The 576,716-nt window shown below is 38.4% G+C and overlaps 20 protein-coding genes, 2 long non-coding RNA genes and 2 other non-coding genes across 34 annotated transcripts in view; 18 read left to right on the top strand and 6 right to left on the bottom strand.

Annotated features, from left to right (window-relative positions):
- The window catches only part of LOC109035133 (uncharacterized), a 291,482-nt gene extending 246,443 nt beyond the window's left edge, over nt 1-45,039 (top strand). For 2 of the 3 annotated variants that reach the window (XM_072303117.1, XM_072303118.1), the window contains exon 6: nt 42,551-45,039. In XM_072303117.1, the coding sequence (XP_072159218.1) occupies nt 42,551-42,743 (193 nt within the window). In that variant the 3' untranslated portion in view covers nt 42,744-45,039. The remainder of the gene's footprint in view (nt 1-42,550) is intronic. The other variant, XM_019048639.2, reaches the window with a different exon arrangement.
- Nucleotides 37,473-37,591, top strand: LOC140225333 (5S ribosomal RNA). The gene has a single exon (XR_011900459.1). It is a non-coding gene; the product is annotated as a 5S ribosomal RNA (ribosomal RNA).
- LOC140225332 (5S ribosomal RNA) lies at nt 39,816-39,934 on the bottom strand. The gene has a single exon (XR_011900458.1). It is a non-coding gene; the product is annotated as a 5S ribosomal RNA (ribosomal RNA).
- A 3,414-nt stretch (nt 45,040-48,453) lies between the features above and the next one.
- Nucleotides 48,454-59,686, top strand: LOC109033786 (uncharacterized). Its single transcript, XM_019046567.2, has 8 exons — nt 48,454-48,726; nt 50,102-50,324; nt 51,500-51,677; nt 52,342-52,496; nt 53,861-53,967; nt 55,400-55,571; nt 56,257-56,429; nt 57,586-59,686. Exons 1-8 carry the CDS (start codon nt 48,668-48,670, stop codon nt 57,725-57,727), a joined length of 1,209 nt encoding a protein of 402 aa, XP_018902112.1. The 5' UTR covers nt 48,454-48,667; the 3' UTR covers nt 57,728-59,686.
- Nucleotides 59,687-59,896: 210 nt separating this feature from the next.
- On the bottom strand, nt 59,897-70,567 carry LOC109033772 (uncharacterized). Of its 2 annotated transcripts, none has more exons than XM_019046547.2 (7): nt 70,382-70,567; nt 69,061-69,381; nt 68,101-68,235; nt 66,867-66,967; nt 65,596-65,749; nt 64,364-64,588; nt 59,897-63,574 (listed from the first exon to the last, which is right to left on the bottom strand). In XM_019046547.2, the coding sequence occupies exons 2-7, from the start codon at nt 69,365-69,367 to the stop codon at nt 62,805-62,807; spliced, it is 1,692 nt and encodes a 563-aa protein (XP_018902092.2). In that variant the 5' UTR covers nt 69,368-69,381; nt 70,382-70,567; the 3' UTR covers nt 59,897-62,804. The 2 variants fall into 2 exon arrangements, with proteins under 2 accessions (XP_018902092.2, XP_018902099.2); XM_019046554.2 differs by lacking the exon at nt 70,382-70,567 and adding an exon at nt 70,244-70,375.
- A 387-nt stretch (nt 70,568-70,954) lies between these two features.
- LOC109033810 (uncharacterized) lies at nt 70,955-100,857 on the top strand. 2 transcript variants are annotated; one of them, XM_019046602.2, is made up of 21 exons: nt 70,955-71,101; nt 72,375-72,579; nt 73,826-73,909; nt 74,650-74,772; nt 75,348-75,577; nt 76,642-76,829; nt 77,614-77,764; nt 78,475-78,610; nt 79,704-79,823; nt 80,845-81,020; nt 81,627-81,855; nt 82,871-83,013; nt 83,420-83,604; nt 84,703-84,800; nt 85,490-85,707; nt 86,950-87,173; nt 87,996-88,099; nt 89,974-90,173; nt 91,650-94,650; nt 95,866-95,923; nt 96,674-100,857. In XM_019046602.2, the coding sequence occupies exons 2-21, from the start codon at nt 72,447-72,449 to the stop codon at nt 98,763-98,765; spliced, it is 7,893 nt and encodes a 2,630-aa protein (XP_018902147.2). In that variant the 5' UTR covers nt 70,955-71,101; nt 72,375-72,446; the 3' UTR covers nt 98,766-100,857. The 2 variants fall into 2 exon arrangements, with proteins under 2 accessions (XP_018902147.2, XP_018902137.2); XM_019046592.2 differs by lacking the exons at nt 70,955-71,101; nt 72,375-72,579; nt 73,826-73,909; ... (1 more) ...; nt 75,348-75,577; nt 77,614-77,764 and having other exon boundaries at nt 76,690-76,829.
- A 437-nt stretch (nt 100,858-101,294) lies between these two features.
- Nucleotides 101,295-149,572, top strand: LOC109033797 (ubiquitinyl hydrolase 1 puf). Its single transcript, XM_072303349.1, is given in 46 exon segments — nt 101,295-101,697; nt 104,245-104,338; nt 104,865-105,088; nt 105,962-106,202; nt 107,503-107,723; nt 108,051-108,352; nt 109,075-109,312; nt 109,858-110,145; nt 110,525-110,621; nt 110,972-111,116; nt 111,119-111,291; nt 112,515-112,730; nt 113,099-113,246; nt 113,920-114,135; nt 115,283-115,410; nt 116,578-116,874; nt 117,784-118,042; nt 119,058-119,157; nt 119,584-119,788; nt 120,908-121,130; nt 121,598-121,705; nt 122,624-122,827; nt 123,218-123,466; nt 124,586-124,685; nt 125,416-125,747; nt 126,670-126,924; nt 127,914-128,034; nt 128,630-128,832; nt 129,411-129,579; nt 130,243-130,472; nt 131,263-131,466; nt 131,792-131,964; nt 132,659-132,825; nt 133,234-133,523; nt 134,097-134,416; nt 135,250-135,373; nt 136,366-136,553; nt 136,721-137,366; nt 137,890-138,045; nt 138,985-139,246; nt 140,092-140,399; nt 141,345-142,718; nt 143,293-143,502; nt 144,482-144,619; nt 144,945-145,287; nt 147,048-149,572. Coding segments are annotated over 46 exon segments (11,163 nt in total). The 5' UTR covers nt 101,295-101,639; the 3' UTR covers nt 147,464-149,572.
- Nucleotides 149,573-151,328: 1,756 nt separating this feature from the next.
- Nucleotides 151,329-179,919, bottom strand: SAK (Sak kinase). The gene is made up of 14 exons (XM_019048178.2): nt 179,666-179,919; nt 178,797-178,892; nt 177,365-177,575; nt 169,463-169,575; nt 168,822-168,914; nt 168,049-168,192; nt 167,196-167,339; nt 165,974-166,260; nt 164,022-164,715; nt 162,129-162,387; nt 160,676-160,809; nt 154,709-154,879; nt 152,944-153,090; nt 151,329-152,153 (listed from the first exon to the last, which is right to left on the bottom strand). Exons 1-14 carry the CDS (start codon nt 179,711-179,713, stop codon nt 151,926-151,928), a joined length of 2,769 nt encoding a protein of 922 aa, XP_018903723.2. The 5' UTR covers nt 179,714-179,919; the 3' UTR covers nt 151,329-151,925.
- On the top strand, nt 153,511-154,898 carry LOC109034826 (uncharacterized). The gene is made up of 2 exons (XR_002009174.2): nt 153,511-153,835; nt 154,571-154,898. It is a non-coding gene; the product is annotated as an uncharacterized lncRNA (long non-coding RNA).
- Nucleotides 179,920-180,185: 266 nt separating the features above from the next.
- Nucleotides 180,186-188,253, top strand: LOC109035086 (RPA-interacting protein). Its single transcript, XM_019048572.2, has 4 exons — nt 180,186-180,444; nt 181,521-181,675; nt 183,371-183,456; nt 184,846-188,253. Exons 1-4 carry the CDS (start codon nt 180,340-180,342, stop codon nt 185,181-185,183), a joined length of 684 nt encoding a protein of 227 aa, XP_018904117.2. The 5' UTR covers nt 180,186-180,339; the 3' UTR covers nt 185,184-188,253.
- Nucleotides 188,254-189,522: 1,269 nt separating this feature from the next.
- Nucleotides 189,523-194,680, top strand: Arfrp1 (ADP-ribosylation factor related protein 1). The gene is made up of 5 exons (XM_019048737.2): nt 189,523-189,939; nt 190,638-190,808; nt 191,218-191,299; nt 192,673-192,844; nt 193,444-194,680. The coding sequence occupies exons 1-5, from the start codon at nt 189,847-189,849 to the stop codon at nt 193,535-193,537; spliced, it is 612 nt and encodes a 203-aa protein (XP_018904282.1). The 5' UTR covers nt 189,523-189,846; the 3' UTR covers nt 193,538-194,680.
- A 796-nt stretch (nt 194,681-195,476) lies between these two features.
- On the top strand, nt 195,477-207,811 carry Hr78 (Hormone-receptor-like in 78). Its single transcript, XM_019048702.2, has 10 exons — nt 195,477-195,742; nt 196,855-196,991; nt 197,783-197,962; nt 199,213-199,401; nt 200,148-200,305; nt 200,784-201,007; nt 201,595-201,763; nt 202,403-202,511; nt 205,586-205,846; nt 207,384-207,811. The coding sequence occupies exons 2-10, from the start codon at nt 196,883-196,885 to the stop codon at nt 207,440-207,442; spliced, it is 1,458 nt and encodes a 485-aa protein (XP_018904247.1). The 5' UTR covers nt 195,477-195,742; nt 196,855-196,882; the 3' UTR covers nt 207,443-207,811.
- A 4,078-nt stretch (nt 207,812-211,889) lies between these two features.
- On the top strand, nt 211,890-265,191 carry Apoltp (Apolipoprotein lipid transfer particle). The gene is made up of 56 exons (XM_019047709.2): nt 211,890-212,390; nt 212,997-213,041; nt 213,951-214,111; nt 214,810-214,955; nt 215,676-215,817; nt 216,914-217,066; nt 217,564-217,777; nt 218,735-218,850; nt 219,390-219,514; nt 220,984-221,118; nt 221,780-221,984; nt 222,862-222,992; nt 223,929-224,095; nt 224,903-225,076; nt 225,645-225,754; nt 226,206-226,394; nt 227,622-227,750; nt 228,608-228,795; nt 229,375-229,557; nt 230,674-230,953; nt 231,468-231,609; nt 232,387-232,560; nt 233,438-233,730; nt 234,750-234,990; nt 235,601-235,749; nt 236,123-236,308; nt 236,757-236,923; nt 237,571-237,794; nt 238,749-238,911; nt 239,648-239,873; nt 240,325-240,541; nt 241,382-241,647; nt 242,220-242,417; nt 243,232-243,489; nt 244,168-244,320; nt 245,202-245,438; nt 246,052-246,201; nt 247,032-247,291; nt 248,201-248,327; nt 249,089-249,268; nt 249,758-249,903; nt 250,342-250,575; nt 251,568-251,766; nt 252,448-252,650; nt 252,903-253,052; nt 253,782-253,950; nt 254,381-254,699; nt 255,031-255,164; nt 255,506-258,516; nt 259,173-259,373; nt 259,710-259,834; nt 260,540-260,661; nt 261,133-261,244; nt 261,573-261,704; nt 262,368-262,570; nt 263,495-265,191. The coding sequence occupies exons 1-56, from the start codon at nt 212,300-212,302 to the stop codon at nt 263,525-263,527; spliced, it is 12,588 nt and encodes a 4,195-aa protein (XP_018903254.2). The 5' UTR covers nt 211,890-212,299; the 3' UTR covers nt 263,528-265,191.
- On the bottom strand, nt 214,094-218,859 carry LOC140225293 (uncharacterized). Its single transcript, XR_011900420.1, has 3 exons — nt 218,720-218,859; nt 217,633-217,779; nt 214,094-214,232 (listed from the first exon to the last, which is right to left on the bottom strand). It is a non-coding gene; the product is annotated as an uncharacterized lncRNA (long non-coding RNA).
- Nucleotides 265,192-275,635: 10,444 nt separating the features above from the next.
- Nucleotides 275,636-282,228, top strand: TTLL1B (Tubulin tyrosine ligase-like 1B). Its single transcript, XM_019046857.2, has 9 exons — nt 275,636-275,848; nt 276,178-276,306; nt 277,026-277,091; nt 277,444-277,619; nt 279,374-279,560; nt 280,037-280,241; nt 280,706-280,936; nt 281,352-281,461; nt 281,676-282,228. The coding sequence occupies exons 1-9, from the start codon at nt 275,784-275,786 to the stop codon at nt 281,803-281,805; spliced, it is 1,299 nt and encodes a 432-aa protein (XP_018902402.1). The 5' UTR covers nt 275,636-275,783; the 3' UTR covers nt 281,806-282,228.
- A 148-nt stretch (nt 282,229-282,376) lies between these two features.
- On the bottom strand, nt 282,377-290,728 carry eIF4H1 (eukaryotic translation initiation factor 4H1). Of its 3 annotated transcripts, none has more exons than XM_019046869.2 (6): nt 290,575-290,728; nt 289,085-289,220; nt 288,131-288,383; nt 286,621-286,677; nt 286,123-286,404; nt 282,377-285,245 (listed from the first exon to the last, which is right to left on the bottom strand). In XM_019046869.2, exons 1-6 carry the CDS (start codon nt 290,664-290,666, stop codon nt 285,076-285,078), a joined length of 990 nt encoding a protein of 329 aa, XP_018902414.1. In that variant the 5' UTR covers nt 290,667-290,728; the 3' UTR covers nt 282,377-285,075. The 3 variants fall into 3 exon arrangements, with proteins under 3 accessions (XP_018902414.1, XP_018902426.1, XP_018902418.1); XM_019046881.2 differs by lacking the exon at nt 290,575-290,728 and adding an exon at nt 289,969-289,991; XM_019046873.2 differs by lacking the exon at nt 286,621-286,677.
- Nucleotides 290,729-292,347: 1,619 nt separating this feature from the next.
- Flo2 (flotillin-2) lies at nt 292,348-517,253 on the bottom strand. Of its 2 annotated transcripts, none has more exons than XM_019046940.2 (9): nt 517,002-517,253; nt 308,487-308,581; nt 306,072-306,273; nt 301,266-301,498; nt 299,455-299,574; nt 296,695-296,909; nt 295,740-295,923; nt 295,086-295,232; nt 292,348-294,496 (listed from the first exon to the last, which is right to left on the bottom strand). In XM_019046940.2, the coding sequence occupies exons 1-9, from the start codon at nt 517,048-517,050 to the stop codon at nt 294,464-294,466; spliced, it is 1,278 nt and encodes a 425-aa protein (XP_018902485.2). In that variant the 5' UTR covers nt 517,051-517,253; the 3' UTR covers nt 292,348-294,463. The 2 variants fall into 2 exon arrangements, with proteins under 2 accessions (XP_018902485.2, XP_072159631.1); XM_072303530.1 differs by lacking the exon at nt 517,002-517,253 and adding an exon at nt 330,987-331,053.
- LOC140225262 (glucose dehydrogenase [FAD, quinone]-like) lies at nt 316,044-340,612 on the top strand. The gene is given in 8 exon segments (XM_072303529.1): nt 316,044-316,575; nt 328,612-328,835; nt 331,125-331,295; nt 331,998-332,373; nt 333,893-334,172; nt 335,658-336,116; nt 337,985-338,002; nt 338,004-340,612. Coding segments are annotated over 7 exon segments (1,887 nt in total). The 5' UTR covers nt 316,044-316,575; nt 328,612-328,627; the 3' UTR covers nt 338,379-340,612.
- LOC109033431 (glucose dehydrogenase [FAD, quinone]) lies at nt 342,010-369,386 on the top strand. Its single transcript, XM_072303528.1, has 9 exons — nt 342,010-342,700; nt 345,359-345,643; nt 346,589-346,844; nt 349,075-349,299; nt 350,484-350,722; nt 355,072-355,352; nt 357,095-357,377; nt 364,088-364,222; nt 365,512-369,386. The coding sequence occupies exons 2-9, from the start codon at nt 345,365-345,367 to the stop codon at nt 365,830-365,832; spliced, it is 2,019 nt and encodes a 672-aa protein (XP_072159629.1). The 5' UTR covers nt 342,010-342,700; nt 345,359-345,364; the 3' UTR covers nt 365,833-369,386.
- Nucleotides 371,362-381,396, top strand: LOC109033999 (glucose dehydrogenase [FAD, quinone]). Of its 3 annotated transcripts, none has more exons than XM_072303526.1 (8): nt 371,362-371,651; nt 373,087-373,342; nt 374,544-374,768; nt 375,216-375,457; nt 376,361-376,641; nt 377,805-378,087; nt 380,110-380,244; nt 380,835-381,396. In XM_072303526.1, exons 1-8 carry the CDS (start codon nt 371,370-371,372, stop codon nt 381,156-381,158), a joined length of 2,028 nt encoding a protein of 675 aa, XP_072159627.1. In that variant the 5' UTR covers nt 371,362-371,369; the 3' UTR covers nt 381,159-381,396. The 3 variants fall into 3 exon arrangements, with proteins under 3 accessions (XP_072159627.1, XP_018902445.2, XP_072159628.1); XM_019046900.2 differs by having other exon boundaries at nt 371,511-371,651; nt 373,100-373,342; XM_072303527.1 differs by having other exon boundaries at nt 371,512-371,651; nt 373,103-373,342.
- On the top strand, nt 395,720-431,433 carry LOC109034014 (glucose dehydrogenase [FAD, quinone]). The gene is made up of 8 exons (XM_019046928.2): nt 395,720-395,903; nt 399,520-399,752; nt 401,118-401,351; nt 402,414-402,668; nt 403,332-403,574; nt 406,763-407,024; nt 419,717-419,986; nt 428,020-431,433. The coding sequence occupies exons 1-8, from the start codon at nt 395,833-395,835 to the stop codon at nt 428,384-428,386; spliced, it is 1,935 nt and encodes a 644-aa protein (XP_018902473.2). The 5' UTR covers nt 395,720-395,832; the 3' UTR covers nt 428,387-431,433.
- Nucleotides 444,405-445,628, top strand: LOC140225263 (uncharacterized). The gene has a single exon (XM_072303531.1). The coding sequence runs from the start codon at nt 444,818-444,820 to the stop codon at nt 445,604-445,606; it is 789 nt and encodes a 262-aa protein (XP_072159632.1). The 5' UTR covers nt 444,405-444,817; the 3' UTR covers nt 445,607-445,628.
- Nucleotides 446,713-460,252, top strand: LOC109039949 (glucose dehydrogenase [FAD, quinone]-like). The gene is made up of 6 exons (XM_072303532.1): nt 446,713-446,956; nt 448,460-448,727; nt 450,744-451,014; nt 455,669-455,847; nt 457,807-458,072; nt 459,579-460,252. Exons 1-6 carry the CDS (start codon nt 446,869-446,871, stop codon nt 459,944-459,946), a joined length of 1,440 nt encoding a protein of 479 aa, XP_072159633.1. The 5' UTR covers nt 446,713-446,868; the 3' UTR covers nt 459,947-460,252.
- Nucleotides 517,254-527,365: 10,112 nt separating the features above from the next.
- On the top strand, nt 527,366-558,531 carry LOC109034008 (glucose dehydrogenase [FAD, quinone]). 2 transcript variants are annotated; one of them, XM_072303522.1, is made up of 4 exons: nt 527,366-528,654; nt 530,890-531,140; nt 544,099-544,431; nt 557,430-558,531. In XM_072303522.1, the coding sequence occupies exons 1-4, from the start codon at nt 528,263-528,265 to the stop codon at nt 558,455-558,457; spliced, it is 2,004 nt and encodes a 667-aa protein (XP_072159623.1). In that variant the 5' UTR covers nt 527,366-528,262; the 3' UTR covers nt 558,458-558,531. The 2 variants fall into 2 exon arrangements, with proteins under 2 accessions (XP_072159623.1, XP_072159622.1); XM_072303521.1 differs by lacking the exon at nt 557,430-558,531 and adding an exon at nt 552,264-556,989.
- The last annotated feature ends 18,185 nt before the right edge of the window (nt 558,532-576,716 follow it).

The raw sequence follows: 576,716 nt of genomic DNA, 5'->3' as shown, positions 1-576,716 counted from the left end.
ACCGGATCGGTCACCGGGACGTATTTAAATCAAGGGAAATTATCTTGAGCCTTGAGACCCATAAGAATACATGCATGGTAGGGCTCATGTCATGGTGGAGATAGTTTCTTCTGATTTAAATGCGTCTAATTAAATCAAGGCGGATGCCGCACGATCCGAGATGCACATGCACCCGTTTGATAACTCCATAAACTCGCCGCGGTTGACTGATTAAAATGTTAGATTCGTTTGTTTTACTTCAAAGTTCAACGGGAGCCGATCAACAGGAATGTGACAACAGTGAGTTACGCATTCCGTGCACCTCAGCTTCAACTTCGTCCAAGCTCTTTTATTTCCTCGTTGGCACACAATAGAGTGTTTTCTCGGATTTTGAATTATGGAACAGTTAGGTTTACAGTAGACGATTAAAAAAGTTCAAGTATGAAAGAATTGTTTTCAATCTTCTGAAATTATCTCATACATTTAGTAGAACTCACCCATTTGATGACGAATCAAAGTTAAAGTTAGGTGCGGGATACTGATATGGAAACTGCACTCGAATGCAGGGCCGGATTTACCTACTTGCCGCTCATGGGCCGCCTGTATTTTGCCGCCCCCTTCTCATTAGTTTTGATACATCAATAAAAACCATCAAATGAACGTGCCGGCGGGGGAGGGGTGCATAAGACGCGTTTACTCATGTTGGACACATTTTTTACGAAAGCCCTGTCAACACTATAGCAAAAGTTCACGGAACTTTGTGCGAAAGTTAAGTTTCGTAAACCTATCTCTGTGTGGACAAGGCCTTCCATTTATAAGAGATGAACGGAAAAATTATGAAAGAACAAACATAAATGTGGATTAATGATTTTAACTTCCGCCGCCGCGCCGCGCTGACCGCACCGTGTTTGGCGCAATGCGTGAAGTATTCCGACAGTCTTGTAGGCGCTGTGAGTTTCACGCCGACCGCTGCTGACCGCACTCTGTTTGATGCAATGCGTGAAGTATTCGTGCAGTCTTGTAGGCGCTAATATATGTTACATGCCGATCGCCGCGCCGAGGGCTTTTTCTTTTCATCTCAAGTCCTCGTCATCATTTCTCTCTAAGTCGCGCAGTTCCGGGCCGAATTGCGTGTTTTAATTATTTGGTTTCTCTCTTAACTTGAATAATTAAAGGCGCTGTCTCTTGTATCTCTGAAAGACGACAGAATTATAAATTATTATACTCTCAGGAAATGAGAGATTTTGTCGCCTTCTCCCGTTTGTAATTTTTTTATAAATCCGATTTTTTTTTTATACCCACATTTAAAAAAATTGCAAAATTTGCCGCCCCCTATAGATTTGCCGCCATGGGCCGCGGCCCATGTGGCCACCCCCTTAATCCGGCCCTGCTCGAATGCGATAATTTTCCTCTAAAAAAAAACCACGCTTTTATTACGTTGAATTTGGTTGTCAAAACTGGTAAGTGAATTCTGTAGTCTCCTGACAACAGAATTGCGCTCTCAAAATTCGAGGGAAATGACGAGTGGCTGAAAAAATGGAACTAATCAACGTGATATATCGCATGTCGTTCTAAGACAAAATATGTATAGCGTCCATCGAATCACCTTAAATCTCATTTCTGGTTCAGATTTAGCAGCGCTGCCCTGGCGCTGAGCCGCGCGGCATGGCGTGGCGGATAGAAACAATTAGAGCCGGCGCATGATTTAATAAGTATCGTCTATCGTTTCTGCATCTAATATTATCGTTTATCGGCGCTGCGCTGCGCGGTGCCGACTAACCTTTGGGCGGGGTGTCAGGTGATAAAAACTGTTTTTTTATGGCCCCTGATTGTCGCTCGGATCAGTTCGCGCAGCATGCGATAGATCGCGCTGCTTGCCGCGTTTTCTGATTGCACGCGGTGCCCGCTCAGAACTGGACCACGAAGCAGGATTGCAATTTATGCGATTCGTGACATGTTGTCGAGTCTCAATCTAAAATTCGTATTTCTTTTTGGGGAAGAAGGTTCAAAAAGAGCACCATGATCCGAGCAAGGAGGTTATAACATATGTTTCTTATATAGTATGTTACATCATTGACATAATATGGATTACATTTTGCAATAAGGAACCACTATTTCTGGCTCATTTTAGATACAGCATAAATGCCATTTGTTTCCCTATGCAGATAAGTGCTTTTATGAGAGAGTCAAAGATAGTGGTTCCTTTTTGCAAAATGTAATCCATATTATGTGTAAACCTACACTTTGATCCAGGCGTTTCAGACGGGTGAAAAAATGCATTTTCCGAGGCGTAACTTGCTGTGACGTAGGAAACACAGTAAAATGTATGTCTTGCATCTCGTCTCTCATTGCAGAGTCACTTCCGTGTCTCCCGTTTATCCACTTTTTACTGAAATAATCTCTTTAAATTTTGTATTTCATTTTTGGAAACGAATTATTTCGATTACTAAATTTAAATGGAGAAGATATGCATAAGTATATTATGTGACGATAAAACAGCAACACTAGATGATACTCACATAATTTTAATCTGCTTTTTTGTCTGTATTTCTCAACGGTACGTGATAAAACCCTTACTGCTTTAGTTGTGACAGAGTATCGCTCAAACAACCTTAACAGGACATACTTACAATGAAATGTTTATGTCTGCATAAATGAATATAATTGAGAGGAACTATCGGCATATGCAAGGAAATCACAAGTCAATTACAATGTTTTAGTTTCTGCTCGCAAAAAATGTATTTTTACAGAGTAAAAATGTGCCTACTTTTCCTTATAGTTCTTTCAATTTATATTTTCCCAGGTAACTTACGCTTAGAAATTATCATTATGAAACGACCGTTTCTTCTCAATGTATTACTCTAGGAGAAACTGGAATTCTGTGTACTTACTCACGTCTCCTGTCTCGTCTCGCTTAAGTGCATTAAAAATAACTCACTGTTACGATAAGCTTAAATGACGATGACTCAGCGCCTGGATACAACTATTCGTACTCTATGGAGGTCCGTGTTGCATATACTAAAAATTGAAGGCGTTTTGCCCCTCTTTGATAATTCACCGTTACCGTAACGAACAGCGCGTAGTTGTAATGTAGACAACTCAGCGCCTTGGTGCAACTATTCGTAGAGCAAGGATGTCCTCATTGCATGTACTAAAAAGTATACTAAAAACTGTACTAAAAACTTACTAAAAGGAACGTAACTCCTCGTTGGAGTGCCAAATTGATACAAAAATCCCAACTTTTTACAAGAATGTATCCGTGCAATTTTTGTCCAGATTTTTCTGATTTTTGCATGAGACCAGAAAAAAAATCAGTAATAAAGGAATGCCTAAGATTCTCCCGGTGAAAATGCGATTTACGGGAGAAAATTTGGCAAGAGTTAAAAGTGTATAGTTACGTTCTTTTGTGAGAGAAACGACACATGGAAGGGTGCGGAACAGCACTGCCGTGGTAAGGAAAAATATCGTATGAGCATTCAAATGTTGCCAAATTGCCTCTTTGAAAATATTTATTTACAAATAACTTTATGAACATTTTTCTTTGACCCTTTAAACACTTTCAATCAAATTACGAACGAAACGTCTGAAAAATCAGAAGATAAATATTCAAACATTTTCCCGATAATTCACGATTCGAAATTTGGCTGTGCCTGAAGGCTCTTATGGTGTTTTTCCTATAAACGGCAGAGAAGCGGGTTCGAAATTATTCGGCGCCAATGATTTTAGCCTCTTTGCACCCAGTAAAAATAATTTTCAAAATCAGCAAAATCAGTTCCTTCTCGGTTCGGCATGGCAGTGAGCTCAAACGACGTGCGATGGTTTAATTGGCGGAGGCCGGACAAATGATTGATCGCTGAAGCCGGGATACGGACGCGTCCGTCAGCGCTGCCGTGCTAAGGAAGAACGCCGCAAGAACATTCAAGAGTTGCCAAATTTCCCTTGTTAAAACATGTATTTATGAAAATATTCATGCATATTTTTCCCTGAAATTTTCAGATATTTTAGATTAATTTGCGAACAAAATTGTCTGAAAATTTTGGAAAATAATATCCGCAATTTTCCTAGTAAATTTGGTATTTTTATCAGAGGAAACTTGGCAACGTCTGAAGGCTCACACGACGTTCTTCCCTAGCACGGCAGAACGGCTTTGGCTCTCGTCCCGTGCCCCTGCCAATCAGTCAGAAAACTGATGTAAACCGTCGGCTCCTGATCGGCTCATTACATCAATTTACGGCCCGGACTCTTGACCCGAGCAACGAAACGAGGGGCTCGATTTGCATTATTACATTGTCGCCCGCGTAAAATCCAGGCACTCGAGAAGTTATTGCGCGGTGATCGAATAAGAGAACAAGACGCAGCGATACACTTACCAGGAGCGTAGAAATGTGGGGGCTCATTAAGGAAGGATAATAATTGTAGTGGTAAAACATGTTAGTTTAAAGCGTTGACGGGATAGCATTCGAGATGGAGTTCCTGTATGCGCCCGTCCGCGGATAGAGGGTCGTTCATCAAACGTTGTGAATGACGTCAGGCACAGTGGCGTGGACAGGGTGTCTACAAGTCCGGAATTTCCGGGAAGTCCGGGGGTAGCACTGATTTTTTAAGGGCGGTCCGGAAGTACTGGAAAAGTGAGGAAATTCCGCAGAAGGTCCGGAAAATTTTTCATTTTTTGTCATTTTTGTCGCAACTTGGTCGAGAAATTTAAATTTTTGGAATTTTTCAATTTTCGTCAATTGGAGGTAGGTGTGTACTGAAAAAGTACTGAATTTTCCTGTGGAGGGGGTACTGAATTTCTTGGGAATGTACCGAAAAAGCACTGTAAAAGTACTGATTTTTGGCCAGCTTGTTTTAGTAGACACCCTGGTGACGTACTTTGCGATATATCGATTAATCTGCCATTTAAACTTATGAAAAAGGATCGATGGACAGGGTGTACGCAACGAACACCTTAAAAATCGATTCTTTACCATAACTTCAAACGGGGAAGTGTATCGATAAATCGATCATTCGAGTCTCGCCACTGCGTCGAACTTCAGCAAATGTGCCCGTTTAACCGCTGATTATTGTAATATTGTAATGAAGCAAGAGAAATTGTCGCAGAAATGTAAAGTCATGCCACCCTATAAGAAAATGTCCAACATTGGTGAAGGGAGGTGTGGACATGTGTTTAGAAGGTCGGGAATTGAGGGTGGTAAAAATCAAAGGTTATTTATTTTATTCAAAAATGAAGACAAGGCCCCTTCCCCTCTCCTGAACAGTGTATTCGATCGGTGGGTGATATTTTAGAGATTCGAGCAAGGCTGCCGAGTTTAAGAATCGAATGTCATTTCAATAGCTTGCTTTCATCCTATTCGACCTAATATAAGCTTTATCAGGAGCGAGGCGTGAAGATCGATTATCGATATTTCCGCATTTGAAGCCATCGTAAAGAATTGATTATTGAGGTTTTCGTTGCGAACACCCTATTTATCGATCCTTTTCCGTAGGTTTAAATGGCAGATAAATCGATTCGTTGCAACGCAGGGTACGCCACTGACCTTTATGCTCAAACATCAGTGAAGTTTGCGCTTTGACACTTCGTAGTATGATGATGAAGACTGAGTGCTCCTTTACTAAAAATATTACCGAAACGTAAGCTACCGGAGTCCGTTATACGAACCGAACAGTTCAGTGGGCGCTTGCGCTTCCTAATTTAGAGGACTGAACCTTCAGTCGAACAAACTGACCACTTCAGTTGACAGAACTGAACATCAGTTTTAGGAACCAAATATTCCGTGATCCTAAAGAAAATCTTTAATGCGTGTAGAATCTGTTGCAAATCGACCGAATTTTTTTCGGTTCGGGGGTCTGAGTTTTGCGATTCTTTGAACTTAACCTCCAGTTCGCTGAAGTTTACTAAACTGAAGTTCGGTTCCATGATCATTCCAAACGGTTAGTCATCTCAACCGAAAACTCGGTTTTTTGTAACTAAGGGCGCCGACTGAACTTTTCGGCTCGTAGCAACAATATTGTTTCCGCCGTGCAGAATGTAATTTTTGGAAGGAAGAAAAAAATAGTGGTTTGAACTTCGAGTCGTTTAGTTTTTCCCTTCAATGGGATTTCTCCCTCTATAAGCAGAAGATATTATCTGTTTTATACTGAATGCTGTCGTATGTTGGCAAAGTCACCAACACTCTTTCTAATAAAAGAAGTAAAAAATGAATGATATAAGTGTTAAAGGACCATGAATCCATGGGGAAAAAACTGGTTGATCTAGACCATATTTTGACCTCATTCGTATCAACATTATGTTTCCAGTGTATCAATCGGCAACATTGCAGGTACTTATTCCGTCAGCTAAACCGCAGGACTCCTATCGCCCAGGTAAAAAACCACCCTCTGGTATCCTGGACAATCGAGAATTCATTGTCCACACTCCAGATAGGATATAACAAATGTAATGTGTCTTCATATACCACGCATTTTTCAAATGTCAAGGTGTGAATGACACCTCTGCTGTGTTTGGATTGAAATCTTATGATTGGGAATGTATTAGCTTTCACATGCCGGAACTCCTCGCACAACCACATACATTCCTCACATACTGTTCAGATGTACCAAATGGTCAAACAGTCAAATCAATTCTTCAACTGCTGATCATTTTCACTAGACCTCTAATAATTAAAATTGAGTCCCCACCTTGACCCCTCTCTATCTATGTTAATTTCGTAACAGAGATGTATTTTGGTCACTTAAAGACGAATGAGTTTTACCATCCGCCCAATCGTCTCCAATTAGATTTTCTTTTATGTATGCATTCATTGTAAATATCTCAAAACATACGATATTTTTATGGATGTGGGCATTTTTTTAAAAAGGGGATTCAACATGAAAAAGAAATTTCCTTGTTTCGTCGGAAACCTCTCTTTATTGTGAAATAAATTATTCTCCATTTTAGTACTATTAGAAATGATGTTAAAAATCAATATGAATTTTTAGAAATCATTATTTTTTATAAATAAAAATTGTTTCGTGGGAAAACTTTTTTTTGGACAAAACTGGCGATGAAACGTCTGTGACGACAAACAACGAAAATAACCCTCAAAATTGTACAAATATTTCACTGAACACCAATTATACTAATCCGACGTTATATCAAGCCCTTGTATGGACCGCATTTAGCAGAAAGGAACCAAGCCATCTCAGCTATTGCCAAATTTAACTGGGCAATTTCATTTTTTACAAGAGGACGTTTGTGCGGATTCCTCTGAAAATTTAAAAAAATTCACTTCGTACCATGGAGAAAATTCACTGAAGTTTGCACAAAAATCCGCACAATCATTGTCATGTAAAAAATTAAATTTGGCAGTAGCCGATGTGGCTTGCTTCCTTTCTGCTTAGCGCGGTCCAAACACGGTAACAGCTGTCCAAAGTGCACTCTTTCCAGTCCACTGTGCCCTGCCCGGTGCGTCATCTCAGCCCACTCACAGATTGAAGAATCTCCTCCAATCAATCTCGGCTAATCGATGAACCGTTTTGCAACACACCTTCCTTCAAATACCTAATCTCGCCGATCTTACCACAGGCCTTCCAGCCTCGTTTGCTCTGCTTTTTTAAATTCTTTTGCAAATATCCCTTTTAGCCCTGCGGCGCGGCCGCGTTTCGCAATGGGCTCTGCGGATCCGCGTTTTCCCGCGTTTTAACCCGTTCGCACCTCCCCATCGCCTCTTCTCATTAGCAGCCACCCTGTCGCGCAGGAACTCCCATGATGAACTGCGGCTCTCAATGGACTCCATCCGTCATTCGACGCTCTAGCAAGTCAAATATTAATTAAAGATTTTTAAATATTAATTATTGATAATTGGCCGCTAGCCTGCCGTGCTAAGGAAAAACGTAGTATGAGCATTCGAGCGTTGCCAAATAGAGATGTTGCATGTGTGAGGTATTTGCGATTTGATTGTTGGTTCTTACGTAAAAGTTCGCGAGAAACACGATGGTGCCACTGGTTTTCTCTGAAATCAACTCCCAAACTCAAAAAAAGCTCTCAAGTTGAGGTCAAAATGGAGGGGATATCCCACGCTATCCTGAGAGTCCACATCTACATCAAGACAAACTCTCCATGCAAAGATAGGGAGCAAATACATTAGCAGGGTTACCGTGTTTTCAGTTTTGGAGTCCCCAAGTAAAGTGGCAGCCCTGTCAATGTATTTGCTCCCTATCTTTGCATGGAGAGTTTGTCTTGAGGTAGACTTGAGGTCTTAGGATAGCGTGAGATATCCTCTCCATTTTAGCCTCAATTTGAGAGCTTTTTTTGAGCTTGGGAGTTGATTTCAGAGAAAACCAGTGGCACCATCGTGTTTCTCACGAACTTTTACATACGGATCAATTGTCAAATCGCAAATCCCTCACACATGGTACATCTCCATTTCGGTCATAAAAAATTCGGGTCTAAGAAAAGTTATGAATATTTTTCTTGAAATTTTCAAATCTTTAAGATTGAATTCGCGAACCAAATTGTCTAAAAAAATGGAATAAAAATATGCAAGTTTCTTCCCCTATGTCCCCTTCTCATTCGTTTTGAAACTCGATAAAACTCATCAAATGAACGTGTCACCTGGGAAGGGGTGCATAAGACGCGTTTACTCGTGTTGAACACATTTTTTGGGGAAGCTCTGTCAACACTACTGGCAAAAGTTCACCGAACTTTGCGCGAAAGTTAAGTTTCGTAAACCTATCTCTGTGTGGACAAGGCCATCCATTCATAAGAAATGAACGAAAAAATTTTGAAAGAACAAACATAAATGTGGATCAATGATTTTAACTTCCGCCGCCTCGCCGCGCAGATCGCACCGTGTTTGGCACAATGCGTGAAGTATTCCGACAGTCTTGTAGGTGCTATGCGTTTCACGATGACCGCACTGTATTTGATGCAATGCGTGAAGTATTCGTGCAGTCTTGTAGGCACTAATATGTGTTACATGCCGATCGCCGCGCCGAGGGCTTCTCCTTTTCATCTCAAGTCCTCGTTATAATTTCTCTCTAAGTCGCGCCTTTCCAGGCCAAATTGCGTGTTTTGTCTCTCTTAACTTGACTTATTGAAGGTGCTGTCTCTTGTAACACTAAGAGACGACAAAATTAGAAATTACTATACTCACAGGAAATGAGAGATTTTGTCGCCTTTTCTCGTTTGTAATTTTTTTTATACTTACACTTTAAAAAATTGCAAATTTTTGCCGCCATGGGCCGTGGCCCATGTGGCCATCCCTTTAATCCAGCCCTGGAATAAACACGTTAATATCTTAGTTAGGAGTTGATTCAGTGATTTCCAATGGAAAAATCGTGTTTTACGTGAAATTCTAGCCATGAAACACGCATCAGAATCCTAAAATTTGCAGTCTGTCAAGTGGTTTATTCAAGTAATCATATAATCAGTCAATATGGAGGTAAAATCTAATTCAGCCCAGTAAGAGATATCAATACAGAAATCCGTGATCCTTAAATTTATGCCTCGAACGTGGCTTAAGTTCCCTTTCTTGGTGTCTTTTTCGCTTTAAAATAAATAGGCAGACACTTTCATCGGCGCGCGGTTAGTAATAATAATGGTGATGATAACGCCATTCCCAGATCTGAAGATGGGCGCGAGGGTCAAAACTCGTGTCGGACAAATTACCACCAAAGGATAGGATAGGTGGGAACAAATCTTTGTCATGTTAATAAAATGCTGAGGATGACCGGGATTTCAGGAACATTCTCCGAGAGTTGCCGTTTCGGTGAAACAATATAATTTTTTTTTATTTTTTGTGGTATGTCTCCTTCTGGAGTAATCATCAGCAACGTATTTCGGGAGAACACTCTGAGTATTTTAAATTTTTTATTTGCAATTGACAATTTCTAGAAATGAAAATCGACTATTGCAAATTTCAAATTTTACGCTTACGCCGCTGTTTTTTAAGGTAATCCGACATTAATAAAGACTCAACTTTGAGGGATCGTTCGATTTGAGAATTAATTTTGATCCATGTTGTGGGAAAACTTTTTCTGTTAAATTCTACGATCAAATTTGTAGCCCAAGTGTCAAATCTTAAACTGCTTTGTCCATGTTCAGGAGATTAGAATATGGGTTTGATAAGTTTATTTGTTATCCAAAAGAAATTATCTTCACTAAATGTGCACAGTAAAAATTATAATGAAAATAATAATTGCATGAAAACTTATAAACTGAATACACGTTTCTGAAATTACCCACGATTAAAAGAACTTTTAAGTTTACCTTTTTGAACTTACAATTAAATAAGTTAAATTTCCATGTAAATATAAATTCCTCGAGAATTATAATCTTGCTAATAGTAGGAAACCTCCAAACTTAATCAAACTAATGAAAAGTTTCAGGAAAAATCGATTCATTCCCTCTGGCCCATGGACCTCTCGAACACATAGAAGAGAAATTTTTGGACACACTGGAAAAAAAACACATTGAATCTAGAGTCCAGACTCTTGAAAACATTGACAAGAAAAAGTACTCTTGATTCAATCGGATTTTTGCTTGAATCAAAACGAAATCCGCTTAAATTAAGAGGCTTGGTTCTTGATTCAAGCTAGATTCTGATTGAATCAAGAGTCCTTTTTCTTGTCGATGTTTTTAAGAGTCGAGGACTCTAGATCCAATGTGTTTTTTTCTTCCAGTGCGATAATATGGTTCCATTTTGAAACGAAAACTTTTATTTGTGAGAATTATAAACTCAACTCTACAATTTGCTTACCCCATTTTTTTAAGACACTTGGGTCTCTTCCCCTAAATTCGATCCACGTGTATATGAAAAAGTATGCATACATAATAGTCACTTTTATAGCGCTTTCTGGCGCTTTGCGACGCCTAACCGCGGCCACAGCACCCGATCCTCCCACAACCTTTCAGGGAGTAGGCACTCCCTCATTTAATTTAAAACCCCCTGTCGCCAGCCTTTCACTGGGTATCCCCTTCGTCTCCTCCCGGGAGGAACCCAATGAAGTAGCTTTCTTCGCAGTCTCTCTTGTGATAAAGCATTACAGATTGTAGAAAAAACATGGCCCTCGTGGCAACGCTGATTTCGGAGTTTGGGTTTTGGGGTGAGGATTCAGCGTCAAAATATTTCACCTGTGGGGCTGTTGCGGCCCAGCATGACGTCACCTCTCCACCCTCGGAGGAGCAGATCATCACACCTTCATCTCATTGTGATCCCAAGCCAACGACCAGCCTCTCGTCGCGGACAATAAAAGAATACTTGACACTATCTTCCCATCTTCACCGCTGTCGCCTAGAAAATAATGGTTCTTCTCCGACCCATCGACCTGACTTAACATCGATTAGTATTGCAATTACGTCGTCGGCACTAAAATTTCGGCTCTCTTGCGTAGGACTCGATTAAACATATTTTCACTCACTGGAGTTCAACGGACTTGTAGACAAGGTGCGATTTCATGCACTCTGCAGGCTGATTATTGAGATTGGTAGATAAAACGATAGACAAAGAAGACAAAAAGGACATGGCGGGATCCTATTGGTGGTAGCGGGTTGTTGCAATGGACAAAGGAGATAAGTTATAGACTAACTGACGGCAACCCATGAGACACACTATAGTTAGTCCATCATTTTCTCCCTTAGTATATATGAACCACCCATATCGGTCAATGGGATCGCTCCATACTTCTTATGTCTTCTTCATCTATAGATTTGTTTATTACTTTCAACAATCAGCCTGCTGATGCATGATTCTGACCCAACATTTTACGTAAAACTCAATTCGCACTGAAAATTACTGAAATCAGCTCTTAACTAAAATATTGAAAGTTTTCGTTTATATTAGCTACGGGATTTCGAATACTTCGCTCACAAGAAAAACAATAGTCAACTTGAATCAAACCGCGCACTACAACATTTTCAGCACGCTTCGTTTGCAAGCGATGTTCCTTTCCCCGCCTTGTGTTGTTCAAAATGTTAACAACTTGCGACAGCTGAGCCAAAGCGCCATTATTAAGTAGTCCTTAAGTTTTCCTATACAAGGAATCTCAATGCTATGTTAAGAGTTAAGTCAGTTAAACTGGATTTAGTTTAATCGACTCAAAATTTATTTTCGTCCAATGAAACTCCCTTATTAGACAAAAAAAAAAAAAAAAAAAAAAAAAAAAAACGAACCGACCAAATGAATGAGCTCGAATTTCGATCAGTCCCTAAGCACGAGAGAATAAAAGCTGGGGTGGATAGACCACAAGGATTTTCTCCAGGATATTCGTGAGTGATCCCAGTTTTGTATGCTCGGTCTTCCATTTTGTTTGCACACAAAAAAGGTGAAAAATAAATAAGATTTAGTCGAAGGGTAATGGTGACTACCTGCACCAGAAGTGGAGAAATTTCTCGTCTTGTGGACAATTATGAGTTAGCTTTCGACTCGCCTCCGCCAAATCTTGAATTATAATTGCAAGAAAACCAAAGCGTTCTCTGAGCTGTCTTCTCATTTTTTCTCAGGCACAGCCTTGTTCTGTTTACTTACTTTTTTCGTATTAATTGATCCCGAGGGAAGCGATTCCTGTAAAAGCGACGCTGCCACACCTCTAGCATTGATTGCTCCTTAACTTTGCCTGAAACGCATCATTTTACTTCTGTAAGTCTGAAGGTGACGGTTCTTTTAGAGGGTCAAATGGATGAGAGACTGGGTAGGGTAGAAAACGAGTTCAACATTATATTGGATTCTAATACGCATAATTGTCTGTTCTACAGTACAATAATTATTTCTTAGATTCATTTCAATTAAACTTGGACTTTGAAAAAGTCATGCTCGGGCCAGTCATGGGCACCGAAAAAAATGGGGGGCATGACAAAAAACCGTTTTTGAAAATATATGCTCGGGTGCTGAGGAAAAACTCATATTGTCAAAGATACGGATTATTTTATCTGGTATTTAGTTGTAAGAACAAAATCCATGTCTTGACGAAATTTGACGAATCACAATTAAAAAAAAAAAAAAAAAAAAAAAAAAAAAAAAAAAAAAAAACCATTTTGACAAGAAAACTTTTGTAACTGTGACTAACGTTTACTGGAGTAATAATATCGACGGTGAAACTACCAAACCACGTATCTCGTTTGCGGTGTTTAAAAATCTACGCTCACATTTTATTTTTTTGAAGTAGACCAAATCAATATCATTCCTTGAAATTTTCACGGAATTTTCTCCGCACAAAGAGGAAAAATCACGGAAATTTTCAAGACTGGATGTTACGTAGTTTTTCATTTAAAAAATAAAGTATGACAGGAAGTCTGCGACGTCGCAAACCGAGATACGTGGTTTAATTGGTAGTTTCACCGTCGATATGCTTTCATGACGCAACAGGATTTTTTTTTTGACACAGCGAAAATCTGTTGAGGAAAGTGAGTTCTTTGTCGTAATAGATTCAATTCTTCTCGGTGCAAAATTACAAGTTCCTAACGTTTGAACTATGTCTTAATGATATCATCGTCAGCAATCCGAATTTGTCTAATAGTTGAATAGCACTCACTGGAAAAAAAAACACATTGGATCTAGAGTCCAGACTCTTGAAAACATTGACAAGAAAAAATACTCTTGATTCAATCGGATTTTTGCTTGAATCAAAACGAAATCCGCTTAAATTAAGAGGCTTGGTTCTTGATTTAAGCAAAAATCTGATCGAATCAAGAGTACTTTTTCTTGTCCATATTTTTAAGAGTCTGGACTCTAGATCCAATGTGTTTTTTTCCAGTGCTTATGATAAATACTTCAGACCAAATGATTCATAAAATCTTATCGCTAGGTGAACAACAAAACTAGCCACATATTCTTTCCTCACGCCTAATTTCGGGAAGAAAAACAATGGTTCCATCTTACAAAACTAAAAAAATAATGGCGCTCAAAGCGCGCAGCAGTATAAAGCACACCAATAATTTAACGGGATTAATTGATCGGATTTATGAATTGATACGGTGAACAGGCTCCCCCCGAGTTATGTTGATTCCCGCTGAGTGAGGTCGCCAAGTTGGATCCGAAAATCTCGTTTAGTGTGAGCAATAATCGAGATATTTCCCACAAGTAGGCAACATCGTCTGAGTAGAAACTGCTTCAGCGACAATAAACCATAATTTCTACAGCTTAGCAAAAACATCAAGGAGTATACAGTGGTGTTGAAAATTGAAAACAGTGAGATGAATATTTTTAAAAAGGCTCACCTAAGCGATATTAATCACTGTAATAAAGGTAAATCCTCTTTTAATTGCGAGTTCTTCAAGATCCACTTCTGGAATCTGGCTTTTTTCTGTACTTGGTGTGTTCTTTGGACAAAAGGGGGATCATTTGGCACGGATGTCTTTTTTCATGAGTTACCTTAAAAAGTCAAACTGTACTTGGATATCCATACTTAAATGACCCTCTTTTAGTTTTGATCACTGGTTTCTTTGCAACAATTCTGCAAATGCCTCGGCACTTGCCTACAATTTTCAATCAATTATAAAAAAAAATTGAAATTATTGGGGAATACTGGCCAATGTTTTGTGCCCAATGAAGATATCCACCGCGTCTTAATTGCGCCCTTGATGAAAAAAAAAAAAAAAATTAAAGGAGAATCCGTTGTTTCTATTTTTTTTTTCTTTTTTTTTTTCTTTTTTTTGAATGCCCTTAGTGCATATTTCCGCGGTTTGACCAGTTTAGCAGCCCCGAAAATGGAGGTCTTCTTCCATTCTCTAGAAAAATTATCATATGTTTCGTCATTGAGTCATACTTAGCATTATGTTTCATGTGGTAAGTTAGCATAAAGTTATTTCTGGATATTTTATTTACAGTGCAAGTCTCGAATAGTCACCGACGCTGTTTAAGATATATCTAGAGCACGTTCTGAAGGAATGGAAAAGAAAGTGTGCCGGCATGGGCGTCCCTCTAAATGACCAAGAAACACTGTTCACGCTATGCTTTGCTGACGACCAGGTTGTCATAAGTCAAGATCACGATGACGCGGAGTATATGACCCGAAAGTTGGTGGAGGAGTACCGGAAATGGGGCCTCGAGGTTAGTGTCCGTAAGACAAAAAAGATGTCAGTCGGAGGTGTTCAGCAAAGCATAGTCCTGGAGGATGGTCAACATATAGAAAGTTGCGAACAATACAAGTACCTGGGGGTGAACCTGACTTCGGATGGGAAGCTGGATCAGGCCATTCGGGACCGTAATCTTCTAGGAAGGAAAGCCATCGCCATGCTTAATGGGATCCTTTGGGACCAAAGGATTTCCAAAGACAACAAGAAGAGGATTTATAACTCGGTTGTCAAGCCTATTATCACCTATGGCAGTGAAGTGTGGCAGTTGAAGAAGCGGACCCAAGAAATGCTCAAGGCGACCGAGATGGATTTCTGGCGAAGATCGGCTGGAATCTCGAGGAGAGAACGTGTCAGGAATGAACGTGTCCGAGAGATAATGGGCGTTGAGGGGGCGATTGTGCACGATATCATGACCAAGCAATTGGTATGGTATGGGCATGTGCAGAGAATGGCTGATACCAGGTTGCCGAAGAAGGTGTTGGAGTGGGTCCCCCCAGGTAGGCGACGGAGAGGGCGTCCAGCCAAACGGTGGGTAGAGGGCATCCATGAAGAGATGGAGAGATGCCACCTTCCGGAGGATCTCTACCATGACAGATTCCTGTGGAGAATAGGCGTCGCAGAGCGCCCTAGCGCGCCGTAAAAGCGGCTCATACATACATAAGTCTCGAATAGAGTAGGTACTGCGTGCTGTTCTAAGATATCATGTCCAAACTTTTTCATTTTGAACAATCATTATGGTTTTGCCCACAGTGCGGATAGAGCAACCTCATCGCAGTCAAGATATAGAGCGATCCGAGAATGTTTTTATCCGTTCAAAAAAGAAATAAATAAAATGGAACATTTTGCACCGGCATGGTCAGACCGGGATCCTGCATATTATGCTGCGGTGCTGGTAAAAGTTCTATCGGGGGTGGTTAGTACTGAACTGCGGCGTTGCCAAATTAGTACCATCCGGAATATCTTTAAGAAATAGACGCAGCAACATTCACTTAATATTTGACGTACGAGTATGATGAATTAACGCTTCACCGAAAAAAAAGTGATGTTAATTTAACATCCTAGATGTAAAAAAAGTGTGCATGAACTTTTAAAATGCTGAATTAACCGCTACAGCAGTTACTTTAGCAATGTCAAGATGTAAAACTAACTGCTGTAGCGGATAATTCAGCATCTTGTGAATTCTCGCACACATTTTTTACATCCAGAATGTTAGATCAACATAACTTTCTTTTTCGGTGTTAGATATAATCCTTGCTTATCCACCAGGCGCTCTAAAAATAAACAAAAAGTCAGAAAAAATCAAACATCATAAAAATTTCATGTATTCTAACAGTTCACGACAGTATTTGAATGATTGAGTAACAAATTAGGGATTTTCTGGGCTTTTCAACTGCTAGTGCATCCAAGTCTTAAAATTTTACACACTGGAAAAAAAACACATTAGATCTAGAGTCCAGACTCTTAAAAACATCGACAAGAAAAAATACTCTTAATTCAATCAGATCCAAGCTTAAATCAAGAACCCAGCCTCTTAATTTGAGCGGATTTTCTTTTGATTTAAGCTTAACTCTGATTGAATCAAGAGTCCTTTTTCTTGTCAATGTTTTCAAGAGTCTGGACTCTGGATCCAATGTTTTTTTTCCAGTGCAGTGAATCAATTCTGAAATTAATTAAGTTCAGCGGAAGGTGTGAGAATTTGAGAGCTCCAGATGAGATATTTTAATATCCATCCCTAATTTAGAGATTTTAGTTCCAAGCAATCAGCTCAAAATCAGATGCAAGGAGGCCTACACTTACACTCACCACGTGGCAACGCACGACTCATATCCGCGCATGTAGTAGGTGGCCTCACGCTGAGCCGCGGTTACAAGTCGCGTGACTGATTGCCGGCGACTGGCGACTGGTAGTCGCCTACTAATTAGTCATCGAGACCATACTCATTGTCAGTTACCCTCCTGTCCATATATTTACTCGCGGAATGAAATTGAATGTGCCAATATAACTGATGGATATGTGCCGCATTTGCCCGTCTTGGTCATTTGTTCTCCGGCGAAACAATCAATCTGTCAGCAGTAACTCTGCCTGATCCTACTTTAGTCATGACGTTAATACAGAAATTATGCGTTTGGTAGATATCAGCAACTTCGATTCCCTTGGCGCAGTCTCGAACAATAACATAAGTTATTTTACTTCTGACGGGTCTGACGTTATAGTGATCAGTCGCTTGGGAACTATTACTGGTGTTGTCTTTCTGTATTAGCTTTACTCCTGGAACCAAAAATGAAGGACGCTTAGTGAATCGAGGAGTTAGGTGCGAAAACGTTCCGAAAAGCAAAATCGCGGTTCCCTAAAATAGCGATTTAAGATTTCGTTATGATGCCAGTTTGTTACATTATCAGGTCATCGGCTGAGGTCAGAAAAAGTTAGTAATATTCTCAAGTTTAAGTTGGCACGATTGAAATATAGAGAAATATTGTTGGAAATGAGAAATGACACGAATAGGAAAGGTGTACTCGGGTCATTTTTGCATAGAACAACTGATTTGAGAAGTACAGTTTGTGTTTAAATTCCTGATACTTGGGCGGTTTTTGCACAGAATCACTTTTAACCCATGTGAGATGCAATTAGGACGTATTTCTGCCGAACCGGAACTATGTGCATTAAGACATGAGCCCTGAGACTCATAAGAATGGTATGCATAAGAAGGCTCACGTCATAATGCACATAGCTCCGTTTGGCAGAAATTCGTCCAGTAGGTGTTTCTAGGGGGAAAAAAGAAAAAATTGAAAGAAAAAGTTGCATTTTTCTTTTTTTTTAAAAAAAAGGAAATTATAATAAATTGAAAAGTTCACATAATAACGTCACTACAGTATAATCCGAAAAGCTGTTTTTGCACCTAACTCCTCAATTTTAATATTTGTAGTATGATGTGTTCATTTTGCGAAGCAATGTTCATTATATTACCAACTTCCCCAAGGTTTTTTGGGTTACTTTATTCTCTCTGAATCTCCATCTCACGGTATTTTTCATTTCAAAAAAGGACAACATCATCCTTTTTCATCTTACTCGAAAGCACCTTAGAAAACACTCTATTTACTCAGTTATCTACATTCACTCCTCGCAACGAAATCGTCGCCGATTTTTCCCGACGAAGACGAAGGGAGCACCTCGAAATAATACCCTGGCCTAATGACTCCCTTTCCCGTCACCCACATCCCCGGACTTCATCCTAATGTCGAAACCGCAATTTCCCCACTTTCATCCCTCTCCTCGCGGGACCTCGACTTCCGGATCATTATTTCCGGGTTTCCACCGGGCGCTAATGCAGGAACCTCCGGGCCTGGACCCCGACCGAAATCTCCGCGAAGATTAATCCTTCGTGACATCCTCAAAACGCACCACTCAAATCTCATCAAACCTCGAGACTCCGCCGTCCTGTATCAAAGAAGCGGCACCTGAATTATCAATTGCTTTGTTAAACGCTCCCGATTACCCCAAGACAGGGGGTGGGTTTGTCAAGACGGAGCTTTTATTCCTCCGCGCGGGGGAGGGGGCGAGGGGCCGTAAAAACTACTAATCTTCACACGTGAGTGCATTCTCTGCTCTAAATGATGAATTGTCCTTTCGTAGAAACGCCTATTTTTATTTCGCGTCCGCTCTCTCGCTGAGGAAAAACGCCGTATGAGCCTTTCAGACGTTGCCGAATTTCCTCATACAAATTACGAATTTTCGGGGAAATTTGCATTTATGTTTCTTCCATGTTTTCAGAGAAATTTGTTTGTAATTTGGACGTATTTCTACCAAACAGACCTATGTGGAGGTGAGAAATATGGGGTGTGCTCTATAAAGCTGCATAAGAAGCAATGTAAAAGTGGGCGTGATTCCTTTTGAAGAATTGGAAAAGCAGAATTTTACATTCTATCAAACAGACCTATGTGCCAACTGAATGCGGGATTCATGAGCCGCGGGCATGGCAAGAGAGCGTTGTGGACAGGGCTCATGAGTTAAAGACGAAGCGGAAGCGGCCGAAACGGGACGACGGCGCCGGCGGTTCCATCTCCGTTGACGTCACTGGCGCTTTATTATTCTCATTCACTCTTACGGCGAGAGAACTAACGAGCACACCCCATATTTCTCACCTGCACATAGGTCTGTTTGGTAGAAATACGTCCATTTGATCCAAAAGGTCTGCAAAATTCAAGGGAAAATATCCATAACTTGCCCTGAAAATAAATATTTTCTTAGGGGGAATTTGGCAACATTTGAATGCTCCTACGACGTTTCTACCTAGCACGGCAGCTCGGCTCCCGGCTCTCAGATCTCGCCCACCCCTAAATTCGACCCTCCCCGATTTTCTGGTCAGCCGCCGAGTTTCCCGGGGATCCCGGTGGAGGGAATCGGGAAATTCGGGGCGTCTCGGTGGAGTTGGTGACACTGTCGCGGCTCCGTCTTCCGCAAACGATGTGGTCGTTTCTCACTTGTGTAGTGCCGTTTTTATCGCGGCGCCGCAATAATTCAGGTGAAAATGTATTCCGGTTTCTTTGTTCTCCGAAAGGGAGGGGGGTGTCGTTCCCGGTGGCGAGGGGGGTGGGGGCTCATTTTGGCTTTCTAAAGGATCTCGACCCATTTCGGGATTAACGGGAAAACCCCAGGAAATTTGACGTTGACTCTGGAATCTTCGTATTTTTGTAATTTCGAGGGAGAACTCGGGAAAACCTCAAGAAATGGGACTTTGATTCTTGAATTTTTGCTTTTTTTGGAATGTTGAGGGAAAACACATGAAAACTCCAGAGAATTTGACGTTGACCCAGGGAACTTTGTTTTCTTCAAATGAGGGAAAGCCCAAGGAAAGCCCGGGAAATTGAACTTAGACTCTTTTCGTGTTTTGGAATTTTAAGGGAAAACACAGGGAAAACTCAGAAACTTTGACGTTTACTCCGATTTTTTGCTTCATTTTGTTTTTTCTCGTTAAAAGATCACAAAAGCGTGACGAGGAGGGGAGGGGGTTGAAAAATCTGAAATTTATCGTTACTTATTTTTATTAGTTTATTTATTTATTATCTTTTATTTCCCAATGCTGTTGTTCCCTGAAGAAATCTCCATTACTGGCAGATATGAATATGCATCTAATCTTAATAAATGTCATGAGACAGTTATCGTAAGATTTCCGCACTAATCTTATATTTTTCAACCTAAAACTCCCAAAATATTAGACGTTTTATACAGGTTCGGTGTAGAAAGTAAAGCGGAGTAAACTTCGGGGAAACGTTTTGACCTGGATTAACATCCACCACCTATCGTAAAAATTACAGCCCTAGACCAGGTTAATGACTCATTAACTTTTTCATCCCTTGCCGTCCGTTTCCTCTGTTCAGAGGAAACAGGTTGAGGAGCAACCACAAACGCTGAGAAACAATACTGACCTCCGCGTTTTAATGGCTTCGTCTATAAAATAGGGATAAGCGTTAATGTTTCACTTTTCCGTTTAAGTTTCACGATCGTACCACTTAGACAAGCGCGTGTTCTTACCCCTCTCTTTGCTCCAAAAGGGATGGAAGAGTGTTTGTGGAGGGAATAAAATTCAGAGATAAAAGGAAGGATTCAATGAACTCTTGTAGTGTGTGTCAGACGAATTATTCTGTGAGGGCTATTGTAATGCCGCCACTTGTAAACATTTCATCGATTTCCCGGACGAAAGAACGTAATTCCATTCAAAAATTGCAAAATTTCCTTGAACAGTTCAATTTTTACAAGATTATGCCCGCGCAATTTTCTTCACAATTTTTCTGATTTTTTTAAAGAATCAGAGGAAGAATTTGTGAAATTTTCAGTTTTCCCCTGCGGTAAGAATGAAATTTTCGAGAAGAACTTTGGCAACATTGAAATGCACTTACGCTTTTTAGAGGATGGAGCGACGATTTATCTGATGAAATTTCTTGAATTACGAACTAAGTATCGAAATCAAAGGCGAGAATGTGTCAGACTGTGCAAGAATACCTTGTGGAATACAAGGTATGATTTTCGCTAAAAAGAAACTAAATTTATAATTGAGGAGTTTTTTTTATTCTTTTTAAAAAAAATCAGTGAGAAATTGATTTTAATGTAAAAGCGACATACAGATAGTTATGTTGATGGTTCAAGTGGATAGTTATCGATTCGGTTCTAACTCCAAACCTAAAACTCCGTTATTTTCCGAAATGCTCGCTGAGACCGAAACTAATCGATAAGTTGGTCTATCCAGGAAAACTCCAAAATTCTTCACCTATTCGGCAATCTTGTATGGATCTTTGCACTGGAAAAAAAACACATTGGATCTAGAGTCCTGACTCTTGAAAACATTGAAGAGAATAAATACTCTTGATTCGATCAGATTTAAGCTTAAATCAAAAGGACATCCGCTCAAATTAAGAGGCTTGGTTCTTGATCTAAGCAACAATCCGATTGAATCAAGAGTATTTTTTCTTGTCGATGTTTTTAAGAGTCTGGACTCTAGATCCAATGTGTTTTTTTCCAGTCTGTGACGTCACAGGACTTCCAGCTCCTATCCTCAACATCAGACTCCTCCAGACTTTTATCGAACGAGCAATAATTGATATGGCGATCAGCGCGTCGATAAATAAGAAAAAAAGACAGTCCCGATCAAGCACAGCCGCCAAATTGCAGCAAAAATGATCGAAATCACACAAAATACTTTGAAAACCAAAGCACAATCAGGCGCCGCAGCGATCGGAAGATCGTTAATGGAAAATGGGCCCACGGCGCGAACCAACATCGTGGTTGAGCCAATTTCCTCGCGGGATTATTTTTATCATTATTTGCGCATTATTCTCTTTTGCGTGTGACGTGCTTTGCGATATATCGATTGATGGGCCATTTAAACCTATGGAAAAGTATCGATAAACAGGGTGTTCGCAACAAACACCTTAATAATCGATTCTTTACCGTGGCTTTAAATGGGGAAATATCGATATGTATCGGAACACGCCGGGCCACTGTTTGCACGAGGATTATTGATCAAGCATTGATGGGTATTGGCAGCTAGGCGCTTCCAGAGTCAGACCTCAAGACTTGGTTTCCTCAAGACGAAAGAACGTAACTATATCTCAACGTTGCCAAATGTACACTCGCGAATCGTATTAAACCAGAATACAATTGAGCATCTCTAGCTGAAAGTTTCACAGATTTTTCCACTGACCACGCGCGAAAATCAGACAAATTTTAAACAGAAATCGCGCAGTCGTATCCTTGTAAAAAACAGTAATCGTTCAGGTAAATTTTGCAACCTTGGAATGGAGTTAAGTTCCTTTGCTGGGATACGGCGAAGAGAGGATCACCCGGCTGCCATCCCACCGCGCGGTTTCCACCTACTACCCACGTGGACCCCACCTTCGCGGAGTGAAGCGCATGGAGGCAAAGTCTAGGGAGAGCATCTTGTTGTTATGTTTTATATCTTACGATCAAAGTGCGGTCCAGATGAAATGGGCGTTCTGTGCCGCTAAATTGTCCCCGACATAGGTGGTCAGTTTTTCAACGAGAGATGGGCAGTTATTATGCCGTCAGTTTTGCGTGTGTCTCGGAATAAAAGTTCGATCGTGTAATCTATCAGCAGGGTGTCTACAAGTCTAAAATGGACCACTAGACAAGGTACGAATTTCAGCATTCTGATACTTGTTTCTTAGCCAAAATTTTACGTAAAACACGATGCGCACAACGAAAATTACCAAAATCAACTCCTTACGAAGAAATTTAATGATTATTGATGCGTCAATTCAAACCACCCGCTCATGAAAACTCGATGCTCTACGTGATTCACACCTCGCGCTAAACGGTATCATGACAGTCTCTGCGATATAAAAATCTGGCAGCCTCAATCTTGACGCTTTGGCTCAGCTATTGCAAATTGCTTATAATGTGAACAACGCGTGGTGGGAAATGAACATTGCTCGGTTGAGAAGCTTGCTGAAACCGTTGTAGTGCGCGATTTGACTCACGGAGAGCTTTGAGTTTCTCGTGAGCGAACAGTTGAAATTCCTTGTAAGCAATGTGAAATAAAAAGTTTAATATCTTCGTTAGGAGTTGGTTTCAGTAATTTTCGTTGCGTAAATCGTGTTCTACGTAAAATTTTGGCCAAGAAACATGTATCAAAATGCTTAAATTCGTACCTTGTCTAGTGGTCTATTTCCGGAAAGTCCGGGAATAGTACTGATTTTTTATGAGCGGCCCGGAAGTGCCGAAAAGAAGCGGAAATTTTGCAAGAAAGTCCGGAATTTTTTCCCTCGTACCGCTCAGGTTTTTTTTTTAATAAAACCTGAAAAGTATGCAATCCCCTACGCGTTTATTCTTAGAGAATTATGTGCCTGCAATATCGCGATCGTGCAGTTAATCTTCAAGCCACCAATGAAATTTTGTGTCTACGTCATTTTTGTAGCAATATGAGCGAGAATTTCAAATTTTCAAAATTTTTCGAATTTCATCGAATGGAGGTACTGAAAAAGTACTGAACTTTTCTATTCAGGAAAAACTGAATTTCTTGAGAATGTACCGAAAAAGAACTGTAAAAGTACTGATTTTTGGCTAGCCATGTCTTAGTACACTGGAGAAAAAACACATTGGATCTAGAGTCCAGACTCTTGAAAACATTGACAAGAAAAAGGACTCTTGATTCAATCAGATAAAAGGGAAATCCTCTCAAATTAAGAGGTTTGGTTCTTGATTTAAGCTTAAATCTGATTGAATCAAGAGTATTGGCGCGTATACGTAGTATACCGCCTTTGCGATCGTTTCGACCCCCCACTCGATACAATAACCGAGTCCCTTAGTTCCTTACCGAAAAGTGACTACCGCGAACTTCTGAGATTTTCCAAAGCGTGTAAAAAGTTTATTTATCCGTCAATAATTATGATTTAAAGTTGTTTCTCATTCTGGGGCTCATTAGTTTATGTGCAGTGAATACCAAGAGTCTACGTTACTTGGTTTTTTTAAAAAAAGCCTAAGAGTAGGGCGCGCTGATTTAAAATATGCATATATAAGCAGAAACAAGCGAACTGATTCGAGGATGGCTGACCAGGCCGGCACTCTAGGAATGAGAATTTTACTCCTCCGTTTCGTTCATAACGTTGCTTTGACAGATCTCCACACCACTGGTAGGCTTTTCAAAAGTTGGTACCTTTCCTCTGATAGCGAAGGCCACCCAGGATAGACGTAAGTGCAATCTGTGATGAGCCTCAAAACTCATTAGACCATGTGCTAACCATAACACATACAGAAATCAGTTTGCTTTTACAGAAAACCACTTACCCTTCTCCTCCCCGCACACCGGACCTCTGTCCCGACGGCGAGGAAGTGTCTTTTGTCCTCCCGAGCGACCCGATCCGGACCCTCACCCTTGATTTTACGCTTGATTACCCATTTCACCGTCACGCTAGGATTCGTCCAATTTTCAAAAAAAATTGTTTCGCGTGTACTTAGCAATTTTTTCCTTACTCTCCGTTAAAAGACGAATTAAAAGAGGTCTCATACATAAAAATCGGCCGAATAGAAGAGAAGTTACAGTATTCGAAATCCGAAGAAATCAACGAAACTTCTCCAGACAAAAAATAAAATGAAGGGAAAAAAAGAAATGTATAAATTACAATTAAATATAATTGACCTCAGAATTTGACAAGCAATTCAATTATATAACGGAGAAAAAATTGGGAGAAATTACAAAAAATTCGCCTCTTGCAAGGGGCTTCCTTGTAAGAATTTTGACCTGAAGATAAGGTTTGAATAGCAGCAGTACTACATACAATACACGGTGTGCCTGAACGAACATTTTTTTTTTGTCAAAATCGAAAATTCTTTATATTTTTTAACTACAGTGTCTTTTAAGTCGTTTAAGCTAAACAAAAATTCCGTCAAGATTCTGGAAAGTAAAGGCGCTTTAAAAGTATTCTGGGGCTATAATAGCTAAATCACCGGGAGTAAATCCCGTTATATTATTAAAAAGAAACTGACTCCATAGTTTAATGCCTTAGTTTCTTGAATACGATTATTTTAAGCACTCAAACATTTATACCACCAATTATAGCCATGGGGTGATTTCCTGAGAGCCGATAATATCACGAATTTCTCATAGAACCTTTCAAAAATGGCTTGCTTTTTGGGCAGCCGATTCGGTCATCAAACCGGGATTTAAATGGAAGCTGATAATAACACAAAGCTCTGAGAAAAATTTTGAGATGAGTATAGGAACGGTTTGTAAATAACGAGGAGAGGCGGGCAAAGCGGCTAAAATCCTATCTAATTTTTACCATTATTCTGTTGAATGGATGTTGCCGCGGACTGCTAACTGTGTCCACACATGGTTTCTGTTCTGGTTCTGGTTTCCTGATATGTATATCGATACGTGAGTATTTTTACACGTAGAATCCAATGTTCACGTCAGTAAGTCGACACATTTCGATTTTTTTGATTTTATACGGAAAATTGATGGTTTTTCGGGATTGAAATTACTATTGTTTCATGAAAAGTAAATGCACCCAAAATGACTAGAGCATATTGATTTTTACATATTTGCACTCACGAAATTGGTTGGTAAATTCAACGAGTGGGTGCATCGACTTGGTATATCAAGTTTCTGCAATTTTTTACGGCAAATCGGTAGATTTTCGGATGTAGATTGCTTACTTTCAATTCATGAATGAATAAAGCATGGACATGGTTGAACTTCTTTGCATGGGAATACGTTTAAAATAACAAAATCAAGACATATCAAATGCAATTGCGTTTATATCGAGTCAATTTCTTTTCAATAATATAACGGGATTTATAATGCCGGTGATTTGGGTATTTTAGCCCCAAAATACCTTTAAATCGACTTTATTTTTCAGGAGTTCGACAAATTTTTTTCTTTCTTCGCTTAAATTATTACGTAGCACTTTTCTTTAAGAATCTGATAAGGTTTTGCTTGGGGCAGATCAAAAAACTTAAATTCGATCGAATGGCTTTTTACATTCACAATACACGGTCTCGTCAAAGTGCGTCGTTGACCTCTCAGTGTTGGATCGTATGAATTCTCTTGTTGTGCTACTTGCCTATTTTGAAATCTCTGTAAATGAAAACTAAAGGGGTTGATATGTGCGAGTTAATGACGCGCCTTATCAACACATTGTGTTGGAGTTCACTGCTTGTTTTTTCTTGTCAATGTTTTTAAGAGTCTGGACTCTAGATCCAATGTGTTTTTTTTTTCCCCAGTGTAGACGTGCACCCTATCACTCCAATTCACTTCGAACCAAGATATTAACGTTTTTATCGAGCATTGGTTGCGAACAATATGCATTTTCCGCTCATAAAAAAGACAAAAGTCCACTGGAACCAAATTACATACTTAAATTCGCAACTTGTCTATAGTGGCCCGTCTCAAATAGCAGTGATCGCGTCAAGTTGCGATTTGATCGGAGAATGTTTTGCGATTTTATCAAAGTCGATGCGTCGATTCATTGCAATATTATCGGATAAAAAATTGCGATAAATTGCGATTTCATCGCATAAATTTGAAATAAAATCACGATTTTATCGACGGCTTTTCATCGCAGTATTATCGATATAAAAATCGTGATAAATTGAGGTAAAACTCCAAGTTTATCGAATGCGATTCTATAGAGTTAAAATTGCGACAATATTGAAAATAATCGTTGAAATGTTGATGATCCTTGAGATTTTATCGCCTAGAAATCTTAAAAAATCGAGCTTAATTTCCAAAATCGCGATTTTGCCGTCGAAAAATGCTACTTGAGATTTTCCCTCTCACTTGCGCATTTTCTAAATCGGTAGTCAAACGTGAGACGAACAGAAATTAATTAGGCAGATGAAGCGGTCGAATGAGGAGCTACCAACGCACAGTGGATCGAATCAATCAAAGTGGTCGGACATGAAATTTTTGACTAAAACTGCAAATTTTGGTGTTTATTTCGTCACATTTTAAATTTCAAGAGGTGCTTTCGGAAGAAAATTTTACGTCGAAAACAATGAAACCACTTTTAGGACCTCAAAATTTTGCGTAAACGGAGTTATACGCTTTTAAAGTTTCCAAATTTTGTCCGACCTCTCCTATTGGCCCGATCCACTGTGCGACGGAGGAATCCGCGCAATTTCCCCGCGTTCGGATTGGTTGCGGGCCCCGAAGAAGTTAATAGCTCTTATAAATAACTCATAGCGTCTGAGACACGAGTAACGTAACACCGCGAGGGATGTGCATCAGGAGCGAGGTGTGAATGATCGATTATCAAAATTTCCCCATTTCAAGCTATGGTAAAAAATCGATTATTAAGGTGTTCCTTGCGAACACCCCTTTATTGATCCTTTTCCATTGTTTTAAATGGCGGATCAATCGGTGTATCGCAAAGCAGCCACGCCACTGATGCACATGCGCGGCGAGAAGAAGGTGCGCTCAGAGTTACTCATTCGGAGGCAGTAGTATTTGCTCCTACGGTAGGTTTGTAGATTTGAAGTTAATTAAAGCCGAAGGCGAGAAGAAAGGAATGGGTCTTCGAGGGAGCTTTGAGCGAACCAGCAGTTCTCAACCTATACTGGTTCTTGCTGTTTATTAGCAACGCAGAGAAAAATGAGTTAAGGTTAAGGTTAGGGCAAGGTAGCATGAAACGTCAGAAAGAAATGAAAGATTGGAAATTTCAGTGGAATATTTCACGAAATTTCACGAGGCTGTGAAATATTTCATATTTTTTAGGGGCTAGAGTATGCAACCCGCACTCAAACACACATAAGTAGAAGAAAGTCACAATTTTCACATTTTGCGAAACATGAATAGGAATCTGTATTTTTGAATATCTTTCATAAATTTCTAAAATTTCATTAAATATTTCACTTGAAATTTGAATATTTTCTTTTTCGTGAAATTTTTGCCACCCTGGGTTAAGGACGTAAAAATAGGTGAAATCGATGCTCTTCTGATGAATATTTAGCGGTGTGCATACCGGGTGATTCAAAAGTCCATGGTGTTCAGTTCCAGAGAGAGGGTGTCCTCTTTCCATTTCGGGTTTTCCCAAATATTTTCTAAAATTTTCTTAATATTTTCAATAAAATTTCCTAATTTTTTGCCAGTTATAGACTAGTCATTTGACCATACTTCGCTCTCATCAGGCATACGGTAACAATTCAACAAGTCCAATACATCTATAAGAGTAGGGTTTTCCGGGACACTGAGAACCCCTGATATGGGAACCAGGACTGGCACTGCTCGGGGGTGGACGAATAACTCCAACCGTGAGAAAAAAAAGCCGCATTCACCGAAAGTACGAACAGAGCAGAAGGAGAGCTCTAGCATGCTCCGTTGCTGGAGATTGGACTGGGGCATATTAGTTATGCAATTCTATCAATTATTCTCTGACGCCGTAGGAGGGAGGGGAAAGGGTTTTTCGCGGGGCGTTGCCGCTCTCTAGTTTTGTACAACGAAGTTTGGAGGCTTCCCAACGCTTGCACCTTCTTTCGATCCTGTCAACCTGGTTGTCCGGAACTACACTGAAAAAAAAATCTCTGTGTATTTACTAAGAAAAGGGTGAAATTACCAAGAATTCTAAGTTCTATTTGATCTTAGTTTTTTCTTGGTAAAATTACCATTTACAGAATTGGTAATTTTACCGAAATTAAGATTTCTCGGTAATTTTACTGGACCTTGGTAAAAACGCCAATATTTTTTATCGACTATGGTATAATTACCGGGATAAAATGGCAGTTACCGGGAATTGGTTACCAATAAAAGTGGTATTCTTACCTGAAAAAAACAGTGAAAATACCGGTGTTTAGGTTAGTTTACCAGTCTGTCTTGGTAAAATTACTAATAATTGGTAAAAAAAAGTGAGATGGTAAAGGTACCAACGGACCTTGGTGAAAACGCCGAGAATTTTTTTCAGTGTAGATCAATTTGAAAGATGGTTACTTAGACTCATTTCAATACTTAGTTCAAACAACTGATCAGTCGGCAGGGTTGCAATTCTTTATGAAAAAGAAAATCTTGGAATTTCATGTAAAGTAATTCATGGAATCTCTGGAAAATATGAAAAATATTGAAAACTATTTTTTTCGAAATCAAATGCAACATTAAATGAAAGGGGACTGGTTAGTGATGTTTTAGTGCGTGTTGCATACCCAGCCCTTGAAAATATATTTTTCGAGACAGACCGCGGAACAGATAATGACGGAGGTATTAATCGCGAGAGAGGGAGGAAATGAACGTGGAAGTGTTTTGTAAAGGGCCCAGGAATGCGGTCACAGATAATCACAGAATTTGTAGATGAGAACGCTCAATTTAGATTTACTCATGAGGAGGTCACAAAGCGGGACCTAAGGGCCTCTAGGGGTTGAGCTATACGTAGTGGCCAGGGGGTAACCCCCTTGTTATATCGGAAATTTTCAGGTCTAATCACACTAGTCTTGAGCTGTAATTTGAGCCTTGGTTCAAAAAATTCATTGTACCAAAAAAAATGTTTTTTTTCTGAGGTTCACTGCAGATTGTGAAAAGTGGCTTCGTGATATTGATCCTAGGTATTTGCTTCATGACCTAACTTTCAGTCGCAAGGTAGAAGCCCAGTAGGCGGAGGGAGGGGTTGAAACAATATCAAAGCATGAATGATCGATCATCGATATTCCCCCAACTTGAAGCTATGGTAAAGAATCGATTATTAGAAAGTTTGTTGCAAAAACCCTGCTTTTCGATTCTTCTCTATAGGTTTAAATGGTAGATCAATCGATACATCGGAAAGCACGCTACCACTGGATTGAAACCAAATTTTTCTCTGGCAATACTGTTTTGACGGTGTCTTAAAAGCGCCGATGTCGCTATAAATCTCCTTACCCCGCAGGCCTCCTCCATCTATGAATCACGCCCTATTTATTCAAATGACCTCCGTACCGATTGCCGCATCCTAGGGTTATTCACCATATTCTATGCATATATAACGAGGCAAACGTCAATTTTCTTTCCGTTTGGCAACGAGGTCTTAATAGTCGTTGTCATTCATCCTTCGTTTTCATTTTTTAATTGATCCCTGCATTTGCTCCCTTCCTGCGCACTTCGATACCGGGATCTCGTATTTCGATAAGCTGCATTTCGATATATTTATCGTATTAGGTGTGCGATAGTGTAATCGATCCGCGCTTGAAGACTTTTGCAAAGTTTTTGCAGGTAGCTGCTTGTGTTTGCGCGTGTGTGGAGGTTTGCATGTGTGTGTGATCGTGAACTTGCAGGGCCCCTGCCGCCTGCACTATTTTATGGCCTATTTGGCCTCATGTCGCGCGTGGCCGACTGGGACTGGTCGCTGCGGTGATGCCGTTTTTAATTGGACTACATTTTGCAATAAGGACTATTTCTAGCTCATTTTAGAAATATATATGCTATTGATTTTCCCATGCAGATACGTGCTTTTATGGAAGAGCCAAGGATAGTGGCTCCTTAATGCAAAATGTAATGCAATTATATACTGTTAAGTGATTCTCGAATTTTGCGCTTTACACTCTGTAAAAGCTCGATTTTTTTATAATTTAAAGCGAATTGAGTGGTTGTCTTTGAAATATTGAAACGCCAGAAACGCCAACTAAAGAGAAAAAAATTAAGCCTCCCCCCACTTTGACCCCTTGCTGTGCGAAAAGTAATTAACGTATCCCAATTTTTTCTTTACAATTTAAAAGTACTCTTAGGGGACTATAAACCCCAGAAGTTTCGTTTCAAGAAACTTAAAAATTAACTGCCGCTCAACGCTCTGAAAACTGAAAAATCCTCGCGCTGGCTGAAATACATACATACATACACACATACAGTTAGTTAGTTATTATAATTTTAAGACATTCAGCGTCTCAGGCTATTAACGTGTTTACAGATAATTTTGAAAATGGGAGTATAAACGAAAATTTAGATTTTTAAATTGAGAGAGGTGAAGAGTTTTAGAATTTTGGTGGTAATATTGGGTTCATCGCATATAAGAGGGTTTGTTACATACATACATACATACATACATACATACATACATACAATGGCTTCAATGTTAAAGCACCAAATAAATGTATTTACCAACCAACCATACATATATATGACAGAAAATGAATGACATATATATTCGTGATCTACGACTCGAGATCGGTGCTCTTTACATGGTTCCAGGTCTAGGTCCCACCATGAGGGAGAACGCAATAGTGTATCTTTCCTTCGGAAAATACACTAAAAAGGAAGCGGCAACTTTCTGAGGGGCTTTGGGTGGATAGTATAGGCAGGGTGTCTACTGGTTAGGAAAATCCGGAAGTACGGAATTTTTGCAAAAATATCCGACATTTTTCGTTTTATTCCTCGCGTATATTCTTCAGAGAAACTTGAAAAGTATACAGTCGCGCGTGCGGGTTTGAGCGTGGTATTTATTGCGATTGTGCGAGCTTTAATTACCCGGCCACGTCATTTTTGTCGCAATTTGAGCGTGAATTTCGATACATTTCAAAATTCACACGAAAAGGTATCGAAAAAATATGGAATTTCTCTGCTGATGAGGTACTGAATTTTGTGGGCAAGTACTGAAAAAGTGCTGTAAAAGTACTGATTTATTGCCAGTCAGCTTAATAGACACTCTGATAAGAGACTTCGACAACCAGATGCCGCTGAGCTTCTGAGGGCGCTGTGAGAGCAGCGGCTGTTATGTATATCGACGGTAAAATTACGAGATCACGTATCTCGGTTAACGACGTCGCAGACATCCTGTCATACTTTATTTTTCGAATGGAAAACTACTCAACGTCAATTCGTGAAGACTTCCATGGTTTTTCTTCTCTATGCGAAGAAAACTCTGTGAAAATTTCAAGAAATGATATTGGTTTGTTCTCTTTCAAAAAATAGAAAGAAAGCGGAGATTTTTTAACACCACAAACAAGATACGTGGTATGACACTTTCTCCGCTGACATATAAAAACTATCTCACAGGATTACATCAATACATCAATTCACCCATTTTTGCCCGGCTCGTGTTGCAAAATCGCTGTTTTGGCATCCGCGGGGCGTCAAAAAATATTCCTATACTAAATACATATAAGAAGTATATTACTATACGGAGTAAACAATTATCCTATACCAAGAAACATTGAAAAAATATTAGAGTATAGAGTAAAAAATTACCTTTTCTTTCAAATATAGCGAAAATTGATCAGGAATTTTTTCACTAAGCATGGTAATGCTCGAAAGTTGAAGATTTAAGTATTTCCTGAACATTTTCATAAAATGTTCAGAGGTGCGCATATCTACGACTTTATCGTATCACCTTACTAAGGTGGGCTGCATATGATCTTGCTGATTATCTATTCAAGCCTCGTATTTTTTACACCTCCACTGTTTTACGTAGGTATGAACGCAATTTGTTTTAATTAGAACCTCTGTTGAAAAATAGACACTCTAGTTCGTATACACCGCCTTCCTCTTTCCAATTTGCCTCATAAGTAAATACTTCTAGAACTTACAACCTGTATACAGAGTTTCAATCTTTCTAGCGTATTTCCTGTGTGCCCAAGTCTGGAATCATTAAATCTGAATCCACCTCATCAATCATTAACCACTTTGCCTCTAAAAAAATGTATAATTTAGTAATTGAAAATATGTTTCCCAAGACGAATAAAAATTCGGAAGCTGTTTCCATCAGATTGAAATGTCTGGAAGGTTTAAAAATTTTATCATGATAAACGTCACTCTCAAACTCATGATGCTGTGACGAGGATGCTAAAATTCTGGGAAAAGTTAGCTTCCTTCTGCCAGATAGTTTTGCTCTGTTATTCATCTCCTGCTAATTTGTAATTTATTTTGGTTGCAAAGTTTTGATGAGTGGGTCGCAAATTTTTTCACCTCAGAGCTTATTTCCATAGTCGATCAGCGGTTTATAATTCTGACCTAGATGCCAATTTTAGATGTTTTTCATGACCAGAATACACGATATACTATTGATGATAGAAAATTACTGTCGGTCGGATGATATTTGCATGTGTATACATAGGTACGCACGCGGTAACATAGTTCCGTGATCATACATGGAAATTACATAACGCTAACGGGCCGATCGTTATATGCAATCTATACGATGATCGTCAAATGTCTTCCACTGACCGACTTCTGACGAATCATTCGCGAAATTTTGAACGAAACTTATAGGTATCGTAACAAAATATTTAAATACATTTTACAACTTTTTTTATTTCTCTCGATAGTTTTTATTACATTTACGAGTTTCTTTAAATTTTGCTTACATCTTCAGTATCTTGGATGTGCGTGTCGCCTATTCATAAATTGGAGGCGCTTAAAAAGAGTAGACCGAGTTGGCTGTAGCGCCTTGATGCAATTATTCGTGTTCCGTGGATGCGCGTGTTGCATGTTCAAAATTGAAGGAGCTTTCGCTTTCCTAACGTCTTCAGAGGTATACGGGACTCGTCAGTTAAAGCACTCCAATATTAGAATACCCATATCGGGAGAGTATCACCAGTTAGTGACACGGGGCCAGAGTGACCAGAGTATCTAAGGCCATTAATTGAATTGGTCATTCTTCAAAAGACTTAAGCGCCAGAAATGAAAGTGCGAGGAAATCATCAGAAACTGTAATAATCGACCCGTTTTAAATCGCTGATTACATCCTAATGTGGTTAATTAATTCATCGCTTAATTTTTCAGAGCTCTGAAATTTAGAACGGGTCGAATAAAACGTTGCCTATACTGTTTCCTCGTATTATATTATTATATCTCTGGTGCTTCCGTCTTTTTTAGAATTGCCGATTTAGATCGGTTATTATTTCAAACAATGAAACTACCCTGAGTCGGTTGTGGCGCCTTAATCGATACAACTATTTGTGTTCCACGGTTGTGCGTGTTGCATGTTCATAATTGAAGGATTTTTGATTTTTCGCTCATCTCACTTCTTCAGAGGTACACGGGACTCGTCAGTTGTAGCACTCATATACCTATAGTACCTGCACAGGAAGAGTATTACCAGTTAGTGACATGAAGCCAGAGTATCTAAAGCCAATAATTGAATCGGTCGTTCTTCAAAAGACTTGAGCGCCAGAAATGAGAACATGAGAAAAACCTCAAAAACTGTAATAATCTACATAGGTCGAATGACCATGAATCTGACAATCCTACTTTATAACCCGAGCTGAATTCTTTCAGTCAAGATCATGAAAAAGGTTCGCCTTAATATAACGGTAAGATTGAATCCGCCCGCACTTTTATTATTTCAACACTACCTCGTCTCTTTTCATCACGTTTTCCAGAAACAACCCTCACTGTTTACCTCACAGAGTCTCCGTGAAATTGAGTGCGGAAAGTAAAAGTGGGCAATCCGAGGTTCAGTTTTCTTTGGCGACTGATTAATGCAAGATCACACTGTTTTAGTTTCCAATCACCTCTCTTATTGTTCCAGAAAGCAGGTGGACAAATTAATGTAAACAGTAGGGAAAGGTGTGAAAACGTGCGAAACAGCTAATGACAAAGATATCAATCGTGAAAGAAAGGAGAAATGAACGTGGAAATGATTTGAAAAGGACCCGGGAATGCGGCCAGAAGGATTGCGACCCTGAAAATAGGAACTGTTCTTCATTTTTCCGACGAACGCCGTGAATGACCGTTCCTTCTTTCATTTCGACCAAGCATGCACAGCCCATCGCAGCTAGGCGCACAGTAATTGTAATCTAACCTCACAAGAATTATTTCGATAGCGCTTAGGTGCTCACCGCCTCTGGTGACTTAAACGCTGAAAAAGAACAAAAGACAAGCCCGGCTCTAGACTTAAGAAGCCGGAGAAAACATTTAAAACGGAGAAGAAACTAGGAAAAATGAAAATTTTCAAGAGACACAAAACACTACGCAGTAGGTAACGAAGTATAGGTCCAAGAAAAAGCTTTTTGTACCAAAAGACACGTACTTTATTACTTCGAGACACTTCAAAGGCTGAAGTAAATGATGTTGCGTCATCTTCGATCGCTTTTATGAAATGTGGGCATCTTCGGTGAAGCAAGCATTTTTAAGCTTACGAGTTAGTGTATTTTCATTCTCACAGATTCAATTGTTAAAGCTGGTACACTGTAAGAAATTTTGGAATGAAACACTATGCCAGAGTCTATATATTGCGCCCAACAACCCCGAGTGATATGAAATGCGGAGTATAATCCAGTCTTTGAACGGAGTGACTTACACACGATTACGGAACGGAATCTACTCTTTTTGTGAAGTGTCATACGCTTTTATGGTGCTATTTGAGGCATTGGGTGCAGAAAGGGCATTTCTTGGTCGCGGTGTGTCAGAATCTCCACTGCTAATATTAATTCAGAGAGGAGCTTTGAGGTGAATTTTTTGAAATTTTTCGTTTTCAGCATCGTAAAATCATAAAGAAAATTCAGCAAAAGTTTCAACGAATTTCATATCGACAGTGAAACTACCAAACCACGAATCTCGTTAGCGGTCTTCAAAAATCCCACTCCTTTCTTATTTTTTTAAAGGAAAACTAAACAACATAATTCCTTAAAATTTTCTCAGACTTTTCTTTGCACAGAGAAGAAAAATCACATAAGTTTTTCAGAATTAACATTGTTTAGTTTTCCATTTAAAAAATAAAGCATGACAGGAAATCTGTAACGTTGCAAACCGAGATACGTGGTTTGGTAGTTTCATCGTCGATATATTTGATTAAAAAATAGATGAAACGTTATAGCTGTGATTCTGAGACATCGCAACCAAAAAATGTCTTTTCTGCCTCCAGCGCTTCATTTACACTCAGCATTCATATCACTGAGGATTTTAGGCGTTCAATTCTGGCACAGAATTTTACACCTCAATTTTTAACAAAGTGGATCGAAGAAAAATAGACGTATTTATGCCAAAAGGAACTATGTGCATAGGTTTAGGTGCACCATAGTTCCTTTTAGCATAAATACGTCCAAATGAGATCTGTTCAGAGTCATTTACGTCCAGGTCCCGACCAACCGTGGCCCACTGCTCTCTCCTTTGACACGATCTCTTTACGCGATTTTCACGGGGATCCATGCATTATGAGGTGGGTTCACACCTCGCACCTCGGCAGCGGCGGCGGCGGCGGCGCGGGGTCCTGCCACGCCCCTGCAACACCTGATACCCCTCTATTCTTCGCGGTCGGCGCACGGCACGGCACGGCACCTGTTGACCGCGGAAACCGCGTCCACTCGCGGCCCCTCTGTCCAAGCATCGAGGATAAATTCGAAATATTATCTCTCGCCCCGGCAGCGGTCTTAATTACGAATTACGATTCTTGTAAAAATAAACGGAGAAGCCTAGCATCGCTGCCATCATATGCCGCTGGCAGGGTTGCCGGCGGTCCGGTAAACCAGGAGAGTCAGGGTATTCGCGACAACCGGGAGCAGGCATAGGGAAAGCTAGGGAAGTCAGAGAATATCAGACGCATATCTACTAATTACTTATACATAACACTGATCTTTCATCAAAAAATAGCTTTTTTTTACACTTCAAATATCCCACGAGGGATAATCTTGCGCTTAATCGTCCCTAAAGTCCCATTTCCTCCGTCCCTAATTGGACTGCATTTTGAAACTAGGAACTATCAAGTCCGGCCCGGTTTAAAAACAACAATTTGCTGCATTTTAAAATGAAAGCATGGCAGGTAAGCCCTGGATAGACGATCAAATTCCCGAACCAATTCCGATCAAAGTAGCATCAAAGTGTCGGCGGGAGTCATCAGTCTTAAACTCATTAATTTGCTTCATTTTAAAATGAAAACTTGGCAGAAATGTTTCCTGTGGCAGGAAATGATGAATGGTGGCACTCCATTCTGATCTTACTTTGAACAAATAAGTGCGGCCCGTCAAAATTTGATGGTAGATGGTGACCATCAGTCATCAGCATGTCTACTTTGATCGGAATTGGTTCGGAATTTGATCGTCTATCCAGGGCCTTAAGTTACCAGGTTTATGAAAACTTCTCATTTTTGACGGAAAATAGCTCTCAAATCAATCGTAACACCTTCTTATCACCTAAACTAAACTATTTATGGGTAAACCAGATGCGCTGAGTCCGTTTATGACCATTAGAGTACTACAGAAAATTTTCAATCCCTCCAAATTACGAGGATTTTCCAAAAGCACTGAAAAAAAAACCACGAAAAATATGGTTTTTTTTAGAGATGTTTTAAGGTCAGTAGGAAATCCTGCAAATCGTTCAAATTTATAGAAAAACTATCATTTCGGAAAAAAGTATTTGATGCCTCCTGTTTATTTTGTATGTAGCACGTTTTGAGCCCTACGCGTCAAGCGATTTTAAAGAAAAGTGTTTTTCACTCCAACCTACCACCTCCTCCCCCCCCCCCCTCCTCGCCAATCATATGGGCAAGACGAGAAACGGGATAGAATGATGGGCTCATCCGCGGTTGCAACAGCGGCGGCTTTCGCCAACGGCCATACCACGTTGAAAGCACCGGTTCTCGTCCGATCACCGAAGTTAAGCAACGTCGGGCGTAGTTAGTACTTAGATGGGAGACCGCTTGGGAACACTGCGTGCTGTTGGCATCTCTTTTGGCTCAAGACGTTTCTGTCACGAGGCTATTGATTTGTTTTCATATTTTTAATTTTTTTTTAAACACATCTTTTGAAAATCGCTTAACTGGTAGGGCTCAAAACGTGCTCAAAACGTTTCTATCACGAAGCGATTGATTTGTTTTAGATATTTTTTCCTCTTCTACTCTTTCTTTCATAGGGTAACCCGATAAGGATTGAATACGCAGTGACACAAACAAGAATAACAAAAATGTCTCCGGAACGAGACAAGCCGACCCTTACGAATTTTGAGGCGCTGATTCCGAATATTACCTCGCGCCGTTTCAGTCCATCACCCTCCAATTTTCGAGAAAATTGGCTTTTTTGGTGTTTTTGCGACTGTTATCCCCTGCTGAATGTAAGAGAATTTTTTCTCAGGTACAAGAAAGGATTAGTTCGATGTATTTTGAGCCGCCGAGTTCGAAAATTACCTTTATTTTTCTTATCGCCTCTCAGTTATCCAGAGAAGCGACTTATCCCAGGAACATGAGCAAATATGACATATTTTCGTCATCCATGCAATTAATTTTTATAAATTTTCCTAGGCCCGTGGTAGAGTGATTCTCATGAATTTTAATTTCCCAGACTGAAAGAGTATTGGAAAATTTTGAGGATTCTAAAGAAAAGGAATATCGTCGCAAAATACAAAAAAAGCTAGGTCTCCGTGAAAATTCAAGATTATACTCGGATTAGACAGTTCAAAGTAAACGATGGTCGATGAAGGCATCACACATAGGGCCGAATTTAGGGGGTGGCCACATGGGCGCGTCCCATGGCGGCTAATTTTGCAATTTCTTTAAATGTAGCTATAAGAAGAATCGGTATCAAAAAAAAAAAAAAAAAAATACAAACGAGAAAAGACGACAAAATCTCCCACTTCCCGAGAATATATCTCTAATTTTGTCGTTTTTCTGTGATATAATAGACAGCACCTTTAATTTGTCGAGTTAAGACTAAGAGAGAGACCGAACACGAAATTTGGCCTGGAACGGCGCGGCGCAGAGAGCAATGATGACGAGAACTTGAGATGAAAAGGAGAAACCCTCGGCGCGGCGGTCGGCATGTAGCACATATAAGCGCCTTCGAGACTGCCTGAAAACTTCTCGCATTGCGCCAAAGACAAGTGCGGTCGCTGCAGTCAGCAGCGGGCGGCGTGAAACGCAAGGCGCCTACAAGACTCCATGAATACTACACGCATTGCGCCCAACACAGTGCGGTCAACGCGGCGCGGCGGCGCAAGTTAAACTTATTAAAACACATGTTCTTTCTTAATTTTTTCGTTCATTTCATATAAATGGAAGGCCTTGTTCCTACAGAGATAGGTTTACGGAACTTAACTTTCGCGCCGCGTTCCGTGAAGTTTTGCTAGTAGTGTTGACAGGGCTTTCGCAAAAAATGTATCCAACACGAGTAAACGCGTCTTATGCAACCCTTCCCCTCCGACACGTTCACTTGATGGTTTTTATTGATGTTTCAAAACGAATGAGAAGGGGGCGGCAAAATACAGGCGGCAAGTAAGTAAATTCGGACGTGATCACACATCGGGTACACTCCTTTTAAACTGTATTTTTAATACACTTTCAGTCTGGGAAATTAAAATTCATGAGAATCACTCTACCACGGGCCTAGGAAAATTTATAAAAATTAATTGCATGGATGACGAAAATATGTCATATTTGCTCATGTTCCTGGGATAAGTCGCTTCTCTGGATAACTGAGAGGCGATAAGAAAAATAAAGGTAATTTTCGAACTCGGCGGCTCAAAATACATCGAACTAATCCTTTCTTGTACCTGAGAAAAAATTCCCTTACATTCAGCAGGGGGTAACAGTCGCAAAAACACCAAAAAAGCCAATTTTCCCGAAAATTGGAGGGTGATGGACTGAAACGGCGCGAGGTTATATTCGGAATCAGCGCCTCAAAATTCGTAAGGGTCGGCTTGTCTCGTTCCGGAGACATTTTTGTTATTCTTGTTTGTGTCACTGCGTATTCAATCCTTATCGGGTTACCCTATGAAAAAAAGAGTAGAAGAGGAAAAAATATGTAAAACATATCAATCGCTTCGTGATAGAAACGTTTTGAGCACGTTTTGAGCCCTACCAGTCTATCGATTTTCAAAAGAAGTGTTTAACTGCAAAATAAAAATATGAATACAAATTAATAGCCTCGCGACAGGAACGTCTTGAGCCAAAAGGGATGCCAACAGCACGCAGTGTTCCCAAGCGGTCTCCCATCTAAGTACTAACTACGCCCGACGTTGCTTAACTTCGGTGATCGGACGAGAACCGGTGCTTTCAACGTGGTATGGCCGTTGGCGAAAGCCACCGCTGCTGGAACCGCAGATGAGCCCATCATTATACCCCCTTTCTCGTCATGCCCATATGATTGTTGAGGAGGAGGGGGGGAGGTGGTCGTAGGTTGGAGTGAAAAACACTTCTTTTAGAAATCGCTTGACGCGTAGGGCTCAAATCGTGCTACATGCAAAATAAACAGGAAGCATCGAATGCGTTTTTCTGAAATGATAGTTTCCGAAAGTGTCATTCTATAAATTTGAACGATTTGCAGGATTTCCTACGGACCTTAAAACATCTCTAAAAAAAAACCATATTTTTCGTGGTTTTTTTTTCAGTGCTTTTGGAAAATCCTCTTAATTTGGAGGGATTGAAAATTTTCTGTAGTGCTCATGGTCATAAACGGACTCAGCGCATCTGGTTTACCCATAAATAGTTTAGTTTAGGTGATGAGAAGGTGTTACGATTGATTTGAGAGCTATTTTCCGTCAAAAATGAGAAGTTTTTATAAACCCGGTAACTTAAGGCCCTGGATAGACGATCAAATTCCGAACCAATTCCGATCAAAGTAGACACGCTGATGACTGATGGTCACCATTTACCATCAAATTTTGACGGGCCGCACTTATTTGTTCAAAGTAAGATCAGAATGGAGTGCCACCATTCATCGTTTCCTGCCACAGGAAACATTTCTGCCAAGTTTTCATTTTAAAATGAAGCAAATTAATGTGTTTAACTCCCGACACTCCCGACACTTTGATGTACTTTGATCGGAATTGGTTGGGGAATTTGATCGTCTATCCAGGGCTTATATGTTGTTTTTCAAAATATGTTCTCCTTGCTTCCTTATCCCCCATCAATCAAAGCCTTAATTCAACGAGAATTTCGCATTCTCTATGCTTCGTCGTGAGGCTTTGATAATAATTTCATACCAGCACCACACAGCACACACTGTGTGAGAGAAGTGCCAGCATTGTTTGAACGGACAAATCTCCTTCGAAAACGGAGGCAGGCAAAAAAGCATACACTGAGTGCGAAGCACGAACATTCTTCAAGCGGACAAATCTCCTTCGAAAAGGGAGGCAGGCAAAAAAGCATACATTGTGTGTGCAAACATTCTTCGAGCGGACAAATCTCCTTCAAAAACGAAGGCAGGCAAGAAAGCATACACTTATCATTGAGGTATCAAAAGCAATGTGGATTTTTGAAGTTTTTATTCTTCGACTCTTCAATTTACTACAAACAACCGACTCCAGACGAAACACAGGTTTCAGTAATGAATGCCAGTTTTTTTGCATACCTACAACATTCATATGGACGAAATTCATTGTTGCCAAATTCCAAGATATCACCAACGCTCGAAAGGGTTGTGAGGGACGGAAAGTTACAAGCCCACTTGAGTGGGGCACGGATAGTAGGGGGCGCCATTGTTGCCAGACTGATAAAGCGCTATAAAATCAGCCTTTTTTACATTGAGTCTTTTGGATATTCTGCGAATCTGGCAACTCTGAGGTAGCCGGAGAAATGAAAAGAAAAGGCAAAAGATAAAAAATTGGCACGTTCCGGACATATAGAGCGGTTAACGACAGATCGATATTTATCGTGCCCTATTACTTCAACTCGGTTTGATTTCTTTTACAACCTAAATAACATTATCATCTCGGTAAATTATGGGACTCACCCCTCGATTTTATCGCACCTTGGCTACGTACAGACCCACTTGCCCCCTCCATCCCCCTCCCTCCTGAAGGGCTGAACAATACTGTCGCGTTAAGGAAGAACAACGTATGAGCCTTCAAACGTTGTCCAATCTCTATGATAATTCACAATTTTTCGTGAATACTTGTAAATATTTTTCATCCGTTTTTTCCAGAGAATTTTGTTCGTAATTTTATCTCGAGTGTAAGAATATTTCAAGGAATCATATTCATAACTTTCTTCAACATGAATATTTTCGGAGAGAAAATTTGACAACTTTGAGTGCTCATGCGGCGTTTTTCCTAAGCACGGCAGAACACCGGACCGCAAATAGAAGCTACGCATAGCACTGCCGTGCTAAGGAAAAACGTCGTATAAACATCCGAGAGTTGCCAAATTTTCCTCGTTGGAATGTTTCTTTTTAAGGAAAGTCATGAATTTTTTTCCAATAAATTTTCAAGAACTTTAGGTAAAATCGCGAACAAAATTATCTGAAAAATTGGAAAAAAATATTACAAATTTTCCCGGAAATTCGTGATTTACCGAAGGAAATTTGGCAACGCCTAAAGGTTCATACGGTGTTCTTAGCACGACAGAGTAGGTAGGGTAATCAAACCTTATGCAGTTGCGAAATTACCCAAAAAATTACTCGAGAAGACTTGAGTGTCCCCCCCCCCCCCCCAAAATTTCCCGGACTCTTTTTGGAGTTGAGGAGGTTCCTCGAAAACCACCTTTGAAGCTGATGGAGTCCTTTAGATTCCCCCGGTGGGGTGTCTCTCTGTGCCCATGAGACCCTCCTTGATGAAATTCCCTCCTACTGCCCCCCCCCCCTTCCCTGTAAAAAGTTGCATGTTTTTGTTACATGTTACCAACCAATGCTGCAAGCTGTTGGTATTCTTCTCTAAACACTAAATAATCATCCTCATTTTTTTTTCTGTTTCAGGTTCAGATCATGCTTGAAGATGGCTGACACGGGTATTTCGAGTCTGGTCGGTCAGCTGTTTTTCAATGTCGTCCAAAAGAGGTGTTTCGTGCTGAAAAAAGAAAAGGTTTGCGTCAAGCGAACCTGGTGGGGAAAATGCAGTCGTGTCGAGTACGTGAACCAAGCCATCGTCCGAAATAACTCCGTATTCTGAAAAGCCAAAAAGACGTTCTTCCTTACGAAATATTAATTTTATTAATTTATTGTATTTATTTTGTTAATAAATTCGCCCAAAGAGAGTGATTGTATATATTTTATTGCTAGATACCTGGTATCTATTGAAATATATGTATATGAAAACGTGTTAGTTTTGTATCATGTTCAGCTAATTGATCAAAATCGGAAAAATGCAAAAATGATTTTTTCCCCTTTTTTCCCTGAAATTAAAGAGAATTTATTGGATAGTTAAAACTGTTAATGGTTTGAGAAAAAATGTAGGCATCCCGCCAATGAGTGTCGTACAGAAAACGTGATGATTCAATTTTTTTAATCCAATCGATTTTTTTGCATTGTGCTTTCTTCTGAGCATCTCTGTGTGTCACCTGCATACCAAACACACTCACTTCCATTCAGCAAAAATTAATTACCTCTGTCAAAAGTATTCACCTGAAAGTGTTATTTTGTCGTGTGTAAGAATAACACACAAATAAAACCCGCGAACATTTTAGAAAAAAGATAAATAAAGAGAATTGGTACCAACACAATTACCTAAAGCAAAAACCACACATCAAGACCCATGGGACTTCTCAGGGTGGTTTCAATCCCTTTGTCAACCAGGCAACAGAAAAGCGAAAATATTAAAATTAAATTAAAATAAGTTTTGGATATTTTGTTATTTTATTTATTTATTTATGTATTTATTTTTTTTTAATTATCTGTTACTTATTGCTGACAGGATTGAAACTTCCTTGAGACATCATTGGCATTTTAGCGTGTATAATCAACTTTCGTCAGCGTTTGTTTTCATATGTATATTTGTCAACATAAGTTCTTAGTTATTAATTTCCAGAATCATAGTGGCATGTGCAATGTTAAATAGTTATGTGATGTGACTTTCTGTACATAATTATTCCTTGTAAATACCAGTACCTAGATGTGGCATGTAGTACTGATTTTTTTTATTTGCGGGGCTAAGTACCTGCAGTTGTATATTTATAAGATGAGTGTTTATACGCGGTCGTTGAAGTGGAATACATTTTGCAATAAGGAACCACTATCTCTGGCTGTCCCATAAAAGCACGTATAAGTATAGGGAAACCAATTGCATGTATGTTGTTTCTAAAATGGGTCAGAAATATAGTGGTTCCTTATTGCAAAATTTAATCCAAGTATGCCTGGCTATTGGTGGAACTATGACCTTTTCGGGGAGGGGGGGGGGGGGTGCAGAGTTTGACTGCTCTAAGCTTAAGAGTCTGAGCATTATTTCAGGCCAGAGCTAGATGGGCTGCTTGATTGCATTGTAACATTGCAAGGTTTTACTTAAAAGTGTATTTTATTTCCGATAGAACTGCTGCGAATTTCATTTTAATTTTTTTTTTTTGTTGTAAATTTTCTCTAGGATTTGGCGAAACTTCCTGGGACCTTTCAACACGGAGTATGCCCCTCCTCAATGGTTAAAGAGATAACGCGGCAGATATTGGAGTGAGATAGCCCCTCTTGCTCTGATCCTTTGAATTTCTCAATCCTTTTGTAGAATCAATTAATTTTCATTCCCAACACTCACCTTCTTGGTGTTTTGCACCGCTAGACTGCCATGCTAAGGAAAAACGTCGTATAAACATTCGGCTGTTGTCAAATTTCCCCTCATTTAACATTAATTTTCAAGGAATTTTATGAATATTTTCCTCTAAAATTTTCAGATATTGTAGATTAAATTGCAAATTTAACTTTCTAAAAAAATTGAGAGAAATAACTCCCCGAGGCTCCTTGAAAATGCGTATTTAATGACTCAAAATGTGGCAATATAGCTGAGTGCTCTCATGGCGTTTTTCCTTAGCACGGCAGTAGGGTTCACAGGTGAATTTTTTATGAAAAGCAATATGAATATATTTGTACCCTTAAACTTAACGGGTTTTTTTAAAATAATTTTTCAGAAATTCATCTTTCAGGCGAAACCTACTTTTTTATGAAGCTTTAATTTTTTCAGGGAATTTGAAATTATGAGTCAATATAGCTTTTCCTCACTCTACATACTTGAATGCTATGAAATTTTATGTAAAATATATTAATTTTCGAGTCAGAAGTTGCCAGTTACATTCATGTAGAGCATGAAATCAATAGTTATTATGTTTTCATCGATGGCTATGTGTCATTTTAAGTTATAATTGTGTCCTCTCAATCATAAATAAATTGATTTGACGTTAAATGATCCTATCTTTTTAATTCATCTTTCCCGTCTTCTCAGTACTAAAAGGTGCAACTCTGAGTCTTTGAATTTGAGAATCAAAAAAAGAAACAGAGAGAAAAAAAAGAAAAGAGAGAGAAAAAAAAGAAAAGAAATCCTTATAAATCGGAAAATATGCCAAAATTATTTTAACTTGTTTAAGAAAGTACCTATTTTAGAATGTTTTATTATAAATATTTTTTTCCACAATTCTTCGAAATCATTTCAAAATAAGACTGTGAATGAGTAACATTATCAAGACCTCCGTATATTCTCGCCAATGCATTTCTTGTCCAGAACAACTGAACATGTTTCGTAAGTTGGCATCGTTAGTTTCCTTATTATCATACCCTATGCCATAAAATCATGAGCAGCGCACAACGTCTGAGGAGCAAAGCGCCTCTAAGTGTTAGACTGCGAAGCGGTAAGGGGGCTGACCCCCTATATTTCAAATTTTTTCCTTTCATTACTCCGCGAGAAAATATTTTGAAAAAAGTTCGCAATATTTTAATATGATTTTTTCAATATTTCTGGTATACTGGAATAATAGTGATAGATTTTGGAATTTTAAATGTGCGAGTTGAAATTCAAGTTCCCCGTTAAAAAACGCCCTCCGGTACCGAGTTTCAGAAAAACCCATCGAACAGGAGCCGCGCATCGTAGGATCTAGTGGTAAACGGTACCTGTCAATTTACATACGTTAGTGCGCCTTCAATTTCGCTTGATACTGTGCAATACTTCCGAGACGGAATAGTTGCTCAGAGCGCCTGCAAGAGTATCGCCTCGACTTGGGGGAGGAAGATCATGAGTCACGATTTCCGCTGAGATTACACGCTTACGAGTGTGCTGGTAAACATTTTCTCATCACCGGCGCGGCGGTGAGGTAAAAAACATTTATTCCTCAATTTGCGACGTTGCAAGATTTTCGCTGCCTACTTTAAACTGATAAAGTGATATGAACACCTAAAAATACGCCGTGATGTGATGAAAAATTTTTATACTGTCTCATTCAAGTCAATTATTTGTATGCTTTCGTTGCACAGGAAAAAGAAATATACGAGTAGGAAAGTTCGGACGAACAATGCGGATCCGGAATATACAGCCCTCGAAATAAGTGGGCCCTTAAAAGTTGATAAAAAGCGCCAATCCAAACAAACTGACGATCAGCGTTATTACTATCTCGATTTTGCGCTTTTGCGGATATAATGTAGAGATTTTTAACTTTGATAATATTCTTCCAAATGATGAAACGAGAAAATAACAAAAAAAGGAATAAAAAAAGTAAATACATGAATAAATAAACAATCAGTTTCAACAACAAAAAACTGAGGAGCGTGGGCATTTCGGTCTTTAAATTAATCGAGAGTTCATTTTTTTTAAAACTGAACAGAAATAGAATAGAGATCTCGATACTCAGTTCGGATGATTTGGAAGGTACCAGTACGGCATTTCAGGCCATCACTCCCGCCATCGTGAATTTTGAAATTTTGAAAATGTCTCCAGAAATTCGAGTTTCTTGTGTAAAATTACCCTCTTATAGGTGCCGAGAAGCCGCATATCGTAGGATGTATAGGGCTCTGTATAGTGGTAAACTACATATACCAGTCCATTTGCGTACATTAGTGCGCCTTCAATTTCGTTTGACACTGTGCAATACTTCCGAGGCGGAATAGTTGCTCAGAGCGCCTTCACCTTTATCACCTCGACTTGATGACAGAAGATCTCGATTTACACACTTTGTCACCACCGTCGGTGCGGTAAAAACACTCATACGTCAATTTGCGACGTTGCAAGTTTTTCAATGCCTATTTCATGGGGGTAAACCATCGGTGAACACTTAAAACTTTGCCGTGATTTTTCCGAGATAAGACGAGAAGTATTCTTTACTGTTTCATTCAAGTCAATATAGTACTTTCATAAGTGGACATTGTAATATTCCTGCAAAAATTCATCTTTAGGTCCCTGTTTTTTTTTAAAATATTGGATTAAGTAAATATGTCATGCTGGACACCGATTCAAAGGTATACTCTGACTGAAGAGATATCGATTACGAGTCTACTGAATACTGAATAGCTGGAAAAATCCCTATACTGAATAACGACGTCTTGCGGATTTAGTAACACATTAGAGCTGGCCAATTTTTTTACGAATTCTCAGGTTCCTATATGGATCAACGGTGGCTCAAATCACGTTTTGAAGTAAAAAAAAATGACCCTCCGAACAGGGCTGGATTTACCTACTTGCCGCCCATGGGCCGCCTGTATTTTGCCGCCCCCTTCTCATTCGTTTTGAAACATCAGTAAAAACCATCAAGTGAACATGACGGAAGCGGAGGGGTGCATAAGATGAGTTTACTCGTGTTGGACAAATTTCTTTTGCGAAAGCCGTGTCAACACTACTAGCAAAAGTTCACGGACCTTTGCGCGAAAGTTACCTAAGTTCCGTAAACCTATTTCTGTGTGGACAAGGCCTTATATTTTTAAGAAATGAACGAAAAATTATGAAAGAACAAATATAAATTCGGTTTAATAATTTGAACCCTCTACGGCATGAATTAATTTTGGATCTCAGATTCTAGGGGACACTGATCTATTTTTTAGCTTGCATAAAAAAAAATAGAGTGTCAATGTTTTTTTTCAAAATTTTAAAGTTAAGGGAATCAATTTTTCAAAAAATGAAAAAACTAATGAAATTTTGCAAAATCATGGCACAGGGGAAAGACTTAATATTTAAAAACCTCGAAAATATGTTGTTGCGAATTCGTAGCGATATGCCATTGATGGTTAACTTCCGCCGCCGCAACGCGCTGACCGCGCCGACCGCTGCTGAGCGCACTGTGTTTGGCGCAATGCGTGAAGTATTTATGCAGTCTTGTAGGCGCTAATATGTGTTACATGCCGACCGCCGCTCCCGCGCCGAGGGCTTCTCCTTTTCATCTCAAGTCCTCGTCATCATTGCTCTCTGCGCTGCGCCGTTCCAGGCGTAATAGCGTGTTTGGTTTCTCCCTTAACTCGACTAATTAAAGGTGCTGTCTCTTGAATCACTGAAATACGACAAAATTAGAATTTACTATACCCTCAGGAAATGAGAGATTTTGTCCCCTTTTCTCTTTTGCTTTTTTTTTCTGAATCCAATTTTTTAAAACCCACATTAAAAAAAAATTGTAAGATTTGCCGCCCCCTATATTTGCCGCCATGGGCCGCGGCCCATGTGGCCACCCCCTAAATCTGGCCCTGCCTCCGAATAATTTTATGAAAAATAGCAGATTATTTATGATTTTCAAAGGAATCCGCACAAACGGTCTCTCGTAAACAATTAAATTGCAGTTAAATATGGCAATAGCTGATGTGGATTGGTTCCTTTCTGCTAAACCCGGTCCACTTGTCCCAAATAACCGCGCCTTACACAGGACAGGCCCGTCAATTTGAAAACCGCGCCATACATAGGTCAACGCTGCTCGGCGCAACCATCCGCGAAACACATCAATCACCGCTTAGGCCAAGTTCTTACGCTAGCTTTTGTAAACAGACGTTTCCTGACTTTTTTTCCGAATATTTTTCGGGACGATATATTTCCTGTGGAATAGTTATCCCCCCGTTGTGCTTCCTTTAGATATGGACTGCAATTATCCACAAATTTTCCTGTAAACCTTGCTGTGCAGTTTCGTCATCAGAAAGTTTTACCCACCTCTCAAAATGGACATGAGTCTGGATGATATTATCAAGAAGAAAAAGCCGTTTATCAAGAAAAAAGGGTTTGTGTTTTTATTTTTCTATTTGTTCAATCAATATTCATTATCAGGAAATCTTAATTATACTAGTGAAACTCTGCGTTATTACCATTTTGTCACTCGATGAGATGGTTGTTTGGCCCTCGCACATGTCCAAGGAGTGGACCCTGTGGTACTCCATGTTGGAGATACAACTTAATTTTCAATTCACTGAATGCTTGGTTAACTCAATCAAGTCATTAATTCAGATACGGATTTAAATGTTTCCTATAGAGATGTCGTTAGCTAAGTTGGCACTTGTTTACACTCCGTTTGCAAGTGACTGCAATTCAGTTGTTCAATTGATGCCACTAGTGGCGATGTCATCGTAGGGATTCTCCATTATATCAAATTGGATTCAAACATCAACACGGGTAACCTCTTTGCATGCTACCAATGCAAATCAATTGATGTATTTATTGCTCTTCCGCAACCCGGCACTTAAAGTGTCTTCAGGGATTGAGGGTTGACTACGCTCACAGGCTGCGGTCAATCCTCGATCGCTGTTGGACGATTGTATTGAGATCGCTTGCAAGGGGAATGTAAACAAGTCTCAACTTACCTGAAACCACCTCTAATTTATTCTAATTGGATCACATAACTTGACATGCTAGATTTTCCTTGTCTATATAAAAAAATTATTTAGCTGATTGCCGATGGTGCATTCTTCTGAATTTCCAAATCTTTTCCAATCTTAACAGTGTGCATCAGATTAGTCACACACTAAAATCTCTATGATCTACATTATACATTGATTTTTGGCCTTTCATTCATAAATTTGCAAGTTACCCGGCAATTTATACATTGCTCAAAAACACCAACCATTCGGCTCGGTGTGATTCCATGTCTAGACAGTTTACTTCAATAACAAACTTGGAGTGAAACACTGTCAGTGTCCATGTGTAGAGATGTCGTCAGATAAGTTGGTCAATGTTTATTTTCAGTTTGCAGGCATTTTCGCGTCACCACTGTCCACATAAAAACATCTAACTCCGGTAGAAGCAAGAACACAATAAGAACCTCCTAAGCTTAGATAGATTTTTTAATACCTTCAAACTTTGTCACACTCATTTTTAGCCACACAGAAAACACAACCACATAAAATTCATGGATCATAATTGATAAGTATTTTTTTTTACGATATGATCATGAGACAGATGTTTTTAAGGTGGATAGTAGCAAACGCCACTTCAGGCAGGGGCGTAAATTCGTCTTCGTCGCTTTCAAACCGAAAGTAAACAAACGCCAACTTATCTAACAACACCTCTTACAGAGACTACGCTTCATATCTCTGGGGAAACTAATTCTCTCACTAATCCATTGCTTAAGCCATTCTAACATTTTCGTGTTCTTTCTTCAGGCAACCTGTCCGGAAAGGAGCTCCAAAAGTTGGAAACAGAAAACCAGCAGGAAAACCTGCATTGGCAAAAAATGGAAAAATTAGCGATGCAAGACTGAAAATAGTGAAAAATCAAAGGCAGAAGTACCAAGATGCTCGCGACAAACTTGTAGAAATTAACAAGATGAAAGGAGACGCCAGGCAGAAAATCGAAAGACTTCGAGAACAGAAAATGGGCCAAAAGGTTAGTCCTTGAAATGTCTACTACTCTTTGAAACAACTTAGTGAACTATAAATTGAGATATGATAGATGCTCCGCAGCCTGTGACAAGATATACAATGATAAAACAAATTACACATCGAGTTACAAGGCTAATTTTCATAAATATTACCAAAACGTTTCGGCTGAAAACTCAGCCATCCTCAGTTGGGTAAAAAGTAAAAAAAAAAATTGTAAAAATCTAAAGCATAGTACTTGGCTGTACTTTTCAAAGCGATAACTTTTTAATTGTTCTCGCTTTGAAAGGTACAGCCAAGTACTACGTTTTAGATTTTTACAAATTTTTTTTTTTTTTTTTTTACTTCTTATCCAACTGAGGATAGCTGAGTTTTCAGCCGAAACGTTTTGGTAATATTTATGAAAATTAGTCTTGTTACCCGCTGTGTAATTTGCTTTATCATTGTAAACTTTAAATTATATATCATCAACTCTTCAATAATTAATGTTAAACCATTCATCATTACTGAGTGTTGATAAACTGGAAATATTTGTGCTCTAAATTCTTTTTTATTTAAATATTGAAATCCTGCCTTTTGTCATTGAAGCCAAAAAAATTGAATATCTACCATTTTTTACCAGGGCTCAAATTTATTATAGTATTATAGTATCTTGCATATAATAGGTTTATTCTATATAGGTATATATTCTGATGGCAAAACTAAGAATACTTTGATTTCAAGTGCGATGTCTCAATATCTCTATCCTAATTTTATCTTTTTGATGGGAAACAAGTCAAATGTCCTGCTTAGCATTGTTATTGAATATTCTTCAAAGATGAGGAAAATTGTAGGATTAATTTAGAAATTTAGTTGATGAGTTCTCCGAGTAAAAAGCGAACGCTGATACATGTCTCTAAATGTGTAGAAATTCCATTTGGCCGAATATTTCCAGCAATCCGAGTTTTCATATTTTTGACATTCCACAAGGCGTTTACCTAGTGGCTATCAAAAATCATGATTTCAACCCCTCAAGTTGCACTTAAGGCCTCAATCTACTCTTCAAAACAAAACTACCTATTTTGTCAAACCTGTGCTGTGTTTTTACCCGAACGCCGTAAACCCGTACAAAATTAAGAGCATTCTTATTACTATGCTAATATTTTGGTTCCCTCAATGATTATTCTTTATTTTTAATCTCAGACCACCACAGGATCAGGAAGAATCAACATTCAACGGAGTGCTGATGGGAGGCTTCGGCTCACAACCAAGAAACCTGTGGCGCAGCTGACCAAAGCAATGCAGCCAACTGCTAGGCCATCACAGATACTCAGAATGAGACAGCCAGTGTACAAGCCAGAACCTAGATTAGTAGAGGAAGGTATGTCATTTTCTGTTAATGGGGAACCCATGATAAGCAACAGGCAGGGCGTCTACAAGTCTGGAAATAGCACTGTTTTTTTTTTTTTAAAGGGCAGTCAGGATGTACTAAAAAAGTGTAGAAAGTTTGCAAGAAGGTCTGGAATTTTTTTTCATTTTTGTCGCAATTTGAGCGAGAAATTCAAATTTTTGAAATTTGTCGAATTTCGTCAATTGGAGGCACTGAATAAGTACTGAATTTTTCTGATGAGGAGGTACTGAAATTCTTGGGAATATACTAAAAAAGTACCGTAAAAGTACTGAATTTTGGCCAGTCTATTTTAGTAGACATTCTGAAGAGGCCTGTATTTTTGGTAGGCTGAGAGAGTTGCAACTTTCGAGTGATAGATTTAGCCGGTCATCATAGCGAAAAAAAAAAGAACAAATTAAAAATCATAATTCTCGACCCCTGTTCCCCTGCATGCTCTCTTCTGACCATAACTTGGACCACCATAACACCTAAATCTCTTAATGAAATCCAAGTTTTGAAGTTTGGACCATAGGTCTACCAGGAAGCCCATTTTTGCGGGATAACTCCTAGCAAGCTCCATCAGCAAAGAATCTATCTCGAAGAATTCAACATTCTCAAATACCCCAGAGTAAACCCTCACCACTCCTTTTTTCAGATTATGGACACATGCCCTCGTATGCTGGACCAGTGCGCAGGACCGTAGATAATCGGAATCTAGATTACGGATACTCCTTGTCTGAACCATCACGACAAAGTAGCTGGGCAGAACCTGCCTCCTCCATCATTTACCGGTCCCCTAATGAAGAGATAGTAAGTTTTTTTTTCTCTTTTTGTCCTTTTCCTTTCCTTCATCGGGTCTTTCAGAGGTGAATCACCCATTATTTAACTTCGGTTTAGTAAGTGAAGTGGCAGCTCAGATCAACTATCACGAAGGCAAATCAGTTGAGAAATGAGTTGTCTCTTCATGTCAAACTTGTTGGATCGATAGGGTTGCCAGTGGTTTGGAAAACAGGGAAAATCAAGGAATTTGTGACAACCGGGAGAAGTCAGGGGATTCACTCTAAAAGTGAGGGAATTTAATGTGTTAACGTTTTGTAGAAGTGAGAGTAATTTAACGGAAAAAAATCAGAGTGCAAGTTTTATTCGATTGTCAGGGAATCCAAAAATTTTGGAGTCAGGAAAATGAAAAAGTAATCAGGGGAAAGTTATGAAATTTGAAGATGAAGAAAGTATGGCAACCCTGGATCGATGATACAAAAAAGTTGAATTTGTTCAAAACTTTCAGATTGGTAACAAAAGTGATTTAAATGAGAGAGCTCCAACTATCTTGTTGGGTTGTAAAACAACCTAATGAAAAGGACCTTTGCTATAACCCACGGTCTCTGCCAGTAAAGGATTTTCGCAGGGATGCAGACAGCACCAAGGCCTCCGCAATTTTCTGCAGTGCACTAGCTCTTTGCGAAAAAGGTCAACACAATGCGCCGGTCAAAATTGTATTGAATGTTTAGAAAGCGCCCCAATAGCAATACAAATGTAAATGTTAAATATCAAGAAAAACAAATTTATAAAAAAACAGCAAAAATAAAACACAAGAAAATTTGAAAACCATCTAACAAATAAAATATCAGCCCTCACAATTTTTTGGGCACTTCCCCTCCTTGATCGCGACTGCGCAGTCGAGAAAATGGTGTACCCCTGGCTTTTTTGTGTTTTCTGAACTATTATTACTGTAGTGATTAATGTTTTCATTTTTTTCATTTAATCTTCTTTACAAAACTATCTGTTTGACTGATCAGGGTCAAGTGAGATGAATGATAAAATAAGAATTGAAATTTAGCAGATAACAACGTGTCACTTCTGAGGTGCTAAGTAAGGCTGGCTTCTCACTAGCTAAGACTATCATATTGGTGCTTTTCTGACATAAGGGTATATCTCTATTTTCACATGAGCCCCGTAAAGTATTGAGTTACGCTGAGAACAGAGCTCATTTGGAAATTGAGATACTCGCCAAGACAGAGGAGTGATGATATGTGCAGTGTAAAGTGGACCACTCAAAGCATATTAATTTGAAGATTTTTCCACTATCTGTGGATTTCAGTCCTAATTTTAGTGGCTCACTTGATATAGAATAGGCTAAAAAGTATTTCTAACCTATCGTTTGATCTTGTTTCCAGAAACAAATTCCAGCCATTATAACTCGGAGAAGTGAAATGTCATCTTGGCCGCGAGGTTATCAGGAGGTATCCCCAGTTACCCAAAGATCTGATCCGTACGGAACTAGGTAAAAAGTGAAACTCTTCTCGTGCTTTTCGGATCTTTATCTTGACCAAAGACATTGAATCACGTAGACCGTGCATCCTGTGTTACGGAAGGCGAGACAACTTTGAAAAATTCGCATGCGATGAGTGGTGGGCACCAACCCGCATCGATGAGTTCGTGTGTCCCAGTTGCGCACATCTGCGCATGCGCAGTAGCGGCTCCAGTGAATTTTCGTCTGATTGTGAGGCTTTTTCCCTCGGTTAATAATTAGTTTGGAAAAATGAAACAATGCTAATCGGGTGTAAAATTATGTGTTCTATAATTCTTCTTCCTAGGAATTTTGTCTAAAAATGGACTCAAAACGAGATATTTGTGCAAAACCAAGCGCGGGGATGAATTCTCCATTGCCTCTTCGAGAGCTTGGGACACACGCTCTCTCCCCTTCCCCGCCCGCCCATCATGGGACTCCGAGAGACTTGCCTCGCTCCGCCAGTACTAAACCGAGCCGAACGCCCGGTCTACGTGATTCAATGTCTTTGATCTTGACGCATCAAATCACTAGTGGCTCACTAACTGCTTCCTCAATTTTGTGTGTGTGTAAATCAAGCGAGAAGTAACCAAGTACCTTCCTATTTGAGATAGAATATAATAATTTTAAAACTCTCTTTACCAGGTGACCGTTTTCAGTGACCAAAATAAGGTCGCAGTGACTGGAATTTTGCCTGGCGCATTTTCATCATCATGCTTTGCTGTACAGGGTGATCCAAAAGTCTCACACCACCCTTATAACCTCTACCTCTAACCTCTTTTTTCCATCCCTTTCTTTCCCCAGTTCTAGTGATTTACAATTAACCAAACAAAATTTGCAGCTCTTAAATTCCTGAAAAGTTATCTATTTTTAAGTGCCTTTCCTCACAACTGAGTTAGGCTAGACAGACTGACGGAGTTGAACTATGAACAGAGGTAAACGATATTGTGCAATCTGCGTTGCCATAGAGTAGCTGCAGCATTTTGAAGGAGCATCTAACATGCCAGGTAAGCAAGCACACCGCGCAGGGGGCATTCCTTTGCCTTCTGCAACGCTCTGCTTCCCCTCTTGCGTCCCGATTATTGAAACTGTGTCAGTCCTATACGACAAGACATAACCCTGTCTAAACCATGAAATATATCGCAATTTAATGTTTTATAGGGCTGCTTTAAACTTTCAATAATTGGCCTGCAGCTGGGTCTTATGTTAAGGGTATAGTGTGATGCACCAACTGCTTACAGTGATGTACTTATTCAGAGATTTTATCCTGGTTAGTTTTACAAATTATAACACTGAATGTGCTGACTTTTTCGTCTTATTTTTTTTTATTTGATGGAAGCTCAACTTTGGTCAATGGGTGTTTGTCCCCATCATTTGATTAAATTTTTCCAAGTTTGCTTCGATTAATTTATTTTAAAATTTGTAGACTAAGGATGGACCAAGAAGCAGAGAATCTTCGAATCTCTAGTATTCATGCGCGGTTAGACAGACCAAGTTCATACCAGCGCCCACAGCTCCTGCCTTCACCCTCTGAAGAAGATGGTTATCGTATTATTGTTTCTAATCTACATCCTAGCGTGACATCCGTTGACATCAAAGTAAGTACCTCTGAAATGTTTCTATCCTAGTCCAGAATATTTTTGTCATTCAGCATCAAGCTGTAGTTTATTATTGGAGTACCTGTGTAGCGCGAGTATGCAAAGGTGTGAAACTCCGCAAATCCATCAGGCCTTCACCGGTGCCTCTGCGAAAAAAGTCAGGGCCCTGATAGACAGCCAATCTATACATTCAAATTATGTAGAATGATTAATCATTACAATTGTTTCGACACGCCGTTTGTAAAGCATGGATTTGCTTTAGTTTTTGCATGAATTCACTCATTTTTGCTGAAAAAAGCTCATTATTGAACAATCATCTTGGTTTGATATTGGAATCTGAAGATTAGTTGTGACATTCTCTGTGTTGGAAGTGTGGCAGTCCAATTGGGCGCTAAGCCCTCCATGAAATGATCTGTCCATACTCTTGCCATACAGGTTCTCCTAGTTACTACCTGAAAAATTACTGAACTATTGTAAGCTTAATTTTCTTGACTTAAATCAAAACATAATAGAGCTAATGGATCACTAGACAAGAAATGAGCTTAAGCATTCTCATATATGTTCTCTCTTCAAAATTTCACGTGCAACACAATTGTGCAATGAAAATTACCACAATTCAACTGTGTTTCGTCTCTATTCTAATTGTGAAAATCAATTCTCACACTTGATAACATTTTGTTTTTAGGAGTTATTTGAAGACGTCGGAGAACTTATAGCCTGGCGAGTTGTCAGAGCAGGAACCGCTGAGGTAGTTTACAAAAGGCACGATCAAGCTGCTAAAGCAGTCGAAGTTTACCACAACCGCCTTCTAGATGGACTTCCAATGAAGTGCATGATCGTCAATCCTTTGAAAACAAGGTATCAATTCTAAAAGCTTTCTCTTAAGATTATTTTAAATTATTTATCTGTGACATTCGCAGGGTTTCTATAACCAGGAAAACAGGGAAAATTGAGGGAATTCAATTTGGAGGGAAAACTCAGGGAATTTGACGTTAATTCTGGAAGTTAAAAGAACAAGAATTTTACTCAAAAGGGGTCTGTGAAAAGAGTCACTCAGAAAAAGAGTTTAAAACCAAAAGCTGCATGTATTTTTGTTTCAATTTTAAATTGCCAGCCACAGCCAATAGCAAATGCTAATTTCTTAGATAAATAACTTGATCAAAAATGTTTCATGACAGTTGTTTTCACGTCAAAGAATTACTATTTATCTGATTACACAAAGCAGTCAAAAATTTTCATGAAGTGACTGTGAAGTATACTTTTGAAAAGTGTATCCAGTTCAGCGAAATTCGGTAATCCCAATTTTTTGTAGAATAGCATTGTGTGGTAGTAAAGTTGGACAACATTTTTACAAGCAAAAGGCAGCTTTTTTAAGTTGTCAGGGACCATAGTCTCAGCAGAATGGTTGAGTTAAACCCATACAACATATGCATTTCAATAGCGAGCTATCCTCTGCAAACACTGCAGGGTAAGACAGGGTAAACACAGGAAATTTGGAAATTAAAAACAAGTATCAACCTGATTGGTTTCTGTATCAAGGTTTTTTCAGGTAAACTAACGCGCAGGGAATTTCCCATTTTGATCTCTACTTGAAGAATGTTACTAAGAATGTGTCTACTTGAAAAAAGTTACTCTTATTTAGGGTTTAGGAGTCACTCTTATAATTATATATTACGAGACCCTGGATTTCCCATGAAGCAGCGATCTTACGTACAGTCCCTGAATGTACAGTTGACAGTGTGCGCATGGGCAGCGAATGCCATTGATTGTACAATCGTACTGTATATGTGATAGCTGCTTAAGAGGTGGAGCTCAGTAAATTATTCAGAAACTCAACAAAGAGGAGTCTCAAGTTTCAATATCAAGCCGTGCTCTGTTTTCTAAGTATGACCTTAGTCATAATACACCTATTTTTATCGAAAAATATGTACCTCAACTTCAAAATTCAACCCAAATTGGATATCCGATCTAAATATGTCTTTCACTCCAATCGCTCTTTTCATTGTTTTTCCAGCAATGGCCGTCAGCAGAAATTGCTGCAAGCCGGTGGAATCAAAGCTTCTGTTCGACCTGATCTTGACGCCGTTCGAGATGCCTTGTTCGGATATCAAGCACTCTGCCCGAAGGAACCAGTTTTCAAAAGGCACAACTTTTGAATAGTGTAAATATCACTTTTGCTTCTGTCTTGAGGTGAAAATTTTACCTTTAACTGACCCTCAAATTTCCTTGACTCATTCTGAACTTAGTATGTGATGACAAAAAATTTCATTTTGACAACCAGATTCCAGCAGTAACTTTTATAAACTTTGTTATTGGAGCGTTTTGGGGGGATTTCTCATTTTTTACTGTGGCGCAAGTCATCTGGGTGGGCTGCTTTGGCTGTAAGAATTTTATCATCTTGCTTATGCCGATTATGTTCCCCCTCCAGTTAATTAATCATAAAAAAGGGCCATAAGGTTTTGAAATTTACTTCAGTTCGTTTTTTTTTTAGATTTTAAGAATATTCATAATTCCTTCAAGCCAATGTGAGTAGTGTTGGAAAAATGTATCATAATTTTGATACTCTTTCTCAAAACCCTTGTCAGGAAGTTCCTTGTTTTTCTATTCCTCCTTTTTTTTCTTTTTCTTTTTTTTTGGTAAATAATTCAATTGCATGAAGTGCACTGACATTGCACTCGAAGCATTACATTGTGCGTTATTTTTATCAATCATTGAATCAGGTATCCCCAATGATGTAAAATTCAGAAGTGAGGACCAAGAAAATTTGTTTGCAATCCATTGCTCCAGCAAATGGCAATGAGGGACTAGACAAGGTTTGAACCAGGAGAGAACGTCACATGTTTCCTCTTCAAAATCTTACGCAGAAAACAATCCACACAACAGGAAGTTCAGGAACCAACTTTTGAACGACGTATTAACAAGTATTTAGAACACAGATTAAATGGAAGTTAAATTTCATACAAATGACCTCATTTGTATTTTTGACATTTAAGTAATGTCAATTGTAAACACCTATATCTTGTTCAGGAGTTGATTTTTAGGCTTTCCGCCGTGTGGTTCGTTGTACTCTAAAAATTTTGAAAATGTAACATGTTACAAGATGCTTCAACTCATACCTTGTCTAGCTGGCCAACCCCTCAAAAAATTGTTTTGCTTTTACTATTATCACAGAATTCTCACCCATGGGAAATCAAGTCATAAAAGCAAATCATTCTGTCAGAATGATTGGCTGGTGAGGAAAATTTACTTGATATCTTGTTTGTTCTGATTAAAAGGTAGGGTAGCACCAATATTGCACTAAAGTATTAATTAGTTCAAAATATTCTAAATTAGTCAACTGCATCTGTAAGAGCAGAGCATAATATCCCTTCACATTTTATATTTTCAATTCAACCAGAACTACAATAAAGTATGAAGTAATACAATAACTTGTTTAATGCGTGTGTTGCACGCCAAGTGAATAGGCTCTATACAAGTAAATTCAGACGAAAATCACTTCTAAAAAGTAAAAAATCCACTCCTCAGCGCATAATCTGAACAGCTTGTAACTCGCTCTCTAAGTTGCCTGGGTCTACAGGCAGATTTTCGCAGTCCAGTTTAGGTCTGCACAGTTTAAGGAGTGAGTAAACTTAATTTGGTCAAACAAACAATTTCAAATACTTTTTCTAGTGGAAGATTTTAATAGTTTTCAAGATTTTGTTTCCTTCTTTTTATGTTTTTCAAACAAAGGTTTTAAATCAATCGAAATTCTATGCAAGGAAAGTTTTCAACAGTTCAAGAGATCATTCGTTTATTTAAGTCAGGTCTGCTTGCGTCTCTCGCTGTGCTAAAGTAATTACCCGCAGACGCGGTAAATTTGGAAAAACCTGTTACAGCCTGTCACAAATTGTACGCTAAGGAGTGGATTGCGCACTTTTATGATGTGTCCAAAACGATTTTCGTGCGATTTTACCTGTAGAGAGTTTATCACTTTCGATTGATTTGCTCGGTTGTATCTCTTGCGTGCAACAGCTCTATTGTAACATCGGTGTACTTGGTTTTAATTACCCGTCTTTGTAGTGGTGTTTTCAATACTGAACTGTAAATTTAAATAAATTATTCTTTCATATGTTTAACTGGAGCATTTTTGCCTTTTAAATCTCACCTTTTAATCTAGCAGTGTCGTTGAACAGCAATTGAATAGTGAACTGTGTGTTCAAAGCCACAGCAGGAAATATTATACCCTTTTCTGAATATTTTACATTTTTCAATGCTAATGTCCCTATTTCTCTGGACATTTATAAGGGATAAGATGATAATGAAAAGTTAAGAGAACAATTCTAGAATGCTGAGAAATAATCACGGCTTTATCTTATTTATTCTTATTACACTTATGTTCATCCAGTTCAAGCTACAACTTAACATCACATGAGCTGTTTACAGTCTTAAACTTAAAAACAAAGGAAAAACTTAATGATTCAGGAACTGGAGTCCTTGCATATTTTACCAGGGGCACCAAAGAATGGAATTTCAACAGAAATATTCACAACTTATCAACAAAACAAGAATACCTGGCCAATGAACACCGTACTGTACATTAAATACATGATATGAACTTTTTCATGGTGGAAAGAAATAATAAGCTTGGCGTGCCCCTGGTGATTTAATTTTAGAAATATCAAAGAGAATATGAAGCCTCGTAAGTAAAAACAATGAATGTGCAATGCCTTGAGCAGGGAACATACATGGTTTTTACATAAAAGGCAATATGTTGATAGCTTAACGAGAAAAATGCATACCTCTTCCTACCGTGCTTCATCTCTCAATCAGTAGACCAATGAGCATTATTTCTTGGAAACTTGTGTCTCTTTTCTTCTTTGCTCAAAGTAAACTCTACAAAATTTTTGGGAAATTTTTTTTTTGCTCATGTCCCTTATAAAACACATAACAGGAGTTGAAACTTTGTAACGTTGAGATCTAGATGTGTTTTTTCTGAGTTAAGCTATCTATTAATTTTACACATTGCCTGTACTACATATTTGACTGTCAACACATGTTGAATGCGCATATTCATAGCAGATGCACCCCCCTCCCCCAAAATAAACACTTCAACGGAAACAAAAAACAATAAAGAAAACTCTTAAAACAAAAGATCTATTAGAATAAAACTGAGGACAATAAATGCATATTCTTCCGTGCCACAGTTTCAAAAGTTCTCTGGTCACATGAGCTGAGAACATGCTGGCGATTATTTTATAACTACTGTTGGCTAGCTTGTAACCCAACAATCAGATAGATGGAACTAGGTATAAAATTTTAAACTGTACAAAAATAAAAATCTAGTGTCTGACACATAATTACAAAAATTTACAAACTGGAGATAAGGTTAAAAGAGAAACTCATTGAGGAGGATTTGGGCCAGTTTTGACATCTCTCCTGGTGATGCAAACAGAGATAGCAAGAAATCATAAGAAAATCAAAGAAACTTGGATTCTATTGCAAGATGTACATGATTTACTAAAATGGTGGAATCATGTAAGGACCATACTGCCATACAACCTAAAGTTTAGCCCGATCTGCTGTATTCGTAGAAGTTAGCTATAACATTGGAGATTTCATTTCTTGAGTGATACATCTCCTCAATGTCACTCTGATTGGCTCAAATTAAAATCTTCAGTTGGTCTATTATCAAAATTGATAGACAAAGCTATAGACAAGGAAGACAAAGGGAAAATGGAGCAATCTTATTGGGAAAAATGGGTGGTTGTTGTGAAGTAAGGGTGGAAAATAATGGACTAACTATAAGGTCTCTCGTAGGTTGAAGTCAGTTAGTCTATTATTTACCTCCTCAGTCCGTCGCAATTATCTGCTTCAACCCATGATATCGCTACATTTTTTCTCCCGTTTTTGTTACATACCTATATATCTTTGTCTATCATCTTCAATTATCAGCCTGCTGCTCTTTTTGATGGAAGCAGCCACACTACCTAGCCCTTGTTTAAAAGAAAGAATTGAAAGGAAGAGCAACAGGAAAACAAGCAAACAAGTTATTCTGCAAGAGGAGCATGATTTTTTTCCATTGCAATTGAGAGAGTTAAGAAAAAAAGAAAATTAGTACGTTCTTATACTAGAGAAACAGAGCAGTGACAGTTCAATTTGAATTAGAAAAAATAAACCAAGTATTATTGACGCGAACGAGACTAAAAAGAACGTTGCCGGGAGAGTTAACAAGCATCGTAACTTACGAGATGGGTAGTCCGTTAAGTTGGTTCGGTTTGTTATCCTTTGGAGTCAAATAAGCTCATTGATAAAGTGACAGAAAGAGAATGAAGCTGCTGAAGAAAAAGCTGCTCTTGGAAACTGAACACTTAAAGATACAAGAGTTTTCCTAAAAAAAACTTTGTGCAGGTGACAAAATTTCCACCCTTTCATGGCAACAACTGACACAAATTGCAATAGCTCAACATTACGTGTATTTTCTTCTGTCTTCAATATAAAGATGGAAAAGTGAAAAAGAATCTTCAGTAATAATTATTGCAGTCTCCTGAGAATGTTCTCTTGCTCTCATCTTGACAAAACGAACAAGGGCAGCATCTATTTAAGAAAATGATTATGTAGGTATCACCAACGTTCAAGAATTACTTTGGTTACCATCTAGGGCTGTCCCATTCTAATTTTTACTGTCCATCCCCAAATCTTATGAATGGAAAAAAATTAACTTCACAGCACCATCGGACAGAGACAACACCATGGTTTAAACTCAAATTGCACAAAATCAACTTTGTTTTATAACACCTGAGGGAGGAAGGCTAGTGCTTTAATTAATACACCTCTCATCATTGGTGTATTCCATGGTTTATTCCACTTCTGTCCCACTTTTGATAAAATATTATTAAATCACTGATTGATAAATAAAAACAGAGGCAACATGGTATGCACCATGGCAATAAGAGACATCATCCACAGTGTTTTTCAAAGAGCCATACCTCTATGATGGATGGATGTAACCGAGTATCATTTAAACAGATCACATTGTTTCCTACTTATTATTGAGATTTAACTTTTGAAACCAGATTTAACAGACCATGACTGTCCTTTCCAAATTAGTAATGGGCGTATTAATCAGTGGAACCATCTTGCATGAAGAAAAAAGTACAGCAGCTGGAGACACACATAAAACTTCATCATAAAGTATTTGTGGTTGAGCACCCACCACCATAAAACAGGATTCATCTGAGAGAACAGTTGGGAAACTTAAAATTCTCGGTAGTAATTCAAATAGCACTTCAAAGCATGAGGCAATGGGAGTGCTTTCACTTTGGCTTTCATGACCGTTGAATATGTTACGGCAGGAGTAGACTTGGAAGCTGCATCTTCCCCCTCCGCTTCAGCACCGCTCTCATTCTTTTCTTGAGTTTTGGTTCTTTTCGTATCATCTTCATCGTCCGGCTCAGAATCAGAAGAGCTAGAAATCGAATCGTTCAATACAATTCTACGGCTAATCAAGATGTGCTCATCCACTTCCATTTCGTTGCTGGTAGCAGAGGAAAAACTAGATTCATGGGAGCTTGTGACGTCACCGGTAGGTTCGTGATTATTAGTTGGTTCGCGTGAGTTTTCAGTTGGTGCCGGGCCTGTCTCTTCGTTAGCGGTCACGGTGAAACTGAAGCTGGACGAGCTAGACTCCTCCGGGGTAGATTGGAAGGTAAGATAGGTGAAGACTCTCGGGTTGTTCGATGCTGAATCACGTTTTGTGCGTTTTTTCAGCCCACCACTTTCGGAATCATTGCTTTCTGCATCGCTTGAGGCAGCAGACTCACGTTTGCTTGTGGATTTCTTAGGACTAGTGTTACCTGGCTCCGCCGCTGATTGGCTCTGGTTCTCTTCTACGTTGCTGTGATTGGAGGATTCATTGTTGTCGCTGGAATCAGGGTTCCACGTAGGATTTCCGTGTAGGGGGAACTCGAGGGATGAGGATGAAGAGGCGTCATCAGAATCGTCGGACCAGTCAAAATCACCTGAGCCTGAAAATAAGAATGAAGATAAAAAATAAATCATGTTTCATAAAAGAGGAGTGGAAATTAAAAAACTGAGTGTGATCAGATGTTGTTAAAGATTATGCATGGTGTTCTTAAACAAAATGAACAGTAATCAAGGTTGCCACAGAATTTGGAAAATGAAATTCCCTGACATTTCCCTGATTTCCCTGAAATTTAGGCGGAATTCTCTGACAATTGAAGATGTGACGGATGGTTAAGAAGGCATAATTGAAAATAGTTTTCAGGCAAAATTTGTTGTTTGAAACCTCAAACCCATTTTAGAAAGCAAATGAAGGTGATTTAACAAATTTTCCCTGACATTTTCGTCATTATTGTCATTTTCCCTGACATTTCCTGGTTTTCCCTGACTTTATAAATTCCCTGACATTTCTCGGTTTTCCCTAACTGTGGCAACCCTGTGTAATGCACTCGCTTTAAAAGCTTTTTGAGTCAGTTGCATCTATGAGCCGCCCGCTTGAAAAATGTCTGCACAACTCTAATGAATTTCGTTGTGCGTGAGTGAATAAAAATTTTAATTATTTGACCTGCAGCTTTCGTAGAAAAGTTCCCTAAATTCAAAAATTTAAAGAAAATAAAAGCTTCTGATTGTAATATTTTTGTCATAATTGTAACTGCCTCCGTTTCCAGGACTGGAGAGCAAAGTGAAAACAGCCCCAGTTTAGATATTAATTCAAGTAATGTTGTCTTAACTTGACTCAAACATAAATGGAACAGTGAGATCAGAGAAAATACACAAAAAAGAAATAAACATACCAAAGGTAGAGTTTAATTCTGCTTCATGACGACCCACAAAATCAGAAACAGAAATAGGCAAGGCAGTGACTCGCGTCAGTGGAGACCACTTTTGATTAGATTTCTTCTTTGGACGAGTACGATTCATGTTATCAATTTCTGGATGTTCTTTCTTGGCATTGCTTCTTAGCGTATTGCGAATGGCAGCTCGACACAAAGCTTGAAGAGAGAGAGGCTCCACAGAGGCTGTTAAAGTAATACAAATAAATGAATAAATAAAAAAGATTGAACTATCAACAGATTACATGAGTATGACAAGCAACTTCAGATACTGTCTGATCCTTTGAAAACATTGAATTTTGACTTAAGCAAACTATTCATCAAGTAGTAACTTTTCAAACTACTTTACTGGGAGGTGAAGTTCTCTTATCAATTTGAACAATGGATCATTTTTCTGCCAAGAGCGCAAAAATAATGGCCCTAAAGCTCTTGGGTTCGAGCACTTGACTGCAACTGGATCAGTGGTAAAATCAACAATAGTTATATTTATCTGGACTAACTATGCAATATTTTTTACATCCCATTGAATTTTTTGATTTAAATTATAGATTAAATGGTACATTTGACACGATAAAAGATCTCAAATCTTGTAGAACCATGATGATGAAATAAAATACTCGAAAAAATACAAGATAATTGTTAAAATTTTAGGACCCTACACAACACCGAGGGTGCAGAAAGTTTGTTGCCTTCACATTTTTTTAGGCAAATTCAAAGGCTGCCTTCAGATTTCTGACAACGTACAACATCCTTCCCTTCACAATTCTTGAGTCAGCTTTCTCATTGCTGTCCACAAGACAGGGGGCTTCACTACTTTCTTCACATAAAACACACAGTTCACAGTTTTCTTCACTAAAAGTTATGTGCTTAGCAGTCACCCTCTAAAAGAATCACATGTTCTATAGTTTCATTCACAAAAAGTAGCCCTACCTTCATATTTTTCTCACTTTTCAGATGCCTTTACATTTCAAAAACCCTTTTAAGGCGGATTTCACATTTTTATCGCGATCGACCATGGCTGGATCGGTCGTTCGGTCAAGGAAGTTTTACACATCTGCACAACACCTTACACAAAACACTTTTGAACCTACCAATGCTGAACAGCAGCTAATTGGCTTGTTTTGGTGAAACTATTCTTGTTTTTACTGAGAGTCTAAAACTTTGATGGTGCAATATTAGAGATTAAAACTTACGTAACGACACAGACTCCATTTTGTCATCTGGCTCAGGAATAATCAAGGGAGCAAAAGACACAGGTAGAACAGAGGAGGCAACCCATCTTGTTTCATCAATTCTCTTGTACTTCATGAGAGTATCTTCAATAGGCATTACGAGTACTCCACCAACCTTAAAAAAAAAATTAAATAATTTTTTTATTCCTTTCTGTTCCTTCTGGACTTTCTGAATAAATTCAATGCATTCTATGCTTTAATATCTGCCACAGTTAATGGTCTACTTGACTAGTATTCAGCTTGTGTTCTTGAGCAAAAAGCTCGGATCGGCTGATACAAGTATAATCTACAAAATCCAGGGTTGCCACAGAATTTAAAAATGAACTTCCCTGACATTTCCATGAAACATTTTGGTAAAATTCCATAACAAATGAGGATACGCCAGATGATTAAAAGGACATAATTTAAAATAGTTTCCAGCAAAATTTGTTGTTTGAAAAGTCAAACCCATTCCAAAAAGTAAATAAAGGTAACTTGGCAATTTTCTCTGACACTTCCGTCATCTTCCCTGACATTTCTAGGCTTTCCCGGACTTTTTAAGATTCCTTAACATTTCCCAGTTTTCCCTGACTGCACTCATTGCTGTAAATTAAAAGATCTCTACCTAGGAATAAGGAGTTTTTTTATGAAGTATCAACTTTCCGGCAAATTTCATAAAAATCAATTTAAGACCATCACACCACCAGTTCCAAATAGTTGATGATAACGGATGATGTTGAGACTATATTCCTATTTAATGGCTTGCATTAGTAGCAGGTAAATGTCAAAGCAGGCATTTTGTCAAACGCCTGGGAAAGTGATCAAATAGTCTCACTCAGAGTTCAATTCTGATTCTTCTACTAATTTCGATCAAAAAAATTATTTGCCTCCATAGTTAGGAATTATTTTTTAAAAATTTGCATTGTTTTGTGGTTGCTATAATGATTTCTTCACTTCACATGAACCTTCATCTCAAAAGATGCAGCATTTTTTTATGAAAGGGTTATCAGCTTTAAGGATAAAAAATGTATGAAGCACATTTTAAAAGAAGAATACAATGATAGTTTGCAGTTGGAAGAATTTTTACTTTCAGAATATTGAAGACTCGAGGGTTCTTTGTGAAGTCATTCAAAACTTCTTAAACTTTCAAAATTTGACCATAATTATTAGGCATTGGATAAAATACCTGATTTGACTACTAGCCTGCTACACATACGCAAGAAAAAAGCATACACACTCAGTGTCATATTTACCTTGATAAAATCATTGATGAATGGTTGATACTTTTTGGGGCATTCAGCTCCACAGTAGACTCTATCATATTGGCGAGTTATTTTTAAGTTTAAGCTGTTTCCTGCAACAATGAAATACGTAATTCAATCACAAACTAGAACATTTAACACTGAAAGTAACACTTGGAGCAATTAAGTGATGTTACCTACAAAAATAAGAAAAGAACATTGCAAGAGTGTTGTGCTTAAAACTGTGCATAAGTACCAAAAGGTAAGTCTCAAGGGTACACAGAAACCTGTTCTTCTGACTTAGCAAGGACTCCTAGAACAACAATTCTGAGTTTAGCTCATTTTCAGGGAACATGTTTGAACTTAATTGCAAACATGTAAAAAGTATCCGCCGACAGAAAAACTGAAATTTTTAGAGGCATGTTCCAATTGCTTACTAAGGTACAAAATAGTCATGGTCTGAAACTTAACCAGACATTTTGAAAATTCCAGGACTTCCTAAGGTTTTACAAAAAATTTGCGGGAAAAAACCTCAGAGCCTTCTTGAATTTTGGGTGACCTTCCTGATTACGCCCAGAATTCTACATTTTCTGCACCTCTCGTTTTCCAGCTATTGTTACTAATGATACGGTGTTGAAAATGTGACAAGAATTTTACATCAATCTTACACCTATTTTTTATTCTTTTGATGCCTTGCCTCCTTACTAGAATTCACAAAACAAATTTCCAAGTATATTCTATAAATATTTTACCTATTTCACATTTGATAATTTTAACAAATAAGCTCTTCTGGCAGAGTTGAGGTAAACTTAATAAATGTTGTACAGTATGTAATTATAGTACCAGTTTTTATGACTAAGAATGTATCTTTTGTACCACTTCAGCAACAAATGTCAGTAGGTATTCCTATAAAATTACTGTCTAGTCTCAGATTCAATTTCAGTCTATACTTTAAGGAAATATTGTTGCCCATTATTAAAAATATCCAGAGAATATATTTAGGATATTTTATTACAAGGTTTTGCTTTAATTAACTGGGGCGTACCTGAAAGGGTTATCTAAGTTTCCAATGACCTCAAGGCATTTGTCAATAAGACTGAGCTGTACAAAACAAAGGAAGTAGATGAATGGAGAGAGACAATCAGCTGGCTTGCTAAATTGATGATGCTCTCATATGAGGGTTTCCCAACAAATTCAGATGTTCATAAATTTTATTTCAAGTGCTATTAAAAACTTTTAGACCTACCTTTTACAAAAACTGGCTCACAAAAATCAAAGGCATCTAGGGCGTTGGATGTTGTTTTGAAGAGCTCCAATTTTTCATGAGCATAATTTATCACATCTTCATGCAGTTCAATTCCATGATTTACACCATTAGACCCTAAAACAATATTATAAAAATTTCAACTTCAAAAACGCAGTGGACACGGAAATTTTCAGGATAAATAAGCACTGAGTATGAATGATGATCTGGTGAGTAATTAATAAATTATGATAATTGACAAATGATGGTATATCATGATGCCTTGAAATGCTTTTGAAGATAAAATTTATTAGATATGCATTTCAAAAATATTGATGTGATAGTTTGGAGAACTAGGAAAACAAAATTTATCATGCACATTCTGATATTAATCAAAAATATAGGGCAAAAATTCATGAACCGAGGTTTTAAAAACAAATACCTACTTAGTCTGAAGTGAAACGAATAATTCTCTTTATTACCGAATACATCCCTCATTCAGTTTTGGTTGTGTTGCAGGGGGGGGGGGGGGGTGTTGATGGGGAGGAGTGTTTAGAAAGTCTGTGACCCAGAATATTTCCCCAAAAATTCCTGCTGATCAGAGGAATCTTTCAAACTTTAGACCTCTAAAAATTTCTGGCAAAACTGCCCAGTTCGAATTAAGGATATCTACTGGCATTTTTTTCACTCTGATGCTTATTATCATGGGTGGTAACATTTATCTCTAGATGTGATCTTCATTGCTTGGAGTAAGATAAGCTTATGCAACACGAAAAAACGCAAGATGATATCATTAATATGATTATGCTTGCATACATGAAAGTCCATAGAGGAGCATTTCTTCTCCTTGGCAAGAATATTAGTCATTGCATTGATAAAATCCACAAATTGCTATTAAAAAACCTTAGTCTTGGAATAATTCTGAATCAAAATTGATGAAAGTTAAAGAAATAAGATTTTTACCTAAAACGAGGCCAATCATGGTGCTTAGGTAACCAGTGCCCGATCCAATATTGAGGAAACTTAGACCTGGTTCCAAGTCCAAATTCTCCATTACCTCGCTGTAAATGCAAGGAGCAGATAAGTGTGTGTTTCCTCTTCTCCAGGCAAAGTCCTTGTAAGCATGTTTAACATCTACCGGGAAGAAATAGAACGCTCGGTCTACACTCCTGCTGATTCTTTCAACGAGTTCTGACTTGATCCTGCCCACCTCTAGCAAATTATCCACCAGTTCATCGTTATTTGCTCCTGTGCTGATCGAGCCCCCCATTGCGACACTGAAAACTGAGGAAACAGAGGAAAACAGTCGTGTTAGAAGGCCACATATCTAACTAGGACATAGCTACGCTACAAATCAGAAGACAATGAAATTAGTCAGGAGATGACTGCAGTGCATCTGAAATTGGATTGAAAGAATCATTGAGCTAGATGGCTCCATGAATGGACAAAAGAAATAGAACGCTACTTGATATGCAAATGCATTCAAAGAGGTACATATTGATGCAAATAGATCACACGTCTGATTAGCATAAGAAAACAAACCCGACCAAATTATTCATTGATCTCTAGACATGTGAAGAGATTTGCTGTGACAGAAGCCGAGGTCAGTTACATAAATTACTGCGAAAAAAGTAACCAATCCGTCAGATCCTGGGGATAGACCAACGCTTAATGTGTTCTGAAGGATCTAAAACCAAAGGCACAATTTATCTCCTCAAACATGGCCTTAAACAATTAGTAACTTTTGAGTACTAAAATGTAACTGTGGAAAAAAAAATCATTCCTTCGAGTACGAATTATCCGTTCCTTTGCCAGTTGTTAAGGGTGTGAATAAATAATACTTTGCACATTATTCAAAAGCAAAAAGATGATGCGCAATGGACATTCAATTTCCTAACTTAAAAGTGTAAAGGTATTAGGAAGGAACAATACTCTTAATTGCCCTATTAATGAGCTGTACAAATTCTCCACTAATTTCAGTCCCTGAGGGCATTCCCTTCACCCAGATACTGAGGTCAAAGATGTGGATTCAGAACACATTAATAAGCTTTTGACAACTATTATTAATCAAGTCGAAGCTCATATTACGAAAAATACATCGAGAAAAGCATCAGAAAGACTGGGCTATTGATAAAATTCGACTTACATTGATGCTGGTGAAAAAGTAGAATGTACTTAAGATGTCTGACAGAAATTTGTTTACATTAAATGCTGGAGAAAGCTAACAATCTAACACAGATAATGCGCAGCAATCGCGCACGTATGATAATGGAATAAGACTTACTTGAAACGTATCAAAATGTGCGAGATGGCAGTTAGAATGGGCTACTGGAAATGTTACAAAAATTACAAACGAGTATTAACATCATGAAAATGAAATCAAAGTTCAAGAAAAGTCTCAGAGAGAGATGGAGATTGGTACGGGACGCTGATAGCTGATACGACGTATGTGCCTGCGGTTGGTTGTCTTGTCGCGTTTGTTGTTGTTTTTGTAGTAAATCAGCTGATCAACACGGTATTCTTGTGAATGTGTGCGTAGGTCATCCATGTGTGTGTAAGTTTTCGATTGTGTCGGTGGCGGAGATGCCAAGTATAACACTCAGGTTCAATTTTCGTAAAATTTTGCTATTAATAATTTATTTCGCTAAAATTCTTAGAGATTTATTTACTGATATCTGAATTTCTTATTAGACACAGAAGAATTCATCGCAACAGAAACAAACAAGAAACAAACAACTACAAGCAATCTGACAACATCATGTGCATGCGCTCGCTGCTCCAGCCAGACAACTTCCCCTCATCCTCGTCATTTCTCCTCTCCCTCCCTCTCATTTTCGCTAGATGACCAATCACGTGTTTGTTTTGTTCAGATTTGATTTTGAAACAACAACATGAATTCGATCAAGTGCTTCTGTAATTCTTGAAATTCTTAATAAAAGTGCTTTCAAGTGTGTTTTCCTTCGTAATAGTGTCTTTTGACTTTTGGTATGTGCTGTTCGTTTGCGTAAGTCACACTTTCATGTTTAACAACAGGTTTTCAGAGGGAAGTTTACTTTCCTTTTGAGGGAAAATTGTGCTTGTGTGTGAGCTTTTTCCCTTTGTAATGAGATATCAGCTTTAAGCTGAACTTTTTACGCACGTCGGCTAAAAAACTCCAACATCCTGTCTAATGGGAGTTAAGATGATTCGTCAAGCTCAAGTGACGTGGTCGAACTGGCATGCGATATATCGCATCGATTAGGTAAAAAATCTCAGCAGAACGTAAATTTTTAGCAAATAAAAGGATGATAGCCCCTGCGCATGAGCTTAAAGAATCATTCTAAACCCAAAAATTGGCAAAATTCAAAGAAATGAAAGTAGAATAGTGTTTGGAAAAAAACCTTGCATTCGATGCAGAAATCGATAACTGAATCGAATGCGAGGTTAATTCCAAACATTATTCTGCTTTCAATTCTCTGAATTTTGCCAATTTTTTGGTTAAAATGATTCTTTACACTCATGTGCAGGAGCTATTGTCCTTTTTCTTCCTAAAAATTCCAAATCTGCCGAGATTTTTGACCTAATCGATGCGATATATTGCATGCCAGTTTCCCCACTTCACTTGAACTTTACGAATCACCTAACGAATAGAAAAGGTAACAGCAGTTGTTCTACCAAAAAATGCCTCGGACAGCTTCAAGTAGAAACAGGGATGGAGAAATGCTTGAGTTTTTAAATGGACGTATCTCTGCCAAATGGAACCAAGCACCATAGAGGGTATAAGGAGAATATGGGATGGATTGATGGGTGCTGCTGATTGCGCAGCTTATTCCGTCCTATGATCGCAATGCTTCTCCATGTTGAATGGCGCCCTTTGACAGAACGCACTGTCTGGCATTCTAAAATCCTCAAAAGAAACTCAAATCGGCGCTTAGTTTTTTTAAGCAGAAATATGTTTAAATGGACATAGTAAAACTACTTGCCGCAATTGGAATGAGTTTCTCAGAAAGAAACCGCTCCACATAAAGTTGAAACTGAGAAAAAGAGGTATGAAGTTTTATTCCTCCTTAAGACTCAATGTGGCAAATAAACTCTAGCCCCTCTTTCTACAAACTATGTTCTTTTTCGACTTCGAGTTTTTTGGCAGGAGAATAGATTCGACTAGACGAACTCAAAAATATTCTCAACTCAATTTTTTTTAAAATTTGGGTTGGTTCCTTTCTGATTAACTCGGTCCAATTATCGCTCACTTTACTATAGGCTTTTAAAATGACGCTTCTGTTTATTTAAAATTTCAGTATTGTGAGTTCCTAACCCCTCATCTTATTCCGGTGTCCACTCTGGCTTAAGCTGAAGTCAAAATCAATAAAATGGACTCATCTTCGCCTGGAAATGTCAATGGCAGCTCTAGTGTAGCCAGCAATTATTTCACTGTTGGCGATCCCGGGAAAGACGCACCTCCAGTAGTCTCCAACGTTGAGCTAGTTCCTGTCAGTGTTATTAGTAAGTATTTGTACTAACATACGCACCCGGTTTTCTCCAGGGGTTGCAGAGTCTTTTAAAGAAACTGCTATTCTAATGGCTAGTACATAAAAGTCGGTTAATTGTTTTCAAAGGTCATAGTACCTATGTTGTCATCACCTATTAAATGCTTCAAGTGAAATTAAAAGGAAGTTTCAGCTCTGATAATCTCTGTTGGGGAATGCCATGATCAGGTTTCAGTCTTTACAATGTTGCTACTTTTTTTCGGTACCTATGTTTGTCTGTAAAATATGTCACCCAGTCTAGGACTTCTCCTGTAAAAGGGCATACAAGGCTTGCAATGCTGGTAAAATTCTGAAATTTTTTATAGCATTTACAGTTGCATTCTAATTAATATGTCAGTTGTGCTGGTCACAGAACCGTGTTTTGATGCTTAATTCTTGTAGATGAACCAAAAATAATAAGATCCGTCCAAACCGCAACTTTCCACATTCAATATCAACCGAGATATCCTTCATTGAAAAGTCAGGTTTTTAATGTCATCCACCGCGGTAGTGACATCCTTGGTTCTTTCCACCTTGTTTTCATCCAAGTTTTATGTTGAGTAACCAGTGCGTCACTGACTGATGAAAACAAGGTGGAAGAAACCACGGTGAATGACGTCAAAAACCCAACTTTAAAAGGGCGATATAAGGTATATTAAGGGGGACAAGGGGTATTACGGGGTTAATATTGAACGCAGAAACTTTGGGCAAATCTAATTATTTTTAACTAATTTTTAAGAATCAAGCATCAAAACACGATTCTTTGACCAGCGCAACTGAACCATTAAGAGCAGATAAAGTAGCAAGACAATAAGTGTAGCCTTTAAATTTAAAATTTTTCCCTGGGTTATTGGCCATTTTTGTCAGTGTAATCAGGGAAATGTCTGAGAATCTTATTTTTGAAAATTGCTAGACACCCTGACATGGCATGCGAGACGCGGGGAAGGCAGAACTTTGCCCAATGACCCAGTGGGTACATGTTTCTAATTAGAGTCCCCGTACGTTTTTTCTTTTGAAAGAAAACAAAGCAACACAGGAAACGCATTTAAAATTCTCTGTTAAAATATACTATGAAGACAAGAAAGGATTATAGAGTCCAGCCAAGCCCCTCCTATTCATAAGTCTAGTTCCCAAACAAGATCTTACTTTCCATCAAATTAGCCTTTTTAAAGAATTACCAGATGGTATTAAGAATTCTCATTTTGTATGGTTTGATTTTTCAGAACAGCGATTCAGAAACTGGTTTTCAGCCTTCCCATACTTTAATGTCATACAGTCACTGGCATTCAACACGGTCACAAAGACTGGTAAGTTCTTTTCTTTGTCTTTTATCGTTTGAAAGATAGTGAGGAGTACAGAAGAAAAAAAGGGCAAGTCCAGTTTTCTCAATTCAAGAGAGCCTTTTTGATAAAACCTCTAGCAATAGATATCGGAATGTTGCAGATTGTCCAGGAGATGGTCTTTTTTTTTTCATAAAACAGGCTTTACAGGTAGGAATTACTTACTGGCTTTTATGAATTTAGGAACATTTCTGTCAGCTCAGCCTTATTTCAATTGCAGCTACGCAGGAATAGAAGTAGAAAAAATACCCTATTCTTCACCAAAAAATAATCTATAATTTGGCTTGCAGAATCTCTAAAGAAATTTTACCAAAACCTAGTATCAAGTCTTAGTTGAAATTAAAATAAGCATACCAATATTTTTAATTTTTCCAGCCATTTTTTTAATATTTTGTTAAAGCGCTGCTTTACTTTTGAGAGTCTTGGTTCAGGAGAGTTTAGTGTGGGCAAAGAAATTAAAGCAGTGTTTTACCAAAATATAAAAAAAAAAATGTTGGAAAAAGTTAAAAAAAATTGGTAAACTTTATACAGCCATTAAGGAATTTTACTCTCAGCTTGCCTAAAATAAGCCTGTTTCCCTAAATTTAATACTCATCTATGACGTAAAAAAAATGTTCTTGGTTCTTATTATTTCTTTCTTTTATTGTATTTCGAGTTTGTCAAATTGAAATTTAGTGCCGAAATTAATATGTTATTTCATTTTTCAGATGATTCGATTGTAGTGGCAGCTCCAACTGGCTCCGGTAAAACTGTGATATTTGAGCTTGCAATAATGCGATTGCTCGAACAACACTGGCCTTTCAGTGAAAACTGTTTCAAAATTGTTTACAGTACGTTGAAATTTTAACTTCTTTTTTTTCCATATCATACAGAGTCCATTGTAGTGTATAATGCTCCCACACTACTTTCTGGGCACTCTATCACGGAAAAACTGAACTTTATAGCATTACGTTTCTGTGTATTATGTCAACCAAGCTAGGAACAAAAATTGAGTCAAAAGTAGTTTTGTGTCCATTTAGCTATGTATTTTATTTTACACACAATGGTAAAAGTGGGGAGGTAATACATAAGTATGTTCATCAACTTAGACAAATTCTAACAATTATTGAAGATTGACATGAGGTGTAAACTTCAATACACAGATGGTTGTATTTTGACTTTTCCCATCACTGGTCATTATTTATTTTAAATTTGCTCCTTGAAGCAGTTGCTGATGAACAAATAGAGCTGTTATTTATGATTGGTGCAGTCGGGTAGGAAACGTCATTGTCTTATGGTCGCATGCTGTTATGTGGGTATCAACATTTTTTAGAGACAAACCTAGGATCAGACCTAAAGCCTAATTTGTTATTAAGTGAAATTTTTTTCAAGAAGTAACCGTCAATTGCCTATTTATGTTCCTTAGTGGCACCCATAAAGGCTTTGTGCAGCGAAAGGTACAATGATTGGAAAAGTAAATTCTTCCAAATCGGGTTAAAATGCCTGGAATTGACCGGTGACACAGAAGAGGAAGTTTTTTCAATTGATGAATACCACCTGATTCTGACAACCCCGGAGAAATGGGACTCGCTAACTCGCAAATGGAAAGAGAATCATTTCCCTGTCCAGAAGGTGAAACTTTTCATGATCGATGAGGTAAGCCTTTTTTCTTAAGTTGTTGCTCCTCTGACGTAAGGGCGTATCTCAATTTTCACTTGAGCCCTGTTCTCCATATGACTACATACTATCTGAGGCTCTCATTTATTAGTAAGTACTATAATTAAAGAATGGCAGATTTTGACTTTTTAGCAAAATAAGGACAGAAGCCTCTGTTTTTAAGCCTGAAAAATCATGCTCCCTAAAAAAGAGTGCAAAATTTGGAGTAATAAAAGAGCTTAATTTGGCCATACAAAGAAGTCAAGTTTGATACAGAGGTCCATTACCATATCAAATACAATGTTTATTTCAATGCCAAATCATGTGTTAATTTCTTAAATTTTTTGCCATGGAAAAATGCCCAAAAAAGTTGACTTGAATGAAAGTTTGAAGTTTCATTTTGCAGATTGAAAGAACAGCCATCTAAAATCCTAATCTACTACATTGAAGGCACATAGAAAGTCGCTAGATTTTTGTGTAACTAAAAAAAATGCTGTAAAAATGAGCCGAACTTCTCACATTTATTAGGACATTAGAGAGTTTCGATTCCAAATTTCCAATCCAATTTAACCCACACACATATTTACTGCTGTGTGAAGGAAAAACGCTGCATGAATATCCAGATGTTACCAAATTTTCCCCCATGAAACATTTATTTTTGAGGAAATGTATGCATATATCTCCTTGAAATTGTTGATACCATAGATTGAATTGCGAATAAAATCCTCTGCAAAATTGGGAGAAAAGTATACACAGGTTTCTCTGAAAATGCGTGTTTTATAAAGGAAAATTGGGCAACATCTCAAGGCTCCTACGACGTTTTTCCTTAGCACGGCAGTTGGATGACAACCTCAGATAAAACCATCCATCCAGGTAAAGACTACTAGTGCTATTAAAAATGAAAATATTGACGTATAAAGTACGGTGTGTGAGCTGCGTCTTGTGTGTTAGTTGGATGAAAGTCTTTCTCATGTTTTATTTAGATTAGTTATAACTTTTCTATTAATTGTAGAGTTGTAAAATTGTTAAAAGTCCTAAGTATTCGTTTGTTTCCTTTCTTTCAGGTTCATCTGTTGAATGAAGAAAAAAGAGGACCCACGCTCGAGGCGGTCGTTTGTCGAATGAAATTAGCTCAAAGTGCAGATCAAAATTCTGTCAACATTCGGTTTATTGCTGTCTCTGCGACAATTCCAAATGTAGACGATATTACAGAGTGGCTTAGTTCAGATGCAGTAAAGGCCAAAAGTTTTCAGTATGTATCTATTTACCAATACATATCATGAAGTTAAAAATTCAGTAAAATGTTTAGTATTATGTTCTACGTTTTTTTCTTCTGGTGCAAAGACTATTAATTTTCAAACTTTTTTTATTTTTATTTTTAAATCACAAATTTTAACTTCAGTCAACAAGTCAATAATTTTAACGGTTATTTTGACCAAGTCATAATTTTATCTTAGTCAAAATGAATTGAAATAACAATGCAGAGGGATCTTATACTTGGCTTCAATTTTAATGGACACAATTTTTTTACCCATGATAATTAGTTCTCTACCTCTAAAATCCTTTCCTTGAAACTCAATATGTTTCGACCAGTGTTCGCAAGCCGAACACATAAATTGAGCTGAAGACTGAAAAGAATGTTTTAATATTCTGGCTCATCCATGTTAAGGTCCTTCAGACTTTAGTGATGCTACCCTTCCCAGTTTTATATTGCCTCATTCCAATTTTATTCTTATCCACGGGACGTTTCAGTGTCTCACGACACCGTTATCAATCACTAAAAAAGTACAAAAATAAAAAAGAAATTGAAATCAAAAGATCGTTACATGGTGATCTAGATAGAGTATTTTAGCCTTGTTTCCACTGTTTTCTTGGTTTGCTTTTACTATTTCCGTTTTGAGTTGCCTGTGTACTTTTGTCTTTGTTCTTTATTCTTATCTTTGCTCCTTCCCTTTTTCCGTTACAATACTTTTATTTACTCCCCGTGTTTTTTTTATTTCTCTTTCCTGTCATTTTTTTTTCATCATGAACATTAGAATTGGTGAAGAATGTCGTCCCGTCAAATTGACCAAAATTGTTATCGGCTACCCAGTTAAAGAGAAACAATCTCCCTACATGTTTGATATAAGTTTGAACTATAAATTGAAAGCACTTATAATGAAGTACGCTAAAGGAAAACCCTCTCTTGTAAGGCATCTGCTTAGCTTCTCTTTTTTCCATTGACACAGAATATTTTTTTGTAATGCATGCTACAGAAAGGCCCAGTCCTAGTATTACTGTTGAAGAGCACTGTTTGCTATCTTATTCAGTCCCTTTTAATTTGATCTTAAACGTCATTTCATCTATTTGTTCGTTTCTTAGGAGGATTGGTATGTTTCAGTCCTCAATTTAAGAAAGAAACAAAAAACACACAACAGAGAAAGAGAGGACATAAAATAAATAGAGTTATTTACAAGAAAAAACTAGTAAAACTGTAAGTCAAGTATGCTTACAGGCTTACAACACTCACCCATTGGGCTTTCAGAACTTGTCACTAATATGCGTTCTGACTGTATTACTGCGCAATTTGCCTGACTGAGAGGGAAAAATGCATTTTTTTAACCTTCTTGTATGCAGCAGACTTCTTGACCCATCAAAAGTGACAAAAAAGTGTGTGTTGTACATGAGAGAATTTATATTCTAAAATATTTAGTTTAGCTTATCAGTTCTATCTGAGACTCCTCTAAAATCGCATGACAACTGGATAGACTATCGACATTGGAAAAAAGTTACTTTGCTCTAATTTTATGTAATTGTCTAGAAAATAGAACAGTTAGTTATAAAATATGGGTGATAATAGTTTATTTCATAACAGAACTAAAATCAGGCATAACTTAACTTGTATCTATGTCTTACAGATATTTTGCAATACCCGAAAGGGTGTTCTTCAAACAGCGAATACGTTGTCAAACGATCTTACCATCTCGATGCCTGCAGCTCACAAGAATTTGGTTACTGAATCAGTCAAGAAAATTGGAGAAGGAAGTCTGAAAGGTTAGTTTCATTTGTGTGTCAAAGCTTCCATTTCCCCCCTGTTGCAGGTCTAGAAGTATGAATGAGGCATTAAATGCATAGAGAACTCTCATGGTAAAACTATGAAAACTTTTGAAGCTTTCGAATTTTCAAAATAATACAATTCAATCAGTACTTGGCATCCAGTTCCGTCTGCAATTGTGACACATATCCTAAATATAAGAAAAATGCTTGAATTGTTAAAATTTTATCAAGGTGCAGTTTCGAGGTAACATGAGTGGAAGGCAAGCTGAGGGGCTTTTTTGCATATTACGCCAATTTAAGCCATTTTTTCCTCTCATAAACAGTAATTGTAAAAGAAATATGAACAAAGAAACAGGGACTGTGCATAAAATTGTGAAATATACCATTCAAGTCGATAAAGTGGTATATTCTGTATGTAATGAATATAATTAGCATTTAATTCGACATTTTGCTGTGAAATCAGATATTCTTCTGTAATAAAGCGAAACGGCTTTTGGCCAAGTTGCGGAAACATTGGATAACAAGAAATGGTCTGTGCTGTGGGACTTTTTGTGCCCTAAATCCATGTCGCAAATGAAAAGAATATTAGTTGATCATCCAAACATGAGTGTACTCAATGATTTAGTCCCCTAAAATAAGAACACTCTTTCATTCGCTTGCGTTTAATGCGGATAAACCTTTGAGTCGTATAGATTCCGTTGTAGAAGACTCCTAACTACCGTGCTAAGGAAAAACGCTGTGTGAATATCCAAGAGTCGCCAAATTTCTTTCGATAAAGTGTTTATTTTTGATTTTTCATCGAAATTTTCAGACACTTTAGATCAAATTACATACAAAATTATCTGAGAAATTGGCAGAAAAATATTCAAAAAATTTCTTGAAAATTAGTGATTTGTCAGAGAAAATTTGGCAATGCCTGAAGGCTCATACAGTATTTTTCCTTAGTACTTATAGCAGTAATGTAGGTATGTGTCATCTACTTGATCATGTCCAACAATCTGTATATTGTGTTGTGAGAACAACCTCTAGAGTATGAAACTTAGTGACCTGACAGTGCGACGCCTCTGATGTATTTAATGCTTGTTTTCAGGTTTACTGAGTAAAGGCATAGGTTGCCACCATGCCGGCTTATCAATCCAAGATCGACGTATAATTGAAGATTTATTCTGTCGTGGATGCTTACCCGTGTTAGTCACCACCAGTACACTTGGTGAGCAAGAAAAATTTGAATCTCTTTTAATAGATTCCAGGCCAAAAATATAAACATCAGACACGCTTAGCCGAAATTAAGTTACCTAATAAAAAAATGCATGGCACAAAGAAGAGAGGAGGAATAATGGATGTAGTCAAGTTGCTCATGTTTGTAAAGTGGGAAGTATTAGTAAAATCAAATCTCAGGTTCCTCCAAAAACTAATACTGAATAGACAATTAATGAGACCTTTGTGATCACAGCACAATGGCCAATGAGTGATTGGCTATCACTTACATCTTCGGCGGGTCCTAAGTGTGTAAAGATTCCTACAGTTATGATGAGTGGATCTTGTTTTGAATGAAAATGGCACTCTTTTGACCAAAACGTTTTACACAAAAATAACTGTCTGTGGAGCATACATTGACCGCAGTCAAGATAAAGATTCTGGAAATAGAATTGAATACCCAGATAGTGTTTTTTATGTCTATTAATTTAAAGAAATTTGTTGAATCAATGTTTATTTAAAAAAATGTTGACGATCTTTACAAAAGGATGTACCTATAGTCACTTTAAACGCGGTAAAAGGAAATATAAATAAAAAATTGGAAAAATCAAAATTGTTCAGGACCTAGCAAGCATTGTTAGCTTCCTATTCATTTTAAAGGAAGAGGATATTTATGGAGAAACTGTAAAAAAATTTCGAAATTTCCAGCTTTTAAGAAAGGACATTTAGTTATGCAGTGTGCTCAAATACCGGACAGCACTGGTATCGAGCTGGATTTAAATCATTTCAAAAAATTTATATGGCCAGATAATTTGCCACATATTTGGCCGGATTCTATCCATTCTAATTTATGTCCTGATATATTTTTTTCTCTTTATCCCTTCACTGTTTCCAGTTTATGATACCAGCGGTATTAATAAAGTCATTTTGTCTGATATTTTCAAGTAACTTCCAAAATTGCCTAAAGACCATTCCAACCCTAATTATTTTGTCTGTTTTTAGTAACTTTTTATTTTTTCTTGTCATTCTTTAAGCCATGGGAATAAACATACCTGCCCACCTAGTAATAATCAAATCAACTGAATATTACGTCAACAGTGAATATCAGGAGTATTCTGAGAGCCAGGTTTTGCAGATGATCGGTCGCGCCGGACGCCCACAATTTGATTCAGAGGCGGTGGCAGTAATCATGACGAAAGTTTCGCAAAAAGTAAGTATCATAGAATATTCTCAAGCATCTAATCATATTAATAGTCAAGTCTGTGCGTAAGGTGCCCCTAGAGTTGTAATAAAACGAAGTGAGCTGGGGTCATGCTCTAGGCAACAAGTTCCGAGCCCTGTGTGCGCTGACATTTGGCCACCTTTTCTATACATCTTTGATCCAAAATGGCGATGCATTATACATAAAAATTCACAAATTTTTTGTTTACATGAATTGGGGGGGGGGGGGTGCCCTTGTATCAAAAACAATCAATTCTACTACTCAATCAGTTTTACTAGCAGTATCATTTTAAAGATGAAATTTACAAAATTTCAGACACCTGCAAATTCTCTATAATGTAATAATGCAAAAGAAATTCCAACTCTTGTACATTTTAAACTGCATTTTAGGCTCAATTAAACTGAATCTTTTGGCATTTAGCTCTACTACGCAGTACTGATCTGATTTATAACTTGTTTTAAAAGCAGAATAATGTTCAGATGTAATCAATTTAGTATCGTCTTGCTCTTCAAGTATGTATTAGACAGATGAAGGCATTTTTTCATTGCAATTTCTATTTCTTAAGTATTCATTTGTTCTTCTCGTTTTTTCCAGGAGCGTTATGAAAATTTGATCAAAGGTGTGCAACCTGTTGAAAGTAACTTACACAGACACTTAACAGAACATCTAAATTCAGAGGTGGTACTGCGAACAATTCCAGATATAGCTTTGGCAATGTCTTGGATTCGCTCAACTTTCTTGTACGTACGGACTCAAAAAAATCCTGTGCACTACAAACTGCCACGTGACCTCTCTCAAGCCCAAACAGAAAAGCGACTCCAAGGTTAGTGCAATCATTAATATCTCTTAACAAAAACGGACAGAAGTATTCTTACAACTGACCCTCAAGGTCAGGTAATGGTATTAAAATGGAACTAGTAAAACAAAAAAATAAAATGAAAAAAAAAAAACGCTTTACAAAAAGTCTGAAATTTAAACAGAATGCTTCTCTTTTTAGGTTTATTTTGGGGTTCTGCTTACCTCAAAACTCCAATCTTGTAAGTGTCCCTAGAGCATTTTAGCAAGAGCAGTCGTTGGCTTTGAAATGCAGGAACATCCAAAAGTCTCGCAGCACTCTGTAACCCCTATGGTTTTTGCCCCCTTTTTGGATGGTCTCTTAAAAATTTTGGGGGGTTTCCAAAAGTCGTTTTCTCAACCAAGAAGCACTTACAAAATTGCAAGTCTCCATCTCAATTTGTTCAAAAGCTACAGAGGCGATGTCTTGTGCGGGACTTTTGGATCCCCCTGTACACGCATAAAAATTTATTGTTAACAGGTGCGGCGGCTGGTCTCTCTATTTCTGCTTCCTTTCTTTTTTAGATTCGAAGATTTCCTAGATTCATCCTAATTTTCAATCCCAATTTTGGTCTTAAGTAATTTTGAACTTAGTTTTTCCTGGGTTTTTTATATATTGATTTTGATCACATTGCTGGTTGAGGCTAGCGGTACAGATTTGACAGAAAATGGAGAAATGGTGCTGAGTCCACACCATTCCGCGGGGAAAACAAAGCCAAGAAGTTCCAAAAATTATGACTAGAGTCAAAAATAATTTTTTTTCAACTCTAATGAGTACCAGCACAAAACTGAGGGGGGAGAGTGTTCAGCAGTTTTATTTTTGACTCTTAATCATAATTTTTGGAACTTCTTGGCTTTGTTTTCCCTGCGAAATGGTGTAGACCCAGCACCATTTCTCCACCTTGTTACATACAGTATTCGGGTCACTTCTTGGTGTTTTTTTCTCATTTGACAGAAGATCTGCATGTAACTTTTGACTCACCATCACTTCCTGATATTTTCAGATTGGTGCCTCAGAGAGCTGAACGGTCTGGTGCGTTACAAACTGGCGCTCATGACAGATGGATATGATGTTCTTCCCACAGCCGAAGGGACAATCATGGCTCAATTTTGCATTAGTTTTGAGACGATGAAATTATTTATGGATGTGAGTACATGAGAATTTGTCTTTCTAGTCGACCAGGTCTTCAGTTTCAAAGGATAGGTGGTCAAGGATACTTCAATCTTGAAACATTTAGCACATGCATTTTGATTTTGGTGTCGTCAAAAGTTTTACCGTCATGTACTTTCTCCGAGTAAAAAAAACTTTCAAGGAAAATTTTTGCACGAAAGACCATGTACACCTGAGCAAGAATGCTGTCATACTGCTGAGGAAAAACGCCGTATTAACATTCAAATGTTGCCAAATTTCTCCCGAATTAATCTTTATTTTTGAGAAAATTTGTGAATATTTTTCCTCAGAATTTCTTGATCCCTTGGATCAAGTTGTGAGAAATATTCTCTAAAAGTAACTCCCAGCAGCTTTTTTCATAATTTTTTATTTTTTTTTCCAGATAAAAAGTTGTGAATCATTGAACAGTTTGCTAGACGTACTTATTGACGCACAAGAATATAAGGATATCAAACTTAGAATGAGTGATCGGAAGACTTTAAATTCTTTGAACCAGAAAACAGGTGTAAACCAACTCAGATTTCCCATCAAGGGTAAAGTGAATTCTCAGCCACTGAAAATCAATTGGTATGTTGAATTTCAGTTCCATCTTTTTTCTAAATTCAAAGTATGTGTAGAATGTCAAACATGTCAAGCATGTTTAAAGTCTAAAATCAACTTTTAAGTGAGAAACTAGCATTCATAGTTTACATGAGAAATAGTGACTTTAAACTTCTTACTTGCAAAAACAAAAAAAACAAAATCAACCTGTGTCATTTAGACCATTAAAATCCAACTCTTACAACTGGCAAAAAACTAGAGGTTGGTATCCTAAAAGTCTCCCTCCTTTGATGCTCTTTTGATCTTCCCTTTTCTTTAAAGACCACTGAGAAAAATTCATCTCACTGTAAAAATTATTTAACTGCAAAAAATAATGAATTTAATTTTTTGACTGATTCAACACAAAAAGACTTGATTGTTGACTGGATGGTTTGAATGTAAGAATACACAAAATGGGAATTCCTCACCGCTAAGTTAAAAATCGAAAATTTAATGTGTTTACTCTGTCCTGTGATAGGAATTAAAATTTAAAAAGGCTCGAACTTTCACAAAATTTGAAATCAGTTAATTTTTCTCAAAAGTATGAAGTAAACCATGGGGAGTCCGGAAAGCGTTTCAGATGGCCTTCCTGTTGATGCAGCAGTATACGCTACCCTAATGAGGTGCTATACACGAAAGGGGGCACAAAGGGGAGTTTAGAGAGGAATTTAGCCCCAACCTAACCTTCAAACAAAACAAAAATATTCGCAACATGTGAATGTTTTAATACATGGCTGGCTTGGGGTGAAAAATGTCAAAATTGAGAATCACTGTTTCTAGGCGTTCCTTCGCCTCCTGAATGCATACCCAAAATTTTCGGAACACGTCATGAAATTTTGCTAAATTTAATGAATTTTCCTGCGTGAAATTCTTCGCAAGTAAATTTCATGAAATTTTATACCTTTGACTGTATCATATATGATACTTTTGTCAGTCTATGTCTACTATGCTATGGTGCTACATAATTTTTGCGTCCTGTCTAATAGTCCATCGGTTCTTATCTTACAAAATTTGACTTTGTAAAACTTCCATCCTCCAATACATTATTTGGATTAAACTTATCACCAATTTTTTTCTATTCTATAGCTTGATTCAAGCCACCCTCGGCTGTCTACAATTATTCGATGCAGCTTTGATACAGGAGCGCGCAAAAATCTTCCGGATCGGGAAGCGACTCACTCAAGGTAAAGTTACTTACCTCATTATCCTTCATTCAAACGAATTTCTTTTGCTGCACATCACAGATTCCTAAACAATTTTAATGGAAGGTTTTTTTCCTCTTTAGGAGTTGTCCCTAAATTATGTAACGCTCTAGAGGGAAGGGGGGTAGGGGAGAGCATTACGCCACTTTGCTTTTATGTTCTAAAGGATGTTGAATGGTGCCATTCTCTGATGTGACATTTGTCTATTTTTTTCTTTCCCCAGTTCTAGAAGTGAATTATTTTGTATAAAATTATGAAAAAGTCAGAATTTCAATTTACATAAGAATATTTGATCATTGGCCCAGGTATTTGACAAAATGCCTGATTTTACTATTTGCCAGCGACATATCCTCAATTAATAAATGGGTCTGTGACACGAATTTTCTCTTTCATTTTCCTGAAGTAATGAGTGAGTTGAGCTCGCAGTAATTTTCTTAGATTTTTTTACGAATAATGACAGAGTAAATTGATTTGGAAGTTACCAAAATCTGGACCCATTTGAAATTATATTTTTGACACATCTGTCATGACTAAGTAGTCAGAGGATTCCGCATTTCCTGATCGTCTAAAGTCCAACTGAAGACATGCCCATCTTAGGTTTCATTTCAAATCAGTTGATTGAGAAGTTGCAATTGAACTCCTCATTCAATTTTTTTCTTTTCTATTTGAAGGATTGGTACAGCTCATTTGGTTGCGAGATAATTGCTACAAAACTCTCTTATCTGCTATCCTCCTGGCAAAGTGTTTCATCAGTCAGTTATGGGAAAACTCAGAGCATGTCAGCCGTCAGCTACCCGGGATCGGACCAGTCTTATCATCTCACTTGGTTGCAGCAAGGAAAGTCACTCTCCAGGACATTCTCGATTCCAATCCCAGAGACCTAGAAGTGGTAAGTAATTCAATTTTTGCTTTTCTTCATGCCAAAAAAGTAGAGGTTGTGTCGGTTAAAAACAGGGTGTCTACAAGTCCGTAATTTCCGGAAAGTCCAGAAGTAGTACTGATTTTTTAAGGGTGGTCCGGAAGTACTGAAAAAGTGCGGAAATTCCACATAAAGGTCCGGAATTTTTTAATTTTTTGGTCATTTTTGTCGCAATTTGAGCAAGAAATGAAAATTTTTGAAATTTTCCGAATATCATCAAATGGAGGTACTGAAAAAGTACTGAATTTTTTTGTTAAGGAGGTACTGAGATTCTTGGGACTGTACTGATGAGTACTGTAAAGGTACTGATTTTTGGCCAGCCTGTTTTAATAGACACCCTGAAAAACCTCTCCTAAAGATTTCAAGATTCCAAGGAAGGAGGGGTATTGATAAAGGCCATTTTTGGGCCCACCCTGTATTTCCTCAACTCTGCGATTTCTTGCTCATTGAAGGTCAATTTTTTTGGAATGCGTCATGATTTGGTCATATTCAGTCTCTTTTTGGTCTAACACCGGTCTAAACATGGGTTTGAAAGCCGATTTGAAGGTCTATTTTTTCGGAGTGTATCATAATTTGGTCATTTTCAGTCTCTTTTTGTGTCTAATACTGGCCTAAACATGGGTTTGAAAGCCGATTTTGGCGGAAACTGCAGAGTTTGTAGTCGAATGCCAATTTTGTCCAAAATCTGTCTTCAGACCCATGCTTAGACCAGTATTAGATCCATCCCAGAAGGGACCAAAAATGACCAAATCATGATGCATTTGGTAAAATGTAGACCTCCAATGAGCAAAAAATCACAGAGTTGAACGGATTCAGCTAGAATGGGCCCAAAAAGAATCCTTAAATTATTGATAGCCCTCTTTTGCTGTCCAACGCATGCTAAATTGTCAAATAGATTGAGATCCTGAACTATTTTTATTTGTTGAAATTCAGGTACATCAAAAGAGACACTGACACTTTTTACTCCAGATTCAGACATTAAATATGTTTTTGAGAACTTTAAAATTTTGTCATCATAATACTATTTGAAACCACAGAGCAAATTATGTGCTGTGATTTTCTATGAAAGTTTGTAAAATGTAAAAGAATAGACGGAAATTTAAGCAAGTTAGTGTGTTAGATATTTAAACAAATCATTCAAAATACATGGTTTCTGAGATTTATTATTATCTTTTTCCCTGTAGCATTTTTGCCATACTTGATCCGTTTCAGGTTTTGAACCGTCTTCCTCCCTTTGGGAACAATCTCATCGACTCTGTCAAAGTTTTGCCCCAGTTTGAGCTTGAGATCCAAATGTCTGACACCACAGGAGAGATTTTAGTGGAAGTCAGAATTAGTAACTACCCCGATGTTTTGAAGTCTAAAAATCTCCAAGAAATGTTCTATCTCCTTGTCGGGAATTCAAATAATAACATCATTCACAAATCAAGATTCTCGTAAGCTCTTACCATTGAAATTTTCATCTTAAAATAGAATCTATTTCCCAGTGCATAGGCTCACCCAAATGTAAGTGTACAATTGTTGCAAAATTTAAATGTGTTGCATACAATCACAAAATGAACTCAAACATATCAAGACAAGAGATATGCACAAAAGTAATAAAAAAATTATCACATTTTACAAAAATGCGGTATTTCGTTAACATCCGAACATCCTCTTGACCCCATCCCTCCCCCCTCCCTCGAGTTTTTTTTATTATAGTCATTCAAAAATCACCCAGCTATTGTAAACCGTGGTCCTGTTGTATAACTCAAATCCATGCCATTATCTCAGCAGAATATCCAAAAGAAAGTGCAGACCGAAAAAAATATTTTGATAAATATGCCCTCAACATAACGAAATTAATCAATTAATCAAATGGCCAGACAAAGCAATTAATTAATATTTACGGCGTATGTTTCAATGCCAAATTTGTAGAATAATAATAAAAAAACTGTTTGTAAAAACAAAATTGATTATTGTTAGCTCTGTATGTGTTGTGTGTTTTTAAAAATTATTAATAATTGTATGAAGCCAAAAGCCCGAATGAGAAAATGTCCCAAAATATTTTGATAGTAAGGAGAGACTATTTTTGATGTGGTAATGAGTTGGGTGGACAGAGTTCTCATGTTGATAAAATGCCAACCACACATTTGAATATTTATTGTATTTTGAGATATATTTTGAAATTACGTAGAGAATAAAGCTCCATGGGATAGGAAATGTTTCTGTAATCTTTTTTCAGGTAAGCTGTTCTAATTTTTACTCTCTAATTACAGTTTGGACAGCCTAATGAAAAGAGGTGGCCTTTACAAGATCAATTTGTGTGTCCCGGACGGTCCATCTCAAACCATTCACGTCAATCTGCTGAGTAAAAATTGGGGTTAGTAGCCTTAATTCATGTTCTCATCGGTGGCTTGTTTTTACGGCTTATGGACTATTGCTGCCTTTTTTTTTGTTGCATCAATCTCTAATCAATAGACCACTCAATAAGTTATAAATTAAAGCAACAAGCAACATATCTTTCCCTCGAAAATACACAAGGAAAACCAATTTATTAACGGGATGGCTAATGAACTCTTAAACATCAATTATGATCCATAACATGTAGCAGCATTAATACTGAGTAATAAGTCAAATTTGTAAGGATATGAAAGTTTAATTGGACCGAGTTTAACAGAAAGGAACCAAGCCACATCAGCTATTACCCAAATTTAAATGGGCAATTTGATTTTTTACGAGAGAATGTTTGTGCGGATTCCTTTGAAAATTTGGGGGAATTTGCCTCCTACTATGCAAAAGATTTACTGAAATTTGCACGAAAATCCGCACACCGTTTTCATGTAAAAAATTAAATTACCCAATTAAATTTGGCAATAGCTGATGTGGCTTGGTTACTTTCTGTTTAACATGGTCCAATTCGATGGTGAAACTGCAAAAATGCGTATATCGGTTGCGGTGTTTGAAAATCTCCGCTCCTATTTTATTTTTTAAAAGGAAACCAAACCAACATCGTGGCTTGAAATTTTCGCAGAATATTCTTCACATAGAGAAGAAAAATATCCGAAGTTCTCAATAAATAATGTTAAGTGGTTTTCCATATGAAAAATAAAGTATGACAGGAAGTCTGCAACGCCGCAAACCGATATACGCATTTCTGCAGTCTCACCATCGAATTGCTCTCTCTTAAGCCGGCTCTAGACTGTGTGGCATTCGCCGAGTGACGAATATTCAGGGTTCTGCAAGTGACGAGTGTACACCTCCACACTACTCATAAAAGTTGTATTTTGCTTGTCACTTGGCAAGTATCGAATTTCTGTCGGGAAACAGCGAATGTTCGCTTAGTGAAGAAAAAACACTGGAAAACGCTGCTCCTCTTCTCCCCCTTCCCACAAAACAGCACCTGGATAGGAGATCCAAACTCCAAAAATTCGGCTCGTTTTGTGGAGGGTGTCCTGGTACGACTCGCAAGTTGCAACGGACGCTTGACTTTGCGCTCGAGATCTCTTTAACCCATGTTGGGAAGACCAACTCTGAGTGGGAAACAACTAAACAAATTTAATATTCTAAATAGGATCTAAGTCCATTACTTGTCTTTATTTCCTCCACTATTAAAAATTAGTTAGTTGTTTAAAACTTAATTACTTCGATTTTTGTTTTCTTTGCGCTGCTAGCCACAATTGGACTGCATTTTGCAGTTTGGAACTACAAAGTCTGGCTTTTCTGGAAAAACACGTATGTGCATAGGGAAACTTATGGCACATACATTGTTTTTAAACCGGGCTAGAATCTGTAGGTCCATATTCCAAAATGTAGTCAAATTGATAGTGCTGATTTTCTCAAGACAATACTGTATTTTGTCTGTTTAACTGCATGAAAAGCAATTAAGATTTGTCGAGGCTGGCTACCTCACTTTGAATCAATCATTTACGTTTATGATGTTGATTTAAATGGTGAAAAATAATGTTGCCATTTTATATAAGTAGCTAGAGATATTGATTTGATCGGTGTCCTAGTATTTCTATTTTTCCTTTTTATCTCTCAATGGAACTCCTCAATCTTAAACGGAATTGGACAATGGAGCTAGAAAAACACATATATTGCTGATTTATATTCACTTGTGTTTCGTAAGCAGCATAGCCATGTCAGTTTCTCACAAATTTAACGTGCACATCTCTCATACTCTCCCTTTGCAGAGAATCCTCTGGTGTTAATCTCAATTTTTACAGTATTTTTTTTATTTTTTTTCCTCTCCAGTTGGTCTTGATGTCAATAAAACTTTGAGTGATGATAGATCAATCTCACCTGAATCGGAGTATGCTGCTATTTTTGAACCCAAGACAAAACCAAAGAGTTCAGCAAAACCGAGTGGTTCGAAAAGGAAAAACCAGTCCCAAAGCAGCTCTTGCAATAAAAAAGTTGCTCAGGCGGCCAAATCTAACTGTCCAACACCAGCGGTATGTTTAATTTTCTTGGATTACTTTATCTTCTCATCATCATTGATGCAGTAGAATTTTGCAATAGGAAATTGCAAAATTGCAAAAAATTGCAGTTTCAATTTTTCGTGCAAGTTATTAGCATGAAACTGCTGAGAATAGAAAAAAGTGTAATGTTTCCCAAAAAAAGTGGACTTTCCTCTTTATAGCCCATGTCTCATGTCTCTCTAATGATTGATGAGATTTAATATTCATCCATTGTCATGTCTTTTGGGCATGCCAACTAACATGTTTCACAGGAGCAATGGAAAATATTTCAACCAAATTAAAAAATTAAAGCAAGAAGCAGAAAATTCGATGTTCCAAATCACAAAAGTCTGTGGATTTAGCTTACAAATGAAAAAGTATTGATTGTATCAAAATATGTTGACCTCTGTGGGACACACAACGGTAGATGTTTTTTTAAAGGAATTTTCCCGAGAAAAGTGAATAATTTTATATGTTTAGAGCAACACAAATAATGGAATACTTGGATTGTATTTTGCAAAAAAGAATCAAAAGCATTCCAATGTCGCTAAGATTGTGCAACTTTTTTTACCTTGCAAATATAGACAGATCATCGAAACAAGTTTTATCTTTACTCGCAATAAACTATAAATTTCATACAAAAATCACCTTTATAAATTTAATCTTTTGCGTGATGCCAGTAATTTCATCGCATATAATGTAAATTGCACAGTCCTAGCAACATTTGCATGCACTTGGTTACTTTTTGAAGCATGCGATCCACTTAATCTGCTTGTTTCAGTAATAGTAGGTGAGAGGGGGAAAAGAGAAAAAACAGAAACAAACGCGCTCATCTGAAGAAAAACTGCCCTTAAATTTACATTAACACTTTAAAAGGTGCTTAAAAGTTCACGAAATTTCTCTAAATTGTTTTATTTTTTCACCTAATACTCCTTCAAACAAACTTAACAAATTTTCTGATGGAAAATTTTAATAGAAAAAGTAGGGCTGGCTCGAATTTCTAGTCAAGCCGAGTATCAAGCACTCGAGTTGGCTCGAAAGTTAGGTTAGATTCGAGCGAGTACACAAACTCAGCTCGAGTGCCGATATAACACGTGTTTTTCGAGTATTTCGAGCTTTTCTGAGCCGGAAACACCAGAAGAGTCCAACTCCTAAATATTTTAATCATTCTATCATTATTTTTAGTTTTGCCATCAGTTTTTATTGTAAAATCACATGTTGAAACTCAAAATTATTTTAACTCGACTCGAGCTCGACTCAGCTTGAGGGTCATTTTCAAAGCTCGAACTCCGCTCAAAATAGTGAAAAAATACTCGAACTTTGCTCAAACCCAAAAATCCAGGCTTGCACAGCCCTAGAAAAAAGAAAAGAAAAGTCAAACAAAAAAATTACTTGAATGTATTAAAAAATTCCCTCGACCATCTTCTAAAACATTATAATTTCAAACCATTTAATTTCTCTATTTTTCAGGTGAAGAAAATCAAGGAAAAATTTCCTTCTACGCCAGGCCAAAAAACTTTAAGTGACTTTTCTTTTACTCCTGTGTCAAAGTTGAGCAAAGCAACATTCCAGGAGAAGATCGAAAGTATCGATAAATCTCATCGAGAAAATGTTACCGCCAACAGTCAAGAAAATTTTACCGCCAACAGTCAAGGAAATTTTGCCGCCAACAATCAAGAAAATTTTGCCATCAACAGTCAAGAAAATTTTGCCGCCAACAGTCAAGAAAAAGAACTATCTCAGAATTTGAGCGCAATGTCTATCAGTGACTCTACAGAGGATAATAATTTACACCCTCGTGAAAGTCAAGCCTTTCAAGACATCAACCGCACCGAAAGTTGCTCCCTTTCCCAAAGCACAGTAGAACCCAGTCAAAATCAAAAAAAAAATTCTTCACGTGATGCCTTTCCTCTTTCTCAAAGCTCCACTGCCATCAGATTCCCATCCAATAGTACACACAATGACAACCTTTTATCAATTTTCAACCGGCGGTTAGAATCCAACTCCAGCACTTGTTCTAAGTCAGATATCGCTAACGATACAGAGAGATTTTCATTCAACATCTTCGAGCCCCTCAGAGGAAAGCAGTCCAGTGAACTGTGGCAGAACTTTGGTGATAGTGGGAGTTCAGAAGTTAAAGATATGGTGGACGCAGCGATTGCAAAGGCTGCTGCTTCATGGCGAAACCACCCACTACTGAACCTAAGAAGTCCTGAAGAATGTAAAAGTGCAAAACCAAGCGTTGAAAATTCTGAGAACCACAGAATTGCCCCTGCTGTGAAAGCAACCCCTCTAACTAATGAAGGAGTCTGTGATGGTATAACCGTAGACAACCCAGAAAATAAAAATCCTGGCTACACCAGTCCTGCAAAACAATGTCAAGGCTCTGTTTTTCCTCACACCTCATCAGTCAACACAGATCAAACCAAACGTCAGGTAACGTCGTCAGTGAAAAAAGTTTTCCACAAAGAAAGCAATCTATTTCCTTCAAAGTCAACAGCAGACTTAAGTAAATATGCTGTAGATGATGAAGAAATGGAAGAATTCATGCAGGCGTTACATGAAGATGCTTCAAAATCAACGCAGTCTCCTCAAGTGTCGCCTTGTGTAGAACGAAGATCGATCAGCCAATCCAAAATCAGCAAATATACAGATCGCCATGTCAGGAAATCTGACTTTTCAACAGGACTAGTTTCTAGATCTACAGCTAACTATTTAAAGGAAGAAAAATGTGTGCCATACTCCAGTGCCAAACAGCATTCAAATCCTGTGTCTGATAGCAAGTCTAAAGCAGGTCAAAGCTACGGTATTAAAAAATATTATCCTGTGGTGAAGGAGGGAAAATTGAGTACTCCGGTCAATCTCAATACAAATCAAAAGAAGCCCAGTTTTGTTGCAGAAGTCGACAATAATCAAACCAAGCAGGATTCTAATTATCCAGCTGTCACAATGTATTCCGATAGTTTTTGTGATAAACAAGTATCTAACCAAGAGATTTTCAGTAACCCAAGTGGCAGACTAGTGCCTAATTTTGGTGCAGAAAACAAGACGATCTCTTCGAGACAAACCTCTTCACTTGGTGAGCCGAATCGTAACAGCTTTTGTACAGAGCGACAGTTGAACCCTCCTGCTATTGTGAGCTTGAATAATGAAGTTAGCGAATACTTTTCTCATCCAGCTGCAGAAAACTGTTCAAATTTGATTCCTGGCACTGAACCTTACCCGGCTAGTTTTTTTGAAGGTCAAAAATTCCATTCTCATCCTGCTCCAGATTTGAGTGCTACATTTTATGAACATGATAATGTCGTTGGTACTAATTGTCAAGCCAGCTGGAATTGGAATGGTGCTAACACTGGTTTAGACGATTTAAGACGATCCCAGCCCATGTCCACAAATGGAAATTTCACGATTGATGGCCATAATTTCAGTGAAGGAAATAATCCATTCAGCATAACTCAGAACTATTCAACCGCTGAAATGTTTCCTCCCAATCATTTTAATAATCCAAGTTTGAGTCATCTTGTTCTCGTAGACTCGAACAATCAGAACTTGTCTCCTCTCGGTATAGAAAGTGGTCGAAACATGTTGCCACCTAGAATTAATGCTTCAAATAGCTGGCAGGACACTTGCCAACGTAGCATGTCCACCCATTTGAACTATCTTGACAATATCAGCAATCAAAATCAGTACTTCGACCTAGAAGATGGTCTAGTTTCTCGAAACTGCAATCCCTCTTTTTTGAGAATGCACTCAAGCAGTTTTACTCAAGATCAAAGATCTAATTTTATTCAGTCTTCAATTCCTAACGACAATCATATGATGAGGAGAAATGCAAATGCTCCAGATAACTCAAAATGTGAGCTATCTAACCATCAAGCGCTGTCCAAAAGCTTTCAGGATAAAGCCCTATTTACTCCACATCGGTTAAATTCAAATGATAGATTGCAGGAACTATCGTCTCCTTCTAATGTTGGGCATAATCAATCCAATCAAACTTGGAAGTCAAAACCAGTATTTCCTACTTCGTGCCAAAACCGACCAACATCTTCCACAACGACCATTCGTTCATGTCCTCCAGAGAACAAGATTGAGTCACAACCCACTCAGCGTTCACAAATTCAGCAAATTTTGCCCTCCATAGAGCATAATCCGCATAGTCAATCTTGTGAGGTGATTGCTAACCCAATGGAAAGAGAATCCTTGAGTTTGTCCCGGAAAAAGCAATGTGAATATCCGTTTGTGGAAAAACAGCAAGCTGCTCTACCTACTGAGAATAATAACCAAATAAATCATCTAGAGATGCAAAACAGCACTGATTTTGGACATGGACACTCTTCGTCGTTTAACACTGAGAAGCAAGTCCGTGATCCTTCCACAGAATCTGTGATAAATGATCTAGAGGAAGCTGCTGAAACATTTGTCGAAACTTGTAGAACTTCTGATTACGCCATGGACCACAATTCTTCTGAAGGTAATCAATACACATCAATTTAGAATTAGTTTCTTTTTTTCTTGTGAAATGTTTATGAACAGACTTCACTAAGAGCATAAAAATATGTATAAAACCACATGAAAAATCAGCTTTGGAGGAACAGGACTCGATATTTTTTAATCAACAGGTGCCACTGAATTTAAAATACATTCTGAATTTGCAGTCGAAAACAATGGGAAGAAAATTCTTTCATAATACCTACTAGTGTACATAAGACTTAGCTACCAGCTATTCCCATTAACTGAAACATAATCAATTTCGACAGGTTATATAAAAAATTTTGCCTTGCAATGGACCACTACACAAGATGCAACTAAAAGCTTTATTATATAAGTTTTCTAATCACATTTTCACGTAGAACATGATTTGCGCAACAAAACTGATTAATAGTATCTCCGTACAAGGATAACTTTTTTCGATGCATAAATTCAAACTTACCGCTTGCAGAAAGAACAATAATCTCCGTGAGTTAAACTGCATGTTTAACGTAACTGTGACAGTCTTTGCAGTATGAAAGTATGACAATCTCAATATCGATGTTTCGGTTCAGCTACTGCAAGTTATTTACACTTAGAATGACATAGGATGGAGGAGGAACACTGGTCATTGAGAAGCCTCATTGAGTTTGCGATTTGATTTGAGTAGACTCTTGTTTTTTCTGTCAGTGGGAAACTCCAATTTTCCGAAATCAATGCTGAATAAAAACAATATTATCTAGATTTGGAGTTAATATCAGTTATTTTCGTAGCAGGAATCCTATTCTACTTGAAATTTTTAAGACTAAACTGAGCAGAATACTCAAGTTTGCACCTTGTCTTGTGGTCCATTTGCACTTACAAAATTTCAATTTCAAAGCAAATTATGTCAAAAAGGCAATGAAAGACATTGTATGAGAAAAACAACAAAATTTAACTGATGTGGAATATCCTCATAATTTTTTACCAAATCTTTTCAAGACCTTGAATGACAGTTTACAAAAAGGCTGTCGAAAAGAAACGTCCCTATTTTTTGAGTTTTCATTTGGAAATGTTATCTACTTTTATATTTTCTTCTTTTTTTTTCCAACTTATGAGAATTTGAATTACTCACTTTTCTCTTTCTATTTCTTCATGCCGTGGTATCTTCTGAATGTATAAACCCAAATTTCTTGATGGTTTCTTGTTTTTAAGATTTTTATTTTCTCCATTCTTTCAGATGTCAATGGGCAATCATCAGAACCTCAGAAATCAGCATCAAGAAACAATGGCAATATGTAAGTAGTGAATAATTCAAAATCCAAATTCTGCCTGTCTTCAATCGTAGATTTTGTAAAAAAGTTGAAATAGGGACGTTCTTCAACACTCAGTGTTTGTCCCTTTTTTATGTGCCTCAATTCCACGGGAAAAATACTTGAATTTGTAGTGGAGGCAAAACGGTTTCACTAAAAACTAAACCCTTTATCAGTTGCATATTTTAATGGTTGAAAATATTCGGAAATTATTAGATACACTTAAGTGGACCACTAGACAAGGTGTGAATTTAAGCAGTATGGTACGCTCTCTCATTAAAATTTCACACAGAGCACGATTTGTACAACAAAAACTATTGAAAGTAGCTTCTAACTAAGATATCAACCTTTTTCCATGCATAGATTCAAACTTCCCTCTCATGAAAGAAACATATTTTTTAAACTCTGCCTCTTTTGGAAGAGGATTTAAAAATAGAAATAGCTAGAGTTCATGCCAAATAAGTTTATGCATTTCTAGACTGTGACAGAACATCGTCTGACGTTACTTTAACATTTAAAGTGAATGGATCAATCAAGATGGCGGATCTTCTGTCGCAGTCTGAAAATGCGTAAACTTATTTAACGTGGACTCTGAGACTCAAATCAGTTTTGATGAGGATTGTATCCTATATTTTGAAACGTCCAATAAATTGCTTTTTTGGGCAAGATTTGTCCAAGACAAATTTTTCTGCTCAACTCACTGTAACGATCAATTTTTATTTATTTATTTTGTAGGTTATTGCCCCATGTGGAAACCACCTTTCGTTCTGAAGTGTCAGTGCCATCAATCGATCCCAGGCCACAAGAGAGCTCCGCTTCAAGAGAAAACAAAAGATCCAACCATACAGTTGAATCAGGCAATGTATTGAAACAGATGGAAGCAAAGATAAATGAATGCAAACAATCATCAAAAAATTCAATTGACACTCCACGTAGCACTATTACTGGAAAATCTACGTTCAAATTAAGAACCCCTTGGACAGCTATGGAAACCTCAATTCATCCCAGCTCAAAAATTGTAAGTGGGCCTGTTCAGTCAAAAAGAATGTTAGGTATTGGTGAAGTCACGAAAAATAATGCTGATACCGTGAATGCCAAATCTGAGGATATAATCCGAAAAGCTATCACACCGCAATCAAAAGTACCTAGTTCCTTGGTTGCACCATACAAGCATAGCTCCCCTTTTGCAAATATTGGTCAAAATGAGAATGGAACCCTTACTGATCAGTTTCCATCTTGCTCTGGTAAAAATAACTGTGTCACTTTAGGGCAAGCTTCAAGGGTTGAAAAAGAAAACCATTCAAATGGCGATACTGATGAAAAGAAGCAATTCATCATCAGACCTCCAAAATTGAAGGCTTTCTCTTTGAAATTTGGTTGCCAAAAGAAGAACACTGTTACACCCAGAACAAGCTCCGATAAAGAAAACAAACTTTTGACCCCGCAAAAAAATGAGGAGAAACCGAAGGCACTGAGGAGCATTCTAACATCGAGTGTCAGTTCTACAACAAATAAAAACAAGACGCGCAAAGTCAACTTTGGATCGAATTTACCCAAGTCACTACAGAGTAGTCCATCGCGATTTGACCGTAAAAATGAGGAACGTCAAAAGAAAGCATTCATGAAAATGGTGAAGCCTGTCTGTCAGCAAGACGAAAACTTCACACCCATTCCTGTGGGAGAAGGTCTTGTCTGCACAGAAATACTGGGTGCTTCAGATACTGCTATTTACCGAACTTCCCCTCGCGGTGAAGCTGACCACAATGTAACTTCAATGGAATCCTTTGAAGTAGACCGGTCAGAAAAGGGTAATCATCATGATTTTGGAGAGTGTCACAGCACAAAATATCCACCAATCTCAGATCCGGCCGAAATCTCTAGTCCGCCAAGACAAGAGTCAGAAAAGTCTTTCTCTGAGGCTTCTTTCTTGCAGTATTCCCCAGAAATGCCAAGTCAGCCAATAGATCATGATTTTGAGACTGGAAGTAGCACTCAAGAAAGTGTTTCAAACCAAGCAAACCACTTCGCTCCAAGCTGTGCGATAGACTTCGCACCGCAGCAAACTTTGTATTTTACCCAAAACCACCAAGAAAATAACAATTCTTGGCAAAGAAGTCGCATCATATCAAAACAACTCCCCCAACAAATAAATCAGTTTCATGAAACCACCCCGAATGAAACGACTCACTTCGTAGAAGATCGCCGTCAGAAATTTATCTCACCATCATCAAGCCTCGCTCAAAATAGAGCCTTGAACTTGAGTAATCATCCAGCTAATATTCAGTCGCAAGACCACATGCCACAACATAGTCTCTTCATGAAAAACGATGAACAAAATCAATTCTCTTACCAAATTAACAATTTCAGTCAGTTAGGATCAAAGTCGTCTCTGTTCCCAAATGCCTTCCAGGCAAATTCTCACTCGTCTAGAATTGTTGGAACTCCATATTGGCAACCGGAATATTTGCAAGAAAGACCGGTATCTCACTATCCTAAGTCTCAAAATCCTCATACCTTCTCTAGGAATCAGATTTGCTATCCTCAGGAAGAAATGCCACATTATCGACCAATTTTTCCCCATGCAACTCCGCAGGTACAAAGACAGCAAGTCTCTGTTTTCAATACGCCAAATCCAAGGACCGTTCCCTCTTCTACTCAGAGTGTGACATCTAATTTTTGGCCCACAGAGACCCTTTACTCTCGCCAGTTTCCTATCCTGCATCAGTATTACCCACTTGAATTTTCTAGCACTGATGGTCTCAAAAAGTCAAGTAAGCCCTCAGGGTGCTCATTCGAAGAAACATCCGCCCATAACTATCAAGCATAATTTACACTGTCTGTAGTTTTCCAGTCCACAGACTGAAAAGCTCATAAAAAATATCAATCACAAATTAATCAATTGTTATTTTTGAAAATTTTAGATATCAATAGAATTTAGAAATTTTACAATTTTAGATTTAGATATTACAGAAAAATTTTAAATCGAATAGATCTGTAAAATCTCTGATATTGGACCACTAGTAGAGTCCAAGTGGATCCTTTCTCCCTGTTTTAACTTAGATTCATACTCTTTCATTCATGTTTTTTAGTAAGCCCTCAGGGTGCTCATTCGAAGAAACATCCGCCCATAACTATCGAGCATAATTTACATTGTCTGTAGTTTTCCAGTCCACAGACTGAAAAGCTCATCAAAAATATCAATCACAAATTAATCAATTGTTATTTTTGAAAATTTTAGATATCAATAGAATTTAGAAATTTTACAATTTTAGATTTAGATATTACAGAAAAATTTTAAATCGAATAGATCTGTAAAACCTCTGATATTGGACCACTAGTAGAGTCCAAGTGGATCCTTTCTCCCTGTTTTAACTTAGATTCATACTCTTTCATTCATGTTTTTTAGTAAGACCTCAGGGTGCTCACTGCTCAGTCATAGAAACATCCGCCCATAACTATCAAGCATAATTTACACTGTCAGTAATTTACATTGTCAAGCATATTTTTGCAGTCTATAGACTGAAAAGCTCATCCAAAATATCAATCACAAATTAATCAATTGTTATTTTTTGAAAATTTTAGATATCAATAGAATTTAGAAATTTTACAATTTTAGATTTAGATATTATACAGACAAATTTGAAATCGAATTGATCTGTAAAACCTCTGATGTTAGACCACTAGTAGAGTCCAAGTGGATCCTTTCTCCCTTTTTTAACCTAGACCTTTTTTTAACTCCCTTTTTTAATTCATATTCTTACATTCATGTTTTTTAAATCTCAAACATTTTTTTACCTTTCAAGTTCGAGTTTGAATGGAACGTCAAGAAAAAATATTCGAACTTGAATGTTCGAGATTTTGGATTAATGTATAAACAGTAAACTTAAGTAATAGGTTAAGCCTAAGTATAAACCTGTGAGTGCACTAAAAACCTATGAAGTGTAGACGTATAGCTGTGAATACTTCCTAATTCCTATCTACTCTGCAAATTACACTTGTTTTAATCAGAGAGTTGTTTCCTTTTCTATCCTCAAACTCTTATCAGGAATCACCTATTTTTAAGACTTCACTAAAATGCAGAAGAATGATGGCTAAATGTGAAAAATGCGCATCTCAACTGCAATTTCTAAGTATCTCTGATTATGTTCACTGTTTTTCAAAGAAAACTAAACGAAATTGTTTCTTGAAATTCCATATGATTTTTTGCTTTCTTTCTTTTTTAAATGAGGGAAGATAAGTTCCATCTAAACTGCTGGTTATTTTTCCTTTACTAAAATAAAACACAAGTGGAGACCTAAAATTACGCATTTTGAGGTACGCATCATTTGACTTTAGCCATCAAAATGCTTCAATTCTTTAGCAAAACTTTAGAATTTCTCGAAGTGTTATCAAGGAAGTTATAACACCCTAAATAGATTATTAGGATGATAGACATAAAATAATCCTCTAGGAGTAAAATTTAATTTTCCTAGCATCAACTTCATCCAATTTGTTAAACATCCGAAAAAGTAAGTCAAATAATTGGAGGAAATTAATGTTAATCTGCCGATAAATTGATAAATCTCCATATGAATTGCTACTCCCCCTCATGACTCATAGGAGGAACCCTCTTGCACAGCTTATGACTTTTCAAAAATCCCGCCATCTTTATCGAGAGTGCACCGAACTTTTTAACGCTGCTGCCAAGTCACTCTTTATTTACAAATTTTTTCATTAATTATTCTTTTATTTCTCTCCTTCAAACCTTGGGAAATTATACTTTTAGGTAATTATTGATAAATTGACATTAATATTTACTCAAAAACAAGTTTTTATTGCCGAAGTAGCGGATAAAATTTCTTTCTCTTCTTAAAGATGAGGGATAACTTTGAATTTTGGCAACTATGTTCATTGTTTACAATGATGATGGTTATTACCCGAAGTTCGATCAATTCGCTTTTACTTTTCTCGTCAAAATAGTATTTTTCAAGTGTGCGTTTTGATGTTTTCACTAATTGCTCTAAAACGCTGGCGTCCGCCATTTACCAGTGTCATTTATTCACAGACATAAGATCTCGAGGCACAAAAATCCAACTTCCAATCCGGTTCTCCTCTCGCGAAATTTGATAATCGTGATGACATTTTTGTTGTAGACATCGAAGGTGTCCATTATATTTGCCAAATGCAAAAGGGGTTTGTGGTTTGTGTGTGAAGTAAAAAGTTCACAATGGGTGAATAAACTGCATATTTTGTTGTTTTAAGCGTATACGTACATTTTATCTCCGAGTTTAATTCAGTTTTTTACAGTCACTATGTCTAGCCACAACAATGTGTGAAGTGTGCTCTGACTTTTCACAACTTCTGAGTTCTCGTAAGTATTTTTGTTGCTCAGTGTCTTACCACCTCCAAGTCCTGCTGTAAGCTGTATGTTCTTTTCCTTTCCCATCTGAAGTCTCCTACTTTTTACTGTTACTCAACGAAACTGTTGACCATGATAGTCATGACAATTCCTCAACTACGCCACAAGGATTCTTTGTCGCACTGAACACGGGGCTCCTCTTCGGTTTGCCCCCTCACTGCCCTACAATTGAAACTCATGAGTGTTTCTTATCGCTCCTGGTTTTAGCCTCTCTTATCACTTTAGATTGAGGTTGATTAAATTTAACTTCGACATCCCAGGACACATAATGATATGACCCAGTAAACTGAAGATGTGGTCATGATGTGGTCTGACTTAATTGTTGAAATGGTTGCCAGTTCTCAGTTCCTTCATACCCTCTGTAAGCTTTGTTTTCCACTGAGTATGTTTAAGCACATACTTTTGCTATGTATTAGGAGTGTGCAACCTCTTAAAATCGTCGATCACCCTGTAATCAGACCAATTCTTCAGTGACAGTGTCATACATTCGAGTCTCTGCAGCTAATAAGTCGGCTTAAGTTTAGAGTCAGCATGATTTGATCGCACCATAAGTTTTCTCCACCAGCATATCTATAAGCAATTTTTGCGTCAATTTTCAGAGAAAGCAGTGTTTTATCGAATCTTGTTATCAGTTTCTATAACCCCCCTGTTTCAGTTCCTATTATACGCATACTTAGGTACCTACAAATGAAAATGATAAGATGAAAGAAAATTTGTTTGAATATAATGAAGACTTGCAACTAGAGTAAAAATAGGTTGTTAAATTTCAGCATAGCGTTTTTTCATCCCACCTTCATGTTAAAGTCAGTCGATTGTCCATTGTCTTGGGTGTCAAAGTTCTTGGTTGGCTTAAGGCACTAAATCTAACAAAATCTGTAGTAAAATTTCAGAACATTTTTACTCGGAACCCTCCCATGAGTTTGCTTCCTAAAACATGCATAATCCAAGATCCTAAGACAACTTCAAAGTTAGGAAAAATGCCCCAACTGTCTTCCCAAGATGTGAATAAATGCTGCAGAAATGTTCACTTCAAGCAGTTCTCTGGAGGCTAGTGCTTGCCATCCATGGAAGCGGAAGATATCCAGACATTTAGTCTCTGCCTGCTTTTGGAGGTACCCTAATGCTTTTGCAATTGATCGGAGCTTTTTGGTATCAGCATTTCATCCACTAGTTCTCTTTGAGATGAATTTTGATAATCAGGATTTTAAATAGTTAATCCAGAATTTGACTAAGTAAATAGAAGCTTGGCAGTCTAAAGTTTAGTGTATTTGCAATTTGAAAGGAGGAAAAGCAGTAGTACTTTTTTCAGCCCGCCTTCTTGAGATCGGCAGTTTTCCACTATTGAGGGCAAGTGGGGAACCAGTGTTCAGATAATATAGGATTGAGGCCAGTGGTGAAAGGTATTTGCAGAACCTGAAAATTAGATGTAAGTAGAGTTGAAATTATGTGGGTGAATGGCAATAATGAGAATTCAACCAGGGTGTCCTGCTATAAGTGACGGCACCCCCTCATCGTCACCTTAATTTTGTTTGGTTGAGTCATGGCTCAAGTGCATGATGCTTTTTTTGAGGCTTGAGCTGTTTTTGGCTAAAAATTCACTATCCACTGGGATTTTTTACCTAAACAACGCAAAGTATTGCATGCCAGTTTGACCATGCCAGATACTGGTACAAATCATCTTAAGGTGATTTGTTAAGCTCAAGTGACGTGGTCAAACCGGTATGCGATGTATCGCATGGATTAGGTAAAAAATCTCGGCAGATTTTGAATTTTTAGCCAGAAAGCCTAAGAATGCCCTAAAGAAGAGCCTAAAAAATCATTCTAAACCCAAAAATTGGCCAAGTTCAGAGAAACGAAAGCAGAATGTTAGGGGAAAAACCTCGCATTCGATTCAGCTATCGATTTCTGTACCAAATGTGAGGTTTTTTAACTGCGAGGTCTAAGCTGAATTGGACTGCATTTTCCAATGAGGTGTACCACCAATTTTGGCTATAAACATTGTATGTATCCTCTCTTTCCCTATGCAAATCTTAATAGGAGATAGTCTTTGTTTTCATCATCCCACCTTGCTTTCTATTTCACTCCTTCCACTTTTCTCCTCTTCCCTTAAATAACTTTTAACTTTCAAAAAGTACAGTAAGTTCAATTTTACTAACTTACAATTTGATTCAGCCTTGAAAATAGTTACTATGTCAAGCTGTCAAGTTTTTTTCTGCTCGCAGGACTTACCATCATTTGTGAATTTGTCCTTGAAAATTTCTCTTTAAGTCCATATCTATTACGAAACTAAAAAACTATTTATTTCTGTTTGTGGCGTTTAACATTTCTTGTTCTTTTTAAAGAATGACTTGCGTATCACCGTACTTTCCCAAAATCTTGTGTGTTTTTCCTTTGCATTTTTATAATTATTGTTCGAATGTGTCGAACCAAAATTTCAAGTGATTCTCTTCTAAACAAAATGAAGGAAGAAGGGAACTTTTTAGAGTCTGTGATTGAAGTATGTGTTTTTGTATTTTCACCATTAATATGCTGAATATGGAAAAAATTCGAGATCTATCTGGAGTTTTTAAATTGACCACTCTCATTCAAAACCATTTTAATATCGTTGGAAATATGTAGGTATTATAACCAAAAAGTTTCACTGCACATTTTTGAGGTAGGAAGAAATGGATTAGCATCGAAAATTTAAAACCAATAATTGTGACCAAAACAGCGTTTCATTGCTCGTCGCATGATGTATGTGGCAACTCACCCTCAGTCACTTTTTTCTCAGGTTCATCAGTGCTCAACATTATTTATCCTCTTTTGTACCTAATGATAAGATGATAGAACTTTGTACCTATGTTCATTTTGTAAAAAAAAAACTGTCCTCAGTCTCACCTTAAATGCTTAAATTCTTTCTTTTCAGTCAAAGAAAAGAATGTTCATCCAAACGAAACCCTAGCTCTAAGTAAGCAGGATGTACAGGTTGTCATCAACTTTATTCAACAATGGATGCAAAGGTAAATATACCTTAAATATCTTTTTATTCCTCACTTTTTTTCATGTGTATTTACATTTGAATTTTAGAAGACGCAACCCATGTATATAGTGAAAAAAGAGTTATTTTACCTTGTGCTGTAATTTGTACCCGATGAAGCATTTTCATTGTGCTCATTTTCTTTCTTGAGCGGAAGGAATGAAGTAAAAACCAGCCTTTCCAAGCTTCACTGTCACATCAATAACAATTTAATTTAAAATAAATAAGAAAGCTTTAGTCGCATCCTTAAAAGGCAAAGCCTTCTCCTTTGGATATGAGTAATTTGCATTGTCCTCTTTATTATAGAAACATATTTCCCTTTATTTTGGGCAGGCCCACCAAACTTATTGCCTTCTCTATCCAATGATGGTTAATGTCAACTTCAAAATGAATGATTTATGGCCCCAATGACCTTACATTCTACACATCTCTGTTCTTTCTCAATTTTTTTACGCTCAACTTGTTTATACGTTATATGCTAACAACAATCCTTCTCACTCATTTTTCAGGCAGTGTATATGCTGTTTTCGCGATCCAAAACATTACGATATTTTTCATTCGCTAACTCAAAGCATAGTACTATTAACCATTAATTTGATGAAATGTTATTCCGGCGATGAGGTGATTAAAATTAGCAAGAATGTCGAGAAAGAAGGCTATGAAAGCAAAGTTTTTGAAGACATTGATATGGAGGATCAAAAGGACACTGAAGAAGATACCACCAGCAAAAAAGGTTTGAATGGATTTTTTCTTTTTCCTTTTTCCTTTATTTTATAGACCTGCAATCTGGAGTTCATCACTATTTGCCCAGATTTAGTCACAATGGACCACCAGACAAGGTGCAAATTTAAGCATTCTAATATATGTCTCTGCCTTAAAATTCCACGTATAACTCGATTTGCTCAACAAAAATTATGGAAACCAACTCCCAACCAAGATTTTAACGTTTTTATTTTGCATCGGTTTTGACAAATTTGAATTTACCGCTCACATGAATGACCAGAGTCTACTTGAATCAAATCGCTCAATACAACGGTTCTAGCAGACTTGTAATGGATCATGGCTAGTTGCAATGGATCGTGCAGTGTTCTTCTCCATTCTGTATTATTCAAAGTGTAAACAACACGCAATAACTGAGCGGAAGCATCGAGATAGAGATTGTCACATTGTAATACCGCAGAGACAGTTACAGTAACGTGTAGTTTCCGATTGAATTAAAATAGATTCTTGTTTTTTCTATAAGCTGGAAGTTTGAATTGATGCATCAAGAAATGTTAATATCTTGTTTAGGAGTTACTTTCAATATTTTTCATTCTACAGATCGTATTCCACATAAAATTTAGATGGTGAAGAATGTATCATAATACATAAATTGGTACCTTGTCTGGTGGATCATCGAGAAGCCACTAAATCACTCTACTATGCTGGAGGAAGTATTGGCTCAAAATATCCAGTGAAAGCACTTATTGATTTTTCTATGGCTTGTTCACTGCCAGCGATGTGAAAATAAGTAACAGGACACAATGAAATTATGTATATTTTTTGTAATAATGTGACAAACTTGTATCTCTCATAATCTTATTGCATGATGTTTTCTTGCCTTTAGATGAGCCAGCAGATAAGAAACTAGATGAGTGGACCATAGCAGATCTCGAGAAGCTTTTGCATTTCCTAACCAAAGTGTTCCTGCTGAATTTTCCTCTCTATATGGCCTGCAAGCAAGAGAATGTCCACTCTAAGGGTGATATCATAACATCTGATGAGGCCAACAACCTCAGCACGTTTTGCGATCTCCATGATCTTGAAGTTCCAGTCTACCTTTTGCGAAATGTGTCTTTATTCTCCAGGTATCTATCAAAAGTTCTGTCATATTTTATGTTTTAATTCTTTTTTTGTTATTTTTCCAAAGGAGAAACTTTCTTCTCACAAAGGAATCGCGAAATTGATTAAAATAATGCTGAAAAAGGAGACCTACAAAAGAGGAAGAACAAAATCTAATAAATAGTAATAAAAAATGAGTAGGTGTAACTCGAAGACAACAATAAATTTGTAAAAAGTAGAAATGAAAACGCGATGACCTGAAATATGATCAGGATAAAAACACACAAATTATTGAAAATTAAAATTAATAAAAATTAAATATTTGAAAAGGCTGAGACTTTTCGGGGTTGTTATGACCCCAAAATATCCAAGCCTTTCAAAGGATTTAATTTTTAGCCTTGACCACCCATATTTTGCATGTTTTTATCCGTTTCATAAATTATTGCCACCATTACTTTGCATATTTTAACAGCACTTGTCTCTAGTTTTTTGTACCAAAATTTTTTTTTTCTAATTTTCCACCATTTTCTAAGTTGATGCTTTGTTAGCCTCTGTGCAAATTTACAATAAAAGGAATTATTACTATTACTATTCTCCTATATGTCTACCATTAAGATTTTAATCAGTTATACAAGGAAACAAGTTATTGAAAAGTTAGTGAAACTCTGAAAAAGTAAGATAATTTTACTGAACCTCAAAGAGCTGAGGTGTAGGGTAATTTTTCAAGTAATTTTTTCATCAAATTTTTATTTCCTTGTTTTTTAAAAACTTCTGAATGGCTTTAATTGTACAACTCCGTTGTATTGGGCTTTTTGATGTGTGTTTGTTTGATACGCTGTTCTGATCTCTGCTACAATGTTGGAAAAACTTGAACTTCGCTTTGAAGTGTGTTTTGTGACAAGCACTTTGATGCTCAACATCCTTTAAAAGCCAGAGAAAATTTATTACATTTTTTATCAAAAACATCAAAATGCAGCAATTTGTATTATTCAATGAAATTTTCTCACCTTATGATTCTATCGTAAGAATAAATGATAAAGAATATCTAATCCGAAAATTGGAATGATTTAATTATTATTTTGCAACCTGTGGACTAAGTACCATGAAGTACGACCTGAGGATGGACATTAGAATGCCATAGATGACTTTAATAGGGGAACTGCAAAGAAGTGATTTGACAAGTTTTCCAGAAGATCAGGACCAAAGAAAACGAAAGTTATGCTGTTATTTGCCCAATGAAGTGCTCAATGTTCTAGTTTCATCCTAAAGTTTTTTTCAGGAGTAATGCAAATAAGCAATAATTCATGAATTTTTGTCGCATTTCAGAGCGGGAGGTGTTCAAGCAATGACGTACTGTTTTGGCTACCAGTCCTTGCCCATTCCTGTCGCTCATGCCATGATATCGGTTGTCTGCAATTTGAAGCTGTGGCTTAATTATCGCACAATCGTTCAGTTGTTTGTTCCACTACGTGCAAGCGTCCTACGGTATATGTGTCTGAGTATGTCAGACAAGCAGTTGCGAACACCCGGAATCAAGTCAATGGCAGGTGAGAAATTATTATTACTTATTTTGTGTTTTTAACTGGATGTCAGTAAACCTTATGGATTTATCTACTTCAGGCCTTAAGTAAATAAATATAGCTGTTTCAAGGATAGATTTGGTTTAAATTCAATTATATGTTGGCTAGGTCAGTGGTTATTCTATGCCCAAATCCTGACTCAGATCGAAGGCAAAGCATTCTACAACCAAGACCAAGGTCTTCTCAGATAGAATGTTTTTATTTTTGTCCAAGCTTAGTACAGAAGTACTTCAGTAGCTTTTTATTATTCCTTTAAATAAATATTACATCGACTTGATTTGCTTGTTGCATTAGATTTTATGTGGACTGCAGTGAAAGATCCTATGGACACGCCGCTCACTTTTGATAGAGAGGGTCTTGATCTGGCATTCAAGTATTTCACATCGTCAACATTGACTATGAGGCTGGCAGGAATCGCTCAGATCAACACCCACATAAACATGTACACGGAGCTTATGAACTCATCCTCGTGTCGCCAGAGCACCTGCGGCAACAATAACAATAGCAGCTACAATGATATTGGTCACAGTTTGGCAGTATGGCTCATCGAAAATGATATTGTCTCGCATATTTTTGGACCAAATTTACATGTAGAGGTAAGTAAGGCAGCTTAATAGACTCATGACTCCCAGTGTGAACTCTACCACTCAATCTCCCTGCTCTAGACTTGGATGTAGAAGTCATTCATTTTTAGTGGTTTATGTTGGTGTTTTAGTTGGGTTGTTATATGTTCAAAATTTATTTTAAAGAGATATTTTTGTTTCTTCAAATCTAGAAGAAAAATGAAGAAACTAAAGGGAATGATATGACCATTCGAGTGTGTCACACTCATTAAGTGTATGAAAATTAAGTGACATCATTCGCACCACTGATCATGTTAGCATGATTCTGAACCTTTTCAGCTCGCAGACCTTCCAGGACCTAGTCAGACCTAATAAATAGAAATTTATAAGATGTTATCCAAATCAATGGATCAGTGAAAATTAGTCCTTCGTGAGAGAATGTGCGAAATTCTTGAAGGAAGTATTAAAACAATATTGAGATGTCCAGCAATATAGCGTCCAAGTGTAAATGGTGCTTGTGATATTTTGGCTGGAAAGTGACGAAATGACCATCTTTCAGTGCCCTTTTCCCTGCGGCCTGATTATTGAAACTATGTCGGCCCAAGACGACTAGACAAAGCCTTATTTCAACCTTGCAACATATCGCAATTCGATGTCTTATCGGGCTGCTGTAAACTTTTAATAATCGGCCCCCTGGAGTGAATAGTTTATCTTGTGTTTTGTGCAGTATCAACAGTAAGATTGTCTTTTTTCAGGTAATCAAGCAAAGTCACATAATCCTAAACTTCCTCGCTATGGAGTGTAAACTAACAAATGATCACATCGATATAATATGGCAAGCTGCGCAATTGAAGCACTGCTCAAAGCAAGTGCTCGACCTTCTTCCTCCACTGATCAACAACATGGAAGTAACGCCAGTTCTCCATCTTTACAACCTCCTCTGTCAACTGTCGCCCAAAAATCATACTGAACAAACACTCTACCTAGCCTCTGGTATGTTTCCTTCAATTTGTTCATGCTTGTCACTCTTTGAATTTAGTTTTGTTGTATTGTCTCATTCCAGTTGCCTCGTTCTTTCTCTCTATTTGTTTTTTGCCTTTGAAGTCAAGTATTTCCTCCTAGACAATGACTGTTACTAATTTTATAGGCCACGTTAAAAATTCATAAATGACCGTTATTTAAAAATAGCGATTTTGACCAATCTTTTGATCATCTTCTAATGACCATATGTTGTTCTCTGGCATGTACTCAGTTTGATATCGAATGTAGCATTGAACACAAAGTTCTTGCTGTTCTTGCCATAAAGTTGGCTTGTTTTTCTTCATAAAAATAAAGTAAGAGCAGAGATTTAGAAACACTGCAATGCAGATCAGTGGTTTTGCACCTTGACCATTGACACATTTTTCATGGCTGGCTTGGCAAAGAATACGTTATTAAAAGGAAACAAAATTACAAAAAGAGTTGAAAAGTTTATAGCTAAGAGTATTTGTAGTAACTTGCGGAGACATGTTTTAAATTAGCCCAATTCTGATTTCTAGGTATCATTAAATTCATCTGGACAAACTGTGGTGTTTATTCGGCAAATATCGGTCCCATCTGGAAGCATCTGTCTGTGATCCAAAAACGTGCGCATGATCTGAGCAGTCCAGATCACAGTCCTTGCCACACTCAGTCAGACGATGAACCAGTTACAATCTCTGATGCGCATTTGGGCCCACCAAACAACTTGAGGCCTAAACCGTGTAAAAGGCGCAAAGCTGTCAAGCCCAAGTCGAACTCTCGGCAGCGGTCAATGATAGAAAATGCTGGAAATGATTCGAGTGATGGTAAGTTCAATTAAAAATTCCATTTTACTACAGTTTTCTAAGTGTGTGGGCGTACCGTAAGTGAGATTTACAACATTCAATTTCTCAAACTTGTCCAACTTCTTACGGGAAAGCCAATCACCAGAATCTTTTGAAAATTTTACCTAATATTCCATTTGTCATCAAGATTGATCCCTGAAATTTTTGTGAAAGTTTTTGCAAAAGTTTTGAACAAAAAATTGAAATAATATTGAGATGACTGGCAACATAGCTTCAAAGCGTGAATGCTGCTTGTAATACTGTAGCAGAAAGGTGGACTATCATTTTCGGCCAAAAAAATCTATTGAAGCATCTCAATATAAGTGGAAAAAAATCTTCATACCAATGTTTTCTTTTGCAGAAAGTGTCAAACTGGAAGAATTTGACAAAAGCGAAGTGGAAAATGTGAAAAAACTACCGCGGCCATTTTTAGAAGCAGCTAAACTCCTCCCGAAAAAGTAAGTCTGAAACTTCTACTTACTCAACATTATCTTTTCAGACTGCATACCAGTAATCTGAACAGATTGTTTCTCCACAATTCCCTAAAGTTTGAGAACAGTTTCTTGTAGTGAATTAATAATTGCCTCATATTCGGTCTCAAATGAAGTTTTATGAATTCTTAGCGTTTCTCAGATAACCCATAGTCCAGTTTCAGGGTTTAAAATTTGAATAAAAAGTGCGGGTTATCGGTGGACAAATGTGGTAGTTGTATCGAAATCCTAGCCTCTTCAAGATTCAATTTTATTAATAATACTATTTACACTCTCTGTTGATAAAACTGTCTCATTTGTTTATTTGTGAATTACAGGAATTTGTTGAAATCCAAGCACCGTGAAAGCGTCGTGGAGGTGGTAGGGATGAGTGATGATGACTGCGATAGAATGAGCACGAAGCTGCAGCCGCGTATGAAGCAAAAGAAACCAGTGAAGCAGAGAGTGACGGAGGGCGAGGCGAGGAGTCAGATGAGTCCGAGGAAGTGGAGCAGGAAGATGAAGAAGATAGCGACTCTGATGAGGATGACGATGATGATGACGATGAGAGTAGCGATGAGATGGAGCACTACAATCCTGTCCCTATGAAGGAGGGTAGCCCATTGTCCGATCACCAAGTTCCGGACATTATGTTGCGGTAAGTTGGACTATATTTTGCCGTTTAGCTGGGGGCAATTGACAGAGAACTGGACTGGTTGATCGACCTAAAAGTTAACTGTTGGATCAACATAAAATTCGATTGGTCAATCGATAGAAGATTTACCTGGTTGAGGGTTGATTGTCAAATGATTTGACTGGTTGATGGACAGACGCGGTGGCTGGCCAATCGACAGATGAATTGACCAGTCGATCAACAGATAATTCTACTTGTTGTTGGGCCAGTTGAATCAAATACAAAGGGGAGATTTATAGAGACGATTTGATCGGTTGATAGAGGAATGATTTTTGATAAATAGAAGGAAGATGCAGTCTTTCGATCGAGAGACTATATGATCGATAGATGATTCGATTGGCCCATCCAGAGTTAATTTGATCCATGGATCAAGAGATGATCGGATCCCTGGATAGGGAGATAACTAATATAGTCAATCCAGAAATGATTTGATCTGTTGAATCCTCTGTTGATAAAACAATAAGATCATCCGTCAATTAACTGGTTGATTCCTGTATTGATTGGTCGATAAATAGACACTTCAACTGGTTTCGACCGGTTGATTGGCAGACAAATTGACATTGTTAATCGTTGATGATTGGATACAGCAATTAACAAATGATTTGATTGGTTGATTGACACTTGATTTAACTGGCCATTTGCATGTTTATAGGTAGATTAGTCAAATCGGCAGCCTGGAAAAATGGTCTCTGGATCAAGGAGTTGAATTGTCTGTTGATGAAATGGTTGAATTGTGTTTTGATAGGCGTGTTACATTTCCTTCTGAGTAGATGGTTGAATTGTGGCCTAAAATTTTTGAAGAGTACTGCCAATGCAAAATGAGGAAAAAAAAAACAAGAATCTTTACATAAACACTCGAGAAATATGTCAAGCTAACCAAGTTCAAAAGTGAAAAAAGAAAAAAATGAAAATTAACAAAATAATCTTAGTACATGTGGCCCAAAATTATGTCTTTAGTTGTAACTACTTGTATGATCGCACAATTGAGTCATAAATATTTTGATTGGTTTCAACTTTCACAAACATTTCCCATACTTATAGCAAAAGTAAAATATAATTGCAGAACGCTCTAGTGTGGGAACAAAAAATAATTATAGGATTTGCAATTTTTCCCTCTTGGTCAGAGTTTAATTTGCGTCTTTTGTTTTCTGAGTGCAAAATGAATTATTCATTGACTGTCCTCACAGGCAAGGAAACTCGGCTGAAATTCTAGAGTTGGTCTCGTCAGGAGTGCGGCTCTCTCAACAGAAAAAGAAGTTTCCTCAACAGAAATCCCTCGCAAATTCACCAGAGAGGAACCTGAATGTGATGTCAGAGCTGGCAAGCTTAGTCCAAGGACCTCCTCTCCTGCCCTTTTCACTATCCGAAGGGCGGAGTTTGGATCCTGCTGATTTCCCACCGAGGTACAGTTCCAACCCTCCATTAAAATGTGTAGCTGTGAGATCTCGTCCTTTAAAACGAAAAATGAAATGATCGTTGTAGTAAAAATATAACAGGCTGATAACAGGTCTTTGTTATAAATACAATATAAAACTCTGTTCATCACAAAAAAATTAGAAATAGTCGAAGAAAACGCTTTTAAAACCTCCCTCAGTTGGAACCTAATTCGTCCAAACTACGCTTGTGTGGACAAAACCTACTTTAAATAGATGAAAATGCAAAGTTTTGACTTACAGAATGGTTTTAATGTTGAATTTTGTTTACTGCATACTTGCTTGCATCTAAGAAAATGAGAATATCATTTATTTGCTGTGTATTTTTTTGTATTCAGGGAACTTGTGGAAGAAACGCTGAGTGGTGACGAAAACGGAAGCTTATCTTCACAAGTCAGCAACAAGTCTGAAAAGAATATGGGTGATTTTGATGGTGATGATGACTCGGTTTGTGATGATGAAATTGACTTCACGACTCGAGCACAGGTGAGACATCCCAGCCTCCTATACATGCTACCAATCATTTTATTTCACCACACTCTGTGCCTGGAGTTGAAAGTTTTGATTTTTTACAGCTAAAATTCCGTAGCAGAGTACGAAGAGTGCCTCTGCCGTTGGCACAAATCAATCCTACTTGAAAATGTGAACTGATAGACTGTGGTTCAATCAACACCAATTCAATTGATACAGATTTAACCTATGGATGTAATACGTATGAATAAATCGGGAAATGAAAACACATACTGAACGACACCCAGTTGATGAACAATTAATGTAAAAACTGGTTGAATTGATCAAAAATGGAGGACATGAACCATTCAACAATGACTTAATTGATATCAGTGCTGTAATAACGCTGTAACGTATAAAACAGCACCGCAAGTCTAACCTCAAAATTACAAAAATGGCGAAGTTTTTTCTTTTTCTCTTATAATCGTCAGTTTGCATTTGAGCGGTTTTGTTCCTTAGCGATCGTTTTGTTTCCCTGTCTAGGTAAGTGTTTTTTTTATCAGGCAGAAATGCTGTCCTTTTACTGCAAAACGCAATCCATTTGTCAAGTAACGCTCTCAATGGATCCGTTCGGAACGAAAGCTTTGAATTGATATCATTTGGGATGGTGGACTTAGGATATTAACTCTTTGAATCCTGTTCTTACTAGATTTGTGAGCAAGCACTGCGGAGGCACAATGTCCTGGACCAGATGGTTTATCCTCATCAGCAGCTACCCAACAGGCCTGACGCAATGTCATTCCTCCATGGCAACCCGAACAACAAAATCATCCTACCGAGGGATGATTCCGTCAAGTTCCATTTAGAGGATGTGTGTAAGCCAGGGAGCACTTTGCTGTGGGATCTACTGCAAGACGATAAAATTGTAAGTCCTCTCGCACACTCACTAATAGCATAACAATGGTGAAACTCCAAAACCTTAAATTCCGGTTCGCAACATTGCAGATCTCCTGCCTATTTCTAGTTTTTAAATGGAGAACCACTCAACGTCAATTCTTAAAAACTTCAGTGATGTTTCTTCTCGATTGGAAGTGTGTTCTAAAATAACTTCAAGAAATGATGTTGATTTAGTCTCCATCAAAAACACTGCTAACAAGATACGTGGTTAGGGAGTTTCACTGTCGATAATTGATTCCAAGTTTTTACACCTTAATGTTTCTTTAAAAACATCATTTTTTTTTGTAATAAGTCTTAATTTTGTGAGGGTCCTCCCAGTTTTGTGTAGGATGACACTAATTATGAAGTCAAATTTCTATCATGAAATCTGGAGAAAAATAACAAAAAAATATGTATCACTGACTGGTAATTTTCACCCAGCTCAAATTATCCTTGTATTTGTCTCCTTTGTTGGTTAGGATTAAGACCTAACCTTTTTTGAGATTTGTTTGCAGTAAGAACCATTTTAAGAGAGGTTAAGAGGGTACCAAAGCGCTAAGTTGTCCATAAGTAACAGTTTTGTTTTACAGAACTTCTAAACAAGTACAGATTTTTAGGTATCCTTCACAAAAAAGATGCAAACTGAATTGTACTGCATAATCTAGAATTTTGATACTTTTATTCAAAAGTTATCCTAACATTAGAATTGTAACACTGGAAATAGTGGCACATTCTTCTGAGGTCCTAATTTTATAAGTCTGGAGGTAGTTACAACTGCTTATAAGACAAGCCAAAACGCAAAAAAAAATAAAAATAAATAATAACTAAGAAACTTATTAGCTAAGCCATTTTTTACGGTAATCAAGAATTTATGGTTTTGATAGGCCTATCATGGAAGTCAATGTATTTAAATCAAATCGATTTATAGCTTTACATGCACTCTCAATCATCTCTTTTTTACAAAAAATATTTTTTTGAAATTATATGAAAGATACATGTTTCTATATTCCAGACCAAAAGACCAAGCAATGCAAAGAAATATGGCAAGGTTAGAACCTCGCCTAATTTCCGCTGTTTTGTATTAGTGTTAATATTATTTTTTCCTTGCTCATCGCCTTCAATCAATTTTGTTACAGGTCCATCTGGGTGAAGGCCTAGCTTTAGAAGCTGAGAAGGCACTTTGCAACCTAGTTTGTTACAATACTGAAAAGTTAATTCGAATGAAATTCATTGAAGGCTGTCTAGAAAATCTAGAAGCCAACAGGTAATTCCGTTGCCTTTTTCTAACTATTTGAACCATAACAAAATATAGTAACACCATTAATTGTTTCAATAACTGTTGCCAAAATTAACAAAAGTTCTTGATCCAAAAACTGATAGTTTTATTCTTGCTGCACTTTGATTCACATTACATATTTTTTATACTGAAGCAAAAGTTTTTAAAAGATTCAATATGAAATCATAAGATCATCCACTTATCCAGTGAGCTATCAAAGTGGTGATTAAAGACAAATATTATCTTTTCTAACTCAACCGTTGTGGAATTCGATCCATATGTAACTAAAAACTCCAATTTCAGTCATCGAAAATAAAACCTTTAAATGCTAAATATTCTCGTTTGACGAAAATATCTACGAACTTTGCATTCTTATTGTTTTAAAAGAGTGAATAACTTCTTATTGTCAGATTTGATTTTCCTAAATATTTTGGAAAAACGAGTTTATGATAATTTAAAATATGACCGCCCACAGGAAAAGAAACCTCAGTCCTTGAAGGCTGACTTCACATGAGAGAGATTTTTCTCAAGTTGTATTGTTGTAAGATTGAGAAATTTTAGTGAACAGTGCTCCTAAATTATAATTTGTTGCACCCTTGTCTTCATCTTGTAGATTCCAAATTCGGCATGCAAGAGCTCCCAGGTGGCTGGCTGGCATCTCATGTCGCCTCCCTAAAACATTTAACTCTAACCTCTGCGGGTAAAAAATCTCTATGCAGTGGTTTTAATCAATCAATTTACCCTTCTCGGCGTTAATGTCCCTTCTCCTGTGGATAGTCATTAGTGAGAAAAATTAGACTAATTTTGTTCACCATAACAACTCGGAACACCTTGTAATAATCGCATTTCCTTCAGATTGAGTTCTGTTAAGAAAGCGAGGCTTATTTCTTCTATTTGTTTCATTTTCTGCAAAATCTGGCAATGTTATCATTAATTTACGGGAAAATTATACTGCTCTTGGAGCATGTTACAGGGAAAGTGTAACACTTGTTAACAGAATTTCTAACCTCGTTTCTAGCTTCTCTGCTCTCATTGGTCAAGAAAAAGTGACGCAAATAATACAAAATCTTTGACTGACTGCAATTTTGCGGCGAATAAAATACGTCTATTTATAATGAGACTGTAGGCGTCTAATTCACGAGTTTCTTTTTTTAGGTCGGTTGTGATATCTCTACGCTTATTACCAAAGTTATTTGCATCTTTCACCCACTCGAGAGGTGCAAACCCCTTATCCTCCAACACAATAGTTTTGTGGGCTCTGCGCAACCATGCTCTATTTGATAAGTTCTTCAATAATCTGATCACATACACACAAGCACGCAAAAAACAAAAAGAACAGCAAGCAACTCAGCCAGACCCTCCTCCTTTCTACTCTCACACTGTCCATGTCCAAGTTCGACTACAGTTCCTCACTCATGCATTTTCCTCATTGTGTCTACCGCGATTCATCAGGTAAGATATTCTGAGTCCCTAATGATTCATCTCATTTTTTTAGTTCTCTGTTTTAGTGTAATATTGATGATTTTTAAAAGCACACATTCTCATTCGTTTTCTTTTGAATTCACTCATGATCAAAATAATGGATTTAGTCATGATTTCAGTCACAATTAATTGAAGTATATCAATCATTAATGAAAGAGTTAGCATAATACACATTGCAACAGGATGTTTACCATCAGTAAAAACTAGTGAAACCAGAAAGCGCTAGGAAAGATGTCATCAGGAAAAACCAAGAAAATATCGGGGAATTCTGAATGCAAAAGCATTTTTCAATCACATGTTGTAGTGTAGAAATTGCAAAATTGAAACTTTTGACTTAACTCATTAAATATGCTGTTTTGTAAAATCAAGCAAGTTTCAATTTATTTGGACAAAAAAGCAGGATATTTCATTTAAATTATCAAGAAAATTCAAAATAAAATTTTAGTTGACACCCTATGCAATGTGCATGTTTTAGCAAGGAATTCATTTATTCAAACTGAATTGGATAAATTTAAAGGTGGGCCCATCATCAGAGTCAAATAATATTATGAATAAAAATATATGTATAAACATGAATTTGAGCAGCATGCATGTTCGTAATCTACGACCGATTGATCCTCATTACACGGTCTATGATCCAGGTTTGACATCGGAGGAGAACGCAATAGCGTATTTCCTTCAGAAAATAAATAAAAATATCATCACAATATATTATAAATGAAATATGTCTGTATGAATGAAAACAAGACACAGAATTACAGCAATGTAAGTGTCATAATTAATTTTGTTGAAAATTTTTGGTGAATGATGCCTTGAATGTGTGAGAGATAAAATTCTTGACTTCATGATGTACATTTTATTTTTTGTCTGCAATTACAGATTAAGTATAGAACAAATAGATATTCTTTGGAATTGGCTAGCAACAGATGAAGAGTGCTCCGATGAACTTTTCAACTGGTTACTGAAGCAGTTCCGAATGAAAGATCCTGCAGATTCCCACGCTTTGTCTTACGAAACACTCCTCCATCTCTACACAAATAAGTTGCCAACTTTAAGTCCGTACACTATATCGATGACTGCATTGAGGCTATACCAGCATTTGTGCGATCTAATGACTTCACCAAACCACCCAGACAGAGTAAGTTTTCTCTTGTTAACACACCTGTCATTTTTGTGTACTTTTTCAATACTTTTTAATTGTTATCGGATCAGTACACTGAACTAAACCGTAAACTCGTAGTGTGCACAACTACAGTAAGACCTCGAATTATCGGATCGCAATTTAACGGATTGATCCTCCGGTCTCTTCAGCGGGACCGACTAGCGCGATTTAACGGATTCGGCCTCCGGTCCTGTGAAATCCAATAAATCGAGGTCTTACTGTACCAGCGTTAAGTTTCAGTGTGAGATTATAACAACTTAGTCAAACGCGGCTGAGGCATGCTGACCTAACACTTTGAACCAAAAAAGGCAGTCTAAAAATTGCATAAATTAACCCATTTTTTTTCATCATTAAGTTGCAGAAAAACAATAATTGTAATAATAATGAAGTGGTGGACAAAGTTCACTAAACCATTTTTTTCAAGGTTCAACAGTCAAAAGTCAAAGGACAAGAGAAGAACTTTTGAAATTTTGTGTAAAGCGGGTAAGAAGAATAAATATGGTTAACGGGCAAGTGCATGAAAATGTGGAAACTTGAAGGATCCTGCACACCTGCTTTAAAGTAGTCGAAAGTAAATCTGTTGAGATTAACAACTAAGTATAGAATGAAAAACAACTTAATCAGCCAAAATACACATAATAAAAGAACAACTTAATTTGGGGAAAAGGCTTCAAAAGAAGAACAAAGGATAAACAAAACCCGGAACGTTTCAAAATAGTTATAATTTCATTTTCAACTTCGACCGTGACCGAGACACCCAGTCTCGCTCTCACAATAACAGCGTAGCAACGGCTCTTTTTTATTTTTAATTTATTTTCCGGTTGAAAATGAAATTGTAACTATTTTAAAACGTTCCGGGTTTTGTTTATCCTTTGTTTCCTTTTTTTGCAGCCTTTATCCCAAATTAAGTTGTTCTTTTACTAAGTATAGAATTTATTAACGTTTAATTTGATAGCAACCAATCACTTAGTTGGAGCTTTATTTTTTACAGGCATTCAGTGATAAGCAAGAAGGCTCAACAAGTACTAAAAGCAGTGATGCTGTTGCCTTAACCCACATTTGGAAAATTGCTCTAAGAGCTTATAATACAGGTAACAATCAAATTTTATTTGCATTTTTTCTCCGCCCATTTCCAATGGCATCAACGAAACAAAACACGAATGATTGCGCAGTGACGGCGACTGATGGCGACCGATGGCATAAAAAAAGACGACTAATAAATTGAGGAGTAACTTGTTGAAGATCTTCCTGAATATTAAAGATTTTTTAATGAAAAAAGAATAATGAATTTTAAAAATATCAATACTCATAGTAATACTCATAATAATAAAATGATTCAGGAACAGTCATAAATAGTTCTGTTCATCTCATCCATCCTAGCGCAAACTTCTTTGGTAATTTTGCAAGTTTTTACTCAAGTGCGTTCTGTAGATTCCACTTGAAATATTGTTTTCCACAAATTTTGCCTTCTTATAGGCTGTTTACTCAATGAAGAATGTTGTTTGTCAAATTTTCAGATGTAAGCATGGCAGCCATTCAGTATTTGAATAATTACTACATGGTGAGCAGACAACTCTCTAGAGAAGAGGAATTTATCAATAACTGCATGTCTCATTTGAGTGAGGCAACTTCAGATTTAAGGAGTAATGAAGAATCTAGTCTGCAATGCATCCAGCGTGCATTGCTTCTATTAATGACTCATCTCGGAACTTTCAGAAAAAGGTTTGGGCACCAATATATTTTTTTTTTCAATGCACCATGTTTTGAGTTCGATTGATAGATAACAGATTATGGTGGCTCTTCAATACTTTAAAGAATAATTCAAAAGTCAATAGGTCAATGGATAATTTCTAAATTTAATCTATGGATTCTATGGCATTTCTTGAGAATCCAAGAACAAAACATTTGACTGTACTGCGTCAGATATTGGTGCACAAAATTTGACCAGGAAACACTTTGAAATAACTGGTCCGAGTGAAAGTTGCTAATCGCTCTTCGATTTGTGATATTCACCTGAACTGTGCTTTTAGAGTGATTTCTAAGTTTCCTCAGTCACATTTTGTGCTGTAATGCCTGAAGTACTACAGTGAGATGTGCTGCTCGAAAATTGTAGAAATTTCCTAATATCCAGAAATTATTAATTGATCGAACGATTACAAAATCTCCAAAGTGCTAAAAAAAAACCACCTTACTCGATGACCTAAATTGCAAAAATGAATTCAAGTTTTAAAATACCATTCGTGTCATCTGTTTTCTCTTGAAAGTCCCTGTTTTTACTCATTAATGGAAGGTTTTGTTTGTGAGATGGTAGCTCCTCTGACGCTATGTCATATCTTCATTTCCACTTGAGCCGCAGAAAGCATAGAGTTATTGAGAGATGAGGGCTCACATAGAATTGTGATACGCCCTTTTGTCAGAGAAGCTACTAGTTATAAGTTTCTTTGCTTAGAGCTTCCATGTTTAATCATTCGATCATTGAGCTTCATCATTTCTATTTTTCCAAAATTGGAGCTGCATCACTGCTTCATTTTCAAGTAGATTGTTAGAAGAATTCAAGGAATAATAATCGAAAGTCTAAATTTTTTACCCATGCTTGGATTTACTTTAACATATTAAAAGAGAATGTCAATTATGAAGAATTTAAATTTTTCCTAATAGTAGGTTGAGTAAAATCCTCCAGGTTTTGAAATCAAAAGAAGAAAGAGGCCGCTCTACAAGAAGCCATGACAAAAATATGCAATTTTTGATCATTACAAAAAACTATCTGCTTTCTTAATCCTCTGCGTTCTTGCAAAATCGTTCGGATTCTAATGTCATATTTTTGTGCATGTGTCTTTGCAGATATGCGTATCATCTAAGAAGATGGTATCTAGAAGGTTGTAATGTGAGTAACCAAATTATCGGCAAGGATTCGATGCCGTTAAAAATTGTTGTTCAATGTGCTGGGAGCACAGAGAAAATCACTCTTCACCTATTCTCAACCGACTACGTTGCAGAACTTAGGGCAGAAATAGGGAAGATTTGGCAGTGTGTGATGTCATCAAATGACAATAGTGATAAAAATGTAAGTATTCTCACATATTTGAGAAATGTTTTTAACTATCTTACTTTTTTTGTGCGAAAAATTCTGAATTATTTCAAATTAATTTTTTCAAGTCTTGTCCAATCTCTATCCCTGTCATACATGATGATTATATTCTATAAGTCAGGGTCGCCACAGTCAGGGAATATCGGGAAGTGTTAGGGAAAATTACGAAAGTAACAGGGAAAAATTTTCAAGTCACCTTTATTTGCTTTTTAGAATAGGTTTGACGTTTGGAACAATAAATTTCGCCCAAAAACTGTTTCAAATTATTTCTTTTTAACCATCTGGCACATCTTCAGTTGTCTTGGAATTTTACCAAAATGTGTTGGGGAAATTTATTTTCTAAATTCTGGGGCAACCCTGACAGGTTTGACTCACTTTTTTCCTGTAAAATCCTTCTCTGCTTTAATTGCTGCTTCTGATAACGACTTTTTATTCATTGACAGAGCTCATCAAATATAGATGGTTTGATTCGAATGATTACCCAAGGTCAAGAACTTACCACTGATTTTGATGAGAAAACCTTGCAAGATGTTGGCTTTAAAGATGGTCAAGTAAGTACTTTCGTTTTTTCCATGTTACCTGTAACTATTGAACTATAGTCCCACCGAAAAAATATTTTTGTACGACTGAAGATAGTCACGTTGCTACCTCCAGAATTCGGACAAATTACATCAAAAAGCTCATCGCTGTTATGGGAACAACTTTAAAATTCATGGACTTGAATGCTGTCTGGTGACTCGTTCGCGCAGAGGGAACTCATACACTAGCATAAATTCAGTTAATTTAGGTCGTTGAAATTGTGGGTCAAGTTACTCTGGTAGCTTATTTTACATGACAGCACTAGGGCCCCTGTAAAATGAGCTAGGTCCAGGGGCTAGGTTTTTTCTCCTTCTTTCTTTTTTAGCATAAGTCACCAAGATTCCAATAGTCATGGCTCATTGATCAAGAATATATTCACAGATTTAAAGAGTATCAGTTCTATTTTTCATAATTAAATTTTGTATCCTTGACCATGTCGTTTTTTTTTTGTTTTTTTTTTCATTTCTCTGATCTTGAAATGCCATGTAAATCAGGTAAAATCAGCCTTTCCATCAAATAATCATGTTATACATGGACAAACCAGCTCGTAAATTCTGCCTCTGCCGTCACCTGAGAGTAGCACCGGTTGTCAAGGAAATGTCGGTTGCCGTATGCATGTAGCGCCATCTGTCAGTAATTGTAGAGTCGAAAAAGGAAGAATGTAAAACTGGTTGGACTAGCCTGCTCGTCTACACTGTGTTGCCTATGCGAATTGCAAAGAATGGCGATGGGTGAAAAATAAACTTATCTTGCTAATCAATATTGATAAAAATCAGCAATTATTACCTTTAATATGTCCTCAACTCATTGCTGTCGAGAGATTTTAAATTTAAGCTGCTGTTTTTTGCATTGATACAATTTTTAAGTCGTATTATTTTTTTCGTCCTCAGATGCTCTTCATCTCTCTTGGAAACAGCCGATGTAAGAAAAGGTCGGATGTTGACGGAAACACTTTTCTTACAGCATCATCGAATTTACCCCCTCCGCCCAAAGATTGTCTTCCTACACTGTTACTTCTTTTGCCGCATAATTTCGAACAACTGTTTCAACTGATGGAGACTCTAAGTCGAATGAAAACAACCGTCAAAGGCGGTGTAAGTATGAATTTTGTCAAACACAGTAAAATTGGAGAATGCAGAAGAGTTCGGGATGGAAAATTTGCAAGAATCCGAAATTTGATGGATTTCATTTTTTAGTAGAAGCCAGTGAGTGAACTTAGCAGGAGGATATCATTGGTTTTGAAAAATCATGGGAGGGGATATGACCAAATGGCCTAAACTGCGGAAATACTCGTGTTTAAATGGGAAATGCTACCGGCACAACGACAATGCGTTTTCGCTTGCCAGTCAACAAATTCTCAAAATATCCTGTCGGTCAAAGTTAAGTGGCAAATTCTGCCCAATCGATTCAAATCCTCAACTATTCACGCAATCATTTCATTAATTCAATGGAAAATAATCTTAAGTTCTCTGTTTTGTCCTCAGCACCATATGCCTCACACGAAAGCTCAAGTATTATCGCGGAGAGTTTGGGATATATTGATGCTTATCCCAACCAACCCAACTCTTTTATCAGGTTTCCAAAACCTTGAATCAAGGTCTGCGGATGATACTACATCAAATGATATCCGTCTGACCCAACTTCTCGACCCAGCTAGTCCCCATAAGCTTATGTATTCACTTCGGATCGTCGAATCTCTTTGTCATCCTCAGCTCATCAACACCAAACATCATGTGAGTGTCATCAATCTCTTTTACCTCGATTTTTCTTGAAATTAATTTCATTTGAAAAGGGATAAGTTTCTGTCATCGTTGGACTGGGCTTCGAAAAACATTTTTATAGGACCATCCTGTATTTTGAATTTTCAATTTGTGCAGCAATGTTTTACAGTTGAATTTCTTACTGGTGAACCGTCTCAATGATACTAATAATGTCACCTACCCGTCCATAAATTGTCAATTTTTGTGAAGTTATTGCATGAACCTCTGTATTCAAAGCTCATGAACATCATCATTGCTGTTCATTGCACCAATTTTATCTGACTTAAATCGTTTTTGTCTGATAATGGTTTGATAGAGAGGAAAAAATGTTTTGTCCACTTAGATCAAGCTCTAGACTTAAGATGAAACTAAGCAAGGTGTAGAAGTGAGGCTAGAAGGTGATGGGAGACCAAAGAACAGTCAATTAACCAGCATGCCTCTTGGGTTTTTTTCAGTTTCACTGAAGTACAGCGTTGGCAAACCTGAGAAATGTCTGTATTTAGAATTTTCACTCACAAATAAATACTAATAAAAAAAAATCATTCAAAAATTCAATTCTCATGAATTTCTAGACCTCCTATCATTGCTATGGAGTTGCTTCAATAGTTTTTCTATGCATTGTAAAGATTTTTTAGTTCTAGTTTTGGTTGCACCTCCTATCATCATTCTTTTGCTGAAAACTCTAGGACAACGCTATGGCCACAGAGACACTTATCCATGTCTGAAATCAGTGCGCCAAATTAAAGAGACCAAACATGGAAATGCAATTACTTTGGAACTAAAAAAATATTGGCTTACGAAGCAGATACTTGTGGCTGGGGTTGAAAATTCTATTTGACTCAAGCGGATTGACAGTTTATTGAAACATCTGAGGAGAAATTTTGACAATGCTTTTATAAGGAAAAAACTATAACAGTTAAAAAAAGTCGGCTGATATAAGTGGCAACAAATTGAACTTTCACTGTATTTGTAGACTTAGCTCATATGAATATGAATAATCTGTTCATCAGTTCTATGATGCAGTTTTTCCTCAATCTTCTGTACCGACGAATTTTTTTTAACATTAAATTTGATTTGTCATGTTTATTTTAGACTCACAATGAAGATGAGAATCAGAATAGCTCAGTCAATTGGAGTGGCATTTTTGTCCGTTCCGGTGGATTGCGACAATTATTTGATATTTTCATGTCAGGTAAGAATTGGAACTTTTAATTGGCCTCTGAATATGAGCAACCTCACCAAATACCTTGGAATTTATTTAAACACCTGCAGACATGCATGGCTGATCTAAATTAATGGAGGATTTTGGGATTAGACTAGATCAACCCAGCAAAAATGAACCGAATGTCCGACTTGATCTATATTATTTCTTTTTCATCTGGGTTGTTGTGGTTTTGTCTAAAGACTTGATAACAAACGTAATTCCTAGTAATAATTACTTTCTTCTCCCTTCAATGAATATCCCCCTCCCCATCATTCTTTGTTAAAAAAAACTTTGGCACAAGGAAAACTTGGTTTATTGGATTTTAAGAGGAGAAAAGGTGTGCCATGAATTAAAACAATCTGTTGTTTTTGACTAAAATAAATTGAGGTTTAATGATTATTTTGATTACATATTTTCGTGAAAACCCTCAAATAAATAATCCTAAATTCTTGATAAACACCATTTCACCTAACCTATTTCAGTTGCTCTCAACATGTTTTGGTTCTGACTCTACTATACAGGGTCATGCGATTGTCTACAAAATCAAGCAAAATCCTTCAAAAAATTACAACTGCAACAACTTGCAGGCACCTGCAACCTCGAAGTTGGGTTCAAGTTGGCCTTTGTAAAGCATATGTTGCAAAGTAAACCTTGTTCCTGTAGTAATTAATGAACACCTACTAAGTCTTACTTCATGTTAATCACATTTTTTTTCTAGGTGTGCTATTGGATGAAAAATGCAACGAGTGGCAACAAGACTGTCTAGCCCAGTTACTCAAGCTGATCTGTCAGTTGAGCATGGCTGACAGTGACGAAGGTCACTACAACATACCATCTTTATCGCAGGAGAACACTCCAAACATTTTGCGGCATCGACGGAAACGGTGCAACAAAAACATGGAGAAAGTAGTCATTCCCAAGTTGAACGATGAAATGTTGTCCATGATGAACGTGGAAACTGTGATGCCGTATCTGATCAAAATTTTGTACCAGGTGTCCTCACCAAGAGACCCCAACTATTACAGGACGGGGTTCTGGGGAAGAGCTCAGGTAATTAAGTTTTTCTTCTTGCTTCAGGATTTGGTCATGGACATTTGATCCACTGACCCATGTATTGGTCTGTTCTATTTTCGTCATCCTTAAATGTTTATTTTTACCCGAGAGGTCCATGAATAAAGGAACCATGGTCCACCACAACTCAGAATTCAGTTTTTGATACCATAGCATAAGAGAGTGCTCTGTAAACATTTTGGGACAAATAATATCCAAAAATATCAAACCAAACTAGAGCTATAGCTGTATCAAAATTGGAAGTTGTGTTTATGCTGAAAGGAACTTCATGCATGGAGTTTGCATGTATTATAGTTCCTTCTAGCAAAAATACGTCCACTTAAAGCTCAAAAATGTAGTTTCAAAAAAAATCCGTTTCAAATTTTAATCTACCCTCTTCACGGTTCAAAATTTCTGGATTATGATGGAATTTTAAAACTATAATTGGTACCTACATGAATGGAAAAAACTGCTCTTGACTAATTTTCTCATGAAATGGAGCATTTTTCACAAAAATTTCAAAATCTGGCTTTTCAACCAAATTCAACAATAGCCCTACTGAAAATTTTGCCTCCATGGACCAAGCTCTGTTCTCTCCAGTGCAGTTATATTTAATAATTTTCCCCTGAAATCCTTCAAAGGGAAATCTTCCTATCACTTAGTCACAAAATCTAGCTCAGCTCTTCCAAATCAGCAAAATTTCCAGCCATTAGATGAAAACGCTCCAAGGCAAATTTTTCTGGAAAATGATTCTTATCAAATACACAGAATTGTTCTGAATGATTTCAAGAGCCCTGTTAAAGCAACTGTGACAAATTTTCAAAGCTTTCTGTTGAAAATATTCCTGTGGGCTGTAATCTGCAGAATTATTTTTCTTTTCCTTCATGATGAACATTTTCTCACTTCAGTGTGTTTTTTTCAGGTTATTCACTATGCTATGGCTCTATTGGTGTCCTGGTCTCATAGCGTGCCATTCGTTAAGACTGCTCTTTTGCAGACGGAAAGTTTTGATGCCTTAATCCAACGTCTAGTCCTTGAAGAACCAGAGCCTGATGTTAGGCGGGAAATTTGTACGACCCTTTACCACTTGAATTTACCATCAGAAATTTTGACTTTGTTGCTGTGTCATTTGGATAACGCCATGACTCTATGTCCACCACGTGGCTATAGACATGAGGTATGTAAGATGCACTTGCCCAAAGTCAAGTAAAATTCTCTCATAAAATATGTAACGCTCGGGGGGGGGGGGGGGGAGTATTATGCGTTTTTACGTGTTGTTGCCCGATCTTCTTGCTCAAACTGGAAAGCTTATTAACTTCAACAGTCCAGCCAACTTCAATAGAAATAAAAATTTGGGTATCCCTAATATTGGAAAATGCAATTGCAACCTTATCAATTTTTGAAAACTTTAAAAGTTACAATTTTCACTTTGGAAAGTTACTATTTTCACTTTGAAACGTAACAATTTTTACTTTTCGAAAGGTTACAATTTTCATCTCCAAAAGTTACAATTCTCACTAGTCAAGGAGAAAAAGCCGCTTAAGTCCAAAAAGTTTTGCAGAAAATCCAAGAAAAATTCGATTTTGCTCTTGAAAAACCAAGAGAATAAAGCAATTTTTAAAGAAAGAAACATTTCAGTAGAAGGTTTACACTGACATATTTTAGTACTTTTGAAGAAAGTACAGGAGTTAGAGTTTCAAAATCTGTGACTTTTTATGTTCTTTGATGATTCGTTGAAAGTGGGCAAAGGAATAAAATTTGAGATTCACTTAAATAATTTAAAATCGATTATTGAAAAACTTGGAGATGTTACTGAAAAAATCACATGCAAGTTACTTGAAATTGCTCAGCTCGAATTTTTGTGCTCATTTCGACCTAAGCCATAAACCAAATCAGAAGAAAAAAATTCTTTAGTTTTCTCGACTTTTCAGCTGAGTGAGATTTCACTGTAATGATTTCCATCTTCACTGTTCACTGGCAAGTTCACTGATTTAATTTAATTTGTAGATGAGCATGCTTAATCACAAAATAAAAACAGACAGTTATAAGTTATGTGTATGCGGTGTCAAAAATGACAGTCATATTAGGTGATCTTTTTTTATAGTCATCCTTTGTTCTTTTACCTTAAGCTCTTCGGTGCACGATCAATGTTTTTTTTTTTTTCAGGGTATCCACTCTCCAATGGTGGAAGAAAGCAACAAAGAACCCTATGGATCATCATGTAGAGATTACTTTTGGTTATTATGCCGTCTTGTTGATAGTCTACCTGCAGACGTTATCAAAGAAGGTAATATTCAATTAAAATAGAAGAGCCTGTTAGGAGGCAGTATTTTTTTATTTATCAAAATTGAATGGCAATAAACTCATGAAGGTTACTAAAACGTTTCTTTAGTCGATCGATCAGTTGATAATCTCTATATTTTAGGACATTATTTATAAATTTCTTAACATCACATTGCACATACGCTGTAGTACATAAATTATTAGCACACAAAATTGGATCAACACTTTGAAATAACTCTGAAAGTATGTCCTGAGCGAAAAATGCAAACCATTGCCTTTTGATTTTCAATATTCACTCAGGACATAAGTTTAAAGCTACCACAAATTGTTTTTTGGTGGTCAAATTTTGTGTACAAATACTAGAGAACTCGCCCATTGTTCCTAGAAATTATATTGTCACTGTGTTTTTGCACCTGTATACAGAAGGAGTCAGCTATTCAGTGCAAAAATGAAGAGGTTGAATTAATTTCTCTGTCTTGTTGCTTTTATTCTTGCATAGTCAATCATGTATCTGTACATTCCCTACAGCAAATAATTATACTAACTCATCATCTCTTTCAAACTAAACTTTCTTCTTATGACTCTGCCTCATCTTTCAGAGAGCACCAAAGATGGACAGCACAGTTTTGCTGATCTAGCAGAAAAGGTGGCTAAATTGTTATACTCAAGAGAATTCTTCGAACAAAGACACGAAAACTTTGAAGATGATTGTCTCATAGGTCTATTGAATCTGATGTCTCACATTCTGAAACATGATCCTCCATTCAAAACTTCTGCTAATGGCTTGGGTCTTATTGACCAGGTAAGTCTAAAATATTTCAACATTGAAAGAATTATGAGCCCTAATAGGTTTTGTTCAAATAACTTTCAACGTTTTTTGGACTTTTTTTTATTCCCACCGTAGACCTGGAACGACAACTTAAATTCAAGGAAAATAAAGTTTTAAATGTTTATCACCATCACTAAACCACCTTATATTCATAATAAATTTAAAGAACTTCGCCATCGAAAGTTGAGTTCCCCTTAGATTTAGCACTTTTTGTATGATCTATGGTAAGGACAAAAACATCTTTTTATCTCATTATAGCTTTCTCGAAGGGGCACTGAAAGTAGTTCGTTGTTTCCAGAAAAGCTCTATACCAAGAAATGGCTGGCAGAGACTTGAAAAAGTGAACGTTGTTTCTAGGAAAACATTATTTCAAGAAACATTGTAATGGGATACTACTAAATTTAAGTCGACTTTTTCTAATATTTAAATATGATGCCAAATTATGACACCCGTCCTGCATGCATAATGGAAGATTAGGATGGCTTAGTATGTGTAACATGTGGAGTTGATGCATTAAAGCTTGATTTTTTCAACTTTGTTTATTGTTTCAGCTCTTTGATTTCTTATTTGCGCTTCCGGATGCCAAAAATCGGCATGTTCCAAAGTGCAAAATGCAGCATACCAGATCATGTGCCTTTGATTGTCTCGTAGAAATGGTTAAATCCTCGCCTAGTAACTACAAACACTTACACTCAAAACTTCTCGTTCATCATCAGCCAGGTAAATTTTCAACTCTTTTCTATCGAACGCCAACAAATTTTATAATCGTGGAAGGACATCCTTAGGAAAAGAGATCCAAGTCTACAAAAACGAAAAATAGAGTCATTGTCATCAGAGGCTGGAGAAGTATTCTCTGAATAGTTTAGGACGTAAACTGCTCTAATGTCCAACCCGAATAATTAAAGAAAAGTCAGAGAATTTTGCCGCAAACCTTTAAATTCCTTTGTATTGTCCGAAAAATTTCAATATGTTCTATCATCTTTTATACGCTCTGTAAGCAAAAATTAGAACATCAGCCTTGATTTTCTAAATTTCAGATTTTTCAATTTCTAAAGTATCCACACATGCCAAACATTTTTTGTGAAAAGCATTTTCATCAATAAGTATGCCAGAAAGAATAAAGAAAGAAGAAAATAATGAAAAATCATGATACAATAAGAGAATATTCCGTTGATAACCCTAGAAAAGTCATGGAAAAGTCAGGAAATTTGAAAGCAAAGATAACTCTTCACCCTATAAAAGGATGATATAATAATTTTTATAATTCTGTTGTTACCTCCATAATTTATCACCTCAACTTATGATATCAAGTGGATATTTTTAGGCTCTAATTGTTTTAAATTCAAGTTCAATCCTAATTACTGTAAGGTGTATATTTTCCAGGTCCTCATTCTCCATATCCTTGGGATTATTGGCCGCACGAGGAATCAAGATCAGAATGCGGGTATGTGGGTCTGACGAATTTAGGTGCAACGTGTTATTTAGCATCCTGTATCCAGCATTTATTCATGATTCCGCAAGCTAGAGAATCAATTTTGAGCGTCAATATAACTGATGAAACCAAACACTCGCAGACATTGTATGAACTCCAGCGTATGTTTGCATATCTATTGGTAAGGAACTAAATCTTAAAGTAATCTATTTTCTCTGCTTGAGTCTGAAAGGATCACCTCATCTTGTGTTCCATCAAGAGTTTCCATGTTGAGTAATGGCACCACAAATTCTTTTGAATTTTGTCAGAATCGGTCCTCCATAGAATAACTGCATTGAAGGCATCATTCGATTTTAAAAGTTTTGTATCACAAAAATAAAGGACGAAAAAATATTAACCAATTCTTTTTTGACATTTTTCGAATTCAAAAATTTTACAGCATCAAGAGCAGTATTGTGCTGTCTGTAACTCCTTTCCTTCGTAAATCCAATACTATGAGCAAATAATGGTTGTTATATGAAAAAACATTTGTTTTTAAATACTTAATGAAAAATAAACAAAAAACTAACCTTATTATCATTTGTAATATTTAAAGAACTCGATTCCTGATCAAATTTTTGGACTCTACTTTAATTTTATCTGCAAGTTAGATAGTAAGTCAGTGGTGTAAGTCGGCAATCACATAACGTCGCAGACTTCCTGTCACACCTTATTTTTTGATACGGAAAACTACTCAACGGAAATTTTTTTAAAACTGCCGTGATTTGTCTTCTCTGTACGAAAAAAATTCTGCAAAAACTTCAAGGAATGATCTCAATTTGCTCTCCTTTAAAAAAATAACATAGAGGCGGAGATTTTCAGACACTGCAAACGAGATATGTGATTGCCGACTTATACCGTCGAAGTTCCCTGCATTGTAAGTTGCATTTTGCACTAATAATCTCTTTAACGTTTTCTTTCTGTGATTACAGGAAAGTGAGAGGAAATCGTACGATCCACGAAGCTTTTGCCGAGTGTACACTATGTACCATCAGCCGTTAAATACAGGAGAACAAAAGGATATGGCCGAGTTTTTCATTGACCTGGTCTCAAAACTGGAGGAGATGGATTCAGACTTAAAATCCATGGTGAAAACTCTGTTTGGTGGCGTCATCAGTAATAATGTTGTTTCCTTGGTAAGTTGTTAACTTTTGTTCAGCAACGTAGATCTTTTCCTCAATATCTTTTTGATATATCTTGGTCATGGTGGCCTGACTTGATTGGGAATGACCCATTCCTACTCGTGTTTGTTTCTAGAACAGTTGGAAAATGAACAGCCCTTTGTAATGGATTCAATGATCAGAGTTTTGGGATCATCTAATTTGTTAGTTTTACATTTGTTCGTTTTGATTGTTTGTTGAGTTTATCATCTAATCGGTGCTTTCCAAGTATCTTCAAGATAATTCAGTCTCAACCATTCAGAATCTACTGTATTAATTACTTATATATTTGCTTCAACAGGATTGCGAGCATGTAAGTTGCACATTAGAAGAATTCTACACGGTGCGTTGTCAAGTGGCCGATATGAGGAACTTGTATGCTAGTCTTGATGAAGTTACGCTCAAAGATACTCTAGAGGGTGACAACATGTACACATGTTCTCAATGTGGAAGAAAAGTTAGAGCTGAAAAACGGTAATTGTTTTTATGAATTATAAGAACGAAATGGAAATTAAAACTCTTTTTTTTTGTTTTTCAAAGATGGAAAGTTTTTTTCATCCCAGTAATCATTTCCTTGGCTTTATTTGACCCAATAGTGTTGTATTTTTTACGGATTCATGAGTGCTTAAACCAAAAGCTACTGCAATTTACCTATTTTCTTTTTCAACTGAGGACCTCTTGTGAATGCACCTACAAAGTCGGGTTTCGTGCCAAATGAAAAGAAGATCTCTAATGAACCCAGCATTTAAACTTTGGTCTAAAACCAATTCTCAAGTGTAAGGTAATACGATTGTAGCTCTCTAAGCGTGAAGAAGCGTGTGAAGCGACAACTTCTAAGAAGATTCATTCTGCGGTATTTCTGCAATGCTGTGTGAAATTTGGTTGGCAAGTAAAGATAACTTGACTCTCAAAAATCAAACTAGCTTCTGGAAAAAAAATTGTGTCTATCCAGGTAAATTTTGTAGAAAAAGTGAACCAATAATGCCGAAAGAAGAAGTATGATGAAGAAGAAAAAGAAAAGTATAGTGACCATGAGCAAACTATTTAACATTTACCAATATTGTATTTTCATCAATAATTTTACTGTAGCAGCAGCAGTGCACAAGACAAAATCTGAATTTAGTTTTTGTAAGGTTTCTAATGCTTCCCTTTTCAATCCATTTTTCAGAGCCTGCTTCAAAAAACTACCCCAAATTTTATGCTTCAACACCATGCGATACACTTTCAACATGGTGACCATGTTGAAAGAAAAAGTAAATACCCATTTTTCATTCCCAATGCGGCTAGACATGTCAGGGTATGTGGAAAAGTATCTCATGCCTCAACAGTATCAAGGTAAGACCAGGAAATATATTCTAACTGTATTTATTCTAGCCGTATAATTCATTCTAACTGTCGGTACTTTGCAATAAAAGAGAAAAGTTCTGCATTGTGCGGAACAGTCATGGTTTGTACACCATACAACTTTGTCTTTGCCCAATGCCTTTGCTCTCAAAACTTGTCAATTTAACGTTATGTCTTATGATGAATGAATATGTGTGGCATGCATTGCAAGATCTCTGATCAAAGTTTTAATAATTTAATGGAAAAAAAACGAAGCTAAATTTTCTTTTTGCATCCTGAATTCTCATCAGTTGTTAAAACTAAATTCTTTTACAGTGTTGTTTTTTTTTAATCGTTTGAAGCATTTCTGAAAAAGTCATACCTTCACTCATTAATTTTCTTCTTCATGGTCTTTTGCAGAAGAGCACAAACAAAAAGATGGAGAAGAAGATAATGAATCAAGCAAGAAGAAAGAAAACTACGAATATGAGCTAATAGGAATAACAGTACATACTGGCTCAGCAGATAGCGGTCATTACTACTGCTTCATTCGTGATCGAGAAAACAAATCCTCGTCGCAATTCTCTTCACCTAGCAAAAGTGATAGGAACTCTGGGAGTAGTGACAAATGGTACCTATTCAATGATGCGGAAGTCAAGCATTTCAACCCTAATCAAATAGCAGCTGAATGTTTTGGTGGTGAAATGATGGTAAAATTCCTTCAATTTCTAATATTATAATATTATTATTATTTTTACTATCCAGACCAATAAATTATTAAATAATAATCTGATGAAACCTAACCTTAATGAATGATTTTATGGTACAAGAGCCATAATCCATTTTTTGAGTTTTACGCTACTGCAGTCTTACAAAGCCATCTTAAAGGTGCATGGAAGATGATAAAATTTTTGATTAGAGCCAAATTTTATGTCATAGTGAACCTAGCTTTTTTGAGTGTTCCAATAATGAAAGTTATTGTATCCTGATTGTTTTAGCAGAGTACGCTGTCATTAATCTAGTTAGTAAAGGCTTAGAATCCGGCCCTGCAGAAACTTTTCATATATTCCCAATGAGCTCATTTATTTACATTGGCTCATTATCAAGTTTAATATGGTGGCAGAAGCTTAAGTAAAAATCGTATTGTTGCGAAAATTTGTTCAAAGTATCATACTGATCAGATTATATTAACGTTGCCTAATTTTCTCTTCTCTCTTGATATTACTATCCCTCAGTCTACCAATAGCTACAAGTTACCATATGTCTATTTTTCTTCATTCCAGAGCAAAACATACGACACAGTCACAGACAAATTCATGGACCTTAGTTTTGAGAAAACCAACTCAGCCTACATGCTGTTCTATGAGCTTACCTCAGAAGAAACGTTAGAGGAGAGAGAAAAGAATGAAAAAGATGGCCTGGAAGGGAATTCAAAAGAGATAGATGTGTCACCGAACTCATCAGCACATGTGTCGGAGTCACCAAAACCAATTGATTCCCATGTATCAAACATAAAGCTAAGCGCAGATCTTGAGAACTGGATCTGGGAAGACAACCGCAAATTCTTGCATGACAAGAATATTTTTGAGCACACCTACTTCCAGTAAGTTTCCCAGAAAAGAACTCTTTTATCGGGTCTTGCTCTAAATTATTTCTATTTGAAGTATCTAAAATCTAGTGGTAGCTAGCAGTGGCGTGGCGTGAATTGCGATGTATTGATTGTTATGCCATTTAAACCTATGAAAAAAGATCGATTATCAGGGTGTTCGCAGTGAACACCTTAATAATTGATTCTTTTCCATAGCTTCAAATGGCGAGATATCGATAATCGATTATTCACGCCAAGCCACTGCTAGCTAGTAAGAAATTCAAAATTAAAATTTGAAACGACTCGAGTTTTGAAAACTCAGGTGTGAATAGTTTAGAGAAGCAAGCATTCAGAAAAACTAAAAAATGTCAATAATTTTGTTTTGTCAGAAAACTAAGGGAGAAAAGAAAGAATCGAATAAAAGTCATCGGTTTTAAAATGCCGCATCAAAATCATGCATCATCAACTTTTTTCCGCCATAATATCAAGAGTTTATCGGGAGATACCTCTTTATATTTTAATAATGAAGTAAAACCTCGATATGAGATCCCTCGGTCCAACAGCTTTCGTCAAAATAATAACGATTTTTTTCAATAATATTGACACTTAAATTATTATTTGAATATAGATTACAGATATTACACAAGATGCAAGTATAGTATAATATTAGTTTTTAGTCATTCAGTTCTACATTTGAATGTTACTCTGGTCATCTTAACTATACTTGCAGTTAAACTAAAGCTTTATAAGAGTGAAAAAGAACAAAAAATCAGTCGACTCATTATCGATTTTTTTTCTCTCTTTAGATATTAAGAATTATATTTTTTGTTTTAACTTTCCTCCGCCAGATTTATGTGGCAAATCTGTGGGTACATACCACAAACCATGGAGAATCCTCAGGAACTGACTGAAATTGCCACGCAACTCTCAACATCTTTCATTCTAGAAACATTCATTCATGCTAAAGAAAAGGTATGTCCTCCTTATTCTCCTTTAAATCTGAAAACTTTTCAAACATAGTTGAAGCTGTGTGATGATGCCAAATGCAAAATTGCGTATCTCACTTGCAATGTTGAGGGAGTCCAGAAACTAGGAGAAAGATAATATTTTTGTTTTCTGGAAGTAATGAATGGAAAATAAATATCAAAGACACCAGACACTCCCCTGACTAGTTTCAATCTGAGCTAGACTTTTTGGTGAAATTTTTAAGAATCATCACGCATTTAGTTTTTATCATTGAGGACCTGTCATAACTTGAAAGAAAAACTTCTTGCAAATTTTAATACCGCTGTGCCGAGAAAAAGCGCTGTATGAACACTCAAGAGTTGCCAAATTTTCTCCAATTGAATTTTTATTTTTGAGGAGATTATGAATATTTCCTGTTGACATTTTCAGATATTTTAGATCCTGTTACAAATAAAATTCTCTGAAAGTTTGAAGGAAAAATATTCATAGTTTTTCCTGAAAATTTGTATTGTATCCAAGAACATTTTGCAACGTCCGAAGGCTTGTACGCAGTTTTTCCTCAGCACAGCACTATAGTCCATAATCGCTCAAATTTAACCAATGAGTGCAAATTGTAATGTGTTCGAGAGGGAAGGAAGAACCAGGGTCGCCACTGTCAGGGAATACTGGGAAAACTGGAAAGATTTAGGGAATTTTGAAAATCAGTGAAAAATCTGGCAATCTCAGAGAAAATGACAAAATTGTCAGGAAAATTTTTTTAAATCATCTATATTTGCTTTCTAGAATGAGTTTGAAGTTTCGACCAACAAATTTTTGAAGGAATTTAGTTCAAATGACGTATTTGAACCGTCCGGCATACCCTCTAAAATCAGGAAGTTTTACCAAACTGTGTCAGGGAAATCAGAGAAATGCCAGGAAATTTTATTTTTTAAATTTTGTAGGAACCCTGAAGAACAAGCAGTTTTATTATTCTCTCTCTCTCTTCTCTATTTTTACAGCCAACCATGGTCCAATGGGTGGAGTTGCTCACAAAACAGTTTGACACTTCTTCGAAAGCATGTCAGTGGTTCTTGACGTACATGTCAGAAACCAAATGGTGGCCGATACAAATACTGATCAAATGTAATAATCAGATGGTGCGACAAATGTTCCAGAGACTGTGCATTCATGTCATCAATAGGCTGAAGTAAGTGTTCCCTTATCATACCTGAACTCAAAGAGAAAGAGGGGAGAGAACAAGAACGTAAGTTGTCAGAATGAAATGTTTTGAAAGTTTCTGTTGTCTAGTTGAAAATTAAAGTATTTTTCTCTGATAATATTCTCTGAACACCTTTCTATCTTCATTTTTTCCAGGCAGTCCACTTCAAATTACAAATCACGACTGTTATTGGCTAGTGATAGAGCAGCAGAACAGGATAAAAAGTCCGAGCAAGGTAGCGAAGAAAACGAAGAGGAAGATTACCTTCTCTGTATCAAAAAATTCATAGCTTCGCTTGTATCGCTGATTGAAAAAGACTCGATGACTAAACTCTCATCGCTTTCCATGGCCAATGATAAAGGCGACTCAAGTAAACAACAACAGCCACCCCCACCAGCCATGCCCCACATCTTGAATCAGCTTCCCACCGCCAACAACGTCACCGAATTCTATTCTTTGTTGTACGATATCAGCAAGCAGGAGCCAGCTTTTTCGTCCTACCTGCTCCAGCTGAATACGATATCTGTCGTAGTGCTCAATTTCCACTTATTACTGTCAAAGTTCAACAATAAAAGTGTCCCGACGCCATCCGGTGTAACGAGGGGTGACCCTGTTGAGGTTGTCAGCGATGAAGATGACGATGATGATGATGATATGTTGGCGACAACGAGCGACAAGTATAGGCCAACATCTTTGGATAAGATGGTTACGCTGGTAGCATCGTTAGTCGAGAAGTCTTACGGTCCTGATCAGAGGCTTCATCTTTCCCCAGAAGATTATGCAGCTTTAGTAGGAGGCAAAGTGAGTACCTTTTTTCTTCCTTTTCTTTCGTAATTCAAGTTCAAGTATTTTTCATAAGGTCTTTTACTTTATGGCAAAATTTAAGATACGTCTTGAAACCCTATTGACTCAAGTAGTTCTGAAAAAGAGTTGAGTGCATGAATTCCAGTACTCAAAGAGATTTTTAGGTGGAATGTTGATGGAGCGTTTTGAAATTCAAGCCCTAGTGATTACAATACCGTTAAATCGCCGAATCCATCATTTCGAATTAGCTTGAAGCAGTTGGAGGGACCGGAACATCGATCCATTGAATCGCAAAATCCATTAATTCGTAATCTGATAAATTGAGATCTTACTGTGCATGATTAATAACAACCTTAGTTGTCTGCCTCTTGAAGATTTTAGTATTATGCCCATTGCCATAGTCTGTAGATTCATGGGTCATTTTAGCATCACTGAATTAATGCATTTCAATTTCACACTATCTCTTGAATTAACCCAATTATAATGCTTATAGTTTTATCAATGCTTCTTAATTTTTCAGGGTTTTCCTTTCTTATGTCAGCAAATCAAGGAGTCAATCAACCCTCATCAGACTCGAAATCTAATATTTTCTTTGACCCGATGGAATGACAACCTAGCCACCCAAATCATTAATGTCATATTTAATTGTATTCAGAAATACTCGTGTAATATGGATGTAAGTACTGATTCAGTTATCTTTGCACTTCGTCTTGTGCAGTCTAACCTTACCTGTTAGTTTTTCTATTTGCAAGCAGCTGATATCCTTAGCCTATGCTTCAGTAAATCTGTTTACAGACTTTTCTGAGTTTTGTATAGTATCAAGTTGATTTACTGGAAAAATTGTATCCTCAGTGTAATTTTTTTTTGTTCAATCTGAAGGCACTCAACAACAACAAAACTCATTACCTAGACACTCAATTAGTCAGTAGTGGCAACGAATTTTTGCAGGGTTGTAGTTTACTTTTTTTTTAATGTAAAATTTCGTGAAAAAACCAAATTGTTAATTAAAAAGTTCTAAAAATCATTTCCAAGGGGGTTTAAAGCTAATCTAAATCCAATCAATGAAAAGTCGACAGTGGAAGTCACACTGCAAGGCGATGCCTGAATATAAGTTCAGTTATGATCAGCAAACGCTGTTTCCCCTGTTTGGCTACTTCATTGGCTCGCCAAAAATATCGTTTCAAACAAGTCCTATCGCCGGCATTTTAAAAACGGGGTTTCTTTACTGTTTAGGGTTTAAAAATTTTTTTAGGAGTTCATTTCACTATTTACTCTCAGAAAATGAAATTAAAAAAATAGGTACCACTGACCCATTAAACCTGTTTTATTTTTGACTTCCAAAGAACCTACTTCAGTGAGTTTTCACTTTCTGTAGGTATTAAAAAAGCTGCTTAGCGTTTCTTAATCAACGCATCTTAAAATTTCAGTTTTTAGTCATGATCAGAGCTTATTTTTGTAAAAACAGAGCTTGTTTTTGGTCGCATTACTATCTAATCATTTCAATTAATGAAAAATGTACATCATCAACTTTGATTTCGCCTTAACCATGCATATTTATCTCTCAATTCATCAGTTTCGACCTAAAATCAAACTTTTCCTTTGTTTTCTCCTACAGATGTGCCAACCATTTTTCAAAATCCTATCAACCTTGGTAGAAACTCCCGTTGGCTCGCCTCATCAGCAAGGCCTACCGTGTTTCACGCAGCTGATCCTACCGCGCATGTGGGAAATTGCTGATGTTTGTCCACAGTCTGTGCTGGATTGGTTCACATTTCATGTTACCTGTAATAAAATAATCCACTGTTGGGTTTTGCAGTCTGTTTACACTTTCACTGAGCGGTATCTTATGGCGCATAATAATCAACGGGTTCGAGCAGGTAAGTTTCTCACATTTGTATGAATAAGTTGAAGAGGAATATATCCTATATTCTTTGAAATGTGTCTTGTTTGATTTTTCTCTTTCTCATGAGATAATCATTACCACAGTCATCAGTTCTAAATCTTCTTTTTTATTAGATCCCATTTGTGACTAGGCATGCTGAATAGGACCTTACTACCAACAAACTCAAAATTCAAATGTATCTATACCACCATTTGGTTGAGAATTTCACAAATTCTCTGCAGCAAAAACCTTTCCAAAAATGTTGAGCTAACTAAAAATTCGGATAGTTTGCAATGCAATTCAGAGTTTTATCTGCTACATTTGGTGGTGAAAAATTGGCAAATTTGAAAAAAAAGAAAGAAATTACCTATTTGCACTAAAATGAACTGACTTGCTGGCAACTTATTCTTAAAGACTCTAATGAATTTTTTCCGTTGCTGAAGCAAGTTCAGATTTCTTTTCCAAACTGGGCAGGAATCGTTCCTCTTATAAATTTTTCTGTATGTGCTAAGTCCTTTATCCTAAGGACAGTCCACTTTTAATTCGTACTGGACAGGCTGTTTTTTAAGATTATTTTTTCACCCTTTGACTGATACTTGGCTGAAGCCCCAAAATGATGGCCTCCCAGGGCAGGAATAGATATTATAAAATATACTCCCAGAAATAGATATCATAAAATTTACTCCAAGAAATAGATATTGTACAGTTTACTCCCTGAAATCGATATCATAAAATTTACTCCAAGAAATAGGTATCATAGAATTTACTTCCAGAAATTACACCTCAAATTATAAAACTGAACCCAGTACGAGGCAACTCATGTGTTTGGTTCCCTTTCAGCCGCTGCATATCTTCTCGTGTGTCTGGTTCCGAACCAGTTGTTCCGGCAGCTGTACCAACGATCAGTAGCTTCAAACGCAGCCCTCCGATCGCCCTCTCTCCTTGGAGTGCACCACAAGCAGCAGATGCAGTTCCAATCTTTGTCGCAAGATGCGCTTCTCATCCTCCATCAAATACTCAACTACTTGCTCCGACTGATGAAACAAGCTCGCATTTACTCGAACATATCCATGCACGGCCCATCAAAACTGGTCGCTTATTTCAGTTTGCTACAGTATTTCACTATCTCTCAAACTGAGAAACTGATGGTAAGTCTCTATTGTTGTATTATGATACGCAGGGAGATCTCATTAATGAAATTAATTAATTATGAATGAAATACAAATTGTCACAGAAAGAAAATAGGAATGTGGAAACCAAAGTAGAGAGAAGAACATGAAAATATTCATTCTGGGCTGTCTGTAAATCACGTCATATTGGAAATTGAGATTTAAACCTCCCTTCCCCCTTTCTTCTTTTCATGCTTGCCACCATATAAAATTTTGTCATACTTTCTTTGAACAGTCTTAGTTTAAAAGTAGAAAAGATTTAAAAAATTTGTCACAGAGATTGGTTGCTCCTGTGGAAAATGCTGCAATGTAAAAAGATAGAGAGACATAGATGTAAAGAAGAGCCTGAAAAATGAAGTATTGCTAATAATATGATCGTGTAATCTAATGAAATAATGTCAGGGAAAAAGAAAAGAAAAACAATGGTGTTGAGAAAATCAATTTAATTGTTTCATTAAGCAGCAATGACAAGCATGAAAAATTGAAAATCAGTAAGAAAGTTTGAAAAAGTGGGGATTTTCTCATGAAGTGTAACATGAGGCAGTACTGGACTTCTGGCCAACATGCAAAACCACATATCTTCATTGTGGTGTTTCAAAATTTCCGCTCTTATTTTTTTTTCCAAATAGCAGCAAGCCAACTTTAAATCTTGAAATCTATATAGAATATTCTGCTAAAAAAGAAGAAAAATCAAGGAACTTTACAAAAATTACGTCTACTAGTTTTCCAAAGAAAAAATATAGTATGATAGGAAGTCTGCAACGTCGCAAGTGGAGATACACTTTGTCTATTGATATCTGCAATTGATTTTTTCATGCAAGAAGGTATTTTTGTGAGTGTTTTTGCATCCAATTTATGATACTTGCTGTTCTGCCCTCAAGATTTTTCACTGGCAGCTTTCATGAACCTTCTTTTTTTTTCCAGTTTGGACCCTATTTTCTGGACCTATGGAATGTTTTCCACCCTAAACTTTCCGAGCCAGCCATCCCAATTCTACACAACAAGCAAATCTTACTGAACTACTGGTATCATGTATTGCAAGACTGCCCTGAGAATGTTCAGCTTATTCTGCAAAACCAAAATGTCGTGAAAAATATCGCTTTCAACTACATCCTAGCCGATCACGAAGATCAGGAAATCCTTCTCTTCAACCGCATAATGTTGCCAGCGTACTATGGCATCTTAAAGTTATGCTGCATGTATTCAAAACAATTCACGAAACAGCTCTTGCATCACCAAAATATAATCTGGGCATTCAAGAATATACTTCCATATCCTCAGCAGTATCCTTTAGCCTGTGAAGAGCTACTGAACATAATGAAGATCTTCGTCAAGAAGTACCCGGATCTAAGCGAAGCAAACAGGAGTAGCGATAGTGAAGAGTCTCCAGCAGAAGGAGAGAAATCCAAAAGTAGTAACAGTGGGGAAAAAAGTAGTGAACCCAACGTAGAGAGTGTAGAAATCGATAAAACAAAAGATGAAGGGAGCTCCTCTACGGAACCTGCGCAAGAAGAGAAAAGCTCTGAAGAAAGTAAGACTGTAGAAGTTAAGTCGCGCACAGAAGATGAGAAGGGTGGTAAAAATGAAGGCCTGAAAATGTTGAAGCGAGTAGCCGCGGCAGAGGAAAGTGCAGAGACAGACAGCTTTAAACTGTCAACATTGAAACTACTCATGACTGTTTTAGACGGACATCATTCTTATTCTACAATAATCAACATTTTTAATATCCTACTCGAAAGCGACTTCGACAAAATCATCTGTATCCAAAACAATGGCTTCATGCTGCTTTTCGATTCATTCCAAACAATCTTCAGTATTTATCATGACTCTGCTGCAAACTTTCAAAGTGTCTACATCGACTTACATCATGTGCTATCATATATCCTGGAATTCATTCAATTGTTGAATGGGTTCACGAAAAATAATGTAAATAAAGTGCGAAGTGTTATTTCTCAATACAAAAATTTTTGTGAAGTCGTAAAAAAACTTTTGCTTCTTCTGAATACCTTTAATAACAATAGCCTGAGAAATTTAGTTTTTAAAATTTTGAAAGAATTTTTAAGGATCTACCCGCAAGATTTATTGCCCGTCATAATATCTCTGCTCACCAATTGTCACCTCCAGTATCAAGAGAACCAATCTGCGACAAATCTCTTGCAAACAATGGGACCGTATTTCCCACGCCGAAGCTGCAAAATGGTGTCACCTCACCATCCGTACCACCATGGACTTCCCAAGAAACCAGTGCGACCCATGATCCAATTATCTCTGCCACATAATTTGATCGACTGTCCAAAAGTAAGTTCCTCTCTTTCATATTTTCGTTAGGATCTTTTTTATGAACTATGCAGTGATGAAAAATTGTGTCATTACCTCATAATGTCTCACAGAGTTGCTGGTGCAAAACCATACCATGCTTGCCATGAGAGAAAAGCATATTAGACAAAAAATTAGAGAATTTTAAAATATCAAACTTACTACGAGGGGTGTTCAATAAGTAAGTATCCCCCCCTTCTAAAATCATTAAGAATGGACCAATTTTAAAAAAAAACTTGGGCTCAAAATCTTCCTCAGGATATACTGAGTTAAACAAAAAAAATCGCAGCAAAATTAAAATGTGTCAATTTCTCACCCATGAGTTACTTTTGGAAGTCTTTTACGTGTGTTCAATGTGTTCTGGTTGAAATTTTACTGAAAAAACAACTCCTTTATTGCTCTAATTTTTACCTTGTTTTGCAATCTATTTATTTGAATATTTTACCATTGTTCTACTCATTTGGTAGAGATGTTACCAGTTACAAATAAATTTCCTTTATTACACGGTTCTAGTATCTAGATAATATCTGGTTCTTGTTTTTTTCCTTGTCACCAGGGCTGTGATCCTGAATACGACGAAGCATTACTGGAATTCTACGCTCCATATCATGAATTTGTGGACTGTTTGACTCGTATCGCCATCAAACACAAGTTCATTAGTCAATCCTTGATAAATTTAAGTTGTATGGTAGGATTTGAGGGTGTACCCCTCCATCTCTGCTACTTCCCGCAGCTATGGTTGGAGGTCTACCAGCGACAATCCCAGGTCAGTCTCAGGATTCTAGTCTTTCTCATGTTCACTTAGCTCTGAAAATGTTATCGTAGTCGTTGTGTCAGTAATGTAGACTTAAAGCAGAGTTATCACAGTCAGAGAACACTGGGAAATGTCAGAGAATCTAAAAAATTCAGGGAAAACCCGGAAATTTCTGAGAATATGATGAAAGTGTCAGGAAAAAATTGCTAGGTCACTGTTATTTGCTTTTGGCGTTTTGAACAAGAAGTTTTGCGTGAAAACTATTTCATATTGCGTCTTTTTAACCATCTGGTATATCTTAAATTTTCAGGGAAATTTACCAGATTGTGTCATGGATGTCAGCAGCCTGATAGTTGAAATTTTGTGTTTGACGGGGGGGAAATGGATGTCATAGGTTAAATAGCGAAGCTTGATTGGTCGGCTACGTCTTATCGCTGCTTTGTCGTGCTTTATCGAACGACAAACTAAAGGCACCTCTTGAGTATCCGACAGTATGTTGTCCATTCCACCCGTCAAAGCAGCGATAAGACATGGCCGACCGATCACGCTTTGCCATTTAACCTATGTCATCCATTTCCACCCGAAAAACAATTAATTTCAACATTCAGGCTGCAGGGAAATTCATTTTGTAAATTCTGTGGCAACCCTGTTGAATGTCTAATTACTGTATTCCTTTAACGACTTTGGTGCATGTAGTCGGTCACACCTGAATTTATTTTAATTTTTTAGTCTCATTCTCTCTCATGTTTGCTGGGCCTCCACAGTTTGATGACGTGGTCGTAATGTCTTCTAGATAGACCTAAACTAATTAGATATTCAAATCTGATTTCGTTTTATTTTCAAAACTCTGCCATGTAGAAATTTTTTTCTAATATTTTAACTTGTAGACCACTTGGTACTTACATTCGCCCTTCTGCAAAAGTGATCGCTTAAAGAGATTCTATTCTAATTCTTTTAACCTCTCTTAATAATGCTTTTCTGTTTGAAATAGGATCTAGATCCGAAGTACCTGAATATGCTGACGAATTGCAATTTCTTCGTAGACTATGTTGAAACCGTCCTCCTTGATGAGCGAACATCTTTAAATCATGATCTCATTTATCAATTTTTGACGAGGTTCTTCCCTAAGGTTAGTATCCTCACTATTTACTCCTGTATTCACATGGATTTGTTTTCTAGGAAACCTATTACTTTTTCATCATAAATTGATCAGTGACACTCATTTTTTAAATTCCATTTGCTGAACGTGCAAAGTGAACTAAACCTCCGGGAATTTAGCAGATCGCTGTGCTCAAGTATTTTTGTTTTGGAAATGCTATGTTTGTAAATCTCAGCAATGACTAAAGTGCAACCTAATCTTTTAACTGTATTACTCTCCAATGTATATGTTATCAATTGCCTTCTTTTCTAACCAATGACTCACCTCCTGTAATTTTTTTTTTTTTTTTTGACAGGTAGCGCAACAAGTTTTAACCGACCAAACAGTCCAAATGGTCGAAAAACTGTGCCTCTCTCTAATGGCCAACCGGGCCAACCTTAATATTTTGGATGTTGGGTACAAACTCAATGGAGACCTCCGAGCCCTGGCTATCATCTATTCGCATAATTTGGCGCTTCAGCTGCAGTCGGTGCTCAACAGTTCGCGTTCCACAGGATACTCGGACGACAGTGAAGAACCGAGCACCAAAACATTTGTTCTCACGCCTCCTCCCAATTTTGCACAGTTTTTACAGCAGATGTTGCTGAAAATAGTAAAGCTCGAGACGGCCATGCCCTCATCGCCGAATGAATCGACTGGTGAGTTTACACTGTTATATTGCAGCATCATATGGGCGGTGTTACGGTGATTCGACAGATGCCATTTTTTGTGTCAGAGCGACATGCGATATATGGCATCGATTTGTTCCATAATTTCAGCTACTTGTCATTTTTTTCGAATTTTGAGATCGCAATCCTGTTGTCATGAGACTAAAGAATTCATGTACCAAATTTGACAAAGAAATTCAATGTAATAAAGGCAGGGTTTTTCTAGAGGAAAAATAATTCTAATGCAGTTTTGTTATCAATATCGAATGCAATATTTTTCCTCTAGAAAAACCCTGCCTTTATTACATTGAATTTCTTTGTCAAATTTGGTACATGAATTCTTTAGTCTCATGACAACAGGATTGCGATCTCAAAATTCGAAAAAAATGACAAGTAGTTGAAATTATGGAATGAATCTATGTGATATATTGCACGTTACTCTGACACAAAAAATGGCGTCCATCGAATCACCTGAAGTGAAAGGAAATCAAATTTTTTGGGGAAAGATGAGATCTGCTCATCGGAAGTGGTTGGCAGAACTCCATAGTTACTCTTAAGAAAAACAATCTTAGTGTTAAAATTTTACTTTCAATGATAATTAAGAAGTTGTTATAGATTCACAAATCTTTTATCCAGAACAAGACTGCTGTAACTTCATGTGGGCTTTGTTCAATTTCTCTCTGACGAATCGTGCCATCACATAGAACTCTGTCAACATTCATAGTCCATGTTGTTTGAATTACTGGAGCATTAGATTGGGAATTCAAACTGAAAATATGATGAAGGATGGTGATTAGGGTTTTGTGTAATGGAGCATTTTGTAAGAGAGAAAGACGCAAATTTTGAAATGAATTCACACAGTTCAACTTTTCATCGGACAGCTTTGGCTAATGTCAATTGGAAAGTTAAGGGTGATGTCACATTCAAGATTCCATTCAACTTTTCATAAGATTGTTGTTTCCTGGTTTCAGTATCTCACAATGAAACTTTTCATTCGACAAAAGCGGAAGAAAAGTTTAATGATAAGTTGAACTGTGGGAATTGAGCTTAAAGTTTCAGAATTTTTGTTCTCAATCAAGAAAAAGTTTTTGCTAGTGAGGATTTTGCACAATAGAGAAACAGAAAATGTGTACTTTTTCCTCTGAATTTTTAAGATGTGCACACTTTCGGAAGACCTACCTTAGCAAGAGCCATCAAGAAAAATTGTAATAGAAATTTCTTCGTTTTCTATTTGGCACCCCTCTCACAGTAAGTCTTCTCAGCAAGAGGCTTATTTTAATATAAAATTTAGAGCTAGTTTTTAAACCCAAAGCTTTTGGCTGCAAATATTATTTGAGTTTTGAGCCACCTCCATGCTGACCGAAAATCAAGATGTTTCAAATCGTTTCCTAATTAACTAATTTTGATCCACCTGACGCAGAAATTCCTTGGTGATCATTAAATTTCATCAATCTAGCGGATAGATCTAGGTTGAAACAGAGGCAAATAGAATCTCAGAAGGTTTTTCAAACCTTAAAAGAAAATTTTCTCTATGATATTCGTGCATCTCTCAGAATTATTTTAACTTCTGACTGAAAGAATCTCGGCTCTTATTAGTGCTATTTGTGATTTGCCTCTGGAATTGGGTTGTACGATCATTATGATTTTATTCTTAACAGAGAAATCCAAAAGTGTCATCAATTTCAACTTCAGAGCTCTTCTTCTTTTTGAATTCTCTCTCTTTAATTAAATCTTTACTCTTCGCTCTGCAGATGAAAGCCCTGTGAAGAAGCGAAAACTCTCCTCCTCCAAAGATGATATTCCGTCTGACTCTAAAGATGCTGTCAAAAGTCACGAAATCTACGACGCAGATGACAGGGATGCGCCAAGCTGCTCAAAGGATACAGGGACCAAGAAATCCTTGAAACACTGCAAAAGTGAGGCAAAGAAGTATGAGGACCTAGAAGCGCTGAAGAAAACTCTTGGCGACCTAATGCGAATCCTCGAGGACAAGAAAAAACTGACGGAGCAGGCAGAGAATCCTCCCTCCCCATCCAATGATGACGATGAGGAAGATGAGGTGAACGTTGACATAGAAGTTGATGTCAGCGTTGACATTGATGAGAACGATGATGCGATCGCTGAAGCTGAAAAAGAAACAACAAATGAAAAGAAAAGCCCTCCATAGAGTTAATTTTCTCACTAATCAGTGGGGTGTGAAGTTTTCTCACTAGTGAGTAACCGTTTTTAGGTATGTATAGGGAGCATCATTGGATCGTCAGTAAAATTTCTGAAGAAAAATCTATATTTAGCTCAATCTGTACCTTGTTTTTGGATCACCCTATATGGCTCATCTGAGTCTTTACGAACAAAGTGGACTTGAAGAATTTGGAAGTGTTTTTCCCTCTCGGAACTTTACATTCGTAGGTGTGTCCGAAAGTCGTTTCATTTTTTTTCTCTCTTGTATTTGGCTGTCAAGTTAATTATTTTATATTTTTAATTATTTTTTTTAACAATCGAGGTTTGGCTTCCTTTTGCAGGGAAGAAAGTTTTTGTTAAGTTGTCAATCGAATCAACTTATAGTTTGGTATTTTTCGAATTTTTTACTTGAATTGCATGGATTAAATCATTTTCGCCCCCCTATTAGAGCTGAATTTCTAATTAAAGGAAACAATGAATTCTCTCCTTAGACTAACTGATTTTTCTATTTATAATGAACAGTTTTATTAAGTAATTAATGTCTGCAGTGGAGTACATATTGAATAGTTAAGTTGCTGAAGCTCCTTAATCGATAATAGGTAGCTTTTAATTTTAAGCTGTTTTGACATTTGTTCATTGTTTTACGTACTATAGCTGTGCCGGAATTTAATTTTTTGTGTTTATAAAATTCACCAGTTTTAAAGACTGTTTCACAATTTTTACTAGTCATGTCTTAGTATTTTGTGGAATGCACTTATATTTTGGAAGAAATTCATTGCTTTTAAAGGAGAGCAGAAATGTCAAATATTGGAAAAATTCAATCGGAGAACCCAAATTTTTGTGCGAATACTTTAATTTGAGATAATTTCCAATTGCTTGAAATTGCTGCTCCAGATAGAGCTCTTAATGATTCAAGTAGCTCTGATAGTAAATGCTGTCACAGATTTTTGATTAAGCATGCTAGGAAAAAGCAGTACATATTTCTTATTTAAATGTTAACCGCGTTTTCAAGAGCATTTGTCATTTTGTCTAATCGTGGTTGCTGTGATGTCCGAAATAATTGTGTCATATATTGAATTCTAGGTGAGAATTGATTATGCTTCCTTGAAAAATGCTGAATAATGGAACCTGCTGTCTATTATGATCAAAGTCTGTCATTGCTTAACTTCTTGTTTGTAATTTTGTTTGTTTAACCAATGGTTGTAAAATTTAATCAAATATCCAAAGTCTTAATCGTTCATACGAATCAGGCCAAACTGTGGCCAAGTGATTTTGTAGTCTAGTGAAACGCTGACTCTATAATTAAGGGTTGAAATAGTTTTAATATTTTTTCTTAATTTGTGAATTCATCGTTATCGGTGAAGAACCTCGTCTTTCCTGTGGAAAAAAAAGAAAATTTCTCTCTTTTTTTTGTAAACTCTTCGTTAATAATATGCTACTTCCTTTTAGATGATATAAGATTTGAAAGAAAGAAAGAAAAATAAATTTTTAAACAACTAATGTCGCAAATTGTTTGCCAATATCTGTAGAGATTATTGTTAATAACTAATTTTTTATTTTTTCTATTTCCCTCTCTTGCAGCCTGCTAGGAAGATACCTTTAAGTTTCTCTTATTGAAATTTGCCATAATTCTGGTCAATAATATGTATCTGTAATCTACTTTCGTCTAACTTAGTTTTCCAATTAACGTTGATCAGAGCTTATCAAATAACTTAAATCTTGATGACCATTTTTCAAAATCAAACGAATTGTCATGAAAGTTGTGTCATGGAATCTGCGCAAAACTCATACCTGTTTCATCTTGAAAGCTTGACTTTTTTAAAGTTTTCCTCTGTTGTAATTTAAATCCTGTTCTTTTTGGTTTTGTTTTTCCTTCTTTTTTTGTAAATAAGATTTTATTTATATCTCTTTCACTAATCTATGGTTGAATGCAAGAGGGCATAGATTCTTTTTTCCTACCTGTCGTAATCATACAGTTGTATAGAAATTCTTTTAATTTTGTTGATTGCTTTGAAATTTTGCAGTTTTTATGTTTTTTAAGTAGCCTCAGTCTTTAGAAGTTTTATATTCCAAATTATATTATTACCTTATTGCGTCACTCATCTTGGTTTTTATTATATTCCCATCAAAGTTTAAAAAGTCTTTAGGGCAATGCAGCTGTAAACAGAGTTGCCACAGAATTTAGGAAATGAAATTTTCTTACAATTAAAGATATACTAGATGCTTTAAACGACACAACTTGAAATAGGTAGTCGTCGGGTAAAATTTGCCATGCAAAACGTCAAATCTATTCTAGAAAGCAAATGAAGGTGACTGAGCAATATTTCCCTGACATTTCCAGTTTTCCGCGACTTTTCAACATTCCCAGACATCTCCTGATTTTCCCAGTATTCCCTGACTGTGGCAACCCTGTCTCATTCTTCTTTTTGGTCAGCGCACCTCCCATTTCTTATTTAGCTAAATGTATCTTCAGTAAAAACTTGAAAAAACATTGTGCAGTACAAAGTGTGCTAGAATTCCAATCTTGGGAATATATACTCTTTCAGGATCCCACCAACAGCGCTGGTAAAAAAAAACTTTAGATCAAAGTAGCCTTGGATAGCAGGTTAAATATTGCTTTCTTCATAAAAAAGCACGTGGAGGTGGGGCCTTAAGTGAATGAGATAATGAGAAGACCTATTCACAGTTCTCCTTTCCTGGTAAATTTATTTAAAATTTTGATGAGAAAACATGTATTATAATGCTTAAAACAGATCTAAATTTGAACCAATACAGAAAATAACGAATAGTATTACCCTTTTTTCCCCTCTTACGTCCTTATTTACTTTTCACCACTCAACCCTCCATACATTCATTTTCTCTCTCCACTCGAGCTTCGAAGCACTCAAATTAAGTCTATCTATCTCCGTTTTATATACCTTTATCAATGTATACATCAGTAAATGACTTAATCGACTATAAATGAGATGCACAGTCTCAATACATCATCAGTGACATCTAGCTTTCTGCCTTTTACCGTGTTTGTTCTTTGTTCTCTCTTCTCTCAGAGCCAAAAAGCTGGAAAAAATCTAATTTATTTTGAGTGGAAGGGATCTTCTTGAAAAAAAAAAAATAATGAACCAACCTCAAGAAAAAGGAGAAAAAAATATTGAAGGAACAATATCAGCTTTTGTAGTTTTGTAGAAAATTCTACAAGAATTCACGTACTGGTCACAAAAACCGAGGGGGGGGGGGGGGATGACAAAAATTTGATAATTTTTAACCTTATTCCCGATTTAAATCGTTCTCAAATTAAAAAATCCCTCATTGCTCAGCATTAGAAAACAGTAAATATCTCTCAAACTGCCAGTTGTAAAACAGAACAGACCAAATCTTCCAGTTTTCCTATAACTTCAGGATAAACTTTTGGAGTTGTAGACCTATGGGATCTGGGACCTCTTTTGGGAAAGTAAGTATTTTATAATATAAAAAGATTTCAGAGAACTTTCAAGAGAATTGAGTTCACCAATTAAAGCGGTGTGAAAAAATCGTGGCAATTACTGCAGTTTGCAGCATGGACTCCCCAACACGTGTTGCAGACCAGATTTGTAGACTGGATGCAACTTTGCCTTTTTCTTAAATCATCTTGATCATAAATAAAAATATACAAATTGGAAATGTTTAGTTTCATTTTCATTTAGTTCTTTGTTGATGCAACCAGTAACTTGCGTGATAAGTTCAGGATGACAATGTTTGAATCTTCTCTAAATATCTGTCGATAGGATTAATTTCCTTACATTTTGCCTGATACTATTGATTAAATTGACTGTCGAGCCTCAAGAGGAACTTTTAGGGAAACATGAAAAACGAAATTCTAAAGAATAGGTGCAAAAATTCTATTTGCAAAAATAGAGCTGGAAGTATTGTTTTACTTGCCTCATTAAGGCAAGTAAAGCACTAGATTGATACATTGATTTTGGATAATTTTTCTACAAGAAGATTTTAAAAAATTAACTTTCCATAAATTTTAAAGATAACAAAACAGACACTTACAGCAATCACAATTTACGATCAGCTACAGACCAAACCAGCAGCTAAAGAGTGGCACAAATATAAAAACTTTATCGATCAATTTTCCATCAGATCTCAGTATAAATACTACTGCATCTTATTTCGACTCACTTTAAATCTTTAAAATGCTAACTTTTTCTGCAAGTTAAAGCTTGATTTTCTTTCTCATACAATATCGACCAAAAACAAAAGATGCTAAAAATTAATTCTCATCCCACTTTCAATTGAAGAAATCGTTTAAAAACAAATTGTACTCCTGCCACAGTCAAGAGTACTCTTTGAAAGGTGATGTCATGATGTGAATTTATGATTTCTACCTCTTCTCCCATACAGAGACTTCTGTTGATTTGAAGGAGAAATCATGGCTGGATAATGTCAATTTAATCTCGAATGAATGAATATCATCTGTAAGGCCTCGTTTTGGGGGGTGCGTTTGTGGATGCTAGGTGCTGGACAATTATCGGGATCTTAAGCAACCGGGATTCAACCCACGAGGGTAGTTTGTCGAAGGAACCCTGCACAAATTCCTGGAGAGAACCATCAAAATCGACGCAACGTACCGATCCATTCTGTTTCACTCGGAGTTCCCGCCCATCATGGTACTCTACTTTTATCTCTCCATTGGGTGTCTGAAACAATAAATAAAAAATTAATTTGATGAGGATCTAAGAAATTCATTTTAACATTCACCACCCGCACAAACGACAGTAGGTTTTCTTCTTACCATTCTAAAAAGATTGAAAAAAAGGAGAAAAGGAAGAGCAAAAACGAAAACTACGCTAAATGTCTTCGTCTTTCATTTATCATAACTATTGCTTAAGGTAGATCTTTAGCTTTATGCAATGCATTCTGGGTATGATCGATAAATTTCAACTTTTAAACTTTGGGTGAAATATTTTGGGGAAATCGAAATTTCAATCTATAGATAAATCATTGAGGAATATTTGTGCTGAAAGTCATCTTCTAAAGCTTCAAACAAAGTCAAAAGTTTTATTATTTTTTTAACATTTTCGTCTCCCGTATGCACGGATGCTACAAATAACGTCTAGAATTTCACATGAATCCAGAGGCAATCAAGCTTCTGGATTGGCTGGAGGAGATCAGGCGGTTAAAGCGCCGACAGCCCTACGAACTTTGCATGCCTGATTTTAGGAAAGTGTAGTTACAAGAGCCACCGCAAAGGTCTTTGATTACTAAAAATAATCATGTATTCATGAGCGAAAAAAAACCATTAATGCATTACACAAACCGAATGCAAACTGATTATAAAGGCAAGAAAGAAAAAAGAAACAAGACTGCAAAAAAAGCTCTTTGGATTAAAGTGGGATGAGATTTTTCTGGAAAGAATTACAATTATCTATTATCTCAAAACTGCCGAATAGAAAATTAAAACAAATATAATTGTGAAAGACTTCTTACTTCAGTGGCGATTCCTATGTTGGGCACTTCAATTTTCTTGAATGGAGTGGTCGAAATGACTCGACATGGCGCACCAGAAAATCCGTGTTTAAACCCAGAATCAACTCCTGATAAGCAACTGAATTTTGACACTTCAAAAGACAGGAGCTAAAACAAAGTTAAAAAATAAAGAGTAAGAGTAGAGTATAAAGAGTAATAAAATAATAAGTTTGAAAATTAGATCTTTAGAACTTCTAACAACATATCCGATAGTCAATCCTTCCATTGATTTGTAGCTTTCAAGATATTTTTTTCAAGTTTTTGTTTCAAAGTGTACGAAAAAGATTGAAGGGGAAAGAATTCGGTATTATGATTAATAAAAAGAAATATTTAAAATTAAAAACGCTGAAAAAGCAAATATTACAGAATCAACATCTAGATCCCTATCTTTTCCCTCACCTGATCCTATTCCTTGGATTTGCCCGGTAAGAGAGACCCTGCAAAAATAAATACGCAAAATAAGGCAGGGGCACATACACGTGCTCAAGCAGGTCAAAGATGTTGAAAAGACCTACAGTTAAGGCTTAAATGTCATTAGACACTTGTGGCAATGTAACACATGTGACAATGTAACTGATGGTGTGATGAGCATGTGCATCTCATTCATTGTTGGAAATTCAGCACATTTAATCTAGTTGATTAAGACATTTACTGATATATGCGTTGATAAAGAGAAATAAAACGGAAATAGACTCAATTTGAGTGCTTTGAAGCTTGAGTGAAGAGAGGAAATTACTGTTCGGAGGTTGAGAAGTGAAAATGTAAAATGTAAAAAAAAATGTGAAGGTAAAATGTTTTAAAAATTGGTTAGAAAAAGAGTGGAAAGCCTTGACACGCAGCGGAAAAAAAAAAGGTAATACTATTCGTCACTTTATGTACTGGTTCAAAAATAAGACGCTGGGCATTTTTGGAGGAAAAAAGGTCCTAAGGTAATTAGGGGGATTTGGGGTATTGCATATGCCATGGCAAATTTACGTAACTTTTCACATAGAATTGAAATCTGTGATCAAAAAGTACCCTTGCTATTTGAAATTTTTTACTTATGGCCCTTCAAAGCCCCAAAATTTTCGATAGGTTGTAGACCCCTAAAATTTGGGTCAACAGGGGCCATGTGGTACATCAACAAAAAGATATTGATCTTTCCTCCCGCGAGATTCTTAGATTTTGAAAATTGGATAATTTAATCGCAAACAGTGTCCGATAGAAATTTGCCCAAAAAATGCCCCAAAATGGCCCGCAACTCCAAAAATGGAGGTTAAGAGAATAAGTACATAAAACAAAAAGTTCTTACTATTGGCCATAAAATTTGAATCTGAAGTCTAAACATACCCTTCCTATTTTAAAAATGCAAGAAACAGGGGGGGGGGGGGGTTGCTTTCCCTAAAACTACTCCATAATTTTGATTGGCCACGAGTGTGCTGGCTGATTTTACGTTCGGCATGATGATCAAAAAATTCTAAGGGTATACCTGACACTACCTGATTATAGACTTATTTTGCAATGCATGATTTGTTATGACTTCAGCTGCAGATAACTAAGGAACCTCAGAAAAACATTAGTCAAATACTTTTTATCTTCTTGGTTACAGAAGTCAGAAGAATCAGTTTGATAAATAAGGCGTGAAGGTGTTGCAAAATGGAAGAAAAAAGCGGAGAGTATTAAAGCTTGAGTTTTGACTGGATGATAAACATGCTTCAAGTTATCTCTTGAAGAACTATAGTACTACCTGTTGGGCTGGTGGAGATAAATACTGTTCATTGGCTTGATTTTCCTTACCGCTGCTTGAAAGAACTGAAGTGGAATTCGGTCTGCGGCCAATGATTGCTGGGAAGCAATCATTGCTTCCACTTTCAACGGATGATAATGCCATCTCCAACGATCGGCAATGATCATAATACTGTAAAAATAAATGTGCACGGATAAGTAGCAGCTCTTGCTACAAATAAGTAATAAGGCCATAGAGAAATTGCATATGTCCAAAGATCGTCGGTCTAATGATCTCTGAGGGTAACCGCTGTATTCCAGACTCAAAAAAGATTTTGAGCAAAGGCTTGGAAATGAAAGAATTAAAGTCGCTTGAGGGCTCCGGTTCGTGCATGGAGAAAAGCCATTGAGGAAGTTTGCATTCAATTAAAACATTAAGTACATAAAGTGGTAATAAATATAATATACGAGAAAAAATGCTTTGCATATGGCAAGTTCTATGCTTATTACTTTTTATACGACATACAGACAAATGTTATCCATTTTGTGAGTTTTTTATATTTATTTTCGGTACTTGTCAATTTGTTCCACCTGAAATCAAACACCTGAAAATGTTGCTTGTTGAATGGTAGCTAAAACTCTCTTCTTCATCCACCTTTTTAGTTAATTAGGTGGGGGTAGATGATTACAGTCTTTCTTTTCTCTCTACTTCCCTGTCTTATTTTACAATTTTTGGTAAGGTTTGTTCTCCCTAAATTTTCCCCGGATGGGTTTGCCAGACCATGAAAAGCGATATTTAAGAATTAGGAAATGAAGAATTTGTTTTCATAACCTTGAGTTTGATAATGAAGTTGACGCAATGCACATAATGATTTCAATGCAATACAATATCTATACTGTAAGCTCCGAGACCTCCTATATTTGCATATCTGGTAACGCTTAGTTCCAGCGTTCTACCAGGCTGATTTAAATTATTTTTGCGGCTATCAACAGGCAATTGTCATACTGGGGCTTGCATTTGAGCCTGCTCTATCCAGATTTTAAAAATATGACCCAGCTTTTTTTATATTACGCGGCAAAGTTGCGAATTCTCCCATTTAAACAATCTAAATTTTTAATTTTTGTCACAGTTCGTTTGAGCATTCTACCAGGCTGATTTCCATGATTTTAGCGGGGAGCTTAGAGAGGGGGGCAAAATTGAACTAAGCAGGAAATTGTGAATTGACGTTACTCGAAACTTCCTCGACTCGAGATTTACTCGACTGGAGGAACCTCCAAAACGGCCTCGACTCGAAACTCACTCGACTCGAGAAAAAACTCCTCGACTCGAAAATCTACTCAACTCGAAAATCTCCTCGACTCGAAACTCCGTCGTCCAAAAAAAAAAAATGGCTTCCAGGTGAGAGAATGACGTTCAACGTCAATTAAAGAACAGATTAGGAATTTATTTGGAATAATAATCATGGAAAAGTGCGTCAAATTAAACTTTAGCGGCTACTTTCATAAATTCCCGGGCCATGAGTTAATTTCTGATTCATCCGCTTGAGTATGCATTCGTGAGATGGTGACTGGTGAGAAGGCGGCCCCGGCCATTCATTGTATTTGTTTGTTTGTTTATCAGTGCCAGACCAGTAATCCTTTTAATTAATTGTTTCAAAGTTAATAATTCGATTTCTTAGTGGTTTTTGTGTTTCTTTATGTGATATAGCCCTTTGTGTCATAGTTCAAGCGTTCAATGGATCCTAATCGTCTTTGAGAACACGGCTAAACCCACACCACAGATGCTTAACATTCATGCGATTGAATGGAAGTGAATTTCTCGGTGATTGAACCTTTCTTTTCTCCTCAGTACTTATTTTCATCATACATGTATTCCATCATGAATTCTCTGTGAAATTTCTCGGAAATGCGTGATTTATTCTCCGGAGAAAAGTTGATAGTGTAGCCCTTATCCAAGCGTCAGCGTCTCAAATACGTACCAATTATGAAACCCTGTGCTTTATTATTTCATTTATATTGTCTACATGTGATTTATAGCAAAGGAATATCCGTTTCTCTCAGGTAACTTATCAAAAATTACAAACCATACCCTCACTCAAAAGCATCTTCTTTCAAAGCCCTTTGGTTAAGATTGTGATTCATCAAGTTGTCAGCTGGTTTTCACAAACACAAGTTCTATCGAGTCAACATTGAACATTAAACACTGTACCTATGAAGCAGATTTGTGACTTTAGAGATCAGGTTTTTCTTCATTTTCCAGTTTCTGAACATGATTTAATAGAAGTTTTCTACTTGGCCTCTGAAAGCACAAGCATAGGCCACATTACGCGATTCGTATCTCTCATGATTATCAATCTTATTCTACCTAATAAGCGTTTTAGAGCTCACTGAGTGTATGTTGAGACAAAAGTCTAGTATTTTCTTGTCACTGCTCACCAATGGTGCTGTCTGAAAGCATGTATCAACCTGTTATATTGCTGCTGACTTGGAGCTGATCAGATAATGACATTCGTCTCAACATGCGATGAGCAAGCTCTAACAGCGATGCGCAACTGATTGCCTAATCTAGAGAACTTTGCTATCATGATGCTTTTCTTTGGGTTGGTATGTCAAGTGCTCATAATTCTTTGAAATTAAAATGTGTACGGTCTCCTGGCCCTCAGGTATTTACCTAAGTTAATCCTGAACCAAAGGAATCTCTACTGAGTCATAATATTCACTTATCCCGACACACTGCAGCACATGGGCAGTTCGAATGCTATTCTCATCAAAGTGTCAGACTCAAGAGTTTCCAAGATGGCCATTGCCCAGCATTTAAGAGAGCAACCTACCTCAGCAGTTTGTGTATCTAGTGGCTGTCTCATTCAAAGATCATGGTTCTCTGCTGATTTGATATTAAACAATTTGCGGAGACCATGGATTGATTGTCCACAGCTGTCAATTTCAACGCAACTCATCAGCCTCTGAATTCACTCTTCCACGTACCCTCTCATCCTTCAAATCTTCTATCATATAGTGCAGAGAGTTTGATTTTCTGTGAGTATTCATGACATCATGTTCTATAACTTTCATTCCTTCAGCACACAGTATTTTTCTTTTAGGTTCGGCTATTAACCTTGACCTGAAATGCCCATTTTGTTTTGACTACATGCTTAGCTAAAATTACTTCGTCACCAAGTGTCCACATTTGTAGTGAAGTGGTGAAGCTGCTCATAAATTAACTGATTTGATTCTCTCTTCTCAGAAACATTGGAATTCCTCACTCAAATATTGCTTCATTTTTGTTGATGGGACAAACTTGATCTTTTCTCAGTGCTTCATTTCTCCTCTAGTTCTTATGATGATTTTTTGGGGGGAAGGAGGGAGAGGCCAAGGTGCAAAAAGTTAGAGTGAGCATGTTCATGTGTTTTCTCATGTCCTTTTGTATGTTTTTAATTATGCTCTCACTATTTTTGCAATACCTGGCACCCATGGCGTCACTAGAAATCGCCCTGATAAATTCTATTTTTTAAGGAATTCATTGCTCGGGAAGCCTAACCAGTGGAAATTGTTTGTATGTTTCTCTGAGACTCGGCGCTCAGTTGTTAGAAATCTGAGGCCCCAAAATCATTATTCTGCCTCACTTTACTGAAGAAGTAAATGAGGCCATTTTTAATCCAATCTGTCAATTTTTATGTTGATTTTCTAGGGAGTTACCTACAGGAGTGTTAGCAAAGAATGGGGGAATAATGAGTTGCTCGAACATTTTTCTCCCTGAAAAACTGAAAATTCAGTGTCAGGTTCTTCAGGTTTTTTTTGGAGGAGTAGGAGGGAGGGCGGGGGACGAAGATGAATTCAGGATGAAAGCTATTTCTTTATTTCGTGGAAAACCCATGTTTAAATTAAAGTAAATTAGGTTAAAAACCAAGATAGACTTTTGCAAGTTATTATTTTTGATTAAAAACAATACCTCAGGGAACCAAATGTTTTTTCACCGAAACAAACGATGTAATGTCTTAGATGACAAAAAACGGGAATAACTTTTAAAACTATCATAAAAATATTTTATTGAACATCAATTACATCAACTCCACGTCAAATGAAACCCATTAATGCCCTTGGAATTGCATTAGGATCACTATTTGATGAGGACTTTGAATTTGAAAGTAGCTTCGTAAAGTGCATGACCAAAATCCCAAGTGCACAGATTGCCATAAGTAGCAATTACATTGTAACAATATTGCAATTCCACTGAGTGTTGTGTATGTTGCCTAGCTCCTATTTGAAGGGGTCCCGTTTATTGAAACTTGTTGCAATTTTTCAATGCATTGCATATTGCCTATCTTTCTGACACATGGAACTCATTTTGTTGATTGTTTAAAATCAGCATAAATCGACTAAATGATGTAAAAATGTTGCAATTTAATGGTAAAAAAATTACAATTGTATTGAAATCAAACTGCAATTTAATTTCAATATTTTCGTTGCACTGTGCTACTTGGGATGCGTAGTACCCGTGGCGCTGTACTCTTCAGTAGCTCTTTCTGAGGTTCACTTTCTTTGATGAAGCTTTGAGGGAAAGGAGGGGATGCTCTTCGCACGGGGGTGGATTTAAGGATTTTTTTACTCTGAAAAATTAACCCTCTATGACAATATAAAATGTTGAAATTCAATGTCCGTGACCCCCAAAAATCGCCCTTCAGCTACCGTTTCAAAACACCGAAGTTGTAAGGTAGTTGCAACTGAGAAGGAGAAGTTCTAGAGGAAAAACAGTATACTTTTTTCTTTGAAGGGAAAAATAGCATACATATCTAAAGTAAACAAGGGAAAGTGGGTAAAATTAAATTTTAGCAATAAAATTCATAAAAAAATTCACTTCATTCAAATTCACTTTCATAACAAAACAAATCACTTTCAACCAAGTTTCCTCAGAACTCCCTTGAGGGACCTCAGTACCTCACTCACGAAAATCTCGAGATTGACTCAACGAAATTCACTTGAGGAAATTTGGAGGTGACTCGAAGCGCGTTTCGAGTCGAGGAAATTTCGAGTCGCGTCTTAAAATACCGTCAATTCTCGAGGACACTCGAAAAGCGTACTCAAGGAAATCTCGAGTCGAGGAAGTTTCCTTGGTCTGTTAATAGGGTAAGGTAAGTGAATTGAAGGTATGCTCCTTTACTACAGAGTAACCAAAAGTGACAAAACGCTCCGTTCCGTTCATTCCGTTTTGTTTCAGTCTTGGCCTGAGGTTTGAAATAAATGCCGGTTTTCTTATTTGATTCTTATTGGTCCGATTGCTATGATCGGTCCCTAGATGAGCCCGCTTTAATCAGATTTTGGAAATATGACCCAGACTTTTTTTTATAATAGAATATACCAGGGAGCTTAGAAAGGGGGGCAAAATTTGAACTAAGCAGAAAATTGTGAATCTTGGTCTGTTAGTAGGGTAAGGTAAGTGAATCGGAGGTGTGCTCCTTTACTACAGACTATCCCAAAGTGACTACAGACTATCCAAAAAAACGCTCCGTTCGTTCGTTCCGTTTTGTTTCAGTCTTGGCCGGAAGTTTGAAATAAATGCCGGTTTTTTTATTTGATTCTTATTGGTCCGATCACTCCTGGCCAGAGGGACAAATGAGAGTCGGCTATGAAAATCTTTTCATTTTTTAGGGTCGTTCTTTTGTCGAAGCGGGCTTAAGAGAGCGCGAAGCGCCGCGGGGTTGGGCCGCGTAGCGGCCAGGGGCATAGCCCCCTTGTACATAATATCATTAATAGATTTAATGACTGAGTAGTTAGAAATAATTTATTTATTTTGACTGGATTTCGTGGTTTACATGTTACAATTGGACTGTTGTTTATCACCACAAGATTTATCCGATTAATTAAAAAAAAAATTAGTTTTATAAATTTGCATGGATTGAAACATGATAAGGACTAGGATGAAAAAAATAAGGCTTGCTACTCGTCATATTTGTCCACTACTGGTGTTTTGACCATCACAGAAATAGCTCACCTGTTTATAGTACTTCCACATGAGTTGTACAGAGGAATCCAGATGATCTGTTTGCGTTGATACATCCAGTAAAACATTAGCTCCAGAAGAGTGAGTTATTTTTACACTCTTGCCGGTTTTCCCTATCTTCCCACCTTTAAACAGAGAAACTAGTGAAGAGCAAATGCAGACATGAAAATTACATATTTAAAGATGAACACTTTTCGATTGCCAGGACTCCAAAAACAAAATTACATTTTGTTAAGATAAAATACAACAGAACTACCGAGTAAGTGCTTAAGTAATTACCGAGAAACACAATTGGCCGACGTTATACATATTAGAGCCTCCAGTGGTCTTCACAAGTGCTACTTGTTTCTGCCAGGGAACAGCATTTTCACATTCTCTTTCAATTATTTATCGAATCTATCAAATAAATGCTACCAGTTCTTAATTATTGCAATCATATCTTTTTATCAAAACTTCCGAAGTAGAAAGATCTGTCTGTTCATACGTTGAAATTTTTAAAACAGCAGCCCGTGACAATGGTGATGTCAAAAACATAGAAGAAAAAACGAGAAACGAGGCTAAAAATTACACACAACAAACCACCCTGAGCCATTTTTAGTCGGAAGAATAAAAATAAAATATGAAAATTCCGAATATACACAATAATATTTTATATTTTATTTTATTCTTCTGACTGAAAATGGCTCAGTTTTGAGCCGAAACATCTCGGGTTTGTTTTGAGTACTTTTTAGTCTCGTTTTTCGTTTTTTCTCCTATGTTTTTTATATCTGTCTGTTCAAAGATATTCATTCCTCTTCAATAGAGGGGATTGCCAAGAAATGAAAAACAGTTGTGTAGCATCTCATTCAGTTTCACGTATGCTATAGTATGTATGGCAGGAGTAAGGATACTGGCACGGTCATAGCTCCTTATCTCTAATGATAGCTGGCATGGGGTGAACGGAGCCTCTGGAGTCTTCAGTCCTGATGGTGCTGGGTCGGGGTCTGAAGCCTCAGGCTCAGTTCAGACAGATGCACTCCTTTGCAAAAAATGATGATCCTGCAATTTTCGCTGACCCAGTTTTTACTAACAATGAACTACAATCTAAATCGTTGGTTATTTGCAAGGTAAGTTTAGCCAATTTTTATCTGCCTGAATGTTGCCTCAATGTCTATTTTAATAAAATGACATGAAGCTTTGGAACTTTTAAAGCCGGTTCTTTTAGTCAAAAAACTAATTGTCTGCAGTGTAATAATACGTACATTAAATTAAGCAACAGTGAGTGGCATATGTATGTTCAACAAGTTGCATAACATCATTAAATTCTTGGGAATCAACTTTGATCTTTATTGACTGCGTTTTCAGTGTGTTATGTTTTAACAACGACCTTGGGACAACGATAATTTCAGGCAATCTGCTAAAAGTTATTGTAAAGAGGGTTTACTGTGCTTCAAATAAGGCTTACCATCATAAAAATAAACTTCAAAGTCAGCATCTGGTCCATTTTCCATGAGGAGACACTTTGCTAGCGGACTATAGTATGTTATTTTAGGCGTTTTGGTTTTCACCAAAGCGACGAATCGTGATGCATAAACATACTTCTTCCAGTGTTTTTCCGGCAGTGATTCATAGCTATAGATAGCGTCAGCTCCCTCTGATGGTAACGGAGGAGGTTTGTTGCTAAGTGGAATACCCTTGCCTTTGTTCGGCTGGTAAAGGATTACCTGCAGAGAAGATTTCAAAATTAAGGTTATTCAGAGGAGTCCCGGATGAACTAATCTTCATGAGTAGGAGGAATTTTTCAGGACACAGATGGTTGCTACTGCTAACTTGGTCTGTACTTCATGCACATTTCTGCCTCAAAATTTCGTGTAAAATCAATACACAAAGAAGGGTAAAAAGCATAAGTTTCTTCATCTAGATATGCTCTTTCATGGAAGAGCCAGAAATATTGGAAAATTTTGTCTGATTGCTATCTAGCTTAGCATATAAATTTTGAATTGTTTGCCATTTTTAAATTGAAATTTTCATGAGGGAACATGTTACAAAGTACTATGATTCTGATCTTGTTTATTAGCCTATTGTAGGAGGAGAAAAATCAGAGCAAACTTTTAAATCAATCAGCTGAGCTAGTGGTAGAATCATGGTTCAATGGTCAAATACTTCAAATTTGCTAATATTAATCAGATTTGTCTGAACACCAAGTTTGTATGTGCGGTATTGACAAAGATATTGCTCTCCGAGGGACATAGTGATTGATATCACTGGCTACGGTAATGTAAATATGATTTTTCCCACCGTAAATTCATTATCAATAAAGCAAACAATAGGTTTGCACTGGTTGCTCAACGTTCATCACAGACAAAACCAAGGGGAGAAAAATCATGGTGGGAACTACTATGAGAGATAACATAAACTGCCATGTTTTTTAGAGGGAAACAAATACAAATACTGAATATGGAAACCTGCTATTTGGACAGATCTTGATAGGATTGTTTTCCTCTCGAAAAAATTAATCCATTGAAATAATTTTGTAATCAACGTGATGGACCAATTATTTGAGGAGGTGGAGTAAAAATTCCAACAAACAAATTATTGATTGATTATTCATGAGAGGAAATGTAGCATGAAAAAATTTATCTTAGGAAGACAATTCCTATCTGGTAAACGATGACCGTCAATGGCAAAGAAAACATCTTTGAAAACATGAAACTTATTCCTCTTACGGTGAATCCAGGCTTGGAGCTCCGCGATTTGGCCACCACGCCGCACTGCTCAGAATAGCCATATACATTTGCCAAAATAATAAAAACCATAATACTTATTCAAGATTGGGAATCCAGGGGATATAGCAACATACTTGAGGAACACTCAGTAAAAAAATCATTAAATCTTCTCAAAATTCCCAAAAATAAAGTCGTAACTACGGCGGAAAGTAATTCCCATTGCAGCAATGGGAGAAAGAGAGACAGAACATGAGGGATTTGGTTGCGCGCTCGGCCGCCGCCGCTGAGCTGAAAATTTCAACCGTACTTTCTCTGCGCTTGTAATCCTAATTGCAAATATTTTTGGCTCAAAAATCAAGCAAAAAATAATACATATCTTGTGGATCTGCTTTTTGTAATTTGAGGAATATTATTTCAACAATCATCGAAGGAAAGTGAAATTCTCAGTGGTGACTGGTGGCAATATCTCTAATCTTGAATTATCCCTAATCAAACCCTAGATTCACCTTAATGTTCCACATTGCTGTCTTTTTCTGACTGACTTTTACAGGGGGAAAAAATGCTAATAGATAATGGAAATTTAATACCATAATTAATTTAAATTATTTAGAGAAACATCATAAAAAGCTTACCCGCAAACCATCACTCGAAATCTGACAGACATCAATGACTTTTTCTTCGGCCCCCTTGTGTTTGATAATTTCCACTATTACTTCTCCATTTTCTACAATACTGAGCGCAGCATTTTTTGTCCTATGTCTGGTGGGCTGCAACCTTGTTGAATTCAGCGGAGGAACCCCAATTCCACCTTTCATTGCATGATTCATCTCTGTAGAATGCGTATTGTGGGCACTCGAAACACACCCAGGCCTAAACTGCAGGTTCTGACACCAGTTGAAACATTTTTCATTGTTCAACATAGTTTCCTGCCCTTCGCTACAGCATTTTCGCACTGACATGAGCGAAGTGTGATTCTGATGGTTAAATGATTCACTCCGTACATTTGGTCCGTGCTGATGGTGGAAACGCTCGTCATTGCTGGGATTTGAAAGATTTTGGACACTTTGAAAGACGAAACTCTTATCAGGTGGTACGAGGCCGGACAGAACGCTGTTTTCACTTCCGCAACCTCTGGATTCGTAACTGGGTGCGTTCTTGTTGGTATGGTTGCGCGAAGTCTCGGAAACGTGCTTGGATGGTAGGGATGGTATATAGTTTTGGGAGGAGTTTTCATCTAAATAGGAGGGAAATTTTGAGCGGAGGTACTCTGGTTCTTTTTCTTTGACTTTGGTCCCCCTGATTGTCTGATAGCAAGCATCATCAGATCTGAAAACAGCAAAAAATGAAAATGTCAAAGCCATTTTTATAGGTTTACTCAAAATTCAGAGTGGAAATATCAATAGTTATAAAATTGACATCAACGTCCTGCTTCCCTTGCTAAAGATATTTTTTTAAAAATTTTCCATCCGCAGGGTTGCGAAAATTCAAAATTGCAAAAGTTGAACACTGCAAAAACAGCCAAATTAAAGTAATTCCCTTTGATTTTTTAAAATGTTTTAGAAAAAGTTTTTCTCCAAACTTGCCTCAAAATCCTGTGCAAATTGTATTATCCTAATCTCAGAGAGGGATAAGAAGCTAAAATCAAAATTTTACACAATAGGGTTTTCATGAGTTTATATTTTCCGATTACAACCTGCCTTTCCCTAACTTTTTTTGCTTTTCCCTGACTCCAAAATTGTTGAATTCTCTGACCTTCAAATAAAACTTCTACTTTGATTTATTTTCCCTTTAATTACACTGACTTTTGCTGAATGCTGCTCTGGAAATTTCCTGAGTTTTTTAGATCACGGTAATTTCCCTGACTTTCAAGGTTTTCAGATTGTCGGAAACCCTGGACTGCACTGGCCAACATTGGCACTAAACGTTACAGTGCGAAAATATGCCACCTTTGATCTCAGTTTTGGCTCACCTGTTGCACATTGTTTACACTTTGAACATAACAGGGTAGGGAAAAAACACCGCTCAATTAGGAAGCCTGCCAAAACTGTTGTAGTCCCTAATTTGAAGACAATGGATTTTCTTGTAAAGCAGAAATTCAACTTCTTCAAAACCAGTGCTACATTAACCACTTATAATTTCATTAAGAGTTAATTTCAGTAATTTTTGTTCGGCTTCTTGTATTCAATACAAAATTTTGAAGAGGAAACATGCATTAGAATTCTAAAAATAATGCATTAAATCTGGTGGTCCATTGCAACTACTACAGGGAAATATACCTTGGTATCTATCTGGCTGAAGTAAAATGGACTGAAGAGAGTACAAAGAGTAGTAAAGAACAAAGTAAGGGCAGATATATTTCTCTCGAGAAAATCAGGTCAACATGTCAGAAAGCAAAAAAGGAAAAACAATTGAGAACTATGGACCCTTGTAGCTACTATTGACTAAAATACATTGATATTAAAAGGGAGCATTAATAATCAGGGTTAGTACTAAAGATTAATAAAATACAGGGAAAGTTACTGTCCACTGATTTAATGAAATTTTCCCCACTGAATCATTAATGTTCAGAAAACAACTTACTTACCTTTTAATATGATGTTGTGAAAACAGTTCTTCAGAATGAAAAGGTTGAGAATCTAAAGCAGAAGCGAATTCAGCACGGTTCATGTCTAAACCCGAAGGCACTTTTGTTGAGGAAGAATAAGAGTTACTAGCACAGTGATGTGGTCCTGATACACTAGAAGCAAAATTTTGATTCTGCAATGGGCCCACTCTGAAATTGGATTGTGAAAAACCAGGCGAATTTGTGTGGTTGGATGAGGTTGTCATTGTGCAGACTCCACTATCAGAACCACTGCCGGAAAGGTACGCCTGAAATCAGATGTTTTGTATAAAAATTGTTCCCATTTTTTTTTTTTTTAATAGGAGGTGTACCAAAAAATCAAAACTATCAAAAACCGGTCAAAAAGGCATATATCTGGAGGGAAAATATTGGCACAATGCAACGTTCCCTCCGAACGCCTTTTTCAGATATTACATGCTTACTGGTAAAAAAACCGACTATCCCTGAGGAATCGATTTGAAAAAGAAAATAAAAACATATCTTCTTCATTTATACATAAAATCAAGTCTTCCACATAAAAAAACCTTGCAAATATCTGACACTTGCATTTTCACATTTTAAAATCGAAAGTGGAATGATATTCCGGAAAAGTTTTGATTTGTCAATACCCAATGAAGACACATACGTTTCCAAACACTTTTCAACCGGTGCTACAAACAAGCACAAACTGTATATATTTTAATCTGCAATTTAGGTGAGTAAAACATGTGATTAGCACAGAATTTATGGGCGGAAAACTTTTCAGTGACTTTGAATACTCAGACCTAATTGGCAAAATTGCCAAGCAATCTGACAACGCTTCTATTTAAATGTAGTATGAACTTCTTACTCCATTCTGATTTAGATACAATATCATGCAAATGCAGTTTATTTTGAGACTCTCAATTTTTTTTGATACAACAAAATATTTTGAAGGGAGTTTTCTAGGGAGAAACTAGGGGAACCAAGGATTCAAACAAAATGTGTGTTAATAAAAATTATGATCTCCCTGGTATTCGGTACAAGAATAAGAGATTGAATGTCTTAAAAGAGTATCAGCATTAAAAACAAACTTGCCTTGTAGGAAATGGAAGAAAATGTAGACATTGAAGTTGGCTTTAAAACAGAAAAGACAGACAACAAAAGCTAACAAAAGATTTAGAAAATCTGATTAGGTATGCAATTTATTACTGAATGGACATACCCTATGATTCAGTGCTGGGAAGTCTGATTCCTTTAGCATTAGAGGATGAGTTAAAACGTCGCGCAACTGCATTCGCTTTTCAGGATTTTTCTGGAGAAGGCTTTGTATCAAATCTTTTGCCTCCATGGATAAGTGAGCCGGAATCTATAAAATTAGCAGGTAAAACACTCTTATTAGATGAATTCTTATATTGCAGCAGTTTTAAAAAAATTACCGAGTTTAGTCAATACACAGGGTGTCTACCAAAACAGGCTGGTCAAAAATAAGTACTTTTACAGTACTTTTTCAGGACATTCTCAAAAAATTCAGTACCTCCATTAGACGAAATTAGAAAAATTTCAAAAATTTGAAATTGAGACAAAAATGACAAAAAATTAAAAAAAAATTCCGGACCTTTTTGCGGAATTTCCGCACTTTTTCAGTGCTTTTGGACCGCCCTTAAAAAATCAGTACTATTTCCGGACTTTCTGGACTTGTAGACACATAGGGAGACCCTGCTTACTCATAGGGAGAAACAAATCACACAGCAAGAAGTCAGGAAATTGACCCCGAAACAAGATTAGAGTTTACAATTAACATTGTTCAAATGGCAAAAATACAAATGACATTATTTGAGTTTTCTAATTTCCATTTGACCTGCGTTAAAAATACTTGTTAATATCTCGTCCAGGAGTTGATTCACAAATTAACCGTTGTATGAATTATTTTCTGCGTAAGATTTTGAAGAGAGAATGTGAATTTCTTTCTTGTTCAGACCTTATCCAGCGGCCTGTAATAGTATCTATTTATCCTGACTTTTCCTTTTTCATCCAAATACATCTTGCAGGATACAAAGGCATAAATGAACACTCACCTCGAGAGGTGCCATCGCTACTCTTGTCAGAGTACTTTTGACTGCGTCTGTGTCAAATGGTGGATGCCCAACAAGTAAAGTGTACAATAAAATTCCAACACTCCAAGCATCAATCTCTAAACCGTGAGCACTTTTCGTGACAACCTGTAAAGGAACCGTAACAAAAGGTCTTAAGACAGTTACCAGGGAGGATAAAATGGTAAATCCTCCAAATTTTTAGTTTCCAGGGCACCTCAGTGCTCTTCTTGGAATTAGGAACATGGACTACCTCTGATTTGAATGTTTTTCAAGACTGGCTATTATACAAGCATTACTATGTAGATACTGATATAACAGACAGTCGTTTACGATTAGTTAAGGCTTTTAACAATGAATGTATTGAGATAATTGATAAACTCACAATTCACTTGATTTTTTTAAAAGACCCGCACGCATTTCAAAGACTTTCCTTCACCCTTTCTTCGGTGGAGGGATACCCTCTGATTTGAATTTATTGTAAATAAATCGAGAACGTTACAAGTTTATCAATTCTTACTACTTTTACTTTTACCCTGTAAGCATTTTGCCTTTTGAGAAAACCTTCTAATTTAGAGATGTTGAAGAATCTGTGTCTGCGACAGTGAGTCTACGTGACATTTTCATTAAAAGTTTCTGTTACTTTAAACTCCCTGTTTATTGTAAACAGAAGCAATGCTCAGCGTATGAAACAATTCTTATGCGATACAAAAATACACCTAAAAGTACAGAAACTTCAAAATCAAAATTGAATTTACCTCAGGAGAGATATAATTTGGAGTACCGCACATTGTCATGTGCTTTTCATCCGGGCGAGAAAGTTGGGTTGCCAAACCAAAATCAGCTATTTTCTGGGAAAAGAAAGAAACATTAGGAGTACTGAAGCCAGGAGATCAAATTTTTTCTTGCATCCAAACAGCACAAAACCTCATTGCAGTTGGGAAATCACATCGAAATTTGACTGCTTGAAACTTTTCCTATCCTCGGTAGGGTCCAGATCTTGTTCTCTGCAATTTCTAGCGATATTTCGAGCGATTACAGTACAGGAATTACTTCAAAACTGATAATGAAATCCAGCAAGCCATAAAGGCTTTGCTGAGGATGCAATTTTCTAGTTCTCGGTGAACAGATTTCAAAAACAAGCGCCATGTTGGAGAATTTATATTGACCTCAAAGGATTATGTTGAAAAAAGGCAATTAATTTTGTGCTGATACATATTAATCTGCATTTTCGTTTAGATTCATAAAATCATTCACAATCATTCATTCATCAATCATTTATGGCCTCATTGAGGCCATATCGGTGACCATACGGTCCTTACTTTTCAAACAGCCCTCGAAATTGCTTGTGACTAAGCCTTAAGAATAACTTAACTAGATGAAATCGAAAGGAACTTACTACACGTAAATCTTTGGTGAGAAGTAGATTGGGCAAAGAAATATCACGGTGCAAGATATTGTGAGAATGTAAATACATGAGACCTTCAACAACTTGTCTGACAATATTTTTTGCTAAATGGAACATAAGAAAAACAAAAATGAATGAGCTGTTAAAAAACACAAATTGTAAGTCATGGAGAATGCAGGAATGCTGAATCATCTGACGATACATGTTTTATTTTTCTCTCCTCTTGAGAGTCTATCCACCTTGTAACTAATCAAGACTATGAAGGTAAAAAAGAGATACATTAACAGCAACTGTGGAAAAAGGTTTCAAATGAGTGCTTCTTATAATGTTAAATTTTTTATTGGATTTTATTTGATTCCACACCTTTAAAATATTCAACCTTCTTTTAAGTAAATGCTATTTTACGTTTCTAGGCTGCAATTTATTGATGATCATGATTTGGCTTATGACCTGATCATGATTTAAACATATTCTACATTTTTTGATGTCTTCATGTACCTTGGAGTCTAGATCAGGGTGTCTACTAAAATAGGCTGGCCAAAAATCAGTACTTTTACAGTACTTTTTGAATGCATTCCCAAGAAATTCAGAACCTCCTCAACAGAAAAATTCAGTACTTTTTCAGTGACACAAAATTTCATTAGTGCTTACTGAAAAAAAAGTTGCAGGATATATAGACATGCCGTCCGTTCTGGGCTCAGAGGCCGAAAGTTCCGGGTTCTGGAGACGTAGCTTCGACTGCTACACCCGGAACTTTCAGCCTCTAAGCCCGGAATGTGTACAGAAAGTCTACATAGACCTTAAGTACGACTTCCACGGCCGGAGTTTTTTTTTTCAATGATGGCTTGAAGATTAACTGACTGCACAATTAAGATCTTGTATTCAAATACTACTCTGAGATTTATCGCGCAAAGGATTGCATACTTTCCAGGCTTTATTAAAAAAATCACGCATGGTATGGAGGAAAAAATTCAAGACCTTCTTGCAGAATTGCCGCACTTTTCCAGTACTTCCGGAGCGCCCTTAAAAAATCCAGACTAGTAGACACCCTGTTTGCTGAGCGAGAGCCCCGAAATGGCGCTATCATTCCTCTGGCCGAATTTACGACCACCATTTTTAACATATATGACCACCGCGATGAGGATGAAATTCGTCGCTTAGTTGAACGAGCCATATGGCTATCGACTTATCCTAATATTAGGAAAAGTCGGACATGAAATTTTCGACTGAAATTGCGAATTTCGATGGTAATTCCATCCATTATTAGACGGTTGTTCCATCTTCTGTTAGATTTGGTCCTCTATCAGATATGATCCATTCTTTTTTTGGTGATACAGTAGCATGTTATACATTCAAAAATGGCGAATTTTTAGTGCAGTCCTCCCGACCCACAGAGAGGAGCGGAGGGTAGACAGGAAAACTGGTCTACGTTCAGCTATAGACATCGCGCAGGGCCTAAACATTGCAGAATGTAAATTTTTGCACCCTAGAAAATAAAAAATCGCTATCACTTCGCACTAGGGAGAACTTTAATTTACGTTTTATAACTTGTGCAGATAGGTCTTTTTAAAATCTTTCATTAACAAAAAAAAAAAAAAAAAAAAAAAAAAATTCAACTTAATTATGATCTGTTCTAAATGATGGCAAGGGTTTTGCCTTTGACCCCCTGCTCCTCCTCTATGAGCGGACCCAACCCAAAAAATCTGCCAAATTTAAAAATCCCGCAAGCTACTGTGTTACCCCTAAAAAGACAGATCAGATCTGATAGGGGGGAGGGGGCAAAATCTAACGGGAGCTAACAAAAATACTTGACTAAAGAGGGGGGGGGACTAAAAACGAGGAAAAAATCATAAATGAACTACGATGTTTTGAGAACAAAAGCTGCTATCCGTTGTTTAATTTTAAGCTCTCCTCATCACATTAATAGGCGCTCTTGTTTCCGGAACACCGCACTTCATTTAGAAATTGTCTCCATTTTTTTCACCCCCTTTTTCCAGTTCAGTATTTATAGTGTATTTTCCAAAAGAAATACACTTTTTGTTTTTTTGTATGTCGTTTTAGGCATTATATCCGAGGAATACTGCGGCCTTGAAAGGATTTTTTTTTTCTTTTGTTTTAAACTTTCACGGACTTTCCCCCAAAACACTTCCTTCCCGTATTCTTTTACCTGTTCACGAAGTTTACCCGCTTTCCTATTGTTTGGCAGTCTCGAGGTTTCTTGACCGCCAAAGAAACGGTACGGGGATTTCCACATTCTGTAAACAATACAGAAGTCCCTTTCATTGTTTTCGACGCGAGAAGTCCCCGGCTCAATAAAACAAAAGACCCTAAAGGACACCTGGCTAATGATGTTCACGAAGGAATGCCTTTTCCTTCTTTTGTTCCGGAAAGTTCGAAAAAACAATAAGATAGTTTCTAAATTGCATCCTAACTGCAAGAGGGATCAGCGGGGGGGGGGGGGGGGGACGTTATGGACCAACAGGTCACGAGCTTATAAAAGGGAAACCCCACCCCTAGAGTTCAGTCAGTGTGGGCTCAGAGAGCGACGTGGTTCATTCAGAGGGTGAACAGGTCACCACTAAGGGTCAGTGGCTCAGTGGTTTAGTGGTGCAGTGGTTTAGTGGTGTAGTGGTTCAGTGGTGCAGTGCGCAGTTAGCACCGAGAATCGCAACATTTGCCGAGACACAACAAGAATTAACAGAGTGTCTAGTTTTTACTTCCTCGCTACCCTAGGGTAGAGGAAGTATTTTTTCATTTTGGGAATTCCTGATGAAATCCTGATTTTTCCTGATTTTTAACCGCTAAATCCTGATTTCATATTTCTTCCAAATCCTGATCAAATCCTGACTTTCTGCAGAGAAAAATTAACGAACGGATAGCGGATAATTAACGGAACATGAGCGGACGGCCGACTTTTTTCGAATCCTGATTTTACGACCGATTTTTCTTCAAATCCTGATGAAATCGGGATTAAATCCTGGAAAAATCGGGAAAATCCTGATGCTTGACACCCTGATTAAGCTTCTACGTGAGTATACCTTACAGCGTATTCATACTTCTATCCTAGTAAAATTAAATTTTTATCTTATTTTGATTTTAAATTTTTGCTTTCTAATTTTAAAATTTTTGAAAAATTAATTCTTTTAAAAGTAATTTTTCTACTTTTTAAAGTTTGGGTATATTATATTTTACTTCATTATTATTACGATCACGCCAGGTTCATAATTACAGTAATTAGTAGGGGTCTCCGTATCAATAAAAAAAGGAAAAAAAGTCAATGAAAATAATGTTTCATAATATTTTTTCCAACTTTTTTCTTCCTCTATAGGTCAAAAGCATATTTATTATTTTCTTTCTATTTGCACAGATAAACATCCAAGGAAACGATAGGGTTTTCATGGCTAATTTTCAGCGCTTAGGCTGGAAAAATTAAACGAGAATCTACCATCAAAATCCTAGCATTTCTAAAAAAAGTTCTCATTAGTTTGTTTAGTTGGTATTAAATAATAATATTTTATAACATTTATTGATGTCCCATTATTTTTATGTTTATAGACTTGAATTAATGATTCTTTTCTTTCAGGTCATAGAATGAGAAATTCCGGGACAGATTGAGAATCGCATCAAAATTACTTATTGAAGATAAATAATGCGTAACTCCACCGCAACATTTGAACATTTCCCAATATCTTACTTCTTTGAATAAGAAGTAATCGACGCATCTTCCTCAAATTTTTCAAGAGTATTTGAATGAATATTTAAATAATGAATGAATGAAGAAAATTCTCAGAAATTTTTAAGAAACACTGCTGATAAGTTCTGGTGTAAAGGAATAAAACATGAGCAGCGATTTGCAACGTCGCAATAAAAGGTATGTAATCTTATACTTCAGCTACTGATATGCTACTTCTTATTAAATTTTAAATAAAACAATTTGTGCACATGCTATACTCCTGATTTTTCATTCTCCTTTATGTATTTTTCCTGAATTGACAAGATACAGGGTCAAAGTGGAAGAGAGGGGGAGAGTGGTGGGTTACACTTATTTTTCTCTTTGTGTTGTTTTTTCTATCTTTATTCATTTTCTTTTCAGATCAGCAAGATAGGAACACAGTGAAAATGCTATCACCTTGTTTTATATTATGTATGCCTCTTACTACTTTTCCTCTTGTTGCATATTTTCAGAAGGTATGGGATGAGCACTGGAAAAACAATTATACTTCATTTCGTTTTGCTTTTTACATTTTGTATACATCGCACTAATTTTCTCTTTTTTTTTCTTTCTTTCAGATTGACAAGAAACGAATGCAGTGAAAGCTGTTTTACTTACTTTCATTTTTTTCTTTTTACTTTTATTTCATGAACTTTTCTCTCACCGACTTTCTCTTCATTATCTATTCTTCCAGATCTTTGATAAGCGTCCCCTCCTGCACTATTTGCAGTTGAACTACATTTTGTAATTGAGAACTCCTCATTCTGACTCTCCTATAAAAGCGTCTATCTGTATCGGGATACTAGTTGCTATAGTTTCTAAAACGAGATAAAATTAGCAGTTCTTTATTGCAAAATGTAGTCCACTGCAAGCACAAAAAAGTTGCATTTTGAAAACTAAATCGGACATTAATTATTATGTTTAATATTAGTTGAGATTTTGGCATAATTTATCACACAATACCAGGACATTCTAATTATTATGCACTTAACAAGCACATTAAAATGACTCATAGTAGTACTCATAGACTAAATAGCGAGAGAAAAAAAACAAAAGTAAAAAAGCAACTGCATCAAGTTCCAAATAAGTAATGGATTTTGCATCAGGGACAAATCAATTTAAGCAGGACATATTAATTTAACATGATAAAAACTGTGTTGGACTAAAATGTTTAATCTTCAAATTGGGTTAAGGACTAATCATTCCTTTTTTTTATTTTTAGTTTGTTTCAGATCTGCAAAAAACGAAGGAAATGCTCCGCATGATGAATCATTGAAGACGGAAGTAGTGCCCTCAAAATGTGTATTTGTTGTGTAAAATTTAAATAGTAGACATCATCAATAGTAACATTTATTTAATCCATTTTTAATTGATTTTATTCATAAAATGTAAAAAAATAATTATATTTCAGAATTATTGTATCCTCAACTTGAATGCCCTCAGTTGTTCAAGAATATTTGAGAAGAACTAATTTGCAATTCCTCCCAGTTCTGCATATACTATAGAGATTTCGTGAAATGCAAAGAAAAAATATTGCATTCAACTGAAAGTAATTACCTGCATTACGCAAAATGAAATTATTTTTTTCGGGTCACAGTAGATAACACATGTGTGCCACAAATTTTTCTACAAAAATAGCTCATTTTTTAGAGGGCAGAAAAAATGAGTTCCTTTATGCGTCATGCAGTTAAGTTACTACAAATGAATGCAAACTTGTGATAGATGCCGCATGTTTTACTCCGAAAGCAGTAAAAAGCTGCATTAAAGTTAAAATTTGAAAAAATAATACCTAAATTTGATTAATTTTGGCATAGTGCCTTCACTAAAATTTTGACAAGAGAACTGGACAAATTTATGCTAAAAGGAACTATGTTGCATGCAAATTCCATGCACATAGTTCCTTCTAACGTAATTTCGTGAGGCTAATTAATGGATGATAATGGAAGAGAACTTTGAATTTCATTGAGGGACTAAATGGAATTCAAGAGGCCTGTTTTGTCACCTATTGCAAACCGTACTAATAACTCTTGATTTTTCTTGTTTGTTTCAGAGCGGGACCGAAGGAAGAAGACGCGGCTGAAGAAGTGGGGGCTTGGGGGGAGGGCTCGCTGAGGGGGGAGGTTCCCGGGAAAGGGGGGGTTCGTGGGGTTGGGAAGGATCGCGAAGTGAGGATTCCCAGGGGGTATTCCCGGGGAAAGGGGGGTTCGTGGGGTTGGGTGCGGCATCGCGGAGTGGGGTTTCCCGAGGGGGTTCCCGGGGAGAGGGGGGATTCGTTGGGTTTAGATAGGATCGCGGAGTAGGGTTTCCACGGGGGGAGGGGACTCGGAATAGGATCACGGGGGGAGGAGTAGGGTTTTTTTTTTTTTTTTTTTTTTTTTCCTGCGACTGGCTTGCTGAGATCCTCCGGGGCGTTACGTCCCGGGGTCCGCCGTCGCCGGCAGGGGCGCCCGTCGGGACCCCGTGGGTCCGTTGGGTGCCCCTGCCCCCGACCCCCCGCGAGGGGGGTCACTTTGCCCCCCCGCAAGGGGGGGCTTTTTGACCCCCCTCGCGGGGGGTCGGGGGTGGGGGTGCCCAACGGACCCTTATGGGGTCCTGGCGGGCGCCCCTGCCGGCGACGGCAGGCTCCGGGGCGTTGCGCCCCGGAGGATCTCAGCAAGCCACGAACGGGAAAAAAAAAAAAAAAAAAAAGGGGGGAGGTGGGAAAGGAACCTGGACGCCGGAAGCCGGGGTTGGGGGAGGCCGCTGCTAGTGGACACCGTCGTACCGGGATCGTCGATTTTTTTTTTTTTTTTTTCTGTTCTTTTTTTTCTTTTTTTATTCTCTGTTTCAGGTGCTGCTGCTGCTGCTGGACGCCATCGTACCGGGATCGTCGATTTTTTTTTTTTTTTTCTATTCTTTTTTTTCTTTTTTTTATTCTCTGTTTCAGGTGCTGCTGCTGCTGCTGGACGCCATCGTACCGGGATCGTCGATTTTTTTTTGTTTCTTTTCTTTTTTTTCTTTTTTTTATTCTCTGTTTCAGGTGCTGCTGCTGCTGCTGGTGGATTTGTTCCCGCAACCAAAAGTAAGATACCGTTTTATTTATCCTGGTTAATCAGTTGGTGAGGGCACTACTTTCGTCTTCTGAGGGACAGCTGCTGTTCAGGAGTATCAAAAACTACAAGGAGAAGTGACAGATGGAGCTGCGTCAGCGTTGGTAAGTGTTATATTTTTTGTTTTCTCTCCCCGTTCTTTCTTCCCTCCCCCGTGGATTAGGGCTCTTGGCGATACCACGTTAAAAAAAACGCGCCGAAAGCTCTACCTCCAGGAGCAGCACCGCATCCTCTGCCTGATCGGGCTCTCCTAAGGTGGTGTGGAAAAGAGCTTCTTGAAAGGTGTTTCTTCATTCCTCTACCGAGTTTTGGATTACAGCTACTGGCGATACGATGAAAAAAATAAATGAGTAACGTCGAATCCTGAGAATCTTTTCATTGTAGCAGTGCAAAGCTGAAATTTTCAGGTAACCGGCTCTAAGCTAAGGGAAGCATGACTTTTTTCTATTTTATATGAAGAGTGGAAATCCAAAACCTGGCAAGTGCCATCGGGCTTTAGCATGATTGAGCAACAGTTTTTATGAAACCAGAATTTACAGATGTTTCCTCATAACTTAATGAGGGGAGGCATTTAGGCTCTTTAATGCTCAGGAACGACATGCACGTATATAGCACACCTGCTGGCACTTGCCAGATTTTGAACTTCCACTCTCCACTTGGCTAGGTTGTCTACTAAAACAAGCTGGCCGAAAATCATTGCTTTTACGGTACTTTATTAAAAAACATGCATGGTATGAGGGAAAAAATTTCAGACCTCCATGCGGAATTTTCGCACTTTTTCAGTACCTCCTGAACGCCCTTTAAAAATCAGTGCTATTTCCGGACTTTCTAGAAATTTCGGACTAGTAGACACCCTGTAGATCAAGAAAAAATTTTCATAAAATTCAGATTAAGCAACATTCTGAGACTGATGAGAATGATTCTTTCATGAAAATTCATGAAATCTCACCGGTTTATTGGCGAAATATGCATAAAATAATTCCATAACAAAAGATCCCCTCACATAAATGCGCGTGAATAAATTAAAACGCTACAAAACCTTAAGGGCACCCGGAAGCGAAATTTACGGCAATAGTATGAAAGCCTGCTTACCTTCATTTTCACTGCATTTATGTCCCAGTCTTTTTAGGTAGCTAGAGAGTTCCCCATTGTGGCACAGTTCGAGAACAAGGTACACATAGTTTGAGTCTTCAAAAAAAGTATAGAGCTCAATAACGGAGGGATGTTTCAGTCGCGAATGAATTGCTACCTCCTCTCTGACTCGTTTTGTCATTTTTCTAGCCTCCATTAATTTTTTGTCAATCTGTGGAAAATAGAGAAGAAGAATAAAACCTGGGAATTTCTTACAGTGTATGACTGTCTCAGGGAAAAGGATCTCAGTCTTGACCAGCCTGAAAAGGGGCAAGAATCTTGAGAGTTACAAAGGTGGTGAGAGCCTTTTTGGATCAACCTGTATTAAAAAACTATGCATAGAGAATCCAAGCAGCACAATGAATTTGAAAAACCAAATTTTGTGGGTTAAAATGACTTTAGGGCTCTAATTACCACCTGAACTCCCACTGGTTTGTAGATGAGCAGAGATTGCTCTTCCAAATATTCAAAGGTGCCTGTGAGAGTACCACAAAATTATTTCAATGGAACCTTGGCTACTGTGACTTGGCTTTTGTGCCACAAAATTATGAAGAAAATTGATTTTAGGCGGCTAAATTTTGACCCACTTGAAACTATATTTAGGCCAGCCTGTTACATCGTAAACAGACGAGGGAGTACGTATTCTCTGATTTGCTTAAGCCTGGCCAAAGAAATGGCCTGGTTACATCACCATGACCATACGCCTCATATTGATCAAATTTAAATAAGTTTTTCTCTCTTTAGCACTGAGAGGAACCTTTTTAATGGACCTTTTTTGCTTTTCCATGAAATTTTACCGTCCAGCCAACCGCCACTGATCATGCCAAAATTCATGCCACTGACCTATTGATAAATTCACAGAAATGGCTGGAAATTTTGATACATATCCACACATGTTGATACAATGTGTAATTATGTTAAATTTTACAGATAAATTTTTCTCAATGAAAATTTAAAATAAAGTTTTTTTTTAGAAAAGGGCTCTGATACGTTTTAATCTACCCTGCCTTTTCAAGTGCTACCTGCAAACACTGTTACCAGAGTGCTGAAAAATCAGCATTTAATCCCATATAAGATATCCACATTTTATCACACAATCTGGCAGTCTTACCCCCAAATGAAGATCCTATGTTTTCTGCATGTTCATCAATTGTAAGTTGTACACTGAAGAATCTTCAGAAAGGTTTTGTGGATCAAGCGCATCAGTTACTACATATGTTGTAAATTTAGCTTCACTGATACAGCTTGCAGCAGATGATAGAACCAAGAAAAATATTTGAGTCTGCATACTTCCTCGTTCTAAAGGAGATGTGGACGACTCACACGCTGCCACAAAATTAAAATAGTATGTGAGGCGTCCCAAAATCCTGTAGGTTAAGATTAAAGGACATACCATTTTAATTGCTACATCTAAAGATGACCTCAGGCATTTTGCCCGATAGACATTTGCAAAGCCGCCTTGTCCCAGTAAATTGTGGATCTCGTATTCCTGAGACAAAATTAGAAACAAGTAAAATAAAAAGGTTCCACATTCAAAGAATCAGCTGATATGTAGAGTACATGAAACATACATGATAATGAAACTGCAGGTATGAGTATGTCGGTTTGATACGTTTGTCACACTTGATTCTTTAGAGATATACGTACATCACTAGCAAGTCATTGTGATTTTATAACAACATAGCCAGCTATAAGCCAAAGGTTTATGTGGTGGCTGACTATTTGTGGAAAAAATTCTCAAAATCATTGAGGAATAAACTGAGGAAATTTCTTCTCCAACTGAGGAATAAACTGAATATATTTTCAGGGATAGGGTTGGCTTATTGTCTTTGGTTGTATAAATGGGAGCAGAGATTTAGAAACACCACAGACAAGACACACATTCCTGAAATTTCACAGTCATTGTGAAGTTGAAATATTGATTCTGGGATCTTGACTTGACCTGTACGCAATTCCTACACCTAGCAGGTTGAGGCTCTTTACAGATGTAGTCAAATACAAACCAGGACTTGCTATGAGCATTCGGCACAGCATGTAAACTAGTAGGATTCAGTTAACCATATTGGCTCACCAATGCCACCTTCATTTTCGCTTAGGTATACTTACCTGCACAGAAGTTCAACGGCAGTTGGATTTTAAACTTTTTTTCAATGGATAGCTCTTGGTCAAGCCGGGGCATTGAGTTTACCTCCAGTTAATGCAACAAAAATTCAAATATTATCGAATACATAAAATAGAAAAATACTTATAAGGCTGACAAACCTCAATAGTTTCCCCGAACCGAGAGTGTAAGACATCTCGTGAAAGCATTTTGGTTTGAAAAAGGCACAAAATCTTAGGAACTAAAAAAATTAACGAACTACATATGGAATTGACACAAGAGTAGGAAACTACATTTTTCTCCTAATTTTTGCCCAAAATCTGTGATATGATAACCGAAAACAGAAAAGGAACAAGGCTTGCACCCGAATTACCATTGCAAAATCGAGAAAGAAAAACTGAAAACAAGCTAATGGAAATTTTTAGGTTAGCTTGTCTTCCAAGAAAACGCGCGCGCTTTGTTGTTCAGTTTCACAAACTTTTGAAAAATCAAGAATGGCTATCCATACATCCGTAACCTTTTAATAACCCTTTTTTTCGAATTTATACTGTAAAAAATTAGAAGTTTCAAAATTTTTTGAGAGGTAATAGTTCAAAAGAGGATCGTAGTCTCTGAAAAAAACTTATTAAATTGTGAAGCATGATTGAAAAAGAGTGGTAGAACTGGTAACAAAACAACAACAAAGAACAGCTGACAGCCTGACAGCTGCTGAGCCGTTCAACTCACTGAAACTGAAAGTTTCACATCACAAAACTTTTTAATTACCCACTGATTTTTCATCATATTTTGTACGTATTATCTATCTCTTTCTTTTTAGTCATAATCAAACGTTGCCATGGATAGCGTGATGAGCCCAGAGTTGAAAATGAAGCTGAGTACTCAGGAGGCAGTCTACAGATTACGGAACGGCTCACCTGATTTCCGGCATGCTTTGCGAGAGGTGAGCAATTCAATAAGAGTTTCCTTTACCAATGACAACCTTTTAAAATCAGCTTTTTGTATCACAAAGGACGGAAAATGTCATCTCAGTAACATCGAAAGGGTAAGGCAGTTGCTGATGAAGTCCAACTTCAATCATCAGAAACTGAAGTACGGATCAAGATGCAGGTGCCAACTTTACACCGCTAAGATTTTTTTTGTCATCATCCAACATCTAGAACTTCCCATCACTTCTTCCTTGGCACTTGAAAATCACACAACCGGGTAAAAATCTTAGATTTCAGGGGCAACTGTAAATCGCTATTCTGCAAGATCTAATGCTCTCTGAAACTGTGTTGGGTATACTTGATTATCATTTTTCATGTCTTATAATGTGTCATACATCCTTGAAGAAAGAAACCTAATCTGGAGCCAATCGGAACATCTTTAAGGGCTTATAAATAAGTCAAATAGGTTTTAATTTTCTCCTCACAACTTTTTCACATACTTTCACTGAAATTTCAGTAATTGAATTTGATAATGAAGAAAATATGGAGTACTTGGGTAATATTTTCAATTTATTATGTTCATTCGTTTTTCCGGAAAAAATTGAAGAAGTTTTAGAAGTTTGGAAACGGTGCTAAAGCAGAAATGGCACTTGTGAAACTTCAGCCGTAAGGTGACGGTATCTTGATTTGTGATGTTGCAGAAAACTCTAAGTACTTTCATAAAGAACAACTGACCAAATTAACAATGTAATTTTCCCCATCCCTTTTAAGAATACCCAGAGGAAAAATTTTGATTGAAAGATCTAGTAGAGCGTATGTAGAGACAAAAGTCAAGTATTGTTTAGGTCACCACTCATCAGTGGTGTCATCTGACTGCGCGTATTAAGCTGTTGAGTGGTGCTGATTCCGAGGTAATCAGAGATTGACGTTTGTCTCAACATGCGATGCGTTCGCTGTAATATTCTCTGAAGAAGGTGAAGTAGGAGTGAAAAGTTTAAAACAATCTAACTGCGGTTTGTGCTACTGTAATTTTACCATTCTTTTTTTCTCACTGTAATTTTTCTAGCTTTGTGGTTTAATAAATTTTCAGAGATGTCGTCATCAAGTTAAAGCAAGAAGAAGCGCCCTGTTTGACAACATTAGAAACACAAGGTCAAGATTAAACATTCAAGAAACTTTGTCCGAAATTTTTTCCACTGAATTAAATTTTCTTCAAAGTGATACAAAAGACTCTGAAATGGAAGTGTAAGTAAACCTAATTTTCCTTAAAGAATAATTAAATCAATTAAAAAAAACTTGATTTATCTAAAACACTCGATTACTAGGTGTGAACTATTTTCAATATTTTTCTAACATCCATTTTTCCTTCTTTCAAAAAGCTCATTTTTCCATTTCCAACCCTCTTTACTCTCTATCATTCAGTACATCTCCATTACTTTTATTACTAGACTTGCAACTGATAGCTACATAGATTATAGCCAGCCAATCATGCGTAGACTTCTTGTCTCGCCACCTGTGACGTCAGCAAGTCTATATAAGCGTGCGCTGCCCCAAAATCTAGGTCCTTTACCATCTTGACCCGTACTAGCACGTTGTGCGCTCTCTCGTCTTTCTGGCACATCTCTGTGTGACTATCTCAACTCCTTGCAACTCTCTTTCTTTCGGATTCAATACAGTGATAAACTTCATCTCAAAATTTCATGTCTTCACTTCTCACTCCACTTCTCGTAGTTTGTTGATCCTACGTTAACAAAGATCAGCTGGTGTAGAACGGTTTTCAACTAACTCTTAATCCGAACATGGTGTGAAATCTGTGTTTGACTCATATATGTTGCACTAGGTTGATTTTATCAGGATCATTTATTCACCCTTTATCTGCAAACAAGTTAATTTAGAAACCAATGCACTCAATGCTGGTTAAAGAAAAAGGTTTGGAAATCCTTGAAAAATTTAGTCATTTACAGAAGCGTAAGAAATTCGCCTAGAAGATTCTATGCAATCCAGGGACAAGATTCGCCATTACGTGCGCTGCGCTGCTCTGCGGTTTGTGTCTTTGAGAAGCAATAATTATCGTTACTTAGCGCAAGAAACTGATCCATAACGTGTAGCAGCATTAATACTGAGTAGAATGACATCAAATTTGTTAAGATTCATCGTAAATTTATACCTGAAACTACGATAACGGACGTCGTCCCTTACTCAATGTGTAAGAGAGAGTTATTATATCGCTATCTCTCTCTAACACATCGAGTCAATAGACAAAGTCTGTCATCGTAGTTTCAGGTATAAATTTACAATGAATCTTAACAAATTTGATGTCATTCTACTCAGTATTAATGCTGCTACACGTTATGGATCAGTTTCTTGCGCTAAGTAACGATAATTATTGCTTCTCAAAGACACAAACCGCATAGCAGTACTGTGTAGTGGTTAATCTTGTCCCTAGATCACATAGAATCACCTTAATTTTGTTCTCTAGTTACCATAATGCAGCAGGCGGTTCCAGGAAGTGAGAGCGTGTTATGTCAGCTTTGGGGAAGATCTCAGTGAGGAGCCATGCAATGCTGCTTTGGCTCAGCTACTTTGCGGTTCATACTATTGTTGGCTGTGCAGACTATAGTGCACTGCTCTCCTTGTGAAGTCTTAAAAAAGTATGTTTTAAGTTGTTTCTCAGCCTAAGTACTGAAAGCAATCTCTCATGGCTCACCATCTAGTCTTAACTGGCTACACTCATGCGGTAGAAGAATACACAAAGAGGCCAATAAACTTCATCGACATGAGTGTTCACTTCATAATGTCATTCATGAACCTGCGAGTTTATCAAGCTGAATTGTGAAATGTGTCAATGAAATATATAATTTTTTCTCTCTAATAAGTTTCATTTGTTTTTTCTTTTTAATTTCTAGTGAGGGGTAATTTATGGATTTTTTCTTTTTTTAGATGTGCGGCTCCCAAAAAAGACGATTCATTTGAGCTAGATTTACAAATTTTTGAACAAATAAAAAGTGAAATCATTCAAGAACAAGGTGAGTTCATCTTATATCTTATACTGTCAGTAATTCCAAAATTTAAGTTTTCCATTGTACACAAGAATCTGTATTTAAAACTCATACTTGAGTGTCAGATCAAAAAATCATCACATTTTTTTAAATTCGTCTCAAACTCTGGAATAGAGTTATTGAATACCTCACAAAAAAGGCATATTCAAAGCTCATGGCTGTAATAAGATTTTCAATTATTTTGATGTCAATGACTTTGATGACAATGATGTTGTTTTTATCAGCTCAATTAAAAAGATTCTTAAATTCCACAAGACTACTTTGAAAAAAATTCTGGGGTTATGATTGCTGCTTCTCCTGTAATCTTAAGAGCTGAGCCTGATAAGGACCACAGTTTTTCCCCTATACCGACCAATTCTCTGGAAAATCGAGGTTTTTCTTGAAAAAACAAAACTCTTTTGAGAAACATACTATTTTCCAGGAAATTTGTGGATGATAAAGAAAAATCAAGGTCATATACGGCAGGTGTACAGCATGCCTAAAATATTTTTCCTGGTGTGTCTGATAACTAGGTTGTCTCCGTCAATGGCAAAACTGCCCATATAAAATTGGCCCACTTAAAACTGGTCTGTTAGTTCTGCATCTATAAATATAGGAAAATTACTTATTTCAGGTGTCTAATGAACAGATTCCCGCTTAATTTTGGCTGCTGAAGCCGAAAGTGGCTCTAGTTTTTTCCCATCACCTGCCAATTTTCGGGAAAATTAATTCTACAAAAACACTTGTTTTTTGGCTCTCAAGAATGGCATTTCTTTTTAAAAATTCGGTTCTTTAGAAAATGGGTGGGTATGAGAAAAGGAGCTGAGATCACCCTCGGGTTTGGCGCTAAAAGTTATCAAAGAACAGCGTTTACCTCCCAGAACTATCCCCAGTGTTTTTAAAAGCTGATCTTTTGTCTCACTTCAAAAGTGGATAAACTGATTTGTGTGAACCGTATCCTAACCTTTGTTGGATGCATTGATTTCAGTATTTCATATCGCCATTTCTTTGATATTTTGCAGATTTTAGCTCTTAGACACATTATTTTAAGAAATCTGAAATTCAAATCGTTTAATCCACATCAATGAGTGCTCTTTTAAAAATTTAAAAGTTTAAGCACTATAATTTCAACTATTTTCAAGATATGAAATATATATTTATCTAGGTATGGCACTTTTGATATTAAAATAGGTCTCAAACATTTGTCCTTAGTGATCATATTTCTCAGAGATTGATTCAGAGTGATGTTCAGTTTTTCGAAAATATCTATTGGAAGGTTTAAATTTGAAGTACATCAATCGAACTGAGAGTGCATCTTGTCAAAGTTGCGGATCCACATTGAGTAAGAATTTTGTTAAAGTATTTCTGATTTTTCAGAGGCTTGGATCTTAGCAGAATACAACAAGTATATGGGCAATGAAATGATGCCTGAGGACCCAAATTCTGGAGAAAGTGTCGCTTGCCCCTTGTGCCTTCGTTGTGCGTTGGTTAGCCAAAGTTTCTCGGTATCATGCCCCAACGGCTGCATTCGTTTTCCACCTCACCTGGCACTGTCCGAAATTTACCAAACCCTCCAGTATTCTCTTCAACTTCACGACGGCAACTGTCAATCCAATGCTCAGTTTTTAAATTTTATAGACGATGAAATCAGTGGACTTCATTTGGTTTGTCACGATTGTTCCTTTTTCCAAAAAGTTTTACCCAGCTGTACATAAACTCACAACCACTAGGCTCTTAAAATTGTAAATATTTGTTCATTTTTATCACTCTGACTTGTTGATTCATCAAACTCAATCAATTGAGAAAAAAATAATGTTGTTTTTATCGTACTGTTTTAAAAATTCAAAACATCTGAATGCAGTTAGTCCAGCAATCAGATTCTTAAAGCATTTCTTGATCTTTTTAATGACTCTTTTAACTGAATCCTTCCTGAGTCAATAATTATGCCACAAAACTGATTTTCCTCTGCCAATTGAGTTTTTTATCTCGCACATAAAGAATATTTTTAAGCAAAAGGAAGTTATCTCTTTCTCAATAAGAACCTAAATGGTGAGATGCTCTCATCGGTATGAATACCCATACTAGAATGTACATTGCCTTATTTTGCTTGAAGGTGTTCGTATAAGACTGAATTTTTTTATCCTGTTCACCATATAATTGGTGGAAACTCAGTGAGCCTTCACAAATGTCGTATGAATAATTGTGTTTATTTATATGTTAGTTTTACAGTTAGATAACAAAAAATATCAGCATTGGTCCAAATGTCAATTTTTTTTTTTTTTTTTTGCAAATTAATGAATCGTATCCTCATCTCTGATTTTCTAAGGTATGCCCTATTTTTCTTTGCAGTATCAAGGTCATCTACTTTCCTCTCTGTTAATTCTGGGATACAGCTACTTTTTGCACTGCTCAGTCGTTTATGCAAATTTGTTGCTCATGTTTTTTCATTATTGCCTTTGTGGATTATTGCCAGTATTTTTCTGCTTAGTGATAGTCATTTGGGGCAATCATTCCAAATTCTTGCACCACTGGCTAACGAGACCATAGTCGAAGAAACCGTAGAATGCATAAATATTATAAATATCATCCCCTGTGTTTTATAATATAAAATAACACTATTTCATATTATGAACATACTTGGCAGTTGGACCAATGGCATTATTTTTAGCCAACACAAGTTTTAATAATCAAATAACAATTGTCATTCCCAGCACACTCTTTAAGCCTTTTTCTCTTTTCAGTGGGTCAATTTCACCAGCCACAGAATAGGGCTTTGATGGTTTTAGCTGATCATTAAAAAATAAGAAGAACTCTCCAAACGCTTAGTTTCTATGTTCAATATGAATAGACATATCGCCTCTCAAAAAACTTAATGAATGACTTCATCTGCTGTGATAACACTATCATGATCTCTTCCACCTTGGGTTTATCAATCAGTAAGTCGTACATTTGTCCCAGTTGGGTGACTTGAAGCATGGAAGAAATCATGGTATGCAACACTGCGGTGGATGATGTCCCACACTGTGTTTTTTGTAAGGGAGATATCTCCATTAATATTGGATGGGTAGATCTTATTCTTTTATGCTTATATATGATCTGCAATAAACTAAACCTGATTCCATTGCGTAACCCATGGAGCATAGCTCCCTTTTTTTTTAGCATTATCAGCAAGCATACTGTGAAAAGTCTTTTTACCCCTTCCTGCTTGGACTCCACAAGCTTTGTATAAATAACAAAATCTTAACGGAACTCTCTTGCACAAATTATCATTTCTTTGAACGGGTTTTGAGGGGCTCTCCTCATCCTTAGCGTCTGCCCGGGTCTCTAGCAAATTTTCAATCATGAGTAAATGCTGAAGGTGAAGGCAGAGCCCCCCGAAAGAGGTTCAAAGAAATAAAAATGTGTGCAAGTGAGCCCCTTTAAAATTTTGTTTTTTAAGCATAATATAAATTTTATGATCATTAACTGGACCAACTCATCAAATCCTTGGTCTTCTGACTCTACCATGGGAGTTCAATCTTTTGATTGGTTGGTGGCATTTCACCATTCGACTACAGAGGTTGATAATCTCCTTCCCTACATTATTTGTTCTTTTGTTCCTTTTTTATTTTTTCTTCCGTGGAATCAGGCAGATTTCTTACTCTATTCAGCCAATGATTTATCTGATTCCAAATTAAATTATCGTGCATAAATAATCTTTATCTTACTCTGCCCTCAATCAAATTTTCTGATTTACTGAACATCCATTGAGTCGACGCCAAGTAAGTTTATGCACTTTTAGACTGCGACAGACGGTCGTGTGATGTCAGTTTTGCATTAAAATGAAGTGCAAGGATCAAGATGGCAGATCCACTGTTGCAGTCTAAAAATGCGTAAATATACTTGGTACAGACTCTAACTTTCTCTTTTCTTGTCCCATATATCCTCAATATATCATACCCTTACCGCAGAAGATCTTGTTTTTAAGTTAGTTTTTAAGTATTAGAGATTCAATAATTTTTTCGGTGTCAGAGAGACGTTCGCAACTACATCCAGACTAACTTAGTCCCTAAAGAATTAGCTGCCCACCTGAAAAGTTTTTAATTTTTAGTCCTAATAATGAGTTGGTTTTTTGTTTTTTCTTTTAATTTCCTTAAAAGCTTTGTTTTTGTTCTAATAAATTTGTCTGTTTTAGAAATCATTCAATGTTCAGTTTTAAGTTAAATCATTACGATCTTGATTGTTTTGATAAAATAGACTTGCAAGAAAAATGGAAACTGGTCTCTTATAAATTTGTATAAAATTTCAGTATCTCATACTCGTTATTATTCCAAGTCAAAAGCTCTAGTTTCAGGAAGTTTATCGTCCAATTTTAATGGAAATTTGTTGAAAATGTGAAAATAATATAAAATTTTGCAAAACTTTGAGATCTTATATGCATTCATGTCGCCAGCTATGATGCATTAAGGTAAAGTTCATTCATTTTAAACCTGTAACTCCACTGTAAAGTGACACTAAAAAAAATACAATGAATCTAAATAAGGAATGGCTCAATCTGCGATTATTATTCTGTATTTGGTTTTACTCTTCTAATTCATGTAAGAAAAAAAAAAATTTTAATGTATCAATTTTGCAAAAGAATCAAATTTTATTGTCAAATGATGCTTCGTGTGAGCTTCTCGTGTTGAGAGAATCTCAGATCCTTTGTTAATTTGTTCTCATACCTCATACCTGTGATTTTATCTCTAATTAAGTGTTTTAATAAAGTAAGAGAAGTGTTATTTTTCAATAGATTTACTATCAGTTTCATTTCTTTTTTTGCTCAGACTATCTGTTCCTCTATTTTGGTAATATTGTCATGGAATGTCTCGTAAAGCCTCATGATAATCATTTGAAAACTCTCTGAAAATTTCAATAGTGTCATGCTCCTTGTCTTGTGTGCTTCTCCAAGAACCTTAAAATCGTTCAGAGTTTTTTATCGAAGACACCGAGGGGTTTGCTTGCTTTTTTTCTTTTTAGCATAAGCCTTGCAAGCCTAAATAAATTAGTTTCATCTCTGAATTAATCTACTAGGTATACTTCTGTGGAAGTTATTTTATTTCCCATCAGAGAGAAAGTTTTTTGCTTCTTCATGAAAACTAATGAACGAGCAAGAGGTTTAGACAGACATGAATGATAGCAATTTATGAATCATGCATGTGCTAATGCTGAATTCATAATTTTTTGACACCTGAGTACCTTCCTTTTTGTGCTGACCTCTCACCGAAAGAAATGGAACTATTGAAGGACGACTCGGAACTGGCTAAATTTTGATATTATTTGATGTGATGTTCCTTATGACCTCTTAAGGGTGATAAACTTTTAAATTCAAACTTTCTAAGTGCTTTTCCCATCCTCTAATTTTTAACCTAAAAAGTCCTTTGTTATAAAATTTAACTACACAAGCATGCAACAGGTCACATACTATCTTGCTAAGTAATTTTTAAGCAATTTTTGAATGAGGCAGAAAATCCGCTATCTCGAATTCTGTATGTTCTGTCAATGCTGAATTAAGAGTGGCTGATCTTCTGATGCACTCTGAAAATGCATTAACTGATTTGGCATGACCTAGCATGAACTGAATAAGTCTCCTGCTAATTTCATAGTTGTGGGTGAATTTTGTCACTTCTTATAGTCACTCGTAAAATTTCCATAACTCTTCCAAATGATTATTGAAAGTTTCAGGATATACAAAGAATTTATTCGATCAAATTTTCCAGTTTTACATGTCCCTTTGACCAAAATTCGATTTTTTCACTTATTCCTCTTTTCAGTAACGGGCAGTGCAATACCTACTGCCTCAGATTCCCTTACAAATCTCATATTGGTGACTCTGACAACCCTCTTCGGTTTTCTGAAAATGCCACAAAATCGACTTAAATTTAATATGTCAACGAGATGGGAGTTCCTCCAAAGAATGAAAAAAAGAAGAGTTGTCGCTAACAAAAATCAGGCCCGCATTTTTGAACTTCGCGGCAAACCGAGAAAAGATCGTAGCTATCTCTAGCGGTCAGATTCTGAAACACGTATGTAAACATTAAATGGCGCAGGTTAGGTGATTTTGGTGATAAGAGATCTTTTATGATTAGCAGCAGAGATGAATTTCAGTGGTCTATACTGTAATGTATTCTGGATTTTGTCAACTGGTGGGAATTTTTAACATGTTGCCTCAGTTTTCTTTATTTTATCTTTTCGAGGACTTCATTCCTTGTGTACTGTCAGATGCCCCTTGCATCAGGTTATTTTATCTTCAAAATTCCTGAACTTCAGAGCATCGCTCTCATTTTATGATTGATCAATGATTTGAATTAATTTTGCGTAAAGAAAGCACCTCTCTAACGCTTTTTGACAGTATTCAAGATGTTCACTTTGTTCTACGGCTTGTATAAATACCTGGTGCAGAAGGATGATTACTGCGTTCTCATCGTGGGGCTTGACAATGCTGGTAAAACGGTGAGTATTTTTCTTCTTTCTTCTTCAAGCCAATCTAGCCAAAACTTTGGAATTTGCCATCTGCAGTTGCATGGTCAATTGTATGAAGTCAGCTGTTTTAGCTGACAAATCTGACTGGTCAATGGCTCTTTCCGTCATACTGACCGTTGGTTCATGACTTGGTCCATCCAGACAGAACAAAAGCTGTACCATGGAGAACAGGCCACATGGTACCCTCTACTCTTAGTGATAGGAAACAAGTTATCTCTGATGACTACTTTTACAGCAAATAGCTACATTTGAGTGGGGCAAAAATTTGTCCTCAGGGAAAATAACATAAGACTGGATATGTGCCTTTCCAGAACTCACAGTTAGCAGATAAAAAGACTGCAAGAATTATTTTTACAGAAATGCAAATGAAGCAAGCGCACTGGTCAGTAAGTACGTAGGATGCGAAGCCAGGAGCGCCAATTGGGTAAATTTTGAAAGTACCAATGACTGAAAAATTTGATACTTCAATTTGTCAGCAGTTACTCTTGAAGTGACCACTTATGTATAGTGCTGCAGTCTCACACTGGCTGAGACCCTCTTGCAACTTTTAGGGCATGATCTAATATCAGAGCGAAACCCTCTGCACATCTGAGGGTGAGCCTAACGTAGCAATTCACAAATATATGCTTTTTTCAGAGAATAATAATTTGTTTTTCATTCTTTTTCAGACGTATTTAGAGTCGGCCAAAACCAAATTCACCAAAAACTACAAAGGCATGAATCCGAAGCAGATCACCACAACTGTCGGACTGAATATCGGGAAAATTACAGTCTCTGGGATTCAGCTGAATTTTTGGGATCTCGGTGGCCAAGAAGAACTGCAATCTCTTTGGGATAAGGTGAATTCATCAAATTCCAAGCTCACTAATTCAAAGCTGAGAGGACTTTAGAATATTCAAAATTTTGAATAGAGTGGTTCTGAAGAAAATTTGAAATAAAGAGATTTCTAAATCACCAAAGGATTCCTTTTGCTAATCCTTTAGTAGATTGCGTTAACTTTTTATTATGACTCACCAAATGTCTGTACCTAATCTGAATTTTATCACTCAGTTATTGTTTGTTAGTGTAACGAAATTTGGATTACTAACATACTTAGGTGAGTTGGGATAAAAAGTTTATGCAATCTACTACAAATATACTGCCCTAGGGACACCAACACTCTCAGAAAATTTTGACCTAATTTGTGTAATCTGAAAGTAATTTGTAATGATGGCATCCTAATTTTTTTATTTTTCGTAATTTTTCCAGTACTATGCGGAATCTCATGCCATCATATATATAGTTGACTCAAATGACAGGGATAGGATACCTGAGTCAAAAGAAACTTTTGGTGAGTATTTTTCTTGCAATTCTTTACTCGGATCCAGATTCATGATCTTCCTACAGACAAATTATTGAACATTAAAATTTAATTTAAAATTGTGCCAAAAGTCATTTGTTCACTAAGATGTAATAGAGAGCGATGGTTTTTGGACTGTACTATCCATCATAAGTGACTTGATCAGTCACATGCACATGAGTCGTGCCACTGATGATGGACTGTACAGTCCAAAGCGCGCCTGGCTTTGTTGTATTTTAGCAAGCAAAGGAGGTCTTACACAATTTTAAGTAAGGTGTTTCGTGCAGTCCAGCTCCCGTTCCACTAATTAATTGAATCTTGATCCATGGCTTGTTACAGAGGACTGATCGATAAAAAAAATTGTGAGGTTGGACTTTTTTATTAGATCTTTTAATGGTGGAGCTATAAACTTATAACAACCGACCTGTTTCAATGACTGATTGGAATATCAATCAGCATGCTCTCTTTTCTCAAACGCTTCATAATGTTATTGTTTTTTGTGAAAAATATTTTCCTCCCTTTGTGAGTTCATATTCAGTTCTAAGTCTTAATATTCTAAACCATGAATATTTAATAAGAATGCAAACAAATTGTAGTGGATGTTGGTATTTTTATTCAAAAATAAATCAGAAATGTTTACTTCGGAAGTTTATGAAAAATAAAAAATTAAGCTTGAAAGCTATACGTAATCACCTGAAAATTCAATGTGTAAAAACTAATCTCAAGAATCATAAGAAATATTTCATTTGCGATGAAAAAAAATATCCAATGTACAGTGCTAAAGTTCCTTTTTGGTTTTAATTATTCAATAACCGTTATGTGGTAGTATCCAGTACCACTCCTTTATAATGCACCATACAAGCCAATTTTTTCCATGGTTTTTCATGATTCTTAAAAACTTAGGTTCATTTTTTATTACGACATCAAGATTGACTCACTCCTGGAGTGAATTTTCTTGGAAAACTTCCACCTCCTCATGAGTTTTTAGGGCACACTGTTCAACTCTTTTGGAAAAATTTTCCTGCTTGCCCAACAATTATATCAAAAGGTCACAAAGTTGGAGGGTTTAACGTGCTGTTTTTGTTTATTTCAGTCAAGTTAGGTATATTTTGCACAAAATACCCAATGAAAATGTAGAATTTTTTCCTAACTTCTCTCGATAAAGTCCTCATATGTCTTTTAAATAAAAAAGTAGGCCTTGTTTTAGACAAGTTTGCCTTTTTCAACTGTCTGAACCAATGGCCGTAATGTTATTTGCGCTATTTGGTGAAAAACTCATCTGGAATGGGGTTCTGACATAGTTCTAAATGGTCCAACTTTTCCTGTAAGCAGCAAGATAATACTCGTCCTCTTTCTCTTTCCAGACAAAATGATCTCAAACGAAAATCTCAGTGGTATTCCGTTACTAGTTCTAGCAAACAAGCAAGACATCCCAGAATCCATGGGTGTCAGAGAAGTAAAACCAATTTTCAACAAAAATGCTCATCTAATTGGGAGAAGAGACTGTATGGTGATGCCAGTTTCAGCGCTCACAGGGTAAGTTATTCATGTTTCTACTATTATTTATCAACTGTTAGGACACGTAAGCTTCAGGGATGACGGTTCATGATCCCTTGAGAAATTTTCGTATTTATTTAAATTTTTTTTCCAAATTCTTATATCCCTAAATAATGTAATCCTTAAATAATCATTCATGTAATCCTATATAATCCTAGGTATCAGTATAATGAGAGCGTTGCATTTGAAGTACATTATCTTGTTTTTTATGAGTCCTTATTTCTCTTTAAAAATTGAGATTCTCCAAATAACAATTTGCATTGTCATTATGTTACATATAGATGGCTAAAGTGTGAAACCACCATCTCCTTTTCTGTGTCTCAAAATCTCTTCTTTTATTATATTTTTTCAAAGTCCTCTACACATACATCTCGAAATTTGTACAAATATTATGGAGTGTTGTGGAGAGAAATTCGGATAAATCTGGATTTTCACACAACGTTTTCCCTTTGCACAGCAGAGTTACAGTCATTCTATTCAGAAGAAATTTCCATTCGGTAGAATACCATTCATGTTTTCCACTTTTAGCTCTGCTTGTATTCTGTTTTATAGCTTTGATGTTTCTTTCTCTCTTCCAGGGAAGGGATTGATGAAGGAATAAACTGGCTCGTCGATTGTATTAAAAGAAACAGTGATGTTCGGCCACCAAGAAATCAACAAGAAACAAGTTGAATGCTGCTCGCTGTCTTTATTGAGCTCTCAAATGTATTTGTGAATGCTAACTGGTCCTCTTGTCTTTAGTTACTTTTTCGAGACAAAAGCAGAAAACTAGGAATAATCTAGGTGTTAAAACTCTCTTCTTTTTGACCTACATGAAAAAACTCGAATTTTTTTCAGAGCTTGTAAATTTTTTCATTTCTTGCTCCTATTGTTCCCGAAGAGCTTCATTTTAAAGCTTATTCTAAACTTTTAAGATGCATAATGAACTTTTTTGTGGCGTTATTCTTAGTGTTCACAATCACAGCAGATACATTTCGGCGTCAATATAAGCTTGTCAGTGTCTTTTTTGAATTTTAGCTAAAACTTACCACACACTGAGTAATGCAGTTGGTAGAGGTTTAAGGGAAAATACAGAGAAGAAAAAAAATTAAACTTTCATTCTTAAATCACTTTCTACTATTTCATCTATCCCACAGTTGCAGGGTTGCCATCAAGAAGGAAAAGGCGTAGACTTAAAAAGCGAAACAAAAATTATGGAGTAAGGTCATTGAGGCTCAGATGCATCCGCTGTGATTGTAAAAAAACTAAATAAAGCCACTGGAGGGCTCAGTCAGTATAAAAAATTTGTTTTCACGAAGAGGTAAGCTTTATGTACAGTCCCTCAAATATTAGCGGAGACTATTTGATTGTTAAGTGCATTTTCCCCCTGTTTCATAGATGAATTTGTTGTATATTTTGTTCCTTAACTGAAGTGGTAATTTTTATGTACATTTAATTTCTGTAAAAATGAAGTTAAGGTTAGAGCGAAAAAGGATTGCTTGTATTGCAACATTCGGCAGTTATACTTGACAAATTGTCTCTATATCCATCAAAGGGTGCATTGAAAATTTCAGAAAATTTTCATCAGTCACAGAAAAAATTGCCAATGTGTAAAAGAAAATTTGAAACTTAAGGAGAAAAACCAACTTTTCAAGCAAAATTGTGCAGCATTTGCAATGCAATCAAGCACCTCTGATTCTAATTTGTCAATCATGTCTTACGGAAAATGTTGTACTTTTTGATTTTAAATTGTTAAAATTTCTATTTTTATATTATAGTTAAGATGAAAATATTATTTCATTTGTGATTTTCAAGTAATAAATCTATTTTTTGATACGCCCTCTCTATTTTTTTTCCTTAAATCCTCAAATTCATGACTGTTTTTTCTCAGAGTGAGATTTTTTAGATTTTTTCAGATTTTTTATCTCTCTCGCACACTTAAGCAAGCCACCTGGCTATTTTCTGTCTCTCTCGCACACACACACGCATATGCGTTTCGTCAGGCGTTTTTCTATCCCTCTCGCATACATTAGCGAGCTGCCTGGCTATTTTCTTTTTCTCTCGCACACCCGCCTGGCTATTTTCTGTCTCTCTCGCACACATAGGCAAATCACCACCACCAAAAGGGGCAACGGAGGCTGTAACCACTCTTGGAGGGTTGCGGGGGAACGCATTGTTTGACCCCTTTGATGTAACGATGCCGCAAGTCCCGCTAGGAAAAGAAAGCTCAAAACGAAATTTTAAGTAAGGAGACACCACTACTGCTCAGAAAGAGACAAGTAATCTATGCTCCCTTGCAGCTGAAGTCAGTACAGCATCTCAACGGAGTTATGTTGCAGCCCCTTTTTTTTATTATATTTTTCTTCGAAAAGAGACAAAAAATTCCTTCCCCCATGCTATTGCACTACTGCAGCCCAGAGGGTCAAGTGCAAGGGTTGACGGAAAGCTCCTAAAATCTGCTGTAATCCTTGCAAACAGTGAACTCAATGAACTTAAACCCCCCCCCCCCTCTTCCTTTGAGCGGCGTGTTAGCGAGGGTCCGACAATTTAAAAATTGACCGTTTTCGCGCCACGAGATTATAACGCACTCTCACGGAAATTACTGTCACTACTTCATGAATTTCTGTGCCTTGAAATTTTTCCGAAAATTGTCGCGTTTGCGTTTTCATTCTGTTTAGGTTTGACCACCTAATTTGTTGTCACTGATAGGAGTGAAGCCCATTTTATTCGCTAATTCAGAAGTTAGCACTCCAATATCCAAACAATACTGTGCCAAACAATTGTCTTCAGATCTCATTTTCCAAGTACATATTCAAAGATTGTGCACCTTGCTCTGTTTTAGGAAGCCACTTGTGCCATGCACAGAATGTGAATTTTTTTCAAATTTCAAAGAAATTTGTAAGTATACGACTCTTTTCCATGCACTTTTTTTCTTTTAAATTATTCCAAGTCTTTAGTCGCGTCTTTCCATCACTTAGATATTCTACCTTGCGACCTTAAATTTCTGTACTGAAAATCAGGACTGTTATTTTTAAATCTTCCCTGTAAGTAGTCAACAAAATAGTATTGGAAGTAAAAGTCAAATCTTTTCTATGGACTCGTTGCAATCAATATTCTCACCTTTAGTAGTTTATTGTCATGTCTCAGTTATTCAACTTTCAATGCGCTTACAATCTTTTTTATTTCCTGGGGCAGCGGCCCCTATAAATATGTCGATGTGCTTACATGAAATAGGTTATGTTTTTCTCAGAGAATGGAGGTCTTGCATTTAGAGTTCTTTATCCTATATTAAATTTTGCAAAAATTACAAAGTTGCTGCTGCTTTTTTCTCTATCAAACTCCTATGGTCAACAAAAGCTCCGTAAATCAAAGCTGTAATCGTCGGGATAGCCAACGTTACCAAGAGAGCCCTCCTTTGTATCCAGTTATCCGATGTCGTGGTGGCTGTTGATAATTTGTGGTAAAAGATTGGATCATACTGCTTAAAAATTCCTGCGTCCAAAAGAAGTCTCCATAGGATAATGTACAAAATTCAGGGATGTTATTCTTATCACCGCTGTAGTAGGGGTAACTCAGTTTAACATGTCCTTCTGGAATAAAAATTTACGTGATTGGTAAGGAATCAAATTTCTACAGATTTTCCACCACACGGAGGCATGAAAAGCAGGGTTTCCAGCGGTCTGGAAAGTCAGGGAATTTATGACAACCTGGAAAAGCTAGGGAGTTCTCAGAAAAAGTCGGGGAATTTTGCAAGTAGCCTCCAGTAGAAGTTAATACACTTATCCAAAAGAAAAAATATCCAAGTGAAATTTGCATTGAATGTTCAGGGAATTCAAAAACTACAGAGTAAGGGAAAAGCAAAAGAAGTTGGGGAATGAGAAAATGAAGAAATTACTGTGGAAACTCTGCAGAAAATTAAAAAGAGGTCAATGCATTGTGAATGGTAGGAAATTTTATTAAATGATTTTTTTATTTTTTTTTCACTGACTTTGAAATCTGTTTGTCTCCAGGATGCAGCAATGTTAATCTGAAGGAAGAATGAAAATGGACGTTGAACGTTCCTTTGATTTAAGTGTGAATTCTGACAAAATGCATTCCCTGTGTCTAGCAGTAGAAATATGTGTTGTTTGCGGTGACAGGGCTTCAGGTATGTTCCAATCAATAATTATTCACCATGAATTACCCAGGACTTTAATCTTTTAAATGATGGCACCAAATATCATCACAGACTATCTCTTTGTGGTATTATCAAATTCTCTTTGTAATTGAATGCTTCAGTAACATAGCACTTTTATCTCATGAAAAAAGGAACTATTTGACAGCAATGATAAAATAGAATATGTCAAGGTTGCACTTTCCTGACAAAGCTATGTTGTAGCCTCATTGTGAAAATGTTATTTCTTTACCCTTTTTATGCAGTAGGCTGTTCAAAAAGAGGTGAAGCTAATACTCTATGTCCAAAACTAAGTTAAGTAGAAGCTCTCTTACTTTTATTTGAAAGTCTGAGGAATCGTATTTCAAATAAGATTTAGATTAGCTCATTTAATCAAAAATTAAAAAAGTTATGAACGCTTGAAAATCAAGGGTTGCATTGACTACGTGTTTTAACGAACATTTCAAAGAAATTGATGTCTAAAACTACTGCCTGATGCATTATTACGTTTGAAACAACTTTTTAACATTGTACCATAGTCAACATCCAACTGGGAGGTACAAGGATCCGTAGGGCAGCCAGTCTGCTTGTCAGATCGCACCCTGAAAATTAGGGAAGTCCGACCATCACAAGACAACTCCTTGGCACACACACACACACATAGTGCAGTTACTGCGTGATTCATGTTCTGTTCCATGCCAATAGCTGTGATTCATGGGTAGAACCTCCTCCGTCCAGTTTTGAGCTCTGCTTTTATCACTAATCAAAATTAAATTTAATTTCAGGCCGGCATTATGGTGCAATAAGTTGTGAAGGGTGCAAAGGATTTTTCAAGCGATCAATCCGGAAGCAGCTAGGATATCAGTGCCGTGGTAGCAAAAATTGTGAAGTGACGAAACATCACCGCAATCGATGTCAGTATTGTCGACTTCAAAAGTGCCTGAACATGGGCATGAGGAGTGACTGTGAGTATTTCTGTATTCTAGGTTGCATGAATTTAGGTTTACACTGGAGTTTTTTCTCTAAAGATGAAGGAAACAAAAAGTAACCTAAGCTGTATTAGCAGCATCCTCTAACGTAGGATTCTTCAGAGAGTGTGGAGCCTATTTCGATCCAGCAAAATGGGAAAAATTGTACAGTGCATGAGAGCAGTGACCCAGCTCCAGCGTTATCAAGTATTCTGTCATTAAATTTTAAAAATACACCGAACGAGCAATAAAGCTGAACTCTTTTATACCTGATCATCATACAAGATTTTTAGTTTTGGTGTCCTGTGATTCCTAATGTTTTTGGTTTGCTAAAATCTTTTGAACTTTTGCAAACCGCTTTGAATGGGTCTATTTACAGACCAGTAAATAAACTCTTAACGGTAAAACTGGCCAAAAATTTTATTGAGCACAGAAAAAAATCTGTAATCTTCTCTATAAGCTCAATTTGTGTTGTCCAAGTCATACATTTTCAAATTTTTTTGCTTTCTCTATGTAACGAAAAGCAACAGAATGTCGACAATCTTAAAGCAACAGAAATCCCATTTCCAAAAGAATTGAGAACAGTTTGCAAGATTGTTTATATATTTAGATTAAGTTTTTCTTATGTCTCCTGTTGCCTGTTTGCCAACAACTAGGAAAAAAGTGCCCTAATTAGTGGCATTCGAAAATGTCAGATTCATATTAACGAACCCAGTTCCTCCTGGATTTTACCTCTAAATCGTGTATCCATTAATCCATTCCTCTTGCTTGGGACAGATGTATCCAAGGCTCGAATTTTTTTCGTAACACCATGCTGTTTTGTAGGAGCGAACCAGATGGTTCAATGCCTCATGTCAACTTATTTAAATGATCAAAAAAGCCAAAAAAAGCCTAAAAATGTCGTTGGCTTTTTTATCAAAGTCAATGACATTTTTAAGAATCCTCACTGTTGCATGTTTTTGTTTGAGAGACGCTTCACTTTCTCTAATCTTTAGAATAAGCTGTAGACAAAAGCTTTGCGTTGTTGTCCTCTAATTTGTACTCAAGTAAAACTTTCACTAAGGCCGTCGAGAGTTTCAAGTGCATGAACATACATTATACATTATGCAATTTCAACGCCTCCTATTTCAGTGTTCGTAAATAAATATCCAAATTTCAATTATATATATATACATATATTAGAAGTATTTATCTGCGGTTAAATAGGATTTTTATGAGTAAGTGTTTGTTTTCTTTCTATTTTTCAGCGGTGCAGCATGAAAGGAAACCAATCTCTGATAAAAAAGAGTTTTCGCAGGATAGCAATGTCTCCAATTATTCCAATAATAAGTTATTTATCCGGAAGGATTTGCAATTCTCGAATTATCAATCTGCCGGTGGCTTTAACTTGTCCAATTTTGGTATGATGAGCCCACTAGGATTTGGTTTAAGCTTTGGTGAGTTGTCTAATGATTTTTTAGAGTGCAATTTTAATTTGTCTTTCAAAATTTATTGTCGTTTCAAAGTAATTGACAAATTGTCTTATTAAATCAATTAATGTGGCTGAGGTCAGTAACATGAAATCACTGTAAGTAAGCCTAAAAATCAGCCAACATTGCTGTTTTACCACTGTTGACCCTTCAAAACCCCTCAAATCAATTTCAAGTTATTAGGTTAGACAGGTATTTTTTTTTTTACAGAAGAAAAAGTTCAAGAAAAAAAAACAGTTTAAGTCATTTTATCAATTCTGCCTTTCTGCAAACTGTCTATTTTACAGGGCGAAGAAAAAACTTCGCAATTTTTATATTTTTGAGGTTTAATTTGCAATTTTTCTATACATTACAGTGTCGTTACAGCGCTTTGATGCGAAATTTGAAATAAACTATAAACATCAGCTTGCGTATTTTATACTGTAAAATGCGGCAAAGTCGCCAAGTCATTTTTGCTAAAATAGTCAGTTAGGCAGTATTGTGCCTTAGCCATTAATATTTACAATATCTAAATGGAAGTATCTTTATTGGAATTGCGGCTTATATCTTGGTTATATCATGTCTAGTATGAACACATTCAAACATGAAGACAAATAAGTCGTAGTGAGAAAGTGAAGGAAAGTAAAAAGATAGCTTTTGTTCCCTATTTGCTGACCAACTGACCATATTTTAACAGAAATTCCTCATTTCTCAGCGTACTCTTGTTTTTTCAGATGATGTTGTTTCGAGGCAGAGTTCACCGGCAGCAGATGAGGAAAGCTCTTTAGATAGCGGTTCCCGAGAAGAAGATTTTGTAGATGCTTTTTGGAATGTTCAAGACAAATCTGTAATCAATAGTGCTCTAGATACAATGGCCAAAGTCATTAAGAAGGTATGGTCTCTCCTGTTAAATGTGATATCCTATGTAAACCTAGGTTAGCTCCTTGATTTTAAGCCATCATTGTCTCGACATCCTGTTCAAAACTCTCGATTTCTCTAATTTATGATCTCAGGTCTCCAAAGTCATGATGAAATTAATGGAATGAAGTCTCAATTCTCCATCTTTGAACAGTGTCAAGGCGTGAATGATCAATCATCGATATTTTCCCATTTGAAGCTATGGTTAAGAGTCAATTATTATTAAGGTGTTTGTTGTGAACACCCTGTTAATCGATCCTTTTCTGTGGATTTAAATGACAGATCAATTGATGTATCACAAAGCACGCCACGCCATTGTCCTTGAACTTTTGCTCTGGATGTCATATTTTTCAAACCATCTTACCATTTCTGGTCTAAATAATACATCATTTAAAAATTGCTGTAAACCATAGCTTCGTATTTTATCTAGAATTTCAATTATGTTTTGATAGAATGTCAATGATGAAGAGGCCAACACTTCGGAAAATGAAGATGAAGGGGTGGTCTCCGAGGACCCTTTGTTGTGGCCTGCCTTGGTTCCATTTGTGCTGTACGCTCCTAATTCTAGTCCATTTTCGAAGTATGTGGTCACGTACTATATGTGCGAGTGTGCATCGAGACTTCTCTTCCTTACAGTGCACTGGGTACAAAATTTTCCTGCTTTTAAGAAGCTAAGGTAATGTCAGTTTTTTCTCACTTATTTAAAAGTCTCATTTTTTCCCAATTGACCAACTCAATTACTTAATTATTTTTTATGAATGGGGTTTCAAAAGACTATTGTACACTTCATATGTTGTTCTTTAAATTATAACATTATGTTGCATTGTTTTCACCCAAACAGCTTTCAGTGAAGTATTGTAAGAGTGTAAAAAGTTCCAGAATTCTGATCTTTTCTCTGTGTATACTTCTCAGTGAAATTTCTGACCTACAGCGCAAAAACTCTCGTTCACCTCTTTTATTTGAAGCAATCAGCACAAAGAAAGAAGTCATTGCTCTCGATAAATGCCTCGTAGCTTCCAGTTTGTTGCGATCCATGGACTGCAAGATCGGACAGTTTTTGCATTCCTTGAACATTGATTTGAAACTTACAACTGTTTCAATTAAAATATCTGTCAAGGCCCTTCCTCTAACAACACCAAACATATGTTTTACAAAAATAAAAAAACTTAAAAGAGTTCACCATCAACTGAAGAAAAAATTAGTTACTATTGTTACTATTATTCCTTCTAATTTTTGCTAAATTTTTCTTTGATTTTGTTACAGTTTTAACACACAAGTGGCTCTCCTAAAGCATGCTTGGCCTGAACTATTTTTTCTGGGACTAGTGCAATGTTCACAAAAAATTTCCTTGTCTACAATCCTTTCCTCTATAGTCAATCACCTACACATATCTGTGACTTTAGAAAAAATATCTGCTTCAAGAGTGAAACAGGTAAGCCCTCAAAAGTATCAAGATTTCTCTCTTCAATTTTTTCCACTCCTTATCGTAACTAGCTTTCACTGCTCTCTCTCTCTCTCTCTCTCTCTCTCTCTCTCTCACATTTCCTTCCAATTGTCAATCGTCTCAAAGTGTTACTGCTGCTTTATTTATCGCCGTCCAAATCACGCAAATTGTGGAATGAGAAAAAGTCAGAAAAATTTGAGGTTATTTCATGTTCAACTGCGCAATATTACCAAAATACCACAAAAAAGTACATGGTGAATTACCATACCTTATAAGTTTTATGTTAGTTACACTACTCACATAAATATTGACAAGAACTCGCAATGCCAAATCGACTAATGACTTAGTGATATTGTTGTATGCCAATGGGTCAACTTTCAGCACCTCTACAGTAACTTGTACTTGGGCGGTAGAAAAACTGCTCATTTGAAAGGTTTCTGAATTAAAAATGTTCATGATGAAAGTAAGGTGTACTTTTTAACAATGGTTGCAGTAGATAAGATGACGTATACCGTTGTATTCTAGTTTAATCTGTCCTGTTTATTGAGAATTAAATGCTTATTCATCAAATCTCAATTTTTTTGTTTTGTTAGTACACCTAAAGTCTATATTTTCAATCGCTTCCAGGTCAGTGATCATATTTGCCTTCTTCAAGACTACATCTCGGGAATGAGTAGTATGTCCGTCAATGATCACGAGTTTGCGTACTTAAAACTGATCTCTCTTTTTAGCTCAGGTATGTAATCCTGCAACTTTTTAAATTTATTCCAGATCAAATGAGTCTCTTGTGTTTTTCTTTCGTATTCAAATAATTTTAGCCATGGGCCTTGGGTATCTCACAATAGAGGTCTGTGCACTCTAAGAAATATTAAAAATCAAGATCAAAAACTCCGAGATCAGTTTGATCATAAAATTAGTCGTTGTAATCTTTGTAAAATGGTGGTACACTGTGTTGCCAGATGTTTCCTAAGTTTGCTCGGAAGAATTCCAGTTGAATCATGGAGTCTGGATTCTCCGTTAATTTAGGAGAGCCTCCCAAAAATTCATTTAGCTACAAGGTTTACTTTCCCCTTTTTTTTGTCTCCCGAAAAAAATGTATTAGATTTTGCCAAATTTTTTCAAAAGTCTCAGAAAATTTTGAAAAAAATGTTTATCTCTAGGTCATTCCACGTCAACTGTGCCAGGCTCGGAACCCGACCCCCTCCGATTTGGCTGAAAATTGGTATACGGGGTCTTTACATCATTATAAGAAACTAATTTGAAGGGTTTTCCCATCCGACGCCCCGTTCGCGAGATATCGACCCCCAAAGATGGGGTGAATTTTAGCGATATTCAAAAAAGCCCGTTTTAGCGATTCTCATTTTCTCGACTTCCCTCTCTTTGACTCTCCATAGCGAGACTCTGTATCAATCCATCATACTTTGAAAGAGTGTTTCTAGACCAGTTTTTCATGTAGATTCTAAATATGCCATCGAAATTAAGCTGAAAATTATTTAAATAGCCGTAATTTAGAGTTTTTTAAAATTTACGATTTTTTTGCCATTCAATGTTCAAACTCAATTATCTAAAAAACAGTCACTCCGATTTTCGATTTTTTTTTTATACTTCGAGCTTAGGATATATACTTTTGGTTGATATACTTTTTTCAATAGTAATCGGACGGTTAAGGGCCTAAAAAAATTCAAATAGGCCAAAAAAGGTCAAAAATTGGTAAAAAAAGACGATTTTTTACATTTGAATCCAAATATTTCGATAATGAACACTTCAATTAACGATGTTTTCCCCCAGTTCACCCTCTAAGATGTATAAAATCAGACTATCGACGCTTTCCATACATTTACCGATCGATTAACGGCCTGATGGAAACCGGAAACCGACCGAAAATCCTCGAAATTGACGCAAAAAGACGATTTTTCACACCGTAACCGATGCTTTCCATAGATTGTAACTGCAATTTCCAATTTTCTCTCTCTATTTCAACCTTAAGGTATATACTTTCGAGTAATAAACACTTACTAACGTGCATCAATGGGCCACGGATCTAAACGGAAATGAAAACCGGCCGGAAATGCTCAAAAATGACGGAAAAAGGCGATTTATTGCATAGTCAGGGAAGCATGTGTTCGAAAATTACGTCCCGTTTGCACGTTTGTGATGCAAGTTTACTCCTTCATTTTGGTCCCTAGAATGAGAAAATCTTTGGTGGACTATCCGATTTTGATGCCAAGGCCCCAAAAACAAGATGGCGGCCAAAATGGAGGCTGAAATTGAAATGTTGGTGAAACGGCACAAAACGTCAAGAGAGGTGTCGATCCTCATGTTTTTTGAATCGTAGATTCCAAAAAAATTGTCATACAGACCCCTCGACCCACGGAAATGACCAAAATCCAAGATGGCGGCCGATTTTGGCTCTTTAGTGGCTAAAACGTCAAATGAGGAGGAAAGAGAGGAGTAAACACTCCAGATATCTGTTTTCGAGGTCACCGATTCCAAAAAATAGGAGAAAAAAACATCTCATGCCAAATGGTACTGATTTGGACCATGCAAAGGCCGAACTCGGCAGTCATTCTGATTAGAGTGTTCAGAAACACTCTATAATCGGGACCTCTCGACCCACGGAAATGCACAAAATCCAAGATGGCGGCGATTTCGGCTCCTGAATGGTTAAAACGTCAAATGCGGAGCAAAGTTCCCGATCCTCGAAAAGCCTTTCAGGGAGTTCACTTACCCTCATTCCTTCTAAAACCCTATGTCGCTACCCTTTCACTGGGCATCCACTTCGACTCCTCCCTGGAAGAATACCCAATCAAGCATCTTCTTTGGCAGTCCTTCGTCCGTCATTCTATTAACATGGCCATACCAGTCAAGCTGTCTGATCATGTCGTCGAATACGATGTCATTTTCGACTCCCATGATCTGCCGCACTCTTTCATTGCGAACCCGATCGTTCCTAAAAATTCCTACAGCCACCTCCTCCAGAAATCTATCTTCGTGGCTCTCAGCATCCCTTGGGTCCATCCCTTCAGCTGCCAAACTTCACTGTCATATGTAAGAATACTTTTGACTTCAACTTTGTAAATTTTTCTCTTGTTCTCTTTGGAAATCCGCGGATCCCAGAGGATTCCATTGAACATCGCTGTGGCCTTCTTTGCTTGGATGTTTCTTTCCTTGATCCCTTGATCCGTTCTTTCATCCTGGGTCAACCGCACCCCCCCCCCCCCCCCAAGTACCTATAGTGCGCGCAGCCTTTGATCTGCTGCCCATCCTCCAACTTAGTGCTTTGCTGATCACCTCCCTTTGTCAGTTTCTCGGATTTGCTGATGACCTAGTGGTGATTGCACAAGATCAAGATGACGCCTAGTACATGAAGCGCAAGTTGGTAGCGGAGTATCGAAAGTCGAGTTTAGAAGTCAGCAAATCCAAATAATTACTATATAATAATCTCCCGGACGAGATAAGGTGATTCCTTCGTATTATGAGGCGCTGAATCCGGAAATTTCCTCCGTGCCTTCTCATGCTAAGATTCCCATTGATGCAAAACACTCGAAAACCTCTTTTTCAGGATTTCTTGCAAACTCTGAAGATAATTTTTTCTGTACCACTCCAACTAATGAAAATTGATTTTTTTTGTATAAAACTTAAAGAAACCATTTTGTCCTCTGAAATAGTTCAAAGGAAAAAATATCATAGAGCTTGCTAAAAATATTAATATGGCCCAGAGAATTAATTTCTGAACCATTTGCTTTTTGACTCAAAACATTCTATGTATTTAATCCCGCTCTAACTGTGCCCAATGTATTTGCCCACCAGATCACCCTGACATAGGTAACCGGCTCAGTATTTGCAAACTTCAAGAAAAAGCATTCCAAGAGTTGCGGGAGTATGTACGAGCAAGTTCTCCCAGCGATGAAGACAGGTTCCCAAAATTGCTGTTGAAGCTACCGCCTCTGCGGACTTTGAATCCGCAAGTTATGGAAGAGCTATTTTTTGCAGGCCTCATTGGTTTTATTCAAATTGACAATATTATCCCGCATATCCTCCAAATGGATTCCACGGATCCCAACAAATTAAGTAAGTATAATTTTCTGCATTTAATCGATCAAGTTGGAACCAGATTTTCTGGATTAATATCTTGCTTTACAATAGCTTATCCATCAGTAATTTTTAATGCTCAGTCCAAAATTTATTTCAGATATTTTCCCACACCCACCAATTTTCCAGAAAATGGAGATGTTTCAAAAGAAAAGGGGCTTTTCCCAAAAAAAGAAAAGAAAAATATTTTCTCGGAATATTAGCACAAGATAGAGATATACCAAGGTTATTTCCGAATTTAACAGCCTAAAATACATACTTGTATTCCCTTTTAAAAAATTATCCTACTGTGTCTTATAACGAGGTTTTTCCTGGTTAAATGGCTTATCAGCTTGTGTACTTATTTTGGAACTGGTTCTTTTATTTTGCATCTATAAAAACAGGAAGATTATTTTATGCAGGTGTTTTTTGAGACTACTCTCTTGTTTTTGCCGCTGAAAGAAAAAATGATAAGTGTTTCCATCATCTACAAATTTTCAGGAAAGCCAATTCAACCGGAACACATTTTTTTTGGCATCTGAAAACTTATTCTTTGGTTGAAAATTCGATTTCCTGAAAAATTGTTAGGTGATACAAAAAAAACTAAGTATGGTCAGTTTCGACCTCAGCAGCTACAATCAAGCAGCAAGCAGCTTCATTAGTCATTAGACACCAGAGTAAAATATTTTTCTGTCCTATTAGATGTAAAATAAAGGGATAAATTGTACATGAGGGTTGAGAGGCGGATTTTGCTATTTGACTGAGAAAACCTCTCAAGCAGAAATAGCAGAGGAAAATTATTAAGCATGCGATACCTCAGTATTTCGGGCTGCTAAATCCGCAAGTGATCTTTGTTTCTCTCCAATATGCACCAATTTCTTAGAAAATTGAATTTTATTTTTTTTTTTTCCGTTGAAAATCTCCAAAAATTAGTGGGTAGATGTAAACAACTGAGGTACTATGGACCAAGTGCTGCAAAGCGCTTTAGAATCAACCATCATGTCCTCAGCATTTTAAATCAAACATGTTTGCAGGTTGTGCACTGTAATATTTGAACTTGAAGAGTGTGGATCTCGAAGTGTCAAAATATGTTATGATTTAAAATGCATGAATTGTCAAACAGTGCAAGTGACTTATTTAAATCTTAACCCTTTCCGGTCCATGGCAGTTTTCCACGGCGGCGAGAAGCAAGGTTAAGGTAGCAGCGATGTTGTCAACAAAGACAGTGGTTTCCAAAGGGTCCACCAGAGGCTGCCGCTTGCTGGAGCAGTCGAATATACCTGACATCGGACCTGCGCAGAAGTTCAAACTTTTGGGCGACTATATCCAACATCGGACCTAAACGCATCATTTTTCATGGCGAATATATCCGACAATGGACCGGAAAGGGTTAAGAAATTTTCTTTGGAAAGGCAAACATATTTTTTTTTTGTGATTAGCATCTTAAATAACTTTCAAAGACTTTTTAGATTTTGACCAGCTGAATTTTTACTTCTGGGCTACAACTTGAGCTAATTTTGTCGTTTTTTGTTTTCAGATCAGTTGAGTGCCGGACTAGGACCCCTAAAATTCGAATTGAATAACGACAAGTATTAACTTATTGGAAAGACTCCACTTCTTAAATTTTAACTTTTGTTAAGTTAAGTGCAATCTGACTGGTTTTTTTTTCTTCCAAAAAAAGGGAAAGTTTGTTCCAGTATCTTATTTTTTTCTGTTGTGATAATCGTTCCAATAAGTTAATTTAGTTGAGTTTGTCAAATTGTTAAGCTGTAAGTTGTCCTCCGCCACGTGAGTTAAATTATCATTATTTACTCTATTTTAGTTTTTATCATCCACTGTGATTCAGTTCGATTATTTTATATACTTCGACTCCAGGTTTCTGGATCAAACCTGACTTATCTACCGTGCTATAGTATTCTGTTTGCATTCATCGAGATGCTTCAAAATAAAAATGTTTGATGGGAACCCGAATAATTTTTCTTAAGCCCTCTTTTGTTTTTATTGTTGTGGTACTATTCCTTCAAAATAAACGTCTCGCTACTAGCGTTTTTGTGCATAGTTTTTCACAACTTGTTCGCGTATCTAAATAGACTGCTAGAGAAGGTGCAAGTTTAAGCAATCTGATGTATGTATATTTTCTCATCAAAATTTGACGTAGAACACAATTTGTAGAACAGAATTTATGGAAAGAAACTCCAAACCAAGATATTAACGTTTTTTTGATGCTTAAATTCAAACTTCCCTATCATGAAAAATCATAATTTACTCAAGTTAAATTGCACGCCATATATTATAACAGTCTTTGTGGTATGAAAACATAGCAATGTCAATTTTGCCACTTCGGCTTAGCTGTTGTTTACTTTTTGGATAAAAAAGGGCAAGGAACGAACACTGCTCGGTGGAGAAACATGCTGTATCAATTTGCTGGATCAAGTGTTTTGATTTGCGTAGTCTCTTGAATTTTTTTTATGAGCAGGAAGATAAAATTTTAACTAGCATTAAATAAAAACGTTAAAATCTTGTTTAGGAGTTAATTTCAGTAATTTTCATTGCACAAATTGTGTCCTCCATGAAATTCTCAAGAGGGAGCATCTGTTAGAATGTTAACATTTGAACCTTGTTCAGTAAGGAATATGCGCTATCAAAATCGAATTTTTGTTCCAAATTTAGCACATAAGAGATCTCAATAATCTTTGAAGCTTGCTTGTGAAATGATTTAACAGTAAGAAATCTCATCAGAGCTCTAAATATCTCTAAAAAATATGGCCTGAATGAATACCATGCAATATCATAGTGTCAGCTTTTGACGTGCGAATCTTACTGACCAGTTGAGCGAGTTGTTTCAACCCATACAGTGATCAAATTTTGTCTCTAGCAACTGTAATTCTATGGAATTTTCAAGGTGCATAGATTTTCATTTGTAAAAATGGCCCAAATTTTTTGAAAACATAATTTTTCGATGTGCGAGTCACATTTAATTGAATCCACCTGCAGTTGAGTTGGACTGCATTTTGCAATTTGGAACTATAAATTTTGGCTCTTCTGGAAAGACACCTATGTGCATAGGGAAACTAATGGCACATATGTTGTTTTTAAACCGGGCTAGAATTTATAGTTCCAAATCACAAAATGTAGTCCAGTTCATGAAAAGTATGAACATAAACCTATTTAGTACTGAAAAAAAAATTTTCTGCAATATTAGTATATATATTTAAAACATAACGGGCCTTCCTCCTATGACTAGGACTTTTGTCCCGTATGTCCAGCCATCGCTGTACCAAGCATGTAAAAAGAGATCTAATAAAATGAAAATTTGACCGTATTCTAATACACAATCTTCCAAAGTTAAGGTGATTCTAAGTGATCTAGGGACGAGATCTGCCACCATGTTGCGTTGCTTCACGATTTATGTCTTCAAGAAGCGATAATTATCGGTACGCACAACAGGGTTGCCACAGTCAGGGCACATCAAGAAATTTCAGGGAAAAATTGTTAAGTCACCTTTATTTGCTTTCTAGAATGGGTTTGATGTTTCGATCAACAAATTTTGCCTAAAACTGTATCAAGTTACGTCTTTTTAACCACCTGGCATATCTTCAATTACACAAACTGATTGTGGTGGACGCACGGGTTGTAAGACAGTATGTTGGAATTTTTTGCCAACTTGCGTTAAAATTCAGCATAAAGCTGAAAATCTCAATACAGAGGGAAAAAGCTCATGTGAGCACAGTTTTCCCTCAAAGAAATATGCTGTTTGATGCAACACTAGTTATGTCCATTCAGGAAGGCAACTGCAGACGTGTTTTGGCCTTGTTGGGCCAATCCTCAGTGTAGCAAAGCCTCCTGAATTTTCTGCTATCAAATTCAGGAGGCTGCACTGCACTGAGGATTGAGTCTGCAGTTGCCTTCCTGAATGGACGTAACTAGTGTTGCACCAAATAGCATATCTCTTTGAGGGAAAACTGTGCTTATATGAGCTTTTTCCCTCTGTATTGAGATTTTCAGCTTCATGCTGAATTTTAACGCACGTTGGCAAAAAACTCCAACATAATATCTTCAATTGTCAGGGAATTTTACCAAAATGTGTCAGGGAAATGTCAGGGAATTTCATTTTCTAAATTCTGTGGCAACCCTGGTACAAGTTAATGCAAGGAACTGATCCACAACGTTTAGCATCAATAATAATGAAGAATGACATCAAATTGGTGAGGATTCATTGAAAATCTGTATTGGAAACTAACATAACTGACGTCTTCCATTGATTGAATGTGTAATACTACAACGCTATCTCTTTCTTACACATTAAGTCAAGAGGCGACGTCTGCTATGGTAGTTTCCGAATATTCAATGAATCTTTATTTTGATGTCATTCCACTCAGTATTAATAATCCTACACGTTATGGATCACTTTCTTGAATCAACTTGTACATGACGATAATCGTTGCTTCTCAAAGACACAAACTATGAAGCAGGGCAACATCATGGCGGATCTCGTCCTTAGATCGTTTAGAATTGTCTTAAAGTATTAAACACATTCCATCATCTTCAGGGGATGAGAGGCAGTTCAGTTCCAGTCTCTAGAGCGAATGTCATGGCGTTCTGTCGCGACTTGTAGAATTTTTCCTACTTTCTGTTTTCATCAGCTCTGACTTGGAGTGGCATCAACTTTTTTCCAAGCTTGGAGGTTCATCATGGTGTCAAAAGCTTCGGAACCAATGATGAAGTTTAAGAAGTCCTCACAAAAAATTGAGAAATCAGGATGAGGAATTATATGCCGCGGGTATGAGTAAGTGTTTCCGAAAGTGCATTCAAAAAAGAAACTTCTACATCAAAAAGTAAAGTGAAGTCACTCAAGTGTGCTTTCGGTTTTGTTTAATTTAAGTGGATGGAGTTAAACAAAACAGTCACCTCTAGATTGCCACGTCTCAAAATCTCATCTCCTGACTTTTTGGAAGAAAACCAACCAACATTTTTGCTTAAAATTCGGCGAAAATAATCTTCATTTGGGCAAGGAACATTGCACTAATTTTCGAGTAAAGATTTCAGTCGGTTCGTTTCCATAAAACTGAAGTTAGAGATGAACTTTTGAAACACCACAGTATACATGTGACTGTTTTGCTTAATTTTATCCACTTTTGTGTCAGGTTTGGTACAACTTTTGGTCAAAACAGTAGCGTCAAATTTTAAACCCATTTGGTACGGAAGTGGGTTCATGAAAGACAAGTCAATTGAATTCCAGTAGACCAAATTGAACAAACTTAAGGGCATTAGAATGCGAAGAGTTTATTCAAAAAGAAATATATAGAGATTTCAATTTTATATAGTAGTTTTGAAGTTACAGCAAGAAGATACTTACTTCGAAAAGACCCTCTTATTTTAGTGCTCAGAACTGCTGTAGACGAAGATAAGCAAAATTTCAGATGAGTTTGCGTTGCATATTGATGTCTCCTTGGTCAATAAATAAATATCAACTTACAAAGAAAATTTATTCTGAAAGTAACTATTTCAGAAAAGGAACTCGGTTCCTACCCACAGTATCTATTATAAAATAATCATTGCTGCAAAATGTTTCATAAAAACTGTTGAGGAAAGACTGTTCAAACTATCCAGTACACCAATCAGCTCATTGTGTTTTGTTTAATGAACCTAATGAAGTGTTTAAAGTTTAAGAAAACATTACCCTGCAAGCTGCAACCTTTTTTATAGCATGCCTTTCTCTCTGCAAGGCAGAGATATCTTCTCTCATGACTCAACGGATGTAACCACAATAGTTTTTTTTCATTGCGTTCTTATTGAATCCTGACAAAAAGATATTTTAATCATCGGGAATTCCAAGAATAATTCAATGTCTGTCAAAGTCCCCCCCATTCCAGTCAGCCATGAAAGAATTTTAATTTTCATTCAGAGCCTGATAATGGGTAATCTTTGAACTTTACCCCCCACCAACTATCTGGCATGTGACCTGTAGTTTTATCATGTTTTTGGGTGCAAGTCTTCTCTCTTTTTTTTTGGTCTAGTCTAGTTGATTTTGTCTAGCAATCAATTTTAAGTGCACCTAGCCCACTTTTGTACCTGTGTTTATTTTCCACTGATTGTGAAATTTGTCATCTCAGTTAGCCGAAAGTTCTTTTCCGGAAATGAAGGAGCCATTTTTTGTGATTCTACAGTAACAAGAAGTGCCTAAGAAATGTGTGGACTCATTTCGCTTGATTTTCAAAATTTTTTCGAATTTTTTTGTGACTGATAAGCTTACTGACGTGACATGAAATTCAACCAAAGTGATATAATTTATAGTCAAGCTTCTTACCCTGAAATGACTAAAATTTAATCTAAAAGGTCTCAAGGGCTTCTCTTGATTCAACCGTCCCTTTTGTGCAGTGATGTAGTTTTAGCTAACTTCAGTGATTTCCCAATTGATATTAAAATCTTTCAGTCTCCTTTTCATCACCAAAAATGAGAGGTTTAAAATATCGATCGACACTTTTTTTGTGTTCCTGTGTTTTCTTGGCTTTCATCAATTACCTCATTGATGGTGCCTCTTCAAGTAAGGTTCTTTAAGTAAATGTTACAGACGGTTTTTACCCCTCATTTTTTTTTCTCTTTTTTTGTATTTTTAAATCTTGAATAGAGTCTTTTCAGCCTTATTTTAATCCCTTCTCAAGCAAACGTCAATGTCCATTTGGAAATTTAAGAGAAAGAAGTTGATCTCAAGGGAATAAGCATTTCTCTCTGCTCCAAATTCATTTTACGAAGACTAAAGGAAGGAGTTTTTCAATCATGGATATAGAGAAAGAAGAAGTACTTTTGTTTTCCAAATTCCTCCTATGTTCAATGCAATTGCGCTGCATAAGTAAAGGTGATAAAAAGATAAAAGAAAAATTTGTAGGAATTAATTTCACCCTAATGCTCTGGAGTCTAGATCGACTTTGGTATTGTTTTAATTGAGAGAGGGTAGTGTGCAAGTCAAATATTTTTAAATTGTTTGGAATTATTCACATGAGGTAAGATAATTTTTGTGACCCATGTGTTTTAGATAATTCTTTTTACAATGCATATTTTTGGCTCATGAGTCAACTGCAATGTAACATCCCTCTGTAAAATCTTCTCTTGAGTTTTTTTGTTCATCAAGCACCATATTTTTTACTTTCAGGCCAGATACGAAAATCTACTTTTTGTGGAAGTTTAACCTGTCCAGGTATGTATTGATTTATCTCCAAATGAGGACTTATCTGTAACAATAGCGGATGTGAAAAATTACCTTTTCGATACATGCTTAAAAAACTGTTTTGTTTACACAAAAATTCAATATGTTTGGCTCTGGCATAATGTACAGTTCTCGAAGATCACATCTCAAGTATTTTCTCAAAATTTTCTCAATGACAAAACAGTTTTTTTAATATGTTTCGAAAAGGTAATTTTTCACATCCGCTATTGTTACAAATAAGTCCTCATATATTGTTTAACAGTTTAACAAATTTCATCCATAAATCTTCCGCTTGGAATTAGAGAACAATCTTTTGCGGTAAGATCTGAAATATCTTCGTCGATACATCTTGAAGCAGTTCTAGGCAGCTATTGGAGTGTTCCTCTCACTGAATTTAACATCTCTACCTAAAAAATTTTATCTTCATACTATCATCTCATTATACATACCTATGAGCAAATTTTGAACTTGGTTTGAGAAAATCAGGGTGATTAAAGCAAATTAAAGAGTTTGCAAAGCAGGAGAGGCTTTCAGTTTCAATACATGATGCCGATAGTTAATTCAGCTGCCGAGAAATCGGGTACATAATGGTTGGATAGTGGTATCGTTTTGTATCTTATGTATTGTTTAAAATTGTTTACTCCTAGTTTTTATTTCTTTTTAAGAGAATTACAAGGACCATATTGCCTACAATTTTCACAGATTATTCTTCAAAAAGAGGTGAAAAAATCACGGTTACCAAGGCATTTTCTTGAGTTGTTTGTAATTGAAAAGAAATCATGACACATCTCTACGGTTGGATACATTTTTGAGAATGTCTCAAGTTACATTCATGTTTTTCCGTTAATATGATGAAACATCTTCCTTGGATTAATTAAGTTTAAAACCTTTTTGTCGCAGCCAACAAAAAATTCAAATTTTCAACAAATTATCGATATCGTTACAAGTACTCCGTTGATGTTGCCACTGAATTTGCTGGCATCGGAAAAAATGCCTCCTCCTTCCAGTTTGAATTAGAATTGGAGTTACTCTGGAAGTCTTCATGCGCCGGTCAGCTACAGGTAAGCTGAATGTCAAGACTAAAAAAACCATGCTTGGTTTCCTCCCAAATGGTTTTGAAACTGATCTCTTCACGTGTTCAGTTGAGTATGACCAGAGCAAATTCTTCAATAAGGCTTTGACCTATATTTTTTAAGGAAATAAATGTGGATAATTTGAACTTTGTTTGACGAAAATTACTAAGTTGTCAAAGATGCAAGCTCACACTCAGACTTCTTTGGCCTTTGGGGCTGTTTGTAAAATACTTAAATGCTAAATTTAGGATTTTTTTACTCCCTTCTTCCTTCAGTAATACTTTGGTGATATAGGTCTCTTTCTTTCTATACGTAAGAACAAAATAGCTTAGTGCTCTCCTCGAACCCCCCTTCCTCCTTCCTCCTCACCTAGAGCGTTACGTATTTTATGAACGACCCCTTTTTGGTACGTACATTTTTCAAACTTCAAAGGGTCTGGTCTCAAATGTGGCCATCATATTATTGGTTTTCTTATTTTTTAATTTTCAAACTTTAAAGCTTTATTTATTTAATTTTGACCCATTAAAATCAATCCTGAGCTGGTGAGTATTATTCTATTCTCATACTAAAATCCAGTCTGAAACAATTCTGGCAACTTAAAAGAAGACAGCATAATATAAACATCACAATTTAAGTTTATGTTACGAGAACTCAAGTTTTTTCTCTATCTTGTGTGCTCACTTCAGATAAACAAAGTCACCATAAATAATTCTCAAAGAGTGTCAAGTGCAGAAAAGGATAGCCCAGAATCCGCATTCGGAGAAAAGTCTGAAGAAGAATCTGATGATCTTTCGTCACAGTTTGAAGAAAGTTTATCGCAACGAAAGTTAAGGTAAGATAAAATTTCTTCACAGGTACCGTTCTGTTGCTCTGCATTTTGCAAAAAGGAACCAGAAGCATCGAAATGTCATAAAGACTGTTCCAACATTTTTTTTCCTTTACAAAATAACTTAAAGCACACCTAAATGAGGAATGTATGCAATAATTTTCTCACGATGTCCTCGGTACCTTTTTGCGAAAAATGATTTTTTTTTTCTGACCAGTTTTATGGAGTGCATGTAGATTCTTCATCATGAACTGCAAATGGCCTTAGTTTTATTCCACTAAATAGTGTAAGTAAATGAAATGAAGTTTTCAAATATCTATCGAAGGAGCAATTTAATCTTACAAGTAGCCAGAAGCTAACCCACATGACACAGCGGTATCCTGATTATGTACATATTGTATTATCCTGCTCCATTTGCGTAAATTTTTTGTTTAAAACGTTTGTGTAATTGCATCATTCGAAAGAAAATGCAACTTGAACCTGATGAAGGATATCAGAGGGAAAAAATTGCAGTTCTTCAGAACATCCATCCCAACTGTTTATCATGTAGAGTCTTATAACTGAAGTTCTACTGCACAATACAATTTTGCTGTTCAAAGCAAAGCTAATGTTTAATCCATTTATGCAAAAGCATACACAAGGGTGAATGGATGATTTGCTTTTCTTTCTCTTTTTGTTTTTTACAAACTATTCACTTTTTATAGCAGATGTATCTTTTGTTTAAAGGTTTCATTTTCATGAGGGGCATGTAACAGAACTATGTGCAGACAAAGATGAACCTGTTTGGGTTTTGAACATCAAAAGAGGTATTCTGACAGCCTTTCAGAACACAATGAAAAGATTGGATCTGGATTCTAGTATTATTGAGGTAGAATTATAAAATATTCTCCTTTCTCGTAGGTACAATTGTCTTTGCCAAAGAAGTCTTAGGTTCGTCAAGTGTAAATTTGGATTAATTGTCAGCATATTTTATCAATAACCTTTGATAGTCACTTGGTAGGACGGAGAGTTTTTTTTACCCTGGAGCAAATTGTTCAAATCAATATAATGGGCCTCTCGCCAACGTCTAAATTAAAGCTTCGTGCATCAAGTTTCCTCTCAAAAATTCCAAGAAGAAAACGATTTACACCATAGGAAGTCTGAGAATCGATTTTTGGTTAAAAAACAAAAATATAAATGACATCAGTTATATAATTTAACATACATTTGATCTGCAATAAATTAAAGTACTTGTTAGTATCTCGTTCTGGATTTGACTATCCAACTTCTCATCGGATTGACCGTTTTCTCTGTAAGATTTTGAAAAGCTACCTAGTGATTTTTTTTCTCGTTCTGACCTTGTCTAATGGCCTATTGTGACTATTCATAGGAAAAGGGATCATAGGAAATACCAAACCATAGATGAAAGTTTGTTACAAAAAACCGCCAAATATGTCAATTCAAGCTGGAGTTATGTCAGTCTGAAGTTCCTAGTTCATAAAATTCTCGAGAAAAATGACTAAACATTATTATCTGCCCTGTTCAACATGAAAAATTGCCATATTAAAAGAAACCTCATATTCTCCTTTGGGAGAAAAATGATCTTAACCTATCATGAATTATCCCTCAAAAAAATTAAGCAAGTTTTCCGTCGAAATCTTGAAAACGATTCTGTATTCCAACTCTACAAAAAATTCAAATACAAATCAAGGTTCCTTTGTCTCTGACTGGTAAAAATCCTCAATCCTACTTCTGTTAAATTTGTATATTTCTATTCTATATTAAAGAAGCACTAAAACAGAGACCTTAGTTTCAAATTATTTCTCATGAAATGAACCAACTTTTATTCTCAAGTTTACTTGTACATATGTGCTGAACATCAACTTGCTTTTGAACATTTTCTTTTGTATGATATATTCTACCAGCTATGCAGGTATTTAAATAGTTTTCTGTCATTGAAAATTATTTTGTTGACTTTTTTTTAGACCGATGTGAATGGGAAGTGTCCAACCAAATACCATCTGGAATATGTTAACGGAACTGTTTTAATCATTAGCAAAAAGAAAGATATCCAGAATTGCAATGCTCGATACCAACTTCACTCAATTCTACCAACTTCACCATATGTATTCCAAAATGTGAGAGCTATTCGTTTTATTAATAATTGTAATCACCACCCTCTTGCCAGCCTCAAAATATGTTTTCCAGATCTTCTGTGCTCAAATGTTAAAGTACACACATGAAATTAAACTTTTTCTCTCGCTATTTTTTTGCTTACATTGGAGCCACGGAAAAAGAAAATGTCAAACATCAAAATAATGACACAGCCAGTGAATCAGTCTGTTTTCAGAAGGACAAGTTTTCTTAGGTTTCAAAATTCCCTGAATTATACATACATAGTTTACTGACTTTTCATTGATTAAACTACTGTCAGTAATTTTTGTAGAAGCCCTTTAATTTAACAGGATTCAACTCTGAAGAATGAAGTTCAAAACTTTAAATTTTGAGCACTAAAAGAGGTTCTTTGTAGGTAATTTTAGAATTTTAAAATAGCTTAAATAAATACCAAATAGAATTTAAAGTGATGTCAACTTTCGACTCTTTAAATTTCGAACATTCTTTTTTTTGTTTTTAGAAATACCATAAGTGGACCCCCATGTCAGCTACTCTTGAATGTAGACAGTACATTGATCACGGAGTGTACCTGACAGTAGCGTGCCAAGAGACACATTCCTTTCAGCCTTTGCTCAACCAGTCACACAACGCAGTTACAACGGTGTCGCAAAAACTTCAACTCTTGGACGAGGAGTATGTTTCTGAGTATGATCTGGACGAGAAATTTGAAACAGGTCTGAAAGCAATTCAAATTAATTACTTTTCCTAATATCAGTTGCATGCAATCAGCCAAAAATTGATTTTTTACCTTTTATTATAAATGTTGGTCCAGAATACATTTGATAATGTCAAGAGAATACAAATGTCGAAGGATTTAAATTAATTGAATCTAAAAAATGAATAAGGAAGAAAGAAAGAACCATACTATTGTTTGCATTACCATAAAGATTGTCCATCTGACACACTTTCGTAGTTATTATGACATGCTATTGTATCGTGTAGCAATGATTTATACCATAACTTCAACTGAAGCTTTCGTCGAAAGAAACATGTGTCGATTATGGTAGTCTATTGTCTTTTGTTGGTGTAATTACATTTACTAAAATCGGGCTCTGTTACTACATATTTGACTCAGAAACTTGGTGTTCGGGCGGATGGACGCATGCCATTAGTTTTTACTGATGTAAAATCTAAAATCATCAAAATACGATTCTGTGACCAGCGCAGTTGAGCCACCTTCATCATCCAATTCGCTAAATTTTCTGTAAAGCTTGTCCAGAGAACCCTTTTTTCTTTTCCAAAAATTGAAATATTAAAAAAACTTTACATTTAACTGGCGCTAGAGGTGTTATGACTTCAATATTAGAGCCTGCGCTTACAATTTGCTTTGATCGCCAGCAGTGGCATACATCCCTTTTCACACTCTATATGTTAGGGTTTATTTCAATTTCTACATGAGCCCTGTTTTACATATAAATCAACGCTGTCTGGGGCTCATGCGGAAATCCAGCTGCATCAATGTATTGTGAAAGAAAAGGAAGCTTTAATACTGCAGCGTTTATACCCAGAGGAAACTTTCATCTGCAGTAAAATTTAAAAATAAAGTCATAAATTTTCAGCTTTTGAATATTCTGACTATCATAGAAAACCCAATCCTTAAATAATTTTCTAATTACCAATAATTTTTACAGGTCCTATCGGTAAACGAGTTTCTCTCTTGTTTGATCACGAAAAGCCTAAAAAATTAGAAGTACATGAGCTCCATGAAAGCAAAAGCTTTTTGAAACAACTTTGTCGTCTAGATCAGGTAACACTCAGCAGGTGAAAATTTTAGTTTCAGGCACTGTGATTTTTGCAAATTGGCGAAACAACTTTACTCTCTTAAAATCCATTATAAATAATCAATTCTATTCGAGACAGGCACTTGATATCAGCACCAACTGTTTTACAAAAATTTAAATAGATATAACTCAGTGTTGCCAACTCTTACATATCACCACTGGTTTCAGAAAAGTGTTCAGGTAATCAAAGCTTACAGTGTAGAAACAGTTCAAGGTTGAGACAGTTTGAAAATTTTTAGTCAAAAAATGAGTCTCATTTGTAAGTTTTTTCACCTTTAATTATTAGTTATCATTTTTCGAGCTGACAAATTCTGAAACTGTTACTTTTTTTTTGTTAGATGTATTTTGCTAGTTGGTGTCAGTTTCTTTTGTCCATCTAATTCTTACATAGCTCATCCTTTAACGAAAAATTTAAAAGTTCATATTTTACTTTTATCTTAAGTTTAAAGCTCTTTATAGTTCCTTTTAATTTGAATTATTTTGTCCTTTTTTTTTTCTTTGAAAGGCAGATGAGTTCCAGCACAGTTTGCCAGATGTTTACAACAAATTCATCCACTCTGCAAAGCATTTGTCGTATCAAGCTCTAGCAGAACTGCATCAAACATCAAACAAAATTTGTCCTTTTGGAAAGTAAGTTCATAAAAAAATTAAATTAAATTCTTCACCAGAAAAAATCAACTCCATAATATATTTTGTGCCACATTAGGCTCATGAGTTTGATATCAGCAAACTGACATCAAACTCTGATGTAAACTGATGGCAAATCGACATCTGCAAAGTAACATAAAATTGGACGCTTTTCCATCGAAAGAAACCACGTCCATCTTCCTCTTGACTTAAGTATGTACAATCCACATTGGTTGTGTGCATTCCTGTAGATCAACATTTTTTCATCTTGTTTTAGAGTTTTCGTAAGTGTTCACTAAAGTTTGTCCTTTTTTTGCTAGCGAACAAATACAAAAAACCACGTCGGCATGCCCTTAACAAAAGAAGAGAATGGGCCTGTTGCAAACTTTTGCTAGAGCAAAACTAAGAGTTGTTTCCTGCAGATAATGCCTCAAAAATCACGATGAGCGCATCGGCAAAGTCTGAAATGCACTCATAACTTCACAATCTGAGTAAGAAATTTGCGGTTTTTTGAGATTCCCGCTTCGAGAACGATACTACGATACAGGTGAACATTTTGTTAGAGGAGTCGTTCCATTGGTGACAATACTCATCATGGCCGACGCCAGTCCGCCAAAACACGTGTGATGGGACGAGATAACACCTGAACAGGATTAAACCATATAACAATCGGCGTGTTTACGTTCATATTTTCCTCGCCCGCCTTAATTGACCTTGAACTCTCCTCGAATTACGCGAGGAACTGCGCAAGCGTCGGCCATGATGAATATTGCCGACGATGGAGCGACTCCTCTAACAAAATGTTCACCTGTGCAGTAGTATCGTTTTTGAAGCGGGAAGCTCAAAATAACGCAAATTTCTTACGCAGATTTTGAATTTATGAGTGCATTTCAGACTTTGCCGATGCGCTCATCGTGATTTTTGAGGCATTATCTATAGGAAACAACTCTTCATTCTGCTCTAGCAAAAGTTTGCAACAGGCCCATTTAACCCAAAGTTATAAGATTCTAAACAGCAAAAAGCACACTGTGAAGTGTTTAACTAAATATAAGAGTCTACAAAGTCCTATTTTGTTTTTTACCCTAAAGAAGAGACTGAGAATAATTCATATTATAACAAAGAAGACTACGATTTTAAGTACCTAAATTAAAGGGCAAGGCGCATAAGTACAGTTTTTTTAAAAAATTGAAAAATTAATGATTTCAAGTGAAACTAGTCTTAATGCATATTCTGTGAAAAATTCACTTGCAAATTCCAATTATAAGCGGCAAATCGTCAGTTTGAACTTTCTTTCCGCCATATGGATCCATGTAATTTTGAAACTTCAAACGCATATTTCTCGAAATAGCAAAAACTCACTCATGCAGCTTGTACTCCAAGCCCCTCAATCAGTAGATGAGCTCATTGGATGTTTTACCCCACTATCGATCAGACGTGACATCTAATAGTGATACTTTTACGTTTTCTTACAGGAAGTATGTGCAAGATGCCCTACCTTATTTTCGAAGTGTGGCCGCAGTCACATTGATGAAAGATGTTTTGATAAATCAAAACGTCTCTGATGTTGTCTTCAATGAATGGCTCTTTGCTCTCTCCATTTTTCCAAGGTGATTCAGTAATGCATACCTTTTTTCAGTGTCCGATAAAGTTAACAAGGAAACAGCCTCAATTCAACCCTTCAATCCTTAAGTTGAGATTTTTTTTTAAACTTTAGTTTAGAAACTTCATACATCAGTACGGGAAATCCAGCATCACGATTTGATAACTTAAACCTCCCTGTCAAAAATTGTATCATGAGATTATCAAAAAGAATATTTATTTTCAAGACTTTTAAAATTATTGCAAGATAAATAATTTTTAATCAGATGAGATGCATTGTCTGCTTATTTTTTTTTTTTTTTTTTTTATCCTCAAAAAATTTGTCTCTGAATATTCTCCTGTTTCTTGCAGTGAGCTCACTTGTTTTAAGCAAAACTGGGGTGCTGTTTCAATTTTTTTATAATTCCGAATAGGTGCATGGGTTGATAGACAAGCCTAATGTCAGAATCTTTGTAAAACTTTATTTAACCTTTAAGGTTGTTACACCTCAGACGTATGTCATTTTAAAGTCATTTTTTGCAATATTTTGAATTACCCGAGTGGATGCCAAAACCTGAACCATTTATGTTCTCACAGTATTTGTTAAAGGAGAAGACCCTGAAAACTTTATTTTAAGTGCAATGATTTAGGTATTTTATTTTTTCCCTTTTTGTCTCTGTGATTTCTCAGGCCAAATGATGAAATTGTGTCAGTAGCTGTTCCGCTAATGCAACACTATCCAGAAAACGAGGCTGTTCTATTGAGTTTAACATCCATGATTCACTCTTTCTGCAAGTGGAATTTGTGTGAAAATGAGCACAATGTGAGCATCATTACATCGCACCTACAAAACATGGTTAATTCAAGCATTTTACAAGAATCCTATAGTACAGGGGTAAGTGAACAGTTCTTCAATCATTTTAACGAATTTTCCTTTAAACAGTTAATCTTATGGAGCCATAACTTCTTATTCGTATGCAGCCATGGTGAAAAGACAACTTTTTCAATGCACTCTCTCCTGTGTTCATCTCAATCTTTGGGTTGAACATGCTGTCTTCTACAACAGGTTTATGGCCACCACGGTAACCCCTCGGTGTTGCGTTGGGCGTATACTGGCAAACTAGCATTTGACACCGATGGCAAATCAACTTGTTTCTACCCTCCAGTTGATCAAGAAATGATGCATAAAAATTAAGAACCCCTCAGCAGGCGAAGTCTTGACCATTAGCTCCATAATATTTAACATTTTTTGTTGAAAAATTTATTTCACCCCCTTTCCACCTATTATTTATAACTCCATATTCTGTTACTTGTGAGCGGGTTTCAAAAGAGTAACAAAATTTATATAACAGTGCACAGGACAAAAACGCAATGGCCCTCCTGTAATAGGACTTGGTACCAAAAGAAATGATAATATGAAAAACCCAGAATGGTATCAGGAAATTTCTGCCATTGAAACCAATCAGTAAAGTAATTAATGTTGAACAATGTTGAATTTGGAACAATTGTGAAGATCTGTGCGATACAATTTCTTTAAAAGCTTTAGAATTTAAAAAAAGAAAATGTATATATGTAAAATAATCAGTTCCTCTGAATAAGCTTACATATAATGAAATGTAAGGATTGACAACAGGCTGAATAACTTGGTTTTTCTTGAAATCTTACAATTGCATTCCGGTAGTTGAAAAATGATCGATTGAGGCAAAGTCCAAGACATATTTTTTCGGACATCATGTCAAGAATGTTAATATGATTTCCTCTTGTTTTTGTAGTTGAGTGTTGCTTTGAAAGCTATTGGAAATGCAGGTGTGAGTAATCCACAGATAATCGAACTTTTGAACAAATTAATTGTTGGAAAAAAAGTACCAGTGGACATTAAAGTTGCTGCAATTGGAGCTCACAGGTTTGCAATTTCTTCCTTCTCAGATGTTCGTTGATTCCTGCCTACTTTTAGCCCTTTAAAATACTCTAGCGCACCTTGGCATGAAGTGATCATGATGAACATTTTCCAGAGTCTGTGTTCTGCAGATTTTGCCGAAAATGATGCCAAGAAACTGCTTGCCCTGAATTTTACTAGCCATTGTTTACAATATAAATTTCATAATTGGACGTATTTCTATCAAACGGAACTAAGCGCCATAGGGGGAGGAAGGGAGAGGGGGGCTTGGATTGGCGGGTGTTGCAAAACGCGCTGTTGTTCCGTCCTATACTTGCAATGCTTTTCCATGGCGCTTACTTCCGTTTGACAGAACGCGCTATCCGGGATTCTAAAATCCTCAAAAGGAACTCGATTTGGCGCTTAGTTCCGTTTGACAGAAATATGTCCAATTGATACACATAATTTCTACTTTATCAGTCTTACTATATCATGCCAGTATACTATTTAGGCTCTTTGTAAAACAACAAATGCCTGAGGAGTGAAATGGCTGTTACATAGGCTAGTTTTCAACTGCAGATTTGAACACGAAAAAAAAAAATTCAATAATGTTAAACCAAATCAGAGTTGTAAGGATTTGAAGTTCGCAGTACATAAATCACTGCTTTGAGCAAAGATCGTTGAAAACTCTAATCTGCTATGTTCAGGGCACAAAATTGCCAGAGAATCCTAGTGTGCAATTTTATGCTTTGTATTGATCGATTGACACAAAAATAAAGTAAACATCTCATAAATTATTCCTTACGACATTTAAAAAGCTTCTTTGTGGAAATCAAGATTTTAATCAAATTTATCGATTTTACTCGACAAAAGGCGTGATACTGAAAATTTTGCTTCCTCATACTAAGATCCTTTCCCCTGTGGACTGTCACATATGTTGTATCTGACCTAAATTTTTTTCAGGCGTTTTCTCTGTAAAGTCAACCGTGACCGATTGATGAATACTTACTTGAATCGAGCAGCAGATGTTGAAGTAAGGATAGCTGCATACTTACAGATTATGAAATGTCCATCATACAACGTTTTACAGAATGTCAAAGCCTCTCTTCAGGCCGAAACTATGAATCAAGGTGATTTATCTCTTTTCTTCTTTTTGCTGGACGAATATGTTTGCTCTTCAGAATAAGGGAAAGACAACCTTTAAATGAGAAGACAAGGAGGTCAAGGACAAATTTTGAAGTTCCTCTATTCAATACCTACCTACGCTGACTGTGAATCTAACAAAGTTTTTTAGTTTTTAACGGAAAAACAGGGCAGTTGTAAAGAATTTTTGCAGGTTTGTAGAGCAGTCATTCTATTGTACAGTTTCGTGAAAAACCCAAAAGTTCTTTCAAAAATTGAAAAATCATTTTCAAGGGAAGAAAAAGCTAAAAAAAAGGCGAATGGTCAAGTTGATGAAGCAAGGTGATGCCTGCTCAGCCAATCAGCAAACGTAGTTTCTACTGCCTAACTACGTCATCAGCGCCCGCCGAAAATATCGTTTGATAGGGGTCTTTTTTTTAGCATTCTCAAAACGAGGTTTCTTTGCCATTTAGAATTTGAAAAAATCTGGAAAATTCCTAACAGTTTAGTTCACTCTGTACCTTCAGAAAATGAATTAGAAAAAGTTGTTGCCACCGAGTCATTGCCATGTCGCAAATTGAGTTACATTGTTCAGTATTGCCACCATGAATTCTCATTGAAGTACATAGTATATTGGAAAGTGATACTCTTCGATTTCTAACCGGAGCTACATTCCATTAAAATTGAATGCAAAAATATTTGTGGGTTTCCTCAAGAAAGAACAAAATAAGAATGTTTGGAATTCAAGTTTTTAAATATGTGCTTTGAATATTCACCTCATTTTAAAATGATCACAACCCCTCTGTTTATTTCAGTCGGTTCATTTGTGTCAAGTCATCTCCAAAACCTGATGAAATCTTCAATGCCAAATAAGCTTCAGTTCCAATCAATGTTGGAGGACTTTCAGTTCGAGAAGAAATTCAAATCTGACATCAGAGTGTTCTCTCAAAATTATGAAGGCTCATTTTATCTCAATGAATATGGTGTAGGTAAGATACATGTTCATGTTTCTCCTTTATGGTACGATAAACAAAACAATCTGTTACTCTTAACAAACCAATGTTTCTACCCCTCTTAAAAGCTTACATTCAAAGCTGAATTGATGAAAATTAAAATTAAAATTTGAAAATTTCGAAATTGAAAAAGACATCTAATCTAGAATGTATGTTATTTTTACATCCATCTAAAGCCGCTTTTATAGCGCTCTCTGGTGCTTTGTGACACCTAGCCGCCAAAATCCCCTATCCTCCCAAAGCCCTTCAGGGAGTTGGCACACCCTCATTTCTTCTTAAACCACCTGTCGCCACCCTTCTTTTTCTTTTTAAATTAAAATTTCTTCAAATTATTCCGATTTTTAAAACTTGTATATTATTTCTGTCTTAAATTTCCAATTCTACCCAATCAAACCTATTTTTAAGAAGAAAATTCCACCATTTCTGAAAAGAAACAATCTCTTTTTAAAATGCAAGAATTCAAGAACCAACGCTATCTTTTATTTTTGAGTTATGATTTTTTCACCATTTTAATAACTTCAAATTCACCTTTCTTTCATTGCAGGCATTTTTGTCGAAACGAACGTTATTTTCTCGCCCAAATCATACATTCCTCGCAAGATTTCTGTCAGCGTTACAACCAACATCTTTGATGAATCGATTTCCTTAGCTGAGGTATTTTCATCATTTTAGCTGAATTATTATAGAAAACACAGCTTTCTTGGTTAGATTCTATTATATCTCTTGAAAAACACTCAGCAAATTAGGCTGCTTCTGTATACAGATCCTTTATGAAATATTTTTTTCCCACTCATTAATTCTAGTGCTTTTTATGAGAAAATCAGTTTTTTAGGTTTTTTGTTCAGTTTGAGTAAGTGAACAGCTTGTTGAAAATTTCTGAAAATTATGAAGTGTGTTAAACAAATACGTATTAAATTTTGACACATACTAAATCCTGTGACAAACAAGGATTCTGTCTATTTTCAGGAAGTTTTCAATTTCAGTCTTAAAGTTTTACATCAGTTTGAAATGAAACTTTGGTTTGACAGCCTTCCAATTTACGTATTCAGATATCTTTAATTTTTCCAACTTTTTAATTCTTAAACTTTTGATCTCTTTCTAACAGTTTGAAATATCACTGGAGGGCTTTGAGAGGTATGCTGAGTATTTTTTCAAACCAGGAGGACCCCTTAGTTTTGACTCACTGAAAAAAGGCCTCAACTTACTACGCATTGCACGCAGCATTTCTGACACACTCAAAGAAAAAATTGACGGCCTTCCAAATATCATAGAAAAGAATTTCCCTCCTCCTAAGGTGAGTCAAAATTGTATGACACCTCAATCTAGATATGAAGGTAATTTAATAAATTTAATTTTTTTTATGAAACATGAAGTCATCACCTTTTTTGTAACAGCGGCAGCAATTCGTCATTTCCTGGATGAAGGAATGTGTGTAACTCCACTCTAAGTTTGCATAATCTACTGATAAACAATTCTCTCTTCCACAAGCAAATGATACAGTGATTTCTGTCTGATATTCAACGATAATCCATGGATAAATCAGTAAAATTTTCAATAAAGAATATCCCATAGTTACTGAGTAAAAATACAAACTTTAAAAGGACTTAGGGCAAAATTGGAATGTTTTTATGTTCCTTTGTCTGCGAAACAACAAACTTATATAATGTTGTTTTTCTGAAAAAAAGTTTTAGGTGGGTATTTTTTTCCATTTTTAAAGTTATAACAGGCCCTTTTTTTGAAAATTCTTGCCTAAATCTGAACTTTTTTATTAATTTCTCTTTCTGTGCACGAAAACAAAAAAAATGAGAACTTGGAAGCAAAAATGGAACAAAAAGTTAATAATGAAAAGTAAAATGAATCCTTCCGCAAGTTTTTTTTTTTTTTTTTTTTTTTTTTTTTGGTATAATAATCGAGAATCAGAATTTTTGTCTCAGTATTTTCATGGAAAAGTACCTATAGGCCTGTTTGCCGGAAGGTGCCTCTAAAAGCTGATAGACAATCGTAATGCCTCACGTCCTCCTTCTGACCATCTGTCCTCCAGTCATGAATGAGAATCATACAGACAGAAAAATCGTCTTCCCAAAACTTTACATTTAATTTTTCACATGATATCATGGCAGTCAAGACTCAAGAGCTGTGCTTTCTTAAACGGTTTTGTGAAAAAGTAGCATGAAAGGAACTTTCCCTGTCAGTCTTCGTGTGTGTGCAATTGGAGTTGATGGAGTCGTTTACTATCAGTGCTCAGTGCAAGGAGTAAATGGAATATTTGTTTTGTTTTTTTTTCACGTAGGTTTTGCCTCAGGAAGATGTACAAATTGAGCAAAACGGACGCAGAAGAAGTTAAACAAATCTCCAGTAAACTTTAAAAGCTTACCTTTAGCTCTATGAAATGGTCGCATTTTTATAAGTGGTGCCAAATGAAGCTCTCACATCTATTGAGGGACTTGTGGAAGTTTTTCAGTTTTATAAACATTATTTCTGTTCTTCAAACCTTTAATTTGATGTTTATTTCTGAGAACAGGTCCTGTTTGGTTTCAAACTGTTTGGAAATGAAATAAAGTACCTTGAATTTAGAGGAGAGTCGGAAATCTACAAAATGCTGAGTAGATTTAATCCTTACAATATCGTCTCGGACTTTTTCGAAGGCCAGGTAATTTTTCATTTTTATATCATGAATAAAAATTTTTTTTTGTCTCTCATGTATATCTAGCGTGTTTACTGTTTCGCAGTCCTTTAGTTCAGTTGAAGTTAAAATTACGTAAATGATTTCTCTGAAATTCGAGTGTTATATCATGTCGGATCCTGATAACTAAGAATTCACTCAGAGTAATATGTTTATCAAAAATGTTGGGTATATGACTCACAAGTGTATGTAAGAGAGGCATCTCTATCTCTTTGTGCGCATTGGTGTTTGTTAAGCATTGATGCAAGAGTATGCATCATGCATCTTCGTATCAATAATTGTTGAATCAATAAAATTGTTACAATCACTACATCAGTTAAGAGTGATTGTGCTTTAAATATAAATAAAAAGAAGTGGAGTGTAGCTTGATTTTGTAAATTTTAGTGGAATGAAAATAAATGGTTATTCGTACTGTGCAATTTTTCTAATTCTGACTCTAATTTTCTGTAGTATGTATTTTGATGTCCTGCAGGCTAATTATGGAAATTGATAGACAAAGAAGGCAGAATGGATATGTAGGGATCCTATTGATGAAAGCGAGTGGTTGCAATAGACGAAGGAGGTAGGAAATAGACTAAGTAACAGCAATCCAAGAGAGACCCTATACTTAGTCCATAATTTTCTCCCACAGTTTGAAGGAACCACCCATTCCAACCTATAAGATTGCTCCATACTCTCTATGTCTTCTTTATCTATAGCTTTGTCTATCAATTTCAATAATCAGCCTGCTGAACTACTGTAATTTATTCATTTTTAATCAGAAAAATTTTGGGTATGACTTCATCAAACTTCTCAGGTGTAAATTATTTGGTTACTCTTTGCAGGCAATAAATTTTGAACGAACTTCAATGTTTTTAGACATTAGTTATGTCGTTCCAACAGGAGCTGGTTTACCCTTGAATCTAAACTCTGTTGGTATTGCTGATATTCATCTGGAAATGGCAGGATCATTCCAAGGGAAAAACTTTTCGGAAACTAAGAAATTGACGATGAGCGGAAAATTAGTACCAAGGTAAGTAAAAAACCACTGATCAACAACATTTGTCAAATGGTGTTCAGTATTGTTTATTTTGCAGTGAAACTTCCTTTTGGTATGTCATTGAGCTTATCATGGATAACTTATTCCAAGTGCAATAGGAAGGTTGTGCAAGTGACCAGGACTAGATGCTGGCAGAAGCAATACTCACAACACTACAGTAGTATTTGCAATTGTGTAATTATCTCTCATGAAAGTTTTCCAGTGAGACGATTTTATGTAATGTACTTTTCAATCATTTCATTCTCTCAAAAATTTAAAGGTGAGAAGTACAATATTAAATTTTGAAAATAAAACTCATGGAAATTATAGACAAAAAGTCAGTAAATATTTTGATACGAAACGAGAAAATTCAATCGATTCTTAAGTGGTCTACATAGTTTTCAAGCATAGCGTTTGCACACACTCTGAAAATCTCATACAAATAATGACTTCTTTTAACATTTTTCACAATTTAGATAAAACTATGAGAAATTAAATTTTCTTTGAAATCTTCATTATTTCTAAAATATTTATAAACTGTTAAGGGCTAACAATTTGTCGTTTCTGTTTTAGAATGGCTGTTCATCTCGAAGGAACAATGGGTGTGGACGCTTACTGTTCGTCAACTCAGATTAAGTTGAAGAGTAAAATGTATACATCCTCCGCTGTCAACGCGACTTTGCAACTGGATTCTTATAAACTTGTTAAATTGTCATTCCATTTGCCTCTGAAGAAGTCGGATTTATTTTATGCAGAGTGAGTAATAAAAATAATGCATTTCAAATGCACATCTCCCATCAATCCGTTTAATTTTGAATTGGAGCATATCATCCTCATGCGACATGTGACGGTCAGCATTCGCTCTTTGTTTGAGCTTTTCTCTTCTTTGCATCAAATTTTCGGTATTCTATGTTTGAAGAAGTAATCTCACGTCATCATTCAATTTTTATAAACAACAAACTCAGGAACTCTAAATAATGAAGGGCTATCGAATTTACTCTGTGCCTTGTTGAAAAAAAAAAGAAAAAAATCAGGAAGTTGATCATAAGTCAGCAGTGAAAATATTAAACAAAACCCCTCTGTTGCATGTTTTTCCTGCAAAATTTCATGCCAAAAATGTTTCGTAAAACAAGTAGCTTCAAGCCTCTGCCTGAATAAGGTATCAACGCTCAGATATAACACCTGAATGACTTAATTTGGATTACAATGAGCAGAAGGGATTCAACACGATTGTAGTGTTTGCAAAATCATGAAACTTCTTTGGTTTAAAAATAGTAAATAAATGTACAGTAATTAAATCTACTTGGTCATTTACCTTTCAAATTAACCAATTTTTAGTGGAAAAACAAAAATTATTTGCTCCTCTAAGCATTTTTCAAGTAAAAATGAAGATGCAAAGTAAAAATGAGTTTTCTACAATACAGTAATTGCGTTACTTACCTTCTGCTCAATGCCATCCATTTGTGTGTTGTCATTTCATGTATTGTTACTTTCAAACAGGGGCTCATTTCTAAACTCCCAGCTCCATTAGTCATTTTTCATGTGAATTTCTAAAGAGATGTAACTCAGTCCTTTAATTCATTCGTTGTCTGCAACTCATTTAAAGGCTGTCATTATTGGATGAATCGCCATAGTAAGGATACGATGCACTTGAAACCAGATTGGAGAAGTTCAAGTGACATAATCACATGTAGTCTACAGTAGTGGAAATGGTCTAACTTTAAAAGTTGTGTCACGAAAGAGAATCCGTCTCTTAATATTTTTTTCAGCACTTATGAATTTCATTTTATCATGCCTATTATTTGTCATTTATAAGGAAATATTTCAAACCATTTGTTTAGAGAAACTTATGATAGGTAATTATCATTTCAGATCCGAATTAAGCATACTGCAGAACAATAAAGATGTGGTGATTGAAGGAGGGCAGGTCATTGGCGAGGATCGTTTTGAAGATTTTGTTTGCAGTTGGGACGTACTGGACCAAACAATGGGTTTAAAACTGTGTGTGAATTACATGTTCCCGAACACTATGAAGCTACTCAAAGCGCCTCTTCTTCTGTTCAGTGGTCCAATTAAGTTCGGAATCGTTCTTGAAAAAACAGATCCCTCTGCAAAAGAGTACTTCATTCAGTACAGATATCTAACAGCAGAGGTAAATTATTTTTACGAGCAACTTAATAATTATCATAGCTGATTTATCTTTCCTCCAATGTACTCAAATCCTAAATAGCTGAAACCAGAAAAAAAACTTGTCATATTCCTCGCTCCAGCAACTGCTTTTGTGAAAAATCTGGTGTTAAAGTACCAATCCAGGGGTGCAAGAAGTCCTAAGCTTTCCCCCAAATCCAATCAATCTTCCCCCAAATTTAATCAACCTTCCCCCCAAATCCAATCAACTTTCCATTATTTTTAAACAAAATTCTTCATAGCTTCCCCTGAAGATAAAGAAAAAAGCTTTTCACTGGAAAAACCAGGACTTTTTCACTGCTAAAATCATGTATTTCAAACGTGATCTCCTTGTTTTCCTGTTCTTGCGGGAGTCCTTCCTTAACACGTAACCAACACCCAATTGGGCCGGTCGCGAAGTTATTTACCCCTGCACTAATCTCTTATTACTTTTCAACTTTTTTTTTTCTTACCTCGTACTTTGCTTTTTTCTCTTTCAGAATCAATCAATAGCCAGTATAGAATTCGAAACTCCTGGATCAAGCATCAAGCGCAACATAAAGGCTGTCGTGAATTTTGATCCAGGAAACCAGAACATAACATTTACATACAAATCTGCCACTACTGAGTTACAGGCGCATGGTAATAAAATTTATCCTACTTGTCTCTAATTTTTCTTCCATTTGTATGAAAAAAATAGATGCGGCGCTAATCAAAACACTTCATCCTGCAACCTTTTTAATTGAATGGAGATGGTACCGCTTTTCTTTCCCTATCAATCTACGCTCTCTTTTCCTCATATTCTCATCTCTGTTTTCCTCTACTCAAAAATAGATTATCAATCACCGATTTTGAATAGTTTCTTCATAGTTACTCATCATCATGTCATTTTAATTTTTTTTTTTGTAATTATGTCAATTGTTTAGTTTTTTTGAACAGATTTTTTGTTCATCATATATTACCTAAATGTATCAATAGACTCTCTTCTCAGAAAGGGATTGCAGTTTTGAGACCATTAAAATTGAGACATCGATACCAATAAAGGAGTGTTTTTCAAGCATTTTTGCACCCGATCAAAAATTTGCCAAATCAGAGGTATGACAGATCAAGAGATCTGCAGCCCAAGAGGATTTTGAGGAGGAGCTTTTTAAAGTTATGATCAATCATGTTTAGGGCTCAAAATTGCCGGGCTGAATGGCTCAAAAATCAAATCAAATATGTTTGCAATATGTATACGCTTTTAATTTTACTAAGTGTTTGCTGTTAAAAACTCATTTTCATTTTCTCATCTTTGACCCAACTTAAAAAAAATCTCTGTTCTGAATAATTCACCTCCATGCACTAAAGTCTCTTTCCTGAGCTTGGTCACTAATACATCTGTTGACGTATGAAAGATAATAACTCGAAATTTTTGTTCAGGTATCTACAAAAATTCACCGGAACTGAAACTTCTACATTTTGCCTTGGATATCAATGGGAAGAAACACATAGACATCCACCTAGAATTGAAAACAAAGGAAGAAAGATACGGTTACTCTTACCAACCCTCTGCGTCTTTTTCCATCAATAATAAGAATATCGCCGAACTACAAGGTACTTTATCTCGCGTGACTTATCAAAATCATTCAAGAGATGAATAGGAATTGACATACATACAAATTGGCAGACCCTTTGAATTTTCAAAGGTTGCATGTATAATTAATAATTCAGAGAAGGAAGGAACATTAAAAATGTGTCCTGAATACTGCAAGTAACTGAATATCAGGATATGTAAAGCTGCGTCCACACTACTGTTCTATTCTGTCACTTGATAATTCAGTAATTCATTCTTTTACAAGTTTGTCAATAAACTTTTACAGGTTTGAAACACCTCTCTCAGTCCTGTGTTTTGCAAAGAAAAGGGGGAAAAAAGAGAGAGAGAGAAAAAAAAAACAATCATAGAAACTAGGAAGCTACAGGAACAGGAACATTTCACAAAAAGCAACAGCAAAAACTGAGTTAACTCTAAGTACAATTAGAATGTTTTGGTATCAAATGAATTATCAACCTCTGCTTCAACACAGAAGAAGACTCAATGATATGTTGATCTCATTTAGGTCCTGTAATTGATTAGAAATAAAGTGAAAACTTAAAGAAAAGGATAAATCTCGCAGTTCAAATGTGAAGGAAAAAAATAATTTTCTTTGAGATTAATATTTTCCTGCCCAAAAATGGTTGAGAAGATAACAGAAGTGTTTCAGTTTCGTTTTTGTGATGTTTTTGCAGCCTCTTCAGCAGACATAGCTGGGCGCATTCTTTTAAGCAAAAAGCTTTATCATACAATAATAGCCTCTTATTGTTAAATATATTTTTCTACGCTTCTCATTAATACAGATGATACCATCTCAGCTATGATTTTTCTAATTAGACATTATTTGCAACCTTTTGGCAATAAGGTTGATAATTTCAGCTGTTGATTTCTATGTCACAGGAACTTACAAATGGGTGGAGAAAAAGAGTATATCGCAATGTGATATAGACTTAACTTTTAAAACCAACAAGATCAAAACCCATATCACAGGGTACATCGTAGTGAACGAGGCATCGATTGCAGCTAATTTCATTCTGGAGTATCAGTTTGACGCAGGCAAAGCAGAAACGCTGAAGATAGAAATTCATATGGCGGACCACACCACAAAGCATTTAGCCCACCTCTCTGCAGAACTTCAGCTGGCATCATCTGCTTATCCCCAGATTGATTTTATCGCCACGACTAAGTATCAGGTAAGATGTGGTTCAGTGTAAGTGCATGGAGGAAATGCAGATGAAGCTGAGGGAGACTCCTCAAAATTTTAAGTCATTTTGAGGATGAGGTCATAGGAGGTTGCAGATACTAGCATGACACTGGCATAGACGCACTTCCAGGTACACCCAGGTGCACTTGAGTTTATCTGCGTTTGTTAGCGCAGGAGCATAAATGTGCATCTCTGTGCTCGCCAACACCTTCTGTATTTTTTCAAAGGCATCAGTGTAATTGTTATAAAGTTATGATATGGTGCAAAAATCACTGCAAAGCGCTGATATTAGTATTATTTTTTTGTGTGGAAAAGTTTTGCTTAAAATAATGACCAAAAATTCAATTTTTGCGCTTAAAAAAAGGAGGGTTTGCGGGAAGTAAAGAGTTATGAGATCTCAGATCTGTGTAACAAAGAGGGAGGGGGTTCTAAAATTCTTAACAATCCTGCAAAGGAAGCAAGGTGTTTGATGTCTGCTAAACTTTGTCATTTTTTGATGTGAAGTTCTTTAAGACCTCCTGCGCTCGATGAGCCTTTAAATTGGATCTTACTAAGTGCCAGTCTTGAGAAAAGTAGGGATGACAAATAGACTTGTAAGCTTTTTTTTGACTTATCTAGTAGAATCGTCAATGATTCGTCCAATAGAAAGTTAAGCGGTACTGCTTCAGGGCATAAGGATCGGCATGTTCAACATAGCAGCAACGCCACACCTCCATAAGAAAATGCGTGTAAAAATGTTGAAAAATCTCTTTTTACCCTGCTACTTATCATGCCAAGGAGGTTATAAAAACATTGTTGTATCAAATAATAACAAAATCTAGCTGGCACCAATCTCGCCCTCGCGGTTTTCAGCGCAGGGTCCTCTCGGAGTGGTGTCAGCTCCATCATAAAATCGATAAAATAAAGAATATCCGAACAATTTTGAATTTTTTTGTTTCCATTTTCTATAAGTCTAATTCCTTCGTGTAATGTGATCACCTTTCTCTTTTTTTATTAATGTTTCTTCAGAAAGCTCAAGGTCACTTAGAGTTATCCTTTGACTTGACAGCTAATCCTTCTCTAAAAAATGAGTCAGAAAAGTTGCGCCTCCAGTCAATGTTGATTTATCTTCACACTCCTTCAAGCCACAAAGTCAGCTCTTTCATAGCCATCAAAAGACCCTCCAGCGACATCGACTTGAAATTAGATGGTGTTTTCGAAGGATCTGAAGGACACTGGAATATTGGCTTCCACATTCAGTATGCCAAAGGTAATTTTAAATTGGCTTTAATTTCATTTTTGGTGATTTCTTCCAAAGGAAAAGAAAACGAGCTGAAACCAAATTTTAAGAGTTCTCTGGTTTTTTTATCCTTGAATTGTAATTTCAGTCTGCTCTTAGGTCAGAGCTAATGAAAAAAATATGTGGTGATGATCCTTAAATTATGTTGTTTTTGCGAAAAGATTCACTCATTCTCCCTTTTTTTTGCACAGCTAATTTGCTGTCTCTTTATACTCTTTGTGGAAGAGACATTTCTCAGGAGAGTAATTTTTTCTGAAATTGGGGAAAAAATGACACTAAGTATGAGTTTCCGTCAACAGACACTCTTTAGTATCCAAAAAAATGAGTTGAAAGTTTCATTCTGTGGAACTGCAGTCTTGGCGCCCACAGTCTAATTTTCCTTTCAGATTCTTCACTTTTATACTGTAGTGGTTACTATAATTCCTTTTTCTCTTGAATAAATCTAGTAAAAAATATAAAGGAAAATTTTCTATTTACAGTTTTCCTCTTTTTTTGGTATCTGATTTTTTCACGTCTTATAACTAGATTTTGGTTACTTTTGAATCCTTCCTAACCCTTCTGACTTTTGTTTCACTTCCAGATAAAGTCATTGGCATTAAACTGGATCTAGTCCTTCCGAAAAGCACAACACTCTACATAGAAATACATTCAAGTCTCAGCCTCCCCCAAGTGCAACATCCGATGAGTCTCTTTCTCCGGGTTCATGAAAAAAGCCGCAGTGAATATGATGTTCGTATTGCTTCCAAATTTATTGTACTCATATCGTATTTTCAAACTCTAAGAATAGAATAAAATTCCTCTTGATTATGCAAATTGATAGACAATAAGCTTTAGACAAAGAAGACAAAAAGAAAAGTGTAAAATTCTGATGAGAAAACATGTTTTATAATGCTAAAATTCGTATGTTGTCTATTGGTCTGTTAATGATGTGTTGATTAATACAATTTTTGAGTGTCGAACATCGACCTTAATTTTCTTGCCATTTTTCTCATAGTCTTTGGAAGATTCAACCAAAATAACGAAATCTTGGTGGCAGTTTATCTTAAAAATTCATCAATGTATTTTAACTCAAATTTTGTTTGTTTTTTGCTTTTCCCCTCAGTTGGAGGTGATCGGAACATGGTTTAGTGGTCATAATATCACTACAAAAGGAGTCTACTTAAATAAGTCAAATCAGATAACCACTTACCTTGTTTTGAAGTTAGTCCTAAAGTCGGGCATGTTTAATGACATCATGTTCAATGGGAAGTTTCTTTTCGATGAGAATGAAATCCGGCTTGATTTATTGGTAAGTGTACCTACTAACTTCTAACACTGTAGGATAGATTGTAATGGAAAACATGTCAAAGAAATGCACTGAAGAAATCTGAGGTTAAAAATTTTAGAATAACTTGAAGTTTCTTAAATAATTTTTTCTGAGATTCTTCTCGATGACGCTAACATGTCTCAAGTGAACTTGTTAGTTTGGCAAGATAGTCCAAACTTTTGAAATGAATCAAGAAGAGGTTCTATGGTTATTATATGCAGATTGCCTCTTGAAATTTTGACTTCGTCAATTGAACATTTTAAGACCAATTTAAAATGGTGCAGAATCGGTAGGATGGATCTGTGATGGTGATGTGTTTTCTTTCATAAGTCTCAAGTATGTTGTTTTAGATCAAGAAGAGGCAAGAATATTTTCTAAAAGGTTAGCTCAAAAATGTATATTTTTAATAATCTCAAGTTTTTTCCCACAGGCAGAACATAATGAAATCAAGTACGCTTTGCTGCTGAAGCATTTGTCATTGCATCCTGCATTACGAGAGACGCACGGAGAGGTAACATTCAATGAGAGCACATACTCTTTGACTAGCATGATCGATTTTATGAAAAAGCAAGCGCTCCTTGAGCTTCATCTAGACAAGTAAGTTTATACATTACACTGTGTTGACAAAGAAATTCAAAGTTTTCAACCAAATTTTTGTTTGTAAAGCTCATAATAATCAATTCGTTCAGCTCAAACAGTGGCGATGCTTACGAGCAAGGAGGAGACTGTTGGAGATTTTCAGAGATTGACGATTTCATGAAAAACGAACTTGTCAAAAAAATTGTACCTTCAAAATGATCAAGGGTTTAGATTCAGTCGTTGACCACCAGTCGCATATGGATAGAAATAGAGTTAATTTTTATTGAGCGTATAAATTATTTTTTATTGTTTCTTCGACCGAACCAAAAGTTTGTTCCTCTTATGTGAATGATGATTGATAATTAATTTACATATATGTTTCAAAATCCTCTGCTGAGCTATCCATCAGTTCTCTATGTATCTCTTGTTTTGTTTCTTTTCTTGACAAATTTTTTGTTTCATATATTGCTGAAAACGGAAAAGTGAATATGATCGTCGAATTTAACAGCAAAAATTTTTCTATTTCTACTTGCATATGATATGTAGATTCAATTCAAAATGATGTCCTAAAGAAACATTATGTCTCCGAAACCTTGTTAATGATTAGAAAGTGGAAAAATATGACCCAGCTCTCGTCTCATTCATTCTTTTTTTTTCCTTTCCAGACACAGGGATATTCACGTTGGAGTTCATGGTATACATGAAAAGCAAAAAACAGACACTGGCTTCTTCGTCAAATGGGATGCCAACCGTGACCCCAATCAAAAACTAGCATTGACGCTACTCACAGCCTCAACAGACTCCGCCTCAACGTTTGAGTACTCGGTCAAACTTTTGTTCGAGTACCCAAGTCATTTAATCACCGGCTCTGCTTTGCTAGAACGTCAAGGTAAGTTATCTATCAATGAGCAAGAGCCTAACAGGGAATCTTATCAAAGAACTTTCATTTTTTATTTGTTCCATTTTGATTAAATCATTTTTAATTACATCTTTTAAGGATTTTTTTACACTTTGATGGGGAAACTACCAGACCTCGTATCTTGTTTGCGGTGTTTAAAAGTCTCAGCTTTCATTTTATTTTTTCAAAGGAGAACAAATCAAAATCATTCCTCAAAGTTTTCTTAGAGTTTTTTATGCACAGAGAAAAATCATGGAAGTTTTCAAGATTAGACATTGAATAGTTTTCTATTTAAAAGATGAAGTATGACAGGAAGTTCGCAATGTCGCTAACCGAGGTACTTGGTCTGGTAGTTTCACCGTTAATACAACAATTCTGAAGAGTTCTGATTGTCTTCCTTTTTTTTCTTCTACTTTTTCTTCGGTAGAGCTTGAATAAATCTTTCATAAGAATGATGTTGGCTGCACCATAGAATAACTTAAATGGTCTTTTTTGGTAACTGAAATGGTGCACATATTTTTGCTTTTAGTACAAAGTAGCAGTAATTTTTCTGTGGCTTTAACTAATTGCCTTTCCATTTTTTCTCTGCCTCCTGCGCCTAGCTTTACTATTTAATTTGCCCAAAATCAGTAACTTTGAATGTCTTCCACCCCCAAGTAGAGATGCAGACTTCCGATCTTCACCATCTTAGGACATAAGAAGGTCTTCGTCACTGCTATGGATAAATGCTTGGTTGGATTATTCATACTTTGATAGCATTCATAATGAGAAAGCAGTTTTTTGCAGATGACCTGTTTGACAATTTTAAAAGAAAAAAGGTATGAAGCCAAAAGGTTGCATCAGATTTGTCATGAAGAATTGCTTTGTTCATTTTTTAAGTTCCTCATTAAAAGTGTAAAATACAAAACTCTAAGATATCAATGTCTTGAATATTTCTGTTGTCAGGAACAAATTACATGAGCACGTTGGCAGTGGAGTGGAGCCCAAAGCAGTCCATTGATATTGTTTTTCTCTTGAACTATGATTTTCCTGACTCTGGTAAAATTTTCTTTGAGACAAAAGTTTTGACTCCTTTTGAAAATTGGAGGGAGACATCTCTCACTTACAAGTAAGTTCAATTTTATGTTTTACCTGGCAGATTTATTTGAAGGTGATCCTGTTTTGGTCGGATATGTTTAAAATATTGCATTAATTTTTGGTTTCTTAATTTGTACGTCTAATGTAAGGCAATAAGTTTATTCTTGAGGAGTACAAAAAATTATCTTATTTTAGAATTATTGAATATTTTATTCATAGCGTAAAAGTGATTTTAAAGCTATGGTTCAACCCTCTGTAGCGCTGCCTTTTTTGCTATGAAAATTGTGAAAAAAAGAAAGACTGTTAAAAATTAAATTAATAATTCCTTTATTATGTACATAAAGTCTGATAGCACAGAATATGGTACAAGGTCATCAAGAAGTGCAATTAATCATGGCAAAAAAATTGCATACAATTGCATTGCATCATTGTTTGCTTTTGCATTTGGAAATACAAAAAAATTGCATAGTCGCACCATTTAAAATTCACACAATTATTTCAAGATATGCCAATCAATTTTTACGCAGTTTAGTTCCGAATTCATTTATCAGGAATCATTGATTGGGGACCAGTCAGCTTTCTTGTTTTCAGGAAAATATTACAATCTCACAAATAGTATAAATGTTTAAACCATGTTCTCTAATGAAGTATATCCAGTCCAACTAACAGGAATACTTTTTTAAGTGTCAGTATGTACATTACATAAGGTTTCTTACATGGCAACAATATTTAAATTCCTTTTAATTCTTAAAACTTTTTTGGTGCAGGTTGCATTATCTAGATAGCAATATTACAACTGGAGCAAAAATTAGCTGGAATGATGACCAAAATATCATCGCAAATATAGGACTCAACTATCAATTTCTCTCCAATGATACCAAATTAGCAATCAGCTGTGTTTTGGAAAGCACTATCGAAGATATTAAAGCTGTGAAAGCCATTTTGAACCACGAACACGGAAACAAGCAATTCAAGACTGATATAACACTGCAGGTAATCCAAATGTACTCGTTTGTTTTATTCGTCATGAAAAAGAGCTCTTTTTTGCAAAAATTTGCTGGTATATATTACGTGTGTACTGGCTCTATCTGAAAATACATGTCTCATAATACGCTTATACGCTAGTACGCTTATATGTAGACCGCCTGAAAATAAAATGGTCATAAGAATCTCTGTATCTTATCTTTTGTATGCACTCAAAAGTAAAATTCTGTCTCTCATCATTCTAAAGTTAGATGGAAAATTGGTGAATTTTTTATTTGTTTGTAAAATATCTGATTCAAATCCAGATATTAGTGCGAGTTTAATATTCATGGCCAAAATTATGCGCAGCCTAATTAAAAAAAAAAAAAAAAAAATTAAAGTCTGGTCTAGTCCTATTTTGACGCTTCAAGATTAGATTTAGTTCTTTTGGTATTAAAATTTTTTGTTTGTATGATTTCAGTCAAGTCCCAGTCATTTATTATCAATGCTGAGCGCGGGAAAAATAATTATCAACGATAATTCAAGCAGCGTTATTTTTAGCTTAACCACAGCAACACCGTTCCTACCCATTAAAACAGGAGGACTTGAGTGTCTTTTGTCTCTAGGAAAGGACAAAAATATCAGAGGTGACATCCGTCTCATGATGGATGACAATACTTATCAAGCTATTTTGCTAGGTAAGAACATCAAGTAATCTTTTAACAGCAACTAATTTTAAATGCGCTATTGAGTCAGTATCAAATTTAGGGAGGGGCAAAGTGGTCCGCAAAAGGTACAGTTTAGTAAATGTTAACTGGAGCAGGAATTTTAAACACTTAACAATCTCTATCTTGAAAAAACCTAAAATATCACCATCTCTTGTCTACTTTTTGTAGCCAAGATATGGAGCTATCAGTTTTCCCCCCTTTTTTTAACTTTGGATTGATATGAAATTGGAATGTGAATATATGGGGTAGTTAAAATTTTTTGGATCCTCAATTTTTGTGAACCTAAATAAGTTTTAAAATTGAGCAGTGGCAAGGAATTTAATTTTTACAGAGCTGTAGTATAGCTTTGCATAGGTGTAATTTTGTGAAAAACCCAAAAAATTCATCAAGAAGTTCAACATATTATCTCTTAGAGGAGAAAAAGCTTATCAAAATCCGACCAATCACAAGCTAGCAGTCGAGTTAACGTAAGGGATGCCTAAAGCTGATTTCAACCAATCAGCAAGCACCTTTTCCCCCTCCTGGCTACGTTACCAGAGTAGCGCAAAATATTGTTTAAAAAAGATCCCACGCTTGGCATTTTCAAAACAAAGTTGCTTTGTTATTTATGGTTAAAAAAAAATCTGAAGAAATTCCTAGAAGCTTAGTTCACTCCGCACTTCAAGAAAATGAATTTAAGAAAAATACGTTCCACTGACCCATTAAGATACTCGAATAATCATGAATAGAAAAACAAAGGCCTATAATCTCTCAAAAACATTCTAATGATTTACTCTGCAAATTTTTACTTTAATTTTTTGTTCCTTTCAGGTATCGTGAAGAACCCAAAAGAAAGCAAAATCCTCTTAAAAATGACCACTCCTTTCGAGAAGTATAATCTCATTAAAGGAAGATTTGGATTCTCCGAAAAGAATAAACACTTCTTTGCCGAACTTATCGGACCGTCCTCTAGTGCAGGTCTAGAGCTCAAGTATTTTTTCATCGATTCATCCAGTTTCAATTTGAAGTTGCATCTAACAACCCCATTTGCAGTGCTGTACGATCTTACACTAGTTGGATTCATCAACGAAGAAAACGTAAGTTCTTGTTTCAAAAAATCATGTCATTCGACAAAGAGGAAGATCCAAGCTGCAATATTATATAAATGTTTTGTAATGGACCAATAAACACGGTGCGAATTGAAATTATTGATGAATTGACAGATCTTGTCATCACTAAACTCTGAGATTTAAACATCAATACACTATTTTTCTTGTACCTAACTACAGGCTGATTACTGAACGTGGTAGACATAGCAATAGAAAAAGACTACACATTGAAAATGAAGCAACCTTATCGGTGGAAGTGGATGATAGTTGGTCCATCAATACCCATCTTACTCTATGACAGCAATCCGTTCCAACCAGTAGGATTGCTCCATGTTCCCTATGTTTTCTTTGTCTATCGCTTTGTCTATAAATTTCAAGAATCAGCCTGCAGACCAGTTTCTTTGATCTTGAAAGGGTCAGTTAATGGGAAATTGCTTGATAGGGAGACCAATGAAATTAGGATTTTGCAGATTCTTTATTTTGGCCTTTTTAACGTTTCCAAAAGCTGTGATTGTAATTGTGGCAAATATCTCAGTTTATATTATTAAAATGGTATGCAGGTTGATTTCAGGTGTGGATGGAACTCAATGATGCTCGGCATCATCGGAAGTGATCATTTTGAATCATGGTATGACATAAACTACAGTCTCACCCTCTTCACCCCAATTGAAGGGTTCAAGAAAAGCAGCGCCGTGTTCAAAATCGACTATTCTGACCATCTGGATTTGGAGACCAGAGTGTTACTACCGACAATGAGGGTGAGTTAAATAGTTTACAGATTTAATAGTGAAGGGATTAAAATACCTTGAAATTCCAGATATCCGCAGCAATATTTTCCTATGTATCTCTTCCCCTAAGTTTTATCCTTATGCTCAATTATTCCTGTCCTAATTGAGTGGTTCGCTTCAAAAAGTACCCAATCCAGAAAAAAATGGAAAGTTCATTTTGTTGCGGAAATGTGATTTTCAGAGTGACTTACATCTTCTGATTTTTTTTTTAAATTTTTATTCAAAGTACTTAAAAAGATGAAAACACAAATTTTGTTTTTTCTTTTAAAAAAATGCTCAACCAGAAGCTATAAAAATGTTCATATTGCATTATTTAAGGCTAAAAAAATTGTATATTTTGTGTCATATGGCTCTTTCTGGGACTGTAATACATGCACACACAAAATTTTCCAGCCATGGAAAATTTTTGGCTGAATTCAGTTTTTTGCATATTTTAAAATTTTAATCTAGGAAGTGAGCGTATTTACAAAAAAATGACTTAAATAGCTTCTCTCTAGTCGTTTGCTAATTGACTGCAGTTTTTGTTTGTTGCATTTTCAGGTAAGTCAGTTGTTTCTGGAATCTACTTAGTTAAAAGCGAGTACTGCAGAAATAACATACAAATAACTGAGAGAAATAACTCTTTTCCTTTGTATGCTTAATCGACTTTATCGGTTTGTCAATCATAAACTCTTTCAAAAAGTAGTCAAAAGTTGTATAATCTTAATAAAACTAGATAGATTTCCCTGACTTAGCCTTTCGTTCATGCAATTTTTACCCTTTCCCGTTTAATTTTGTTTCATAGGTAGGATTGAAAGCTCTGTGCATCTACCAAAAAATGAACAGCACATCCTCTGAACTAGACGAAGAAAGCTTCTTTGCAGATGACTTAATTCCAAAAAAAGATTTGTTTTGGAGAGGAGCTGTCAACATTGATACATTGTTTTATCCAACCTTGAAAGTAGAGTTGAATGTCACTGAACATGATTTATCGTACACAACCAACTCCTTGATAGACTTTCCAAACTTTGGTGCAAACATCACCAACAAGCTCTTCTTTTCTGTAAGTGTGCAACAGTTTAAATACATCTTTAAAACTCCAAAGTTAAACCTCAGTTATCCAAACGTCTTGTATTCAAGATCCCTATATCCAAAGCTACTCTGCGCCTGAAAGGTAAAAAGTGATGCAATGCGTTAATTTTGTGGTTTAGCCAGGTACAATTTTTCCAACTATCCAAATTCATGGCTCAAATTGTAGTCTTTCACATGAAAAAACGTATCTAACCTGCGCTGTTGCAGGACTACTATGAACATTTTATTTTTTCATGGGAAAACCGTTGCTTAAATTTGTCTGGAAACTTTAGTACCCTTTATTACAAGTGTAATCAAGATTCTTTGAAAATTTCAGGCAAATTCATGTGAAACAAAAATAAAATGTCAGTAAGAAATACTGGAACAGCGCAATTTAGGTTTGTTCTTTTGAGTAGAAAACAACAATTTGGCCAAGGATCGGCGTAATTTTGATGTATGATTTAGTACTCACAGTAAAAAAGGAACATTTACTTGTTACAAATTTGAATTAAAACGTGTGTGCTGCATGATGAAAGATGGGACTTTTCAAAGATTTCTAGCCGGACCAATAAAAACCGAGAACTTGTTTTCCAGGTTCAGGTTAAGCACCTTCTGATATTTTTTGTTTTGTTTTATTTTTCATTCATAATAATTTAAATACTTATTTCAGCACCTGATGGGTATGAACAACAGCCTTGTGGTGGAAACAACAGCTCCAGCGTTTTCAAAGGCCATTTGTAATTATAAAATGGAAGGCACCTTTGGCAGATCAATGAAATCAAATCTCGCTCTAAATGTTACAAGTCACAACCAATCGTTACCTGTAAGTAACAGTTCATTATTCAGATCGTGTAATATCCTTTAATTATTTAATGTTTGTTTCATTGAAGTTCCCTCATATTTGGCTGGAATTTATTTTTAAATAAGGTTGCAAAGAGTTCCTTCATATCAGAGGAAGGGTTTGACAGCGGCAAATTATTATCAGCATGCTACCATTCTGAGTTCGATTGCTCAGGGCTTTTCTGTAACAAATGCTGGCTGAATACACAGTTTTATCGAATTCGAATCACTCAAGAAAATTTCAAACCAGCACAAACACTGTATTATCTAATGCCCGTAATTTACCTACCTTTCAAGTCCCTGGAAAATTGAATCAATGTCTTTCCCAATAGATTCAGTTCTGCTCAATTTTTTTACTTTTATATTTTGAATTTTGAACAAAGAAAGCCCCATGGAAAACTTGAGTTTATGCACCATGAACAAGTTTTAATAAGTAAGGCATTAGGAATTAAGCACCTAAGCTGAAAAGTATAATTTACAATGGCACATTTTTACATTTATTGTTTTAAAACGTGTACATAATAAAAAAATTTCGATCTGGAAATAAATAAGAATCATTAATTCTCAGGATCTTAAGATTATTGAATAGATGGTTTGAACTTCCTTCCGGACACATTAAATCGGGTGCAGAATTACCTTCAGTAGCTTGATTGTTGAAACTTTAACTGGCTTTGTTGGCAAGATAAGACAAGACATTGCCCTATCCGCGCTGTGTAATTTATCGATTTTTGATTCTTGTCATAACAAAAATTAACATAAATTCAACAATCAGGCTGTAGTTACCTTATATTCAATCCGCGCTGACTAGTTGCGTTTTCATTAAGCACAAATTTTAAGTGGGCTAATGATTCAGTCTGATTTCAGGGAAGTGTGGACGTTGAGTATACATTTCGCGCAACGCAGTACGATGACGATCTCAGAGAATTTTCTGACAGGGATAAATACGGCCTGTATGTGACTCAAGTCAACATCAGGACTCCGTTCAGCTCAATGCAGTATGTGAAAGGCGTCATGTTCTTCCAAGTTGACCGTAATTCCTTCGAAAACAATGTTTCAATCGTCACCAATTTCTCAAAAATGTTCTTGGAAGCTAGTCTGCAGGTTTGTATCTTATCAAAGTATTTTTTTAGTCAATTCACAAGGCACTCAGGCACACTATGTATGCGGTAGAAATCAGATAAACTGTGTACCTATCATAATGTCTTTATTACACTTTGTCTGCAAAAACAAAAAAAATTAAAATGCCTGATGAGAAGTGATTTCTTTGTATTTTTTAGGACTGAATCTGGAAAGGACTATTAATTTTCCTATCACATCAGGATTTTCTAAAAAATCTTTTGTCTTAAAAATAGGATTTTTCCCGAAAAATTTGATTTTCTGTTCGTTTTGCTTCTTTTTTCTGACGCAGCTCTGCGTAAGGTAGAAAATAAAAAAATTCTGGTTGAAGACCTGTAAAATGTTTTCTCTAACTTGTGAGGCTAAAAAGCAGGGCTAATTGTTAAATAAAGCATTAAATGAACTTATCTCTGGTAAATTTTCCATTACAAAGAGACGCTTAAATTTTAATGGTTTCTGACAAGAATAGCAAATTTGGTTACTTTGCTTCTTTTTCTTTTCACCATCAACGTATAACATTTAAGTATCACCTGTTTTGTCAGTGTTGCTTTTCCTTTTTGTCCCTGTGTGTCTTACTTTCCTGTTGTTTATTATGCAGTCGTATGAAAATTACTTTGAGTCAGCTGTTGGTATTAATATTTCATCCAAGTTCATCAAGTTTCCCTACTTCAAAATGCTGATCAAGAAAGACTTCTTGGAATTGGATAAGAAAATCAGAGTCAACTTCATACTACCATCTACAACTTCGGTAAGTAGGTTTTTGCCTGTTTTTTTACTCCATTTAGATTACTCTCACAATCTACTGCAGCTTTGTCATTCCTTGATCTTTCTAAGGCAAGGTCTGTCGGGACCAATGGTTACCCTTCCTGCAGTATGTTAGCATCTGGAGGGCTGCGAACATTGTCTGTCGGCTTCCTTTGGTGCCTCATAAACGTACCTTACTACAGGGTGCAGAAAAGTGCACCACTCTTATCCTACTGTTTTGACGTTTCTAACTGTTTTCTGCATTCATCAACTTGTGGCTTCCTTCATTCCTTTCTATAGTGTCCACCAGTCACTATTTGTTAAGGAAGCTCAATGATAATCCTATCTTCATTGGCAACGCACCTACATGAGATAAAGGCCATTCTCCAAGATTCAAAGAGAAGTATTTATTTCTTATGAAGCGTAAGGAACAAGAACTGTTGCGAATATTGAAGTCGAAAACTTCATATCATGACTTTTAAAGTTGCAAATTTCCCTTGACATCTATTCATTTTTTTTTTTGCTCCAAAAAAAACTGACTAATTATCAACTACATATTGCTTAAAATTTTTATGATTTTTATCGAAAGTTTTAAAAAACATCCTTTGTATATTTCATGCAAAAACGTCAAGTACTGTATTCTCAAAAATATGTGCTCCTACATATTGTAGGTACATCTTTACAGTATTTGTTTTTGTAGTTTTACTGTTAAATTGTTGTATTTGTATTTAAATATTTGAATAGTAATTCAAAAAAATGGATGTGAGTTTTGTGATATTTTAGTTTTCCAGCTTTCGAACTGTACTCTTATACTTTTTTCCCCTGTACTTCCAGGCAAAGTTAGACAACTATGATGTGGAAACCTTATGGCGCTTTGAAAACAACTATTTGAAACTGTACGGTAAACTGATGACACCCTTCAAAAGCATCGATATTCTGCAAGGAGGCATGGAGTATATTCACGAGAACACTTCTCATACTTACTTCATCAATTCTCACTTTCAACGTGCTGCGGAAGTTGAAATGAAACTGAGTGCCAAATTACACAACAGGACTCTTCTGATAAATCTAGAGTCTTTGGTTGAAGGTCTAAAGTTAGTTTCTTTTTAAGTCCTTTTTCGAAGGGTATTTTTTTTTGTTTTAAAATTAAAGAGGTTGTTTACATATCTACCACATAATTTTTTACCTCTGGCTTTATCGCTAGTAAAATATCAAGCGTTGGCAAGCCACATAATGATGTGTGTATTGCTTTAGACCAATACCATATGTAGCATTTCAGATGCAGCAAGGAAATGAAGGGCAAAATTGAAAATACCATGGTGGATTTGACCATTATTATTGAATCAAGGAAGAAACGAATTAATCGATATCACACCATCTATCCAACTTTTTCAAGGAGAGGAATATTTTTTTAGTAAGAAAATTTACCGTAGAGATGGAACTCTTCCAAATCACAGGAAATTCCGAGTGCTGAACCCATCGATTTTCCTGTCATTCAAGTTTGACCCCAAAAAATTACACCAACCCACTAGCCGAATCTCTCCCACAGCACTCCAAAATAAAAACTGGCTTTTAAAAGTTTTTTAAAGTCTTAGAAAGACGTTTCACCTCAATTAATGTATGTACTCATATTTTCAAAATTATCTCTATTGCTTTTTAGATTAATTGATTTCTTTTTGTGAACCCTTTTAAGTGTGATTCAGGTTTTTTATGAGGTATCTAATCGGCCAAATAAATGCATCAATGGCTAAATCAGGAAATCATGAAACTTTTTGATAAAAAATAAAGTTTGACAGGAAGCCTGCAATGCTGGAAAGCGAGATACGTGCCAAGTTTGATCATCTACACACTTTTTGATTGATCAGAAGCCTCCATTCCTGTCCGTCACTATTTTTGAGCGTGATTGGAGTCTTTATTGGCACTGCCAGTTTTTGCTGTTATCTGGGAGAGTACTTTTTTTTCCCTTTTTGATGGTATTCATGCTTTTCTCTCTTTCTCTGTAGAAATGTGCAGTTTGTTGGTGCTTTGAACAAGTCTGGGAAGCAGCAAAATATAGAAGCAACAATGATCTCTGATCAAACATATAAAATTGTGGGATGGGCAACTACAAGTGAACATGCCCCCTTATCTGTAAGTGATTTTTTATTTATCTTATATCATTGCTGTGGAAAAGCATGTCCCAGGAAGAAGGTGGCCTGCCATTGTAATTCATGTATTTTAGGGTTTGAATCAGGCTTTGCTGTTTCCAAAAGCCACCTTTTTATCTGTTTAAGAAAACTTTTAACGTTAATTCCTCTCATTTAATACTGCCTATTAGTATTTGGTTAATGAAAAGAAAAGTACAGAAGTTGCTAAATAACAGTAGCAAGTTTCTTGTTTCTTGCATTCGGTATCCAAGAGCACTATACCGTTCAATTTTCCATCACTGTCTGTGTTCTATTTTGATAGTGTCAGAAAATTTCTAACAAGCTCCCTGACCAGGTTTTCTCCTTATCATTTACAAAAATTGAGTACGGTGAAAGGGGTCTTTGACGAATACCTCACAGCAGAAACTTGTACCGACTGGAATTTTTTTATGGATTTGTGGGAACAAATGTACGTAAATGGATCTGCTCTCAACATGTCTATGTTCTATTAGATTTGGCTTCAAGCAGGTGCCCCTGTTATTCAAAACTTTCTTCATTTCTCCCATCAAATTCTTTCATTTGAAGATTGTAGATCCTTAACAGGTCTTGAAATGGAAATAATACCCCTCTCATTTTTATTTAAATTCACTGAGACATCCAACAGCTATTGATACTGGGTTGATTTGATTTTGGAAATGGTTCAGTTTAAATAAAGCCGGGGTAATGTGTGTATTTTCACTTTGCTTTTCTTTTTTTTTCCATCAGTTCAAAATAAAATTAATGAAGAATGATAGATCGGAGGAAGTAGGAAGCATCATTATGTACATCAAAAGAAGAGATGATGGCTTTGAGATTGAAACAATGTTGCAGTACGAAGATCGGATGGTCGAGTTTGAAAGTAAATTGAAGTATCATTCACCAGAGGCAAAAATGGTCAACATTTTGGTAAGAATCCTTTCATCGCAACGTTGACTTCTTCAATTCTTAAATCTATTATCCTGCTTTTTTTAATTTTCAATTGACTTGGTTCCTCAGTACCACAGAAATTACAAAGCAAAATGAAATTAGAAAAGTGACCATTGAGGGAGCTGGAAAGAACCACAGTTCCAAAATTGGCAAATTTTGTTAAATTGACGTGAGGAAGCAGTGAAAAAAAAAAAAAAATACAGATCCACGTCGAGAGTCATTATAGATTTGATAATTTTGCTGCTCAAATTTTGGTCTAAAATTGAAGTGTCATCTTAGGGAAACAAAGCTCATTCAAGCACAAACTTTCTCTCAAGACAGTAAGCTGTCTGTACGCTTCAACGGCATGTATTGTTAAGGAGTGCCCTCGGTGAAATGGCAAGCATCATTAAAAAGGATGAATTGATGTTTCAAATTTTCTTTTCTCTTTGCTCATTATCACGATTCTTATCCAATCTTCAATTTTAGATTTCATCCACACATCCAGACTACAAACGGTTGCAAGTTGACGGTCTACTTTTGGCAAAGCATTTCGGACAGTTCATAATGACAGTCAAAGGAGGCGTCGAGTCAAAATGGCTGGACACAACATACAATGCTCATCTCAAAGTCTGGTAATTTTTCCCTTTTCTTGTGTCCTTTATCTAAATATTATCCAATAAAGTGTACCTCAAAGGTGTACCTATAACAAGTTAAGTACTCAAATCATCACCTTCCGCCCAAAGTATCACAAGTGCCACTCGACATTTCAAAATTTCCATTTATTTCTTTACTGCTGTTTTATTTTTTTACAGAGAAATTATTGGTTGAATCTGTTTGAAAATTTTTCTGAATTTTATCGGCAGCACAAAGAAAATTTCACTGCATTTTCAGACAACTTCATTGAAAAATTTCTCTTTAAAAAAATAAAATGGCGGCGGGAATTTTTAAACGTCGCATGACGCTTGCGATACTTTGGCGGGAAGGTGATGGAATAAGCTTTTTATCATTTTTTTGGTTTAGAAAATATTTTCCAAAGTGGTAATTTAAAATTTTCTCCTTTAAAATTTCAGGACCGAGCAAGAGAAAGGCATCCTGCTGTCGTCCATTGACTCCTCTCAGTTATCGAGTAATACGCAGTTTGTTTGGATCTGGAAGTCGGAAGCTTTCCATACGAGTTTCAATAGTTTCTTCCGATATAACGGTCTCACGCAACAGTTCCTGTCAAAGGTTTTCTTCTGGAATCCAAATGAAGATTTCAAAAGTATTTGCATGGGAAGTCAAATAAACAACAACGATAATTGGGTGTAAGTTTTCTGATGCATTCTCACGTAAGAATCCACTTTCGAGAAAAAACCCTTGAAATTCTTTCAACTTTTTATCTCTAACGCCTTTTTCCATTTTCTTAAGACCAAGTAATGCAAAAAATTAGAGAATATCAGTGAATTTACCGTCCTGTCAATGAGGGTTTCATCAACTATGTCATTCACTACGGCAAGGACTATTACAGATTTTAGTGGATTTTACCAGAGATTTTAAAACATTCACAGGGAATTAAAGAGCTTTTACAAGCTTTTTCATTAATGAGTTGTCCTGTGCAAGGAGGTCGTAGTATTTTTTAGTGATTTCAAAAACTTGTAACCGTCCATGGGTTAAGGCGCCTCAGTTCACAAAACCTCTATTTTGAGTTACCTATTGGTGCTAGAACATTGAGAGTTAGTCTATGAACACTCTAGGACATTTTAACGCACAAAAATGTCTAACCAAACGGAAATCATGGTTTTTGAAACATGCAACTAAAAAAATTCAGTTTTGAAAACTATTTAAAATTCCAATTAGCCGTGTTTAGGGCTTGAAATTTTATGTCTTCTTTAAGCGCAATAATGAACTAAACTGCTGGCAACATATTCTTGAAGACACTAAATGGAAACCCTGGTTTAATTTACAAAGAAAAATATTTTTGACCCTACTTAGCAAAAATTGTTTCATTGAAAATTGGCCTGTTGCTGCATAAAGAAGAGTTGATTTTTTATAGAAAATGTCTTAAAAATAACCATGAACTCATCAAGCAAGTCTGAAATACACTCCTAACTTCACAATGAAGTAAGTAAGAAATATGCGTTTCTTTAAGCTTCTCGTTTCAAAAACGATACTATGGCATAGGTGAATATTTCGTAAGAGGAGTTATTCCATCCAATCATTCCAACTGAAACAAAAACTTAATTCACGTTTTTCGGCACTGCATCATTCATTGTTCATTTCATTGTTCAATTCTTGACTTGATACTTTTCACTCTCAGGTTCACGGCTAATGCGACAGTTTTAGCACCATCCTCAACGAACTGCAGTTTCACATCGTATTTTCAACTGCCTGACAACAGAGAAATGCTTCACGTAATGGTTGGCAAACTTCTCCTCCTGGACCAATACAATTTTATCAACCACGCTCTTCAATACTCAGTTTTCCCAAATCAAGTCAAATTTCGTACCTTCAGTGAGGTAAGTAGCAATTTACAGTAAAACGTTGATAACCCAACCTGATTCGTGCCAGGGCTAGGCTAGATGTAGAATAGGCAGATATTAATTAAAATATACTTTTATATTATTATAGTAGAATAAATGCACAGACCCTATTTAGCTTGAAATATGCAGTTAAGGATTTCAGTCAAGCTCCTCTTTGGGATTTTTAGGACACACCAGCTCTCTTTATTGTAAAAATTGGTTTCTTGAACTTTAGATCCCTCAAAAGAACGCCTGAAATTTAAAATTAAGGACGATAATTTTTGGTCCAGATCTTAGTAATTTGGATAGCTAAGGTTTACGGTAAAGCCTAAGCAGAACTATCTGAGCAGATGTTAAAATGTCCAATTGTAGTCAGCAAATTGATTTGACCCAATACCTCATAGTCCTACTGTAAACGTCTGATTGGTTTAGCATTCATGTTTTTAATCAGTTCCTTCAAATGTATAAGGTAAAGTGATAGTTGGCTCTGAGTAATTTTATCAATTTTTTTCATAACGACATCACAATGAAGGATAAATTTGAAGGTTTTTAAAATTATGTGGTTTTTTCAAAGCACATCATTACTCATTTTAAAGCTTCCCATCCATAAGTCCTTCAATTCCAAATTTAATCAAGTTTACTCAACTGATAATTGCTTTCCTCCTCTTTCAATTTCAGCTTCAAATTTCTCCTGACGAAATGAATGGCCTCATCCTCTTGCAAAACAAAGAAGAAGTCCCACCATTCTTCTTGAACAGCTTCAAAGCAAAGATCGTCAAAGGAGTGTACAATGTTACCAATGTTCTCAGTACGGTTCTGCTCAGACGAAGCCTCGTCTCTTTCCTTGAGTACAAGAAGCCTTCCTCCAGACACATTATCAAGTTAGTCCAATTTTTATTTTACGTTATCATATTCCTGAAAGGAAAGACTTGTATCACTGTAAATGAAAAGTCAAAAGTCAAAAGTTCAGCTCATTTTAATATGTCAATAGCTTCACATTAAAATCTATTGATTATCATCATTACAAAAGGAAGAAACAAATTATGCATCCAGCAACTCGTCTTTTTCAACTTGTTTTTGAAAAATCTTGAATCTACAAATGTTATAATTTTGTTTTCCAAATATTTTTGCAGTTTGAGATTGTATAACCCTGTCCCGAACCTGATTGCCAAAGCATTTGTCGATTTTGAATCATTTAATAATTTGGCAGCTTCCGTGAACAGCACAACACCATTTCCCTCTATACCTCATTTAGGAATCGACCTCAAAGCTATCACCACTGAGTAAGTATTCTTCATTCTAGTTCTTTAATCCTTGCAATGTTACGGCTAACGCAGCTAAGTTTACCATGTTAAATCCAGCATTTTGTAAATTTCTGGGTTGCAGAATTTGTTCCACCAAGTAACCGACTGGTTAAATTTTGGCCATCAGGAGAAATATGAAGGAAGTAGAAATTTTATTTCTTCACTGTCATCTTCCCCTCTTACTATTAACATTATCTTGCCAATAATTTCAAAGAATAATTGTAAGTATAGCAATGCTGGAAATATCAACGTTGTAATCAAGTGAATATAAGGGTCAATCAAAACAAGTTTGATGTACAGTAATGCCATAATTATCCTATGATTTGTGGCAAGAGCTGTCAGATAATTATACCAGACCACCCTAAAAGACTGAAAAAATTACATTTCAGACTTTGTTGGTAACTAAAAAGCAAAAATGTCGCCAATTTTCTATTGCATTTTTACTAAATAGTCGTTTAATTTGAAAAAATACATAAAAAATCACATATTCATTCAATTATTCATGTCCAAAAAACCGGTTGTCATCAAGTCAGCTTACTTGTTTTTGACCAAAAAACTCAATTTTGACAATGTCAGATACCTGAAGCGTTGGATAATCAGTGGCCGAATAATCGAGGCATCACTGTTTACTGAAAAAGCCTACGCTCACTTTAAGTGTTAGACTCCATAGTATTCCACATTTCATCTAAAATTTTATTCTTTTTTAAGCATCAACTTTGAGCGCTATTTGAAGATCCTTTGGAAAAATAACTCTGCACTTTTCAATATGACTCACCACATGAAAGTTGGTCCAAGCAGTAATTTAACAAATGGAGTGGTGATGATTGAATTTCCTGTTGCCTCCCAACATATTGGAAAACTTGTTTATGGTTATGAGGTAAAGCTACTTTTTTGTTACCGCTTTTTATGGTGCATTGCACTATCTTTCCAATGAATGAATGAATGAATGAATGAATGAATGAATGAAAGTAATATGTACTAAGTATCTTTACATAGAAACTTTACAACCCTACCTAACCTTTACAATGGGATCAAAAAAAAAAAAACAAAAAAACAAAAAAAAATGTTAAGTATAAAATTTTCATCAAATTTTGTTTGGATAAATTTTCATTTGTTCAAGGGCAATTTTAAATGTGTACCATCCTTAGATTGAGAATTCGTGTTTTAAAGTCGAGTCTAAGAAGATGGAGAGAGCTCCCAAAGATTACTTCTACCATTCTTAGAGGAGCTTATCAATCCACATTATTTGGATTAATGCATCGGATTTTACCGATTTATTTTAAAGTATTCCGCATTTATTTTTAAAGGATTCTGGAAAGAAGCTGAGCGGGTTCTCTACAGTGATTTTCAACAATGAAAAAATCATAGACTCCAAAGTCTCTCGAGAAACATATTTTGGACCTCATTTCCGGGAAGATATCGTGAACCTGTCTTTGGACAACTATTTTGTTCCAATTGGAATTGGATACCTTGGTCAGCATAGTCAGCCAAATTTGAAAGTGAAGGACACTTTTGTCAATTTTAAGAGGATGGAGTTCTACAAGCTTCATAACAGAACGGCATTCAATCTTACAGGAGAGGTGTTGGTTAACCAGAATGCGACTGGAAGACTTGACAGCTTCAAATGTAAGTAATCATAATGCTTTTAAACTAAAAATTAAAGTTAACGTTTCAAAATATTAAAGACATTTGGAAGAAATTTCAACAATTAAACAGCAGTAGCCATTAAATTTTTATTGTTTTTGTGAATTCTCAAGTTTAAATTGAAGCATACAATTTCTCAATGAAAACAAACTAGTTAGCTGCCTCAGTTCAAAATATTTAACCCCCAATCCTGATACCTCTATATTATCTAATCAATAATTAAGTCTCAAGAAATCACTTATTTAAAGGCTGACATTCACTATCGATGATGACTACTAATTAATTACACCTTATTTCGTTTTTGTTTCCCTAGTAATGAATGCAAAGCGAAGTCTTGTAATGCAGTCATACCTGGGCAAAGATTATCACTATGAGCATAGAACGTTCCTGACACTGAGGAATGAATTATGGGCTGGATATGAAGTGAAATTGAGCAACAAAGAGACGGTAAGTTTTTGTGTGTTGAAAGTTCAAAGTTGTCAATTGAGATTAGTTTTTTATTCCAAGGAAAGGAGATTCTAGTTAATAGGCTTGTGCAACTCTGAGAGTATTCTTGCTGAAATTACCTGATGCCTCTTGTGTCAAAAATCTGTGGAAACCTAGAACACTATCAAAATCTTACGCATGTGAGAACGCCTTACACATTTTGACAAAACTAGTAAATCCAACGTTTGACAATAATTATCCGCACTCACGTAGGTTTTTTTTGTTTTTAAAGAATCCATGTCAATTACTTTGTCCACGGGAATATGGTCTCCTCATATCTAATTCCATATTGATTTTTTCAGACTTGGTTTGGCAAGGAGGTAGAATTCAAATTGACTTATCCTCTCAGAAATATCACTCTGATAGGGGACTTGATCCTTGGGGACTCATTCCTCAACTCTCAGTTAACGGTGAACTCGGACACAATATACAGCGCCAAGACAGTAGGAACAGGACTAACTTGGAAACGTATGAGTACATCTGCTGATCATCATCAAGCAGTCGTCATGATCACCCATCCCTCCCTCAAAAAGAACATAACACTAACCGGAAATTATGTGCAGTACAACTATTCACAAGCAGACTTAAAGTTGGTACTCGAATACTCCTTAGACCGCAACAAGAAAGTCGAAATTCTCGGAAACTTATTGGACAACTCATCATCAAGTGGCTATGACTATTCGCTAACTTTCAACGGAAAGCATCCTGCAACAAGGTTCAAATTTGACTTACTCGGTTTGATGTCGTTGAACAACGAAAAATACGATGTTGCTGAGAACATCTCTTATAAAAGATCGTATCTGCCAACACAGTATTGGGATTCAAGAGCGTTGGTAAACTGGAAGAAGAACGAGGTGGAGTTCCAGAGGCATTCCTTGAGAAGTGTTGCCCATATGAAAGGAGCTTATGGGAAAATTAGCGGAGCACACCTTGTGAATATATCCATGATCAAAGACAAAAATGTGAAAGTTGTAGGATTCCTATACTTAAACCCCGAGAAAAAGTACACCAACATGATGGTCAACCTCACTCCAGATGAATCGGAGAGGTTGCTGATGGAAGGCACCATGGGCGACAATCGGAATGTGATGCTTGATGTATGGAGGGTCTATGATGATCTAGTCATATCCGACCTGAAATTTTACGTGGCGCTTAATCATTCTCGCCTTTTGTCGTCAGCTATAATCTGGCGTCCTGAAAATCAAAACGAAATTCTGGCCTCTTGCTACGGACTTGTATCCTATGTTTGGGATTATGTGCATGAAACATCAGAATTTTGGACATCCTACATTAAGTCAGAGATCGCAGATTCCGTCGCTGATATTTGGTTTGATGCCAAACCTATTGTCCAAGATTTTATCGATGACATTGGTAATTTGAAAGTCTTGCAAGATGATATAAATTATTTCAAAAAACAATTGAATGACTCGTACAATGCAAATGAGTTTTTCATGAAAGATATCCACACTTTCTACCTTGTACTTGCGGAGGAGATGTTGTTCAAAGACCAACTCAACTCTTTGCCCAAAATATTCAATGAGCTTTGGGAAATTATGGGAGAAACTGGACAGACAATTCGGAAGTCCATTCTTTGGATTGTTGAGACGTCCAAAAGAATTTATGAAAAGTTTGCCGAAGTGATTCGAAATTTCCTAAAAGGCGACACTCTGAATCAGATCTCTGAGTTTGCATCAAAGGTTATGATTAAGTATGATAAGATGATCAAGGATATGCACGTTTCGTTTTTAATGTATATTGAGCGTTTGTGGAGTGAGACGGGTTCGGTGATGGTGGACTATTGGCACAGATTCCTGCGAAATGTGGAGCCAATGTTCATTCAGGTGGTTCACCATCTTGAAACTGTTGTTTGGAACACTTGTAAACAGATCATAGAGTTCATTTACGAGAAGCGCCTTGAATTATTGAATTCAACAATTTTCGCCAAAAATTCAAACTTGTCTATGGAACTGGATGCATTTTACAAGGATCTGACAAAGAATGATATAGTATACAACTTTAAAAAATACACTGGAATACTCCTCCGCTTGTTAAAAGATCGTTACTTCTCACTTGTGCCTTTTGGCAATGAGCTAAATGCAATTGCTCTGGAAATAGGCACAGAATTGAAAGAGTTGTATAAACTTCCAGTTATTACGTTTGCCGTTGAAAACGTTCAAATGGTATACTCCCAAATAATGTGGGTTTACGATTACTTCCAAATCAGTCAAAAATTACAGCAAGCTGTTCCTCTCCTTTACCGAAAAATGAATGATTACCTCCACACCTCACTGCAAAACGAGCTTATGAATCACAAGACAAAAACAAAATTCATTTTTGACCCTGAGAATGGTGTGATTGAGTTAACTCAAAAGTTGCCTATGCCATGGCATGCTTTCAACGAAACTCCTAATTTTGAATATGTTGCAGAATATAGAGCATTTGTCAATGTTCAGAAATTCTTCACTCCATCCAACATTTCATTTTGGAGTTTATACAACAAGTGCTCGCCATATTTAGACCCAAGTAACTGGCTTCCTCCATTCAAATCGTATGCAATCATAGCAGGACCCAGGCATTTCCTTACTTTGGACCATAAACTGTACGAATTCCGAGGAATGTGCAGCTATCTCTTAGCAAAGGACTTTTTGAACAATGAGTTCTCTCTAGTTCTTCAGTATGATCGCACTGCTCCGAAGAACTACTACATGCTAACCCTAATCACGGAGGGTCGAACAATCACAATTGATCTCTACAGAGATGCAGTAGACATTTCAGATATGAATTTGAAACAAATGCCCACTCAGATTAATGGTCTAGCCATCTATCAAGAAAATAGTAGGGTGATTGTCGATAGCAGCAGAGGTTTTAGCCTGGAGTGTAATCTGAAATTTGATATTTGTTTGCTCCAATTATCTGGCTGGTTCCATGGTAAGACAGCTGGTTTACTAGGCACCATGGATAACGAGCAGTTTACAGACTTCATGACTTCTGAGGAAACTGTGGCGAAAGATGTTAACTTATTCACACAAAGTTGGTCTATTAACTCTGGTAGCGATATCTGTCTTCCGATGTTCTCCTCAGCACGGAAAAAGTATCAGCCTGTGGAGCTGGTCGCTCTTTGCGATTCTCTCTTCCGCAGTAAAGCATCTGGGTTTGCTTCGTGTTTCTCTGTTGTTGATCCACACCCTTATAATGAAATGTGTAGGCAAATCAGCTCAGGAGAAGAAACAGAGTACTGCACCTCAGCTGTGACATACGCCAAAGCGTGTGCCATGGAAAATTCGCCATTGCAGCTCCCACATGACTGTGTCAGGTAAGAATTGATCAGATTTCTATAGTTTATATCTCGTTTCTGTCCACAAAGAAACAAACAGGAAGGAGAGAGAGAAAAAAAATATTATGTAGAGTAAATAGAGCATAACAATGTCAAAAGTGCGGAATTATGTATCTCCATTCGCAATGTTGCAGACTTCCTATCATACTTTATTTTGCCTTAGAAAACTAATTGACGTAATTTTTTTATTTTTTTTTTTCAATTAGCAGAATAATCTTTAACTTTCAAGCTGTTAAATTGGTTGGTTTCTCTCTGAAATTGAAGTAGTATCACCGCAAACTGAAAACTGACATAAATATTTGATGTCCGGTGTTATGACAATATCGAATTATTTTTTTTGCAGTGTACTTTCCAGTCAACTTTTTGTCTGTTTTTGTCGGATGAAAAATTGAATGGTCTGAATTATGCTTAACACAAAAGCGCGACAAGAGAACTGAATAATCTTTTTCAATTAGATATGAGTTCTTATCCCAGAACCAAGATTTCTAGTTAAAAAGATGCGTACTTCTCTCATGTAAATATCATTATCTAAAAACTGAAACTAAACTTTTAAACAGTGATGTACATCATTTGCCCTTGAATCAGCCAAAATAACTGAACTTTTTGTGTGTTCTTTTTGTCTTTCTTCTATCTAGGTGTATCTTGCCGAATAATTCCACACTAACTGAAGGTGACCTGATAAACTTAAAAGCAGATGAGATACCCAAATCAGCAGATGTTATCCTCATCATCGAGGCTAAAGAGTGTAACAAACTGATTACAGAACGCAAGAGTATTGGCTCTTTACTGAATACGCTGGAGAAAGAATTGCAAGAATGTGGAATAACAAACAATAGGTAATTGTTACATGACCTGCTTCCTTAAAACTGTAAAAACTGCAGGGTTGTATGCAAGAGATGAAACTGAATATGGTTTAAAATGGGTTTTTACTCCTGAGTAGAATAATTTAAGCAGGGCCTTTTGTCCATTGATATTAAAAAGCAACGTTAACTTCAAAGCAAAGTAATAGGAGTAATTGTCAAGATACTGGATAAAAGAAAAAGAACAAAAAGTAGAAAGATAGCCTGATTTTGCGGTTCAAATTTGTGAAAGGTTCATACATTCATTTGTAATCAGGTGTACATTGTAAATTGTATCAATTTTATTAAATCTTATTTTACAATTTTGTATAGGTTTTCAGTTGTTGTTTTTGGAGGCAATGGTGTTTACAGCAAACCTCGCAACATCATCATAAATGACGATGTCTTTACTGATTCACCATCTGCTGTCTTGCCCCATGTCGCAAGCATCCCTACAGGTAAATTTCTAGAACCACCTTCAAGTGATGGGGAAAAAAAACGCTAAAAGCTTCGGCAGACAACTGTATTTGCCATGCTCAAAAGTATTCAGAGCGTTTTGATTCTCTTTGTTATGCAATGTGGAAATTTGTATGTCTCATGGTCGAAATTCTGAATTAGCCCTAAAGACATTGGCACATAAAGCAATCTTAACATTTACCGTCCTCGGTTTTCAGCCCTCTCAGTTTTTTGTCTAAGTTTTTAAAACCAAACTGTGAAATAATCCTGAACCTTCGGGAATGTCTTAGTCCGTCATTTTTTTTTTTTTTTTTTTTTTTTTTTTTGCTCACATGAATTTCTTCTTACGAACTTTCAGGATCTGAATATGACCTCCCCAAGTAAACTTGATTTTTTATTTTAATGGTCGGTGCATTTCAGAACACAGATGGTCTTGGTGCAGGACAAATTCATTATTTGATTACTTACAAGGGCGGAGCAGGAAATAGCGCACATGTGTAAATATTTAATGCAGAGGCAATGCGTTGAATAGATGAGTTGATGAGTATTTAATGTTGTTTTTGGGTAAGGTCAATAATTATGAATAATTTGTTTTGGGTGAACAGACCAATTCTCATAAATTCTTCTTCATAAGATATTCTTAATCCAACATCCAGGTTGTAATTTATTTTGCGAACTATTATTGATATTTATTTCCTAATTTACAGGTAATGGAAGCTCTGATATCTATGAAGCTCTTTTATTTGCTTCTAAAATGTTTTTCCGTCCAGGAGCGTCCAAAGTTTTTATCCTGCTTCCCTGCTCCTCTTGCAACCCTAGCGATATGAGGGTAAGATAAATTAGTTTGCTTTTATCAAATTCTACAGACGAAATTTCGAGCAATGATTAGGCTCTCTTTAAAAGTCTAAAATCAAATTTATTTGGGCCTTCGCCTTTTGATGTGCTTTGAAATTTTCAAATTTGAAGTTCTGGCTCCTATAATTTTTTAATTTTCTTACAAAAATTAAAAGTTTATCCTGGCTTTGTAATTTCCGAAAATGTATTGATACTATTCATAAATATCTTAATCTATATTTTAATTGCTCTAATCGAAATGTGAACTTTTTTTTTTCTCTCATCGAAAAAAAAAAAAAAAAAATTATCAAAATGAAAAATTGTACTTGTTTCCCATGAAAAATTACACTGCATTCTAAGAATCGGATCACAGCATTTTATGCATACATCCTTGTTCTTTTCTTCTTTAACCATCTTTACCATTTATAGTATGTACAATTAAAAAGTTTTGCCATTATGTTTGCAGCTTGACCATTCTGTCATTCATCAGGCTCTCTCTGATCTGGGAATCACCCTGCATGTGTTAATGGATCAAGACTTTAATCTAGAAAAATCAAAAGTAAATAAAATCTTTTATGGTGAGTGAAATTTCATTTTTATTTAAGACTATTTACATCCGTCTATTTTTAACCTTTTTTCCCTGTAATCATGCGACTGCTGTATGTCACATAGTCACAAGTGAGAAAGAATAGATATATGACTCTATATTATTTCTCTGGCCATTAAGCTGCAAGAAAACGTGGAATGGTTCTTGGACCTTTTTTGACATCAGGGAACCAGTGTCTGATGATTTTATTTCGTTGAACAGTGAAGTTTGAGTCATGATTCTACGATGATCTCTCTCTTTTAGAGAATAAAGTTCTCTTTCTGATACCAGTAAGATAAAAAAAAAATTCTGTTTCTCAGGTTTGGATGCGTTCACAGCCTACACCAAAAATGATTTCAAACAGCTGAAAGGCGAAGTGGATCTCAAACGCCAAGTGAAACTGTCGAAATCGGTTCTGGGCTATTGTATCCCTCTCGCGCTTGAGACAAATGGTAAGCTTCTGATGATTTTCTCTTATAATTTCTTAATAATTTTGAAGTCCCACTTCTCTCACAATCTATAAATGACATGTACTTTTTTAACTCTGATTAGCTTCTTTTCCATCTAACATTGACTTCCAACTTAAAAGTGGCCTGTTTCAGCCAGTATTATCCATGTTCAAAATTTGGATACAAGGTAGCCAAATATGTAGGATACTTGTTGATTTTGGGGACAGTCGCAGATATTGATGTGCAATTGGGGTGAAACTTTTCAAAATAAAAGTGAGAATCATTTGGAGGGGGGGGGGGGGGGAGACTGTGCCTAGGGACTCGGGGCAACTTGAAAATCTGAAACAGAAACCCCTATCGAGTGGCACCTCATTGGGAAGAACACAAAAAAGTAAAATTTAAGGCAAAACTACAAGTTGCTATTCATTGAGGTAAATAAAACAAAGTTTCAGAAGTACAAAGTGAAAAAACCATCTAACTCTCTCATCTGATTAAATGTATAAAATCTCTCACAGTTTATATAATTCCGATCCTAAAACTAATAACATCGGAGAGTCGAACAATAGGAATCGAATATTGTAGAGTTGAAACCCTGAATTTTTTGTTTCTCCCAGAAAACCAACCTTATTTCATACGATTATTAAAGATTGAGTCTTTTCTTTCCAGGAACCTTATTCACCGCCAAGAAGCTAGAATCGGACAACATGAATGTGGTCAAAAAATTTGTTGGCGTGTTTGCTAAAAGAGTCGCACAGTCTGCTATGCCTAGCAGTTGTCAGTCTTGTGAATGTTTTGCTGATAATCATGGAATCAGTAAAATGAGCTGTTCTCCATGCTCTTCTTTCAAAATTGCACCACAGACTGATTTTGTAAGTGCTAAATTTTATTTTTCATTTATTTACAGGACTTATTTTATTCAAGCATGAAAAGGTTTGTGGGGTTTGATTATTGAAAGTCAAACAAAGATTCTTGCGTATTGACTTATTTTAGCTACCTACGCACAGACGTAAACTCAAAAGTGAGTTTCTCAGCTCTCTGCTTTATTTATTTTCTGACTGAAAACTAAACATTGGAAACGCTCAACATTTTCAGTAAACAGTCATCATGAAGTAAGAGAAACCAAACGAAGGTCCTGACTATCACAATTTGAGGAGCTTTCTGGAAAATAGGTTTGTATCGAAAAATCGTGTTTGGGAGAATGCATCTGAAGTTTTTACTTATACTCTCTGGCTACTAACGGTAACTTATATCGGTATTGGGAGTCCATGCTCCAATGTAAGTCACCATCAGCAGCCAGAAAGGCATTGCAGAAACTTCAAACGCATTTTCCTCAAACGGGATTTTTTGTCGTGGGCCCTTTTTCTGGAAAGCTCCTTAATTTGAAGTGTCACAGCAGAAACAGCAGAGTTCTGCACATCACATCATTTTCACAGTTAAGCATTTCATAGTATCGTTCTGTGATACAATATTTCTAGGCTGTTCTAAACTGTTATTTAAACAATATTTGTTGATTCTCCATTTTAAAAGTAAGTCAAGGGGCAATGACTTGGAATACTGCTTCATAACAATATTTTTGGTTTTGTTTGTTCGATATACAAGATGAGACCTTCCCAGTACAACTAATTTAGATTCTTTTTTTCAAAGATCGGCTGTCATTTCATTCTTTGCATAATTATTCTGTCTAATGGAAAAGCAAAACAATCCACAAAATTTTGGGAGAGAAATGTGAGTAAGTGTAACAAGTAAAATTCTGAAAACTCCTGAGTCAATAATTTTAAAATTTGGTGTTTCAGGATGATCAAGGAAGCACTGCAGTGGCTGCCTAGTTCAAGAACCTCCCACAGGACTTGTTGAGTTTGGAAAATAACTGCGGTAGCTCACCATTTTAAAAAAATGAGCCAAAAAATGGCCAAATTGTGCCAAATTTACTAAGCACAAATCTGTGACCAGTGTTATGAGGTTGAGGGTATCAAATGGTAATCTGAACAGCCCATTTGAATCAACAAACATGCATGCTTGCTTCTGTCGTGAACACCTGCTGATGATAAAGCTGCCCTCTAAGTGGAGAAGGATTAAGCCTTCAACGAAATTGTGACTGGACCCAAGAGACTCAGTCATAAAATTCAGGATTGGGTAATGCTCTACATTATACTAGTCAGCAACGTACATTTGTGATTGTACGAATAAAATTTCCACAGGTTACGATTTTTTGTATTGGACGTTAAGATTTTCGTAACCTGGTCACAGGTTTACTTTTAAAAATAATTACCTTTACAAATATAAATTATCAATTTCAATTTATTTTTACCTTTTAGAACTCTGTACTAGTCAAATACATACTCTTAATACAGTTTGATCCGATTGTCATAAGTATGGAAGCTTTAAAACTGGCTAAATCAGTAACATGTAGTCCTTTGCGATGACTTAATTGATTTGTCATTTAAACCTGTGGGAAAGGATCGATTTTCAAGGTGTCCACCTCGACAATGGATAGTTTACCATAAAGTCAAATGAGAAGTATCGGTAGTCCACGACTCAGGTCTTGTCCCTTGGCCTAAGTATGTTCCTTAATTAAGTGGTTTTTTTTTTTTTTTTTTCCCCCTAAACACAAGAACTATCTAGCTTGTAAGTTTACCATGTCGGGAAGTTAGAAAATGCACCATGGATTCCGGACAAAGTAAGAATTAAAGGGCCTGAAGATGTGTTCCCAGATTAAAAATTCATGAGGAACATGTTGGACGTACATAAAATGTCCAAAATTAACCCATAAGTGAGAAATTAGTGTTCATAGTTCAACATTTTATTCATAATCAATAAATTTAAGCTCTTCGCTCACAACAAAAAACCAAACGAGAAAAAACACTAAAATTATTTCTTTCTTTCTCCACCTTGTTACACAATAAACTATAGGTGTATCGGACATTGAAAACTAATAAAGTTTCTGCTATTAACCAGAGTTTGGTTCTACAAAAACTTCTAATCTTTTCCAAGCAAGTTTAACTCAAGATGCACCATCCACAACACAGATAAATTCAGAAAAAAATTATTTACTTGGAAAGCAAGCCACAATGTATGCAATAGCTGATCTAACGGAAGTAGACTTCGGCTTTTTGGCAGGTAGAAAAAAAGAATTACCGAGAACTATAAATATACTTTCTTATTAATGATTGAACTGTGAATTTTGATTATTTCAATCTGTCCTTTGTGTTTTCCGTAACATTTTTACTAGAAAACATGAATTTTAAAAGTTGAAACCACTAAGGTGGGTAATTATTATTTACCGGGTCCATACTCTGTAGGTATTATCAGCTTTTGCTGTAGTTCCCTAGCACTCCTCTTCTTTTTCTCTGGAAAAACTCTAGGAATACTCACTGATAACTTCATGAACAGCACTGGTCTTTTTTCTTATTAGCAGTGCTAAAATGTTTCTTTAAAAATTTGTCAATTTTTGTTACTGTTCTCTAATTACATTAAATATTTATTCCCAAAAGTTTGTTCTTATTCTCTAAAAACCTTAAAATGTTAAAAATCAGGAAATGGGATAATGAAAAGAGATCTCCTGGTCTCTAATATTTTTCTCATTAAAAAAATCTTCAAATTGAGGGGTCATAGTGGAAAAAGAGTTTTCAGGCGTTATATTTTAGTCTGTATGTAAAATTATATTGACAATATCGAAATGAGAACATTGAGAAAGAAGGGGAAGTTTCACGGTGACTCATTTTATGAATGAAATGTTACTTTCTTCTTTTGATTAATATTTTCAAATTGTCATGGGGGAATATTTGGTTTTATTTCTAACCTTAAAATTTTCGACATAAAATGTACCTTATACATATGTAAATATATATGTATATATTTTTTTCTTTTCAATGAAAATATTACTTCATTGAAAAACATTTACATTTTTAAAACGTGGCAAATATTTGTAAAACCTTTTCCAAGCAATGGCATTGATATTAATCTCAATGAGCCGCAGTTCTGTTGAAAGAAACTAGACAAAAATGAATTATAGAGGGGAAAAACCTAGAAAGCATGCAATTTTTGGTGTTAACCCATTTGTACATCAATCTCTTAGGGTCACATACGTCCAATTTTGAGAGTTTGGATGTAGGTACACCTAGTCCAGGCGTCTGGTAGCTAAAAATGAGGCTACCTGGAATTTAGGGTACACAGCGATTTTTTTGGCTTACATTATGTTTTTTGGGTCGCTGAATCCCAATCTGAAGTTTCCTACCGCGAATCTGGTGAGCATTTTCCGCCAAAAATATGGCCTAAAATGGCCTTTTTTGGCGGTTTTTTGGATATAGCGGCTACGCATGAGAGAAAGTCCCGGATTTAGTTAGGTAATGTTTTGAATAGCTGACAAAATATGGAAGAAAATGGTGTATACATATTCTAGGTTTGCTTAAAAATTGAGGAAGATACAACATCGTGAACATCGCGCCCATTCACGTTTTCGCGGCGCACCCGTCAACGCGCGATCCGGCTCGCCGCGGTCAGCCAAGTTCCGAGGCGTTCCAAAGTTCCGAGATCCGTGGTTCCTCAATTTTTGAGCAAACCTGGCATATTCATAAACATTTTCTTCCAAACTATTTCAGCTATTCAAAACACTAACTAAATCCGGGACTTTTTCTCATGCGTAGCCGCTATATAAAAAAAACCGCAAAAAAAGGCCTTTTTAGGCAATTTTTTCAATATGGCGGAAAATGCTCACCAGATACGCAGTAGGAAACTTCAGATTCGGATTCAGCGACCCAAAAAACATAAAGTAAGCCAAAAAAATCGCTGTGTACCCAAAGTTCCAGGTAGACTTACCAGGCGCCTGGACTATGGTATAGCGTCACCGCTTGGTTTCTCGGTTTTCCTGTGCCGCTACTGCAGTTTCGACCGTTTTAGCAGTAGTTTAAGGGCGCTAAAACCAGGGTTGTATTTCGCAAATGGATAACTTTTGCAGAATAATTAAAAATTAAGAAGCAGGAGTAATTTAACTAAATAATAAAGGGTACTCAAATCAAAAATGTAATGCAAAACAATTTGGAAAATCTCGTCATGTAAATACAGAAGATTCGAAAACGCCTTCTATTGAGGCGTGATACCTCACGCGTTCCGGATAGTTCGAATAGTTGTATCCCTGCGCCTTAGGAAGGCGATGGTAGCTTAATATTGAAGTAGCGTATTCACGTGGTTTCTCGGTTTTCCTGTGCCGCTATTGCAGTTTCGACCTTTTAGACAGTAGTTTAAGGGTGCTAAAGACGCGATTGTAAATCGCAAATAGATAGTTTTTGCAAAATAATTAAAAATTAAGAAGCAGGAGTAATTTAACTAAATAATAAAGGGTACTCAAATCAATAATATAATGCAAAACAATATGGAAAATCTCGTCATGTAAATACAAAAGATTCGAAAACGCCTTCAATTGAGGTGTGATACCTCACGCGTTCCGGAGAGTTCGAATAGTTGTATCCCTGCGCCTTAGCAAAGCGATGGAAGATTAATGTTGAAGCACCTTTCCCGCCAGCCATTTCGGGTTATTCCTTTGCCGGTACTGCAGTTTTGACCGCATGGTGTAAGGGCGCTCAAGCTAAGCTAGTATCTAGCAAATGGATAATTTTACGGATGGATATTTGATTGTGATGGATACTTTTATTTGGACTTAGTTAATGGTTTGAATAGCTGACATAATTTGGAGGAAAATGTTGTATACATATGCTAGGTTTGCTTAAAAATTGAGGAAGATACAGCATCGTGCCCAATCACGTTTTCGCGGCGCACTCGTCAACGCGCGATCCGGCTCGCCGCGATGAGCCAAGTTCTGAAGCGTTCCAAAGTTCCGAGATCCGTGGTTCCTTAATTTTTGAGCAAACCTAGCATATTCATAACCATTTTCTTCCAAATTGTTTCAGCTATCGAAAACATTAACTATATCCGGGGCTTTTTCTCATGCGTAGCCGCTATATAAAAAAAACCGCAAAAAAGCCTTTTTAGGCAATTTTTTTCAATATGGAGGAAAATGCTCACCAGATACACGGTAAGAAACTTCAGATTCGGATTCAGCGACCCAAAAAATATAATGTAAGCCAAAAAAATAGCTGTGTACCCAAAATTCCAGGTACACTTACCGGGCGCCTGGACTATAGCGTCACCGCTTGGTTTCTCGGTTTTCCTGTGCCGCTTCTGCAGTTTCGACAGTTTAGGCCGTAGTTTAAGGGCGCTAAAGCCAGGGTTGTATTTCACAAATTGATAATTTTTGTAGAAAAATCAAAAATTAAGAAGCAGGAGATTTATAACTGAATAATAAAAGGAACTCAAACCTGCAATATAATACAAAACGATTTGGAAAATCTCGCCATGTTAATACAGAAGATTCGAAAACGCCTTCAATTGAGGCGTGATACCTAACGCGTTCCGGAGAGTTCGAATAGTTGTATCCCTGCGCCTTAGGAAGGCGAAAAGCATAATATTGAAGTAGCGTAATCACGTGGTTTCTCGGTTTTCCTGTGCCGCTACTGTAGTTTCGACCGTTTAGGCAGTAGTTTCAGGGCGCTAAAACCAGGGTTGTATTTCGCAAATGGATAACTTTTGCAGAATAATCCCATCCCATCCCATCCCACCTATAGTTACCGGATCTATGTGAGCAATTCTTTCGTTCACGATAACTATTGTTAGATTTACGTTAGCTGTCTCAAATTTTGTAATTTTGTCTATTTTGATCTGATGAAGAACTGTATAGATTTTCGGTTGATAGTCGCAAAGAGTCGCATCAAGTCCCCATCACCGCCGACCAACGCGTACTTGTCGATCGAATGAACTACAGGTATTATGCGTAGGAAGTCAAAACGCCTTCAATTTTTTGAACGCAATACGGACATCCGTCGAGGTTGTATAGTTGTATAAAGGCGCCGTAGCAAGCGCGTCCCATTGTTTATCGTTACAGACGAATATAAGTTGAGAGAGGCCAGTCATAATGCGTTCAATTTTATACATACGTATTTTCGGGCGAAGTGAGAGACGACGTCTCTCCATTTGCGACGTTGCAGACTTCCTCAGAAATTTTATTTTTCGTTCGAGAAGCTGGTAAACATGAAACTCCCATCCGGATCTATGTCAGCAATTCTTTCGTTCACGATAACTATCGTTAGATTTACGTTAGCTGTCTCAAATTTTGTAATTTTGTCTATTTTGATCTGATGAAGAACTGTATAGATTTTCGGTTGATAGTCGCATATAGTCGCATCAAGTCCCCGTCACCGCCGACCAACGCGTACTTGTCGATCGAATGAACTACAGGTATTATGCGTAGGAAGTCAAAACGCCTTCAATTTTTTGAACGCAATACGGACATCCGTCGAGGTTGTATAGTTGTATAAAGGCGCCGTAGCAAGCGCGTCCCATTGTTTATCGTTACAGACGAATATAAGTTGAGAGAGGCCAGTCATAATGCGTTCAATTTTATACATACGTATTTTCGGGCGAAGTGAGAGACGACGTCTCTCCATTTGCGACGTTGCAGACTTCCTCAGAAATTTTATTTTTCGTTCGAGAAGCTGGTAAACATGAAACTTAAATTCTCCATGATTTTTCGTATTCGATAGCTGAAGATTTGGTTCAAAATTTAAAGTCGTAAATTTGGATTGTTTCTCATGGAAGAGATGAATTAAGAACGGAAATTTTGAAACACCGCAATGGAGATACGTCGTTTCGCACTTCAGTCGGACCCATACGGACATCCAACAAGCTTAAATAGTCGCATCAAATCCCCGTCACCGCCGACCAACGCGTTTGTCGATCGAACCAACTACAGGTATTATGCGTAGGAAGTCAAAACGCCTTCAATTTTTTGAACGCAATACGGACATCCGATGTTGATGAATCGATGAATCGATTGTTTCTCATGGAAGAGATGTAATGAGATGATGAGAAGGTTCCATGATCAGGAGTATTTTAACTAAATAATAAAGGGTAATCAAATCTAAATAATAATGTAAAACAATTCCGAAAATCTTGTCTTGTAAATACAGCAGATTCGAAAACGCCCTCAATTGAGGCGTGATACCTCACGCGTTCCGGAGAGTTCAAATAGTTGTATCCCTGCGCCTTAGGAAGGCGATGGAAGCTTAATATTGAAGTAGCGTCTCCGCGTGGTCTCTCGGTTGTCCTGTGCCGCTACTGCAGTTTCGACCGTTTAGGCAGTAGTTTAAGGGTGCTGAAGCCAGGATTGTTTTTCGCAAATTGATACTTTTTGCAGAATAATAAAAAATTAAGAAGCAGGAGTAATTTCAATAAATAATGAAGGGTAATCAAATCTAAAAAATAATGCAAAACAATTTGGAAAATCTCTTCATGTAATTATAGAAGATTCGAAAACGCCTTCAATTGAGGCGTGATACCTCACGCGTTCCGGAAAGTTCAAATAGTTGTATCCTTGCGCCTTAGGAAGGCGATGGCAGCTTAAAATTGAAGTAGCGTCATCGCGTGGTTTCTCGGTTTTTCTGTGCCGCTACTGCAGTTTCGACCGTTAATGCCGTGGTTTAAAGAAGCTAAAGACGGGATTGTACATCGCAAATACATAATTTCTGCAGAATATATAAAAATTAAGGGCAGGATTGTTTTTCGCAAATTGATACTTTTTGCAGAATAATCGAAAATTAAGAAGCAGGAGTAATTTCAATAAATAATAAAGGGTAATCAAATAAACAATATTATACAAAACGATTTGGAAAATCTCGTCATGTAAATACAGAAGATTCGAAAACGCCTTCAATTGAGGTGTGATACCTCACGCGTTCCTAAGAGTTCAAATAGTTGTATCCCTGCGCCTTAGGAAGGCGATGGAAGCTTAATATGGAAGTAGCGTCTCCGCGTGGTCTCTCGGTTGTCCTGTGCCGCTACTGCAGTTTCGACCGTTAAGGCCGTAGTTCAAGGGCGCTGAAGACGGGATTGTACATCGCAAATACATAATTTCTGCACAAAAATCGAAAATTAAGAAGCAGGAGTAATTTAACTAAATAATAAAGGATAATCAAATCTAAAACAAGCGGGAAAGTTCTAATACTGTCGTATTAGAAAAGCGCTCAGGTGTTAGTGAATGTATTTAATGAAGAAAGGACGTATAAACTCCGTCGACTTGGCTGGGAAATGGAAATAAAACATCAGCTGATAGCAACCAAAGGTTACCAAGGAAACCGTAAACGCGAATTTTTGTTTCCCGAAAATGAGCTCAGTTGAGCTCATCAGGCGCGTTTTTTTAGGCTTCATTTGAGTTCAACGATCAATTTCCATAAGAATTACTCTACCGCTAAAAAATTGTCTTAAAGACAAACGATCGAAACTATACCTGCGCATTACGTTAAAAGCATAAAATACAGTTTTCACAGCATTATTTATTTTAAAAATGGATCCCCCAAAAAGCCTACACATCGATGAGCTGGTGCGCCATTTAAACGCATTAGCACTAGTATACTAGTACTCAGAGGCAATTCGAAATCAAAAAGCGCTGTCTATCGGCTGAGCGCTTAAAATAATGCAAAACAATTTGCAAAATCTCGTCATTTAAATACAGAAGATTCGAAAACGCCTTCAATTGAGGCGTGATACCTCACGCGTTCCGGAGAGTTCAAATAGTTGTATCCCTGCGCCTTAGGAAGGCGATGGAAGCTTAATATTGAAGTAGCGTCACCGCTTGGTTTCTCGATTTTCCTGTGCCGCTACTGCAGTTTCGATCGTTAAGGCCGTTGTTTAAGGGCGCTAAAAACGGGATTGTACATCGCAAATACATAATTTCTGCACAAAAATCGAAAATTAAGAAGCAGGAGTAGTTTAACTCCTGCTTCTTAATAAAAGGAACTGAAATCTATACAATATAATACAAAACGATTTGGAAAATCTCGTCATGTAAATACAGAAGATTCGAAAACGCCTTCTATTAAGGCGTTATACCTCACGCGTTCCGGAGGGTTCAAATAGTTGTATCCCTGCGCCTTAGCAAGGCGATGGAAGCTTCATATTGAAGTAGCGTCTCCGCGTGGTCTCTCGGTTGTCCTGTGCCGCTACTGCAGTTTCGACCGTTTAGCCAGGATTTTTTTTCGTAAATTCATAATTTTTGCAGAAAAATCGAAAATTAAGAAGCAGGAGCAATTTAACTGAATAATAAAGGGTACTCAAATCTAAAATACAATGCAAAACAATTTGGAAAATCTCGTCATGTAAATACAGCAGATCCGAAAACGCCTTCAATTGAGGCGTGATACCTCACGCGTTCCGGAGAGTTTAAATAGTTGTATCCCTGCGCCTTAGCAAGGCGATGGAAGATTAATATTGAAGCAGCTTTCCCGCTGGCCATTTTGGGTTATTCCTTTGCCCGTACTGCAGTTTTGACCGCATAGTGTAAGGGCGCTCAAGCTAAGCTAGTATGTAGCAAATGGATACTTTTTACGGATGGATATTTGATTGTAATGGATACTTTTATTTGGATTTAGTTCATGTTTTCTGACATAATTTGGAGGAAAATGGTGTGTACATATGCTAGGTTTGCTTAAAAATTGAGGAAGATACAGCATCGTGAACATCGCGCCCATTTACGTTTTCGTGGCGCGCGCGTCAACGCGCGATCCGGCTCGCCGCGGTCAGCCAATTTCCGAAGCGTTCCAAAGTTCCGAGGTTCCGTGGTTCCTCAATTTTTGAGCAAACCTCGCATATTCATAACCATTTTCTTCCAAATTGTTTCAGCTATTCAAAAGTCAAAACATTAACTAAATACGGGACTTTTCCTCATGCGTAGCCGCTATATAAAAAAAAAAAAAAAAACCGCAAAAAAAACCTTTTTAGGCAATTTTTTCAATATGGCGGAAAATGCTCACCAGATACGTGGTAGGAAACTTCAGATTCGGATTCAGCGACCCAAAAAACATGAAGTAAGCCAAAAAAATCGCTGTGGACCCAAAATTTCAGGTAGACTTATCAGGCGCCTGAACTATAACCACGCTGCAGCACAGTAAAAGCACAAAATATAAAAGAAAAAGTTAAAGTGCTTTGGAAATCATTAGATTTAAGACGGAGCCACCTTACTATTTACCAAACACACATTCGTCGGTGAAAGTCGGCAATCACATAACTCGTTTGCGGTGTCTGAAAATCTCCGCCTCTACGTCATTTTTTAAAGGAGAACAAATTGATATTATTTCTTGAAGTTTTTGCAGAATTTTCTTCGCATTGAGAAGAAAAATCATGACAGTTTTAAAGAATTGCCGTTGAGTAGTTTTCCATTTTAAAAATAAAGTATGACAGGAAGTCTGCGACGTCGCAAACCGAGTTATGTGATTGCCGACTTTCACCGTCGCATTGTATTTTCCTTTAATACGAATTTTTTTCCCCCTATCGTTTTAAAAGAGAACAATCCATGCAGAGTGTGCAAACATTTCAAAATCATGAATTGAAAAACGCTGACAAGTTAAAATATTATAACCTAAGCCGAGCGGCGTGCTGCCAGCGCGGAACGCCCCTTGGAGCCTACAAACCTAACAGGGATACTTCACGCACTGCGCAATGGCGCCTTCAAACCTAACAGGGATACTTCACGCATTGCGCAATGCGTGAAGTATCCCTGTTAGGTTTGTAGGCGCGAATGCACGTTTCACGCTGTTGGTTGGCCGACCGCCGCGCCGCAGCGTGCCACTGCGCCTCAAGCAACTATTTCACACCAGAGGTATTGCACAGTATCATACGAAATTGAAGGCGCTCCAACATATTAAGAATGACAGGCATCCTTTAAGAGTATAAAGCTCCCTTAATCCCTTATCCTCCAAAATAAATCAAGATACTGCAGCAAAAAAAAGAGAGCGTTAGTTCAAAAACTCAGTAAGTCCTAGCATCCGTATTTAATAACTTTTAGCATAATTTTTAAATTTTAGTAGAGAAAAAAGTAACTCAATTTTGGCAGAAATATTTTTGAGTATGCCGTCAAGAAGATTTGATTTTGAATCAAGAATAAATAAGCTGAATGAAAGTGGGTTTCTGCTTGATGTAAGTGACGTTGTTCTTTTTATATGAGCATCTTTTCTTCTTGAAACAAGCAATATTTTCCTTATTGATTCACAAAAAATTTTTCTCGACGGTAAATTTGTGCATATTTCTGCTTGAATCGAATTCTATAGCAAGCTTTCTTGGTTTCGGCCCGATCGGCAAACTTTCAATTTTGACCCTAAAAATTTAGTCCATGTACCTAACCCCTGTCCATTTTCTCGATTTTGAAGGGGGAAAAAATTCGAGATTAGTGTCGAATCACACGTAGTTCGAGGCGTAGAATCGATTGCACCCGGTCCCGAGACTCGCCGGAGCTCTCTGAGCCGAGAAACGGCTAAAAAGGAGTGTTTCTGGCCCCATTGCAAAAGTGCGTTTTTCGTCGGTAGCGTGGTCCAGCGGACTCGTGGAGCTTTTCCGACCAGAAAATCGTACTCAGCGGGTCATTTCCTAGCGAACTAGCTTGCTTTCGGCTCGATCGGACAACTTTCGATTTTAACTCGATTCAGACAGGGCAAAATTAAGTAGCATTAGGCTAAGTGGAGGGGGTCCATTTTTTGTAGATACCTAAGGCTGAATTGGGTCTGACAAATCTTCCCAAGTAGCAGTGATCGCGATAAATTGCGATTTAATTGGAGAATGTATCGCGATTTTATCGACGTCGCGATTTATTGCAATATTATCGGGAGAAAAATCGCGATAAATTGCAACAAAATCGCGATATTATCGAACGCGATTTTATAGAGATAAAATTGCAATAAATTGCAATTTTTCATTAACGCATGAATGACGCATATGAAAGATGTTTCTATTCCGCCGCCGCCGTTTTTACCGAGATCCGTTGGTAACTTAACCATCTCATTTTTTTTTATCAATTATTAGTATAATGTTACAAAGACAGACTGGTAAGCTTACCTGAAAACCGGTATTTTTACTGATTTTTTCAGGTAAGAATACCACTTTTATTGGTAATCAATCCCCGGTAACTTTACCATTTTATCTCGGTAATTCTACCACAGTCGATAAAAACTATTGGCGTTTTTCCCAAGGTCCATCGGTAACTTTGCCATCTCACTATTATTGGTAATTTTACAGAGACAGAATGATGAGATTACCAATAGAACCTTATTTTACCAACCGTATTTCAAGGTATGAAATAAAATACAGAGGAGGGAAAATTAAAAAAAAAAAAAAAAAAAAAAAAAAAAAAAAAAAAAAAAAATCCAATGAAAAATCGGTGTCAGTCAACGCAAAGACATAAGTTGTGAGGTTGCGAAGCGCCGATCCATGTATAAGAGGCTTCAATTCGCACACGCAAGTCATATAGCGGTCATAGCATAGTGACAATGTGCTGGCCTTCCACCGTAGCGATTGGGGTTCGAATCCCCGCGGAGGCTCCGGGGATTTTACGCTCGTCTTCGTCAAAGGACCTGACGGCTGAACCTAACGGCAATCGGCTGACAACTTTAACCCCTTTTTTTTGGCGATTTTATCAATCGCTAGGATCATCAACATCTGAGCGATCATCCTCGATCTTATCGCGATAAAATCGCAATTTTTTCGGGCCGATAAAATCGCAATAAAATCGCGAAAAGATCGAGGATAATCGCTCAAATGTTGATGATCCTAGCGATTTTATCGCCGATAAAATCGAGGATAATCGCGACTTTATCGGCGATAAAATCGCGATTTTTCCGTTGAAAAATGCTACTTGGGTTGAGAGGATAGGAATTTTATTTCCTCTTTTTAAAGAGTAATGATTCTCCAATCAGGACGGAAGTAATGGAATGGAAACCATTTCGTTATAATGCAGATCACTATTTCATGATGGGTGGGTGGGGGGGGGAGGGGGAGGCTGCTTACAATTTGAGGAAATCCCGACAGCAGTCGAGACTTTTTAAGGACTGATATAGTTATGACAATTTTGAATTGTTAAGGCTTCGTACGAATTGACCTGCTTGCATTCAGTGCTGAATCCGCACTGGATCCAGGCTTGCGTAACCTTGGCAACATCATTTGTTTATCAGCTGGTTTGAGATCATAGTGATAAGGCAGCCAGTGTTGGTGATGGCCTCTAATGGATCAGAGACAAGGAAACAGTTTTCTCTGGGAGAAAATTCACTGAATGTAAGGTAATTTTAATGTTCTAGCCATTTATCTTCAGATGGTAAACATCGGCCCAAGAAGGGGGCAGCATGCTGCGTGCTGCCACTTAAGTGGATTACGCCAATTGAATCGTTAACTTAATAAACTTACCTTCAGGAAAATTTGGTCAACTTCAAAGGTAATATTTCGATGGTAAAAGTGTGGGAACATCGTAGCTCCATTGTGGTGTCTTAAAATTTCCGCTATTTAATTTTTTAATAGGAATTTTTTTTTAATTATTTTTTTTATTTTAGAGGAATTTAATTTTTTTGGAGGAAAATTCTAACACCAAGTCCTGGTTATAAATTTGTTTTAGGGGAACTTCAACTTCAATGAAGTCACGAGTTTCTTACTGCACAGACCTTGAAAAATTAGTTTTAACTGTTAATTTTGATAAGCGAGGATGGGTTCGAGTCAACCCAGATGATGATTGGAACATCTATTGGTAAGTCAATTCTGTAACTGTGAATAATGCATTTAATTCTGAAAAAGTTACTTACAAATCACAACCGTAGGTATGACTCTAGTACAGGTATCAACCACTATTAGTAGAACTATTAGAATGTTCGTTTTAGGAAACCCTTTTTGGGTAAAATTTAGGTAAAAATGGGTTAAAAGCCTTTTAAATATAAAATACAGTATTTTAACACTCAAAGTGTCAGAAAAAAAAGTTAATACACCTGTTAAAAATTAGTATTTTTTTTTACAGACTCGATTCATAAATTTCACAAAGAATTAAATATGTAGCCAAAAAGGATTTCCTAAAATTAACATTTTAAAAGTTTCTTTAAGAGTTTTTAAAAATTGCTTTTTAAAGGTCATTGCCAAGTACTGGGGTTTTTTTTTTCTTTTTTTTTTTTTCAATATAAGAAAGCAGGTACCTTCTTCAAATTTTTTGATTTTTAGATAGATTCTAACATTAGGAATTGCTATAAATAGCTGTTTGCTAATGACATAGCAAAACTTTGATGATGCCATTATGTAAGAGTCATGAAAATTTAAGAAAGGAAAGTGGAAAAAGGACGGTTTCAAGTTGCTATCAGCACAGACGAGGAATGGAGATTTACAAGCCACCACTTATTTTCAGATGGCTTAAAGATTTCTGAAAAAGTCCAGAATATTTCTGAGAAGTGTGAAATTCTGAGTCTATAATTTCCATTGCAGGGCTAGTGTTCAGACTTGCAGAAATTTGTTCAGTGTAGACAGCGGCTACAGACTTCATGATAACCAGTAAGTAACAACCCTTTTATCAGTACTTAAGACTTCTTAAAACAGCTAATTCAATACAAAAGTATTCTTTAGCTGATGATTCATAGAAAAGGTGCAATGACCTTCGACAAGGAATTAAAAGACTAGTTTTGCATTTGTTTCTCTCATGTTACTTTACAAGATTTTCATGATATGAAAAAGTAAATGTTACAATATTACATTTTATTGAATAGTTACGATTCTAATTATGCACTGCGTAGTACTAATTTTTAACCCCTTTTCAACGAATATGAAAGTCGGTATTTTGATGGATCCCTTGAATTAGCCTCTAATATAAGCGTCACTTCAGTCGAAATTTGAAAACATTTTTCAGATGTATCAACCATTTTCCGAACCATTATGAACTAACAAGAAAAGATCTGATGGTGAAGAACATTAAACGTTATAGGAAAGATTTGGAGCGGGAGGGTCATCCAACAGCCATCAGAAGCAAGCAAGGGAGATACACTCATTTGGATATTATTCCCATCACTTACATCCTTCCTGCTGGTAAAATTATTTTTCTTAGAGTTATTTTTATCACACTGGAAATGAAAAAAAAAAAACACTAAGAAGTGGCCCGAACTGTATGTAACAAGGTGGAGAAATGGTGCTGGGTCCACACCATTTCGCGGGGAAACAAAGCCAAGAAATTCCAAAATCTAAAATTAGAGTCAAAAATAAATTTTTTTGAACTCTAATGCGCACCAGTACGAAACTGAGGGGGGAAGTGTTCAGCTCAGGCAGTTTGCATTGGAAAATAAATAGGAATCACACTGGATAAACAAAATCTATACTAATAAAGCAGACTTCACGTTGATTGACTCACTCACTGACTCACGTATCAGCGGATCTCGTGAACGGGAGGCCGTGTGACCCTGAGATTCCGCACTGGGATCCCTCTCTACCCCGAGGCGCCGGATAAGGGAGGATTTCGCGATCCGCCCGCCGGTTCGCGGGATATCGCGGTCCGCGCGGGTCGATTTTCCCGTAAGGACAACGGGTGCGAGAGAGAGTGCGAGCGAGATGGAGCGATTTCCGCGTCCCGCGCTGGAAGACAGCTGATAAATTTTACGTGTGTTCTTATGGTGCGCGCAACGGGTGCGAGGAAGATGGAAGGAGTTCGGCGTCCAACGAGTGCGAGGAAGATGGAACGAGTTCGGCGTCGCGCTGTTGGAAACGCCGCGCCATGATTTTTGCGAGCTCCGACTCGTGCCTCCGTTGCCGGGCTACCCTCTCAGAGATGTGAAAATCTGGAAAATCTGTCTGTTAACAAATAAATCACACTGGAAATAAATGGACACTTTTTGTAACAATTAATATTTGAAAACTGATGCTCCAACAAGATCATATGTTCGGATCTTGTAAAGATCACAGCAGCACTGCAAAATATGGTGTCATATATTTTAATTTGAATGCACAGATTTTCACTCCTGCATGTGAATGGGTGATGGTTTAAGATTTCTTAGTGTTAAATTCAATAGGGAATAAGATTTCAGTGAAATAGAGAATTTGCAGGTGTCTGAACTTTAATGAATTTTGTGTTTAAGTGGAAACTACTGATTGAACTGAATCGGAGGATATCCTTGGTTCATGAATTGAACGATTATTGGAGAAGATATGACAAAAGATCTAATCTGCTAAATTACATGTGTTTAAATGGGAAAGGTCGCTAAATGATGTCACTAGGTGGTGCATTTTCTCACTTTTAAATCTATTTTTACACCATTTCCTACGTCAGAAAAACATTTGAAAAAATACTGTGAAATCAGCTCTTTAAGCACTTTCAGATGAAGCAATAAAAAATTTGCATTTTGCAATACAAATTTTGTGCATTAGCACAAAAATTGCGCAGAAGCAAAACATGTCTTATGATGCAATGGATTAAGATGATTTGTTTGATTTTTTTTCAACTGATAACTGGACTGCATTTTGCAATTTGGACTTATAAATTCTGGCTCATCTGAAAAAACACTTATGTGCATAGGGGAACTAGTGGCACATACGTTGTTTTTAAACCGGGCTAGAATTTATAGTTCCAAATTGCAAAATGTAGTCCAACTGAGTATTGTTGAGTTGCGATGTTCCACACAACAATTTGTTTGACTGGAATGAGAAGGCATCCGATGATATTAAATTAATTATTTTCTTGAATCCCTGAGAAGTGCCAACGAAGGAACGAAGACACATCCTTCCTATCTATGAGTCAAAGGCAGAATCAATCTGCTGGTTACATATTTATCATTGATCCTTCTAACTTGCAGATTATAACATGTTTGTGGAGGAGTTCCGAAAGAATCCACACAGCACATGGATCATCAAACCCAGCGGGAAATCTCAAGGAGCTGGTATATTTTTGATTAATAAACTATCAAAACTAAAGCGCTGGTCTAAGGAGAGCAAACCACCATTTCATCCTCAAAATGGAAAAGAATCGCACGTCATTTCAAGGTGTAAAAAAAGGATATATTTTGATTTTAGAATTTTCAAAGTTTGGAAGAAATCTATCAAGTTTCGGTGGAAAAGAGTTCCCTTCTGCATTACACTGCTTATACTACGAGAGTGTCACCAGTTATACAATGTAATATAAAATTACAGTATTTGTTTGATTTATTGGTGTTCACTCTACAGACCAGAGGGATTTTCGTTGCACAAATAACTTTTCCATCTAATATAATTTGTTTTTTCCCCAAAGTGCTAAGGATTTTGTCAGCGTATTGAGTGTCTACAGAAGTTCAAATACTTTTGTCTTTCTCCACACTATTCGGCCATTCTAAAATTTATGATTTGCAAGTACGGACTTGTTCTTGACTTTTGAACCAACCACAGAAGTGCCTGCCATTCCCCACAGTTCCTATAACTGCAACAGACACCTTGCAGTGCGTCTGCAGAGGGAGGTAATTTTTTAGCTTTCTTTTAAATTTCAGGTACATTGAGAACCCTTTACTGATAGGCGGCAAAAAGTTTGATCTGCGGATGTATGTTTTAGTGACTATTTACCGACCTTTGAAGGCATACTTGTACAAACATGGATTCTGTCGTTTTTGTGCAGTCCGATATGACAACAATAATCATCAAGATTTGGAGAACGTATTTGTTCACCTGACAAATAATGCGATTCAGAAAAATGGGGTGAGTTGAAGTTTGAAAAAATCCGCTTTCTAAAAAAGTTAGGAGTAGAAGGTTTGAGCCAACGATTTAACTAAAATCAAGTTACTAGCACACATCAAATGCATAAATCATGCATAAGTCATGTCTAATTTGTAGACTTTGTAAGTCAAGTTCAAATAAAAAGTCAGAAAATTTGGAGAGAAGGCGTCACAGCTCAGCAACTATAGTTGTTGCTATTCAAGAGAGCAAACAACTTCTCAGTACTTTTTTCCATAATTAGGATCTGTAGAAGAGAAATTTTTTTATCAAATAGCAGTGAACAGTGTGGTTAAAAGACCAAAAAATTAGATTGAAGTTTTACTTAAAGTGAAGAGAGAAAAGTCAGGGCATTAGAAAAAGAAGAAATAACGGAAACCCTGTTCTGATATTCACCCTATCGCAGATGGACCTGATCCATTTAAATGTAACCACTTCTTCTGTTTCAGGAAGATTACAACAATGTGCACAGTGGTAAACTGAACATGGAAAGTTTAAAGTTGTACTTAGAAACAACATACGGAAAATCTAGAACAGACTTCCTCTTCTTCAACATAAAATGGCTAATTATTCATTCTCTGAAGGCTGTTAGCTCTGTCATAGCTAATGACCGCCATTGTTTTGAATGTTACGGTTACGACATTATCATTGATGAGGAGTTGAAGCCTTGGCTGATTGAGGTTATTCTTCACTTATTAACTTTATCGCAATTATTCTTCTGATCTCATTCTGCGAGTAATACATTTTGTCCCCAATGTTTGGGTAGAAGAGAGAGATAGATCTTTTCCCCTTGAATTAAGTATACAGAAAGCTCATTAGCAGTCCTGTTCGAGGATGATGATCTGAGATTTCTTTTTTTGATCTTTGAAGTGTTGGGGGCAAAAAAAACAGGTATTTTCAGAAGTGTTACATAAAATGCTGCCATTCTCAAAGGAGAAAAATCAATGATTGAAAAAATAGATTTTATGTAGCTAACTATTGACTTGTATACGAATCCTAAAGACAAATTTAGTCTTAAAAATTTCCAACCCTGTAACCTGACTTCGGAAAGGACAAGGTTTGTACTGATCTCTGCTTCACTTGAATCTGTTGCAGGTGAATGCATCACCATCACTGACATTTACAACCGCTCACGATCGGATACTGAAGAGCAAATTAATCGATGACATTCTATCTATTGTCGTTCCACCTGACGGTATACCTGAGTAAGTTTTGTAGAGAAAAACCATTTACTTTTAGTGTGTATAATGGAACTTGAGACTGATACCTCAAAGGAACTTAAATATAATGAGAAGTTAACTTTTGTGAGAAGGAGCAATTCAGTATCAGAAATGTAGGCTTGCTTGTGCACTCATTGGATCATATTCTTGAGGGTTAATTTTTACCGGGAGACGAATTTGAATGAATTGTTTGTTTTAGTGCTCGCTGGAGTAAACGACCGTCAGTGGATGCAATGGGAAACTTTCACTTGATTGTGGACGAAGAATATGATGATCGCGGGAGCAACAAGAAAATTAGAGAAAAGTATCAGGGAAGCCGATGGCGATAAAGTGACTGGTGGTCTCCTATTTGTGGTCTTCAAATGTCAAAGAATCAATCAATTGCTGCCAAAATCTGACATGACGACGTTTTCATCGATCTAAGGACTTAGTTGAGAAAGAATGCTTTCGGTTTTGACATCGAATAATGATACAATAATGATAGAATGAAATTTCCAGATGGGAATGTAATTCTAAGCAGTCGGATATTAAACAATACATTAAATATTATCTCATCAAAATTTTGCAAAGAATGAGATGGACACATCGAAAATGTCGAAATTCAATTCATAAATGAGAATTGGCCTTTCTGATAATTGGCTGAATGATTGTTGCCCCATCATTCTTTCTTTGTCAAGTGGTCCAATCATGAAGAATAACATTCCATCGTTTCAAGAGATAAGCCATTGAATTTTGTCACTGCCTAACCAAGAATCAAGATGAATATGATTCTGTCACGAGTAACAATCAAAATGTCAATAAATTTCGCCAATAAAACATTAATGAAAATCCTGCTGTATAACTCCTTTAAGCCACAATAAACAAGACACCATTCTGAGAAAGGAAAGGATAAAAACCAAATTTTGGAGACAGAGTTAATGATGTAATTAAAATTCAAAATAGATTACAATTATTTACAAATATGTATATGATTCACAAATTCTTGTTTTAGATCTGAAACATACAGATATAGGGTTTGTCTAATTTTGAGTTCTAGCATGAGCGAGACATAAGAACTAGACGTACTGAAACGACACAAGATCGATTAACTTAAAATGAAACTATTTCTGGGCTTCGATGAGAGGTTTCTATTCTTTATGGTTCAACTTTCTTAAAAGATTGGAAAGACAGATAAACTTGAGACTGAGAAAAAATATAATACCATACGATCTCACTGATAGGAAGGAGCTTGAAAAAGATTAAAAAAATTATGCAACTTTGCTCTGAATTAGTGATACGAAAAAGTTAATTAAATAAGAACCTTATAAAGGTAAAATGCGAAAGAAATAATTCAGGTAACTAACATTTTTTTAATAATTTAAACCTGTTGCTAATAATGCAACACATTCAAACTGAGCGTTTATCTGTGAATGGAGGAGATTCAGATTTTTTCCAATGTAATCATCGCCAGCAGATAAGATATCAAGAAACGATTTGAATTAAAATCAACGGAACAGCTCTATCAATAAAGAGCTTGAAAGACACAATTATTCAGTTGCCACAAAATATGATTAATTTTTCTTAGATGTTTTTTTTTAAAAAAAACGAAAAGCAAAAACTGAAACTTGAACAGCTACCAGATGCGACTGGAAAATAAACCAATCCAACAATGAAGAAATCTTTTTAATGCCTTTCTTATTGCTTTTAACGGATAGGAAACTTAGATAGTGCTACCTAGCGATTCCAACGCAACGGCTGATGTAAACTGAAAACTAGGGTATTAAACATCAGAAAAATCATTATGAGCATCATGGAATCTTACCAATTATCAATATGTTGATGGTTACACTCCCAAACCATGTATATCGGTTTGCGATGTTGCAGACTTCCTGTGATACTTTACTTTTTAAATGGAAAACTACTTTACGAAAATTCTTCAAACTGCTGTATTTTTTCTTCTCTGTGCAAAGAAAATTCTGTGAAAACTTCAAGGAATAAGGTTGATTAGTTCTCCTTTGAAAAAGTAATTAAGAGCAAAGATATTAAAATATCGCATATGAGATATGTGGTTTGGAAGTTTTGCCGACAATTTGATCTTTCTAGCCCTAAAATTTTGCAAAATGTGCCACTGTGATACTAGTCAGTTAAGCTGTCCAAGGGGCATGCAGAACAATGGAATTAAAACATTTAAAATGCCACCTCCAACTCCATGACGCACAGAGCATCTTACAAATCAGAATGAAAATGGCTGAATACATAAAAACTAAAATATTGCCATTGAGATACATTGATAAAAGCTGCAAGAATCTTTAAAAGGAGATAACGTACAAATTATTCGGGCGAGTGAGGACTGCTTCTTGTTTTGTAAACCTATCATCAAAAATTACAAGCACAGACGGTTTTGGGAAAAGAGAAGAAACTAAGATTATTGCCAATTAAGTTATTTTCTAACGAAGAAATAGAAAGTAATTCCATACCATCATGGTCCCATCAGGAAAGAAACAGATGAATTACACTTTGGACAGTGGAGCATGTTATTAAATTTGAAGTTATAAGCGTAAAAAATTGCAGTAGTTCAATTTGAAATGTACTGGGCATCCATCATTTATACGAATAAAACTTCATTACACCTAACTCAATGGGTCAGCAGTGCAGACTCAGAAAAATTTCTGACCAAGAGAATTCATTTCTTTCCTGATGGGACCGTTGCCTACTTTGAAACTGATAGATATTGAAAAAGGAAAAGTCTACCGATTTTACAAAAAGAGGAACTTCTGAGTACATTATCTTCGAGATTTCATAAATCACAAAATCAAAAGTAGTCCTTAGTGAAGAAAACTTATTAAGATTGATCGAGAACGTTTCAATGTGAGACGTTCTTTCTTCACTTAGTTGCGGCATAACTCCATTTAAAACAACAGTGCCAAGCAATATTCTGCTGAGAAACCACAAATGGCAGTCTTCTTTTTCTCGAATGATTTAGAAAAATTGAAACTGAAGATTGACAATTTTTTAGAGAGAGTATAAAAAACAAAACAAGAATCAGCAAAAAATTGTCGCTCAGTATTTCACTACAATGTGATATAACAAAGTAAGAGGAATACTGATGGATCAACAGCTCACGGAATGGATTGAGAGAAAACCATACGATGACAGTACTGCAAGACAGGGGCAATAAAATCACCTGGTTTCAATCAATGAATTCAAATAAAGTAAGGGGAAATGGGCGTGAAAATAAGTAGGCAGGGTATGAAATAATGAACCTCAGAATCCTGTTCTTTCCTCCGAAAGAAAACGCTAACCAAAAGACAAACCTAACGCTACGTTACCCAGATAAACTTTCCCTACAATAATTACTGAATCACAATGAAACAAGTTCAGTCTCTCGACCTGAAACTTACAGCAGAACTACCTCAGAGACACAAAAAAAGAGAAAAGTAAAGGGAGCTCATAGCCCCAAAAAAGGTTATGTGTTTATCAGACACTTTACGAAAGATAAGCACAGACACATAACTGGAGTTCAGAGGGAGGGAGCAAATAATTAAATAAAAAAAAACAAAATTAAAAAAACTCACTTTGGGGCTGATGAGGCGAACATACAAAAGTTGGCTTAACATGAATTACGGTTGAGGATCCGGTGTTGCGGGTTTCTTGGCTTCGGCTAATTTTTCATCCCGAGGTTTGGCGTTACCAAATATGGAAGAACGCTGAAGGGTGTCTGCTAGGTCATTAATAGGCGCATTGACTGAGCGTGGCGCTAGCTTGAGTCTGGGCCTGTTACTAGTGTCAACTGGAAAAAGTGGATACAATTTGATTAGGACCACTCAGCATTTAGAATGAGAAAATCAATCAACAACTTTTCTGTAAATCTCTCAAAAGTGCGCTATAACCTCACTTGTTAGTTGATTCCTGCCTTCAATCATATTCTTCTCCGTGCAGAAAATGAGTTTAAGACACTAAGGCATAGTACTTTCCTTCGAGTGATGAGTTATGTTACATATTATTTTTGGCAGCATTCTTCTTCCTTTCAAATAAGGCAGTGGCAAGAAATTTATTCAGAATTGTGGAGCAGTTGCTCCTACCTAAAATTTCATAAAAAATTCGAAGAGTCCATAAAAAGCTCAAAAAAGCACTTCCATCAGGAGAAAAAGCTATTTAAAATCTGAACAATCTAATGGCAACAATTGAGTTAACATAGCAAGGCAACGCCTGAATTTGAGTTCAGCCAATCAGTAAACGCCGTCCTCCTTGGCTGTGCCATCAAAATGCGCCATAAATATTGTTGTAAGTGGTCTCATTTTTTTGGTATTTTCAAAACGGGGTTTCTTTGTCATTTCAGGTTTGTAAAAATCCCTGGAAACTCAATTCACTTCGTACTTCCGAAAAATGAATTAAAAAAAGTGGGCATCACTGACCCATTTATACTATTCATGAATATCTCTTCACAATTCTTAAAGTCAGGAGTGATGTTGAGCTCATCTTATCTAATATTTTAAAACAGGTGCGAGACAAAAAATTAGACGGACAGAGACTTTAGCTACAGACAAGCAAGGTTGCAATTAAAATGGGCGCCACTGAAATTCCATGCCTTGACTGCACCTAACAGTTGAAGTATGAACACTATGAACAACTGAGAGAGAGAGAGAGAGAGAGAGAAATGAACCAACCTGGAGCTGACGGTAAGTCGCTACTAGATGAGAAAGAATTCTGTCGGCCATAGCCTCCTTCTTGCCTTGGGGGCCGTCCGCCACCATCCCTGCGATCACCGAAATTGGAACGGTTGCCGCTTCGGCCCCAATTACTGCTACCGCCTCTATCGTCGCCTCTATCATCGAATTGACCATAATTACTTCTACCTCTATCACCACCAAAATCATTACCATAATTTGATCGGTTCCTACCGAAGCCACCGGGGCCTCCTGGACCTCCAGGACCCCCATCATTAAAACCTTGAAAAAACAAAAATAAAAAGTATGAGCAAAATTGCACAATTGAAGAAAGTTATGTTCAAAATCCTTTATCAGAAGGCTAGTTTTGAGTCTTTCCAAACATAAGGCCCTGAAATATTTTCATTAGTCCATGACATAAAATAATATGATTTCATCGCGGCAAATTTTAGGACTGAAGGAAGGGGTGACATTGATTACTGGAGGAGTAGAACTCACCGGAATTGTGAAAATTATCAAAGCCGCCACCGCCGCCTTGCCTTCTGAATCCACCGCCTGAAACAAACAGTTTCATTTACTGACGGAATAAGTAAATATAAATAAAACTGAATGGATTTCATTGCCAGATTAGCATGGAAAGAAATGAAAGTAACCAATTCTTCATGTTATGGGGGGATTCTTTGTATTTTACAGCTTGGGATGATCTGCTAGATCAACTGTTTTCTGTACTTGAAATAACATAGACATCAGTGGATGAGACAGGTAGATTAAAATAACCTATAACGTTTTTTCAGACTTTTTGTCCTTACCATAGACCCTGAACAACAACTTAAATTCAAGGCAAATAAGGTTTTAAATTTTCATAACCATTTTATGCCGTCATAACTCACTAGAACATATTATATTTATGATAAATTTAAAGAACAATACCATCAAAAGTTGAGTTCCCCTTAGATTTAGCACTTTTTTCATGGTCTACGATAAGGAAAGTTCATTCAATTTCTCTCTCTGGTAGGTACGATCATTTCAATTCAATTGCAAAACCAAAGTTGCAAGCCTTTTAGTCATTTTGGTAGTATCATACTTGATATGTACTTTTGTTTGTTTTGTCATTTTTCGGGAAAATCCTCTCTATTCTAATAAAATCGTATTTAAGACACTAGATGGACAGAGTAAGGAGGGGGAGTAAGGCAGTCTATAGGCTGAGGTGAGTTCAAAGTCCGTAAGTGGGAAACTCCCATACCCATTGGAACCCGTAAGTTGGAAATTCCCTTTGCGTTGTTGTTGACTCTACCTTGCGTCCTCTGTTTCTCTGTATTCTTTTTATAGTTGGCTTGCGTCCTCTGTTTCTCATTACTTCATTCTTAGTTGTTAATTGAGGATTTCTTTGTTAAATTCGTAGTAATACTGTGGGTTTTTTTGTTTGAGTTTTCTTAATCAGTTGAGAGTAGTCGATTATGGTTCGTCTGATTTTTTTTTGCTGTGAGTTGTTGATGAAGTATCTTCTTCTTCTTCTTCTTCTTTTTTCTTTTTAAATTTTTAATTTACTTTAGGCAATTTCACTTTTGTTCGTCCGGGCGATTTTGCAATCGCTTTGAAATTTCCCTGTTTAGAAATCAAATTGTGGAAAGTCATTCAGTAGGTGGCTGGTTAAAAGATGACATCTTAAAAATGACCAGAGAGAGTGAATAGTTGAATTATCAGAGATATGTTCTAGTAATTAGTAGATGTGTCGAAATTCCCTAGGGCCGAATTTTGTCGGTCCTTCCACCATACTGAAATATACTTAGAACGGGTCTCGACTGCGTTTAAGTCTAACTTAGTGCTTCTGACTGGCCGGTGGTGCGGTTTGAACTCTTCGATGGATGTTGCACTCCATGTGAAAGAGCCGACAAAATTCGGCCCCAAACTTTCCCCGTTTTCCAGACCACCAACAATCCTGCGATCACATACCGTCTAATCAGTTGTATTCATCTAAAATAAATGTTACATTGAGATAGAACATTACCATCTCGGCCATCTCTTCCGCCTCTTGGACCTCTGTCTCTGAAACCTCCACCACCGCCACCTCCGCGGCCTCCATCTCGGTTGTTGCGCTTCCCTTCCGCAACATCAATCCTGATAGGTCCTGCATCATCTATATGAATACGACCGTCCATGTCCAGAGCTTTTTCCATGCTCTCCAAGTCGTCAAACTCAACATAACAGAATCCTTTGAATTTAGAGCTATCATGGTCAAATACCAATCGGGTTCTTGCCACCTGAAAAACAAAGCCATTAAAAAAAATTAATACAAATCAGATTCTAGTGAACTTAACAGTTTAGAGACTCTCCTTAATTGACTGATGCCCGAAATAAAGTAATCAGAATTGAAATACAAATCAATGAAGTACAAAAAATTTCAGATGGACTTCATGCTGAAAATCCGAGGATGCCTCTGGACTGAAAACAAAGGTATTAGGGATATCCACAGGGATGCAAAAAGTTTCAAGCTACCTCCTCAATTTAGGGAGCCTTCCCCCATTTACCTTGCCAAGTCATATTTCCAATTCGCCTTACGGCCGTACCTTCAAACTTACAGCAAAATGTCTGAATTTACAATTAGCCCTGCTTTTCTTCAGTTATATTAAGCAGAAAAAGTATTTATAAATTAAATTGCCTCATGCCCCTGCAATCTTAGGATGAAGAGATTAGGCAAGTTCTGCAACTCCAATATGCAGCAGCAGGTCTCTTCCAATTCATTCAACCACATTTATTTCCACATACATTTCCAGGTACACAGGTTCCATAAGATTTGAACACTGATTATTGCCTTTTAACCCCAAGAACCTGTTTGTAATTCTAACATCAGTGAAAATAAAAAACTAAGCCCTTCATAGATCTTGGAAGAGAGAATAAAGGCTTTGGTTAGTGCCCTTGATTTTGAATTGGTGCAAGAATAGAATTGTGGTGCCATGCTTACATTTAGGTCTTTGAAAACGGCGTCAGCGATGTCACCTTCAGTGACTCCATTAGGGAGATTTCCGACGAAAGCTGTGTAGGGAGGCTTGTCAGGTAGACGCTTGCGCCCTCCGTCTCGGCGTCCCGAGTCATAGTTCCTGAAAATCAAAAAGATTTAGCCATTAGTTTGACTTGTAAACTCAAAATTTTTCAGTAGAGTATGTTCTTCATTTGATACGAATATCTATTGTACCTACATTACATATCATCTCAACCTAACCAATTCATTCATCAAAACAAATCCTGTCTAACGCTCGATTGGGACATTGATCTAAGCAATAGTTCTTCTCATTCCGTGGAGGGGGCTTGAAATCGTATTAAAACAGCACTGCTATTCACAGCTAAATTTAAACAGACTTACAGACTTAGTTAAACTAAAAAAAGACAATTTGTGGGGTGATTATAAAAACGCTGAGTCCACTTGCTACCATCCTTTCTACGTGACACTTTACTGCTAACAAGGAGATAAAACCCATGGAACTTATTCAGTTGTGATGTTATCAGAGTGACAGACATGAAGCTGTCTCCAGGCGTGGGGGGGAATCACTGCAGGGGAATGCCGGAGGCGTAATGAGAGCACACAACTTGGGTGCAAAAAATAAGAATGGGTGAATGCATGGCAAAACTGATGTGCCATTGACACAGAAGCCATCTATGCAAGGCATAAAGTAATTGTTTCAGCCCGAGCATAAACAAAACAGCGGGCGCTAACATTCAACTTCCTGAAGAGCACTCCGATTGTTCGGCTCATCGGTGTGTGTTAATGTAAATGCTTAGATACCAACTATACCTAGCGGAGACAAAGGAGCGTGATTAGATAAAGAATGCAACTGCAGTGCATCTTACATTCTTGCTAGTTGTGAACTGATGAGTGCTTCACTTAATTACCCTGAACAGAGGTTAGGTTACTGTCCACTCGCCTGATTAAAATACATCAACATCAAGGACTATCGTTGTACAAATCAAGTTCAATGCAAGGGCATCATCCTTAGAAGAATGCCTGAAATGTATGGAGTTACGATTAATTGCGTTCAATTTCATTATCATCTTCATTATCATCTGAACACGATCATCGGAGTAAGCATTTTATGGACCTATGCGGATGCGGCCTCCCTCCAGACTCGCGGCGGCAAAGGCATTGGGAGAAAGAAGGAAAGATGGATCAGATTAAATAGAAGACCGAGACACAGCTGAGCTTGGAATTGAGGTATTTTAAGCGAATAATCGAGGGCTGTAGGTGGCGGTCAGGGATTTGCGGCTTGATAATTTATCAAATCGTGGTGAATAACGTGGAGGACAGGCCTACACCCCGTCTGCAGATTTAAACGCCGGAGTGGCAGAAAGCAGGGGAGAAATAGATTTGATTATGATAGGACATGAAATTATGGATAGATTAGGTGCTCAGCGTGCAGTGACAAGAGGATAAAAGGGATTAAAATCGAAATTACTCACCCAGAATTTCCATAACCACTTCGACCAGCCATATTGGATACGAATCTGCCATTTGATTTTGATTGGCAAACGCGCAAACGAAATGCCGGCATGCTCGCCAGGATTGCAGCTTTTGCAAAAACTCACTGAATATTCCGGAGAACATTGTCCGCTTAAAAAATAGCTAAATGTATTTTATAAATTCATTTTTAATAAAATTAAATCACATGAAATAGAAATTAACAATGCCTCGTGGTAAAATTGATTGAATTAAAATGTTGGGTGGCTCAGCTGGACAAGTACCTTTTTGGTCTGTTATGTTTCTACAGCGTCTTGAAATTTTAGGTGGCAATTTCAAAAATGCGGAACTCCACGCTCGGAGCGTCAACTTTACGGTGAAATATTATTCACTTTTAAATTTTTGATCAGTATGGGCTAAAGTAGCTTGATCATCTTATGTCGAAGGTGTAATAATCCGTACGTGGAACTGCTCATTATTCAATAACAGCTTGCACTAAAGAGGATGGTTTGTTTTGATGTGAGGAGAAAATCACTGTGAAGTGCCCAGGATAGATTGTAGTGCCGAATTTGTATTCAGCATGGCCGGATTCACCTACTTGCCGCCCATGGGCCGCCTGTATTTTGCCGCCCCCTTCTCATTCGTTTTGAAACTCGATAAAAACCATCAAATGAACGTGTCAGCGGGGGAGGGGTGCATAAGACGCATTTACTCGTGTTCAACACATTTTTAGGGAAAGCCTTGTCAACACTACCAGCAAAAGTTCACGGAACTTTGCGCGAAAGTTAAGTTCCGTAAACCTATCTCTGTGTGGACAAGGCCTTCCATTTGTAAGAAATGAACGAAAAAATTATGAAAGAACAAACATAAATGTGGTTCAATGATTTTCACTTCCACCGCCGCGCCGCGCAGACCGCACCGTGTTGGACGCAATGCGTGAAGTATTCACGCAGTCTTGTAGGCGCTATGCGTTTCACGCTGACCGCACTATTTGGCGCAATGTGGAAGTATTCATGCATTCTTGTAGGCCCTATCCGTTTCATGCTGACCGGAATAACCGCACTGTGTTTGATGCAATGCGTGAAGTATTCGTGCAGTCTTGTAGGCGCTAATAGTGTTACATGCCGACTGCCGCACCGAGGGCTTCTCCTTTTCATCTCAAGTCCTCGTTATCATTTTTCTCTAAGTCGCGCCGTTCCAGGCCAAATTGCGTGTTTGGTCTCACTCGTACCTCGACTTATTGAGGGTGCTGTCTCTTGTATCACTAAGAGACGACAAAATTAGAAACTAATATACTCTCAGGAAATGAGAGATTTTGTCGCCTTTTCTCGTTTGTACTTTTGTTTTTATAAATCCGATTTTTTTTTTATGCCTACACTTTAAAAAATTGCAAATTTTTGCCGCCCCTTAGATTTGCCGCCATGGGTTGCGGCCCATATGGCCACCCCCTTAATCCGGCCCTGGTATTCAGTACTTAAAGCATTATATATTTTTTGGGGGTTCACACTCCCCTTATAAGAGACAGAGTTGTCTAAAATTTTGGATTTGAGTATGACTTAAAATTTGGATGGGCTTGAACACGCTCTTCCTTAGTTGAGCGTATGTGGGTCGTAAAGAGAGTTTTACTTCTGACTTTGTACCTAATGAGGCATCTCTGTTAGCAGCACCATGAAAAGTATGGTAGACAAACAATGTAATAGAGGAATGATAAAGGGAAAATTGGATTGGATAGGGATTGCTAGTAGGTACTAGCAGGCAGTAAACACACAAAACAATTGATAAATAAAAACAATTTATTTTTTTAAAACTGAATGAGTAGTAATGATTATCTGCACAGAAATTTAATGTAGAGAAATAATTCAAGATGGGTACCTCAAAAAGTATAAACTTAAAAATAACGACAGTTACACTGAATAATTCTAGCACTGCAAATAATATGAAAGCAAAAACAACTAAACAAAAAGCTTGAGATACCAACAAGTACCAGGTCAAGAATAATATGATTTGAAAATAATCATTACAATAAAGAAAATACAATAAAGAAAAAAAAGATAAAAAGCCACAAAGAGGGAGTTTTACAAAATATATAAAATCATCTGGGAGAGTAAGTGATTGAACACAATTAGCAATGTATAATTTTTTTAAAGTTTATTTTATACTTTCACTAAAAGCACATCCTACAATCTATTGTCCTTAATCCTGGCAATTGCACGAGTGCAAGGAAAGATGATCACTGATATCTGACTTTAGATAAACAAACAATATTATTTATCAATGAGGCAAGGCTAGTACATGCGTCGTAAAGTAGGTTTAGTCAAGCATAAATATTCTACATTTATCCTTGGAATTCAAAAATATGGTGGCAGTTTGAAACACTGTTAAATGCAGATTAAAAATTCGTTTTTAAAGCTCTTTATAATTTGGTAGGCAACCAAAGTTTTGGCGGTTTTCAATTGCAGAGTAGATGTAAAAGCAAAAGAAAATTGCCAAAATTTCAAGGGTTCATTAGAAAAAGTACAAATCAAAGCATTCCAATATATGTTTCCTCTTCAAAATTTCACAAAGAACTTGGTCGGTGCAGGAAAAATTACTGGAATCAACTTTAATGCAAGATATTAACGTTTATTTTGAACCTTGCATGTAATTTGAATTTCTTGCTCATAAGAAAAATCACGGTCGCCTTAGATCACTACAGCAGTTACGGCAGGCAGCTTAATCAAGCAGTGTTCCTATCCTGCCCTGTGTTGCTCAAAGTGTGCACAACTTGGAACAGCTGAGCCGAAACGCCAATAATGAGGTTGCCATATTTTCCTAAACCTACTGCACAGACTGTAACAGTAACGTTTAGTACCTATTCGATTTAACTCTAGTAGATATGGTTTTGATAATCAGGAAATTTAAATTCTTGCATGGGGAAACGTCAATTTCTTATGTAGAAGTTATATACTTTTAATAATGCTTGTTGAACAAATCATTGTGATCATTGTATGTGAAATTTGTGTCAGAAAATACATATCATACTTAATGCTTAAATTTGCACCTTGTCCAGTGGTCCATGGATGCTGTAAACTCAGTGCGTTTCTAAATACTCAGGAAAAGTTCAAAAAAGAAAGGCACTGCATACATTTAGGGAGACTGCAGAGCTGAAAATTTGAACTTACAGATAATAAAAAAGTTATGTTTAAAATCATGATCGTTGGGGGTACCTAGGTATATATTTTGCTTCAGGTTTCTGCAGGTGAAACATTCAGAGAAAATTAAAAATACATGAAAGACATGCATGCAATTATAAATATAAAAATAAGCTTTGATCTTGAGTATTCTAAAGTAAATAGTTCAATGAGGAAAAAAAGTTTGGGGCAGATCCAAGGAAAAATTCACATACCCATGATATTATAAAAAAATGCGCTGATAATATTCTGAAAAGTTTGAATCAAAAAGGCTGCAAAATTAGCCTATCTCCAAATATATACTTGTACAATTTTCATTTTTAACCTTCAAGTTCTCTACATCTATTTTATGAGGAAGAAAAAATTGAAAAGCCGTTTATGGAGACTTTCCAGCTTAAAAACATTACCTAGGTCTTTTAAAAATTTACTAAAAACATTTAAATGATGATTTACGAACAATAAAATATTGCTGATTTTATTACGCTAAAAATTATGATACTCAAAAATTGAAAATGGCACGAATGGAAGTATATATGCTAAAGAAGCTTTCGAGGGTTGGTAGATGTTGGTGGACATTCAATTCTTTCATGACAAGAATCGATTCTTGACATTGAAATTTAGAATAAGTTGTGCCATTTTGTGCCAATACCTTTTTTTGATAATAACTGAGACATGGAGTTTAGAAATAAGTGTCAGTATACTCTTGAAATTAATTGCAGTATTAAGCTTTCGTACCCGCAACTTTATTCAGAACCTGAAACAAAAAGAAAAAAACAGGTAGAAAACTACTACAAACATGAATAAAAGGGAATATTTGTTATAAAAACTGAATTCATAAACTTGAATTTCATGACTCATTGGAATTCGGATGGCTGATACAGATAGCTAAAAAATGTGACTTCATATGTATCTTTCAGCAAAAATGTGACCATCCAAAGAGAAAGGGACCTCAGTACACAAGGCACACAATTGTCTTATTGTAGTGTGACATTACACCTCTGCTGGCATAAAAATGAACTGCATTGCTCGTCAACCATTATCAAAGACAACAGTTTTTTTCTGTCAAAATTTTAAAATCCGATTTTTTTTTACTTATAAAGTCAACAAAAGTTTCTCTACCCATTGAAAATTTTGTTGACTAAGATCTTTTTTCCCATGTGTATAGCCATAAGTAGGTACTTACCTAGATTCTCTAGTTTGTGAAAAATACCTAAGGCTTAACAAGACAATGCTTCCAGAGTTTATACTCAAATTCAGAAAGATGCAATAGGTAAAAGACATTTTTTCAATAAATAATACATAATGATACTTTAGATTTTGTAAAATGCTAAGTAATCTGTTACCTTTGTCACATCAACGCCAGTCAATGCTTGGACAGCAGGGGGTAGCTGACCACATAATCGAGTAATGTCATTTGTTAAATTATCGCTGCCACCTAATAGAACAATTTCCTCCGTTTTAGCTAGCGGAGCTGCAACTTCTGCTGCGATCTGAAAACAGAGAAAAATATTAGTTAAAGTGCAAATTCACTCGACTATTGATCTCCTCTTTGAAGATACGACACAAGAATGCAGTAAAGGAAAATCCAAATACCTAATAAACAAGGACACGATCCAATTCACACTTTCTAGGGGTGTGCTGTTTTACATGTCAATCAGACATCATTATTAGGTATAGTCCATTAAACGGAAGGTTGGTAGATAATAATTTGAGAATTCTTAAAAATTTTTAGGATTTTTCAGAAGACCTTGTAAGTTTAGTCAACAGAGGGCTAGTAGATTTTAATTCGAGAATTTTTTTAAAAAATGTGCTCAGAGGGACTTTATGAAATCTTTTAACTTCAATGATAGGAAAATTAGAACTGCTTGTAAGTATTTCCAGCACATGAAAAAAAAGATTGAAAAAACTTTGAAACCTACATAATTTTACGTTTTCTGGTACTTCTAATCCACACTGGGAAAAAAATGAAATAAATGCATGGCTCTTGCTCTACTTGCCTTTGGTAATGCATCAAGGACAAGCGACATGATTGCAGCATCTCCGTAACTTTTATAAACCGTTGCCTTCAACTTCATTCTCTCTGCCTCAGCTTTCCCGATAGCTTCGATGGCAAAGGCCTCAGCACTTCCTACAAGTTTGGTCTTCTCTCCTTCAGCTTTGGCGACTTCTACTGTCTGAGTTCTGGAACAAGTAAAAGAAAGAAATGAACATTAGGACCATGAAAATAGTCACTTTGGTTAACAAACGCATGCATTGAATGATTGGCCTGCTGACCTAAAAAATCTTATCTTCATTAACCCAAGTAGCAAAATAGAATTTTTTTCTAGAAAAAAAATGTTAAGAAAATTTCTAAAAAAAAACAAAGAAAATGAGAGTTATCCAGAAAATAGAAAGAAAAAACATTGCAAGTCAAAAGTCTGACCAAAGAAAATAGATCAATTTCATAGGTCTACTTTCTGTCCTGAAAAAAGATAGAAAATTCATTGAAAGAAGAATTATTTTCTAGCCAATTTCTTAATGTTTTCTTTTAAGAAAATACAAGGAAAAAATGTATTTTCTTTCTATTTTCTTGTGTCTATTTTCTAGATCCACTTTGTACCTATTTTCTTTCAAGAAAATTGTTCAATCTAGAAAGTAGACATTTTCTTGATGAGCGCCGCCTAGAAAGTAGATGACAATGCTACTTGGGAAAATAAATAATATAAATCCTTGAAATGTTCCACTTATTTCTTTCTCTCGAGGACTTTAAGTAAATGATAACAAAAATAGGTAAAAATCTTTGTTATGTGCAAAACGCACTAATTCTGGGATTAAATTCCCTCAGAAGAAACGAATAGCAGAACTTGAACCAGAGAATTAATTTTGCTAATTTTTACTTCATTATCATCCTTCATTTTCTACACGAAAGTGATATAGCACCATAAAGAATGACAAAATTAAAAGAAGCCAGACCTCTTTCCTTCAGCAATTGTTTGGACCTTGTAGCTTTCTGCTTCAGCCGGAAGTCTCACTGTTGCGTTAAGCTCGCGTTCTTTCCTTTGAACCTCTTGCTCCTCGACCTCAATCTGCTTCCTCCTTTCAACAACCTCGATTTGAATTTCTTCATTCCTGATTTTCTGTCGAATTTTGGCTGCTTGGAGTTCGTAGGCCAACTGTGCCTCTGCTTTCTAAAGAATAGAATACAATAGAATAAAAACTATAATGAATAATAGTGGGATGTGTTAGTAAAATGGATGCACACTCACTACTAACATACCCACACAGAATTTAAGAGGAAAACGTGTCATCTGAGAGCAATGATTGGGTCTGTACGTCAAGGATTTTTTTCTTCAAAAGTGGTTTTCTCTTTAAACAAGGCAGATACATCCATGGCCGGATTTACCTACTTGCCGCCCATATGGGCCGCCTGTATTTTGCCGCCCTCTTGTCATTCATTTTGAAACATCAATAAAAACCATCAAGTGAACGTGCCGGAGGGAGAAGGGTGCATAAGACGCGTTCACTCGTGTTGGACACATTTTTTGCGTAAGCCCTGTCAACACTACTAGCAAAAGTTCACGGAACTTTGCGCGAAAGTTCAGTTCTGTAAACCTATCTCTGTGGGGACAAGGCCTTTCATTTGTAAGAAATGAACTAAAAAATTAAGAAAGAACAAACATAAATGTGGTTTAATAATTTTAACTTCCGTCGCCGTGCCGCGCTGCACGCACTGTGTTTGACGCAATGCGTGTGGTATTCATGCAGTCTTGTAGGCGTCATGCGTTTCACGCCGCCCGCTGCTGACCGCTGTTGACCGTGCTGTGTTTGACGCAATGCGTGAAGTATTCATGCAGTCTCGTAGGCGCTAATATGTGTTACATGCCGACCGCCGCGCCGCGTCGAGGGCTTCTCCTTCTCATCTCAAGTCCTCGTCATCATTTCTCTGCCTAATTACGTGTTTGGTTTCTCTCTTAACTCAACTAATCGAAGGTGCGCAGTTTTTGTATCACCGAAATACGACAAAATTAGAAATTGATGAACTCTCGGGAAATGAGAGATTTTGTCACCTTTTCTTGGTTGTAATTTTTTTCTGAATCCGATTTTTTTGTACCTGCATTTAAAAAATTGCAAAATTTGCCGCCCCCTAATTTTGCCGCCATAATCAGCGGCCCACGTGGTCACCCCCTTAATCCGGCCCTGTACAAGAACAATAAAAAAGAGTACATTTATTACATTTTAGTACCTCCTCATTTTCTATCCTTTTCTTTCACAGACTTTCTTGATAAATATCCCTGATCCCTCCCCCTCCCTTGTCATTACTTGGGTGAGGGTAAGGTTGGTTATTATTTACTCATCTACTCACCCACAGAAACTGAGTTTGCGGTATTTTGGTGCCTACTAAAACCAATGTCAAAAACGAAAAATGTAAAATATAAATAACTCGTGGTATCAAAATTTACATATTAAAAAATTTACCCAAACTGATGATAAGATTTTACCTGACACTACCTGCATGGCAATTATTACAGAAATTAGGAGATAGAAATACTTTGACTAAGCTTGACTCATTAATCTGATAGGTATACATCTCTGCTTCGCAATTAAGGGGCTTGGAGGACAAGGTGCATTAGGGCATTTTTTGCTATCTCGAGAAATACTGCCGTGCTAAGGAAGAACGTCGTATGAACCTTAAGGCTTTGCCAAATTTCCCTTGATAAAACACGAATTTCTTCGTCAACTTACGAACATTTTTCTTCAAATTTTTCATATAATTTTGCTCGCAATTCCACCAAAAAGTCCTGAAAATTTCAAGGGAAAATATTCATACGTGTCCTCGGAAATGAACATTTTATCGAAGGAAACTTGGCAACTCTCGAATGTTCATACGGCGTTCTTCCTTTGCACGGCAGAATACGTGTTTGAACTTTCGAAATTACATGGATACTAATAGCGGAAAGGAAGTTCAAACTAACTTTTTGATAGTTTAAAAATTAGAATTTGGGAGCGAATTTTTCTCAGAATATGCATTAAGATTAGTTTTACTTGAAATCACTAAAATCTCAATTTTTTCATAAACTGCACGTCTCCGCCTTGTCTTCCAAGCCCCTCAATTAGTATCAATGTATCAAAATCTCTGGACTGTAAACTCAGTGGAGGAAAAGGGCTATTATAGAATCCAAAACTCTAGGCCAATTCTGATAGGAATCTTTTACAAACCTTATACACTCTATTCATTTTTACCTGATTGGTTCCTATTTCTCAAGATAAGGCATTTGTAAAAATAAAATAAACGTGAGATCTGTCGGATTTTCTCTGGGAATTTTAAATGATGGAAAAGTTGACAGAAAGCAGGAAAATGTCCACAATCCCTCGATCCTAAGATTGCAGACTCCCGGTGCACACAGGTTGAATACTGTGTACACCCCAAGCGGTAGCTCTGACAGCAAGTAACTACGAAAGCGCGCACCATCGTGTACGCGCAATGCGTGAAGTATTTCTACAGTGTTGTAGGCGCTCACCATGCGTGTCATGTCGACTGCAAACTGCAATGTATTTGGCGTAATACGTGAAGTATTCCTTCAGTCCTGTAGGCGCTGCTATGCGTTTCATGCCAATGGCACAGTGTTTGGGGCGATTAATGAACTCGCTTTAGAATAATCACGCCATCGAGTAGTGGGGCTTAAGTCAAGACACGGGTATCTAAATTCACGTACAAAAAGTTCAATAACTTACAGCAGTGTTGGTTTCTTTGTCAAAATTGGCTTTCTGAAGCTTGTACATTCGGGAATTATCTTCAATCTTTGTGTCTGTGTTGTACTTAATATCCATTGCTGACTTTTCACATTCAGCTTCCTGAAAAGGAGAAAAAAAATTAAATTGGAAGAAACTAGTCAATGACACCAAAAATTATGAAACCGAGCGATAAGATTTTTAATCTAGCTATATGTATTAATTTCAGTGGCGTGGCGTGAATAATCGATTATCGATATCTCGTCATTTGAAACTATGGTAAAGAATCGATTACTAAGGTGTTCGCTGCGAACATCCTGATAATCGATCTTTTTCATAGGTTTAAATGGCATAACAATCGATATATCGCAATTCACGCCACGCCACTGATTAATTTTCAAAATTTTCCAGATCCTCTTTAAGAGGTGTTAGGTGCCCTTTAGGCCCATAAAAAGTCCTAGTTACGCCGCACTTACGCCCACGCTTAAGGCGGAGGACATCAAAATTTTCAACTCGAAAAAAAACCTAAATGCGCCTCCGCTTTAGGGACTTTTAATTGAAAAGTTGTACTTAAATTTTGGTCTTATTTTTGTTGGAGGCAATCAGCAACCGCAAATTTGCAAGCGTTGTACGCGCTGCCTCATTAAATTGCAACAATTCGCATCGGCACACAGTGGATCGAGTCAATTAGAGAGGCCGAACATGAAATTTTTGACGAATAAAAAAGAAGTTGCGAATAACGTCGACTTAAACGTTGAAGAAAGATGAAAATGAAGTTCATGTCATTTAGATATGAACGCATTTCTGTCAAACGGAACTATGTGCATTATGACGTGAGCCATGTTATGCATGTATTCTTATGGGTCTCAGGGCTCACGTCTGTTCCGTTTGATAGAAATACGTCCATATATGGACGTACTTCTGCCAACGTATTATACTCCTATTTTCAAAATAATCTGTAAAGACGTTAATAGCCTGAGTCGCTGAATGTCTCAAAATTATAATGACTAACTAACTACTCCCCTACAATCAACAGAAATACAAACCCTCTTACATGCGATGAACCCAATATTACCACCAAAATTCTAAACCTCTTCACCTCTCTTAATTTAAAAATCTGAATTTTCGTTTATACTCCCATTTTCAAAATTACCTGTAAAGACGTTAATAGCCCGAGACGCTGAATGTCTTAAAATTATAATAACCAACTAACTCCCACTTACATGCGATGAACCCAATATTACTACCAAAATTCTGAAACTCTTCACTTCTCTTAATTTAAAAATCTAAATTTTCGTATATACTCCCATTTTCAAAATTCTCTGCAAAGACGTCAATAGCCTGTGACGCTGAATGTCTTAAAATATACTAACTAACTAACTAACCAACTATTTCTGTCAAACGGAACTATGCGCAATATGCCGTGAGCCCTGCTATGCATAATATTCTTAAAGGCTCATCGACGGTGAAAGTCGGCAATCACATAACTCGGTTTGCGACGTCGCAGACTTCCTGTCATACTTTATTTTTTAAATGGAAAACTACTCAACGGCAATTCTTTAAAACTGTCATGATTTTTCTTCTCAATGCGAAGAAAATTCTGCAAAAACTTCAAGAAATAATATAAATTTGTTCTCCTTTAAAAAAATGACGTAGAGGCGGAGATTTTCAGACACCGCAAACGAGTTATGTGATTGCCGACTTTCACCGTCGTCATGTCTTAATGCACATAGTTCCGTTTGGCAGAAATGCGTCCATATACATTATACATATCGTCGCTCCTCTGTAAGAGCTTTTGTATTTGGACGTCTTACCCGGATTCCGGCGTCCCGATTGGCCTGGGCGACGCCAACGTCAGCGTCCCTCTTGACGGCAGCCGTCTGTGCCTTGCCCAAGCTGGCCAGATACTGGACGTTGTCGTAGACGTCTTTGATGGTGAATGAGAGGATTTCGATGCCCATGCGGCCCACGTCAGGGGCGGCCACCTCCCGCACCAACGCCGCGAACTGGTCCCGATCCTTATACACCTCCTCCACCGTCAGGGTACCTGAAATACAACGCCGCACCGTCAAAACTCATAGTACCTTCCGTAAATCGACGGTGAAACTACCAAACCACGTATCGATGGTGAAACTACCAAACCACGTATCTCGTTTGCGGTGTTTAAAAATCTACGCTCACATTTTGTTTTTTTGAAGTAGACCAAATCAATATAATTCCTTGAAATTTTCACAGAATTTTCTCCGCACAAAGAGGAAAAATCACAGAAATTTTCAAGACTGGACGTTAAGTAGTTTTTCATTTAAAAAATAAAGTATGACAGGAAGTCTGCGACGTCGCAAACCGAGATACGTGTTTAGTAGTTTCACCGTCGATATCTCGGTTTGCGACGTCGCAGACTTCCTGTCATACTTTATTTGTTAAATGAAAAACTACTTGACATCCAGTCGTGAAAATTTCTGTGATTTTTCCTCTTTGCGCGGAGAAAATTCCGTGAAAATTTCAAGGAATGATATTGATTTGGTCTACTTCAAAAAAATAAAATGTGAGCGTAGATTTTTAAACACCGCAAACGAGATATCGATGGTGAAACTACCAAACCACGTATCTCGGTTTGCAACGTCGCAGACTTCCTGTCATACTTTATTTTTTAAATGAAAAACTACGTAATGTCCGGTCTTGAGAATTTCTGTGATTTTTCCTCTTCGTGCGAAGAAAATTCTGTGAAAATTTCAAGGAATGATATTGATTCGGTCTACTTCAAAAACATAAAATGTGAGCGTAGATTTTTAAACACCGCAAACGAGATACGTGGTTTGGTAGTTTCACAGTCGAAATGTTCCATCGAGGCAAGAATGGAGATGTGAAATGGGAAGGGTATGGATTCAATCGATAGGCATGGATTGAAAAATAAAAACGTGATTCGATCGATCAATCGTCGTTCCCCTCAAGTAAGAACGTAGCTGCATTTCAATACTGCCAAAATTTTCCCCCGCGAATTTCATTTCCACAGAGAGAATCTTAGGCATTTCCAAATGAAAATTTATCCGATTTTTTCTGCTGATCTCATGCAAAAAGCAGGAATGTATTAGACAAAAATTGCACAGATACACTCTTGTAAAAAACAGAATTGTTTGAGTCAATTTTGCGACCATGGAATGGAGTTACGCATCTTCGTTCGAGAAACGTCGGAGCGATTATAGCGAGCGGCAATTTGAAAATTCGGGGCACAGACTACGCAAAGAGCGACGCCAAGAATGGCACAATTTGGGCCAGAAGGGATTTTTCTGAAACCGGGCCCAAACGATACCTTATGATACCCTAAAACTCTGGTAAAAATTTTCGCTTGAGTATACGCACGGTTTTTGAGAAATGAGGGGGCAAAGTTGCCAAATCGCCATAATTCTGGACAGCACTTCTACAGCAAAAAGATGGGAAAAATGGACGAAAAAGTTACACCTTTGATGGGTTTCGGCTGTAAATGTTCTCATTGAGCCCCCAAGCATTTAACTGTGTTCAGTTTCAAAAATTTTGGTCGCACAGTGGTCTAAAATGGGGAGAAATCGTCGAAAAATCAGGATTCTTTGTCAACTTTTTAGAAATGGAAGTAAAATTGTCGGTCTGCTGCAGTTTTCATGGCTAACAATGTTCGTATCGGTCATCAATGCATGAAATTGTGTTCAGCTTCACAAATTTACATAGCACAATGGTCAAAAATGGGGGAATTAGTGGACAAATTAAGATCCTCTGTCAAACTTTTTAAAAATGAAGTGAAACTGTTGGTCCCCGGTAGAGTTTCGATCCCGGAAAAATTCTTTCAATTCTTTTTTTGACTATTTAAATCTTTTTTTAATTTTTTCTCTCCATTTTTCCTTCTTTTTTTAAATTTCTGAAAGTTTGCATATTTTATTGAGATAATGCTACAAAGTCTATTCGATGACAAAGTTCTATAAACAATACGGTCTGACATGTAGTAATAATTAAAAAAATTAAAAACATGAATTTTTCCGGGATCTAAACTCCACTGGGGACCAACAGTTTCACTTCATTTTTAAAAAGTTTGACAGAGGATCTTAATTTGTCCACTAATTCCCCCATTTTCGACCACTGTGCGATGTAAATTTGTGAAGCTGAACACAATTTCATGCATCGATGACCGATACGAACATTGTTAGCTATGAAAACTGCAGCAGACCGACAAGTTTACTTCCATTTCTAAAAATTTGACAAAGAATCCTGATTTTTCGACGATTTCCCCCCATTTTAGACCACTGTGCGACCAAAATTTTTGAAACTGAACACAGTTAAATGCTTGGGGGCTCAATGAGAACATTTACAGCCGAAACCCATCAAAGGTGTAACTTTTTCGTCCATTTTTCCCATCTTTTTGCTGTAGAAATGCTGTCCAGAATGATGGCGATTTGGCAACTTTGCCCCCTCATTTCTCAAAAACCGTGCGTATACTCAAGCTAAAATTTTTACCAGAGTTTTAGGGTATCATAAGGTATCCTTTGGGCCCGGTTTCAGAAAAATCCCTTCTGGCCCAAATTGTGCCAAAAAACGGTCGTTTTTGGCGTCGCTCTTTTCCTCTGAAGATTTATTTAGATTTTATTATTTTAGACAGATATTTGATGGAGGCGACACAAAATTTACATGCGGATCTCTTTTTCGCAAAAAACCCATTCTATAGTCAACAAGAACGGCCAAAATGAAAAAAAATAATCTCCGCGAGGAAAGAGTGGAAATTGCCGGTTTTGACATCGATTCCCCGATGAAAAAAATAATTTTCCGCACAGATTTTTTCCTTTCAAAGACTCCCGAAAATTCTTGGCTTTATTTTTAGATTCTGAACACCTTAGAAAGTGCTATTCCTTTTACTTGCCGCTGTACACTATCTCGTTGCTCGCAAAAGCGGCCACGGGCTTCGAATCTGGGGCTAGGATATCCAAAGCGCCTTCAATGAATCGTATATGCAACACGGACATCCGTCAAGCGCGAATAGTTGCATCATGGCGTTGATATCAAGGTCTGCTTTGCATTCCGCTAGCTCCACGCTACTCGGCACAGGCTTCTAACTTTGATTCCGTTTGTAGATGACAATTTTCTTCATTATCATATTAGTACTACATTAAATAGAGAAATTCTGAGAAGCAAATTAATTATAATGAAGAAATTGTGACTTTGCTATTGTGCGTTAAAACGCAGTAAATAAACCTCTGTGTATTTCACCTCTAAGGGATTTTCCGTTATGTACTTATTTTCTACTCATGATGGCAAAACAACCATCTTTTAGTCTGAAAAAATCGTGTGGGTCTAGATTTTTTACACCCAATATGAATGGAGATATCATCACGGTCCAAGACACCATCTTTAATTTTTTCATGAATACGTTATTCTCATACATTAAAAGATGAAGTTTCGACAAGCCTTTTCAACAACTGTTTCGCTTTTACCCGGTGTCATACCGGGATTTCGAAAATCCATCTTTTTTAAAAACAACTTACGGGTTGTGATGATCCTAAAATTATTCTAAAAGATCTTGACCTATACAGAGTAGTAATTCATCAAAACCTCATTTTCGAAATTAAGGGAGATTCCACGCATTGATCCTGGATGCATCATTCATTCGATAAAAACAATTGATTTGTTCATGGCTTTGACTCTTCACTCATTTATCCAGCGGACTGATTATTAAAATTGATAGACAAAGCAATAGACAAAGTAAAGAAGAGGAATTTGAGCAATCCCTATGGTGGAAAGGAGGTTGCAATGAACAAAGGAAGTGAGTGACAGACTAACTAATGACAACCCACGAGAGACCCTATAGTTATGACGTCAGAGGGGGCTATTTGGAGAACGTGGGTCAATTTGGGAATTAGCGGATAAAAATACTTGTTGGCAACGCTGTTTAACTTATTTCCTAAAAAAATTCTATTTTCTTTTACTACGCTAGGGTCTTTTCAAATGGTCAATTTCTTTGAAGTGAGAAATTTTCAGTTAAAAATTTAAAAAAAAAAACTACACAAAATTTCCCAAATGGCCCCATCTGACGGTAGTCCATCATTATCCCCTTAATTTAAAGGAAGCACCCGTTTCAACCAATAGGATTGCTCCATTTTCTCTTTGTCTGCTTCTCTGTCAATTATCAATAATCAACCCACTAAGCAGCTAACAGACCAAGGCTTTTTAAAAAAAGGCACAGGTATAATTGGACTGAGTTAAGTAGAAAGGAACCAACCCACATTTTGGAAAAAATTGAGTTATGAGTGGTTTTGAACTTAACCACTGCTCTATTATCTATGGCCAAATATTCAAAGTTTTTGTTGGAGCAAACTTTGCAGAAATTGAACTTGAAGTTTATTTTTTACAGTGAGTCTTTTACAGGAGCCAAACTTTAAACCTCTTTTTCTCGGTTCGATCCCGATGTGGCTTGGTTCCTTTCTGTTTAACTCCGTCCAATTGGACTACATTTTGCAATTAGGAACTATAAATTCTAGCCCGGTTTAAAAACAACGTATGTGCCATTAGTTTCCCTGTGCACATAAGTGTTTTTTCAGAAGAGCCAGAATGTATAGTTCCAAATTGCAAAATGCAGTCTAATTAAAAGCATGGGAACTTACCTAAAATTGCACGGAGGTGGCCTTCGAGGGTGTGAAGGATGGTGGATTCGATTTCTCGCGTGGTTTTGCCGAGGAACTGCTCGGAGGCCGTTTGGAGGAGTTCGTCGGCTTTCATGATTTTGCACTGAGCCACACCGGTCACGGTCAAGGGCACACCCTGGGATGTTTCCACGCTCTGACACATGGGGTTCAATGTCATCACCTGGCAAACATGAGATCGCCGCTCAAATAAAAGTAATAAAAAAATTAATTCGAGAGGTCATCACGACGCAGAATAAGAATTGGCCTGCATTTTGGAATTAGGAACTACAATGGAGATGTTGCATGTGTGAGGAATTTGCAATTTGACTGTTGATTCGTATGTAAAAGTTCGCGAGAAACACAATATGGCCACTGGTTTTCTCTGAAATCAACTCCCAAGCTCAAAAAAAGCTCTTAAGTTGAGGCCGAAATGGAGAGGATATCCCACGCTATCCTGAGAGTCCACCTCTACATCAAGACAAACTCTCCATGCAAAGATAGGGAGCAAATACATTGACAGGGCTGCCACTTTATTTGGGGACTCCAAAACTGAAAACACGGCAACCCTGCTAATGTATTTGCTCCCTATCTTTGCATAGAGAGTTTGTCTTGATGTAGAGGTGGACTCTCAGAATGGCGTGGGATATCCCCTTAATTTTGGCCTCAACTTGAGAGCTTTTTTGAGCTTGGGCGTTGATTTCAGAGGAAACAAGTGGCACCATCGTGTTTCTCGCGAACTTTTACATTATAATCGATAGTCAAATCGCAAATTCCTCACACATGCAACATCTCCATTAATAACTAAAATTTCTGGCTCATTCGTAAAAACAGTTGTATGCGTAGGGAAACTAATGGTGTACATTCGTTGTTTCTAAACTGAGCCGGAAATTTTAGTTCCTAATTGCAAAATTCAATCCGATTTTAGTATCTAACTCCAATGTTTTTCGTTCAGATTGGACGACTTATGCCGAATGGAACTATGCATACCATTCTTTGACTTTTAAGTGAAGGAAATTTTGCAAAAAAACCATCGAGAGTTCATTGCTAATCGGCCGATTAATTAATATTGTTGAAACTAGATGTCCAGAAGTCTTTCATGACGAGAAGTTCGAATCTGGAGTCAATTTTTCAAAATCCCACGGAAAACAAGACGTAGGAGTAAGACCCAACTTGATTTAGGTGCTTATAATTGTGGTAACACTCAAATAAATTAGGTTACTGACCCAACCATTACGGTACTATCCCCAAACTTGAGTTGCGGAACTACCACAATTAATTGGAGATGCCCATACACTGAAAAAAAATTCTCGGCGTTTTTACCAAGGTCCGTTGGTACCTTTACCATCTCACTTTTTTTACCAATTATTGGTAATTTTACCAAGACAGACTGGTAAGCTTACCTAAAACCGGTATTTTTACTGTTTTTTCAGGTAAGAATACCACTTTTATTGGTAATCAATTCCCGGTAACTTTGCCATTTTATCTCGGAAAATCTAACACAGTCGATAAAAAATATTGGCGTTTTTACCGGGATCCAGTAAAATTACCGAGAAAGTCGATAATTTTACCGAGATTTCTCGGTAAATTACCAATAAAAATTACCAATTTCATAAATGGTAATTTTACCAAGAAAAAACTGGGATCAAATAGAACCCTGAATTCTTGGTAATTTTACCCGTTTCTTAGTAAATACACAGAGATTTTTTTTCAGTGTACCATCCAACAAAATGGGGTAGTACCACACTTTTAGGGGATTGCCCCTCTTATTTTTTTCCGTGTCAAAAATCCAAGATGGCGGATGTGGCCTAGAGTGCTGTTTTGGCGCCTGTTCCATCGATGAAAAGATATGTATGCTTGTACGCACATTACTCTTTCGCTCCATTGATTCCTCTCGTTAAACTTGAGATAAGATAGCAAGATGTGTGATACAACAATTTCAACTCCCAGGTTGCTTAAATTGCATATTTCATTTTCTGAAGGCAAATTAATTTTTTTTCCTTCATAGTTCCTCTCCTCATTTCAGTACTGCAAGCCTAGACAAAGGTTCTGAGGCTCATTTTCGTGACGCAAAAAAAAAAAAAAAAAAAATTAATTATAATTTCAAAGAAATAAGCAGATGACGTCATTGACGGTTCAACGTGTAGGCAAGCCTAGGCAAAGGTTCTGAGGCTCATTTTCGTGACGCAAAAAAAAAAAAAAAAAAAAAAAAAAAAAAAATAACTCTAATTTCAAAGAAATACGCAGACGACGTCATTGACGGTTCAACGTGTAGGCAAGCCTAGGCAAAGGTTCTGAGGCTCATTTTCGTGACCCAAAAAATAAAAAAATTAATTCTAATTTCAAAGAAATACGCAGATGACGTCATTGACGGTTCAGCGTGTACGATCTCCTTACCTCCAAGGATAGATATTGGACATCGGTAACGAACCACCAGGCCCATGCCCAACCTCCAACGATGGTCCTTTTGTTTGCGGAGCCGCAGCATCCTCCTGTTAACAAATACAAACAAAAAATAAGTCAACAATGTTTCATTGAGAGAATAATCAGTATCAGGACCGGAGTTACCTGCTTGCCGCCCATGGGCCGCCTGTATTTCGTCGCCCCCATCTCATTCGTTTTGAAACATCAATAAAAACCGTCAAGTGAACGTGCCGGAGGGAGAGGGATGCATGAGACGCGTTTACTCGTGTTGGATACATTTTTGCGGAAGCCCCGTCAACAGTGCTAGCAAAAATTCACGGAACTTGGCGCGAAAGTTAAGTTCCTTACGGAACTTAATAACGGAATACGGAACTTAAGTTTGTCGGGTTGTGTACATCAGGAAAAGGATACAGGGCTAGAGAGGCAACAATAGGGTATTACCTGGTTCAAGCAATTTTCTCTTTAGTTATACTTACATTTATTCTATTCTGTATATTTAACTTAGGATATATGTGTAGATTCATTCTAATCTTAGGATTAATGGTTAAAATGGGTATAATTCCTTTCCATTATTGGTTGATTTTAATTTGTGGAAAACTCGAATGAATTAGATTAATTAGATTAATTTGGATTGAATTAGACCTGTCTCTGTGTGGACAATGCCTTCCATAAATGAGAAATGAACGAAAAAATTATGAAAGAACAATCATAAATGCGGTTCAATAATTTTAACTTCCACCGCCGCGCCGTGCTGATCGCAATTTTTTTGGCGCAATGCTTGAAGTATTCCTACACTCTTGTAGGCGCTATGCCTTTCACGCCGACCGCTGCTGAACGCACTGTGTTTGACGCAATGCGTGAAGTACTCATGCAGCCTTGTAGGCGCTATGCGTTACACGGCGACCGCTGCTGACCGCACTGTGTTTGACGATATGCGTGAAGTATTCATGCAGTCTTGTAGGCGCTAATATGTGTTACATGCCGACCGCCGCGCCGAGGGCCTCTCCTTTTCATCTCGAGTCCTCGTCATCATTGCTCTCTGCGCCACGCCGCTCCAGGACAAATTGCGTGTTTGGTTTCTCTCTCAACTAGACTAATGAAAGGGCAGCCAACCTTCTGACACAAAAATGTCACTGACAAAATTCAGATTCCAATGTCAGACCAAAAGGCCAAGAATGTTCATAAATGAGCGTTCTGGCCAAATTGCGTGTTGGGTTTCTCTCATGAATCGACTAATTAAAGGTGCTGTCTTTTGTATCACCGCAAAACGACAAAATTAGAGATTACGATACTCACAGGAAATGCAAGATTTTGTCGCCTTTTCCCATTTGAAATTTTATTTTTATACCTACGTTTAAATAAAAATTCCAAAATTTGCCGCCATGGGCCGCGGCCCATGTGGCCACCCCCTTAATCCGGCCCTGATCAGTATGTTCATTCATTATTTTTGTTATTCAGTTTTCCTACACGGTATCGAAACTCACTTCGAGCACTTTTTCGACCTTTTCAAAACTCTTTTTTATACAGAGGCAAAGGTGTTTACCTTATGAGAGCGAAATCTTCCCGGTAGCTGCCATTTTTTGCCATTCACGAGGATTTTATGCTTTTGAACCCTGCAATTTTTAATTAGAGATAACCATTCTTCTAATGAGTATCTATGCATGGATTTCTGCATACGATACACCCGCAAAATCTGAAAGTACAACTCTGGTGCCGTATTTCAATCATAATTTTGAGAACGAAACGAAAAATTGTGCGAATAATGTCGAGAAAATGGCAAGCGTGTAGTGGTAAAAAATGAGAGCTCGCACTGATTTCAACACTCGAAGAAGCCAGAAATGAGTTTACTGTCACGAGAGCGAGAGTGAAACGAAGCTACGGGAATCGAACCGGAAAAATCGGGGGCTTCCCGGTACCCCGCTTCCTATGAGGGGGGGGGGGGTAAAAGGGGGGACGAGGATGAGCAAATTAGGAAGGCAAAGAGGGGAGCGAAGCGTGAAGCAGTGCACGCGCCGAGATTAAAGTACGGGGTACGCCCCCTGACCGCTACCCGGCCCGACCCCCAGAGGGAGCGCTTCGTGCCCTTCGAGACCCCCTTCGTGAACCCCCGTTCGGCGATCGAAATAAAACGGGCTCATGTAGGGACTGACTCTTATCGATAGCCGCAAAAATCATGGAAATCGGCTTCGGAAACGGCATGGTAGGCACAGTCTATGGTAGAAACTCTAAAACTATGAAAAAGATTATTCAAAAGTCCCGCTCCACCAGCACCAGACATCATCCCTGTAACTTTTGTACAGCTTGAGAAACAGACTTGAAATTTTGTAAGTGCCCCTGGGTCAAAAGAAACGACTTTCGGGAACCTCCATATTTTTGAAAGAACCACTCCACATCGCACTCTTGGACTACGACAGGAGATCGTCTGACGTCATTTTCGCATGGAAAGTACATGGAAAAAGCAAGTTGGATCTTCCGTTGCAGTCTTATAAGTGCATAACTTAGTTAGCGCGGACTCTATAATGAGTCAAGAACCCTACGCCCGCCTAAAGGTCTTAAAAGTGGTACGGGACTCTTATATCACCCTGTATAACGATTTTTTCTCATTTTTTACTGGTACTACTAACAATTATGGAGGCTCCTAAGCACACGAAAACGACCGATCGGCTGATCGTTTCACGCGACTCGGGATCAGTCACTTGTGACTTTTAAACGGCTTTTTGTGTGGAAGATGTGCACTTTGTGTATCTGGAGGCTCCTAAGCACACAAAAACGACCGATCGGCTGATCGTTTCACGCGACTCGGGATCAGTCACTTGTGACTTTTAAACGCCTTTTGTGTGGAAGATGTGCAATTTGTGTATCTGGAGGCTCCTAAGCACACAAAAACGACCGATCGGCTGATCGTTTCACGCGACTCGGGATCAGTCACTTGTGACTTTTAAACGCCTTTTTGTGTGGAAGATGTGCACTTTGTGTATCTGGAGGCTCCTAAGCACACAAAAACGACCGATCGGCTGATCGTTTCACGCGACTCGGGATCAGTCACTTGTGACTTTTAAACGCCTTTTTGTGTGGAAGATGTGCAATTTGTGTATCTGGAGGCTCCTAAGCACACAAAAACGACCGATCGGCTGATCGTTTCACGCGACTCGGGATCAGTCACTTGTGACTTTTAAACGCCTTTTTGTGTGGAAGATGTGCACTTTGTGTATCTGGAGGCTCCTAAGCACACAAAAACGACCGATCGGCTGATCGTTTCACGCGACTCGGGATCAGTCACTTGTGACTTTTAAACGCCTTTTTGTGCGAAAGATGTGCAATTTGTGTATCTGGAGGCTCCTAAGCACACAAAAACGACCGATCGGCTGATCGTTTCACGCGACTCGGGATCAGTCACTTGTGACTTTTAAACGCCTTTTTGTGTGGAAGATGTGCACTTTGTGTATCTGGAGGCTCCTAAGCACACAAAAACGACCGATCGGCTGATCGTTTCACGCGACTCGGGATCAGTCACTTGTGACTTTTAAACGCCTTTTTGTGCGAAAGATGTGCAATTTGTATTTCTGGAGGCTCCTAAGCACACAAAAACGACCGATCGGCTGATCGTTTCACGCGACTCGGGATCAGTCACTTGTGACTTTTAAACGCCTTTTTGTGTGGAAGATGTGCACTTTGTGTATCTGGAGGCTCCTAAGCACACAAAAACGACCGATCGGCTGATCGTTTCACGCGACTCGGGATCAGCCACTTATGACTTTTAAATGGCTTTTTGTGTGGAATATGTGCACTTTGTGAAAAATTTCTAAAAAATTCACAATATTCGATCCACTCTAACTAACATGCCGCTCTTAAAGCGCTTCCGTGCGCTCTGCGACACCCAACCGCCACTGATAGCGATCCTGCTAGAACTCCTACCTCCGGCAAATCGGATCTCCTTATTTCCTGCCTTATTCCATCAATCCACGATTAGACAGGGCGTCCCCTACGTTTACTGCCAGAGGGGGGGGGGGGGGCAATCAAGAACCTCCTTATGCAACTAATCATCTGGCATCCTTTGCACATGCCCATACCAGACAAGCTGTCTCTTGAAAATTTCATGCACTATGTTGTTTTCGACTCCCATAATTTCATGTTTCCTTGCATTCCGAATGTGATCCTTCCTTGACACTCCGGCGATCCACGCCAGGAGTCCATCTCGGTTGCCTCGAGAATGTCCTAAGGACCGATTATTGAAATTGATAGATAAAGCTATAGACAAAGAAGACAACAGAGGTGTGGAGGGATCCTATTGGTGGAAACGGGTGGTTGCAATGGACAAAGGAGGTAGGTGACGGCAACCCACGAAAGACTGCATAGTCCCTCCATCATTTCCTTCCTTAGTCTATAGGAACCACCCATTTCGACCGATAGGATCGCTCCATACTCCCTATGTCTTCTTTGTCTATTACTTTGTCTATCAATCTCAATAATCAGCCCTAGGTGGTAGAAGAAGAGATTCCCGGTTTTTGGCACACGTTCCCTGATATTCCCTGAAATGTTTCACTCCCTTGTGAATTGTGGTTTTCCCGGGTCCTGGACACAATGCTCAAAAGTCGTTTCCTCTGACCTGAGAACTTCCAAAACATTTCAAGCCTATCAATTTCGATGATCAGCCCTCTGGCCGGATGGTGGGCCGGTTTTTTTTTTTTGAGAATTTAGTAAAAGTTTTGCAACGGACTCGCTCACCAAGCATGGAGGGTCAGGAGAGCGGCGCTGCCCGGCGGACCGAAAAGTACCGCAAATTAAGAGCTTAAGAGCTTAAAGGTTCGGCTAGACAAAGCTATAGACAAAGAAGACAAAAGAGGTATGGAGGGATCCTATTGGTGGAAACGGGTGGTTGCAATGGACAAAGGAGGTAGGTGACGGCAACCCACGAAAGACTGCATAGTCCTTCCATCATTTGCTTCCTTAGTCTATAGGAACCACCCATTCCGACCAATATCGCTCCATACTCCCTATGTCTTCTTTGTCTATCACTTTGTCTATTAATTTCGATTATCAGCACTCTGGGTCGGTTTCGTTTTAGAGTTTAAGTAGTAAAAGTTTGCAACAGTGCCACTCACCAAGCACGAAGAGTCAGGGGAGCAGCGCTACCCGGCGGACCGAAAAGTACCGCAAATTAAGAGCTTAAAGGTTCCCAAGGTGACGGCAACCCATGAAAGGCTGCACAGTCCTTCCATCATTTGCTTCCTTAGTCTATAGGAACCACCCATTTCGACCAGTAGGATCCCTCCATACTCCCTATGTCTTCTTTGTCGTTTATTTGTCTATAAATTTCGATGATCACCTCTCTGGGCCGGTTTTTTTTTTTTTTTTTTTTTTTTTTTTTTTTTTTTTTTTTTTTTTTTTTAGAATTTAGTAAAAGTTTGCAACAGACCCGTTCACCAAGCATGGAGAGTCAGGGGAGCAGCGCTGGCCGGCGGACCGAAAAGTACCGCAAATTGAGAGCTTAAAGGTTCCCAAGATGACGGCAACCCATGAAAGACTGCACAGTCCTTCCATCATTTGCTTCCTTAGTCTATCGGAACCACCCATTTCGACCTATAGGATCCCTCCATACTCCCTATGTCTTCTTTGCCGTTTATTTGTCTATAAATTTCGATGATCAGCTCCCTGGGCTGTTTTTTTTTTTTTTTTTTTTTTTTTTTTTTTAGAATTTAGTAAAAGTTTGCAACAGACCCGTTCACCAAGCATGGAGAGTCAGGGGAGCAGCGATGAACGGCGGACCGAAAAGTGTCGCAAATTAAGAGCTTAAAGGTTCGGCTAAAAAAGCGGGACAAAAAAGTCGCGAGATGGGGGACCGGGGGCGGTGCGGCGGGGTCAAGTCGACGCGAGGCGGTCGCGGCGGCGCGTCTTGAGCGGAGCGCGGCGATGATTCGAGAAATCCCGTTAGACGATACTCATTTCTCGATGCCGGCTTCCCACCGCATTCCCGCGGTCTTGCCGGGCGTCCGCGGCGAGAACCCGTCGGCCGGGCCGCGAGTCCCGATTTCGGCCACCAGGCGGCAGCGGTGTCGCGTTGCCCAAGAGCCAGAAGAGGCACAAGTGCCACCAATAAACCCCGTTATTAAGACAGGTGTTTAGTAACAAATAAGACCACACTTCGCGTCCGGCAACGACCCCAGTTCGCGCTTCCTCCCGAGGGATCCCGAGCCGCGACTCGCGCTTTTAACTCGCGCTTTCCACTCGCGCTTTCCCGAGGTTTCCCGCGGAGCGATCCGGCCACGCGTCCGGAGTCAACTCCGGCGTTTCCGCGACGTCTTGGCAGTTTTCCGCGACGTCTTCGCAGTTTCCCACGACGTTTTCACAGTTTCCCGCGACGTCTCCGCAGTTTCCCGCGACGTCTTCGCAGTTTCCCACGACGTCTTCGCAGTTTCCCACGACGGTTTTGCAGTTTCCCAAGACGTCTTTGAAGTTACTCACGACGTCTCCTGTGTTTTCCTCGATTGACACGCTTTTCCGAGTTGATTTTACCGGGATCGGTGCGTGATTTACACCGTCAAAGTGACTCGACGATTGGCCTTGACCCGTCCCCTCTGATCAACACAGTTCTCTGAGTTAATTTTCGTGGGATTGGTGCGTGGTGTAAATCATTGACGTTAAAATTGTTCCCACTCTTTCGGTCTTCTAACCCTGACTCCAGCATTTCTTCGACCTAATCTCTTTGCATTCAGTGTTCCCTGTCTGTGCGTCTTGAAGGATTACTTTAAAACTCCGCGAAATTTTGGCGAGAAATCACAAATTTTTACGACGAGTCTTGCTATTTTTTTTTCGATTGTGTGTCCACGACCGCGTTGTACCACGGTGTTTTTTGAGGACAGAAAAGAACAGAGAGGAGCTCCAGGAGTGCGCTGTTCTTGAGTGAAAATCGAGAGAAACAAAAAACAGATTGAAGATCGATAAAGAAACTGCGATCGGCGAGGACAAAACCCACATGGACACACGGGTGTTTTGTTGACCCGTTTCCGGTGTGAAGTCGGTGTTGAGTGGTGTCCGTTCGGACAAATCAGTTCGTTGGTAAACTGGTCCTCGGTGGACTGAGCGGCGTGTCATCTCTGTGAACACTCGACCCTTCAAAGCTCCAGAGTTTAGAAACATCGAAATATGTGTGAAAACAGTTCTAAAAGTCAAAATGAAATACTTTAAATGCAATTCACGGATAGTTCTCAGTTGTTCCGTGACGACAATTAGAAAAATATAACCCGATCAAGTTAGTAAACAGTTGGGATTGTTTGCTCAAACTCATTTTATAAAACGGCCGGTTTTGGTGCGATATTCAAACTTCCTAGATATGAAATACTTTTTTGAAAAAACTTAAATTTTTACGTATTCATTTTTCACATCCTTTCAATAATTTAAAAGTTCGTGAAGCTTTGTTCGAAACTGATCAAAGTTCACACTAAAAGTTGGTTCATCGTTAAGGCAACATTTTAAAAGTGCCAAGTTCAAAGTGACCTGCGATTCGAATAGTTCGATTGTGAGAAAGTTCGTGAAACTTTTTTCGGAACTTACCAAAGTTTACATCACAATTTGATCATCACTAAGGCAACATTTTCAAAGTTCCAAGTTCAAATTGACCTGCTATTCTGAAAGTTCGCGAGGGTTTTCTCGGAACTTATCAAAGTTCACATTAAAAGTTGATTCATCGCTGAGGTAACATTTTAAAAGTTCGAATTTCAAAGTGACCTACGATTCTGAAAGTTCGATTGTGCGAAAGTTGTGCGCGGGTGCGGAGTGTTGGGAGGTGTTTGAGTGACCCGCGACGTCTAAAGGAGGGCGAATTCAAAGGGAAAGGAGGCCAAAGTTGCTGGGGACCCGCGCTGGTTTCGGCGTCCGAAAAATGCCGGCGGAATGCGAAGGCGGGAGTGCGGTTTTCCGTTTCCGGTGTGACACTCGGGCGCGAGGATCGGCGTAGCGGCTAAGATGAAGCGGAGACGACACAACAGGATAAAAGTTTGGACTAATTTCGCGATAAATGTCTCCAATTGTGATCAGTCACCGATCATAACCTAGAACTTGGAATGTGAGTACAAACGGCCCTAACGAGCCTCCCATGTTTAATATTGATGAGCTGCTCCCCGCTTGCGAATCCGTTTTGACGGCTCAATATGCTATTTTTCCCGTTGAGGGATCCGTTATGGCGAAATTCGTGCTTTTAACCTCGAAATGGAAGCGTAAACTCGAAGCAAATTGCTTTGGTTTGTACGTGGAGGAAATAAAATTTGGTTCATGTGGAAAACAGAACTTTCTCGATCTATGTGATTTTCCAGTCACCTAATCTTGGTATAACCACACCAGGAAAAAAACACATTGGATCTAGAGTCCAAGCCTCTTTAAAACATCGACAAGAAAAAATACTCTTGATTCAATCAGATTTAAGCTTAAATTAAGAACCAAGCCTCTTAATTTGAGCGTATTTCCTTTTGATTCAAGCTTAAATCTGATTGAATCAAGAGTCCTTTTTCTTGTTAATGTTTTCAAGAGTCTGGACTCTAGATACGATTTTTTTTTCCAGTGCAGAGATGTCGGTCACGCAGGTGCAAAACTTCAGTTCAGTTTACTGAAATTTGGTGCTTAAGACCAAAAACTTCGATTATACGAACAGAAATAGTTCGGTGTTCAATATGAACCGAAGGTCACCCCCTGCGCAACCGAAATCTCAATTTGCCCTTTGACTTTTCTACCCGTGCGTTTAAGTCTCTCGGTGAATATCAAAATTATAGTGAGATCATGGGAGATTTTCGGCTTTTTACTTACGTCTTGGTCTGGAAAATAACTCATGAGATTCTTGCAAAACAATTATGAGTCCAAAAAGAAGTGCAACTTTGGAACTTTATTAAAAATTTAGAGTGAAGAATGAACTTTCGTGGGCAATTATTCAAAAATCCCTGTCAGCAGCGATTTAGGTCTCTGGTCTCGGTATATTTTTACAATCGTAAAAAAAAAAGCTGAACCGATTTACTAGAAACAAGTTCTATTACACGTGCCAAAGTTCGCCCGCATGGAACACTGTATGGTTTGGTTTGTATAACCTAATGACGTTTGCTGATGCAATAAACCGAATAGTTGGTGAATATTTATAGAGCTGTTGGATTATCAGAGACCCGAAACGTTCGGTGCTTATTCGACGAACTATTCGGTTTAACTAACCAAACGTCGGTTCGGCAGAATGAATATTCGGTTGTTTGAACCAAAAAAACTGTGCTCCACATGTACCGAATTTTGACACGTTTAACCGAGCCAATGAGAACAAATTTTATCGTTCCAGCTAAACAGAGCTTTTGATCACGGAAGTTAAAATTTGGTTCAGTTTACCGAAATTCGGTTCTTGTGACCGAAAACTACGGTTATTGATGGGCTGATTACTGTTATTGATAGACAAAGCGATAGAAAAATAGAAAATGGAGCAATCCTATCGGTGAAAGCGCGGGTGGTTGAGAAAGAGGTAAGAGAGTATAAACTAACGGAAAGCTGTACGATGTCACCTTCGTCGATCACTTTGTCTATCAATGTCAACAAACATCCCGCTGAATTGAAAAAGTTTGGTGTTCAATATGAATCGAAGTTCACTCCTGCGACCAAACTTTTTACCTCAATGTCGCCTCCGACATTTCTACTCGTGCGTTTAAGTCTCTCGGTTACTATTGAAACCGTTGTGAACTTGTGGGAGATTTTTGACTTGTTATTCATGCCTCGTTCTAAAAATTAGTTTCTGAGGTTCTTGCTCAAGAAATTCAAGTTAGTTCAACTTGAAAATTAAGAGCTTCACCAAAAATTTGAAGTGAAAAACATTCTTTTGTAAAGCGAGAGGTTTTAAGAAAATTATTCAAAAATTCCTGTCGACCATTATATAATGCAGCGATTTACGTATTAACACACAATATTTTATAGGTCGTAGGTACTTAAAAAGCCCCTTCCGGATGAATATAGTAAACTACTTGGTCTTTCGGTGGGCGACATTCACGCAAAACCGACTTCCGCTGCCGCATTTACACCGTAAGAAAAAGTGACCGACATTCAGAGTTAAAACAGGAAGTACGAATATATCATAGTTCAGCAGGAAACTTTCTTTATCCCCAGATTTCTTAGGGTGATCTAATATTTCGGTCGCTTTTACCAAAATTCCATCGAGTAACCGAGTCCTTTTCGTTGATCTTACTGAAAAAAATTACTTAAAATAATCATGACCACGAAAATGTTTAGCAGTGCATATGAAGAATTCATCTGATCTACTGTAAGTTTCATCATCATCAGCCAGCACACACAGCACACGCAGCATACACACCAAACAGTTCGACCTGGAATTTTGTTTTTTCACGACACAAAGAGTCATATTCCAAGTTCAAAACCAAATTCCAGGTCGAACTGTTCGATGTTTTTAAGAAAAAAGTGCCATGTATTACCCATCAATCTCTTCGAAAAAATCTGGAGAATTGAAATTTGGAATCTCCGTCGAATAAATTTCTCCTTGTTTGCGAGATAAATTCGATGAAAAATGAGCCCCGTGTTATTTCCCACAAGGGCCCCAGAAAGTGGGCACCAGACGGATCAGTCAATTGGAGACAACTCGTAAAAGTAAGGGGTGCCACTCGGTCTGGCATTCAAATTGCTGCTCTATTTTAGAGAACCTATATTGAGAGAGTATGGCCACTGGTGTTACCACCTCTGATTGGCTCAGCCATCTCAGGCTGAATGGAGCCCTTAGGACCCAAAAATGGTGGACGCCATAAATTAATGTAATGCAAAATGACTCGAAATGTAGTTTTTTTTGCTTATCGTAACGAGAAATTTACCCAAATGCACTATTGCGACTTCTTTACATATTTTTAAGGCTAATCGTGTGCAATTTTTGAGAAAAATTATCTTAGATATAGTAAGGTTGGCAGCAAGTGCCAACCGTGATAACCGTTGGTGATAACCGTCAAAAGTTGGCAATGACCCCCCTCCCATCCACAAAAACCAAAACAAAGCACCGCCATTTTTGGGTCCTAAGCCTCTCCATGGGGCCCAGTGGCCATACTCTCTCAATATAAGTACTCTATTCTATTTCTCTTTGCCTCGAATACCTCGTTTAACTGACCAACGACATAAGGATTCCCCTTCTGCGGACAGAGATGTAACGTCTCGGCCGGAGGCATGGCGGTGTTACGTTACGGAAGTTACGGATTGGCAACAGGGAGGGAGGGGGAGGGCGGCCTTGACACCGGGGACGGGCAGACGATAGGTCACTGGCCATTGCGGCGGGCCGGGAGCCACGCAACACGCAACCAGGCAACACAAACATCGACGCGTTGCGGCTCCGGTCAATCAACTTGACCCGCCTTCCTCCTTCCGACTCCGAGAACCGCGACCTGCTCCTGCTCCAACCCCCCCCCCCCTCCACTTTTGTCACTCCCACGGAGTCCTCCACCTGACCCCTGAGGATCAACAACGATCCTCAATTCTTATCTTCGGCATTAGTTCCAGAAAAATCCACCATGTCGCGCTGCTGAAATCTGCTCAGTGGCGGTGCCGGCACGTCGTCAAAACAGCGCTGAGAAAAAAATATGGTAGATTTTACCATACTAGGGCTTTTTTTTTATGCGGATCGCAGTGGAACGCGGTGGATCGCGATGAACATCGGTATTTTTTTATTCCGTTCCTCAGCGTGATCCAAGCGTTCCAGGTGGATCAGGGTGGAACGCTGGATCGCTCTTCCGAGGTGGGGCGAGCTCGCGATCCACTGTGATCCTAACCTAATGCGAGGAAGTTGCCGTCCCCAAAAAATCAAAACAATAACAAATCGAACCAAATTCCAAGTTTGAATTTTTTTATCACTTGGAACACTTGGATCGCTCAGGATTCCGATCCAGTGCGTTCCACTGCGATCCACCCTGATCCGCGATAAAAAAAAAAGCCCTACTCTGACACAGTGATTCGCACTAAAAAAAAAATTCTCAGCTTTTTTACCAAGGTCCGTTGGTACCTTTACCATCTCACTTTTTTTACCAATTGTTGGTAATTTTATCAAGACAGACTGGTAAACTTACCTAAAAACCGGTATTTTTACTGTTGTTTTCAGGTAAGAATACCACTTTTATAGGTAATCAATTCCCGGTAACTTTGCCATTTTATCTCGGTAATTCTACCATAGTCGATGAAAAATATTGGCATTTTACCAAGGTCCAGTAAAATTACCGAGAAAGTTCAATAATTTTACCGAGATTTCTAGGTAAAATTACCAATTCCATAAATGGTAATTTTACCAAGAAAAAACTGGGATCAAATAGAACCCTGAATTCTTGGTATAATTTTACCCTTTTCTTAGAAAATACACCGAGATTTTTTTTTCAGTGTGACACAGTGATTCGAGTATAGTAATAAAAACCAGACTCTATGGCAGCATTCACCATATTATGGTATCACCAGAGTTCTGGTGAATACTACTATAATTCTGGTTCATTCCATCATATAGTATGGCACTGTGTAAGAAATCAAGTAGACTTATAGTAGATGTTACCACATTATTTTTCAGAGAGGGATTGCAACTACCTTTGCCTCTGAAGGCTGATTATTGAAATTTATGAGCAAAGCAATAGACTAAGAAGACTTTGAATAGTTTTTTTTTAAATATTTTACTTCACGAAAATTTACTTCCTCCTTGAATTTTTAGTAAAGTTCCGAGGTTGCACTTTCTTTTGGGCTTACATTAACTGTGCAAGAATCCCATAAGCTATGGTGTGAGTAACATGCCGCAAGTTTCCCGTGAATTCACAACAGTTTTGATATTAGCCGAGAGACTTAAACGCATGGGTAGAAATATCAGAGGCCACATTGAGATACTAAGTTCTTGTGCAGGGAGTGAACTCCGGTTCAAATTGAACACCGAACTTTCCCATTTAAGCGAGATGTTTCTTAAAGTTGATGGAAAATACAATAGACACAGAAGACAAAGAGAAAATGGAGCAATCCCTCTGGTTGAAACGGATGGTTGTTAAAAACTGAGGGGGAAAATGATGGACTAACTATGGAGTTGACCCATGATGGGTTTCTCGTAGGTTAACGTTAGTTGGTCTATTATTGCTTATACCTCCTTTGTTGATTGCAACCACCCACTTCCACCAATGAATTCGCTCCATGTTCTTTTTGTCTTCTCTGTGTACAACTTTTTCTGTTACATTCAAAAATCACTTTGCTGGTGCTCTGCACCACTTTTTCAAAGTTTTTTTTAAGCAAAAACATCTTGATGAATGCGTACATTTTGAAGGTCTAAAATAGCATTACATTGCAGCGTTTAACATACAACTTGTGTATATTCTCCCGTTAAAGCCCCTTACTCAGCCTCGCTCACCCGTGTGGGGCGTTAAGTTGACAACAAAATTTTAACAACATATGCAAAAGTTAGGCCAAAGCGCTGAGATTGAGGTTGCCACATTTTCTGTTGCACAGACTGTTGTGTGGTAATATTTATTGCGCGATCAGACTACAGACACATTCGTTTTTTCATAAGTGGGAGGTTTCAATGTACGCATCGAAAAACGTTACATATGTTAGTTAGGAGTTATTTCCAGCAATCTCCGTTGCGCAAATTGTGTTTCACGCGAAATTTTTTAATTTTTCTTTATAAATGTATTCATACGATAAAAATTTTCAGAACATATTCGACCTTCGTTGTTATCGTACTTACCTTTAAGCTTTGACTTTCTTCAATCAAGGTGCAACACTTTTGTAATGACTTTTACCCTTCAAGGGTTTTAGAAAATATGATAAACACGAAATATCTTCGATAACTAGAGGAAACTGACAAAAGACATCTAGTTAACAAATTTGAAGACATTGATTTCTGTCGTAGACAAGAGAGTTTTATAAATTGCCAATATTTGAATATAATTCAAAAATTCATCAAAATTAGGTAAAGGTCTCTTTATTCAGCGAGGTCTGCAACGAGATAACGAGATGAACATAATTTTTTCAGATTTTTCAGTTACTGTTCGGAATGCAAAAGAAGAAAAAAATCAGAGATGCAAGAAATTTTAGAGTGTACTTTAAAAAAATCCCACGATTACAGAAACAAAGAGTTGGAAGCCTGCATTTTAACGGATACTTCATTTTTACGTGTCGGAGGTTGATATTTTAAAATGAGGATATCGAAATCAGGGATTCGAAGTAAACTCAAAACAGCGGAGTGCATTTTCGGAAGTTTGCTAAGTACAACACTGTGCTAAAATCAATGCGCACGAACTTTTTAGTTTGAGTTTGACAACATGGCATTGCAGAAAATGAAAACGTGACAGCAGTCGCGTAGATCAACTGAACGAGTCGTGCGTTGCAATATCTGAGAGAAAACCACAAAATAAGCCGATATTTTTTCTTCCTTTCCTTCATGGAAGTCAAAGAATTGTTAAATTTTCTTACTTTTACCCATCACTTGCAAAGTGAAAGGATCAAGCATCCTTTAAAGCCACAAGTAGACTGTAGATTACGTAAGCTTATTGAGAAGATTATTGATTATAGAAGACTTGATTTGGTCAAAAAAGGGTCATTATTCCTAAAAAGTTGTCACTACCACGCGTCGATATTTTTTACGTAGCAACTGATGGTATTTGGTTTTTTTAACAACAAAGCCATTCCCTCAGAGGAAAAAAATGATGATGAGTGAATGTTAGATAAATTTTATATTTTTAAGGAAATTCATCACACATACAACAAAAATTCCGGTTGCAAAAACCAAACTTTTGTTTATATTGCTACAAAAAAGTTTTTGGTTCAGGTAGCCAAGGTTTCACAGAATCACAAAACCAACACTGAAAAAAATATGCCGGTAGATTTTACCATCTCTGACACAGTGATACGAATATGGTAATAAACACCAGACTCTATGGTGGCATTTACCATACTATGGTAAGAATCACCAGAGTTCTGGCGAATACTACTATAATTCTGGTTATTTCCACTAAATAGTATCACTGTGTAAAAAATCAAGTAGACTCATAGTAAATGTCACCATACTTTTTTTTCAGTGAAGCTGTGATTCGCACAGACAAAGTTTTCGGTATAAAATATGCGTGCAAGTATGTACGGCTACCGAAAACAATTTGGTTGGTAAAGGTTTTTATGACCGAAAGGTTCTAAGGGTCGTATGAACCGAAGCAACTTACCCTATTTGAGGCATCACACGGTTCATAACGTTATCGGTTCCCGTTCGAGGATAGTCGTTACATAAAAATTTGAATAATTGAGGGGCTTGGAGGACAAGGCGCATAAGTGCAGTTTTTACTATTTCGAGAAAAATCTATTTAAAGTTTCCAAATTATATAAAGCCTTATGGCGGAAAGAAATTTCAAACTCACATTTTGATGTTTAAAAATTGGATTTCATAGGTGAATTTTTCATAGAATTTATTTTAAACCTAGATTTAGTTAAAATCACTGATACGTCATTTCTTCCGAAAACTGCACTTAAACGCCATGTCCTCCAAGTCCCTCGATTCTGGCCTCTGACTGGTGCAAAAGTAAGTCGTTTTGTGACCAACAATATACCATTAAAATTAAACGATCTTCAAGAATAACGATAAGACGCAGTCATTGTGTCAAAATGACTTTTTAGTAGGTATTTTACACTAGTTCTTTCGGGTTCTTTATTAAAAAAGCTGTGCCAGATAATTGTGACGGTCACCACAGGGTCCTGGTATTCCGTACTAGTAGATGAGCAAAGACGAAATTATGATCAAGAAGGCTGAGGCTGCAATAATGAGAACAAAGCGTTGCTGTGATCCATTAAAACCTGATTGAAACTAGGCCTCATAATCGGCCGGTTGACGTCATGGTTGTTCAGCTTCATGAATTGTTGCCAATTTGTTTAGAATGTTCGGATTTTTTTCATTGCGGACCTCATCCCACACGAGGCCTCAAGATTCACTATAGAAACATGCTGTCCGAAACAAGAGAGCCGTGAGTCTATTTCAGATTTTTTTAAATTTTTTTGAAAAAATGCCCTACTGCAGGGAACTGCAGGGAACTTAACAAAAATTTGGATCACGTTATTTAAGCAAACGAGTCCTTATCGAAGACAATGAAACTGGTGCAAGAGACGATAAGGTAAATGGGTCATGGTTAGAGGATGATTAAAAAACACCTCATAGCTATACAATTTAATGGATACATAGGGGGTTTTGGCGGGTGCTTCTCGATTCCACCTCTACGGCCACGCTGTAAAATAGCGTCATTCAAATTTTTTCATGAGTTCCTGGCCTGTTTTACGTGCGATACTGGTCCTATAAATACTATTGCACATAAAACTATCATCGCATGGACACTGGAAAAATGGGGAACGCTGGTGATTAGGCCATTTATTATGCATCCAAGAAAAATGAAAAAATCTGAACTGCGGTTGCGGAGTTTTTGCTGCGGACACAAAGGCGGAATTAGACACTTCCAACGGAGGGGGGTGCAAAAGGGGTCCAGGGGGCTTCCCGCAGGAATGTTTTGAAATTTTAAAACATCGAGTCACTTTCGACGTGAATAATTTCCAATTATGAGCGCATTTCCTTCTTCTTTCCTTCTTTCCTTCCTTCTTTCTTTCTTCCCTCTTTTTTCCTCCCTTTTTTCGGGCAAACGGAGGGTGTGTACGCCCCTTCCGCCCCCCTATTCCCCCTGGACCCGCTTAAGTGTAGACAGCAGTGTAGGTGATTGATATCCTCTTAGAGAGGTATCATCCTAGAGCAACCAACTCGTGGAAACGTTCATAAACTATTTCGAGGTGCGAACTGATAAAAAACTGCGAAAATCCGATTTTCCAGCATAATCTGGGTTTGGGGCAAGAAAGCGACAGCAGATGTCTATGACTCGTCATTAAGATCATGGATGCCACGTTTAGCATAAAAAATCTGACTAAAACTTGTGAAATCTGTATTTGACTTCAATATTCAAAAGTCAAAAGAATTTCACTATAAAATGTACTAAAAAAGGAGCCCAAGCGCATTCTGAGCTAAACTTGTTCACACGTACGATATTTTGAATTCCCTCCGTCTTCTAATTTTCAATATCAATTGGACTGCATTTTGCAATTTGGGACTATAAATTCTGGCTCCTATGGAAAAACACTTAAGTACATAGGGAAACAATGGCACATACGTCGTTTTTAAACCGGGCTAGAATTTTTGGATCCAAAATTGCAAAATGTAGTCCAATTAAACCGCGTTTAGCAGAAAGGAACCAAGACAAATTAGCTATTGCCAAATTTAATTGGGAAATTTAATTTCTTTACATTACTATGTTTGTGCGGATACATACACACAAGTCGGTTTATAGCAATCCCTGGCGCTCTAGGACGCCTAACCTCCACTGCCCCCTCCCTGTTGAACCACATCCCCTCGGGAATCTAGCATCTTAACATTTGTGCTTTAATCTCATCCCTTAAACCTCTCCTTTGGCATCCTCCGCGCCTTCCTCCTTGTGCAGATTCCTTTGGAAATTGTAAGGAATTTACTTCGTAGTGTGCGAAAATTTCACCGAAATTTGCACAAAAATCCGCTCAATCGTTCTCAAGTAAAATATTAAATTGCCCACTTAAATTTGGCAATAGCTAATGCGGCTTGGTTTCTTTCTGCTTAACGTGGTCTAATTGATAGCCCAAAACTACACAGATAAGTTCCCGCGCAGGTGCACAGAAATTCACCTCGTAACTTAAGATTGATTAAGATGTTTGAGCGCATCTCTTGGCGCGATTGGAAATGGCTCAATTAATCATTGTCTCTGTAAAAAAAGGAGACGCGGTCAAAATCGCCATCGATCGACCGGAGCATCATCAACTGGAAATCATTCTGATTAGAAAGATAGTGACCCGCTTTCGGACTCGGAGCGATAAACGGACGATTACTCTCATTACGAGGCAATTTACTTTCTTCGAGAGATGAGGATATCGTCCGGCTCTGTGAGCTGAATGCAAAAAGCAATGCAGAAAACTTCATTTTTCATTTTGAGATCTTCCAATGGAAAAGGAACCCTTGGGTTGGAATATTGGTGTATCTTTACTTACATAGGCGGATCCAGGGCCCCCGTTCGCCCGAAAAAAATGATAAAAAAAAGGGAAGAAAGAGAGAAAGAAGGAACGGGAGAAAATAAGAAGTAAGGACGCTTATATTTGGTACTTATTCATGACGAAATTGACTGAAACTGCAAATGAGATGCTTTAAAATTTTAAAAATTTTCGGGGGAGGGGACCCCCTTCTGCTCCCACCCGTTCGAAGTGTCTGGATCCGCCAATGCTTACTTCTGCTTGTTTCTATTGCCTGTTGATTTGCTTCAACCCTAGTTAGAAGACAGGCACTTCAAGCTTCTGATAAATTTTAAACAGAGGTTGAAATTTGTATTTCGAAATAATAGAACAGAAAATGCTATTCATGCCATGGGTTATGTTCCATGGACCCGGAAAAATTATTTAAAAATATGTTTTAAATTTTTGCTCCGCCAGAAGAGTAAAATTTCGGGGTTTGGTAAAACAAGGTTTGACAAAAGTGTTTTGAGAACACCGCTCAGGGAGATTTGAGATGAGAGTTTAAAACTGCAAAAAAATTGCGACAACAATTGCAACAGTCGATCTCCTGTTTTTTTGATGCCACAAAATCGCTGTTCAACAGACTTGTTCAGTCATAATATTTTTAGTGTGCAGATTTAAAATTGTGACTTTTGCTAGACCATTCGAGGGGCTTGGAGCACAAGGTGCATAAGTACAGTTTTCGCTATTTCGAGAAATGCGTTTTTTAAGTTTCAAAATTACATGGATCCTTACGACGGAAAGAAAGGGTCAAACTGATTTTTTGATGCTTAAAAATTGAAATTTGGGAGCGAATTTTCCTCACAATATGCATTATAAGGTGATTCGATGGACGCCACATTTTGTGCCAGTACGACATGCGATGTATCGCATCGATTGGTTCCATTTTTTCAGCTACTCGTAATTTTTCTCGAATTTTGATATCGTAATTCTGTTGTCGGGAGACTAAAGATTCCATACTTACCAATTTTGACAAACAAATTCAACGTAATAAAGGCGTGGTTTTTTCAGAGGAAGAATATCGCATTCGAGTGCAGTTTCGAAATAAGTATCGAATGCGATAATTTTCCTCTAAAAAAACCATGCCTGTAATACGTTGAATTTATTTGTCAAAATTGGTATGGATTCTTTAGTCTCCTGACAACAGAATTGCGCTCTTAAAATTTGAGAAAAATGACGAGTAGCTGAAAAAATGGAACCAATCGATGCGATACATCACATGTCGTTCTGACACAAAATATGGCGTCCATCAAATCACCTCAATCTCCTATCGCATTGTTAAGGCGCAAAGATACAACTATTCGTACTCTCCGGAATGCGGGAGGTATCACACCACAATTGAAGGCGTTTTGGAAACTGCCAATTTTCCACAGCTAGATTCTTGTGTCACATAAATAGGGTGTCTACTAAAACTGGCTGGCCAAAAATGAGTACTGTTACAGTACTTTTAGAGCGTATCCCAAAAAATTCAGTACCTCCTCTAGAGAGACATTTAGTACTTTTCCAGGATATCCATTGGACAACATTCGAAAATTTGAAACAAAATTGCAATCTCAAAATTCGAGAAAAATGACGTGTAGCTGAAAAAATGGAACCAATCAATGCGATATATCACATGGATTACATTTTGCAAAAAGGAACCACTAGCATTGCAATGTTGCTAAGACGGTGCAACTTCTTTTGTTTTGGAGGAAAAACCCGATTATCCATTCATAGTTTTTATTTTACTCGCTAAAAACTGTAAATTTAAGACAAAAATTACCATCTAAATTTCATAGTTTTTCACGATTTCCGCAATTTTATTGCAAAAGATGAAGTTGCACAATCTTAGCATCATTGCAATGCTAGTGGTTCCTTTTTGCAAAATGCAATCCACATGTCGTTTTGGCACAAAATATGACGTCCATCGAATCACCTTAATATCTCAATTTTTTCCAAAACTGCACTTATGCGCTTTGTCCTTCAACCCTCTTATTTCCACTTGAATTGATACTGATGTTGGTTTTGGTGTGTTGGGGTGTTTTAGAGGAGACTCGGGCGCGATGAGCGGGGTTGCAGACACGATCCCGGCGCTGGCGGGGATGGCGGCTTCGGCGGCCTCGAACGTGGCCTGGATCGCGCCGGTGCTCATGGCGGCGCTGGCCTATTTCAACTACGACCTCCTCGACCCGGACGCCCGGCCCGTCAACGTCCAGACCAGGCTCCTCTACCCGGAGTACGATTTCATCATCGTCGGCGGCGGCTCCGCAGGTACGTACTTTCTTACGAAACACTAAGGTAAAGGCTCTATTTCTACGCCAACGCCTTGATACAACTATTCGAACTTGCCGGATGTCCGGGTTGCATACACAAACATTTGTAGGCGCTCTGACTATTCTAGCGCGAGAGGCGAAGTCCTTGGCTGCGCTTACGGATCGCTAACAAGACGATCTGCTACGTCGACTAACAATACTGCCGTGCTAAGGAAAAACGTCCTATGAGCCTTCAGACGTTGGCAAAATTCCTTTGAAAATTCACGAATTTTCAGTAAATATTAAAAATATGTTTCTTCCGGTTTCGTGGAGAATTTTGTTTCTAATTTCATCTGAAATATCCGCAAATTTCATGGAAATTTTTTCAAAAAATTACCTAAAACTTTTTCTTCCTCTGAGAGGAAATGTGGCAACGCTCGGATGTTCATACGACGTTTTTCCTTATCACAGCAAAATAAGAGGGATACCATCAACCACGGTGTTCAGGACATAGAGAACGCTTAAAATTCGAGGTGTGATGAAAAAGCACAGGAAAATTTCCCGTATAAATTTCATAATAACCGCGCGCAGAGGTTTTGAAACATTGCGTTTCAGATTTGCGGTTTTTGAGATTAACTACTTTAAGCTCACAGATACCTAACCAAACAGAACTATGTGCATTAATACATGAGCTCTGAGACCCATAAAAATTTATGCATAACAGGGCTCACGTCATAATGCACATAGTTCCGTTTGGCAGAAATGCGTTCAATTACAAGAGCATCATACTGTCGCATCATGATCAAGCACTGAAAAAATGCACCATAGCACTTCTCGTGACGATTTGCGAGGGCACCAGAAGACGCAAAAAGTAAATAAAGCAAACCTCCAAACGTCTGCGTTGCCAAGTGTGAGATTAGAATCAGAAAGTCCTAAATGAAGATAATAACTTTGGTCGCAATGTTCATATCCGTGAGATTTTAACAAAAACTATGACGAATCCTGCGGCACTTAAAAAATCATGAATAATGCTTCTCTGGAAGATAAAAATACTTCTGGTTTTGATCGTGGCGTAAGTCGTACTGGACAACTCGCGGAATGTCAATGTGGCAATCATGTGCAGTGTTCATTGTTTGTAATTCGAGTCAATGATGAAAAATGCGTTATTTGCAAACTTCCAAACTGACGATTCAACCGAGCGAACAATTCAGAGTTTGACGCGGTCGCTGAAAGCGTGTCATCCGAGACTTGTGTGTCTTTGGATCAAGGGCAGAGGAAAATGCTTTACCTTCGAGGCACGCGTAAATCCATTGTCCGGAAAATTCAAACGTATTTCCTTAAGGAAATTTCCTCAAGCGGGAAATACTTTGTAAATATTTTAAAAGAACTGATTCTCTAGCATTTTACGGAACTCTATCTGTGCTAAATTCAATATGAATGGATTCCTGATACAGTAGGTCCGCGGTATCCGCGATTGGCTTTTAGCGGCATAACCACAGTATCCGCGAACTCGTGGCTCGCTTATCCGCGATCCCGCGGTTAACAGACTAAGTTTAAGAAACTTTTAAAAAGGCAAGGAAATATAACGTCACCAATGGTGAAAGAAGACGAAGAAGAAGAGAAACCGCCGCAATTTACGAAAGGTTATGAATAAGTTATTAGGGAATGCCCTGGATGTTGGCGAGAAGGCTCTTGAGATTGAACCTCACATAGAAAAGGCGTTACCATTTGAACGTGAGCTGTATCCTCCCCTACCTATAGGTAAAAAAAAGACCTGCGCAGAAAACTAACCCAACCCACGTTGACATCATTTTTCACCAAAAATTATAGATAAAAATTGACTTTTAGTGTATTTTTTGTAGGAAATATACTATTTTCATTCAATCTGTCTCGGTTTCCCCTATTTTCCACGAGAGCGCAATCCCCCCATAACCGTGAATTTGGTATCCGCGAGTTCTTCCCAGAACGCATCCCTCGTGGATACCGAGGATCTACTTCTACTGTATCGTAAACTAGATATTGAGCCTTATTGCAACTCGTGACTTGTAATGAAGGGTTGCATAGACCAATTATTCATTCTGGGATTTCTGGGCTCAAACACTGTTAGTTCTAGATTTAGGGACCCCGTCAGAGCGACTGTTTTGAACTAGAAATCAACTAGAATACTGACCGGAAGTTTGCAATATCACAGAGCAAGATACGTGTTTTTCAGGATTTATCATCGATGTGCACTCTGACTTTCTGTAAGCTAACGGTACACGCGTTGTTTTAATGCACAAGTTTTAATGAAAGAACTGAAACTTTTCAGGAGCCGTTTTAGCCAACCGACTGACTGAAATCGAGAACTGGAATGTGTTACTTTTGGAGGCAGGCGGAGATGAGACTGAAATATCGGATGTACCTCTTTTGGCAGCTTATTTGCAGCTTAGTCAACTCGACTGGAAATATAAGACTGAACCTTCGGATTCTGCGTGTTTAGGTACGTATTAAACTGTGCTCATCACCGAATGAAATTGGACGGCATTGACTGAAAAAACTCAGAATTTTGATTTTATTTGATTTCACAACCAAAGATAAGGAAACTACCGTCTTGTGTAGACAAAAAGTTTCCACTGAAGGATTTTCCCCCTATTGCCTCCTGGTGTAGGATGACAAAATATGCATCTATTAAGGAAAAAAACCCAAGGAGGTTTTTTACCCTCAATTTGATGAAATACATTCCAAAGATCCCTAAAAATGGCAAAGGAAGGCACATTGGAACATGGAGAGTAAAGTCTCGATCCTGCTACATCTCCTCAATTGCAATTCGTTGATTCTTGGTTAATCTACTAAAAAGTGGTTTTAATTTTTTTTTTTAAGTCTTGCACATTATTACGTAAGTGAGTTTGGAAGATGTACAAATTTATTTTTTGCCCAAAACAGATATCAGAACTGAATCAATTGTTTTCAAAAAAGAACCAGTCCATTTTTGCACGAGCCTTGGCTTGCATAAAAGGACGTGCTAACTAGGACTCATCGAGGAATAGACGTGTTCCCTTTTGAAAACAACTGATTCAACTATGCTGATTTCTCATTATACTGACGGAAAAAAATGTCGAAAAAGGTAAAAAAAAACTGTAATGAAACTTTGATTTAATTTTTGCACAATTTGATTTACTGAAAAATCCTTGACTTTTTCTAGCAATGAAAAACCGTCGATGCAACTGGCCGCGAGGGAAAGTGATCGGGGGTTCGAGCGTGCTCAACTACATGCTGTACGTGCGGGGGAACAAGAAGGACTACGCCCATTGGGAGTCCCTGGGGAACCCGGGGTGGGGCCCGGCGGAGGCCCTGTACTACTTCAAGAAGTCCGAGGACAACATGAACCCCTACCTGAGCCGGTCCCCCTTCCACGGCACCGGGGGCTACCTCACCATCACCGAGGCCCCGTGGCACACGCCGCTGGCCGCCGCCTTCGTCCAGGCCGGCGAGGAGATGGGCTACCCCAACAGGGACATCAACGGCGAGTTCCAGACCGGGTTCATGGTCGCCCAGGCCACGCTCCGCAGGGGGGCTAGGTTAGTACCATAGAAGTACCGTTCAATGAACGTCACAAAAAATCAGTTCACATTGGGATTTGCACGGAGAAAAAAACTTCGTGCGTGGGACCCGAAGTTTAGGTCATATGGATCTCTGAAATGTTTGGATTGACCATCCGAACACTTAAGGTCCAGCTGCTGAGGTTTGGATCACACATCTGAAACTTCAGTTCTTACGTCTGAAGTACTTCGGTTTTCACATCCGAAGAACTTCGGTTCTCAAATCTGAAGTACTTCAGATGTGTGATCCGAACCTCGACAGCTAGACCTCAAGAGTTCAGATGCTCAATCTGAAAACTTCAGAGATCCATATGACCTAAACTTCGGGTCCCACGCACGAGGTTTTTTTCCGTGTGGGGCGTTTGAGAACGCAATCAGCCTTGCATCATAAAACGCAAAATGTTCGCGGCATTTACAGGAATGGGCCTGTTACAAGGTGGGGGGATTTGCAAATTGATAACTGATTCCAAAGGCGAATTTTGCGAAAAGAACGATGACACTATTGGAAATTCTTGAAAACACCTCCAAAACTATAAAAAAAGCTGTTTTAGGAACCGACCCGTTCAAACCGGTCACTTTTACGCGGGAACAGATCCGGTACACTCGCAACGTTATAGCAAATGAGAAGCCTCATATCTTTATCAAGGAGTAGCCAATTCCTTGCATACAAATAAATTGTAAACGATGAAGAGACCAGGTTTGTCACGTACTGTGACGTCACGAGTGTACCGGATCCGCCCCCGCACAAGAAAGAAAGTTTTGAAAATCCGAATTTTTAAGTTGATTTCTTGGGGAGGGAGAGCTTCCGTTGGTTAAAAAACTCGGAAAAATTCCTGTTACATCAATATCCTCAATTCTTTCGATACAAGCCTCCATTCAACGAAATTCGAAAAATTTCGAAAATGTGAAATTCTCGCTCGAATTGCGACAAAAATGACGTAGACACAAACATTGGTGGCTTGAAGATTAACAGACTGCACAGTCGCCATCTTTCAGGCAAATACTACTCTGAGAATCAGCGCGCAGGGGATTGCATTCTTTCCAGGCTTCCTTAAAAAAACACGTGTGGTATGAAGGAAAAAATTCCGGACCTTCTTGCGGAATTTCCGCACTTTTTCATTTCTTCCGAATCGCCCATAAAAAATCTATTTCTAGACTTTCCGGACGAATAAACACCCTCAGGGTGGCATGAAACGTATGAAGGAAATGAAAGATTGGAAATTTCATTGAAATATTTCATGAAATTTCACGAGATTGTAAAATATTTCATATTTTTCAGGGGCTGGAGAATGCAACCCGCGCTCAAACACCCAAAAATAGAAGATCTTAATTTTTACATTTTGCGGAACATGAAAAGGAACTTATATTTTTCAACATGTTTCATAAATTTCTGAAATCTCATGAAATATTTTACGTGAAATTTCAAGATTTTATTTTTCATGAAATTTCGCCACCCTGAACACCCTGGACTGGAATAAACGATGTTTATTATTCTCAGGTGCAGCACGGCGAAATCGTTCCTGCGGCCGGCGCGACTGAGGCCGAACCTGCACATCGCGATGCACAGTCACGTGACGAGGGTGCTGATCAACCCGAAGACGAAGATCGCCTACGGGGTGGAGTTCTCGAGGGACGAGAAGATCAACATTGTGCGGGCCCGGAAGGAGGTCATCCTCTCGGCCGGCTCCATCAACAGCCCGCAGATCCTCATGCTCTCAGGCATAGGCCCCAAGAGCGACCTCCTCAAGCTCTCCATACCTGTTATCCAGGATCTCAAGGTACTCGCTCACAATCAAACATAGATTTTAAAAAAACAACTTAATCGGCCCGAAACACTGACAAAGAAACAACTTAAAACGGGACTAAGGCCGCAAAGAATAAAAAAAACACATAAAATAAAATAAAAATCCCGGGACGTTTCGCAATAACAATAATAACGGTGAGGCTTATAGTGTCCTTCTTTTAATTTTCTTGTTTTGCCGGTTGAAAATGCGGGTGTGATCCCTGCGAAACGTTCCGGGTTTTTTATTTATTTTTATGTGTTTCTTTTTATTATTTGTGGCCTTAGTCCCGTTTTAAGTTGTTTCTTTCATAGATTTTAACGTTGATTTATTAGGAGCAGGAAATTAGTGGTTTCAAGTGGAATGTACTTCAGAAACGAAGTTTATAAGAGAGAAATCAACGATTTCAGGTGGCAAGTATTCTGGAAGAAAGTTCACTGAGAAAAAAGTTCTGTAACAAATATTGAACCTCGGTTCATGTGTGATCGTCCAAATTTTTCGGTTCGGGTAACCTAAATTTTCGGCAGCAGAAATAGAACTTCTCCTTTCACCAAAAAGTTCGGTTGCCTAAACCGAAAAAGTTCGATGTACATATGAACTGAAGTTCAATATTTGCTATCGAACATTGTTTCTCATTGGACTTGTTGATATTGTTGATATAAAATTTCAATTTTATGGATGAAGGGGTGATTTGAAAAAACGGCAAAAACTTGCCATGATTATTTTGGGGCTGAAAATGCAATGGTTAGATGATAAGGGATTTTCATTTTGAAATACTCTGAAATTTGTCCGATTTTGAATCGCCTAAAAGAAATCTTATACTGAAATTCCTCAATCCCCCCCCCCCCCCCCAGAGAAGTTCCACTCTCAAGCCCAAAGGCATTGTAAACGTCAGCCGCCTTCACGTTAAGCACACGCATATTCGTGAAACGAGTATAGTTGTATGCTGGTCAAGCGCCGCGGTTGTACAAGTCAAGCGCCTACATTTCTGTGGATACAAAACGCATACCCGTAAAGCACGCATAGTTGCATGCAGGCGTTGGCATTAAAAAAACCGAACTTCTCCATTTCTGTGGATGCAACAAGCACATCCGTGAAGCAAGTGGATTGCATTTTGCAAAAAGGAACCACTAGCATTGCAATGATGCTAAAATTGTGCAACTTCATGTTTTGCAATAAAATTGCGGAAATCGTGAAAAACTATGAAATTTAGATGGTAATTTTTGTCTTAAATTTACAGTTTTTAACGAGTAAAATAGAAACTATTAATAGATAATCGGGTTTTTACTCCAAGACAAAAGAAGTTGCACAATAGTAGCAACATTGCAATGCTACTGGTTCCTTTTCGCAAAATGCAATCCAAGTATAGTTGCATGGACGTCAAAAAAATAAAGCCCCTTCATTTCTGTTTGTACAACGCACATCCGTAAAGCACGCATGGTTGCATCTCACTCTTGATGCGCGACATTTTCTATTTTCCAGGTGGGGCACAACCTGCAGGACCACGTGGGCCTGGGCGGGTTCACGTTCCTGATCAACGAGAAGATCTCGATCGTGCAGGACCGGATCGAGTCGGTGCCGTCGGTGCTCAAGTACGCCATGCTCGGCGACGGCCCGCTCACGGTGCCGGGCGGCGTGGAGGCCCTGGCCTTCGTCAACACCAAGTACGCCAACGAGACGGAGGACTACCCGGACATCGAGTTCCACCTCGTCTCCGGCTCGACCAACTCGGACGGCGGCGTCCAGATCCGCAAGGCCCACGGCCTCACCGACGAGTTCTACGAGAACGTCTTCGCCCCGATCAACAACCAGGACGTCTGGTCGGCCATCCCGGTCCTCCTCCGCCCCAAGTCCCGGGGGTTCATCAAGCTCCGCAGCAAGAACCCCTTCGACTACCCCGTCATCATCCCCAACTACTTCAAGGAGAACATCGACATCAAGGTAAACAGAAACCCCATTCTAAGCTTTCTTCAATCGTTACTATAAGGGCCGTTTGTAAGATCTCCTGTCAACCTCTGGTCACCAAACCAGTGGTCAGACTCTGACCAGCAGTCAATCTCGTAATCAGGCTAACTACTGGTTTGTGAGTGAGAACAAAGGCTGACCGGGACTTGACCTGAAGAAAACCGGGAGTTATACACACCTATACCTCTGGTCGAGCTCTGGTCAGCTTAAACCACCAGTTTGACAAGCACCTGACCAGAGGTCTTACAATCGGCCCTTAGGGCCGATTGTAAGACCTCTGGTCAAGGGCCGATTGTAAGACCTCTGGTCAGGTGCTTGTCTAAGTGGTGGTTTGAGCTGACCAGAGGTAGGTATGTGTATGACTTCCGGTTTTCTTCAGGTCAAGTCCCGGTCAGCCTTTGTTCTCACTCACAAACCAGTAGTTAGCCTGATTACGAGATTGACTGCTGGTCAGAGTCTGACCACTGGTTTGGTGACCAGAGGTTGACAGGAGATCTTACAAACGGCCCTAGATCGGGACACTCATGATGGTGCCAATTGCAGGCTGATTGTTGGAATTGATTGACAAAGCGATTTACGAAGAGGACATAGGGAGTAAGGAGCGATCTTATTGGTTGAAATGGGTGGTTCCTATGGACTAAGGGAGAAAATGAGAGACAAAGTTTAAGGTCTCTCGTGGGTTGCCGTTCGTTAGTCTTTTACCTACGTTCTCTGTCTATTGCAATCACCCGCTTCCACAAATAGGATCCCTCCATATCCCTTTTAAAGTCTACTTTGTCTATCGCTTCGTCTTCCAATTTCAACAATCAGCCCGCTGGTTTCACCCCCGTATTTTTGATTAGATTAAGGACCCGTCCTCAGAACTAAGTCAGACTCTCTGAGAGAAAGTGATAGATCTAAAGCAACACAGAAAATCAGAGGTAGGGGTTAGGTCCCAACCGGTGGATGATATAGACAGGGCCGGATTAAGGGGGTGGCTAAATGGGCCGCGGCCCATGGCGGCAAAATTAGGGGGCGGCAAATTTTGCAATTTTTTTAAATGCAGGTACAAACAAATCGGATTCAGAAAAAAAATTACAAACAAGAAAAGGTGACAAAATCTCTCATTTCCTGAGAGTTCATTAATTTCTAATTTTGTCGTATTTCGGTGATACAAAAGACTGCGCACCTTTAATTAGTTGAGTTAAGAGAAACCAAACACGTAATTTGGCCTGGAGCGGCGCGGTGTAAAGAGAAATGATGACGAGGACTTGAGATGAAAAGAAGAAGTCATCGACGCGGTGGTCGGCATGTAACATTTATTAGCGCCTACGAGACTGCATGAATACTTCACTTATTGCGTCAAACACAGTACGGTCAACAGCGGTCGACGCGGCGCGGTGTGAAACGCACAGTGCCTACAAGACTACATGAATACTTCACGCATTGCGCCATACACAGTGTGGTCAGCGCAGCACGGCGGCGGAAGTTAAAATTATTAAACCACATTTATGTTTGTTCTTCCTTAATTGTTTAAGCAATTTCAAACTGCCTTAGCTGAACACTTTCCCCCTTCAGTTTCGTACTGGTGCGCATCAGAGTTCAAAAATTTAATTTTGACTCTAATGTTAATTGTTGGAACTTCTTGGCTTTGTTTTCCCCGCGAAATGGTGTGGACCCAGCACCATTTCTCCACCTTGTTACACACAGTTCGGGCCACTTCTTAGTGTTTTTTTCTTCATCCTAACTTAGTTAATTCTAATTAGACTGCTTCCGTGCCCTGATTTGTCCAAATTTCTGGGCTTCCTAAATGCGTGTAAACCATGTGATAAAGTTAATAAATTCCGACTTGGTTTCATCCGCAGGTTCTAACGGAAGGCGTGGAAAATTGCGCTGGCGATGAGCAAGACGAAGACGATGCAGCGGTTCGGCTCGAAGCTGCACTACCTGCCGTTCCCGGGCTGCGTGCAAGTGCCCATGTATACGGACGCCTACTGGGAGTGCATGATCCGCCACTACTCCTGCACCATCTACCACCCGGTGGGCACGGCCAAGATGGGGCCCTACTGGGACCCGGACGCCGTCGTCGACCCCCAGCTCCGGGTCTACGGCATCAAAGGTCTCCGGGTCATCGACGGCTCCATCATGCCCACCCAGGTCAGCGGCAACACCAACGCCCCCATCATCATGATCGCCGAGAAGGGCGCCGACCTCGTCAAGGAGTTCTGGTGCAAAGACTGTCCGCATGTACGGCGATAGGCCCTTTAAGAACTCATGGTGACGTGTGAAAGATTATACTATAGGAGCTTTACCACTCAACCCTTGAAATTAGAGTACCTATATTGAGAGAGTATGGCCACTGGGGTTACCACCTCTGATTGGCTCAGCCATCTTAGGCTAAATGGAGCCCTTAGGACCCAAAAATGGCGGACGCCATAAATTAATGTAATGCAAAATGACTCAAAATGTAGTTTTCTTTGTTTATCGTAACGAGAAATTTACTCAAATGCACTATTGCGACATCTTTACATATTTTTAAGGCTAATCGTGTGCAATTTTTGAGAAAAATTATCTTAGATGTAGTAAGGTTGGCAGCAAGTGCGGTTGGTGATAACCGTCAAAAGTTGGCAATGACCCCCCTCCCATACACAAAAACCAAAACAAAGCACCGCCATTTTTGGGTCCTAAGCCTCTCCATGGGGCCCAGTGGCCATACTCTCTCAATATAGGTACTCTACTTGAAATTACCCCCCAATGGAACCACGTTCAGCAGAAAGGAACCAAGCCATATCAACTATTGCCAAATTTAATTGGGCAATTCAATTTTTTACGAGAGAAAGTATGCACGGATTCCTTTGAAAATTTTAGGGAATTCGCTCCTTGCTATGCAAAAAATTCACTAACATTTGCACAAAAATCCGCTCAACAGTTTTCATGTAAAAAATGTATTTGCCCGATGAAATTTGGCAATAGCTGGTGTGGCTTGGTTTCTTTCTGCTTAACGCGGTCCAATGAGAGTACTTTCATACGCCGAATTTGGCCATTGAGTCTCATGGAAACTCTTAGAATCAGAGACAAAGAGAGATCCTCCGTCATCCTCTTGGCGACAGGTAACAACTTTCTGTTTCGAGAATACAACACTTTTTTATGGTAAATTTTAAAAGAGCAACAGTCATCCTACCTCCTGGGTGGATGATGAACTTCAGGTGATGTAATGAGCGAAACAAGTTTACCGAACTTCAGTTTATTTGCAAAACGGAATGCTCAACACGTTCTTAAACATCCACCTAGTAGGTAGGTCTATAGTTAGATGTTGGAGTTCCGAAAGTAAAAGCTTTTTTTTCTTTTTTTCTGCTATTTGATGGCTTTGTGTCTAAGCACCTGCAGCCAACTTTAAAGTAAAAGCTTCTACAACTGACAATTATACCGATGGAGGGTTTCTTTTTCTTTCAGCCTAGGATCCAAAAAATGATGGCGACTCTTGGTGGGAATACTTGGGAGCGGGTGAGAGGGAATTGTTGCCAACCTTTCACGTTAATCACCTACTCCACCTGTTATAAAATTTGTCATTATAGAGATGCAAGTTGAAATTATTTTTTTCAAATTTAAAGCACTAAATTGGTTTCAAAACTGATTGAACACGTCTAAATATGTGATTCAAGTAAAACTCACGGCAATACAAGCAAAAGAAAGCAAATTGTCTGCACTTTAAATCATCTAGGTGTGACGTCTACCATTTTTTTGGGTCCTAAGAGCTGCATTAAACCTAAGATGACAACGAGGAAATACGATAACTGTTGGTTCCCACGAGGGAATGTTCGATCCGCAAAAGAGAGTTTCCAACATTCCTGGGATGTTAATAAAATGGCCTCTTTTTGTTTCTAAAAAGTTGTTCATCAAGGTTAGGAATTAATTTATTTGTAAATATAGTTTTAAATGTTTTCTATGTTCTTTGTTCTGCTCGTCTTCATGTTAGTTTTGCCATTCAACACATTTGATGATACTAGATTCTATGGTTCCAAAAAACACTAATCATAGTCTAATCTTGAATCTTTAAGGGCTCTGTCTGGCCGGCCCTGCGAGTCGATTATTGAAATTTATGGATAAAACTATAGACAAAGAAGACATAAGGAGTATAGAGCGATTCTATTGGTTGAAATGGGTGGTTCTCATAGACTATGGGAGTAAATGATGGACTCTCTCGTGGGTTGCCGTTAGTTGGTCTATTACCTACGTCCTTTGTCTATCGAAACCACCCGCTTCCACCAACAGGATCCGTCCATATAATTTTTGTCTTCTTTGTCTATTGCTTTGTCTGTCAATTTAAATAATCAGCCCGCAGGCAAGCGGTAATAGAACTCCGACCCCATCATTATGCTCATCGAGAAAGGCGCCGACTTCATGAAAGAGTTCTGGTGTAAAGACTGCCAGCTTGTAAAGTAGCTTATCTAGAATATGAATTAACTTATTGTGTAAATATAATTTTTAAGCTATGTTCTGGTGTTTTTCAATTCGCTCTTCTCCGCTCGAACCTGAAAATATCTATGGTCAGTGTTTAGACAGTACTAATGAAAGGAAAATCTACGTGATGTAATGGAGAGGTGTAATTGAACAAATCGTCATTGCGTCATGCGCCATGCGCCACAAAATTATGTCTGGCGAGAGATAAACTTGAAATTTCCAGTTTTTCTGGAAACATGTGTAAGGTGTGAAGTAAAGAGATGAATCAGCGGAAGACCGAAATATTACACCTCACATCGATGAGCGTGGTACGTCGAAGATAAAACAATGCTCGTGCTCTTTGCAGCTGGGCCATAGGTGCCGCATTAATTGGAAAATCGCAGATTTTCACTCTTGCAGGTGAATGAATATGAGTTTATTCTTAAAAGTAAAAAAAATATATAAACAGGGTTGCACGGGTGAAATGAAAAATATGAAATATTGAAAATTTCCGTGGAATATTTCATGAAATCTCACCAAGTTATGAAGAATTTGAAACAGATTTTCAGGGGCTGGGTGTGCAACACGGCACTAAAAAACACCAAAAAGCAAAAACCAGTCGCCTTTCATTAAATGTGGTTGCATATAATTCCGAAATATATTTTTCAAAGTTTTTCATATTTTTCTGAAATTTCATGAAATTTTTCACATGAAATTTCAAGATTTTATTTTTCATGAAAAATTGCAACCCTGTATATAAATGTTTAGAACATCAAGATAACTATCGCTGAGGAAAAATTGACGAGGCACCTCCTCCACCTATACAACTTGTAAATCCAGAAGAAATTTTGGTGGTTTTCGTTGTCACTCCTAAGTTTTGAAATTCTTATCTATGATTGAGTGACAATTAAAGACATTTTCATTGTCGAAAAACCCTCATGTAATGCAGTATGAATGATCGATTATCGATAATTCCCCATTTGAAGCTATGGTAAAGAATCGATTATTAAGGCGTTCGTTGCGAACACCCTATTTATCAATCCTATTCCATAAGTTAGATTGGCAGATCAATCGATATATCGCAAAGCGCGCCGGGTCACTGATTCAATGACTAAATGTTCCATATGAATGAATTACCTTTACCAAAATCAACAACTTTATGAATATTTCAGCCTCGCTCGGATGAATACATTTTGTTTTTTGTTTTTTGTTTTTCTTTCTTAAATTCAAAGTAAATTTTTGGACCACCCTAAAATCAAACGATTTTCAAAGAATAATTTCGAAATACAATCCAGATATGAGCCTTCTTACTTCTTACACGTGAGATAGGCCGATAAACACACAAATTACTGTCGTAAAAGACATGTGCTTATAAAGAAATTTAGCAACATCAATTGTTTCAGCGTGCGAGGTGTATTTACTGAGTGTCGGCTTCGGTCAAAAAAATTCACTAACACGGACCTACATTCGCGGCAGAAGACACGGTCAAAAATCATTGATGCTGGACATATGGCGGTTCCTATCAGTCACAATTGGAATGGCTTGCTGCGATAGATTCGGCAGGTCCTCTGGTATCAGCATCACAGACCAAACGGATTTTTGATAGTCAACTTCGTTTTGATCGGCGATTTCGGGTTGTGGAACCACGCGAGGAACGTGAATTTAACCAGTGCTACTTGGACTTCCATGGATTCATCAAAATTGTGAAATCTAGGTCTGAACGGGATTTAAATATGCTTTTGGCATAGTTGAAGAAGTGGAAAACTTTCAAGAGTGTGCGCATTTTCCTAGTCAACGTTTTAATTTATTACATTAAAAGTTTCAATTAAAAAAAAGTTCCTAACTTTTCCATTATTTTTCTTGAGTTAAGTTTTAAATAAGTGCAATAACCATGGAAAAATCTTTTAAATGTTGATAAGAATCAGTGGTAAGCAAATACGCTTAAATATTTCTCAGGCAATCACTTTCAGGGTAATAACGGTAATTTTAATAATTCATTTAAATATGTTTTAAACATGTTTTGCATCGTTAAGTTTCATCGAGATTGAGCTTTTATCCAGCTAAAAGCATAACACGTGCCTCAGTGATCCAAGTTTACAGGAAGGAATCGTCGCTTGCTTTGGAAGAAAACTGACTGAAAGGTAAGCTGATTTTTCTTTCACGTAGGTACCTAACTGTTTTAAGGATACAGTTTAATTAAAAACCTACAATTTAAAAATTGAGACGAGGCCATTGGTATATAAAACCGGGACGGAGTAAAAGGATGACGAAAAGTTTTGCAAAATCGAAAGTTATTTTATGGTAGAGATGAGTGAAACTTGCAGTTTGATTTCCATTACATCTATGTATATCCATGGTTCTCACACATGAAGCGCAGTGAAAACGCGTGGTATAAATAATTGCGATTACGCGATAAAATCATTGCTATTATATTAGAGTGTTGTGTGTGTGGCCTACCTACGGATTGAAGGGACTCATCTTATTGAGCATCATTGCAATAAAAATGAAATAAATTACAATGATTATTTGAGCTGCAAATTGAATACCTCTCTAATGAATTTAACTGCGTCTGAAAACCGTCATTCATAGTTTAAAATTGACATTAATTCATCAAATTATGTAAAAATATTGCGAGTTACCTAATTCTTGAAAACAATGCAATTTCAGTACGCTATGCGACTTAATTTCAATATTTCTGTTTAACTATGCTACTTGGGTAGCCTTATCATCTGACAATACGCTTAAAAAAAGAGTTCCGCGCACTCGAATTTCGGTCTCAGAATTGGACTGCATTTTGCAATTTGGAACTATAAATTCGGGCCCAGTTTAAAAACAACGTACGCGCCATTAGTTTACCTATGCACATAAGTGTTTTTTCACGTGAGTCAGAATTTATAGTTCCAAATTGCAAAATGCAGTCCAATTGTCGCTTGTCAATTTCGGCCGATTTTGCACAAATATGAGCTCGAAATCAACAAGCATGCTTAATGTCAATATTCATTCAAATTGGAACTGTACTTTTAAGCACGTTTTGTCAAATTTTGAATTTCTTGTTCCGGAATTCATATAATAATCATGTTTTACCTTCAATCGACACAATCGTCTGACTGTGTACCTCATAGTCAATTATGAGTGACCTACTTTTCTGTTAAAATCCGAACTTCACAAACTTTCTCAGATACTCTGTCAGAGAAGGATTTACATTCAACTCAGGAAATTGTTAATATTTGAACTATGAGAGTATTAATAGTAATTTTCTGATTGGTCACGCGATATGAATCATGAGGAAACACGTCCATAATCAAAACATTGGAGGGATTATAGCGGACTTCAGAGGTAAATTTCGCGAAAACCTCCGAATATAATATTGCCGAAACTTTGAAAAGGTTATAGGACATTTCGTCAACGATTTTTTGTCCGCGCACCTCCTGAAGTATCCACTTAGGTTTGTAGGCGTCAGTGAGCCTCTCGCGCTGGCAGCACGCCGCTCCGCTCTGTTGAGCTTTCATATTTATACTCGCATAGTCAGCCTTTTTGGCGTTTGGGTGTCGTAGAACGCCAGAGTGCGTTATAAAGCGAATATATATATATATATTATATATATATATTATATATATATATATATATATATATATATATATATATATATATATATATATGAATGAGACTTTTTTAACTCATAATTTTGAAATGTTTGCACACTCTGCATTGATTATTCTCATTTAAATTGATGGGGAAAAATATGTATTAATTTATCAAAGGAGAATAATAATATAATGTGTGTTTTTTAAATATTGGTGGTTCCGTGTCAAATTTAATGATTTCCAAAACACTTTAATTTTTTCTTGTACATTTTGTACTTTTATTGTGCTGCAGCGAGGTGTGCGCGCAACCAAACGCTCAAAATTTTACGTATTTGACTCTAAAAGATCGAGGTACAAATGGGTTATAAAACTAAAGATTGCGTGCTTCTCGGTTTTTTCAAAGTACGGATGCGTGATCCGAAAACTTCAGAGATCCACATGACCCCAACTTCGGGTCCCATGCACGAAGTTTTTTTCTCCATGCGGATAGTCCATTTTTGAGGATGCGTGTACTCGCTTCAATTCTAGGACTTGCCACCCTAATGGAGATGTTGCATGTGTGAGGGATTTGCGATTTGACCATTGATTCTTATGTAAAAGTTCGCGAGAAACACGATGGTGCCACTGGTTTTCTCTGAAATCATCTCCCAAGCTCAAAAAAAGCTCTCAAAGTGAGGCCAAAATGGAGGGGATATCCCACCCTACCCTGAGAGTCCACGTCTACATCAAAACAAACGCTCCATGCAAAGATAGGGAGGATATACATTAGCAAGGTTGTCGTGTTTTCAGTTCTGGAGTCCCCAAATAAAGTGGCAACCCTGCTAATGTATTTGCTCCCTATAGATGTAAGGAGAGTTTGTTTTGATGTAGAGGTGGACTCTCAGGGTAGGGTGGGATATCCCCTCCATTTTGGCCTCACTTTGAGTGCTTTTATTGAGCTTGGGAGATGATTTCAGAGAAAACCAGTGGCACCATCGTGTTTCTCGCGAACTTTTGCATAAGAATCAATGGTCAAATCTGAAATCCCTCACACATGCAACATCTCTATTCTGGGACTTACTACCCTAATTGAGTCCATTCTAAAGAGTAAATGAAGGTGACATACAAATGATTCCTTGACACTTTCATTATTTTTCCTGATATTTCCCGGTTTTCTCGGCATTCCCTGACTGTGGCAACCCTATACAAGTATATTGCATTATTTTCCTACCACAGGAAAAAATGGCGCCTACCTCGGAAACAACGCTCAACATCCCACCGAGGGCGTTGGTGGGTATCTCAACGGCTCGAATAGCCTACTCGTATGGTCCCGGAATGGCTCTCTTGGTCCTCCTTCGTTTGGTCATTCAAATGTATCGGCCTGACGTGGAGGATGAAGAGCATCGGATAAGGGATACACCCGTTAATAAGATGTTCGGAAAATATGACTTCATCGTCGTTGGTGGCGGATCGGCCGGTTGCGTTATCGCCAACCGGCTAACTGAGAACCCTAATTGGTCGGTAAGTAGAATCAAGATACTATGTTAAGTGAACGATGATTGAGGGCTTGGATGACAAGGAAGGAGCATAAGTTCAGTTTTTGAAAAACTTGAAATATTAATGACTCAAAGTAAAACTAGCCTTAATGCATATTCTGTGAAAAATTTGCACCCAAATTCCAATTTTAAGCATCAAAAAGTCAGTTTTAACATTCTGTCCGCCATAAGGATCCATGCGATTTCGAAGCTTTCCAATCTTGGGAAATCCTGGGTGATAGTGTCGACTTCATAGTAGATACGAAGAATTGTAATTAAGTTGTTTGTTTTAAAAAAGTTGTTGTAAATTTTGCGATAGTGTAAGGTATGTAAATTGGACCGCGTTAAACAGAAAGAAACCAAGCCACATCAGCTATTGCCACATTTAATTCGGCAATTTGATTTTATGCATGAAAACGGTTGTGCGGATTTTTGTGCAAATTTCAGTGAATTTTCTCCAAAGCACGAAGCAATTTCCTTACAATTTTCAAAGGAATACGCACAAAAGTTCTTACGTAAAAAATTAAAGTGCCTGGTTAAATTTGGCAATAGCTGATGTGGCTTGGTTCCTTTCTGTTAAACCCGGTCCAATTTTGCTTTGATGATGATCGTCAGGTCAAAAAGGCTTTAGCAACAAAAAACTGCAATACATCGCTTTGGTTTAATCAATTCAATCAATAAGGAGGATGACTTACACAACACACAATGGTATACGCAACCTTCTGAGTGGCGTGGCGTACTTTGCGATATCTCGATTGATCTGCCATTTAAATCTACGGAAAAGGATCGATAAACAAGGTGTTCGCAACGAACACCTTCATAAACGATTTTTTACCATAGCTTCAAATGAGGAAATATCAAAAATCGATCATTCACGCCTCGCGACTGATCATTCTGATTTTCAAGAGCCACTATTAATGATTTTCATCAGGTGCTACTGCTAGAAGCTGGTGGAGACGAGACCCTGCTGATGCAACTACCCATGTTGTACCCGGCCCTTCAGTTCTCGCCGTTCGATTGGATGTACAAATCTGAGCCCCAGGAACACGCTTGCCAGGGACTCAACGAAGCTCGATCTAACTGGCCAAGAGGCAAAGTTCTTGGTGGATCCAGCGGTCTAAATGCCATGTTCTACGTTCGTGGAAACAAAAGGGATTACGACAGATGGGAAGCGGAAGGAAATACTGGTTAGTGTCCTGCCTTGCTAAGAAAAAACGTCGTAAAAGCCTCCAGATGTTGCCAAATTTGTTCCGATAAAATACAAATTTTCGGTTTACGGACAGAAGGTCTACAAGAAAAAGGGCTACAAAAAAAAGGGCTACAAAAAAAAGGGCTACCTTCTTTGGTCTACAGTCAAAATGTCTACGTGAAAATGCCTATTAAAATAGTGTCTATAGTAAAATATGTCTGCGGTATTAAAATGTCTCTGGTTTGACTGCCTATTCCAAAAATGTCAAAGTACGTATTTATGTCATCTGATAAGAATCTCATTTGAAAGTGTATACCCAAAGACAGAATGAGGCTGTGGATGCTGCAGTGCAGCATCCATTGCAGCAGAAACTGATTCGTAAAAATTGTGAGTCACATTTCGCGAATAATTGACTCTAAAAATATCAACATGTATATTTTATATATATTTTATTTATTTTTTTATTTTATAAATATATTTAATGTATTTTTAGTGGCCAACATAAGTATTTTGACATTTTCTGAGTGGGCAAACAAACCGTAGTCATTTTAATAGCGTAGACATATTTGACTGGAGACTTAATTTCAGTAGGCATTTTAATGCAGACGTTATGACGGTAGACTAAAAAAAAAGGTAGCCCTTTTTTCTGTAGACGTACTGTCTGCATACCAAATTTTCAAGGAAACTTGAGGATATTCTTCTTTCAATTCTTCGGAGAATGTTATTGGTACTTTACCCTAAAGTATCTGAAAATTTCAAGGGAAAATGTTTACAAATTTCCTCAAAAATAAATGTTTTGTGAATGATAATTTGGCAACAATCCGGATGTTCGTACGGCGTTTTTCCTTAGCGCGGCAGTTTTATGATTATTTCCATATTCCTCCCCGAAGAAAAACTTTAAGTGTTTTTGCTGTTTATTCGCATTAACTATAGTATTCGATGGGTACGATTTGTAAAAACTTATATAACTTTGTTGAACATTCGGTTAACGTTTGAAATATTAATAACAATTCCGTTTCCCACAAAGCTCTTTGAGAGACAGCAGCTTAAATAAAACGGGTCACGTAAATGGTTGCTTTGGTTATAGAGATGGGTTTAGACATAATCAGTCTAATTGCATTTCATTTTGGAGGTCATCTTCACAGAAAACCAAACGACATAACGCCGTAGAAGTTGTTCTGAATTTTCCTCAGGTCAAAAAGAATATACTTACAAATTTCCGAGTCAGAATATTGCCTAATTTTCTGATAGAAAAGTACAGCTCAAAAAGAAATTGGGTAACATCTGCTACAGTTAGGCTGTTTCTGTTTAAGACCGTTCATATTATGCTATAAAGTTTGTCAATTTTGAAAGAAAGCGCTATAGTAATGATCGAAAGGTTCTTACGATACGATGGTTTCAATACGAATTGTAGGGTAGAAGAAGCATCGATCGTACCTGTAACAGAAGGAAAACAATGGTGTTAAAGATGATGGTACGATGAATTATAATACCATTCTTACAACGATCGATACATTTTCAGTGGGAGACTATCTTGAAGGCAAGAATTGAATAAGATCTTAATTATGTAAATACATGTCATTTTATGGCAGCACTCTCTGGCGCTCCACCAAAACACCTAATAGTTCAGTACCAATAGATTTCAAATGGGTTTTTTTTCTCAAATTTTCCGGGATTAGGGCCAAGTAGAATCTGTTTCAGCAGATCTACTGGTTCATTCCGTAAAAATTCACCGGGATTCGAATCCGGGACCTGTTGACCTGGAGTCAGACGCGCTGACCACTAGGCCAACCTGGCCGGCTCAAGTAAGGGTTGTGAATGCAAGAATGAGGTTGGAAGAGGTTAAAGATGATCCTCATGTATTTTTTGCCGCTGGATCAAAATGTCATGTTCCCTACAACATCTGCCTTGTGAGTTTTCCGGAGAAACCAGAAAACTCACTGGAAAAAAAAACACATTGGATCTAGAGTCCAGACTCTTGAAAGCATTGACAAGAAAAAGGACTCTTGATTCAAGCAGATTTAAGCTTAAATCAAAAGGAAATCCGCTCAAATTAAGAGGCTGGGTTCTTGATTTAAGCTTAAAACTGATTGAATCAAGAGTATTTTTTCTTGTCGATGTTTTTAAGAGTCTGAACTCTCGATCCAATCTGTTTTTTTTCCAGTGCTGTCGAAAATCTCGTCTTTACACACTTTTTGAATGAAGTCCTATTTCTTGTCGACTTTCAGGATGGAGCTTTGAGGACTGCCTGCCGTACTTCAAGAAGGCGGAGAGGGTGAACATTCCGCACTTGATGGAGGACGAGTGGCACGGCCACGATGGGTATTTGCAAGTGGAGGAGTTCCGCTTCAAGTCCATGATAACGCACGACATCGTCTCCGCCGGCCCCGAGCTCGGATACGACATCGTCGACTACAACGGAGCCAAACAAACCGGCATCTCCTACTTCCAAGGTAATCATGCTCCATCTCAAAACATTCAGAGAGTTTTTGGAGAATATTCGCACGCATCCGTCGAAAGACTCTCGGTCAGAAATTGCGTTCTAGATGTATCTGCAATGTCAAGGATGATGCTACGCATTCCTCACATTGAATACGAGATATTGAGTACTGCCGTAATAGCGAGGAGAGCCGTCGCACTCTCAAATTTTCGAAATTGAATTTGTATCAAAATTAGTCTAAACTCTTCTTGATGAAATCCCTGATACAGCCAAAATAGCAGATTTCGTCTAATTTTCAGGAAGACAAGACATATGAGAAAGCCATAAGTGCGCCAAAAATGACGTAGTTTTGGGCAAAACAGCCGCACTGGAAAAAAACACATTGGATCTAGAGTCGAGACTCTTGAAAACATTGACAAGAAAAAATACTCTTCATTCAATCAAATTTTTGCTTTAATCAAAACGAAATCCGCTGAAATTGAGAGGCTTGGTTCTTGATTTAAGCAAAAATCCGATTGAATCAAGAGTATTTTTTCTTGCCGATGTTTTTAAGAGTCTCGACTCTAGGTGTTTTTTTTTTCCAGAGCAGCCATAAGCAGCATTATTCCGCCAGGAAACCGATGAGAGCAGTACGTTTAAGTAAATGACGCCTTTTTCTGTTAATTTCTAATCTAGAAATGAGTGTAATGTGTGGGTCCAAAACGCAACCATGAAAGCATACAGAGGATAGCACCTACGGTTGTCATCCCTATCACTGGCCTAATATTAAAATGAATAATACCCCTTTTATCTAATTCAAATAAAATTGGTCGATTTTTAATCATTCAAACGATTTCTGAGAGTCTTTCGGATGATTGGTGGGAATTTGACGGAGAGCGGGGGCTTCTCTCAATTAAATTTTCCGCTCAGACGCTAGTGAGCCCATTTCCCCAAATCTGCATGTTTCTACTTACGGCTATCTTCACTATCATGACAGTTTTGCTAGTCTATAAAGCTTAATCCATCGAAATACAATTCCGTTCCCAGCGTAACATGGCTCCAGGGATGACTTAATTTTTCAAAATTTTCATGGATATAAGCTCCTCATTGGCCCTTCTTTTGGAGATTAGGAAATCCTCCAAGCTTTTTATGATGTGGAGCTGTTTTGGCGCCCCTACAAAATGTTTCGCACACGCTAAGCTTGGATTTTAATTACAGCTACTGTGAAGGACGGTTTGCGGTGCAGCACGGCTAAAGCATACTTGCGACCAATCAGGAAACGACCCAACCTACACGTGAGCATGTTCTCTCACGTTGAGAGGATCATCTTCGACGTCGGACCAGATGGAGTGCCCAAAGCCGCAGGCGTCATCTTCCGAAAAGCTGGAAGTGTGCCCATCAAAGTAATGGCCGAGAAAGAAGTCATCCTGTCCGCAGGTGCTATTGGTTCCCCACAGGTGAGTAACCTTCCAAAAGCTTCACGGAAAAAAATTAAATTGCTGAGTCAACAATTCAATTGCTAAAAACAGTGAGTGCAATGTTTCAATGTAGATTTTACAATAAAAAATGCTACTTTAACCACCCCCGTGGTTAAATTAGTTTACAATGTGGTTAGAGTAGCATTTTTTTGTTGTAAAATCTACGTTAAAACATTGCACTCGCTGTTTTTATCGATTGAATTGTTGAATCAGCAATTTATTTTCTTCCGTATTGGAAAGCCCAATAGATGCCGCATGGAAGGATCAAAGATTTTTCCAATTCTAAAGTTCCTTCGATTTGGATTTCTACTTCTAGTATATAGGAAATCGATTTTGGTGTATTCGTTCCAGGCAATTAGCGATCGCCGGAAAATTGCAATCTGTTTGTGTTGAGTTAAAAATATTTTACAATTTAAAAGTAATGAAACACGATGGAAAGTACTGATTATTATGCTGGGAATTAAAACAAACTTTAATCCTCTTGAGTGCTTGATACCTGGCACCAGCTAGCACACTCTCACGAGCGTACGTTAGGGTGGGACTTATTTTTTTAAATCGACAAAACCAAATGTTGCACGGTCTTAAATGGTTCTATGTGATAAAAAAACACGGTAGCCAAGAGGATTTTGAGAAAAAAAATTTTTAACCCGGCGCGCACAGGGCCTAAACATCGAGATTTTTTTGGTTTTTTAGGCATTTTCGCCGTATATTTTTGATATTTTTGCCAGCAACACAGATTTGACGCTAGATGTCCAAAAATTGGTAAAAACCTAGCACATACCTTGCAGATTAAGGGAAAATTTTTGTTTTTCTCCTAGGTCACTTTCACTTCGCTTGGTAATGCCGAAACTCTCCGCTCGGCAGCTCTAAAAATCGAAATTTCGCCGTTTTTTAACGTATAATGAACTTTTTGAGCAACCTATAATGGTAGTAAAAATCCGAAAATTTGTGGAAAGCAAGTCCATACCATCAGTATGGAAGGGCAAATGTCAGAAAACTCCTAGGTCTTTCATTTTCTGCCAAGCTATGCATACAATGTTGGAAAACCCGTCAAAAATAGCTCAATTTTGACCGTTTTTTCGCGTTCGAAAATTTATTGGACGCCCTGTAATGACAATGAAGGTCCGAAATTTTGTGGAAAGTAAGTTCATACCATTTGTATGGAATAAAAAATTTTACTTGGTTCCTCCGTCTTATATTCTTCGTCCTGCGATACCCGAAATGGCAGCGAAAACGTCAAAAATACCTCAAATTTGCCGTTTTTGGAGAATTTTTTTGAACACCTTGCAGTGGCAGTGGAGGTCCAAAAATTTGTACAAAGTAAGTTCATACCCTCCACAAGAAATAAAAAAATCTACTTGGTTCCTATGTCTTACATTCCTCGTTGTGCGGTGCCCGCAATCACTTCGAAAACGTAAAAAATACCTCAATTCGGCCGTTTCTTCAATGGCGAAATTTATTGGACACCCTGTAATGACTCTGGAAGTTCGAAAATTGGGGGAAAGCAAGTCCGTTCCACTAGTATAGAAGGGCAAATTTCAAAAGATCCTTAAATGATTGATTGTTTGTCGCACGGTGTCTTCAGATACACAAATAAGTGAAAAATACCTCCATTTTGACCGGGCTTTCGCTATCAAAATTTAATGGACACCCTGTAATGACAGCGGAAGTCGAAAACTTTGCTGAAAGTAAGTTCATTCCATCTTCATGCAACAAAAAATTCTACTTCGTTCCTATGTTATGCATTCCTCGTTGTGCGGTGCCCGCAATCGTATCGGAAACGTCAAACATACCTGAATTCGGCCAATTTTTCGTGTGAAAAATTTTTTTGGCACCCTGTTATGTCATCGGCAACTCTTTTAAGTGCAAGAAAATATACGTTGTATGTACATCACTAAGGAACGGCAATTTTTCTAAGACCCTTGCATTTTTTATTGTTGTCGTTAGACGCCCTAAAGTGAGGCGAACACTTCAAAAATACCTAAATTTATCGATTGCTTTCTTTCAACACTAGCTTCTTACATAGCTTCGGACTTCCATTGTCAGTACAGGGTGTCTCAAAAGTAATTGGGTAAAAAAAAATTGGCCGAATTCGGGTACACTTGACGTTTCCGATACGATTGCGGGCACCGCACAACGAGGAATGCATAACATAGGAACGAAGCAGAATTTTTTATTGCATGAAGATGGAATGAACTTACTTTCAGCAAAGTTTTCGACCTCCACTGTCATTACAGGGTGTCTATGAAATTTTGATGGCGAAAGACCGGTCAAAATGGAGGTATTTTTCACTTATTTGTGTATCTGAAGACACCGTGCGACAAACAATCAAACATCTATGGATCTTTTGAAATTTGCCCTTCCATACTAGTGGTACGGACTTGCTTTCCCCCAATTTTCGAACTTCCAGAGTCATTACAGGGTGTCTAATAAATTTCGCCATTGAAGAAACGGCCGAATTGAGGTATTTTTGACGTTTTCGAAGTGATTGCGGGCACCGCACAACGAGGAATGTAAGACATAGGAACCAAGTAGATTTTTTTATTCCTTGCGGATGGTATGAACTTACTTTGTACAAATTTTTGGACCTCCACTGCCACTGCAAGGTGTTCAAAAAAATTCTCCAAAAACGGCCAATTTGAGGTATTTTTGACGTTTTCGCTGCCATTTCGGGTATCGCAGGGCGAAGAATATAAGACGGAGGAACCAAGTAAAATTTTTTATTCCATACAAATGGTATGAACTTACTTTCCACAAAATTTCGGACCTTCATTGTCATTACAGGGCGTCCAATAAATTTTCGAACGCGAAAAAACGGTCAAAATTGAGCTATTTTTGACGGGTTTTCCAACATTGTATGCATAGCTTGGCAGAAAATGAAAGACCTAGGAGTTTTCTGACATTTGCCCTTCCATACTGATGGTATGGACTTGCTTTCCACAAATTTTCGGATTTTTACTACCATTATAGGTTGCTCAAAAAGTTCATTATACGTTAAAAAACGGCGAAATTTCGATTTTTAGAGCTGCCGAGCGGAGAGTTTCGGCATTACCAAGCGAAGTGAAAGTGACCTAGGAGAAAAACAAAAATTTTCCCTTAATCTGCAAGGTATGTGCTAGGTTTTTACCAATTTTTGGACATCTAGCGTCAAATCTGTGTTGCTGGCAAAAATATCAAAAATATACGGCGAAAATGCCTAAAAAACCAAAAAAATCTCGATGTTTAGGCCCTGTGCGCGCCGGGTTAAAAATTTTTTTTCTCAAAATCCTCTTGGCTACCGTGTTTTTTTATCACATAGAACCATTTAAGACCGTGCAACATTTGGTTTTGTCGATTTAAAAAAATAAGTCCCACCCTAGCGTACGTGCGCAGTGAAGTTTGTGATTATAGTTGGGTTTGGTTCGGATAGGCAACTAAACTAACTGCCTGGCAAAGCGGAGAGTATCGCTCGGATTTGAAGGCGCTCCAGGGTTTTGAAGCTCTTCATTGATGACAGCTTTATTCTGAAGATGCGAATGATTGCAATTTGACAGGTTTACACTTATACTGCTTGCAAATCGCCGGCGATTGCTAACTGAGATTGGGAGTCGGCAACGGTTGAAATCTTTTGAAAAAAAATTGTAACAAAGCATGCTGGTGAACAACAATGAGACTCGTCTCCTGGTTTTTAAGAAAACAATCGAAATGTTAACACATGGATCTAGAAAATTATTTCTTTGATGAATTCTGAAAAAAGGATTCTATCGGTCACTACAACATTATCACTTTTTTATCACCCTCTATTACATATATCATATATATTCTATATCATCCACTATTTTTCACCTTCATTACACGGAGAAAAAAACTTCGTGCATGGGACCTGAAGTTGAGGTCATATGTATCTCTGAGGTTTTCGGATCACGCATCCAAAAACTTAAGGCCCAACTACCGAAGTTCGAGTCAGACATCTGAAGTATTCAGGTACGTACCGGATACTTCAGATACGTGACCCAAACCCTTCGGTATGTACCTAAGCACTTCAGATGTCTGACCCGAACTTCCGCAGCTGGACCTCAAGTTTTCGGATGCGAGATCCGAAAACTTCAGAGATCCATATGACTTCAACTTCGGGTCCCATGCAAGAAGTTTTTTTCTCCGTGTACAAAATGGTGTTGTTCAAGTGGAATTCTATAAACAACAAATGGGTTACTTTATTCACAGGCAACAGCCAACCAAAAGGCAGTACTTAGCGCAAATGCAGACCAATCTTTTGCTTTTGCAACCAGCACTTCCTCTTTTTAATTACTATCTGTGACTATAAGGCGCCCATACTTTCCTTTTTCCAGTTGCTGATGCTCTCGGGTGTAGGTGACCCTCACCACTTGGCTGAGGTGGGTGTGAACCCGGTTCTGCCTCTACCAGGAGTGGGCCAAAATCTACAAGACCACCCGGCGATGGGTGGTGTGACCTATCTGCTCACCTCGCCCGTCGAGTCTAAACCCATCGGAGCCGCTGTCGTGTTACCCCGGTTGCTCACCCTTAACACTGTTCGGAGGTTCTTGCTCGAGGAGGATGGACCCCTCTACGTTCAGCCTTTCGGAGAAGCCCATGCTTTCGTCAACACGAGGTACGACTCGATAACTTGCTATGAAATAGAAAGGGATGAAAATAATGCAACTATGTAAGCAGATGAAGCTGAAGGCTACATCCTCAACATTTCAACTATAACAACCTTTTAAAATCTGACTTCTGTTTCTACGACCAAAAACTTTAGTTACTTGAATCGGAGACCTGTGTTCCATGGAAGGAGATATTCGGTGTTTGAAACCTACATTGTAATCTCCATGCATCTTACTCGAGCGTTTTGTTAGTAGACCACCGGAAGCTTAGAAATAATGATAAAAGAAGGCTAAAAGGCAAAAAAGGTACATTTTATTAAGACTGGAATCGGTTAAAATTAGAAAACTCGAACTTTTCTTATTTAATTCATATAGTCCGAAATGTCGTTTGGACAAAATAAACTAAGCAAGGAAAGTTTTTTTTCTAATTCAGCGATTCCTGTCTTAATCACCCGAGGTTTGCTCCCAATCTTGAGTAATTGGACTACACTGCCGACTTAAGGTAAAACGCCGTATGAATATTCGAGAGTTGCCAAATTTCACCGGATAAAATATTCATTTTTGAAGAAGAGTTTCTATCTTTTCCCTTGAAACTTGCGGATAATTTAGATTGAATTGAATTGTCAAACAAAATCGTCGGTAAAATTTAATTGAAAGTATTCATAATTTTTCCGGTAAATTCGTTTTTCATTGAAGGAGATGTGGCAACGTCTGGAGGCTCATACGGCGTTCTTCCTTAGCATGGCTGTACAGTTGGACCGCGTTAGGCAGAAAAGAATCAAGCCACATCAGCTACTGACAAATTTAATTCGGCAATTTAATTTTTTACATGGAAACGGTTTTGCGGATTTTTGTGCGAATTTCAGTGGTCAGTGCATTTTCCGCATAGTGCGAGGCAATTTCCCGTAACTTTTCAACGGTACCCGCATAAACGTTCTCATATAAAAAATAAAATTTCCCAGTTGAATTTGGCAATAGCTGATGTGGCTTGGCACCTTTCTGCTTAACGCGGTCCAGTTTACAATTGGGAACTTCGATTTCTGGCTCAGTTTAAAAACAACGTACGTCCCGTCAGCTTCTCTATGCACATAAGGGTTTTTACAGAAGAGCCAAGAATGGACCACTAGACAAGGCGCGAATTTCAGCATTCTGATACATGTTTCTTAACCAAAATTTCACGTAAAACACGGTGTGCACAACGAAAATCACCGATATCAACTCTTTACGAAGATATTTAATGATTCTTGATGCGTAAATTCAAACCACCCGCTCACGAAAACTCAATGCTCTACGTGATTCACATCGCGCGCTAAACGTTATAATGACAGCCTCTGCGATTCCTGCGAACATTGCTCGATTGAGAAGCTTGCTGAAACCGTTGTAGTGCACGATTTGACTCACGTAGAGCTTTGAGTTTCTTGTGAGCGGGCAGTTCAAATTCCTCGTAACCGATTTGAAATTAAAACGTTAATATATTTATTAGGAGTTGGTTTCAGTAATTTCCGTTGTAAGAATCGTGTTCTACGTAAAATTCTGGTTGAGAAACATGTATCAGTTTGCTTAAATTCGTACCTTGTCTAGTGGTCCATTGGGAACTTCGATTTCTGGCCCAGTTTAAAACCAACGTACGTCCCATCAGTTTCTCTATGCACGTGAGGGTTTTTACAGAAGAGCCAAGAATAATTATAGCTCCTAGTTGCAAAGTATTGTCCAATTATACTTGGCTAATGAAAAATGCCTTCGATAACAGGTACGCGAATGCGTCGGACGACTGGCCGGACATCCAGCTGTACTTCGCGACGGCCGGGGACAACGACGACGGCGGGATGTTCAACCGACGGAACAACGGGATCACGGACGAGTTCTACGCGCAGGTCTTCGAGCCGATCCTCTACCAGGACGCCATCACCATCGCCCCCCTCCTCCTCCGCCCCGAGAGCAGGGGCTACATCCGCCTCAAAAGCAAGGACCCCTACGTCTACCCGGAGATCCAGCCCCGATACCTCAGCCACCCCAAGGACATCGCAACCATGGTAATTATCATCACGCATTTTCCGTGGAAAAAAAAGAGAAAAATTTTAGGATTAGGTGCATTTCACTCAAAGTATGCTGTACAGTTTGATCCAGGGTTTGGACCACAGCCCGGCCAGACAGGGCCGGATTTAGGGGGTGGCCACATGGGCCGCGGCCCATGGCGGCAAAAAGGGGCGGCAAATTTTGCAATTTTTTTTTAAATTTAGCTATAAAGAAAAATCGGATTCAGAAAAAAAAAAATTACAAACGAGAATAGGTGACAAAATCTCTCAGTTCCTGCGAGTATATCTCTGATTTTGTCGTCTCTTTGTGATACAATAGACAGCATCTTTAATTAGTCGAGTTAAGACTAAGAGAAAAACCGAACACAGAATTCGGCTTGGAACGGCGCAGCGCAGAGAGCAAAGATAATGAGAACTTGAGATGAAAAGGAGAAACCCTCGGCGGTCGGCATGTAACACATATTAGCGCCTACAAGACTGCATGAATACTTCACGCATTGCGTCAAAGACAGTGCAGTCGCTGCGGTCAGCAGCGGGCGGCGTAAAACACATAGCGCCTGCAAGACCGCATGAATACTTCAAGCATTACGTCAAACACAGTGCGTGCAGCAGCGGTCGACGTGAAACGCATAGCGCATACAAGATCGTAGGAATACTTCACGCGTTGCGCCGAACACAGTGTTAGATTTGGTAAAAATTCACAAATAAAAATGAAGGTATCTAAGTGAAAGTGACAACCATGTGTTCATGTCTTCCAAGAAGTGAAGCACCCTGGAATGATTCTCCAGCTGAAAAATACCTGTGAGAGTGAGATAAAAGCCATAAATAATAACAAGAGTAAAAGAGACAGAACTAAAAATGCTGAGACTGTTTTTTCCGGGGAGAGGATCTTTTCAGAGCGTTTCACCTTCTAAGTGACTGGATTTTGCCTCGAGCGCGTAATGTGCTGATTACTGCTAATTTAGTCGCGTCTTAACCGCGAGCGCTGTATGATGTAATGTCAAAATAAAACCCGAATTGTGTGCCGCCTTAAATCAATGTTGTTCTTTCTAACCATAATATTTCTATAAAATGACAGGTTATGGGCCCAGGTGGTCGCTACAAGTGCGGAAAAATGAAAATAAAAATAAAAATGTTATTTTGAAAATATTCGGAAATATTCGCGTGTGTCGAAATTGAGTTCGTCGGGTCCGACGTGGTTGCAGAGCGCAGCATATTCATTCGTGTTCGCGCGTGTGTGGATCGTGCAGCTTGTTCTCGTCTCTGGAAATCCTCTTGGAATAAGTGCAAGTGTCTATAGCAGCTATGGGCTGGTTCAACGACGAGGAAGTAATAATACGGAATGATCTTGATGTTAATGACATGACGCTTTATGGATTGTTCGTCGTATTAGTGGTGTTCTTGGGACTGTATTACGTCAGGCGCAAGTGTAAAAAACTCAAGGACGAACTCGCAGAAGTGCGACGATCTCGGGTTATCTGAATTGAGTGATTTGAGCGGGGTGTGTTAACAATTAGGAACTCTACAAATCAAAAACCATAACAATAAAAACCATAAAAAAGGAAGAACAACTAAAATCGCGGAAATAAGTGCGGATATAAAAACCCAATAAAAAATAAAATAAAAACCTACTAAAAATTGAAAACTTGATAGAAATAAAACCTCATAAAATTCCGAAAGTCTAAGAATCAAATAAGAGTAAATATGGAGTCGGTACTGAATAAAGCTGGATATATTAATATCACAAAACTCAAGGGGTCTTGCAACTATCAGATCTGGAAGTTTGAAGCCCAGATATTCCTCGAGGCTGGGGGACTCTTTAATATTGTCAGTGGGCAGGAAACAAAGTCCCTTGTTGACGAAGAAAAACAAAAGAAATGGTTGTCAAATGACGCAGCAGCGAAAAAGATAATAATCACGACAATTGAAAAAACTTTGCTAACAAACATTCTGACATGTGAGACATCGGCTCAAATGTGGGCGACGCTTAAAAACATTTATGGATATAATACCGAGCAGGAAAAGAGTACCTTGTACCGTGAATTTTATGGTGTGACCTACACGAAGGGTGCAGACGTAATGAACCATGTAGCAAAATTAGAGAATCTCTTTGCCCAGTTGAAAGGGATAGATCACACTCTTAAAAATGAAATGCTGATAAATAAAATCTTGCAGTCGCTGCCCGATAGCTGGAAAGCCTTTGTGACAGGGTTCGATTTTCTGCCTGAGGCACATAAAACTCTCGAAACCCTTAAAAATCGCATAGTTTTGGAACAAAGTAAGCATAAAGCTGAACAGAAGGAAGAACCAGTTGCATTCTTCGGCAGCCAAGAAAAGAGAAGGTGCCACCGTTGCAAAAAACCTGGACATTTACGACGCGACTGCAAAGTCAAATTAAACGGAAAGTCTGATAAAAAGGTTGATGACTCATCCTACGGTGAAGCGGGAAGCAGTGGAAAACGATGTGGAATCTGCAAAAAGGACAATCACGTGGACAGTGCCTGCTTCTTTAGGAACAGAAGCAACAATGTTCAGAAGAATGGTGATGGAAAGAAGCAAGTGACGTTCTTGGCCCTGCATGAAAAGCCGAGGGATAACATCTGGATCGTGGACTCGGGATGTACGAGTCACATGACGAATCAAGGGGACATACTGCGTTCACCGGAATCGTCGGACCAACGAGTGTCAAGTGCGAAAGAAGGTTATGATATACAGGTCGCGAAAAGAGGGTCGGTATTGGCACAAGAGTGCACCTTGGAAGGCGTATTGTTCTCCCGCGAAGTGTGCGCGAACTTGCTGTCCGTGAGTGCCGTGGTAAAAGCCGGTGGAGAAGTAACCTTCGATAAGGATGGAGTAAAAATTAAGTTTGAGGGGGAGACGATCCTGCGCGGAAGCCTTTCGGAAGGTGGACTATTCACAGTGAAGTTGCAGGCTAGTAAAGCCAAAAATGAAGCGCTATCAGTGATGAATTTAAAACCTGATTGGCACAGACGAATGGGTCATCTCGGAGGAGCGAATCTTAAAGTGCTTGAAAAAATCGCGGACGGAGTTGAATTAAATAAAAAGGGCGATATTGTGCAAGAGTGCAAAAACTGCGATGTCTGTTTAAAATCGAATTTATCGAAACTGCCCTATAATAGTGCGAGGGTAAAAGCAACCGAAAAACTCCAGATAATGCACAGCGACCTGTGCGGACCTATCGAGCCGAAAACTTTTGATGGAAAATCGTATTTTATAACGTTAACGGACGATTTTTCGGGGTTCACTGTGACGGAATTACTCGGGAACAAAAGTGAAGCAAGTGAAGAGTTACAAAATATGATAATAAAACTGGAGGTGCAGCAGAAGACCAAGAGCATAAAACTACGCTTGGATAACGGAGGAGAATTCACGAGCGGCGCATTCAAAAAGTGGTGCAAAGACCGAGGATTGGAGCTGGACTACTCTATTCCGTATTGCCCAGAACTTAACGGCACGTCGGAACGTAAAAATTTAACAATCATGACAAAAGCGCGTGCGATGATTCAAGACAGTGGTGTTGGAAAAGAACTCTGGGGTGAAGCGGTTTTAGCGGCTACATACTTGATGAACCGTTCACCGAAAAGGGGAATGAACGAGACGCCATTCGAAAAATGGTGGAATAAAAAGCCAAACTTGGCGAACATAAGAATTTTCGGGAGTGACGCGTACGCGAAGAATACCGGCTACTTGAAGAAACTTGACGATCGTGGCCAAAAGCTAGTGTTTGTGGGATACGCGCCGAATGGATATCGGTTGTACGACTCGGTCGAGCAGAAAATAATACGTGCGCGTAACGTTCGCATAGTCGAAAGAATCGAGGCGGGCGGAATTTTGAAACGCGAACCCGATGACGCGAGTGGTGAAGTAATAATCGAGGACAGTAGTGTCAACGACCAGGAAGAAGTGCAAGGGGGCGCGGATAGTCAGCTGAACGATTCGAATGCAGATTCCTGGGGATCATCTGACGTAGATAGTGACAGCGGTGACTCGGACTGGAATCCACCAAGGTCAGACTTTAACTCTGGTGACTCAAATTTGCAGCAAAGGGAGCATCCCGTGCGTGAGCGACGCGCACCCGCGCGATATCCGGAACCTGAGACCGTGGTCCTTGCCAACGAGATACTCGACCCAGAGGAGCCAAGCAGTGTTGCGGAGGCTCTACAATCCAATGAATGGCGGGCTGCCATGCAAGCTGAGTACCAATCCCTGTTAGATAATAAAACCTGGGAATTGACTAAATTACCCGAGAACGGAACAGCCATAAAATGTAAATGGGTATTTAAAATAAAAAGGGGACCAGACGGTAGACCAGAAAGATACAAAGCGAGACTGGTTGCCTGTGGATACAGTCAACGAAAAAATATTGACTTTTTTGAAACTTACTCACCAGTGATAAGAATTGGGACTTTGCGTTACTTGTTTGCGATTGCAATGCTAAAAGGATTAAAAATACACCATATCGATGTAGATACGGCGTTTTTGCATGGAGAGCTTGAAGAGAAAATTTACATGCAACAACCATCAGGTTTTGAGGTTGAAAAAGGAAAAGTTTGTAAATTGTTAAAAACGCTGTACGGCTTAAAACAGGCGTCAAGGGGTTGGAACATAAAAATTAAAACAGTTTTGCTTGATTTTGGTCTCAAACAATCACAACTGGAAAATTGTATTTTCTTTGATGTTCATGAAGGATCGATTCTGATAATTGCTCTATATGTCGATGATTTCTTTGTAATTTTTAATAATATGCAGAAAAAGGAAGCATTAATGACTAGATTAAGACTAGAATTTAAGATAAAAGACTTGGGTAGAATTAAACATGCATTGGGAATAGAATTTTCTTGGAATGACGGTGAGAGTTGTGTAGCATTGTCGCAAAAACAATATGCATTGTCTTTACTCAAAAGATTTAAGATGTCAGAATGTAACCCTGTGAAAACTCCCCTAGAAGTGAGTGAGTCCAAAGGAAAACAGGGGATTGAAATAGAAGAAGAAATTTTGGAGAATGTGCCCTACCAGAATTTAATCGGAAGCTTAATGTACATGGTTGCCGATGTGCTGACAAAAGGATTAGCAAAAGAGAAGCATGAATTTTGCGTAAAGAACATGTTGAAAAATATTCCTCTCAAAGAATGAAGGTCTATTATGAATTAAGAATAAAATTGATTATTGAATATTGTGTTAGATTTAAGCGCATTTTTTTTTGGTGTAATTTTTAAGGGGGCGTGTTAGATTTGGTAAAAATTCACAAATAAAAATGAAGGTATCTAAGTGAAAGTGACAACCATGTGTTCATGTCTTCCAAGAAGTGAAGCACCCTGGAATGATTCTCCAGCTGAAAAATACCTGTGAGAGTGAGATAAAAGCCATAAATAATAACAAGAGTAAAAGAGACAGAACTAAAAATGCTGAGACTGTTTTTTCCGGGGAGAGGATCTTTTCAGAGCGTTTCACCTTCTAAGTGACTGGATTTTGCCTCGAGCGCGTAATGTGCTGATTACTGCTAATTTAGTCGCGTCTTAACCGCGAGCGCTGTATGATGTAATGTCAAAATAAAACCCGAATTGTGTGCCGCCTTAAATCAATGTTGTTCTTTCTAACCATAATATTTCTATAAAATGACACACAGCACGGTCAGCGCAGCACGGCGGCGGAAGTTAAAATTATTAAATCACATTTTCTTTCATTATATTTGCGTTCATTTCATATAAATGGAAGGCCTTGTCCACACAGAGATAGGTTTACGGAACTTAACTTTCTTACTTAACACGCTCCAGCAGTTTGGCCGTTTAACCCTGGATCACCCTGTATTTTTGTCCGAATTATGAATCGTTTGGCAACTAATAAAGAAATGCCCGCGAGCTGCTTGTTGAAATTGATAGATAAAACAATAGACAAAGCAGACTTAGGGAACATGGAGCGATCTTGTTGGTCAGAACGGGTAGTTGTCATAGACTGAGGGGGAAGATAATGGACTATCTATAGGGTCTTTCGCGGATTGCCGAGAGTGACGCGTCGGATCTTTGGTGGAATTTTCTGTAAGAAGCAACTATTTTACCTCCGAGGTAATGTTGTGAGGTATCACTCCGAGTTGAAGGCGCTCCGCCTGCGCCAAGTTTTATTACAATTCGCACCTGCGGACTGATTGTTTGAATTGATGGACGATACTATAGACAAGGAAGACATTAGGAGTAAGGAGCGAACCTACTCGTTGAAATGAGTGGTTCTTATAGACTTGGGGAGAAAATGATGGACTAAATATAGGGTCTCTTGAGGTGCCGTTAGTTAATCTATTACGTGCCTTTTTTGTCCATTGCAACCACCCGCTCCCGCCAATAGGATGGCTTATTTTCAGTGCGTCGCCTTTGTCTGTAGCTTTTTCTATCAATTTCAAAAATTAGCCCGCTGGAAATATTTATTATCGAATGATTACGGAAAAAAATATTAACAGCTGTCACTTTCTGGGGTTGGATGAACAGAGTGAACATTCATGAACAGAATTATGAGAAATATTAGAAATGCTAGTGTGAGCACTCAGTGCGAGGAGATGCCCAACCCGAGTTATTAATCCTGGTTGTCTGGCTCCTCTGATCAAGGATTTCGCTTTCATCACATTGAATTTTAGGTAAAAAGTATTCAATTTGGATGTATTCCCTCACAATTTCTTAACTAGTGGATTTACATTACAGGTTGAAGGTGGGAAGATTGGATTCATGTTCAGTCAAACAAAAGCACTTTCCAGGTACAACATGAGTTTGCATACGAATCCTATACCAGGCTGCGAAGAATATGAGCCTCTATGTGACGAATGGTGGGAGTGTCAGGTAAGATAACACATTGCACAATACTTAAAGTAGCACAGCTTAGTAATTTTTTGGCAATATTAAATTGTTTGATACGCTTGGTAGTCAAAGGACTACCAAGCGTATAAGAACGAACAAAAATATAAAAATCACTAAAAATAAAGGACTTAAGTGTATGCTTTATTTTTAGTGATTTTTAGATGTTCTAATATTTATAGAATTATAAATTTTATTGTGCTAATCGATACTGGATGGCCTGACAAACCGGGCGATGCCCTAGCCGTTCGCTGAAGAAGAAGAAACGCTTGGTGTATTTTTTGAGTTTGTAAAACAATGGAAAAATTAACTGGAATACCTAATAATCGAACGGAACATTTTTCTCCGTGAATGGGTCTGTTGCGCTGGTCATAGAATCGTGTTTTGATGCTTGGGTCTTGTAGATTTGCCATAAATAATAAGATCCGTGCAAATAGAAATTTTTTACGTTCAATATTAACCAAGATATCGTGCTTGAAAAAATTTGGTTTATCACGTCACCCACGGTGGTCGTGACACCTTTGGTTTCTTCGACCTTGCTTTTATCCATGTTACATGTTGACTAGACCGTGCGAATGTGTGTTCCCCTGACTGATGAAAGCAAGGTGGAAGAAACCAAGGGTGTCACTACGCGGTGGATGACGTCAAAATCACGGCATTTAAAAGGACGATATCTCGGTTAATGTGAACGCAAAAAGTTGCTGTTTGGACTGATCTTATTATTTTAAAGTAATCTAGAAGGCCTTATTGTCTCCACGGGACGTTTTCATGGGATTTGTCCCAAGTTCGAATCGCAGGAATGAAACTTCTGGAATATTTCCCAGTTACCGTCTCCACGGGACGGGGCTCATACAGTCCTGCGACTAGTTTTCGAGGGAAGATAAATTGGTTAAAGTCGAGTATTTAACCGGGATTAAAATAATAATTGCATTCAATTGACAATTAGACACATTATTTTAACTAAACAAACATTAACAATGTAGTAATGAATAAAATATCGTACAATTCGTTTTCACTTCTTCCTCTTCTCTCAGTGGGTCCTAGGGGTACAAGTACCATACTTGGTACTGGGAAAAATATTGATTAACTCAATATTTTTCCCAACTTCGTAAGTGGAATTTTTCCCTGGGACAAATCTCGTGAAACGGCTCGTGGAGACAAGGCCCAAGACTCAAGCATCAAAACACGATCCTGTGACTTGCGCAACTTACCAATTGCAAAATGTAGTCCCTCACTGCAAGTTTATCACTACTTCTTCTTTCCGATCCCTCCAGGCACGACACTACACGATGACGATCTACCACCCGGTGGGGACGTGCAAGATGGGTCCCTCGGCGGACGAGACGACGGTGGTGGACCCGCGACTGCGCGTGTGGGGGGCGCGGGGCCTCCGCGTGGTGGACGCCTCCATCATGCCGTACATCGTCTCCGGCAACACCAACGCGCCCACCGTCATGATCGCCGAGAAGGCCTGCGACCTCATCAAGGAGGACTGGCAGGCCCACTGGGAGGAGGGCGTCAACACCCTCACCGGCCAGAAACCCACCGCACGATCCAGGTCAAAGGTCGAGAGGATCTACACCAAGGAGTACTAGTCACCCGTCGCACGGTGGATCGAGTCATAGGGCAGGCCGGACATGGCACATCACGCGACTTGGTTTGCTCATTTACGTAGTGTTTGCGCTCATAAAATAAATCAGGATACATGATCCTTATGTATTTTTCGTCGCAGATTTCATTTTTGATGACTATTTTCCTGATTATTGGGTTTAGATATGTATTTTGGCACAATTTCAGATAAATAAAGAGATATTGTTTAACAACAGATAAGTTTAAACTTTCTACACTCATTTCAATCGAAGTTTTAAGTGTTCAATGGACTTTTCTCTCTGGTAAAATGTTTAAATATCGTATATAAAACGTATATTACTCATCTCTTTTACCATTCCCCCTCCTCTCCCTCAAAAAATGAATTAATAGAAATCCGAAAATTTTGAGAGGAGAACAGAGGATCTCCTTTCCCCTTCATTCCTGGGGCACCTTTTTTAGCTTTCTAACAAAAGAAAATGACAAGGGGGAAAAAGATGAGAGAAAAATACAAATCAAATACACATCAATCAACACAAATCATGTATTATCCGAGCCTTCCTAATTAAGGGCCCCGCGAGTCACCATTGTACACTGCCTTTATTTATACTTAGGTATCTAATGGAGCTTCTTCGGCTTAATGATTGCTGCTGAAGCTCAAATTACCTCAATTTTCTCTATTAACTTCTTATTTTCCGAAGAAATTAAACATAAAAAAAAAAAAAAAAAAAAATCCGATGTCAAAAAACGCGAGTTTTTGGGAAATAGTTAGAAGATAGAAAAGAATTTAGGCCATTTTTGACTTTAGCATCAAGTAGTGGATGAAAAATGCTCCATTAGACACCAACTTGATATAATTTTCCCGTCTTTTCAGACGCAAAACAAACGGATCAGTACCATATGCGTCGATTAGGACATTTGAGAGGAAAACCCCGTTATCTGAAACAACGTGGACATTTTTTTAACCACGCATTTGTTTCTCATGTATTTTTGTCTCCTGGATTCGAAAATGACCTTGGTTTCTCTTTACCATGCACCAGTTTTCCGGAAAATCACATTTCCCGAAAAGTCCATTTTAAGTGGAAAATCTCAATTTTCCGGAAAATCGGTGGGTGTTGGAGAAAAACCAAGGTCATTTTCGGACTCAGCACTAAAAATTACATACAGATCACCTATCAAATGCCCGGTGTTTATTCGCCACAGACCTGTGAAATTTGAATTCTCTCGAGCCACCATTTTATGAACTTCACTTTTTCAAAATCATTTAAGCTTTATTCCCAAAAGGGCACTTTGGAGCAGCCAATTTTTCTTGATAATGAATCTTCAGGGATCAGTTAACACTGCTATACAAAGGTTTCCCTGAAATACGCTGAAATAGCTAGTTAAAAGTCTAGCTATATTATTATTTTTACGGTATTGAGGAGGGTACTTTTAAGCAAGAATACCGCTTATAAAAATAGCGATATTTTAACTTGTTATTAGTGAAATATATTCTACTTAAAGAGGAGGACAAGCTACTTTAGTCAGAAATTGTCATAAATCTATCGGAGGGAAATACCAACAGGCGAACGGTTTGTCCCGAGTGAGGCAACATTTTTCGAGTGCCGCCTGAGCCACTTTAGGAGGCTGTGTGCGTTAAACTGGGGTTAAAAAATTGAAAACCAATACCTGTATCATAAAATATAACTCTTTGGGAAGACATTTACATCAATGAAATGACTATTTGTGAGAATCGCCCATGTCCGACTTTTTGCAGGTTTCGATCCACCGTGCGTCGTCAACTCGCCGAAATCTCTTAAGGTTGATTCTTAGCGGGTTGGCTTCGAATGGAGTTCATTCACAGAGACATCTCGGGTTCTGATGTCATACTCGGTCAAATAGATTCATACAGTTTGTAGCCAGCGGGCTGATTATTGAAATTGATGGACAAAGTGATAGGCAAAAAGGACATAGGGAGTATGGAGCGATCTTATTGGTTACAATGTGTGGTTCCAATAGACTATGGGAGAAGATGATGGACTAACTGTTGCGTTACTCGTGGGTTGCCGTTAGTTAGTCTATTACCTACTGCCTTTGTCCATTGCAACCACCTGTTTCCACCAATAGGATCCCTCCATATCCCTTTTCGTCTTTTTTGTCTAGTATGGTAAAATGATTGAAAACGATTGGCTTATATAGCTCGATTATTTTTTCAATCGGTTTACCATGTTCTACGAAAGCCAGCCAAATTGGCATTAAAATATGTTTGTCTACAGCTTTGTCCATCAATTTCAATAATCGGCCCGCAGAGGCAATATATTTTAGAGACCCCGCACTGCTATGTCCCATGGTGTAGATGTTACTTTTAGAAGTCAACGACTAAACTGATTTGCGCCTAATGATGGCTCATGACCAAAGAGTTGAAAAATTGCTTTCGCAATCCATCAACTGGTTCCCAAATCTTTCTCTTCCTGATAAGAGAGATGAAACACAACTAAACTGATTTGCCTATAATGATGGCTGATGACCAAAGAGTTGAGCACTTGCTTTCGCAATCCATCAACTGACTCCCAAGTCTTTCTCTTCCATTTCTTCTGTCACTTTGTTTGCTCTGTGTCGTGCCTCTACAATTTCGTAGTTCTTGTCAGTATGTAATCTTTCCAACTGGCGAAAGTGTCAACTTTTTGACCGTTCTTGTTGGGACACCATTAGCACCAATCTGAGACTGAAAAACTGGATCCAATTAAAAATGGACGCGACAAGTCTAAACTCTCAGTGAAGAGGACTCAAGCCTCGAGGAGCAATCCTTTCCTTCCCTCAAATCTCTCCTTCGCCTGTGATTTGTACTTTTAAACATCAAGCCTATAGAAATGTAACCATACAAAAACAACATCACTCCTATCCTGGTCTTCACTTCTGTCAGAATGTTAATTAATGTATTCGAAAAGTTGAAATTCCACGAAAAACATCACACTCCTTCTTAATTTTAAAAATCTTTTAAAGTTCCAATCACGGCAACGTATTCAAAAATTGCTTAAATTTTTTCTCTTTCACCATCTAGGTGAGCTCCAGAGTGGATGAAATAGGATGGGTAAAGATAATACTGGCTATTGAATACGGTTGCAGCACTGAAAATTTGCTTTATCCTGTGTAGGGAGACAACCTTTTCCCTCAGAAATTTAAAATTCTCGAGAAGAGATAAAAACTGGGAGACTTGGCCCTCCCGTGAACCCAAAGCATCACATTTTATTCTCACTGATATTTTTTTGAGACCCATCACAGTTACACATGTCATTCATGACCCAATGACCCACAAGCTAAATATGTTGATTAAGTTACAAAGTTGTTTTCCTTTTACTTCTCTCCTTTTTCCAATTTATTCTGAAAGTCAATGTTTGGTTCAACTTATTGTGATTCTTAATTTATTTGTTATTTTATCGATGAGATACCTAATTTATTTTATGTTTTAATTTTTGAGTGTAAATAATATTATGTAAAAATTGTGCTTCTAATTTATTGTACAAGTTCTTGAAAGTCTTGATTGTGTATATCTAAATACAGTAAAGGTACATTAAAATGTCTACATTTTCTCGTGTCAATTATTCCTGAAGTAATTTTTCTCTTGAAAAAAATTAGCTACGTTTGGCACGATTTTGAAAATATCGGAATCAAATAGTTGCGCCAAAGAAAAATCCGAAGGATGAGTTCGCGAGAATCATGAAGAAAATCGTGTCGATTGCTCATTGAGGTTATCTGACGCCAAAGCCTCTCAATGCCAGAACAGAGACATCAAGTTTAGTTGCGTGATGTAACTTCGATTTAGCGAGTAATGTTTTACTTCCCATGAGAGAAATTTCTAAACACCCTCAACTGATCGATAATCATGGTGTCAGATCTTAGATTTCCTCTAATAGTGAAACTTTCCCGCGTTGTGAATTGTGATGTAGAAATTCATTTGCCTCAAATTTCTTTTAAAAAAATGGAGTGCGCTATTCTTTTTGGTTGATTTTTCGGTGTTTTGATGGGTCCAGTTTAAAAATCAATGCCTCTACTTTTGTTGGGATTAGTGGTGATTATTTCAATTTATCCGTGACCGTTTTTCAACACGTAGTAGGTAAGTTTATTGAATACCTGGAACAATATTGATTTACCGATTTTGTTAAACTCAGCGGTGCACTAAAAAAATACTTGTTACATGGAGGGCAGTGACTTTAGTGCAAGCATCGCAATCAGAAACTCGAATGACGTATCTCATAGAAAGGCAAAAATAGAGACGTGAAAAATTTTTCTAATTATACGTATCCCTCCGCTTTTAAGATCATGAAAATTTTCAGGCATTTAAAAGCTTTGCTGGGAAATGAATTCAAATAGCACCCGTAACACAGATCTGCACCTCTAACCCATGAAAAGCGTTATGTTCAACCCCTCCTCACCACTACAAATTAGCGATTCGTGATGAAAAACTGTCTTCTTACTCCGATTTTTCATCTTAGATAATCAAATGGGTGCCAGGACTACTCACCTACACTGCCTCGCTGAGGAAAAAGGCTGTCTGAATCTTCAGGCGATGCCAAATTTTCTTTGATAGAACACGGATTCTCTGGTAAACATATGAATATTTTGCTTCCAATTTTCAAGATAATTTTGTTCGTATTTTGATCAAGCTCCCGAAAATATAGAGGAAATATATTCATAACTTCCCTCAAAAATAAACATTTCATCAAAGGGAAGGCAATTCTCGAATGTTCATGCGGCGTTCTTCCTTAGAGCGGCAGCACGCAGTCTTTTGCCTATGGGACTGTTCACCCGCATGCATTTTCACCTAAACCCATGGAAATACATCCAAAATCCTTACATGTTTAATTTATCTACAAGCATTTTCATCAAGTTGCAAGTTGCAAAAGTTAGAACTGAGCACCGCTCTCGTGACTACGTCTAAATAACTGGAAACTGGAGTTAGAAATACAGTTCGCCTTCAACTAGATGGATGCAATTTGAGCGGCTTAGGAGTTGATATAGTTGTATCACGCTTTTTACAAACTGATTGCGATGGACGGGACGCACGAGTCGTTAGACTAAGTTAGCATTTTTTAGCCAACGTGCGTTAACAATCAGCATAAAGCTGAAAATGTCAATACAGAGGGGAAAAAGCCCGTATGGGCACAATTTTCCCTCAAAGAGATACGCTGTTTGGTGCAAAGAAGGCAACTGCAGACGCGTTGAGGCTACTCTCTTTGTATTGAGGAAAAATTCGTCGCTCTTCTGGCGTAAGGGCGTATCACCATTTCCGCATGAGCCCGGGAGAGTATGTATTTATATGGAGAACAGGGCTCATGTTGAGATCGAGATACGCCTTTACGTCAGAGGAGCAACGAATTGTGTTCATATGAGCTTATTCCCTCTGTACTGAGATTTTCAGCTTTATGCTGATTTTTAACGCACGTTGGCTAACAAATTCTAACTCACTGTCTCACGTTTTTTAGTGTAGTGCGATTCCTCGAACTTACGTGATTACGTGACGAACCTGCGTGATTCTAGAACTTACGTTTTCCCAACAGATTAACGGATGGAACCGGTGCCGGTGGCATTGCAAATGAGCTACCCTCTCCAGTGCCTGACAGCAATATCTACCTCGCGGATAATCCTGTCGTACGGGCCTGGGGTGCTGCTCATATTTTTAGCGCGTGCGCTGATCGACCGATACCGACCTGACGTAAACGACCGCAAGAACCGCGTAAGGGACACATCGCCGGCCGCGCTGCGCGGCGAGTATGACTTCATCATCATCGGTGGCGGGTCGGCTGGCGCCGTCCTCGCGAATCGTCTCACCGAAAATCCCGATTGGACTGTAAGTATTCGCTTCCTCGAGTTTCAATTAAGAAAACATGTACTTTGGAAACTTCCATCCGGAGACAAGTTGATGATTTTCAAGACCCCGCATCAACAATCTGCGGGCTAGTTGTTGAAATTGATAGACAAAGCTATAGACACAAGAGACAGAGGTGATACGGAGGGAGCCCACAGGTGGAAGCGGGTGGTTGCAATGGACATATCGACGGTGAAACTACCAAACCACGTATCTCGGTTTGCGACGTCGCAGACTTCCTGTCATTCTTTATTTTTTAAATGTAAAACTACTTAACGTCCAGTCTTGAAAATTTCTGTGATTTTTCCTCTTTGTGCGTAGAAAATTCTATGAAAATTTCAAGGAATGATATTGATTTGGTCTACTTAAAAAAAATAAAATGCGAGCGTAGATTTTTAAACACCGCAAACGAGATACGTGGTTTGGTAGTTTCACCGTCGATATGAGGTAGCTAATAGACTAACAAACGGCAACCCACTAGAGACCCTATGGTTAGTCCATCATTTACCTCCTTATTCTATAAGAACTACCCATTTCAACTAATAGGATCTCTCCATACTCCCTATGTCTTCTTTACCTATCATTTTGTCTATGAATTTCAACAATCAGCCCGCTGAGCAATGTAATCGTGCGAGACAAATGTTTCCTGCTAAAAACAAACATGGTAGTGAATGAAAACATGGTAGCACTTTGATGAAAATATGGTATCATCATGGGGTAAAGGAGCAACATAATTGCTCTGTTAAACTAGTATACTCCTAGGCGGCTTCCACAGCAGATTTATCTCGTTATCAACAGGGTATCAACTTGGTCTAAGAGACCAAAATTGACCAACATATGGGAAAATGATGATACCGACAAGATGCCGCGTTAGGGTTCGCGGTTAGCAGCATGTCATCTTCCATTCTTCAACGTGGTTCAAAATGGATTATGTTGGTAACAACATGATCTTGAAGTATTTACATCTCTCTTACCATGTTAGCAGACACTTGTAATCGCAGGGTAAACGTCCGAATTTCAAGTTCTTTGTGCTCTCCCTGTATTTTATCCACACGTCCTGTGTTGCTCGTGGATGGATACACAAATGCCAAACTTATGAAGAGAAATAAACAAATAAAATAAATCAGGAGGCCAAAATTTTCAATTTTCGTCTGGTCCAAATTGAAATATAAAAAAATCCAAATTTGTAAGGATTTTGTAACCATGTATTAAAATTTGGACTTACTTATGCTAAAAGGAACTATGTTGCACGCAAACCCTATGCATATAGTTCCTTTTAACATAAATACGTTCATGTGTTCCCCGAATTCCCTCAATTATCAATGAATTTTCCCGCGAATAAATTTTCCTGAGCTATCCCGGGCTAGGAACCCTGATAGATGATACAGTCCTTAGAATAGAATCTATCTGGTTGAAGGTGTTGCTCTTAGAAGCAGGTGGCGAGGAGACTATATTGCCGCAGATCCCGCTGTTCTACCCGGGCCTTCAGATGTCGCCCATGGACTGGATGTACAAGACGGAGCCTTCAGGCACGTCCTGCTTGGGTCTGAAGGAGGGACGATCCCAATGGCCCCGCGGTAAGGCTCTCGGCGGTTCCAGTGTTCTCAACGCGATGCTTTATGTTCGAGGCAATAGGAGGGATTATGACCTGTGGGCTGCAGCGGGGAATCAAGGCAAGTATTATAAGACACTTTAAGGCAACTGAACTAACTCCGAGGCAATGCGTAGAGTATTATGAAAAATGAAGGCGCTCCAATCCAAGATCGTGCCTTTGAAGGTTTTCAGTAATTAAACCTTCATCAAAAAGCCATCAAGATTGATTTAAAATTTAGGTTTCTTTTCCGATCATAATTTGGCAAGCACAAGAGATCATTAAGGAGAATCTACAGCGGAGATAAATTATTATCAAAGTACCGGTTTCATTATTGAAGTTTAAAGATTAACGGGACGAGTGTAAGCTGAGTCCCAATGAATTGAGGTCATTAGGGGAGAAGGTAAATTGAGCCCTGACTCCTATTCGGCGGCACGTAAATTGAGTCCCGGTAGCATTATCACTGTATGTGTGAGGATGGGAGAGTGTGTGACGTTGAACAAATTTATGTAGATGGAACTTTTAAAAGCAGTTCTAAATTTTTCCTAGACGTATTCACGATTCATGGTTACTACAAAGGCCGAGGAAAGATCTGTACTTTTAAAGGATGCCTTTCATTCTTGATACGTTCAATTTCGTATAATACTGTGCAACACCTCTGCTGTGAAATAGTTGCTTCAGGCGCCGCAGCACGGCGGGCAGGCGGCCAGCGCGAAACGCGCATTGGCACAGACCTACAAACCGAAGTGGATACTTCAAGCATTGTGCAATGCGTGAAGTATCCACTTAGATTTGTAGGCGCCAGTGAGCCTCTCGCGCTGGCATGAAAAATTTTGAATGTTATATGGATCGCATTTAGCAAAAAGGAACCAGCACGATTTTAGTGTTGTAAAAATGTTGCTTCTTCATAATTATCTTAGAAAAACTCTCAGAATAGCAAATAGTTTTCAGTTCCCACCGAAATATTGTTAATTTTAAAGGAAAATAATTGTGTAAATTTTAGAACTATACACATATCAAGTATTTTTAAAAGAAAAGGAGAGGTTGCACAGTTTTGAAAACGCTGAAATTGCGCTGGTTCCTTTTGCTAAATGCGATCCAGATACACTTGGGTGAATTTTACTACCATGACGCGAGGGACGCGAATCAAAGACAAAATTATGTGTTTCTTTCCATAACCAGCGATTGCAAATTGTCTGCGACGTACACAATACAGGATACGATGTATGTAGACTAGAATAAAAAATATTATAGCGTCTGATACGTTTGCGTGTTAAGGGTAGGCTGGAGTTTCGACGATCTGTTGCCGTACTTCAAAAAATTCGAGGATTTTAAGATTCCCAAGTTCAAGGATGACTTCTGGCACTCGGAGGGCGGGTATATGTCGGTGGAGGAGTTCCGGTACAAGTCGCCCATCACCCACGACATCGTCAGGAGTGGACTCGAGTTAGGGTACCTCCCGATCGATTTCAACGGACCCCAACAGACGGGCATCAACTACGCTCAAGGTATACTTTTCATAAAATACTAATATTAATGAAGTTTGAAATGACTCGCACTTCGCAGTTGTCAGCTACTAAGAAACGGTTTGAGTTACAAAAAAAAGTACATGGTTTCTCTTCAAAATCTTACGTAAAAAATTATTCACACAATAGTTGGATCAAATTTTGCAAAAAGGAACCACTATCTTTGGCTCTCCCATGACAGCACTTATCTGCATAGGGAAACCAATGGCATGAATGTTGTTTCTAAGATGGGCCAGAGATAGTGGTTCCTTATTGCAAAATGTAATCCAGTTAGTCGATTACCTCTTTTGTCATTCGTTTCCACCAATTGAATGCCCACCATTACCGTTTGTCTTCTTTGTCTACTGCTTTCTCTATCAATTTCAATAATCAAACCACTGACGTATACTCTTGACGCAGAAACGTATCTCATTAATATTCATTTTGCAGCTACGATTCGAGATGGTTTACGGTGCAGCACGTCAAAGGCTTTCCTACGACCGATTCGAAATCGATCGAATTTGCACGTGTCCATGTTTTCACACGTGGAAAAAATTCTATTCAACAATACTTCCCCAAACAGCTTGCCTCGAGCCGAAAAAGTTATTTTCAAAAAGGTTGGGATGGGAAGGCACAAGGTGAAAGCGCGCAAAGAAGTCATTCTGTCGGCGGGTTCCATTGCATCTCCTCAGGTAAGTGAGACATTTTTCATCATTCATTTGGTCGTCTTGCTATGCCTTAATCGTAAAATTTATGGATTGACGTCTAAAGTCATCTCGACACATTTAGGCCAAAATTTCAAGACTTTCCTTGAACGCGATTGGCTCAACATCTCCTTAAAATTGCAATGAATTTAAGGGTATCGATGAACACAATGAATATTCCCTGGGTGATATCCAAAACAACGCATTTATGATTGTCTTAATCTGCTCATTCAATACGATTTTGTTGAGTGAATTCCTTCAAATGTAGTGTAACACGCTCCATAATACTTTTTTCATCAGTCCAAAATGTTTTCCCTTGACCCAACTCTTTGTTTTCTGAAAAATGTTTAATTTTCAAATTCAAAAGTATCGGGGTACTATTTCAAGTCGTTAAAAATACGACAAATCAGGAAGTCACCAATCAGGACTCGCCGGCTCGTATAACTAGCAAACCACGAAGGAGTCTCCTCACATTGAAGGCAGCTGATCAATCTCCGAGGATGCAACTATTTAGACGCGTAGGTCCTGTTTTGCCTACTCCTTGAAATGAAGGCGCGCCATCCTCTGTCGCTTACTTCCGATCTTTCGCTCTGCACAACGTAGCTTATGTGGACTGCATTTTGCAATTTGGAACCATAAATTCTGGCTCTTCTGAAAAAACACTTATGTGCATAGGGAAACTGATGGCACATACGTTGTTTCTAAACCGGGCCAGAATTTATAGTTCCAAATTGCAAAATGCAGTCCATTTATCCTTCTTACTAACGAGTAGGCAAAAGGTATTCCTACACGCTTAAATGGTCTCATCAGTGAGATCGACCTATGATGCATAATGTGAGAACTAGAACGAAGATAATTGACATTTTCCCTCTTTTTGGGTATCTATTTCAGTTGCTGATGCTATCGGGAGTGGGTCCAAAGGAGCATTTGGAGGAGCTGAAGATCAACTTGGTGGTTGACTCCCCCGGTGTGGGGGGCAATCTGCAGGACCACCCAGCTATGGGGGGACTGACGTACCTCTTCGACTCACCCCCCGAAACGTACCCCATTGGCGCGGGGGTTGTTCTTCCTCGCTTACTCACCCTCAAAACGCTCCTTCAATTTCTCAGGGACCGAGATGGGCCATTCTACGTTCAGCCTTTCTGCGAGGTCATCGGATTTGTAAATACAAAGTGAGTATTGTCGAGACTCCAGTATTGGACCACTCGTCGAATCAAATTTTTAATAATTTACAAGATTCGATGCTAAAAGATGGTTCAAACACCAGGCAGTAAGTTTTTCTTCACAAAATATGTAAGACTCATGAGTTCTAAAGCTATTGATAATGCGAATGAGATTGTTTCTACGGAAGTTTTAAAAGCTCTCCAGTTCTCACATGTAGCTATCTAGAGAGCTGTAAGATATTCTTTGCAATTGTATTCAACTTAAGAGAAGACTGTGACTAGAATAAAACTAAATCATTCCAACTAAAACGGTAGGAAAATTTTGCTGTAAAAACTAAACAAAGAGATCTTCTAGAAAGAAGAGGTTTTCCAGAATTCTTTTGTGTGTTGAAAACGCGACCATAAATGCATGCAAACAATATCTTTACGGCTGTCTTGCCCAATATGGAAATGGAAAAAGGTCCTTTTAATGCAGTTAAAAAAAATTGTGGATTTTAATTATAAAAACTATTTCTGAGAGTCTTCCGGATGTTTCGTGGCAATTTGACAAAGAGCAGAAGCTTCTTTCAATGAAATTTTTCGCTCAGATTATACTAAGCTCATTTTCTCAAAATTTCATTTTTGCGCTCACGACTCCCTGAGGTAACACGGCTTAGGGGTAGAGACCAGTGATGGAGCTTGTAATACCGATGGCTGAGTTTAAAACAACGTATTTCCATTGCAATTTTTCAAAATTTCCGATATATTTCACTTTTTCGAGGCGGGAAAATAGAGCGCGACAACGAAGAGTAAGTGGATCGCATTTAGCAAAAAGGAACCAGCGCGATTACAGTGTTGTGAAAATGTTGTTTCTTCATGATTCTATAAAAAATCTCTCAAAATGGCGAATAAATTTTGCTTTCCACCAAAATATTGTTAATTCTGAAGGAAAATAATTGTGTACATTGGAATACTGTCCATATATGGAGTTTTGTTAAAAGAAAAGAAGAAGTTGCATGATTTTGAAAACACTGTCATCGTGCTGCGCTGGTTCCTTTTTGCTGTATGCGTTCCAAGTCTGCAACGTCGCAAACAGAGATACTTGGTTTTGAATTTTGGCCACAGGTCGATTGTCTAGTTAACGCTCCATATTTATGGACTTATTTTTCTTTTTTTTTGCGATTTTGTTTCAGGTTCGCGAACGCGTCTGAGGACTGGCCGGACGCGCAGCTGATCTTCGCGACGGGCGGGGACAGCGACGACGGGGGGTTGTTCAACAAGCGGGCGAGCGGGATGCGCGACGACGTCTACGCGGCCCTCTTCGAGCCGATCCTCTACCGCGACACCATCACCATCGTCCCCCTCCTCATGCGCCCCCGCAGCCGCGGCCTCATCCGCCTCCACACCCCCGACCCCCACGCTCACCCCCTCATCTACCCCAACTACTTCCAGCACCCCCAGGACATGCGCACACTGGTAAGCACCTTACTCAAATTCTTGAGCGCCTTTCAAGTATTACGTCTGGGTCACTTGAAGGGAGAGCTTTGGAGGCTCTGAAGGGTATGGATTCGATCGTTATGAATCCATCAAAAAATAAAAACGTGAATCAATCGACACCGATTCGATCGTCATGAATCCATCAAAAAATAAAAACGTGAATCGATCGACACCGATTCGATCGTCATGAATCCATCAAAAAATAAAAACGTGAATCGATCGACACCGATTCGATCGACAAAAAATTAGGAAACGGATGCCGATTTAATCGAAATGACCCATGGGGGGAGGAGGACGTGAACTGATCGACGTCACTCGATAGCCATAGATTCGAACGACAACCGTGAATCGACCGACTGATTGAATTTTATTGATCGGTTTACGTTTCTATTTGTCGATCGATTCATGTCCATCGAGTCCATACCTTCCGCTCTATACACGAGGTCTTGCGCGGGAGGTAAGCGTCGGCCCACGTTTTCGAGAGCCTCCGACTTTTAAAAAAATAATATTTTCCGAAAAAATAATTTTGTTTTGGCATTTTTTAGATTATCTGCGTTTTTGTGGAAGATTTTGGGGACGAACGCTAGGACACATTAACTTGCTTCAAAAGGAAGTGCGAAAATTTTTTTTTTTCGAGAAATGTTATGTAAACATTTGGATTACAAAAAGAAAGAGAGGTTTAAAACGTCACGCAAAATGGCTTACGCAGTAATTAAACGACTCCTTGCTCCCGTTGAGAACCAAAGAGATGCCAACTGGTTTCCCGGGTAAAAATGGGTCGAAAGAATGGCGTGGTTAAGAATGGTTTCCGGAGGTTATGCCTTTGCCTCCTCCGGACCAGAATGTGGAACCCCCCCCCCCCCCCCTCCTGCGGTTCCGATATTTTCTTCAATAAAGGGATTTTTCCGAATTTCAAAATCCCTCCAATTTTCTTATTTCTGCAAGTTTTTGAACTTACGAATAACTGCCATACTTGCCATACCTTAATACACATTTTTTCTTAAGAATAAGGGACACTATACCATTTTTGTGAGATCGATAAGATAGATAATTGAGGGAACTCACAGTGCCTTGAAATAGTAGTTGCAGAGCGAGGAAAAACATGCAACTTATGGGCGATTGCGTAAATTGGAAATGTTCGAGGAAAATATTCAACGTGATTTTTCGATGAAAATTTTCCACCGATGCATGATCTCTAATTGCAAACCGTCACATATCACGTTTTTTAGACAAACAAGTAAATTTATTACTACGAGAAAGTGAATCATTAAATTTTCCAATGACTCGTGCGATGAAAATCTTCAGTGCTGTTCCGTAAACATTTTCCTTTGATTACGCAATGGATGCACTACAAGCGCGAGTAATTAGTAAGCAGCATTGAAGAGGCTCTTTGCGCACGATTGATTTGCCTTCGATCTTGAATGTAGGCAACAAGCAGACCAGTGCAAGTATTCTCACGACCGCAGAAATCGAGGCTTCAGCAGGAGTTATGGAAAACTGCATTAAACCTTTGACAGTGCTTCAAGTTCCTCCCTGATCGCCCTTCGTGGAATTTTTTAACGAAAATTGATATCAAAATAGAATAGATATTAATAATGTTCTTAATTCTTCCCAAGACGATACGAATATATTGATAATATACTAAGGAGTAGTTCATTATTTACTCATGTACATTGGTGAATGGACATTTAAAAGGCTTCAAATTATTCAGAAGAGTTTACGATTGAGCTAAAGTTTACATCACAATGTGAACATGGGATTTTTTCCATAAATATGTTGAAATAAACTAATTGTTCCGAGGAAAATGAGGGGAGAATGAGCTGAATCATAACTCAGACAATACGAGTCTTCGATGTACAATATACACAATTTAAAATCCCGCTATCACAATATTTTATTTTTAAACAATAGGTGTGAAAGGAACGTAAAGGCAGTAATTACTATTTTCGATGATTTAAATGGTTGATTATGATGGTGGATGCTTTGTTTTCAAAATTTTAGATTGAAGCAGGGAAAGTGGCGCACACATTTGCAATGTCTAAGGCCCTTAAGAAGTATCATATGCGAATCAACCCTCACAGAATACTGGGCTGCGAAAAACTGAAACCATTTACGGACGAGTGGTGGGAATGTCGGGTAAGTAGGGACGGAGGGTAAAAACCTTAGGAGCTGTTAAGGGGGTACAGACAAATTGTTTCTCCAATCAAAAATTAAATTTAAAAACATCCACGAGTTTTGGAAAGAAAGCAGAGGAAAGAGTTCACTTCTTATGATGGATAATCAATAAAAATGGAAATATGCAAACGGAAAACTAGAATAAATGCAGAATTTTTAGAACAATGTAGATGGCATCTTCCGCAGTCAGCGTTACTCACTCATAAGATTCAATCAACTCCTTATTCTGCCGTGCTAAGCAAAAACGCCTTAAATCCATCAAGATTTTCCCACGTTTTTTGGAACTTAACACCTTATAAAATAAAAACTATTTTACCCATGCACCTCAAATTTTCAGGTCAAATTCTTGATAGCATTTGCGAAAGAATTCTGTAAAAACATTGTCCCAAGGTACATGAGTTTTTCTGCTATGATAGATTGTTTCCAAAAAAATTAAAATGGCGTTTACGGCATTATGAAGCGGCATATGAACTTTTCTCTCATTATACTACTTGTGCATATCACGCATGCAACAAGAGGTCCTGGTGTAAGCTAATGTTATATGTTTCCAGGCGCGACACTACACGATGACAATCTACCACCCAGTGGGTACTTGCAAGATGGGACCATCCTCTGACCCGAAGGCGGTGGTCGACCCCAGACTAAGGGTGCACAACGTCTCCGGGCTAAGGGTAGTTGACGCCTCGATCATGCCTACTCTCGTCTCGGGCAACACAAACGCCCCCACCATCATGATAGCCGAGAAGGCCGCCGATATGATCAAACAGGACTGGAGTCAGTGCCAGAAAGAAAGCTTCAAGCATCCCAGATGGAAGAAGAAACCTAGATCCAGGCCCGAACGGGTTCGTTTTCGGACTAATGAAGTTCCACATTGAAGTTCAACGATGCCAAACCCAATGCTGCCATTTTCCGGAATTGATTCAGAATTTCTGAACTTATCAAATAATTGGAAATTTCACCGGAATCTTTGAAAATTCCGAAATTGTTAGCTATTTTCGGAATGTTTCGGCAATTTCTCGGAATTTTGGGGCTTTTGTCAGTTGGGCCAATTATTTGATCAAATTTGATGATTTATTTTTTCAAATGTTGTGAATAAAAATATACCAAGACTGATGTGATTTTTCTGAGACTGATCAATTTTTGAATGTGATTCGAACCCTACAAAATTAAATCCTGAACTAATTGTGAATGATAGAGCGAAATAATATGTCGTTTTATACGTATTGTGATTTACAGGCTACACGGAGAAAAAAACTTCTTGCGTGGGACTCGAAGTTGAGGTCATATGGATCTCTGAAGTTTTCTAATAACGCATCCGAAAACTTGAGGTCCAGTTGCCGGAGTTCGGGTCACACATCTGAAGTACTCCGGTACATACCGGAGTGCCTCGATGTCTCACCTGAATTTCGGCAGCTCGACCTCAAGTTTTCGGATGCGCGATTAGAAAACTTCAGAGATCCATATGACCTCAACTTCGGGTCCCATGCACGAAGTTTTTTTCTCCGTGTAAAATGTATGCCTTGATGTGAATAGACTGAAAACATTACTATGCGGTTTTTAATATTAAATTAATCCCAAAGCAAAGCTGTTGTATAACTTTACAAAATTAGGCATATGAAAAATGTGAACATTTTTGAGGTTGAGACTGTGCCTTGCTGTTTTTATTTTGCATTGAAGGAGGGTAAACTTTTGAGCTTTTATCTAATTCAGTAAATTAAAATGTGAAGAGAGTCTACGACGTTAATTGTCATTGTCTCTTACCTCATCTTACGTAGAGTTAGAAGGAAAGTCTCTTTACCTGCAACAGAAAATTTGAATCGGTCAGTTTGCTTCCAGAGATTTAATTTAAAGATAGAACGTAATGAAATAATGTATATACTAAATAAATGAAATAATGTATATACTAAATAATAATTTATACTTAATTATCCTCAGGATAACTTGTTCCAATAGCCAATATGACGTCATCTTAAAACCCAGCCGTTCAATGAATTTAAAAATTGAGGACCTCTTCGGTGAAAGTGGCGTACAAAATTTGAAATGCTCCTAGGATTGTGAAATTTTTCATAGCATTTGCAACAAATGAAATTCGTTCACAGTCCACTGCTTACTTCCATATGATAGTGAGAAAAATTAATGGCATAGTTTTCGAATGAGTAACTTGTAATTAAAGAATTGTAATAGGTACACAGTTTTAACAGCATTTAAAGGTTCATATGCCCTATTACCGAAGAGGCCCTCAATCGATAAATGTCGACAAATTGCTGTTTCGTAATGTGATAAAAAATGTAAAAGTTTTGCGACAAACAGCTTACGATGACCTCCATAAATAAAGAGTTGAACTTGAGAAAAATCTGCGGTGTATCAGTGTTAAGGAGGAAATGAATCGATCTATACAATCCAAGTTCAAGTGTGTCTGTGAATTCTAGAAAAAATAATGAGAATTTGTCAGCGCTATGAAGTTGCCAGGATATACATTGGAATGTTCGACTTGCCAGAGAGGTAAAAGAAATTATTGATGAGACCGAATCATAGCGTAAGAGCGGAGGAAATTTTATTGTAATCAATGAAAATAAGCCAATATTCCAGTACTCTATGGTACATTGCTCCAGAGTTCCAGTAATGCAATACAGCAGTACTGCAGTGCTTCAATACTCCAATAATACCGGTACGTTTTGCAATTATACGTGGAATGAAAACTTTTTTTCGTTTTTCTTTTCTATCCTTTTTATGAAAGTCAACGAAAAGCTCAATTGCATACATGTGCATAGGAATGACGAAATTCGAGAATTTGGTTGCCTGAACCGAGGTTTGGTTCCTATGACTAAAAACTTCTAATACCTGAACCGCAGCTTAGGTATTTCACGAGAACCAAAGTTAATCTCGCGGTGCTTTAGCTCTAATTGGTTTCCATGGAAGTCACAAACAGCTATCACGGAGAGATTGCAAATTTCATTGAAGAGACCAAGAAATAACTAAGGGTGCGCCAGGAGACAAACTGAGTGCGAGAGAAGATATGGGAAGGAATTCCTAAATGAATTGATCAAAGATTACGAAAAATGTTGCGTACTGCATAGTCTTCCTGACTGTTTGCGACAAGGGCAGGCGCAGGCCCGTTGTTGAAACAATGTACAATGGCGAGACAAAGCCCTATCGATACCACTCAATAGATCGCTTTGCGATATCGATCCGTGGCAATCGATTCGCAGGACCCGAGATGTCTACGGAACTCTTCTCTGCCTAAAAACCAAAGTTCACAGTTGAACAACGTTGCAACAACTATCGCACGCTTTTCCTAAAAACTCGATTGGGATAATGATCATTAGCATCGCGGTAGGGCTGCATATTCTGTCGCGTAACGATACAACGACTTAAGGGAGCAGAGTCCAAAACAGTGCTGCCAGATTATTAATTTCCGCGTTACGCATGGGCTCCGCGTTACTTTCGAGGACTTTTCCTCGTAATTTGACAACAGCGAGAGAGAAGATCGCAGCTCCGACGGATCGGATCGAATCGATAATCGGGTCAAACTGCACTAATTCATGCTGCGCGACAACCGCTCAAGGAGGCACCCATATTTTCTCACCTTGATTCCGTTTTGAGTGGCTTGACCTTTCCGCTGCTTCGGGATAATTTTCGCTTCCATTTGGCATGGGTTGCATTGCCGTTTGACCGTACAGACGTTCGCGGTCCAGAGAGTTCCCATAGTCACCAGGAGCTACCATGGATCACTGGACACTGGACAGGATGGGGGCTTATTGGCTACGAATGGGTCACTGAGCCATGAACGAATTTTGACTTACGAATACATTTCTCTACCGGTAAATGATGCGTAGAAAACGATGCGCACATTAAAACCGCGCCACGGTTCGTCTCAGAGGGAGGTACATGAAACTGTGTTGCCCACTCAAAATTCCTTCAGGATCTTAAAGTGAGATGCGTACACAGTCATTTAAGCCTAAAATGGAAATATTCTGTCGAGCTCTTCGGAAATAAAATCAATTTTTGTGTTTTTGGCGCTAGAATGACCTTCAAAGACGATCGACGAATCAATTCCGATGGGGTGTGCATAAGTAAAATGACATATGCATGATGAAATCTACGTATTTCTGGACCAGAAATCGATTGAGCAGGGTTCCGAATTGCTCCGACGCTTCATTCACCGAAAATGGACCACTAGATAAGGTACGAATTTCAGCATTCTGATACATGTTTCTTAACCAAAATTTTACGTAAAACACGATGCACACAACGAAAATTACCGAAATTAACTCCTTACGAAGATATTTAATGATTCTTAATGCGTGAATTCAAACCACCCGCTCATGAAAACTCAATGTTCTACGTGATTCACATCGCGCGCTAAACGTTATCATGACAGTCTCCGCGATATAAAAATCTGGCAACCTCAATCTTGACGCTTTGGCTCAGCTATAGCAAATTACTAATAGTTTGAACAACACATGATGGAAAATGAACATTGCTCGATTGAGAAGCTTGCTGAAACCGTTGTAGTGGGCGATTTGACTCAAGTAGAGTTTTGAGTTTCATGTGAGCGGGCAGTTCAAATTCCTCGTAACCAATGTGAAATAAAAACGTTAATATCTTCGTTAGGAGTTGGTTTCTGTAATTTTCGTTGTGTGAATCGTTTTCTACGTGAAATTCTGGTTACGAAACATGTATCAGATCGCTTAAATTCGTACCTTGTCTAGTGGTCCATTGTGCTTTTTTTGGTTTTGGGATGTTTTGGGCCCACTTTTTCACAGTGTTGGCGTGAGAAAACCTGTGCCGTCATGGGTGACGATTATCAGGTCATTTCGGGCGGACCATCGAATGCACTTGGTCCCGAGACACTCCAGGGCTCCCGGAAAGAAACGTTTAAAGTGCTCTTTTGGTAGAATCACTTGGTGCTAAGATGCGTCCACCCTCAAGTAATAGTGCTCCGTCGAAAACTCAATTTCTCAAATTTTGGCGGTTATGCCCTCCAAATAACCCGTTCAATTTAGACTCTGAAGTGCCTTCATGCGCTAGGTGTCAATTTCAGAGAATTACAATGTCTCTACGATACCGCGAGTAAGCCTCTGATTGGTTAAAACTCACGTGAGGCATAAATTATTGTAGTCGTGGGGACTTGCTGGACTGGAAGTTTGAATGGGTGCGAGATGAATAGCCTCTGAGGAAGAGAAGGAAAGAAAAGGAGAAAGTGATGAGGGAGACGAGGATCAGAAAACTAGAGAAGGAGGGATTCGCCATAGCGCGCTCAGGAGCTCGGGTATTGTTTTGGCGCGCAATCCTTACGCAGAATCACGTCGAGACGTCTACCAGTAAAATGACGTTGCCGCACGGGGCCTCCGCGTCCACGTGCGCTAGAGTACCCATATCGGGAGAATCTTGCCATCTAAATAGACCAATCAGGGTGTCTACTGTAACAGGCTGGCCAAAAATCAGTACTCTTACAGTGCTTTTTCAGTACGTTCCCAAGAAATCCAGTACCTCCTCAACGGAAAAATTCAGTACTTTTTCATTTACATACCTACAACTGGAGAAATTCAAAAATTTTTAAAAATTTGAATTTCCCGCTTAAATTGCGACAAAAATGAAAAAAATTCCGGACTTGTTTGCAAAATTTCCGCACTTCTTCAGTACTTCCGGGCCGCCCTTGAAAAATGAGTACTATTTTCGGACTTTCCGGAAATTCCGGACTTGCAGATACCCTGCCAATAGATAAGGTACAAAGTTAAGCCTTCTGATATATGTGTCTTAACTAAAATACACGTAGAGCACAATTTGCGGAGCGAAAATTACTGACATTAACGCCTGACCAAGATATTTAATGTATCTTGACGCGTTATTTCAAACCTCCCGCTCATGATACGCAATGGCTAGGCACCCAATAAATCATCTTTTTTGTCAGCCCTTCCTCTTTCATACGCCTACATGTCCATACCGCAGACTAGCTGTTTGCCTGTTCGGTCTGCATTCCTTAAAATTTTCGAGACCAATTAGACTACATTTCGCAATTAGGAACTACAAACTCTAGCTCAGTTTAAACACAACGTGTATACCATTAGTTTCCCAATGCGCATGATTGTTTTTACGGATGAGCCAAATAATGTAGTTCCTGATCACTCAAATTGTCGTTTCCCGATCGAAAGAACGTAATTCCATTCCAAGGTCGCAATATTGATTCAAACGCTTCAATTTTTTACAAGAATGTAACCGTGCAATTTTTTTTCAAAAATTTTCAGATTTTTACACGAGATCGGAAGAAAAATCGGTGAAATTCCCAGGTAAAACTCCCCAAGATGTTTCTGGTAAAACTTCAATTAGCGAGGGGCAATTTGGCAACATTGACATTTATTTACGTTCTTTTGCGAGGGCAGAGTGTCTACTAAAAAAGACTGGTCAAAAATCAGTACTTTTACGGTGCTTTTTCAGTACATTCCCGACAAATTCAGTACTTCCTCGACAGAAAAATTCAGTACTTTTTCAGTGCCTCCATTTGACGAAATTCGAGAAATTTCAACATTTTGAATTCCTCTCTCAAATTGCGACAAAAATGAAAAATTCGGGTACATAAATCGTCACCTTCCAGGCAAAGTATCACAAGCGCCATGCGACGTTTAAAAATTTCCGCCGCCATTTTATTTCTTTACTGAGAAATTGTTGGTTGAATCTGTTTGGAAATTTCACTAAATTTCATCGGCAGCACAAAGAAAATTCAGTGAAATTTTCGGACAGCTTCGTTGAACAATTTCTCTGTAAAAAAATAAAAACGCGGAGGAAATTTTTAAACGTCGCATGGCGCTTGTGATACTTTGCCTGGAAGGTGACGAAATATGGAAAATGGCGAAAAATCCACACCGTTCGGTGGCAACGCCGAAAAAAGGCTCCCGCGCGGAATCCCGCGAGAAAGTTGCGCGACTTGACGCGTCGCGTCGCTGGGGGCCGTCTCGGCGGCTTGGCTCCTGAAGAGGTGACAATGCAGACGACGACGTGACGTCACGGTTCCGTCGTCGTCGTCGCCGTCGCGTCACTCCGAGACCGGGAGCCCCGGTCCACCCACTCGCGTCGGGGGACTCGAACCCGCACTCACGTGGGTGACCGCGAACGCGACGCGCGCGCAACTTTGAGCTTGACACTTGGAACGCTTGAAAACTTGAACACTTGACAGTGACTCCTCTCCGGGCCGGCTCGGCTCGGCTTTTGCAGTGAAGTGCGTTCCAACTCACGATATTTCGTAGCAAGGATCTAACCAGGTAAGCCCCCCCCCCCCCCTCCTAAATAAATTTTGGGGTCCAAGAAGACGCCAAGATTGCCGTGCAAAGCAAAAACGCCGTTAACACCTTTTTACATTTTTTGAAAACAATGTATCATAGCATAAAAACTTGTGTACCTGTGGGACTTGTGACTTGTGTCCCGAGGGACAATGTTTTCACAACATTCTTTCGCAAATACTACCAAGAACTTAACCTGACAATTTGAGGTGCATAGGTAAAACACTTGTTGTTTTATAAAGTGTTAAGTTCCAAAAAACGAGGGAATATCTTGATGGATTTACGGCGTTCTTGCTTAGCACGGCAGAGGAGTTTTTGGTCCCCCCCTCCCCTTCAATTTGATGTGTTGAGAGCAGGGTTGCACTGAAATGAAAAAGTGAAAAAGTGAAATGAAACATGAAATGAAAATGAGTGAAATGAAGTGAAAAATGTGAAAGGGTGGAAATTTCTGTGAAATCTTGTATGAAAATTTAAAGAACTGTGACAAATATGAAACACATTTACAGGGGCTGGGTATGCAACGACTCCTTAAGCTTCTGTCCACCGCCCACTTTAACGCATTAAGAGCAGAGTTTCACTAGTGAAATAAAAAACATGAAATATTGGAAATTTTCGTATAATATTTCATGAAATTACATTAAACTGTGAGAAAAATCAAACAGGCTTTCAGGGGCTGGGTATGCAACACGCACAAAAACGCCAAAAAGCGCAAGCCGTTTGCCGCTCATTTGACTTTGCATTTGGTTCCGAAAAATATTCTTTCAAGACCTTTCATATTTCACGTGCAATTTTAAGATTTTATTTTTCATGAAAAATTGCAATCCTGATTAAGGGTCGACATTTTTTTACAAATCACTGAATCATTTTGTGCAGTTGCAAAGATCCGACTTTCCCAGGAAAGTCTAGTGTCAAAAATATAATACTTTCAGCCGGGGAATGATGGGGACGTTTTCGAAAATCTCAATTTTCCGTACCTTCATAAAGAAACTCGGTACTTTTCCCATTAATGTATCCAAAAACTGCATGTTAAAATCACAAACTTCATGCGAGTCAAAATGTTGGACGCGTCAATATCCGTTGAAAAAATTTAGGCACACGACATTTAACGAGCCTCTTTCTAACGAGGAGATCGTTTCTTTGTTATTAAAAGTTGATCTTTAAAGTCTCAAAAGATATTAAAAGTCGGCTGGAAACAGCTCATTTTATCGTAGAGCAATTTGAGATAATTCTAAAGGTACGCCCTGACTATCAACACAGAAAAAAATGGATGGTGCTGACGACAGAACCTTCTGTTCACAGGGCTCCTGCAGTTTCTTTGTTACACTTACAGAACTTTTCTGTTGTGAGCACAGAAATTTCAAACAATTTACTGAACGGATTTTGTGTGTGAACCAATGCCTAGTGAGACGCAAGTTTTAAGCTCAGACATTTCCAGCAAAAAAAAATCCTTTAAATTTATCATTAATTGATTACTCGATCCACTAGAATTTTCTTGTTATTTCCTATTGACAGTATCATTCTAGACACACTGAATCTATTATGACACTTTCTTACACGATTAAAAGCTAGTGTAATGCTCAAATATGGCACTGAATTTTCTTGGAGAAAAAAATCGGCACTCAATTTTTGAGGTGCTTACTCCGTAAAAATAAGTCTTGTGTTATGCCACGCTTAAAAATACCGTGATTTTGACTTTTGTAGGTAAAGTCCGTTCTGTTTGATATTCTTTCATTATATTATACGTAAATTCCTTTTCTCACAAACAGCTCTAAGAATTCATAGTAAGAAAAGTGAAAAGTTAAAGGTAATGACAAAAATGCTTCAATGCAACGAGGGACTTTAACGCGCGGTATGAAAAGGCTTCAAAGGCATGGACTTTCTTACCCTTCATATCCCACCTTTCATGTATATTACAAATGACATTACCAATTACATACTTCTCTCTTGAAGTTCTGACGAGATAGGTAGCACACAAAACTTTTACTCTTAGGGAAATATTTTATCCTAACCGTGGAATTGAAGAAACGACATGGATTACACAACTAACTCGGAAATAACTTTCTGTAGAGCACAAACACTCATTCCGAGCAAGGGTACGGCTGTTCAATTTGTAAAAGCTTGCATTCTGGGACGCAACGATTCAATTAATAAATTGAGATTGCACAAATACTTAGGTAATTTTCTTTTTAACATCTTATTTTTAGTGATAATAGTGAGGTAATATTTGATCTGAATGCACGAAAGCCAAGTTCAAAGACTACACTGATTAAACACTCTCAAAAAAATTTTCATATCAGAAATAGAATAATTTTGGTCCTTTTAATGTTTCTTGACCGCAAGTAAAGTTATTCTAGGATACTATCCCCTGAAATAGCTTGCAGTGGAGCGCGTCCACTCCAATCTATAATGTTTTACTGATTGTGCGCTAAAGAGTGTGTAATTCAAAACAATTAGAAATTCTTTCGTATAGGCGCCATGCACCCTAAGTCTTTTCTCACGTCTACACCTGGACCCCCAAAAATATGGGGGCACAAGAGAATCTTACACGCGCTTAAAAAATAATCTAACCGCATTCGACCCGCACGATCCGACTTTTGTTTATCAGTGACGCAAGATAACGAAGAACACATGGAGTCCACTCCCAAATTTTCATTGCACCGATTACAGGTTACCGATGCTCCAATTACCTAATACTGCATCGCTATTACTTAATTGTAGGGCCCCGTTCTGTTATCACGAAAAACAAATCGTTTCAAAATAAGGGCTCACATAAAACTTGGTCCCCCGACATTCCCGGTGTTTGTCGAAGTGCATTCGTTTACCAAAGTGACAGATACGTTTGTCCTGTCTTAGCGACGGGACATACATCGAGTGAGGTTGTGCTGAATCAGTCTCGGAATTTTGATTTTCGCTTGGTAAGATTATTTGTATTATAATTTTGATTTTAATTGACCGAAGTAAGGATTTCAATCAAGCAACGTGGTTGGTGCCCTGATTTATTATGCAGGGAATGAGATTTCATTTTTCAAGGAAATTCTAGGCGGATAAAACAGACTTTCAAACAAACAGTCGAGCGAGTGGGGCTTTCTGGAGATGATTTTAGTTTTTGAAATGGAAAGTTCGTAAACTTTCAAAATGCGTTTCAGAGAGTAGATAACTAGATAATAAAAGAACAACTTAATTTGGGGAAAAGGCTGCAAATAAAGAAAAAGGAATAAACAAAACCCGGCAAAACCAGACTAGCGAAACCAGACCTCTCTGAACTAGATAATGTTTTTTGGATTTGGATCAAACATCAGAGCACATAACCTCATTCAATTTAAGGCATACTACACTGGTGATAGCTGTGAAAAGAAAATTCGTTTACATAAAATCCCAGTGTTTTTGACAGAAAGGTGGGCAGCAGATGACCAGTCCAAGTTGAAAATTACATATTCACGTGCGTGGACAAATAGGAGAATTTTCCGACTTCATTCCAGAGATGCGATTATGATAAACTTCTACTTGACTCCAAAATGTGCCCTTGTACCATTTAAAGAGGGAAGAACTGCTATTCTTGAGAAATAGTAGGGAGAATTGCAAATTGGCCCGGAACAGAGGGAAAATTGCGATTTTCTGCCACGGCTAAGCGATTGAAAAACGAAGTAATCGAAAGAAAGATGAGACTCCTAGGAATAAGGAAATCTTGTAAATATTTTTGAATTTCCTTGAATCATGTGTGTAAGCATCGTAACACGCTTATTAAAACTTTGAATGTAGAGAAAATTAATCGCAGCAGTAACACTAAATAAGATAATTAGTACCAAAGGGACTCTTTTTTAAGAGTCTTCGTGAAAAAAGAAAAATGTAAAACTTCTTCTATTTAGCATAAATAAATGATTCATTTGATGAAAAAAACCATAAGATTTTCGCCGGTTAGAACACATGACATTCGTGCGGTCAGGAGTTCGCTTGTACGAAACAATGTTTTATTTCTACTGGCGAAAATATTTTAAGAAAAACTGAGCCCCGTTAGCTTTTCCAATGCTCAATGTTCTTTGGAACTCGATAATTATTTGTGAGAAAAGTTTCCTAATCGAACGAGAGGAACGTGCCGATCTGTCTGTGCAACAAACATATCCGGTCATGACTTTGACTTAGTGGATGCATAAATAATAAGCCGTGCTTCTCAAGCATCAGGAGTGCCGAAAAGATGCTCCAATTTTTAAAGTAGGGCTAAACAGTGCAGTGTTGCGCACTTGCGGAAAAACAGTTTTAAAAATCTTTGCTGTCATAGAGTATCTAACCTCCATTTGGATCGCATTTAGCAGAAGGTAACCAATCCACATCACCTATTGCAGAATTTAATTGAGCAATAATTCAATGTTTTAGAAGAAAACGTTTGTTCGGATTCCTTTAGAACTTTTAAGGAATCTTATGGAATCTTGCTTTGTACTATGCAGAGGATTCACTGAAATTTGCACGAAAATCCGCACAACCGTTTTCATGTGATTAAAATCAAATTACCAAGTGAAATTGGGCAGATTCTGATGTAGCTTGGGTCCTTTCTGCATAATGTGGTCCATTTGATGTGTGTTAGAAATTATCGTGCGGAAATCAATTTTTGATCTTCGTGTTAGGTAAATCCTTTCCTACGTATAATGTTTTAAAGAGAAAAAATGTGATTTTTTTCTAATTAAGACCATGTAGCAGGTGGTTTATTCCAATAGTTTTGCACGATTCGGAAATTCCCTTACTTGCTGCAAAAATTAATTGCCTCGATTTGTCACGTAAAAACCTTTTCCATTGATTACACAACATCCTTGATTCCGAGTAACGCGCGCTTTTCCATGAAAAGGTATCTAAGCAGGAGCATCCGGGAAAGCTCCGGTTATGCAACCATCCCACTTGTGTGACGAATTCGAGGGGCCCATCTCAAGAGCCGGAGGATCCAATTACCTGATTCAATAGGGGAGCTGGTGACCTGCCGCTCTGTTCAGTCGACAAATCAAAGTGACGTCACAAATTGGACGTGTTGAAGATGCGGAATGTCACCGGTTTGTCACGCGTCGCTGGCGCTGCGCGGAAAACCCAACAGCTTTTTAGAGCTTTCCAACTTGCGTAAAATATGTGTTGCGACATGACACTTGGAAATACGAATGATTTCCCGACCCTTATCCGTTATTGATAATATGATGAAATCAAAGAGCTGGGAAAAGGAAACAATGGACAAACGTCACATCAGAAAATGACACCATTCAACAGAAATGTATGTGCTGACCAATAGGACGACTGATGATTGATGCATTCAGGTTGATGTGACTTTTGTCCATTCTCTTCATTCCTTCGTTCTAAGTTTACTTAATTTTTTGCTCAAAATGCTGCTCATGAATCAACACTAGGTGAAAATTAGCGTTGATTTCTGAATTTAACTTTTGCCTAACTTTATTACATTGCTTATATTATTAGTATTCTTTAAAATACAGGTGATCCAGAAGTCCTGCTTCACACATGCAGCCCCAAGGCTCTTCCAATTTTTCAGGATCCTAAAAGCATGGTGACGAGAATTGTTGATTATGCTTATGCCCTGATTTTCCCCTGATTTTTAAGGACTCGTTTTCTGATGTCTCATTCAAAGTTTTTCCCCACTTCTCAAGGATTTTTTTGAGAAAAACTACACAATTCTCTTAGGATACATGAATATGGATTTACATCTTTCAGCCAATTCTTTGGCGCACAATAAAATGTTGAATTCTAAAAGCGTTTTTGGCGTTTATATTATCTGGTCAATGAAAGCTCCTCCATAATTCTAACAATTGAAGATTCAAGAGGTTACCCATAGCGGCTCAGGTACAATAACATGAACCTTAAAATGATCTCTAGGTGATAGAAGAAGAGATTCTCGGTATTTAGAACAGATTTCCTGATTTTTCCCTGATATTCCTTAAAATGTTTTATTCCCTAGTGAATCACGTGTAATCCCGGTTCTAGACACTATGCTCTAAAGTTGTTTCCTTTGACTTACTCAGAGAGAGAGAGAGAGAGAGAGAGAAACACAGAGAAAGCAACACAAAAGTTTGGTTAACACGGGAGGGAAAACACAAAATAACCTAAGCCTTCGGTTGACTCTAAGGTATGGCACAGTCTCTCCATCGTATTCTATGCTAAATTTACCGCAAACTGCACCAAAAACAACAAAAAATTTGGGTCAGTTTGTGTTTCACTCCCTGATGTTACCAAAAGTAACACAAAAGTACACATATTTTTATCAGTGTAAAGAGAACTCACAAAGTTTCTGCCAGCTTCTGATCAAAGCTTTTTTCAAAATTAGAGCCCAAACCAACATATGATAGTTTAACCGCCTAGGTGACCATCTGGCCAAAACCCACCCCCATGTTGGGGTGGTGGTGCGAAACGGATGGAAATCGAAACCCCCGACTTTGGTTTACCACAGCCGGAGGAACAAGACGCTTAAATTGTCATATCTTCGATAAGATTCGCCACTTTTTCTCCCGGAAGAACTACAAAAAAAAAAAAAAAAAAAAAAAAAAAAAAAAAAAAAAAAAAAATTCACATCTCTATCTCAATTTGTTCAAAAGTTATAGGGTCTCTGATGGCGTGGAACTTATGAATTACCCTGTATATTGTCTCTAAAAGAAATATTAATGATAAAATTATGATAGCGCGATATGCAGCGGGGGCTCTAGGGTGCGTTGCCCTGCGGACGAGGAAAATTGATGCTACATCGGTGACGAATTAGTTGGATGAGGTACGAATGAGAGCAAAGCAACCCCACAAAAACATAGCGCAGCGCTCCTCGTGGCCGGTCAAGGTCCATTCTATTGTTGATTTTCGCACACCACCATTAGATCCGCCAGGTTTTTCATACGCCAAGTTTTTAGCCAACGTTTAAGCACAGTTCGTTCGCTATGCTCGATTAATTTCGCGGAAGGTCCGTTGCCAAATCCGGTATTTTTAGACCCTATTTGTAATTCGACAAAAACGCTGAAAATGTAATCGCACTGAGAAAAAAAAAAACACATTGGATTTAGAGTCTAGACTCTGGAAAACATTGACAAGAAAAAGAACTCTTGATCAATCAGATTTAAGCTTGAATCAAAAGGAAATCCGCTCAAATTAAGAGGCTTGGTTCTTGATTTAAGCTTAAATCTGATTGAATCAAGAGTATTTTTTCTTGTCGATGTTTTTAAGAGTCTGAACTCTAGACCCAATGTGTTTTTTTTTTTCTAGTGCCCAGAAAATATTCGAACGAAAATTCGTCGTAAGATGCGCGGTCGATTTTGCTGATTTTATCGCCAAGAATCCATGTTTCTACTCAGCTTTCATGTTTTTATTTGATCTTTAATAAAGGAATTTACCAGTTTTTATTACCTTAAAATTAAGAAAAGCAAAATAGCACAGTTGCAATAAATTGGAATGACGATACAATTGTTGCTACTGCATCAGAGTTGTGCATGTTGCCTATCTGAGGAACACTTCTTGATAAAATTTATTGCAATAAAATTGAAATAAGTTGCACTTTTTCTTTGCACTGCAATTTGCCAGCATTTCTGATACATGGAACTCATTTTGTTGATTGTTCACAATCGGCATTTATTGACTAATGTAAAAATTTTGCGCTTTTAGAGTAAAAAAATTGCAACTTTTTTACTAAATCGCAATTTTATTTCAACATTTCCATCGCACCGTGGTACTCGGGCTCGAATTTCACGATCAAACTTCGATTTTATCAATTTTTCGTAGTTTTATCAACACTTAAACAAATGAGTTTGGCGACACCGCGAATACACGTGTACCTGATCTCCAGGATTTATACTACGGATACTGAGGAAGTTAAACACTTCAACCAGTGGATGCTACAACAAAGCACATATTTTATGAGATGGACCATAGGATAAATGTGTTCTTATGGAGCTCAGGTTTCATGGTAAATAGGACTTGTCAGGTTTTGATATCACTAGGTTCGCTTTTCCTCCCTTATTGAACGTGAGTTCCTCTTCCGAGTAGCAGTGCTACCATGATAGCGAAGAAAATAGTAAGTGCACTTCCGTAAGAGCCATGGTTAGTACATGCTTATATGTGTCGGGAGGTTCATCCCAGCATGCTCTTATTGCTTTCTTCGCTATCACGGCAAAGTGGATGGGTACTCTTTAACCTTAAGTCATAGGCATTCTTTCCCGCGGCAGTTTCACGGTGATCTTCGAGTGGTAGCCACATGTTGCGATAGGGCAGTTACGACTCTGTTTTCAAGTCATCTCGTTGGGTTTTAGCGATGAACAAGATGAGTGTTGACATTTCCCGGTGTTTTTTCGTGCTGCTTTTTCTCATTCCTGGACGATCAAGGTATGGATATAAATTGAGAATTTGCATAGTCAAATTTTATTGCTTTATCTAAGAGTGCTTAAGGGGCCCAGTTCGTAGTATTTTTCATAATTTTTTTCTGAGAAGGGAAATCGTAGGAAAATAGATCTGAAAAAGAAAAAATGTGCCGGCCTGTAACGTCATCTGGCGGCATTTCTCACTTAAAACACACATATTTTAGGAGATAATTTATTTTGGCATAAACCCTCCTAAAATTGTTTAATTCAGAAACCAAGGATACCCTCGTGGTCAATTCTGTGAGGAGTTTATTTTAGACATGAGATGTACAAAATTTTAGGTACCTGCAAATTCTCGATTGGAGTACATTTTATACTGTACTAGTACTCTGACTAATTTTAAAAACGACCTATGATCAATTGGTTTCCTCACGCAGACATATGTTTTTCATGGATGAGCAAGATTTTGTAGTTCCTTACTGCAAAATACAGTCCAATTGATTTTGAGGATTTTTTCCACCTCGTAATAATGCAAGGTGACGACTGACGAGTTTCCTTAAATTACAAAAGGACTGCATTTTTAAATAAGAAACTAATATTTCAGGCTCATCCGTAAAGGAACTGATAGTACATACGTTGTTTCTCAAATGAGCTAGAAATAATATTTCCTTTGGACAAAATGAGAACCTAAATTTCTTTGCAACTAATTACGAATGATCATTATCCATCATACATTAAACCCCTTCCTGTCTCTACTTATCATGAGCTATTCCTTTATGTCCCGAACTATCCTTCTTCATTCCTAACATTCCCAATCTATTCCAGTACAATTCAATTTTTTCCCATGTTAGCCCCCAAGCTATTCTAATTTTTTACACTTTATTCCTGACATTCCCGATGTATCCAAATTCAATAAGAGTTCCAATTAACGATTTTAAAGATGAGTTTATTCCGCGATCAAAGTGAAATAAATCGGGCGCTATTCCAAAGGATGGATCGAAAATCAGTTCGTCACAAAGCGTAGCGCATCTCTGGCTACAGGTGCATGAATTTTCTTCCCATAGACGCACAATGGGCCTTACAAACGGTTCAGTCAAAAATAGGATAACAAATAGATTGATAGACGTAACAGAGCTCAGGCGGGAAACAATGCTAAGGGAGTAGCGTAATTTTTTATTTCATTATTTTGTGCCGAAAAACAGAAGTGGGTGGACGTCAGTTTCTTGCAAAAATGTGTTCATAAACTTGGTTGGACCTCTGATATTAGCATTAAGTCAGATCATAATCCAGCAAATGACCTATTAGAATTATGAAAAATTTCAGCTCGAAACTACGTTGATCGGCACGATTCCTGTTTGATTTGACATATTTGAAAGTTTTTGTCACCAAATTTTCGTATAGCAGTACTCCTCCAAGATCTAGTAGGTATCAATGACTAAATTTTGAGTTTTTTGTGGACTGAGGCATGCGTTGCCTTTATTTGGACGTATTTCTGCCAAACGGAACTATGTGCATTAAGACATGAGCCCTGAGACCCAAAAGAATATATGCATGACAGGGCTCACGTCATAATGCACACAGTTCCGTTTGGCAGAAAAAAATACGTCCATTTAGGATGAACAAAATATGTTGGTGGAGATTCTGAGACATCACAAGCGAGAAGTTCCTTTCCTGCACCAGCTGCGCTGCGATTATGAAAATGTTTTCTCATTCGGTTTTCGGGGAAATCTCGCCCACTGAGAGGCGCAGCTTGACTGAACCGCGACAAGAGTCAATTAATTTTCCCGACTTCCCTTTCCGGAACTCCCGACGACAGTTATAGGGCGATTAATTTTCACATTCGATGGTTCCACGATTCGACCTCATTTGACCCCGGTTTCCGACCAATTTTATCGTAGCACTCCAAACCCATTTTTTTTCAATTTCCTAAATCGGTGTTGTGAGGACGCAATCAAGTATCAAATTTATTCCGCGAATACTTTGGTACAGTTTTCTATTTACTCATCATCTGCAAATTTATGTTTATTAACGTGGAAAATTAAGCTGACCGAAAAAGATAAAATTAAAATCTTGCACCAAACGAAAATAGTTTTCAAGATGAATATTTACATGAATCATCATCGTAGTTTCGTCAAACTACATAACGGCATTTGTTTCTTTGTCATTATATGGAACACTAATCCGCTAATATTGCTAATGTACTCGTATTCAACAGCAAAGGTCGGAAAGCAGCAAAAGGTGTGTTAGGTCAGTCAAAATCAGCCATACCTTTGGGGCAGAACAGGAGCATTTTTTTACACATAATTTTTCACATTACACATTACATTTAACATTATGTTTTAAGATTATTTAGAATACATTTCTTTGAGATGTTTAGAATCGTAAAATATAATTGCGTGGAAAATTCTCTAAAATTCTTAAAAATAAGAGCTTACAAGTTTTGCAGGAAATATGCATTGAATCGTAAGAAATTTGACAACCCTCGAGTGTTCATACGGCGTGTTTCTAAACACTTCAGTATTGATATCCGAGAAGAAGACTATGATATCGGTAACAACGCCTTGATGAAACTAATCGTGCTCTATGGACATCCGTGTTGCGTGCTGAAAATTGAAGGCGCTCTGGTCATTCTGGTCCATGAAGCAGTGTTCGCAACGACACGCTGTCATGACATGACTCTGTGTGGCAGTGGGAAATAATGTTTTGAGGAGAGAATATGGTACAAGAATATCCTTTCATGTCATCTTGCCTTAGTATTCATACGCGAAAATCATCTTGCTGCACTCTCGTAACTGCGCCACACGCTGCTGTGTGCTTGCTTCGAGACCGTAGCGCCTTCCATTTTTTCATATGCAACCCGCATGTTCATAGAGTGCGAATAGTTGTATCACAGCGTTATTATCGTCAGCATTGAACGCACTGCGTTGACATTATGTTGAGTGATGTATTGAAACAAGATGGCCCGTCCTCTCTTATTATACCTGAGTGTCGTTTCAAAAATGAAATTATTAAAAATGACCATTACAAAAAAGATAATATATTAAAATCCTTCGGTTGAAAACTATTTTAATTGTTTTTTTTTTATTTTGTGGGGCACAATTTTATCAAATCATGTTACTCGGGCACTAAAACTGTTGCTTACACTACGCTCTAGCGAAGAAACCTGATACACCGCTGCCAAGTTGTGGTGGCAAAGCTTTCCAATCCCTGACTAGGATCTATTTCCAAAATTATTGAGTTGAATTTGCTCGAGATTCGTGATAATTGTTCGTTTTATGATTCTACGTTAAAGATTTGTTTGGTCGCAATATAAAACATGCCGGACCTCCTTGAGAAAAGGAGCTGTTTACGGAACATTAATGGGGTAGTTGCATGCAATTTCTTTAATTCAATTTCCAAAAGTTTGAGGTCTACTGAGTATAAGGGTTTTTTTGAAAAAAAAATTTGGTTACCGGAATTTTGAGAAAAAGCTCCCCAAAGTCAACAGCGATTTGATACGGGGGTTTCCCCGCGCTTCGGTACTAGGACACCGTGATGTCACATAGTATACACCCAGGTGCACGGTCCTGAATCGGTCCATATTTTAGGTTGAGTCTTAGCTTGGGTACAAAAATGATCTTTCCATTTTCCTATAATTTCAGTTTCAGATTTCTAGTTCCCAAGATGTCGTCACACTGCGAGTGTCAATTCGAGGACACCGCGTACCTGAGCAGTTCCTGCGGGGCCAACGTCACCCTGTTCATGACGCTGCTCGACATGATGATCCGATCCCACTGCGACCTAACCGACCCGTGCAACCGAACCCAGTCCCAGGCCAAAATTCGCGAGGAAGATACCGTTTTTGATTTCATTGTCGTCGGAGGTGGAGTTGCAGGTTAGTTGAAATTGCACTGAAACTTGTGTTGTCTTCAGTCTCCCTCAGGGCAAACCTGATTTCTTGAAATTCTGCATTATTCAGGGTTGCCGCAGAATTTAGAAGATGAAATTCCCTGACACTTCCCTGATTTCCCTGACACATTTTGGTGAAATTCCCTGATAATTGAAGATATGCCAGATGATGCAAACGACATAATTACAGATATTTTTCAGGCGAATTGGTCGCTCGCAACGGCAAACCTTTCTTAGAAAACAAAAAAATGGTGACTAAAGGATTTTTCCCTGACATTTTTCTTCATTTTCCATGACATTCCCGGGTTTTCCCTGACTTTTAAAAATTCCCTGACATTTCCCGGTTTTCCAAGAAGATTAGCCAAGATGCATGAAATTACAAAATTTTCAAAGATGGTGTTCATGCCACTAATTAAATTAGTCAAATTTTTGTAATTTCATGCATCTAGGCTAATCTTGTCAAGACAAACCTGATTGTCTGCCACTATAGAAAACTGCACGCACACACGATACATTTGAAAAAGCGTGTCACAAAATACGCAGATTGCGCGCTAGGGAGTAGATTCAAGACTCTTTTAATGTGCTCAACGTGTTTCCGTGCGATTTTACATGCAGACAATCTATTGACTTGGCTGTATCTCTTACGTGCAATGGGCCCAGACCAAGCGTTTCTCAAAAACATGAGATGCACAAATCAATATCTGGTATAAATTATGAATTTTTTTATACGTTTAACCTATTTCTTTCGAAATTTAATAATGATGGAGCACTCGCCGTTTTCTCGAAATCTCGATTTCCAATGGAGATCGTTGTTCGCCTTCAATTTGACAGTTAGGCAGAAACAGCTCCCACGCGTCGTAATAGTCGCATCCTCAAAAATTGATTTGTGTGCGTCATACCTACAAAAACTCAGAGAGCGAAGTCGCTTTGGATATGCAAATGCACTGTCTGTTGATGCGGATTTTGATAAACTTACGAATCCTAGTATGCAATTAATTCTGCCTAAATATTTATTAGAAAGAAAATACAGTATATACCTTAGTTAGTAGTTGGTTCCAGTAATTTTCGTTACGCAAACTGTGTTCGCAAAATTCTGGTTAGAAATATGTATCAGAAAGCTTCAATTCGTAGTTTGTCTACTGATCAATTGGACTACATTTTGCAATTTGGAACTATAGATTCTAGCCCGGTTTAAAAACGACGTATGTGCCATTTGTTTTCCTATGCACATAAGTGTTTTTCCAGAAGAGCCAGAATTCATAGTTCCAAATTGCAAAATGCAGTCCAATTGTCCCTCAATTAAGACATCATTTTTGATTCCTTGACGTCATACCTATGTATATTTTTCTAGGTTCTGTGGTTGCGGGTCGACTGAGCGAGAATCCAAAATGGCGAGTGGCGTTGCTGGAGGCAGGACCGGAGGAGCCCTCGTCGAGTTCGATACCGGCCTTTGCAACGTCGGCCATCGGGACGTCCCTCGACTGGCAGTACAAGACCGAGCGCCAGGAGGGCGCGTGTCTCAACCGCAACGGGATTTGCCGCTGGCCCCGGGGCAAGATGCTCGCAGGGACAGGCGCCATGACTGGTAAGCATCTTCATGCATAAATAATACAGGTAAAAGGGAAATCGGCAAAATCGACGTGTCGCACACTGGACCTAGTCAATAGTGAGGTCACACAAAATCTGGAAACTTTGAACGCTTATATTTTTTTAAAAAATGAAACAAAAAAGTTAAAGAGTAGCTCCATTGTTTTGTTTCATGAAAGTTCCTTTTAGAAACATCCCTGGAAATTGAAATTGTGACGAAGTAAACATCAAAATTTGAAACTTAGACAAAAGTTCCATGTACGACTGGTTCCATTATCTCGTTCCACTGGGCGTCAGATCTCAGGAAATAATGTCTGGAGGATGCAACTATTTCACCTCCGCGGTAATGTTGTGAGGTATCACTCAGAGCTGAAGGCGCTTCACCTGCGCCAAGTTCTGTTACAATGAGTCAGTTGTGCTGGTCAAGGAATCGTGTTTTGATGCTTGGTTCTTGTAGATTAGCTAAAAATCATAAGAACTGTTCAAACAAAACTTTTCAACGTTCAATATTTACCGGGTTATAGCCTTTTGAAAAGTTGGCTTTTGACGTCATCCGCAGCGGTAGTGACACCCTTGATTTCTTTCACGTTCCTAGTTACCCAGCGTGAATGTCGGATGAAAGCAAGGTGGAAGGAACCAAGGGTGTCATTGATGCGATGGATGACGTCAAAAACCCGACTTTTCAATGGGTGATATCTCTGTTAATATTGAACGTAGAAAAGTGTGTTTGGACGGATCTTATTATTTTTAGCTGATCTTCACTTTAAGAATCAAGCGTCAAAACACGATTCTATGACCAGCGCAACTGACCCATTGACGCGTCGAATCTCTGGTAGAGATAATTTCTGGAGGATGCAACTATATCACCTCCGCGGTAATGTTGTGAGGTATCACTATGAGTTGAAGGCGCTCCGCCTGCGCCAAGTTATGTTATAATTCTTGCACCTGAACCTCTGGCTCCAATTAATTCTACATTTTGACCTTTGTATGGGGAACGGCACATTGAGATATAACGGTAGTAACTTCCATGATCTTAAATGAAGTGTTCTTGTAATTTTAGGTATGATGTACACGCGAGGACACCCGGAGATCTTCGACGATTGGGCACGCCAGGGCAATCAGGGCTGGAGCTACGAAGAGGTTCTGCCGTACTTCAAGAAAGCCGAGTCTAATCTTAATCTGGATATCGTCGATTCAGAGTACCACGGCACCAACGGCCCCATGAACGTCCAACGCTTCGCACATCAACCCCCTTTCACCGAAACTTTCCTCGAGGCAGCGAAAGAACTTGGCTTCGCTATTCATGATCTTAATGGTACGTTTCCCGGCTGCGGCTGTTCAAAATAACTTTCCCGACCTGTCGAGACTTCAGAACCTGAAGAATATTGATAAATCTTGGCCAGAAAAGTATTAAGAGTATATACACAAACCGATTGCGGTGAACGCACGGGTCGTAAGACGGGATGTTGGAGTTTTTTAGCCAACGTGCGTAAAAAGTTTAAGCTGAACTTTTCACGCACGTTGGCTAAAAAATTCCAACATCCCGTATTAAGAGTACATAGCTTTACAACTGGACTGCATTTTGCAATTTGGACCTATAAATTCTGGCTCATCTGAAAAAACACTTATGTGCATAGGGAAACTAATAGCACATACGTTGTTTTTAAACCGGGCCGGAATTCATAGGTCCAAATTGCAAAATGCAGTCCAACTAAAGCAAACCATACATCACATAATTAGACGGAGTAATTAATTAGAATTATCTCAAGCATGTAAGATATCTTCTGACCTCCCCCCTCCCCCTCCCGGATCGCAAACTTTTACGTTTTTTTAAAGATGAGAGAATTTTTTTGTAAAAGTTTGCAAACTCAATTCGTATACCTAGTTTCAGTGTTTTACAACGATAAAAATCGAATCTTTTCAATCTACCCTTTTTTGATATAACGATTTTGTTCATTGACAAATTGAATATTTGCAGGGAAGAATATGACAGGGTTCTCAGTGGCACAATGCATGGTAAAAGACGGCTTACGAGCAAGTACCTACCGGATGTACGTGCGACAATTTTTGAAACAACGACCTAACCTCAAAGTATTCACGCGCTCCCAGGTGACCAAGATCCTCATCAACCCCATCACTAAACGCGCTTTTGGGGTCCAATTCATTCACAACGACCGTCGCCACGTTTTCGTCTTCAAAAGGGAGCTCATCCTTTCTGCAGGTTTGCAATTCATTCTATACATGTGTTTATTTACGTATATAGTTAGTTAGTTAGTTATTATAATTTTAAGACATTCAGCGACTCAGGCTATTAACGTCTTTACAGATAATTTTGAAAATAGGAGTATAAACGAAAATTTAGATTTTTAAATTAAGAGAGGTGAAGAGTTTTAGAATTTTGGTGGTAATATTAGGTTCATCGCATGTAAGAGGGTTTGTATTTCTGTTGATTGTAGGGGAGTAGATCTGTGATTGGAGATATCGGAGGGAAGAGCAGTCCATACGTATGTGTTTGATGGTTAGAGGTGATGAATTGCAGAAGTGGCAGATGGGTTGGTTTTCTTTGGATATGATATGACTGTGAGTGAAAAAAGTGTGACCTATCCTGAGACGCGCAATTTGGACTTCACATGATCTTGATTTGTGGTTAGATGTTCTTGGATATGGAATGGGGGCTCTACGGAGACGATTCTGTTCACTCAGAGTCAAAAAATTTAACTCCATCCACGGTTATACGTAGAGTACATATGCAGCAAAGTCCATGCAAAAGATCTGTAAGTGTTTAAAATTTAAAGCAGAAATTTAGACTTTAAAACAATATGTTACGTAAAAAAAGTTTCTCCTTGGTCAATTTATTTTAAAGCTCCACAAATTGTCAAACTATTAGCAGAAAAAATTGAAAGAAATATTACAAATGTTGGAATGAATAAGATCACTTTAAAACTTCTGGGCAAGTAAAGTATCAACAAAGATTCAAGTTTTAAAAGTTTCAGCGTTGTGTTTGACATCTTTACCAGAGACGTGGCGTGTTTTGCGTGATACATCAATTGATCTGTCATTTAAACCCATGGAAAGGATTTTATATATCAATAAACAGGATGTCCGCAAAAAACCCCTTAATAATCGATTCTTAACCGTGGCTTCAAATGGAAAAATCGCGATGATCAATCATTCTCACGCTCCGTTACTGCTCTTTACCCCTCCGTCCTACTCTGCCGTGCTAAGGAAAAACGCCGTATGAACCTTCGGACGTTGCCTTACTTCCACTAAAGAAAAACCAAATTTACTAGGAAAATTGTGAATATTTTTTTTCAAATTTTTCCGACAATTTTTTTCGCAATTTAATCTAAAATATCTGAACATTTCGAGGAAAAATACGCACAACTTTTCTCAAAAACACATGTTTTATCTGGGGAAATTTGGCACTCCCCGAATGATCATACGGCGATCTTCCTTAGGACGGTATTACTAGGCATCGGAAGGGTACAATTGGACGTATTTATGCTAAAATGAGATATGTGCAAGTGGAAAGATGGGGTGTGCTCGTTAGTTGGGTCATAAGAAACAATGTAAAAGTGGATATAGCTCCTTTTGAGAAAATTGAAAAGCGGGATTTGACATTAAATCAAAAGGAGCTAAGCGCCAAAATATGCTAACTCATGAGCCGCGGGCATGGCAAGAGAGCCTTGTGGACAGGGCTCACGAGTTACAGCGCCCCGACGACCATCTCCCCGTCGTTAGAGTGCGCACTCATTGCCGCTGACGTCACTGGAGCTTTATATTCCCCATTCATTCTTATGGCCCGACCACTAACGAGCACACCCCATCTTTCCACTTCCACATATCTCCTTTTCGCATAAATACGTCCAATTAAACCTAGGATCCGAAACTTTCCGACACTCTGATTATAATGAATTCAAGATTTGATGCTTTAAACACAATGGACCACTAGACTAGGTACGAATTTCAGCATTCTGATACATGTTTCTGAACCAAAATTTCACGTAAAACGCGATGCGCACAACAAAAATTACCGAAATCAACCCCTTACGAAGATATTTAATGATTCATGATGCGTGAATTCAAACCGCCCGCTCATGAAAACTCAATGCTCTACGTGATTCACATCGCGCGCTAAACGTTCATTATGATAGTCTCTGCGATATAAAAATCTGGAAACCTCAATCTTGACGGTTAGGCTCAGCTATAGCAAATTTCTTGTGGTTTAAACAACATATCGACGGTGAAACTACCAAACCACGTATCTCGGTTTGCGACGTCGCAGACTTCCTGTCATACTTTATTTTTTAAATGAAAATCTACTTAACGTCCAGTCTCTAAAATGTCTGTGATTTTTCCTCTTCGTGCGGAGAAAATTCTGTGAAAATTTCAAGGAATGATATGGATTTGGTCTACTTCAAAAAAATAAAATGTGAGCGTAGATTTTTAAACACCGCAAACGAGATACGTGGTTTGGTAGTTTCACCGTCGATATGATGGGAAATGAACATTGCTCGATGGAGAAGCTTGCTGAAACCGTTGTAGCGCGCGATTTGACTCGAGTAGAGCTTTGAGTTTCTTGTGAGCGGGCAGTTCAAATTCCTCGTAACCAATGTGAAATAAAAACGTTGAAATCTTCGTTAGGAGTTAGTTTCAGTAATATTCGTTGCGCTAATCGTGTTCTACGTGAAATTCCGAGTTGTTGTTGTTGTTGTTGTTGTTGTTGTAGGTTGATTGGCCTAATTCCGCTTTGCAGATAAACAGCCACTTACAAAAGTTCGGGATCACACACTAGATGATCATTTCCCTAGAGAATAAACAAAGTTTAATGTCTTGGTCAATGGGTGGTTCGATAATAATCTACTAAAATTTTGTTCCGGGATGGATGATCTTCGAAAAATAATTGATCACGTCCCTTTGAGGTTAAGCATTGCCATCACTGTCCAGATCATTTGACGGTTAGTGGAGACCGCAGATATGCCCAGGAGGAAAAGACGGTTGAAGGAAGGATGAAGAGCGCAGAAGTCGGGAAGAGAAGCAGGGTTGCGAAAATAGGAAGACGAAGAACTGAAATTAGTGAAAGGAAAAAGTAAAGGATTTAGGCCTATCAAAAATGGCTCCACCACTATGAGCCTGCAGCGAAGCGACCGCCTCCGACAGAGGTTCGCCCCAGACTCCTTGAGTTTCTTGTGAGCGGGCAGTTCAAATTCCTCGTAACCAATGTGAAATAAAAACGTTGAAATCTTCGTTAGGAGTTAGTTTCAGTAATATTCGTTGCGCTAATCGTGTTCTACGTGAAATTCTGGTTAAGAAACATGTATCAGATTGCTTAAATTCGTACCTTGTCTAGTGGTCCATTAAGTGTATCGATAACATGTGAATATAATCCAGCATTTCTTCATGACACAGGGGCAGTGGGTTCGCCGCACATCCTGATGTTATCGGGGGTGGGTCCTGAGCGAGACCTGAAGGAGGTGGGCATCACACCGATCGTGGACCTGAAGGTTGGCGAGAATCTCCACCACCACGTCTCCGTGGGCATCAAGATGTCCATCGACGAACCCGACTACAACCTCCTCACCCGCAACAACGTCGAAGAATTCATGCGCACCCGGAGTGGACCCTTGGCCAGTACCGGCCTCACGCAGACCACCGGATTCATCCAAACCAGGTTCGTAACGCATCTATACTACCATGCAGGATTAAAATTTGTCATGAAAAGTAGAGGCCCTTAATAGAGAGAGCTAAGAAAACGCAGCTCATGAAGGTCACAAACGGGAATAAATATTACACAAATTGGACGTTTTTGTAATCTTTGATCAACTCATTCCCGAATTCCTATCTCCGTTCCCTCTCTCATTCCATTTGTTCCTTGCCGTGCCCCCAATGTCCCGCGGTTAGGTCCATTACAGGTTATAATCTTTACAATTGGTGAAACTGTAATCTTTATTCCCGTTTGTGACACCGTGAAGGCCTAAAATACGGGAACCAATCAGAAATGGATTCGCTTTGTCTTTACTCTCAGTATGAAGGGACTCTAATGAAAAGTAAAATCGTGTGAAACATCTCATGAAATTTCAAAAAAATACGATGAAAAATATTTTTCGATATTAAATGAAAAATTAAATGAAAGGCGACTGGTTTTTGCTTTTTGACATTTTCTCGTGCGTGCTGCATATCCAGCCTTGATAATATGTTTGATATTTTTCATATTTCTCACAATTTTGTAAAGTTTCATGAAATATTTAACAGAAATTTTCAATATTTCTTATTTTTCATTTCACCCGCGAGCGACCCTGCTGTCGTGCTATGGAAAAACGCCGTATGATCCTTCAGTAGGTGCCAACGCCAATTTCTCTTTGAAAAATCACAAATTCCTGGGAAAATTTAAGAATATTTTTCTTCAATTTTTCGGAAACTTGTACGTGTAGTTTGATCTAAAGTTTAAGTTTCAAGGAAAACTATCCATGACTTTTCTTTTAAAAAAATATTTTCTGGTGAAAATTTGACAAAATTCGAATATTCATTAGACGTTTTTCCTTAGCACGGCAGTATACTCTGTCTACAAAGTTATGAGTCGCCCTTGTCCACACGAGCGCAATTTGGGAGAATTACTTCCACAAACTGGGGTTTCGTGGAACAAGTTACAGCTGTAGAGCTAAAATGTTCCTGGGAGTTCCTGGAACAAGTTCGCTCAAAGTTTCACAGATCGAGGATTCACATCGTGGACATGGCTTACTGTACTGCCACATAAAAATGTTCATTTAACGAAACAATGATTAAATTGTTTATCTTACTTGCACGTTAAGAAACAGTTCATTTCCATTCATAAAAATCGATATCACGCACCTGAAACATAGAAAAAAGACATGATTATTAGCACTGCATAATACGTTAATCTAACGAAGTATTTGAGATAATTGTGAATAATGTAGCTTTCTAGGTATATGGGGATATCTGTACTTGTTTATGCGAAATTGGCTCTTAAAAATCATTTTTTTGTTTATTAGATGTGGTTTATTTTGGGAAAGGCAGGGCGTGTGTTTTCCGTTCTCCTCGTTGAACGACCAGCATTTAAGCTGCGAATACTATGTGATAATAGTGTGATGTAATTCCAAGAACCAACGGCTAAATAGATTTGTCTAACAGATCATAATCCGCCGAGAAGTTAGAGACTTCACGCGGCGCGGCGCGGCGCAGAGGCTGCAGACCGTGTAGAAGCGCCTGCCGTTTCGGCAAACGCAACACGGTATGCAGATAACCACTGTCTGCATCACGATCATTTTCAGGCGAAACACATGGCATGAGCGGCTTGGAGTCAGGGATCCGGAGCGAGCCGGAGCCAAGGCGGCTCCTTCTCGTTTTTCAGGCTCCAGCTCCGAGCCTGGAGCTTCTTGGACCCAATATTGGGCTCCAGGCTCCGGAGCTGGAGCTTCGTGATAGGGATGGTTGGCTCCGAGCTCCAGGGCGGAGCCAGTCAATTTTATTTAGCAGCTCCAGGCTCCGGAGCCAGAGCCTCTTCAGAAAACTACAAGGCTCCGGGCTCCGGAGAGGAGCCAGTTGATTTGATTTTCCAGCTCCGGGCTCCGGAGCCGGAGCTTCATGAGAAAAATAGTTAGCTCCGGGCTCCGGAGCCGGAGCACCATGAGAAAAATAGTTGGCTCCGGGCTCCGCACCTGGAGCTTCTTGAAAAAATAAGTCGGCTCCGGGCTCCGGAGCCAATCCAAGGATTTTATTTTCGTAGCTCCGGGCGTCGGAGCCGGAGCTTCTTGGAAAATAGTAGGCTCCGGCCCCCTGAGCGTAGCTTTTAAATTTTATTTGGCAGCTTCGAGCACGGAGTTGGAGTTTCGTGAAGAAAACATAGTTCAGTTTGTTCTGTGCTGATGCAAAGCCATAGGCGGTTCTACGGGGGTGCCAGTGGGTGCCGTGCACCCCCAAGCAAAAATTAAGTACGGTTACCGGGACCGTGAAAGAGGCTTTTGGGCAAGTAAAAACGTCAATAAAAATCGTATTATGAAGCGCAAAAAATTGGCAATATTTTTATTTCATGAATTTTTGAAATCTGCAGGTATTCAATGATTACGGGCAAGGGGTGATGGGAGGAGGGGGATCTCGTAAGATTGTAGTTTTGATGGAAAGTTTTGCTAACAATTTTCTACATTGAATTTATAGGCATTTAAGTAGAAAGGAAGGAGAAAAAAAGAGAAAGGAGGGTAGGAAAGGGATAAAACTTGAGGGCCGAAACTTAGGCCTCCCCTGAGCGATCGTCCCCTCCGGGATCGGTCTCCGACATTTTCCACCTCTGGGCACCTCCAAGCATGAAGGTCTAGAACCGCCTAAGTACAAAGTAATATTTCGAGAAATTGGTCGATTTTGCGTTTGTTCGTTTAGGCTGGTTTTGCAATGATAATGGAGAGAGGATATAATATCTATCTATATGTCGCAGGAAATTAGCAATCGCCGGCAATTTGCAAGCGGTTCACACGTTGTTTCAATAAATCGCAATGATGCGCATCGGCGTAATGCAATTTTTGAGGTTATGGTCTTCAAAAGTATGAGCTCAGCTTGAAGCGCCTTCATTTTTTGTGATACTCTACGTTTTGTCACGATGTTAGTTTAGTTGCCTGTCCGATCTCAATCCAACTAATGTCACAGAGTTCACTACACGCTCTTCTAAGTGTGCATATTCCTGCCACGTTTTTCAGGATGTAAAAGTGTCTATTCACATTACAGGCAACATAATCAGCACTCTAATCTCGTTCTTTTATTTCTGAATTTTATGATTTCCTATATTTATCCACCACCAGCTTGTAAATTGCCGGCGATTGCGAATTGCCTGCGACATATGTAAGCTCCGAGACCTCCTAAATTTGCATATCTGGTAACGCTTTTTGTTAGTTCCAGCGTTCTACCGGGCCGATTTTCATGATTTTTGCGGCTGTCGATGGGAAATTTTCTCTAAATGAGCCCGCGCGCTTTATTCAGATTTTGAAAATATGACCCAGGTTTTATTTTTATATTACGTGGTAAAGTTGCGAATTCTCCCATTTAAACAATTTAAATTTTCATGTTTTTTCACGGTTCATTTGAGCCTTCTACTAACAAGGGGAGCTTCCCAAGTGTAACCGGAATTTCGAGTTGAAATTTCGCATGAAGATACTAGAGATGATTTTAGGGATGCAGTATTTTTTCGTTTTTTCGAATGGGGTCGGGAAAGCCCTCAAAAAAAGGGCTAAAGATACGGAAAAAACGCGTGCGCTAGCGGCACAAGGTAAACGTAGGTGATAGAGGCTCTGAATCCTTATCAGCACCGCATGGCCAAACGGTAGCGCGCTCGCCTCGCAGGCGGGAGGTCCTAGGATCGGATCCTGATTACAGCTCGTAATTATTTATTTTACTTTATGCTTGTTTCTTTTTCACTTACTTTATTTTGCACCATTCGCTCCGCAAACCGACTTACGAAGTAGAACACGTAGTGACTGAAGATTTTTTACATATGCTGATAAAAACTCGAAGTTTCTCTTGGATTGAAACGTTATATATAATTGAATAAACAAAACACTCTAAAACCCACCAAATTTCGTTGCCAAGCTGAATTTCCGGAGTATCAGTCGAATCTGTATCTGTATCTGACTGATACTCCGGAAATTCAGCTTGGCAACGAAATTTGGTGGGTTTTAGAGTGTTTTGTTTATTCAATTATATATAACGTTTCAATCCAAGAGAAACTTCGAGTTTTTATCAGCATATGTAAAAAATCTTCAGTCACTACGTGTTCTACTTCGTAAGTCGGTTTGCGGAGCGAATGGTGCAAAATAAAGTAAGTGAAAAATAAACAAGCATAAAGTAAAATAAAATTACGAGCTGTAATCAGGATCCGATCCTAGGACCTCCCGCCTGCGAGGCGAGCGCGCTACCGTTTGGCCATGCGGTACTGATAAGGATTCAGAGCCTCTATCACCTACGTTTACCTTGTGCCGCTAGCGCACGCGTTTTTTCCGCATCTTTAGCCCTTTTTTTGAGGGCTTTCCCGACCCCATTCGAAAAAACGAAAAAATACGGCATCCCTAAAATCATCTCTAGTATCTTCATGCGAAATTTCAACTCGAAATTCCGGTTACACTTGGGAAGCTCCCCTTGTAAGCCGATTTCCATGATTCTTGCGGCTATCGGCAGGAAATTGTTTCGAGATGAGCCCGCTCTAATCAGATTTTGGAAATAGGACTCAGATTTTTTACAATCACGTTATAAAAGTGAGCGAATACGTAGAATGCTTCCCAACTGCTGCTATGCACCGAAGGGTGCGCAGTGGCTGACAATGAGTAGCCTGCTCATCAGCGCTACTGTTTGAACACAAGTTCGAATGATTTGGACATCAATGCCGTCATACAGCGTTCCGTACTTGCGTACCTGCCTCGCGCCGCGCCGCGCCGCCCGCCGGACTTGCCGCGTCTCTTATCTCCCTTCATAGCATCCTTTTCTGGAGTCTGTCTCACATTCTCTTTCAGTTATGCGTACATTTTACACATTTTTGACCGATTGCGTTGAACTGGTTCTGTTGTGAGATGAGTAACAATGCCTCCTCGCTGAACCGAAACCTAGGTGGCACAGCGGCACCTCATTCACACCTTATCATCCGGAGTTCCGGGCAAGTTCGCCCACTCACACTCGGTCCCTCCTCAGTCCTCCCGGGACACGCTTGCCAACTTCCCTTCTCCTCATTCACTTTGTCTATACTATAAGCTCCAAGACCTCCTAATTTTGCGAAACTGGTGACGCTTAGTTCCAGCGTTCTACCGGGCCGATTTTCATGATTTTGCGGCTATCGACGGGCAATTGTCTCTAGATAAGCCAACTCTTTTCAGATTTTCAAAATATGGCCCAGGTTTTTTTATATTACGTGGTAAAGTTGCGAATTCTCCCATTTAAACAATGTAAATTTATACTTTTTGTCATAGTTCGTTTGAGCGTTCTACCGGGCCGATTTCCATGATTTTTGCGTAAATCGACAGGTAATTGGCCCTAGATGAGCCCGCTGTAATCAGATTTTGGAAAAAGGACCCAGGTTTTTTTAAAATCACGTTATAAAAGTGACTGAGTTTACAGAATGCTCCGGTACTGCTACCGCTATGCGCGGGAGGATGCGCAGTGGTCGAGGAGGTTGCGCAGTAGCTGTGTAGCCTGCGCATCAGCTCTACACTTATCTACACAAGATTCGCGCCTGCGACCTCAAGTCGAGAGGTGGCCGAGTCGTCTAAGACGTCGAATGCGTCCTCTGTGAACTCGGTGTGGGTTCGATCCCGACTCATGTAATCTAAATTATTACTTGACTTTACCATTGTTCATTGTTTTACTGCAATATTTCATCAAGCAGTCATTCCAAAACGCGTCCTTTAATTTCAAAGTAATTTTAAGTAAAGTTTAAAATTAAAGTATACCTTATATCGTAATTTTTTAGGGTAAAAATAAAACTAACACTGATAGGAGGTAAAAATAGGGCCGCGAAGCGGCCCATTGATGACGCGGAGCGCCCTTCAGGGGGGTTGGGCCGCGTAGCGGCCATGGGGCGTAGCCCCCTAGTTTTCCTTATATTGATTTTGTTTTACCTCGATCACGGATACCTTTTCGATCGAGTGTCAAGTCTGTCACCTTCGTCCGTCGATCGCATCGCTCGCCCCTCAGATTTTCGTTCGCTCCCTGCCCATTCCGTTCCTTTCTTCTCTGACTCCCTCATACTAATGAATCCGCCAGAGTGACTTCTCACGCATGAGTTTTGCATTCTCGATTGCCTCCCTCACTTTTGGAATCTTGTCTAATAATGCCGGATTATGCCTCACAATATTTTTGACCACTTCAGTTTTGATTTTAAAAATTGTTTTCTCTAAAACAGGAGAGGTAACTGTTTCTTGTGCGGCATCTTCGGCTCCGTGAACCCCCCCCCCCCCTTCAATTTTACGGTGTCTTTGGATAATTATTTTTGTAGAAAGGACTCAAATAATCAGAGCAGAGGTGCCCGGTGCCCCGAACTTGTTAAGGAGTTTTTAATATACATGTGGCTCTGTGCTTTCGGACGGAGATCGGAATTTATTTTTGGAAAGATTATTGGGCTTAAAATCAGAAGCTTTGGTCCTGTTTAAACGTATGCTTTTGCCCTTCTTTCAACAATACTTAAACAGAAGACGGTGTACAGAATTTGCGAATATACAGAATACAACTATTTCAACTTCTGAGCCGCTTAAATCGTATCTACAGAGTTGAGGGTGAACTTAATTCTTCACTTCCGTTTTCATTTAATCAGATCTAATGGCAAGATGGCGGAAGGGGGGGGGGTAGGGTGTACCTTATTTTTTAGTTTTGCGAAAAGCAATTTGCTCAACCCATAAAAAGTTTCTATGTGATCTCTAAAAGAACTCCCTCAAAGGAAAATGTTTTAAAAAAATGTTTACCAGTGCCTCAAAGGGCCTAAAGGGCCTAAATCCAAAATTAAAAATTTTGGCAACCGACGTATCAATTTTGAGGCAAAATTGCATATTGCAGTTCTTAGGTCGGAAATTCCGTCGGTTTTGGCGTGTCTTCAAGCGTATAAGGTCACAAACGGTCCAATGACGACGTGAGGCTATGGGCCGGCGGGGCGCGCCGCGGTCGGCCGCTGAACGCGCGGGCCAAGACGCAAGCTTTATAGGGTGGTCCAAGTTAACATGGGAATTTGTTTTCGCTCAATGAACCGGCGCCCCCTACATTAGATCTTTACCATCCAAATATGATACCTGCCAAGTATTTTCGTCCTCCGACAGTATATTAACACGTGCCCGGTGCCGCAGTGAGGCTGACAATCTCCAAAAACATTACATTGACTTAAATGGGGCGACAATGGGCCGATCCGCGGTATTTCGTTTTTCGGCTGTAACGATGCATACCACGTATTTTTACTTCCTGATAATATTAAGACCTGCAAACGTGTGACTGTTTTTTGAGAAAATTGAAGAAAATAGCAAAAAATAGTAAAAAAGACGATATTATAAAACTTCGCGACGTTGTACCTCTAAAAAACACCTCTAAATAATTTATCGATCGAATCGATGTCGATAGATTCACGTCGATCGATTCACGTTTTTAATTTTTGATCGATTCATGTCGATCGAATCCATACCTACCCTCCGTATTGAGATTGAGAGGTAGAGCAGCGAACCTCTGATACGTCACAAATAATTAGTTACCAAATATTGGGGTGAATGCGATAAGCGCATGTTGAATCAAAATTGATCGATCGCTCTGATAAAGTAATCGAAATAAATATACGAGAATCGAGACATGGTCTTTTCATGGTTTGCCTGGTTAAATTATTTTTTGTTTTGGGAGGGAGGGAGGGAGGGGGGCAAGCACATAGAATGATTTTTGGTAATTCTAAGTAAACAAAACACATGGTAATAATAGAATTTAGGGACAGAGCTGCTATGGTCTTTAACGCTGGTGCTTTTATTTATCGAAACGGGGGGGGAAAAAATTATTGTGATCAATATGAAAATTCATCTGCAATTATTTGCTGAACATGGTAAATCTTGTTTAAACATTACAAATTAACATCTTGATCGTAACGGCATTCAGAACGAAACGGCATTTTGATCGAAGCGATGTTTCAAAGCGGAACAGGTCTTGGAACGATGATCGAAAAAATCGATCGATCGTTTCGGGGACAGGCCTACTTGCATGAGAATAAGAGTTCATGATTTTTGTGAAAACATGGTGATAAATTTTAAATATGATTTTTTAGAGAAAATCTGAGGTCAAATTCGGATTCAGCACATCAAAATCGTATGGGGCACCAATTTTGAGTGTATTAATATCTAAATGGGAAGCCGTAATGATGTTTAATCACCGAAAAGTGAATTGGAACCATACATTTAATGCGACAGGCAGAGGTGACGGTGAAAAGATGGTTGACTCCACACTCGGATGAAAGAAAAAGGTAGCCGTGATCGAAGGCAACGAAACGATGAGGAAAACAAGGTGAATAAAGAGAGACCGAGATCCGGGGAGCGGTACCGGCTGATTACAGGAATCAGGTGAGCGAGCGGCGCGCACTATGGTCCCAATCCGCTCGGGAGCGCTCAAAAATCGATGTTTATGAAATTGGACGACATTTTTTTTTCAAGTCAAAATTGATAAATATAGTATCTACGGGTCATAAACTACACGTAGTATACCTCAAAAAAATTTCTAGTCACTTTGAAAGTGTCACAAACTGTGCAAATAGTCGGATACGTATTTTCTGACCCGTGAAGTGGCTATTTCTAACAAAGCGTTCGGAGCCTCTCCTGAATCATGAAATGGTCTCTCAGAATTCTTGCTTATACCATTTTGTAGAGGACTCTAAGAGGATTGTAACGCACTAATTACAATTTTTCTCCGAGGCATTCTGACACATCCCACACAAGGTAGAAGTTGGATACCTATTTTTCATAAAAAAATGCCGATTTTTCCCACGAACTTTCATTTTAAAAAAAAGTCACCAAAGGTCACCTAATGAGACACCTTTAGGGAGCTTCTACACATCCTTGGGAAGCTACAGTAGAAATATTTCGTGCTTTGGTTTGCTTTTTCTCGAGAAATCGAATTTACTAGGTCTCTAAGTCGGTGGCTAAAATAACGGTATTTAGCAAGTTTAGCCATCGATCAATCTGTAGTCGTCTTAAACTTTTTTGAGGCATGCGACACCTCCAAAAACGTGCTTAAGTAGTCTCTATGAATCCTTAAGAAGGATTTTAAACCAAAAATTGTTGGTTCTTCTTGCTTTTTGGACGAATTTTGAATCTTTTTCGTACCTGCGTGTTTCTTTCAAAATACTGTTTTACAACCCTGGAAAGCCCCTCGAAAAATATTCTGAGACATTTGGCACCTCCAGAGACACTTTTAAGTCGTTTCTGCAGATCCTTAGAAAGGCAACCGAACCAAAAATAATTGCTTCCGCCTGCTTTTTCGACCAAATTTGAATTTTTTACGTGACTACGTGTTTGTCCCAGGAAAACTCAATTGTTTGCCCCGAAAAACACCTATAGTTGCAGGCTTAACACGTGCTAAGCACTTTTGCATCTACAGAGACGCACTTATATAGCTTCTATGAATCTTTTTGAGGTTGACCGTTTCGAAAAAAATTTGGTTCCCCCTACTTTTTGAGATTTTTTGGGAAGTTTTCCGTTCCGCAGTTTTATCTTTAAAAACGCTCTTTTCAATCCTAGAAAGTACCTATTGATGTAAAATTTCTTACTCTCCGAATATTTATCCATTGTTGATTGAATTTTTCTTAACGTGACAATATTGCACCCCCGCTCTTCAACATTGTTATGTACCCGATTTGCGTTTCCCGTCAAATCAACGTAAAGAAAAGTCTTCTCTGAAGCATTATTTCGACATTTTTAAAATACAAATGAATTTTAGATCTATTTCATTTTTTTCAGTTCAGTTTTCCTTAAAAAAAAAAAAAAAAAATTGGGGGGGGGGTGTCAAAAAATCAAAACATTCTTAATTTTACATGAACTGTACATGTATGTGCAATGAACGCATGGTTTTCATCCAATCTAAGCAAGTATAACAAGCCAATCGTATGGTAGTTTGTGATTTTTGTGAAAAAATGACAGTAACTTTTGCAAATGATTTTTTAGGGAAAAGCGGAGGTCAAATTCGGATTCAGCGCATCAAAATCATGAGGAAAACACATCTTAAATGTATTTATACTCAAACGGAGAGCCGCTATGATTTTTGATCACTGAAAAGTGAATTGGGACCATAGTGCGCCGCGCCGCGCCGCGCCGAGCGGGTCGTAGCAGTGCATGAATACCTTGCCCGAAAAGATAAGACATGACGCGATTGAGGCGCAAGGGTGCCAATATGGTCTTGGACGACAGGAGGAGGCCACTGTCACTCTCAACACAACCAGTTCAAAGCAAACGGTCAAAAAGGTCTAAAAACGGACGTACGACTGAACGTCTGGCGAACTCCGTGAAGGGATGCACGGAAGCTAAAGGAATAAGATAAGAGACACGGTCGGCGGCTGATGGCGCCGCCGGCGCGAAGCAGATACTTAACGCAGTGAGGTTTCGATATGCTATGAATTTTATATCCATCTATTTCATTTTCATCAGATTAGGAATTCAAGGTTCCCAGAAAAGTTAAGTGCCGGAAATTCCCGAGAAAATATTTCGGGAACGTCTACCTCCGGCTTTTGAGGTATAAGTAATCACTGTGAGCAGGCCCGCCACATCCCATCTCGGGCCCTGGTACCAGTTTTAAGGCCCGCGCCCCAAGCACCGGGGGGAGGGGGAGTCCGAGGGCCACCCCATGAGAAATGTTTGAATTTATAAATCTATTCGGACGCGTTTTGAAGCTTCCATGACGAACTTTTCCATCAATTTCTGCGGAATAAGTACGCTTTTTTTTCTACTTTCAGCACAAAATACGCGCGAATTGTTGCATTCAAAACACCTGGAAAATGTTTATTTATTTATTTATTTTTTTTTTGGGGGGGGGGGCTATGATACTATTTTCAATTCTAAAGGGGGCCAGGCCCCCTGGACTCCCCCTTCGTTTGTGTATGGCAAGGGAGTTGAGCCATGAGCCATTAAAGTCGAGGATGCCCTGACTGGAGACTCTTAGCATCTGACGACGGAAGAAAATGAATTGCAGTTACTAAAAATATCCTTCTGTACTGAAAATCTTGAAAATTTAAGAAGAATTCTACAGTACCCCAGCGTGTTTTTGAAAATTTATTCACCTTTTGCGAAATTTTTAGGGTAAATTTTTCACTTTTTCTAACGAAACAAGGGTTGCATGTGAATTCGTAGTGGTTTTTTACGGGCAGCACGGGCACGAGCCCCTTCCGGGACCCGGGCCCCGGTACCAGTGACCCAGTATCCCCCCCCCCCCCCTTGTGGCGGGCCTGACTGCGAGAGTGGATCAATTGATAGTAATCGGAATGTATTTAAGAGTGGATCTCAATTTCAACCGTAAATTTTTTCCAGAAAAGCAAAGTGTAAACGTGTGAGTGTAAAAATGCATTAACTATTTGCTAAAACGAACGAATTATTTGGTCCCGATCCCGATTGTTTTTTAAACTAACGGCTCACGAATAATTTGATTCCGATTATTTCTTCACTTAACGCCGCACGAATAATTTGTTAGTTGTTTGCTGATAACTAACGAATTATTCGGTTCCAATTAGTTGTCGAATTGACGAATTATTCGGCTCCGATTAATTGTAGATTTGACAACCATGAATCAATCGTTAGTTGTTTGCGGACGATTGACGAATTATTCGGCTCCGATTAAATTGTAGATTTGACAACCACGAATCAATCGTTAGTACTGTTTGCGACGATTGACGAATTATTCGGCCCAAAATCGAAGCAAAAAATCGTATACATCTGATAAAGCAGTTTCGTAATGGAGCTATGGCTCCAGCCCAAAGCTCCGACCTCCGGAGCCTAGACGAATCTGTTTTTCCAGGCTCCGAGCGCCGGATTCCTGCTAAATGTTACTTTTACTCAGCTTCGGTTGCCGGAGCCGGAGCCAAGCCAAATATATAGTCTCAGAAGCTCCGGTCCGGAGCCGGCTCCGACCATGGAGCCTAATTTTAGCTCCGGACCGACGCTGGCTCCGGCCATGGAGCCACATTTTAGCTGTAGACCGGAGCTAGCTCCGACTGCAGAGCCTAATTTTAGCTCCGAGTTCGGAGCTAGCTACAACCTGGAGCCCAATCTGGGGCTCCGGGCCGGAGTTAGCTCCAACCGTTGAGCTAAATTTTAGCTCCGGGCCGAAGCTAGCCTCTACCTGGAGCCCGATCCGTGGCTCCGGCCCGGAGCTAGCTCCGACCGTGGAGCCTAATCTTGGCTCCAGGCCGGAGCTATCTGCGGCCTGGAGCTCGAGCCAGAGCTCCGGCCCGAAGCTAGCTCCAACCATGGAGCCTAATCCTGGCTCCGGGCCGGAGCTAGCTCCACCCTGGGAGCCCGATTCGGAGCTAGCTCCGGACCCCTGCTTGGAGTCATTTATTCAGGGCGACTCCTTCCTTGCCGAGGAAGAACGCCGTATGAACATTCGAGAGTTGCCAAATTTCCTTCGGTAAAATCTTTATTTTTGAGGAAAGTTATGAATATTTAGTCTTGAAATTTTCAGGAGCTTCAGGTGAAAGTGCGAACAATTTTATCTAAAAAAAATTAGAAGGAAAATATTTCTTAGTTTACCGAGAAATTCGTGTTTTATCTAAGAAAATTTGGCAACGCTTGAAGGTTCATACGACGTTTTCCTTAGCACGGCAGCATTCCCATATGAAACCAAGAAATTGATGGGTACAAATTGACCGTTTCTTTTCAGTTTTGCGAGGAATAACGTCCCGGATGTACAGATCTACATGGACGGGTTCGGAAGCCGTTGTTCGAAGACGGGTCAGGAGGACGAGTGCTCGGATGGTGAGAGGAAGAGCTCCTGCGGGAACCGACAGTTGTTCGCGCGGCCGACCAACGTCATGGCTCAGAGCAAGGGATACCTCAAAATCGTCTCCGCCAACCCCATGAAGTACCCCGTCATCCAGCCCAACTACCTCTCCAATTACCGCGACGTTGAGGTCCTTATCGAGGGACTCAGGTACACTCAATTTCTTACTTACTTACTTATTACCTACTTAAGAGCTATAATATCAATCTAAATGATCGGAAGTACCCAGCTACTTGCTTATTTAACTAGGAGAACAGAGGCGGATCCAGAATTTTGGCAGTGGCGTGGCAGGCTTTGCGATATATCGATTGATACGCCACTCAAACCTATGAAAAAAGATCGATTATCAGGGTGTTCGCAGCGAACACCTTAGAAATCGATTCTTTACCATAGCTTCAAATGGCGAGATATCGATATCCGATCACTCTCGTCACGCCACTGAAATTTGGCGACACCAGAATTCCTCCATTTAAACCTAATAATCGATTCTTGTCGGAGCACCTCGCCCCTTCGAGAATCGATACATTTCCGTAGGTTTACATGGGGGAAAACAATGTTACCGATATACTGGATCCGCTAATGCGCAAGAGAAATAGGGATAGACCGACTCCAAATTGAGGAGTCAGGTGCAAAAACGGCCCGAGTAGCAAAATCGCGGTCCAACGAAAGTCACAAAACAGTGACGGAATATTTCATCATGGTACCAGTTTGTTACATTATCGGGTATAGCGTTGGCTGAGGTCAAAAAAAGTTACTCATACGCTGGAAAAAAAAACACATTGGGTCTAGAGTTAAGACTCTTAAAAACATCGACAAGAAAAAATACTCTTGATTCAATCGGATTTTTGCTTAAATCAAGAACCAAGCCTCTTAATTTAAGCGGATTTCCTGTTGATTTAAGCTTAAATCTGATTGAATCAGGAGTATTTTTTCTTGTCAATGTTTTCAAGAGTCTGGACTCTAGATCCAATGTGTTTTATTTTCCAGTGTATCCTCAAGTTTAATTTGGCACGATTGAAAGACAGAATAACATCGTTGAAAATCAGAAATGACAGAAATAGAAAATGCGCACTCGGGCCATTTCTGCATAGAATGATCGATTTGAGAAGTACTTTTTTGGTTTAGCTGCCTGATATTTGTCGAATTTTTCATATAATCACTTTTAACCTATGTGGGACGCGAAGAGGGGTTTTTAAGAAAAAAGATAAAAAAAAATTGAAAATCAATGACAAGATGTATGCATAATCCGAAAAGTTGCTCTCCGGAAAAATGGCTTAGGCGGAGTCCAACAATCTTAGACAAATTTCAACTCAACTTCAAAATATCGCCATTTTACCGTTGAAAAATGCTACTTTGGTGATTTCGCCCACTTGGAGGACATAAGTTGACCCTTAAGGTATGGAACAAGGTCCAAATCAGTGGGCTGATTGTTGAAATTGATAGACAAAGCAATGAACAAAGAAGAAATACGGTGTGCAGAGTAAAAGAGAAAATTATGAACTAACTATAGGATATCTGGAGAGGTGCCGTTAGTTATTCTATTATTGACCTTCTTTGTCCATTGCAAGGTTATAGGACCTTTCGTCGTTCGGACGTTCCGTCGTTCAGGCGGCGCCGCACGGCGGGCGGGCGGCCAGCGCGAAAAGCGCATTGGCGCCTACAAACCTAAGTGGATACTTCAAGCATTGCGCTATACGTGAAGTATCCACTTAGGTTTGTAGGCGTCAGTGAGCCTCTCGCGCTGGCAGTGCCCCGCTCCGCTCCGTTAGGCTTTAATATTTATACTCGCATAGTCAGCGTTTTTTAACTCATGATTTTGAAATGTTTGCACAATCTACATCGATTATTCTCATTTAAATTGATAGGGAAAAATATGTATCAATTTATCAAAGGAGACTAAAGATATAATGTGTGCTTTTTAAATATTGGTGGTTCCGGTTCAAATGTAATGATTTCCGAAGCACTTTAATTTTTTTTTTACATTTTGTGCTTTTATTGTGCTACAGCGAGGTGTACGCGCAACCAAACGCTCAAAATTTGACGTATTTGACTCTAAAAGATCGATGTACAAATGGGTTAAAACTAAAGATCGCGTGCTTCTTGGTTTTCCCCCTACTTTTGTCATGGGAACGGAGTTCCCCATGATATTAGAATCGTTCCGTTGCTTTCGCTATGGGATTCCCTATACCTCTGCGACCTTGAGCGTTTCGCCCAGTCTCCGATTTTTGGTTGATTTTCCGATGTATCAAAAACCGTTGTATTTTTTAGCCAATCATGTCTCTACGTCAAGTTGTGTTGATTGCTAAAATTCGCTTTCAGCGAGTTTTTTTCCACCTCGAGATGTCGTGTCTGACTGGTAAATCTGCGCAGAACCACGAAGTTCCGTTTTTAGGCAAATTCTTTTTTTTGGGAGGTTCTGATTGGTTATTTTTCGCCATCAGTTTTCTGTTCGTTGGTGCAAAAGATCGCCTACCTCGGTGTTCTTGAGAAGCCGCCATTATCCCACCTCAAATTTGAAAAATAGAAGTAAAGAAATAATAACCATCGTACAAGGTGGAAAATTGTTCTGGAGGACTCGTTACGGATAAAGAAGTCAAAATCAGAGCTCGATTGATTGATTTAATTCATGGATACGCAAATATTGCCTTAGCTCAACTGCCGCGATCGGAATGTGTGCTGGGATGGACCTCGAGACGCATTAAAACAGTGCGAACCATGGCTCCTACAGCAATACAGCAATGCGCTTCATATCATCCCAAAAGCAGTCTCTTGTGATAAGTCCCGCCCATTGCTTGAGTCTTTTGTATGCTATTTTTACTCCCGCTCTCGTGGATCCGTCATAGCCTAGTTGCCTAAACCGCCTCGTATTTTTGATTTGGTGCGGGCACCCGGCGATCGGGAGTTCGTTACCCGACGATGGAAACTACTTTTTAATGGTTGTATTGAATGTTTTAGACTAATCATCAAAAAATAATTAATAGTAGATGATAAATGTACGAACATTTTCTCGTGAGTTAATATGTTAAACAAAAATACTGGAATATACCTTCTTCATATAATCAGCCACATGTTCCCCCAAATTAATGACGTTATTTTCTTTTTTCAATAAAGTTAATTTGCATTCAACGTTCGTAAGTTAAGCAAAAAGTACCTATTGATACAAATAGAAAGACATGAAAATAGTATGTCTAACATTTCAGTTGTTTTTTGGCGCGTATACGTAGTATACCGCCTTTGCGATCGTTTCGAACCTTGCTCGATACAATAACCGAGTCCCTTAGTTCCTTACCGAAAAGTGACTACCGCGAACTTCTGAGATTTTCCAAAGCGTGTAAAAAGTTTATTTATCCATCAATAATTATGATTTAAAGTTGTTTCTCATTCTGGGGCTCATTAGTTTATGTGCAGTGAATACCAAGAGTCTACGTTACTTGGTTTTTTCAAAAAAAGCCTAAGAATGCGACGCGCTGATTTAAAATATGCATATATAAGCAGAATCAAGCGAATTGATTCGAGGATGGCTGAGCAGGTCGGCACTCTCGAAATGAGAATTTAACTCCTCCGTTTTGTTCAAAACGTTGCTTTGACAGATCTGTAACCTCGGTTATACTTTCCAAAAGTTGGTACCCGTGCTCTGATATTGCAATCTGTGTAAGTGCAATCTGTGATGAGCCTCGAGACTCATTAGACCATTAGCTAAACGTGGCTCATAAAAGAATCCACTTACCCCTCTCTTTCCCACGCTCCTGCTCACTGCGTCGGCGTCTCGACGAACAATAGCTAATGACGGTTGCCAAGCGATGCCGGGATCCTCAGCCCCTCGCCCAATTACTTACGCTTCATTAACCATTTCACCGTCACGCTAGGATTCGTCCAATTTTCAAAAAAAATTGTTTCGCGAGTTTTTAGCAATTATTTCCTTACTCTCCGTTAAAACACGAATTAAAAGAGGTCTCATTCATAAAAATCGGCCAGATAGAAGAGAAGTTACAGTATTCGAAATCCGAAGAAATCAACAAAACTTCTCCAAACAAACAATAAAATGAAGGAGAAAAAAAAGAAATGTATAAATTACAATTTAATATGATTGACCTCAGAATGTGACAAGCAATTCAATTATAAACAAGCGGGAAAGCTCTAATACGTTGGTATTAGAGAAGCGCTCAGCATTGAGGGTCTGCCTGAAGTGAAGAAATATTCAACTTTTAAACCAATATATATTTACTTTATTTCAGAATTTTTATTAAAAACTAAATTACAGAAACTAAATTAAAGCTTTCTTAAATAGAATTTTTTTTTTTCTTAAAATTTGAAAATTCAAATCTATAAGTTTTCGCGCTTTTTTCGAAGAATGCCGTGGTTGGAGCTTCCTATAGTCATACTACTCGACATCAGCTGATAGCAAACAAAGGTTACCAAGGAAACCGTAAACGCGTAACAACTACCTACCGTCGCCAGAGCCAAAGACAAATAAGTCAAAGACACATAACCTAGATGTAAGCGAATTCTACTAAGGTCTCCGAATAAAGTTATCACCGGTGGAAAAGTTTTCGGAAATCAGAACGCGCATCTTGAACTTTCGAAAGTAATTATAGAATAACTATAAACCGCATAGCGAAGAGAGTTTTAGGACTGTTATTTATTTCTCACGCTAATTTGCATTTAATCGTATTCACAGAGCTATTATGAGGTAATCAAAAAATAAATTTTCCTAAATGACGTTCCGTGCATCGATGAGTTGGTGCGCCATTTGACCGCTTGAGCGCCCTACTATACTAGAGCTCTAGTGGCAAATCGAAATCAAAAAGCGCCGCCTATCGGCTGAGCGCTTAAAAGGAGAAAAAATTGAGTGAAATTACAAAAAATTAGCCTCTTGCAAGGGACTTCCTTGTATGAGTTTTGACCTGAAGACAGGTAAATCCCGTTATATTATTAAAACGAAATTGACTCCATAGTTTCTTGAATACGATTATTTTAAGCACTCGAAAATTTATACCAGCAATTTTACCCATGGGGTGATTTCCTGAGAGCTGATAATATCACGAATTTCTCATAGAGCCCTTCAAAAATGGCTTGCTTTTTGGGCAGCCGATTCGGCCATCAAACCGGGGTTTAAATGGAAGCAGATAATAACACAAAGCTCTGAGAAAAATTTTGAGATGGGTATAGGAACGGTTTGTAAATTACGAGGAGAGGCGGGCATTCTGTTCAGCATATCGATACATAAGTATTTTCACACGTAGAATTTAATTTTCACGTCAGGGAGTCAACATATTTTGATTTTTTCGATTTTTTACGGAAAATTTATGGTTTTTGGGGATTGAAATTACTTACAATTGTTTCATGAAAAATGAATGCACCCAAAATGACTATAGCATTTTGACTTTCACATACGTGCACTCACTAAATTGATTGGTAAATTCAAAGAGTGGGTACATCGACCTGGTATATCAAGTTTCTGCGATTTTTTACGGCGAATCGGTAGATTTTCGGGATGTGGATTGCTTACTTTCAATTCATGAATGAATAAAACATGGACATGGTTGAGCTTCTTTGCATGAAAAGACGTTTAAAATAACAAAATCAAGACATATTTATTACAATTTCATTTATATCGAGTCAATTTCTTTTCAATAATAGAACGGGATTTATAATACCGGTGATTTGGGTATTTTAGCCCCAAAATACCTTTAAATCGACTTTATCTTCTAGGAGTTCGACAGAATTTTTCCTTTCTGCGCTTAAATTTTTCCGTAGCACTTTTCTTCAAGAATCTGATAAAATTTTGCTTGAGGCAGATCAAAAAACTTAAATTTGTTCGAACAGCTTTCTAGATTCACAATACACGGTCTCGTCAAGGTGCGTTGTTGACCCTGCAGTGTTGGATCGTGAATTCTCTTGTTGTGCTGCTTGCCTTTTTTGAAATCTCTGTAAATAAAAACTAAAGGGGTTGATATGTGCGAGTTAATGACGCGCCTTATCAACACATTGTGTTGGAGTTCACTGCTTGTTTTTTTTTTTATTATTTATTTTTTGTTTTTTTGTTTTTTCAATAAAACAAATTGACTGGGACTAGAATCATCGTATCTCTGAAGACAAAAGCTAAGTTTTTTGATACAGAAATACTAATATATTCATCCTTTATATAATCAGGGAGATGTTGACCCAAATATTGATGTATATTTTCTCTGTTCGCCCAAATTAATGATGGTATTTTCTTTTTTCAATAAAATTAATTTACATTCCACGTTCTTAAAGCAATATTTTCTCCAAAATTCAGCAAAAAAATAACAATTTATACCTACGCAAAAAGTAAATAAATAAATAAAGCAATGACATGAAAGTAGTATAGGTAGTACACATCTAACATTTCGGTTACATCTATTTGAATGAAAAAAATGGCAACTTAGGAAGCACATAGGTCACTTATCGACGGTGAAACTACCAAACCACGTATCTCGGTTTGCGACGTCGCAGACTTCCTGTCATACTTTATTTTTTAAATGAAAAGCTACTTAACGTCCAGTCTTGAAAATTTCCGTGATTTTTCCTCTTCGTGCGGGGAAAATTCTGTGAAAATTTCAAGGAATGATATTGATTTGGTCTACTTCAAAAAAATAAAATGTGAGCGGAGATTTTTAAACACCGCAAACGAGATACGTGGTTTGGTAGTTTCACCGTCGTTATGATGCGTATTCGGGCATATGCGTAGAGTAAAAATATCATACTTTACGCCGAAAAAAACGAAACTGAAAGTTAAATGCGTTAACTTCCAAAAACCATACATAATCCAACGAAAATAAATAATTGGTAAATAACAGCTTTCTTGTATGCAAAGAAAAAAAATTAAAAATGTTAAAAAAGAGATGTCGACACAAAATTACATAGCCCCTTCAATTCTGAAGATACTACAAACGAACTGTACCTTAAAATTTTCATATCCCAGAAGCAAAAGTTCCCATGACGAATATTGCTATCGCTAGCGATTGCAAAAACCAACTTGTTACTCATTTTTGCAGTTTCTGTCGGCACAACTGCGGCTTATTGAGATTAATGTCGCTTGGAAAAGGTTTTACAAATATTTGTCACGTTTTAAAAATATAAATGTTTTCAAAATGAAGTAATAATTTCGTAAAGAAAAAATTAAAAAAATAAAAAAAGTACCTATGCACATATAAAGTATATTGTACATCGAATATTTTAAGGATAGAAATAGAACCAAATATTCACCAATGACAATTTAAAAAGACGATTCAAAAGGAGAAAGTAATAACATTTCATTTAGAAAATGAGCAACCATAACAACACCTCCTTCTCTCTCAATTTCTCATTTCCATATTGTCGATATAATTTTACATACCGACTAAAATATAACGCTTGGACCAAGTCACCGTTGCTTATTTTACGTGTGGGCGTAAACTACTGGACAAAAAAGGTGCGCGGACAAAAAATCGTTGACAAAATGTCCTGAAACCCCATTGCAACCATCCGCTTCCGCCAATAGCATCCCTCCACTCCCCTTTTGTCATCTTTGTATATATATGCCTCATCTTTGTCATCTTTGTCATCTTTGTCTATCAATTTCAACTATCACCCCGCAGCACATCCTCTGTAATAACCTCCCCAGTCCAAAAACAATGGAGTTGTTGCATGTGTGCGGGATTCGCGATTGGACCATTGATTTTTATGTAAAAGTTCGCGAGAAACACGATGATGCCACTGGTTTTCTCTGAAATCATCTCCCAAGCTCAACAAAAGCTCTCAAAGTGAAACCAAAATGGAGGAGATATCCCACCCTACCCCGAGAGTCCACCTCTACATCAAAACAAACTCTCCATGCAAATATAGGGAGCAAATACATTAGCAGGGTTGCCGTATTTTCAGTTTTGGAGTTCCAAATGAAGTGGCAGCCCTGTCAATGTATTTGCTCCCTATATTTGCATGGAGAGATTGCCTTGATGTAGAGGTGGACTCTCAGGGTAGGGTGGGATATCCCCTCCATTTTGGCCTCACTTTGAGAGATTTTTTGAGCTTAGGAGACGATTTCAGAGAAAACCAGTGACACCATCGTGTTTCTCGCGAACTTTTACATAAGAATCAATGGTCAAATCGCAAATCCCTCACACATGCAACATCTCCATTACAGGACAAACGTCACTAACTTATTCATCTCCTGTCTCCAGATTCATAATGAAGCTAGCCCGGACGAAGACGATGCAAGCGAAAGGGATGCAGGTGGACCGGACGCCGGCGAAGGGCTGCGAGGGCTTCGACTTCGAGAGCTACGCCTACTGGGAGTGCCTCATCCGCCGGAACACCCTGCCGGAGAACCACCCGGCCGGCTCCTGCAAGATGGGCCCCGAAGGCGACCCGACGGCCGTCATCGACCCCGAGCTCCGGGTCCACGGGGTCCCCAACGTCCGCGTCGTCGACGCCTCCTCCTTCCCCTACGTCGCCAACAGCAACCCCATCGCCAGCATCATCATGCTCGCCGAGAAGGGCGCCGACATGATCAAGGAGACCTGGTCCGAGCCCCCCAAGGCCGCGTAGCCGCCCCTTCCCAGGGATTTCTCGTTTTTCCCAGTGGTATTAGAGTCCCTTTACAGAGAGTGTTCAGGTGATTCGTCAAGCTGGAGTGACGTGGTCGAACTGGCATGCGATATATCGCATCTTTTAGGTCAAAAATCTCGACAGATTTTGAATTTTCAGCAAAAAAAGGACGATAACCCCTGTTTGGAAAAAAACCTCGCATTCGATTCAGCTATCGATTTCTGTATCGAATGCGGGGTTTTTTTCCAAACACTATCCTGCTTTCATTTCTCTGAATTTTGCCGATTTGTGGGTTTAGAATGATTCTGTAGGCTCATGCGCAGGGGCTATCGTCCTTTTTTTTGCTGAAAATTCAAAATCTGTCGAGATTTTTGACCCAAAAGATGCGATATATCGCATGCCAGTTCGACCACGTCACTCCAGCTTGGCGAATCACCTTAAGACACCGCGGCTCATGGATGTCGCAAACGGGAATAAAGATTACACAAATCGGACGCTTTTTGTAATCTTTGATCAACCCACTCCCGGATTCCTATCTCCGTCCCGTCTCTCATTCGCATTCAATTTCTTCCTTGCCGTACCCCCAATGTTCCGGTCCATTCCAGTTTATAATCTTTGCAATTGGTGAAACTGTAATCTTTATTCCCGTCTGTGACACTGTCAAGGCCTAAATACGGGAATCAATCAGAAATGGATTCGCATTGTCTTTACTTTCAGTATAAAGGGACTCTAAGTGGTATGTACCGTCAGACGGAGTAAGAATTGGGCTGAAAGGAACTAGAGACAGGTGGAAAAGAAGGAGTAGTGCGCACGTTAAGCCCTGTGTCCACTCGTCAAAATGGCGTCAAAATGGAAGCTCAAAGTGAATCGATAAATACGATCTGTTCGCGATTATTGATCAAAAGAGAGTTGCGCCGCTCTATTTTGAGTTGCAATACTCATCAATCGCACCAAGTCCCTCACTGAAAAAAAATGATATGTTGTTTTAGCACCTAGGATGTCAAAAATTTGTCTAGTGATCCTAAGATGCTGCCTTGATTGCCCACGCAGTTGTATTTACATTCACAGGATGTAAAGGTAACTGCGAGGGCAGTAAAGGCAGCATCTTGGGATCATCGGACATATTTTTGACATCCCAGGTGCTAAAAGAACATATTCGCCCGCGGTCCTGTTTAACTCATGAGCCCTGTCCACAACGCTCTTTTGCCTTGCCCACGGCTCATGACTGCCACATATGGTTGGCGCTGAGTTCCGTTTGGTAGAATGTAAAATCTCACTTTTCCATTTTCCCAAAGGGAATCACGCCCACTTTTACATTGTTTCTTATCCAGCGTTCTGGTGCATACCCCATCATTTCCACTAGTCTATGGTTCCGTTTTAGTCTATAGTTCCATTTAGTATAAATACGTCCAATTAAGGGTAGTAAACATGGTCGCTATTTAAACAGCGCCTTTCCACAAGAGGCCCCATTCGAACTTCATTTCGCAATTAGGAACTAAAATTTCTGGCTCATCTGATAAAACCCCGATGTGCATAGGGAAACTAATGGTACAAGCGCTATTTTCAAACTGAGCCAGAATTTATAGTTCCAAATTGCAAAATGTAGTCCATTTGGTATACATACTTGAGGGAGGTTCAAAGAGATCCCAAGCACAGCATCATACTCAGGAAAAATCTTGCGAACCTCGAATAAAATTCAGTAGTATGATTTTTGAAATGGGTCCTTGAGATAGGTTTCAGAGATTTATCACTACAAAAAATACAAAATACAGAAGAAAATATTTTGCGATTTCTGTTAATTTTAAGGTATGGGTTTGCATCTACCTTGGGCTTAATGTTGTGAGAATCGTAAAAATTATTTTTTCGGTATTATCTATTTGTAGCAGTGACAAATTACTGTAATCCCTTGCAATAATCCATTTCCAAAGTTGTACAGCTAGATTTTAATCGTGTAGACAAAAATTGTCTTTTTATGATGATCTTTTGAGGATCCTTAAACCTTCCCTAATTACAATGAAAACCAGGCGAGGCGTCCTATGGGAAAGAACTGTTTCAAGAATGACTATGCATAAGACCTTAAAGGGTTGGATTTAGACGACTTGAGTCCTTGAGTGTTAGAACCCGGGATTAATCTTGGTCATTTGATGAAACTGGAATGTCAGTGTGCACTGGACACTTTGCTGTGAATTCTAACGATGAAAGAAATAGTTGAACATTTAAAGTACAAGTAGAAATGTACGCGAAAAACTTGTTGACGGTTTACGAGATATTGATCAATCTCCTGTGTGCACTCTTTTGGTCATTTTCAGGATTATCTTTATTTTCCATCTCCTCATTGTTGCAATGACTTAATGGAAGCTCTGAACATTTATTGCGTGTAACAAAATGTTTGATAATTTACCATCAAATAGGTTCATTTTAATCAGAAGTCAAGTTAATTAATCAAAAATTGTCTCTCACATTTCAAAATCGTGATCCTGGAGAGCAACTATGGGGAATCACAAGTTTTGAAAATCAAATGAATATACAAGTGAAAGTTACGAACTGCGGAAAAATGCAGAGATAAAATTTAATGACGAATAACATAACTTGTACTGTTATAAATATCCTATGAGAGTTTTGACACAGCTATAATCTCGTTCACACTTTCTACTTTACAGCATTATGCAGAAAAAGTGTTTTTACTCCTAATTCTCCTTCAAATCAGATCTCTGTCATCTCTCTCTTTCGTCAGCCCGGCGGTGACATAACATGTATAAGACGTATAACGTACATAACGTATAGAACGTAACGTATAAAGAATGCGAAAGAATCGTACTAGCTTTTGCTTGTGTATGTCACTTGACTGGTAAAGAGACAAGCAAGGGCGATTAGCTTAGCGAATCGTGTTTTCAGGATCTCATACATGTCTTCGTACCCATCGTTACTTAATTTTATGAATCAGTATTCAGTATCGATGAATGATCTTTTTTATTAATGATTATTTAGATATTATACTGTTGTACATACTTAATTTATTGTGTAAATATAATATTTATTTACATTGACATGAGTTGCTTCATTTTAAAAATACTCCATATAAAGTGATACAGTTTTTCTTACAATTAAATAAATTGAAATCAATTCTTGATGAGCGGATAGTTCCTGCAACTAAGTTACACGATGATGTTTGCTAACCTAGCAAAATGAACGATGGAAAAAACAACCTCTGTCAAATTACCTTCACTTTGCCAATACATTTCAACCCTTTGAAGATTAATGCGAAAAAATTCGAGTGATCCTCATTACTACTAAAAATATGACCAAAAAATGTGTTGTCTGTTACGGCGACAAAACTACTCCAGTTATCGTGAAACCACCCATATGTATATTAAGTATTTTTAAAAATAAAAAAAAAGTTGCACGATTTCACGTAGAAAAAAACTTCGTGCGTTGGGACCCGAAGTTTAGGTCATATGGATCTCTGAAGTTTTCAGATTGAGCATCTGAACATTGTAGATCTAGCTGTTGAGGGTTGAGGTTCGGATCACACATCTGAAACTTCAGCTCTCACATCTGAAGTACTTCGGTTTTCACATCCGAAAAACTTCGGTTCTCACATCCGAAAAACGTCGGTTCTCACATCTGAAGTACTTCAGATGTAAGAACTGAAGTTTCAGATGCGTGATCCGAACCTCGACAGCTAGATCTAAAGTGTTCAGATGCTCAATCTGAAAACTTCAGAGATCCATATGACCTAAATTTCGAGTCCCACGCACGAGGTTTTTTTCTCCGTGATGAAAACAATGTGATCGCGCTGGTTCCTTTTTGATAAATGCGATCCAAATGATCCAGCTTGTTGTGGCGTTCACTTGAGCGGCCAAGTTATCGGCTTAAATACAGGCGCAAACCGAAAGAATCGAGGTATTTTACGCACTTTGATACGAGTGGTAATTCTATTGTTCCTTCAACGCGGCTGTCGTTCTTTGTTAGGAAGACTACTTGTAATGGAGTTTTTCTTCTTATTCTTCTTTTCTCCACATGATAATTACTTCGGTGCAACGAGAGTGCAAGGCACCGCCGTGGCGTGCACATTCTCATTTCATTATTGAAAATTTACGCACGTTTACTATTCCGAGCACGTCGAACGATTATTACGCTTGCGTCAGACGGAAGAAAGGCTGTTACCTCACGTTGGATACCACTTTTATCGCTTTTAAACACCTCTTTGTGACTGAATGTTCGGTCAAAATTTCATCGAGATTAACATCCACGACGCCGATCTAGCTTGGAGGGATTGAGAGGATCAACTCTTGATTGACACTCGATTGATTCCAGAAAAGAATCGCGATATGTGATAAAACTCATGAAGCGCACTTCGTCCTCCACGATCTAATTCTGCCCCGAAAATGGCCCTTGACATTCTCCTCACCAAGATGGACATGATGCGCCCAAACGAGCTGACCCAAAAAGCTATTGTTACGAACCCCGTATGAAGGCTTATGGGGCACAAGCTATATGATCTGGCCTTGGGGTTGCTCGAATAGTCGCGGCTTCTCTCCGAAACACAGCGAATTAAAAAAAAAAAAAAAAACATAAGACTACCCTAAAAGTTTCGATAAACAGAATGTTCGCCACGAACACCTCAATAATCGATTCTTTACCAAAGCTTCAGATGGAGAAAAATCGATAATCGATCATTCGATCACGCCACTGTAAAATATTCAAAATCCGACTTCCAGCAACAGTTCTATGCGGAGACTTCGTAACGATAAAGCGTTCGGTGACCCCAGACAATCATTCTGCCACGCTGGAGAAAAACAACGTACAAACAATTGAATGTTGCCAAATTTACACTTAGAAAATTCTTATTTTGAAGAAAAGTTATAAATATTTTCCAATGAAATTTTTAGATACTCTAAATCAATTTACGAATAAAATTCTCTGGAAATTTGGAAGAAAAAAACTCACTGGAGTCCCTTAATACTGAGAGTCAAGACAATGTGAATCCATTTCTGATTGGTTCCGTATTTTAGGCCTCCACAGTGTTGAAACGGAAATAAAGATTACATTTTCACCAATTGTAAAGATTATAATCTGAAATGGACCAGGGAATTACGGGTTCGGCAAGGAACAAACGGAATGAGAGAAGGAACGTAGAAAGAAATTTAAGAATGGGCCGATCAAAGGTTACGAAAAAATTTCAGTTTGTATAATCTTTACTCCCGTTTGTGACTTTATGAAGGGGGACTGTCTTGACTCTCAGTATAAAGGGACTCTAGAACTCCCACTATTTTCCAAAAATTCGTGATTTTTCAAAAGAAAGTTTGGCAACGTCTCAAGGCTTATGCGTCGTTCTTCCTCAGCACGGCAGCATTACTGGATGCATGATGCGACGGTGGCATGGCGCAACCGGGGAATAATTCATCCTCGATTCGCGGCACCGCAATTTTTGACCTGGAAAACTCCCCCCTCCTCCCTCCCGACAACCCCAGCTCCATCCGAATTTCGGGATTACGGCGGAATCGATAATGGCTGGAAATACTTTCGATTTGTAAACAGCGGGGCGCGAAGCGGTGGCGACATTCGCGACTCCTGCCGCGCGCGTCCACTTATGTAAAGACTTCCCTGTCGACTATTGTTCTAGTCGTCGCACACTGGATCGAGTCGATCGGAGAGGTCGGACGTGATATTTTTGACTAAAACTGCAAATTCTGATGTTTAATTCGTCGCATTTTAAATTTTAAGGGGTGCTTCTCAAAGAAAATTTCACGAGGAAATTGTGTGTTCACTTTTAGAGCCTCAAATTTGTGTATAAACGGAGTTATAAGCGTTTGAAGCTTCCCAGTGTGTCTCTACTAAAACAGGCTGGCCAAAAATCAGTACTTTTTCAGTACATTTCCAAGAAATTCAGTACTTCCTCAACAAAAAAATTCAGTACTTTTTCAGTACCTCCAAGTGACAAAATTCGAAAAAATTCAAAAATTTTGATTCCCCGCTCAAATTGCGACAAAAATGACAAAAAATGAAAAAAAATCCGGACCTTCTTGCGGGATCTCCGCACTTTTCCAGAACTTCCGGACCGCCCTTCAAAAATTAGTGCTATTTCCGGACTTTCTGGAAATTCCGGACTTGTAGACACCCTGCTTCCAAATTTTGTCCGAGCTCTCCTATTGGCTCGCTCCACCGTGCGTCGATGGATACGGTGGTGCTCGTCGGGGAACCGGGTCCTACTCGCGCGAGGATTTTCCGAGCCGGGAAAACGCAGTCGCCCGCCAGTGCAACGCTCATGCTTTTCCGGCTCGTCCGCTAGCTATCGAAACGTTCGATTTTGGCTCAAATTTCGATTGTTTTTTTTTGGCCTCCTTAAAGTAAATACATCGATATGCTCATCGAAAACTAAAGCATGAGGGAGATAGAGGAATAGTTGTCTCGGTTCGTGTGTGTTCGCGTCTTAATTGTTGAGGGCACTACTGGATGATACCTATTTTGCCACGAATAAATTATGCTGGAATAGTGTGTTACTTACAAACGTTGTCATAATGAAATGACGAGAAGCTATCTGCAGTCTTTTCGTTGATTTTTTTTAAAAAAAAAAGAAGAAGGATAAAAAAAAAATAAAAAACGGTGAATTAATCGTTCGGATTCAAGTGTTCTAATCGTTGAAGGAATTCAAAGTTCAGTGGGGTGCGGTTATGGTTTACCGGACGAAACATGTTTACCGCGGCTGGATTTCGGTTTAAAGTGTATGACTTCCTCATGTGATTGAAAAAATAGCTTTATAAGAGAGATAAGCAGCTCTCTAAAGTAGATGAATCGATCCGTTTGTTTGAAAAAAGGGAAGAGGAAAACGAGGATTTTATATTTCGGAACCAATTTTTTTTCAAAATTAAAATTTGAAGTGTGCCTAAAGGTGTGTGGTTGAGATTCACGGGACAACATATTTCAACCATGGATGGATTTTGATTGTACAGTATGTTACGAGAACGTAGTGGGTTCTTCGAGGAGCAGAGGGTCTAGAAATTCAAGATCCTACGGTGAATAAATTACTGTTTGTGCTAATTTTTTTTGTTAAAAAAAAAGAAAACCGCTCTGATTTCGGTACCGTAAAAACTCAGCCGAGCAAGTAAGGAGCAAGAGAGTTACTTCCTGGTACATCTTTGTGTCTTTTTAACGAAGCTCAAGCTTCATATGTGATTCCTGAAGTTTTGTGTCATGTGTTGTATTTATCGGACGGGTCTAATAACGTAGCATCTTAAAATATTTGCATCTATTACGGCGAGAGTACATAGTTCCCGAAGTTCTCTCAGAATTCTCAGCGTGTGCGGTGCCATTGGACGCATGTGATACCTACCTGGAGGATTGGTTTTGCTTCGAAAACTCGCTGAAGACGGATTACTACGGGCACCAGTTACAATAATAAAAAGGTCAGTTTCAGATGGAGCAACCGACTGTCCATTAAAATTAAAATTAGCTTTAAAATTCTACCACAATATCTTAATACGCGGCATTTTAATTGAATGGGGCCTTGAGTGGGGGGGGGGGGGATAATTTGAAATTCAGATTACTAACTTTCCTTAATCCAATCTTAACAGGTGTTTTTACTTTGTACCTCATTTTTCTCGTCTTTTTAAGCGATCGAGTCGGACATATTATTTACTGCAAGGATGTTAATCGATAAGAGACAAAATATAGGAAGGTACACAAAAAAGGCACAGAAGGTATTCGCACATAAAGGTACGACTTTTTGCCGACCCTACATGTCGAAGGCGCTCTTTTTATCGAGTCAGCTATCTATATTATACAACTACAAGCAAAATCTTGGAAGCACTATTTCTGACGAACTGCCGGACCGATAAGGATGATCTTTACATGTATGTCATCTGTAGTAGATGTAGATGTGCAAAAAATTATAAAACCCCGAACTTTTAATGTTGTAGAGCTTTTAAAGCTCATGTCACTTAAGTCCAATGTTAATAGCGTGAGAGATATGTCGTTTCCGCTGGAAACGTCAAGGTGTGGGATTCTACCTGAGTGACTCGAATAAACAATAAAACAATGGAAAAGCTCGTGAAGGGCTCCTTATTCGAAGAGTTGAGGAACGGTGCATCGCTCAGGTCCAAGGTATAAGGTTTTTACTCAATTTTTCCTGCATTCTTCCGGCTTCGATTTACGGCATTGGTCAATTTACTTGACTGCTGAATTTCAATTAATATTTACAGCAGATACAAAGTGAGAAGGCAAGCGCTGCGTCGCGTCGGGTCGGACCAAATATTATTAACTCTTAACGGTCGAAATCCTTTTTTTAAATTAAGTATTTAAAAATATTACATTACATCATCATTATTTACAAATCTGAGTGTTACGTCAAAAATTTTGAAATCGATGCAGCTCGAACACAAAATGGTGTATTAAAATGGAAGAACATTTTTGCCTATACATAGGCGTATAGAGCCCGCGAAGCGGGCCTGAGGGCGCGAGGCGCCCTCCCGGGGGTTGGGCCGCGTAGCGGTCAGGGGGCAGGGCCCCCTAGTAATTAAATACTTTAAACACATTTTTAATTCAGATCTCTGGCAACCTATTTTATCAAACAGATCAATACTTTCCCGCTTATTTTTTGAAAAAGTCGGTGACACAATACTGCAATTGTGCTTGGGCCATATAAAGGATATGGTCTAAAGCTTAACATAATGGTAAAAAAATCTATTGCATTACTTACTCTTCAAAGAGCCTGCTAAGAAAGCTCCTTTTTGTGCCCCTTTTTAAGGGAGCTCATTAACTTTTTAACGGCTTTTTAGTGTGCTTTCCAAAGGAAATACATTATTGTTCGAATTTGGCTCAAACGAAACGTTGCGATGAGACAATCCTGTCCTGAAAGCTTTAGTTTGTATTTAAAGCTTAAGTTAACAATACAGCGTTGCAAAATTTACATTTTTACCGTGAAAAAGGCTAATATTAAGAGGTTCCGTGGTTATAGGAAAACAACTTAAGTTAATCCCTTTATTAATTTTCTGAGACACAATAACGTAAACTCACGCTGCCGTGCCTTAGAAAATAAAAAACAATCGACTGATGTTGTTTGATTTTCAATCGAGAAACTTCAAAATACGATTAATTTTAATGGTAAAAAATGTAAAATTGCGATGCTGTATTGCCAAGACAAACTTTGCTCTTAAGCTAAGACTTTCAGCGGAGGACTGTCTTATCACAGGGATTCGTCTAAGTCACAATAAATTGAACGAAATCCCCCCCCCCCCCCCCCCCCTGGAACACTTTTTGACACGTTCTTGTGTTAAATTTAGTGAGTATCTTTCTGTGTTTTTAAGCATCCACTCGTATGTAATTTGAGCAGCATAATCATTATGAACCAATACGAATGCGGAAAGAGGAAGGTGAACAGGAATTGGATGACATTTTGTATTAAGGAACCACTATTATTGGCTCTTCCGTTTAAGCACTTTTCTGGATATGGAAACCAATGGCATATATGATGCGTTGTTTCTAAAATGAGCCAGAAATAGTGGCTCCTCATTGCATAATGTACCTAATCCTATTTGCATCCTAAATGCAGCATCCAATGATTTTAGGGTCCTTCACCTCACACAATTTGATCATGAAACTGGCGTAACTAGATATTTAAATTTTATGAAGACGCAAAATACAGGGGTCTATGAAAATAAACGCTCTTAAAAATTTATCTCGACATAAAACGCGGAGAAAAATACAAGATTTCTTATGAACGCGTCAGTGCGTAAAAATGTCGCTTTGCGATTGCGGTTCGGTCCAATTAATTTGATGACCGCAAAAATACGCACTCACCAAACAGTTGACGTTCTAGGCCACTGTGTAGCAAGCACGCTTAGTTATTAGTGGCAAGGCGTGAATGATCGATTATCGATATTTCTCCATTTAAAGCTATGGCCAAGAATCGATTATTAAGGTGTTCGGTGCGAACACCCTATTTATCGATCATTTTCCATAGGTTTAAACGGCATATCAATCGATCTATCACAAAGAACGCCACACCACTATTAGTAATCATTGATCAAGCGGAAAAATTAAAGTTTGGTATTGGCAGTGATTGGATTAGAGGATCCGAAATAGTCAACTGACCGGGTTATATTGTATTGGTCTCATTTTCGGAACGATTACTTTTATTAAACGAGTGGTTAGTCCAAATGGAGCGTTCATTTTATGATTGCAAACGGCAAAATAGTAGAAATTAGCACTTGTCGCAACATATAAAATTATACGCACTGGAAAAAAAAAACACATTGGATCTAGAGTTCAGACTCTTAAAAACATCGACAAGAAAAAATACTCTTGATTCAATCGGATTTTTGCTTAAATCAAGAACCAAGCCTCTTAGTTTGAGCCGATTTCCTTTTAATTTAAGCAAAAATCCGATTGAATCAAGAGTATTTTTCTTGTCGATGTTTTTAAGAGTCTGGACTCTAGATCCAATGTGTTTTTTTTTCCAGTGCGGGTTGAATATACTCGGATTTATGACAACCCTTGAATAAAACGATTATTTTTTTATGTAACAACAGGTTTATTCAAGTCTGAACACTTCTTAATTCCGCGAATAAACGTTTGCTTGATTTTTTTTTCTTGCAGCTTGCACTTAGTTGATGACACTCGAATGGATCGAGCCGGGAGCAAAACCATGATGGATTTGCATAAAAATGAAAAATGAAAAGAGAGGACTGTTTTCTTGAATTGCACCAAAGAAAGCTACGTATCAAAAGATACAAATGATCGATAATGGCTCTCATACATTTTTTGATGGTCTCATTAATTGAGAATACTGATGGAATTTGACCGATAAACTTTTGAAGAAATTAATCGAGATCACCCGAAAATCTTCCAAGATACAGCTTTAATTACAAATTAGTGAAGAAAGTCACATTCCGATGAAAATTAAAGCTGAAAATGTTAAAAATTAAAAGCAGCAAAACTGTTGGTAGATACTGGATCAAAATTTTGAAATTACAGCTATGGTAAATGAGACAAAATAAGTAGGCGATTGACCCGCTTTGTCTTTGGGAGAAAAATCAATTGGTTGTCTGAAAAAATCCCTTAAAGATGACCTCAAGGAAAGATGCATTGCACAAAAAGAGGAAAATTTTCAGGCTGCATCGCATGACGAAAGTACTCGGATTGACTTGAAATCAAAGTTAAAGCTAGACAAACAGAATGCAACCGTACAGCCCAGCGGCCAGTATTCAGCTGAGAAACCTGACAGAAACATGCGAACAAGAGCCGAAAATGCGGGCTTGCGCACCGCAAAGTATGGCGTATGTACAATTGTTACTCTATCTATTTGGTTACTACGTGAACGATGAGGAACTCTACGGCGTTGGGATGAGCATCTCCAACACAGCTTTGTACAAGTTCCAAAGCATCCCTTTGGCAAATCCTTACGGTGAAAGCATAATCTCACCGTCGGAGGTGATGAAAAGCATGGTTGCGGGTGGTGCACCGAAGGCTCAAAACAAGCAGCCAGGGAATATCGTGCGAACAGAATTTGGATTTATTCATGGAAATAATACAAGCTCCTTTCAAAGTATGATCATGTTTACTGACTTCGATTTTTTTAATAAAAATCAAAAAAAGCGAGACACGCTTGGTAAAGATCACACAGGATTGAAAGAAAAAGGGAATGCTCTGATCGAGCCCGGGGTACCAATCGCGACCACTGAAAATTTAAGCCAACCGTCAAACGATCGGGGCGGCTCAAGGCTCAATTTTCAATTAGCGACAAATACACGCGATAAACGTAAACGTGCCCTCGACGACGAATTCTCAAGGACGAATCATGAACGATCTGCAGATGCCATAAATCACCAAAAGTCCACAAATAATGGAAAAATGGTTACTAAATATTCAACAGCTGCCATACCCCATTCAGAAGGGAAAACTATGCCACATCCGGGATCGAAGAACAAACATTTTGACCCGTGTGTGGAGCCTCTTCCGAGTGCGACAAAAATCTTACGCAGACGTGTAAGATCTGTGCCAACAGACTTAGTTCAGCAGTCAGCAAACACTCTGAGTAGCAAAATGAAATTCCTGTTAAGCCATCATTTGAACCAAAGCAACATTATCCTAGAATCACCAGGCACGGATCACCAGAATAAGCAAAGTTCAACTGAGGTAGAAGGAAATCGGACGAATGATGCTTCACAGGAGTCGGAGAGATCAAGTGTTGAGTCCACCACCGAGCGTGAAGCTAACTCAGGCGAGGCTTATCCAGCAAGTCAAGATGATAACATCCGGGATATCATAGAGAATATAAAAGACGACGATTCTGCCGGGGCTACTGAGCCCACAACCACAGAAATGACAGCACTGGAAAAGCTTAAGGTAATGCATCCCACGCGGGCTCCCTCAACTACTGTTGATCCATTGTCCGAAGAGAAGAAAGAGATAGAGCGATTGCAGAAGAAACGGAAACTCCATAATAATTTGTTGATAAGTCGCGGGACAAAGAAATACACAACACCCGCGCCCCCTGGGGAAGAGTACTTTGATCTGAACAAGAAGATGCATGAAAACAAAAAACTCCATCCTCTGCACATTCACAACCCCATGACGACACCAGAGCCAGAAAAAAGCCAAGAGGACGACGGTCAAAACTCGAATGTAGACGAGGTTGTAGAGGACGAAGACCAAGATCAAGGGCAGCTGCAACAAAGTGAAGAGAAGTATCGCATCCCTCAGAGGGACAAGAGTAGGGGCCAGTCAAATCATTCGAAAAACAAAGGGCATAGTCCAGACGTTCACGAAGAAGTAGTGGAGGATGAAGAGGAGGGCCAGAAGCAACTTGAGCAAAGTCGGGAGAAGTACGGTCTTCGCCAAACTACAAACGTTCCGTTCGTTTCCTACGACCAGGTCCTTAAAGTTCGAGACAGCAAACCTAAGCAGTACTCAATTCATGAGCCGCAGGAAGACGACCATACCACAAGTAGCCCGACTTTCTATCGGGAGAAAGACACAACTCAAGATGAGCCTGAGGCCGCAGTCGGCGAGGTGGAAGACGAAATAAAGAGTAATTTCAACCCTATGGAGACCATCCCGGAGAACCTACATAACCCGGAAGACTTCGAGGAACACGAGAAAAAGATCAACACGATTAATTTCGTTCAAAAGGACAACACCAACGACGATCCCCAAAACAACGATGCGAACGACGGCAACGGAGGCCAGGACGAGGAGCAAGCGGAAGATGATAACGGCGGACAAGTTCCTGACCCAGAGGTTAACGACGTGGAGGAGCAGATCAAACACATGGATAAGATGTTTGGTAAAGACTACGAGGAAGACACGCGTACAGCTGAGGAAGAGGACGAAGGGGAAGAAGAGGCAGCGAGTGAACCAGAGGCAGAGGAAGATCCCGAACCAGAAGACGTCGAAGAGGAAGAGGTAGTAGAAGAGGAGGAACCTGAGGTAGAGCCAGAAGCAGATGCAGAAGGCGATGAAGAAAATGACCAAGAGTCACCACCGGAAGAGCAGAGTCCATCAAACCACGGACATTCACCCGATACGCAGAACCCTGAAGACACTCCCGAATATGAAGATGAGCAGCCTGAAATAGAACCTATCACCGTAGAGTATGTCAATCCATCTTATCAGCCTTACAACATTCCTCCTACCTATAGGCCTTATCATGTTAATCCTAACTACAGGCCTTATCACGTTAGTCCCACACATCGACCATATCACATTCCTACCACAAGTCGACCGTATCAAGTCAGTCCCATTCTTCGTCCTCAATACGTTCACCCTACCCGTCGTCCTCAGTATGTTCACCCTACCCGTCGCCCTCAGTATGTTCACCCTACCCGTCGCCCTCAGCCCGTCAACCCTACCCGTCGCCCGCAATATGTCAGTGCTACCCGTCGTCCACAATACCCAAGTTCGAACTATCGGCCTGTTAACCATAGTCCGAGTCGTCGGCCCACGACACCCTCTTACCCTCAATACTACCTTACCCCACCGGGAACAGCCCCGGTGTATTCCCCACCTCTCGTCTACAGCGACATTTACAACGATAAGAGTAACTTCCAAGATAAGAACAACGTCGAATTCTACAAATTACCTAACATATATCACAAGAACGAGTACGTCCTTCCGAACACAGCACCACCATCTCCTCTCTCGAATCATAGGCCGAGCCAATATGGGGACGATTACGGGGATGGATTGACCTCGGAGAGTAGTCAAGAGGAAACCAAAGTCCCCAGACCGAGTCCAACGAAGAAGACTAAGAAAGGGGAGGATTCTGGCTCGTTGGAATTCTCGCACGAGGAGAAGCAATCTCTCGAATCTGGATCCACACAAGTTTCAGAGGAGGAAGGAGTCGCGGATCCTCCACCTTTGAGCTCGGAGGACGAGACTCCTCCTGAGAAAACACTATACAGCTATGCCAATCCAATTGAGAGCGCGCCACCTCCAAAAGCAAAACGAATTAAAGGACCAAGAAGACCGATTAAGAATCAGGAACATTCGCCATCTGAGATAACCGGAGATGCCACTAGTCATACAACGCCGAAACCGGGGTTCAGTCTCGTGAAGTACCTTATTGCAAAAGAGGATGAGAAGTCTGGTCCCAGTGCATTTTATAGGCCTGACAAAAGGAAACCCAGCATATTTCAAGTGGGAGATAAACCAATTCTAAAACAGTTTAATTCGTTATTTGATTCTTCGCCAACTTCAACTAATCTTGCTAATCATAATGTGCTCGGCTCTAAAAATTTGACGGCTCATACGACTGTAATGCAAGTTACGGATGACTCGAAACCGATGGGAAATAAACTCAAAACAAGGAGAATCAGGCCGGTGAAAGGTAATGCCACTCGTGCGTCCGATCAGAACGGGCAATCAGGCAACGTAACAAATTCAAAAAATATCACACGGTTACTTGATCAGAAGTCTGATTCGACGACTAAAGATTCGACTCGGAAAACAAATTTGACAAGTACTGCCGATGGAGAACGGCAATCAACGCTGAAAAATATGAGTTCCTCGCCAACCGAAACATCAATAACTACTCAGAAGAAAAACATCTCAACGACCAGTAAACCAAAGATGCCGGGCAAAGTGGAGAGCATATTCAAAAAAATAAAACTTGATAAGAAAAATCAAGCAGCAAATTACTTGGCCGATTTGGCAAGTAAAAATAGATCAGCACATAAAAATCATAAGTATGATGCAAAAAATGTTACTGAAAATCATGGCAATAATATTTCTTTGGGAAACAATTCGACATTCGATAATCCTGTCTTAAATATCTCTTCTCAAACAATGAACCAGAGTAAAAGTGAAGAGAATCTCCCATTAAGCACTAATGAATCCACAGGTGCTAGACAAAGTAAAGTACTGAAAGATAGGGTAAGTTATAATTGGAAAGATAATATATATAAGGCGTTACTTGACAAAAAGAGGGATAACGAGAGAAAAACTATGGAGCAAAATAAAACAATTTCAGAGACTGAGGTTGAACATACTCAAGAAGACACATCGAAAAATAATTCAGACAAAACTTCGTCACAGAATGGAAGCAACGCTTGGATTGATTTCATGAGTGAAAAAATTGGTGGTTTAATTTCAACTGTGCTCGGCGGAAAAAAGGACAATCCAGTGGAAAATTCAGATAACACTACAACTGAAAATCACAGAAATGAAAGTTACGAAGCGAAAATAACAGAACTCTTAGGGAACGCAACTATTGATGAAGTTCAGTACGGGCAAGGATACGAGGATGTAGCTAGTAATGACAACGACAGTCACCAAAACTATACCAATATTTTGCAACCTTCTCCAGAAAACGAATTCCAAAACTTGACACATTGGGAGACAGGCACATTTCTGGATGAAAGGTATCAGAATGCAATGAATGAATCAGCGCAAAACTCGAATGATACATCAGGCATGAACTTATCAACAAGTAACAATACAAATTCAATGGGAGTGTACACCGATGATAATCCGCAAAATCAGACAAAGGGTATTGACTTTAAAATTTACCACCATGAAATCGACATTCAAAATGAAGATGGGATCCACCCACTGAATGAATCCAATGTAATCAAAGAGAATCCAGAATTCCAGAATTTGATACCGAACCACACAATCAGGCTGCTAGAACATCATAACTCAGATACAAATATCTTCAATCCTGACAACAAAGCACATATTTACGTGCATCAAGACAAGGCAACAAACGGAAATGCAGATCATGACAACGGAACACCAAATTACGGGCATTCAGACGCTGAAATAAATAATCATACTGTGGAAGATTTTGACAACAAAGCACAGAACTATGTGCACCAAGACAACGCCACAAACGAAAATGCACATCATGAAAACGGTACACCAAATTATGTGCATCCATACGCTGAAATAAACAATCATACTAGGGAAGATTTTGACCCAGATTTTCAGACTATGCATCGTCACAGCAAAGCACAAATAGTGTATCAAGACATCGAAACAAACATAAAATCACTTCATGACAACGCGACACAAGATCACATGCCTCTTAGCGCCAATATAAACAATCAAACCCCGAATAACTTCAACTCAGATACTTACACGCCGAATCTTGGTGACAAAACACAAACTTATGTGCATCAAGACAATGATCCCGTCAATGACACACATCTCGATAACGAGACACAAAATCACGTCCACCATAGTGCCGAAATCAGCGACCACAATCAGGAAGATTCAGATAATTCGAATGGTAAAATAGTAGTAAATGAGAAAGGACCATTGCTACAAAATTCTAATGATATTGCGTTTAGAAATGTAGCTTTAAATAAACCGCAAAACGATATTAGTGACGAATCTACAAACATGCTTAATAACCGGCCCAGAGGAACAAATGGAGACCAGGTTGGGTCCGCGACGGATGAGCACAACGTCCTTTTTATCGAGCCGCCATGTGCCCATAATTTCACATCGTCCACAAAACTTTGTGACTCTAAAGTTTCAGGACACGGTGCTAGTTTGCCGTTCGATTTTGAGCCCTTGAAACAAGGTGGATCAGACGAGGTCAAGGGCAATGATATTTTGCAGACAGAAACGTTCAATTTTATTCGGAATTTTGAAGTCAAAGGAGGTGTTTTTGACTTCATTATTGTCGGCGCAGGCTCGGCTGGGTGTGTTCTGGCCAATAGACTGACTGAAATTGGACATTGGAAGGTAACTACTTTAAAATATTATCTCGCATAAAATAGATATTCTATGAAGCCATTTCCTTTCAGTTTTAGGTGTACACGGAGAAAAAACTTCGTGCGTGGGACCCGAAGTTTAGGTCATATGGATCTCTGAAATTTTCGGATTGAGCATCTAAACACTTTAGGTCTAGCTGCTGAGGTTTGGATCACACATCTGAAACTTCAGTTCTTACATCTGAAGTACTTCGGTTTTCACATCCGAAAAACTTCGGTTCTCACATCCGAAAAACTTCGGTTCTCACATCTGAAGTACTTCAAATGTAAGAACTGAAGTTTCAGATGTGTGATCCGAGTCTCGACAGCTAGACTTAAAAAACTTCAGAAATCCATATGACCTAAACTTGGGTCCCACGCAGAAGGTTTTTTTCTCCGTGTAGCAGGCAGGTGTAGCAGGTGTAGCAAGCGCTTACATATTGTTTCGATTGATCGCAATAATAGGTACTCACCGGCATGGTACGTGCCTTAAATCATACCTTAAATCCTTGTAATTAGTTTTGACTACTTAATTTTCTCATTTTATAATTGATTTGTATTTCAAATCATTATATAATTCATTACGAATTTTACTTTAACTTTAAGTTTTGATCTTTTATTTTTGGAGGGCTTCTATTTTTCTTAATTTTTTATTTATAGTCTTTTCGATTTTTACTTTCCTTCAATAGCACGGTCTCGGTTTCAAAGCGCCTTCAATTTTTGTGATGCTCTACTCTTTGTCACGGAGTTAGTTTAGTTGCCTATTTGGATTGCATTCGCCAAAAAGGAATCAAGAGCGTTCCCATGTCGCTAAGATTATGTACAACTTTTTTTGCCCTGCAAATATAAACTGATCATCTGAACAAGTTTTGTTTTTACTTCCGGTTGCCTATGAATTCAAGACGAAAATTACACTTGTAAATTTAATTTCTTTCATGATTTCAGTAATTTCATAGCAAAGAATGTAAGTTGCCTGATCTTAACAACATTGGAATGCTCTTGGTTCCTTTATGTAAAATGCAATCCATTTGATCCACACTCGACTTCAGTCATGGGTTTCACTACATGCCTTCCTACGTGTGCTTGTTACATTTTCTAAAATTTAAAAAAATCTAGGTACTGTTACTTGAGGCAGGGACGGAGGAGCCATTTTTCAGCAGCGTCCCGGCGCTGGCGCCTCTGATAGCAGGGAGCAACATCGATTGGGGCTTCCAACACGAGCCGAGCAACTTTAGCTGCAAAGCGCGGCCCGAGGGCAGATGCCGATGGTCCGGTGGCAAAGTCATGGGTGGCTCCAGTGCCATCAACTTCATGCTCTACACCCGCGGAAATGCTGCCGACTATGATGAGTGGGAGACATTGGGGAACAAAGGTAAACAACTGCACTGCCCTGATAAGGAAAAACGCCGTATGAGCATTCGAAAATCGTCCAATTTTCTGTCAAGGATATTTATTTTTGAAAAAAAGTTATGAATATTCTTCCTTGAAATTTTCAGACTTTTAAGAACAAATTACGAGCAAAATTCTCTGGGAAATCGATAAAAAAAAAAATATTCAAACATTTTTCTACACATGTGGGGTTAGTCAAAGAAAATTTGGCAACGTCTGAAGGCTCTTACGGCGTTCTTCTTTAGGACTGTAGTGCAGTCCTTATTCATGGCTATGGTGAGGGTCTGAAAATTGAATTTCGTTGATTTTCCAAAAATGCGAAACATACATATTTCATGAATTCTACAACATAAAACCATATGGGTAATGCGTAATGCATAACGCCAAGGGCGCGAAGGGCTTCGGGAGGTTAGACTGCGAAGCGATCAGAGGGTGCAGCCCACTAGTTTCAATTCTTTGACGTATCTCATAGTTTTTTACACAAGGAACCGTAGCTTTACTCTAACGTTGCGATACTGCGAGAAAATTCGATTTTTTAGAAGAACGTGACAGCGGGATTTTTGTCCAAAATTTCGCTGATTTTGGCGTGTAGCCTGGAGATTAATCAGAAATGTTTACGTAGGAAACACCCAACCTAGTAAAACTATAATATGGGAGTACGAATTTGACAAGAATCCAATTTAGTGACGTACTGTCTACTGGGGACAATTAATACCTGCTCTTTTTTCTAAACGAGCGTTCAAGTCTCCTCAACTATAATATAGGAATACAAGTGCAATTTGCTTTCATTCTTTCGACTGAGGAATAATAGTTTATGTCTGCTCTTCTTCCACTAGCGTTCAAGTCTCCGTGAAAGAAACTATAATCAGGGAATACGAAGACAGCACTGCAATTTGGTTACTTTCTTTCGAGTACGGAACTTGTCCAAAAGCTTCAAGTAGCAGTTGCTAAACTCAAATTTTCCGACCTTTATAGCCCATGAGGCTACTCTCACTAAAACAGCTACTTGAGTTCTTGTAGTGACTTTAAAACAAGAAGTTATAATAGTAAAATCCTAATTCATGAGGATTGCGTGTAAAAGTCGCTAATTCTATCTCGATGGTTTAGAAGATTTTATCACTCTGCTCAATAAAATTTTCAAACCAAAAACAAGTTTCCTTTGAACATTTTCTTGTCAATTTTAATTTTTGTTTTATAATAATCGTATCGTATAAGACAATAGAGCACCCCCCAAAAAATAAATGAATGATAAATTCGGAGACAAGGCTGATAACAACCAAAATGAATGTTATCATGTTATATCATTGTCAAAATTTCGTGTTTTTTTTTTTTTTTTTTTTTTTTTTTTTTTTTTTTTTTTTTTTTTCATTTTCGCCTTCTCAGGTCCAACCCCGTTTTTTCTTTGTTTATTTGTCTAAGTCGTAAGGCTGTCATAACGTGCTTAGATTTGCATCATATCATTTCAATATCTGTTTCATTTGACTAGGTTGGGGTTACGATTCCGTGCTGCCATACTTCATAAAAGCCGAGAACAACGGAGACCCAGACGTATATTTCAACGCTCCATTCTTTCATGGCACGGACGGTCCTCTGCCCGTAGAGCGGCTACCGTATACGGACTTTAACTCCGTTAAACTGATCGAGATGTGGCGGGAAATGGGCCTTCCCGAGAGAGACATCAACGCATGGGAACAGATAGGCGTCATGCACGCTCAGACGACCACGCGACGCGGCGAGCGCATGAGCGCGAACAGGTGCGTATTCTTCACTCACATAGACGTATCTCTGTCAAACGGAACTAAGCGCCAATTTTAGTTCCTTTTGCGAATTTAGAATCCCGGATAGCGCGTTCTGTCAAACGGAACTAAGCGCCATGGAAAAGCATTGCGAGTATAGGACGGAACGAGCAGGACGCCCGTTTCCGCCGGCCAATCCAAGCCCCCCTCTACCTTCCTCCTCCTAATGCGCTTAGTTCTGTTAGACAGAAATACGTCCACTTTAAGTGCACTGTAAAAAAAGTTACGGGATATATATACATACCGTCCATTCCGGGCTCTGAGACCGAAACTTCCGGGTGCTGGAGCCGCGCCTTCGATTGCTCCGGGTGCTACGACCGGAACTTTCGGCCTCTGAGCCCGGGACACGGATGGAATGTCCATGCATATATGGCCCGTTAGTACCGCTTTCACTTTCAGTGTGTTCATTTTTTTCGTTTTAATTGCCATTTTTTAAAGAAACATCCTGAAAATGTAAACTTTGTGTAAAACCTGCTATTTGAAATCAGCTTTGAACTTAAGCTAATAATTATGACCCTAAAAAATAATACCTACCGCTTTCACTTTCAGTGTGTTCATTTTTTTCGTTTTAATTGACATTTTTTAAAGAAACATCGTAAAAATGTAAACTTTGTGTAAACCTGCTATTTCGTCAAAATCAGCATTGAACTCTTGTAATAATTATGACACACGCTTTTGATATTAAGAAGTTTCAATGGGTCAGTTGCACTGGTCACAGGATCTTGGATGGATGCTTGATTCTTGTAGATCAGCTAAAGATAATCAGATACGTCCAAACAGCAACTTTACGTTCAGTATAAACCGAGATGCAAGCTTTGAAAAATTCGATTTATGACGTCATCCACCGCGGTGGTGACAGCCTCGGTTTCTTTCACCTTGCTTTCGTCCGACTTTGACGTAGAGTAACCCAGTTCAAATGTGTGTCTCATTGATTGATGAAAGCAAGGTGGAAGAAACGAAGGGTGTCACCACTGCGATAGATGACGTCACAAACCGAATTTTTAAAGCCGCGATATCTCGGTTAATACTGAACGTAGAGATTTGCTGTTTGAACGGATGTGAATATTTTCAGCTGATCTACAAGAGGCGAGCATCGAAACACGATTCTATGACCAGCTCAACTGATCCATCGTAAAGGAACTTGGTGCGGACGGAGCGCCTTCAACTCAGAGTGATACCTCACAACATTACCGCGGAGGTTATATAGTTGCGTCCTCCAGAAATTATTTCCGCCAGAGATCCAACGCTTTAATTTTGATGATTTTCCTACAGCTCGTATCAGTTATGCAACACATTTTAAATAGTTGATCAATAACTTCCTCAGTGATTTTTGACTGTGAAATCTTGTTCTTTCCTCATTCCAAATGTTCATTTTTTCCTTTTCAAGTAAAATTTTGGATATAAAGCATGCACTGGAAAAAAAACCCATTGGATCTGGAGTCCAGACTCTTGAAAACATTGACAAGAAAAAATACTCTTGATTCAATCAGATTTTTGCTTAGATCAAAAGGAAATCTGCTCAAATTAATAGGCTTGGTTCCTGATTTAAGCAAAAATCCGATTGAGTCAAGAGTATTTTTTTCTTGTCGATGTTTTTAAGAGTCTGTACTCTAGATCCAATGTGTTTTTTTTGCCAGTGTATGTATCGAACTCTTGGTTCAAACCAAACAAACTAACAAAACCGCATGTACGAATTCTTCATGAGTTAAGTGTGTTAATTTATCAAAATTTAGTCATTGATCGGTCATAAGTCAATTAAAGACTCATTTGTTATGAAAACTTTCGATTGTAAGAACTCCAGGACGCATTTTACCACCATGGCGCAAAGGGTGCGAATCAGAAAAAAGGTTCTGTGTTTGTTTACATTGAAACAAAGGGCTCGATATTATATCGAATGACGTAGCCAGTGTGAAAAATTCCTTGTATAGCCATGGCAATTTTGGATATAATTCCAGCGTGTATTTTTGTAAACAGAGCGTACATAATGCCGATTAAACGCAGACCGAATCTGACGATCAGGACTCGAGCGACGGTCGTTCGGTTACTCCTGTCGGAAGAAGCCGGGAAGGTGAGAGCTTTCGGAGTGGAGTACATGGTCAAGAATCAGCTGCGGGTGGCAGTGGCAAAGAAGGAGGTTATCGTCTCTGCCGGAGCGGTCAATTCTCCACGATTGCTCATGGTGTCAGGGATCGGACCAGGAGAGCACTTGCGCAGTTTGAACATACCGATTTTTAAGGATTTGAGGGTATGCTAATCCATTTTTTCGTCTAAAATACTGGAAAAAAAACGCATTGGATCTAGAGTCCAGACTCTTGAACACATTGACAAGAAAAAATACTCTTGATTCAATCACATTTAAGCTTAAATCAAAAGGAAATCCGCTGAAATTCACAGGCTTGGTTCTTGATTTAAGCAAAAATCCGATTGAATCAAGAGTATTCTTTCTTGTCGATGTTTTTAAGAGTCAGGACTCTAGATCCAATGTGTTTTTTTTCCAGTGAATAACTTTGAGGGATCAGCGGGCTGATTGTTGAAATTGATAGACAAAGCTATAGACAAACAGGACAAAAATTGAACGGAGGAATCCTATTGGTAGAAACGGGTGGTTGCAATGGACAAAGGACAACCTATGAGACCCTTTAATTATTAGTCCATCGTTTTCTTCCATAGTCTATAAGAACCCCTCATTTCAACCAATAGGATCGCTCCATACTCCTTGTGTCTTCTTTGTCTATTGCTGTGTCTACCAATTTCAACAATCAGCCTACACTTGCATAAACACAGAGAGAGTCATTTGCACCGCGTTAAGCAGAAACGAACCAAGCCACATCAGGTATTGCCAGATTTGATTGGGCAATGTAACTTTTTACATGAGAACGGTTGTGCGGATTTTTGTGCTTTCAGTGAATTTCTTGCATAACACGCATCATATTCCCTAAAATTTTCAAATGAAACCTCATAAATGTTCTCTTGTTAAAAATTGAATTGCCCAGTTACGTTCGGCAACAGCTGATGAGACTTGGTTTCTTTCTGCTAAACGCGGTCCATTAGAAAAACAGATACAAATCTGATGATTTTAAATGTCATGCGGGACCGGTATGATGTAAAACTCTTGAAAAGTGTTCATAAGTTCAGCCTCACCCGACTACGTTACTCAGATTTGAATTCTGATGCGCTTGGGTGGTTAAATCTTTATCGAATGACCTTACCAATAAATAGCATTGCAAAAGTAGGGATTTATCGATCAAGTTCATTCGATAACGATTCGGATTACATTTTACAATAAGGAACCACTATCCTTGGCTCTTCCATAAAAGCACATATCTGCATAGGGAAACCAATGGCACGTATGCTGTTTCTAAAATGGGCCAGAAATAAGGGTTCCTTATTGCAAAATGTAATCCATCTAACAATCGACCCGCTGGGGTCCCTAAAACATGTTGTCTCTGTAAAGTAAACAGAAAGGACCAGGTCTCATTTCGGAAAAACAATGGATCAGGAGTAGTTTTGAACTTAGTCGATATGTGAAATAGAATCGCATTTAGCGAAAAGGAACTAGCACGATTACACTTTTTTGAAAATCGCGCAACTTCTTCTTTTCTTTTAAAAGCACTTAATATTTGTACAATATTAAAATGTACACATTATTTTTCTTTAAAATGAACAATTTTTTGGTGGGGAGCCAAAACTATTTGCTACTCTGGGGATTTTGCAGATAATTGGACGTATTTATACTAAAAGGAACTATGTTCATAGGGTTAAAATGCGTCCAATCATGAAGAAGCGACGTTTTTCCAACACCGTATTTGGGCTGGCTCCTTTTTGCTAAATGCGATCAAATCCTTGCTCCACCTCCTCAAAATTCTACGATACATCCTCCGTTCCTGATCAAATCAGCTCTTGCTAAGTGTTATCTCCTCCTTATACTTCCTGCTGGAGTACGATAGGACTCGCCTAGTGAGAAAACCATCCTTGCTTGCAAACAAGCAATCTCATTGCAGTATGATTAGCCTAGAAAAGAGTGCACAGATTTCAACAATTATTGGTTCACCTCTGATTTTTTGAGGGAACCCGGACTTTGATGACCATAACGAGATGGGACTGTGGCTTGGAGGGGAGGTGGGAGAGAGGAGAAAGAGGTTCTCTCAGTCAAACTATTTGTAGAGTAAAGATTCATGCTGTGTTGCAATATTATGTTTTGAGTAATTACACGAAATATTATGCCTTCAACTTCTTGTCGACCATGGCACACATCGAGTCGCTGATGAAATTCGTCGATTTTCAATGATCCAGACTATTTCTAAAGGTAGTTTGTTTGGAGGGTTATTGGCAATTTTACGGGGAACAGAGGATTCGTTTAATGGAATCCTCCACTCAGAGATTACTCGATCCATTTCCTCAGGACCTTATTTTGAAATAAACTGCTCTTTCCGATTAGGTACTCTTTTTTGGAGTTCAATGATTCGAACAATTTCTAAGGGTCGTTTGAAAATTATTGGCACTTTTACAGGGAATGGAGGAGTATTTCAATAAAATGTTAGCAATTTTTTGGCGAACAGAGAATTTATTTGTTCAATAAAATTTTCCGCTCACAGCCTTCTAGCTCCATTTGCTCAAAAACTTCATTTTGAACATACTACTCTTTTCGATGGCTCTTTCGAATTTTTATAATCCGAACGATGGAGAATTTGCAGGTGTCTGAAATTTGGTGACTTTTATGTTAAAGATGAAATTACTGAGAGAAATAAGCAAGATACTATTCTTGGTGTATTCGCTGAGCAATTATGTGAGGAGAAATATAACCGAATCCGCATCATTGAGCACTCTCAGATGAAGGAATACAATTTTTTCGTGCAAAGTCTCCATTTCTAAGGGTGGTTTGGAAGATTACTCACTGGAAAAAAACCACATTGGATCAAGAGTCGAGTCCACACTCTTAAAAACATCGACAAGAAAAAGTACTCTTGATTCAATCAGAATCAAGCTTAAATCAAGAACCAAGCCTCTTAATTTAAGCGGATTTCGTTTTGATTCAAGCAAAAATCCGATTGAATCAAGAGTATTTTTTCTTGTCAATGTTCTCAAGAGTCTGGACTCTAGATCCAGTGTGTTTTTTCTCCCAGTGCTGGCAATTTTACGGGGAAGAGAGGATTCGTTCAAAAAAAAAATTTCCGCACAGCACTGAGAAAAAACTATGGCTTATAAACCTATTAGAGGTAAATATGGAACACCACTAATAGTAGTACCTCTACATATAATAATAGCACATATACCTTAGTTATGGTACCTGTACCTCAATTAGGTACAGAGACCTTAGTATGGTTCACAGACCGAGAATCATTAGTTTATTTACGACTATTATAGGTGTTCCATATTTACCTCTAATAGGTTTATAAACCATAGTTTTTTCTCAGTGAGAGTCACTCTCCGTACTAGATCCATCTTCTAAAAACTTCATTTCGAACACACTGCTCTTTCGGTAACACGGCAGTGTCGAGCCTACGTTGTTTCACCTAGATTAGCGGTTTAGCAACGCTGGATTCATGGTCCATAAAACCAAGGGCCCCGAAACGCCACGCTCGATTGGCGGAATGAGTGCTTCTTTCGGTCGGATTAGATCCAATTTTGACTCCATGCAGTTCCGCAACCGTACACCTTTGCTTAGGCGCTCGCGCCTCCTTCTTCATTTTTCCCCGGCGAAAAAATAAACGAGAATCATTGTTTTCTGCGTCTCCAATGAGCTGATTTCACATTTTACCAGCGGCAGCTCCTTGCTAACGGTCGATCACCGGGAGCCACCCATAATCGGTGATTTCGCAGCGGTTGACTCCGCGGCAACGATCTGGCGAGCGAGTTGTGAAATGAGCTGACGACGTGAAAAATCGTTTCAGCACCTCGGAAAAGTTGACTTAACGGGATCAACTACTGTGGACTGATTATTGAAATTGATAAACAAAATGATAGGTAAAAAAGACATAGGGAGTATAGGGCGATCGTGCTAGTTGAAATGGGTGGTTCCTATACGGAGAAAACGTTGGACTACCTATACTAAGAAAAAACCCCGTATAAACCTTCAGGCGTTGCCAAATTCCCTTTGATAAAACACAAATTTCCTGGTTAACCTATGGATATTTTCCTTCCGATTTTTCAGATAATTTTTTTCGCAATTTCACCTAAGGAGCCTAAAAATTTCAGGGAAAAACATTCACAACTTTCCTCAAAAATAAACATTTTATCGAAGGAAATCTGGCAACCCTCGAAAGTTCATACGGCGTTTTTCCTTAGCACGGCAGTATAGGGTTCTCGTGAGTTGCCATTAGTTAGTCTATCGCACCTACCCCCTTTGTCCATTCCAACCATCCGCTTCCACCGATTGGATCCTCTTTACCCATTTTGTCTTCTTTGTCTATAGCTTTGTCTATCAATTTCAATAATCAGCCGGCTGGACAGGGTAAACATTTGTTCACTCTCTGACGTGAGGGTGTATCTCGATTTCCGCATAAGCCCCAGAGAGCATGGATTTATATGTAAAACAGGGCTCACGCGGAATTTGAGATACGCCCTTACACCAAAGGGGTACTATATTTACAGCCTCATAGGACATGTTTTCTCATGAAAATTTCACGTGGAAGACGCGAAAAATGTTAAAAGGGTGTAAAAGTAACTGAGTGGTTTTATTTCATAATACATGGGATACATAAAAAAGTTGAAATAATATTGGAGTGGTTGATCAAAAATAGGAGCTTTAACGAGACCTCGATACTTGGATCGTTTGAAATTTAGGAGTAATGTACGATTGTTAGTTCATTTCGTAGTTATACTATATGGACCAAAGCCACTAACGAAATAGAAAAATTTTAGTGACCCAATTATTGATAAGATTGATTTGATCTGAACAGGTTGGTGAAAATCTTCAAGATCACGTTACAACGGATGGAGTGATAGTAGCGCTCCCGAAGACAGCAACTCAAGTATCTTTCAGACGAAAATATTCAGATGCGTTTTTGTACCAACAAAGTCGGCAAGGACCACTGGCGAGTACAGGACCTATTCAAATCACAGTCTTCGTTCAAACCGAGTAAGTGTTATGATGACCCTGGTAAAAATTGGCAGCAGAATCTGTGTTCCAAAATACCATAGACCTACAGCCGGCTGTAAGATTTACAATAGCTTCTATAGCCGGCTACAGAATTTCTTATAGCCTTTTATAGCCGATGGCGATTAAGCAACAGCCAGGCGAAAAAGTGTATGCTAAACGTTACTAATTACGGATGCTAGGACTTGGTGAGTTTTTGGAATACTGCTCTCTTTTTGGGCCGTAGTATCTTGATTAATTTTGCGAGGAAAGCTCCGTACTTTTGATGGATACCTGCCATTACTAATATATTAGAGCGCCTTCAGTTTCGTATGATACTGTGCAATACCTCTGATGTGAAATAGTTGCTTCAAGCGCCGTGGCAGGCGGGCAGCCAGCGCGAAGCACGCATTGGCGCCTACAAACCTAACAGGGATACTTCACGCGTTGCGCAATGCGTGAAGTATCCCTGTTAGGTTTGTAGGCGCCGGTGCGTCGCCGCTCCGCTTTGTGTTAGGCTCTAATATTTAATCTGGCGGAGTCAGCGTTATTCAACTCATGATTTTGAAATGTTTGCACATCCTGTATGGATTATTCTCATTTTAATTGATGAAAAAAATATGTATTAAAGGAAAATATAATGTGTGTTTTGTAAATATTAAGGTGGTTCCGTATCAAACTTAATGATTTCCAAAGCACACGAGTTTCTACACAATTTCTTATAGCCTTTTATAATCGATGGCGAAAAAGCAACAGCCAGGCGATAAAGTGTAAAGCCCGGCGATAGGAACTTTAGCCCGGCTGCATAATTTTTTATCGCTTCGTATATAGCCCGGCCGTATGATTTTCTCTGCATTCTACAGCCAGCTATGTGATTTTCTGTAGCCTTCTTTAGCCGGCTATCAGAATTCCTACGGTATTTTGAAACGCAGCTCTTATCGCCAATTTTTACCAGGGAAGATGTACACAAAGTTCTTTTCTTAGGTAATATCCACCATTTTCTCTCTAAATACGGGTTTGTATGATAACTCAGTTTAGCATTCTGCTAACTGCTCCATCAGAAATTTCGTCGCTTCTAGAAGAAAGGGCGTGTAGCAGTTTTTTAAGCTAAACCCTACTCCTATTGTCTACGTTACATCATGCTTTCTGGGGATCACATGGAAATGCAAATACGTGCAACGTAAAAACGGTTTATCAGTAATCATTGGGCTAATAAACACGCAAGGGTTAGGGGTCATCTCCTAAAATAATTGTGGTACTGCCGCAAGTTTTGGATGATATGGACATTTCCAATAAAGTGTAACAGTACCGCAACTCAAGTTGGGCTGCTACAGCGACATTTTGATTAGTAACCTAATTTATAGCGGTATATACTACCACAATTAATATGGGTACTACCACAATTAATTTGAATATTCCATATCACCCAACAACTCTGTGCTCTTTCTTTTTCTGTAAAATGATTAACAACTTACTAATCGATCATCATTAGACAAAAAGTTGTCAAATAGTTGTCAATCGAGCTTCATTTTTGTCTCACTTGATTACACCTTTCGAATGAGAGAGTGGGTTTACTGAAATGTATATCGTCTCTTCTCTGACCACCATAACACGATTCTACGGCATACACTAGACTAACCAGTGCGACCTACACTGCTGTGCTAAGCAAGAACGCCGTATGAACCATCAGGCATTGCCAAATTTACTTCGATAAAACACGAATTTCTTGATTAATTTAAGAGTTTTTTTTCTCCCAATTTTAGAAATAATTATACTCGCAATTTTACCCAAAATTCCTGAAAAATCTCAAGGAAAAACTTTTATAACTTTCCTCAACAATCAACATTTTATTAGAGGAAATTTGGCAACTTTCGAATGTTCATACGGCGTTTTTCCTCAGCACGGTAGCATGTTAACGAATTGCAATTTGCTGAAACTTTCTGTTTGTGAATGCACCCCCAGGTTAAGCACGGAGTGGAACGTGCCGGACATCCAGTACTCGTACGATGTGGCACAATTAGGCGATTTTTTGCTGAACCCTCGGCTGGTGGGGCCGGCGAGGATGGAGCCTTTGGGCTACTACGACGGCCTGACCATTCGCCCGGTCGTCCAAAAGCCCAAAAGTCGCGGACGCATCCTCCTCAACACAACGGATCCCTTCAACAGCCCCCCGATCATTCACAACGGCTATTTCACTCGACAGGAAGACCTTGATACTTTGGTTGCGGGTAAGCCACATAGAGTACATAGAGTACATAGAGTCGTTATGTAAATGGGAGAGCTGGCGCCATGTTCTGCTCGACGAGTTCCGAGTCCGGCGTGCGCCGAGTTCGGGTCACTTTTTCGATACATGTTCGATCCAAAATGGCGGTGTGGAATATAGGCGGTGATTCCTATCTTCTTTGTTTACATAAAACGGCCGGGTACCCGTGTATCGCAAACAATCGATCATGTATCGAAGGAGTTACCCGGCGTCACACAGGAGTCTCGGAATTCGGGACCTGGAAAATGCTTAAAGGTGGCGCCAGCTCACCCACTTACATTACGACTCTATGTACTCTATGGTAAGCCAGCATTTATTGTTTCCATTGAACCGGGTTTAACAGAAAAGAACCAAGACACATCCGCTAATGCCAAGTTTAACTGGGCGATTTAATTTTTTACGAGAGACTGTTTGTGCGGATTTCTTGGAAAATTTTAAGGAATTTGATTCGTACTACGGAGAAAATTCACTGAAATTTGCAAAAAAATCCGCACAACCGTTTTCATGTATCGAATTAAACTGCCCAATTAAATTTGCCAATAGCCGATGTGGCTCGGTTCTTTCCTGTCTAACGCGGTCAAATTTTTGATGAAGAAAAGTGGACACGGCCAAAAGAGTGCTATTCCCTCGATAATGTATAGAATGTCAAAATATAGTTTTAAATTGGAATTTTACTGCGAACCGATCGGACAACGTTTTGCAATAAGGAACTACTATTTCTGTCTTATTTCAGAAAGAACGTATGTGGCATAAGTTTCCCTACACAGATAGATGATTTTGTGGATTAGTCAGAAATTGTAGTACCTTATCGCTAAACGTAGTCCAATTACACGATCCTGTAAATTTTGGGCTGTCATACTGTGATAGACAATTTAAAAAAAAATTGCAATGTACTTTGTAGCTTAACTTAATAGCACTTAAACTTTAGAAACTTCAATTATATTTTGATTTTCCCCAAGAACGAGCTTTTTTAGGGCAAAATCGATCCTCCGTAAGAGTAGTGCAAGAAGGGAAGAAAATTGAGTGCTTTTTTGCACTCAAAAGTCAAACGCATGAGGGATAGTCTATTCGTTGAAGGCATATTAGAGACTTTATCTCCACTTTGCTGATAGCGAAGCATTCTCAGTCATGCGACCCTTTTTCAAGTTAACTAAAAATTCCTTGAATTTTTGCACTGAAAACAAAGTTACGGGCTGTATAGACAAACCGTCCGTTCCGGACTCCGAGGCCGAAAGTTCCAGGTGCTACGCCCGGAACTTTCGGCGTCTGAGCCCGGAATGCGGACGGCATGTCCATATAGCCCATAAGTACCACTTCCATGGCCGGAGTTTTTTAATTAGCGGGGCAAATACCTGGAACAGGGTTGCATGGCTGAGAATACTTCGCTACCTTGCTCAACAACCTCCATCATTCATCTCATTCTTTGATCTCACCATCCTAATTCCTAACCTCAAAACTTCATGCACCCCAGGGATCAAGCTCGCAGTCCGCGGCATCCAGACGGAGGCGATGCAGAGCATCGGGGCCTTCATGGTCAAAGTCCCGGTTCCGGAGTGCGCGAGACACGTCTGGGGGACGGACGGCTACTGGCGGTGCCTGGTGACGGAGTACACGGCCAACATCTTCCACCCCTCGGGCACGTGCAAGATGGGGCCCAAGTCGGACCCCGGGGCGGTGGTCGACCCCCGGCTCCGGGTCCACGGGGTCCGCGGGCTCCGGGTCATCGACGCCAGCATCATGCCCAGGATCGTCCGCGGCAACACCAACTCGCCCACCATCATGATCGCAGAGAAGGGCGCCGACATGATCAAGGAGGATTGGACGTGGAACCCAGGGTGAAGGGAGGAAGAACATGGAGTAGTGAATAGAGTAGTGAAGATTATTTTCGCAGGCCTTGCCTATGGCTTCGGATTGATTTTTAATTTAATTTATTTTTTGAATGTGCTGTTGTTCCGATTGATAATGGTCTGAGTAATCGAACGAACCTTTTTGGGTTCTTGCTCGTTTTGTTTTTAGCCTTGTTTTCTGCAATATTCGTTTGTAATATTTTTTTTGGTTCTCATTCTTTTATAATGATAACATGATCCCCCGATATCCCCATGATATCCCGACATGATCAAGGAGGACTGGACGTGGAACCCAGGGTGAAGGGACGAGGGACATGGAATGGTCAATAAAATAATAAAGATTGTTTTCGCAGGCCTTGCCTACGGCTTTGGATTGATTTTTAATTTGTTTTATTTTTTTAATTTATTGTTGTTACGGTTGATAATGGTCTAAGGAATCGAACGAACATCATGGGTTCTTGTCTATTTTGTTTTTAGCCTTGTTTTCCACGATAGAGAATTTGCAGGTGTCCGAAATTTGATGAATTTCGTGTTTAAGTGGAAACTAATGAGACAACTGAACACGAGGATACCTTGGTTCATGAATTGAACAATTATTGGAGAAGATACGACAAAGTGATCTAATCTGCTAAAATACATGTGTTTAAGTGAGAAACGCTGCTAGATGACGGCACAAAGCGGCACATTTTCTCACTTTTAAATTTATTTTTCTCGGAATTTCCATTTAAAAAAAAAATTATGGAAAATACTGTGAACTCAGCTTGTTAAGCACTCTCAGATGAAGCAATACAATTTTTATGTGCAAATTCTCCATTAAATGAATGAGTTCGAAAACACACTAACTCGATAACTCGAAAATACTCACTTTTCATTGAAGACAGTCAATTTTTACAAAGGGTATGAAGTTAGTGAATTTGTTCCGATTTGGACCTTTAACGTTTTCTTAAGTACTTGTCATTCAGCATCAAAAGTATTTTTCTTGAACTAACTTCTTCACCTACTGTGCAGTTTCGTAAGTGTCTTCCTTATTTCTCATTTTTTCGAGTTGGTGTATTTTCGTTCCCACTGATTCAATTTTAGCTTTGTTTTCATTCTACTATTGTAATAGAGAGAAGAATAAAGGTAATGCGGATGAAAGAGGATAGTGATGCCTGTTTGAAAGCGTGATACTAAATCAATAAAGTCAAGAAATTACGTTGACTAATTTTCCTAAGAAAAAATGAAGAATGACAGGAAGCCTGTGACGTCGTAAATGGAGATACGTGGTTTAACACTTTGGTCATCAATAAGAACAGATATCGGCAATTTGAACGGCAATTTTGATATGCGACGAGGAGTACATTCCAAATCCGCTAGCGTGTATCAATGGACCGTTTTTAGGGATAAAAATGAGGTTATTACAAGATTTTTTTTCCTGATTCCAGTTGCATGAAAAACATGTTGAAAGTCTTTTAATGAATTTTGCTGGTGGTAAGAGTTTGATACATTTTTGAGGTCCGCACCTAAGAGTTGTTGGAGATCTGACATTTATAATTTTCAAAATGTTTGAAGAAACTATATTTAACATATTAATGTGGATGTTAATCAGTGTAAAAAGCAAAAAATGTAGATAAGTTTCCAGATTCAAGAGGAATATTACTTCCCATAATTTGACACTATCAGCTTCCTTGCTTTGAGGATTGATAAAAATTGTAAAATACTTTGTACAAATGCAGATTGTAAATTGTTTAAGTTAACATGCAGATATACTTGTAATTTCAAAATGTATAGATCGTATAGAAATAAAAACATCGCAGTATCTTTAGACATTAGTAGTAATTCATTTCAAAAAACTTTCAGGATTTATGATCCAACAACAAACACGCATAAGTTGTACGTTTTTTTATGTTAGATTAAATCTTACAAAGTTGAAATCATGTCACTCCAAGATAATACCTTCATCTAATTCACGTTTTTCAAGAATTAGAACTTGAATAAGAATAATGATCTCAAACAGAGGCCACACAGAGTAGCTGCAGTTCTAGAGAAAAACGACAGAAAAAGTACAAATCATCATTTAATGAAAATGTTTTGTTTGATACTTACTCTTCTTAAAGAAAAAATGAGAACTAAGAACATGGAAAAGATGAGAGATGTAATGCGTTCTTTCTTCCAATTTTAGCGAGAAAGCTTTAAATGTTCAGGCAACTAATAGCATTTTGCGCTTAGAGTGCGCCGTATGTTCCGATTGGTAAACTATTCGTGCACTCCTGATGCGCGGGTTGCTGCGAGCCCAACTGAAGGCGACTTTGATGCAAGTCATAGTGAGCTACTCACTGCAGATCCCAAGACTTATGAGCCAAACGTTGGTCTCGCGGTACTATTTGCTGCAAATGAATTAACATGGGCGGAAATTAAATAAAAGAGTCAAACTTTTTGACGACAAAAATGCTTGGGTGTAAATATGAAAACACCAAACGGAGAACATAGAAATTTTGGTAGCCCGTGACGCTCTTCGTATGAGATAATTTTACTGTCTGAGTTTATAGTATCACGCTCGTATACTTTTAAATTGTAATTTTTAGTGCATTGAACATATTTCGAGCATGTGCGATGTTAAAATAACGAGGTTTCTGGTTTCAAAATTTGAATATCATCATCCACCAATTGAAATTACACAAGATATAAATAAGAATAAAAATAAAAACGAAAAATGGAAATTATGAAGCAAACTATAATGACTCACGTTATTCTTTTAATCCGTAGACTTATCAGTCTGAGAGGAGGTAGATGAGACCATTTCACTGCTGACGAATGATCGACGAGAACTTTAATGCACTTATAGAGGAAAGAATTTCGCTTACTTGTAACAGAAATAATTCAATTATTTGTTTTTGTGTCGATTATATCAAAACCTGCAAAATCTATCAGAGTGTTTTCACCTCTGTACCAGTGTCTGAGAAAAGCTGAAGATATAATAAAACACTACTGCTGCCAATGGATTGTTGAATCGTTATCAAATGATTCTGGTCGATAAACCTCTATCTTATCAGAAATGCTTTTTATCGATCAAGGTCACTCGGTATAAATTCGACAACCGAGCCGCTGAGCTACCGTGTACTATGTAGTGTACCATCCTGTATTGTGTCTATTTCCTAAGGATTTGTAGTTTCGATCTTTTTTAAAAATCTGACATTTTTTTCCCATTCCCTCTTGGCTCCATTATTGTTTTGTGATATTTTATTTTATTAACTTTTTTTTAACAATTCTTTTGTGATAATGACCGTTTTGAACCGGATCTAACCATAATCATTTGTATATGGTCATTTGCACTGTTCTTACATAGTTTGCCGTACAGAGAGAGAAGAAAAAAGTAAAATAATGGAAATTCCAAGGAGAGAGAGAAGGACATCTAAAAAAATAAAATCGACGTCATTTAAAATTAAAACTTTATCTCTTATATATATATATATATATATATATATATATATATATATATATATATATATATATATAACAGAAAAGCTTTAAAATAATTTTCAAAACAAATTCTAACATCTCCATTTCATTCAAAATTTAGTTAAACTGGCATTTCTAAAATTTAATCAATTGTACCCTGCATGTGAGAAGCGTATTTGTCCTTTGGGACTGTGCTAGTAGGAGAAGAAGAATACTTAGAACATTCGAGAGTTGCCAAATTTCCTTCGATAAAATGCTTCTTTTTGAAGAAACTTATGAATATTTTTTTTTAGAAATTTTCAAGAACTTTAGGTAAAATTGCGAACAAAATTATCTGAAAAATTGGAAGAAAAATATTTTTAAGTTTACCAGGAAATACGTGTTTTATCAACGGAAAGTTGGCAACGCCAGGAGGTTCATACGGCGTTTTTCCTTAGCACGGCAGAATAGGTGACTGTAAGAGCAATAACAGATTATGTCAATTAAGCCGCGAAGAAGTGCATTGTCTTTGTAATGTCTCGCTAGCTTGAAAGCGGTACGGAGCAAGTCATTTTATTGTTTCAGGGCAATCACGGTAACACACAGTCACAGAGTAATTGAAACCGTTAACATTCTGATGTATCAATTGAAGCAAATCTCTGCTTGAGAGAAACGATAATCTGGTTTGATCAAGGCATTTCAGAAAAACTAAAAATATGTTTGATTCTAAATCAAGGCAACTTTGTGGTTGGGCCTGGTTAGCTCATTCCTTAATTTTGATTTTCAAAAACTCATTGGAGTTATTTTTGGAAGATAAATGGATGAATCTATCCGGAATGAGCCTAACTGAATTTCTTTTTGCCTAATTTTTACTCGTTCATACCCATTATTTTTTCAGCAGAAAACGAATAACATACCACATTGACACTTTCTGAATATTTTTCTTAGATTACGAAATATCACTCATAATTTCTAAGTCCAAATGTTGCTTAGATTTTGTTGTAAGAATGAGGCATGTTGAGAAATTAGGTAACACCCAATATGTTTTTGAGCGGGTTTTAGTTAAATCTGATCAAATATTATACTTGGATATTAGACTTATTACTAAATAAAAAAAAAAAAAACACTAAGAGGTGACCCGAACTGCATGTAACAGGGTGGAGAAATGGCGCTGGGTCCACACCATTTCGCGGGGAAAACAAATCCAAATAGTTCCAAAAATCATAATTAGAGTCAAAATTAAATTTTTTGAACTCTAATGCAAACCAGTACGAAACTGATTACTAAAACACAAACTTATTATTACACATCTTACACACGTATTATCACATTTATTATCTACAACACGCAACAGCTTATTACTAAACACAATATATAATTAAAAGAAGATTATATTGGAGGCTTGTTTAAAGGAAGGTTTTTGTACGTTTTTTTAATTTATTACTCTTTTCGGTGAAAATAAACGGAGAACTAAACTAATTAAAAGAATTTACAGCCGAAACATAAAATTTGCGAAATATATTAATAAAATAATGTAACAAAACGTGTACCTCAGTTCATCAATCTGAGATGTCTTTGCGTTACATCACAGTAAACGCCATTCAAAAACGTCCATAACTGGCGACGTGATAAGTTATGACGTGTCTACTTATGACACTTAAAAAACCCGACGATCATCTGAAACCGTTCCTTCAAAAAATCACTAATTACCGCTCATTAAAATTAGCCACTCATTCAAACAAAAATAATCAACAAAAATCCGAATCCATATTGCAGAGCATTTGAGAGCGGTAAACTGAATGGGAGGCCGGTGCGCTCATTACATAATGGCAAACTTCTGACGGAGATTGAAGGAGCTTATCGTCAACGAATTGCGAATCATTGTCGTGAATTCAGTCATTTTAACATCTGGTTGGAGTAATTAGGTGGCAATCTTCGGAGAAAAATGCCTATGATTGCGGCCTTTTAAGACGAGAGAGGCGTGGATTGAGGTTCCTCAGTTAGTGGGACTTAGATGCTGCACTTATCGAAAATGAGCACATTTTTTTACGAAGTATCTGTTGTTGTCAACCTATACGGACAGAGGATTTTATGATTTTATCCGTTCTTCTGATCCCTTTCTGGTGAATTCAAATCTTCAGTGTCTGCATTGGCGGATCCAGCAAATTTGCAACATTGTTTTCCTCCATATTTTAAACCTATGGAAATGTATCGATTCTTGGAGGGGTCAGGTGCTCTGACAAGAATCTATTATTTAACTTGCGTTTAAATGGAGATTTTTCAAATTGCTGGATCCGCCTTTGAGTCTCTGTGTATACGTTCGTGCTTACCCCTTTAAGGGTTTTTTTCTTTCTTTCTTTTCTCTTAAGAATAGACTATTCTTACATTCAGCAACATTCATGACATAAGTTGCAAATCGAACTGATAAGGCATAGAAAAGTGTATGGCATTATAATAAGTGCAACAGATAAAGTAAATTCGTGACTTTTTCGCCTAGAACAGCAAGGATTAAATATTTTTAGCATCCATTTTTTCGCAAAGATCTGCGACCTCAAAACGGAGCTGAGTGGTAGTTTTAACATAATTTTTTACTGATTAATACAGTGAGAGAATTGTAAATTCCGGTAATATTTTGATGGTTCAAGAATGTGATTGACAATGCCATGGATGTATGGGAAGTATTCAATTTTTCAAGACATATTATTGTTAATTTAGGAGAAAATTTTGTGACATGGTATTTTCATTACACTGCTTTTTTACGTGAAAACGCTACAAAATCAAAACTATTTTTTGATAAATAAGTCATCGTGAAAGGTAAGTTATGAAATTGAGTGTCTTCGGTAAGAAATGTTGTAAAATTCGGACAACTTTTCTTCGTGTGAGCAATAAGTTGGTTTAGTTTAAAAAAAGAGAAAAAAGCTAAGATGAAGGAGCCTTTGCTAAAAAAAAAATACAAATATTACCATTAGTATCATACGTGTTGGCAAAAGCAAAGCAGGGTATTTCTTTTTTTCTAAGGAAAATGATAAGCCCTTTTCAAAAATAAGTAATGAGCATTGTACTATGGGAGCTGCCAGTTTGAAAAAAAAACCCGATAGGATAGGCTGCACTCTACTGAAAAATTGTACTTTCAGCCTACTGAAAATAGCATCATTCTTTTCCTGCCTGGAGGAGTGTCCATATTCTCTCGGAGGGCAAATGCGCCAATCCTTGTGAAATTATATATGATCCGCAATTGGCAGATTCGCAGAGATAAAGAAAAATTGATGGATTGCGCTTTCAACTGCAGCCAATTAGCTACCAATTACTGCATCTGATTTGCACGTAAAGAAAGTTGCAACATCGAGGAGACTGCAGCTGATTGTATGTAGTTTCTGAAGTTTTGAAATGAAAATCAGAATGGATGAGTCTTCTCTTCTTAAGCAGGACCCTGATCATTATTCCGCATCAGTAGGCTTCATTAAAGTAAAAACAAACACTGACGCAACGTATAGTGGATAATTTGAACAGTCCACGCAAGTTTCGCGGTTGTAAAACGATTTTAAAAACTACACGGAAAAATCTCGCACGTGAGACGCATCTACAAGGGCAACTATATAAAAGACTTAAACGAAAGGGTATGAAAAATAACGAATAGTTTGAAAGCAACACGTAAGTTTTGCAGTTGTAAAATAATTTCCAAAACTCTACAGAAAAACTACGCTCGCAAAACGCATTTACAAAGGGACCTATATAAAAGACTTAAACGAAAGGGTATGAAAAATAACTAATAATTTGAAAGCAACACGTAAGTTTTGCAGTTGTAAAATAATTTCCAAAACTCTACAGAAAAACCACGCACGCAAAACGCATTTACAAAGGGACCTATATAAAAGACTTTAACGAAAAGGTAAGAGAAAGAACTGATGATTTGGATCATGAAAATTTTGCAGTTGTAAAACGATTTTTAAAACTTAACGGGTAAAGTATGCAAGTAAAACGCGCACAGAGTAACATACTTTGTAAAAGACTCTTAACGAAAAGGGAATGAGAAATAACCAATTACTAGTAAGTCATCTGCTACTGTGATTAGTACATAAGTGGATAAATGATCAGGTGATCTACTGAGTTAGATGACATTTGTCAACTTCAAGAGAGGGCTTCAACAAAATCTCCACTTGCTCAGCGAAGGATAAAATTAAGGCAAACTATCTTGTCCTTAGGTCAAGATTCCATGCTCTGATGGAAGGGCGAGTCCAGAGCCTTGCGGCGAAGACTCACCACACAATGATTAAAAAGTATAACTGGGCTCACCTCGATAGTTCCTGCGAATATAGTTTTCTTCATTCTGATAAATAAATGGTGTAAATAATGTGATTAACACGTTTTATCGAGATATTACTGCTTCCAATCAAATTTTGGATTCTACAACATTTTAATTAGGTAGCTGAGTATTTATCGTCACACCTCAAACGTAAATAATAATAGCAAAAAAATAGAGTAATCTAATAGGATTTTATACCCACAAATTCCTACTTTTTCATCCAATGATAAAGTTTGCTTGAAAATAACCAAAAACGGTTGCGCACAGGGAGGAAATTAAGTAATACATAAATATAATTGAAGGAAATTATTATTTTGCAGCTGCAGAGAATTGAAAGTCTAATTTTTAAGGCTCAGGTGAAAACCTTCTTGGGATCTTTGACTGTAAATTTCTAAGGAACATTCTAGGTTAACGTTTAAATTCTCGCTGTATTCCTAAAAATTAAACGCCGACGATACGTTTCTGAGCAACTTTAAAATATAGTTTTCTTTTTCTCGATATGAACATGTGACCGGATCTGTGGGAAGGGACCGCGAATCTTCCGGAAGAAGAAAGAAATATAATAAACAGAAAGAAAAGAAAAGAAGTAGAAAGATATATAAACGGACAATAGAAGAATTTAAACATCAAAACTCAGAAATGCTCAATAGTAAAATTACAAAAAACAGGGAATCAGTTGAGGTTTAGGTTGAAAAAAAATCTGTGTGGATCATAAATCTCGAATAGCCTAGAAGCTAGCTTATTTTTTTTGCTATCACTTTAATCACGTGTTTCTAAACCTTCTTCAAGACTAATATTTCTTCAATTTTTAATATTATAGGGAGAAATTTGCGCCAAAATTTCCAGATTTTCTTCTTGTACAAAATTGCAAAAAGTTAAGGAAACTTTTTTTTCCGGAAGATTAGGCCTCCATCCACAGATCCGGCCACAAATCCGGCCCGGACAAGTCAGCTTCTGTGCACTGAGAAAAAATTATAGTTATAATTACCATATTAGTGGTGTTCAATATGAGCTCTTAATTAGTAGTTGCCATCAGGGCCGGATTTAGAGGGTGGCCAAGTGGGCCGCACCCATGGCGGCAAATTTTGCATTTTTTTAAAATGTAGCTATAAAGAAAAATCGGATTCAAAGAAAAAATTACAAACGAGAAAAAGTGACAAAATCTCTCATTTCCCGAGAGTATATCTCTAATTTTGTCGTCTTTCTGTGATACAGTAGTAGTCGAGTTAAGACTAAGAGAGAAACCGAACACAGAATTTGGCCTGGAACGGCGCGGTGCAGAGAGCAATGATAACGAGAACTTAAGATGAAAAGGAGAAACACTCGGCGCGGCACGGCGGTCGGCATGTAACACATATTAGCGCCTACAAGACTGCATGAATACTTCACGCATTGCGTCAAAGACATTGCGGTCGCTGCGGTCAGCAGCGGGCGGCGTGAAACGCTTAACGCCTACAAGACTGGATGAATACTTCACGCATTACGTCAAACTTAGTGCGTGCAGCAGCGGTCGGCATGAAACGCATGGCGCATACAAAATTGTAGGAATACTTCACGTATTGCGCCAAACATAGTACGGTCAGCAAGGCACGGCGGCGGAAGTTAAAATTATTGAAGCACATTTATGTTTGTTCTTTCATAATATATTCGTTCATTTCATGTAAATGGAAGGCCTTGTCCACACAGAGATAGGTTTACGGAACCTAACTTTCGCGCTAAGTCACGTGAATTTTTGCTAGTAGTGTTGAAAGGGCTTTCGCAAAAAATGTGTCCAACACGAGTAAACGCGTCTTATACACCCCTCCCCCTCCGGCACGTTCACTTGATAGTTTTTATTGATGTTTCAAAAAGATTGAGAAGGGGGCGGCAAAATACAGGCGGCCCATGGGCTGCAAGCAAGTAAATCCGGCCCTAGTTGTCATAACCAATAATAAAAATATTATTACCATCAAATGGTAATTTTACTACCGCACACTCGTAAAATTACGATTGCTGCAGTAAAAATATCACTATTATTGGTAATGACCACTACTAATTAAGAGTGCTCATTGAACACCACTAATATGGTAATTATAACCATAGTTTTTTCTCAGTGTGGGTAAAAGCAAGTTTTCCGGTGCCAAAAATGACGTTTCAACGGCCACACTCTTAACAGGTCATCATCAGCAATCCACACAAGACACCAAAGACCCATCATAAACCCGAAGTAGCATAAAATCGACGCAAAGGCGTTAAAGAAGCCCTCAGCGGTGCTTGTACGCCAAGTCAGGTGTTCCTTGGTAATTAATCCATGCACCAACTGAAGAGTAACGCTTTTATTAATGAAGCTTACGCAAGGCACGTTGCGTAACCGTAACGAGACTTCTCGTCCGTAGTCATTCATATACTACTTGGGCAGCGTTAAGCTTATCTGCAATTCACTATGAGCCCTGGTAATAAAGCGCCTTAGTTACGGCGAGGGCTCATGCAGAAACGCGGAAAAGCTGTGATCGCGTGCAGTTAACTTGATCGCAAGTCTGAATTGTGTTTTGCGGCACGTTTATGAGCGAAAATTCCTTTAATCGTATGTTTGAAGTGTGAACGCTCAGAAATGAGCACACTCCTCACTCTTAACTGCAATTTTCGGCTTTACGCGATAATTTGAGCGCTGACTCTCATAGTGTTGTCATAAGCCGACTTCACTATGTCAAAATGAGGTCCTCGGATTAGGAATTCGAGCCAGTTGTTTTCAATAAGGTATATTCCAAATCCGAGATTTTCTATTTATCACTTTATTTCTTTGAAAGTCCCGGCGGTCGTCCTTGCGAGTTACGGAATGGATACGAGTATTGACACATTTAATAGGGCACTTTTTAACACGAAAACGGGTGTGTGGATTTTTGTGCAAATTTCAGTAAATGTTCTGCATAGTGCGAAGCAAATTCCTCAATATTTGCAAAAAAAAAAAAAAAATCTGGGCAAACGTTCTCTTTTAAAAAATTAAACAGCCCATTTAAATTTGGCAATAGCTGATGTGGCTTGGTTCCTTCATGCTAAACGCCGTCCAATTGAACTAGCGGATGTATCGATCTGTAAATTTTATCTGGATTGCATTAAGGAACCGAGAGCATTCCAATGTTGCTAGGATTGAACAACTAAAATTCTTTGCAAAAAATTATGGAAATCATGAAAAAAATTAAATTTACAGAGGTGATTTTCGTCTTGAATTCATAAGTAATAGTAAGTAAAGATAAAACTTTCTTAGAATATCAGCTTCTATTTGCAAGGTGAAATATTTGCACAATCTTAGCGGCACTGGAATGCTTGTGCCTCCTTTTTGCAAAATGCAATCCATCTAGTCCACTGACGTAAGGCGGTAACTCCCAGCAGTTATCAATTTTCTTATTTCAAAGACTACATCGTGACCGTGTGAAGACGGCTTTAGTCGGCATCCTTTCTTAAATGACACAGCAATTTTCGAGTTTACCTAGATTCAGCGATTTTCGTGTATGACTAGCATTTACCCCAATTTTCGGCCGGTGACGAGAAGGATTCGACAAAGCCACTATCCAAAATATGTGGGACTCGCTAATGAGTCTCAATTAAACCGTCACAAATCCGTCGTCCAAATTTCGAAAAATTTCTCGGCGTTTGGAGGTTGGTCATGATCATCGTCACGTGTTCAAAGCACCCGCATAATAGACTCTTAGAGCCGCGATTATCTAACTCGTTTGAAGGAAAATTTGGTCTGATGCAACGATGCACGGACCGACTGGATATGTGTCAGCGACTCGCTGCGGCCCCATCCTAGCGCGGAAGTTTTTCGAGTATTTTTATTGACTGTTTTGTCTCTCGAGAGCGTCGCACCTGTTTCGTAATCGTTTGTTTGTTTAATGAAATCCTGCGCGTTTCATAAATCTCTATTGGGATCCAGCTTTGGAGCCTCTCATCATTTCTACTCCCTCTCTCCCAGTTTCTTTTACGAAAAAAGTACACGGAGAAAAAAAACCTCGTGCGTGGGACCCGACGTTCAGGTCATATGGATCTCTGAAGTTTTCAGATTGAGCATCTGGACACTTAAGGTCTAGCTGTCGAGGTTCGGATCACACATCTGAAACTTCAGTTCTTACATCTGAAGTACTTCAGTTTTTGTTTTCGGAAAGTTTTTCGATGAACCGAGTTTTTCGGATGTGAAAACCGAAGTACTTCAGACGTAAGAACTGAAGTTTCAGATGTGTGATCCACACCTCAGCAGCTGGACCAGTGTTCGAATGCTCAATCCGAAACCTTCAGAGATCCATATGACCTAAACTTCGAGTCCCACGTCACGCACGAAATTTTTTCTCCGTGTAACAAGAACGAAACGAAGAGGACAAATTAAGGTTATACCTTCCGAAAAGTAACGTTCCCACTTTAAAAGTAGCAGTTAATTTGTCATAGAATCAAAACCAAGCTTTCATCTTCTCCTCTCCTCCTATCTAGTCACTCTGTAATCACGCCTTTTTAGATGGATAATAAGATTACTCAAAAAAGGCTATGCTCCCAATCTGCGTGATAAATACGCGTTTTCAAGCTTCTCGCTTCGAAAAGTATACTACGGGACAGTTATTCGGTTCATGAGATGAGTCGTTTTATGCAACCATTGCGCACTATGCTACGCACGAAATTCCACACGGCCAACGCCAACCCTTTTAAACAAAAGTGAGGGGACGGGATTTCAACAAGCAACCTGTTTACATCAGTGGCGTGGCGTGCTTTGCGATATTTCGATTGATTCGCCACTCAAACCAATGATAAAAGATCGATTATCAGGGTGTTCGCGGCAAACACCTTAGTAATTGATTCTTTTACCATAGCTTCAAATGGCGAGATATCGATAATCGATCCTTCACACCACGCCACTGGTTTGCATTTACGTCTTCCTTGCGTTAATAAGGACCATGATGCTTCCTAATTTAACGGTTTGCGCGCGGAAGCGTTCTCGCTTTAAAAGGTACAGCCAAGTACTACGTTTTTAAATTTTTACAATTTTTCACTATTTTATCCAACTGAGAAATAAGGAGTTTTCAGCCTAAACGTTTCGGTAGTATTTACGTGAAAATTAGCTTTGTTACCCGCTGCGTAATTTGTTTTATTATTGTATAGCTTGCCTCGGGCTACAAAGCATCAATTATATCTCATTTAAATATTAAATAGCACCCCAGTGCGCAAGTTACTTAGAACGACTATTCTTGAAAAATGTTCACATGAGCCGTAGTATCTTTTTCAAGCGAGAAGCTTAACAAAACGCATATTTCCTGCGCAGATTTGTGAAATCAGCTGTGTATTTCCGACTATTTCGATGCGCTCATCATGATTTTTGAGCCATTTACTATAGGAACTATCTCTTCTTTTGGCTCTAGCTGAAGTTTGCATCAGGCCCATCAGCCAACATACTGTCGTGCAACGCAAAAACGCCGTAAACACCATTTTAAACTTTTTGGAAACAATGTATCATGGCAGAAAAACTTGTGTACTCGTGTACTCGTGTACTCGTGTACTCGTGTACTCGTGTACTCGTGTACTCGTGTACTCGTGTACTCGTGTGCTCGTGTGCTCGTGTGCTCGTGTGCTCGTGTGCTCGTGTGCTCGTGTGCTCGTGTGCTCGTGTGCTCGTGTGCTCGTGTGCTCGTGTGCTCGTGTGCTCGTGTGCTCGTGTGCTCGTGTGCTCGTGTGCTCGTGTGCTCGTGTGCTCGTGTACTCGTGTACTCGTGTGCTCGTGTACTCGTGTACTCGTGTACTTGTGTACTTGTGTACTTGTGTACTTGTTTTTTTGTGTACTTTTGTACAATATTTCCACAGAATTCACTATCAAATACTATCGAGAACTCAACCTGAAACTTTGAGGTGCATAAGTAAAACAATTTTTATTTTATAAAGCGTTAAGTTCGAAAAAACGCGGGAAAATCTTGATGGATTTACGGCGTTCTTACTTAGCACGGCAGCATACTTCAACTGGATCTGTCTTGTCTTTTTGTTTGGAAACATTCGACTCATCGAGTAACGAAATCATTTGAATGAGCTTAATAGACGAAATGAGTTCAAATTATGAGCTGAGATCAGGAGGAAATCCAGGTTGCGATGCGCGCGTGAAGTGTCATTCGTGATGATTTGACGATGCGTTAATCCGGCATGCGTGCGCTAGGAGCTCGTAAACGGGACTGCTCGAGAAAGCTTTAAGTGTTTGCTGCGAACTCAAAAGTGCTTATCGATCGAGTGTGTATACTCCACAAGCCAACGCGTATTTTGATTGCCTGCACGCGCTCGAACTTTTGATTTCCGGTCCGCTCGCGGCCTGTGCCACCAATAAGTTTGCAAATCCAAAATGACAAATTGGAGCACGTTTACGGTATCTTGGTAACTAGTCTGTTGCAAAGTTCAGCTAGAGCAAAAACAAAAGTTTTTTCTGACAGAAAATGGCTTAATAATCATGATGAGAGCATCGGGATGGTTTAAAATACATTCCTAACTTCACAATTAGTATAGGAATTTTGCGTTTTTTAAAGCTTCCGGAATAAAATGAATTTTTAGCCACATTTTTTTGAAAAAAAGAAAAAAATCAATGCTGAATGCAGTCCAATTCACACATCCATCCCTCGTATATCAACACTTTCAAGAGTTCCAATGGGTCTATTGCACACTTCAGCTAGAGCCTCGCGTAGTTCGATGAGTTTCTTGTAAAAGTATAACTCATAAATCACGATGCACTGGCAAAAAAAACCACACATTGGATCTAGAGTCTAGACTCTTAAAAGCATCCACAAGAAAAAATACTCTTGATTCCATCAGATTTAAGCTTATTAATTTGAGCGGATTTCCTTTTGATTTAAGCTTAATCTGATTGAATCAAGATTCCTTTTTCTTGTCAATGTTTTCAAGAGTCTGGACTCTAGATCCAATGTGTTTTTTTTCCAGTGTGAGCGCATTGAGACAGTCTGAAATACACTCCTAACTTCACAGTTTGCGTAAGGATTTTGAGTTTTTAAAAGTTTCCCGTTTCAAGAACGATACTGCGGCACGGGTGAACATTTCGTAAGAAGAGTCGTTCCATGCAACCCTTGCGCATTAGGATGCTAGCAATATTCAACATGGCCGACGCCAACCGGCCAAAACGTTCTTATAACGCAGATTTTATCTACCGACGTGTTCAAAGTTGAGTTCGAGTCGCAAAAAGTTACGTATTTCGGTCAAGAAAATTTTAGATTTGAGTTGTATATCAATTTCCAGTAATATGTCATCAGATTGGCGAGCACTTGTCTCACGTATTTCGACTATGGCTTGCGTAAGAATTGTTCCCAAAAGGAATTGACTCATCTTTGATCTTGGATTGGCTTTCCTTTGGTTCCTTCACACTGCAAAAACCCTCATCCCTTAAAATGGTCTACCTACCAAAGTATCCAAACGCAAAAAATTATTGAAATGGACCACTAGACAAGGTACGAATTTCAGCATTCTGATACATGTTTCTTAACTAGAATTTCACGTAGAACGCGATTCGCGCAACGAAAATTACTGAAACCAACTCCTGACGGAGTTATTAACATTTTTATTTCACATTGGTTACGAGGAATTCGAACTGCCCGCTCACAAGAAACTCAAAGCTCTACGTGAGTCAAATCGCGCACTACAACGATTTTAGCAATTTAAGCTTCTCAATCGAGCGATGTTCACTTCCCATCATGTATTTTTCAAACTATGAGCAATTTGCTATAGCTGAGCCAAAGCGTCAAGATTGAGGTTGCCAGATTTTTCTTATCGCAGGACGTTCATGATAACGTTCAGCGCGCGATGTGAATCACGTAGAGCATTGAGTTTTCATGAGCGGGTGGTTTCAATTCACGCACCAAGAATCATTAAATATCTTCGGAAGGAGTTAATTTCGGTAATTTTTGTTGTGCGCATCGTGTTTTACGTGAGATTTTGGTTAAGGAACATGTATCAGAATGCTGAAATTCGTACCTTGTCTAGTGGTCCATTAAGTCCAGGCTTCGAATTTGGACATGACATCTAGCATACTGCATCTCCTGGCGGAAATGATGTCCCGTCGATTTCAGATATGTTTATGTTACGTCACAGATAAGCTCGAGTAATGTGTGTATTCATTCTGTTTCAATTAGCGGGATGGACAGAGGAATAAAATAATGACTAGCTGTGACTCGCTGCCGGTGAACACATGAAATAGTTCCTGATTACGAATTAGCAAAAGCTGCACTGGCCAGTCATGCTGATAACAAACTCATTACCGAAAGTGAAAAATTATTTACACGCTCTGTGAGCGAAGATTTAGAGTCAGATATCAAAATCCTGCGCGTATCTTCACGCACTCCATGCGTCAGTGAATTTAGAGGAGTTTCTCCATTTCACGAATGCATCAACTTTAAACTTTACGATGCTTGCAGTAGAACTTAACAGAGGCTGAGAAATGTTGACATTTTTTCTTTATTTTCAGCACACCGAAATACTTTCGTATTAGAAAAAAACTCAGCTGCTTTCTATGTGGGCGCGTTTTTAAGTTCCCCGAAAAAGATTAGCAATGGGGATGTCGATTTCTTTCATCTCAGAATGGAGATGTTGCATGTGTGAGGAATTTGCGATTTGACTGTACATTCTTATGTAAAAGTTCGCGAGAAACACGATGGTGCCACTGGTTTGCTCTGAAATCAACTCCCAAGTTCGAAAAAAGTCCTCAAGTTGAGGCCAAAATAGAGGAAATATTCCACGCTATCCTGAGAGTCCACCTCTACATCAAGACAAGACAAGCTCTCCATGCAAAGATAGGGAGCAAATACAATGACAGGGCTGCCACTTTATTTGGGGACTCTAAAACTGAAAACACGGCAACCCTGCTAATGTATTCGCTCCCTATCTTTGGCTTCAACTTGAGAGCTTTTTTTGAGCTTGGAAATTGATTCCAGAGAAAACCGGTGGCACCATCGTGTTTCTCGCGAACTTTTACAAAAGAATCTACAGTCAAATCGCAAATTCCTCACGCATGCAACATCTCCATTCTGAGATGAAAGAAAATCCTGGTATATATACTAGAATTCTAGAGGCAGGTTGAAATAAAAAAGCGCTCCCTATCGGCTGAGCGCTTAAAAAACATGTCATTAACTTGCAAGAATTACTACTAACTGAAAGATTTATAGAGTTTTAAATGATAGGTAACATTTTTTTTATACAATTGAAATTTTTTCAAGACCTGATTTAAATGAGTTACTTTAATTTTTTACTCTACGATGGCCGTTTCGGGCGGGCCGCCCATCTTCAGGTGACTGAAATGGGTACGGAAATTAAAGGTTTAGCGTGAAGGTAGCCACTTCGGCGCGGCTATTATCATGACTCTGGTTTCCTCGACTCAAAAATTAAAGTAAGTCATTTAAATCGGTTTTTGAAAAAATTCCAATTTGTATCAAAAAAAGTGTTTACAGTGCCGATTAAGTTTTTAAGAAAATTGTGCATTATGGTACAACATAGTGATAACTGGTTAAATAATAACGTTGTAATCGTGCAATTTTTGGAGCACAGCTTCTGTGCCAACGAGATTTAAGTTGAAGTCCTCGAAAATAGATCACTAACTCCAATCGCTCATAACTCGTTTAGTTTCACTTCAATTACTAAAAAAAATTGTTGGCACAATACGACAAGATGAGGAACGTCGAAAAATGCACGTATCACTTTCGTTCTACTCGATTTGAAACAGTCTTCGGTGTATATTTCACCATCCAACGAACGACCTTGTTCTTGCAACGAGAGGTAAAGCTAAAAGCGTAGTTGCCAACTTGCGGAAATATCTGTATTTCCGGTAGGAACTATAGACCTGCGCGAGTATGTGAAGTCTGGGGACGAAAAGTTAGCCAACACTGCTCGAGTCTCTACCGAACACTATTGGGCATATTGTTAATGACCAACATATTTCCGCCCGACCTAGAATTCTTTAACAGGTTCAAAATCGGACCGCTATTTGCGAAAGACCTGCAAAAACAGACAGAAGAGAACGGTTTCTTTGAACCGCACGACCGAGACGATGCTTTCGTGTGAATGCATATTTGGGGAGAGATGTCTTCCGTCTGTGAACTGTTCACCTGAAGACGGTGCTAGTTAAAAATGCAAGCTTTATTGAGCGAGAGAACTTAGAAACGGTTGAATTTAGGGGCTAAATATATTTAATGTCTCTGCCAGTGTCCCGCAGAATATGACAAAATGTATTCTGTGTTTTAATTTTTGAAAAAAATGTCCTTTGATATGAATACCAAGTTATAGTAATGTTTTAAAATTTCTATTAAATATATCTTTTTTGTACATATCTGATACGGTAAAGGCTGGACGAACGTCGCATTCGCCCTAGGCAAAGAGAGAAAAAATGTTGTTAACTACTAAATGTGAAAGTCCATAGGGAGAAATAGTGCGGGGAAGGGTTTAAATTCAAGAGGGATTTCCTTTGCTGAAAAGATAGTTCTTCAAGGATAACTCCTAAATCAAGCGTCGGGGACTAGTGATTTAGTGCAATATTTGGATTTGCCTTCATTTGACAGGGTAGGCAAAAGAAGCTCCCTTCAGCAGGAATAGTGGTATCTTAAAAACATCGATGTTTGAAAAAAGCAGCCGTTTACACGAGTCTGTATCCCGATACCACTATTATTACGTTCAGGAGCTCACGTTTGCCTACCTTCTCAGATGAAGGCGGTTCGGTTGGATCCATGAAGTAATATAATCTGATTTATAAAGAAAATTGAATAACGAAAGAAGAAAAAACGGAGAATTCGAGGTAAGGGGCATACTCCCCTCCCTCCTTCTCCCGGAACAAAAGAGGGGGAAGAAAAGGAAGGAACGAAAGAAAGAAGAAGAAAATACGCTTACATTTGGTTACAGAGAATTTGAAGGTGTCATGCATTTTGCGAATTTCACGTTTAAAATGATACTGCTAGAAAAACCGAGTAGGAGGATATCCTTGGTTTCTAAAGTGGACAATTATTGAAGAAAATATGACAAAATAACCTAATCAGCTAAAATACATGTGTTTAAAATGAAAAATGCCGCCGCATGACGTCATTGCACAAGGCGGCAAATTTTCTCACTTTCAAATCAATTTTTTTTTCAAATTGCCCATGTCAAAAAATAATTATGAAAAATACTGCGAATTCAGCTCATTAGGCACTCTCAGGTGAAGCAATAAAATTTTTGTGTGCAAATTCTCCATTATTCACAACAAAATTGATTCAAACTACGTATTGGATTCTTCAAAAATTCAAATTTTTTGGGGGGGGGGGAGGCAAAAGGAGTCCTCTGGAACCCCCTTTCGCCCCCTTTTGAGGTGTCTGGATCCGCCTGTGCGAGATTTTCGCTTTTTTGAAGAGTTGGCCAGTTCGCGAATCAAGTATTTTAAAAAGGGTAAACCGATAGTAAAAATCAGCCGCATACGTCCACCACCCTGACCGGTGATCCTCCTGCTAATCACATCGGAATCAAGTTCTTACCGCGGAGCGCTGGTGGGGGTGGGGGGTGGAAGCGCGATTCGCACGAGCCGGATTAAGTAACCGCTCCAAAAAGACGGACGTGACTTCCATGCCCGTTGAGGCGTCAATTTCGACCGCATCGCGTGGGCTTTCAATTCGGATCGGGAGGGGGGAGGGGGGAGGATGGATCATTGCTCCTAATTCCTCTCTGATTCTCAGGAGCGGGTTGGATCGCCCCGCGAGCCCGGCGCCTGAAAGAGAAAGCCGCCGCTTTTATGGGCCCGCTGATAAAATAATTAAGCCACCTCGGTAGGTCTTCCCGGCGCCTGACCGCGGAAGGCCTCGCGGAAAACCTGGTTTAAGGGGCTGGCAATGAATCTTGGTGGAGGACATTTAGGTTTCCCGTATAAGCCTGTTGCAAACTTTAGCTAGAGCCAAAAGAAGAGATCCGCATGGAGAAAAAAACTTCGAGCGTGGGACCCGAAGTTTAGGTCATAAGGATCTCTGAAGTTTTCGGATTGAGCATCTGAACAATTCAGGTCTAGCTGCCGAGGTTCGGATCACACATCTGAAACTTCAGTTCTTACATCTGAAGTACTTCGGTTCTCACATCCGAAAAACTTGAAGTTTCAGATGTGTGATCCGAACCTCGAAAGTGAAAAAGCTAGAAAAAGGAGTACAGAATGTTGAAGAAAAAAATGAAACCTTCGGAGACTTAAACGCCAGGACACAAAAATAAGAGTATAGTATACCGGCGCGGAAAAAATTAAATTGCTGATTTAACGATTCAATTGCTAAAAAAGTGACTGTAATGTTTCAATGTGGATTTTACAACTACAAAAACTACTTAAACTACCCCCGTGGTTACATTAGCTTACAATAGTCGTTAAAGTAGCATTTTTTGTTGTGAAATCTGCGTTGAAATATTGCAGTCATTTTTTTAGCATTTGAATTGTTAAATCAGCACTTTAATTTTTTCCGTGGGGCTGTATCGGATACCGGGATTATAGTTTGCATACTTTTGCCCATATATTAAAGTCTCTGACTTCGCGTGCATCTAGTAAAGTTTTCCATCAGAATTGAGTAGTTGTACTTGCATTCATCACTGCCTTGTTGAGTAAATTGGGGGTTTAACCGAGTTATTTGATTGAGCCATTATGAAAGGCAGCTCAGCAACAAAACGACATGCAATGATGCAAGACTATTGAGGAACGTAGATTTGAAACGGAGAAAAAACCCAATCTACGGTGAGTGGATAAAAAATTATAAAGACCGAAAGGCAACGTAGGAGATTGATCTATAACTTTATTGGGCGTTCCAAATTCAGCGGTCCATAATTAGGCCGTAAGGCGATCGATAGCTCACTAATATAAGTAGGATTGATTACAGCGTGGAAAGCATTATTCAGATACTCCAGTTCAGACACAGGTGGGGTTATATTAAATAGGGTGTAGTATGTTTCATTCATGCAAGAGTATAGAGCTCAAATGATCAAGGAAGCTTTATTCGATTGTTGGAAAGCGATAGTTCACATTTTGAGCTTGCCGACGAGAGGTCAGATGCAGCGGCATGGCGTACTTTGCGATAAATTGATTGTTCTGTTATTTAAACGCATAGAAAAGGATCGATGAATAGAGTGTCCGCAATGAACATCTTAATAGTCGATCCTTTACCACAGCTTCAAATGGGGGAAAGATCAATGATCGATCGTTCACGCCACGCCACTGGTTACGTGAGTGGGAAGATGATGCATAAATGAACGCATTTCTGCCAAACAGAACTATGTGCACTAAGACATGAACCCTGAGACCCATAAGAATACATGCATAACAGGGCTCACGTCATAATACGCATAGTTCCGTTTGACTGAAATACGTCCAAATTTGAACACAGTTTCTGGAATCGATCACCTCCTTCGTACTCTCTTTGTCGTCACGTTCATTGTTCCTTCCATATTCAATTGGTCTAATTGAGATAGATAGCCGCATAGGCAGTGTTGTCACGTTGTGGAAAAGAATGATTAAGAAATCTGTGGGTCGTGATCACATTTTGACAGCTCCTCTTCTTAGGAAGCCACATTTGGTTTAAATTGTGATTTAGGGAGGTTTGAATGAACACTCAAAAAGGCATCATAAAAAGGACACATGTTGCAAACCCTGAGTAAATTTAAGCTGCATAATGCTGGAAATGAATGCTTCCAGGAGATCATAATTAATTTCCTCTGCGAGAGGTAAAACATACGGAAGGAAAAATTCTATGATTTTGACGAACGTTAAGGGTATGTACTTACGAACCTACGCTTAAAATTCACAAAACTTGCAATATATTTCCTTTAATATTTAGTACTTTTTGCAATGGAAAATCATCGTAATCCCTCACAAGGATCCATTTCAAAAGTTATTCTGCTGAAAGGTGAATGTCACTCAAGGCTGGCAAAAATTGTCCCTTTATGACGCTATTATGAAAGCATCCTTAAACTTACCTTCACCACAATATGAACAAAATGGGGCTCCCGATGGAAACAAGTGTTTTAAAAAACGACTGTGAAAATCACAGTAAGACAAAGTTACCAAAATTTAGTGTTAATATGGGAAGTAAAATACGAAGTAACACAAGCTGTTTGTTAATTTTTTGTGTGTTAGCTTGCCTTGTGTCAAATTGACCAAATCCTGGGGTTTAAAATCTACAACCTCATTAAAAATCTCGTAGCAGCCGCCAGGATTGAACCTGGTCGGTGGTGATCCAATGTGCTAGCCGCTCGCAACTATTCGACTATTGGCACTATATTCCGACTATTGGGAGGAAAACTATAGAGCACATGAGTTTCGCAGGACAGTTTCTTCATGCCACGCGATGTCTCAGAGTAGCCTACGGTTTGGATCAATTCAACACAATATTAAGTTAAGCGACCAAGTCATTTGTGTTGATCTGATACAAAAAAAAGTAATACTAAGTAACACAGAGTAACACTGAACATGAAAATTAACTAACAAAACCTTAAAGGGTTTTGAAAATCGAGAAATCGACCACTTGAGCATTACAGCCCGTGAATAGAAAGCACAAACCAGGTTACAAACGGATCATTCCGAGAAGTTTCTACTGGACCCATAAACAGGCAACAATGTAGGTCAAACGCGACGCCCTATTGTCTTCGGAGGGACCGTGGCCTTTCTAGGTCGTCGTGTGTGGAGCGTCTGACCTAGACCCGACCCGGTGAAAATTACACCAATCAAACTCTTTTCAATAGTCCAAACGCGGAATGCGTCGATGAAATTGATGCTCCGACCGAATGACTTCATCGCGCAGCCCGAATTACGTCACTCGGATACTGGAGTGGCACTCGGGTTAATTGTAGCTTTCTACATTAGATATCTCCCTTGGAAGAATCAGTACCGGCAACAGGGAATGCAGATATCGGTAAATGTCTCACGGGGAATCAATTTGAATATTGACGGCTAAAGTACCTGGATTTACGTGGCCTGCATGAACTTGGAGACTTTAATGAAAGTGTAGAAAAGTAAGCGAAATTAAAAGCCATCAGTCCGTGATGGGCCAAAGTGACGTCATAAGTCTGCATTACGCAGGGATGTTCATGGATCGTACATCTGAGGGAACATTTTCAATGGTTGTACTATAACGTGGATGCAATCATCTTGGAGACTTTAACGAAAAAGTACCAAGGTAAACTAATTAAATAGCACCAGTCTGTGTTTGATTAAGATGACGTCATGAGTCTGCACTACGCAGGGTTAGTTAATTCTTCAAGGCAGTGGCGTGGCAAACTTTGTGATATATCGATTAATCTGCCATTGAGATCTATGTAAAAGGATCGATAAACAGAGTGTTCGCTACAAACACCTCAATAATCGATTCTTTACCACGGCTTCAATGGGGAAATATCAATTATCTGATTACTAGTACACCTCCTCCGCTTCGACACAGGGGTGAAGAAGTCAAATTACGGGAAAATCTCCCCCCCCCAAAAAAAAATATTGATTAAAACCCTCGAGAACACCACCCTCAAATCGAAAAAGATTTCATGGGACAATACAAGGGGATTTGGTACTCCTCCTGTTGGGCGGTACCTTAGAGCGAATGGAGGAATTGAATACGTCTGATATTTGATAAATTTCGTATTAAAATGGAAACTGCTGGGAAAACAGAACAAAAGGATACCCTTGGTTATAAATTGAATTATCATTAGAGGAGATACGACCAAATGACTCAATTTGCTAAAATTCATATGTTTAAAAGGTAAATGCCGCCAGATGACGTCGTTGGTCGGTACACTTTCTCACTTTTAAATCTACGAAAATTTCCTTTATCAGGAATACATTGTAAAAAAAATACTTCGAAATCAGCTCATCGAACACCCACATATGAAGCGATAAAAAAGTTGTCGTGCAAATTCTCCATTTGAACCCTCGGTCAATATAGACCAAAAGCTCTACTTAATAAAGAAGAAGAAGAAAACTGAGAAAAAATCCCGCACAAAATGAGTGTTGGTACATTTCATCCTCATGAATCCCATTTCCTTTAATAAGACTCTTAATACGCGCAAATCACGCTCATTAAAGGATGACCGCTCACCACCCCGGCCCTCCCCCCGCCACGGCGGGCCAATCAGGACGAATCAAAAGCGTGCGCGAGGAGGATGGAGCGACCCGGCGCGCGCTGAGAGAAAGAGAGAAATTAAAAGTATGAGGCAAGCGGCGAGCAGCTCGGACAGAAAATAGCGTTGTATATATGCTTTCAGGTTAGGAACCGCGCGCTAGTCGCTCCTTCGTAACGCGCCTGAGCCCACGAGCGTCGCTTCGCTAAAACCTCTCTCGCGCGTGCTGTTTCGCGAAAGTACCTCGCGAGCTTTTTCACGAAAAGCTTTCCTCGTTTACGATGTTTCGCGGAGTGGAAGTCACCTGAAGGGAGTGTGAGGATCGGAGTGTTTTCAGTGATCGGTTCCGAAAGTGTGTCAATCGATAACCCCGAGTGTTTCCGGGTGTTACTCGAAGTGCAGTGGATGTGCGATTAGGATTTTGATGCTGCTCTCGCGTCGTTGAGGTAAGCTTGGAGTTGCGTCATTTTTGCATGACGTGGTATTCTGATCGATAAAAACTGAAACCACATATCTCCGTTGCGATGTTTCAAAATTTCCGCTCGTATGTTCATCTGCCGCGCTAGGAAGAACATCGTATGAGCCATCAGGCGTTGCGAAATTGCCTGAGACAAATCGGGAACTATCAGAAAAGTTTGTGATTATTTCTTATCCGATTATTCAGAAGATTTTCTTCGTGATTTAATCTAAAAAGTCTGAAAATTTCATAGAAAATTGCTCATGACGTCTTACAAAATTTAGTATTTTCTGAGAAAAATTTTTGCAGCATTCAAAAGTTCACTTAGCACGGCAGTATTATTCCTAAAAGAAACAAGTCAGGGTTATGGCTTGAAATGTTTTCAAAGTATTGTGCTGACAAAGAATAAACATTAAGAAAGTTTTCAAGAAATTAAGTTGTACTAGTTTTCCAAAGAAAAATTGTAGTTTGAAAGGAAGTCTGCAACATCGCAAACGGAGATACGTGGTTTCGTACTTTGGACATCGATTTAAAGTTAAGGCCCAAAGAACCATGGCTACATTTCATCGATTCGAGAAGTTAGGGGAAAACCACCAGACCACTCCATTGCTTGCAGCGTATTCTGCGAATATAAAAACCCAAAATCTTGCTTTGGGCCTGCGGACTGATTATTGAAATTGATTGACAAAGCGATAGACAAAGAGGGCAAACGGGAAAAGGAGGAACCTATAAGTTAAAGAAGGTCGTTGCAATGGGTGAAAGAAGTACTAGTAGACGAAGTAACCACTGGAAAAAAAGTCGCTTGGATCTAAATCGAGACTCTTAATGACATGGACAAGAAAAAATACTCTTGACTCACTCCGATTTTTCCTTCAATCGCAGAGCCGATCCTCTTGATTTAGGCGGATGTTCTTTTGACTTAGACAGTCCGATTAAATCAAGAGTATTTTGTCTTGTCAATGTTTATAAGAGTCTGGACTCTAGATCCAAGCGACTTTTTTTTTCCAGTGACGGCAACCTACGACATAGTTTGTCATTTTCTCCCTTGGTATAAGACAACCACTCGTTTCAACCAATAGGATTGCTCCATTCTCTCTTTATCTCCTTTGTCTATTGCACTTTTCTAACGATTTCAATAAACATCCCACTGAACTGAAAAGTTTGGTGTTTAATATGAAGCGAAGTTCACTCCCTGCGCCCCGAACTTTTTATCTCAATATGGTCTCCAACATTTCTATCCGTGCGTTTAAGTCTCTCGGTCCATATCGAAACTGTTGTGAATTCAAGGAAAGTTTTCGCATGTTACTCATGCCATGGCTTATGGGATTCTTGCACAGCAAATATGAGTCTAAAAATAAGGGCAACTTTGGAACTTTACTGAAAATTCAGGGGGAAAATAAACCTTCGTGAGGTTAAATATTTTAAGAACACTATACGAAAGTTTTCTGCAACTTTACTCTTGTGGAGAAAATGGCAAGATTTTTTCCCTTTCAATTATTGTACTCATGAGAAAAATGAAAAAAAAAATTGGAGATTTTATGACTCTCTAGTGCAAAATTACAGCGATTAGAACTAATTCTGAGCCTGTGACCCTTGAATTCTGCCGTGCTGACACCGCAATCACACGCTGAATGTGGGAGCTGAATGTGGCTTGAATGTGGAAGTCATCGGCTCGATGCCTGAATTTTGCGCGTGACGCGCAAAATTCAGCAACGATTCTCAGCAACCATCGGACCAATTTTGAATTTGTCTGAACTATTCGAGTAGATTTAATACACATCTGGATGAAAATAACTCGAATTTGCTCAATTTCAGCCGTTGGGCGATGACTGTTGACTTCCACATTCAGCTGCTAAATTCAGCGTCTGATTGCGGCATGAGGAAAAACGCCGTATGAACCTTCAGGCGTTGCCAAATTTCCTTTGGTAAAACAAGAATCCCCTAGTAAACTTATGAATATTTTTCTTCCGATTTTACAGATAATTTTGCTCGTAATTTCACCTAAAGCTCCTGAAAATTCCAAGGCAAAATATTCACAATTTTCCTCAAAAATAAACATTAATCGAAGGAAATTTGGCAACTCTCAAATGTTCATACGGCATTCTTCCTTAGCACGGCAGTATTCTCATAATGTTCCTTCGTCCAGCTGATTACAAAGGACTCCTTTTCGCTTTTTTTATTTTACGATTTATTGTAACTTCAATTTTTTGCGCGGCTCCAACTTTCGCCAGGATTTCGAGGAAGTCATAAATCGATTCTCACCAAAACGCACATTAATCGCGCAAGAAAATACGGGCTCATAACAACAATCCTGTCTGCAGGTTTTGCGGCGGCATTTAAATCCTACCTGCATCTGACATAACCTAAGTTATGAGAGCTCTCTCTATCGAGACACATCAGAATTGAAGTGCTGCATCATGGCTTCAAATGACCGACAAAACGCGTGAACACGGACATTTAGCGCTCGTTAAGCAATAAAGAATTTACACTCTGCCGTGCTAGGAAAAACGCCGTATGAACACCTGTATATTGCCAAATTTTCCTCCATAAAAGATTTTATTGTTGAGGAAATACATAAATATTTGTCCTTGAAATTTTTGGATACCGTAAAAAAAAATTACAAATTAAATCCCCCACTGGAAAAAAAAAACAAATTGGATCTAGAGCCCAGACTCTTAAAAACACCGACAAGAAAAAATACTCTTGATTCAATCAGATTTAAGCTTAAATCAAGAACCAAGCCTCTTAATTTGAGCGGATTTCCTTTTGATATAAGCTTAAATCTGATTGAATCAAGAGTCCTTTTCTTGTCAATGTTTTTAAGAGTCTGGACTCTAGGTCCAATGTGTTTTTTTTTACCAGTGCTCTGTAAAGCGTTTTTTTTTTTTTTTTTTTTTTTTTTTTTTTTTTTTTTTTTTTTTTTTTTTTTTTGAGGAAATACATGAATATTTGTCCTTGAAATTTTTGGATACCGTAAAAGAAATTAGGAATTCAATCCCTGAAAAAATGGGTGTGAAAAATCCGCAAGTTTCTTCTAAAATTGGTATTTTACTTTAAGATGTTTGGCAACGTCTGGAGGCTCATACGGCGTTTCTTCCTTAGCCCGCTGCACTTCGAGGTGCGTGGTGCCGGTTGCCCTGCTGAGAGGAGTTTTTGCACATTTTTTTTCCTCGTCATTCAGAGCGATGGCCGGTGAACTGACCGCAAGTGGGAAGCGTTGAGCCGTTGACCGGTATTTACATTTGGAATTATGCTCGTTTTGTAATGGTTGCCGTGAGAAATCAGCAACTATGACACGAGCAAAACCGGGTCACATATACCTACGATAAGGTTCAAGATGTGGGGGTTTCCAATGTAAAAAATATTTGACACAGACGGGGCCCTTCACTTTCGCGAAAGGCGGTTTCAGTCATGCATGCAACTTCACGGAAATTTGAGGAGCTGGGTGCAGAGAGGGAATTTCTTGGTTGATTTTAGAGAGAAAACTATAATTGGGTGAATTTTCTGAAATTTTCAGTTTTCAGCATTGTGAAAACAAGAAAAAAAATCGGTAAAAGTTTTAACGAATTCTGTGTATTTGCTTTAATTATTGGATAAAACGTTAACGAGGTTAACGACGATAAAATCTTACGATATCGCAACCAAGAAATACCCCTTATTGCCAGCGCTTCATTTTCTTGCTGCACAATTCGGTAACTGAATATGCTTTATTTGATGAGAGTAATTTAAGTTTCACGTGCAATTTTCCACCGAAATTTTATTTTTGCATAATTTGGCGACCGTAAATACCTCGTTTGATGAAAACCTAACGTTAGCCTACATAATATCCACGGAAAATGTTTACGAAAATTCCACAAAGGTCACGACTAATGTATACATAAACTTGAAGAGCTTGCAAAGGCACACAACAAATACTTTTTTCCACAAAAAAAAGAAACAAATAAACAAGGCGAAACCACATTTAATGTTAAGTGCTAGAACATTTTTACACGCTGTAAACAACATTTTATGCGAAATACTAGACGGTAAAAATTTAGAATCCATGGATATTAAATCTAAAGTCCGAGCAATTTGCTGACATTTAGTAGCATTTCTGCTACAATTTTTCCCGAATACTTCTTACTTTCAGTTAATTGACAAATTCATTGGTTTGCGTGTGACTCGACTCAAATTGAGAGAAGTTAAAAGTTAGTTACATCATGTGAGTTTTAAGTAGAATCAATTTTAAATCAGGTACAGAACCAGATCGAACATAGGTAGTGACCAGCCCAAAATTTACTCCCACGGATGAAAGCACATGATGTAACTAACCGCCAATTTGAGGTGCCTTCGGTTTGGGTTCATCAACTTTCCTTTGATGGAAAAAATTCGATTCAAGGGTCGGAGACGAAAATGGAAGAAGGAAGCCAGGAACTTGTGCGGGGACTTTCATCGGAGACGGAGAATAAATATTTGGCTGGAGAAGCACTCGAATCGAAAGAATGTATTCTTGTTTCCGAAAGACCACGCGCAGTTAGGAAAGCACTAGAATTGCTCCTTCCGACCACTATCAAACAACTAGAACAGCGTTGCCGTCTGCAGATACATGGTTTTGGATCGAGCATGAGCATGGATTGTAGCCCCACGATGAAGCAAAATAAAAGAAGAAATGAAGTGCTTGGAAGGAAATTGCAGGAGACAAAAAATATAAAAAAATTATAAAACTCAAAATAACCAATAACCAAAGCTAAAACAACGAATCACCAAGCTTGGGACATTTCAGGGTGGTTTCAACCCCCTTGTCCACCAGGGAACAAAAATATATACAAAATTATAAAAGTCAAAATACCTAGACTCCCATATCGTGATAACAAAAAGTGAGGTTATCGCCCAACCTCATTTGGTGATAACACTGATAACCTCATTTTTTGTTATCATGAAATGGGGATCTAGGCATTTTGACTTTTATAATTTTTTATATATTTTTGGTTCCCGGTCGAAAAGGGGGTTGAAACCACCCTGAACCGTTCCAGGCTTTATGTTTCGTTGTTTCAGGCTTGGTTATCCATTTTCTCGTGTTCTTTAGTTTGATAAGAAAACAACGCTTAATTTGGCAACATGCACACACGCCAGTCACACGCACTGTATCACCGGGTGATATACTCATTGGTTATTGATCCCATTTTGTCGGGCATCAAATGTCGAAAAAAGTTATCAAACAGCCGCAATGTTGCCAGATCCTACTCCTTCGATTTCCCACCTCCAAACACAAATATAAACGAACAAATATGCAATCTGTCAACACGCGATCACCGCGAAAGGCAGCGTTGCCAAATATCACAATAAAATACGCGTAACCCGGTGGGCCGGATCCTCGTGTGAGAGGCGCGTGGCAGCGACGGATGGAAGCACATGAAGGAGGGCGCCAGAATCGGTGCGTTTCACCGTTTCCAGCTAAACTCCTCAGTCCACGGGTTGCATCACTCGTCTCAAATGAGATCTGGGTCTGGGTGACGACATGACACTCGGGTCGTCCAAGTCCACCGCAAACGGCCTCACCGTCACAGTGAACACGGGAAACGCCGAGAAAAAAGCCGGCGCTGGAAACCGCCGTGAAAGTGACCCAGGGTCGGAACCGCCGCACCGAAGACCAAAGCTCTCGACCCGACTAAGTTCAAGTTAAACTCATTTTTCCACAAACCATGGACCGAAAATGTTCAACATTTTCGTCTTCTCTTTCTCCCGCCACGGAGAAAAAAACTCGCGTGTGGGACCCGAAGTTGAAGACCCGAAGACCCTCTGGATGTGCGTGTAGTATTCGCAAAAGTGAAGGCGCTTGTCATGTGTACACGGAGAAAAAATCTTCGTGCGTGGGACCCGAAGTTGAGGTCATATGGATCTCTGAAGTTTTCGGATCACGTATCTAAAAACTTGAGGTCCAGCTGCCGGTTCTGGTCAGACTTCTGAAGTACTTCGATATATACCGAAGGGGTTCGGGTCCACATATCTGAAGTACTCTCGGTACATACCACAGTGCCTTGGCCGTCGATATTTGACCCTGCACTTCGGCAGCTCGACCTCAAGTTTTTTCGGTTGCGTGATCAGAAAACTTCCAGAGATCTCATATGACCACAACCTTCGAGGTCCCATGGCACGAAGAAAAGTTTGTCTCTCGTCGCGTACGCATGTAAAATAATCAAGGTGATTGAAATTGCGGTGTCCGGAGTCTACATACACAGCGTCCGAAACCCCGAGTGACATGCTGCCGTGCTAAGGAAAAGCGCCGTATGAACCTTCAGGCGTTGCCAAATTTCTTTGATAAAAAACGAATGTCCTGGGATACTTACGAACATTTTTCTTCCAATTTTTCAGATAATTTCGTTCGCAATGTCACGTAAAGCTCCAGATACTTTCGAAGCAAAATTTTCATGACTTTTTAAAATGAGCATTTTATTGAAGGAAATTTGGCAACTCTCAAATACTCATACGGAGTTCTTCCTTAGCACGGCAGTATGAATGCACGGTGACATTAGCAACAGAAAGGCGTATGACATTCTGCAAAAAAAGTGGATTCCGCTCCGTGATACTTCAAACGTCGATTTTCTTTCGACAAATCAAGAATGGAGAATTTGCATGCACATTTTTTGTTGCTTCATCTGAAAATACTTAAAGAGCTGCTTTTTACAATATTTCATAATTTCTTTCTGGTAGGGGAAATAGTATAAAAATAGATTTAAAACTAAGAAAATGCATAGCCTAGTGACGTCATCTGGCGGCATTTCCCATTTAAACACACGTGTTTCAGCGATTAGATCATTTTATCAAATCTTCTCCAATAGTTGTCCAATTATTTGACCAAGGGTACCAAGGGTATCATTGTGTTCAGTTCACTCAGTAGTTTCCACTCAAACACGAAATCCATCAAATTTCAGACACCTGCAAATTCTCTATTCCCGGGAATATTATTGCGTGGAAGGCATGAATTAACTAGGAACGTAACGAAACGTAGGTAAAGTAAGCTAATAACGGGGCCGTGGACTGATTGAGTGACGGTCCATGCTGGGATGAGTCCGCATAAATAAACGCAGGGATGTTTTTTCCCCCAAGTATAGTAGCGCATTTTGTGTGTTGGTTTGTCCTACTTGCATCCTCTGTCCATCGCAACTACCGTCTTTCACCAATAGGATCGCTCAATTTTCAGCTTAGTTTTCTTTGTCTGTAGCTTTGTCCATTAATTTCAAAAATCAGCCTGCAGATCCGAATTTGATCACCTTCCAAGTTAGATCCCGACCAAAATCTGGATTCAACCCAAAAGATGAAATCATCTCCGACTCATCGTCGTTGAACATGCTCTCCACCGAGCATTACCAAAGTTTTAATCTTTTTTCAGCGCACTGAAAAACAATTCTCGGCGTTTTTACCACGGTCCGTTGGTACCTTTACCATCTCACTTTTTTTTACCAATTATTGGTAATTTTACCAAGACAGATTGATAAGCTTACCTAAAAACCCGTATTTTTACCGTTTTTTTTCAGGTAAGAATACCACTTTTATTGGTAATCAATTCCGGTAACTTTGCCATTTTATCTCGGTAATTCTACCACAGTCGATAAAAATATTGGCGTTTTTACCAAGGTCCAATAAAATTACCAAGAAAGTTCAATAATTTTACCGAGATTTTTCGGTAAAGTTACCAATTCCATAAATGGTAATTTTACCAAGAAAAAACTGGGATCAAATAGAACCCTGAATTCTTGGTAATTATACCCTTATCTTAGTAAATACACTGAGATTCTATTTTCAGTGTAGTCAAAAATTGCATGTCCGACGCCGTAATTTTACCAAGAAAAAACTGGGATCAAATAGAACCCTGAATTCTTGGTAATTTTACCCTTATCTTAGTAAATACACTGAGATTCTATTTTCAGTGTAGTCAAAAATTGCATGTCCGACGCCGTAATTTTACCAAGAAAAAACTGGGATCAAATAGAACCCTGAATTCTTGGTAATTTTACCCTTATCTTAGTAAATACACTGAGATTCTTTTTTCAGTGTAGTCAAAAATTGCATGTCCGACGCCGTAATTTTACCAAGAAAAAACTGGGATCCAATAGAACCCTGAATTCTTGGTAATTTTACCCATTTCTAGTAAATACACCGAGATTTTTTTTCAGTGCGAACGTTCCGATGCTTGCGGAATCGTGGCGAACCAATGCCGGGAGTTCATTGCGGTTGTGCACGCGCACATAAACACTCGGAGGAGCAAAAAATGAGTAAAGACAGGGGCAGAGAGGAATGCAAATACGCGAGCAACGAGAGAGAGAAAGACGAAAGTGGAATACGGGCCGATTGAACGAGGCACCGATGACGCAATGGCAAATGGGTGGCTCATTGGTGAAATTCCGCCGAAAATCTAATCGGTCCGGCGCGCCACCGCGGCCGCTCCGTGCTCACCATACAAGCTTCTTCCGTTGCCGCTACGTTGCCAAACTGTGCGAGGTATAAAAGAGGCATGACTTAATTCAATTTTTTCCTCTCATATCATTCGTATAGTTTAATTTTGTCAAAAGTTTGGACTGGTAAAAAAAAATTTGAGGCGAATTATGCTTTTCACTGCTATTATTTTGAGACGCATGATTCAGTTTTTAAATTGAATGGGCTATGGACCACTAGACAAGGTACGAATTTCAGCATTCTATTACATAGTCTCAACCAAAATTTCACGAAAACACGATGCGCACAACGAAAATTACCGAAATTAACTCCTTACGAAGATATTTAATGATTCTTGATGCGTGAATTGAAACCACCCGCTCATGAAAACTCAATGCTCTATGCGTCATTCACATCGCGCGCTAAACGTTATCATAAACGTCTCAGCGATATAAAAATCTGGCAACCTCGCAGTCTTAACGCTTTGGCTCAGCTATAGCAAATTGCTTATAGTTTGAACAACACATGGTGGGAAATGAACATTGCTCGATTGAGAAGCTTGCTGAAACCATTGTAGTGCGCGATTTGACTAACGTAGATCTTTGAGTTTCTTGTGAGCAGCCAGTTCAAATTCCTCGTAACTGATGTGAAATAAAAACGTTAATATCTTCGCTAAGAGTTGGTTTCAGTAACTTTTGTTGCGCGAATCGTGTTCTACGTGAAATTTTGGTTCAGAAACATGTATTAGAATACTAAAATTCGTACCCTATCTAGTGATCCATTCGATAGCCCAAAATCCCGGCAACTGTTTGCGACAATCTCGGGACACAAGTTTTGACCATTTGAATCGATAGCCTTACATGCACTTACAAGGAAAATGGTCGTCGGTCACGTTGTGGTGTGTGCCAACTCGTGACAAGCGATCATTTTCCATGTCAGTTCAGATTTAAGTGGTCAAAACTTGTGTCCCGAGATTGTCACAAAATGTCGTGGGGCTCTCGGACAGTGATGAAGATAACTTTAATCTCGTTTACCTCGGTTGTGCAATTTGACCATGAGCACAATTTTGCTTGTTTTTCTCCCTTTGAAAATGTTTTAAAAAACATTAGCATTAATGGATGCATTTCTGATGCACTTACTTTCGTTTGACAGTAGTACGTCCAAGTGATCCGGATCAACCTTGTCAACGGGTAACTTTGTTCTCATGATCGAATTGCAGCAAATGCATGTACAAAGGGGCGCTTTTCATCTAAAATATTAAAAATTAATATCCTCGAAAATTTCGGCCTATAAAGCCCCATGAAACCCGCTCGCGCGATGCAAACGCACGGTTGGTATGCCGTAGAGTCTCTTTATAGAGAGAGAGTTGAGGCAACGCGGCCTATGGGTGTCACAAACGGGAATAAAGATTACCCAAATCGGACGTTTTTTGTAATCTTTGATCAACCCATTCCCGAATTCCTATCTCCGTTCCCTATCTTAGTCCATTTGTTCCTTGCAGTACCCCTAATTCCCCGATCCATTCCAGTTTATAATCTTTGCAATAGAGAATTTGTAGATCTCAGAAATTTGATGGATTTCGTTTTTAAGTGGAAACTACTGAGTGAAAAGAACACGATGATACCCTTGGCTCATGAATTGAACAGCTACTGGAGAAGATATGACTAAATAATCTGATCTGCGTGATGATCTAAAATACGTGTGTTTGAACGGAAAGGCCGCCAAATTACGACAATAGCCGGTGCGTTTTCTGACTTTTAAATCTATTTTTATACTTTTTCCGATATCAGAAAAAAATTATAAAAAATACTGCGAAATCAGCTCTTTCGGCACTTCCAGATGAGGAAATAAAAAATTGGCATGCAAATTCACCATTCGTAAAAATGTAATTTTTATGGCCGTTTGTGACACTGTGCAGACCTAAATTACGGGAACCAATCAGAAATGGATTCACATTGTCTTTACTCTCATTTTAAAGGGACTCTAGTGTGCCGCAGCCACGGATCACCATTCCACCTGTTCTGCCGTGCTAAGAAGAAACGCCGAAGGAGCCTTTAGGCGTTGCCAAATTTCCTTTGATAAATCACAAATTTTCGGAAATATTTAAAACCATTTTTCTCTCGATTTTTCAGGGAATTTAGTTCGTAATTTCATCTATATAATCTAAAAATTTCAAGGAAAAATATTGATAACTTTTCTCAAAAATAAACATTTTATCGGAGGTAATTTGGCAACTCTCGAATGTTCATACGGCGTTTTTCCTCAGCATGGCAGTGTTGGTGTGCGGCTGGCTGCGGCTCCGGCGGGGAAAGTGGTGGGCGATGGGCCCGGGCGCCGCGCCGCGGCGATCGACCGAATTCGGCGAACGGCCATCCATCATTTTGGCGACTCGGTGGACTCGACGAGGAGACGCCGTTGGTCGGGAAGTGAGCCGATGACACGCGAACATTAGCGGGCCGCCCGTCAAACTCCCCCGGACTCGAGCGCCAGGCCCGGACAATGATACGCACGAAAAATTGGCACAAAATCCGAGCCGTTGCGTCACGCCCTATCGCGAACCCGCCGGCTGATTTGCGATCAACTCTATAAACACCAGTTCATCCATTTTGCCGTGCTAAGGACGAACATCGTATGAGCATTCCAGAGTTTCTAACTTTTCTTGGGTAAAATGATCCTTTTTGAGGAAAACTATGAATATTTTTCAAAGACATTTTCAGACAGTGTAGCCTAAATTACAAACAAAATTATCAGTCCCATGAAACAATCGGCAAGACGGTCATTCTTGCACCCTTGGGAACCTAAAAAATCATGTAATACCTGTTGCGCAGAAGGATTTGTTATAAAGTTACCGTTGAGTGATCCCGAGCCATGCGAGACGATAGAACGAGCGGTCGTTTCTGCGCCCTCAGGAGCCTCCTGAATCACGTAATGCACGAATCAAGGGATCCCGAATCACATGAAACAATCGGCTGATCGGTCGTTTTTGTGTGCTTAGGAGCCTCCAGTTACACAAAGTGCACATATTCCACACAAAAAGCCGATTAAAACTCACAAGTGACTGATCCCGAGTCGCGTGAAACGATCAGCCGATCGGTCGTTTTTGTGTGCTTAGGAGCCTGCAGATACACAAAGTGCACATATTCCGCACAAAAAGTCGTTTAAAACTCACAAGTGACTGATCCCGAGTCGCGTGAAATGCTCAGCCGATCGGTCGTTTTTGTGTGCTTAGGAGCCTGCAGATACACAAAGTGCACATATTCCGCACAAAAAGTCGTTTAAAACTCACAAGTGACTGATCCCGAGTCGCGTGAAACGATCAGCCGATCGGTCGTTTTTGTGTGCTTAGGAGCCTGCAGAAATACAAATTGCACATCTTTCGCACAAAAAGGCGTTTCAAAGTCACAAGTGGCTGATCCCGAGTCGCGTGAAACGATCAGCCGATCGGTCGTTTTTGTGTGTTTAGGAGCCTGCAGATACACAAAGTGCACATATTCCGCACAAAAAGTCGTTTAAAACTCACAAGTGACTGATCCCGAGTCGCGTGAAACGATCAGCCGATCGGTCGTTTTTGTGTGCTTAGGAGCCTGCAGAAATACAAATTGCACATCTTTCGCACAAAAAGGCGTTTCAAAGTCACAAGTGGCTGATCCCGAGTCGCGTGAAACGATCAGCCGATCGGTCGTTTTTGTGTGCTTAGGAGCCTGCAGATACACAAAGTGCACATATTCCGCACAAAAAGTCGTTTAAAACTCACAAGTGACTGATCCCGAGTCGCGTGAAATGCTCAGCCGATCGGTCGATTTTGTGTGCTTAGGAGCCTCCAATTACACAAAAAGCACATATTCCACACAAAAAGCTGATTAAATCTCACAAGTGACTGATCCCGAGTCGCGTGAAATGCTCAGCCGATCGGTCGATTTTGTGTGCTTAGGAGCCTCCAATTACACAAAAAGCACATATTCCACACAAAAAGCTGATTAAATCTCACAAGTGACTGATCCCGAGTCACGTGAAACAATCAGCCGATCGGCCGTTTTTGTGTGCTTAGAAGCCTCCAGTTACACAAAGTGCAGATATTCCACATAAAAAGCCGTTTAAAACTCACAATTGACTGATCCCGAGTCGCGTGAAACGATCAGCCGATCGGTCGTTTTTGTGTGCTTAGGAGCCTCCAGGTACACAAAGTGCACATATTCCACACAAAAAGCAGTTTAAAACTCACAAGTGGCTGATCCCGAGTCGCGTGAAACGATCAGCCGATCGGTCGTTTTTCTGTGCTTAGGAGCCTCCAGAAACACAAAGTGCACGTATTCCACACAAAATGCCGTTTAAAACTTACAAGTGACTGATCCCGAGTAGCGTGAAACGATCAGCCGATCGGTCGTTTTTCTGTGCTTAGGAGCCTCCAGGTACACAAAGTGTATATATTCCACACAAAAAGCCGTTTAAAAGTCACAAGTGACTGATCCCGAGTCGCGTGAAACGATCAGCCGATCGGTCGTTTTTGTGTGCTTAGGAGCCTCCAGTTACACAAAGGGCACATATTCCACACAATAAGCCGTTTAAAACTCACAAGTGACTGATCCCAAGTCGCACGAAACGATCAGCCGATCGGTCGTTTTTGTGTGCTTAGGAGCCTCCAGATACACAAAGTGCACATATTCCACAAAAAAGCCCATTAAATCTCACAAGTGACTGATCCCGGGTCGCGTGAAACGATCAGCCGATCGATCGTGATTGTGTGCTTAGGAGCCTCCAGAAACACAAATTGCACATCTTCGTCACAAAAAGGCGTTTAAAAGTTACAAGAATTGAGGGATCCCGAGTCACATGAAACGATTGGCCGATCCGTCGTTTTTGTGCGCGTAGGAGCCTCCATAATCACTTAAAGCTCATCTTCTGCACAAGCTTTCGTTTTAAATTCACAAATGAGTGATACCGAGTCGCATGAAATGATCGGCCGATTTTTGTGCCCTTAGGAGCCTCCAGAATTATTTATAATAATTATATTTTGCAGAGAAATATTTAAACATTTTCCTGAAAATTAGTGATTTGCAAGAAGAAATTCGGCATTGCCTGAAGGCTCATACTGCGTTTTTCCTTAGCACGGCATCATTCATCTTCATTAAAATGCTCTGCGAACCGAGGGTTACAGTGAAAATTGGATCGTGCGGTTAAAAAGTACATCGTCTAATTTTGTAAGAAAACTGCCTTTTTGTCCGGTATATTACCTTTTTGATTATAGTGGCATAAAAAAAACCTCTGCCTGTAAAAGCCGTACTTTTTAGCTGGTTCTACATACTTTTCGTTCCGGGCTCAAAAGCCGAAAGTTCCGGGTGTAACATACATTGCTCCGGCCACTGAACGCGGAGCAGTCGAAGGTATGGGTCAGGCATTCGGAACGAGTGGTATGTCTACATCGTCCATGACTTATTTTTGTAGGGGTGAATGGGTGATTCAAATCAGTGCCCTGATAAATACCAAGCAACAGGCATATTGAACATTTGCATCCTTAGTATTATCAAAAACTAGATGTATGAAAAAAATTGTAGCTCTTACTTGTTAAAAACGACGAACGAGTTCTGAGAGGTTTGCATGTAGACATACCTGAAACAAACGGAAAAAATGTGTTATTTTTGGGACATGAACTAAAAATATCACGAGTAATGGGGGAAAAACCCCTCCCGTCAAAGAAAACAGCCGTGAGAGATATTGTTCCCGAGACTCGTATGCTTATAGTCTGGAGATTTTTACTCCTCTATGCAAAATAATACCCAAAAGTTCTTTTTTTGCTACGAAGACGTGGAACTGAGGCTGGAATCCTGACAACTACATTTACGCAGCTTGTCGATGAGTTCAAAATATTCAGTCTGTGTCCAGGGGCCGTTCATAAAATACGTAACGCTCTATGTCTTTAAGGGTAGGGATCGACATCGCAAGAGCGTTACGGGGGGGGGGGGGTAAGGGGTAGGAAAATCCGCAAGTGGGTCAGTTGCGCTGGTCTCAAAATCGTTTTTTGATGCTTGTCTCTTGTAGGCTTGCTAAAAATAATAGGATCCGTCCTAATGGCAACTTTCTACATTTAATATTGACAGAGATGTCGCGCTTTGGAAAATTCGATTTCTAAACTTCATCCACCGCAGTAGAGACACGCTTCGTTGTTTCCGCCATGCTTTCCGAGTTTCAGGTTGAGTAACCAGAGCAAATGTGTGTTTCTCTGACAAAAGCAAGCAAGGTGAAAAAAACCAAGGGTGTCACTACCGCGGTGGATGACGTCATAAACCGAATTTTTAAAAGCTGGATATCTCGGTTAGTGTTGAACGTTTAGAGAGTTGCTGTTTAGACAGATCTTGTCATTTTGAGCTGATGTACAAGAATCCAGCATCAAAATATGATTTTGTAACCAGCGCAACTGACCCATTCTGCCGTGCTAAGCAAGAACGCCGTAAATCCATCAAGATTTTCCCTCGTTTTTTGGAACTTAACATTTTATAAAATAAAAACTGTTTCATTCATGCACCTCAAATTTTCAGGTGAAGTTCTTGATAGTATTTGCGAAAGAATTCTATAAAAACATTGTCCCAAGGTAGGCAAGTTTTTTCTGCTATGATAAATAATTTCTAAACAATGTCCACTAGCGTTTACGGCGTTTTTGCGTTCCAGGCAGCATTAGCGTTGCGCATTTCATGAACGGCCAAATCGTAACCACGCAGGTTAATGGAGATGTTGCATGTGTGAGGGATTTGCGATTTGACCATTGATTCCTATGTAAAAGTTCGCGAAAAACACGCTGGTGCCACTGAATTTTTCTGAAATCATCTCCCAAGCTCAAAAAAAGCTCCCAAATTGAGGCCAACATGGAGGGGATATCCCACCCTACCCTGAGAGTCCACGTCTACATCAAAACAAACTCTCCATGCAAAGATAGGGAGCAAATACATTAGCAGTGATGCCGTGTTTTCAGTTTTGGAGTCCCCAAATAAAGTGGCAGCCCTGTCAATGTACTTGCTCCCTATCTTTGCATGGAGAGTTTGTCTTGGTGTGGAGGTGGACTCTCAGAGTAGGGTGGGATATCCCCTCCATTTTGGCTTCAACTTGAGAGCTATTTTTGAGCTTGGGAGTTGATTTCAGAGAAATTCAGTGGCACCATCGTGTTTCTCGCCAACTTTTACATAAGAATCAACGGTCAAATCGCAAATCCCTCACACATGCAACATCTCCATTTCCAGAGAAAAACCGACTCCCATTGGAGTTACGGAACGAGAAACACCTTGAACCTGGGCTTGATTCCCATCCTCGCATGCTCTAATTGAAAAGCCCGCAGATGACGGTTGCATTGTCTCGCGGCTGCGGACGGAATCAATAGAGCTTCCTGAGGTTTCGAGGTGGCGGGGTGTCGAAATCGGTGGGGCCTCATGCCGCGCGGATATCATTAATTTCTCCGGACAGCCCGAGCGACTTCGGATCGCTTCATTCCGCCGCCGAGCGACGGGCGACAGGCCGCTCCGCATCTCGTCCGATTTCGGAAGTCGGAGTCCGGATGCGGAGAGGGGAGAGTCCGTCTGGTGCCCGCGCTTCCAACGGGGCCCGGAAGTAAGGGCCCCCGAAGAATTTTGCGGTTAAGTGGTTTGGACTTGAGCGAGCGAGCCGCGAGAGGCAGTGCTGAATGTGCGCGCGCGCACTGATTACGAGAGGAAAAAAAACACTAATGAGGTGTCTACTAAAACAGGCTAGCCAAAAACCAGTACTGTTAAAGTGATTTTTCAGTACATTCCTGAGAAATTGAGCAGTGAGTACCTCCTCAACAGAAAAATATAGTACTCCTCCAGTACCTCCATTTGACGAAATTTGGAAAATTTGAAAATTTCAAATTCTCGTTCGTATTGCGACAAAAATGAGTAGACACAAAATTTCATGGGTGGCTTGAAGATTAACTGACTGCACAATCGCGATCTGGCAGGCAAATACTACTCTATTAATCAACGCGCAGAGGATTGCATACTTTCCAGGCTTTATTAAGAAACACTCGTGATATGTAAGAATAAATTCCAGACTTTCTTGAAGAATTTCTGCACTTTTCCAGTACTTCCGGATCGCCCTTATAAAATCAGTATTATTTCTTAACTTTCTGAAAATGCCGGACAAGTAGCCACCCTGACTAAGATCTGGTTGATGTAGGGAATAAGCTGAAAAAAGGATCGGTCATATTGTGTACCATGCTGCCGAGCTGCCGAGCTAAGGAAAAACGTCGTAAGAACATCTGGTTGTTGCAAAACTTGCCTCTAGGAAACATTCATTTTTGAGGTAATTTCTGAATATTCTCTTTTGAAATTTTCAGATATTGTGGGTTAAATCAAGGTTGCCACAGAATTTAGAAAATGAAATTCCCTGACATTTCCCTGACACATTTTTGGTGAAATTCCCTGACAGTTGAAGATGTGACGGGTGGTTAAGAAGACATACTTGAAAATAGTTTTCAGGCAAAATTCTTTTTTCGAAACCTCAAACCCATTCTTGAAAGAAAATGAAGGTGGTTTAACAAATTTTCCTCATTTTCCCTGACATATTCCGGTTTTCCCTGACTGTGGCAACCCTGTTAAGTTGCGGGTGAAATGTTTTTAAAAAATTAGGAGAAAAATGAATGCAAAATCGTAGCTTCAAGTAAGAACTCCATACACCATGGAATATACGCTCACGACGAGAGGTCAATGTGAAGGTTTACGACACTTATAGCAAACGCTTACGCCAGCCGGTCGGGCCATACATAGTCTTTTACTTCGAGTAGGAGTCGGCATATGCACTTCTTGATGTGAAGAAAGCCGGAGCACACCTCTGCGTGTCTATGGCCGCCCCGTCCTGCTAGCCCAAATTTCCTCTTCACCGGCATCCAACGTTTGAAGACGTGAAGCATCTCACGTTGCTGTTGCCGTTGCCTCAGTCGGGATGACCTCTTGCCAATCTAAGCGATCCGACCATCTCGTATAGGCCAAACGGTCATCCGGCTCTGACCCGCAGAGCTAGCACTAGAAACTTTCCAGTGCTGCCATTTCCCGAAATTAATTCCAAGTCTCGAAACTTTTCAAGTGATTTGAACGTTTTTCGAAATCTTTGAAACTCCCGGTATTTTTAGCTACACTGGAAAAAAAACACATTGGATCTTCAGTCCATACTCTTAAAAAAACATCGACAAGAAAAAATACTCTTGATTCAATCAGATTTAAGATTAACTCAAGAACCAAGCCTCTTAATTTGAGCAGATTTCCTTTTGATTTAAGCTTAAATCTGTTTGAGACATGAGTCATTTTTCATGTCAATGTTTTTAAGAGTCTGGACTCCAGATCCAATGTGTTTTTTTTTCCCAGTATAGTCTCGAAACTTTTCGAACTTTTCTCGAATTTTCGGGCTTTCTCGTCAGTCTGACCGATTATTCGATAAAATTTGATGATATTTTTATATCAAATTTAACAACCTTCAAAGCTTGATCCGGGCGTGTTTCGGAATTTTCTCCTGGAACTTTTGAAAAAGTTGGGGGGTCTTCTCCGAACTAGAGGAAATGGGATTAATTCCGGAAAATTAAAGCATATCTTGTAAATTAATTAATGATAAAACGATGACACAATACAGAATTTCTTAAGTAAAAAAAGTATAATTCAACTCTTTCCCTTGAGTTTTAGTTTTATGAGGTTTTTCTTTTTGCCTAATCATATATTCTTGTCGCTGAGATATTTGACGTTTTTTTTGGAATGGGCGTACAATGAACTGTAATCTACGCCTTGAAAGTGTAAATTTTTAGCATTGAGTGTCCAAAATGAATAATATAAGATGTAAGAAAAGTGGAGGAGAAAGAAAAGGAATAAAGGAGGAATAAGAAAAAAAGGAAGGAGAAGAATTTCTCATTCTTCTTAATCTTCCTCTTCCTATCTTCCTACCGTTTATCCTCTTATTCTACGTCTTATTTTCCTTTTCTCTTCCATTCATCTTGCTCTAATCGTTTCTCCTCTGACGTGCACTAGATAAAAACACATTGGATCTAGAGTCCAGACTCTTGAAAACATTGACAAGAAAAAATACTCTTGATTCGATCAGATTTAAGCTTGAATAAAAAAAAATCCGCTCAAATTAAGAGGCTTGGTTCTGATTTAAGCAAAAATCCGATTGAATCAAGAGTATTTTTTCTTGTCGATGCTTTTAAGAGGCTGTGCACTAGATCCAATGTGTTTTTTTTCCAGTGTGAGGGTGGATCTCAGCTTCGAAGTGAGCCCCGTTTTACTTATAAATCTGTGCTCTATAGGTCTCATACGAAAATCGAGATACGCCCTTTGGTCTCCGAATGGTTCCTCCTGAATCATGCCTTGGGCCTCATGTCTAAAAGACCCAAGTGTGTCAGACTAGGGTTAATTTGCAATTTCAATCAAATCGAATCGGTCAAATTGAGAATGCGACGAAATTCATGCAAATCCGGATTGGGGCACGACTCCTTCCGCGCGAAGAAAGATATCCCGCGGCATCGTTGACCCAGTGAAATTGGCCGGGAGGAGGTCAGTGGGGAGGGCGGAGTGGTCGGCACGTACGAATGACATTGACGAAACACTCTCCGGCCTCCGGCTGGCGCTGGATGTGCGAGAGTGATGCGATGTAGTAACAGAATTACTGCACCAAGCATAGAGCCCGGGTGAACGGTGTGCGAGTTCACAACGATGTCTGCACCTTGAGAAACAGAGACCGCAGTCTGGTCGACTTCAATGAGTTCTATGTCTATCGACTCATCCTAATAGCTGAAGCACTAAACTGTTAGAACTGGGACGTTTACACGAAACCAAATGGATCGCGTTTAGCAGAAAGAAATACTGAGAAAAACGATTCGGTCATGCGAATCGAACGTTCGGTGTTCCATATCATCCCAAATATTCGATTTGTGAAACTGAACTTTCCGTTCGTGTAACCGAACGTCCGGCATATATGACCAAACTTAGATCGTCAGTTCACTTTACCGCATAAGTTCGGTTACATGAACCTTAGGTTCGGTTTGTCAAACCGGATATTCGGTTTGACGTACCGAATTAGTTGGCATGATATGGAACACCGAATTTTGGTACGACCGGACCGGTTTTTTTCGGTGAACTTAGTAACATCAGCTTTTGTCAAGTTTAACCTGCTAACAATTTACATTTTCACGAGAGAACTTATGTGCGAACGCCTTTGAAAATTGTGAGGAATTTGCTTCGCACTAAGCAGAAAATTCACTGAAATGTGCACAAATATCCGCACCATGTCAAAAATAAAATTGCCTAATTAAATTTGGCAACAGCTGATTTGGCTTGGTTCCTTCCTGGTACCGCGGTCCAAATACGGTAGTTAAAAACGGAGTTTTTTTCAGAAAAACAATTTGGTTTACATTGAACATCAAGTTTTTTAGCTTGGCTGACCGAAGTTTGCGGTCATAAAAACCGGGATTTGGTTTAGCTTAGCCAAAATTTGGTATCTTTGATCGAAAATTTCGATTACCTGCGCCAAAAAGTTAGCCTTTGACTCTCTTTGAGAATTCACCCTAGTCTGTGAGGGATACACTCATGACATGTTAAGTTTCGATTCTACTTCGTGCGCTTTTTTAAAATAAAAATCATAGAAAAGTGGGCAACGTTGGATGAAGTAAGGTTGATAAATTTAAATCCGTCCATTTGAGAATATTATGCAGATTTCACTGTAAATTCAACTAGAAGTATCACGTAAGGACCAAAGGCTTCGTCCGAGAATAATGTACACAATCATTCTTTAAGGATGTATTATAAAGTGAATGGAATCACATCAACTTGGAGACTTCAACGAAAGGGTAGAAAAGTAGGGTAATCAAAAACCACGAAGCGGTGATTGATTAAGGTGACATTATGAGTCTGCATCACGCAGGGACGCTTGAAGATGATGCCTCAGTGAGAAATATTAATTCCTAATAGAATATTATCTTATCTATAAGTGTACGATTATGCGGCGCAGAATGTGAATTTCGCAAGGCTGACAATGAACTATTGTAGTTCTTTATTAAAATGCAGTCTACTTTTACTTCTTTTTTCTTCTTCTCTTTTTTAACGAGTTTATACGGATTCGTCTTCAATAAGTTACTACATTATAAGTATTACAAATTTTAATACAAATATGAGTATTTCCTCATCCCAAGCGGACAGAGAAAACACAAAGAAATCAATGTCTTATAAAATCTAAATTTGTGTATTTTACTCGTTTTCAACCATGAGTTGACACACCGAAACTACCATTTGGCATACATTGGTAGGGTTAGTGGGCTTGTTGAATTATTTTTGTTTTATCTTTGAAATATCTCTAATCAAAATCTCTATCTTTTGTTTCAGGTGAGTTTTCGCATCTTCTCCTTCTTTATTGAACATCTCGCACCCGAAGAACGTATGTGCCGGTGTGTCAACCGACCCACAGAACGGACAGTCTGCAGATTCTCTCAGGTTAAATATCCTTAAATATTGGCCAGAAGCACCGTGCTCAGTGAAAAATTGGATCCTGGAAGAAGTGGACGTATTTATGCTAAAAGGAGATATGTGCAAGTGGAAAGATGGGGTGTGCTCGTTAGTTGGGTCATAAGAAACAATGTAAAAGTGGATATAGCTCCTTTTGAGAAAATTGAGAAGCGGGATTTTCTATTAAATCAAAAGGAGCTAAACGGCAAAATATGCTAACTCATGAGCCGCGGGCATGGGAAGAGAGCCTTGTGCACAGGGCTCACGAGTTACAGCGCCCCGACGACCATCTCCCCGTCGTTAGAGTGCGCACTCATTGCCGCTGACGTCACTGGCGCACAATTATTCCCCATTCATTCTTATGGCCCGACCACTAACGAGCACACCCCATCTTTCCACTTGCACATATCTCCTTTTCGCATAAATACGTCCATATGTGCAAGTGGAAAGATGGGGTGTGCTCGTTAGTTGGGTCATAAGAAACAATGTAAAAGTGGATATAGCTCCTTTTGAGAAAATTGAGAAGCGGGATTTTCTATTAAATCAAAAGGAGCTAAACGGCAAAATATGCTAACTCATGAGCCGCGGGCATGGGAAGAGAGCCTTGTGCACAGGGCTCACGAGTTACAGCGCCCCGACGACCATCTCCCCGTCGTTAGAGTGCGCACTCATTGCCGCTGACGTCACTGGCGCACAATATTCCCCATTCATTCTTATGGCCCGACCACTAACGAGCACACCCCATCTTTCCACTTCCACATATCTCCTTTTCGCATAAATACGTCCAAGTTATATGTTACCATGTTTTTTTTAGTCTAATTTTACTTGACTTGAGCCCTTTACTTGGCGCGACAATTTGTCTTGCAAAAAGAGAAACCGTCAAGGGAATGGTACTCTTCGAATGATTTCAATTTTCATCAGAGGCCAGACTGTTTCAGGCGTGATCGCTATAGACTATTTCTGACGTGACGTCATTACAGGTCGTTATGGCGCGGCTTCAACATAGACCGTTTCAGATTTTAATACAGGGACTTTCTACTAATATGAGGAGTAATTAGTGGACAGAGAGAGAAACTGAACGAAGATGTTTCAAATTCACGTGAATATGTGCCTTGCGCTCGTCGCAGAGTCGTATTTTCAAGACTGCGATCAAATGCGAACAAAAATCAATTCCGTTTTTTTGAAAAAACGGATTGAACCCTGATGCAAACTTGTGCATCAATAATCAATGGTAAATTCAATTTAAGAGAATGCATAATACCCGGCGCCGTGGTGGATTTATTAAATTATTACATTCTCGCAAGGTGACACTTTCGGTTATTTTAAAACAAATAAAACTTGGCGATTAAACAGATCTAATTGTTGATATTTTAAAGCTCAAGCATGAAAACATAAATCTGGAGCAAATACTTAATTGACCAACTGGGTGCTTTGAAGTGGTGTACGAGTTAAAAAGTATACCGTTGGCTTGTGAGTTGCTCTCCGTTCATTAAGACGTGATGTTATGAACGCATGGACGTGACATTTGGCATGTAGGAAACGTTTGCAACATATTGAATTTAACATTTCAAATGATCGACACCATTCAGAGTGTTGAAGGATTATCAGCGCGGCAAAGGCGACATTGATGCCGATTTTCGCAGCTAACCTCTTCATTCCCAAAAAATTTGGCTTCCTACAACTGAACGCTACTATTCTACCATGCTAAGGAAGAGCGCCGTGTGGACATTCGAGCATTGTCAAATTTCCTTCGGTTACATGTTTATTTTTGAAGAAAATTATGAATATTTTTCCTTAACTCTTTGTTGCATGGTCTAATCGTTGATTTTGGACAAAAAATCTACATTTTACAGTATTTTCTCGACAATAGAGTCAGTTGGAATCGATCTTTGTAGTTTCTTATAAAGTTAGGAAATCAGACTTATAATGCTCCCAAAAATCATTTCTTGCTTTGATTCAATTCAGTACTCCAGCACAGAAATAAAGCTGAAAACCATTTGTTGCTTTCATGCAACGCTATGCAATAAAGGGTTAAGTATTCAGGACCTTCATTTGAAATTGCGTACGAAATTACCCTAAGAAATCGGGAGGAAAATATCCATATAGGTAAGTTTACCGGTAAATGTGTGATTCATCAAATGAAATTTGGCAACGCCTGAAGTTTCATACGGCGTTTTTCCTTAGCACGGCAGTATTCCGGCCGATAATGCGCAAGGAAGCGACTTTTTTGGCTTATTTCAAAAACGTTACATGTTTTGTAGGTTTAACTGTGCGCATACAAGGTTCATCACACACTGGATAAAAAGCACGTTGGATCTAGAGTCCAGACTCTTAAAAACACGGACAAGAAAAAATACTCTCGATTCAATCAGATTTAAGCTTAAATCAAGAACCAAGCCTCTTAATTTGAGCGGATTTCCTTTTGATTTAAGCTTAAATCTGATTGAATCAAGAGTATTTTTTATTGCCAATGTTTTCAAGAGTCTGGACTCTAGATTCAATGTGTTTTTTTTCCAGTGTAGCTTTTCATACTAAATGCAAGGACTTTTTCAGGAGTGACAAAATAGGTGCTCTTGTGAAAGAGCCTAAAAGCTCGATCCCTTTCGATGCGATATACACGGAATTTCAGTCATAACTGGCAACGTCGATAAGCGAACTCCCCGAACTGCACCGGTCGAGCGCGGCACGGAAGGAACGCGGCGATGCGTCGCGACGCCGCCGCGCCGGTCGTCGGTCTGACCCGCGTCGAGGTTACATAACCTAACCGGCCGACTACTGTAGTGTTACAAGTCCGTTCACCAAAGCTCAAAATCGAAACGCGGCGTCCGACGGGTGCCCCCGGCGCCCAGGGTCTAAGCCCCCCCCCCCCCCCCCCCCCCCGGTAGGCGATAATCACCTGTTCCACCGACCTACTGACTTTAGGTGACCGCTTTTAATTTGCACCCGCCCCGATGCGACGTCGATGTTGTCGGCCCGATCGAACTCAGGAGCCTTGTCGGTGAAACATCCATGTTACATGTTACACTACTGTGACATTGTTACACTTATTGGTTGTGAAAGTGTGCGTCTCAATGTATCAACCATGCACTGTTATCTATCCTGAAGTGTAGAAGTTCACTGGTAAAAAAAAACCTCTTGGACCAATGCCGCGGTGCATTAACTTAAGAGTGCAGTTTCTTGTCGCCGGATTTAAGAGTCTTGAACTCTTGTTTCAAGCGGATTTTGCATTGATTCAAGCGGATTTTGCATTGATTCAAGCGGATTTTGCGTTGAAACAAGAGTCCAGACCCTTAAATCCGGCGACAAGAAACTGCACTCTTCAACCAAAAGGTTTTTTTAACCAATGTTACCGTTGGAAGACTAGAGAACCTATATGGAGAAAGTACGGACATGTCGGTTATTTTGGAGGTTAGGTCGTGGAGCTATTAGAGCCCAAAAGAACAGCAAACCTATAGACTCTTGACTCGAGTCATAATTTGAAAATCATCCAGAGTGATTGATTATTACAATTTTTCAGGACCCATCGTTTGTGATTACCCACTTACACCCAAATTACCCGGTGATTAACTCTTCACGACATTTATCAATCATTATTCGGCAAATTTTAGTTGATTTTCTGCCCAATAAGCTAAAGTTTATTTATCCAGGACAGATTCAGAACCTACGGAGAGGAGCCACAAAGCAGATTAAAATGAATTTAGTAACAGATTTGACTTCATTTGAGTAGACTTTGGTATTTTGGTACGCGGAAAGTTTGCATTGGTGAACACAGAAAATTCTGAATTATTTCTTCTTAATTTGAATTTGGAACATTTTTCCATCTTCACTACGTACCACACGAAATTTTGATGATTAAACATGATCGTGACACACCACTTATGATCCAATGTACTTTGTGGTCCATTGACATAAATTATTCAACAAAATGAATCACAGTGGAAGGAGAAAACCACAAATTGTGTAAATAGACAACAATCGTATCTGATCTCTTGATTTCTCAATTTGGGATCCGACGGAAAAAAATGATTTGAATATTAAACGGAAAAAATGCGGGCGAACAGGCCAGTGAGCTCATAAAGAGCAACTGGGAGCTTATGTGAGAGCTGGTGGTGTAACCAATATTTTGAACCCTAATCTTAATATTTAATTTGAAAAATAGAATGAAATTGTGAATCAACCACTGTACTAATTGCGAGGGGCGTTGGTTCATTTGAAAGGTGTTGTTCTCAATGCTTCGGGAAAACTATAAATTATTTTCTGGGGTTCGTCCCCGATTTTTAAATCCCTAAAAACTCATAAATTGGATGAGGGGAAGTGGGGGTTTTTTGTTTTTTGTTTTTCGGAAAAGTTTTGTTGCTACGCATCTTACTTTACTGTTTGCTGTCTTTTTATCAGCTGTTTTCATTCAACAATCATCATTAAGTGAGGTTACTTCCAACACTCAACTGCCATCAACTTACATTTTTCTTTTCCCGCGTTTTTTTTTTTTTTTTTTTACGGTTTTTCATGATTGGTTCCATCTTTTTCCTATTGCCAATTTTTCCTCATTAAGGCAATAACCTCCAAGTTTTTTTTTTCTCATTTTCGATCAGAACTTTTCACGCTGTTTCTTTTCAATGTGTATAAATATGTTTATTATTAATTTCCATTTTCATTTCATCCTTTTTCTTCTGATTTATTTTTTTTAATTTAAAAATTGAACTTTTCAGTTATGATTTTGTTAAAATAATAATAATTTTTACTAATTTTAATTATATGAATTTGGGCGGTGGATTAGTTAATGGTGTAAGATTTTGTAAAATATTGAAATATTGAAAATATTGAAAATAAAATATTGATAAATAAAAATATTGAAAAATATTGAAAATATTGAAATATTTTTTAAAATATTTGAAAAATAATTTTGTATGAAGATTAAAACAAAATTTTAGTTTAAAGTTTACTAAATAAAATTACAATTTTTGAAAACATTTGTTATATTTATTCTCTCAAAGAAATAATTAGACCCGATTCAAAGACAAAACAGAAAATTAAATGAAAATAAATAAAAAAAAAAAAACATGTGAAAGTGAAAAGTGTACAGGAAAAATAAGGGGCTGCGAAGCAGCCCCATGAGCCCCTAGTTACTAATTAATCTCGCACTGAAGCAAGTAAAAAGTAAAGAGACGTTGAAGTACTACGGTGTGGAATGCCGTATGCGATGACATACTTTTCCCTGACTTTTCCTGATTTTATAGTATCACTTTTTTTTAACGTATAATTCAACGATAATTTAAAGAGGGAAATGGAGGAAAATTGGAACGCCACACAGCTACAGACAAAACCGCATTTTCGGGAAATGGAGATTCATATTTTGCTTGAATAGTCTACACCTTCGAAGGGAAATAAGAAAAATCCAAAGTAATTTTCTTGGATAGTCTCGAATATTTCCGCTGCAATTTGAGAAAAAAGAATGATGGGTAAAGTATCCGCTTCACATTATCTCCATTACAATAACAAGAGATGATGAATAAAATAAAAATAGTTCAATTTTACGCCAAAGTCTCTCCGAATAATTTAATCTTATTTGCAGTCTATGATTTCAAACGAGGAGAAAAGCGAACTTCTTTTGAGTTGCAATATCAAGTGGACAATCTTCCAGTTTTAAGTTACAGGCAATTCCTCTCTTTTCTGACAAGATTACATAAATGACGAGATATCACTGGTAGGTGCTGCAAGTAAGGAAATGTCATGATCATAATTTCTCATTTCTTCCGTCAAAACAGCCTCTGATAAGTTTACGATATTCAAGCTGATTAAAAGCATAATGCAGTTTCCTCAGTCATTAGCAGTTAATGGAGCAGAAACTTGAGAATTTCCTACAAGATTGGTTTTTGGGTTTACTCGTGGCAGGATGCGGAGAAACTTTCATTTTTGTAAACGAACGACATACGCACGCAAAACTAGAGTGGACAGGCGAATGACACGCAAAAAATTGATTGGATTTTGCAACAGCGGTCGAATCGCATAATGCGTGGACGAAGCATGGACTTGGCGATCACGAATACATGAGGAAAGTTTCATGTCATACTGCAAACGAAAGAGGAAATCAAACATGTGCATGGAAGGAATTACAAGCTTTGAGTCATAATTGAATCAGGATGTTTAAATATCGCTATAATCACTAGATCCGTGGAACTCTCGTATTCCACAGGAATTTGCGATTTAAGTATACTGTGCCATGAGCGAAATTTTGCGAGAACTACAATGGCGTCACTGATTTTCTTTGAGACGAACTCTCAAACTAAAAATAAGCTATATTAAAGGTTGCGGCTGTATGATGGAATGGAGCGCCTTCGATATGGAAAATCTACAACTCTGCTTGCATTAGGTCAAAATCTCCAAGCAGAGATAAGGAGCTAATATATTATCAGGGCTGAGCTCGATGAATCACTAGACAAGGTGCGAATTTAAGAATTTTGATAAAATTTTCCACATAAAATTTCACGTAGAATAAGATTTGCATAGAAAAATTACTGAAAGTAACTACTGGCAAAAATATTGACCTTTTTTGGTGTTCAATACGAACTGAAACTCACATTGTGCAATCAAACTTATAATCTCAATATGACCTCCAACAATTCTACTCGAGCGTTCAAGTCTCTGGGTTAATATGGAAATTTGGTGAATTTACGGGGGATGTTCGGCATGTTACTCATGTCTTGGTCTAGAAAAAAGGATCGCTCCATTTTCTCTATGTCTATAAATTTCATAGCTTTGCTTATAAATTTCATTTATCACCCCGTTGAGCATGCCGAAATTTGTACCTTGTCTAGTGTTCAGTTTTAAGTTCTTCGGGGCCCTTTTTTCGTAGACGATCAAAAATTCTTGTAACAGAATCATTCCTCATTTACAAACGCGGAGAAAATAGGCGGAATATGAATTTCATATCTTAAAATAATCTATGTGCTTCTTGTGTGCCTAGACTACCGATCAGCGGGCCGATTATTATAATTTATAGACAAAACTATAGACAAAGAAGACATAAGGAGTATAGAGCGATCCTATTGATTGAAATCGGTAGTATGGACTAGGGGAGAAAATGATGGACGAACCAGCGGGTTTCTCGTGGGTTGCCATTAGTCAGTCTATTACCTACGTCCTTCGTCCATACCAACCACCCACTTCCACCAATAGGATCCCTCAATATCCTTTTTGTCTTCTTTGTCTATTGCTTTGTCTATCAATTTAAATAATCAGCCCGCAGAACCTCACGAATGAAGGGTCACCTGGAGCTTCTGAGAGCAGTTGCAAGATTTGAAGAAAACGCCATAACGAGAGCACCGCGCGACGACGATGACCGAAATGAACGATCTGAGAACTTGATAATAACCCAATTGCTTTAACTCGCATGACAACATTATTACATAAAAACAAATAATCCGGTTGGGGCTTGGCACCGGGGTCAGGCCTTCCTCCGCCCCACCTGCGGGGAATACACCGCTTCGACACAGCCGTAATCAGCTATTACCAATAAAACTTCACTAATAAAACACTGTATTAGAGCGCTTTGGATAATCGAAATGCAACGTTGCCGCGTATGAGAGAAATTGCATCGGCTGAAGTCGAAACATGTGCCTCTGTTGTGGGCAATAAGTCAAATCAGCATTTTATCAAATGTCTACGCAGATAATCAAATTTTTTATACGGTTCACAAAATTTTGTAAATTTACGACAAAATCTCACGAGTTTGCAATATTTTGGATAAAGTGACGCAATAAATCTACAAACTCTCTTTCATCATCCGTCTTCAGTTGCTCCGCATGTATTTAGATGTTAAATTTTTTGAAAATTCTGTGTTTTATAGCATGCTGAAAATTACAACATATCAGGATCTAAAAACCGTTTAAAATACATTTCTATGATTCACATTTTTACATAAAATTCTTTCTTACATGATCAATGAATTATTTGTCTAAAATTAGCTACAGAATCAGGCGTTCAATTTAAGTAGGAAAAAACTATTTTACCGAGACATTTGACAAAATGCCTGATTTGACTATTTTCCTCTGGGACACCTCCATTTCAAAGTTTCAATACGATAGAAAAAGCTTTGTTTTCTAAATAGCAAAGCTACCAAAACATCCCTTTGACATTTTCTACGCATATGTTTCAAAAAATGGAGAAAATTCATAAAAAAAATTTAATAAAAACTGAAAGTTACGCTTCTCCTCATGTGGCGCCTTGATGCAACTATTCGTGTTCTGCGGATGTGCGTGTTGCATGCTCAAAATTGAAGGCGCTTAAAAAGAGTAGACTGAGTTGGGTGTAGCGCCTTGATGCAACTATTCGTGTTCTACGGATGTGCGTGTTGCATGCTCAAAATTGAATGCGCTTGAAAAGAGTATGCACGGCAGAATACCATAGAGTACATAGATTCGTAGCGTAAGTGGGAGAGCTGGCGCCACTTTTAAGCATTTTCCAAGTCCCGAATTCCGAGACTCCTGCCGGGTCACTTTTTCCATACATGATCGATTGTTTTCGATACATGTGGACCCGACTATCCGCTGTTAACAAAGAAGATAGGAATTACTACGTATTCCACACCGCCATTTTGGATCGAACATGTATCGAAAAAGTGACCGAAGCTCGGCGCACACCGGGTTCGGGACTCGTCGAGCAGAACGTAGCGCCAAATACTCTATGCAGAATACTCGGTCCCAGAAAAGCAGAAAGCTCCGAAAGCACCGAGTCCGCAGCACAGAAACAGCGTACGTGTCAACTCGCCGCAAAAGCGCCTTGAACCATAACTCGCGAGTTTCCTGAACCCGCGCCACAGTTCCCGTAACCTTGGCGCGGCGTAATTTCAGCGGTGAAATGGCTTGTTATGAGTACGAAACCTCGTAATGGAGAGTTTACGAGCGGCGAACTTTCGCAAGTGTGTCGGCCCGGGCACTTATCCCGGGATGATCTCAATTTGTCATGGATTCGCTCTGTCACCCCATCCTCGCTCCCACGCGCAGCACCGACCAACAGGTGTGGAAACCTCGCCGCGTCCCGAAAAACCACCAGTCATCCCGTGTGTTGCGAAAAAATCCGCGCTCGAACTTGATTCGTAATTTTCAGCCACTTTATCATTGTTTGAGCCATTAACTGGACGCTGTTACGTATTGTGACCGTGTTCATACTTATCCTACTTTTTAGAGCTGCCACACTGGAAAAAAACACATTGGATCTAGAGTCCAGACCCTTGAAAACATTGACAAGAAAAAATAATCTTGATTCGATCAGATTTTTGCTGAAATCAAAAGGAAATCCGCTCGAATTAAGAGGCTTGGTTCTTGATTTAAGCAAAAATCCGATTGAATCAAGAGTATTCTTTCTTGTCGATGTTTTTAAGATTCTCGACTCTAGATCCAATGTGGTTTTTTTTTTTTTTTTTTTTTTTTTTTTTTTTTTTTTTTTTTTTTTTTTTTTTCACGCGATACGAAATTAAGGTATTTAATCCGTGTTTCTCCATCAAATTCCAGGTAGAATACACGGCGGACAAAAATGTTCCAAATTCAATTCATAAGTAAGAAAAATAGCGTTTTTTGCATGTACATCAATTCAAAGTTTCTGTTACAAAAAACCGAAATCCACTCGCGTCAAAATTAAATACACTGGAAAAAAGCCATATTGGATCTAGAGTCCACACTCTTGAAAACATTGACAAGAAAAGGGACTCTTGATTCAATCAGATTTAAGCTTAAATCAAAAGGAAATCCGCTCAAATTATGAGGCTTGATTCTTAAATCTGATTGTATCAAGAGTATTTTTTCTTGTCGATGTTTTTAAGAGTCTGGACTCTAGATCCAATGTGTTCCTTTTTCCAGTGAGAACACTAAATTAACTCCTGTGCATTTTACGATGGAATAATTTCTTGTGTATGCTACATTTTTCTTCAAACGGTTCGCAAATTAAAGGAGGAATTAAAATGTTTCTCAAATTAAACACGGAATATTCACCAAATGGATGAGATTTGTTTTAGTGGCTACCTTGATCTACTTTAATTTCGGTTTTTTTTGCGCGCGAAATCTTTAAATTCACCAATCTAATGTAAACTAAACATGTTGACTTTTTATTGTTATTCGTTCATTTTTGGTCGCAGTTTGTCCTATTGTAACTTAACGTGCGCACGTAATTCAATTTAAGCATCCATGGAGATAACAAGTATTTAAGTATCTCAGTTAGGTTGAAATTGAGAGTGACAAAATTTTTATAGGCAAGCCTTCACAACCAACTTCTCTTTTTTTCTCTTTCTTTTTTGGCCAATGGACGGTCACGTAGATATTTTAGCACCACTTCATCATTGCAAAAATACCGGCCGGTTCTCACGAACAACTGCCAAGTCGTTTCACCAAAAAGAGAGAAAGGTCGTGGTGGTTTTTTGCGTCCGTCTATTTCATCATTTCACCATTAGCTTTCAGAGTTCTCCGTTGACGCTCCAATCGGCATTATGTTAAGTCTACCTTAATTTTAGAGGGCCGAAGTCTCGTGTCGTGACTTCAAGGGCTACACTTTTTTTTAGCTTTAAAAAAAAAAAAAGTTGTAACACCCGAAAAAAGCTAGTAGTGGCTACTAGACTACCTGACTACATAATATTCTCCTTAGAAAATTTAGAATTCAGTTTGAGTCTCGTAGCATAACTGAATTACGTGGAAATTTACAAGATAACTGGTTGACAGTACCAGAAATGCAGTTCTGGCTAATGGATTTACCGGAGAGTAGAACACTTATCATTGCTCCAAAATCAATGTATATACTTTGAAATTCTTGTGGCCTAAGCTACCTTTTCTCGTCGACGATCACTTATCGATGGCCAATATCATATGCGTGTCTCCGAATCCCACACCGCAGATCTCCACTTGGAAACTGTAATATAATCGATCCATTTTTAATTTGATTTTAATGTGATTAAATTTAGAACGAGTCGATTAAAACTTTTTGAACTGTTTTTCTCGTGTTTTAACTGTGGCATTTAGGTCTTTTTAAAAACGGCCGGTTCAAATCGGCGAGTATCACGACCTACGAATACTACACTGATCGCGAGTTGGTCATGGCGCCTTGATGCAACTATTCGTGGCCCACGCATGTGCGTGTTGCATGTTCAAAATTGAAGGCACTTTCGCTTTTCTCGACGCTTCAGAAATCCAAGAGAGTTGTTGTAAGTTGTAGTGCCCGAATAACAAAGTACCTACGTAGAAACATTATTGTCATCTCAATCCTTTTACTGCAAAAATAGTGCCGCTCTCTGATTGATCAACGGATTTCAGGCTTTCATATATTTTCTGAAATCCAGCTTTTGAAATTATTTTTGAACAAAATTTGATGGATATTTTCGCCAAGAATTATTCTTTCTTTGTTCGTTTCATTCATTATATCTCCCTCACAAATTTCTTTTGATCGGTTTTGTTTACTCGGTATCGGGTTGGTAAAAAAAAATCGCAAAATTCAATTAAAAACTTCGAACATAGATTGAAATAAAAATTGAAAACTTGATTCATGTATCCTGTAAATTTTTAAGAATTTTATCAGTTTTCACACTGGTTTGGTGCTCAGACTGGGAATTTTTGCTAACGGAATGTAACACAGATACATGAGAATCACAATCATCAACACTCTCTGCGGTAGCAAAAATCAGAATCCTCGTGGCATTTACCAAACTTACGAAAAGTGCTACCGGAAATCTATTACCTTCACCCAAAATGATTACTGCGTCAAACACCAAGTAGACTCCGGCTAAAATTTTTAGTGTTTTACCTCCTCTAGTAGATAGTAGACTTTACCTAACTTCTGGTAAGAATTACCATAATTTCTTCAGTATAATCCGTAAAAACCGTTACTTAATTCCAGCAACTGAGTCGAATCTTACCTGAAATAATGATGGCTCTATTCGGCCCACATGTGATTAGATTCCCCATCTTAAATTATCCTGATTTCTTCCTCGTTTCAACCAAAATCCAACTGTTAATTGAGTTCTCAGACACTTATCTCATTCCGAGCACTCGCCACATTCACTGGCACTGATGTGGCTTTGAAACATCACACACTGTTCTTGATTGACACTTGACAGGGATCAGACGTTTTGGTCCCGTTTCGAAAAAGAAAACCGTGAAGAAGCTGACACCGCGTTAGAATACGAATTTGGGTTTACGTAACGCGATACTTCATACACGCGGCTGCACACGGTCACACGTGCACTAAGGATGTAATTATGATGTGCATGATAATTCGGGATTGCACATTGGGTAACTCGGTGCACGGTAATAGTTGATCAAGATCGAACGGAACTTAAAGATTTAGGGCTTTTCTGACTTGGGAACTTTATTAAAGTACTCGAGCTTTCTTATCGCAAGATGAACTTTCAAGATTGATATATCTACCGTAAAACGTATAATAGTTGAATTTTTTGAAACCTAGATAAAAGAAACAGAAAGTTGAAGTTTCGTTGGAGAAAATCTATCTTAAAGTTAAAAATCGACTAGAGAAAATGTTTTATGTTTTAAAAGCGAAAGTTGATACTGAGATGAAATTTTTCCGCTACTCGGATTTTATTCAAGGTAATGAAATGGGTCGTCAGTTTTAAGTCGTTAAACTGAAATGCAAACGAGTATGTAAAGAAACTAGTGAGAATTTGGTATAGGCTGGGAGCATGAGAACTTTTAAATAGCTTTAGTGTATTTCACTATTTTTTGGAGGAATTTAAGCAATTGACGCGTGTGAAAATCTGGCCGAAACTAACACGAAAAAATTAAGTGATGTTTGCAAGGATGAGAAAACAAAAATTGAAACTTTCATTAATTAGCACTGACTAGAAACAGAAAATAACCTAAAATCACAAGCGAATACGAGCTTTCGCTCAGTTTGTTGACGTGCAGTATCGATCGCCGTGACTCAACGGGGAGAAACACAACATAACCTCACTTTTCACTTCGATGTTTATCAACTTTCAACGCGAATTATGAGGCTAAACGAGAACTTAGCACTGCAAAGTTAAGGTAAACACCAAGTTTGACAGGCGATGGAGTGAAATTGACGATTTACAGGCCGAAATCCTGGCCAAATAAACGAAGAAACTGGGAATTCGGGACGCGGAACAAGGATTCGAAGACGGGCAACCGGCGGATTGTAAATACGAGCCGCGACTGTCTGGAGAGGGGTTGAGGGGCTGCAAAGGGGGAAAGGGAGTCATTGACGAGGGTGTGGCACAGTGCCGCGAAAAGCAAACAAGCGAGGATAAGTGGCATTTCAATAGTCTATTCTTTATCCACTTCTGTTGTGCGAGATGTTTTCAAGAATGGGTTGTGAATATATTTTCATCATTTTCCTCGGGATGAACCTACTCACCGCACAACCTCTCGAATACACATACTGGTGCTTTATGCTGAATTTATAAAGCACGGTGGCTAAAAAAACTCCAATATACTCTCAACTTTTAGGTTAACCCTTTATGGATTCGTACAACCCGTTTTGTTTAGTTTTGTTTTTTCCACGTAAAAATGTCTCATTTAATGTTGACCATTCTTCAATAGTACTCTATTGAAAATAGCGAAGTGGAATTCGTTTCCGGAGTCTATACACATATAGCGCCCAAAAATCCCAAGTAGTATGAATGCGAAGTGTATTTAGGTAAATTTTAATTCGAATTTTACACACAATTTAGTTCTTCGTTGTGGATATTTCTCAGTTTCTCTTCAGTCCGGTGAGAATATGTGTGATTTTTGGAACCATTTCAGTGCCAACTTGTTTTTCATAACTTTATTATTTTTTCTAGGGTAAATTTCACACAAATTTTACTGATAACGAAAAAAGGGTTTCCTAACTCGTATCACACTTTGACACACACTTGAAGTTTTTTCTTTAAAAGTCCGAATTCAATAGTAAATGTAACTAGGGTTTAACAGTTAATGCACTTTGCACAAGAAAAGCAGCATGCTGGTTGATCTTGGCAAAGCAAAGGCAAGCTCTTGGCCAAAGTTGATATTTATTCAAATCCTAAACACCGATGGCTCCATCCCTCTGTGCGACGGAGGGGGATGGGAAGGGATGATTGTCTCACCGGTCCCTTCCCGCCAGTGCAGCTGAGAAGCAACGGGGAAGGGGGCGGGTTTCGCGGCCCGGCGCGGCGCCGCTATACCGTATATACGAAAGCGAAAGTGATCATGTAGGGGCTCCATTGAGCGGTGCACCGGCGGCACCCCACGCACCGCGTATTATAACCCTTATTAATGCGCGTGCGTGCTTCTTCCCGGAAGGAAAATAGCTCCGCTTAACCTCCAGCTACAGGTACTTACGGTCCATACTCGAGATTAAAACAATATGACACTTCCTGTGCTGCCGTGCTAAGGGAAACGTCATATGAACATTCGAGAGTTACCAAGTTTCCTCCGAAGAAACGTTTATTCTTGGGGAAAGCTATGAATATTTTTCTTTGAAATTTTCAGGAACGTTAGGTGAAATTGCGAACACAATTATCAGGAAATTGGAAGAAAAATATTTGCAAGTTTTCCCGAACATTCGTGATTTATCGAAGGAAATTTGGCAACGCCTGAAGGTTCATACGGCTTTTTTCCTTAGCACGGCAGTGTGGGTTGCAATTGAGAAGCGCTGTGCTGTCTTATATTTCCGTGCTAAGGAAAAGCGCCTTATGAGCCATTAAGCGTAACCAAATTTCCTTCAACAAAGCACACATTTTCGGAAAAATTTGTGAATATTTCACTTTCAAATTTTTCAGAGAAATTCGTTCATAATTCGATGCACAAAGTCTAAAAATTTTATGGAGGAATATTTATGACTTGCTTCAAAAATAAAAATTCTTTGAGAGGAAATATGGCAACGTTCGAATGTTCATACGGCGTTTCATTTTAGTGCGGCAGTAGTTCCGTGCTGATGAAAAACTCCGTATGACCATCCGGATTTTGCCCAATTTCCTTTTATAAAATATTTATGATTAAGATGTTTGACATGTCTTGTGACGTTCAAGCTGATTTTCTGTCTGTGCTGATTTTTGCTAATTTCTCCGCTCCCAATAGTTAGATGCTGATTTTGCTGATCCCTCGACAAAATATGGAAGTTTTTTGCTGATTTTTTCTAAATAATATTGCAGAACTGCCGTGAAATGGCGTTATTTTCACGTTTTGGCGACAGCGCACCTGCAGATACTGCAGATACTGTGGATTATAAAGTAAAATAAATTCCCTGAACAATTGAAAGAAAAATATCCACAAGTTTTCTGGAAAATTGGTATTTTATCAGAAGATATTCGGCTCATACGGCGTTCTTCCTTAGCACGGCAGAATCACATCTTCGAAATGCCACTTTCAGGTGAAGGTGTACTTAAAATATTCTTGCGAGCTGTTTCCTCCAAACTTTCCCCCAAAGTTGCACTTAACTTGGAATATAAAAAAAAAGGTTCTGTGATACTTTAAATTAAAAAGCATACAACTCCCATATTCTTAAAAAAATTCGAATTATTAACCAAATGTTTATCTCTTCGAGCATGGTGCCAATGAGCATAGACAAGCGAAGAAGTTCCACAAAGGATTAACCAGTAAAAACTATCGCCCTACACGGCACACCTCATTATTGATTTTTACCCAGAGCTATTACTAAGTTCTCCAACTTCTTTCACATAGACGTCGCGTCGTCCGATAATCGCCCTAAATACTGGTTATTGCGAAATAGGAGCCCGAAGCTTTGTTCTGGTGCGGCTGATCGCGGGGTAAACCGGCTGGCTGCCTCGCTGAGCCGTAGTCAGTGAAAGTGAGCCACCGTTTCAACGTGAATACCACCAACGCAACGAACATCGCACACCGATGACGTCACTGGGTAATCTTCGTTGAGTCTTCCATCCTCGGACCTTGAGAAGTCTAGGTATTTTTTCGATGACTCGTTCTTTTATTGAGTTTTTACAAGGGTCGTCTCGGAAAATTGCATCCAAAGAAAATCAATCAATCGGCTACGAACTGAGATAAGAAAACCTTAAAAATGGGAAAGTATGGATTCGATCGACATAAATCGGTCGAAAAATGAAAACGTGAATCGATCGACAAATTATTGAAAAACCGGTGTCGATTCGATCGACATGAATCGACCGAAACAGGGCCAGATTAAGGGGGTGGCCACATGGGCCGCGGCCCATGGCGGCAAATCTAGGGGGCGGCAAATTTTGCAATTTTTTTAAATGTAGGTATAAAAAAAATCGGATTTAGAAAAAAAATTACAAACGAGAAAAGGCTACAAAGTCTCTCATTTCCTGAGAGTATATAAATTTCTAATTTTGTCGTCTTTCAGTGATACAAGAGACAGCACCTTTAATTAATCGAGTTAAGAGAGAAACCAAGCACACAATTTGGCCTGGAACGGCGCGTCTTGGGGAGATATGACGACGAGGGCTTGAGATGACAAGGAGAAGCCCTCGGCGCGGCAATCGGCATGTAACACATATTAGCGCCTACAAGACTGCACGAATACTTCACGCATTGCATTAAACACAGTGCGGTTATTGTAGTCAGCGTGAAACGGATAGCGCCTTCAAGAATGCATGAATACTTCACGCATTGCGCCAAACACAGTGCGGTCGGCGTGAAACGCATAGCGCCTACAAGACTGCGTGAATAATTCACGCATTGCGCCAAACACGGTGCGGTCGGCGCGGCGGCGGAAGTCAAAATCATTAAACCAAATTTTGTGTTTGTTCTTTCATAATTTTTTCGTTCATTTCTTATGAATGGAGGGCCTTGTCCATTGGAGATAGGTTTACGAAACTTGACTTTCGCGCAAAGTTCCGCGACCTTTTGCTGGTTGTGTTGACAGGTCTTTCCTAAAAAATGTGTTCAACACGAGTAAACGCGTCTTATGCACCCCTCCCCCGCTGGCACGTTCACTTGATGGTTTTTATTGATGTTTCAAAACGGATGAGAAGGGGGCGGCAAAGCACAGGCGGCCCATGGGCGGCAAGTAGGAAAATCCGACCCTGGACCGAAACATAAAAAAGTGAACCGATCGACACAGATTTGATCGACAATCGTGAATCGATTGACAACTCCGTTTATCGATCTACAGCTCCGTGAATCGATCGACAAACCCGTGGGTGAATCCACGAACTCGTGAATCAATTGAATTTTGTCGATTAAATGGGTGTCAACCAGTTCCGGTTTTTATTTTTCGATCGATTCATGCCGATCCCATCTTTACCCGCATAATAATTAGCGCGAATACAGTATTAGGCCTTATCTCCACGAGACGTTTTCATGGGATTTGTCCGAAGTTCGAATCGCAGGAATAAAAATTCTGGGATTTTTCCCATAGTTACCGTCTCCACGGAGCGAGGCTCATACAGTCCTGCGACTAGTTTGCGTGGGAAGATAAATTAGTCAAAGTCGAGTATTTAACCGGGATTAAAATAATAATTACACTCAATCGACAATTAGACACATTATTTTAACAAAACAAACGTGAACAATGGAGTAATCAACAAAATATTGCACAATTTGTTTTCACTTCTTCTTCCTCTCTCAGTGGGTCATACTCATAGGGGTACAAGGACCATACTTGGTACCAAAATTCCATGGTAGGAAAAATATTGATTAACTAAATATTTTTCCCAACTTCGTAAGTTTGATTTTTCCCTGGAACAAATCCCGTGAAACGGCCCGTGGAGACAAGGTCTAAGTAACAACATGGTGGAATGGAACTCTTTACATGTCATAGTATTTGCGATTACAGTATTTTACCGATGTAAAATTTTCACTGTCTACCGGTGTATGCATGCTTATGACTTACTGAGTGCGTCAATATGAATACGGAGTTTAAAGGTGAATGAATCCGGGATAGTTGTCGCCCTTCGGAGTCGGGCGGTCATGGAAAGGCGAGTCAATGCTAAGGTCGTAGCGTGTGATTCCTGACTGATCTGCAACGGTATTAGTCGGGCATTGCACTGTGCAACTGCTCCGTTATGACCGTGGCACCGGGAGAGGTCACGACCTCGCCTCATCCGAGTCCCACTGATATCTGTATCAATGTCTCGGTTCGCCAACACGGATAAAATGCATTTTGGCCATCAGCCCTGTCCGTTCTTTCAAACCAGCTTCACGGATCGGATCAGTGAGTGTGTCATAAAATGTGATCAAGTTCGTCAAAATTTACAAATCACAATCAAATGAAAACCGATCCGAGGTCAAAAATATCGATTTTAGTTTGACTGAGTACGACTGAGCACTGCCAAATTCTGAATAATAATAGCTCAATGTTTGACACAATTTGAAATCGTGATTCGTGAATCGTTTTATCGTGAAAGTTCGGGTACCGAGAATTCCCCATTCGAAGCTATGGTAAAGACTCGAAAATTGAGGGGTCCGTTGCGAACAGCCTGTTCGTCGATCCTTTTTCATTGATTTAAGTGACAGATCAATAGATATATCGCCAAGCACGCCACGCCACTGCTTTTAACATACCTCAATGAGTACGTATATTTTTTCAAAAAGAGGAAGTTGAAGCTCAAATAGCTTGAAAATACGAAGTTTTATAGATAAACTCATTAGCGACCCCCCCCCCCACCGCAGTTTTAAGTTCATGCTAGGTGCTTTGCGCGGAATTTTGATAAGGAAGCACATACTGTGGTGCATTAACTGAAGCGCAATCTAGCGGCCCATTGCAAACCCCGCACTTTTACAGGAAGTCCTGTACTTCCAGTAAGAAAGCTCGCTCGGCGGACGTTCAAGAGCGACTCGCCGAAAACCGGCGGGCAGTCTCGCAACGCAACTAGTTCCGTCACGTAAACTTGCTCAGTGAGTGCTCGCAGGGCGTTACGTCACCGACCGACCCGCGCTTGCGCCCGTCTCTACTCTCTGGATTTCTTCGCATCCGAGCACGCGTTTTCTCAGCAATTAAACAACGAACGGTGAATGTCAATACCCCCCCCCCCCCGCCCCCGCGGGGGTGCCCGCTAATTGGACGCGCGGGGAACGAACGCGCATCTCGCGTGCAATTTCGTGAGTTCGCGCCGGAAACTTGACCCTGGACCCCGCCCCCTCCCCCCCCCTGCCTGCCGGCGGCTGCTGCGTGAATCCGGGATACGGCGGGGGAGTTGCCTCACGTGGAGCGTCGTTGTCATATTTTCGGAAAAATTGCATATTTCTAATGGGCTTGTGCCAGTACTGCCAGTCCGCGTTGGCTGTACTTACAAGAATAAAAAGAGAAAAACCACCAAAGATCGGCTGAATTTTGAGGTTGAATATCTTGAAAGACAAATATGGACGTATTTATGCTGAAAAAAGCGAGAAACGGGTGGGAAAGAAGGAGTGTGCTCTTTAGTTGGGGGCCGTAAGAATGCATGGGAACTATAAAGCCCTGGTGACGTCAGCGTTGACGATAGACCCACATGGGGACGAGAACGCTTTTTAACTCATGAGCCTTGTCCACAACGCTCTTGTCATACGCTCACGGCTCATGAATTAGCATTTTTTGGCGCTTAATTGTTCCTTTTGAATTTGATTTAATGTCAAAAGGAATCACGCCCACTTTTACATGGTGTCTTATGCAGCTTGCTCGAGCACACCCCACCTTTCCCACACGTCTCTAGTTTCTTTTAGCATTAATACGTTCACATGAAAACTTCCGTGGTAAACTTAGTACAAGGTAGCACTCCAATGCCGGCGGAACTCGCCTTACAAAAACTAGTTCTATCGAATGAGAAGTCTTAAATCAGGCGGTGAGGACAGGTGCATTTGTGGATATGGATTTGCCTTCAAAAGACAGGGTAGGCAAAATCAGCTCCCAAGAGCAGTAATAATGGTATCGAAAAATCATCGCTATTTGTCAAAGGGGGAAACCATTCTAACTGAGCGGGCTATCCTTTTAAATGAAGGCGAATTCATTTGATCAGGAACTCGTGAAACTATAGTGCCATCGAATATAATGCAGCTAATGGCATTCCCCTACCTTGCACACCCACCCGTGGAAATAAAAGAAATCCCTGGAATCAGGCAACAATGCAGTTTCGCCGTTCGTGCATCGCTGCGAATTTTATCAGATCGTTCATAGATGCAATCGACTTGTATGCTGATTTTGTAGGGCGAATTTGGTGAAAGCGCATTCAAGGCGAACGCAGCTAATTTGCGTCGTTTCTCCCTTCGCGATGGTGAATCTATTCGACGAGAACTAATGATGGGAGAAGACAAGGTCTACCATGGAAACGCGTTTCAATCTAGAGTGAATAATTGACGGACGTGCCTCTGCACATTGCATGACGGAACAAACATTTTACATATCGCCACACGTTTGTGCGTGGTGAAAATTGCAGTTTAGCATGACTTTCTGGTAATGTTGAGATCGATGGTTGATGCATCTACGTTTCGCCTGATTTTATCTTGAATTTCGGTCCTTCTACATTTGAGGCAATTCAGGCGAAAGGGTTTACAGTGGCTTACGCGTTTTTCGACGAATGCGTATTCTGAAACCTTATGACATCACCTATGCAAAAATAACAGAGTGCTAGAATAAAGTTAGGTTCACACTGCTCTATTAGGACGTTTAAATTGACGGTGTAAGTCCGCAACTACGTGTACGTACGTATTTAGTTTGGGATGTTTGAAAATCTCCGCTCCTAGTTTATTTGTTTAAAGGAGAATAAATGGTCATCATTCCTTGAAATTTTTGCCGAATTTTCTTCGCACACGGAAGAAAAATCTTGGATATTCTCCATTTCAAAAATCAAGTACCTATGACAGGAGGTCTGGGGCATCGCGAATCGATATACGTGGTTGCGGACTTGCCCCGTCGGAGAATGTGAGCGTATTTATGCCAAACGGAACGGTGTGCATTTGGGCGTAAGCCCTGAAACCCATAAGAATATATGCATAATAGGGCTTACGCCATAATGCACTTAGTTCCGTTAGGCAGAAATAAGTTCATATATATTGTGTTAATTGAAGTATTTTTCGATAAAAGTAGGTATAACTGCGCGCACCCTTTTTGCAAATAACTATCGTATTCTGAATTCTAACAATGTTAGATATTAACGGTTTTGCATGGTTGAAAAGGAAGAGGTGCAAGGAAGGCAGACGTTAATTACGTTCCGATAAAAAGTATTTTTTGGCGGAAGAAAGTTTTTATATCTGACATCTCTCATTCAGTTTACGCCCTGGATACTTGATCTTTTAACTGGAAATGCTGAAAGACAATACCTGAGGCAAAAGTTTTACATTTTTGAAAAATGATAAAATTTTGAGAGTAACATCTCCTGAGCTTTCGAACGAGTTTTCTTGAATAATAGGTTTTCCGCCTTGTGCCTACTTTTCGAAAAATGTCTCTGTTGATGGCAATTATTTATGATCAAACATTTTTCTCAGATAACTCCTTTCAACCTTATCGTCGGATAATGACCTCGTTGATGTGATTTCTGTTTTCATAACTTGAAAGCATTCGAGAGAAAAGAGGAGAAAAAATGCGTAGATTGCAACAAACATCGGGCTGTGTAAAAAATTTGGATAGACCTTTTACAGCGTCCCATTCACATTATAATTAGATGTAAAAATTGAATACAAATGCTGAGTTGGACTTGAACATTTATTTCGGTCAACGAGTCGCGAGTTGCGCAATCACAAGCGTTTGCTTGAGAAATTAACGGTCGGTTGCGATAGTGGTGCTGAACTTGTGACAAGTTTCTGCTCTCCGATGTCGGTCAAAAAAGTCCTTCGAAAAAGCACTGAGGTTTGCAATACGTCACGATTAACCAATGGTGAGTCATTTGACAAGAGATTGTTATAAGGAGACACAGAGGAAACTCACAAGATGCGAACAAATTGTAAAGTGGGTAACGCCAATTTAGTTTTACTACTTTTAATGAGATTTGGACGAAAATGCATTATTTCCCCTCAGCATTGTCAACTCAGAGTGCATGCCATTATAGTGTTAATTTTTCCTTAGCATGGCAGAATAACTCTCCTAAAACAGTAGGGACTTCACAAGTTGGTAACACTGATTTTCCTCCATTTAAATCTAATAAAAATATCGATTTGGGTTAGAGAAGCTGCTTCAACAAGAATCGATTGTTTTACATAGATACAAATGGAGGAAATACAATGTAGCAAAGTTTTAAGAATCTTCACTGTCTGAAAGATATTTCCTACACGAACAAGGGACAGTTATATTTATACGTGCATTGAAATTGCAGGTCATTGTCATGTTTCTTGCCTGAAAGTTAATGAACATTTTTCCTTCTTCTGTTTCAGGTTGTAAAAAAAACGACGAAGAAGAAGACAATGATCACACAACAGGCATTGTGACCGTAAAAGAGGAAACGCAAAAGAAACTGCAGATATTAGGGAGGTGAAAACTGAGGAAGATCAGCTAGTGAAACTTGAAGTTGGTTACAAAGTGTATGACGTGATCCGACACAATAAACATGTTGAGCCGCGAAGAAACAAGGATATTCGTCAACAAAGGCGATTCTAGGTGCAAAATAAGATGATTCTCCGACAAAATGTAACTAGGGAGGAACATTAGAATAATTCGCATTAAAATATAGTGCTTGTGGTAAAAGTTACTTGCTACGTCAATTTGCTCTTTATCCGATGACCAAAAGGCATTTCCTCACGTTCACGCTTTCACTTTCTATCGAAAATTCGTCTTGTTTTTATTCTATTTCGAATTTTCTCCTGGGTAATTTGGAATTCCGAAACACCCCCAATAATTAAACGCAACAAAGGTAGAAATCCTATAACTGCTCATACAAACCAGATAGTCCCTAAAATAGTACTTAGGTCTTGACAAATTACCAGTCAGTAGTGAATTAAATAGTTTAATTGTTGTACCTGACCATTTGTGATAATTAGTGTAGTTAGAAATTTAATAAATTGAAATCTGAAACGAAAAGTTGTAAAAGTCGGGTGTATTGCAATTAGAAACAAATTAAACAAATTAGTTAACTCTCGGATAACTTCATCAAACTTATGACATAAAAGAAAAACTACCAAAGAGGTTTAGTAAGAAGTCGTCAAAAAAATAAACCTGTCACTGCGTGAAACAACGATACCCAATCGACTGAAAAATACCGGTTCCGAGGATTTTCTGAAAAAAAATTGCTAGTTAATCGGAAACTCAACGCTCAACGGAAACTCAACGGTCATCAAAATGGTGCACATCGGTACAGTTGTGATCAGCGCCATCAAAGCGGCGACAGGTCTGGTCGGTGGTGGGAAGTTCCTCTTTCTGCCTACCTTCCTAGGCGCGTTGCTCTACTACAACTACGACCTGTACGACCCGGAGAATCGGCCGATCAACGAGCGGAATCTGTACAAGGAATATGATTTTATCGTCATCGGTGGAGGTTCCGCTGGGGCAGTCGTTGCCAACCGGTTGACGGAGGTGCCCGAATGGAATACGCTCTTGCTGGAGGCTGGTGGACATGAGACGGAACTCACGGATGTGCCGGTGCTGTCGTTGTACTTGCATGGCAGTAAATTCGATTGGAAGTACAAGACGCAACCGCAGAGCACGGCCTGTGGTGCTATGATCGATCGCAGGTAAGCGTGGCTTTCTGTCCCAATGGGATACTAATATTCATATTGGTAATTTTGGTAATTTTGCTGAAAGAAATTCAGTATAAAACTAAAATTTTCATTACGGAGGGGAGAAAACTTATGCGAGCACAACATTCCCCACTGTTGAGTTTTTGGACCACTGCTCTCTTTTTGGGCCGTAGTGTATTGATTTATTTTGCGAGGAAAGCTCCGTACTTTTGATGGATGCCTGCCATTCCTAGTATATTAGAGCGCCTTCAGTTTCGTATGATACTGTGCAATACCTCTGGTGTGAAATAGTTGCTTCAAGCGCCGTGGCACGCTGCGGTGCGGCAGGCGAGCAGCCAGCGCGAAACGCGCATTGGCGCCTACAAACCTAACAGGGATACTTCACGCGTTGCGCAATGCGTGAAGTATCCCTGTTAGGTTTGTAGGCGCCAGTGCGTCGCCGCTCCGCTTTGTGTTAGACTCTAATATTTAATCTGGCGGAGTCAGCGTTATTCAACTCATGATTTTGAAATGTTTGCACATCCTGTATGGATCATTCTTGTTTTAATTGATAAAAAAAAATGGGTATTAAAGGAAAATATAAGGTGTGTTTTGTAAATATTAAGGTGGTTCCGTATCAAACTTAATGATTTCCAAAGCACACGAATTTCTACACAATTTCTGATAGCCTTTTATAATCGATGACGAAAAAGCAACAGCCAGGCGATAAAGTGTAAAGCCCGGCTATAGGAACTATAGCCCGGTTGCATAATTTTTTATCGCTTCGTATAGCCCGGCCGTATGATTTTTCTCCGCATTCTACAGCCAGCTATATGATTTTCTGTAGCCTTCTTTAGCCGGCTATAAGAATTCCTATGGTATTTTGAAACGCAGCTCTTATTGCCAATTTTTACCAGGGGCGTTAAAGACAAAGTACTTATTTCACTATTCGCCGCAATATACTTCTGGTGTTCGTGCGAAAGCTGACAGTTTGAAAACATACCGTTTCAACGAAAGATGAGAGAGTGTAAGTTGCAGGAATGGAGGGAAGTAGCTGATAATCTCATAAAAATAAAAACTTGTGCGAACGACATGCACCGGTTCAGAAAGGCTTGGTGAGCGGACTCGATTCAATATTAACGAGCATGACCAATTAGATGCCTAATACCATCACGTTTATGCACAGTGTTGCCGAATGGGTATGTTATAGTGATAGTATCGAGAAGATGTGAAAGAGTCACCCCATACCATACAAAATACAGTTTTAAAGTATTCCAAAACTCAATTTATGACGTTGTTCTAGCATTACTGATTTGGATGCGCATGACAGAGTTTTATCTCCTAGGATTGCTGGTGGCTAGAATCAACCATGTTCCTTAAATTTGTACGAAGTTTTTAATTGATACAAAGCCAACAACAGAGTCTGAATTGTACCAGAATTTTTGACAACTTCCTGGTTGGTCACTTCATCACATAGTATCATGTCTTGATACTTGAATTAAATTGATTACCTAAAGTGATAATTGTTCAATGACCAAATTTTTATTTCATGTAGTTGTGCTTATCAGAGAGTCGCGGCTTTAAAGTTTGAATTATGTGGGTGGATTGGAAACAAAACGATCTGTATACATTCTAAGTATCTGTCTTTCTTACTGACAGAGTTATCGCCCAAAACTATTAGCGTTTAAAATAATTCACTGCGTGAGAAAAATTGCGGACAACACAAGACGCATATCCCCGGGTAGATATTATTGCTGCACGGAGAATATGTTTTGGCCTATCTTGAGAATCAAAGGCAAAGGCAATACAGAGATACGTTTCCTCAATGTTTTTTCGAGTCCATTCTAATTGGAGTTACGGATGCTGTTATACTTGGACTACGTGGGGCAGAAAGGAACCAAGCCTCATCAGCTATTGCCTTTAATTGGGAAATTCAATTTTTCACATGAAAACAGTTGTGCGAATTTTTTTTTGCAAATTTAATAAATTTTCTGCAGAACGCGTCGCAAATTCCTTAAAATTTTCAAAAAAGCCCCACTAACGTTCTCTTATACCACAGGATTCAACCATCAAAACACGATTCTAGGACTAACAAAGCTGCCTCATTTCACGATTCAAAGAGAAAATCACATTTCCACGTCACCTACTTAGAGCGAAGACAGCCTCTTACAATTTTCCTTACTCCTATTTTCTTGCTGTCATTTCTCGCACGTGCTTCCAATTTCACTCTCATCATCCTCTGTTTGACAGGTGTCGTTGGACGAGAGGCAAGGTGATCGGTGGATCCAGTGTCTTGAACACCATGCTATACGTCCGTGGAAACAGGCGGGACTACGACAATTGGGCGGCCATGGGAAATTATGGCTGGGACTACGAGAGCGTCCTCCCGTACTTCAAGAAATCCGAAGATCAGAGGAACCCGTACTTGGCTAAAGACACGCGCCATCATGCCACTGGAGGTTACCTTACCGTTCAAGATTCGCCGTGGAACACTCCTCTAGGTAAGATCATACTCTCAAACGGCGAACACGGAGAGAAAAACTTCGTGCGTGGGACCCGATGTTGAGGTCATATGGATCTCTGAAGTTTTTGGATCACATATCTATAAACTTGAGGTCCATCTGCCGAAGTTCGGGTCAGACATCTGAAGTAATTCGATATATACCGAAGGGTTCGGGTCACACATCTGAAGTACTCTGGTACATACCGAAGTGCATCGATGTCTGACCCGAACTTCGGCAGCTCGACCTCAAGTTTTCGAATACGTGATCGGAAAACTTCAGAGATCCATATGACCTCAACTTCGGGTCCCATGCACGAAGTTTTTTTCTCCGTGAAGATAAAACTGTGGATTATTTGGACCGCGTTAGGCAAAAAGGAACCAAGCCACATCAGCTATTGCAAACTTTAATCGGGCAGTTTAGTTTTGTAAATGAAAACGGTTTTGCGGATTCTTGTGCGAATTTCAGTAAATTTTCAAAGAAATCCGCTCAGACGTTCTCTGGTGGAAAATTAAATCGCCCCCTTAAAGGCAATATAGCTGCTGTGACTTGGTTCCTTTCTGCTAAACGCGATCTACTCAAAATATGTGACCGTCGCAAATATTTAATGGGGCTACGCTAGGTATTTTTTTGCGTAAAATCGCTCGAAATACACGACAAGTGCTTTGGAAAAGTTTAGAACTTTTTCCGTTGGACTTGTATCGGATAAAGATTTTTTTAAAATGTGTAAAAGCTAATAAGCTTTTAAGACTACATCATCATTAATATTTTCTACATATCGACTACACAAACTCCCGAACTATACGTATCTCGTTAGCGATGTTTCAGAATCTTCGCTCCCTTTTTATTTTTTGAAGGAGAACAAATCAACATTATTCCTTGAAGTTTTCACAGAATTTTCTTCGCACGGAGAAGAAAAATCAATGATGTTTTGAAGAATTGACGTTGAATAGTTCTCTAATCAAAACAAAAAGTAAGTATGATAGGAAGTCTGCGAATCGAGATACGTAGTTTGGGGTCTTCAGTATCTATATAACACATTGTCTGTGGGCATCTATACCATGGCCAAAAGATAGTGAACTTTTTCTTAAGGATGCCTGTTTTTGAAAGACCTACCTGTTAATCGCTAAGAAATGCATGATATCCACATGTAACTGCTGCTGATGCTACGCCTCAACTTCTTAACCCACAGTAGGAGAAATTGAATAGTCAATGACGGTACCTGCGGTTTACTAAGCCGAGCTTGCGGTCAACCCGAGTCTACCGCACCTCTATTATAATTCGACTTTAAGCCATCAAAGTAGCCGATAATAGAATTTTTCACTCACGATGAAAAAACACGGCTCGTGACAGCTTACCGTGAAAAAACTTAAGGCTTTTCAAGGACTTTCGATCTCTAATTGGAAGAATTAACGACTTCCGAAAGCATGCACACACCAATTTTCTCAATTTTCAAAGGTTTTTAAGAATTACTTCAAAATGGAAGTTTCCTCTTCCAATAATTTTTATTACTACTTAATGGTAAAAAGATAAAATACTTGACTGACAATCAAACTCCGGTCATGGAAGCCGTATACCTGCGGGCTACTTCGACAAACCATCATCCATCCGCATGGCAGGCTTAAAGGCCAAAAATCCTGGCAGATTCCGGAACTTTCAGCCTTTGATCCCGGAACTATCTCTATAAAGCCCGTAACTTTTTTTAGTGTGCGTCGACCATCGACTGTATTGGGCATTTTGGGGAGTCTCTTTATGAAGCGAAAGGAAATCACAGTAATAAGAGAGATCTTTAGAGTGAGCGTAAATGAGATAACCATATTAAATTCTGCTAATTTAGGTAATTTAGAGTGCATTTGGGACAATTCCTGAAATTCAGGGTTATAGGAAGACTAGGGGCTTATGGGGCTGCTTCGCAGCCCCTTATTTTTCCTGTACACTTTTCACTTTCACATGTTTTTTTTTTTTTTTATTTATTTTCATTTAATTTTCTGTTTTGTCTTTGAATCGGGTCTAATTATTTTTTTGAGAGAATAAATATAACAAATGTTTTCAAAAATTGTAATTTTATTTAGTAAACTTTAAACTAAAATTTTGTTTTAATCTTCATACAAAATTATTTTTTAGGTTTTACATTTGTTTTCAAACTAATTTTAAATAAGATCTTTTTTTATTTTTTAAATACTTTGCTTTTTTTTGATTAAATTGTTGATTCTTTTTTTGCCATTTCTGTCCTGCTTTTCTTCCTATATTTCCTACAACTTTGCTCTTCTTCTTTCCTCCTTTTGTCTTTTCTTTTTTTGCTTCTTCTTTTTCTTCTTCAGTAGCTGTTCCTTCTGGTTCTTCTTCTTTTTCTGCTCCTGATTTTGGGGAACATATGACCCCCTCTAATTACGTCCAAACACGTTTTGTTTGTAGAACATTAAATTGAAAGTTTCTAGTTATTCGTTTTTTCTTAATTTCTTTTTGTCTGAATTATTGAAAGTATAAAAATTATCTTCTTTTAAATTGTTTCTAAAGTTATTTTAAAATTATTTTAATACTGCTAACGTGGTCGGAAATTATGGCTTTAATTTTTTGTGCTTTTTTTCAAGAAAAATAAAAATAAAAACTTACTTAAGTTCCGGTATGTTGATGGTCTTCTGCTCGAAGTAGGTATGTTACATGTATTTGAAGAATGCGGTTTTCGGTTTGTTTTGCAGTTGTATAATATTTTGTTTTGAATGAACATTTTGGATTTTTATCTAAATTAAGACTTCTTGGTATACGATATTTTTCGTAAAAAGTACATTCTTCTCTTCGTCGTACCCTTGTTCTTCACTCGATAAAATGTACATTTGTACATGTTTATAAGATTTGACTCTGCTGAATGCAACATATAGCTGTCCATGAGAAAACACAGGCTGAGACAGGAAAATCCCAATTTTGTCGAAAGTTTGTCCCTGTCCTTTATTTATCGTCATTGCGAATGCAATTCTTAAAGGAAATTGGACTCTGGACATTGCGAATGGCATGTTCGGATCAGTACATATTAATTTTATTCTAGGTAAGAATACAATGTTTCCTTGACCAACTCCTGTTATTATTTCAAGTTTTAAACTGTTCTGTTTCATTCCTCGAATTATAAATCTTACACCATTAACTAATCCACCACCCAAATTCATATTTCTAATCAACATGACAATTGCACCTATTTTCAAGTTTAATTTATGAGGTGGTAAACCTGATGGTGTAATAGAGTTTAAAAATTCTAGCGGAACGTTAATGGCTTCTGTTGGGTCGTCTGATATAATTGAATCAATACTAATGTACTCTTTACTTTCTCCTTCTATCAAGTCTATAACTTCTTTATTTATTTTATCGCAATCTTCGTTTAGTGGACAAACGATTGCTCGTTGAACGACGTTATGTACATTTTTTTCATTTAAAACTGTTCCAAAGACATGGTTTACTATTGATTTTTCTTTACATTTGTAATGCTCCGGGATTTCAATTATATTTTCACCTCTGTCACTTTTCAGTTTACCATCTCCAAGTTGAAGTAACCACTTCGAAAATTCTTGTTGGTCTTTGTTTGTTCGCATGTTAGTTTTCAATGAAAGCTTCGTTAATTTTGTCCAAACCTTACATTTTTGAATCGAGTTTTCCAGTATTTGTGTTTTGTTACCTTTAGGCACGACTGGTAGAACTTGTCTGAAATCGCCGCTAAATAATATAACTTTGCCACCGAATGGGACGTGTTCCAGATGCTTTGATTCATTTTTTCATTTTTCCCCTTAACGCATCCGGAATGCAGCTGCATTCCGGATGCTTTAAGGGGTGGGAAGGAGGGAGGGACGGACTGAGAAACTGAAAAAAGTACGTTACGTAACGGTAAATATTAAATAAACTTACCTATATATGGATCCTTGAACTTTAAAGCAATAAGGTCCATCACCCGGAATATCAATTCGATTTGCAGAGAAAGAGGCAAAAGCAACAGCACTATTATAATTTCTGATATGCTTTATGAAATTTGGAGAATATAAAAATAATGATTTCAAATCGGTATTTGTCCGAATACTCGGTAAAGAAATTAAGCCATTTTGGCAGCAGTTATTAAAATGACCATTGGACATTTCACCCTGAAAATGGCGAGCATCACAATGATGACAAATTATATTCATTGAACCGACTGAAAATTTGGTAACAAAATTTTCATCAAAGTTCTGATCATCAATTTTATACTTCCGAAATGAAGAAATGAAACTTTGATTTTCTATACTAATAACAGAGTTAAGTTCTTGCTTCACTAAACGAACATGCGAAGAATTCTGGAAAACGCGACCACGTTTTGGAGGACGACCGCCTCGGTCATTGAAAATTTCACTCATAACAACTGTTAAATTTAAAATTAAAATTAGTAATAATTATTATTATTTTAACAAAATCATAACTGAAAAGTTCAATTTTTAAACTAAAAAAAATAAATCAGAAGAAAAAGGATGAAATGAAAATGGAAATTAATAATAAACATATTTATACACATTGAAAAGAAACAGCGTGAAAAGTTCTGATCGGAAATGAGAAAAAAAACTTGGAGGTTATTGACTTAATGAGAAAAAATTGGCAATAGGAAAAATATGGAACCAATCATGAAAAACCGTAAAAAAAAAAAACGCGGGAAAAGAAAAATGTAAGTTGATGGCAGTTGAGTGTTGGAAGTAACCTCACTTAATGATGATTGTTGAATGAAAACAGCTGATAAAAAGACAGCAAACAGTAAAGTAAGATGCGTAGCAACACAACTTTTCCGAAAAACAAAAAACAAAAAACCCCCACTTCCCCTCATCCAATTTATGAGTTTTTAGGGATTTAAAAATCGGGGACGAACCCCAGAAAATAATTTATAGTTTTCCCGAAGCATTGAGAACAACACCTTTCAAATGAACCAACGCCCCTCGCAATTAGTACAGTGGTTGATTCACAATTTCATTCTATTTTTCAAATTAGATATTAAGATTTGAAAATTAGAGAAAAAATTCTAGTATATTTATTGAAGACAAAATCCCAAATCCTGGTCAAATACCGAAAACCGACTAGTTAACTCCAATTTGACCTGATCTAACCTTTTAAAACTAAAATTACTCAATTACGTTGGATTGATCTAACCTAACCTAACTTACACAAATTGATTGCGGTAAACGCACGGGTCGTAAGGCGCGATGTTGGAGTTTTTCAGCCAACGTGAGTAAAAAGTTCAGCTTAAAGCTGATATCTCATCTGAGAGAAAAAGCTCACACTCAACGCTCACGCTCACTCTCTTTGGGGGAGTGTGAGCTTTTTCCCTCTGTAATGAGATATCAGCTTTAAGCTGAACTTTTTACGCACGTTGGCTAAAAAACTCCAACATCCCGTCTAACCTAAATTAGCCAAACCTACTTTGACCTAATCTAACCTTTGCAAACTAATGTTGCTCAATTACGTTGGATTTGACCAGTCGCATGACAATGTGACCAGGATTCGGGTTTCGACTACGACATTTTCAGTTCCTTTTTAAAGCGTCACGAACCCTGAAGGGTGAAGGGTAACTTCCGTTCAGGATCAGAGCGTGCGGCGTTTCAATGAATTCAGGGGCAGAGAATAAGTCGAGCTTTGATTGGAAGGAGCGGTCGGGGAGTGGGGTGGAGGGAGGGAGGGGAATGAGGGACACTTCCTCGATCCGCTGCGTTCATCCGCAATGCCGGCGAGCTTTAATGCTCCATGTCACCAAGTCGAGATAAAACGGAACCACTTTTGCTTTCTCTGCCGTTCGTGCTTTGTTGATCCTTGAATTTAACTGCAGACCCTATTGTCGCTCCGTTGCCACGTTGGCAACATGTTTGCGAAAGCACAGCAAAAGCTCATGCGAGAGAGGGAAACATTCCTTGGAAGTTCAAAAGCTTTGTTTTTAAAAGCTCTCGAGAAAGCATGACCGAGTTGCCACGAACACAGTTCTCTGTGAAAAGTTAACATTTTCATGAAGTAGATAAAAGTATGGTTCACTTAATCAGATGTACACAGGAATGGAAAGTAGATTCTTGGATTACTGGTTACGCTTGTGAAGAAAAGAAAATTAAAAAATCTTGGTAATTTCTTTTTTAACTTTCGAGTTAGTTCATTTTCTCATCCAGAACCACTGGATCATACTATCCGCATGTAAAAGCCAGAGAGCATATTTATCAGGAACAACACCTCCCACGAAAAAAAGAAGAGAAGAAACAAATCTTACATAACGTCCTTCCCTTAAGATCTAAATGACGCCTGTTCCTGCATGTTTTTTTTTTTTGTAAAAATGGCGAGAGCACTTTAAAAAATCAAATGATTGATATCTTGGTTAAAACCACGCAAATATACAGATACATTGAAAAAATCTTGAAATTCAATCGAATTGAAATGAGAATAAACAACGAAAAACGGAGATCGTCTGTTTAGATTCCTCGGACTTTAGGAGAGTTGCTGCAAATAATCTTATCTCATCGTCCCTTTAAGAGGACATCGAGGTACAATATGACCAACAAAAGAGGTTCTAACTGAGATGAAATAAATATTCTGCAATACGCCAATGTTTTTTTTATCTAAATGACCATGTACCTAGGAAAAAACAGTTAATTTTTTATGGAATGTCGGCATCTTGAATGAACTACGAGTACTTTACGCGTTAAATATTTTTAACAGAACAGCACAATTTACTTTTTCTTAAGCGATATGTCAGCTCTGTTTGAGACTCTTACACACGTGCGCGGTGCTGCGCTGGGATGAGCGGACGGTAAATGGCTGAACAGGTTCGAGTATTGACTCACAACCAGACGAGACACGACATCAAAGCCCAGAATTCCTGCTCCCAGAGCTTCACTGCAATGGAGTTCATAAGTCCCATGATTAGCATGGATCTCGACTAACCTGAAACAAGAGGAAAGTAGACGACTTATTACTAATAAACAGAAGGCAAAGGAGCTGATAGGCTCCAAGACGTACACAGACTTGGATGGATCAAGAGATGACTCAAGAAAACTGATCAAGAAAGGCGTAAAAAAAAAAAAAAAAAAAAAAAAAAAAAAAAAATTATTCATCACCGTCAATAAATATATTGGAAGGCAATCGAACAGCCAAAGAGTATCAAACATTTTGCAAAAAATGTATGGCCTGGAGAAGGGGGCGTGCGTCCCCCTCCCCCATTCGCCCGAAAAAGAGGAGGAAGGAAAAAAGGAAGGGACGAAGGAAAGAAGAGGGAAGGCCGCTTATATTTGGTAATTTATCATGACGGAATTGACCAAAACTGCATATTAGATGTTTTACAATTTTGAAAATTTGCGGGGGGGGGGGGGGGAACCTCACAGACCTCTTTACGCCGACCCTCGCGTTCGAGGTGTCTGAAACCGCTGAAGATTAAAATTAAGAAATTATGTTGACGGGAAGAAGAGCTGATTGGCTGCGGAGCAAAAGCTAACTAGAGAACAAAAAGAGAGGGTGTGGATTGTGAGTGGCTAATATAAAACAATAAGTGTAAGAATGTAATGTTCTTTTCATATACATGTTCTTTTATGATGTAAATAGGAATCAATCATGAGGCTGGTTTGCATTTTAACTACACTCCAAGAAAATGGGAGTTTTAAAAAGAAATCACGCGAATTCTCATACGGAAAATTCATGGACAATATTATTTTGGTAATTTTTATACCTAGGTGTTCTCGTAACATTTTGAAAGAATTTTAAGATGCTTTTAATTTTTCGGAGAGATTCTTGTCGGAATCTCGAACATACACGGTGAGTTAGAGAACTCCAGAAGTTTTTGCAAAATTTACAGATTTTAGAAAAATTTAGGGCAGTGAGGAACTTTCAGGGCTTTGAAAGAAATTTTGAAGTTTCTGATGACTTTCAGGATTGAGAAAAATAGTTCTTTGGGTTCGAATATAAAAGAGATTACGCTAAACAATGAAAGAAGCTTTGAAAAAGAGTACTATTTCTAATTCAGACGCAGGGTATTGACCGTTCTATATTCAATGAGTTCGAATAAGAGTAAGAATTCGGCCCATCATTCTGTGCGGCGAAGTTCAAAGGAAATTAGAAGTAGACAGTCTCAAAGATCAGTCTTGCGTCATCAAAGTTTTAAAGACGAAAATATCAGCTTACTTTTGTCCTGTGTCCTCATATTATGTAGGTCATTCTCTAGACGAGTGTACAAAAGACTTCATCATGGTCACCTTACGAAAGATGCCCGCTTTCTTGTTACGTTACTAGTAACCCACACGAAAATCCGCATCATTAAATATCTTCGTTCTATATCACATACCTGCTATTTATTAACACATTATAATAATTCCTCGTTAAAGGGATTTCTAGCCTGGATTACAATATACACACAAAAATCGATAGCAGAGACTGCTCATTGTCACCTTTGGACAAATTCGAATCTGGGGACTTGCCTTTAAAGCAACCTCAGTTTGTAACGTTTTGTGAGACTCAATAATATTTTGGCCGATTCAACTTCTGACATGTTATCATCGCCAGCTCAAGCGCCTAATTTTGTCTTTTTAAAACGGAGAAATATTGATATTTTGGACGATGATGGACCTATCTGAACCTGATCCACCCGATTGAGCACACTCGCTACTTTCCTCATCGTGCGTTAAAGTCACTTTGTTAGTGTAAGTTCTCTGACGTGCCCCCACGTGCCCCGGTCCATTCCAGTTTGTAATCTTTACAATCCGTGAAAATGTAATCTTTATCCCCGTTTTTGACACTGTGTAGGCCTAAAATACGACGACCAATTAGAAATGGATTCCTAACGACCCTGATTGAATCGGGACGTGCGATAACCGCTAATGTCTATTTTTCCAGTCTTCAGCTTTTTTTCAGTTGATAATACTTTTCGGAGTTGTATGCAACCACGAGAGTGCACTGGGAAAAAAAACACATTGGATCTAGAGTCCAGACTCTTAAAAACATCGACAAGAAAAAATACTCTTGATTCAATCAAATTTAAGCTTAAATCAAGAACCAAGCCTTTTAATTTGAGCGGATTTCCTTTTGATTTAAGCTTAAATCTGATTTAATCAAGAGTATTTTTTCTTGTCAATGTTTTCAAGAGTCTGGACTCTGGATCCAATGTGTTTTTTTTTTCCAGTGTGGCGTTAATACTCGTCTTCGGGTTACCTCAATCCCAAAACGAGCCCTTCCATCACTTTTATGGTTGCATCAACTCTTTAAAAGTATTATCAACTCAAAACAACAGAAGACTGGAAAAATAGACTTTGGCGGTTTTCGCACGTCTCGAATTAATTAGAGGGCGGTCGTCCCCCCCCCCCCCGCCCCCCAGGTCAGTCCAACCCTGTAAGACTGGTAGAAAGTTCGTTGCTCCAAATTCAAACATCTGAGACTCATAACTTGACATACACAGTATATCCAATCGTCATTTCAATTAACGCAGGAAGCGTAGTTTAATCGATTCCCACGAACAAAGGGGTCGAGCCTTTTACGGAGCTCGATTTACGACGGCGGTCAACGGAGTTCTGCCGCGCTAAGGAAAAACAACGTATGAACCTTCAGGCGTTGCCAAATTTTCCTCGATAAAACACGACTTCCCTGGTGAACTTATGAATATTTTTCTTCCAATTTTTCAGGGGATATTCTTTGTATTTTGACCTGAGGTTCCTGAAAATTTCAAAAAAAAAATATTGATAATTTTCCTCATAAATGAACGTTTTATCCAAGAAAATTTGGCAACTCTCGAATGTTCATAAGACGTTCTTCCTTAGCGCGGCGGAGTTTGGGTGATTATTAATGGTCATCGGACACGGGCACGCGGCGGCTCCGGCAGTTGTGGGTTATAAAACGAGATGCGCTAATCACCGCGGCGCATGAGCCCCGCGTTACGCAATCGGGGGACTTGTTTTACCCCCCCCCCCCCTCCCCGGGGGCCGCGGCCGAAACTTGGAATTTGTTTCCGTTCCTCTTCCTTCCGTCGTGATTTATTGCTTTCTTTGGCTGCGCCTCCGCTTAACGAGACGGGAACGTGACACGAAAAATTCAATTAATAAAACGGGCCGTGCGAAAAGGAAGTAAAGAGATATGAGTTGGACTAGTTTAAAAAAAAATATGAAACAATAAATCAGTGGTGCGGCCAGAAACAAAATTTCGAGGGAGCCGGGTCCAGCGGGCTGATTGTTGAGTTTGATGGGCAAAGCTATAGACAAAGAAGACAAAAGGGATATGGAGGGATCCTATTGGTGGAAGCTGGTGGTTGCGATGGATAAAGAAAGGTAGATGATAGACTAAGTAACGGCAACCTACGAGAGACCCTATAGTTAGTCCATCATTTTCTCCCTTAGTCTATGGGAACCAACCATTTCAACCATTAGGATTGCTCCATACTCCTTACGTCTTCTGAGTCTATAGCTTTGTCTATCAATTTCAACGATTAGCCCGCAGTACCTGGGCCATTTTGCCTGGGCAGATCTAACTTTGCCGGAAAACGCGGTTTGCCTCTAATGATAGATCCATTCCTTTGAAAGGGTCCAAAAGAAACATTTCCCGTTTCTGGGAGCAGGAACTAATCCAAGGAAGTTCCCACCTGGAATCTACTTTCTGGGCAAACTTCAACAATGAAACATACGCACATACACCCTAACATGCTTTGAGAAAAAAACTTCGGTTACAGGGACTGAACTACGGTTCAAATTGAACACTGAAGTCACTGAGAAAAAAGTTCGGTAACATGAACGGTAAGTACGATGTTCAATGTCGACCGTACTGTCCAGCTCATGTGACAGAACTCTCGGTTCCAGGAACGTATCCTCGGTTCATGCAACCGAGCTTTTTCCATTGTTCAATTTGGTTTGTGCGATCGGTTCCATGAACCGAGTAGGACGGCCGATATTGAACACCGAACTTTACGGTTCATACGACCGATTTTTATTTCTCGGTGTGGTTGTAACCAAATATCTTTGTCATAGCAACCAAGAGGTGGTATACTGAATGAAAGTTCGGTTTCTGTGACAAAAAAGTTAGATGAAAAAATGCCGTGTCCCACATGAGTCGAACTCTCATTCTCCGAGCGGCAATCACTCATACCTTTCAGAGCCATCAGAAAATTTTCCGGGAACTCCCGTTTCCTAGCGACTGACTTTCCCGAGAAACCTGGATTCCTGGATACGTCCAGTTCCAACCCATTCCAAAGCATTCTGCGCATAGCGCAACTGACCCATTATCTTCGTCTCGAATGGAAATTGCTCTTTCAACGCGGGTCCCGACGGAAAAATCCGGGTTTCCGCGCAAATTTGGCCACCGGAACTCGATCAGATTGATGGGCGCGGAAGCGAGGAATTACCTGGTCATTGGATGTGAAATTGGCCGAATCTATGACGACCTTGGGGCAGCGCGCCGGGCAATGCCCAATTGCCCGGCGCGGACCGCCTTCTTCCCCGCGCTAAGCAAGAACAGCCATCCAACGAATGTTCCCTTCGGGCAGTTGAGTGGTTTTACTCTGGATGGAGTAGTTTTCAACCGGGATGGAAAAACCGCAAGTAGATAGATAGCTCCCGTGGGTATTCAAGTGGTTTCTTCTAAAGCAGGGGTTTGTGACCGTGATGGAAAAACCGCAGGAAAATAGATAGCTTCCGTGGGTAGTTGAGTAGTTTCTTCTAAAGAGGGGTTCGTGACCGTGGTGGAAGAACCGCAGGTCTACATAAGGTTCGGATAGGAAGTTACGTGGTTTTTCCACGGGGGACGGTGCCGGTGCTCCCCGGCTCCCTGTCTGCGGGCAGCTTCCCCTTTCACTGACGTTACGTGAGCCGATTGTTCTGGGCAAGCGCGTCCATTGTTGGATAATCGGCCGAAATGAGGCGGCATTGTTTCGGGGCGCGAGACGGAAGATCGACGTCGTCGGTCGCGCCATCTTTCGGCAGTTTTCACGCTCCTCGTGTGATCGACCACGTCGATCGAAGTCCACGGATTCCGGTCTTGCTCGGATTACGTCGTCCTGTTGCCGCGCTGGACCGATAGGACGTATTTCTAGTAGGCGGAATCAGAGACAGGTGGGAAAGAATAAGTGTGCTCGAGGGGTTAGTCGTGGGCCGTAAGAATGGATGGGAATTAAAAAGCACTGGTGACGTCAGAGGCGACGACGCCCCGCAACGCAGTCTTTTAACTCATGAGCCCTGTTCACAAGACTCTTTTCCAATGCCCGTGACTCATGAGTGTCGCATACAGTTGGGCATATTATTTCTGTCAAGCAGAACTATGTGCAGGTGGAAAAGATCGGGTGTGCTCGGGCCAAAAGAATGAATGGGAAATATAAAGCGCCAGTGACGGAGCCGTCGCCGCGCTCCCTCGTTAACTCATGAGCCCTGGCTAGAACGCTCTAGACACATGCCCATGGCTCATGGGTGCCTCAAAAGTTCAATATGAGTCCATGATTTTTGCAGTATTCGATAGAGGACAGTCCCTAGATGAACTCACTCTCTTAAGATCACCTCACGGGTGTCCGCGAAGCGAGCTATGGAGAGCACGAAGTGCCCTTGGGGATTGAGCCGCGCAGCGACTGTGACTGCGGGGCGTTGCCTTCTAGTATAGACATACTGTCTACTCTGGGCTCAGATCCCGTAAGTTCAGGGTCCTGCAGCCGTGGCTTCTCCGACTGTTCTGCACTCAGTGACAGGAGCGATGGTTGCTACATTGGGAACATTCAGCCTCCGAGCTCGGCATGGATTCGCGCTCTCCACAACTCGCTTCGCGGACCCCCGTGTGCTAGAGCCGTAGCTTCTGCGGGTGCTCCGGATTCAGTGACTAAAGTAACGGCTGCTACTCCCGGAACTTCAAGCCTCTAAGCCTGGGACGGACAGTATATCTTTATAATCTGTACCTTCTTCTTCAGTGCCTGATTCTACATCTAGCGCAACGGATGCAATACTCAAATGCTAATCTCAACCTCTTCTGCGAATAGGTCCAGCGTTCCTGCAAGCAGGCGAGGAGATGGGCTACGACATCCGGGACATCAACGGGGAGAAGCAGACGGGCTACGCGTTCTACCAGTTCACGATGCGTCGGGGCTACCGCTGCTCCACGGCCAAGGCCTTCCTCAACCCGATCCGCCTCCGCCGGAACCTCCACACGGCCCTGTGGAGCCACGTCACCAGGATCCTCATCGACCCGGCCACGAAGCGGGCCTACGGCGTGGAGTTCATCCGCGACGGCAAGAAGCAGACCGTCCTCGCCAAGAGGGAGGTCATCCTCTCCGCTGGCGCCATCAACTCGCCCCAGCTGCTCATGTTGTCAGGTGAGTCGCCCAGCTAAGTATAGAGGAAGAGGGAAAGAGGGCTATGTTCCTCTTCCGTGTTATTGGGTGGGTAACGTACAGAGACAAGGAGAGACACTAAAAGAGACAAGACACCCTCCATTGGTCTCTTATTAGCGACAAGTGGAAGCATTTGCTTTCGGAGATTCAAAATTTTCTTAAGGACAATTGGACTGAGTTAAGTAGAAAGGAACCAACCCACATTTTGGAAAAAATTGAGTTATGAGTCGTTTGAACGCAACCACTGCTCTGCTATCTATCGCCAAAATTCAAAGTTTTCGTTGGAGCAAATTTTGCAGAAATTGAACTTGAAGTTTATCTTTTACATTGAGTCTTATGCACGAGCTAAACTTTAAACCTCTTTTTCTCGGTTCTATCCCGATGTGGCTTGGTTCCTTTCTGTTTAATTCCGTCCAAGTATTAGGGGGCAGTAGTCATCACCCTTTTATCGGCTGTTGACCTGCCTCCTAGGTGAATGGTGAGCTTTGGAAGACGCATGAGCCAAACAAGTTTCCCAAACTTTGGTTCGTTTGCGAAGCGAAACTCCAGCACGTTGTTAACCATCCACTAATAGATCAACAGTCGAATGTTGAAGTCCCGATCGTGAAAGCTTCCACTATTGCCAAGCTACCAGTGGAGGGTATCTCGTCTCTGGACACTACTTCCGAGGGTGCAACACTTCTCAGACGAATTTCCACATCAAGAGAATTTAGCCAAGTTGTTGACTTACCGCCAACCTCCGTTAAAAAATAACGAAAATACCTCCAGGCGACGGTGCACCGATAACATTTGGTTTTTACGCTGGCAACGATGACGACCATAATTTGGGGGAGCGTGAATATTTGTACATTCGATGGACACGCACCGATGTCCCTCTATAAACTCAATTGAAACGATATAGGTATCTAAAATGCGGTGCTTTGATTCACAGCTTCTCTATTGGTCCATATTGTTGCGGTAAAATCAAAGTGATCACTGCCTTGAAAAAGGTCGCGATCGGGTATTGACAGCCGATCCCGGCGAAAGTTGCCCGCATACAAATTTGAACAGCGAGAAAGATCCGCGGCAAGCGCTTCCTGCGATAAATCACCAAAACGCTGCCGATTCATCAGTAATAATGCCTACTTTGAATGGAATTTGTACATTTTACAGCAAAATACGGCAACGTTGCAGACTTCTTCGTCAGGAATCGCGGGTCGACCTTTCCGAGACCACCATTGCGTGGTGCTCATCATCCACGGGTCGCGCGACCGAAATCCAACCGTTCACAGATGTTTGTCAACTGGTGGGGGGAGGGGGGTTTATGAGATAATCGGGGGGCTCGGGTTATAAAACAGAGGACACGAAGAGTTGTTTTTAAATTCGGGGGCCTTACGTAAAAATCGGTGCCTGAAAAATGATGAGCTCAAAATTTTAAGATAAGAGGATGGATGTTGCAAATGTTTGCATACGTGAGTTATTCGGCACAGAAAGGTCCGATAAGTTGAGGAAAGACAGTGATATTCTGGTTGAGAGACATTTTAGTGAAACTTTTAAAATAATTAAAATGACAAATTTTTATCCATAATTTCTTCGAAATCTATCTATAAAATTTAAATATTGCCAAATTTCTTGTGATAAAACAATTATTGCATGAAAAAGTAGAGATTATTCTTCTTGGAATTTTCAAAACTTCAGACGAAATTGCAAATAGAGCAATCAAAAAAATTGAAAGAAAAATATTCACGAAGAAATAATAAAAAGAATAATTTATTATTATTGTATTTTCATGAGCCGTTTACGCAGAGTAGCAAAATTGATGGGGCGAAACACGTGATACAACTATTTCAACTTCGAAGTAGGTAAAATTGCATATCCTCAAATATGAAGGAGAACTAGGTCGCTTTTCCGATGACTCGGAGACTTTAACGCGAGGTAGAAAAGTAAGATGGAACGAAACACGTGATACAACTATTTCGCCTTCCAAGTAGGTAAAACTGCATATTCTCAAATATGAAGGAGAACTTAGTTGCTTCTCTACTGACTTAGAGTCTGGAAAAATTGAAAGAAAAATATTCACCAGTTTATCTAAAAATTCTTATATTATCAAAGGAAATTTGGCAACGTCTTATGGCCCAAATACAGAAAGCAAGGCACGGGCATCTTAGTACGGTGGTATTGACGACTGGTTATTATTATAGATGAGCAAGAAGTTGTTGCTCCAGTACTAGAATTAAAGCGATGGTATTTTTCGAAACATACGAAGAAAATTCTCAGTTGAGTGGCAAATCCGTTCGTTACTCTAGAGTTTTTGAGTGATTGGTTAATTGAAAAATTATGACACACGATAATAATTGAGAAGCAGTTTGTACTTAAAAGGTTGACTGATTTCGAAATACAAACTTCTCCAAGACGAACCGCCAGGCGCGTTGTGTTCATTCCAATGAATCACTAAGCAGCTTAGGAAAAAAGTTCAGGATTAAATTTTTCAAAAAGGAGAACACTGAGGACATGTGACCGGTGTTGCCAGCATATGTAAAAATATACATATTCCCGGAGAACAATCTAAAGACACATCAGAGAGAAAATTAATGATAGGTTTAACGAAATGCTTGGATGATTTTGGCAGCATCTAAAAATATTGTTACATTCGTTTCATATAGATACTAAAATGCAAACCAACCCAAATTTTTTAGTTCTGGTACAATTTGAATAGAATATAGCACAGAGAACAATGGAAAACCTGGTGAACTCTAGATTCAACCAAAGGTTTGGGATACTTTATTGCCTCGTCCTGTTGTGTGATTTGTCAATACTTCCGGACCGTCTTGAAAAAATCAGTATTATTTTCGGATTTTCAAGAAATTCCGGATTAGTAGACACCCTGTACTGCCGTGCTAAGGAAGAACGCCGTACGAACATTTGAGAGTTGCCAAACTTCCCCTGCTAAAACGTGTATTTTTGACGGCATTCATGAACCTTTTTCCTTGAAATTTTCAGATATTTTAGATTAAATTGCGTAGAAAATTGTCTGAAATTTTTGGGGGAAAATATTGACAATTTTTCCAGTAAATTCGACGTATATCGAAGGAAACTTGGCAACGCCTGAATGCTCATACGGCGTTTTCCCTTAGCACGGCAGTGTACAGTTAAGACCCTTCATCTACGAGCCCCTGATTTATGCCAAAGGTTGGTCCATCTGGGATTCTGGGGCGAGCGTTGGAAACCCCATCTCATCTGGAGCACGCGGTTGCAGCTAGCGCAACGCATCGGTTAAATAACCTCATTTGTTTTGCAAGAGCGGATTTCATCCGTCCCCGTCAACTCCGTCAACTCGGTCCTCGGTGTGACCTTAACTCATTTCGCCGCCTTACTCTGGGTTAACCGTGTAAAATTGCACGTGCGCCGCGACGTATCAATCCTTCACTTTCTCCTCCTGTTTGCTCTTTTTATAGTGCGTTGCACCTCGCCTTGGTCCCGGCTGCACCGGCCCGGCCGAAGCCCCTATTAATGCAGTAAATACGGGAGTGTTTGCTTTTCAATTAATCTGATTGTTCCTCCGCTCCGCTGAGCTCTATACTCCCGTGATCGCGAAGAGAGCAGTAAGTGCACGCTCGGATGAGCCTCCAGACACATAAAAGCATGTGCTAATCATGGCTCATACGGAAATGCACTTACTGCTCTCTTGGCTATCACGGCAGTATACTCCCGTGCTCGTGCTTCGGAAAACGCTGTATGAGCATTACAATGCTGCCAATTTTCCTCCAATATATGGTTTTTCTTACGAAGAGAGCAGTGCTGCCGTGATAGGATACGCTCGTTGAACATTCGCGAGTTGCTCAATTTCCTCGATAGAACACGTATTTTTAAGGAAAGTCATGGGTATTTTTCCTTGAAACGCTCATATATTATAGATTAAATTGCGAACAAAATTGTCCAAAAAATTCGAATAAAAGCATTCGACAATTCCCGGAAAAGTTCGGTTGATTCAATCAGATCTAGGGTAAATACGGCAACGTCTGAAAGTTCATACGGTGTTTTTACTTAGCACGGCAGTGTGGGCATAGGCGGATCCAGACACCTCAAAAGGGGGGGGAGCATAAGGGGTCCGGGGATGGGTCACCCCAGAAAATTGTTCATTTTTTGAAGCATCTAACCACTTGTGAGAAACCAATGAAAGTATTTTCTCTAAAACGACCACGTTGATAGCATGTTGAGTGCATATTGCTACCAACATGGACCGTAACAACATGTTATCAACTTAGTGAAACAGATGCATATGAAAGCAGTATGTTACTGTGATGCTCCTTTACATTGCTGCGACAGGAGCAGTTAAGCAGTTTGGCAGTACAGCTAACAGAATTATTTTGTCTCGCTGGGAAGGGAGAATCACGATCCATCAAACCATCAAGTTAAAAAGAGGTGTATTTTGATGAGCCGTTTACGCAGAGTAACAAGGTTGATGGGGCGAAAACACGTGATACAACTATATCAACTTCGAAGTAGGTAAAATTGCATATCCTCGAATATGAAGGAGAACTAGGTCGCTTTTCCGATAACTCGGAGACTTTAACGCGAGGTAAAAAGTAAGATGGAACGAAAAACGTGATGACAACTATTCAACTTCGAAGTGGGTAAAATTGCATATCCTCGAATATGAAGGAAAACTAAGTCGCTTTTCCTATGACTCGGAGACTTTAACGCGAGGTAGAAAAGTAAGATGGGGCGAAACACGTGATACAACTATTTCGCCTGCCAAGGAGGTAAAACTGCATATCCTCAAATATGAAGGAAAACTTGGTCGCTTATCTGACTTAGAGTAAGAATCAGAAATGCAGACACGCTGCTTTTGGAGTCGAGGTCAGCTAAAAATATAACCCCATTCAAAAGATTTCTCATAAGTATAATTATTGTGAAATCTTTTGAATTGTAAAGAGTGAAGTAGTCTTATTCGTCCCGTTATTTTTTTATTTTCTATTTTCTGAGTATTTTACGTTTGATTTCTTATTTTTTTGTTTGTTCATCTTATATCGTGTCTCCAGGTTTTTTACATTATTCTCACTGTTTTTTTGTTAACAATCAATGAGACTTGCAAAGGAAAATAGATTAACATCAAACTCGTCCGATTAGAGTTTGACATGATTAACTGTGAGACAATATTTGCAAACAACAGAAGATAAAAATCCTCTAGGAGATATCCGTTGCTGCACGGATGATTTATGCGGGCCTTCTTCGACAAAATATTTTATTCCGTTACTGTGCGTCATTATTTTTGCAATGCATCGACAGCGACCTCTTTGTTTTGAATTATGCTTTTTTCCACATTTTGCAAATGTTTGCGCGAAAATGTGCACCTGAAAATTAGCGTTATACCTTCCAAGTCGTAGGATTTCATCTCTCAAAGGAAAATCTCATCTACATTGGACGTAATCTGAAATTGAGGAAGAGCGAACCAAGAACCTGGTTGCTGTAAGTAATCAGTTATGAATTCATTCGTCCATCTAACGCGTTTGAAACTAATGCCGGGAGTAGTGGTCACAACTCATCCTACATTACTACGATGTTTAATGATTAATACCGTAGTACCGGCGGAGGTCTAAAATAAGCAGGATAGTAGGTGGACAGAGTTTGTAGGTGGATAATAAGGTGATTAGCGGTTCTGGTGCTTAGACATTTATCCATATCATTTTCCACAAATTTTAACAACGTGGTATGAAATTGGTCATATTTTATTTATTTATGGTCATATTTATATATTAAAGTAGTATGATTAACCCTTAGATTTAAGGTAGTATTTGTCTAACAACGATTGTGTAGTGGTCTCAATACAATGTAGTATTTGGATTGGAGGGGCGGTTTTTTGTGGTGAATTTTATATGTGGTTGGAAATGAAGATGTCATTTGCACCAAACATTCCTGGTTCAATTTTACTACATAACTGTTACGCTAATTTTTTTTTTTAAATTGTTACGTTTATGAATCGGCGAAAAGAAAAAGTAAAGGAACTCAGTATCTGATGCAAATAAACTTACCTAAAAACTCGAAAATCACTTGTATCCATGTATTTACTCCTGACGACGATATTTCAACTAACTTTTTTAACAATTAGTATGACAAGCCTTTAATATTTATTAGCGGGTTCTGTTAAATCAAATGAGATTCCCGGACAAGCCCATCAAAATTTTTCAATGAGCTTTCGGATACTCGGGATCACGCAAAGTTTACTAATTACAGGAATGCTAATTCTGCTTGTCCATTTCAGAACCTTCCTGACAAAAACTCGCGTATTTTCATGAGGAAATGTTACACAGTGCATTTAGAGAGAAAAAACTGAAGACTTACTCCCGCACAGACAATTTATTTTAAAGACTTCTCTCTGGTAATTTAAAAAAGAACCACAAAGTGTGTGTTCGAATGATTTCAAATCGCCCTGTATTACAAAATGCAATACAGAAATGTCGACTACTGAACGTAATTAGATAATAAGCTACTTTGTTCAAACGAAACTTGCTACCTGTGCAACTTTTACTTCGTACAGCTACCAATTAATTTTAACTGCAGCTGAAGGCGGCGTGGGCTTCAGTTTCAAGCCAGCAAGACTCGCAATTATTAAGAGAATTCACTCTACTACTATTTCGCTTATACAAAAACTTCATTTGGTAAAATTTTAAGAGCAAATCTAAGCCTCCATTGATAGTGCAGTTCCTTGAAGGCTACCTTTTTGAAGAGATCATTGTATCGTCACCATCCAGTCAAAGTATCACAAGCGCTGTGCGACATTTAAAAATTTCCGTCGACGCGACATTTTATTTTTCTACTGAGAAATTGTTCAACGAAGCTGCCGAAAGTTTCACTGAATTTTCTTTGTGCTGCCGATAAAATTCAGTGAAATTTTCAAACAGAGTCAACCAACAATTTCTCTGTAAAAAAATAAAATGGCGGCAAAAATTCTGGAACGTAGCATGGCGCTTGTGATATTTCGGCCGGAAGGTGACGATATAGTGAAACAACTGGAGGAAAATACGAGAGCTCACGAAAAGCATAATTTTACCAAAGGTTATTGGCTAAATTAAATGATCACATCTTGGCGCGAATATGAAGGGAAGAAAACACTGGGTTTCGTAATTTATTAATTCCTGCTGCATTGGCGTGTAGATGACAGAGTTTTGCACAGTTGAGGTTATAATTTTCGTCTGGTGAAGGATTGTAACCACACAGCCGATCAAATTGTTAACTAAAATATTTGTGACTATCCATGGAAAAAGGATAAAAATAGATGTACTTAGAGAAGTGCTTGGCAGGATAGAAACTTTACCACATAAAGCTGCGTGTCTTGAAAAATTTGATTCCGTGTAGTAAGTCCATTTCCCATGGTTGGTCACATTTATGTCTTAACATCATCCCTTCCTCGGTACATTCATTTATTTTCAACACACGGTAATGGTGTACTCGATGTTTTCAATGTCATTAAAGAGATACGTGTACCTCCTCGATATCTTAAATACTCGAAATTACGAAAAAGTAGAGTTTCTGAAATTCTCTCTATTCTACAAATCTACTAATCTATGTATTTTATCAGTATAAAGCTCATTTTTGCAGGAAAGCTCCACAAACTATACCTTGAAATTATACTGATAAAATAGCTACATCTCTTCTGAATATTGATGGATGCTTTCCATTAATATTATATTTTTTAAAAATTATGTCTACAAATAAAAATCAAGAATTATTAAGGAAAAATTTGGAAAAATTGTATGATAGAATCCTGAAATGAGAGTGTATGCTAATCATAATACTTGTATGCATCTCAATAACCAGAAATTCTCTTGTTTCAGGTGTGGGTCCAGCTCAGCACCTAGCTGAAAAGGGCATCCCGCTGATCCACGACTCCCCCGGCGTAGGCCAAAACCTCATGGACCACATCGCCGTCGGCGGCCTGGTCTTCCTCCTCGACCACCCCATCTCCCTGGTCATCGGCCGGATCTTCAACATCCACGCGGCCGTCCGTTACGCCGTCCTGGGCGACGGCCCCCTCACCTCCTCCGTCGGCCTGGAAACCGTCGCCTTCATCACCACCAAATACGGCAACGTCACCGACGACTGGCCCGACATCGAGTTCATGCTCACGTCATCCTCCACAGTATCCGACGGCGGGACCATGGTCCGGAAAGCCCACGGCCTCCGGGAGGAATTCTACGACGAGTACCTGGGCGACATCACCAACCGCGACGTATTCGGAGTCTTCCCCATGATCCTCCGACCTAAAAGCCGTGGATACTTAAAGTTACGCAGCAAGGACCCGCTTCAATACCCGCTGCTGTACCATAACTACCTCACGCACCCGGATGACGTCAGAGTCCTGCGTGAGGGTGTCAAAGCCGGGTTGGCTATCGGTGAAACCGAGGCTATGAAGCGCTTCGGTGCCCGGTTTCATTCCCGGCCTGTTCCAGGTTGTAAGAAATTCACGCCGTGGACGGACGATTACTGGGATTGCGTCATCCGGCAGTACACGATGACGATCTACCACATGTCGGGCACGGCCAAGATGGGCCCGGCCACGGATCCAGGCGCTGTCGTTGACCCCAAGCTCAGGGTGTACGGCGTCCAGGGGTTGAGGGTCATTGATGCCTCCGTCATGCCGGCCATCACGTCCGGCAATATCAACGCGCCGGTCATCATGATCGGTGAGAAGGGGGCCGACATGGTGAAGGCTTACTGGCAGGGGGTCGGCTACGCCAATGAGAACAGGAAGAGGCGGAGGCGGCGTAGGAGGAGGCGGGCGCTTGCCACGAAGTATAACTCCGCGGCGCTCGTCAGGCCCGCGAGGTTTGACTCCCGATTCCGGAATGAGACAGGGTGCTAGGGATAGCCACGTTGTCGGAGAGGGAATGAAACCTCCTAACTTCTGAACTCTGTGGGCTGATTATTGAAATTTATAGACAAATCGATAGAGAAATAAGTAAACGGGAGAATAGAACGATCCTATTGGTTCAAACGGGTCGTTGTTACAGACTAATGAGATGGACTGACTATTCTGCCATGCAAGGGAAAAACGCCGCATGAACATTTGAGAGTTGCCAAATGTCTGAGGATAAAAAATTTATGTTCGAGGAAAGTTATGTTTAGTTTTCATTTAAATTTTCAGATACCTTAGATTAAATTGAGAACAACCTTATCTGTAAAGTTTAGAGGAAATTTTGTAGAATTTCCCCAGTAAACTCGGTTTTTATTGAAAAAAAAGAGAAAAAAAAAACTCAATTGGCAAAAAACGACAATTCCACGTTAAGGCCCGATAGTTCCTTTTTAAGTTAATTTCGTAATTTTAATGAAGGAAAAATGGCAACATCTGAGCGCTCATGCTGTGTTCTTCCTTAGCACGGCAGTATTGGGTTTCTCGTAGGTTGCTGGTAGATAGTCTACTGGTACAACTCCTTGGTTCATTACAGCCGCCCGCTTCAACCACTAGGATCGCTACTTTTTCTCTAAGTCTATTTCTCTGTCTAGTAATTTCAATAATCATCCTGCAGGATAGACTTCTGAGTGAATCAAAATTAAGTAAAATTATGGATAATGTTACGAGAAATCTGCTTGTTTCGATCACTCGTTTCTTCAATGCTAAAGCAATAAGTTCCTCTTCTTTTAAAATTGAAAAAAATTTGTATTCTAGATAGAAACGGAAAACAAACGGTTAAATTCAGCTTGGATCGAGAATTCGTTTCAAGTCAGGGTGAATCGGCTCACGAGGAGAAAAATGAAGTGCTATTGCGAGTAAAATCGTTCTAATTGCAGAGACAAATTTCATGAAATGTATAAAACAGTAAAACTGCGAAATCACGCCGGGGAAATTTTTTGAATCTAGCTGAACAATTTTGGGGGCGATCCGGTCAAAATTTACGGGTCTTGGACACCGAAATTTTGATCCCTAATTATTCGATCAGGACTTATTGAGGCGATCATAAGATACCTTCCAATAGTGCATATTTCGCAACAATCTGCTATGATATGTTACATAAGAGCAAAAATCAGAATTGGATAGATTGTTAGTGCTTTAATTACCTTGTAAAGTGTAAATAATAAATTATTATAATTGGCGAATACTGTACAGTACTCTAAGAATTGAAGGTTTGTTGTAAAACTGGTGTATTTATTCTTAGTATAAGGTAATTTCTTATCGTCAAAAAGAGTAAAAAATTGCCAAGATTCTTTTAAAAAAATGTTTGCACTGCCATTTTAAGAAATGTACTTAGTTTATGATCTGTATTAAGGGGTGATGCAATTTGATGAAAGTTGAAAATACATTCTTCTTGCGAGAATAGATTAGTTGCGATAGTAACAGAATTTATTTTGATGGTTGAATCCTGTGATCATGAAACGGCAAAAAAGCATCGATGAATCCCCAAAAGTGCGATAAGCAATATTTTGAAGGGTATGAACGAAAAATATAAAGTAAAAAATATAAGTAACTTATTTTTTAGCTGTAACAACTGCTTGTATTACGTGTACAGGTGTAATGAACTAACAAAACCCCATGGCGTAGTTTTAAGTAGTAATAAGAACAGACTGCATATTTATGCACTCTTGACTGGAAGTTAAAATCAAAAGTAAATTTAAAGAGTTTATCTTAAGTTTAAGAACTGAACGGGAGGCTTATTTTGTAATAAAAATATATGCCACTTATTCAAGTGTATAAAACAAAACATCAATAGAATTTTAAACTGTTCACAAATTTAAAAGACTAAAGGTCAAAAGAAGTCTAGATGGAAACTTTATTCACTAGAGACCAGATTATTGTGTTACGGTCACTAGGTATACAACACTCTGTATTTGTAGCGTGAGAGGAAACATAAGCTTTAAAACTCAGGTTTTCTTGAATATTATTTTAGTTTTTTAAAGTTACTAATTCGGAACAATAAAATTACCATATCAAGACTAAGTTAGAAATTTTGTTACCATTGACAAGTACCGTTACAAATGTGATAAAATAAAGTGATACTATATCGACGCAAAATGATGGAGAATTAGTGAAAATTGTTCCACAAACTGTAGATTTAGTTTATTTTTATGGCAATAGAGAGCGTATTTACTTTAAATTCCACAATTCTTCAATTTGAATACTCCAAAATTATAATTTTAATAAATGTTTTTTGGGGTCTACACTTTTCCAACTTCAAACACCATCAGACTGCCATTACTAATGCCCACTTTGACATTTTGAGGCACTATCTGTTTAAAAATTTCCATAGAATACTCCTCTATTTTTAAGTATTAAAAACTCAATTTTGAGTTTTTTTGGACAAGGGAACCGTTTACCGTATACGGCCACATATTCTAACCATAAAAAATCGTTTCACCTACGACATAAAATGTTGAAGATTTAGATGAAAAATTTTAATACTTGCAATTTGATGGGCTGAAGTTAATTAGAAAGAGTTATTTCCCGATAGTTTAAATCAATTATTTGTAAAAGACACTTATTATTTTACTTTGTCTCAAACGGGCAGTTTGTTTCAGAAATGTCCATTAAGAATTATAGCAAAAGATGTTGTAATACTTTGATTGCAGAGTCTTTTTATTTGCACCTGCATTTTAAGAAATGAAAATCTGTGTCAAACAAGACTAGTGATGTCAGAATAAGTGAGACTAGTGGCTTTCTGAATGTCCGATTGAAAATTCACCTATAAGGAACGCATCGTGATTTACTTCCTAGAAGTGCAGCGGAGCACTATTTTCTTCGCGAGAACATCTTAAAATATTCAAATTTATTAACAACTACATGAGCAGCCGTCAATAATTTCAGTATACTAATCATATACGATAAATTTTTGTGCATTTTTACAATTCAGAACAAAAAAAGAGAGAAAAGAACAATTATTTAATGACTCCAAAACTGGCATTTCTGAGAGGAACAGTCTGTAAACATTTCTTTGTCCCAATAATGAGCATGACATTTACTGAAAAGATCATTTTTATTTGATGAGATGTAAATATGTAACAATAAATGTTGATTTATGATGAAAAAGAGTTTTTTTTCCTATTTACATGTGACAAAATGACTTAGTAATAAAATTTAAATCTCCAGGAAATGAAGAAAATATTATTACATTTCATTGGGTGATAAGAAAATTAAGTTCCTAAAACAATACAATATTAATTGAAATTCTAGAAAATGCATGTATGTATGATAACATTCATTTAGACCGTTTTATTCATTAAGTTTTGTCGTCATGAGATAAAGTTACCTTAATTAAGAAAACGTATAAAACAACAAACAGCTTTTTACGTTGCATAATATGAGCTTACTGTTCGAACAAAGGTGTTCAAACCAGCATACTGCCTTAAATTACCAATTATTACGAAGGCATGTTGATTTCCTTAAATGCAGAAGTTAAATTTCAATATTATGTTGTTATTAACACAACATTGATATAATGCGATATTGTCTTGTCATACATACTTCAATTTTTTAAACGTTTTCGACGAGCGTTTTAGAATTTGAACGAGATTGCAGGTGTTCTTATGCTTGTATGGTTCATGCCTATCTACTGCCTTCTACAGTACTGGAGGTAACAACATATCACTATTTTTTAGTTTTACCTATTTACACAACTTAAAAAAACCGGAAAAACCAACGGGAAGTTCGGATATTGAATTTTGGATTTATAAATTATGAAAATTGATTTCCATACAATATACAAAACCAAACGTGAATAAGATTTGTTCGATGTGATTACTATTTTGATCAGTGAAACTATGCATATTAATGTCCTGCTAATGAATGGACTTCTGAACTTCCAATTGTATAATTGCTTCTTGCGTGAACTTTTCAAGAGGAAAATGCAACTTGCTGCTTTAACTCATACCTTATGTAGTACCCCATACCAAATTTTTCAAACGATCTTTCCACCATTGAGGAGGATGTGTTACGGCACTATTGAAAACACCGGACGTCTACTTTTTTCAAACTCATAATCTAACCCTCCACTTTCGTCCCTTTGTTCCAGGCGTAGGTCCAGCTCTCCACCTGGCCGAGAAAGGGATCCCCGTGATCCACGACTCCCCCGGCGTGGGCCAGAACCTCATGGACCACATCGCCGTCGGCGGCCTGGTCTTCCTCCTCGACCAACCCATCTCCTTGGTCATCGGCCGGATCTTCAACATCCACGCGTCCATCCGTTACGCCGTCCTGGGCGACGGCCCCCTCACCTCCTCCGTCGGCCTGGAAACCGTCGCCTTCATCACCACCAAATACGGCAACGTCACCGACGACTGGCCCGACATCGAGTTCATGCTTACGTCGTCCTCAACCGTCTCAGACGGCGGCACCCAATGCAAGAAGGCCCACGGACTCCGACAGGACTTCTACGACGAGTACCTAGGTGACATCACCAACCGCGACGTATTCGGAGTCTTCCCTATGATCCTCCGCCCAAAAAGCCGAGGATACTTAAAGTTGCGAAGCAAGAACCCCTTACAGTATCCGTTATTGTACCACAACTACCTCACAGACCCGGATGACGTCAGAGTCTTACGTGAGGGTGTTAAAGCGGGTATCGCACTCGCTGAAACCGAGGCTATGAAACGCTTCGGGGCCCGGTTTCATGATCGACCTGTTCCAGGCTGCAAGAAGTTCACGCTATGGACGGACGATTACTGGGATTGCGTCATCCGGCAGTACACGATGACGATCTACCACATGTCGGGTACGGCCAAGATGGGCCCGGAGACGGACCCCGGTGCCGTTGTGGACTCCCAGCTTCGGGTTTACGGGGTCCAGGGGTTGCGGGTGATAGATGCGTCTATCATGCCGGTCATCACGTCCGGCAATATCAACGCGCCGGTCATCATGATCGGCGAGAAGGGGGCCGACATGATTAAGGGCTATTGGCGCGGGGTCGATTACGCCGCGGCTGAGAATCGAAAGAGGCGGAGGCGGCGTAGGAGGCGGGCGCTTGCCGCGAAGTATAACTTCCAGGCGCCTACCAGACCGGCGAGGTTTGACGCGCGTTTGAGGAATGAGACCGGTTGCTAGTGATGGTTTCAAGTTTCATGGGAGAGGAACTTTGTACTGATTTAAGAGAAAAAAATCCTGCAGTCTGTTTGGCTGGGGGTTGGTTTCTCAAACGCACAAAAAACGCTATTGAAAATCAAGAATATTTGGGCGCAGGAAGAATATATTTTAGAGATCCCCTGATTCTATCTTCCCTTCGGTTGCTTAAAAGTTACCCTAAAAGTTACTTTCCAAAGTCACATGGAAATTCGCTGAATGGTGACTGATGAACAAAGAGTTGAGCTAATGGTTTGGTAATCCTGGCCTAATTTTCAAAAACTTACTGAGATTTACTGAGTACTTGGCAAAGTGATTGCCAAGTACGCACCCTGATATTTATCAGTTATCATATGGAGTATTTTATTCGATTTAATGGTGGGTTTACGTTTTCGCTCATCTCCGATTTGGATTTTCTTGCAAGAAAAAATCTCCCAGCAAACTCTATTTTTTTAACGCTTTTGCAACACCGTGTGGATGATTGAATTGTGATTCTCTAGCAATGCTAGCTTATTTCGCAAAAATTTGTGTGGCAAAGGGCTCGCCCTGACAATTTGTAGTCTTCATTAGGCGAATATTAATTTATTTTTTCCTCAACAAGTTGCTCCTCAATCATCCCAGGCGAAAAGTAGCGTTGAACTCCGAACTTAACTTTTCCCTTACCCAATTACACTGCTCAGATTGAATGTTAGATTGCGGGACCTCTAAAATATACTGTCTCTGGTTAGACATTCCCAAACAAAATTCATTCTAGCTGATTAAGATTCGTTTCTCGAAAAGGCGGCGTTTTGTTCCGAAACCGAACACAGCGTTTGTTGCCGCTTTCTTCGCATCCATCAGAGTTGAGTGACAGAATTATTAATCTGGTATAGTTTCACCCTCATGAATTATGGCTAAGCTGCTTCCGGACGATGCATACTGTTCCACTTCGGAAGTACGATTTTATATTACGCACCTCAGATGATGCTTTAAGAAATGCGGCATTATAGAATATGACTTTGACGAAATTTTAAATCGTCATCTTGATTGCGGTGTTTCAAAATTTCTTCTCGTATTTTTTTGGAGAAATAATTACTTAATAATACGTTATAAAATCATCAGGGAATATTCTTGTAGGATGTTCGCATGCATCGCATTTCGTCTTTTCCCACACGAATGAACGTAACTCCATTCCATGGTTGCAAAATTGACTTAAACAATTTATATATTTACAAGAATATAGACATACAATTTCCCCTGAATTTCTCCTGATTTTTCCAGTAAGATCAGAAAGAAAAAATTGTAAATTTTTTAGTTAGAAATCCTTGAGATTCTCCTGGTAAAAATGCAAATTTTAGCTGGAAAATTCGGCAACATTGAAATGTAGTTAGGTTCTTTCGTGCGGGAAACGACGATTTAACAGAGAGGTTCCGGTTAGATTACAGTGTTTCCGAAGTCAATAAACATCTTTGGATCTACCTAAAAATTCCCAAAATAACAAAAAAGTTTTGTTTCCAGCCAAAAAATTGAAAACGCAAAGTTAAACAATCGTGTTTTTTTCAAAATTTGATTGAAGATCACACATTTAACATTTTTCAAAACAAAGAAAGAAGTCTCAAGTTTTTAGGAATACAGTAATCGAACCGGTTTCCTCGTGTTAAATTCGATCCATGCGCAAATTGAATTAGTGAGAACGAAAACACACCAACTCGAAAAAATGAAAATAAATGAAGACAGTCACGAAACTACACAGTACGTGAAGAAGTTAGTCCAAGAAAAAGACTTTTGGTGCCGAAAGACAAGTTTTAAGGACACGTTAAAGTTCCAAGTTGGAACAAATGCACTAACTTCATACCCTTTATAAAAATTGACTGACCTCAATGAAAATTGAGGATTATCGAGTTATCGAGTTGGTGTGTTTTCGAACTCACTGATTCAATTACATTACACTTCGGGCAGGCACTTCGCAAAAACTGTGGATAATGGTCTGATGTTGCCATTAAAAATGCTCCTGAATTTTCCTTATCCGGAATTTTGGTGTGGTTCCGTAGTTCCCTGGCTTAACCGCAAGTCGCGAGTGTTTCCGTGGTGAGCGACGATTTCGGAACTGCGAGACAGTGCAAGTTACGATAGAATAATTGACGCTATTATCCGGATATCGGAACTGGCGTATTGGTGTGGTTGCAACATCGTGGAGAAATTCTTGTTTAAAGCGATTACTTCAAATGACCGAATATATGGAATGCATTTTGCAAAAAGGAACGAAGAGCATTAGAATGTTGCTACGATTGTGCAACTTCTCTTGTCTTGGAAGAAAAACCTGGTCATCTATAAATATTTTCTATTTCACACACAAAAAACTGTAAATTTAAGACAAAAATTACCATGTAAATTTCATATTTTTCCATGATTACAGGTAATTTTATTGCAAAGAGTGAAGTCGCACAATCCTAGCAACATGGCAATGCTTCTGGTTCCTTTTTGCAAAATGCAATCCATATATTGTGCGTTTGTTTGTGAGTCTCTTGAATACGTTGACAAAGAAATCAATCATTCATTGAGCATCCATTCATTGATTAGGAGTCCGATAGAACTAACTTTTGTGTCATTTATAATCACAAGGCAGTGGCTAGGCGCGAATGGTCGATTTTCTATAATCCCTCATTTGAAGCTATGTTAAAAAATGATTATTAAGGAGTTCGTTGAAAATACCCTGTTTATCGATCCTTTGTCATAGCTTTAAATGGCAGATTAATCGATGTATCGCAAAGCACGCCACGCCACTGTTACGAGGAGACACGAGAAGAAATGTTGGTCAGATCTTTAAGGGTTGCACTGAATGGAATGAACCAGAATCGGCCTAAATGCATCATACGTTGACCGATTTATCCCCAAATATTTGTTTTTTACTCGAAACCCGCACATCATTCTGTCTAGCAATTTAGTGAGTACATTCTTTAAACCGTAAGGAATTGGACAGCGTGGGATGTAATTTGGCTGTTTCTGGTAAATTCGTCTGAAATTATTCTTCTCAGTATGAGCTCCTGAGCTTTTAGCTATTATTTTAGAATAGAACCAAGGATTTGATGTAAGTAGAATGAGAGCGTCAACGCCCAATATTCAAAACAGAGAAAAAAATCAGGACTTACAAATTTTATTAGTGGTTTAGCGATTGTGTATATTGTGTAAAAAAATTATCAGAAAGTCTAAGAGAAGTTGTAGAATATTGTACAGTGGTCGTAACGATTTCGGAAGATTTATTTTAAAACGGGTGTGCGTATTTATTCTTAAGGCAAATTTTGAGACTTACTTACACTGCCATCTAGAGGTTACCATTATTTCATGAATTATAGTATAGTCTAGTCTAGGGTAAAAACTATGTGTTGTAAATATTTGGAGAATCTTGTCCAAACCGCTTTAAAAAAAAAACGTCTTATGAGACACCACGAAAATAATGTATATTTTAGGAAAGCGGTCAAGAAATTCATTCTCATACAAAGCAGAGAAATGAAGTTCGACCTCCAGCAACTATTTTAACGCTCCGGAGTGCAAATTGCACATCCGATTGTATTGAAGGAATTTTGGCTGAGTGCGATGAATATGTATCGGCAGACTAATTAACAATGACGAACACCGCGCCGTTCGCCTCGACCTCGAGCAACTATTTTAACTCTCCGGAGATCAAATTGCATACCCAGCAAAATTGAAGGAACCTTGGGTGAATGCAATAAATTCGATGTTACAATAGACTTTCGGGAGTAGAGCGGTGATTGTCAATTTTAATTAAATGAGCCTGCTGATACCCATTCATGGCATTCACGCAAAGCTCCTTCAATTTTGTTAGGTATGCAATTTGATCTCCGGAGAGTTAAAATAGTTGCTCGAGGTCGAGGCGCACTTTGGGTAGCGGCGCGCCGCTCAGCCTTTCCGATTAGTCTTGAAAAGCAAAGCTTCAGTTTAAAAAATTGATTTTTCCACAAAACTCGAGTAAAATTTACAGTTGTGACTCAGGAAATGAATCCTTATAAGGGATTAGAATGCTTTGCCGCTAGACATAACACAGAATACAAAATACAATATTTTTGAGTTTTGTAAAAGTTAAGGAAGGGTCGCCCCTAATTGAAAGTTTGTCAAAGTTATAGAAGGAAAGGGATTGTTTAAAAAACGACTATGAATACGTGTTAAGGAAAAACGCCGTATGAACCTTCCGGCGTTGCCAAATTTCCTTTGATAAAATACGAATTTATTGGGAAAAAATATTTATCTTTTTCCTTCAATTTTTCAGACAATTTTGTTCGCGATATAATCTAAAATATCTGAAAGTGTCAAGGAAAAATATGCGTAACCTTCCCCTAAAATACATACTTTATTCGGAGAAATGTGGCAACTCTCGAATGTTCATACGGCGTTCTTCCTTGGTACGGCAGAATACGACCCGGAGCTTTCTAAGGAAACAGTGGCGATTCTTGAAAGTTAGCGACATTGTTTTTTCTCCATTTAAAATCACCTAAATTTTACATTTTCGTGGATTTAAATGGATAAAAACAGAGTTGCCAACTTGCAAAATCGTCACTGTAAGGAAATGAGTTGTTTAAGGTATGGCTAAGACTAAGACCCTATGAATACGGTCCTATCGCTGGTCGCTCAATTTTTTCCATCGAGGGTCACGTGCTCATAGATTGAGCCCCGGACGAGGCGCTTGTCTTGGAGTGCTCACGCTGTTTGATTGTCGATAATCGTCAACTGGAGTAAGTGTTGATAAAAAGCCGGGGCGCGTTTGTTGAGTCGTCGATGCATTGTCAGAGCGGAGGCGTTCTTCAAGTGTCATCGCATCGACAGTCGCGTAACATTTACATAATCCGACGTTACAGCAGTGGTGCATGCGTGCATTGCACGGCACATCCACGGCCCGTTCTGCCGTGCTAAGGAAGAACGCCGTATGAACATTCGAGAGTTGCCAAATTTCTCAAGATAAAATGTTTATTTTGGAAGAAAACTATTAATATTTTCCAGAGAAATTTTAAAAAACTTCAGACAAAATTGGGAACGAACTTATCTGAAAAATTGAAAGAAAAATACTTAAAAAGTTCCCCGAAAATTTGTGATTTACCGAAGGAAATTTGGCAACGCCTAAAAGTTCACACGGCGTGCTACAGTGCTAAGGAAAAACGCCGTATGAACCTCCAGGCGTTGCCAAATTTCCTTCGATAAAACGCGAATTTCCTGATAAACTTATGAATATTTTCCTTCCAATTTTTAAGATAATTTTGTTCGCAATTTCACCTATAGTTGTTGAAAATTTCAAGGAAAAATATTCATAACTTTCCTCGAAACTAAGCATTTTATCGAAGAAACTTTGGCAACTCTCGAATGTTCATACGGTGTTCTTCCTTAGCACGGCAGCGTTGTCGAGGCCCAAGACTAGAGAGCGCGCCCTGATGGGGAGGCAGTGGCGTGGCGTGAATTGCGATATATCGATTGTTATGCCATTTAAACCTATGGAAAAAGATCGATAAACAGGGTGTTTGCAGCGAACACCTTAATAATCGATTCTTTACCATAGGTTTAAATGGCAGATCAATCGATAAATCGCAAAACACGCCACGCCACTGTGGGGAAGCCGTCGTCACACGGTCAAAATAAGGCCCTCGAAACTGAAAAACTGGTCGATTCTGAACAGACAGAGATCCCTCACTCCTATCTTTTCTACAGTGTAAAAGTTACTTCCGGAAACTCCGTTACCTTCAGATTCGATGAATGATGACTCATGACTCATTTTACAATAGAGGAACGGTAATTTAACCACGGGGATGGTTAAATTAGCATTTTTTTATTGTGAAATCTACATTGAAACATGTCGAACACTACCAAATTGTTAAATCAGCAATTTCATATTTTCCGTGCAAAGTGCTCACCTCAACATTCATCAGTCATCATTAGTCGAATTTATTCGATTCTTTGCTCAACGATTTGCTCACTTATGATATTTTAGGCGAGAATTAGCACTGACGTTCGCTTCCGCTTAGAAATGTAACTATAGCAATCATCGCTGGGATAATATTGTATGAGGTGATAATGGGACAAACACCCCAGTGGTTACCGAAAATAGTCATAAGAAGAGACTGCATGTGTGTACGCAATCTATGTTAGAAGTCAAAATCAAACATTAATTCGTTAAAAATTGAGCTTAAGTTCATAAACTGACGAGGAACAGGTTTCTGCAGCTTTTCAGCGAAGTAAGCATTGTCTGATAGAATAAGTGCCACCAATTTAAATGATATAAAATGAGAGTGTAGTTAAAAATGGAATTCTTAGACTCAGGTTTCTACAGTAGGGTAGGATAACAGATAAGCTATTTAGTCAGTATCATTTTATCATTGGTTTAAAGATGCTCTTATCATTAGAGTTACCGTGATAAAAATATAAGGTTTAGTCGAAATAATCAAAGTAGGATTGTAAAAGACAAATGAATGTAATAGCAAACAAATTTGACAACAAGAAGCTGTTCAAAGTTTCATTTCAGAACATATATTGCAAAAATTTGGAGGATTTTCTTCAATCTTAAAAATGTATATGAGAACCTGCAGCAAACTACTTGATCAACTTTGGTAAAACTATCGTTCCAGAAAAATGCACAGCCCACTTGATCATCTGCTGAAAATTTTGGTGAACTCGAAATTAAGCAATGATCTGCGATGGTTCTTGCTAACTTAAGAAAACTATCTTACACTGTAATCAATACAAAACGGTTACAATTAAGAGGTAAGAATTGTCGAATGTTATCATTACAACCCCCAAAATTAGCAAAATGTCATTTATGTTAGAATGAATACAGAGCAGTTAAAAATGTAAATATGTGATAATAAATGTTGATTTATGATAAGAATGAGTTTTTATTTCTAAATTTTTTTTCTGATCGAAGATTAGTTATAAGTCAAAGAATTTGCTGTATTTTAGCTTGATAAAAAAGCTATGTTTAAAGGCCTGGATACACAGGGCAATTAATCGCCGCGAGTGAAAGACGAAAGCCAATATAGAGCCTTGATTTCGATCCATCGACGTCGACATATCGAAATCAAGGATCTCCATTGGCTTTCGTCTTTCACTCGCGGCGATTAATCGCCCTGTGTATCTAGGCCTTGAAAAGATGGAATCACAAAAAACCCCGATTATCCCTTCATTCCAGAAATTGTCACTAGTTTTATGCGGCGGCTATTGGATCATTCCTTCCATTGGAGCTTTCATTCCTCCGATGTTTTGGGCTTTAGACAAATTGTATTACAATTTGCAGTGAGGACCTGGTTCATTTTAGAAACATCCTATGTACCATCAGTTTCCCAATGCAGGTATGTTCTTTAATGCACGAGGTAGAGGTAGTCGTCCCTTATTGCAAAATTTAGCCCAACTACAAACAATGCCTCGCTCCGAATGTAGAGCCGCCGGCATAGTTTTTATTTAATTATTTTTTCCGATTTCAAAAGCTTTGTAAGTTAAATGTTGCCGGTTGACAGTGACTTCCCGAGTGCTTTGTGATGTGAATTTCACGCAAAATTTGGCGACATTGCATACGACGCTGAGCACGCTCTAAATTGAATTTTATCCCGCGCAATTTGGTCACGTCGCCCTCAGCGGGTTTGGGATTAACCAATCGCTTGCCGCGCTGAGAATTACGACAATCCACCGGGGTTCGATCTGGGAAACTGGACACTGAGAATTCCGCAGCCACACTGTCGCCGTCGCGATGAGCAGCGTTGCAAAATTTAAATTTAAAATCTTCCGGGTCTATAGATAACATTGAACAGACAGGCATGTGTAAGTGATCCTAATGAAAAACCACAGTAGCTTTCAAATTACCCAAGAACTTAAAAAGTAAATTTTGATAATGTTTTGGTAATGGTTGATTTTTGATAAGGTGACTCACTTTAGAAAGTCATTTGATTTGTTCTCTTCCTAATTAGGGCAATCATACGAAATCTCAACTACCGTGACCAAGTCCAGCATAATGTACCTTGAGTTGCATGAGAAGTCAAATTGTTCAGTATAGGTAAAGAAACCGGTTAGGGTAAAAAAAATATCAATTTTCATTTTTATGATGCTGAACGCTCTAAAATTATTTTAAGGACATTGGGTCAAAATTACAAGCCTTTTGCAATGCTAATGATGTTTTGGCAATTGAAAGGAATTGTTCCTATGAGAGTTGCAATAATTTTGACAAATTTGAAAACGGTGTCCTTAAATTCCCCATTTTTCGTCCTCAAACTTTGATTTTACTGCCTAAAGGTCAACTTTTTTAATTTCTGGATGATCTAATCACCAAATGATGCAATTATAACCCCAGTAAGCCATGGCATAATAATATGATTTCCCCCTAATCCAATGGCCTAGTTACACGATCAAATTGAACCATCAAATTGGGCCTCTCATTGGTCGCATCCTCACCTCAGGTCTTGTTTCACCAATCAGAGCTTCAGTTTGATGGCTCAATTTGATCGTGTAACTGGACCTCTAGGATAAATCAATAAATCATATCCAACTCCATCATAATTCTTGATTGCGCGAAAAGTTTTTTCAAGTTTCCAGATTTCAGTATTTGCTAGGTCTGCGTTTACTAGTGAATTTCGGCCCAAAATCTGGCACCACCGGGACGATGGAGTGGACATATTACTATATTACTGACCTAAACGATGGACGGAGTGTGCGTACGTGCAGTTTGCTCACCGACAACTTTCACTCCTGTCCCGTTCGCACCGCCACATCCACGTGGCCACGGTCGGACCCCATGAGCCTTCCACCTTCCGCTCATGTGTCGCAACTTACACCATCACCCACAAAAATCATCGAAATTAAGTGCAGCATTGAGGGGCTTGGAGTACGACGCACATACGTGCAGTTTTTTTAAGAAAAATTGAGATATTCATGTCAATTAAAACTAGTATGTACACTCTGAGAAAAATTCACAACTAAAATCCAAGTTTAAAGCATCAAACAGTTTAAACTTCATTTTTGCCCCAAGGTTCCATGTAATTTTGAAACGTGAAACACGTATTTCTTGAAATAGCGAAAACCGCACTTATGTGCCTTGTCTTCTAGGCTCCTTAATCGAAGCTTCTTTGGTGTATACAAAATTTAAAAAAGACAGTGGGTCCCAAAACCTTGCGTTTTTCATTTGGACTATAGGACTTCATTTGGACGTATTTCTGTGAAACATAACTATGTGCATTATGGCGTGAGCCCGGTTATGCATATATTTTTGTGGGTCTCAAGGCTCATTTCTTAGTGCACACAGTTCCGTTTGACAGAAATATTTCCATTTCAAAGGAACTAGAGATGGGTGGGAAAGATGAGGTGTGCTCGTTTGAGATGCATAATAAACAATGTAAAAGTGGGCGTGAATTTTTTTGAGAAAATGGTAAAATAGGCTTTTACATTGAATCAAAAGGAATTAAGCGCCAAAACCAATGAGCCGTGGGCATGCGACAAGAGTGTTGTGAACAGGGTTCATGAGATAAAGACTCAGATCCTCGAAAGGTCGTCTCCGTCGTCGCCGCTGACGTCATGCACTGGCGCTTTATAATTCCCACTCATTCTTACGGCCCTCAACTAACGAGCACACTCCTTCCTCCCCACCCGTCTCTGGTTCCTTTTAGCACTAATACGTCCATTTAATATTCTGAGTGTGCCAGGTGAGTAGATTACATAGTGATTTATTGCGGAATTTTGGAGCCAAAATCCTGGACAAGCTCGCTTTTAAAAAGTTCAAAGCCTCGAAGAAATTTTGAACGCGCCATAGTGGCTGGAACATGACGACCGTGATGTCCTACAATACGACACACTGGAAAAAACACATTGGATCTAGAGTCCAGACTCTTAAAAACATCGACAAGAAGAAATACTCTTGATTCAATTGGATTTTTGCTTAAATCAAGAGCCAAGCGTCTTAATTTGGGCGGATTTTCTTTTGATTTAAGCAAAAATCTGATTGAATCAAGAGTATTTTTTCTTGTCAATGTTTTCAAGAGTCTGGACTCTAGATTCAATGTGTTTTCTCTTTTCTAGTGTACGAAATAATGCTGGTGTTCTAGGTTTCACCTGAAAATTGGCACGATCTCTCTTAGAAACAACTCTCTCATTGATATGACTAGCGGACAATATAAGATGCGAATACATAAACGTATAATCTAGGGATGAGTGGATTTTGAATCTTCGCTCAGAGAGTTAACAATCGCTCAGTCATGGCAATCTGATTATGAGTACCCAAGTCAGTTCTCAAAGAATGGAAAATATTGCCAAATTGGATATCTCGCATGATTGAGATTTTGGTGAAATCATCTGGTGAACTTCATGATTAATCCGTATAGAGCAGTGACTTCATGATGATTTTGGTTCTGTAAAAGGAAAGTTATATCAGTTGCGAAAGGTTTTTGCGAGGCACAGAAATAACTTAAACTACAATTCCATATGGTGATATTTTAACACCTGGATGAGCTGTTGGACGCATGATGTGAAATTCAAAATACGTTTAACTCAAGATAAATCTGCTTTCATAATAATTTGAATTAAAAGTTAGGAGATGATATAATTAAAATAGCAATGTGTTATAATAATGCGGCTTGTTGTGCCCGTTGAGGCCGAAGATGCAATTTAGAAGCGTTGTTTAATTTTTTGTGCGGAAGACTTCTGTTAAAATATTATATTTCAATTTAGAATTGATAAAATATCCTTGGGGAAGCTACCTAATGTATCGAAGGGTCGAATATAGTAGAGAGGAAGGAGTACATTGCAATACTGCAAAAATTGCATTTCTCTGTCTAGCAAGAAATCCTGAACATACTCCCACTCTGGTATGCAGCAAAGGATATACATACAGAAATACGATTTCCGTAAAATTTAAATGTACTTGATTCTTTTATGCTAAACTTAATTAAGAGAAAATATATTCGGCCAATGCTGCGTTCTGTGATATTTACACCTCTGCATTCCGTGAAAAAGGAAAGTTGGGAAATCGATACAAGAATTTGCTGTCTCTAAAGATAATGTCGTCACTATCAGGACCGCAGAGAGCCCAACGAAGAAACGCTAGTGGCCGAGAGATGCTGAGCGACAAAACTCCTTCAAAAAACGAGCGGGCCAACTCGTGCATGAGAGTTAGAATAGTTGCATGCACCTTACTTGAAGGCGATTTATAAGTTCGCAGTAAAACATGAATGGCTTGCTCTCCGGCAAGCCACGTTCTCGGCGCGGTCGGCGTGTACTGAAAGTTTAGTGTGTTATAAATTGTTTAAAAGCCTTAAAATTAACCAATAAAGAAGGGAACATCCAAAAAATGTCCAGTCAAGATGCAGGCATTAATAAAATCAGAATTTTTGTGCAAGATTTTGAAAAGTTTATACTTTTAACTATTAAAATGCTAATTTTTTTAAAATTTGTGGTTGAAAAGACAATTTTAATCGACATTTTCTTCATATTTTCTGGGGGAAAATTTCATCAGTTAATATCACATAAAATCAACTGGTGAGACGGTGCACCAATTTAGTAAAATGATTGATTAAAGTTGCATTTTCGACCGAAAAACTTCAAAACATTAGCACTTTAAATGGAATCAATTTTTAAAAGAAACTTGAGTAGAATGAGACGTGACGGCGCTCGATAATTCTCATACTAATATTTCAGTCAATATAGCGTATGCCAAAGTTAAAAATCACGTATCTCCATCAAGGTGTTTAAAAATTTCCTTTCCTATTCTATTTTTTCGAAAGAGAACAAACCAACTCTATGTCTTATAATTTTCCCAGAATATTCTCCTAATGCCGAGAAAAATCGAGGGGGGTTTCAAGATATTAGACAAACAGAGACACATAGATTCAAGACAGGAAAAATAAAATATGAAAGGAAGTCTACAATGTCGCTAACGGACATGCGTGGTCTCGCACTTTACTCATCGATAAGCAACGCATTCATTGATGTTGATAATAACGCCTTGATACAACTATTCGTACTCTATGGATGCGCGTGTTGCATACGAAAAAATAGAAGGCGCTCTGCTCACTCTAGCCCATTAAGCAATGCACGCAGCAGTGTGTGGCGCGCCATTACGAAAATGCGGCACCACGAAATTCTTATTCATTTTTCTGTTAGGCTCGCGTTAGATAAGACAGATGTAAGGGTTATCTTCTGCATGCTTTCTCATGGTTGCATTTCGGATACACAACAAGCACAATTTCAGGTTATAAATGGCAGGAAGGGGAAGAATTTTACTTTTGAAAGCTTTGTTTTCATCGGCTCCCTGGAAGAATAATGCTAGTTATGACTGTCTTATCTGAAACTACATCATTTTTTGCGCACTTACGGTTTTCTCACATATCTCGTTTTCATAAAAATCACACAATGGAGAATTTTCACGCAAGTTTTTTATTGCTTCATCTCAAAGTGCCTAAAGAGCTGATTTTGCAGTATTTTTTATAGTTTTTTCTGCAATGGGAAATAGTATAAAAATAGATTTAAAAGTGAGAAAATGCACCGCCTAGTGACGTCGTATGGCGGCATTTCCCATTTAAACACATGTATTTTAGCAGATTAAGTTATTTTGTCATATATCTCCTCCAATAATTGTTCAATTTATAACCCAAGGGTATCTTCGTGTTCAGCTGACTTGGTAGCGTCCACTTACACACAAAATTCATCAAATTTCTGACACCTGCAAATTCTCTATTTTGCTGTTTTAGGTATTTTTGTGATTTCATCTAAAAGAATTAAGACGAATCTTGAAGGAAACTCGATTTCGAAAATTCGAGACTTACGGCTCTCTTCGCAATCGCGGCAGATTACATATTTCGAGAGGGCGCGAGAATTGCGTTCGAACCTAACCCGAGGCGGAGATTTCAGAACTCGGTGAGCGACGGCGGCGACGCAACCTCGGAACCCGGCCCGTAATCGGACTTCCGACGAAGACGAGAGGATAGATTCCCGTCGGCGCGGGCTGTAATTCAACGACCAAGATGTTGACATCTCGCGAGTCGGCCCCGGAGCGCGGCGGTGCTTTAGTGCTTACGTCGAAAAATTGAATAAAAATAAAAATACGTCCACGGCTCCGGGCCCCGGGGCGAAGAAGAATGAATGGAACCGATCGATCCTCGGCATCGCAGACGAGTTTCGTTGTTTGAAAGCGAGGCCGGCGTTGTCGGATGGGCATCCAGATGGAGGAGGTCTATTGTGACGCCATCATAAAGTGGTAAAGATGGTGGTGTCATGTGCTGGTAACCATAGAGTGCATAGAGTCGTAATGTAAATGGGAGAGCTGGCGCCATGAACGCCATGAGCTGGCTCGACGAATTCCGAGCCCGGTGTGCGCCGAGTTCGGGTCGCTTTTTCGATACATTTTCGATCCAAAATGGCAGTGTGGAATACGTGGTAATTCCTATCTCCTTTGTTTTTGTTTGTTGTTGTTGTTGTTGTCATCGGATGGCCGGGTACCCGTGTATCGCAAACAATCGATTATGTATCGAAAAAATGACCCGGCGTCACACAGGAGTCTCGGAATTCGGGACATGGAAAATGCTTAAAAGTGGCGCCAGCTCTCCCACTTACATTACGACTCTATGTACTCTCACTATGTACTCTATGCTGGTAACACGCTCAAATTCCCATCAATTTCCGATCAAATGGTGACTGGTGCGCACCATCCACCATCAAATTTCTGCGGCCTGCAAAAGCCATGGATAGACGATCAAATTCCGAACCAATTCCGATCAAAGTAGACATGCTAATGACTGGTGGTCACCATCTACCATCAAATTTTGACGGGCCGCACTTATTTGTTCAAAGTAAGATCAGAATGAAGTGCCACCATTCATCATTTCCTGCCACAGGTAACATTTCTGCCAAGTTTTCATTTTAAAATGAAGCAAATTAATGAGTTCAAGACTGATGACTCCCGACACTTTGATGCTACTTTGATCGGAATTGGTTCGGAAATTTGATCGTCTATCCAGGGCTAAAAATTTGATGGTAGATGATGGAGATGTGGGGATCATCCTTCATCTGATTTCCACACAACCGTGCTTATTTCATGCTTATTTCAATCAACACACTGTTTTAATTACTTCTACTCATCAATCTAGATAACTCTCGACCGCCATCTTGGTCATCATTTTGATCGGAATTTGACGGAAATTTGATCGTGTAACCAGGCTAATGGTGTGAACAAACCCGAACTCTGATCATGGAGTCAACGATTGTTGACGACGCGCTCAGAGGGCCAGATTTACTGACTTGCCATCCATGGACCGCCGCCTGTATTTTGCTGCCCCCTTCTCATTCGTTTTGAAACATCAATAAAAACCATCAAGTGAACGTACCGGAGGGGAAGGGGTGCATAAGACGCATTTACTTGTGTTGGACACATTTTTTGCGAAAGCCCTGTCGACACTACTAGCAAAAGTTCACCGAACTTGGCGCGAAAGTTAAGTTCCGTAAACCTATCTCTGTGTGGACAAGGCCTTCCATTCATAAGAAATGAGCGAAAAAATTATGAAAGAACAAACATAAATGTGGTTTAATAATTTTAACTTCCGCCGCCGTTCCGCGCTAACCGCGATGTGTTTCGCGCAATGCGTGAAGTATTCATGCAGTCTCGTAGGCGCTATGCTTTTCGCACCGACCGCCGCTGCACGCACTGTGTTTGACGCAATGCGTGAAGTATTCATGCAGTCTTGTAGGCGCTATGCGTTTCACGCCGCCCGCTGCTGACCGCAGCGACCGGACTGGAGGCGGCATTCATAGTAAAACCCGCTAACCATTTCCTTTGGATAGCAACTCTCATCATTACGCTTTTTTCTCGCTGTTCGACTAAAAATTTAGAGCTGAACAAAATATTGTTTACCAAAAATTAGCTTGTAGATCATCCATATTGCTTAACACTTGCCAAACAATTGCAGGGACTGGGATTGCAAAAGATTGATTTCAGTGGCGCCCCTGTAGCAAAAGTTCCCGATCGTAGCCAAGAGGCTGCTGAAGGGTTTCTTATGGTCTCTGCATCATCCTTTAAGTTCTATGTTCCAGCGAGACATTGAACCTAGTACAAATAGTTGATTGATATGGCTCGCTATCCAAATGCCATTAAATAAAGAGAAGGGGGTTCCATTTGTGGTTTACAGGTTGAACATATCCCACCTTCGAAATATTTCAATTTTTAAAGACTCCAAGTGGACTTAACTTAATTCTATTCAAAAACTGAAAACATCCCAGAGGAATATTATTTCACCGATGGAGAATGCATGGATTAGGAGGACGGCCGACAGCTATTAAAATAATAATAATAGTGCTGCACCAGCACCACAATCTCCAAACTTCAGTGCGGTCTGCCTTTCATTGAAACGCGGCAGCAGACACGCACTTCAAGTATTCGGTGTCGGTGGTGAGGATTTAAAAACCACCTCTGAGCCACTTATACGGACATGGTCTGAGATTTAGACGCGCGAAGGAAATAAGAAAGAGAGAGGAGAGAAATCAATTTGACTTGTAAATCTGTGTGCCTCCCTTTCTCCTATCCCTCTATCGCTATCTCTTTCTTCCCGCTCTTCCTCTACTCATTCCTCTCTTTTCTGTAAAAGGTTGCTTATGGATATATGAGAAAAAAACCACTAAGAAGTGGTCCGAATACTGTATGTAACAAGGTGGAGAAATGGTGCTGGGTCCACACCATTTCGCGGGGGAATCAAAGCCAAGAAGTTCCAAAAATTATAATTAGAGTCAAAAATAATTTGTTTTAACTCTAATGAGCTTACGGATATATGTATGACGGTATTATCAGAGCTCAAAAATAATATCAATGATCAAAATTTGCTCGATGGCATCAACGATGTTTGCTGCAATTTTCAGTAGAATATTGCGAAATATTCGTAGGAAATCGCTCATTCTTTTAATTGGTTCTCATTTCTCAATATGGATGCAAAAAAACTCCATTTAATACGTTGCTAACAAAGGAAAAATCGGTCTCGAAACAGAGAAGTATATTTCTAGAGGTCCAGAAATTCGTTTAATACAACTACTTTGGAATTCCGTGGCTGTGATAATGTAGGAGTTTCAGCGGACCCCCATGAAAATTTTCTGGACACAACAGCAGTGACTCTCGGCGAGAGCTTGAAAAGGGTCGTGAACAATGTCACGAAATCAAGAAATTAATGAATAAAAAGATGCACTTAGTGTTACAGTAATGGATAGATCACACAAAATGTCTTAGCTACAAACGGTTGGTTTATCAATTTACTCACGCTGAAAGCAAGAATAGAGCAGAGAGCAGGCTCGTTCAGACAATTTTCTTACCTGTAACAGAGTAGAGGTACATAAATTTACATTTAAATCTGATGACACCCATCGACATTGATTACATAATGAAAGGGATGATTAAATAGAAGTCACCAATATTACGTCTAGGAGTGTTTTAATGATATTCAACGCACACGAGGAGAAATTGAGGGCGGCTGAGTGCATTCGACGAAACACTTCAGAATTTGAAATGATTGAGGAACAGCTTCTTCGCCTATTTGGTTTATAATGTGTTTAAAAAAAATGTAAAGAGTTTCTTGATAAGTCAGTATGTTAAGGACAATTTTCCGAGTCTCAAGTAAAATTCAACACGATGACTTTGGAAATAGATCTTTGCAAAGGATTTACCACTGCGAAAAACAAACAAATACGCAAGAAAAAAATCCATGGCAAACTACAAGATAGATGCACATCTATCTTTAAACTTACAAGACTTCCAATTTAGTTTCTTTCGTATTTTGCATTTTTTTAGGTGGTAAAGCCTTGCAACTTCTTTCACTGATCCTTATTCGAAGTTATTCGACTGATTATTGCTCGAAGTTTGCAAAAATTGTCTTACACGGAGAAAAAAACCTCGTGCGTGGGACCCGAAGTTTAGGTCATATGGGTCTCGGAAGTTTTCGGAGTGAGCATCTGAACACTTTAGGTCTAGCTGTCGAGGTTCGGATCACACATCTGAAACTTCAGTTCTTACATCTGAAGTACTTCAGATTTGAGAACCGAAGTTTTTCGGATGTGAGAACCGAAGTACCACATATGTAAGAACTGAAGTTTCAGATGTGTGATCCAAACCTCAGCAGCTGGACCTAAAGTGTTCAGGTGCTCAATCCGAAAACTTCAGAGATCCATATGACCTAAACTTCGAGTCCCACGCACGAAGTTTTTTTCTCCGTGTAAGACAATTTTTGCAAACTTCGAGCAATAATCAGTCGAATAACTTCGGATATGGGCCAGTGAAAGAAGTTGCAAGGATTTACCACCTAAAAAATGCAAAATACGAAAGAAAATAAAAAGGAAGTCTTGTAAGTTTAAAGATAGATGTGCATCTACCTTGTAGTTTGCCATGGAATTTTTTCTTGCGTATTTGTTTATTTTTCGCAGTGGTTCCTGTTTTCGTGTATTTATAATGATATTAAAGGTATCCTTGAATTTCCCTTAGTCTTACTAACTGTGAACCATTGTACCCTCATCTTCAACGTTTCCATTCGGGGTCGATTCGATTTGGCTACTGCGGCTCCATTGGCGCCCCATCCCGTCTGATTGACGGGCCCGCCGCTTCTGGCCGGGCGCGAAACGTCGCTTTCCGATGCACCGCCCAGGGCCGGGGTCGAGCGGCGGCGGGCCCGTGCTCCGAATCGGTGGCCCCGATTTGGGCATCCCGCGGGTCAACGGCGGGGGCACCTCGGCCGACCAAAAACAGCGCCCGTTAATGGCCACGCGGACAGACGCACCGAATTCAGACCGAAGAAAGTAAAAGCCAAGATGGGGCCCATCGATAAAGGACCACGGGCGTTTTTCACCGGGCTTTCGGCTCCGAGTGTGTGCATCCTAAAATGCAGGGTGAGAGTCGGAGGGGCTTAATTGCGATGCATCGTTGCAAAGTTGCAACGATATGAACAGATTTAACTTGGATTGATTTGGACGTATTTCTGCGAAACGGAACACTGGAAAAAAAAACACTGGATCTAGAGTCCAGACTCTTAAAAACATCGACAAGAAAAAGTACTCTTGGTTCAATCAGAATCTAGCTTACATCAAGAACCAAGCCTCTTAATTTAAGGCGGATTTCGTTTTGATTCAAGCAAAAATCCGATTGAATCAAGAGTATTTTTTCTTGTCAATGTCTTGTCAAGAGTCTGAACTCTAGATCCAATGTGTTTTTTTTTCCCAGTGAACTGAAGACGATTGGGAAAGATAGGGTGTGCTGATGTGCTCGTTGAAG

Source organism: Bemisia tabaci, chromosome 8, assembly GCF_918797505.1.
Source record: "Bemisia tabaci chromosome 8, PGI_BMITA_v3".
Lineage (NCBI taxonomy): Eukaryota > Metazoa > Arthropoda > Insecta > Hemiptera > Aleyrodidae > Bemisia > Bemisia tabaci.
The sequence above is the reverse complement of the archived record's forward strand: the minus strand, read 5'-3'. Positions and strand labels throughout refer to the sequence as shown.

Excerpts from the sequence above, each read along its gene's own strand:
- LOC109035086 (XM_019048572.2), top strand. The coding sequence starts at position 180,340 with ATGGATAGCGTGATGAGCCCAGAGTTGAAAATGAAGCTGAGTACTCAG. Across the intron at positions 180,445-181,520 it reads TCCGGCATGCTTTGCGAGAG|AGATGTCGTCATCAAGTTAA; the intron begins GTGAGCAATTCA and ends ATAAATTTTCAG. Across the intron at positions 183,457-184,845 it reads TGAAATCATTCAAGAACAAG|AGGCTTGGATCTTAGCAGAA; the intron begins GTGAGTTCATCT and ends CTGATTTTTCAG.
- LOC109033772 (XM_019046547.2), bottom strand. The coding sequence starts at position 69,367 with ATGGGGGGCTCGATCAGCACAGGAGCAAATAACGATGAACTGGTGGAT. Across the intron at positions 66,968-68,100 it reads TGAGCCAGTTTTTGTAAAAG|GAAACAGCTTAAACTTAAAA; the intron begins GTAGGTCTAAAA and ends TCATTGTTGCAG. Across the intron at positions 63,575-64,363 it reads AGAATTAAACTCTACCTTTG|GCTCAGGTGATTTTGACTGG; the intron begins GTATGTTTATTT and ends TCTTATTTTCAG.
- LOC109039949 (XM_072303532.1), top strand. The coding sequence starts at position 446,869 with ATGGGTGGCTCCAGTGCCATCAACTTCATGCTCTACACCCGCGGAAAT. Across the intron at positions 451,015-455,668 it reads CGATTTTTAAGGATTTGAGG|GTTGGTGAAAATCTTCAAGA; the intron begins GTATGCTAATCC and ends TGATCTGAACAG. Across the intron at positions 458,073-459,578 it reads CCTTGATACTTTGGTTGCGG|GGATCAAGCTCGCAGTCCGC; the intron begins GTAAGCCACATA and ends CATGCACCCCAG.
- LOC109034008 (XM_072303522.1), top strand. The coding sequence starts at position 528,263 with ATGGTGCACATCGGTACAGTTGTGATCAGCGCCATCAAAGCGGCGACA. Across the intron at positions 528,655-530,889 it reads GGTGCTATGATCGATCGCAG|GTGTCGTTGGACGAGAGGCA; the intron begins GTAAGCGTGGCT and ends TCTGTTTGACAG. Across the intron at positions 531,141-544,098 it reads GCCGTGGAACACTCCTCTAG|GTCCAGCGTTCCTGCAAGCA; the intron begins GTAAGATCATAC and ends TTCTGCGAATAG.
- Hr78 (XM_019048702.2), top strand. The coding sequence starts at position 196,883 with ATGAAAATGGACGTTGAACGTTCCTTTGATTTAAGTGTGAATTCTGAC. Across the intron at positions 197,963-199,212 it reads CATGGGCATGAGGAGTGACT|CGGTGCAGCATGAAAGGAAA; the intron begins GTGAGTATTTCT and ends TCTATTTTTCAG. Across the intron at positions 201,764-202,402 it reads CTGCTTCAAGAGTGAAACAG|GTCAGTGATCATATTTGCCT; the intron begins GTAAGCCCTCAA and ends AATCGCTTCCAG.
- LOC109033431 (XM_072303528.1), top strand. The coding sequence starts at position 345,365 with ATGGCGCCTACCTCGGAAACAACGCTCAACATCCCACCGAGGGCGTTG. Across the intron at positions 357,378-364,087 it reads CCAAGGACATCGCAACCATG|GTTGAAGGTGGGAAGATTGG; the intron begins GTAATTATCATC and ends TTTACATTACAG. Across the intron at positions 364,223-365,511 it reads ACGAATGGTGGGAGTGTCAG|GCACGACACTACACGATGAC; the intron begins GTAAGATAACAC and ends CGATCCCTCCAG.
- Flo2 (XM_072303530.1), bottom strand. The coding sequence starts at position 331,038 with ATGATAAATCCTGAAAAACACGTATCTTGCTCTGTGATATTGCAAACT. Across the intron at positions 306,274-308,486 it reads TCCAATATCTATCCTTGGAG|GTGATGACATTGAACCCCAT; the intron begins GTAAGGAGATCG and ends CATGTTTGCCAG. Across the intron at positions 295,233-295,739 it reads TCCTTGATGCATTACCAAAG|ATCGCAGCAGAAGTTGCAGC; the intron begins GCAAGTAGAGCA and ends CTCTGTTTTCAG.
- Arfrp1 (XM_019048737.2), top strand. The coding sequence starts at position 189,847 with ATGTTCACTTTGTTCTACGGCTTGTATAAATACCTGGTGCAGAAGGAT. Across the intron at positions 189,940-190,637 it reads TTGACAATGCTGGTAAAACG|ACGTATTTAGAGTCGGCCAA; the intron begins GTGAGTATTTTT and ends ATTCTTTTTCAG. Across the intron at positions 191,300-192,672 it reads TGAGTCAAAAGAAACTTTTG|ACAAAATGATCTCAAACGAA; the intron begins GTGAGTATTTTT and ends TTCTCTTTCCAG.
- eIF4H1 (XM_019046869.2), bottom strand. The coding sequence starts at position 290,666 with ATGCCGGCATTTCGTTTGCGCGTTTGCCAATCAAAATCAAATGGCAGA. Across the intron at positions 289,221-290,574 it reads AGTGGTTATGGAAATTCTGG|GAACTATGACTCGGGACGCC; the intron begins GTGAGTAATTTC and ends TTTGATTTTCAG. Across the intron at positions 286,405-286,620 it reads TGATAATTTTCACAATTCCG|GTTTTAATGATGGGGGTCCT; the intron begins GTGAGTTCTACT and ends TGTTTTTTCAAG.
- LOC109033786 (XM_019046567.2), top strand. The coding sequence starts at position 48,668 with ATGGACATGAGTCTGGATGATATTATCAAGAAGAAAAAGCCGTTTATC. Across the intron at positions 53,968-55,399 it reads TCTGATCCGTACGGAACTAG|ACTAAGGATGGACCAAGAAG; the intron begins GTAAAAAGTGAA and ends TAAAATTTGTAG. Across the intron at positions 55,572-56,256 it reads TGACATCCGTTGACATCAAA|GAGTTATTTGAAGACGTCGG; the intron begins GTAAGTACCTCT and ends TTTTGTTTTTAG.
- Apoltp (XM_019047709.2), top strand. The coding sequence starts at position 212,300 with ATGAGAGGTTTAAAATATCGATCGACACTTTTTTTGTGTTCCTGTGTT. Across the intron at positions 215,818-216,913 it reads TGGATTCTAGTATTATTGAG|ACCGATGTGAATGGGAAGTG; the intron begins GTAGAATTATAA and ends ACTTTTTTTTAG. Across the intron at positions 236,309-236,756 it reads AAATCCGGCTTGATTTATTG|GCAGAACATAATGAAATCAA; the intron begins GTAAGTGTACCT and ends TTTTTCCCACAG.
- LOC140225263 (XM_072303531.1), top strand. The coding sequence starts at position 444,818 with ATGCATCGTCACAGCAAAGCACAAATAGTGTATCAAGACATCGAAACA.
- LOC109034014 (XM_019046928.2), top strand. The coding sequence starts at position 395,833 with ATGAACAAGATGAGTGTTGACATTTCCCGGTGTTTTTTCGTGCTGCTT. Across the intron at positions 395,904-399,519 it reads CTCATTCCTGGACGATCAAG|TTTCAGATTTCTAGTTCCCA; the intron begins GTATGGATATAA and ends CTATAATTTCAG. Across the intron at positions 401,352-402,413 it reads AGGGACAGGCGCCATGACTG|GTATGATGTACACGCGAGGA; the intron begins GTAAGCATCTTC and ends TTGTAATTTTAG.
- TTLL1B (XM_019046857.2), top strand. The coding sequence starts at position 275,784 with ATGGCCTCTAATGGATCAGAGACAAGGAAACAGTTTTCTCTGGGAGAA. Across the intron at positions 276,307-277,025 it reads GATGATTGGAACATCTATTG|GGCTAGTGTTCAGACTTGCA; the intron begins GTAAGTCAATTC and ends TTTCCATTGCAG. Across the intron at positions 279,561-280,036 it reads GAATCGCACGTCATTTCAAG|GTACATTGAGAACCCTTTAC; the intron begins GTGTAAAAAAAG and ends TTTAAATTTCAG.
- SAK (XM_019048178.2), bottom strand. The coding sequence starts at position 179,713 with ATGCTTTCACGAGATGTCTTACACTCTCGGTTCGGGGAAACTATTGAG. Across the intron at positions 162,388-164,021 it reads TTTCGAGTGATGGTTTGCGG|GTAATCCTTTACCAGCCGAA; the intron begins GTAAGCTTTTTA and ends TCTTCTCTGCAG. Across the intron at positions 154,880-160,675 it reads TGTGGAAGTACTATAAACAG|TATTATGATCATTGCCGATC; the intron begins GTGAGCTATTTC and ends TTATTTTTACAG.
- LOC109033810 (XM_019046602.2), top strand. The coding sequence starts at position 72,447 with ATGGACTCATCTTCGCCTGGAAATGTCAATGGCAGCTCTAGTGTAGCC. Across the intron at positions 84,801-85,489 it reads CGGGAAGCGACTCACTCAAG|GATTGGTACAGCTCATTTGG; the intron begins GTAAAGTTACTT and ends TTCTATTTGAAG. Across the intron at positions 90,174-91,649 it reads CTAACTGTCCAACACCAGCG|GTGAAGAAAATCAAGGAAAA; the intron begins GTATGTTTAATT and ends TCTATTTTTCAG.
- LOC109033999 (XM_072303526.1), top strand. The coding sequence starts at position 371,370 with ATGGAACCGGTGCCGGTGGCATTGCAAATGAGCTACCCTCTCCAGTGC. Across the intron at positions 373,343-374,543 it reads GGCTGCAGCGGGGAATCAAG|GCTGGAGTTTCGACGATCTG; the intron begins GCAAGTATTATA and ends TGTTAAGGGTAG. Across the intron at positions 376,642-377,804 it reads ATCGGATTTGTAAATACAAA|GTTCGCGAACGCGTCTGAGG; the intron begins GTGAGTATTGTC and ends ATTTTGTTTCAG.